The sequence below is a fragment of the Podarcis cretensis genome, assembly GCF_951804945.1.
Source record: "Podarcis cretensis genome assembly, chromosome: 11".
Lineage (NCBI taxonomy): Eukaryota > Metazoa > Chordata > Lepidosauria > Squamata > Lacertidae > Podarcis > Podarcis cretensis.
In genome coordinates this window covers 33,742,426-34,214,751 of record NC_137180.1, presented here as the reverse complement: position 1 = coordinate 34,214,751, position 472,326 = coordinate 33,742,426, and the positions used below count along the sequence as shown (strand labels likewise).

The window sequence follows — 472,326 nt, the reverse complement described above, 5'->3', positions numbered from 1 at the left end:
TTAAAACAATACTTGTCTCTTCCTCTGACAAACTCTTCCTCCCCTCAAGACGGGAGCATTCCTCTTCACTGGAGATTCAGACTTTCAATTAATAACAGACAAAGCCTGCTAACAATAGACAGGCATCCTCTATTCCTGCAGGTGTTTGAATGTTCTGCTGCACACATTTTTGAGGTCAGGAGGATGTGACTTCTTGTTGAAATCTGCAAACACAAAGGGATAAAGACAGAGCACTACTTCAGGTAAGAATAATAGTTCCCTTGGCTGAAGGCCATGCTACATTTTTGCTAACACAATGCATCTGTTTTCTGTAAGTGAAGTATTACATAATTATTTTAGGCAGGAAGAATTAACAAAACCTACTAAGGCTGTATGTAATTCAATGCCAATTTGACTCTTCCTGTATTTTTTGTTGAACATCAGGAGGTGGAAGGGATTCAGAAATTAAACAATAACTGCCTAAATTCTGCTTTACAGTGTGAATGAATTCTTAATGCCCACCTGAAGGAGCACTTACTGATTTATTGTCTATTTTACTGGAGACTGTCTCAGCCCTGGAGATGCTAGTTACAACTATCTTAAATACATTAATGTGAAGATTGCATCTCAGCTCTAGACCCAGAAGCATGCATCCATGGACTTTATATGGACTTCATGCTGCTCTGGGAACTAGATGCAGCTGCAGTGTATGTTAAGCGATAGCTGTCAAGTGTACAGTATGAATTAACTTGTATGTACGTTGGAAGCTGCCATAGGGAGTCAGACCATTGGCCCAACCCAAGTGGTTTGATGGATGAGACAAAACCACTACGCTAGTTTCCTGGCAGGTGGGTGGCTGTTGCTTACTGACAGGGGGGCGGAGGGGGTGGCAGAGAAGCTGGCATAATGCAAACACACAATAAGGGAGCAAATAAGGTGTATGTGTGGCATAGGCCCAAGAGTGTTGGATAAATGCATGGAATTCAATGAAAAATTAACAAGAATCAAAGGTGGAGATAAAAGGGAAGGTCTTGTCCTTTCAACAATTGAAAGAACATATTTGTATGGATGCGTTTGTAGCACTCTGCACAGGGGCCTGTGAGGTTTTAGAAATCAAATGTCATTGTGGAAATAACCCATTTTAGACAGTGTAATTCATTCCTGTAGGCAAACTATCAGTAGGCTTTGATGGCAGTTGAGTCTGGAAAATCCTAGTACACAAAGAGGAGGGAACAGTTTTTTACAGGAGCTCCACATGCACATTGAAAGCTAATTCAAATTATTTTGCTGTCTAGGGCAAAAAGAACTCTTCCCTACCCCTTTCTGGAAATGGTGGTGGATGATTATGTTTCTTTCCAGAGTGTTACACTGGCAGAGATGGATGGTGTACCTCCTTGAAGATTTTTTTGACCCACTGGAATTCTGAGTCATCTCTACTGCCTATTGGGTCAATCTGACATTGTGTGCACTAGAACATACACAAAGCTTTGTAATTGAGAGCTGTTATTGAGAGCTTTGTAATTGCAACTCACATCTACTTGGAAATAAATAGGCTCGATTACCAGTTTGGATTATCTATTAAGTGGTCCCCCACTCTAGATAGCAGCTCTGACTTAGACAAGCAGGGGCCATCAGAAGAACTTGCAGCAAAGGCTGTGGAAGAGATAGATTCAAGTACAGTGGTACCTCAGGTTACAGACGCTTCAGGTTACAGACTCTGCTAAGCCAGAAATAGTGCCTCGGGTTAAGAACTTTGCTTCAGGATGAGAACAGAAATTGTGCTCCAGCGGCGCGGTGGCAGCGGGAGGCCCCATTAGCTAAAGTGGTGCTTCAGGTTAAGAACAGTTTCAGGTTAAGAACAGACCTCTAGAACGAATTAAATTCTTAATCTGAGGTACCACTGTACTAGGCTTGAGAGACCTTTGCATAGGACTTTTCCAAGATTGCTTCTCAAAGTGGAGTCCACTGCCAGAAAACCAGCATAAGCCATGAGCTAGCAGAGAACTAGAATCATAGAATCATAGAATCATAGAGTTGGAAGAGACCACAAGGGCCATCGAGTCCAACCCCCTGCCAAGCAGGAAACACCATCAGAGCACTCCTGACATATGGTTGTCAAGCCTCTGCTTAAAGACCTCCAAAGAAGGAGACTCCACCACACTCCTTGGCAGCAAATTCCACTGTCGAACAGCTCTTACTGTCAGGAAGTTCTTCCTAATGTTTAGGTGGAATCTTCTTTCTTGTAGTTTGGAACCATTGCTCCGTGTCCACTTCTCTGGAGCAGCAGAAAACAACCTTTCTCCCTCCTCTATGTGACATCCTTTTATATATTTGAACATGGCTATCATATCACCCCTTAACCTCCTCTTCTCCAGGCTAAACATGCCCAGCTCCCTTAGCTGTTCTTCATAAGGCATCGTTTCCAGGCCTTTGACCATTTTGGTTGCCCTCCTCTAGACACGTTCCAGTTTGTCAGTGTCCTTCTTGAACTGTGGTGCCCAGAACTGGACACAGTACTCCAGGTGAGGTCTGACCAGAGCAGAATACAGTGGCACTATTACTTCCCTTGATCTAGATGCAATACTCCTATTGATGCAGCCCAGAATTGCATTGGCTTTTTTAGCTGCTGCGTCACACTGTTGGCTCATGTCAAGTTTGTGGTCAACCAAGACTCCTAGATCCTTTTCACATGTACTGCTCTCAAGCCAGGTGTCACCCATCTTGTATTTGTGCCTCTCATTTTTTTTGCCCAAGTGCAATACTTTACATTTCTCCCTATTAAAATTCATCTTGTTTGTTTTGGCCCAGTTCTCTAATCTGTTAAGGTCGTTTTGAAGTGTGATCCTGTCCTCTGGGGTGTTAGCCACCCCTCCCAGTTTGGTGTCATCTGCAAATTTGATCAGGATGCCCTTGAGTCCATCATCCAAGTCGTTGATAAAGATGTTGAATAAGACCGGGCCCAAGACAGAAACCTGTGGCACCCCACTAGTCACTCTTCTCCAGGATGAAGAGGAACCATTGATGAGCACCCTTTGGGTTCGGTCAGACAGCCAGTTACAAATCCACTGAGTGGTAGCATAGTCAAGTCCGCATTTTACCAGCTTCTTTACAAGAATATCATGGGGCACCTTGTCAAATGCCTTGCTGAAATCAAGATAGGCTACATCCACTGCATTCCCTTCATCTACCAGGCTTGTAATTCTGTCAAAAAACGAGATCAGGTTAGTCTGACATGACTTATTTTTCAGAAATCCATGCTGACTATTGGTGATCACAGTATTCCTTTCTAGGTGCTCACAGACTGTTTGCTTAATGATCTGCTCCAGAATCTCCCCTGGTATTGATGTCAGACTGACTGGGCGGTAATTATTTGGGTCCTCTCTTTTCCCCTTTTTGAAAATAGGGACAACATTTGCCCTCCTCCAGTCTGCTGGGACTTCGCCTGTTCTCCAGGAATTCTCAAAGATGACTGCCAGTGGTTCTGAGATCACATCTGCCAGTTCTTTTAATACTCTTGGATGCAGTTCATCTGGCCCTGGAGACTTGAATACATCTAAACTAGCCAAGTATTCTTGTACTATCTCCTTAGTTATTCTGGGCTGTGTTTCCTCTGCTGAATCATTTGCTCCAAATTCTTCAGGTCGGGCATTGTTTTCTTTATCGGAGAAGACTTAGGCAAAGAAGGCATTGAGGAGTTCAGCCCTTTCTGTGTCCCCTGTTTGCATTTCACCATCTTCTCCTCTGAGTGACCCCACTGTTTCTTTGTTCTTCCTTTTGCTACGAACATACCCATAAAAGCCTTTTTTGTTGCTTTTAACCTCTCTAGCAAGCCTGAGTTCATTCTGTGCTTTAGCTTTTCTGACTTTGTGTCTACACGTGCTGGCTATTTGTTTGAATTTCTCTTTGGTGGTTTCACCCCTTTTCCATTTTTTGTACACATCCTTTTTTAATCTTAACTCAGTTAAAAGTTCTTTAGATAGCCACCCTGGCTTCTTTAGGCACCTTCCATGTTTCCGTCTCATTGGTATTGCCTGAAGTTGTGCTTTTACTATCTCCCTCTTAACAAACTCCCAGCCATCATGAACTCCCTTTCCTTTTAGTATTACTGTCCATGGGATCTCATCCAGCACTTCCCTAAGTTTTATGAAGTCGGCTTTCTTAAAGTCAAGAAATTGAGTCCTAGTATGCTTGGCTGCTCCTTTCCACTGTATAGTAAACTTCAGAAGAGCATGATCACTCGCGCCTAATGATCCTTCCACTTCTACCCCACTAACCAGGTCATCAACATTGGTTAGGACCAGATCTAAAATGGCTGTTCCTCTTGTTGCTTCTCCCACTTTCTGGACAACGAAGTTGTCTGCAGGGCCAGTGAGGAATCTGTTTGACCTTATGCTCTTGGCTGAGTTTGACATCCAGCAAATATCTGGGTAATTGAAGTCCCCCATTACTACTATCTCCCTTCCTTTTGCATGCTTGGCCATCTGTTCCAGGAAGGCATCATCTATGATGGAGTGCTTGGCTCCAGCCCCAGAGACTACCCTTTTTAAGCTTAATACCAGTTGCTGGAAACCACAGAAGGGCAGTGTGCTCTTGTGCTCATGTCCTGCTTGTGGAGAACAAGATGCTGGACTAGCTGGACCATTGGCCTGGTTCAGCAGACTCTTACATTCTTATGTTAAACTGATCACTCCCAGGAAAAGAGGTGGGGTAAGCTGGCCTGAGCAACATGAGAAGACCTGATTTGGCATTGTACTACTTTGAGCTCTTCTGAGGCTTTGTAATTCTTCCTAGCAATCTAGGCTTCCGCTCAAAGTCAATACATTAAAGCAGCCACTGGGGTAAAGCTGTGAGATGTTGTCTTGTGGCATCAGTGCTGGGGTAGGAAGTGTTAATCCTGCTCCTGAACCATGCTTGGAGGGAAAAGGCAGGTGTAATATGAGATTTGATGGCGAGAAATGTTGGAGAAGCATATTATTTGCAAGCACCATTGTTTCAACTGACCCTTGTACCTAGCAGGTGCTTTTATGTGTCCAAAAAGATGTTTGAAGACTGTGTCCTGGGTTCCCCACATTCTGTGTAATTTGGCCGTGCTCATTTGACTTAGTAACAGAGTGGGCTGCGGGGGGCACCCTATTTTATTGTGTTTATGTTATTTTATAGGTTTTTTTTTAAAGTGTCTGGATATTTGTTTCTCCTTTTAGCTTCGGTGACTGAACTAGCTATTGCAGGCTAGATGTACAGGCTTTATTTTTTCAGCAAGGGACTTAAATGTAAATATTTTATTTTCAATGCTTTTTACAAGTCAGCAGCTAAACTTGATTATCTCCTATAGGGAAAATGCCTGTCAAATTTTGTGGGAGTGTCGTCAGTGTGAGAGATAAGGATAAAATATTTTTAAGTTACAAATCTAATTTTGTGAGTGTGGATCTGCTTTTTTTTAATAGGGCAGCATACAGACACAGAAACAGCTATGGGGAGGATGAGAATGTTTGACCTAGGAGGCTGGGGAAAAGAGCGTCATGCCGAGATGACAAGTTCATCATTTCTAAGGCATCATCAGAGAGATTTGCACTTCTTGAACTCCTGAGTTATCCAATTTATCTGCTATTGAAAGATAAAAGGCAGAGCCAACCCTGTGAAGGTTCAGCCTTGCATCTCATGAAACCTATGTCACATCTGATTCCCCAGGCATCACCTTTTGTCTGAACTTGTCTCATTTTCTGAAGCATTCTTCCACTTGACATGGAAGGAGTAATAACTTAAATGGCTTGGCCAAAGAATTTTAAAACAAGCAATCATACAAATCAGCCACTTTCCCCCTGAAATGTATGCTTTCCTTCCTTAGTCTGAAGCACTATTTGAAGTATTCTGAATCAATAGTATTATTGCATTGTGTCATTTAGCTATTGCACTCCTGGTCTGCAGAAATGAATCACTTTCATCTTCCTTTGCTGTGATTTTCCTTGCAAAGAAGGCTCAGAACAGCTTACGTGTTCAAGTGATCATTCATATTTCACTAGGCCATTTTGTAAGTCACGTTGATTGCAGTGACGAAACACAGGATGGGACTAAATAAAGAAAGAAAATGGGTAATGATAATCAGGGATGCCTATATTAATTAGGGGCAAGTTCCATGAGGGTCATTTCCGCAGCTGATAATGCTTGGCATGGGAGAGGAAGGCTCCTATTTCCTGGATAAATTCAACCACCAAATTAAAAGGAAAGCAAATGCAAATGGTGTGAGTTTAGCAAAGCCTACAGCCAAGTCACTGCTGTTGCATCTGCCAAGGCAAATTTGAAGGAGCTCAGGTTTCTCCGCAAAACAAGTCTTGCAATGAAATCCGAAGCCTTCGCTTAAAAGCTTTATTATATTAACAAGGAATTGTATTTGTTTGCTATTTTATACATTTATTTCCCTGTAAAAAGCAAATGTCATGTAACAAGCCTGTAGTTATGAGGAAAAGCATAAATATCTGCAATGTACTCATATAGTCTATGCTGAATGTGCACATCTGGTGTGTTAGGGCGAGTCAGCGGATCAGGGCCTGCTGAAATTGTGGGGTAGTGCTGTTGACTCTTCATGGGGTAAAACAGGGGTGGGGAATCGGTGGCCTTCCAGATGTTGTTAGTCTACAAATCCCATCACCCCTGACCATTGGCTATGCTGGCTGGGGCTGGTAGTAGCTGAGATCCAACAACACCAGAGGAGCACAGGGTCTCTCTGGGTTAAAGAGAGAAAAGGGAATACTTTTAAAATTTATCTGTTCTCAGTTTACCTTCACTGCATAAAAAAACAAAAACTATCCCACTGGGACACCATGTAGTGTCTACGAACAAAAGATTAGTGGACACATTGAAGGAGAAACTAAGTGCTTATCTCAGAGGTGATAGTCCCTCCTTTGCTGAACTTTACTCTCCTTCTTAAAGGTAAAGGTACCCCTGCCCGTACGGGCCAGTCTTGACAGACTCTGGGGTTGTGCGCCCATCTCACTTAAGAGGCCAGGGGCCAGCGCTGTCCGGAGACACTTCCGGGTCACGTGGCCAGCGTGACATCGCTGCTCTGGCGAGCCAGAGCCGCACACGGAAACGCCGTTTACCTTCCCGCTGGTAAGCGGTCCCTATTTATCTACTTGCACCCGGAGGTGCTTTCGAACTGCTAGGTTGGCAGGCGCTGGGACCGAGGTGCTGTTTGTCCTGAACAACGTACATTTTAAGTGTGAACATTTAAATTATGTGTTTTATATATATATATATATATATATATATATATATATATATATATATATAAAGTCTAAACATCAGCTGCATTCTTCTTAGTTTGCCAGGGTCCTTTTCCAAATTGGTATCTTTCTAATCACTGGCGTCCTTCTTCCATGACAATCTCAAGAGAGACTTGCTCCCTTGTCTCTCAAGTGCTTCCCACTTGAGGGTGATGCTATGCTCTACACATTTCAGTCCTTGTTACACTATGGGAAGGTTCCGCTCCCATCTTTTATGTTCTCAAGGCTATTTTCACTTATGATAAGCTATATCCATCAACACTTTATAGCTCTGCTGCGATGGGAAATCCACTTAAGAAGGCTCCATTGCTTTCTTTGTCTATGGACAGAAGTACTTTCCGATGTTATACTTCTTGTTCTGAAATATTCCCATGGACTTCAGTGAGGCTATTCCAGGAATTAGGTTAAGGCTGACAGCTTAGGCTGAGCAGAGCTATGATGGTGTGTAAGATGTATGTCTTCATCTGCTTTGTGACATATTTAATCTTTTGCATAACAGGTGAAAACTGGTTTTAAGGTTATCTATTGCTTGTAGACTTTTCTATAGCCACTGATTAATAATACCAAGAATCTCAATTTATAGTAGTGGAGCACTGCAGCTAGAGGAATCTATCTTGCTCTGTGCTGTAAACAATTCTTCTAGAGGATGAAATAGGTATCAAATAACTATTTAACAGAGACTTCAGAGAACCATAGTCAGGGCACCACTATGATTTGGTCCAGATATATTCTTGGTCTGCCTAAGAGGTATGGCGTGGTCTGCTTAGATATTTTTTAAATATGAAATGGTATATAAATGCATCTAAATAAATAATTATAAATAATAAAAGAAATGTAGAAATATATATAAAAATAAAAAATTGTCCAGTAGCACCTTAGAGACCAACTAAGTTTGTTCTTGCTATGAGCTTGGTATGGACACGAAAGCTCATACCAAGAACAAACTTAGTTGGTCTCTAAGGTGCTACTGGACAATTATATATATATATATATATATATATATATATGTGTGTGTGTGTGTGTGTGTGTGTGTGTGTGTGTGTGTATTTATATACATTTCTACTGCATCAGACCAACACAGCTACCTGCCTGACTAAAGTAACAAACCAGGCTGAGAATGAGGTTGAAACTTTCCTTGTTAGGCCGAATTGCTACTATTAAGATGAATGTATTGCCTAGAATGCTATTTTTATTTCAGACGTTGCAGATTTTGGACAAGATGGACTGTTTCAAGAAGTGGCAGAAAGACATATCAAAATTTGTCTGGCAGGGCAAAAAGCCCAGAATAAAATTTAAGATTTTAACTGATGCAAAAGATAGAGGGGGGTTTGCCCTGCCGGACTTAAGACTTTATTATGAATCGGCAGCTTTTTGCTGGTTGAAACACTGGCTACTTCTTGAGAACACAGACATTTTGGATCTGGAAGGGTATGATAATAGCTTTGGTTGGCATGCATACTTATGGTATGACAAGGCAAAGGTGTATAAAGTCTTCAAAAACCATATTGTAAGGAAAGCATTGTATAATGTTTGGATTCGATACAAAGATTTGTTGGAAAGTAAAACTCCCAGGTGGGTGTCACCAATGGAAGCTAGGGAAGTAAAAAAGCTTAATATGGACTCTAAATGGCCAAAATATTGTGAAATTTTAGAATATGATGGTGAAAGGGTTAAACTTCAGAGTTACGAGAAATTAAAGCCCAAAGTTCGAGATTGGTTGCACTATCATTAGATAAATGAGACATTTAAACAGGACAGGAAAATAGGATTCCAGAAAGAGAGGTCAAAACTAGAAACAGAATTGTTAGAACCCAATACTAAGAACTTATCAAGAATGTATAACTTGCTGTTGAAATGGAATACACAGGACGAGACGGTAAAATCAGCTATGATTAAATGGGCACAAGACATCGGTCATGATATTATGTTTGCTGACTGGGAACAGTTATGGACTACCGGTATTAAATTTACTGCATGTAATGCTTTAAAAGAAAACATTATGAAAATGATCTATCGGTGGTACATGACCCCAGTCAAGCTTGCAAAAATTTATCATTTGCCAAATAATAAATGTTGGAAATGTAATGAGACTGAAGGTACTTTTTACCACCTTTGGTGGACCTGCCCAAAGATTAAAGCTTTCTGGGAAATGATCTATAATGAAATTAAGAAAGTCCTTAAGTGGACTTTTCCTAAGAAACCAGAGGCTTTTCTCTTGGGCATGGTTGGCCAATTGGTGTTAAAGAAGGATAGGATTTTCTTTATGTATGCTACCACAGCAGCAAGAATTCTACTGGCGAAGTATTGGAAGATGCAAGAACTACCTACTCTGGAAGAATGGCAAACAAAGGTGATGGACTTTATGGGACTGGCTGAGATGACGGGCAGAATCCGTGACCAGGGGAAGGAGACAGTGGAAGAGGACTGGAAGAAATTTAAAATATACCTTAAAAACTGTTGCAAAATTGAGGAATGCTAAGATGTCAAGGGGTAAGAAACAGAGAATTACAGCTGTAACTAAAAAACTAAAGGAAATTTAATGAAAGGGAATCTCAGGATAAATTGACCAAAGGGTTGCTAAAGAATTACTAAACAAGGATGCAGGGATGGGGAGGTATGGGGAAGTCGAAGGAAAGAAGGGTATGAAAATATAATTTTGAAGTTATATTCGTTTAAATGTTCTGTATGTTTTTGTTTTGTGTTTTGATTTTCTGTTTTCTGTTTTGTTTTTATTATGTGTTTGAAAAATGAATAAAAATTATTTTAAAAAAAAAAGAGAATGAGTGAATGCTCTCTTTCCTCATGTGTTGGGATAAAATATTTCTGGGGTTCATCAAACTGTATGAAAGGCCAGGAATTAAGTAAATACCGGTAAATAAACATTTTCCCTAACATCTGAACTGGGAAACTATGCTTTAAATTTGGACTACAAACCAGGGTATGGAACTGGTTTGTAGCATCAAGACTGAACCACAGTTTCCATTTTGGATATGCACAGACAAATATGATGCAATAAACCCCATAATTCCTTTATTCCAACACATGATTAAAGAGAGGAGAGCATAGGTGGGCACAACACTTGTTCTCTGTCTAATAGGCTATGATTTATTAGACCAATATAGAGTTACGTCTGATAACTCGTAACTCCCCTATAATTCTTGATAATTGCATATTAAGTGGCATTACGGTGCAGTTAAGCGGGAGAGAGATCTATTTAGTGCATTTCAGAGCATTTCAGATTTGAATTGATCCTTGAAATTAGCCACCCCATAGATACATGCAACCTCATACCTACGAAGTCTGCTTCATTTCTGTAGTCTGAATGCTGCTAACTAAAGGGGCCTCATTCTGCTTTGACTGTAAACACTCCATCGGTTGACCACCCAAAGTTTAGATCTGCAATTATTTGCTGAATTTATGCTGCAGGCTACAAAGAACTATCTTGTCTCAACGTTGGAAATCAGTGGAAAAAGAACTGAGCTCTTTGTGACATGTGTTAGCTGTTATATAGATTATGGCTCTCATCCAACAAATGTTGTCATGCGTGAGCCCCATTCCAATCAATGGGACAAGTTTGTTGTGACTAATGTAAGCTCTGCTGGTTTCAATAGAACTTAAACTCTGGTAACTTCACTTGGGTTGGATTTTAGCAGCTGTCATTTTCTCCAGACCCCTTTCTTCTATCAAATGTGTGTTTATTTACTCAGATCATCGAGCCAACGAGTAAGAAGAGGGTTTGTGTAAACTGTGGTGGGGTTAAGGGATCATATATCTATAGATCATTTTTATTGCAATTTCCTGCTGCCTTCTAGGATGATGCTGCTCAAACCTGCAGAGCACTGGCGCAGCAAGAGCGTCTGTAAAAAGAAAAAGAGACTCACATTTAAGATGAAAAAGATGATCCACTAAGGAGCAATTTACTCTGTTATATGTTTATAATGAATCTCTTGTTAGAGGCTATTTACAGTAGCTTGTTGACAAGACACATATGCTTTACTGGGGGCAAAAATGATAGCAAGCAGCACAGCCGTATCTCTATAGCTTATTGCTGCAGACACTTCAGGGAATCAGTAGAGGGCATCCCCTGCCTTTGTTTCTAATTGATACTGTGAAGCTGGGAGGTTTACTAGCACGTTTTACAAAGCATGGAAGGAGATTGTGAGAGCTGGAGCTTTCAGCCAGTGCTTGGAGTCACCAAGGCTGTATCCACACTGCCCATTTAAAGCACATGACCTCTCCTAAAGAATCCTGAGAACTGTAGTTTGTTAAGGGTGCTGGGAATAAAAGCTCTGTGAGGGTAAACTGCAGTTCCTGAAATTCTTCAGGAGAAGTCGTGTGCTTTGAATGTATGGCATGTATCATAATACCATCATAATATATAATAACATAAAATGTATCATAATACCATAGAATCATAATGGTGACAACTCTGAAGTAACTTGGATTTACACCCCACAACACAGACACTTACGCGACTCCCCCCTGCCCACAAGTGACGCGGACTCACAGGAGTGTATTCATTGTGACAGGTATGCTCAACCACACTGTGACATGTAATCATACATCTGGAACGAAATAAAGTTTCACACAAATGTTGGCAAGCACTCTCACACGGAAGTGTTGTGATACAGAATCGGAGCTCATGACGTTGGGGTGATGTGCCCGCCTCAGCTTTCACCATGGAGCGGGAGGCATTCCAGGGTGCAGTCGGCAATGCTTTGAGGAGCACTGCGGCTCCCATTGAGTTCGGCAAGAGCTGGGGTGTGGCAGTGGCAGAAGTGGGCCATGGTGTGAGGGAGTCAGGAGGTGACAATTCCTGTTTTGCCTCAGGTGGCGAAATAGGATGGGCTGCCCCTGTACAGAATAGCACACGTGCATCATGACATAGATTCCTACAGCACACTGTGACATGGTTGCACACTGGCAGACAGGCACACAGTGTAATAAACTCACTTTTTCACACACACCCATGCCTCAGTATGAGCTCTCCAACACAGAAACATACATGTCAAAAAACACAGTGCACATGTACACACCATCACCCCTCTCTCTCCTTCCTCGCCCCCCCGCCCCCAGTCCAGCAATGTCCAGTCTGGCTTCTGAGTATGTTGCTTGGTCTACTGTGACACAGCCAGGGCTCATTGGGGATTTGAACCCTGGTCTCCCAGGCCCTAGTCCAAAACTGTAACCACTATACAAATCCGTGTGTTCACGTATACAAAGATGCACAGCTGCACTGGACAAATACACAAGCAATATTTTTCTGATGCTGGCTCATATCCTGTATCAACGACAAAAGAATACCATTGTCTTTTTTTATTTAATCCCAAGAATTTGGAATATATTAACTGGGGGCCTTGGAGGAAAACACTAAGGTGGTTCCTTGAATAACACAGTTCAATATATTTTCTTTTGGAGTTGCCTTTTATGTTAAAATAATGAATAAATGTTTTTGAAGTGGGAGGATGGCTATCTTTTCTTAAGAGGAGTGCAAGTTTGCTGCTGAGGTAAACCGAAGTGACATAAGAAAAGCAAGTGCCTGCCAACAACATGATGATATTGGCTGGTTGTCCTCTTCCCTCAGCTATTGCTGTGCTGAAAAGAGAACTCTTGTTTTGAAAGTCTCCTCCTATTCTTTATACTAAAATGGGTAGTAATTGGAAGCGATGGTCTGAATTAGTGATAGGGATTATTTAGACTGAGCACCAAGATAAATTTACAGACAAGCACATGAGAGCAATGATCTTCCAAATAGGAATGTGCAAACCTCTTCATTTGGCATGCTTGAAAATGGGATTGGCATGACACTAGTAATTCCGATGGACTACTTGCTCATGAGAAAAAGCGAGAGAGAAAATAATGGAGTCTGCCAAGAACCAGGCCCAGGCCCTATGCAACTGGAAAAAAGACAATACCAGATCACATGTGGGAAAACCTCAGGTCTGATTCACATACCCTGGGAGAACAGAGGACTGTGGATTGAAGGAAAGTTGTACAGGGCCAGTCTTATTATTAGGCAAAGTGAGGTGGCCATCTAAGTTGGTTGATGATTGAAGGTGAGGAACAGCATTTAGATTGTGGAGAACAGAGCTGTATGTGCCACACAGCCTGCCCTGTGGCCTCTGAGGTAGCCATCTGCCCTCAGGTGTGGGGTAGGATGCTGTCCCACCACCAGTGCTGAAGTAAGTTTCCGTCTCGTCAGCTTTGGTACATAGAACAGGAGGGCTGCCATCATGTCTTTTGCTTCAGGCAGCAAAATGTCTAGCTCAGAAGGTGGTTAGGATCTATTCATCATGTGTCTAACTTTTTTGTTTTTTGTTTTTAGTGTACAGACATTTTCACGGAGCTTTTTACTGAGCTATTTCACTCCTATAAAGGAAAAACATCTCCTCACTCTACACTCTGATAGTGCCCAGTAGCCCTGCAGCTACATATAGGACCGCTTGTCTATTTTGTCCAGGTGAGAACATCAGACCAGGTTCAGATTCAGCTTCTGCTGGATACCTTCAAAGCAGATTTCCTTGGGCTTTAGTTCATGGGAAAGGATGGGATATGGGCCTATGGTGCCTCTACAGTGAGTTCACCACTAAAATGTTGTAGATCTGTATCCACTCTACAGGATGAATGAAAAAAAAGGTTACTCTAAAAAGCGCCCAGATAATACCAACAATAAGAGCCCTGATGGATCAGACCAAATGACTATCTAGTCCAGCATCCTGTTCTCACAGTGGCCACGAGATGCTTGTGGGAAACTTGCAAGTAGAAAATGAGTGCAAGAGCATTCTCCTGAGTTGTGATTTCCAGCAACTGCTATTCAGATATATACTGCTTCTGTCACTAGAGGTAGTACGTAGACAATCATGGTTAGAAGCTGCTAATTTTCAATTTTTTAAAGAAGAAAAAGGGAAGGTCCAGCATCAATATCTGAAAGCAATGTTGTGCATTGACATGTCCTCATTGCAGTTACCAGAATGCACTCTGATTTAAAGTATAGTGGTATCTCGGGTTACATACACTTCAGGTTACAGATGCTTCAGGTTACAGACTCCACTAACCCAGAAATAGTGCTTCAGGTTAAGAACTTTGCTTCAGGATGAGAACAGAAATCGTGGCGCGGCGGCAGCAGGAGGCCCCATTAGCTAAAGTGGTGCTTCAGGTTAAGAACAGTTTCAGGTTAAGTACGGACCTCCGGAACGAATTAAGTACTTAACCTGAGGTACCACTGTATTATCGTGAGATGACAAAAAATGTGGTGACAGTCATGAGGGGGCGGCTTTAGGACCCTACTGGAAAGCAGCTTGTCACACACAAAAGGCACAAGCAAAAATAAGAATTTAATGGATTCTTTTAACATGCTGAGAGACTAAACACACAACTGAGAGAGGCACCCAGGTCTAACCACTGTCCATACAAAAAACCCACAGCTCTTCTTCTGATGTGGGAAGAGCACATCTGAATCTGCCTTAAGTGTTGTGTGAATCAGATGAGGTTCAACTTTAACTTTTGTTTCTTCTTCAAGAAGAGGGTTTGAGGAATGGATAATCATAGAGCATCAAAGGGGAATGCAGTGATCTGTAATTTATACAGGATCCAAACAGCTGACAAATTTTAGATCTAGTCTTACAGTTGGGAGGAACAGATCTATGGATGCCTCTCCTTCCTGCTGTATCAACTGTGTGCAGTTTTGTGTGTCAGAAACTAGAGCTGCTTTCAAGGCTATTCTTGGATTCAGGGCGTATTATGCTAGGCAGAGACTGGACTTAAAACATTTCACAAAGTTAAATATTGTTGAAATTTGTTGAAATCAGAAAAGTGGTGTCAGAGGGAAGAGAGGGGGAAGAAGCACACAAGTTTCGTTCCAAGTTCCTTTCCAGATAATTTTCTGCTCCAGATTCCATGGGAAAATTCTATTGGAATGGCTCTTTCTCTATTTTGAGGTTGGAGCAAAGCATTTCTTTTCTGTATGCTGTTTTTGTAGCTGCAGATTGTTAGAATCATAACGATGGCAAATGGGGAGGCAGCAAAGTATAACCACGAACGATCCATACCTTGTGTTCTCATTAGGCTTCTGCTGTGATGTACAAAAATGGTATAGCTTGTATGAAAAGAGGGCTAGGAATCAAGCCTCTATAGAAAGCTCTTTGTATGCATGTCTGCTCAGAAGTCCTGAGAGCAACAGTGCTTACCCTGCTTGTGATTACAAAAGAGCATGAACTGTGATATAGTGCCTATACAAATAGGCCCATTAGTGAAAACAACGTAAAAATGCATGGTATTAGGAGATATTGGCTGGTAAAAATGTGTATATTAAGGCAAAACTGCATACAAAAATATTAGCAGTAACATACTGCTTTAAAAAAATTGCAACCTGATTTAGAAATGTGTAGATCAGATCTTAAGATTGGAAAGATGAGAAATTGTGAGAAATGAAAATGGAGAGATTCACCCAACGGGACATGCTTCTGAGTAGAGAATTGGACTGCCCATGAAGATGACAGGGCACACTCTGCCTCTTGTTAGACTATTCTTATATGGAAAAAACCCATCTGATTGTTAATGGGCTCTGAGTTCTAATCTTTACAGGAAAAAGCAGCTGATCACACCTTGTAGAAATAGGTCCACTAAGGAGAACCAACTAGGACTTCTTTCTTCTTTAAAAAAAGTTTTTTATAGGCTTCACTCCTTACACCCTCAACAGTAGCTTTTTCAGTCAAAAGTGCCATTAGCAAGACATTTGTCCTCACACAAAATAGGTCAAAGGCATCTGGGATGACAGCTGTAGAAACCAGCACTGGCTTCTGGAGCATAGATGCAGCTGAAAACCTAAAGCAAAATGTTTGCTATAAAAATGTTTGTGACTTTTATAGTCTGCTCCTCAGATCATTTCGCACAATTTCCACTTCCCCGAAATTTGTGAGTTGGGTGCTGATGAAATAAACTTGAAGAATTACTGGGAACAGTACAGCTTTGAAATACAGTGTTCCCAGAGAAATTACCATAATATCTGAAGGTATGCAGACCAAACAGAAAGGATGCTCTCTGCTCACATTCTACTCGTAATTACACATATTTCCTCCATACATAAAAATGGCACAACCAGGTTTGGAGGCAGACAAATTTATCATATCGGAACAGCTGCAGGCCTCAAACATTTGAGTGACAAGCTTTTTGTATATTCATCGGAACACCCTAAAATGACACAGCGCCTATATCTAGATGTGGGGTTTTTGTTGTTGTTGGCAGCTGACTGGGCTGTCAAAAAACCTATAGCTGGAGAAAAGGAATGAGGCTTGCATCTTAATGTGGGTGAAGCTTAATCTGGCTATTTTATAGGACAGATCTATTAACTCTTATCAAACCATGATAGCTAGATGGAGCCTCCATGTTTACACCAGATGCTGTTGCCTCCAGGCTGTGCTTGTTGGCTTTCTGGAAGCAACTCCAGTTGAAAATGGGATGCTAGACTGGTTGGCACTTCATTTAACCCGGCTGGACTCTTCTTCTGTTCTTGGTTATATAAACTAGAAGGTGTTTGTAGGAGAGCAAAAACGAAAAGCAAAACCACAACCAGCCACTCTTGTTACTGTGACACCACTTACATTGTTTCATTGCTTACCAATGTGTATCAGTTGCTTTTTTACTAGAAATTCACAGTGCAACAGACAGTCCACAAAAAAACTGATAAAAGTCAATTTTGAAAAAAGAGAGAGGAAACAACGCAGACACAACACAAAAAACCAGCAGCCACGAGAGATCTCCTTTAAAATTCAAAGCTCTTTCTGCATTGCAATGCTTCAAAACGCAAGACTGTCAGCGTTTATGCCAAAATAAATGAGTACATTATCATTTCATTCTAGTGATTTTATTTCTTCATGGAGTTTCACACACACTAAGATACAGGCTTTTTTATTTGTCTCCTGGTATGCCCCACGGAGGACCTTAAGGTCCACAAATGACAACACTTTGGAGGTCCCAATCGCAAGGTGGTTAGATTGGTCTCAATTAGGGCCAGGGCCTTTTCAGTACTGGCCCCAACTTGGTGGAACGCTCTGTCACAAGAGACCAGGGCCCTGCAGGACTTGACATCTTTCCGCAGGGCCTGCAAGACAGAGTTGTTCCGCCTGGCCTTTGGTTTGGACTCAGTCTGACCCTTATTTTTCCCTCCCCTTATGGTTTTGATCTAGGGCCTACTTTTAAAATGAGGCTGCATTTTAAATTGTATTTTAACCTGTATTTTAAATTGGTTCCCCCCCCCATTATGTTTTTATGGTAATTTTACTGGTCTTAGCCACCCTGAGCCCAGCTCTGGCTGGGGACGGCAGGGTATAAATAAATATTATTATTATTATTAACATATTGTGTAAAACCAACCTAAACGGTAAACTACTGGGGCTGAAATCTTGTCTTGTCTAACTGAATTGTGTATGGTGGATTAATGTTGTAAGTGCTTGCTTCATGTTGAATGGATTTCAAAGAGAAAATATTTCACAATATGTTCATGACTTTCAGAATATTGTTGTATTCTATCAACTTTGTTGGGAAGTTTCCAGATAAACTGTACAATACTAAAACCCAGAAGTAAGTGCCACTGAGTTCAGTGACACTCCCATGTAAATACCAAATGTATAGAATTTCCACTTTCCAGGTCACTTTCCAATGAAAAGGAGATCATTGGGCTCTTCTAATATGTATCTGCCATGTAATATGTGGTTTGGTCCTGAGTGCAATAGAAATGAATGGAACAAGCTAGTCATTGTGATTAATAAAAATAAAACCTCATTATTTTTGATGGGATGGAGCAAATACGAACAGACTTCTTGAGGGACATGGGGCGGCCTTATCGGTCAGTGGCAGAGGATTCGCTTTACAGGCATAAGTTCCCAGATTCCCCAGTATCTCCTGTTATAAGAGATCCTGGGCAGCTGGAAAAGTCCTGTGCTTGAGACCATGGAGAGTCTCTGGCAGTTTGAATAGACAATACCTGGCTAGATCAGGGTGGCGAAACTCCTGCCCACAAGGCCGTTATCCTCTAGTCATATGTGACATCAGATGTGGGGCAGATAGAGATGTGGCAGGATCCTGTGGGCAATTTGGTTGCACAGTTGATCCCTGCAGAATGCAGCACTGTGTTCAGTGCTTTGCTGAGCGCAGTGCTGGCAACATCCCTTGCGCTGCAGTTCCCAAGGGCCTGACAACCAGTTGGCTGTTGGGTGCTTGGGAAGGGCTTTGACAGATGGGAGGGACAATCCACTTGTCAATCTGCCATCATAATGATGTCAGGTGTTTGTCAAGCAGGTTGTCTGCCTATTTGTCACAGTTGGCCATGGGGGGTGGGGGACAGATAGCCAAAAAGGTTTGCCACCCCTGGACTAGATGAACAAACAGCTTGACCTGATGCACATCAGCAACCTATTAGGGATGGTGAGGGGTTCCATTGCAATCAAGTTCTAAAGCAAACTTATCCTATCTGCACAGGCCAGACAATCCTCAAATCAAAAAATGAGCCTGGTATGAAATTCACAGTCTGGACGACTCCATTATGAAGCTTTTTCGGGTGCTCTTCAGAGCCTGTGTTGGATTTCACCATCCTCCATTACTTGATTTCAAACTGGCTCTGCAAACTGGATTCAGTGCTTCCGCCACCTCCAGCTGTGTTCAGCATTGGCAGTCTTTATAAGGCATTTGCTCTGAGGGTTAATTACACAAAGTAGTTTCCATGCTTTGTGATTTTAATGTAAAGGTATTTCTCAAGATCTTTTCAACAACTTGAAATCCATTTGCTGAAATCCCCCTTGCTGAGTACATCCATCATTACCTCTTTCCTTCCCTCAAGGATGAAATCTACATTTGATGAGGAAAAGGTAGTCTCAGAAGAATTCCAGGTATGTGCATCTGGGTAATTACACCCCTTTTAATCCAAGTAATGTCTGCTCTGCACCAGCTGTGAATGCCCTCCCCCTCCTGTGTGAGTGGCATGTTGTTGACAGAGGTAGTGACTGGTAACTGGACAGATGCTCACCTGTGCATTATAGAACAGTTCATTTGGCCTTGGCATGACAAATTACATGAACTCCTTGTCTGGGCATCTCACATTAATTGAGGTTTCAGTCAATCCTTTTATGACAAGCTTTTTCTTTTATTAGTTTCCCTCGGATATTAAACTTGATTCATTTCTGCAGTGCTCCTCATTTTAAACATTTGTGCCCAATCCCATTTTTTTAAAAAAATCAAAAAGTATTACTGTCATCATGTGCTCAGCCTCCTTAACAGCACGCACTGATTTGATAGTTACTTGATAAGGCTGATATGTTCTTACAACAATAGGGGTTCATAAACGGTGATGAAGGACATTCCAATATCCATTTGGTTCTCTGAACAACACCCTTTCTCCAAATATAACTTTGGCTCGCACCCCAGAAGCCAGGCAATTAAAAATGTTCCAAATCAATTAATCTAGCTGATTAATTTTTTAAAAGGCTGCTGCCCAAGTTATAGCTGCAATTGTTGGCCTAGTAAATACTGGGTCAGTAGAGGTGACAATTTATCAAGTGATAACTTACTATGGAGTGCATGGAATCACTTGGAAAGTTTGTATTTTGTCATGTCCTGTGAAGTGGTAAGGAGGTTTTTAACATTCTTCTCTTTCCCCAGATTTCTTATTGGATGCAGCTGGGTGCTTAAATGTTCCTTACCACTTGGCAAAATTTTAACCAACTGGCTTACCAAGTGGTTATATTCAGGCACTGTTGTAAGTTACCACTCACTAGAGGATTGTCTGTGTCCATCCATTGCTGTGGGAATCTCCTTTTCATATGCATATTTTTATAATTATCTGTCTAGACCATCCTCTGGATCCCAGCTCTAGAATCCCTGTTAACTTGCCTGTCACTTTGCTACTTGGCTCTAAATTAGCTGAGCTACCTGCATTTCTTCTGCCAAGCACCTGACTGTATCATGAGAGACATTTTATGCTTTCTAATCTTCACATAGGTGTGAAGCATATGTGCTGTAGGTATGTATGTATTGGCTGCTATTTACTTGGCTGCTGAGAGTGTTGGCTTGCTTCTTAGCTAGTCTAGGTCCTGCATCCAGCAAAAACATATGTGTTCAATTTAACTCTATAGGAGTCTTACTGACCTCGAGAAGGATTACTTACAGTTGGAAGCACTGGTTCTTACTAAGTATTGGAGTGGATTCTTACAGCAGCTTTCATCTTTGTTTGTTCTTGTTACACACGGACAGGCTTTGTGCTGTTCTTTATCACCTAAAGAGGCTCATTATATGTGGGAAATGTGGGAAGTCCCCTTCTGTGAATGGAAGTGGCATTCTGCTGGTGCAAGGGGTTCCCTGTTTTTACCCACAGAGACCCTCTTCAGCTCAGGAAAAATGGCACAAAGCCTGCTCAGATGTAACCAGGAAAAACAAAGATGAATACCTTGGCAGATGGTTTCCACCTTCTGGCTGAGCAATAGGGAGATTTGACGTGAAAAGGAAGTAGTCTGCCTGCATAGGCTAATGTTATCTTCTACAGGCCCCTGGTGACCAACTTCAAGGAAAGTATACCAAGTCATCTCAACTAGTGGAAATGAACAAAGCCAAGACAGATGGAGAAGCATACCATGGTGAGTAGATTAGCGTGTTGCCTCCTGATTTAGGTCAGATGTGGGTTGCTTCCTAACAACTCATATTGAGCATTCATCCTGATATGTTTGAATACAGCTTGCAGGGAAGTTAGAAGGTTATTGGCTACTTACTGGGCATCCATTCTGATTTGTTTGTACAGGTGTTGCCCCACATTTCCACTGTATGTCTCCATCACTTTCCTTTCTGGAAAAAGTCAGATTTTGCAGGGAGACGAGATTGTTACACAAAAGTGCCAAATCAATATTTATTGCGCAACCTGAATTTGAATAATTATTCTAGCAATAACCTGCCCCCTCCTGAGTTTGTTTGCCTCACACTTGGATTGCTCTGGATCAATTTTGAAAGAAGCCAGTGACTTGGTTTTACTACATAACCATTGTATCTATTCCAGTTGCTAGTCCCAGATATTTCTTCTCTCCTGGAGAAGGGAGTGGCTGTTTCTGGGGCTGCCTAGACATGACTTTGTTAGCGTTTGTCTGTTCACATGGGTGACTCACTCCAGGAATATTAATAGATGGGATAGAAGCCAAATCAAAGACAGTCCCATTAAAGTCTTTGAGTTTTCAGGGTGCTTACAAAATCAACATGCTGTGCAATGTTAATATTTGACCAGTGAAACTGCAGCTTCCCTTATCCTGACTCTGGCTCTGAGCCATATAAAACACAGGACAGATGTTATGCTTTAGTAGGGTCAGGGTTATCAAGAGGGTGTGATTAATAGCCCATTGCTTTACTTTTTGACACTTCATGTTTTGTTTATTGCCAAGGAAACGCAGAAATCATTGATAATTTTGTCTCTGTGTAAAATACAACTGAATAGACAGTACAGAGAAGAACCTTGATCCTGCACTCTTTCTTGCAGTACCCCAGATTATTGGGCTGAAACTTTTTGGATCTGAGTGCTACTGATACAGACATGTCAAAGGTCAGAGGTTAATGCCTCTTCACAAAAATAACAACTGTGAATGGAAACAAGGTGTTCTCTACTGTATAATGATTTCCTATCATACGATCAAGGCAAAAATGTTAGAGTTCAGAAAACCACTGACTTTTAGGAAGGCATCAAGTAATTTGTTAGTCTTTGATGTAGGAAGTTATTTATAACATTACAGTGCTTGCTGATTGTATGATATGGCTCCTAGCAGACATGGATTGTCAGAGTTAAAATAACAATGTATAGTGGGAAATCTGAAGCTTGGAAATGGATGATGTAATTAGTTATATTAAGGGATTTTTACTTGTTTGTTAAAAATACCTAAGTATTTTGGAAAGGTACTCTTTTTCTGTGAGGGCTATTTCCTCAATTATCATTTCCTTAATAGAAACCAATTATTTGCATAGAAAGGGTGTATGTGGTAATATTTGATGTGCCCTGCAAATGCAGTTTTTAAAAAATAGAAATTCCCCATTTTGGCAGATGCTAAACCATACATCTTGTTTGCAATATATTTTTGTTGAGTCCTCTAACAAAATGACTCTACTTACTTCTCCCCTCCCATTTTATATTCTTAACAACCCTGTGTCAGAAGTGGGAGACAGGAGCAGGTCGGCAATAAATTGCACGGCGTCAGTGAAGTTAACTCTCTATTCAAGGAAACACAGTCAACTCAGAAGATCGGGCCTACTGAGCACAGCAGCTCATCCCAGTAGATCTTGCCCTTATGAAGCAGTTGTGGGGACTGAAGGTCCCCACCTTCCCACCATTGTCTTAAGTCTCTTCATCCTCTTGGTCCTTCCCAAGCAATGTGAGACTGTGTTACCATATCTATCTCTGCTCCTCCCTCTTTATACCTCTTCTGGTTTGGGTAGACCAGGGGGAACTGGATGCAGTCAGGCTTCTTCACCAGCCTGACTCATCTCTGCCTCTTGGTCCCCCTCCTATCCAGCCTTTACTTCTGCCTCTGATTCTGGATTGTTCTCTTTCTGCACTAAACCCTGTTACCCCTTCAGCTTCTGACACCTCCTCTTCCCAGTCTTCTCCCTCTTCTCCCTTTGATGGCTCATTGTCATCCCACCACCAATCCCTGGGCTCTGAGCCTTCTTCCCTTGGGGGTTCCCCAGCACGTGTCTCCCATCACTCTTCGGCATCCAACCAGTCCATGATATAGATCTCTCTTGATCGGGAGTTCCACAGGGAGGACACTGCTGTTCCTTGTCTCCATCGGCCTTGCCTTGGACAACAGCAGCACCCAGAGAAGATGAAATGAGTGGGAATGGAACTGGGTTGTTCTTACATCAGTTTCAAAGAGTGCACATGCAGTTTTAACTGTAGCAGTTTAATCAGAGATGGGAAACCTGTGGCTTTCCAAATGTTGTCCAGCCAACAACGTCCATTGTCTACATTGATGAGAGTTGTAGTCCAACAACATTCATAATTGGTGCATGGATAGCTCAGTTGGTTAGAGCATTGTGCTGATAATGCCAAGGTTGAAGGTTTGATCCTTGTATGTGACAGCTGCATATTCCTGCATTGCAAGGGTTAGACTTGATTATCCTCAGGGTCCCTTCCAATTCTACAATTCTATGATTATAACCCATGAATTACGCATTGCAAATTCTCTGATAATTTCTATTGATTTTATTGTTCTTAGTAATCATTTCAAACCAAAGCAAAACGTCATATGTTACTTATTGACATGAATTATGTTCTTTGCTCCCGGATCAGCAGTTGTTCAGTCTATATATCTAAAATAAGAATCACAGCATCAAGGCTGCCGTCCAACTCATGAAAGATTCTTCCTCCATAATTAAGCACTGTCCTCCCCATGCTCTTTCTGTGGCTCAAGTAAGATAAAACGTCCAGCTCTTTATTGCAAGGGAAGTTGAGTAACAGGTTCACTGGGATGTCAGGAGGAGGTATTTTAAAAGGCTCATTGGCTCTAACCTTTGCCTAATCTAATCTGTTGATCTTCCTGCCTTTACAATTGTCATTCAAGAAAAATTAAACCCAGTAGGTGAGACTGGTGGAGTTAGACTGCTAGACTGGAAGAGCATCTAGACGATTAAAAAGTGAGAGAAAGTGAATGAATTGTTATTTTAAAAAAAGACTCATGAAATAATCTGATGAAAGAGACAAAGGAAATAAGATGGGGTTGAAAATAAATAACAATGAAAGTTGAAAAGCAAGAAAAAAATCGTTGAACAGAAGAGAAAAAATGTTAAGTGCATATAAAAAGTAATGCTTAAGAACAATAGTGTGTTGATGAAAAAAGATGGGTAAAAGGTTGAAAACCATGAAAGAAGCTCAAAATAGAGCCTGGCATCCCAAGATCTCATGCCAGGGTCGTGTTTTTTCTCCCCCCCCCCCGGAAAACAGATCCATACAACATATAAAGGTCCAAAAGTAATACTGAAGAAGGACTTACTTTTTAGCAAAACAAAAAAAAAAACTTTAGCTACTGTAAATGAAATCCCCCAAATTTCTTTTGTGGCAGAATGTTGAAATTAAACTAATTTTATTTGTTAATCTTCAAGCTGTGAGATGACTAGATGTATGAGATTGCATGTTGGTCAAGAAAGGAAAAAGCTAGCAGCCCTGAATATATGCATTTGCTTTTCATTTCTGCAGGGGTTATTTGTTTGTAGGGCTGGTAGAACTCTGTTAAATCGCCAAAGTGCGCTAATATAAAAATCTCCATTCACCGTGATCCTGCTGAATAAACCTATGTTTCCATGCACAATCAAGCACTGGATCAGGAACAGCAGACACACATCTGGTAAATCCAGCTTGCTCCTGTGTTGTCTAGTAGTGCTACATTGCTTTTAATGGAATACTTAACACATGCTCATCCACATTTTGGCACTACAACTAAGAACATTTCCAAAAAGTGTGACTAGACTGGAGTTGAGATGCCTGTCTTTGGGGTAGCTTTTTATTCGGGCTGCTAAGGGATCAAAGAATCACAAACCATGCCTATTATGGGATAGCAACCATTGCAATGTGAGACCATGCCTGTGTGAAGTGGCTTGCACAGATACTGTCTTCTTATCAAGTAATTGTGAGGCCTGTCACTAGAGGCAGGTCTATCAAGCGATAACCTTAAGTACCACTTCAACTGCTGCTACTGCTTTGGAAGGAAGTTTAGATACTAGCAGCAACAACCCAAGCTTTGGAGAGAACATAGAATTTGTGCAGTCCCTGCTCAAAAAGCTTAACAAGTCAGAGACAGAAATGGAGGAGGGCAATGGGAATAGAGGAAAGTCATGGCGGTGAATGATGGTGGGAACTGCAGGTAAAAGAAGCAGAGGGAGGATTGGGAAGCAGGTCTGAACAGGAGAGGAAGGAAGAATCTTGGAGAAGAAAGAGAGGAAAGGCAGCAGTTCTACAATGGAGCACAGATGTTGCTTGCAGAAGGTCCAAGAGCCATAGCTGAGTGGTAGAGCACCTGCCTTGCATGAAGAAGGTCTCAGGTCTGAGGTTCAATCCTTGGCATCTTCAGGTAGGGCTGGGAGAGAGCTGCTGCCAATTAGTGTAGTACTGAGCTAGATGGATCAGTGGTCTGATTCAACATCCTACTGTAAGTTCCAGATAGGGCTCTCAAAAGCCCTGGCCTGAAATTCCAATGCTGAATTGCACAGACCTGAGTTTCCCCACTCCTACTTTAGAGAAAACCTAAGTAAAAATTCTTTATTTAAAAAGGAAAGCAATACAGATTTCTCCTTTCTCACTTCAAAGCCTACTTTGTGTTGCTGAATTTTCAGTAGTGAAAATTAATTATGCTTGTTATTGTATGCACCAATTCATTTCCTCAACAGACAATAACATTTATCATAGCTTTCTTTTATCTGGAGTGTGTAATGGCAGCTCCCCCAGTGCTATCTGATTTGGTAAGGAGCCGTTCCTCTGATCCACATTCCATTGTCAAAACGATGGCTGATTAAGCCTCTTTCTTTTACCAGAATGGAAGGTTGTTTGCCATGTTTTTTATTCCCATGAATCTCTCATCTTGTATAGTTCTAGGTTTACCATTCTTTCTTTCCATCTGGTTTTTCTCTGCTTTAAACACTTGTCTGCTACATAATTTCCCAGGTAAATTACGTTATTATATCTACCGCAATCTTTCCCTGTTTTCTTGCTTAACTTTAAAATATCATGGTGTGAGTTACAGGAATTCAGACTGTGATGCTGAAATCAAACAGGATTGTGACATTTTCTCTGCTGTGCAGTTCTTGCTGGATGAGTATTCAGCTGATAAAATGTGTATTGGTTATCCACAAACTCAAGAGCTTACACTTTTCCCATCTAATAATAATAATAATAATAATAATAATAATAATAATATAATAATAATAATAATAATAATAATAATTTATTTATACCCCGCCAAAGCCGGGCTCAGGGCGGCTACCACCAGTAAAATTACAGTAAAAACATAATAGAAAAAGAAAAAAGCAATTTAAAATACAGGTTAATATGCAATTTAAATTCGGCCTCATTTTAAAAGTACCTATAAAATCCTATTACTTTGATTAAACATGAGGCCATCCAGTTCATCCTCTGGAACAGGGATGAGGAACCTGTGGCTCACCAGATGTTGCTACAATCCAGCTCCCATCACCTCTGCTTATTGGCTATGCTGGCTGGGCTGGTGGGAGTTGAAGTTCAGCAACAACTGGAGGGCCAAAGAGTTTTCTATCCCTGCTCTATAACTTCTTCTCTGTGTTTACAGTGACTAACTTCAGAATAATTTTGTGATGGGTTAGCTTTCCTTGTAATTCTTCCCCCAAATTTTCCCTGAGAATTCTTGGGGGGAGAATTAGTTACTTAGAGCTATTCCTGAGAGATATTAAAAGACCCAAATCCTGCCCCCTCTAGCATTCTTCATCATGGCCCCCCTTCTCAATCCAAATAACCTTTACAAGGTGATGGTTAAAAAAGGGCACAGTAGTAGTAGTAGTGGATAAGACTTGTTGGTGGCAGGAGATGCCTCTAGATTCAATGCGTTGGACTGAGAGATGTGGGGAACTACCCTGGTACCCAAGAAGGAAATGATGCTTGGAAGCATCCAGGCCATAGGGATGGGGCTTAGATCTCTACTGCCATCAGCAAGCCATCCAATTGTTAGTTCCCTCAGCCTTGGCTAGTGGCAAACATAATACGTTCTGGCCTGAACTTCAGAGATAGTTTTGTGTGGGATTTCAGAACTGGGGCTATTTAGTTTTCCACGCCCTACTCCCCTAAGTCTATTCACTTCAATCACTGGTGCTCCCCAGAGAGAGCATGACAGATTCTGCCTTCTTATTTAAGTTTTTGTAAGATCCTGGTTGACCAATAAGACTACAACCCTTGCACTGAATATTGCCCTAAAGGACACTGGCCCTAGTTCACTCTAACTTCATGCAGCCAGTTGCTCCAGATGGAACTGCACAATGCCACTCATGTTAAAAGTTTAATTGAGTGAGTTCAGTGGTGTTGGTGTTGGGTGCAGTAATCAGGATACTTCAGTTAACAAATTCCCTTTCTGGTGCAGGGTAGCTTTACTTAGAAGCTTTGCTTTTGTCTAATCCAGTGAACTCTTTGAACTCAGCTCCTGTTCTAAATTTACCCAGCCCTGCACTGAACCAACTGCTTGTTTGATGCATCAATGGATGGAGATTCACTTGTGCAGCTGCATGCATCCATTTCCTGCACTCTGTAATTTGTACAGCTGGGCAAATAGATAATAAAGGGTGATATTATGCAGCATTAGTCATACTCCGAGTAGACCCATTGAAATCAATGGAGTTTAGTCCATGGCCTTCCATAGCTCTGCTCTGAGTACAACTAACCCTGGCTATCACCCAAAGATTTTAGCATGAATGTAGCTATCCCCTTCCCTTCAACCCTTCTTCCTCTACTATCTCGCCTGGCAGCAGGACGCTCCCACTCTTGTCTGGCTGACAGGAACTGAGCAGATCCTCCTTCCAGCTGCTGATTACAGAGTCCCGCTCAAGGTCTCATTTATATGTGCATGTTTGTGGGAAGTGGAGATGACCTTCATCTGTTGAGTGTCCTTCTGCATTGCTGGATCACCTCCAGAGTCCCATCTCTGACTCTTCTGCAGGTGTAGCGTGGCTTCCCACAGGGTCGAGAACCTACAATTCATTTTATTAAAAGTCATTTTATAAGTAATTCATCTTTTTTGTTGTCAAAAATTTGTACCACTCAAAACAATTACTTTCCCTATAATGAGGGAGATATTTAAGAGCAACCTTCATCTTAATAATTATATTTATACATCTTTTCAGTATTTTGTTGTACATTAATAATATGCATTGGCTCTACTGAAAGGCTCCTTGTTTTTTTCCTTGGTTGAAATCCAATTTGCGCTAAGTCACTTGCTCACTGCCAAGGATAACAATCTGTAGGCTAGAGACAGGAAGCTAACGGGGTCTTACTCTTCAAATTGCCTTTCTTTTCTAACAAAGCTTTCTCTCATCCGTTTTGAATAAGATTGCCATTTCTCCCTCCTATTTCTGTTTCCCTATATTCCTGTCACAATGCCGGTTAGTTATACCCATTTTCAAATGTAATAATGGTTAAAGCTTTTCTTTTATATGCTTTTGGAACATCAGGGAGGGGTGGAGCAGTTAAGCAAAAAAATGGCATACTTTGGGTTAAAAGTATGAAACTTGGCATACTTATACATGGATCCATATTAAACTTTTTGAAATAAATTGATCTCCGTAGGCACTGTCCTTTGGGTGCCTAGAACAGTGGCAAATATGTACTTCTGCCTTGTACAGTATGAAACTTGGGAATGAGGACAATGTATACTCTCATCTTTTAAGTTTTATTCTACTCTACTTTTTAAAATACCTGCTCTATGGTTCAAGGAGTCTGCAGCGAGACTCCCAGCCTGTAGGTGTCACTGCTATCTCTACACCGCAGCCTCCATACTCGTAAGGACCACCCACTCCCAACCACACACCCTATTCTCCTCAGCAGCCCTTGCAAATCCCAATTATTCCCAGGAATGTGGGCATAGAATTACAGTCTAAGTGGCATTTAATGGCTGTTGGTGTACCCTGACTGCTGAAATACAGAGATAGCACTGAGGTCTTCCAGCCATTGATTAATTGCTGGGGGAAATCGTCTTTCTAGTGTTGAAATGTGAAACTTTACAGTGCTATGAAAGTTTGTTGGATGCAATTCCTCTTGACATTGAGACAGGTCCTGAAGCAGAATCATATAGAGTCAAGTACTTAGCATTCCTATTTGCACTCTCAAATCATTTTCAAAGCACTATCTTGTTGCAACTCTACAAGAAGCCCTATCCTAACCGAGAGCAAGAGCCTGGAGGTAAGGTGGATTCTTGAGGGTGGCTTAGTCAATGTCAGGCTGGAGATGCAGGACCATGGATAGCTCCAAGTTGGATTGGCAAGGTATGAGGCTTTTTAGCCCACTTTTGCCAGATTATCCCTTCACAGCCCCACCCCATGCCTGAAGAATGGAATGTCTTAACAGAGTAGTTTCTTGGCCTGGAGCCTAGCATTCTGTTGCCTCAGTCATCTCCTACCTTGTGCATTGCCTGTGCTGGCAAACAAACCCTGGAGAAGATAGGAAGCTAGTCCATAGCTAATTCCAAAGTTTAACTATGAACTTCATTTCTAGTATTATGAAATTATTGCCTACTTTCTCCACGTCTTGCACAATTGTATTGAAATTTCTGGCTCAGGAAGTGCCATTTCTGAGGGTTCCAGTTCAGGTATCTCCAGCTTAAAAGTATCTGAGTGAATAGGCTTTGATTTAGGCTTGGTGTTTGGGCCTAAATATGGATTCAGCACTTTTTTGGCTTATCCTGCTGATCTTCTGGATCATGATAGTCATGGAGTACTGTTCTCAGCCACTGGATGACCTGTTTCCATCTGTCTCCTCCCCCGCTTTGTCTTACTCTGTGGTAAGTTTTTGGAGACTAGGATGTGCTAGCAGGTGGGGGGTGAGTGAGAGAGAGTGAGTGTGTGAGGGCAGATTTGGGGACTCTCTTCTGCACCTGATTTAGACTGCAGAAGTCAAGCAGGGTTACTCATCTTTGGTTTACTCCAAGGTAGGCTTCACCCCTTGGGGACTTAGATGAGCTAGCAGATGGACCAAGGTGGAGTCTTTATGCTGCAGATACTTGAACTGAAGCCTTGCTCCTGAATGGGGTTTGGAACAGGTGTAATTTTAAGCTGTCTTAAATGAAGCTGGTGTACATTACACTGGCTTCCCATAGTTAGGACTGCACCTTACCACAGTATATTGTTCTTGGAATCCTTTGTAAACTTCTGGTCACCACACAACAAAAATGATAGCATAGAAAAATGCAAACAAAATCAAGGGGCTGCAGCAACACTGCAGGCACTCTGAGGAAACAGAGTTTAATTTACACCACCCTTTTCGCTGGTTTATATTCTGCCAGGTTCCCAGGTCACATGACCAAGCTGAACAGAGTTAGGATTCAGTGTCAGTCTCCCTGCCCACTCCTGCTATACCCTTGGAATCCCCCTTTTTGAGGACTTGCACTGGCTGATCCCGAGATCAACCACATCCTCACTCCCTCATTCTGGTGGATCTTGGTTGAGGTTGAGGATTTCACTCTGTTTAAGAAAATAAAGTGTAGAAAGGTATATGATATCATGCAACAATTGGAATACTGGGTACAGATTGCCACACCTCAAAATGATATTACATAATTATTGCTTTAATTTTTGTTGTTGACCACTTTAGACTCACTGAGGAAAGGCAGGGTGTAAACATTTTAAATAAATAGCTCACAGGACTGTGACACCAGGTTGTCTGCAACATGGCATTATTAAAGTTCAAGTTGCCTTTGCAGAATAAGTTGCTTTTTATTTTATTCATTTATTTCCTCACATGCACTGCATAGCTCAATACAAAGTATCTTGCGGTATCAGTCCGACGAGGCAGCTGGGCTCCCAACCAACATACCCAGCGGCTGGAGATTAAAATAACTACAGCAACCAGACGTCCCTCCATTTTTAGCTGTGTGATGTCGACAGGAAAAGGGTTCCTTGAAGCAGAGATTCCACATTAAAACAAACCAGGTTTTCTGCAGCCAAGGTTCAAAAACTAACTGAAAAAGTCTTTTTAAAGCCAAGGCCTCCCTTGCCCTCAGGAAGGATCTTCTTCTTCTTCTTCTTCTTCTTCTTCTTCTTCTTCTTCTTCTTCTTCTTCTTCTTCTTCTTCTTTTTTTTTTTGCAGAGGGCACTGACAGATAATGCAGAGCACACTCTCATAATCTGCATGGGATCCTTTAATTTGCTCCATCTGTGCTTCTCAGGGTTTCTAGATAATTCCTATACTCAAGGAAGATAGCTGTGGTGTTTCTTTTTTTAATTTACATTTTGAGAAGGATCGCATCACGTTTTCACTTGTATCAAATGGTAAGATTTGGAAGAAAAGAAATTATTTTCTATTGCCAACTCCTCCAGATTCTGAATGTCGAACTCAGGGGGGAGGGAACACTTTGAGGACCAAGGTCCATATTGCCTTATAGGTTTCCCTCTGAGGGCTGTGTACCAGTGGTGGGTGAGATGAGAAACAAACGTGAGTGGGGCATTGGATATGACTCTTACCTTCATACAACAGACTATATTAAGGTTACCAGATGCCCTGTTTCCCAGTGACGGTCCCTAGATTTACAAATCAGTCCCCATACAAAATCTGTTGAAGTTGAAAAGTGTTCCCGGATTCATTGAAATAGTCAGGGTCTCTTCCCCACCATCTCTCCATCTTCCATGCAGGTAATCAAGAGGCATTATCACAGTGAAGGACACATTCCAGCTAGCAGAAAGCATTCAGGGTGTTTGTGGCCTGAGGAGAGTATTCAGGATGAAACAGAGAAGCTTGGATCCTGAGTCTGAGGTTCCTAGCCCATGGTCAAAAAAACCTGTTTTGAAGCTCTGTCCAACTGTGCATTGAGGGCTCATTGAACTCTACAGTCCAGATCCTATTTTGTTCTCAAAATCAAATTTTAAAGGAAAGTAGGCTGGAGAGATCTATGGTTTATTTAAACTTGTGTCACAAAACTACACATCAAATGCCACTCCATACTTGGGTCCCCATATATTGTTGGATTACAACCCCCATAATCCGAGGGTGGGGTGGTCCAACAATATCAGAGAACCAAGGATGGGAAATGATGCTCTACCCCAGGCATAGACAAAGTCCGGCCCTCCAGATGTTTTGAGACTACATTTCTCATCATCCCTGACCACTGGTCCTGTTAGTTAGGGATGATGGGAGTTGTAGTTCCAAAATATCTGGCGGGCTGGAGTTTGCCTATGCCTGCTCTCCCCTTTCTCACAGGATTTCAAAATAATGTCTCACGGCTATGTCTGCCTGGTTTATCATGGTTTCAAAATTACGGTTACCTCGTCTTTTGCTCTAGAGAGTCTAAACAATAAAGACATGTCCATAGATGCAGAATTTAAATTTTGGGCTATAAATGAGTGTAGAGTCAAATTCACTTTTGCAGATCCAAATAACCACTTGCTAAGTGTCCCAAATGGGTCAGCTGTTGCCAATTGCTCTCAATGTCAGCAATGTTTTATTATACTTTAAAATTTTGTAGTGAGGCAAATGGAGCATATGGGAAACTGGGGTATAAATGTTTTAACAAACCATCTTCCTGTTAGCTCAGTAAGTGCCGCAGATCAAGCGCTCTGGAGAAACTGGTTTACAGTTCTGGACCTTGCAAACCATGAAAATGACAAGAGTGGGCTGTCACTGTAAAACAGGGTAAACTTCTTGGGTTCAAAGGAGGTCACACTTTTATATGGTGACCTCTCTACAGTTCTGAAAATAAAGTTAATTGTACGACTTTTAGGGGGAAGTCACAGCCAATGTCTTGTATCTAGACTAAGTTGGTGACACTAAGTCTAAAACCAATGGGAATTAAGTAATGACTAAACTGATTTCAGTGGAACTTAAGTGCCACTAACTTGCATATAAACTATACATTTAAAGTACATGACTATTGGGAAATATAGTTTGTTAAGGGTGCTGGGAATTGTAGTTATGTGAGGGGTAAACTACAGTTACAATAATTCTTTGGGAGAAGTCATGCACTTTAAATGTAGAGAGGGATATACAGGCATCTGGAAGCAACCCCCATTGATCTAGGGTTGCCCTATTTCAAAAAGTGAAAATCTGGACATAAAAATTGAGCTTTTTTTTTTTTTTAGTTTTGGAAATTCTGAATGTATGGCAACCCTACATTGATCTTAGTGGAACTTCTCAATAAATGCTTATAGGAATGCCCGGTTTGTTTGGATCTTACCCAGTAGCTTGGATCCTAAGTTGATCATCCATGTAAATGAGGGAGTGATTGCTGTAACTCATCACTTCTCATAATATCCCAAAGAGTCTCCCAAACACAGCAGTAAGTTTTCAGTGGAGGACGGGACTGCAAAGGTAAGGAGGAGATAGGAAAGCACAATTCCAGCCCATTAAATCTGTTCCAACTCATGGAAGGGAAGCTGGGATCCAAGTCATTGGCAAGAAGATTCTATCAATAAATAGAAAAGTTTCACACAAAGTCCACCCACCCACCCACCCATCAACCCATCCATCCCAATGAGGTAGGGTAAAAACCTGCCTCAGGCAGCAGAAGCACAAGAGGCGGTGTCCACTGGCAGAACACCACCCCTCTTTCTGGTGCATGACATTGCTGTTCATCTTCCCAGCCTTGGGGTGGAGAAGACGAATGACATCACCTTGTGGAACACTCCTGCTCTCACCGGGTTCTGCGAGAATTGGATGTTTCTGTGTGCAGCATTGCTGCTTGTCTTTCCCACCTCGGGGCAGAGAAGTCAAGTGGTAGTGCCTTGTGGAATGCTCTGGCTCTTGCCAAGTTCCGTAAGAGGGGGGCATTCTGGTGGCAGCGGAAGTGATGGGGGAGGGGCTTGGCAGCAAGGGAGGCAGGGAGTAGCACCTTCCCATTTTGCCTCAGGTGGTGATACGGGATGGGCCACCCCATATCCATAAATCCATTCCTAGATAAATAGATAGATGTTAATGTTTTATATGGTTTTTTTAAATTGTATAATGTATTTATGTTTAAGTTTTTATATGCAAGTTGCTTCAATACCTTTTAGATAACAAGTGACCAATAATTCTAAATAATAATAATAATAATAATAGATAATATATATTTTACTTATTAGATGATACATTTCAATGATGTGACAATGAAATAGTGCTATAACATGCCCCACTTGAAAACGCACTAGTACTTTAGGTAGTATACAGTTCCTTGGAAATGCCACTGCTTTTGGAATTCACAGATTTCAGTTTGCCAGTCAAGGCGTGGGAATAATAGAGTTTCCCTGACATTTTAAATTAGCAACAGATGACCCAGATCTGACTCCTTACAATGTCCTTCCAGAGTCCAATTCTGTATGATGACGAGCGCTGACCTTTGCATGAACAATCTCCATTTTCTCACTCCTCATGTCTGTTCCTCCAGGCAAAAAAAACAATATCTCAATGTACGACCGTCATCTTGTTTTCTGTTCTGAGAATTTCTTCCCTGCACATGCTATTAATTTGTGGATTTAATATACAATATTCTTATTGCATGGTGGTCTTTGAGCCATGCAACTCCTGAATCCATGACTTTTTTTTTAACCAACTCACTTCTTTGCAGACATTTATTTGAAGGTAATTTTACTTGCAACTGGTGGCATAGGTAACACTTCTGTTCACATTCAGAATTGTGTTGTACCTAGTGCTGCCTCAAAACATGGAACCAATGGAAGCCTATGGAAGATTAAATTATTTTAAGTGTCTAGGTGGAGAAAAATCAACAGGTCAGTCACGTTTATGTTCATGAACTTATTATCAGTGCTTATTGTTTAGGTTTAGGAAATAACTTCTCAGAGAACTTGATCAGAATCATAAAGGTAATGTGGAAGAGACAACAAAAACTGAAAGGAAAGATATGAAGATGAAGAATAAAAATGAGCACTACAAAAGGGGCCATAAATGGATTAAAATAGAAAAAAATTAATTAGGGTCCATAATCATAATGAGGGCATTATGTTCACTCTTTTTAAAAAGTGATTTTAGTAAACGCTTCTAAAAAAGTAACAGGTGCCTTTCTGTCACAGCTGCCTCCCTCTAGCCCTTGGGCATGAAGACATCTTCTTCTCTAAAAATGGAACAACTAAGTTGGTACAAAACTTAGTCCTTTCAGTTCAAAATATAATGTGAAACTGGCCTGATCCAATTTCAGGCACTGCTACACATTTTGTATGCCTATTGAGTGATATCCAGTGTTAGTCTTACTCAGAGTAGGTTCAATGAAATTGATTTTAATGGGTCTACTCTGAGTAAGACTTAGATGTCACCATTTGCTTTTAAAAACATCACACACACACGGATATGGCCAAGTAGAAACAGAAAATTAAAAATAATAATGGTAAAGAAATGAGAGGAAATTTAAATGCAACGATGTTTTGTTGTAAACTCTCTTCTGCAGCGGTTAACAGTGTGAAGTGAAAATATATAGAGATTCATTTGGCAGTTTGCCAAGAAACAACTAGGTTGTTATGATTTCAAAAGAGGTACTTTCCCCCATTATGACAGGTAACAGCAGAATCTGGCTTTATGTGGGACAGGAAAACAGTCAGATTGGTTTCCTCTAGTGAACGTTCTATTTGAAATGTTTGGTTCTCATTGATAGCTCCTTTCTGAACACTATGAGAATTGGGCCTTTTAGTGTCATGGCACATATCCTTTGGAATTCCCTCCCCTTCAATATTGTTTCTGTTGTATATTTGACAGCTACCGAAGACCTTCCTCTTCCAAGAAGACTTTTAAGTACTAGATCTACATCTGCATTGGAATTGTTTTTAGGTATTGTAACTCTTTAATCATTTGTGTGCCTTGGGATCCTTTGGGAGGAAAGGCGACATATAAATTTCATAAATAATCAAATATGTTAATTACTATTCTTTTGATTTTTATACTGCCCCTCCTCTAAGGAGCTGAGAATAGTATACATAGTCCTGCCAATTTATTCTCACATCAATCCTGGGAGGTAGGTTAGACTGAGAGATAGTTACTGCCCACAAACTTCATAGTTGAGTGGTGATTTGACCCCAGGTTTCCTATTTTCCTTCTTCATAGCACTGGACCAAACCCCTCCTTTCCCCCTATTCTTTGTAATTAAAAGCTGTTGTTTCAGGCACAATCTGTATCATATTTTGCTAACCTATATGATGTTTGTCTCTTCACGGACTTGATTGTTCTAAAGAAATAAGACATATTTCTACATAGCTGAGGCCATTATTTGAAAAGCAGACCAAAAATGAATATAAAAAGGAACATAAATAAAAACTCTATTTTATGTATGTATCATATAAACAGTAAAAATATTTACATTACTTAATTTTATGTGAATCTGTTCCCAGATGAGAGTGGAAAACTAGATTCCCATCTTAGTTGTAAACCATCTTCACGATTTTGAATGAATGTATCCCCCCGGGTGTGATAAATAAAATCCAGTAGACTGAAGCCAAGATAAACTTCTCAAAATTGAAACCTTTCACATTGTTGGAAGCATCATTTCAAGGATTTTCCAAAAAGTGTTAGGGAGTAACACTGGAGATGTCTGATTAACCCTTTTGTTACAACTGTGAATTGTCTTATCTGTGGCATTTTGCTGCCTGAGGTTAAGGGCAAGAAGGTGCCCACATCTGCAGATAATGGAAACTAGTTGGACAAAACAAGTGACTCTAACTTCAACATAGGCAATGGGACAGTTTCTTCTACAGCACCTTACAGCAGTGAATTCAGAGCTGATGGCCAATATGGAATGGGAGGGAGTTGCAAAGGGAAGGTAAAGGTAAAGGGACGACTCTGGGGTTGTGGCGCTCATGCCACACTAAAGGACTGATTCATTTATCGTACGTGGTGGACCTCCTGATAAGATGGTGTCTGCAGGATGCCCTCTCTGGCAAAGTGCAGTGATTAGCTGGGTATGTAAGGGTTCAGTTGAAAAACCACTTTTGTCTATAAAAAGGAAAAGATGTGTCCGTTTCTAGGATTTCTAATTCATATTATAGCAAAGTACATGGAGGAAAAGGTTGGTGAGGATTATTTCTTTTAGTGTGGCCATTGAAATTGTAACCTGAACTGTGGCCAAAGACATCCCAGATAGCTTCAAAGGAAGGTGCATTAAACTCAGCCCTTAATCTGGGACATCTTACAAAAACCCTCTTAGTGCTGGGGTGGTCTCTAATTTTTTTTGGCAGTATTGGCTTCATAAGACAAATTCCTATAAAGAAAAAACGTTCTCAAAACTGATAAATGGAAGCCAATGAAAACAACAGAAAAAGCTTAAAGTACTGTATCTAGTCTAAGAACTTTGTTCTCTTTTGGAGCTTGTCATACCTTAAGTTTCTTTTTCACTGGATCAAAAAGAGTGGGACTGCAAGTGAGCATAGCATGTCCTCTTCTCTGTGTAGCACCAGAGCCAGGCCACCTGGCCTCACAATGCTGACTTTGGTGTTCTCACAATCTCTTAACTCAGTATGTGGCCTAGTTTTCTCTCAGTTAATTCAAAGTTGTGGCTGAATGTTCAAAGCAACTTTATTAAGCACATAGAGGGCTAAAAATATTGCTTCAGTTGCAAGAATGTATTTGAGTGGGGCATGATTCTTATTTTTTCTGTTTATCATTTTCTTCTCATAAATTCTCTGACGTGATTTAATGGAAAAAATCACAATAAAAACAATATATATATAGTGTGTGTGTGTGTGTGTGTGTGTGTGTGTGTGTGTGTGTGTCTGTCTATCTATCATCTATCTATCTCTATCTATCTATCTATCTATCTATCTATCTATCTATCTATCATCTATCTATCTATCTATCTATCTATCTATCTATCATCTATCTATCATCTATCTATCTATCTATCTATCTATCTATCTATCTATCTATCTATCTATCATCTATCTATCTATCTATCTATCTATCTATCTATCATCTATCTATCTATCATCTATCTATCTATCATCTATCTATCATCTATCTATCTATCTATCTATCTATCTATCTATCTATCTATCTATCTATCATCTATTATCATCTAATTGGAAATAATTCCATCTATAAAAACAATTCCATATATATATATATATATATATATATATATACTGTATACACACACACACACACACACACACACATACGCACAGTTATAGACAATTCCAAATCTAGTGTAGATACAAACTGGGGTATGGATCCCCAAGTAAAAGGCTTGTTGAAAAAGGAAGTTCTTCAGTAGGCTCCAAAATGACTAAATAGAGTTGAAGTCTGTCTGATATGTAAAGGGAGGACATTCCAAAGGGCATGTGCTACCACACTAAAGATATTGTATGGAATGGACCTCCTGATAAGGTGGTGTCAGAGCTGCCCAAGGTCCCAGCTCACAGAGGACCAACGCCAGGTCGTCGTTATATACAAAAGTCTTTATTGAAGTTCAGTTTCCATTCCAAAGCCGTAGCGTGCAGCTCTACGTCTTAAACCCTAGACCGCCGAAGTTCCGTCTGAATCTCCTCCCCCCTGACACCAGTTTAAGATTCTAGCCCTGCTCCACCTCTTCCTCTGCTCTCTTCTCCTCTGGGTCCTCCTGTCCGCTGGGGCATTCCCCTTTCTGGACTCTTCTGACGCCGAGTCCCCTGACTCCTCCCCCTGCCTCCGGCGGGCTTTAGGACCCGGTTCCCAATCCTTGTTCTCTGCTACCCCGCGCGCCTGTACTTTTGAACTTGGCTCTCGCGCTAACCCAGTGACCTTCCTCCTGACCGTTACACTGCTTCTGTCACTGCTTCCCTCTTCCGGGATGCTAGCTGTACCTGACCTCCCCTCCGTTGCCTGACTCTCCGATGGAGGCGTGGTCAGCCCTGACTCCTCTTCTCTCCCTGCTGGGGGAGACGCTACCCCCGATACCTGGGACTCTTCCCCCCCACTACGCTCTGGTGGGGAAGCTGGTCCTGATCTCCAACTGCTGCTCTGGGAGTCCCCGCTGGCCCCTTGCTTCTGGAGTGTCCCCCTTGGGACCCCCCTTGCCCTGGCCACCGGCGCCCCCTTCTGTGAATCTTCCGATTCGCTGGAGAGGCTCATGGAATCTCTCGGGCCACTGTCATCTTCTCCTACGCTGCCCTCAGATTCTTCCCCTTCGTTCTCCATCTCCCCTCTTCCCTGTGCTTCTGCTCCTGAGCCCCTGACAGGTGGTATTTGAGGAGGTCCTCTCCTGCAGAGTGCAGTGATGGAGTGAGTATGCAAAGGGTGAGATGATACTTTAGGTATCCTGGTCCCAAGCTGTATAGGGTTCCGTATGCTAAAATAAATATTTAACTCTCTAGTAATTATTTGAGTAGTGTCATGACATGGTGGTGGTGGTCTGTCCCAGTTCAGCTGTTGCATTTTGCACTAGCTGCAGCTTCAGGGTCAACCTCAGGGTCAACCTCACACAGAGATTCTTCAGCTCCTCCTCCTCCTGCTGGTATCTTTTCCACTTCATTGGAAGAATGAAGACTTATATGTAAAAACGTATATAACAACAAGGATGATAAAGCCCCATTAAGTTCCTAATCTTCAAAATACTTCTACCAGTGATGATTTACTGAAACTAACGGCACTCATCTCTAATAGCATGGATTAAAGATGGAAGATGGAAGTGTCACATTCCTCTCCCTCATCACAACTGGGCTGCTGTACCTTTAATAAATTTATGTCTGGCAGACATTTCACAGATGAAACTTGATGAAACTACATGATCACTGTGCCTTTTTTCTCGAAGAGCTGCTCCTGTTTAGTTTCTGTCTGCCAGGCAAAAAACCTTATCAGGGAAAAGTTGACAACTGTGACTGCCAGGTCAATATTAGTGGTGGTTTTTAATGAAAAGTTGTGGAGTTGAACTGCCACCCGAACAAAGAGTGATGAAGTATTTTATGGTGCAAACACCACGTCTTTCCAGATTATCAGTAGCACAGATTATGGCAGGTAACCGCAAAATAATCCCACAGTGACTGTGAATCAAATTACAGTAAGGCAAGGGGAAAAAGCTGATTCATATTTTCATTTGGATGGACTTTAGTGAAAGAATTTACTTCTGGTGGGACTGTTTCAGTGGTAAAACACCACTTCCTGTAAATGTCTATACTTCCATCTGGGTTGTGTTAGGATGGAAAAAGGGTTTTCCTCTGTATCCTGCTAGCAACTCTTTCAACAGTAGACCTTAAAATATAATAAGTATTCTTTCTCCACATGTTCCAGTAAAATATTATTATGGCTATTCTTTAGTCTAGTTAAGGCTGTTACCAACTTTCCCCATTAAAACAGGGGGGAAAGGTTTATGTACTGTTATGAATAGAGAGCTATTCTAAGGGCTCAGCGAGACTTTCAGTGGCAGACAAGGGGCCTACTGCTTTTCCCCTGTGAACTCCTCACAACAAGCTGCTTTTCCCTATGATGCAACAAACATGAGTGACAGGAAAGAGGTAGGCTGGGGTTCAGCACCACTTGCAGCTTCACAGTGGCAAATGTTCCCTTCCTCCAAACCCTTCTTGCCTCTTATCTCTGTGGCCGCTGCTGAATGTCTAGCTTGCTCTTGAGTATGAGGGGAATGGTCTTGAGTATGACTTTTTTTTGGTATTGGATCAGATTGTTTTAGGTGTGATCTTTGCTGTCTCCTGTGTTGTTTCTTCAGCTTGGAAACTGCCTTGTGTATAGTAATATAGAAAGGTGGTATACAAATTAAAAGTGAAGCAAAATGAAAAATAAGTGGCAATACATTTTCAAAAAAACCTCCTGTATTCTACCCACAATTAAGTATACCTAATTGGACTGTGTCCAAACTGCAGAGGGCTTCAGATATTCAGATAGTATGGTAACAGAAAGTTTCTTTGGCCCTTTTGTAGAATATCGGCAGAGTAGATAGGTCCAAGATTTTTTGCTTCTGGTTCTTAATTGTCTCCTTAGCTTTGAGAACTGGCACTTGGGATTTGGGAAACCCTAAGTCAGAATCAGGTTTAGGAGGACTCTCTGAAGCTCTGCTCCACACAGTCTACCCTCTCGCCATCCGTGTTTACACAGTTTTTATTGGCAATGCTTTAACAGCACATATTTTCTTTGAACTTTACATCAGATAACAGGGTAGGTTATACTCAGAGCAAACTGAACCATTAGAGCCTGTAATAAATAATTATGAAACCGCTGGGTCTGAGAGATTTATCACAAAAGGAGGTAATATTTGTCAAGAAACTTTAAATTATGACCTGGCATGTTAGCATGGGTATAGAAATAAAGTCTGAAGTTTAAGAAAAAATCATTACAAACACAGGATACGTTGAAGCAGATTGAAACTGGCTAAAATATTATTTTATTATTTATATCAATTTATTCTGGGGTTCTTGTCTTTATTTAGCTATCTTGCCAGACTAAGGTAAAGGTAAAGGTAAAGGTACCCCTGCCCGTACGGGCCAGTCTTGACAGACTCTGGGGTTGTGCGCCCATCTCACTTAAGAGGCCAGGGGCCAGCGCTGTCCGGAGACACTTCCGGGTCACGTGGCCAGCGTGACATCGCTGCTCTGGCGAGCCAGAGCCGCACACGGAAACGCCGTTTACCTTCCCGCTGGTAAGCGGTCCCTATTTATCTACTTGCACCTGGAGGTGCTTTCGAACTGCTAAGTTGGCAGGCGCTGGGACCGAGCAGCGGGAGCGCACCCCGCCGCAGGGATTCGAACCGCCGACCTTTCGATCGGCAAGTCCCAGGCGCTGAGGCTTTAACCCACAGCGCCACCTGCGTCCCCATCTTGCCAGACTAGCTTGCAATAAAAGCTTGTGAAAGCCTGCAAATGTAGATAATTAACAAAGAAACACCGAAAAGCAGGCAGGCAGATAAAAACAATTCAATGCAGCACAACTTAGAAATCTGAAACAGACAACAGTACCAACTACCTCAGAGTCCCCTGTTAAACATGAAGGTCTTCAACAGGTAATGGGGGAATGCATGAGCTGACTCTTCTTGCATTTCATTTTCTAGCTTTTCTTGAGTCAATGCATTAGCTTGCTTGTGTTGATGGTCATAGCCTCTCTGTGACATTTATTCCATCTTGTGACTGTTTCTGATAATTTATATTAAATTGGGTTGTACAGTCCTGCTGGACTAGAATAAAGATCTACCTCAGCCTGCACCAACCTTACGTGCTCCAGATGTTTTGGACGGCAATTCCCATTGTCCCAGGGGTCTATTTTGTTCACCGTTCAAGGAATTGGTGTTGAGTCTTCTTCTGGATGGAGCTGCACTCTCCTCTATCATTTGAGGCTCAAGTGGCTTCAGGGAGCAAGGATTGCTTACTTCCAGCTCCTCCTTCCCATGATGCTCTTCCTGGGAAGCAGGGGAGATAGCACCTAGGTGACCCTTGTTGCCATAGTCAGTGGTAGAGGCCAGAGTAACTAGCAGATTGAGGTTAAATCCTGACAAGACAGAAGTACTGTTTTGGGGAGATAGGGGTCGGGTTGGTATGGAGGACTCCCTGGTCCTGAATGGGGTAACTGTGCCCCTGAAGGACTAGGTGTGCAGCCTGGGAGTCATTTTGGACTCACAGCTGTCCATGGAGGCGCAGGTCAATTCTGTGTCTAGAGCAGCTGTCTACCAGCTCGATCTGGTACGCAGGCCGAGACCCTATCTGCCCGCAGACTGTCTCACCAGAGTGCTGCATGCTCTAGTTCAGGGATGTCCAACACGTTGATCACGATCTACTGTTTGATCTCTGCGAGGATTTGGTAGATCGCGGTAGATCGCTGGCCCCCTTCCGGCCCTGCCCCCTCCCCCCTTCCAGCCTCTATTGTTGCAGAAGGGAAGCCAGAGTTTAGAAATGGAGGCTGGCCAGCGATCGTAAGGTTAGTGGCTGCTTCTGTTCCCTCCTCCCTCAGAAGAGCTGTCAACAACTTTGACCTGAACCCCTAAAAAACAGGGGTAGATCACTGCCCGATTTTAATTTTGAAAGTAGATCACAGTCTCTCGAGAGTTGGCCACCCCTGCTCTAGCTATCTCCCGCTTGGACTACTGCAATGTGTTCTACATGGGGCTACCTTTGAAGGTGACCCGGAAACTACAACTAATCCTGAATGCAGCAGCTAGACTGGTGACTGGGAGTGGCTGCCGAGACCATATTACACCGGTTCTACATTGGCTCCCAGTACGTTTCTGAGCACAATTCAAAGTGTTGGTGCTGACCTTTAAATCCCTAAACGGCCTCAGCCCAGTATACCTGAAGGAGCGTCTCCACCCCCTTCGTTCTACCCGGATACTGAGGTCCAGTTCTGAGGGCCTTCTGGTGGTTAACTCACTGTGAAAAGTGAAGATGCAGGGAACCAGATGGAGGGTCTTCTCGGTAGTGGCGCATGCCCTGTGGAACGCCCTCCCACCAGATGTCAAGGAAGTAAATAACTATCTGACTTTTAGAAGACGTCTGAAGGCAGCTCTGTTTAGGGAAGTTTTTAATGTCTGATGTTTTATTGTGCTTTTAATCTGTTGGGAGCTGCCCAGAGTGGCTGGGGAAACCCAGCCAGATGGGTGAGGTATAAATATTATTATGATTATTATTCCTATGCCATGTATGTTATTTTTCAATATGTCCATGTGTCTTGCAGAAAGCAGTTGCACTACCCCTTTTCCTTTTCTCTCCTTCAAAATGTCTCCTGTAAAGAAGACTGCATGATGTGATGTCATGGCATTGCATTGCATCATGAGTTATCATGCTTCTGCAACAAGTGTCAGCCAACCAGAAACCAACAAATGATGGTGTAACCTAAAATGTTTTTTATTTATTTGACGTTCATAGGGGATAGAGAAATAAGCAATACTCAAATGTTGATTTCAGCAGCAGCTACATCACCTTTGTTAACACTGAGTTTCAGCCCAGTTAGGAAAGTTTCCACATATGTTCTCCTGCCCTCCCACTGCTACTGTATAACAGACATCTTCTGGGAAAGCCAGTACAAATCTCTTCTGCATTGACTCATGGTTTTGTAGATCCATGTGTTACCTTCTAAATACCTTGTGTTTTTATTAAACTGCTTCTTAAAACACAGTGCTTTCAGACTCCTGTCCAAGTTAATTTCATCTGTACTTCATATAATTGTTAATGTAGCTAATAATGCCCTGCCAGATACGAGATTGAGATTTGCCAGATATTGAAGGCATATGGCTGAAATCTGTCTTCCATTGTGCCTATAACAACCAGTTAAATGGTGATTTTTTACATCTGCCTATAGTTTAAGCAGTTAAACACTTGAGGACTTTTAATTAAGAACAAAGACCAGTTAAATTCAACTTGCTTAATTTCAAGTCCACCTGATAATAATGACTTTGAAAGTTCATCTGGGCAGTATCAAACCCTTGAGTTTATTGGATGGGTGACTATTATAGGCAGAATCAAAGGAAGTTGTAGTAGATTACTAAGAGTCCATTTTCGGAAATATATACTGAACAGTCAGCTAAATTGATAGTAAATAATGTACTGACTGAGAATTGCAAAATAACTAAAGGAATGAGACAAGGCTGCCCGTTGTCACTCTTTTTATTTTTGTTTCAATCAGTTCTGGTGATTGGCAAGTCAGATTGTTTCAATGTATGGCAAAAAGATATTTCTAAACATATCTGGCAAGGGAAAAACCCAAGAATAAAATGTAAAATATTGATAGATGCAAAAGAGAGAGGAGGTTTCTCCCTGCCAGATATGAGATTATATTATGAAGCATCTTGTCTTTCTTGGTTGAAGGAATGGATGACATTGGAGAATCTACATATCTTAGATTTAGATAATATTTTTGGTTGGCACACCTATTTGTGGTATGAAAAGGTGAAAGCACACAAAGGATTTACAAATCACATAATTAGGAAAAAGTTGTGTAGAGTATGGGATAAATACTGTTTCCAAACTCTTGCCATGGTAAATATAGCTGCTAACAGCAGATAACTAATTAAATATTTGTTTTTGTAGCCAATATTTTAGCTGTCCTAAGCATTCATAGTCTCTAAGGATGGAATTGGGGAAATAATTTCAGGGAAGCAGAGTCTGACTAACCATTAAGAGAAACACCACAGTGTTTTACAGTGTTTCTTTGAAATGTGTTTCACAGTGAAACACACGACTTCAGGAGGTGGTGTGTATTCAGTGTACTTTCCCTGGAGACATTTAAGAGGAGAATGGGTGGGCATTTGACAAGGATGCTGCAGTTTTAAGATGCCAACATGGAGGTGGGGGCTGGACGAAATGGCCTTAAAGTTCCTTATATCTACATGATATAATGACATGAACTCCTTGGAGGCAAAAGATAGTCCTACTGCCTTCACACACAGTTTGGTTCCTGAGGAGGAGCCAAAGTCTCTTTTAACTGAATACTTGCAAGGTCAAGGCAGTCCCCAAAGCAGTGAAAGTGGGCTTAGGTATAAAGGACTATAAAGGATGTGCTGTTAGAAGAGCAAAGTAATTTAAATTAGAGGGCTGATATAAACATACCCACCTTTATTCATGAAATAGAGCAGGGGTAGGCAACCTAAGGCCCGGGGGCCAGGTGCGGCCCAATTGCCTTCTCAATCCGGCCCACGGACGGTCCAGGAATTAGCATGTTTTTACATGAGTAGAATGTGTCCTTTTATTTAAAATGCATCTCTGGGTTATCTCATTTGTGGGGCATAGGAATTCGTTCATCCCCCCCCCCAAAAAAAAATATAGTCCGGCCCACCACATGGTCTGAGGGAAGGTGGACTGGCCCACAGCTGAAAAATGTTGCTAACCCCTGAAATAGAGGATAGGAAAAGTGGTGAATTCATTTGTAAACTGGTTTCATTAAAAGGCCCTTAAATGGAGGGGGAGCAGGGAAGTGACAGCTTGACCTGAGCTCCATAGGTTACCAGCAGTCCGCATGGTAAGAGGTCTCTGAGTTAACAAGGAGCAGCTGTTGCTGTGACTTGCACAGAGCTTCCCCTCCTTTGGTGAAAGCAAACAAAATTATCTTCTATGTTCATGTGAAACTTTTAGAGTTCACAAACTATGCCAGAACTTTGATACAGCAGTCCATTTGACTAGGTTACAGTGAGCTGACTGACATTGGAAAATTAAAGGACTGTGGAAATGTTTGGCAAAAGAAGGCATACAGAAATTGGCATGGACAGCAAAGAAGATATAGACTTTATTTTTCAAAACCAGTCTCTGTCAGCTGCTCTAGTTTCTTGTTGATTACATCAGTGCTGAAACTTAAGGTAAGCAGAGGGACTTATAACTAACCATCACAATCTGCAAGAAGAACACAAATTCAAGCACTGATACAGATCCCATCAAATTTCCCATCCCTTCTACCACATAACTGATATGTACACTCCTGTGAATATTTACTGTGTGGAGTGCTTTCAAATTTGGAATCGTTTAAAATATTTTGTCTGAATTCTCATTATTTCTCTACTTTGAGTAGCGATGCCTTAATATGTAAGCTCTTCATTTTGAGCATCTACTAGCATGCATACTTAATGGAATTAATTGACCTGTCCAGGTTGAGAAAAATAAACATCTCAATGAACCACCCTGTTCTAGTTACCACGGCCCCAAGTTAGAGACAAATGAGAACTTGATGAAGGATATGTGACAGGAGCCCATTCTGCACTCTTCCTCTTGACTGCAACTGGCCTATATCATGGTAGAGGCAATTGGAGATTGACAGTATCATCAATAAATCAACAGACCTAAAGTTATGAATGTCAACTAAAACACGACTCTAACTTTTGATATGTGAATAGATGCATATTTCAGCCTTACACATGGTTCAGTCTCACTAGAGTTTATGTTGCGTGAGATCAAAAAGAAACATGCACCCTTTTGAGAGGAAAGAATAGGGACAAGTTTATTGTTTTAATTTTTTTTCAGGCAAAAAATCCTCCTTTGTACTGCTTTTTGTAATAAGCTAAGTGCTTGCTATCATGAAAAGTGCACGACAGATGTCTTTCATTTATCAAAACAGAAGGGGTGCTGAAAAGAGTGATATTTCTGGTTTCCCTGAAGCAGCAAAGTCTTGTAAATAAACAGTAGTGGATATTCTGCACTCTGCCCAAGAGACCTGAGGATGGGAACCTGCTATTGATCCTGCAGACATGGGGCTCAAGCTTTGGTCTCTCAGGATATCTCTAATTCTGGCTCCTTTGTATACACCACTATGAGAAAGGGCTCATTTTCTTTCCCACTTGTTATGGGCAGGCAACAAAGTTTCGTTACTTTTAGATGACGTCAACAAGTAGCTTCAGAAAGGGACCAGAAGGACCTGGATATTAAATTTAATAATAATAATAATAATAATAATAATAATAATAATAATGTAATTTAAGATCCAGATCCTTCTGATTCAAATCTCCATGTAATAATAATAATAATAATAATAATAATAATAATATGTTTCTGAGCACAATTCAAAGTGTTGGTTGCCCTTTATAAAGCCCTAAATGGCCTCAGCCCAGTATACCTGAAGGACCGTCTCCACCCCCATCGTTCTACCCAGACACTGAGTTCCAGCACCGAGGGCCTTCTGATGATTCTCTCACTGCTAATAGCCAAGTTACAGGGAACCAGGCAGAGGACCTTCTTGGTAGTAGCGTCCGCCCTGTGGGATGCCCTCCCATCAGATGTCAAAGAGATAAACAACTATCTGACATCTGAAGGCAGCCCTGTTTAGGGGAGTTTTTAATGACTGATGTTTTAATGCATGGGTAGACAAACTAAGGCCTGGGGGCTGGATGTGGCCCCCATTTGCCTTCTAAACCCGGCCCGCGGACGGTCCGGGAATCAGCGTGTTTTTACATGAGTAGAATGTGTGCTTTTATTTAAAATGCATCTCTGGGTTATTTGTGGGGCATAGGAATTCGTTCATATTTGAGACTTCCGGGTTGGTGCGTCCGGCAATGGCGGAGTTCCTCCGATCGGGAGGAATTTGCTCCGTGGAAATCAGGGTCTGACCGCCACGGCGAAGGCGGAGACCCACTAAAATCACAGGCGGGAGAAGCTTGTGAACGTGGGATTCAGCTGGCACCCTTTGCGCCTCCCCTGCTCGCGGGGAAACCCAGTTTTGGGGATCCGGAGCGACGTGGGGTGAGTGGCGTGGTGCTTCGAATTGATTGCTTTTTTCACGGAGTGAAGCCGCATTCACGGAGTGAAGCTGTTGCCGGAGAGTGCTGACTTTTTCCTGTGGACAATTTGACTTCAAACAACTACCCGTGAGTAGAACGGAAAATTGGATTTACAAACATCTTAATTTGGTACTGAAACGGGAAGGTCTCAAACAGGAAGTCCGCCTTCCCCTTTTGTAAATAGATTGAAGCAAAGAAGCTGTAAGCTAAGGTCTTGGAAAGCCTTATGTAAAGGATTAAACTTCCATCGATTGAAATCATTAAACCCCCCTTGGAAGCAGGAGAAGAGGGGGGAAATTTTGGATTGTGTAGCCTGCAGGAGAGTGATAAAAATTAAATTACCACTGCTCTGAACCTGGAAACGGGCTGCCAATAGATTGACGTTTTGGGAGAGTTCATTGACAGTGAAGAGAACGTATGTTGACAGTTAGTTAAATAAGAGAAATATATTGTTTCCATTGTCCTCTTCTGCGTTTAAAAAGGAGGAAAAGTAACTGAAAATTGAAACTAACTTTACTTTTTGAACTGTGCTTGAAAGGATTGATACAAGTGGAGACTGTTTCCCTCTAGAGGGAGCTTTTGAAACTGTTACAAGAGTGGAGCTGGGGAATCTCCACCTGCATGATAAGAACTGTGAGAATCAGGGATTGACCTTGGACCATTTAAGAATGTCGACAGGAGAAGCTTTAGTGACTGCATTATGTAAGATAAGCTACTCATTGGAACAACTTCACAAGAAGATGGATGTTTTGACTACTAAAATTGATAACTTGGGACAAAAAGTGATTAATTTGGGACAAAAAGTGAGCACCAATACAGAAATTATTCAGGATTTGGTACAGGAATTTACTTTAGCAGGACAAATTGTGGAAAAGGAGAAGGAGAAAGTTGTTGTTGTTGAACCTAAAGTAATACAAGTGGGAGCCTCAGCCTTACAGAGGCAAATTGAGAACTATAAGTTGAGGCCTTTTATGATTGAAACTAGAAAAAGTCAGATTTTGAGGATCGGAGCCCGGCCTGGACTGGAAAAGGAAAGTTGGAAAGATCCCTCCAAGCAGGGATTAACTGACTTTTGGGACATGGACTTGGGTCAGGAGGAGATTGGAGTTCTGGGGGCCTTTGGATTTGGAGGAATCTTGAAACATGCCCTGAAATACTTTATGGATCTTAGCTTTAACTATGGAAATTTGGCTGAACTGTCGAGAAGGAATAAAAGCATCGTTAGGTCGGAGTTTCCTCGAGATCAGCTCTTTAGCATCAAAGAATATGAAGAAGACCTGCAGAAGGGACGTGGAAAAGAGTTAAGAGCCTTGGACATAAGATCTCCAGGTTGATGGACTGTATGGAGTTGACGGAAGTGACTGGCAGAGTCCGAGACCGGGGAGAGGAGATGGTGGAAGAAGATTGGAAAATTTAAAGTTTATATATAGAAATATTGTAAAATTAATGAGTGATAGAAAAATGTTGGAATGAAATTTTATGGCCTTAGTGGAAATGTTTTAAGGAGTTAAGCTTAAATAAGTTTTAATGGAAAATAAGATTAAAAATATGTTAAGACATTTATATGACAGAAAATAGAGAAAGAGGGAAAGGAATTGCTGAGACAACTAATAGAAGTAGAATACAAAAAGGGAGGTGAGAGGAGGTCGATGAAACAAGGGAATGAAAGATAGAATATGGAAAAGGTATGATGTATGCTTTTAAATTGTTTTTGTATTGTTTTGTTTTGTTTTGTTGTGTTTAGTTTAATGTGTTAAGGTTGTGTTTTGTATAGTTTATATATTGTATTGTATTGTTTTTTCTCTTTTTTGTTCTTTTTTCTCTTTTGTCTTCTTTCTTCTTTTTCTTTTTTGTAAGTTTTAAAAGTAATAAATATTATTTTTTTTAAAAAGGAATTGGTTCATATTTCCCCCCTTAAATATAGTCCGCCCCCCCCCACAAGGTCTGAGGGACAGTGGACCGGTCCCTGCTGAAAAAGTTTGCTGACCCCTGTTTTAATGTATTTTTAATCTTTGTTAGAAGCCGCCCAGAGTAGCGATGATGATGATGAATTGGATTGTTCAGTCACACTCCAGTCCATTTTAAAATCACATGAAATGTTCTCAAGAAGCTGCTCAAATGATATGGCAATCATGATGAGTATTTAACGTCTCCCAACTTATCTACTGTTCCCTTTGTAAAACAGATAAAGATTGAAGGATCAGACAGTTTTTGCATTTAAAAAATCTTGCACTACAAAGACGCAAATCTTCAACTATTTTCTGGAAACTTTCCTCTGCACATTTCAAAATGAGAGTAGAAGAATGTAACATTGCAAGTAGGCTTTAATAATCTGGGCCAGGATTTCCAAATGCATAACCCAAGTGCAGGGGATGCAGAACCAGTGATCTGTTGTTGCTGGACTACATCCCCCATCATCCTCGAACATTTGCCATGTTGGCTGCGCTGATGGGAGTTGAAGTCCAGCAATATTTGGAGGTCCACAGGTTCCCCATCCCTGCCTTTGCATTTTGATACTTGGACAAGAGCTTTCCTGATTTGTGTCTCTAACTGCAGCTTTTCTGATGGTTAGCCCAGAGATGCAATGGGATTGTGGGCCTGAAAAACTCTATTGCATGCATGGAAATATAAAGTTCAGATCTTCAAAACCTGCCCATATTCAGAAGTTATTGCCCTTGAATGGACCTTCATAACTACATTTGGATATATATATATATATATATATATATATAAAATATCTTACTTCATTTCTTTCCCTTGCTGCATGCTATCTGAAAGCAGAGATCTGGATCTGTCAACAAGTTGTATATACAATACAGGAGAACAAATAACATTTTAACTGCAGGGTGCTTAAAAAACCCCAGACTCTGTGTTGGTGTCCCTTAGGACTACGAATAATATATAATGGTTTTTTTCAGATCATAGGACATTAAAGCAGAATCTTTCAGGTTCCCATATCTTATGGACCATAACCACCTCCCCTCTTGTTAAAAAAACCTTTTGTTTATGTTTGTTACCTTCAGCTGTTTTCAGTTGCTACTTTCTCTACTACTTTCTCTACTAACCCTAACCCTAACCCTGCTACTTCATTGGAGTAGACAACATTGTTACAAACATAGGAATCTGTCCTATACTATGCCAGACCACATGGGGCCATCAAACCAAGCATTTTCAGTACATTGAGTGGCAGTGGCCCTTCAAGGTTTCAGACTGGGAACCCCCCCCCAACCCTATTGGGAGATGCTGGGAATTGAAGCTGAGAATCAGAAGATCTAGCACTCAGCTCTGATTCTTCCCCATGTTGACCAGTGCTGTTGATACTCACAGTTTGCTAGTCTTTGAAACAGGATGTGAGAAAATATTTGTAGAAAGTTGACCATGTAGATTCTATCATGGTACCTTTGAAAATATTACTTCTTGATGAATTTGCCTTGGAGCCCAAGCTTGTCTTGTTAATTTTTTGCTGGCCCTGTTATTAACTTGTTTTACACAGTTAGTTTTAAAAGAATGCATTAATGCACACATTTTTCTATGCATTTCCCCACAATACATATTTTTCAGTGCACCATCTTGATAAAATACACATTTTATATGCATTTTTACTTCAATATATGTTTTCTTGCACATGCTTTTTATGTACCAGAACTGTACTGCAAAACCTGGAGAAAGGCACAATCCATTTGGCAGCTGTGTCCCAATCCACAAGCAAGTTCTGGACTGTTGAGTTAAGTCAGTATGCTGTGAAAAGCATTCTGCTGTGGTGAATTCTTCATTGCTATAGGAGAGATTTTAGGCTATAGGTGCCCATAGAACCAAATGCTGATACGGGGCGAAGTTTCATGACACAGGAAATAGGACAAGGAAAGGTGGTGTGTGTGTGTGTGTGTGTGTATAGCTGCACAGTATTAGCTCCCTGAGATAATTTACACAAATCCACTCACTATAATCCTACCAATTAAACTGCATTATCCAAACTGGATGAAGTAGCATCTGCAGCTGGAGCCACCATCTGGATTTATGGGCAAAATTCCAATTTATTGTCCTTGCACTGCAACAAATTGTCTATGAGAGATTAATCAATTCTAGTGATTTGCTGGTGCATGCAGAACCAGAACACTTTCAAAACAGAAAAAAGAGACTTTTAAATACAGTGGTACCTCGGGTTACAAACACTTCGGGTTACAGACTTCGCTAACCCAGAAATAGTACCTCAGGTTAAGAACTTTGCCCGAGGATGAGAACAAAAATTACGTGGCGGTGGCGCGGGAGGCCCCATTAGCTAAAGTGGTACCTCAGGTTAAGAACAGTTTCAGGTTAAGAACAGACCTCCGGAACGAATTAAGTTCGTAACCAGAGGTACCACTGTATCCACATTATTCATGTTTTAATAGAATAGAGTTTCTAGATCCTAAGTACATGGCAGATGCAGGATTTGTACTTCCCAGCTTCTAGTCCATTCCTGCAGGTAGTGCACTACACCACGCTAGCTCTTATGTTTCATAACAAATATTGTCCTGGGTCCTAGAATCCCAAGTCTAGAGTCTGGCCCAGTGTTATTATCAGAGGCATACCTAGACAGCTCTGCGCTCTTGGCAAGGAGCTGTATTCGTGCCCCATCCATAACTTGTGCCCTAGGCAAATGTCTCCAAAGCTGGGAGAGACAAGAAATTCATAAAGATTGCTTTTCATTGCCTTTTGTGCGCCACTAGTTATTTCCTTTGCAGTCATTGGGGTCAGGTCTGCTGTGCTCCACCTCTCCTCCTCCTCCATTGGTCCTTCCGTCTGCCTGTTGTCCTGCCTGCCTCCCTACTCTTGCAGCCTTCCTTCCTTCCTTCCTTCCTTCCTTCCTTCCTTCCTTCCTTCCTTCCTTCCTTTCCCCTCCTCTTGCAACTCTTGTCTGCTCTCTCTGTCTTTCCCCCCTCTGAGCACAACTGGGCACTCCGTTGCTGGCCAACTGAGGAGGGGGCCCTGTAGGGTTACTGTGGCGGCCCATACCAGTGACTGGATTCCTCTGGATTCCAGAGGAACCTGAACACACTCGGCCATCAGGAGCAGCTGCTCAGGGAGCACAGGAACCTGCTATGCAAATGCTCAGAGTGGGAGTGGGAGTGGGAGTGGAACTCACTTCACAGCTTCCAATTAATCTACAATCACCCTACACAAGCATGGCAATAGAAAATCCTGATGAATTTATTTATTAAGCTGTAGGAATGTCTTTTTTTTTAAAATGCTTTTTATTAGTTTTCTTACTTAACACACACACACACACACACACACACACTAAGTTAACCAAAATAATAAGATAATAACTTTTCTTTCAATTCCTCATATATAATATCCCAAAAATTCTTACTTTTTTAGCAACCCCACCACATATGAAACAGTGTCCCTTCTGCCTGTGTACACCTCCAGCAAGTATTAGATCTCATTTTATACATTTTGGATAATTTGTTGAGAGCTATATACCACCTGTAGAACATCTTCAAAAGGTTTTCCTTTAGTGTATAACAGGCCGTAAATTTCCATTGTTTCTTCCATAATCTTTCCCATGCCTATAGTTGGATATTTTTACCATAATCTTTCACCCACTTAATCATTACTTCTGTCACCTCTATGTCTATTTTTTAATTATATTTTGCTCTTTCAGTTGCATAAGATGTAATTTACATAAGAAGCTGACATTTTGGATGTTCAGTTGATGTAGAAAGGGGAGCTTGCAGCAGCAATCCCTCTCCTTGTGACATATGTGTGTTCCTTTTCAACCTCAGCCCTACACATACACATACCTGCTTGGAACAGTTATGGAATGATCCGAAATGGTCTTACATACAGGGGTTCAAGTGCAGACCTTAACTCTTTATCTTAATCAGTGTTGGAAGTGGTGTGGCAATAGAGGAACATATTATTTACATATTTGCTGGTCATGCCTGTAGGTAATCCAACAAAGGGCAAGGATCCTGAACTATATCAAATTCACTATTGGAAGACAACCCATTTACAGTATTCTGTAAAATTAAGTTTAAAAGGATGTCAGCTGTCTGAATTTGCATACGACTCACACTTGTAAACTCTTCTTAGTGTCACTCACATAATGCTCTCAGCAAACTAAGGCCCTGGTAAAAGAAATGTATTCTCTAAGCAGCTTTACCATATTTACATAAACATGGGAATTAGCTGAGCTTTCGTGTGAGTTCCGGCTACCATATCTACCCAGAACGGTTGCCTGTGAGTCCAGTCCCCATAAATATAAAGTTTGGCTTAAAATGGTGAGGCTAAAGAATAAAAATAAGTTAAAATAAAATGAAACAAACAAGTATTTCTATTGTGATGGTTAATTTGGATGTTGACTTGCATATATAAACTTCTTATTTACATTTCCTTTTCATGAGATTATTACAAGAGGTGGAGGTGGTCTAGTATCTGATTGCTATTTATTTTGTTTGTAGACTTCCTTTGATTTTTTTTTAAGGACCAGACAGAGAAAAGATCTATGAAAGACTGTTAGTCATTGATATAACCTTTATTTTGGGTGGTAGAGTCAGACCGTACCAGTAAAGCAGACTGTACCATGTTGCAGCGCCATCTTTAATATCTCCCCACATTAAATCTCATAAAACAAGAACAGCACATAGGCCAGTTTGTTCTTTGCTGTGCTAAATATCTACTATTGGAGACTTTTTGTTTTTTTTAAAAAAGCAGGAATAAAATTTAACTACATCCTATCACCTCATGTGTAAACCAGATAGTCAATTATACATATCAACTGATGAAGGCAGATAGCAATAACAACAACAACAGAGATGGCTCAGTTATCTTGCCTGCTTGTGAACTACAGAACTTAGGTTGAAACTATTGTTAACAGCCGAGTACTGAATGAAAGCAAAGAGGGGTAAAAAGTAGCTAAAGTTTAAACCACCACATCTAAATATTAGGAGGACACCCCCCCCATTACAGAAACAATTTGAAATAGCTCTGTATTTAAATGCCTGGAAGTGGTTTTCTTCTAAAATCAGCAGAGCATCAAACAATGAATTCATTTAGCAGGCTCTACCCAAAACTGTATTCCCTTGTGGAGTAAAGGATGTATGTATTACAGTTGAGCAGTTTGCTTCTAGCTGGTAGGTAAGAAATGAAGTCTGTTTCTCACATTTGGCCTGGTAACCCCTGCCAAAAAGAAACCGCAACTGCTACATGCTGAAATTTATAATGTAGCTTTCCTAGACTGAATTCTAGGATTTAAACCTCAGGATATCTGTAGTAGCAGCTTCTGAAAACCCAAACAATTTAGGCTCCTCCCCTAATCTTTAGTCACCACCCACTATGCCCTCTAGAAATAATAATAATATAATAATATTTTTATATTTTAAAATTGCATTGATTGCATTGCTGAATAAATGCATCAGGTTGCGGGGAATCTACAGCCAGTGGGAATAATTAGGTCTTCTAAACTTCTCAGTTGGACCCATGAGGCAGTTTTAGCCAAGGTACACACACTTGCGAGACAGGTAAAGACACAGATCCCTGCCAAACCCTCTGCCTTTGTCCCCATGGCTTGATTTCAGACTGCCTGGGCAAAGGAAAAGGCATACCCTCCAGCATTTCTCTGATGAAAACAGGGATGTCCTACTCCATAACAACAACAACAACAACATTATTTATACCTGCCCATCTGACTGGGTTGCCCCAGCCACTCTGGGCATCTTCCAACATATATAAAAACATAATAAAACATCAATCATTAAAAAAACTTCCCTATATAGGACTGTCTTCAGGTGTCTTCTAAAGGTTGTACAGTGGTACCTCAAGTTACATACGCTTCAGGTTACATACGCTTCAGGTTACAGACTCCGCCAAGCCAGAAATAGTACCTCGGGTTAAGAACTTTGCTTCAGGATGAGAACGGAAATCGTGCTCTGGCGGCACAGCGGCAGGAGGACCCATTAGCTAAAGTGATGATTCAGGTTAAGAACAGTTTCAGGTTAAGAACGGACCTCTGGAACGAATTAAGTACTTAACTCGAGGTACCACTGTATAGTTATTTATCTCCTTGGTTCGGTTGTCACATAGCTCTATACCCTCCAACATTTATCCGATGAAAATAGGGACATCCTAAGGAAAAGTGGAAGGGACGCGGGTGGCGCTGTAGGTAAAATCTCAGCACCTAGGACTTGCCGATCGCATGGTCGGTGGTTCGAATCCCCGCAGTGGGGTGCGCTCCCGTCGTTCGGTCCCAGCGCCTGCCAACCTAGCATTTCGAAAGCACCCCCGGGTGCAAGTAGATAAATAGGGACCGCTTACCAGTGGGAAGGTAAACGGCGTTTCCGTGTGCTGCGCTGGCTCGCCAGATGCAGCTTGTCACGCTGGCCATGTGACCCGGAAGTGTCTGCGGACAGCGCTGGCTCCCGGCCTTTAGAGTGAGATGAGCGCACAACCCTAGAGTCTGTCAAGACTGGCCCGTACGGGCAGGGGTACCTTTACCTTTAAGGAAAAGTGGGACATTCCAGGATCAAATCAGAAACTGGGACAGCTTCTTTAAATCTGGGACTGTCCCTGGAAAATAGGGACAATAGGAGGGTCTGAAAATGGGTTGCATGACATCATTATATATGATGTCATGCATATCATATGTCAGCTGATTGACCTGCCCCTCTGTCAAAGTCAGCCCACTGACAGCTTTGGGAGGTAAGATTCTGGGAGACATACAAACCAGCTCCTATTTTCCTACTCTGCCATGCTGGTTCTAAATGTGAAAAGGTACTCTGATATTAGGGTTGCAAGGTCCTTGTCTGGAAATAATGCTTCTGTCTTTAACAGTGCAATTCTATGCATGGTCAGCCAGAGGTAATTCCTTGAGTTCAGTGGGACTTGCAGTCCAGTTCTAACCATGTCTAGTCACAGAAGCAAGGCCTGATGAATTCACTAGCTTTACTTGTGGGTAGGTGGGATTAGAACTGCAGCCTTACTCCCAGATACAACTGCAGCCTAAATGTTTGAAAGCGCCAAGAAAGGTGCAGCGGCTGCTTCTTTCCCCCATATTTCTCTCTTCCTCCTTGGCCTGCTGAGGCCTGCAGGGATTAAATTTTGCCCAGCAACAAGCAAAGGGAAGCATGGACCATCTGCTTACGTTGACATCTGCTTGCATCTGTTGACTTGGGGCATTTAAAAGAAGAGGCACTGCCTCTAGGCAGGGTTCCATCGGGCACCATCTGGAACAAAGAACCCATGACTCTTACAACACATTATTAACTTTCAACTAAACTTTCCTGAAGGAGCCTTCTCCTGGATTACGAAGATAAACAAAGCCTAATCAAAGATTCCATAGCTGCTGTTATAGCCAAGCACAAATCTGATGAGACAAGCAAAATATGAACTACCTCATGTTAGGAGTAGGCTAAGGAACTGGATGACAGCTGAAACACTTCTGGCGTTTTGGGTGGGAGTCTAGAATTCTCACCATATGGAATGGACCACAATCCTATGTAGTAAAATGGAGTAACTAGATAGAAACATAAACTAATGTAAGACCCAAAGCTGCATCAAATCCAATCAGACCTTCTTAAAATAAAAATCCCTATGCAAAACCACATATTTTCCTTCACATAATCTTTATTTGCTTTTGGGTCTTTAGATACTACAGTTTTCCACGTACCAGTCAATTAATGACTTTGAGATTATTTCAGGCTATCTTTTCTCCATATTTGATTTCCATAATATTGAAGATTGTCCCCATGATATCACCCTAACTTAAGGTATGTTTGAGTAGTGGGTAGTGATATTAGTGCCTCTTTCATTCTGCAGTAACTTTAGTCTTGTTCTCATGAAATATATTGGATGAATGCACCTAGAAGGAAGAATGGGATTGTGGCAGCAGGGCCAGCCTCCGAGCAACACAAGCTCTCCATTTACACATGGAGCCTTCTCTCTTGGCACAATTATAACAAGGTTTTCAATAGCTAGATGAAGGCCCTATGCATGCACAGTTGTGCATATACAGAACCCATGCAGACATTCAACAGAATAGGCATATATCAGCCAGTGGCGGCGCTTCATGCTCTGGCACCAGCGGGCGGAGAGCAGGCTGAAACGCATCCCAGGGGTGTGGCAGGGGCGTGGCACGTGTCCTGGGGGTGTGGCACGATGCCTGTGGGGGCGTGATGCCCAGTGCGGGTGGGGGAGCAGCCGCGATGGCACCCCACCGGGATCACACTACTGGGGGTGATGCGCTCCCCCCACACTCCTCTTCCTCTGCTAGTGATATCAGCCCTTTAATTGAATTCACTCATGATGCATATACTCTGAAAATAGGGTTCTTTACCCTTTATACATGAGCATGTTGTCTTTCCCCACAGGGCACATGAATGACTGGGCCCTAAGCAAACAACTTTGCAATATTTTCCGGGATGTAAAACTGCCAAAATTTGGGTCTAATTAAGTAGCTCATTTTGATACACGAAACTGAGAAATTACTTGGAAAACTGCAGTCAGGGAGTGTGGAAATCCCAGGAGAATTCTGACTGGGAGGGGAGAGCCACAGGAAAAATGAGAATATTCTTTTGTATTTGAACAGGGCCTCTTTGCATTTCCAAGTGCTAATCTTCAGTTTTACTCTGTCTAGTCTAGAAAGGAAACAGGGCTACTGTCTGTGCAGAAGATATATTTGCACCTTTGCTCACTTTTTCTGATTTACATATTTCTTAGGAAAGAAGCATAAAACATCCTCCCACCATGCAAAGAATCCCCCAGCGATTAAAGATAAATGCAGGCGCTCTGAAAGATCTGCTGTGGAATAAGTATGATTGATACACCAAGGAACCCACAGATCAGATCTGATAGAACCCATAATGTGCAGCTCTGAAAGGATAATAACCATAAACTCCCCCACCCAGTTATATAAATATGCACATTGACAGAGAGACATGCAAAAGCTTTTGAGCTACACCACTTGTTCTACTGACTAGGATAATGTACGGAAAGGAGACAGCTGGGTAAGCAGCTGCTTTAGCATACTGTTTGCAATAGACTCAGTATGCCAGGAATTAATAGACAGTGGTTTAGCTGACAAAACTCTTGCTCAGGATTGAAATATTGACATCCTCATATATGTGCAAGTATGCTGAACATCAGCATACCTTTTTGATGTGATTGCTCAGTGGGAAACATTAATTGGAACTTTGGGTATGTGAAGGATCCTGTACTACAAAGTCCAGATTTAACTCATGTGGCTCCTAGAGAATGACCGGGTGGGAATTTCAGCCAGTATAGGAAGCAGCACCTGTAAAGGGAAGTCACATATTGCATGGAGTTTTCTACAACAGTCCTCCATGCAGACTTTGCCACTGTTTCCCCCAGTTGTATGATGGGGAATCATTGTGGGATGAGAACCTTTGCTGTATTTTGCTGGTTTTGTTACTGTGTCGAAGGATGAGTCAAATCATGATCCTGCTCATCTCCCACGGGCTCCTCTGTTGTGTGTTCACAATGGCTACAACTATAAAATGCTAAGCAGTATAACCTAGGCTGGGTCTATATTGACCCGTTTAACGTTATTAGAAGAAGAAGAAGAGTTTGGATTTGATATCCCACTTTATCACTACCCAAAGGAGTCTCAAAGCGGCTAACATTCTCCTTTCCCTTCCTCCCCCACAACAAACACTCTGTGAGGTGAGTGGGGCTGAGAGACTTCAAAGAAGTGTGACTAGCCCAAGGTCACCCAGCAGTTGCATGTGGAGGAGCGGAGACGCGAACCTGGTTCCCCAGATTACGAGTCTACCGCTCTTAACCACTACACCGCACTGGCTAATATTAGAATGATATTAGATATATCGTTCTAAAACATTGCAGGGCATACTTGTAATTCAAGGTGTTTCTTACCTTTGTTATTCTCCCCATCAAAACACTGTCTCCCTACTGCTGGCTGCTCTGCAGTGCCTTCTGCTTTCCTTAATGTTAAAAACCATGAGTGCAGATCCGCCCTGAATGGAAATTGATGTTTGGTTCTGAAAGGCCACACACGGGCAACACACAAAAAGGCTACAGCCATCCCTGAAGCTGTGAAGGTACCATATTTTCGCTCTACAAGACGCACTTTTCCCCCTCCAAAAATTAAGGGGAAATGTGTGTGCGTCTTATGGAGCGTATGCAGGCTCCATGGCTTCAGCAATAGCAACACGAAGCCTCCGAAGCGCAGTGGGAGTGCTCCCGCCGTGCTCCAGGGGCTTCGCATTGGTTTTGCTGAAGCCAGGAGAGCAAGAGGGATTGGTGCGCACCGATCCCTCTTGCTCTCCTGGCTTGGCTTTGCTGGAGAGGCGCTGTGCAGTTTTCCCTCTCTGCGCAGTGCCCCTTCAGCGAAGCGGGAGGAGAAATGGAAGGGGCTCCATTTCTCCTGCTGCTTCGCTGAAGGGGCGCTGCGCAGAGAGGGAGAGAATTTTTTTTCTTGTCCCCCCCCCCTAAAACAAGGTGCGTCCTATGGTCGGGTGCGTCCTATAGAGCGAAAAATACAGTAAATACTATACTACTGATGATACTTCCCTTTGACTTGAGGAGGAATGGCTGTGGGAGACCTCCCACCAAAGGGAGGAATTCCTGCCAGGAATTGAATCTGGGAATTCCCCCCCCCAATGTAAATCAATTCCTGGTGGGAAACACCCCTCTCCCCCAAGGTAAGCGAAGGGAAACCAGATTTGTGTTAAAGGTACTTTTGGGTAAGGGTTTCAGGGGAGCATTTCATGTCCCACAAGCCTTCAAATCCATTTAGCACTAACAACAACACCAGTTTTTCTAACCCTACATTGATCTTATTTACTTTTATCCATCTCCCATAAATTCAAAGCCTTTCAAATGAAAAGAGAACCAGTTAAGAATTGCCAGCTTTAATTCAGTTACACCTAACTTGCCAGCTAGAGCTACTACAATAACTTAAGTTCGGGGACCTGCTTTATCCAAATTTCCCCCAAGTAGCAATTTTTCAGGATCAAACTGAATTGACTTTGAGAATTTTAAAAAATGTTGCCTGTATTCTGTCTGTAAAACTGTGATCCATCTTCCTAATTAAAGCAAGCTGAATGGTTTCCCTAAATAATGAGACAAATTCTCCAGCGCTGCCTAAATACAGTAAATTGGTGTGCAAATGAATTAGCCACCCGCCTCTGAACTTAATGTGAATCCACCTATTTTTAAAAATAGAGTGTTTTGACATTAACTTCTACACTCTCCTTGAAATGCCAGATGAATTCAAATGAAGCTAGGTCCTAACTACTCAGCAGTTTACCTATTTGCAAAACTAAATAAGGCCTGTAGATATGTGTTTGTTGACTCCCACCCTTCAGCTATTGACATTGAAACTTCTATACTTCACAGCAGATTTATTTTTGTCAAAACACCCCCTACCTTCAAAGGGTGGTTGTCCTGGCCAGGATTGATGACTCGGTCAATTTTGCTTCTCTAATTTTCACATTTTTTTTCCAATCTTAAATTAATTTCTCCACAATTCTTCAACCATCTGTGACGTGTTTTTGTTTTTGATTTGAAATCCTCATGGGAATTCATCGGAATCAAATTTCTTCTAATAAACACAGGGCTGTATTCAGCTATCGTGAACCAGTAATGGGACTTTCTCTCCCGCTCCTTCCCTCGCTCTCAACAAATTCAGTCCAGAAGGCTGAGGGAACCCACAGAACAGCAAGGAGGGAGAGGAGGGAGAATATTATGTTGCCCAAGGAGAAATCCTTGCACTGACAAAAAGATTTAGCACTACGTTGGACTCCACCCATATTTTTTCTATGCAGTTTTTTGCAATGTTCCCTAACATAATGCATTTTTGCATGTTATTTTCACTGATTTATGCATTTTTACACACATCTTCCCTGAATATATATACATTTTTATACATATTATTTGGTTAGAGAACTTGATTAGTGTACAGTATTGGTTTGAGACGTGTTACTGTTAGCTAGCATGGTCAAAGGTCAAGGGTTATGATAGCTGTAGTCCAAAACAGCTGTAGGGCACCAGGTTGGGGAAGACTAGTCTAGGTCAAATGCAACCACTATGAGATTTTTAATTCTTTCACTCTTGGGCATGACCCCATTTAATATTAAAGCTCTATAATATGAAAGAAATTCCGAAGTCAAAATGTAATCCCATCAGTAGCTAAACATATTAGGAAATCAAATTAGAGGACACAGCATCCCCAGTAAGGCTAATTAAATGAAATAGTTTGTTCAAATAAACACTCAGTTTAATTTGTGACAGAATGTATATCATTTTACCTCCTGTTTACATGAAATGGTACACTATTGATTGGTGTTTTCCTAATGTAGTGTTCAATGAGTTGCTGCCTCACTGCTCTGAAGATCTGTTCTGCAGAACAAAATAGAACCATGCTGTTCTGCTTTCTCTCAAATGTGAAATTTAATCCGCTCGTTGATAAATTATGACATGGCAAAAGAAGGAGAAAAAAAAAAAGATTCCAGAACAGAGGATTATAAAAGTATAATCTATGGGACCATGTAAAAATATCATGCTGCATCAAACATTCAATATAAAATTAAATACAGTAATAGCAGTGCCATAATTTTCTAAACATCTACATTTGTTTAGAACATTATAACAAGAATACTAAACAAAGACTGGAGCGCAATGTGGTAGACAATTACTTTTATAACAACATAATCACCCATAATCCCTCCTTATTCACTATAAACTATAGTTACAGGTAGGTAGCCGTGTTGGTCTGCCATAGTCAAAACAAAATAAAAGAAAAAAAATTCCTTCCAGTAGCACCTTAAAGACCAACTAAGTTAGTTCTAGGTATGAGCTTTCGTGTGCATGCACACTTCTTCAGATACACTGAAACAGAAGTCACCAGACCCTTCTATATAGTGAGAAGGTGGGGAGGGGTATTACTCAGAAGGGTGGTGGGAATGGGTGATTGGCAGAAAGCACAGCCAGCATTGACTGGATTAAGATGCCGTACCTATCCAAGTCTCAGTGAGAGGTGTTTCTTAGTCCCAGGGCATTTTTAAAGCCGGAACTCGCTGGAACTCAGTTCCAGCACCTTTCAGGTGGGCATCATTGCCATTTTAAGAGAACAAAGGTGATTTCATGGTGAGTTGCAGCACCCTTTTTTCTAGAAAAACAGCACTATTATCTAAGAAGCTTTAACTCATGAGGTGGCCAATCTGTGGCTCTCAGATGTTGTTGGACTCCAACTTCCATCAATCCTAGCCAGCATGGCTTGTGGTCAAGGGTGATAGGATTTGCAGTCCGACCTCTAGAAGGCCAGACACTCCCCACCCTTGCTCTATCTAGAGGTTCCAGAGGCTAAATCTGTGAATGAAGCCTTAAGTGTGCAAAATGTGTACTCTGCTACTGAGCTGCAGCTTTTGGTCTCCAATATACAGAGTGAAAGTTGTCAGAATGGTGTACTTCCTTGCTTAGATTTCGAGCAATGAGCTAATGCTGAATAAACACTGAATGAGTCAGAGAGAGAGAGAGAGAGAGAGAGAGAGAGAGAAAATCGCTTAGAGCATAGTGTGATGTCGGTGGCAATGTGCTTCATAGTGTGCCCCTTATTGAAATTTCACTCTTAAAGGCAGTGTGAAGTTTCTCATGCTCTAAATCTTATTTGTCCATTCAGGACCCAAGAATGCACTGTCTGTTTCCATAAAGCACTAGAGGGCAGGCTAGCCTATACTTGTTCTTTACTAGGGAGTAAAATAAACTATGCATTGGTTAGGTCATTAGCTGTGCAATGGGAAAGGGGGAAACGGCATAGTAAGTGATAAGAATGAGGCCAACAATTGCAAAACACTTTATAATATTTTCCTTTGGGGCTACTAACATTTAAGCCAAAATGTAGCTAGCTACTAGACTAATTGAGCACTGACAAGAATCAATCCTTTTGTCTGTGTGTGTTGGGCAGAATCTGTTCAATATGAACAGCTGATGATTTAGGAATGGGCTGCATCTGGCTACACTTGCACGGTACATTTCCCTCCACATAAGAGCGCAAGAGCCTGCTGAAGTAGGCATCCTATTCTCAGTGGCTAAGCAGGTACCTGTGAGAAGCAAGAACCCCCAAATACCAGATGCACAAGAAAAATAACGGGATGAGCACCCCCTGGTTTTGAGTTTCTAGTGGTAATCAGCTGCCACCATTGTGGACAGAATGCTAAACTAATGGATCCAGGTTTGACTCAGCAAGGCAATTCTTGCATTCTTATTTCAGGTGATCTAGACATATGGTTATTGATTACCATTTGTGCATTGGGAGGGGGGTTGCTGCTTAGTGGGTAGAACACGCCTGTGACACATCCTAGGTTCAGTCCCAGGCAACACCAGGAAGGGCTACGAAGGACTCCTGTCTAAAACCCAGAGAGCTCCTGCCCGCCCGTGAGGACAGTACTGAGCTATATGGATCAACAGTCTGCTTCCAGTAAGGTAGCTTCCTATGTTCATATTTCTTAAAAACTTCTAGGTGCTGTAGAAAACTAGATGTTTAAGTCCACAGGCTCAAAGCATAATTGCATTGGGCAGGAAAGAGAGGGGAGGTAAACAAATAAATTATGTTCATGCACAGAATGGCAAATATACATCTTCCATCAGTTAAGTGTATGAAGCAGCCTCGTTAATTGATTATGCAGAAAGCAAACTGGACTAGCAGGTCATTTTATCTTAATTGAATGACTTGGTCCTATTTCCCCCTGTTAACGTCTAGTTCCTTTTGTGTGATGTATATATATATATGAATGAAGAGGTTCTGCATTTTCCAGGCTGAAATAGGAAGGAATCATGGCACAGAGCCATTTAATGGAGCTTAAAAAGTGGCCTGAATAAACTAGCTGTGTAATTGGAGCTTACGTATCAGTCGTGATTTCAGCTTATAAGAGCCATTTTCTAGTTCCCATTCCTCTCCTGCTTGCTTGAGTCCCCCCCCCCCTTCCTGGTGTCAACAAATCAAACATGTAACACTCTTCCCCCTGTCTCGAGTAATCTTCAGAATACTGTGCTTGCAGATGAATTCATTTTATGTGCATGAGAAGGAAACCACAGCCATAAAAGTGGAGGGGTGAAGAGAGAGATTTCTTAAGCTGTTCTGTCTAGCCCTCATTCAGTGTGGGAGATTTTCCTGTGCTTGGAACATGGTGAAAATTCCTTCCATCACCTCTCAGCCAGGAAAGGAGGCTGCTCCTCTGTTTGTCAGAGGAATGGGAAATACTGGTGGTCCATGGGAAAAAGAGGTTTGGGAGCCACAGGTCTAATCCCTACACCAGGTGTGGGGAACCTTTGACCCTTCAGATGATGCAAGCCAGGGGTGATGGGCATTGTAGTTCAGCAACATTTGAAGGACCAATAATTCCCCACACTTGCCCTATACTACACTGGATCTATATTCCCTGTTATATAGACCAGAGCCATATTTTCTCATTTCTCTGCCTGGAATCCATTTGGGCTCCCAAGGTTATGTCTCTTCCCCTGGCACTGGAACCATGGTAAAGTTGGCTGTAGAGTTTCAAGTTCTTGAAATGCTCACTGAAGTGTATGTAACCTGAAGCGTATGTAACCTGAGGTACCACTGTAGAGCAATCAATTAATATAATAAACAAATAAATATTATTTTAGTAACTGACAATAATGTGCTCACATGATCTTTGATTCCCATTTTATCCCATATAAAGTTATATTTATACACTCTTAATTCTTGGTAATCATGCGAAGATACCCTATTATGCATAATGTTTGAAGGCGGCAATGGAAAGTTGCTAGTCATGTCTGTGATACCATTCCGAGAGATAATTTGGTCTCATCGGCCTGGCTAACGCTAAGGCTTTATCAGGTGCGTTGGTGGAATGACTACAATGTTTATGATGTCTCAAGGCAAACATCAGCAAGCATTGAATTAAACATTAGACTTGGTGTTAGTCTGCAGACATGGGAGGAAAGTTACACTGTACTAGGTTCATATTGCTCATAACCTTTTTCATACGAGCCCTGTGTGTTCAACTACATTTAAGACAGGTCAGTGCCAGTTAAAGCAAAAAATTGTTAGAACGCTAAAATATGGTATTGATATCCAGTCCCACTCATTCAGATTTTAAGCACATGTTGAATTTTCATGGCATGATATACTAAACAAATTATGACCAAAGCTGAAGTACTGCAGAAAATGGGTTTGAAGTCCGGTATTTTAACAAAAGGATGCTAAAGAAGTTACAGAGCATTAGAATTTACAACAAGCAAAAGGACTATCAAAATGGCCACATTGTAGTCAAATGATAGATAGATAGATAGATGATAGATAGATAGATAGATAGATAGATAGATATAGATGATAGATAGATAGATGATATAGATAGATAGATAGATAGATAGATAGATAGATAGATAGATAGATAAATAGATAGATAGATAGACAGACAGACAGACCCTTGTGGAACCTTCCAACTGTACAATTCTATGTTTCTATGAAAAATCTGAAATGTTACCATGTCAGAGAAAATGCATGAAATATAGGCTTAAATGACAAAACACATCCACACACCTGGGCCTCTGCTGACTCACAGAAGCCAAGAATTAATCTCTTACTAGCTATAATCCTCAATGTTCATTCATTCCCTTCTAGTGAGACATGGATTAGACCCTTCATGTCAACAGCACAGCAGACAGCTCCTAAGCCTCTTAAATTAAAAATATATTTGTCGAATAATATCTCGACTGGATAATTTATTTTTACTAAAATGAGATGTAATCCATGAACTTTCTTCAGGGCAAAGCCAGATAGCCTTGTTTTGGATTCTAGGTTTTGAATGTTGGAATGTATCCTGATCTCTAGATCCTGTGCAAGCATTTTGTTTTGGACTTCCCTTTAAAAATGAAATGAAAAACCGGTGCAAAGGACATTTCATAGGGCTTACTTAATGGAAGTTTCCTTAGCTGTCTTTCACAAAAGGTAGTAAAATTGTTCCAGTAAAAATTGCTGTGTCTTACAGCACAACTCTATACATTTCAAATCAGACAAAAGCTCAACTGAGTTCAGTAGGATTTATTTTCAGGCACATGTGTATAGGAGAGGTGGGGAAACAGCTCTGGGGCTGAACTTGGTCCTTGGAATCCTCTCCAGGCCACACACCTCATGGACCTTGCTTCACAACCTGTTTTTCCCTGACTGGAATGTGTCCTGGAACTCTGATAGTGCCCCTGGATCAGTGTTTCCCAAAGTTTTTAGACTACAACTCCCTTCATTGCTAGCTAGCAAGACCAAGGGCCAGGAATGATGGAAATTGTAGTCTAAAAACAGCTAGAGACTCAAGTGTGGGAAACATTGATCTGGATGGAGGATAGAGGGTGATCTGTGTGAAGAAACCCATCTACTGTACAAAGGAAACACCCACACTTGCTGTTCTGCCCATTTTTGCCTCGGGCTCTGACCACCACCGACAAGTTACCCTCAGAAGGTTGCCCAGATTGTGGCCCTCAGTCTGGAAAAGGTTCCTCACCCCTAGTGTACAGGAGAGTCACCTAGGACTCCATTCACATTCTATAGCAGGCTTCCTCAACCTCGGTCCTCCTGATGTTTTGGGCCTACAACTCCCATGATTCCTAGCTAGAAGGACCAGTGGTCAGGGATGATGGGAATGGTAGTCTCAAAACATCTGGAGGGCCGAGCTTGAGGAAGCCTGTTCTAAAGCCAAGGACCGGGCAGAGAATCTACCCATTTGCAATTCCTTTACAACAGAGAAACAAAAGGGTGTTTGTTTGTTTTATTCCCTTTCCCCACTCTCTTGGGTCTTATCTGGACTAACATGTGGATAAATACAATGTGAAGCTATGGCTATGTGGGAATCCTTCATGAAGGTTAGAGATGGGTCAATCTGTGGTTTCTCTGAGTTTCTCATTTCTCCAGCCACTCCTCCCCATTTCCCAATCAGTTTGCATTTTTAAAAAATAAAAATAAAAAAGTTCTCATGAAAATACAACAATGTAAATTTATCCTAATATACACATTTTTGCAAAACAGTTTTTCATAATACAATTTTTAGATGTTATATTCACGCATATGCGTGCCTTCATGCTCACGTTACTCTCACATCTGCCTTTTTGCACACATTACTTGACTGTAGGATTTAGAGAAGTGTGAACATCTGAGGATGGCTGCATTTTGGTTCATGTATTGTTTTGGAAAGTGTGAATTACATAGCTTCACCTTAAAGGTGAACTGAATCAAATTTCTCCCCTACCCTGAAGGTTAAAGCAGTGAACTGTCAGAATGCATTTACTAATTCATATCCTGAAAAAAACATTCAATTTTCAAGTAGGAAATATACATGAATTGACATTTTACATAAAACTTAGCCAAAGTAAAATGATATTGCTATACTATCTTGCTGCAGGCTCTCCTGCAGGGAAAAGAGCTTATGTCTGTATGTCGTTTGATGATTTCAGTAACATGAGGAGTTGTATTTCATTTACTAAATAGCCTATCTTCCCCCCCTCCCCTTCTTCGAGAACTGAAATCCGGCAGAACTTGAAAGGATATTAGAGTACAGAAAATACCATATGAAGGCATGACTTAAAATTTCCTCAGCCGTGGTATGATTTAATTGTAGCCCCCATTATCCTTGACCTTTGACCCTGCTGGCTGGGGCTGATGGGAGCTCGTACCCAAGAACATCTAGGTTCCTCATCCCTGACATAAAAGCTTGGATTGCCTCTTGAGAAAACTGTTGAGTGGTAGACCTCACAAGCGACGTGCATGCAACAGCTGGGTGAAATTTTTGGTTCCTCTTCTAAAGTAATCAAAGGATGAAGAAACTCTATTATAGCTCTTTATTTTCATACTCATAGCTTTTTTAGAAAAACAGATGAAGACCTGAGATTTATTATATGCTCCTGTTATTTGTCATTTCAGGCAGATACAAATCCTCTTAATTCTAGCAAACTATATAGCAATGCACAGCTGTATGTATATCACTGACTTCACCTAATGCTAAAGAACAGCTCCTAAAGGGAGCTTAGAATGAATTTGAAGCAGCGCTGCCTACTTTTACCTACTGTTTCGAAAGTTCCTTTATTTTAAGCGCCATCTCTGAGCTTATAGGCTGAATAGAATCCTCTGTTTATGACCCTCTGAATGTTTTTCTGTATAAATCCGCTAAGTGACTAAAAGCCTGTGGTGGATGCCTCATGCTTCACCTTCTTGCATTTTCCCTCTTTCCATTCTGAAGGCTCTTAGACAAGACATGTGGTATATAAGGTTCAAGATCTGCAAAATGAAAAGGGAGGCCTGTTTAGATTATTTATTCCTTGCTTCCTTACCACCAGCTGCCTCCCCACTCCTGCTTTCCCCTCCAGAGCAAATTCATTGCAGAGGAAGCCGACTGAATCTCCTACCTTCTTGGAAATAGGATTGTTGTGGAGTTAATTGTAGCTTTCATCAGAATAAAGCTGCCAGATGTGAGGTGCAAGCAGGGCTCACCACTGCCTCAGAGAATATGGCAAATCAGAGAAAGAGAGAGAGAGTGTGTGTTGTTTTGCTCAGTTATAAATTAAAACACCTGTACTTCCCAGCTCAAGCACTCTCTGTACTTGCTTTCATTTATGTAAGCTGGCACAGAGGAATAACTGGTGCAACTAAATACCTTTCTTTCATCAATTTTTAGCACAGTATTATGCAAGTGTCAGAGTTTTGAGGATGCTGCAATGGCTGTGGTCTCCCATGAGCTGAGTCTGTGCTGGCCAGCCAAGACATTTTGCTGCCTGAGGCAGAGCTGAAAATCCCTCCCACCCTAAAGTCAAAGTAAGTGCATACCACCTAAGGCTAGCCAAGTTATTTTGGCACCTGGGTTAGAAAATCCCAGAAATACCTTTCCCTTGCAGTCAAAGCTAATAAGAATTTTAAAAAAAAGCTACTTGTGTTCATTATGGTTACTTTCCGCCATTTCATGACACTCAATATCACCTTCCTGAAGTGGTTACCTCACTCTGCTTAATAGCAGGGCCACTCCAGAGCCAGACAGAAGGCAGAGGTTGAGAAAGTGGAGATACAGTGGTAGAGGCTGAAGACTGCTCTTGGTGCTGGCTTCTTCTGGCTTGATGGGGAAGCTAATAACAGGAATGATTCTTGCCCATTTTCCTTTGTGACACCTCTTTCCCTTTATTTCAACTGCTTACTACTACTAGTGCCTCTTCAACATGGATGGAAAGGAGACAGAAAAAGAGAGAAAGAAAATTGTGTGTGTGCGTGTTCGCGTGCGTATATATATATTTGCATATTTTTAAAAAATATTATATTGGGAGCTGCCCAGAGTGGCTGGGGAAACGCAGCCAGATAGGCAGTGTATAAATTTATTATTATTATTATTATTATTATTATTATTATTATTATTAATTATTTAAAGGTGGCTATTGCAATTCTAAGCAACCTTTTGTGGATAGAATTCCTACCGAAAAAAGTGGGATTTCTGAGCAGACATACCAACAGTTGCACTCTAAGGCTGCAATTCACCTAGGAGTAATCCCTACTGTACACTGGTTTATGTGCCTCTGAATAAATGTGTGCAGGAAAATGCATATTGAGGGTATGGTAAAAAGTAAATTCCCAATCTTGAAAGATTGGAAACTATGGCTGTAAAGAAGTAAAAAAACAAAACATTTTATTTAAAAAATGTGACAGGAACAGTGTTGTTACCCTGTTGTGGATAAAGGCAGATTGCAAGTTCTGTTGCACAAGTGGAAGTTGTTCTGCTTGTGCAATGACTTTGTTTAATACAACTGACACTTTAACATAAAAAGGGCATTGACAGGATGGAAAGGCAACAAAGATGGAATGAAGTTCATGGTTGTTAATGGGTCTCTATACATTACATTTCTGAACAGAATGCTTTACTGTCCTGAAACAACTTCCAGATGGATGCTGTCTTTCTGTGCCATTTCACTATCACTGAAAAAGCTGTGTAGGAACTTGCTCATAAATTGCTTTAGATCTTGGGTAATCCAGGTGTGATGGGACGCAGGTGGCGCTGTGGGTTAAAGCCTCAGCGCCTAGGGTTTGCCGATCGAAAGGTCGGCGGTTCGAATCCCTGCGGCAGGGTGCGCTCCCGCTGCTCGGTCCCAGCGCCTGCCAACCTAGCAGTTCGAAAGCACCTCCGGGTGCAAGTAGATAAATAGGGACCGCTTACCAGCGGGAAGGTAAACGGCGTTTCCGTGTGCGGCTCTGGCTCTGGCTCTGGCTCTGGCCAGAGCCGCTTCGTCACGCTGGCCACGTGACCCGGAAGTGTCTCCGGACAGCGCTGGCCCCTGGCCTTTTAAGTGAGATGGGCGCATAACCCCAGAGTCTGTCAAGACTGGCCCGTACGGGCAGGGGTACCTTTACCTTTACCTTAATCCAGGTGTGAAAGCCACCGAAGGAATTGTGACCTGATGCTGATGTGCTATTGGAAACTGTGGAAGCTGACCAAACCTAGAAGACATTTCAAGCCTAGGGAGCAAGTTGATGGAGCGACCTTCCTAAAACCTGGCCTTTGATAAATAAAGCATAGTAGCTCAGGGCCAAATAACACTGTTGCTACATTGTGAACACGTGTAACACTCTCACAATTTTTGTGTGTGGTCCTAATGAAAAGAAGATGTGAGAGACTGTGAACTGGAGTTGATGAGCATGCCCCCCCCGGCTGATTTTCTGCTAAAAATCAGTCTTCCCCAAGCTGCTTTTGCGCCCATGGTGGTGAAAAGGCCAAAGATGAAAATGTATGCAAATGTGAAACCTGACAACTTTTTCCTTAAAAGGAAGGGAGACTAACATTCTGCTGCTGTGTAATATCTTGGTTTCTTCCTTCAGGTGAGTCATTAACAATGGAATCCTATACATGCCTACTCAGAATTAAGTGCCATTCAGTTCAATGGGACTTGCGTCTAGGTAAGGGAGCATATAGGATTGCAGTCTAAATAAATAAGTGGGTGGAAACACCTGCTCTCCCAGAATGGGGTACAACTGTAAGAGGTGTAAATCTTATAGATGAGCTGATAAATGTTTAGTTGGGAGCAAGAATGGGGAAAAGAAAAGGTGTTGGCTGGCTTGCTGTGCTTTTTCTGTGCCTGGTACTGTTTTGTAAAACTACAAATGATGCTGTTATAATGCTTCTCAGCTTAGCTATCTTGCACTGGGGCAGCAGGGAATTCACACATTCAGCAAGATCTGGGCAAGCCTTGAGTGTGAAAAATCTGATACATTCAAGCACTGTGAGCAATGCTATCACTGGCAACATAAATAATGCAGCATTCATTGCTGTGTTGCTTGTCATTTGGTGTGTTTGCCATGTGTATATTATAGGCCATGTTAAAAAAAAATGTACATCTGAGGGTGCAGAGAAATATAATCTTAATTGGTCTGTTGGTAAAAACTGATTTAAACATGGCCAGAATTCTGTGCTATATAAACAGAGTTGGGTTTTTAAAAGTTCTCACAGTTAAATGGCCAAGTTAAACAAGATCCTACTGTATGTTGGCTTCTCAGCAGAAACATGAAGAAATAAATGAAGCGAAAAAGGGAAAATGCCTTAGTTTTCTGCTTATTGGGATTGTGCTCTACAATAATAATCTGCACATACAGACATTCTTTTTCATCATTTGTTGTCAACATGGGTGTGAATAAAACCATAAAAGAATAACATTTCCAATCCCTGGTGCCTGCATAACATCAGCCAGCAATGGTGGTGTGCCAGTTTTCCTTTCCAACTCATGTATGGCTACGGTGATCTGTGCACTGGGGCTTTTTTAAATATACAGATAGAGTGATTTGTGCATAAGAGTATAATAAGAGCCATATCAGAGCCATCAAGTTCAGCATCCTGCTCTCATGGTAGCCAACCAGATGCCTCTGGGAAGCCTGTGCTTTCCAGCAACTATTATTCATATGAATGCTGCCTCCAACAGTGTATGGGGAACATAGCCATTGTGGCTAGTAGCCACTCGTACATCTTGTACAAGTGAATTCCACAGTTTAGCTAGGCCAGGGTGTACCTCCTTTTTGCCTGTTTTGGGATCAACCTTCAGCTTCATTGGCTGGCCCAGGCTTCTAGTATTATGAGTAAAGGTAAAGGGACCCCTGACCATTAGGTCCAGTTGCGGACGACTCTGGGGTTGCAGCGCTCATCTCGCTTTATCGGCCGAGGGAGCCGGCGTACAGCTTTCGGGTCATGGGGCCAGCATGACTAAGCTGTTTCTGGCGAACCAGAGCAGTGCACGGAAACGCCGTTTACCTTCCCGCCGGAGTGGTACCTATTTATCTACTTGCACTTTGATGTGCTTTCAAACTGCTAGGTTGGCAGGAGCAGGGACCGAGCAACGGGAGCTCACCCCGTCGCGGGGATTCGAACCGCCGACCTTCTGATCGTCAAGTCCTAGGCTCTGTGGTTTAACCCACAACACCACCCATGTCCCTAGTATTATGAGAGAGGGATGCAATTGCGCAGGATGCTAACACAGAACACTTGGATGCTAGGTGGCCACACATGACTTGAGGATTATGTGCTAACTCCTAGTTCTCAAGTCTACAGTGTAACAGACCTTGGGCTATATGACTCCCAGCCAAAGCATGAGAAGGTGGGCTGTGTGGAATGGCAGGAATGTCCTCTTGGTGGTATAGTAGCACTCACCATGATGCAAATGGCGGTTGGGCAAGGTGACAATGAAGTTGCAGGGGCTCCAAACTGGTGGCAGTGGCCCACAACTGTGTGAGTATCTGCTAGATTGCTGCTGGAGCTCCAGCAGCTTTGCCTCATCCCTATCTTGACAAGGGGCAAGACCACCCCCAGCAGGAGGATGCTCCCTCTCCTTTCACTGCTGATGGCTCAAATAACTGCAGTCTATTGAGAACATTGCTTCATGGGCATCTCTAAAACTATGGCTGACCAAAGCCACTGGTTTAGCATACTTGTGCAGCTGGGCTTGCCCAAACTGGGCAATCCATACAACAGGGTTTCAGTTTGGTGCTGGAAAACAAGAGACAAACAATTTCCTTCCCAATTATGTGGAAATAATGTTGTATCTTGTTGAAGATGTTTTCCCACATCTTGGTTGTGTAAGATGTCAGGCTGAAGTGAACAGCTGTTTCTCCAGTGCTTTGGGCTGGTACTTTGCCCTTTTCTTATTATTGCATGCTTATCTTCCTTGAACTAAATTTTGGTTTGGGACATGGTTAATAACTAGGTTTCATGCCAGAAATTGTGTGCAATTGAAGAATCATATGAAACATGAACCAGTCCAAAACTACATTTTTTGCCAAATTCCTGCATAAAGCCTGACAACATATTAACAATTAGTGTTTGAAGTCCACTGACTACAATTCTCTCTCTATTTTTTAATGTGTCCATCTGTATCCACCTGCTGGGTTTCTTCTGTCATCATTTCAATTATTGTTGAAATGTAATCTTGCAGAGCTGGGTTGGCTATCTCAGGGCTTTCCAGATGTCGTTGGACTCAGCTCTCATCAGCCCCAGCCAGCATGGCCAGTGGTCAGAGATGATGGTGGAAGTTACAGCCTACATCATCTAGGTAAAGGTAAAGGGACCCCCGACAGTTAAGTCCAGTCTTCAACGACTCTGGGGTTGCAACGCTCATCTCGCTTTACTGGCTGAGGGAGCCAGTGTTTGTCCGCAGACAGCTTCCAGGTCATGTGGCCAACATGACTAAGCCGCTTCTGGCGAACCAGAGCAACACACGGAAACACTGTTTACCTTCCCGCTGGAGTGGTACCTATTTATCTACTTGCACTTTGACGTGCTAGAGGGCCACAAATTCATCCCTCTTGTGCTAGATCACCCAATATAAGGCTTTAACCATCCTCTTAAGCAGTGGTGTCCAAACTTTTCCAAAGAGGGCCAGATTTGATGAAGTGAGGACCGGCCAAAGTTGTTGAGCTTACTTGTTGGGTTTAACTTACATTTACACTTAGGTGTTGAGACAGAAGGGAACAATGACTGTGGTCAAACTTCAAAGAAACAAGCTCTCCATTATTATTGGCATCTCCTTTCCTGGGCTGCTTCAACTCCTGAGACTCTACAGCAGCCTTTGTCAACCTGTTGCCCTAGATGATGGAGACTACAGATAGCATGAGAATTGAGGCATGAGTTGATGAAGTGAACGTGCCAGCACCAATGCGAAGGGTGAAACAGATCTTCTGGACTGCAGCCAAGGGATCCCCGCCCCCTCCTGCTTGTATGCAAGTAGGAGTTGGGATTGAGGCTGCCCCAATGGGAAGGGAGGCATCACGCTACCTGAGACATCCCTGTCCCCTCCTGCATGCACGCAAGTAGGATTGGGATTGGGGTTGCTCTGATGGGGAGGCTCCGTGCTGCCTAACTGAGAGAACCCTGCTATGACTGTTTTAGCAAACTCTTCAGCATACCTTTTGGGTGGTTTACCCTTTGTGGCCCTTTCAGATCTGAGTACTATACACAAGTCTTCCATGCGAGGGGAGGCCTGGGTAGGCCAGAGGCCTGCGCGTCGTCTTATATACCTGCTGGGATTGACAAGGCATCTGACCCTCACCTGAATCTCATAGCTCTCTATAGCTGCCTCTGATTAGTTTTCATTTAACTCTTGGGGAAAATAATTAGCATCACACGTCATGTGCATGGAAGTTGCTGAACCAATTAACCAACTAGAAGGATTACTGTTAATAGCACCAGTTTTCCTATAACTTGATATTGCTGGATAGTTTTGATGAACTGCAAAAGCATTTTTAGTTTGCTTTCTGTTGCCACCCTGGAACTTTTCTCTATTAGTGCCACTTTGTTTTGTATGATTTCTTGCAAATGAAGGAAAAGAAATTTTCTGCTTGTATATGTTGATAATATAATTTTGGTTACTGAGGACAAACAAGATTGTACAAAAACAAGATTGGGTGCAGGCCTGGCCAGGACATAGGTGCCCTGACTGTGACAAAGATGACCTGTGTGCTTGCTTGCTTGATTAACAGCTGCTGGGAACTTCAAGGTCCCTGCTCTCCCTTCTCATGGTCTTTGTACTGGACCTGGAGACTCCAACAGAGAGCATTTCATGTCAAGAAGGAGGGCAAGCGGGCACCCTATCAAATGACAGGGCAGGAGCTACACAGAGCAGGGCCTTTTCACTGGTGGTGCCCATTGTATGCCTTGCTCTTCCCAGACCTGCTCTCTTTTGGCCTGTATTTTGGAGCTTTATAATTTAGGAAGACTTTGGAAGAACTGGTTGACAAGTCTTATCAGTCGCTGACGTATGAGCGAATTTTATTTGCTGCTGTTCTGGGCTTCTGGTGCACCAGGGTTTACACCATCGTAATAGAGTTGGCCAGGATGCCAGAAGGGATACAATTTATGAGCTTTCTCCATTATCTGCACAGTAGGGGGTGTTCTGTCAACAGTTCAACGGCTGAGATGAAGCATTCCCTGCTCGTTACCTGCTTTCAGCAATAGGGGTCACTGTACCCAATTGGTTAGCTGTCAGATTCTAGAGCTCCTCATTGGTGGCTCTTAGGTAATTCACAAAACACAGAGTCCATTCAGAAAACACAGTGTTCATTCATAAAGCAGTAACATAAATCTCCATTGCTACATATTGGGTTTGCAATTTTGGGAGAGGGGAGACTGCCTGCTAGGGAGCGGGCAGGCTGGTGAGGCCCCCTAGATTTAGAGGCCCTAGGCTTCAGCCTACTTAGCCTATACATAAATCTGGCACTGGCTCAAGGCGGCGGACGCCCCTCTGCCACTGTTATCGCTGCAGCATCAATGTCCCGAACGTGTACTGTAGTATTTATTTATTTATTTCTTTGTTTAGCCACGCCCCCTGGCTGACCAGATTGGTCGGCCCAAGGAGTGATGCAGCTGAGGACTCCCTAATGGTGCGGTGGCTAGTCACGTCCCCCGCACAGAGGGGAGAGCTCATGACAAGCCCGCAAAAAGGAAATGGCTTTGGTGGGCAGGCACCGCAGGAGATTGCTTTTTCAAAATTGCCGGGGGGGGCATTTGAAACCAGCCCAGGGGTTGCAAGTGGCCCCCGGGCTGGACTTTGGACACACCTGCTTAAGCATACCCCACCCCACCCCGCTTTTGTTTTGGTAAGCTAAGTGATCTCCTTTTGAAGATTTCAACAGTAGAGATTTCTTGCTTAAACCTCATAACCATACACACCACAGGGCTTCCATGGAAACCAAAAGCCTGAGGACTACCAGAGGGAAATAAATATCTGTATATATTTATTATTCAGTTGGTTTGCTGTTGTACCTTAAAAACAATTAGAAAAGATGTAGAAAGAACAGGAGTAAGAATGAGGGGAGAGATGCGACTGCTGTCAAAAAAAGCATCTATGCATCTATTTCTTATAATATCTAATGCAGGGATAGGAGAACCTGTGGTCCTCCAAATGTTTCTGGACTACAACTCCCATCATCCTTGGCCATTGGCCATGCTGGTTGGGGGTGATGGGAATTGCTTTTCCTTAAACAGCTTCTCTGCAGAAGCATAAGTACTAAAAGGCATAAAGAAGTAAATAAGCAAGCCAGGTGCAGGGATGCTCTGCTCAGCTCAATGACTATGACGTGTAATTCTGCCCTCAGAGCATGCTGGGAGTTGCAAACATTCCTGCATACTGTTTGCTAGATGTTCATGTAATCAGCCAAAAACAGGACAAAGGAAGAAAATTGGATAGGCACACTGAGCATCTCCGAAGCATGTGAAGTGTGTTGCTATCAGTGGGAAAGATTTGTGCATATGCTAAAATGTGTCAGTTAAATGGCCATATTGTGTCCTCTTTCAATGAATATTCTGGAGAGAACCTTCAGTACAATTAATTACACTTGCCCTTTCTCTCTTTCATTCTTGAAGATTTGAGTTGACTTTAATTAGTCTCCCTCTGTTTGCTTGTGAGCACTTAAAAAAAAAAATAATTAAGGGGTTTTTTATAGTCAAGTTTTCCCAAGTTCTCACAGCTCTACTTACTAACAAAACAGATCAAGTTGCATATCTACCAGGCGAGACAGAGAGTTATTTAGCTGTAGCAGGAAGGGAAGGTAAAGGGACAGAGTTGATATTTGTTTCACTTCTGACACTTTCCCATTGCTTTTGCAATGTAAATAGCCTGTCCTGTTTGCATTACCATTTTAATTATGCCTCTTCAATTTCTTCTCCTCTCCAGCTTAGTTTTTTCCTGATGCTGCTCAAAAGACAAAAGTTATCCAGTCCATCGTCTAAGTTCATTGTTTTGATTCATTTCAGCAGCGATATTCCTCAGTAATCATTACATTCTGTTTTATTTCCTTTCTTATGAAAAGGGAAAATTAATGTCACACCCCATAGTTTCAGTACTTTGTTCTCTTTTTAGAAGTCCATGAGGAAGTCCTCCTGTACAAATTTTCCTGAAATGTATTTGAGCTGTGTCAGGGTGTTATGTGATTTTGGACAGATCCCATTCATAGGAGTGTCCCAGCAGATCATACTCCATTGCATTAGTGCAGTGAAAATTGTTGACTGATGAACCATCGAAGAGTATTGTGGTATTTTAAAGGCTAACAAATGTTATGACAGCATAGGCTTTCATAGACTAGTGTCCTCTGTGCATATTTTGAATACATTTCAACTCTGATTGAATTGTTACTATCTGCACCTCTTGCATTTCATTGCTCTGACTCCAAAATTTACAACCCTTTACAATAATCTGTATATACCTGCAGTTGAGAGTTATAATTCATGTATCTGATGATGGGAATTGAAACTTGTGAAAGCTTATGCCATAGGAAAATTTGTTAGACTTTTGAGATGCTAGAATACTTTTGTTGAGCAGGCATTTCCCCAAAAAGTTTTTTTATGAACCGCCCTAGTAGGGCAGTAATTGTTCCTTGATAATTTGTCACCCCCCTCCATGATGGCACCCAGGGCGACCCACCCCCCTTCCCCCTTCCTACGCCCCTGACTGCACAGGTTTCATAGGATGATGTCATCTATATGTATTCATTGATAGAATATCAGCAGCTCTTTCATAAGTAGGCTACAGTTTTAATAACCTCACTATGGAACATTTAGAAATAACATTTACTCTTCTACTTTCCTCTCCTTCAGAATAAATGGTATATCCTCCCCAAGGAGGGGATGTATCCAGAATTGCATCCAGAATTGCAGTGAGCTTTGACAAAGAGATGTAATGTGGGAATACTTGCCACAGCTCCAGTATGAAAAGAAGTAATGAAAAAATACTTCACTTAGCAAAAGCCAGTGGTATTGAAACCCCAGATTTTTTACGCTTTACTGTGTGACAATCCCACTCCCATTTTAAAAGCACAGTGTAGTCCTAAACTTTATGCAAAAGCTAGATTGCTGTATTTAAAGAATGAACTAGTCTTTTATAACCAGGTGTTTTAAACTTTAAGCCATCCCCCTTTTCTAAAGAGTGAGAGAACATTGTTATGATAACAGCAAATTTATCTTTCATCTGTCAGCAATTAGTTTACAAAGCTAATTCTCTGACTGTGAGCCAGGTTGTGAGGGAAAGCCTTTGTTGCAGTGTGTTTTCAGATTGCTGTTAATCCACTCCCACCGATTGATCATTGCCCATATGGACTGTTACCAAAGTGGGATTATCTACAAGGCTGATAGAGGAAGCCAGAGAGATATCTGGTTTATTTCTGGCTTTCTTCAAAGGAAGTACAGAATGAATTAATAGGGTCAGAATACCCCCCCATATATATTTCTGGGTGTCTCATTGTCTGCCTACCGCTTGAAAAAGAACCATTCATTTTCTAAGTAATTAGCACATACGGACACCAGTCATTTCTGTTTAAACTTTGGTAAAGAAGCCCATACAAGAGGTGACATCATTTTCCTCCATATGTTTCTCAAATGGTCCTCATTAGATTGGGTAGAGAATAGATGGGCTAGAAAGGGATGAATGGAGTCCCAAATAATGTAGAGTGAGAAGCCTGATTTTGAAAACAAAAGTGACACATTTCCACCTTTCTGGATCAACAAAAACCTTTATTGATTATTATTTTTTTAATGTCAAAGTTCTCATAGTTGGGGATAGTGTATCTCAACTTGTACAGTTGTAGTGTCTTATTCATCCTTTAGCGTTAAAGATGTTGCATATATTTCAGCCACCATTTTAGTTGACCACGCTGGTGATATCAGCCATAAAAGGAGTGATGTAACTTTGGCAGTAGGAATAGACATGAAGATGTATACATAGAATCATAGACATGTAGAGTTGGAAGGGACCATGAGGGTCATCTAGTGAAAACCCCTGCAATGCAGTAATCTTTTGCCCACCGTGGGTCTTGAACTCACAACTCTGAGATTAACAGACTCATGCTCTACCTACTGAGCTATGCCAGCAATCCATGTGAGTTGGAATGGTTTAGGACCAAACACTGAGGCACTGGCAATCATGCTACTGAATGAAACAGATAAAAGTTGTTTAAGTCTCCATTGATTCTATGGAAATTACTGCTGAATGGTTCTGTGAAAACTCATGCCACTTTTGTTTGAACTGTGTGAAGAATCATAGGTAATACCATTCAACAGAAATGCTGATGCCCTTGGCATCAAGAATGCTGAGAATGGATGACATTAAAGCTACTATTTCAAATGCAGTGGTATTTTGGTAAACTATTACAGCTTCAGAAACCAGAAGAAATGTGGAGGGAAGGGGGCAGATTATAAACGCACAAAAATCAAGGGATAGATAAACAAACAGTTCACTATACAAATGTCAAAGCTCACTAGCTGCTAATCTAGAAAACATCTGTTTATAGCCATGGGTATTCTGATTTCCATAAAGCTGTTTTTACATCTCTGACTTCAATCACCCTTGCCTCACTAAATTAACAGAATAAATAAATAAATGCAGATTCATCAGTGCCGCTCTTATGCTAGTAGGAGGGTCCTATTTAGTGATCTAGGATAGGCCTCTTAATATAGGAAAGTATTGTCTAACTCCATAGTTGGCTCTATTGTCACAGAGGAATTGGCAGTACAGTGGTACCTCTGGATGTGAACGGAATTTGTTCCGGAGCCCCGTTCGCATCCTGAAGTCTGCATCCTGCATCCGCGGGTTGTGATTCGCCGCTTCTGTGCATGATGTCGTTTTGAGCGTCTGTGCATGCGTGAGCGGCAAAACCCGGATGTAACGCAATCCAGGTTGCGGAGCGCAACCTGAAAATATTCATCCCGAAGCATATTTAACCCGAAGCAGTGGCGTAGCGTGGGTTGTCAGCACCCAGGGCAAGGCAAGTAATTTGCGCCCCCTAACCCGTGGATTTGCGCCCCCTAACCCTAACCCCCAGATGTTGCGCCCGGTGCGGCCGGCCCCCCTGCACCCCCACGCTACGCCACTGACCCGAAGTATGACTGTAATGAATTCTTCCTTTGTATTTATAGCAATCTAACTTACATGACCAGAGAGGAATCCCAAAACAAAAATATTCTCATGCTTCTTCATATAATTATAGAATTGTAAATTTGGAAGGGACACCAAGGGTCATCTAGTCCAACCCCGACTCTGATACCAGAAGAGGGTGAGGCAGCGGTAGAGGGGGGAATGACTTGAAACAATGGGAGACAGAGCAGTAAGGAGCAGCTCACAACCTTCCTTACATTCTCTTTCTAATGTAAGGAATGGAAAGCCACAGTCACTTAATTTAGGATGATAACAGGCATATGGAGGAATGCACATGGCTCGGCTAGTGCTCAATCATTTACCCATAAAGTACCATTTTTAAAAAAATGTTTGACATTCATGTGCACATCTGTGAATATTCATAACTTTGCATAAACATAAACACACAATGTCAATGCTGGGATAGAAGCATGTCAACAGTCACAGAAGGTAAGAAAGGAAGTGGGATCGGTGATGAATAGAAAGCAACAGATAGTTTCACAAAACGGCGTGTGTGTGTGTGTCTATACATGTGTGCATGTATATACATGCATGTGTGCACACACGCACAGATATACAGATATATTTCAAATACATGGGAAGTGGTGATTTAATGACATAAATCCTCAGGTGAGCTTAGAAGAGAGTACTCGTATTACCACTTACTCTTTGCACAATCAAGCAAAAGAATAGTTTCTCTAAAATGAGAATGCATTTCTTAGAAAAGTAAAACCATTTTGTGAAGTGCGGGTAAGAAATGTTACAAATAAAATCAAATCTGGATAAACTCAGGAATTTTGAGTAGGGGAATTTAAAAATAAAATAAGCACCGCAGAAACACTTCTAGGGATGCATTGGAAGGTTGAATAGAGTGTGCTGTTTCATATACTGCAACGCCTGAAAATCATAGAATGGTAGACTTGAATCTCTCCTAATTTCATGACAAACTTTTTTTTTTAAAAAAGCAAACCCATTGTTTGAATCTATTACAATGGGTCGACTGAGAATTAGCATGAATGCTAGTAGAAATATGAGCCAAATGGGCTTCATGGTTTGAACTAAAATGGATAAAATGAAATATATATTGGTAAGCATTTCATGTTTATAGAAGCTGCATGTATTATACATGTCCTGCATACTACATCTGTTTCAAGAAAGCCTTTAATCAAAAGCATGTGATCAAGGAGAAATGATCAGCGAATCGAATTCCCATCCCTGCCTCTGGAGTTCGCAAGTGCATCCCTTGTTCCACCACATTAATATTTATTATGCTTATGGGGAAGCTAAGACACTGGGATCTGTTTGCAATTACCAAATTAAAATGCAATTAACCAGTCACAGAGAACAAACAGTGTTTCCTTTAAAATATTTTAAAGAGGTAGAACTGAGGATGAGTATAAAATTTCCTGGCCTAGGATGTTTTTACTTATGGAGGTTTCCTATGAAATATTGTGAAGGCTGACTTTTTTCCCTTTTCCCTTTAAAAAGATCCCTAAGCCAGAAACCCATTTAAACCAAACAATGCTCTTTTTTAAAAAAATAAAAAATTGCTGGTGCAACAAAAAGATTTGTTTAGAACATTATATACCTGGTGGAAACTTCTCTGTAGTTATGTCTGCAGACCTTCTTCTCTGTCAAACAACAGTTACAAGTGTGTATAAATCAGATGCATTCTCCCTTCTCTGAATGGGCTGCTTTTGACAGCATCCACTTGACAGCTTCCTCCTGGAGGAATAAACACTGAAGGCTTTGTAAGCATCTATTTACAAGTAGGACCAGCAACGTGGAGTGCTCCTGTTCAGGATATGAGCCAGCCAGCCCAGCCATCTTTCAGGATATTTTATTCCACACACCACTGCTGCATTACGGCACTGAGCATAGCCTCCAACATTTCTCCAATGAAAATAGGGACGTCCAATTCAATAACAAACAACAACAACAATATTATACCCCACCCATCTGACTGGGTGGCTTCCACCATATATAAAAATATAATGAAAAATTAAACATGAAAAAATATCCCTATACAAGGCTGCCTTCAAGTGTCTTTTAAAGGTTTGCTGCCATATGTCTGCAATTTCCCGGACATAGCTGTCAAATTTGGGGGGGGGGGGCAGATTTTGCAAAAAAGCTGAACAACTCTTGTGTCTGGATTTTCACTTTTTGAAACATGGCAACCCTAAACTTATCTCCTTGGCTTGGGGGTCGCATAACTCCATACCCTCCAACATTTCTCCAAGGAAAATAGGGACATTCTAAGGAAAAGCAGGACATTCTGGGATCAAATCAGAAACTGGAACGGCTTCTCTAAATCAGGGACGTCCCTGGAAAATAGGGACACTTGAAGGGTCTGAGTGTTTAGTACAGTATAGTGGTACCTCAGGTTAAGAACTTAATTTGTTCCGGAGGTCCGTACTTAACCTGAAACTGTTCTTAACCTGAAGCACCACTTTAGCTAATGGTGCCTCCTGCGCTGCCGCACTGCCGGAGCATGATTTCTGTTCTTATCCTGAAGCAAAGTTCTTAACCTAAAGCACTATTTCTGGGTTAGCGGAGTCTGTAACCTGAAGCTTATGTAACCCGAGGTACCACTGTACTAATATATTTTCCCCTTCCACTCATAGTTCTTTGGGTCCAAACATTTATAAACTGAACTTTTATGAATTTATTTTTTTGTGGCAGAATGAAAGTTCTCCCCAATTGAGTGCCCTTGGTTCCACCAAAGGAGTTACAGTATCTTTGTTATTTGCCTGACACAAAAGAGATGGAATTCTGCACAGGTCTGAATGATTTCCTTATATTCCCAGCTTTGGAATGGAAATTTCCTGCTATGGGGAAAGACTTGGAATAGTTCTGCTTGCATGTCCAGTCCCGAAACAACATCTCTGGTGATCTTTCGTCAATTTATCTTTCTGATGGAATTCACAGCTTTTGGAGTCAATTTAGTCACAGTGGTTGGTATGGTTAGCAGCCAGTTTTACTCCGGAACAGAAGGTTAAGGCTACAAGCCTAAACACTAGGGAGCAAGCCCCATTGAGCACACAGTGGGGCTTACTTCTGTTGCAGTGTAGGTTCTTTGTCTTATTCCAAGCAAGACATGCATAGCTATAAGATTTAAACGGGTTCCTTTACTTAAGATGATCATCCATTACATGATGCAAACAGAAGCAAGCAAGCGAGGGAAGGGGAAACTGAAACTAAGCTCACAACCCAGGAAAGCCACCCAGCCCCCTCTCCCAGATACATTAACCCCTTACCGACATTTTATTATATGCAGTAAGTGTTAATTCAAGGCTGCTGCCTATTCCAGCAACTTCTGAGTAAACATGTATAGATTGTGCTGTAACTCTGCTTTCAGTTTTGAAGCAAACTCAGCGCCTAGGACTTGCCAATTGAAAGGTCGGCGGTTCGAATCCCTGCGGCGGGGTGCGCTCCCGCTGCTCGGTCCCAGCGCCTGCCAACCTAGCAGTTCGAAAGCACCTCCGGGTGCAAGTAGATAAATAGGGACCGCTTACCAGCGGGAAGGTAAACGGCGTTTCCGTGTGCGGCTCTGGCTCGCCAGAGCAGCGATGTCACGCTGGCCACGTGACCCGGAAGTGTCTCCGGACAGCGCTGGCCCCTGGCCTCTTAAGTGAGATGGGCGCACAACCCCAGAGTCTGTCAAGACTGGCCCGTACGGGCAGGGGTACCTTTACCTTTATGTATGATTTGCAGGGGACGCGGGTGGCGCTGTGGGTTAAAGCCTCAGCGCCTAGGGCTTGCCGATCGAAAGGTCGGCGGTTCGAATCCCTGCGGCGGGGTGTGCTCCCGCTGCTCGGTCCCAGCGCCTGCCAACCTAGCAGTTCGAAAGCACCTCCGGGTGCAAGTAGATAAATAGGGACCGCTTACCAGCGGGAAGGTAAACGGCGTTTCCGTGTGCGGCTCTGGCTCTGGCTCTGGCTCTGGCCAGAGCAGCGATGTCACGCTGGCCACGTGACCCGGAAGTGTCTCCGGACAGCGCTGGCCCCTGGCCTCTTAAGTGAGATGGGCACACAACCCCAGAGTCTGTCAAGACTGGCCCGTACGGGCAGGGGTACCTTTACCTTTACCTTTATGTATGATTTAGCACCATGCATTCCTTTACTCACAGTTTTTTTTATATTAACCACGACAATTTAATTGATGTCAGTGGGCTCTAAAATTGCTTAATATTTATATATTGCCATGTTGGACATAGTAGGGATGGGAACTCTTCAGAAGTTGTTGAACTCCAACTGCTATCATCTCCAACCAAGCATGGACACTGGTCAGAGATGACACTAGTCATAGTCATGCCAGCTGCCATGATCTACACAGTGGAATGGTTGTGGACTCTTCTTCCTTGGAGGTCTTCAAGCAGAGGTTGGAGGGTCATCTGTCATGGATGCTTTCATTGAGGGTTGCCATATCTTGAAGAGCAAAAAAGAGGACAGCCCGAGCCACTGCCAGCCCGAGCCAGGGAAAAAGGCACATGGGTGCAGGCATGTATGGCCACTGCTGCGCCCGTGTGCCTCTTTTCCCAGCTTGGGCTGGCAGTGGCTGCAGTGTACAGAGCAGCCTACGCCTAAGCTGCCTGCGCCTGCACTTAATGCACTGAGAATGCAAGGAGAATTCAGGCAGAGGCGAGGCTACCATTGATTGTTGAGATCAGGTGTATTATTAGCCCAAATTGTGATTCTGCAATAATTTAGTAGAACGAAATACTCTCTGCTGGCAATGTCGTGGAAACACCTTGTTTGTTTAACACACTGTGCTTTAAATCTTGATTTCCCACTGTCTACTCCCTTTTTTTGGTCATATTATGTCTGAGACAACAGGAGGGGAAGCCTAGTTCAGCGCCTGTTGGACATGGTCCAATTACTGTACTTGGGGATCTGATTAATGGTTTCCTGGAGGAAAAGCAAAACTCCAGCCCACCAAAAGCTAAGTATTATAGAAGTAGCACTTTAGGATTACACACGGTCTGTTCTTGAGTGTTGCTGAGAATTTTGTTTTCTCTGTCTCTTGGTGTGAAGAAAGCACAAGGGAGAAGTTTGAAAGCGATAGTCTTAATGCTGCAATTTACTTTGTCCAGGAGCTTTAAAAGACTGCATTGAATATTAGATGCTGCAAGCACTCTTTGGTGAGGCATTGGAAATATTATGAACTATAATACTTTCATACTGCAACGTTAGCCAACATAGTACCCTCCAAATGCTGTTGGACTCCAACTCCCATCATCCCTAATCATTGGCCATGCTAGCTCAGGTGATAGAAGTTGTTGTCCAACAGCATAAGGTGGACCACAGGTTCCCCATGACTGTCTTAAGTCATTTACTTCATCCAGGAAGCTGCCTTACACTGTATCAGACCATTAGTCTACTTAACTTGCTAGGTATTGTCTAAACCAGTAATGAGGATACCTTGGCCCCCCAGTAGCTATGGTACTCTGCATCCCATCAGCCTTAGCTAGCATGGCTAATGGTCAAGGATGATGGAAGTTGGAGTCCAACAACATCTGGATGGAGACAGGTTCTGCATCCCATTACACTGACCTGCACCAGCTTTCCAGAGGTCCTTTCCTGTCCTTCCTTGAGATACTAGGTTTGAGCATGGGACCTTCTGCATGTGCTTTGTCACTCAGCTAGGTCACCCAGACCTATATAACTTGCCCTGTTCAACTGAATATCAAGTTATATTGGCCTCATATACATTAAAAGATATCACATAAAGGATAACATTTAACATTCTTTTGATAAACATGCACTCATGTTGCTATGGGGAATTGATATAGAAATGCAGTGATTGAATACATTTGTGCTTGCCAAACCTGATTGCTCCATAATTAATAACAATGTGCTAAATCTCAGCTTGAGACTATGGTATATTTTCTTCCAGACACAATTGAGCTATCAATGTTTTAACTACCAATGAACACTCAAGTCTTCTCCCCCACCCTGGTCTTCCTATTATGTCGCACTAATCTTGTGTCTTCCACTGAATTCTCTTCTGCTTTGCTGTTACTAGCAAGCTTAAGGATTAGTGAGGCTTAATGGTTAGTGATGCCTGCTGGTGCAGCGGGGAACTGACCCAGGTAACGTGGCCCTTGGCAGGCATATCCCCCATCACTGGCTAGGTGGCCATTCAGCAAGGTGGCTGGGGGCGCAGTGGCAAGGCCCAGAGACACCAGGTAGCAGGCAGGGCAGTATGGGGATCCCTGCGTGGGGGCCCCTGACTCAGCCCCCTTAAAGTCATGCACACAGGACTACACCCCCCGACCTCCCCATGCTATGCCCCTGATGCAGGCGCCAGGCTGATTTATGTGGGAAGAGGCAGTCCTTGAGGTATTGGGGTCCTGAGCTGCATAAGGTTTTATAGGTCAAAACCAGCACTTGCGGTGGGTGGGGAAGGCTGTCATATTAGAAAACTGGTTAGGGAACAAAAGAAGTAAAACACAGAAAATCATGGCCAGTGCAGAGAATTGTGGATGAGCTCTAATTCTTTTTGGCATTTTGCCCCCCCCTCTCTCTCTCTCTGTGTGTGTGTGTGTAAAATGCCCTAAAACTGAAACATTTTATTTAATGAAAAGGTATGTTCTTTCTTGTGCACTCACTGCCTTATATTGGACCACAGGTTCCCCATGACTGTCTTAAGTCAGTGTGGTGTAGTGGTTAAGAGCGGTAGTCTCGTAATCTGGGGAACCGGGATCGCGTCTCCGCTCCTCCACATGCAGCTGCTGGGTGACCTTGGGCCAGTCACACTTCTTTGAAGTCTCTCAGCCTCACTCACCTCACAGAGTGTTTGTTGTGGGGGAGGAAGGGAAAGGAGAATGTTAGCCGCTTTGAGACTCCTTAGGGTAGTGATAAAGCGGGATATCAAATCCAAACTCTTCTTCTTCTTCTTCTTCCTTGACATTCTGGGTCTCTTTGACCTAAGGTTGAAACAGCACACAGCTAGATAATGGAGTTGGCTTAAAACAGTAGGGGGGAAACAGCCAAGAAAGAGAAGAGAATATTAGTATTGCTTTAATAGCTTCTCTATTCATACATTCAAACTGCAGAAACATAGGTGAACATTAATGTTACTCTTGGGCCATGAATGAACATTTTTTTTCAGGTGATTTTCATTCTCAGCGTACTGGAATGTAATCAGCTTTTTAGCAAGGCATTTCCTTAGCCATTTATTTCTGCTAGACCTGGGAACGAAGCATTGCTTAAATGGGTTATTGGCTGGCATCCTTAGGTAATGGAAAAGGACTGTGCGTGCATTTTCTGTGGAGAGGATGGCCACAACAATTACTTCCTCTGTGGCGAGGCATCTTCAGTATAAGCCAACTGCATTCTGCCTCTCTTGCTTGCTGATTGAATTATCAGCCTCCCAGATGAGATAGCCTTCAGCGTGTCCAGAGAGAAAGCATTACATTGTTTTATAAACCAGTAAAATCAGCACTTTCCAAACAGAGAGTGATAAATTGTCAGACCTGTAAGTGATTTGACCTTGATCTCTTAGCCAAAAGTTATGGGAACGGCACCAACGCGGCATCTTCAAGCACCCATGTTACAAAGTGCCATTCCTAAAACAATTAACTGCCTACTGCAATGACATGTTTCCCATTTCTCCCCTCCTGTTCCATTATGTGTCCTCCCAGTGAAAGAAAACATGGCTGTTCCTCCTCCTCCTCCTCCTGTCAAGGCAAATGACTACAAGAAACATATTTCACTTCAGATGAAACAAAGGCCTCTCCCTCCTGGCCAAAGTGTAAGATGTCATTGAAATAAACTTTCATAGAATTGCTAAACTGTTCTGCTATAAATGAGTGGTTCTTGATGCAGCTAGCGATCAACAAACTCACTTCCTAATTAAGTGCAGGAGCATAATGAGGAACAGGGCTTCCTTTGTTTAGCTAGCTTGTGTGAACTACGGCCACAATTCCCCAGACTCTCCTAACTCCTTCATTCAAAACTTGTAATTGGAACATAAGGAACCAGGTACTACAACAGCAAATGGTTTGACAGTGGCTCCATTCACTGCCAGCCAGATGTGAGACACTTTCAAAGGGGCTGAATGACTCATATATTGCCTGGTGTTGTATGACACCATAATCTCTGGTTTTCAGACCTACCATCAATAGGCACTGTCATCTTTAATGCAATCTAATGAGACATTAAGATTTACAGAAAGGACAGACAATTCAAACTGAATCACCAGGAGAACAGGCCAGTGAGCAAGCAGGTTGGCAATTCATTGCTTCAGTTTGCACAAACAATATGCTTTGAGCAAGGGATGGAGGTTTTCTTCTCCTGAACAAGAGATGGTAGGAAAGGAGAGCTATGCCTTTGGTCTTTGACTGGGTCTCACTACTGAGTTGTGGCCTGATCTAAGAGGGGTTATAGCAACAGTGCAGCCACCATACAAAAATAGGGTACAAAATTAAGAAATGGATTTTCAAAACGCATGTTTGGTTTAAAAGTGGGACCCAGATACTGATGGGGAAGAAATTCAGTCCAGTTCATAAGGTGAACCTAACTAATTCACACTTCCCAGAACAATATGTGTACTGAAACACAGTCATCCTTTGAAATTTGCAATTCTCTGAATTTTGTAACACAGTTCTCTAGCAAAGTAATGCACACTGGGGTAAAGTGCCTATAAAAATACACATATTAGTGAAAATAACATGCACAAGTGCATTATATAAGGCAAAATTGCTTTGCAAAAATGTATGTATTAGACAAAATTGCATACAAAGATATGTATAGGTGGAGAAATTCACACTAAAATGCAGCTGAATTTTCATGGAGATTTGTTAATTTTTTAAAATATGCAAACTAATGTGCAGAGCTCGTCTTAAGAGTGGAAAAATGAGAAGCTAAGAAAAACTTAAATTGAAAGATTTGAGCATCCTTAGTGCCAGGTCTGAAAACATGGTAGGCTATTGAGCTAAAATATACCTTAAAAATATGATACAGTTCAAGCAATACATTTTCAGCCACAGTTGTAAGCAGAGTTTTTGAGTACAAAGCAAAGCTTGGCAAGGCCCAGAGACATCTCTCAGATTGTGCTGGGCATTACCTGGTGTTCTTCAAAGTCTCCAGCACACCAAAGCAGTGGTGACATTGCTGCCCTTTTGGAGCACTTGAGGCCACTTGAGGCAGGGTGTGACACACACCTGCTCTGCTCTTTCTAGAATGAACCCAGAACTGTATGGAAATCAGCAAATTCTGGGTTTCTTATGGAAATGCTTCCACCCTTACCCTACATGCTGATTGGAGATAGGAAGCGAAGGAGGTAAACTTATATGTTCTAACTGGTGTTCAGATGCTTCTAGTCTCTGAAAACTCATAGTCCTATTCCCCACTTGCAAACAAAACTTTTCCGCTCTCATTGCAATGGCAGAAGCTCACCTTTGTCTGTAGAGAAGTCATTCTGTGTGCCAGATCAGCTGAGTCTGAATCATCTAGTGCCCCTATAAGGTAGGTGCTGACAGGCAGTAGCAGAGTGAAAAATGTGGTTATTGCCATGTTAACAAGTCTCTCCATAAATCTATCCTAAAAAGGGAGCTCTTAGATGAGGTGTGGAAATTAGCAAGTGTGGAAAAGGAGAGCTGTAAAAACGGAACTGTAAAATAAAACACATACACAACAATATTAAACACACACTCTTTTTGTTAACATCAAAATCCATAAAAGCATTAGATTTGCTGATTCATCTAAGGAAACTTCTGAAATTCCCTCCCCTTGCATATGACATCTTCACTAGTAGGGTTCTGTTGTTGTCCTAAGACCTATCTTTTCACCCAGGCCATTGGGACATTGAGATGAATTGTTTGAAGAGACCGACATGAATTAGAAGTGTCCCATTTGCTGCAGTGAAATAGTTGTGGTAACTGATGTTGTAACTGTTCGGTTGCATCAATTGTTTTGATTTTCATTTTATAATTATTTTCTTTGTTTAAATATGAATACGGCATGCCACCCTGTGATTCTGATGGAAACTGATGAAGGCGACCTAGAAATACAGCAAATGAATGAATGAAATGAATACATGCTAGAAATATAACCAGAGTGGAAAACGTTGTGGATGTGCTGTGAGTGGCATAGGAGAGGGACAAACCTATACTGATTCCTAATTATCCCTTGCCCACTACCATAGTAGGAAACTTGACCACAATAAGATGGGGTGTAATCCCCACCCCCCTTGGCTCCAGTGGGAGGGAACAGGATAAAACCTGAATCACTCCTCTGTGGAGTTACTGCTTGCAGGCCATGGACAGCTCAGCCTTGGGGGTATTCCTGACTTTGGGGTTGCTTGATTTTCTTACTGTCTTCCCAACTAAGCTGCTTTTTTCAGAATGTCTTCGTTAAACAGGACATTTGGGAGTTGTCTGTAATGCACCTTGTCTGAAGTCTTATGAGACAGCCTCCAGGCCAAATCTCTAATCTCATGAGACTCCTATGCTTCAGTATCATTATGTGAGGGGAACCAACCTCCTTCCTATAGGCATTGTGGTTCAATTGTAAAGAGGTGGGTGCTGTGTTCGTGTTTCCATGCAAACAAGGCAAATACTGCCTTTTGTGGTAATGCGAGCACTAGAATCACAGGGTTGTGCCATTTAGAAACATTTCGTGTTTTTTTCAGATTGATGGCCTGAAGAATTCTGGTGACATGATCCTCTCCCTGAACAGACATTAATCATATCAAATAATGTTTTTGTTTTGTTCTATTTTTCATGCGGTCTTCAGTTTCACCTCAATAAACCACTTTGGAAGATGATAGAGAAATGCACATTTGATGTTATACAAGTTAAAGAATGTTCAGATAATGCCCGTGGGCCTTTCAGAAAGAAAAAGAAAAATGTCACATAATGCAAGGGATGTGATTCATTTGAGTGCAGCCAAGAGGAATAAAATCTGATTATTATTATTTTAAAAAACCTCTGTTAAATATTAGCATAATCTGATTAATTCCACAAATCAAATAAATTGAAAGCAGAGCCGCATTCAGAAATGTATGTTTTATATATGCCTTCTAAACCACAATAAAAAGATTGCAGTTAGCTCAGCCAGGTAAAGAATATGGCAAGAATAAAGTCATCTTCTATCATTCTATAGGATTATACTGACTGATCTTTTCTGGCATAATTTTTATCTCTGCTGACATGGCTTTGTTAGGTTAAACAGAAATAATCTTGAAATGTCTGCTGTTGGTAGGAATGAAATTCAGATTTAAAATATTTATTACAAGTCATCATCTGATTTGGGAAACTAATGTGTAGCTGCTGTATTTCAAAATGAAATTTAGCTCTGCTTACATTCGAATAAGGTTGCTACTTTTGAGACAAATCAAGAACCAGAGTGGATTGATAGGTAGAATTTTAAATCTGCCCCTGAGAGAAATATGAGATGTGATTTTCTGCACTGGCATTATGAAAGTTAAACATCCTGATCCAGCAAAAGACACCCTCACAGACAAGCAGCCTTACCCAAGCGTTCCTGCTGCTGCTGCTGTATATCTGAGTGTGTCTGAAGATGTGGACCCATTGTGTAGCAGCTGTGGAAAAGGCAAATTCCATGCTAGGGGTCATTAGAAAAGGAACGAAAAAGAAAACTGCTGGTTTTATAATGCCATTAGATAACTCTATGGTGCAACCACAATTGTAACACTGTCTACAGTTCTGGTTGCCTGGCCTCAAAGAGGAGGTTGCAGAGGTGGAAAAGATTTGGAAAATGGCAACCAGAATGAAAGGGGGTCAGCAGTTCCCTTTCAAAGAAAAGTTGGAGCATTTGGGGCAGTGGCGTAGTGTGGGTTGCACAGCCCCGGGCTGTGTGGAGGGGAGGGAGGGAAATGGATGGAGTATGCATGTGCATTAAACTGCCTAATGGTGTCTGTATCACTCAGAAGACTGCAGCTGCAGAGATAAGCAAAGAAGAATTGTTCTGTTGTCTGGAGAGGTCACTTCCTGGTTTGCATGGAGAAGCCGTTTTCAACGGAGCCCAGCAAGGGAAGCATGCAGCTGTACTGAGGCAACACCAACGCCTCCTAACAATTTTGCGCCTGGCGCAACCACCCCGTGACACCCTCCGCCTATGCTACACCACTGATTTGGGGCTTTTTTGTTTAGCGAAAAGGTAAGCAAGAGGTGACACAATAGAAGCCTATACAACTACAATCATTACTCATGTTGCATTTGCTTCAGGTTGCACGTTTTCAGGTTGCGTCCTGCGGCGACCCGGAAGTACCGGAAAGGGTTACTTCTGGGTTTCACCACTCGTGCATGCACAGACGTGCAAAATGATGTCACGCGCATGAGCAGAAGTGGCAAATCGCGACCCACGCATGCGCAGACGCAGGTTGCGTTCCTTTCAGGTTGCGAACAGGGCTCCGGAATGGATCCCGTTTGCAACCAGAGGTACCAGTGTATGGTATGGAGAAAGCGGAAAGAGAAAAGTTTTTCTTCCTCTCTTATAACACTAGAACTCATGGACATACAGTGAAGCTGAATGCTGGAAGATTCAGGACAGATCAAGGTTAAGTGCTTATTCACAGAGTGAATACCGTATTTTTCACTCTATAAGACACACTTTCCCCCTCCTAAAACGTAAGGGGAAATGTGTGTGCGTTATGGAGCAAATGCAGGCAGGAGGCTCTGCTCAGCGCTCCCTTTAAAGAGCCGTGTGGAGCATGTGTGGAGCTCTTGGGGGCTTTTCCCCGAGGAGGAAGAAGGGCAGCCTGTCAGTCCCTTCTCCCTCCTCGGGGAAAAGCCCCAAAGAGCCGCAAACAGGCGCCATGCAGCTCTGTTAAGGGAGTGATGAGCAGAGCCTGTATGCATCCCAGGCTCTGCTCAGCACTCCCTTTCACGAGCCGTGTGGACCGTGTGTGTGTGGCGCTTGCAGGCTTTTCCCTGAGGAGGGCGAAGGGCAGCCCCCAAGAGCCGCACACACTCCGCGCACTCTTTGAAGGGAGCGCGGCTCTTGGGGGAGCCTTCCTCCCGCTGCCCAGCGATCCCGCTTGCTGTCTTGGCTTCTGGCTTAGCCTCTTGAGGGCACAGGGAGCCTTCATCCTGCTGCCCTGAAGAGGCTTCCTGCGGCCATCCCAGAAGCCAGAACAGCAAGAGGCTATCCCAGAAGCCAGATCCCTCTTGCTGTTCTGGCTTCTGGGATTCAGAATATTTTTTTTCTCGTTTTCCTCCTCCAAAAACTAGGCACGACTTATGGTCTGGTGCATCTTATAGAGAGAAAAATATGGTGGTTAAAACCTAGGAACTTGTTCCCACAGGACTCAGTGATGGCCACCTACTTGGATGGCTTTAAAGGAGGATTAGACCAATTCATGGAAGATAAGGCTCTCAATGGCTACTAGTTGGCTATGCTCTGCCTCCAAGATCAGAGGGCAGTATGGCTCTGAATACCAGCTGCTGGAAACTGCAGGAGGGAAGAGCACTGTTATGATCAGGTGCTGCTTGCATGCTCACCACAGGCATCAGGTTGGCCACTGTGAGAACAGTATGCTGAACTAGATGGGCCTTTGGCCAGCAGAGGTCTTCTTATGTTCTTCCATGTTTTCAGTCCCTGCATATCGCTCTCACTCTCTATTACAGTGTCACTCAAATAAATTTTAGTTGATTAATGGTGTGAATTTTAATTGTCCAGTCAATGAAATCTGCAAACATTTGCATATGAATAAACAACAAAGATTTTCATATGAAGAAACAGTAATATTTGCATATGAATAAGCAACAAAAAGTTGTTTTTAGAAGCAGAAAGCATTCTTTCTTTGTTTCTGGGTGACACACGCTACGTGCTTCCTCTAGGCACACATGGAATTATTCCATCTGAGAGAAGATATATACACATGCATACACACTTCCCTCACATGGGAGAGAAAGATGTTTATAGTGTCAGCATTTACTTAGGGATGAGTTTCACATATGCAGCACTTTCAGCACAAAGCTAACCTTGCCTACTCAGGAGAAAGTCCTATTGAATTCAGTGGATATTACTTTCAGGTAAGCGGGGTTAAAACTTCAGCCTTTTCTGTTTAAGACACACACCAGAATGGCTGGATAGGCCACTGCTTCCCACCATGTGCACATGAGGATGCAAGCATGTGTTTGTTACCACACATAATGTGTGAAATTCCCATTAATGCAGGCAGAAGGATATTAAATATTGTGCTTTATCCAATCACTTGTCGAGGCACAGCTGGTTTCAGTCACATTTATGAGCAAATGTCTAAATCATGTTTTACATCTATTAGACTAAATAGGAAAGAAATTTTTGGAATCGAATCCATGATGCGAAATATAAATGATATCTGTAGGAATGTAAATTATATGCAGCAGTGCAGGGGTGGTAAGAATAAGTAACAACAGCTGTGAAAGAATTAGAGGAAGAGAAGTGAACTCGCTTGGGAGCACTGTAGTTGGGACTTGAGGTGCCAGCACATTAACAGTGTAAGACTACTTATAGGGTGGAAGCTCTGAACGGCTTTATTGACTGACATATTCTCACCCTTAGTGCTGCACCCTCACTGCTGCGGGCAAGGGTGTAGTTGTGGTGTCAGGGTACAATGAGAGGCAGAGAGGAGGCCTACAGACCCTCCAAGTGTCCCTATTTTCCAGGGACGTCCCTGATTTAGAGAAGCCATCCTGGTTTCTGATTTGATCTTGGAATGTCCTGCTTTTCCTTAGGACATCCCTATTTTCATTGGGGAAATGTTGGAGAGTATGGATTTATCCAACCCCTGAGCCGTCTGAAGGCAATCCTGTATAGGGAAGGTTTTTTTTAATGTTTAATGTTCTATCATGTTTTTATATATGTTGGAATCTTCCCAGAGTGTCTGGGGCAACCCAGTAAGATGTGTGGGGCATAAATAGTAAAATTATCATTATGGAATAGGACATCCCTATTTCCATCGGAGAAATGTTGGAGGGTATGGGCCTAGATGTAGGGGTGGGGCAGCAGGGCATGTTGTCTACAGTAGCAAATCATCCCAGGCTCCCATTGCATTTATTAATGAAACATCTGCCATGGCCAGTTGGCTGCTGTTTTATTTTGCATTGCATTTTTTTAAAAAATACTGTACTAGTAGGTAAAAAAAAGGTAAAAGGCCCCTGGTAGTTAACTCCAGTCAAAGGCGACTATGGGGTGCGGTGCTCGTCTCACTTCAGGCCGAGGGATCCAACGTTTGTCCACAGACAGCTTTCCGGGTCATGTGGCCAGCATGACTAAACTGCTTCTGGTGCAATGGAACACCGTGACGGAAGCCAGAGCGCACGGAAACGCCATTTGCTTACTAGGAGCTTGGGATTTCAAATGAAAGGCATGATATATGAAGTGAATGTGTGGTTCTGTCCTTGTAGGTTAAAAATACGGCTCCTGCCATGAAGACTCAGCAGTTTGTTATCGAAACTGATGCAATGACTTGAAGAAGTCTGAGATAAACAGCTGTACTTGGATATACATTGTATATAATGGCAGCCAGGGGTAGGGACTGGGAGCCTAAATGAACACACTTCTTTCCAGAATTAGAGGCTGAATTTAATCATAGGCTAAAGTGAAGTGGTACAGAAGAAAAAGGCTGAATTAATTTTATGATAAGTAACTCTTGACTACATAAGATTTCTGCAGACATAACATGTAAAAATTTATTTCAGATATTGCAGTTTTCTTTTATTTCCAGCTATAACCCTATTGCTTTTTTTTAAGGTGTGGTCATATTAATGGCTTTTCATTTCTATTAGTTGGAATGGAGACTTCAGATGCTGTACCAATATGTTGATACTTACTCATACCAATGATTTCTAGTACTAAGCCAATGTGTTGGTACTTAAATCACAGGAAGGAAAACAACAAAATTCCATCCATCACTAGTAGGTCCCAGGTCAGGTTACAGCAATATAAAATACAGCATTAAAATCAGCATTAAAAATCCTATTCATAATATTACTTGATTAAATTAAGTTTAAAATGCAAGATTGTACAACCCTTCCTTCAATTAAAAAAACGATTTCTATTATTTTTATTGTGCATTACACGAATAAATAATTTGAAGGTGATCTCCCCCCTTTTTTTAATTATCTGAATCGTGCTGAATTCTGCAGATCTCATGCATTGCTTCACTCTGTCAGTAACCACTATTACCAAGGTCATTCCATCTTTGCAAAATAATCTTTTGATCTGCATTGAGACTAAACAGGTATTTTCTCTGTTTACTTTTGGAAGCACTGAACATTAAAAAGCTAACCCTGGGGAATAAAATATTAAAGAAGCTTGCTTTGTGCGCTGAAGTCTAGCCTTTGGAAGACATTGGCAACAAATCTTGTAGAAATATTGCTCTATTACCTTAGGTCCCTGGTGGCAAAATGCAATCTTGAACACTGATCAGAATTTAACAGTATTTATGAAAGAGAGTAAGGCAAGAGCTACAGCACCCTGAATGCATCTGGAATCATTTTGCTTCTGTCTGAGAACCCCAACAAGAACAGTTGAGATCTGAATTTGCACTGCCTGGTTATTTCATGTCTTGTAAAAAGCTTTATTACTGGGTCCGAACAAGCCAAGTTTAGATTATTTTTTCATGACTCACAATTTCCATGACAAATGAAAATTTACTACTGAGTTGAAAAGTTAATCCTGATATACACATATCCAGCACTGAAAGTCAGGGCAGGGGGAACCTCTCTAGCCACCGGTTTAAGTAAGTCAATGGAAATGGAGTGGGTAGGGTGGGGGGAGACCTCGTAATACCTCTGAAATAGGCCAAATGCAGTTCAAATTAAATGAAAGTAAACAAGATGCTTGCTCAACCTGCTGAGAGCCGAAATATCCATGAAGTTATTCATGAAGCATGTCACACATCAAAAGCTGGGGCTGCCATGTGCCATTATTTACAGAGGACGAGCCTCTTTCTGAAGTACTCCTAGTTTAAATGGCTGCCTGGTCCAAGCCTGGTTTAAAGATAGAGAACTATAAGATGGGAGAGCAGGAGACACCTTGAAGTTGCCCATCAACAGCATTTTGACGGCACTCGGAGCAGACACACAGGTCATCTTACCCACTATGGTGGGGTATATTGCCTTTCTACAGTGGTACCTCGGGTTAAGTACTTAATTTGTTCTGGAGGTCCGTTCTTAACCTGAAACTGTTCTTAACCTGAAGCACCACTTTAGCTAATGGGGCCTCCCGCTGTGCCGCCAGAGCACTATTTCTGTTCTCATCCTGAAGCAAAGTTCTTAACCTGAAGCACTATTTCTGGGTTAGTGGAGTCTGTAACCTGAAGCGTATGTAACCTGAAGTGTATGTAACCTGAAGCGTATGTAACCCGAGGTACCACTGTATTTCAATTTTAGTTCTAAATTTGCCTCTTGAGCACACAATGAGCACATGCAAATTCTATGCAAACCTGTGCCATCTTTTGCCCATTACAGTCATACCTCGGGTTGAATGTGCTCCGAGATGAGCGCGTTCGAGTTGCGCTCCGCGGCAACCCGGAAGTAAGGGAGTGCATTACTTCTGGGTTTTGCCGCTTGCGCATGCGCAGAAGCACCAAAATGTGACCCGCAGACACACGGACACAGGTTACGTTTGCTTTGAGATGCGAACGGGGCTCCGGAATGGATCCCGTTTGCATCTAGAGGTACCACTGTATTCTGCTGATACATTTGCTCTTTTTGGCAATGCATAAGTGCCCATCCTACATCAAGGGGTGGAGACAGAGGGAGCAAGATCCCCAGAGTGGCTTAACAATCAATCCTTCAACTGTTGCTATTTTCCAGGGACCATCCCAGATTTACAGAAGCCATCCCGGTTTCTGATTGGATCCCGGAATGTCTCACTTTCCCTTAGGATGTCCCTATTTTTTATCAAAGAAATGTTGGAGGGTATGGTAGGATGTCCCTATTTTCATTGGTTATGGAGTTCTGTGACCCCCAAGCCAAGGAGATAAGTAACTATACAACCTTTAGAAGACATCTGAAGGCAGCCCTGTAAAGGGAAGTTTTTTCAGGTTCAATGTTTCATTATGTTTTTATATACATTAGAAGCCGCCCAGAGTGGCTGGGGCAACCCAGTCAGATGGGTGAGGAATAATAATAATAATAATAATAATAATAATAATAATAGAATAAGATATTCATATTTTCATTGGATAAATGTTGGACGGTATGTATTTCCAGGAAAACCTTGGGACTGAACTCTGGGAGAGGCATGGGAGTGTCCTCATAACTCTCAGCACCCTTAATAAACTACAGCTCCCACAAATCATTGGGGGAAGCCATGACTGTTTAAAGTGGTGCTGTGGTGCTTTAAATGCATGGTGTGAATGTGGTCACAGTTAGATGCATTCATTTTGCAGGTAAACCATATGCTATGGAAAAATATAAATCAATGTGTCACAGGATCATGGCATTTTGCATGAGCAGAAGATACTTGGGGATGGGCCGTATCTCAGTGCAAAATGTCCCAGGTATGCTCCCTGGCTTGTTGTCTTTGTCAATGGAGTTTTCTTGGCAGGGATACTGGAGTGGCTTGCCGGTTCCTGCTCCAGGTGGATCACGTTTAGTCAAAACTCTCCACTATGACCTGTCCATCTTGGGTGGCCCTACATGGCATAGCTCATAGCTTCTCTGAGTTATTTAAGCCCCTTCACCACAGCAAGGCAGTGATCCATGAAGGAGACAAGGCAGTGATACATGAAGGAGATTTTACTTTCTTGGGTTCCATGATCACTGCAGATGGTGACAGCAGTCACGAAATTAAAAGATGCCTGTTTCTTGGGAGAAAATTGATGCCAAACCTAGACAGCATCTTAAAAAGCAGAAACATCACCTTGCCAACAAAGGTCCGTATAGTTATAGCTATGGTTTTCCCAGTAGTGATGCATGGAAGTGAGAGCTGGACCATAAAGAAGGCTGATCGCCGAAGAATTGATGCTTTTGAATTATGGTGCTGGAGGAGAGTCCCATGGACTGCAAGAAGATCAAACCCATCCATTCCGAAGGAAATCAGCCCTGAGTGCTCACTGGAAGGATACATCCTGAAGCTGAGGCTCCAATATTTTGGCCACCTCATGAGAAGAGAAGTTTCCCTGGGAAAGACCCTGATACTGGGAAAGACTGAGGGCACAAGGAGAGGGGACGACAGAGGACGAGATGGTTGGACAGTGTTCTTGAAGCTACCAGCATGAGTTTGACCAAACTGCGGGGGAACACAAGGAGTGCCTGGCATGCTCTGGTCCATGGGGTCATGAAGAGTTGGACATGACTAAATAACTAAACAACAATAACATGCTCCCTGGCATCTCCAGGTATGGCTGGGAATATCCTCTGTCAGAAACTTTGGAGAGCTGCTGCCAGGCCGTGTGGACAATATGGAGCTAGACAGCCTGACATTGCCAAAGGCAGCTTCCTATGTGACTAATTATCATTTTTTCCCCTTTGAAAAAAACATTGATCACTCTGCCCAGCTGACCTTTTTATCCCATATATCACAGTCCTGTGTGTATTGATGTATAGAAGGCCAAGGATCAGCAAAGACTTGAAAGTGGGTAAGCAGAGGGCTTATTTATTCTTCCCTCTTTTCTCTGGAGATGGATTTCAAAAGTGGGAAATAAAACCACGGCATTCACATCTAGCCCAGTGAACAGACAGATGTTCCTCCTGCAGTAAAAATAAGCAGCAACCGCCTGGTGAATGTTAGTCTGCAATGAGATACATTTATAGATCAGATGTGCTTCGATGCACAAGAATAAAGAATAGGGGCTTAAACGCTTGTATTTTGTGAAACAGTTGTGACTGTGAACAAGCATGAATCTAGTGCAGCCTTCAGAATTAAACTCTGGATATCTTCCAGCAAGCATAATTTCTTTGGCGTTTCTCATGATTAGCCACCTCACACTTTCTCTTCCCTTAGCAGTGTTGCCTGCAAAATAAAAATAAAAATTCTGTAGTTGTATATAGACTGGCAAACAGGCACAGAAAATGCACAAAGCCTTGATAATATATGCTGATGAATCAGTCTAATTCATTCTCCAAATATACAGTATAGGGAAGATTTAATTTGCAATAGAAAAAGGTCAACAAACCCGGAGAACATCCACTGAACTCTTAAAGGCTTTTAGTATAAACTGAGTCTGTCCAGCAATTTTGAATCCACTTGAGGACTCTTATTCCCCCCACCAACCAGATGCACTCAATGGGCCCCTCAAAAACAGTTCTTCCAAATCTGATATACAAATCCAACTATTTCAAAGATGTCCAGCAACACTATCAAAATCTTCTTGTCCCTCAGCTTCAAATTGTGTAACATGAAAGTGTAGCTTTCTCAAACAAAATCCATATTTATATGAATCTTGGATACCTCTACAAGGAAATAAGGACATTTTTGAGTGTTTCATTTTCTTCTATGTATGTCTGGCACCTGACAGACATATGTCAGTTCAAATAAGCAACCGACCCTACCAAGTCTACAATTATGTTTTCCTGCTCACTTTGAATGTGTGAGGTAAAAAAAGCACCATTATTTGATGGAGTATATTTGTAAGCAGTTAAGCTAACACACACACACACACACACACACACACACACACACACACACCCTGCAGCAGTATCAACTTTTTATAGAAAAAAAAATGCCACTGGGGTAAGTAGAATATCCAGTCCTGAGAAAAAGACAGTATAAGTTTTTGTTTTTATATCAGCTTCTGGTATGGGAAGCTGCACGAATGGCAGTAAGATCACACTCTGTTTTGTCTTGTTGCTGCAGACAGCTCTTGTGTGGTAGAATTGCCACCTGGACAGTGGGAATTACTGTTGGGAAATGTATATTTATTTGCATTCTGCCTCAAGTTTCCTCCTTGTCAGGAACAGTGCATAATATGTTTGTAAAACTGGGAATTGCTACAGACTCAGCCTGGAACACAAAAGACTTCACATGAAGCAAAGACTTACTCTCCAGCAGCCCTGATCTCCTCAAGAAAGGCTCTGATTTTCACAGCACTGCTCCAGGCTCTGAGAATTTTAAAGAAGCAACTGAGTGGCAGAACCTTGGGACTAAATGCCTTCATTTAAAGAGCCTGTTTTTTTTAAAAAAAGCAATAGGTTTTGTGGCAGCACACCTACCCCATAAATTGGGCTAAAACTGAACAGACACATGAAAAGCTGTCTGCCAAAAGTTGTATGTCAACCTCTGAGGTTTTTTTTACCTCACGGAATTGCAAACGACGAAGAAGAGCTGGGCGTCTGGGCCTGCCATGGCCTGTTTTAAATACCCTGGGAGTGAAACTGAGGGAAGCCTGATTTTTCCCTCAAGCCCAACCCCGGAGAGCCCAGCCCAGCCATGCCAGCCTGCCATTGGCCAATTGTGTGACAGGCTGACACAGAACAGGATTTTCCGTGAGCTGAAGCTTGCCCTCTGGCAGGGATCAGACCCTGACACCCAGCCCTGCATCGTTGGTGGGAGGGGAGGCACTGGCCATCCCGCAAAGCTGCTGCACCCCTAAAGGGGGGTAAGCGGACACCTATAACTTGCAGTCAGATAACCAGCTGCTCTGCCGGTATGCTGAACTATGGCTCAATGAGACTTCATACTTCTGGATAAGAGTTTCTTTGCACCTCCCTGATCCTTCCAATGACAGTGCTAAACTAAGTCAAAGCTTGGCTTATCATGTCATCTGAACTAGGAATTGTGCTTAGTGAGGAGAGGCTTAATCACAAGTCTGGGTTTGGGTAAGATACTAAGCCAAGCCTTAGCTTAGCTCCATGCAGCTGGTCAGTAAAAAGTGTTCAGAAATAACATCCTAAAGGGGGACGGTGACACCAGGCAGCCCAATGAAGACTGAGCATGCTCAGTTGCTTCAGAATGCTGACTGGAAAATGGTGGGCAGAACACTGGAGAGGAGAGCAATGGAATGGAGTATTTTGCAAATGGAGTTTGAACGTTATATAGGTGAACTCCACACTGCAATATCTTGTTGTAGGTTTCACTTGTGTGGTATAACACCCACCAGTAAGGATGTTGGATAAATTATCCAAAGTCACATTTATGCAAAAATTCAGGGTATTTTGGAACAAACCCCACTTCCAATCTTATAACCTCTACATAAAAAGGTCTCTGTGGTGCAATGGGTCAGTGCGTCCGGCTCTTAACCAGAAGGTTGGTGGTTCAAGCCCATCCAGGGACAGCTGTGGGCAGGATTTCTGCATTGCAGGGGGTTGGACTAGATGACTCTCGGTGTCTCTTCCAACTCTACAATTCTATGATTCTGTGAAATTTGCAAGTGGTTCTTTAAATATATTTTTAAAAAAGGTAGGCAGCCCACCTGAAATGTGTGGAGAGTTGGGAAGTAGTTGACCAAATTACACTACAAAGAAGAAATTTTGCTGGAAGGGTGAAAAAAACCTAGACTCTCCTTGCTTTGGGGTACATATCTGTCTATTCCCAGGTCTAACATTCTTCACCGCAAATGGCATTTTGCTCAACAGAATCTTAGGAAAGGATGGAAATATCATAAAGGTTTAGTTCCTCTGCTGGTTTCTTGCCTTTTGTACAATACTGGCTTTGCAGATGGAAAATAGCATCAGAAATTTATTTTGACTTGAAACTGCTTCTGCTTTTTAATAACTTGAATTGTTGTAGTAGTTTTTTTATTTAAAAAATCAGCATAATTATTTTCTTTGATCATTCTAATTGCAACTGTCTACTTCTGAAATTTTGTTTTTCCACAATCATCGGTAATGAATGAAGGACACTGGCAAGTAGCTGCTGGGAGCAGAGGAGGAGTTGGAATGTTTGGCCCTTCTCAGAATTGTAGCATAGCTTGAATTTTAAATAATTGCAGACCCATATATAGCAGAGGGAATCCAAAATTGCTGAATCCCAGGAGCTGTGCTACCTGGCACAACATGTACCCCCAATAATATAATTAACTATAATGGTTAATTAACTGCTGCAGATAATGTTTTCTATTACCCTACAACTTTCCCTTTGTTTTTCATGCTCCATGTTCCCTACTCGTCTTGGGATTCTTGTATCCTCTACACAATAGTCCAGTCCAGACATTTATTAGTCCAGCAAGAGTCTTTAATTGTATAGAAAACATCTCATAGGACTTGACTTGCATGTTCCATATGAATACTTGATTCATAAAGACTCCCCACATTTTTTTGAGGGAAATGTATTTTGCAAACTAGACATCTATGTGATTGGTCACCCGTGGTTCACCTTGACAGTTGTAAATATTGACTGATGTTTGACCCATTGAAGGAGCCACAACTAGTACAGGTTCCTCTAACATATGGCGTGTGGGCCTGACAAGTGTACGCAGGGGCGCCAGCTCCTGGACGCTGAGCTCTTTGGGGCCTCCCAATATTTTGGAGGTGGGGGTTGCCCCCCATGTTCAAAAAACATGGAGGGAAGCATGGAGCTGAGAACAGCTCAGCTTCAGTGGCTGGCTCCTCCTCCTGCTGGGGAGGGGAAGGAGGATTGAAGCAGCCTCCCACCAGTGGTGGCGCCAGCAATGTTTAGTTGGTGATAAATCACAATGCTGAAAACTAAACATCGCTCAGCCCTAACTGAACTACCTTGCATGTTTTTATTAAATTATAGTTAATAACATATGAGAACGTTCTCCATTGCCTAATTAAATGCAAAAGTAGTTTCTCAACCTCTCCCTTTGGGTATAACTTATATTAATCGCCTTTACAAATTAGCTTGTGTATTTGATTAGTTTTTAGTCAATAGCATTTAATAGGAAATATTGGTTCAAAGCAAATGTATTATTATTATTTTTGCAACAACCTATTAGGGTTGAGAGTCCCATAGACTGCAAGAAGATCAAACCTCTCCATTCTGAAGGAAATCAGCCCTGAGTGCTCACTGGAAGGACAGATTGTGAAGCTGAGGCTCCAGTACTTTGGCCACCTCATGAGAAGAGAAGACTCCCTGGAGAAGACCCTGATGTTGGGAAAGATGGAGGGCACAAGGAGAAGGGGGCGACAGAGGACGAGATGGTTGGATAGTGTTTTGGAGGTTACCAGCATGAGTCTGACCAAGCTGCGGGGGGCAGTGGAGGACAGGAGTGCCTGGCGTTCTCTGGTCCATGGGGTCACGAAGAGTCGGACACGACTAAACGACTAAACAACATTAGGGTTGCCCTTGCTTGTAATGTAATCCTTTTGAGTAACCTTTCTGAAGGCAAATGCAATTAAATCCTGCATTTTTAATTTTACAAAGCTGTGGGCTAGTTTGTGTTTAGCATAAGGTAGGTCCCTGTGTTCCTGTGCTCCTATGTTCCACATGGCTTTAGAGGAGAATAAAGGGTTAACAATTAAAGTTTCTTGTGCCTATGGAAGCAGTCGCTTTGGAAATCTCCTCTGCTGAACATTCCCCAGCTCTGCCTGCACTGCAGCCTGATAACAATTCCATGCTGTTGGAGGGCTCCTGGGTGAAATTGTACCTGATTCATAAATTGTCCACGCATTGCGGGTGACACAAATGTATATTCCAAACCAGGTACATTTGAGATTGAATATCATCATTTATTAACGTGTGTGCAGTATTGTGAAATACAGCAAACTGGCTCATTTCTGCTACTGGCATTGCATGCCTTGTGGATTGGTTCTGACGACACACTGAAGGCTAAGAAGCAGAGAAACTGCACACTGAGGTCTATTTTCACAATGAGTGTATCATGGGAGCAATAATTTTTATCTTTTTGTGGGAAAGGAGCCCCTTTTCCCCACATCACAGTTCTCATTCTGGTAGACCAATTTTAGGAACGTTTTTTCCCATTTACGTATGTTGCCTGCTGCAGTAGTATCCAAAGAACCAACCCTAAGGCACATTTATTTAATATATTACATTTTTATCCAGCCTTCCTTGCACCATGTTACACAAGGCGCTCACTTTATTTACTATTTATTTATTTTTAAAATTCTATTTCATTTAAAAAATCAGAGAAGTTTACAATAGTTATACATAAAATATAAACCATGTGAAACTTTTAAAACCAGCTGTTACGGAAATATGTATTCTTAATTGCCTGCATAAGCCAGATGAAACAGAAAAGTTGACATCGTGCAGAAGCTGCTGAATCTCTACTGGCTGAGTATGTCACAAGACTGGGCCAATGACACTAAAAGCTTGGTTTCTTGTTGCTGTCAAATGAGTCTTGCCATCTTGGGATATGACCAATAATACTCCTGCAGAGGGATCACCTATCACCAACAGCAGCTGGTTGGACACAACATAAAACATCAGATGTAGCTTAGGGACCTATTTCTGGGTGCTCTGCCATGTAAGTCTTGACAGGTGATTACCAGAATTTTGTTGGTATCTGACACTGGAACTTCCACCTAAGCAATGTTTGTCAGGACTCCTCGTTATTACCTCTTAAGTGCCTGGCAAAAGTCATCCTGGTCTCACAAGCTTGTGATTTTATTTATTTTATTCGCATATAGATAGAGAGAAAAATAGACAGGCATCCCGCCCCCACTTGTGTGCAATCAAATCAACCTTGACCTCATATACGCGCAGTGCCGGGAAATCATTAAATATTTCAATGCTAACCAGAAATGGTGGGAGAGAGCGGGAAGGTCCTCATAGCTCATGAGGAGATCCTCTACGGAGTCTGAAGTCCATAAAAAAAGACTTCAAGGGCTCCAAAATGGCGCATAGGAGCTCTCAATGCTGCCATGCTACCCCACTCAACAGCTATTGGGCAGGAAGCTATAATTTTCACAGGTTCACCACTTACTGCAGGCTCCCCACTTACATACATTTCACTTATGCACATGGGAGCCCAGAAAGTAACCCCCTCATAAGTGGGGAGTCGTCTGTGTCTGTCTGTCTGTCTGTCATCTCTCTCTCTCTCTCTCTCTCTCTCTCTCTCTCTCTCTCTCTCTCTATCTATCTATCTATCATCTATCATCTATCTATCTATCTATCTATCTATCTATCTATCTATCTATCTATCATCTATCTGCTGGCAACAGATACCCAGACTGGCAGCAGCTCTCCGAGGTTTTCGGCAGGGTTATCTCCTGGCCCTTCTGCATGCAGAGCACATGCTCTACTGCTAAGCTTTGGCCCTTCCACAACTAATCCCTCTCCCTAATCTGGAAACCATTATATTATGGCGCTACTAAATTGTCGTGGTGAACAGCATAAAATCAATACTAAAACTACATCCATAAAACAAGGACAAATTAATGGAACAGAGCAATATATCAGCATAGCTTTCCTGAGGAAAGGCCTGGTTTTAATGTCATTTAGATTGGTTTTGTTCTCTCCTGCCTACTCCCACCCACAAAATAAGTACTGATTCTCTTGATTTCTAACCAAGACAAAATGGGAGCAGGAGTCTGAGTTTTTAGGCCTGGCAACTTCCCCCTCCATCTATAAAAATCAAAAGCTGAATGTGTGTTATTTCTGAGAAAAGATGAAGGCATTGCTCATCTCTGTTGTGAAGGAAAATATTGAAATTTCTGCAAGGCTGAAGGAAACTTTGGTAAAGGCTGAAGTTAAAAAAAGAAACCCCCTACAGACAATAAACTATTTTTCCAATTAGCTCTTTGCCTCATACTTGTCCTAATTCTGAGCTGGGAATGAGCACCAGAGGAATACTCCTTGTGTAAAGGTCAAGAGGACCCAATGTTGCAAATTAGATTCTCAAACTCAGAGGAGGAAAATGCCGAGAGGTGACTCAGGCATTTTGCTACAGCCATAACCTCCACAATGACCCAGACATGCTAGAGGTGCTGCTGGCAGCATTGGTACTCCCCCCCCCTCTCTCTCTCCCTTTAAAAAACAGCTAGCAACTCTGTCCTTCACATTCTCTCTCTCAGTAATGAGTAGCTCTGAGCTGGACTGCATCAACTATCACGGGATAATGAAATGACACCCAGATTCCGAAGTTCCTTTTCTGCAATGCTGATAGACACGTGGCCAAACTAGAGGTGAAGTGGGAGACCTATGAGTAGCAGGTGATGAAGTGACAGAGGCACCATCCTGGCATTGGTGGCGCTGCTACTTCCTCCGATAGAATGGGGTGAGGTCAGAACACAGAGCATTCTCACTTGGAAGATGGAGAGATGTCTGTCTATCTGCGTGCGTGTAAAAGGAAAATGGATATTTGTTTCTGTACCCAATTTTTCCTCTGACCCAGCATGTGACCCTCAGAAGTTGCCCAGAAGAAAATGCAACCTTCGGGCTGACTATGATTCCCCACTCCTTAAATACTGTAATGGCATAAGAGTACTGAATAATCAAAACATCACTATGAATAGATAGCTATAGATTTAATTTTTATTTAATTTAGCCATAAATATAAACAATTTGTTCTGTTCTATCTTGTGTTTTTGACTAGTTTAAAATGACTGTCAGAGCCTATTATTATTATTATTATTATTATTATTATTACAAAGTTCACAAAACCATTGAAAGGTTTGAAAACTAGGATCTAGCTGTTGTTTGGTTTATCTCTGCAGCATCCAGCATTTCTATCTTGCTTCTGAAGGGATCTGCCTGCCTGCCTGCGGGTGCCCTAGCCTCCTTCTGCTTCTTTCTCTGGTGTATCCCCAGGGTGCTCTTCACTAGAAAGAGAATCCACAACAAAGTAGTTCAGAAGCTGACGGGTGGGTTGCCTCTGCCCCAGTGACCCCGTTTCTGATTTCCATCTCCTCTCCTCTCCTCTCTTCCCTGTTGTTCTTGTTGCTTCAGCTGCTGCTGACTTTCATCTCGCAGAATCCACCGTCTTCAACCAGGGCCTGAATACCATTTCCCTCCGGGGCTGATGTCAGCATTCCTGCAGTCGGCATGCAGAGTCTTGCTAAGTAGTACTTAAAGTGTGTGTTTAGATACTGTATCTTCCTTTGGCTGTTTTTGGTCCTAAGGACAGGCCTCTTTTTTTTTGTCAAAAGAAGGATTCACTTTAATGTCATCCCTGCAAGTGCATTGATTGATGTTTCCTTAAACACATATATACCATTTGTAGTTGCTGCCGCCTAAGTGGCAGCAGCCGTGCTAGCCTGATTTTTTTGCGAGTATGATTTTCAATGCACGTTTTTCTGCATTCATTTTCTTTCACCTTAGCTTCAAAATCCCCCCTTTTGAAGATTTATTCAGCTGGTGAAATGAGCGGTGTGCTTTCCGCTGACTCCAGAACTATTAGTTCACACTGCTGAATTTCTCCATATGATTTACATGGGTGCAAAGACACGTGGAAAAAGGGTAGTGTGAACTGATTGGTACACAGTGAGCTACCGTGCATGTCTGTGGTCAGGCAGCATTTTCCACTAGCAGCCACAGTCTCCAAGACAGATGTAGGGTGTATATTGGCAACCAATTTTCAACAGGCAGTTGTGTACCTGCAGACATAGCCACATGTAGAAATTTAATGGTGCCAGCTAGGAATGGCTCGATGTGTTGCATCTCCCCTTCTCCTCAGATTTACCTTGAAATTTAGCTGGGGGCAGGCAGGGGCGGAGAGAAATAGACTCATTTCTTGAATCAGTCCCAGGAAGCTCCCCTCCCTTGTCTTTCCCACCTGAAGTAATCCATATTCACAAACAAAAGCATTCTAGAAACAACTAAAGCCTTCTTAGGAAGCTTCTCCTACACTTTGACAGTCTTTCGTTTAGCAGTCGTAATTATCTGATAACTGGATAGGAAATGACACCTGAAGCAACAGTTCATTGCAACCTGTGGTTTATTGTCACAATCCTCAGATGCCTACAGTGTGTTTTTATAGGAAAAGTCAATGCTATAAAATGCTGTTTTAGAATTTGCTGAGCAGAGGTGAATTATATTTGAGTGTATGTGTGCTTGTGTGTTGCATTCTGTACAATAAGTAATTTCTGGTTGCAAATTTGATTGGGTAGCATTCTTAAATCACAATTTATTTTCTAGATAAGCACTGTTTACATTAATCAGAGCACACTACCTAGAAGGCTGTAACTCTGGTTTGTGATGTGAGGGTGCTTTTTGCCCTAGGGAATAAGAGTTCTCAAATAGCAATGCAACGTGAGCTGGCCTAATAGAGAGTTCCTGTGCTATAGAAATCAACAGCTATTATTCAATCAAGTTAATAAACCTCATTCGCTGATTGGAGAGCTGTCATCTGGAGATACTGATATTGAATGAATGGAATAATTTATACTTCCTTCAGGAAGACAGAAAAAGGAAATAACATCCTTTCAAAACTGAATCACAAATTTCACTTCCCCCTGAGAAAACCCAGTGCAATCATTATAATTTTTTCATTTCATTGTCTAAAGAGTTTCCCACCAATCTAGGGGAGAGGCATGGATAGTCCAGATCATCATATCAAGGCCTTCTGGGGCAAGAGTTAATCCAAGAGAGTACTGGCAGAGGCATACTGTCAGGGAGGTGTGTAGGAGAAAGTACAGTATGGCTTACAAAATAAGACCATACAATATACGACTGTGTTCCATTTGCTCCAAGAAGAACACCATGTGGCAGCATCCTTCTAATCCTCTGCAGTGCTTTTCTTCTGGTCGTACTCAATAAATGGTACACAGTGCCAGAACCCTTTCCCCCTCTCAAATCTTGCAGTAATGTAAATGGAGGTTGGGGAGAGCAACTGTGACTTAAAGGGGGATTGTGAAAAGCAGGAGGCTGAGGCAGAGACAGCAAGGAAATTGAGGTCCTTGTTTGTGGCTGTAATTGCTCTCAGTCAAGAGTTGCACTGTTCCCCTTTGGCTCTCCTGCAATGCATGCTCTTGCCCTGGGTGTGCTGCTGCCATGTCACCAGCTCGCTGCGCCATGAGGTGTGGGGCGAGAGTGAGCACTTCTTCCCTTTCATCTGTGCTTCTCTTTCCATGTCTGTGGGGCAGGGGTGGGGAAAGGGAGGGAGGGAGAGAAGGAGAGAAGGGGCAGGAGGCAGCAGCTTCTGCTGCTAGGGCCACCATCCTCCACTGTGGGGATGGGGCCAGCCGTAGAGGCGAGTGCAGATGTTGCATCTGGTGGCAGGAAGGAGAAGGAGAAGAGAGTGTGAAGAGCAGATGGAGCAATGTATGGGGCAGAGGCGCATCTTGAAATCAGCACTTGCATATTTCATGCAAATACATTTCTTTTTCTTTTTTCTGATGGTGCCTTTCCTCTCTTTTGGTGCTGTGTAGCTGGCTGTCCTCACTGCAACAAGGAGTGCAGGAAACGTAAAGGCAGGATGAATCCACAACGTCCTTCTCCATCTCTCCATTGTCTCAATTTTAATGAGAGCCGTACAAAACAAATGTGATTGTTCATGGAAGCTTAGGAGCCATGCTTGTAAAGATGCCCAATAGCTCCTGCAAATACTGTCAGGATGGCTCAAAGTTCATTCATAAGGATAACACAGCCTCACAAAAGAACCGTTCACTCAGCTGCTCCTTGAGTTGACCTTGCAGGCAGGCATCTTTCTCTTGTGTGTGTGTGTGTGTGGCTTGCGGCTTCTGCTAGAACACTTTAAAGTCTGACTCTTTACCTTGACATCCAATTCCCACTGGAAACAAGATCTGGGTTTCTCTTACTGATCTAAGCTGGAGAGATCGTTGCAGTGGCAGGGCAATGTGCTGAGAGAAGGTCAACCCTGCAAGGAGAGAAAGGAATAGATCCACTGACTGAGAAAGCAAATAAAAGACTTTTTATGCACCGTTTGCTGTATAGTTGTGTGTGTGTTTAAAACTATATGTAGTAGGGATTATGGCAGGCAATCACATGAGCACTTTAGTCAAAGCATTTCTTTCCCTGGCCACCAAAGTATATCTTTCATTATTAAAGGAGAGGAATGTTCAGTGCACTTAGAAGGACATTGGGGTAGTTCAGTGCATGTCAGCACTTGCAGCTTAGTATAATGAAATACTTTCTTATAGGCTGCGGTGTAATCTCTAAAAGGATATTTTGATTGTTCCTTTCATAATGTTATGGAAAGCATTTCAGTTTGGGTAATTAAAATGATAGATGGAAAGTGCCATTTTTTATTTTCTTTTTGCACGAACGAGGTCAGTGCTGTCTGTCCTTTCACCGGTTTACTATGTTACTTTCTCCCCTATTGTCTATTACAAAATAAATCCTGTCTCAGCTGCATCTTTTTTCCATCAGCAAAATGCAACATTGGCTATTGTGAAACTCAATCAACTCAGTGGCTGCTATCTAAGCCCTGTGTGCACCTGTGAACATCTTGTATCTCTTGCATTCCAGCATGTGGAGCACCTTGTGTCTAAGGAACCGTGCTGGGATCAATATTTATGATACTATTTTGCTACCATTTATCTTACAGTCTGGGGCTGTAGTCATATGACCCTAAGGGGGTTCCATTTATTATAATGGGCTGGAGCACCATTTTATTTCTAGTTCTCTCAGTTTATGTCCCATGTTATTCCTGCAATAAACATTGTTTGGTTAGCCGGCTTCTAAAGTGAGTATGCGTTTTATTTATATATAAAAATATGCTCCTAGATAAAAGGATCATTATGGTGAACATAATATGGTAATGTCAAAGCCTTAAAATACTACGGTTGCAGTAAGTAAGCAAGGCTTGCAAAAGCAATTTCATACAGATCAGAGCAAGTATAAAATTTTAGTACTGGGGGGTCTATGAGCCTATAGAGCAGGAATCTCTAGATGTTGTTGGACTGCAACTCCCATCACTTCTGACCATTGACAAGGCTGGCTGATGAGAGCTGGAATCCAGCAACATTGGGAGGGTACCACATTGATTATTTTCATAATTGATCATTGATTGTTTCCACAATTCATAATTCACAATTTGTTTATTTCATATACATGAAATAATAGCTTACTTTGATTATTCCTTTCATTCTAGTTTTTGTGGAAGAATGGGAAAACCTATTTTTTTCCAGTATGTTAACATCGAGCTATCTTATGAGAAGTACGGGTGCTTGGTTCTTAATTCCCAAATTCTCAATTGTGAGTGTTGATAATTAAAACAGACTAAATAGAATCTCTCTACTGAAGAGATAGCCTTGACCATGGCTATTTTAAGAAGGGGGGGTCACACTTCTATAGTACAGATAATAATCCCTTTTCATGGATGTGATAGCTTTTGTGTTATCATGAAAGAAATGCTTGAATGTTACATTTGTTCACATTTAGACATGGGATCAGAATCCAATGTCATTTGTCACACTCTGTGCTGTGGCCTGAATGGCACACTAAGATGGCAGTGAAAAGTGATTTCTTGGCTTTAAAAAAAGCCATTGTCAACATGACAGAGCAATTGCAAGGCAAGGCAAAACTTCTAGTGTACTGTATTAGGAATATTGGTGATAATTGGTCGTGCCAACATGAAAATATTGTGCTGGACTGAATATTTTAAATTCTTTCCTGAGAAGATTTGAAGATGTGACATGTTCCCTTAAGAAATTAAAAACGATACCTGTTATAATCTTGGATAAATAAGTTTTGTTCTTCAGCATTAATGCATTAAGGCATTTGTGAGGAAGTCCATAAAGAATGGGCAAGTTGAACCCCTCTCATAACTTCATAACTTGGGGGAAATGACTGAGAAGCCACTCTACGTGGTCCCAAACAGATGGAGAACAGAAACGGGTGGAAAGAGGGTATCTGCCAATGACCTTCCTAAGTGAGAGGGTTCATGCAGGAGAAGGCAGTCCTTCAGATAATGCCAGAAGAGACCTTCAGTACTGTGTATGAAGTCCCATTAGTAGGCTTCTCTTCAAAAAATATTGTGGGCAGAACCCAATGATCTTGTTGTACAATTAACAACGAAGGTCTGGCCTCCCTTGCAATATAAGGCATGCTCCACATGAAGGCCGTTACCAATTATAAGGGCAATTCAGCTGAGGGTCCTAAAGGAGATTCAAAACCTTCATGTGAAAAAAACAACAGCTCAGAAATGCTGTGCCTGCTGCCGTTGTTTTAGAGCAGAAATAACAAACAGCAAGGGGTTTGCAAGATCAAAGACTTCAGAAGGGTAATTAGAAAAAAATTGAAAATTGCTTCTTATTAAAAGAAATTCACCAAAAAGGAGCAAAAATTAAAATTGTTTCCATTTCATCAGGAAAAGATTACTCTTATCATATTGTCGACCAAAAAGGGGACTTGATTGCATTTGTCTGTGGCATAATGGAGTTACTCTGATAACAGGCGGCAAGAGGGAAGAACACAGACTAGACAGAAAGTGTCTGCCTGCTTTTTCATTAGAAAGTCACTCGTGGGAGCATTCTGTTCACTACAGGCAAAGAATTATGGGATTAGGTTGATTTGCTGCACTTTTCCTTTAGTCTCCATGTGGTATCCATATGGAATAGCAAAAATAGATGCGCTTCAGAGCACACGGACACCAGCTAGTTCCCATTAGGGGTGTATTTTGTTTTCACCGACGTGGTTCATGGGCCTGAGAAATGACAAAGGATCTGAGGGAGCCTAAATACAGCCCCTGTTTTGAATAAGGATGCACAACCTTATCTTTTGGGGGTCTTTACACAGAAAATTTGGTTCTCACTTAATTTCCCCCTCTCTTACATGTCATGCTTTTTCTTTCATACTTAACTCGCATTCATATTGTAATAAGAAGCATCTGTCAGCAGATCAGGTCTTTCATGACATGCTCGTCTTTGTTATCACAAGAGTAGACTAATATTCATTTTTGGTGGTGCTAATTATGGGGAGAGCATCCCAACACTGGCCAGTATGCTAGGAAGAATGGGCAATTTTGTAAGGTTGCTGTAGCATCTGTTCAAATGGAGTTCCCCGAGGCTAATGAACAGTGCTTGAAACCACAACCACCCCTCAATGAAACAAAATTCAAGTCATTATTATTAAAAATTTACTACATATTTTCAAAAGCTGTTCATCTTAAAATATCAAAGTTTTGCACAATGGTTCCTGAGATCAAGGAGCAGATTTTCACAGTGTTTGGGTACAATTGGACGCCATTTTGCATCAAGACAGTATAAGGTATCTTTCAACTTTGCACTGATTTTAACCACCGATTTCAAAACTGTACTGATTTTTTTTGTTTCTTTAATTTTTTGAGCAGCCTTGAGAACAAGGCTGTTCGTTTGACTTTTTTACACATTTAAATCAAGTTTTGAATTTGCATACTCCATAAGCAAAAGGGCTTCATGATTCCCACATTTCAAATTTTGATAGTGCAACTCAGATGCAATAGTGTCAAAACCAGAAGTTTTATAATATGGAAAATATGATTGGCTTAATTTTTATGAATTTCACATGTCACTTCTAATTAAAATTTTGAATTTTGTTATTATTATCATCATCACCATGCTGTTGCTGTTGTTATTTCATTATATAGATGTATATTTACCTGCCTTTCACCATGAGGACCCAGAGCAGCTTTCAACCATCTAAAAATACAATATTAACACTGTTAAAATAAATCACCATCAAAAGAACAGATTGGGTCTAAAATAAATTTCTCATGCATCAGAGGCCAGAACAAAGGTGAATTTTCAGCAAATGACAAAAACTACATAATGAAGACCCCACAGGAATACCTATGGGAAGGAAATCCCATAGCTTAGAGGCTGCCCCAGAGAAAACCCTCTGCTGGGGCTGGTGGCACAACCGAGTGGGTCCCTCTGCTGAGAGCATCTGTAGATAAAGAAGTTGTAGTTCAGCTTTCTGGGACCTATATTATTTAAAGCATTAAATACTAATTTGAGCACATTTAACTGAATCCATAAACAAGCTGGCAACCCCTGCAGCTGCTTTAAAACAAGAGTTATGGAAGTTCTAAATGGAAACCCAGTCAGTAATCTGGCTGCTGCAAATGCAGATCCAAATGGTTCCTTAATCAACAGCTGAGTGAAAGATGTTTTGAATGAAGAAAGGATTCAACTATTTCGTTTGACAGTACGCTTTCAAAGTTTCTCCATTTTCTCAAAGAAATGTGATCTCTGGTAGTAATTGACTCAGAGAACAACTGACAATGTCGATTAATATCTGTCTGATATATCCAAATGGTTCTTACTTCTCAGTGAGTATAAAGTGGGGTAGCATTTTGGTTCTCATTGATCGGAGGTCAATGGCAGTGTGTGTCAAAGTGACAATTTCCAGTGTTATGTAGCCGATGGACATTGGCACTGCTCAGATGAGCGGCAGCACTTTCTGAATATAATCATTGTAGTGTTGCAGATAGTTTCCTTTTGTGGAAGTATAAACAATGCAACTGGTACAGAGCTACTGAATCTACAATCTTGGACATTCTCTTGAAAATTCTGTATCTTTATCAAGAGTTTATTTTTAGTTTATATTCATGGACTCCTTGTATATGGTTAAGGGAGAAATGACTGTTGTGCATAGATAACTCTCTCTCTCTCTCTCTTTTAAAAAAGGTCCTATGAATAGCGCTTGAGCATATCAAAGTGCTTCATTATTTGTCCTTCCTTGATGATGGCAGGGACAGAATTCCAGCTTTCTTTGCAGCTGTGTGTATGTAGAACAAGCCAATAGACATGTCTGCCCCTTCCTGCAAAGTTCAAACATGAATTCCCATAATATCATGTCACTGAGTTCTTCCGCCAAAAGCAATGGCTAATTCTATTCCACCTGCTAGTTTAAAAATGTCATTATTTGTATTTCACACTACAGCTGATATTTTAATCCTCAATTTGAGCAGATGTGCTGTATTCATATAGAAAAGGCAGTGAACTCATTTAATTAACACCAGATTTGCACAATGCTGCGTGTACTTCACCGTGGAGTCAGCTAGAATGCAATTATGAAGATGGGATTCTGATGTAGATACACCCACCCCCACAATGTAAAGCACATGCACAGCTCAATCTGAGGCAACCTTCCTTGGGAATAAAGTTCTCTGAGTTCAGTGGGAGTTAATTCCAGGTAGATGTGCATGCAATTTCAGCCTTAGTGCTATGTCCAGTGCTATTTTTCTAGAAAAAGAGGTGCAGGAACTCACCATAAACGAGTTCTGGCTTAAAAAAATCCCTGGCTATATCCAATGACACTCTGAGCCCATGTCAACAGTGCTTTTCAATCTGGCTTTCAGCTGATTCTGTGTATGATCCATCTTCTTCTTTTGTTGTTTCATTTTGATGTTTCATGCTCTGAAACAACAAATGAATATGTGATGAGCATATGCTTCATTGCCCTACTGTACCACCCTCAGATTATTTGACATATTCACAGACACCTCTGCTCTCTAAAAAGCTGATCAGAAGAAATGTGTGTTGTTATTCCTTCTCTCATTCAACATGGATCAATTCCCCCAGCCTTTAAACAGCTCTAATTTTTACCCTTGTGTATGGATGGGGGAGAAATCAAAATGAGTTTGATTTTAAAGGCAAATCTGCCTAATCTGCACTTTCCAAAACAACCTGAGGACCAAAACACAGAATTTCTGACACCTCCAAATTTTGAAATGCTCTTCTCTAGCCAAGTAATGTGTACAAAATTGCCAAGAGTAAAGTGTGCATGAAAATGCATATAAAGGTAAAAATAACATACAAAAATGTACTATATTAGGGGACACTGAACTTCAGTGTTTCGCTTCCAGGGGGACACTCAAGGGTATGCAGTACTGGCACTTTTGTTTTGTTAAAAAGTGCCACACTTACTGCAACAATTTCATGGTGAGTACCGGCACCCATTTTTCTAGAAAAAAGCACTGCTGAAAAAAGGAGGAACTGAAAGAAACCAAAATTGACAGATACACCCATCTGTCACCCATTTGTGACATGGTTATATAATATGGTCTATAGGGCTTCTTAATGAGCTCATTCATTTCAGGTAAATCCAGTGGCTAGCCTAGCTGCACCATAGATAGGTAGATAGATATAATCTAGCTGTTCGCTTTCTGGATAGCTTCCATGTTAGTGACCCTCTTTGCATTTGTCTGCACAGAGGAGAAATGATTCCCACCCCCTGTCTTGGCATGAAGCCACTTTGGATGACTGCCCGTTACTAAGTAAAGAGACTAAAGTGGATATTTCAAACTTACATTTAAATACTATTTTAGTTGCATGTGGATGAGATCACTTCCTAAGTTAATAACTAACAGGAATGACGGTTTAGACTGCTTGCTGAAAAAAGAAAACAAAGGGAGATTAAAGACACTTCAGGATCTGGATGGTTGCACTGAACTTCACAGAATTTCACATTTTAATCTGGTGCAGTGAAAAAGTCAGGCAGCATGACGGCATGATATATTATTGTGCTTGAATATGGAATCCCTTTAAGACGGATTAGGAAATGAAGGTACAAAATGAATGACATTTTGTCCTTATCATATAGCTCCAGGCTCCGCAATGTGTTCTATGGGTGATGCTGCCCCAGGAGACAGGAACTAAATAATAATAATAATAATAATAATAATAATAATAATAAATTTTATTTATACCCTGCCCTCCCCAGCCAAGACCGGGCTCAGAGTGGCTAACAACCAATAATAAAAACAAGTCGATTAAAATACAATTAAATACAATTAAAATACAGTCATACCTCTGGTTACAGAAGCTTCAGGTTGCACGTTTTCGGGATATGGATGCGCTGAAACCTGGAAGTACCGGGTTACTTCCGGGTTTTGGCACTCGCGCATGTGCAGAAATACTAAATCACCCTTTGCACATGTGCGGAAGTGCCGAATCACAACCCACACGTGCGCAGACGCAGCGCTGTGGGTTGTGGATGCTGTGGGTTGCGAACGTGCCTCCCGCATGGATCACATTTGCAACCCGAGTGTCCACTGTAATGTTCTATATCTGACCAAGGCTCACCTTGAAGATCAGCAGAACAAAATAATTATTATCGAGGCCATAGTCATTACAACATAACGACCATTCATTTGGGGCCACTTACCGTATTTCAAACTGGGCTTTGGTCAGATGACTTGAGCTAAACAAAAACCACTCCTCTGATGTTGCAGCCTTATTCAGAAGCTGTGAAAAGAAGGGCAGGGCTTATTCAGCTATGTCTGGAGGATGTCAAGGCCAGGAGTACAGACTTGTGGGTGCTCCCCAAGTGTCAGGGACTCGATGGATGAGGAAGAGTGGTGGGCACCGCCTGCCTAAGAGCCCCCCAGGGATGACACAGAAGATGACTTAGACCCCAAATTGTGGTGGTGGGACACTGGGGAACAGTCTGGGGAAGGGACAAGATGGGAGGTGCTTGAAGCAAGAGGCTTGTACGATCAAGGGGGGTCCAGAAGGAGGAGGCCTTTCTAGGACAGGGCTGGAGGATGAGTGTCTTAGTGTCAGTGAAGACCCAGACAGAGACGAATCAGAGTTTGTCTCAATGAAAGCAGCTTCCTAAGTGCCTGTGTTCCAATTTATTTTTAGGAACAAGCCCTATGTCAGCTACATTAAACAACAAAAGTGAGGCATTTTTTCTTTCACATAAAAAATTGCAACTACTTCTCCCAGAACAATTACAAATGGAGCTAATCCAGTTCAGGCTGCATCACAAGATACTCATAATTCACTCTACAGAGATTGTTTTGCCAACCAGTTAAATCTTGTGAGAAAATATTCTATGTTCTTCTTTTCAAGTCCCCAGAGAAAGATTTGCCTAGAATTTAGTCGGGGTAGCGTTAATGTCTCAATATTGCACATGCATGCCATTTGTGGTTTTTCAAGAAAACAACTGGTTCCAAAAACTCAATAAACTGGCCTTGAATGCTGATGAATTTGTGGTTGTTCTTGCCATTTATAGGGTTAGTCGATGCTCAAATATGCAAGCCCAACACATTTTTCTGCCTGAGACAAAAGACAAGATGGCACCCCCTATTCCACCTATATAACCCAACTAGACTGAAAGTCAGAACACAAAAACAACGTGCTGTATCACAGACCAGTGTCCCATCTAGTACAGCATCCTGTGCTCAACCAGATGTTGATGGCAAGCCCACAAGCAGTACGGTACAACAGCACTATCCCTACCTGTGGTTTTCCGCAGCTGGCTTTCAGAAGCCTACTGCCTTTGACAGTGGAGGTAGAACATCGCTGTCCAAATTAGCAGCCACTGACAGAGCCTTATCTGAATCCATGAATTTATCTAATCCTCTTTTAAAATTAGTGACCACCACTAACTCTTAACCAATAACACAGGATGGCCATATGCTGTGTGAAGAAATACTTTTTGGGTCTGTCTTGAATTTTTCCATGTTCAGCTTTGCTGGATGTCCACAAGTTCTAGTATTATGAGTGAGGGATAAAAGCTTTTCTCTATTCACTTTCTTTTTTTTTATAATGTTTATTAAATTTTTTTAAAACAATAAAAAGCATACATAATAACATAGTATTTTCCAATATCCACATTTCATTCTCATCCTAGGACTTCCTCACACCTCTTGTTCCTGCATTCTAAACTCATAAATTTTGCTGGCAAATTATTAAGATGATTCCATTCTATTCACTTTCTCAATGGCATACTTTTTGAAATATACTCAGAGTGCCCCTTCAGCCGTTCCATTATTGTTTTGTAAGGAACAGTAGCGACGTCTTTAGGCGCAAAGAGAGCCCAGGCAATTTTGAACGTCTCCTCTCCGCAGACGCTGAAGAATATCACCCTCTTCTTGGCATCGTTGGTGACCGCTTTGGCTTCTAGGAGGAAGGTGAAACAGGAGGCGTACGCTTCCCAGTCTCTGGATGCTGGGTTGAATGGTGAGAAGCTGCTGTCAGTTGCCATTCTGAGTTCCTTGGGTCCCGGAGCTGAAGCCTGGATACACGGTGCGAGGCAGCGGTGCGGCAGGTGGCGGTGCTGCGGTGCTGTGTGTGGCGGTCAGCTCAGTGGGATCCCATAATCGTCACCAGTGAAATATACTCGGAGTCAAGTGTGGATTTCCTGTTCTTTATTCAGCTCATAGTAACGAGGAATGGAAGTTTCCCCAAAACGTCTGCTTTATATACATTATTTACACAATGGGCCCCACGTGACTGGCTAATTCTGGGATTCTCCTGTAGGCCAGTCAGGTTGTGGATTCACTTCCACCTGGAGCTGGATTGGGTGGCTCCTGCGGACCAATCAGACTGCTGCATTCTGGATCCTATTGTTCTAGGACCAATCAGACTGCTGCATTCTGAATCCTATTGTTCTAGGACCAATCAGACTGCTGCATTCTGAATCCTATTGTTCTAGGACCAATCAGACTGCTGCATTTTGGATCCTATTCAACTCAGTACATAACACTTTTAGATATTTTTATGGTGTCACCTCTTATTTGCCTTTTCTATAAACTTCTCTAACGTAGTACAGGCACAGGTTGGAGTCAGTAAGCCATGGTACACCTCTTGTTATGGGACAGCACCAGCTTCAGCTCAATCCTGAAGAAATGATGCTGACCCATGAGAAGAGCTTTTGATCAGACAGTTTGGTTTCTAATTAGCTGTCTTAGAAAGGCTCATTTTAGAAATTAAGCATTGCACATTTTAAAGGTGAGCTCGAATTAATGCCTGATTTTTCACCAGCATTTCCCCAGTGAGAATGAAAGGAATTTTACTCACTGCAGATTCCTGTTGCATTGGTGGCTAAGTTTTGCTTGGAGAACATGAGTACCAAACACCCTCACCCCAAGATATCTGTTATTTTTTTCTTTTGCAATTAATTAATTGTTTTATTTAAAAATGGTTTTATGGAAGAACTCTGTTAGGGAATTTAAAGGATGGGAAGAAGGCATGGCAGAAAGAGTGTGAGTAAGGCTGTAGGTATAGTACAGTGGGAAAGTGGATCAAAAGAAAGTGAAAGCAGAGGAATGTTGAATGAAATGTCATAGGTGCATAAGAAGTTGGTTTATGCCAAGTTAGACCACCAGTCCATCTAGCTTAGTACTGTCTACTCTCCAGGGTTTGGGGCAGGAATATGTCCAAGCTCTACCTGAAAATGCTGGGAATTGAACTTGGGAGATACTGTACCATCAGGTGGAAGACCCTCCCCTCAGGTGTCAAAGAGATAAACATCTACCTGACATTTAGAAGACATCTGAAGGCAGCCCTGTTCAGGGAAGTTTTTAATGTATGACATTTTAATGTATTTTTAATCTTTGTTGGAAGCCGCCCAGAGTGGGTATACAAATTAATAATAATAATAATAATAATAATAATAATAATAATAATAATATACCACTGAGCCACAGTCTTTCTCCTTAAAGGAGACATTTTTCTGGAATATTATCAGTGCTTTAGGAGCTGTCTGTGTAGTACTCTTGGGTCATCAGAAGGTGGTTGCTAGTCCTAGTGTAAATGCACAGACCAGTGTCTGCAACAAGGCATATTGTTATAGTTAAAACCAAATGGCCTTTGGGTTGATAACTACCATATGTTGCAAGTTTGCCTTTCTGACCAAGAACATCTTCCAAGACCAATAGTTACTTTGTGGTGCAACAGCTTGTGGAAAAGGGAAGATTATTGTTTTTTGGTTTTGTTATGGAGGCCAATAGATTTTGCCCTGAGCTCCAAAGGGATTTTTTAACAATGTGCAGTTTTACTTTCCCCTTATTCAAGTCACATGCTGGAATCATAGAATCAGTGCTTCCCCCCAGGGGGTACTCAAGGATACGCGGTACTGGCACCTCTCTCTTTCGTTGTAAAAAAGTGGCACTTACTGTAACAACTTCATGAGGAGCACTGGCACCTATTTTTCTAAAAGAAGAAAAAACCCCACACTGCATAGAATCATAGAATTGTCAAATTGGAAGGGACTGTTTGTGATGTTCCTCAGTTTCATAATTTGGGTGGTGCTGAAAACAGCCCTGTCCCATAACTTGGAAACTACAAGCTTTCTATGGTCTCAGTCAAAGACATTTTGGATATTTCCACCAGTCCAAAGGGAGAATTGACAGGAGAATTGACAGATATAATCTGGGGCCTCCATCCTATAGATCCAAGCTAATGGACTTGCATCAATAGCTCCCAAGAAGGTGCCCATTCACATAACTGTCTCTGTGCAATTATTTCTGGCCCGGGAGTCTGCCAGTACTCTACATGTTCCCAAGATGTGGACCACATGGCGCATGTATGAACTAGGGCAAACTCCACTGAAAGCAATGGGGCATGCTTGTTGCAACAACTTTCTTCCAGTGCTTTTAGGGGGACGAAGTCAACTAACTTTAGCAGGAATGAGGCCATAATATGTTTATGGGTAATAAGCCTGGGTGTATATCATTCTGAGGAATAATGGACAATAGTTTTAGAATGGCTTGCTCCTAAATAGAAAGTACCCCAGGGAAGCTGGCACTGACAGCAAGCATTCATAGGAATAATTTGCCATGCCAACAGATTCGTTGAGCACTTGATTTTAACATGCAAAATGTGACTAAGTAGGAAAGGCTGCCTTGGACTCTTCTTTATTCCCAGCTGCTTGTCACTTTTCATTTCTTGTTCCTTCAAAACTGAGGAGGCCCCTCAGAACCACAACACAAGATAGCCCAGCCAATTCCTGTAAAAGTTTCAAGAAAACCAGTATAAATTGCTTATTGTGTTACTGGGTTTATACAATATGTGTTTATTTAAAACTTGTAACAGCTTCCAGCTTTCGACATGCAAATTCCAGGGAGATAATAAGAAACTGATCTTCACATCTAAATGTCACCTTTTACTGTGCACATCGTTGTATATAAACACAGGGTGGGAAAGAATATTACGCTCTGCCATTAAGGGGAGAGCATGGCTGTAATGCTTAAAATTGGATGCTTTCCTGCAAAATTCATTTCCTCCCCCTGCATGAGCCTTTGACCCTGCTGAGTGAAGTAATGTGTTCCTTAGGCTAGGATCTAGTTCGCGGAAGGAGGAGGTACCACTTTTTAAGGTCAATTGCTAATTAAAAATTGCAACCTGATTTTCTACTCCTTAGAAATATTCTACCACAGGCTTAGAAATATTCTACCACAGTAAGAGCACTTAGAAATTCTTGTCTGATTCTGAGAAGCTTCAGAAACATTGAACGACTTATCCACGGAATTCATTCATCTATTCATATTTTAAAGTTACTAGTAAACACTTGTCATATGCATGATTCTGGAGGTGTCTTCACAGAAACAGAAGTTCTCAGGATTATTATTAATTTATTAATTTATTATTTATACCCCACCCATCTGGCTGGAGAAAGTGTAACTCCCGCTTCTTCTGAGCTGCATTAAAGTGCATTTTGTGCTACAATTAACTCTTTTCTTGATGGGGAAACGGGGATGGCACACTCGCCATTCAAGCACTGATCCTAGCTCTGTGACAGCTGCTTTTCTGTGATGTACTCCCCACATGACTCCTTCCAAGGGAGGCCCAAGACATTCTGTTGCCTAAGGCACAGGACAATATGGCACTCCAACCCATTCCACATACAGAATCTGATCATACTGGTAGCTGGGACAGCCATGCCCTCACACTGCACACCTCAGGCATTAGGCTAACTGAGAGGGATGGGAGGGACTGCAGCCATCTCCAGCATTTGCCACCTGAGGTGGCCACCTCACTCTGTTTAATGGTAGGCTTGGGTTCTCACCTGTTCTGTGGAATAACACACCTTTCAAGCTAGGACAGGTGTCCACTACATGCACTTTCCAGAAAGGTATTTTTGTTCTGACAAGTTCACCCTGATGCATAAAGGATTCTTTGCAATGTCCATTCTGTATGGGTTTTGTTTTGTTTTAAATGTATATGGTGGGTGTGGGTGTGACATTTTTTAAACTGTTTTTGCCATTTTTAATGGTACATTGCCATGAAACAATTGTACAGAAGGCAATTGACAACAATACTACTATTACTAACAGTATGTTTTGCACAGGCTGGTGGAAGGTGTTTTTATCACAAACACTGGCTTAAAAAAATGATCACTACTTCATTATTTATTTGCAAAAGCTGTTCCATTTGCCTTTTGACTTTATATATTGGTATAGAGTAGACTGAGTTCCTCAAGCACCATTTTCATCTTCCCCTCCTGCAGCCCTCTGCACACCTTCAAAATCTGGAGGGCTGGGGGACCCACTGGAGAAGGGTGTGTGTGTGTGTGTCTGTATTGGGCTGCAGGGGGGAGAAGAGGCTGTCACAACTGCATCGCTTGAGCAGAAGTCTTCATGCACCGTGTTTGAGACTATCTCTTATAAATCCATAAATCAGTTGTTGATTTCCTATCACTGTGGGCAATGCACTGGAAGATTTAAGTAGGGGGAAAAACTTCTTAAGGCTTATTTAAGAGGCACGGAACCTCGGGGTAAAAAAATAATCAATAAAGGCATAAATAAACCTTGGAAGTCAAGCTGCAGAAGGGACTTTTCATTCACAGCACGTCAGGAACTGTTCAGGTATCCGCTAGCACCACCACACACAGTGCTTTGCGGCTTTGCTTCCTTGCAATGTCGTATCAATGGCAGCTCTCCAATCTCCCCTGAGCCTGTTATTATCCCCGCTGTATTCCTCCATAACACAGTGTGAGGTTCTTTCCCTTGCAACATGATTTCCCATGCCATTCATAGACCTTGGGTAGGTTCCAAGGGTTTCCTAATCAATCTGCCATTGAAAGCTGTCAGATCTCATTTTCATTCCTAGCAGCTCAGATGACTATGCATTTAATATCTGCCGCATGGTAAACTTTCTCTCCCTTGTTCTTGTTTAGTGCTTCCTTTGTCTTGCGGCATTTCTCCTCCACTTCTTTTCTGGCCCCTTCCCATATAATCCCTTCTAGAACTGTGTTAGAATAACTGAGAATATTTTCAAATAAACAAAAAGACCCACCACGCCATTAGTACGATATTTATTTAGTGCCAACAGGGTTTTAAAATGTGAAATGTTTTGTCTCTTTGAGGTTTAGTGCAATGGTTTCTGAAAGCCTTTATTAGGAGTATCTGCCCAAGGAACCAATTTATTCAGCGATGAATAGTATTGTGCCATTCTAGACCGGGAAATTCATTTCCACAATTAATTTAAAACATGTTTACTCTTTACACTAAATTCTTAAGAAAGCACACCTTGGCACATTAAAAAAAACCCAACAACCTGAAGTACAAATAGTACAAGTAAACAATTAAATCTGGATGGGTCTTCTCATTCACAACATGGTAGCAGCTTTGCTAGTATTCTTTAGAACAGGGGCAATGAAATTTTGCAGGCTAAGAACCACGCTAACTTGTTTGAAAGCAGCTGGGAGCCACATTCCAGCAGTGGGTGGGAGCAGACCTGCACTCTTAACTCACATACAATTGCATGCACAAAGAGAAAAACGATTTCCTACAGAAACAGAGCATGTATTAGTAATTACACTCAAGTGCCATCTTTCATTTTCCTAACACATTTTAAAAGTTTAAAAATAGCTGTCTGATACCTTTTATCTGTCCTGATTGTGCAAAAGGAAAAAATAATCCCAGCAGATGAATGCCAACAAGTCTAATGCGCATCTGAACTGCTTGCCCTGCCTTACAGCTATTTAAAGCCTCAAACTACAAAATGCAATTGCACTCCCCCCCCCCCAATTGCATGCATGCAATTGCAAAAAGCATGGAGACAAATTTTTGCACTTTCCTCTCTGTTTTGACCTTCTTGCAGCAGGTCTTGAAGAAGAAGGAGCTGCAACTTGACACTTTGCACATCAAAACCTTTTCCTCTCTCTACTGAACAGCTGGTGGCCAGGAGGGGACCCAGAGGGCTGGGTGAAATTCATCTGTGGTCTGCATCCAGCCTGCAGGCCAGGGATTTCCCTGCCGGAAGGTTAAATTGTCAACATCCACTGCTAGTCCTGGGATCCATTCCACAATCTTTTTTCCAGTAACATGTGTACCACTAGTTCAAACTGTGTAGAAAATAAATTCCTTCAGAAGGGAAACCAAAGCAGTTAACAATGTAAAATTAAGAGGAGACTGACAGTGATAAATCCATATAACAATTTAACCAGAGAGGCAGTAACAATAAACATCAGCTAGCTAAAAAAAACAAAAACACAGTCCAGGAGAAACGCAGCAATAACACAATACCTCTGGACAGCAGAGAATTCACTTCAACATGTCAGGAACTTGCTGGACTAAGAAAAAGGAGGCCTCCCTGGACAGAGAGCCCCAAGCCCTGTACACAACTACTGAGAAGGCTTTCTCCTGTATTCTCACCAAATATGTCTCCGATTCTGATAGGGCACAGTGGAGGTTCCATCCTGGAGATCTTCATCCATGATCAGGTTTATATTACTGAAGGTTGCCCTTCAGGTAAACAAGTTCTTAGCCATTTAGGACTTTGAACTGGGCTTGGAAACTAAATTGGCAGCCCATATTTTAGTAGGTATTGTTTTTGTTTTAAATTTGGTTGGTTGCATTTTTGTGTGTGTGGTTTACACCTCCCCCACACAACATACCTGGTATCTGTATTGTTAATGGGTGGGTTATACATATTTTTAAACAAATTAAACTGAGATGTAACGAGAGCACATGTGACTATGGTTCTACACCATGGGAGAGCTTATGAACAGGATCTCGTCTTCAGATCCTGTGTACAACATGTGGACAGCAGAGGACGTAGGGCAACATGGACACGATAGCAGAGGGGGCAGTGAGCTTGGCTCCCTTCCCCCTTCTCACAGTGTTGTTTGAAGGAATAACACTCAAACAGGGCTAATGCGTCATTACAAACCAAGCCAAAGTCAAGATGCTTTAAATGCCATGTTCAGTTGTAAGCCTAGGCATTTGGTAAAACCTATATGATACTGAACCACAGTTCAGCATGAATCCAAATTCCCAGTTGTGGTATGATACACCCTTGCTTCTTGACCTGCATTTTGAAATGTTCAACCACTTAACAAAAAGGCAACAGTTGTAGAGACATCTCCTTTTATGTACTTGATTGTAGGATGTGTTTCCCAGCCTTAAAGCCTAATAATCATTGTTGTAGGATCATCTCCAGTTCCCCAAAGAGACTCAAATAAAGAGTGGTTCACTAAATCAGAGGGACTGATTAAATGTATTGACTGGGACTATCCAGCGTGAGCTTGGTACAATATGTCCTGGCTCTAGTCCTTTTGTGTTTCTTTCCTGGTTGACTGATACTGGCAAAAACAAATGCTTTTCAGAATTATGTTTGTTTATCCCCTTTCTTCATATGCACAAAAAACTATCTGCAAGCTGTCAACATGTTCTCCAAAATGTTATAGTATAACCCAGTACATACACACACAACTCATTCTAAAACGAGTCTGCTTTTTGATGGAACAGACTTTTAGTTATAATGTCAGTTAGCAGGAGAGCTGAATAACAGCATGGTCAGCACTTAGTGCAGAATCATGTACATAATGCAGAATTGCCTATCATGGCAAATATTGTGTTTTATTTGATGCAGGGCCAACCAATATTTAGATTTGGGTGGGCAGAGGATGAATCCAAGCAGCAGGGTTACACAGATTCACGGTCTTTATCCTTGCCTTGCATAGTTGCATCAAAAACTACTCTTCCACTCAGGAAGCATGCAGGTTTCAACTGGGTGATAGACAAATCTCCCAATTTCAGTTTTTCTCCATTTCACATTTTTTTCCAATCTTAAGATCAGTACACCACATTTCCACATCAGCTTGTGATTTGTTTGTTTTTTAAGTCCTCAGGAAAATTTGTCAGCATTTTAGTGAAAATTTCTCCCAATACCCACCTTTTTCTATGGAATTGTGACTGATATATACATTTCTCCCCCAAAATGATTTCCCTTAATAAAAATGCATTTTTGTTTGTGATTTCCTAATATCTGCTTTTTAATAAGCACTTTCTCTTCATGTAAAAAAAAAATTAACATTTTTTTGTTGGTTAGCCTCATTGCAAAATTCTGAAGGAATTTTGAAGGATGTCTGTGCTGTGGTCTGTGTATTGTTTCAGGATGTGCAGATTAGGTAAGTCCACATTATAATTCATGCCAAACTGAATTTATCCCCAGTTCATCAAATAAAACATAATTCAGTGTATAGCTTAGAGAAACATACCGTACATTAATGAAAGACACATTAAAAGCCCAGAATCTTAAGACGACCTAGGCAGAAGACAGAAACCATTGTTCACTATATCCATAGAGGACCAGGAATGTGTTTTAAGCCACCTGACAAAAGATTTAATATAAGTAGGGGCATATCTTTAGGAGGGGGCAATATTGAGCAGCAACATGGCATGTGCTACATCAGTGCATCATGTGACGTGGTGCACACCATGTCAGTGCATTGCACAACGTGGTGTATGGCATGAGACGCTGGCCCCTCAATAGCAGGGGCAAGCAGCTACTCCTGAAGATATGTATTACCAAAAACAAAGAAAGACATGCCTTTCACATATGATTGTTTTTATCCTGCAGAATAAAGGTGGAAGGAATTTGGAGAAGGGTCATAGCTCAGTGGCAGGTCATCTGCTTTGCATGCAGAAGGTTCTAGGTTCAATCTGTGGCATCTCCAGGGAGGACTGAGGGAGACTTTTTTCTGAAATTCTGGAGAGCAGCTGCCAGTATACAATACTGAACGGGATGGGCCAATGGTCTGACTCAGTAAAAGGCAGCTTTCTCTGTTCCTAATTTGGAACTATACAGTTGTTTTGTTCCAGTTTATGTTTTGAAATGGCCCACCAGTTCATCATTTCCATGTGTTTTCAGTCTTACTAGAGGGCAGCTCTAGAGGCCTTTGCTAAGGTTATCAGCACAAACTAGATCGTTTGAATCACCTTTGTTTGAAATTCCTTTTGCTGACAACTAAATGTGTGTGATGAAATGTAAGGTGGCAGTATTTGGGTATGCAGATTGTGATATTGGCTGGGGCTTGGAGAATAAAATTGGAAAGCAAAACATGCACCTATTGATTAGATGAATGTCCACTCACCCATTGCCACAAAATATCTTTGCCTAGCAATACTTTCTTGCCTGCTTTTCTGATTGATTCTCGGTGTTGGTGGTATTCGACTAAGTTTCACTCCATGTAGACCCACTAAAATTAATGAACATGACTAACTTAGGCCCATTAATTTCAATAGGTCTGAGTAAAACTTAGTTGAACACCATCCCATATGATTTCCATTAAGATAACAGTCTCTCTAGCGCTACTGAGAGGAAGGAGTTGTGTAACTAGAAATGCCTTAATTTGTTTGATTTAGAACAGTGCTGGGGAAGCTTTGGCTCTCCAGATGTTATTGGACAACGCCCATCATCCCTGACCATTGGCCGTGCTGGCTGGGGCTGATGGAAGCCAGATTCCAGCAACATCTGGAAGGCCACAAGTTCCCCATCCCTTACTTAGCAAATACCAAAAAACATTTCTATGACCTGGAACCCTATTTCCGGAACATGGACCCTGGGAGGAGCTGCCAGCTCCAAAGGAAAGGTGAATCATCAGCTAAGCCAGCTGCCATTGTGATGATGGATGCCAAGTGTCCCAAAGAAACTAATTTTAAGTACAGGTGGTTATTTGTTACAGTCAGAGATGGTTGCTTCCCTTTTTTAGGGCTATCAGTTCTAATCACATTGCTACAGCATGACAGCTAGTTAATTTTATGAAGAGAGGGCAAGTGGGTTTTTCTTCAGGGAGTCTAGCAGAGCTGAATCCTCTCCAATGGATCATGTAGATGCCCCCTGACAGAAAAAAATAAATCAAATAATCAGTTATGGTAGTGTGTGTGAAAGCGAGGGGGGAATGCTGTTCCCAGGGAGCTTTCTGAATCTGCTATTGGTAAACTGCTGTTGACAGTTCTTTCCAACTCATAGACTCTGGCTTTCTTTTTCGCACATTGTTTCATTTTATTTTATATGCCATTTCCCCCTGCCCCTGGCTATTTGGAAATGGGCAAGCGCCAGAAGGGGTGTGGGAAAAACAACTGCTGTATCATATGAAGTCAAGGCGAAAGCCACAGTGCATTCTACCAAAAGTCCTGCTTTCTACTCTAACACAGTTTAGCCCTGCTGAAGATCCTACAATATTGCCTTACAGAAACTTCTTGGAAAGATCAGGCCAGAGCTCTCCAAGGTAATCAAAGAGAAAACACAATTTTGGCATGCGCTTAAGACGCAGAATGAAGAACTTAAGGAAAGCATAGGGAATGCTCCCAGTTTTTAAAAAAACAAAATTTACACAATGTGCACAAACGTCTACACAATATTAAGAGAATTCTGTAAAGTTATAAAGGAACATCTCTGGGGTATCCCAAGCCTTAAAGCAGAAGAAAACTTCAGCAGTGAGAGAAGGGTCAATGCTTATTAAAGATAAAACTATAGACATGACAAATGTCAACGGTGCTTGTCTTTACAAGCCAAAGCCCTGTCATTATGATGGGTGGATTGTGTGTCAAGGGAGAGCTTGTGTATAGGAGGGACCTATTGGTGCAAAATTGTATGCATTTTGTATTTTCTCCCTGTGTTCATGTAAGTAGTCTTGCTGTATGGTGACAAATCAATTAATAGCAATGGGAATGACAGACCACTGTGAAAGATCTAGGGTGGGGAAACTTTCCCTACTGACATAGCCCCTGTTTGTATAAAAGAATTACAATAGGCTGCTAACACTGGCTAAACCTACCTTTAAAAGTTCAGTAAATGGTCTAGCTTTTGACCAAACTGTGGGAGGCAGTGGAAGACAGGAGTGCCTGGCGTGCTCTGGTCCATGGGGTCATGAAGAGTCGGACATGTCTAAATGACTAAACAACAACAACAACAACAAATGGTCTAGCTGCTTGTGGGCTTCAATCTAAGCCCTACTGACAAGAACTCCTCCCTCCAGCCCAGCTTGGGGGTAGGGGAAGAAAGATGCTTTGGATGTACTTCCCCAAAGCCCCAAATGCCAGATCCTACAGAACTTTGTTACCTATCCTTAGAACACAGCCATGCAGTTTTAGCACATGGGTGATGTTGATGAGAAATTCTTTTTTAAACCCATGAAACCAAATGTCTAAGCATTTTTCCTGAAAAAGATATTAGTTTGAGAAAAGGAGGGTGGAGGAAGGCAAAAATCACCCAGGGGTACTTGTGGTACTCATTGGCATGCTGGGGTACTGGCGCTTACCTGACCTCCCAACACCTGAGTCACTGCTACTTACTGGGAGATGAAGGGACAAAGCTTTGGGGAGGCCAGTGTGGGGCAAATGCATAGTGGAGTCCATCTGGCACTCCTGCCATGTGTTTGCACTGCCCTGACTTTCCTGCCACTTCTCCCCTTTCCCTCTGAGCTGTGACTCAGCTGTTGGGAGGTTAGGTAACTGCCACACAATGCTGTCCACTACTGGAGGCTTGCAAATGAAATCAAAAAGAAAAAAACTAATGTAGCTAGGTTCAAATTATCTCTTGAGAAGTGTCCTGAGTATCCTTGGAGAAGTGAGGTTCTGAGAGAAAGCATCTTGGGTCATCACCTGTCTGGATGTTCCAAGAGACTGAGAGTGAATCTTCACATTTCTATGGGAATCCAAGAGCAGGAAGAGCAGGACCCTTTTTGGAGATGGGGAGTTTTGTCCATAGTGAGATATGTGCCATCTCTCATTGCAGTGGTCTCTGTGGCCAATCAGAAACATATTTTAGAGCATGGGTAGGCAAAATAAGGCCCAGGGGCCGGATCCAGCCCAATCGCCTTCTAAATCCGGCCCGCGGACGGTCCGGGAATCATGTGTTTTTACATGAGTAGAATGTGTCCTTTTATTTAAAATACATCTTTGGGTTATTTGTGGGGCATAGGAATTTGTTCATTTCCCCAAAAAAATATAGTCCGCCCCCCACAAGGTCTGAGGGACCTTTCAGCCTCCTGCTGAAAAAGTTTGCTGACCCCTGTTTTAGAGGGTAGATCTGCCTTCATAATGACTCTTCATTAACATTATAAAATTCTGACTCATTTTTTTTTTGGGGGGGGGGAGATTAAGCTAGGAGTTCATCACAACCACATCCTCTGCTTCCTTCTTATTGTTCAGAATTGAATAACTTTGAATTTTGCTTTTTCTCAATATGCTTTAGGGCTACTTTTCTTTCTAGCTGTGACAAAACTGGGTGATTTTTAGAAGTAACAAGGGATTCTCCAATAGTCCAATGGGCTGGTATAGCATTAGGTTTTTAAAAGCATAACATTTTTAATCAGTCAGCATTTAATAGTTCACATCCCCAAAAAGCATTCCATTTCAAATAGTGTGTTTGTGTGTATAAATTTACATTTTACAAAAAAAATTAGCCAAAGTAAAATGATATTGCTGCAGGCTTTCCTACTGGGAAAAGGGCTTATATCTATATATCGTTTGTTGATTTCAGTAACCTGAGTTGTATTTCATGTACTAAATATAAACCAACTTTTCCTGATATACAATATAAAAATTATATAAAAATCTCATTTTCACAGGTACTGAACTCTAGCAGAACTTGGAAGGAAAATGGAGTCACTGGCTTAAGTTTGTAGAGCCAAGAGTAGAGAAAATACCATACACATAATGATTGAATTTGTTCCCAGGGGGGCATTTATTGCAGAGTATCATTGACAAACACAGATGGTTTATGAAGGCACTGAGAGTGTTCATAAAGAAATATAGGTCTTTAAGTTACTAGTCTTCCCCTAAAAAATAACCAAGCAAAGAGAAGATAGTTTCAAATAAACACGTGCTTCTAACACTGTATTCATGTACAGTGCAACCTTATACCTGTCTACTCAGAAGTAAGTCCTATTGAGTTCAGTATGTATAGGTTTGCATCCTCAAACACCTGCTTGTTTTTGACATATATGAAATAAAACAGCATCGAGAAAAAGAATCCCACAGCCTGGGAGGACGAGGGAACTGTTTTGCTGGGAGGCACTTACCAATAGTGAATTTAGAGGGCTCTCGCAGAACAACATAACTACATCACTTTAATAGATTGTTGGGTTTTCCCTTCAGTGGGCATCTGCATGAAACATGTTGGGTGATTCAGCTGCACTAAATTTCCTGAAGCAACAACCACCACTCAACCCATCCATAAAACTGATTACTTGATAGTTGTCAAAATAAAAAATATATAAAATAATTGTCCAACTAAGTTTGTTCTGGAAATAATAAAATAATAATAATAATAATAATAATAATAATAATAATAATAATAATAATAATAATAATTTATTATTTATACCCCGCCCATCTGGCTGAGCTTCCCCAGCCACTCTGGGCGGCTCCCAATCAAGTGTTAAAAACAGTACCGTGTTAAATATTAAAAACTTTCCTGAACAAGGCTGCCTTCAGATGTCTTTTAAAGATAGGATAGCAGCTTATTTCCTTCACATCTGAAGGGAGGGTGTTCCACAGGGTGGGCGCCACTGTCTGGTTCCCTGTAACCTCACTTCTCGCAATGAGGGAACCGCCAGAAGGCCCTCGGCGCTGGATCTCAGTGTGCATGCACACTTCTTCAGATATAAAGAATGCACACAAAAGCTTATACCCAGAACAAACTTAGTTGGTCTCTAAGGTGCTACTGGACTTTAAAAAAAAAATATATTTATTTTGACTGTGTCAAACCAACATGGCTACCTACCTGAATCTTGATAGCTTGTCAGTTACTGACTTACCACAGAATGTGTTCAGATTTTCATTCTTGGGCTAGGGATTTGTAACTTTTTTCTTTCTTATTATGGCAACAAAAACTTAGGGGAAAAAACAATTCCATACCCTCTATCAGAATACTACCACTCACCACTACTACATGCATGTCTTCTGTAATATTTGAAGGAGTGATTGCACAATATGTTCCAGGCAGGGTGGAGGGAAGCTCTGAATTTGAAATAACTTGGAAGAAAGGAAGACGCTGACTGAGGCAGAGGCGTTTGACACAAACTTTTTAAAGTGGCATCACAGTGCTTTAAATGTGTGGCGTGAATGTGTCCTTCATCTTCAAACTGAACTTATGAACTTGGAATGGAGGAGTCCTTTAAACAGAGGACTGCCCTCTAGCCCTTCAACTACAGGGCTGTGCTCTGTTGGACACATGGCCATTATAAGCCAGTAAAAGGGTCAGGCCCTATCTGCCTTCCCTCCTTGAAATTATTTCAGCACTTATCTCACTGCTAGACTGTCACCCTTAACTGATCCCTCATCCTGGGATTCCCTGAGTTGGAAGAGTTCGCCCATTGCAGAATACTTATTTACTGTGTTTTTTTAAAGAAACATTGTATTTGTGCTCATTTTAGGTGTTTTGGATCCATTTCCAGACAAAATGAAATCTGCTGTCATAAAACATTCTAGAATTTTCCTCTCAAAAGCTTCTAAAAGATTTAACAATAAAGGAGGCAGCCAAAGAGACAGACCACTTGGAAGAGGGTCTTGTGTAACATAGGCTTAAGTTTCAGTCAACCGAAACCCTTTGCTTTATACTGCAAATGACTTTTATTTTGTATAAATGTACAGGAGAATAAAGAAGAGAAGGTTTTAAAGCAGACACTGGAACAATATCTGACTTAAAGAAAGTGCACTTAAAAATGCCCTAATAATGAATGATCTAATATCATACCACACACACTGTGAGAAAGACAAAAACTTCCAGCAAAGTCCATTATATTGTTTCCGTATATGTTTCCAATTTCTAGACATTGTAGGAAATGACGATCAGTTGATAAAAATATAGCTGTACACCAACCGAATGTAAATATGATTTACTTCCTAATGCATACTAAAGAGACTCAGCAGTTTTGCTAGAAAGCCTGTTGGCCATATGAAGCTGAACAAATGCAAGATGTTGACAACCATCTGATTCATGCAAAGGTTCACCCTGGATGGAAAATTATGATGCAGACATTGTCAAAGAGTGATACCTTTATTAGATGAACTGGTAGGGCCTTTTTGCTTCAACACTCTACCCCAAGTATTGCTTGCTTCTGCTGTAGATCTATCCTTCCTTCTCTCTAATCAAGATGCAGCATCCAACATGCCCTGAGAGAAAGACTAAGGAAACTCCGTAGGGAGAAATAAGAAACGAGGAAAAAGGTCCAGAGGCAGAAAGGAGGTCATTTGTCAGCACAGCTTGCCTGTTACCTTTTGACCACTAATGAGAACATCACAGAAACTCCCAGCGCAACACAGTGGTTTCCCAGCTGCTGTAGACAACTGCTCTGTGTTTTGTTCCTCGCACATTACATTAACTGGCAAACCTTCTTTGCCTTATCTCTCTCCAAAAGCCATACATTGCAATTTCCTGCGTTGCTGCTCACAAAAGTTAATGTGGGGTTTTGCAGGACAAAGGGATCCTCCGCAGCAAAGGCTGTGGGTTAGGGAGGGAGATTGTTGGAAAGAGATCCCGATTAGGAGGACATGGTGAGGCTTTGAACCTTTGCCAGGGCAGACAGGGCTGGCAAAAGGGAAGGCAATTAGAATTGTTGTTCTGGCAAGATGGTTTTGTTATTAAGCGGCTGCTTACTGCCTTTGGAAAGCCTCATCTGTTCAGGGGAGAGGATTAATGTATCCAAGGAAGGTCGCACCATGTAAGGAACATGGCTGTGGACATCAAGGCCTTTGTGGTAAGGGCTTGACAAAGAAGGAAGGAAGCCAAGCTCAGGTGGGCCCCTCTTCTGACAGAAGGACCAATATGGACATGTATTTATCCCCAATAGGGTATTAATGGGAAGGTGTCCGGGACCTCCATCTTGAAGGACATGGAAAATAGCAAGACACTCACAAGTCTTGAGTGTCTCAAATGTGAGGAAGCTATCTAAAGCAGCCTTTCTCAACACTGAGTTCCCAGAAGTTGTGTGACTATGACTCCCATCATCCTTGAATACTACTCCTACTAGCTTTGGATGATGGGGCTTGCAGTCCAACAACATCTGAGGACCCAAGGTTAAGAAAGGTTAATCTAGAGTAATGAGGCAACCAGCAAAGTTTTAGGAGGAACACACACTCATCTAGTCCTCTACGCAAGGACATGCTTCCTGCCCCCACAGCCTTCCCTTAGCCTTTCTTGTTACAGACTAGCTTTCATTGCTTATCACTGACCTTGCACTGTGGTCAATTATTGTGGTGTCTTGGTGTTCCCTGAGCCAATCAGAGAAGGCCCAATATATTTTGCTGCCTGAGGTGAAGGGCAAGATGGCACCCTTTCATTGTGCATAACAGAAGCCAACTGGGCTGGCAAGCAGGGATGAGGTGAAAATGTGATTCTGTTTGCATTTAAAAGTGATCCTTTCTGGCTGACCTTGAACCAGTCACTTTCTCATAGTCTACCCTACTGCACAGCATGGCTGTGAACAAAAAATGGAAAGGGGAAACTATGCAAATGTTCTTTGCAAGACAAGTAAGATGTTAGTGCAGTAGTAGTGTGGTGGTAGTAAATATAAAGGAGAGGTCTACTGCCACTATCCCCTGCTTATTGGCTTCCCACAGGCATCTGGATGACCACTATGGAAACCAGATGCTAGATTAGATGGAACTTTTAATCAGGGGTCTTCGGGGCGGGGGAGGGGGGACTGCAACTCAATAGCAGAGTATTTTGCATGCAAAAGGTCCCAACTTCAATCCTTGGTGCCTCCAAGTAACAAAAGATTGCCTAGCAGGTGAAAGGGAGCCAGAGTAGACTGGGCTACATGGATCAGTAGTTTGACCTGGTATAAGTCCACTTCTTGTACTCTTATGCACAAGTCTCAGAAGGAGGCATGCCATCTTTGCCCTTTGTGCCATCAAGCAACACTTTCCTGTTATTGTTTAGTCGTGTCCGACTCTTCATGACCCCATGGACCAGAGCACTCCTGGCACTCCTGTCTTCTACTGCCTCCCGCAGTTTGGTCAAACTCATGCTGGTAGCTTCAAGAACACTGTCCAACCATCTCGTCCTCTGTCATCCCCTTCTCCTTGTGCCCTCAATCTTTCCCAACATCAGGGTCTTTTCCAGGGAGTCTTCTCTTCTCATGAGGTGGCCAAAGTATTAGAGCCTCAGCTTCAGGATCTGTCCTTCCAGTGAGCACTCAGGGCTGATTTCCTTAGGAATGGATGGGTTTGATCTTCTTGCAGTCCGTGGGACTCTCAAGAGTCTCCTCCAGCACCATAATTCAAAAGCATCAATTCTTCGGTGATCAGCCTTCTTTATGGTCCAGCTCTCACTTCCATACATCACTACTGGGAAAACCATGGCTTTAACTATACAGACCTTTGTTGGCAAGGTGATGTCTCTGCTTTTTGAGATGCTGTCTAGGTTTGTCATTGCTTTTCTCCCAAGAACACTTTCCTACCTTTAGTAAAATATTTCCACACTGGGGAACAGCTTCCTCTGCTGAACTTTTGAATTTTAAAAGCTCATGAGACTCAAGAGGGTGGAAGATTGAGTACCCTAGTACTTTAGAGCCCTGCTACTTTAAGCATTTTAGGAGATCTGAGTGATTTATCTCATTGCAAAGATGAGATATGGAAGGTGAACTTCAGACAATAGAGGGCAGTGCACAGAACAGGAAGCAAGGAACTTCCATTACTGCCCCTCAGTCCACTTTATGGTCAGTCCTTATAGACCTGACATGGTCACAAACATTGCACATTGCAGGCATCCCATGTGCATGTTAATCTGACCACTGTACCTATAAATGAAATTGTTTCCACAACTATGATACTTTTTTGAACTAAATATGTGATTGGACCTACTCTGGACCATCACTCAATCCATAATTCTCCAGCTCACAAGTTTAGGGCTATAATCCTAAATATGCTTACTTTAGTGTAAGCCCCATTAACCACCATAGGACTTACTTCTTAATAAATGCGCATAGGATTGCCTTCTTAGAGGAGCATCTTATTCCTGGCCCTTTCTGCTCCATTTGGTGTCTCATGTTTTTTGAAATGGCTTTCTGGCTGGCTTCCCCTGCATTTTCATCAATGAAGGTCATGTTTCCATGACCTCATCTCTTTCTACCTTGAGCTTATATATATATATATATATATATATATATATATGAAGCACTCCACACCTGCACCCAGCAGGAGCAAGGCCCTTGATTCTCTATTCTCCAAGCCCCTAATGGCTGTTGTAGCAGCCAACTGTGATGTTACAAACACAGAATTACAAGAAATCACCTGGTGAGGGAATAAGCAGCTGGAGCAGATGAAATCTTCACTACAGAGTATCTCGTGGAGCCAGAAAAAACTGGAAAAAGAAACAGGGAATAGTTGTAATCAATGCATTTGACAAGCTGCTCACTAGGATAACTTCCTGAAATGCAGCCAAACATTTTAATGTTTGTGTTATATCATGGGGAAAGCAATTATACAGTCATTGAGTCAGACTATTAAGCTTCCAGGTAAAACAGCTGCTCTGTCTTTCCTTAAATGGTTCTTTCTTCAGCTGTACTCCATTAATGTGGAGGAATATGGAGCAGATGCCTTCATACAATTGTTCTTTCCTTGATTCTGTGGGGTTCCTTGAAGAGTATTGTTACGGTGGTGGTTGGGTGAAGGAAGCCTGAGAGCTGCTCTAGGCATGTATTCCATCACTCGTTTGACATTGACTTGGAACCAAGTTTGCATGAGGAGATGATAAATGCAGATACTTTGCATAAGGGATGTTTTTGCTTCCTCTGTTGGAAGCAGTCTTCCTGAAGACTGGCAGATATATCTTGCATGTAGACAACCCACTTCCCTGAGACATGGCCCGTAAACATCCCAGGGGAAGGTGGGTGGTGGGTGGAGAAAGAACTGCATGTGGGCTGAAATCAAATGTGAATAATAGTTTGTCTGGAACCATGTTTGGTCAGTACCCAGTGTACTGAATGTATATATACAGAACATTTTATGTGTCGACTAAGTAGCCTGAGTTAAAGCTGTATAACTGTATACTGTACAGAAGAGTTACAGCTCCCCTCTTCAGGTTATCAAACCTTGTTCAACTTATTGAAGATCATCTCCAAAGATCTACATTTTGAGATAGCGGTGCTTTTGTATCACAACTGGGTCATTGGCAACAGGTTCTTCTAACACTGGATTTCCCCCAAAAAGGGAAAATCTGAATGAAATGGGAGGTACTACCCATGTAACTTTGATGTCAATGGCATTGTGTGGATGTAATGACAAATGTGCATGCATGAGGAGGACTGATGCCACAATAAACACCTCCCTGGAAACACACATCAACTGATGCATTAGTAGTCATAGTAATATTTAACAACTACTAGTATTATTTATTCACCACTTTTGCCAAGGTAGCTTCTAGGCAGTTTGCAAAGAATAAAACCTTATTACAAAGAACAGGAACACACATAATTAAAATACACAAGAGTTTCCACCCTCAAAACATTAAAATAAATACCCACAATTAAAATGTATAATAAAACAAGCACATTAAAACAGTACAAAAAATAAAGCAGAAGGTTCAAATAAAGAGACTAGAGGAATTAAACAGGTGTGTCTTTAAAGGCCAGTGCATAGGCTTGAACAAAATCTTAGAGAGTTACTCCGGAACTACAAAGAGGTTGTAGGAGGTAAGGATAACAAGTGGTTTGGAGCCAAAGGCTAAAGGTAGAGTGCAGAGTAGCAACTAGGGTCAAGAGTCAGTGGTTGAGAGGACTACATTTCACTTTTTTTTGTCAGCCAGACCTGTGGCTCTGTAGCTTGACTAAGGAAGCAGTTCAGGTGTGTGTGTTTTTTCAAAAGAAGGCAATGATAGCTCTTTCATATTTGTACCAAAAACAATTTTTTTTTGTATCCTTTAAAGTATATCCATATATGAGTGATTGCATATATATATATATATATTTGGGGGGTTAAAGTTATTCTGTGTTATGGACTGATAAAGCCTGCAAAAAGAAACATTCCCCAGAAAGCACAGTTTCTTCATTGTGAGGAAATATTAAAAATACGTAGCATTTGCAAATGTAGACATTTTTGTTTGTTTGTTTCTTGATACAGCATACGCAAGCTACTGTGGGAAGTGACAATGTACCAGTCAGTTAGTGTGATCATTAAAAGTAGACAAATCACATGCTAATGTCATTTTCATTTGGGCTGGAACAACACAGTGCCATTATGGCCATGGGTTTCTAACAGCTGGTAGCATTACAAATTGAATTTGTTAGCGCAGTTGGTGGTGACTGTCTATTTTTATATCATAAGTTTTCTTGGGGGGGATGCCTAAAAGGTGTTAACATGTTGTTCTGATCCATCAGCACCTCATGAAGGTGAGGTGTTGATGGATCATAAGCCAGCTGTACGTCTTGTAATGGGAGTCATATGGATGGAAACTTTAAGGCAGCGGCTGCTGCTATGGAAAGTAGATAGTGATTTGATGAGCATGGAACATTTGGGGTAACAAATAGGATCATTAAAGGAAACATTTATGGTTGCTAATTGCAGGCAATTTTGCAAAAACCATCCAACTGAGAATAAATGCAGAGGACTTCAAAGCATGCAACTGAGGTACTCAATCCAATTCTAATAGGTACCAGATTGTCTAATTCATTTCTACACCTTTTTATTTTACACTGAAACTAATTGTTACATTAAAAGGACAGGCTTGTACCATACAAAGTAAACTATTAATTTCCTTTTTACATCATGATTGCATTGGTTTCAGCATAAACTGAAATACATGTGTGCAGTAAGATCTTCGCTATCTGTTTAATTGTTTGTTTGCAAAAGGTATTAGAGAAAAATCTATTGCTGATGTGTTAAAAATGGCAACAATTGGTCAGTGTGTGTCAGAAGATAGACCCCAATTTGCCTCATTATTTGGCTCCTGCACAGAATCGATGCATACCCCTCCCACATTGTCTTAATGAGGTTGACAAGGGTTTCCTTCCTTCCTCTTCAGCTGACCTCAAAATTAAACTCTGAGAAGGGCATGCTGAACATTTGATGGGCTTAGGGGCATTTTTCTAGCTGACTCCACTACCATTAGGCAGAGGTGGCTGCCTCATGCAGTGGATGCTGAGGAGGAAGGAAGCCATTGGAGGACAAAGAGATGTCTACCACATCCTTGCTCTACACACCTTAAGCTAGCCTGATGCTCTCAGGTGTGGTAGAAGATTATGTCCCACTGCCACCGCCGAAGTAAGATTCAACTGTCAGTCAGGTCTGTTGATGTAATGTGAACAATGAGTTAAACTACACAGTGCTTGGGCTAATTCTTGAGTTAGCACATCTCCCAGGCCTGGATATTCAGAGATTAGAGATCAGGTGCAGTGGATTACCAGTGTATGACTTTCTGAGTCATTCACTCTTCCGTTGGTTCAAGAAATATTCCTGCATGTAGAGACGGGCATAATAGTCTCTAGGGCAGGCTTCCTTAACCTCGGGCCTCCAGATGTTTTGAGACTACAATTCCCATCATCCCTGACCACTGGTCCTGCTAGTTAGGGATCATGGGAGTTGTAGGCCTAAAACGTCTGGAGGGCTGAGGTTGAGGAAGCCTGCTCTAGGGAATTGCTTTCATTGGGTCTTGCCTTGTTCTGTTGCACATCCTGACGCTGTTCTGTTTGCTGATGGGTCTGACTCTGAATCTGTTAGAGTCAGGGGAAGAGGCTGTGGGTTTTACACATCAGCATAAGCTAGCATGGTGATAGTGTTAGTGGATCTGCACATACAGTGCTTTTAAAAGGGGGTATTCACCATGAAGTTGTTACAGTAAGTTTTACTGCTACACTTTTAACATTTGGGGCAGAAAGGTGCCGGTACTGCATACCCTTGTGTACCCCCTGAAAAAGCACTGTGCATTTATGTATCTTTACTTCAAAGACCAGAATAACTGTACATAGCAGATAGCAGTTTTTAGCTTTGTCTTATGTCTGGAGACAATAAACACTTTGTTACTTTGAACTGTGTCGGAGAGGAGTTTTTCCCTTAACCAGGGACTCTGGAAGAAACTGTTTCTGCTGGGAGTAGGAAATCTCTGAAGACTCTGTGGGGCTCTGCAAAATGTGCTGCTACATCACACTGGTTGAGCTGTGGTGAACGACCAGCTGATTCCACAGGTCACCAACAAGGTCAGCTTTGAAACAGGAGGCTGGGCACCATTTTGTCCTTCACCTGAGGCAGCAAAACATCTTGGGTTAGCTCTGGGCAGGCAGGCCTGTCAGGATGCACAAGTATTGAACTATAGGATTGCTCTGCAGATAAAGATAAACCACCAAAGATAAACTAGTAGTAACCACATCCACTTCCCATAAATCACCACATGAAAACATATCCAGTACTGAAACAATTATATAATTTTCTCTGTTGCATTTAGGATATGATTCATAGTACCTTCTGTGAAAATAATCACTATTAAAAGCAATGAGGCTTTAACATAAAATGCTTTAATTTGGGTGGCTATTTCCACAAAACAGTCCATGGTCACTTTATAAAGCAGGAGCTAGCTGTCCTTGATTTATGACTATGACATTATGGTTTTTATTTTCCCTATGGCAATTTCCTTATAGTAATAGAAGTGACTTTAATGTGTTTATGTCAGTTTCCAGACTGATAACTCAGATGAACAAAGAACTTTAAAATAGCAGATACATGCCGGTAATGCAGCATTGCAAAATGCAGACTGGGCTCTATCTTGGAAATGATAAGGTGGCTTGCTGTTACTCGAAACCATGTTAAGTCAATTGGCCCTTCCTGCCTGCTTGGTGTGATGGAGGTAGGAAGACAATATCCAGCTGCCTCAAGTGCTTGAAACAAGTTGCCTTTTAACTCAGAAGTCTCCAGCATGCAGTCATAACATTATCTTAGCCAAAGTGATGCATTAAAAAAAATCTCACAAATTTACATCAATGAGTTGGGCTCCGTGTTGGAGATGAAGTCTTTGCAGTAACTGTTAGGTATACCCTGGAGAGTACCTGGCTTATCACAATATTGAGTAACTGAAAGCTGTAGCAATCGCAAAGGAAACCTTTCTAGTTCAGTCACAAGCAACATATAGGCCATCAAATGTGTTTGACAAATGTTTATTCATTACCAATGCAAAGCCCTACCAGGAACATCCCCCCAAAGTAATCTGGGGGCAAAATTTGTTTCTCTTTCTTGTTATTCTTTCCCAACATACCACTGACTATTGCACTTTCTAGCACAGGGATGAGGAACTTGTGGCTCATCAGGAGTTGCTGGACTCCAAGTCCCATCATCCATGGCTATTGACCATGCTGCCTCGGTCTGAGGGGTGCTGGAGTTCAGAACCATCTGGAGGATCGCTGGTCCCCATTCCTATTCTAGCAAAATAGAAACTCTGCACAGTTTATGCATAGTGGGTTTTATGTGCACAAATCCCAGTGCAGAAGTTATTATCAGTGTGTGGAAAGCAGGGCATGGAGATTGATGAGGAGCAGGCACAATTCTAATTCCACCTTCCATGCATATATTTATATGCACCTTGACCACCTGGCACAGGGCTGAAAATTCTTCAGATTATGCAACTGGCAAAAGAAAAGATGCACTATAGTTTCCAGTAGGGTTGGGTTTTTTAAAGCACTTTCTTAACAATTTTATCACAGTTAGGCCAAAGTACTTTCAATGGAAATAAGGGCAGAAATGAAAGATTGATTTTCTGTACCCACAGGTTCATACATAAATATTATGTATCTTTCTACATAGCCTGATATGTATGTGCAGCAGTATTAGATAAGGTGTAGGAGCATTATTTATAGTCAACCTTTTACTGTCCTGCTACATTTTACCATGTAAAGTGGAAAGCCAACACTTACCAAACCTGCATTACTATGGGTAGCCAGCAGCTACCCACGCAACCATGTATTACAATATACCCACTATGACATATGGTAATCAATGCAGCCACTCTTCCATAATTATCATTGCATGAGAGGAACTGTGAGTGCCCTCTTCTGTAATAATGCCATTCTCTGCAGCTTTTGATAAGTTAGTTGATCGATGTATTATCTACTTTTGACGGAACCTTACATGGTTTAGAACTCCAGAAGATCAGGGTTCCAAGTTGTGCAGGGAGCCTACACGCGGGGTTTCCACTGCAGAAATTCAGCACCCAATATATGCAGGGACAGGAACACAAGACAGGGCTCAGGGATTGCACCCCTACTCTGCCCTAGCAATCATGTGAGAAGGGGGAAGTGCCTGAAAAGGGCTTATGTCTATAAGCTAAAGTTGCTAAGGATAGTGGCTCTTAGAACTCTACTGATTTGAAATGAGCACATTTTCTATTTAAAATCTCACACCAAATCTATTTAAAATCACCTTGGGGCAAATTTGAATTGATTCTTGTCATTTCAAGACTACTTGAGGTTAGAAGTGCCATCTCTGTGGAGCTGTGGGGGCAAAGGCTCCCCCGAAAAAAATCACTGAGGGTGCCAGGCCCCTTCAATGTTCCACAGTCCACACCTTGTCACACCCTCCAGAAAGGTCCAACGGGGACTTCTGTGGCTGCAACGGGCTCTGTCGGCCCTGTCACAAATGTTGGGCGGAACCCAGAGCACCTGCTTGAGGTATTGTTAGGTACTATGTTCATGTTCTCTCCAAAGATCTCTTCTCTAACCAATAGCCTGCTCCTCCACTTCTGTTCAGTTCCAAATACTTATTACTACTTTTAAACACCTTTTTCTGTTTCCAGATTTAGCAGGCAGTCCTGAGCTCAGTCAGTTCCACTTAGGGCTTCCGAAAGAACTGAGCATGCATAACAGGATATTGCCCTTCATTATTTATCTTTTCTTATGATTGCTATTTCCAGGGTTCTTAGGCCTGTAGTGACAGGAGCTGTCTGGCATGTGATTTCTGATAAGAGAGAGGTGTTCACACATGTGAATGCAAGAAGGGAGATAAGTGACAGTGTGTCAGATGAATGAAGAAATAAATCACCTATTGAGAAGCACTGGAGCAGCAAAGGGGAGTGGGGGTGGAGAGTGGAGATTTCCCAAGACGCTATTGTCTGAGCTGAGACACAGTGAGAGAGAAACAAACTTCGTCTCTGGAAAATGTTGGTTCCTAATTGAATCTACAAGTTGCAATAGAGAAGATTTCTCAAGTCTCAGGGAGGGTTTAACTGAAAAATGCACACAATGCCCTTCTTATAACACTGTGAATAAAGAAACAGCTGCTCAATTCATTGTTAGAGTTTCCATGGCAAGAGAGGCAAGAGATAGGGCAAAGTTTGGAGACTCTGCAGGCAAGATGCCAAGAGGAAGGTTTACATTTGACTTCTTCCCCTCTGTCAGAAGCATGAATAGCATTTGCTTGTTGCTGCCTCTACCTTGAACGTTGTCCCATGAATGATGAGATTGCAAGGAGTGCTCATTTTTCTTCTTCTAACCCCTTTGCTAGAAACTGGTACCAGTAATTTGCTCAGTAGCCATTACAGTTTTATGGGTGCTTTTAGCTTATTTGGATATAGTTGTTGGATATAGTCAATAAAGGAAAACACCATTAGTTGCCCCTCCCCCCAGTGGCTTCCCGCACTCCTGGAACAGCACACAGAGGGAGGAGAGGGAGGATAGTTCTGTCTGGCAAACGAAAATACTTGTCCTGAGGCAATGCTCACCTTAGCACAATGCCCCTTCCGATCTTCAGGAGGAGGGGGGGTTGTGGGATCACGACCCCGCCCACACTCGCTCTCGCGAGGCTGGCGTCAGCCTCGCGGGAGACAGGGATTCACCCAATTAGCATACCCTGTGGCGCCAGCCAATCGGCTGGCGGCAGGGGCTGGCCTTCGTAGGGCCACTTAAGGTCAGGGCGGCCCCTGGCTCGCCCCCTTTCTTCCCTGGAGACGACACGGTTTCCCACCCACCCGCCCTTTAGGTTTTGCCACTGACCTTGCTATGGGCTTCGGCTGGTCGCCGCAAGGGGCCTGGTAGGAGTTTTTCCATTTGGCCAATTGGCTGGTTTTGTGAGCCACTTGGTTTTTTCGCCTACCTCGTAGCAAATCGTCACAACTCCCTCGGTTTTGGCGGTAGGCATTGGCCGGGGTATTATCATGCAGATGAGGTTGGGGGGGAGGAACGCCATCACCTCCCCCAATGCTTGAAGGGTAGTTCGTTAAAGGACTCCGAGGGGCGACGCCTCGTCCGAAACCTACGGAGGCTAGGGCCTAAAGCGCGCCCCCGAGCGGTAACCCCTCGGGGAGCGCCTAGGGATATGCATCTCGGGTGGCTCCCCCTGTTGGTGTTTAACCCTTCCCGTTCAGACCGGATAGTCGGTTAGGGCCAATGCCTAAAGCCAATACCCTTCTTTCCTGTAATCAATAAAGTTGTGGCCATTTTCGCCCATTAACCTAAAACTCTGTGTCCGTTGTCTTCATTTATTCCACCTGTGGGGGGGAGGGAATAGCCACACAATGCTGAATTCCTCATCCCTGTGTCCATTATCTTAAGCAGACATTCAGTAACTTACTTTACGGAATAGGAAGAAGTTTTTGCAATCCAAACATTGGTTTGTGCTGTGGGTTTGGCCATTCAGCCCAAGCTGTTGTAGGAGCAAAAGCTAGTGCTGGAGGCAATTGTTAAGCTTTTAAATCTTAAAATGCATGATTTCTTCTGCACAGGAAGGACTGCTGTTTGAAGACAAGCCAGCGTGGGGGACCTGGCAGATGTTATTTCAATCCCTTGCAAATGCACACTCTTTTGAACAATGCTTCCACTCCATCTCATAGTTATTTATTTTGATCCTGAAATGCATTTCATTTTCCCTCACATTATGCTGAATAGTGCTGAATGAAAACTAATGCACACAGACCAAACATTCCTTTAAATCTGAATATTGGTGAACTTGAGCTATGGATGATGAAATAGATGACAGCAAAGTAAAATATGAAATGTTGTTTTAGGTTCTGTACTGTTATGTGTATGGGGTGGGGGTCTGAGTTTGTGGATGCAGAGGCATCCATAATTCCTGGAATTAGCAAAAGTTAGGATTGATCAAACTTTGATTAAAACTGTGCCAAACACTGCTGGATTAAATTTAGGATAACAAACCAGTCCAGCTCGATAGAGCTGGCTGGAGATACGTCATTAAGAAACAAAGGCTAAAATGGCTAGTCAATAACCCATTAACAAGGCAGAAGACTCTGCAAGCAAGGAGGGGGAAGTTGCCAGGGTTTCAGTGGGCAGTGATGTAAGCGGAAGTCGTGTTTGGAAAGGCACAAACGTGCCCACACCCTGGGTCTATTTGTCTGCAGTTTGACAGATTTCTTATTGAGGGGCGCTTCTCTCATGACTGCTATTTTCAGACCAGTTTTCCACAAAACTCTAGGGGGAGATTTTGTGAATCTTTTTTACCCATCCCAAAACTGTGAAGGCTGCCCTTGCAGGAAAGTCACTATAGCTATCCTTCTGAAGTTTGGCAGGAGTCATGTCCACAGAAGTTCCTTTTTAAATAAAACATCAGTTTTTAAACGTGCCCAGCACAAAACTCTGTGAACATATTTGCCTGTAATTTGGCAGGCTTGAGATGCCAGTATTGTGTGTGAGGGATTTGTGCAAATGCTGGAACTTGGCTAAATAAAGTGGATTAAAGTTCCCTCTTGCCCTAGTGCAACAAATTCACTTTAACCCCCCCCCCCCAAACTTTTTGCAGTTCTAAAAGGCATGTGGAAATGCACTGAAAAGTGTACGATTAACAAATGATTAACGGGAAGCCATGTAAACACCCTGCAAGGAATCAGGATGAATGCAGGATTCACAGTACATTTTTTTAAAAAAGAAGAGCGCATGCTCAATAAAGATGTGACATAATCTAGCCACTGTGTAAACTTTGAACAAGTAAATCAAGATGAATACTAAATAAACAGGTTGTTGGAAGAAGTCCTATATTCACAGTAGATGGGCTATTGTGCCCTGAAATTTCATTCAATTCTGTCAAAAAAAGGGGGGGGGGAGTTATGCCATTGCTTGATTTCCCAAGAGTGAATGGGAAGAATGATGACTCTCCATCCCCCTCCCACCAAAAAAAGTAGGCTTGACCTCAGACCTTGAGCTGAATCAGGCAATCTCCAAAGTACTTTGAACTAAGGCAGGCTGCTTTCCAAAATGCCGAACTAGGACTGAATTCTATGGTTGGTGTACACCCCTATTATTTACCACGCTATTGTGGACTGCACTACCCAATAATAATCTTTATATGAAGTAATGCAGAGTTGTCATTCATTTGGCAGGTGAAGGATCCAGAAGCAAAATGGTCACAAATAATCAAATATCAATTTTAAAAAAATCCCTGTCTCCTATTCATTGTCTGAGAAAGAAAAACAAGCTGTTATGCTAACTATACGATATACTATGCTGTGGGATCTGATTCTGGTGATAACTATTTGACAGATATAAAAGTGAAATATTTTTCTCTATTACACTGCACGTACTATGACTTGTCAAGGCAAAATCTTCTGTCTCTCCATCTCTCCAACTAAGCACTCCAAAGAGCTTGGTTAAGCCAGCAGTATAAGTTGGTTTCCTTTCCTGTTTTCCAATTCTGACTTAACCTACGATACTTGGCATCCACCTCCTAGTTGAACATAGTTCATTACCTAGAACTTGAGACCACCACTGTGGTCACAGCAAACCACTGGCACATGGGAAAGATTGTGGCTGGTTTTTATGACCATCCAAAGCACTTTCCAATTGGAATCCCACTTGTCCTTTGAAAATACACTGAAAAAAGGCACTCTTGTTTCCCCCTGGCACATAGGCATAGGATATGAGAGCAGGGTTTTGGTTAATTTCCACAGGTGCATATATTATTTTCTCTTCCATAGAAATAATAGCTGTCACCTATTGCATGACCTAAACACCCATTACTTCCTGCTTTGTAACTGCATCTCTTAATACAGTATATATGCACTGGGAGAAAAACAGATAGACATCTCTGCCTCCAGTCACATAGGATATCTCCACATAAATAATTGACAAAAGAGCAGGATAGTTCTGTCAGCTTAAGATGCAGGTGGAGCGGCAAAAGCATCAAAATGGAGAAATGAAACATCTGGCTTTGATACTCTATGACAGCTTTTTGTGCTACACATCTGTATATTTTCTCTCATTTTGGCAGACGGACCACTTTAATACTGCTCTTGGGCTGTAGGGTTTCTTTAAAATGATGAAACTTTTATATATGTAAAAAAAGGAGCCTTAACAATGAGCCAAGGCAGTTCCAGATATTCAGCCTTTGTCTGATTCTTTGGAACGTTCCTTCTCCCATGCTAAGCATCAGTGGGTTTTGCGGAGAACTGTAGCTCCCTGGACCACGTGTGAGATGAGCAGACCCACCTTTTCAATAGACTGGACTTGAGAGAAAGAGAAACCAGACAAGCCGTTGGCTCTCTGCCTTGTGTGGTTGTAAGTAAACGTAGTGTTTCCTGTTCTTGCTACAGTTCCAGGAGCTGTAATAGACATAGCTCTGGCTGGCAGAGACTAGTTGAGCAATGCAACCTAATAAAACACTGGCCCAAACCCATTTTTAAAAATCATAAAGCTACAGTGAAATATAATGCAATAAATCTCAAGCCACTATACAGATGTTATCATGCAAGTCTACTTTATTACGTGAAAACTACAGTAAAGCTGTCATGACTTAACATAGAACATTGGATTCAAGATCTAGCAACTGTAATAAGACGGTGCTAAAACATGCTAAAGTGCAGTTTTATCCTAGTAGCTGCCTATATTTATTATAAGTAAGAACAGTTTAACAACAATGGAAGAACAAGAAGGATCTACTTGACTTTACTATGATTGTTACTTAGTATGATATTTAGTGTGTTGAGTAAAATCATCAGTTTTCCTTGCTGAGTTGGTAGTTTGCCATGGTATCTCAGGTCTATGACGATTAACCAAGTTTTGCTTTTTATGAACTATAATACTTACCTACTGCGAGGTTAGCCAACATAGTGCCCTCCAGATTTTGTTGGACTACAACTCCCTTCATTGTTGCTCATTAGTCATGCTGGCTGGGGCTGATGGGAGTTGTAGTCCACAATAACTGGAAGGTACCATGTTGGCTAGGGACGCGGGTGGCGCTGTGGGTTAAACCACAGAGCCTAGGACTTGCCAATCAGAAGGTTGGCGGTTCGAATCCCCGCGATGGGGTGAGCTCCCGTTGTTCGGTCCCTGCTCCTGCCAATCTATCAGTTTGAAAGCATGTCAAAGTGCAAGTAGATAAATAGGTACTGCTCTTGCGGGAAGGTAAATGACGTTTCCGTGCGCTGCTCTGGTTCGCCAGAAGCGGCTTAGTCATGCTGGCCACATGACCCAGAAGCTGTACGCCGGCTCCCTCGGCCAATAAAGCGAGATGAGCGTGCAACCCCAGAGTCGGTCATAACTGGACCTCATGGTCAGGGGTCCCCTTTATCCTTTACCTCACCATGTTAGCTAGCCTTAGTCTATAGTTTATTTCCCATAGGGAGAGTAAATCCATTTCTGGACAGTACCCATTTTATACTGTATGTATAGGGCAGGGCTGTCCAACAAGTTCATTGTGATGTACTGGTCGATCGCGGGAGGGCCTTGGTTAATCCTTATCGATCGCAGGATCATCTTGCCCCCCCCAAGCTCTACAACTTGGGCTTCCCTAAAAAAAACTCAACAACTCTGGGTAGATCACTGCTAGTTTTTTTTATACTGGTCGTAGATCACAGTCTATTGGACGTCGGACAGCCCCGCTGCAGGGACTCACATGATGAAATGCTTTTTCAAGCACAACCCACACACTACTTACAATTGCCATATTTCAAAAAGTGAAAATCTGGACACAAAAGTTGTTAAGGTTCATTTTTTGAAGGGGGGGGGGCAAGTTGTTGAGCTTCTTTTAGTTTTGCCCAAAGTTGTTGAACTTTCTTGGCAAAATCACAAAACAACGACAACGACAAATTTAGAGCTATTTTAAATGGAAAACAGCAAAAATGACACTGCTGACATGAGTTGCCATACACCAGATTTTCCCAGACATTTCACCGATTTCTACCCAGACACTGCTTCCAACAAGAGTATTCCGTGTATGTATGGAAAATTCTGAACGTATGGGAACCCTAACACTACAACTAGATTAGATTCCTTGGAATCTAGATTTCTATGTGCAGGGTTGTTGTTTTTTAAAACACACACACACACACAGAGAGAGAGAGAGAGAGAGAGAGAGAGAGAGAGAGAGAGAGAATAGCATTCCTTTATGTGGCTTTCTATTTGCAGTCTGAAGTGGTCTATATAAAAAATTATAATCTCTGTAAGAACTCAGGGAAGGGGAGATTAACTGTTTAACCAGTCTGAGAACTGCAGTGCTCTGGATGAAACAGGGGTCTCTTATCACCCTTGATAAACTGCAGAGCTTCAGAGTATATCTGTTTCAAAACCTGTTTGAATTTGGAGCCAACTTGCATTTTAGATAGCACTGCCACCAAGTAGACCCATTTCAGGCAGTCAAAAACCTTGAGGATGTCTAAGGCCATGACTACCAGGGAGAAGGTTGCCCATTCACTATGTTTGATTTTGTTTAAAAGTTTTCTGATTAGTTCAATGATGTTTTGATGGGCGACAAAACCATCTTGGTCTGGGGCTATTAGTTTATATAAAAAAAAACCTTAATCCTTTTGACTAGCGCTAACATACATATTTTATAATCCTGATTCATTGGAAAGATTGGCCAAAAAGATTCTACCTTCTGTTGGCCATTAAATGGTTTTGTGAGAGCTACAATCTTGAGCCTGTTTGGAGGTTCTAGCAGGGGAGCACAGCTATCCTATTATACCCTTGACCGAAGAATGGTACACATCTTCTATCTGGGGTGGTTGTCCTCTTCCACCCAGTGCGCAGTTTCAGGAGGGACGCACATGGAGTTGTGAGGGAGCAAGGGGACACCCGCCTAGCCAGCCAGATCAGACGAATCAACCCTGGCGATCAATGGGGTGACAGATGTCACAGCCAGATCGCCCTCATATCCATGAAAGCTACAATCTTGAAGTGGTACAATGTTTGAGGGAGGGGTGTTCCTTTCATGAGGTTACTAAGTAGGCAGACTATATATGGGAATAAAGTTTTTTTGAATTGTTCATAAAGCTTGAAAGTGAAGCCATCAGCTCTTGGAGGTATATGTGGTTTCAATTTTTTTAAAAGAACATTGCCAATTTCTTTCTAGTGAGATAAGGCTATCTAGAAAGGGCTTCTCATCATGAGCTAATGATGGTATATTTAAGTTTTCTAAGAAATTGTGAATATCTTTTTTTATCTGGGGATTGTGGAGTATATAATTTAGAACAAAAGGAGGCAGATTCTCAGCAGATGTCTTTAAGTGACAATGTTTTAGTGCTATTCTTTTTTTGAATACTGTGTACCCCTGACTTAGATATTTTCTTTTCACATCTGTCTGATGAAAGTCTAGAGTTTTACCTCCATATTCATAAAAGCATTGCTTCATGTATAAGAGGCTGACTAGTGTGTTATTAATTTCAAAAGAGTATATTTCTGCCAAGTGGCACATGGGAAGGACCTCTTTGCTATAGCTATACTTTTGGATTGGGGTTGGCTGAATAGCGCAGAGACCTGATTGGCCAGAGAACATAAAATTTACCAAAATGCCTCCCCAGGGCATTGTTTTTTTACTGCCGGAACTCACTGGAACTCAGTTCTGGCACCTCTCAACTGGGCACCATTATAAGAGAACAAGGGAGGTGTTCATGGTGAGTTCCGGCATTTATTTTTTCTAGAAAAATAGCACTGCCTAGAAGTATCAAATGTATGTGTGACAGGAAACTGTATAAGGCTTTAAGATTGGGTTTTGTATACAAAATTACTTGACATTTTGCTTGGGAAGGCTGTGCCTCAGTAGCCCTCCTGTACCAGCCTTCACTGAGTAGAAATGCTTCTTTACAGGATCATTAGCACATTAGTATATTCACTACTGATGAACAGAAGCTGACTTGGTTTCCTTCACCCCATTCAAAATCATGTCTATATAGATAATTATATAGCAGAATACATTGGGTAATGTTTGAATTAGAGTTTTCAGTGAACCAATTAAAAGTTTCCACAATAGTCCATCTGTTGTCAATCAGTGCAACAGAAATCATATTTTTGTCTTTTGGTCCCTGAGCAAGTCCCTCTACTCTCAACAGGGGAAGGCAGACTAAATCAAATTGATAATCTTTGATCTGGCAGCTGAATTATTCCTCGGGAATAATGCATATTGGTTCAAGCTGTTTCTACTGCAAGCCAAAATCATGGAAGCCATTTTACAACTGTGGGCCTGAAGATTATCAGGGGGATGAAATATCACTAATTGCTCTCAGGAATGAGAGCTAACAAGAGAGGCAAGGAAGATGAAGTTCAGGAAGGGAAAGGAAGACAGATGTGCTCTTAAATTTGATTTTCTATTTTCCCCCCTAAATTGTGTTTCAACACCAATATTATTCAAAATATTTTGTCTGCATGCAGGGGAAAGAGACATTGGGTAAATGGTATTTCTTTTTCTACATGATGTTTTTCCTCTTCATTATTTTACTTTTTGATTGTAAAGTTGCTGCAGAAAGTTTAATACTGGTGACACTGGTGCTGAGTTATTGACAGATATGACACATACAAATGAAATTATAATTTTCCATAGAAAGCATCTCTCTCTCTCCCCCTCCCTCCCCCTCTCTCCCTCTCATCATTTTAAAGGCTACAATCTTATACACACTTACCTGGGAGTAAAACTGATTTGAAATTCAGGGGACTAACTTCCAAGTAGACATTTATGGGATTTCACTGTAAATAAACTACTCGATCTACAGTGATTTTTTACACGTACCCAGTAGGACTTACTTCTGCGTATATAAGATTGCATTGTAAGATTTTGTTTTCCTGTTCGTTGCTAAACAGATCTAAGGCCTATTGCTTAGTTGGAGCTCAGAATTGGGGTATGCTGTCTCCCAAACACTCTTCAACCAAGCTGCTGTTGGAGGGTAGTGAATGTGGGGCAATACTGGGGCAATCCCATGTGTAATCTGTGGCAGCAACATGGATAAAGAGCTTGCTAGAGGTTAGGTAGAAACATGCTAACAGTAGCAGTATATCTAGTGAGGTGGAGCTACTTTGCTAACTTTTTGGCAGTTGGTATTATTATTATTTATTAAATTTGTATGTCACTCTTCATCTGAAGATCACAAGCCGGTTCACGACATAAAAATACAAAATGAGAACACAAATACATAATAAAATAAGAACAAACCAATAGCGCCCCTCCCACAAACACATTTAAAAGGCCATAGAACGTTAATTCAGCTAAAGGCCTGGCAGATAAACATCTTCACCTGGTGCCTAAAGATATATAAAGAAGCCACCAGGTGAGCCTCCCTGAGGAGAGCATTTCACAGATGGGGAGCCACTGTTGAAAATGCACATTCTCTTGGTTCACTCTTGCTTAGTGGAAGGGAGAGGGAGCAAGGGGGCAGGGAGGTCAGTGTGGTGGAAAAGGAGAGCATCGGATTTGCTCCACTGGTATGTTTGTTCCACATGGCCTGCCAACTACCTCACTACCCTCCCCCCCCCCTCATTTCTCTCCCTCTTGGTAAGCAACAGCTAGGTCATACCTTCCAGCACTGTCCCATTCCACAATTGTAATTTTACTATTTATATTCTACACATCTTACTGGGTTGCCCCAGCCACTCTGGACAGCTTCCAATACAGTGGTACCTCAGGTTACATACGCTTCAGGTTACAGACTCCACTAACCCAGAAATAGTGCTTCAGGTTAAGAACTTTGCTTCAGGATGAGAACAGAAATCGTGCTCCGGCGCCGCCGCGGCAGCAGCAGGAGGCCCCATTACCTAAAGTGGTGCTTCAGGTTAAGAACAGTTTCAGGTTAAGTATGGACCTCCGGAATGAATTAAGTACTTAACCCAAGGTACCACTGTATATATATAAACGTAAGAAAACATTAAACTGTGTTTTTTGGGGTTGTTTTTTTAAAAAAAACACACTTCCCCATACAGGATTGCCTTCAGACAGCTTGGGGGTCAGATAACTCCACAACCTCCAACATTTCTCCAATGAAAATGGGGACATCCTAAGGAAAAGTGGGACATTCTGGGATCAAATCAGAAACTGGGACGGCTTCTCTAAACCAGGGATGTCCCTGGGAAAGAGGGACACTTGGAGGGTCTGCTAGCTAGGAAGCTTTCATAGCAACTCTGTCCTACCTGGTCAGCTGCTTCTACATGTTGAGGAGTAGGGACATCACTCTATCAGCATTGGGGTATATATTTAAAGCCCTTGAATTTGGCTGGGCACTTTTATTGTTGCTTAGCTTAAGGGTTGGTGTAGCTCTGGAACATGCACATTATCTTAGGATCATCAAAAGCAGATCACAGGAGAATCTGCATTTGTTTTGTCTATTAATTTGCCATTAATTTGATTTGAATTAATTTTATAATGAAATGATTTTAGAATGTTGTATTATTTTATTGTTGTTAGCCGCCCTGAGCCCGGCTTCGGCTGGGGAGGGCAGGATATAAATAAAAATTATTATTATTATTATTAGGACAAAAAATGGTACTTGAATTTTTTTTTATTGTTGCTGGTCTTAAATTGCTTTGGGATGTTTGTTGGGAAGCGATTCATAAATGAAATAAATAAGAAAAGTAAATATTTCCAGTACAGTGGTACCTCCGGTTGTGGACGGGATCCGTCCCGGAGTTCTGGTCGGATCCTGAGGTTTTCGCAACCGGAGGTGCCTGTTCTGTGCATGTGTGTGGTGCAGTAGAGTGCTTCTGTGCATGCGCACATGGCAAAACCCAGAAAAATACTTCCAGGTTTGCCATGTTTGTATCCCGAAAGATACGTTACCAAAGGTGCGCGTAAGTAGAGGTACCACTGTACAAGAAAGCTATATGAGGGAAACGACATAACTTAAGTTCCCTTTTGTTTGCCTGATGTATGCCATATATTAAAAGCAAGCATTTCTATGTGCTTCAAATAACAAATCTGAAATGCTTACTGTGGGTAGAACAAAGATGGTAACCACAATTTATTGTGACAAAACCTATACTTCATGATTGTATAGTGGTACCTCGGTTTATGAACTTAATCCGTTCTGGAAGTCCGTTCTTAAACCAAATCTGTTCTTAAACCAAGGCGTGCTGTCCCTAATACGGCCTCCCACCACCGGTGCCCTTCCACCATTCGGCTTCCGTTCGTAGACTGAGGTAAAGTTTGCTAACTGGAACACTACTTCCGGTTTTGCACAGTTCCTAAATCAAATAGTTCGTAAACAGGACAGTTCGTAAACTGAGGTACCACTGTATTTCCTTTAAGGGTGAAATGTTGGGAGTTGACTTTCAACACTGGGGGGAAAGTTGTGGGCAGCATAATATTCTCATCCTCACCCCAAACTAGCTGTCAACCATTTTAAGCAGATTTTGCTGGAGAGACTGACTTGACTGTACTGCTGGTCCCAGCAACTTAAACTGGTTCAACTGACATGGCTTTTGCCAAGGAGCCTTGGAAACTACAGAGGCTAAAACGAGTTGGTGGAAAATATCTAGAATCCTTCTATTTCTGATTTCAGGCTGTGAGTTCCATTGACTTGCAGAGCTAGGATATTCTTAGACATAGAGTTGACCATAGAAATATGGTAAGGTTATCTGCTGCACTGACTGACACGGCTGTATTCTGCAAGCAGTGATGAAGCTGCATCAAGCCTATACAGACAGCTACTTGTATAACAGGCCAGCATAGCAGGGCTCTGCATTGCTTGTGAAGGGGATTTCATTAGACGTGCCAGTCTGTGCTAGGAACAGTAATGTTCAAGGAGGAAACATGGAAACTTCCTAAAGAGACAAGCAGTATTATGTATGGTCAGCAGAGGGAGCAGAGACACTACCCCCTGGTACTCTTGGTAGGGATCTGTGTTGGTTTTCAGCAGAATTGCTTTTCGAAGTATCCTCAGGTTCCCCAGTTCAGTTAAAAGGATGTTTAATTTAAACATATTGTAGATTTCCCATATGCTATCTACAGATGAAACCTATTTTTCAAAAGAGATCAATAGGACTCTTCATCATGCCAAGTTTCTCTCTCCAGCCCCTTGAACTGCCTCTGCATCTTCTACTTGCCTTTGCAGGCATGTCCAAAGTCCATTTCGGGGGCCTAATCCGGCCCCCTGGTCAGTTTAATTCAGCCTCTGTGGCAGTTTATTTCCTGGGGTAAAATCCTAAAAAAAAGCTCAAGAACTCCAACCCTAAAAGAAGCTCAAAAAGGTCAACAGCTTTGGTTGGCCCCACGACCCTTCACTTCATCAAATCTGGCCCTCTTTGAAAAAAGTTTGGACGCCACTAAAGCCTGCATGAGGACAGAGGACTCAATTTTAGCTGTACCATGAAAGCCTGCTGAGGGAGCAGAGGAGGATAGACCTCTCAGGACACATCTGGACAGAAAATGGACAGAAGCTCACTTAGTTCCCCATTTATTTAACAGACATGCTGGCCCAAACTGTGTCATAGACAATGTTTCAAACGAAACCGGAGGGGGGGGGGACGATGACAAGGGGACGGGACTTGTGTATCTCTAACTAGAATTAAAGGTGATCACGTTATGCTATTTGTGGGAACTGTACGTCACCTTGAGATGATTTCTTGAGAGGCGACTAATCCTGGAATAACAACAACACCACAGAGGTGCAGCAATAAAACTGCTGGCACATTTGCAAAGCTAAGCAGGGTCCAGTATGGCTTCAAATTGGATGGGGGATCCAGGTTGAGACTGCTGCATTGCAGGAGACAGGACTAGATTACTCTTGGGTCCCATCCAACTCTATGATTCTATGAACTGCTTAGCTAAAAGGTGAAATGGACATTTCAAATAGATAGGATAAAAACAGTTGAAAAATTAGGAGGAATGGTCAGGAAACAGAAATGATCCAAACAGACATCTTGGAGATCCTTGGTAATGTGATTCCACCCATCCGGCATTTGCTACATCATAATAATAATAATAATAATAATAATAATAATAATAATAAATTATTTATATCCCGCCCTCCCCAGCCGAAGCTGGGCTCAGGGCGGCTAACAACAATAAAACAGTACAAAAGTACAACACAACACAACACTCTAAAATCATTCATTATAAAATTAATTAACGTATACCTCATAAGGTCATTATGAGGATAAAACAGGGAGGAAGAGAACATCAATGCCCTCCACCTTGAGCCCCTTGGAGGAAAGGTGGGCTATACATACAATAAATAAATGATAAATATTGACAATTGGTGAGCAGAGGCCTTTTAAATCAGAGGCTATTCTTCTCACAGCAAACAGCCATGATAGCTTGAGATAACCAAAGGGCACTTCTGATGAGAAATGTACAAAGGACACCTGATAGCATCTCCTCCATTAGCAGCTATTAAGATAGAGTCTTTTGCTCCCTCAGGTATAAATAGATTCTTAGCATCCTAATCCTCTGGCATCCATTTGCACATGCAGGGATAACAGATAAGGAGAGCGAAGGCTTAATGCTGAAAAAATTATTGACTCAAGTAGCTCCTTCCTCACACAACTGCTTTAAAAATACTCTCTCACACCCCCACCCCACCCCCATTAGGGACTTTGTTGTGGCCAGAAGCTCAGCTAGCATAACTTGGCAGATCACATTCTGTTTCAATTGAACTCTACCAACCCATGCCTGTTGTTTCTAATCTTGGCTTTTATTTGTTTACTTGCTCATTTTAAAATGGGGGGGGGGACCCCCGATTAAAAGAACATTCAATTAGGGTTGCCATACATCCAGTCGGCAGCAGTGTCTGTCCGGGTGCAAATATCTTGGAAAATCCGGACGTATGGCAGCCCATGTAGGGAGTGCTGTTTTTGCCAACTTTCCATAAAAATAGCTCAAAAATGGCATGGGGTAGGAGCGATTTTGCCAAAAAAGCTCAACAACTTTGGCCCCCCAAAACAAAAGCTCAACAACTGTTTGAAATATGGCAACCCTAATTCAATTCTTATAAATGAAAATGGACAAATTGTGGCCCCTTATTTTATTTTTTAAAAATAAACTCTTTTGGCTACCACCGGTGGCAGGCAGGCTTGGGTACTATGACACCCTGTGCAAGGCCAAAAATTGGCATTGTTCCCTGACCCTTGCGTGGCCTTCCCAAAGGCAAGTAAGGAAGCACCCAGCTTTGGGAAGGAGGAACTGCAAAGGCGGTTCTGTTATCAAGAACCTGTTGATATATGCAGAATTGTGTCAACTACAGCTGGGGGAAGATGAATTTATAACACACACACACACACACACACACACAAAGACACACAAAGCTCCAAATATCTTTGTCTGAAAATCCTTTTCTGGGTCCAAACTTGGGCTGTGTTGAACATTAGCTTTGGAGAGAAAGGAGACTTTAAGTGGGGGTTGAAAGATTTGCCCAAAGCCATCTAAAATCTTTTCTCGTTTGTAGCAGTTTGAAGGATTTTCAGTCTCAGCTGTCCACTGATTGCAGCACTATTTATTAAAGTTAGATCTCTTGACAACTTTGTCGGGGTGGGTGAGTCAGATCTTGATCATTTGGCCATAGGTCTTTCACAGTTTAAATTATGAATATATTCGGATAAATGAAAATTGATCAAATTAGCATTGAAAGTTGTATGCGCCAAACCTTTGATATCCCTCTAGCCCCTGTAAGAGCATTTCTTCACAGCCACATATTGCCCCACTGGCATGACCTCTGATGATTTCATTTCCACATGTCTTTCTGCGCAAATTGAGTCTACAACCCTTTGGAGATACAGTCATACCTTGGAAGTCGAACGGAATCCATTCTAGAAGTCCGTTCGACTTCCAAAATGTTGATTGGCTGCAGGAAGCTCCTGCAGCCAATTGGAAGCTGTGGAAACTCCATCAGATGTTCGGCTTCCAAAAATACTTCACAAACCGGAACGGTCACTTCCGGGTTTGCGGAGTTTGGGAGCCAAAACGTTCGAGAACTAAGCTTTTCGAAAACCAAGGCACGACTATATTTAAGAGGTTCCAGGCCTACTTTATATACATATTGATATATATTTACTGGATTCAGAGACAAAGAACGTCCCCTGCATTGACTATACATTTATAGTCAATATACATTTCCTCTCCAACTAGTATACATGTTATAACCTCCAAGTATGGTTTCACATCTTTTGTTTAGCTATTTCTCCTGACATAGTGCCACAAGCTACAAACTTTTCAGCAACACTTTTGTTGAAAATGTTCTTATTCTTAAGTTGCATTAGTGGACAATTTGAGCTTTTGAGTTTCATCAGCAGTTTTGGACAAGCTCGTTATGTTTTTTTAAGGCTGCTTTGGCGGTGTTTTATGGAAATTTTCTGTAGATGGTAATATACAATTACTAAACCAACAACTTGTCAAAATGGAAACTTACATAAAATCAACGGCCAAATTAGACACATGCTACATGCAACAGCACACTGAGTAGGGATGCAACACGCGTGTAAAGAATCAGGACACAGCTAAGTCACAGACAAAATTCATTTTTGAGAGTTCGCCTGAACATACTGCATGATTTAAAAATCCTGCAAAGGCAACATTAATGGTGACAAGGCTGGGAGAAAGGCCTAGGCATTAAAAAGCATGTTTCTGCGAGTCTGAGAAGATTTGGAGTAGCAAATCTCTAGCAGGGGACCACATTGCACATTACAGAAGCTATGTGCTTTATTTTAAAAAATCACAAATCCTCAAACTAATCGGCTCACTCAGGCTTCTAACATTTGATATTATCATGCGTTTAACTGTACCAAATGCTTCTTCATATGTAAATTGCACATAAAGAAAGATAATTTGGATTTGCAAAATAGCCCTGTTTACTTTTAAATCACCACCTTGTATGTACATTACATGCTAAGTTTATTTCAGTTATCAGCAGGAGGAAGATGTTCTGCTTGTTGAGGCTACATGCTAACCCTGGGCCTCTGGACAGGGAGAAGACTGGCATAAATGAATGAATGAATGAATGAATGAATGAATGTTCTGCACAAGCAAATAATTCTCCATTTCTCAGGGTAAATTATAAACCTGAAAATTCTTTATTTTTAGAAAATATACACCCCAAACTTTCACAGTAAAAGCAAAACAAAATAAAACAATGCTCTGGGCAAAATTTGCAACACTAGTGTAGTAAAATAGAGATTCCATCTGCTGTTAAGAAATGTTCTTTAGTCTAGGAGGTAAATAAAGAAATTGATGGATTGCAGTTAATGGTTGTGTTTTTTTTTTTTTTTTTTGCCCCAAACCATTCTAAAATGCTATCCTATGACTTTGTAAAGTTGACAAAACTTTCACCTGGTGATGCCTCTTGTGGTCTTGTTTGGTTTATAATTAACTGCCTAACACACTTATATCCAAAGAGGATTAAAAAAAATGAAAAAGTTTTTTTTTAAAAGGATGGCAGAGATTATTAGCAAAGATACCATCCTTATCGTGGCAAATAAAAATACCAATTTGCAGAGCAATCCTACCAGTGCCTGTTCTATTCCCCACCATTCACTGAATACAAACAATTTTCAGAAAGCCTTATTTGTGAAGCTGAATAAATGCCTACATTCTCATCACATTCTGGAAACTGGCCGCTTCCAGAAGATTCTTTTTCTTTTGTAAACTGTTATACATTACCCCTCTTCTCAATGTACTTTTAAGCCATGGAAAGTTTTGCTAGCTTCACTTTCCAAATTGAAGCAGTGTGTTGTCACACAAATGGCAAAAGCATAATTAACGCCATATGAAAAAGGCACAATTCAACATTTCAGAGTCTGAGGATGCAGTCCTATACCGATGGCCCACCAGTTGTTGAGGGCTATTGGACTCAACAGAAGCCTGGAGGCTGAAAGGCCATCGCTAGCTGTGTCCCTGGAGCTCATGAAATGTTGTATTACCTGTTGTGTGTATACTGATGCCCGGTGTGTGCTGGAGGTGTGCAGGGGTGGAGGAAGGGAGGTGCGGTGGGTGCGGGCCACCCCAGGTGTCACCACTGAGGGGGGTGACGAAATGCTGAGTGGCACTCACCACAGGGCCTGCAGCACACCTGAGCCATGTGTCTCTCCTGGGAGAGATGCAGTGGCTTGGGAGCACGCAGGCTCCATGCTGTCCAAACGGTCCGCCCACTGCTTCCCCTCCCCAGCTGTAGGGTGGCTGAGTGGGAGGAGGCAGGCAGATTCCGGAGGCCCCGCAACGTGCCACCCCATGTGCCCAAGCGGCTTCCTCCACCGCTGGAGGTGTGTATCGTTGTAAATTACTTACTTCACTCAGAATGACCTTGTAGAGGACTCACAAAATACCTCTCCATGTATGAATGCAATGTGGGCACCTTGATTCTTGAGTGCCGGTGCACTTTCCAAGGATGTTGTGGGTGTGTCTGTTTTTTTACAGTATCTTTGTATTTTCTACTGGTGTGTTTCCTCCACACTGAGCACACATTGAGCATGACAACAGTTGTACTGCAGCAGCAGCATATCCTTGTGAGCATAATGATTGCCCTGCAATCTGATAATCTCTTACCTTGGAGAACTCAGTGGAAGTTACTTCTGAGTCTGCACATGTAGAATTGCACTGTGATAGTATTTTCCAAGTATGATAGTACAGTCATACCTTGGGTTGAAGTAGCTTCAGGTTAAGCATTTTGGGGTTGCGATCCACAGCAACCCAGAAGTAACAGAGCGCATTACTTCTGGGTTTCACCGCTCATGCATGCGCAGACGCTCAAAATTATGTCACGTGCATGTGCAGAAGTGGTGAAATGCGACCCGCGCATGCGCAGACGCGCAGTTGCGTGTTACGTTCTACTCAGGATGCGAACGGTGCTCCGGAACGGATCCTGTTCGCATCCAAGGTACCACTGTATTGGGAATGTAGTCATACTATAAGTAGCACTATTATTATTATTAAATGTGCTTATATACAGAGTTTTATCGCAAGTAACCGCAAAATGGTTGACAATTTTTAAAAAATCATACCATTACAAATCAAAAAGATAATGGCTGCTTACCCTCTTCTGTGCTGAGCGGTGGTTGCAGCCTGCTGTGGCACCTCCATCACTCCTGGACTCTCACCACGTGGCCCCGGCCAGTTGAATTTCCTCTCCAGTCACCGCGGAGCACCGTGGGCACTGCCAGACCCCTGTTTGAATTAAGCCTATCCGTGGCAACCTGGGAGGCAGGGCCTGGGGAGCAGTCCTGGACTTGGCAGGCTCCACTCAGGTCTGCTCCCCGGGCATATATTTGGGCCGATGGGGCTCTTGACAAATCAAAAAGAAAAATTAAGATAATAAAATATCAACAATATCAAGATTCAGGCAAATTTGCAGAATTGAATTTTTTACTGGATTATTATTATTATTATTATTAACAACTCATAATCAGTTATTTTGGAGCTACGTACTTAGAATGTAGTGGATTTGTTCAATATGTGCACAGCACAGTGTTGGATTCTATAGTTGTTTCAGCCAAAGGTTTTACGGATGAAATGTGCACAGGAAACTACAAATAATCACTATGCAATCTGGTCTCAGCTTCAATTAACCAAGCCCAAGGATAGCGTACTGAAGTCATTTTCAGAATTATAGTCTCCAGGGGACAGTAAATTCCACACTTTTGAGTTGCTTTGCTAGTAAAGATGCCTTTATTCTGTGGTAAAATATCCACTGGGCACCTCCCATGGAGCTAAGGATCAACTTCAGTGCAAAGCATCGTGACTACTTGTCAGGGGAGTCAGTGATGAACTGCCTCTTCAAAGGAAACTTTCTTTCCTTCTGTTCACATCAGAAGCGAGTTCTCTGCCCACAGGACCCTTGAAAGGGAGATTTTCTGTTTTCAAAGGGGGGCACTGCTCCTTGTGCAATAAAAAGCTTCAGGCAAGTTTATTTGAGCTTTCCACTTATCTTCAGAAAGGTTCTTTGGGACGGGGGTGGGGAGCGTAGCATGGTTTGGTGAAAAATGCCACCCCTACCCCCGAGACAACATAAATCCGTCACACCATGTCACAATTTATTTTTTGCTTATAAAATAGACTAAAAATGACAACATATAAATTGTGAATAACCTTCCTGCTCCACTTGGCAGCCCCAATCTGATGTCATGAAATGTACATAAATGCTCTAATGGCTAAATTCTATGCAAAATTCAATCTGTGCAGTAGCTGTGAAGAAAAAGGAAATCTGGGAAGGCTGCAGCATCACAGAGCTGAGTGAGGGATAGGAATTGCTGAGATCTCTTGGTGTGAAGAGGGCTGAAATTTCGGGAAGCAGATAAAAAAGAGAACCAGAGGGTGTGGCTTCATTGCTAATGCTATATGAATTGTAATACACAGGTGGTAGTGTGTTTTTTAACTAGGCTTGCTAATACAAGATGATAAACATCCCCCAAGCTCATCAACACTTCTGCCAGAGAAATTTGCATGTCCAGGACTCCTGTGATTACCTAACTAGTGCAACCATAGCTCATATGCTTTTTTACCAGAAGTTAGGACGGTTGTCAATCAACACAGGTATTTTGGAACCTACAACCTGAATTGCATGTACCCAGGAACCCACCACCCTTTTTCTTATAGATGTTTTTTCCTCAGCATAAAAAAGAAGAAGTCTTGCTGAGGATGTCTCTGCATGGCTTCCGCAAAAACCTCACCTGTTGAGAAGCTCATATATCTTGAAAGATACTGTATACAGTGGTACCTCGGGTTACATACGCTTCAGGTTACAAACTCTGCTAACCCAGAAATAGTACCTTGAGTTAAGAACTTTGCTTCAGGATGAGAACAGAAATCGGGCTCCGGCAGCACGGCGGCAGCAGGAGGCCCCATTAGCTAAAGTGGTGCTTCAGGTTAAGAACAGTTTCAGGTTAAGAACAGACCTCCAGAATGAATTATGTTCTTAACCCGAGGTACCACTGTATTTGCATTTTCATAAGCTTTTTAAATAAAACTCTTCATCAGAGTATTTTTATGTTTTTCTTTTAGCAAACATTCAGTAAGAGCAAAAGTTGTCTTATTGATTGGCAACTTGCTAAAAGCCTTTTTGCTTGTTTTATTTACACTGCAGTTTAGCAAACAGATCTTCATTACATATCTGTAGGTGCCAGGCAAAAACATTCCTCTTCTCCTAGGTCTTTGGCTAATTAGTATTGAACAATCTGCGGCCTTTAAAACTGTGTGTGCACATGGGGGTGGGGGGTGTTTGTTTGCTACTGTGATATAAATATTTGTGCTTTTATATTGTAAATTGCCCAGTGATCCTCAGATGATGGGCAGTATAGAAATTTAAGAAATAATAAAAATGGCTCAAGGAATGAAAAGGAGTTGATCGCAGTTATTTTGGGAGCATGTCACAAGGAGGAGTGAGGGGAAATGATAAATAGGTGGAGTCTTGAGGTACGCCCTAAGAAAAAGTGAGACAGCAAAGGAAACATGTAATCTCCTGCTTGTTCCAGCATAAGGATTACTTAGCCGTGAATTGTGATTCATAGGCAATGCCATTTGAGTCATGTTTTCTCTGGGGGGCTCAGCTTTACATATCTCAAGGCTTAAATTCAGTCTAGTTAATAAAAGACAAGGCAGGAGAATATGATGCAGACTTTACTTCATCTACCATCTTTCAAATTTTGTCATTGTTTTGCACAGTCATGGAATGTCCCTCAGGCAGCTGTTCAGCCAAATGAAGCCTCCCAAAAAATGTATTATCCATCTGTGTGTTTTCTTCAGAGTCAATGGGTATTAATCTATTCAGTTTTCTCTTGTTTTGCTTAATTTACTCTAGAGCTTCTGTTGTGAGTCTCAAGCGTCTTTTTGCTTTCTGAAGCCAATATTCTTTTCAAATACAGGAAACATCGCTGTGTGGAGAAACAGCACGCAAATTTAAGTTTTGAAAAAGTAAATGCCATTCAGCCATGATCTAATAACCATCTATTGATAGACCATGGGGTTGCATCCAATAGTGTCATTCAACTGACGGCAAAGTTTCCATCACTGGAGAGAAGCCTTTTTGGGCAATTCTCCCTGCAGCCTCTGTAGTGATTGCAATATTGTGATGAAATTTCCTTACTAGAGACATTGGGAAAGCCACCATGTTAACTAATGTCTCCATATGTTGAAACCAAGCCTATTACAGCCTCTGGCCTCTTTATCTGCTCCAAGTGGTTGGGGGACTCTACGGTGCAGGCACAGGGAGGGGAGATGCAGGGGGAGGGACAAAATCCCGCAAGTCGCTTCCCAGACTTACCATCAATTGAATAATACCATACGATAAAATCCAATGAGGATTGTATTCATACAGGCCCGGTTCCTGCACATGGAGGGATCCTGATAGGAACCAAACTCAATTTGTTTCCTCCATGTGTCCATACAGACGCACGTGCAAGAACTATATCAGGCCATTCTAGGGAAAGACAGGTCTGCATGCACATCCCATATCCTTCACGCAGCTATCGGAAGGTGCCATCAGTGCCCCCCCTAACTTGCCCCCTCCCAATCCATACAGCTTCTGAGAAAGAGAGGGAGAAGGGAGCTCCGTTTCCTCATTCTGGTCACTGCTTGTGTGGAGGATAGAAAGAAGTTTCCAGAAAACGGCAGTGGGTTGCCTGAAGGGGAGTGGGCCTTTACAAGAGAACAAGAATACTTACACCTGATACTGGCACTGTCTCGATCTACCCTGCCCCTTCCGTTTGGTATGGGCAGTGCAGCCAAACTTCCTATTCCTCCTAATGCTCTGGCTTGCCAAGTGTTTATGCTCACATGCTGAGGAGGAAGGGGGAAAACTGCGCTCTGTTACTCCCTATCAAGATACTTCTTTGTGAAAGTGATGTACAGGGAAGGTATACCCTCTGTAAATTTGTCTAATCCTTCTAAAATCCATTAGAAAAGCAGTTATTATTTTATTATTGCCATACATATGTTAAGGTTGATTAAAATACAGCGGTACCTCGGGTTATATACACTTCAGGTTACAGACTCCACTAACCCAGAAATAGTGCTTCAGGTTAAGAACTTTGCTTCAGGATGAGAACAGAAATCGTGCTCCGGTGGCACGGCGGCAGCAGGAGGCCCCATTAGCTAAAGTGGTGCTTCAGGTTAAGAACAGTTTCAAGTTAAGAACGGACCTCCGGAACGAATTAAGTACTTAACCCGAGGTACCACTGTATTACACAAATGTAAACAGTTTCTTTGCATTTTCTCACTCCCGTCCAACACACAATATGGCCTACATAGATTTTAGCTGATCCCAGTAAATATTGAAAGCTGTTGCTCCTGGTCAGTTTTTGTCTTTTAAAAAAGCAGGAGATCCTCCCAAACAGAGTTTGGAGATGAGGGAACACTAGCAACCCTCCCCCCCCAAACAAAAACCATGAAAAAAATCTGGCGCTTCCTACAGCTGCCATAGTTTGGCTGATGACAACACTGTTCAAAAGACAGTTTTGTGGTATATTGTGAACATTGTCTCCTTTTCCTAACATGCAGACCACAGGAACAAATTTGAATAGGCTTTTACGCTAGCCACAAAACTAATGGACATAATTATATGAGATCTGCAAATCCTATTTATTATGAAGCATACAGAAGACAGAACATTTGTGGGACGTAACAAATGGTTTTGAGTGGGAACAAGCTGATCCGCTTCCTATGTGGAATGTTTTTTAAGCTCAGCAAACAGTTTCTTTCCAGAGCACAATTAGCTGCAGGTGATGGTGTGAAGAGAAAGTAAGAATTGCCTCCTCTGAGGTTTAGTGCGGACTGACAAAGCAGGAAATCTATAGCCCCATTCCAGACAATTCTCTAAAATGTGAGTGTGTGTGTGTGTGTGTGTGTGTGTGTGTGAATAAAAGTGAGACATTGTAATTCAAGCAGGCATGCACACTCATACACACACAGTCACGTGATCATTTTCCAAATTGCTTTGTTGAGGCTTGTAGAATTCTCACTAAGCAGTTATTCTTTCCTAGGTTTTCTATCTACTGGCAAATGTCAGGCCTCCTGCTGTCATCAATAAGAAATCAAATGGATGAGGTGAAGTAAGTTGATGCCCTCTGGTGTGGATCTGGTGTGCTTTCTGACTGGATTGTTAAAATAAGGAAGAGAGGCAAGCGGGGGGGGGGGGAGACACCCATGCGACAGGGGAAGCCTCAGTGCTGATTGTCTACAGAGTCTGCAGTTCCCTTGTTTGAATGGGAGGGTGCCTGGCTCATTTCCCCCCAGAAATGGTTCTCAGATATACAGAAGACCAGACAAAATTTCATGATGTTACTGTGCCACAGGACCTATCAGCACAAATTTGCATGCTGAAGGATTCATATTCATGGCATTGGCATTGACAAAGAGCTCTTTGAATATATAACCATGGATCCTGACTTTTAGGGAAGAGCCATAGCTCAATGGAAGAGCATCTGTTTTGCATGCAGAAGATCCCAGATTCAGTCCCTGGCATCTCCAGGTTGGGCTGGTGCAGCCCCTGCTTGAAGCTCTAGAGATCAACTGCCAGTCAGTTGTAGACAATACTCAGCTAGATAGACTATTACAGGGGTAGCCAACTCCCAAGAGACTGCAATCTACTCACAGAGTTAAAAACTGGCCGTGATCTACCCCCTTTTGTTGTTGAGTTTTTTCAGGGAGGAGGTAAAATGCTGAGCTTTTTTTAGGGGTGCCACAGTTGTTCAGCTTCTTTGGGGGGAGCCAATGGTCTACCAGTGATCTACCTGTTGGACATGCCTGGACTAAAGTTTTCATGTACTTTGTTCATGGGAGGAGTATAATACCCTGAGTTACCTGGGGAGAGATGGTTAAACCATTCTGAGTATTGTAGCTTTGCAAGGAGAATAGGGATCTTTTTACAACTCTTAGGAGTCTTAACAAACTAAGGGGGTGGGGGAAGCCGTGTTTGCTTAAAATTATAATGCTTGAAATTTATATAGTATACATGGACCTAGTATACATGGACCTAGGACTCAGAATATGACAACCTATTGTTATTAAAGTCCAGAAAGTTTCATTATTTCAAAGGAAGTTATTTCCAATTATCCCATTGGTAGTATCTGATATAGTCTGGACACTTACCTTTGGACTACTGCCATCGCTAATACTCACTGAGACAGAAAACAGATATTTGAGGAAACCTTCCTGCTGGCATGGAGACAGATAAAACACCATAAATGGGACACAAACATGCTTAGTCCATAGTGACCCAGATCAGGGGAAAACTACATCCAGTCAGATCCAAAAATATGGGAGAGCAAAACAAAGTTGTAAAAGCAGATATGTACCAGGAATTAATGAATCAATATGATCTCCAAGGCCAAATAAAAGAGCAAAGTAAATTACCCAATAGGATATATTATGGAGCACTGTAATGAGATCTGCCTACATTTTTGAAAAAAAATGTCTGGAAGTTATATGTGTGTCACTGGAAGTATATGTGATTTAAAATATGAACTGGACACGTGTGATTTTATCAAACACAACTGTTTAGATCCCACTATTCCTGCAGTTTAAAAAAAGCAAACATGTAAATGTTGGTAGATAATTATAAAAAATGTTATTTTTACTGTGCTTTCATCTATACATATATTTTGGTTAGGGCTGAAACTTGATTAAAGGATCTTTCTGCATGTTTTGATCATTGGCATTGTGCAGGGTCTCAAGGGGTTTATCAGGCTGTTGGCTCGTTGTCAATTTGGGTGTGTGGGCTTAGTTGCCTAATTTGATTGATAAAGGTCAAATTGTCTGGGTTCAAGTGGGGTAACTATGGTTGCCACCTTGCTGTTCTCCACTGTGCAAAGCTCATCCTGGAAAACAGCTGGATTTGCTGTTGCTACCTGGCTTTCTTTCTCAGATGAGAAAGAAGACCCTGGACAATGTAGCAGTGAACTGTAAGGGAGACACAGAGATCTAAATACATACCCTTCTTTGTGGTGCGGCACCCCTTTTGCTTGTATTTATTTTTGATTCAGATTTGTCATGGCCAGTGGCTAGTACAATAAAGTTATTTGGATTTGGTTGATTAAAGGAATTTTATTTGATTAATTATTTTAGATGATTATAGCTTAAATTTGCATATGGGTGGGGTATAAATAAAATAACAACAACAACAACAACAACAACAACAACAGGTTAAAAACAATACTATTGAAGGGAGATAAGTGCTTCCTTTGTTTTCAGATGACCCCGGTGGGGAATTACCACCATAATTTCTAGTGCCCTATGAGTAACCACCCTAAGACAACCTTGCCTGAATCTTCATTTTGTAAACAAGTTTGCTACTCGCTTGGTACAAAGGGCAGAAACAGTTTTCATGATGGGGATATATATCCAAAGAGAACTACCACAGTTTGTCAGGGACTGGGCAGAGAAGGAATGGTGGAGACCGCCTCCCCAGCCTGACCCTTCCAGAGAAGAAGACAGTTCAGAATTACAACAGAGGTTTGAGGGAGGTCACAGCTCAGAGGAAGATGAAGGGAAAAGTCGGGAAATAATGGGAGAGGAGGCAGAGCCAGAACAGCTGGTTGACATGTTATCACTAGAAAGCATTCCAGACCCACCATCTCCCAGAACCCAGTGAGCCTTAAAAGTAGGAGAGCAAAGAGCTCAAAGATAGATGGCCCTAAGTGGCAACCGTAAGGGGTGTGTGTGTGTGCTGTTGACGAATGAGGAAGTGGAAGAAAAGGGGGTGGAGATTTACTCGGGACAACGCCCTTATTCTAAGAGGCTGCATTCTCAAGCCTCTCTCTGTAAATATTGAATAAAAAGCAGATCGTAAGGACTTTTCCTTGTTTTATCCATTCCTGGCAACTTGCCATGGGAGTTGGTTCCTCTGCCACCTGACGCAGTTATAGGAGTTCCTGCTCTCTGGTGTACATACATACTTTGAGCTCATACAGTACTTTCCCCACACAATTGCATGGAGGAAATTCTACCATATCATGAACCAATTCTAACGTATTTGAATTTGAATCAAAGTCATTGTCATTTACTCAAGAAGAGCCTCCATTGACTTCTCTGAATTTTGCAAAAATAAAAAATGGATTGGATTGAAAATAAGAATTTGTGCATAAGCTATTCTTATTCTTATTCATGCTTCACCCGCAATTATCTAGCTGTCTGCAATACTATAGATCCAGACAATGAAAAGACTGGATGGCTCTTACAAAAAGTTTGTGGTTATTTTTGTGCTTCAAGAAAGCAGAACTAGTTGAACCCACTGCCAGAGGTTTACAGAATCTCTGCCAGACACAGGAAAGAAGATGCCTTTAGAGAATTTTCTAATGGAAGTCTGAAAACACAGGGGCTTCTTCTACCCGGCCTGTCACACACATCTTAGATGAAAAACGAGCATAATGTGAGATTCTCCCTCTTAATTTATGCAAAGGCTTTATTCAGCCAGCTGGATTTGTTTGTTATGCATTGGGATGCTCACTGAGAGGATAAACAGAGCCAAAAATAAAGAGAACCAAGCCAAATGTGCAAGTGATCTGGATTCACAAGTGTCACATTTAGAAAGATTTCATCATCAGGCAATCCCAAGACAGAGCAGACTACGGTTTGACAAGATGGAAATGAATTGCCCTTTATATCTACATTTTTCACCCATGCTAACAAAGCAAATGTGAACAAATGAAATATTAAACTAATCATAAATAATATCTAGCATGTTTATCATATGGTTTAAGTATCCTGTCAAACATATTCTCAGAAATCCTTAAAACTTCTCTGTCAGGTAGGCCAGTATCATTATCAGACCCATAAAACAAATGGGAGACCAGTGAAAGTGAATTGTTTTCTTTTCCTCCTGGCAAACTTGTAGGACCCCAATCTGGATCAGAACCACAGAAGGGGCAAAGGGCAAAAATCCCCACACACCAGGATCCTGATCTGGTTTGGGCCCTCTGTGATGGCAATTTCTCAGAAAATATAAAGTACTCAAAAACAAAACATATGAGTAGTTTGTCTCTGAGATCCAGAAAATAGTAGCTTGTGAATTCCGAAATCCTACAGCTCAACTCTATTAGGCATTTTTTACAACTTAAACGTTCATATGTAAATTAAACAATCCATCAGTATTATGGATTTCTTTCAGTGAAATAAATAACTATCTTGTTGCTCTGGAGTCTCTAGAAGCCCCAATAATTGCTAATCTAGTCCTACTCACCAACCACCTTTTGTTATTTTTGATGCTGTTTGGTTCCTTTATTCTGCTGATCACAGCTTTTGTGCACTACGATTGGAAAAGCACACTGGATTATCAAACCTGGTTTCTTTCACAGCCTTTTATACTGCACTAATGAAAATTGATTAGAGGTTGTCTATCAGTTTTTCCAACTCATGGTCCTAATGGAGAACTGCTTTTTGCTTTGTTACTCTTAACTTTGGTGAGAAATAGCTCTCTATTGTCTGAAATTTGTTTTCTGTCTTTTAGCCACTTGGGGATGATTTCTTTTTTTAACAAAACTTCACCTTGTGTCAACTTACATTATTTAGTAAACTGTTGAAAGGCCTTTGTAAAAGGTGTAAAGCATATGCAGATGAATTTATGTCAGCAGCTTCTCCTTTAAGACATTGTTCCTCTGACATGTTGAAGAACTATGGAGAACAAAGACGATTCCCTCCCCCTCTCCTTTCCAGAGGTACAGAGAGTTCAATGCAACTGTTAATCTTTGGTGGTATATCATTCTATGCCTGTGGTCTTAATTTACTCAGTAGCAAAGGAAGTCATGCTTTCAGTTTGTGCTTTGCCCTTTTAAAAATTGATAGAGCCTTGTTTCTTTTATGTTATAAATGTGGTTTTTATCACTTTTCCAATCTAGTATATAGAAGACATGTGTGCACATCGAGCAATGAATAAATGTAATTTCAAAAGGTATCCTAGCAACATCACATCCGTCTCCCTGATTGACAGCCCTGTGTAGTAATAACGAAGCATATGTTAGAGCTCAGGTTATATTTGTTTCCTTTATTTAAATATATTTCTTCCCCATGCTACATTTGCACAACAAGTGATTAGGCAGTAGCATGATAATATTTGATATTTGTACATTTGTTTGTGTATGTGTGGGACACATGTGGAGGTATAAATTGGCCAGTTATAAAATATTGAGTAAGAATATAGTACAATAAAACTGTAGCAATTGGGTCTAGCTTGCATACTGATGGCTGCAGGTTCAGTCCCCAGGATTTCTAGGCAAGGCTGGGTAAAGACTCCTATCTCAAACCCTTGAGAGCCACTGCAGACAGTATTGAGCTAGATGGATGAATGGGTCTCACTTGTTACAAGGGATGTTATCAGTGCCATGGGCGCCTTTTTTGCTGATTGGCAGAGTAAATTTCAAATTAGAATGAACAAATCAATATCATAATCCGAACTCCTTTATTGAATGAGGAATACAAACACATTTAAAATACATATCCTTGATGTCTGGTGGGGCCTTTATTTTTTTAAAACCCAGAGACCTAATATGCAATTTATAACAACATGCAATTTTGGGGTAATGTCAGAATATCTCGCTTAACTCACACCTTGTATAACATTTTGAAATTCTCAGGGTGCCTCTTCTTCTGAAGTCAGACTCTGGGTGCCTCCAGACTTTATACTGCAGCAGAGATTCAAATGCATACTGGGAGTTTAGGTTTGCGTGGTTACAAATACTGCTTTTAATGTTTTTATACTGCTGTAGACAGCCCTGATATTTTATGAGAGGGTGAGATATGCTCTGTCACTTTGATACAACAAATCCATTTTTAAAAAATGAACTTTTTGCGTTTTGGAAAGTGACAGGGAAGTGCATCGAAAATGTTGGGTGAACAAACAACTAATGGGAAGATGATTGAACACCCCACAAGCAAATCAGGATGAATGCTGGCTGGCTGCTCTTTGTCATATAAGCGCCCTGTAAACAAATCAAAATTAATGCTTAATCAAGACCAGCCATAATCTAACTACCATGTGAGCTTTGTGCAAGCAAATGAGGATGAATGCTGAATAAACAGGTTGTCCAGAACAGTTCTCTGATACACCAGCTGCACTCTGTCTCTCTCCAGGAAGAGAGTCCTCCTGTTTCTCTCTCTTCCTGTTTAATTACCGGTATACCCCTGCTCAGGCAGCATACGTTCCGATTTGTCTCTCAGGGCCATTTTATTTTTGCTTCATTTTTGATGAGGCCCCAGAGAATTTTCTAATGAGACAGATTTATAGACAATAAGACAAGACACAAACAATCTTTTATATTGTTAAGTCAGTGCCAAAATGACAGGCACTTCACAACAAGAGTGGGGGAGATTGCTGGGTTTTGGTGGGCTTTTTAAACCCTAATCTTCTCTGCCTCCTTAATTTTGAACTTGTCTCTTTTCCCCTCTGTAGTGGCCCAAGACATTTTGCCGTCTGAAAACAAGATAGCCCCAACACTCCTCCTCCATGCCATGTTTAGACGCTGACTGGACTGGCAGCTACGTACATACTGTTGATGGGGCAATGTTTTCATCTGCACCTGAGGGCAACTGGATTGCTTAGACCAGCTTTTGCCAAGCTGGTGCTTTCCAGATGTTTTGGACTACAACTACACAGCTGTGCTGGACAGGGCTGGTGGGAGTTGTGGTCCAAAACATCTAGAGAGGACCAGGTTGGTAAATGCTGGCCAAGGAGATCCAGGGCAGGCTGCATGGTACATCTGTCCTCAGCATCATCTGCCTGAAGCAGCTGCTTCACTCTGCCTAATGATAGGGCTGGCCCTGCACTCATTCTTATGCCTGCATATCTCATCCATCCATCCATATCTCTCTCTCTCTCTCTCTCTCTCTCTCTCTCTCTCTCTCTCTCTCTCTCTCTCTCATGCTCTTCTCACTTTTAGTCCTATTGTAAAAGCTTTCACATATCGAAATTCTTCATTTTTGCAGGTGCATGAAATTACTAGTGCCATTCAGAAAATTATGGTTAGAATTAGAAAGTCAATGGTGAGCATAAGGATGACAAAAGCCAGTGGGAAGTACATTTGTTGACAGTTCAGAAGTGTGGGGGAAAGAGCTTTACTTTCAGGAATGAGGGACTAATTATTTCTCTTTCAGATTTTAAAGTGCTGGCAAGTTGGAACGTGTCCTGTATTGAAACCCCTGAAAGGCATTGCCATAGCCAAGATGTAAGCTTGGACCATTGTATCTTAGCTGCAAGCTTAAGTGTTCAAATTTCATTCCAGGAATTTAGCTAGAATGTGTCTGAAAGGCTTGGCAAATATTTGTAGAAGAAAATATGCTGGACTACAAGCTGATGAAATCATTTCTGCTCACATCTGCAAAAAATAATTTTCATCAGCAAATAGATTTATGGAAGGAAAAGCATTGTGAATATTCATTATTGCAGATAAATTTCCGAAGAGTAGCAGCATTAGATCACTTTGCACAAAATACAAAGGAATCCTGTCAGAAATATATTTTCCTTTCAAAATATATGCAAATGGGAACTGAAGAAGGGCTGGGATCTTGGTTGCAGGTATGTTGAAGAGTAAATATGTGTATTGCTAATACCTTATGCAATAGAGCTGTCACAAATTTATTGTTCCTAATTACAGAATGTATCATACAAAACAGACCTTGCTTTGCAGAAGCTAAAAGAAACTTCAGATACAACACTGAAAATATCAAACCACTTACAAGGATGAGTGAGATGTAAGTCCAGTCAAAGGGGTTGTGGCGCTCATCTCGCTTTCAGGCCAAGGGAGCCGGCGTTTGTCCACAGACAGCTTTCCAGGTCATGTGGCCAGCATGACTAAACAGTTTCTGGCACAACGGAACACCGTGATGGAAACCAGAGCACACAGAAATGCCTTTTACCTTCTCACCACAGTGGTACCTATTTATCTACTTGCACTGGTGTGCTTTTGAACTGCTAGGTTGGCAGGAGTTGGGACAGAGCAACAAGAGCTCACCCCGTCACAGGGATTCAAACCACCAACCTTCTAACTGGCAAGCCCAAGAGGCTCAGTGGTTTAGACCACAGTGCCACCCACATTAGTATACAGGATGAAAGGCCAGTCTGTAGAGCTGGGTCTCCTCCCTGCTGTTTGTCCCTTCACTGCTTGCTCCACAAACAAACTGTCCTTCTTTGCTTCTAAGTGGAGGAACACTAGTGGGGAAAGGAGAGGGTGTATGTACCATTCAGGTACTGCAACCCTTTATTGCAGGGATTCCAGCTATAGGAGGCAGGAGGAGCTTGGGTCACCTCAATATTTGTGGGGAGGGAGCAGAGTCCCCCCCCCCAATATTCAGGAGACCACCATCTCCCACCACTGGGAAGAGTGCTGGAGTGCCAGGCAGGGCGGGATACGTCATGTGATGCTGGGCACCCTCAATGTGGAGGGCAAGTCCAGGGCCGTCTTTACCCAGAGGTGCAAGGGGTGCGGGACACCCAGGCCCTTATTCTGGGGGCCACCAGGCACCCGCCGCTGAATCTGCCTAAGCATATTGAGCTGCTATGTGGCAGCGGGGTCAGCGGCACCTTTGACACGACTGATCTCGCGCCGCCTGCCTGCCGGGAGGAGGGGGAATGACAGGAAAGAGGGAGAGACAGACAGAAAGAGAATGTGCCTATCTAGTGACGGGAGCGCGCACAGGCTCCGGAACCTTCCCAAGAAGAACTCGTATATATGTGTTCGCAAGGGCCCTCCCAGCTCCTCTAGAAATAAGGTTGCTCCCATAATGAAAGGCTGCCCAAGATGGCTCTCCCACACATGCGCACAGTGCCTGCCTGTCCCATCTTTCAGACACTTCCCTACGCCCATAAGCGCATGCATGGAGTCTTTACACCGACTCCCAATGTGTTCTTTGTCTTTCTTAGAAAAGCTGGTTTTAAACAAAAAACACACAAAAAACCCTTCCCTTTGGAGCTGCACAGGCATGAGTGCTATTTATCAAATTATAATAGTGACAGATGCATAATAAAAGTTAATTTTGGGCTCAACTAAATTTGGGGGCGCTGGGCAGATCCTTGCACCCCAGCGGTGCATATGCTAAAGGTGGCCCTGGGCAAAACATCTCAAGGTTTTCAGAAGACTTGCAATGAACAATTGCCTTATAAACCACCTGAGTTTTGCAAACAGATGCTTCTCCATCCCTAGTGAATTGCTCTCCTACTAAACCACACATGAAAAGGAGTTTTCTTTGTTATTCTAAATATCTTTTGATATGGCTTATCACACTTAAAATGAGTGAACTAGGTCACCCATATATACATCATATATTTGAAGAGACAATGATGACATATGGGTTTCTTCTTACATTTCCCCACCCCCTCATTTATTTGCTTCCAATTTAGTATTCATCACTTGCGTCAGATATTTTCATATTTCATATTCTAATAGAATTAATTTAAAATCTGCCATGTTAACATGAAATTCAAAGAGAATTTCTATTTTAGCCTGAAATTTGCTGGATTAACACGAAATACAAAGATAACTGAGAGAGAAATGGGAGGAAGAGTTTGTTAGCTTTATAGTTAACATTTCTAATTTTTGCCCTTATACCCCTTCCCCTTCCCTCTGAAGGGCACTCTTTGGATAACTGCCATGCATAATCCTTTATGTGCATAGTTTTTTAATGGGGTCCCCCCCAACAAAAAACCCCACACACCAAACCTTGAAATCACCTGGAGGTCTGTTTTATCTGAAGCTTTGGATGTGACAGGTTGACATAGTAAAACAAGCGCCTTTTGTGTCTTCTGGCTAATCCTCTGCATGTGATGAAAGCTTATGATGACAAATAGACTCTTTCAGCATATCTAAATGATTATTTTAAAGCACGACAAATATAAAAGAGAGAAAGTACAACTACCTACAAGAGACAACATTTAAAATGCATGATTGTGAAAGTGTTCCTAGATTTAATATGAGAAATATTTTTGTAAAAAAACCCACATCTTTAAAAAATAAATAAATCACACTCTACCATAGGTTAGTGATAAAACGGATGCCTCAAAAAGATACCAGTCTCTAGGACGAGCAAAATAAATTGGAATAGTCTTGCTATAAAAGGAAGTTGGACATAAAATATTGTCATTTCCTAACTGTATGTAGTTTCACTGGTAGAAGTGACTGATGAAAGGAGTTGGGCTAATGGGGTGCTCCTGCCAGCAGAAGGGGGAGTAGTATTTTTTGATGCTATTCTCTTCCTCCTGCAGATCATTTGCCCCTCAAAAATCTGCTCCAGAGGGTTGGGTGACCCTTTGCAGCAGCGTGCCACCCCATCGCCATACTCTAGTAATAGCCTAGATGGAACACCATTTTCCTCAACTAATGGAAGGAGTCCCACCATTCCTGGACGGCTCTTTGGTATCCAGGCCATTGTTATTCATTTTATCTAGCCCATTCCCCCCCCCCCCCACCATGAAAGTGTGGACAAAGTAGAACCCGACGAAGGCCAAATCCACATGCATTTAAAGCATTGTGATACCACTGTCAACAGCCATCGCTCCCCAAAGAATTATGGGGACCGTAGCTTGTTAAGGCTCCTCACAGTGCTACAACTCCCATTCCATGGCCTGCTTGGTGGGGATGATGGAGGTGTAGTCTAACATATCTGAAGGGCACCAAGTCAGCAAAAGCTGTTTTAATGCATGGAAAATAATAATGTAAGGTTTTGTCCACCGTTTTCTGAAAATCTGGGGAGAGATAACCACTGTCCATATCAGCCTCTCATTGCTTTTGTTTTGTAAAGTTAGGGGCTGACTGTGTCTCACCTGTGGATAACGCATAACATAAAGATACAGAGGAGCCTAGGGAAATAATGTGTTGTAGTAAACCTGTCATTAAAAGTGCAGTAAATCACAGGAGTAGTCATGTTTAAGTAGCACATATGGGAAGGGAAAGCATCCATTTGGGTATTCATTTATTGCACTTCCTTGAGTACGTTCTCACATGTGCCACATTTGTGAAAGGCAATTTTTAAAGACATAAATTTTGCAAGAGTAACTTCACCTCTTTAGAGCTATTGGCAGTAAACTTTCCTCCCTCAGGCAGAGCTGCTGAGAGATGTTTTAAGAGGATTTTGCTTCATCCCAGCAGAAATTAAACTCAACGAGACCATCAGACCTCTGCAATACAGTGGTACCTCGGGTTACAGATGCTTCAGGTTATAGACGCTTCAGGTTACAGACTCCGCTAACCCAGAAATAGTAGCTCGGGTTAAGAACTTTGCTTCAGGATGAGAACAGAAATTCCGTGGCAGGAGTGGGAGGCCCTATTAGCTAAAGTGGTACCTCAGGTTAAGAACAGTTTCAGGTTAAGAACGGACCTCCAGAATGAATTAAGTTCTTAAGCTGAGGTACCACTGTAATGACAGCAAGATACCAGATATCATAGACAACCATTGTGAAATCAGTAAGTAGGACTGCTGTATTCATGGTCATACATTTTATGCGTATGCAAAATGATTGTCAGAGTAAAATGTAAATCCAATGTAATTACTAAAAGAGAACTTCAAAATGGCCTCGAATTGCCCCCCCCCCCCCCCCGCAAATCATATAGATTCTAAAAGGCAGCATACGGCGTTTCTGTGCACTGCTCTGGTTTGCCAGAAGTGGCTTAGTCATGCTGGCCACATGACCTGGAAGCTGTGCGCCGGCTCCCTCGGCCAATAAAGCGAGATGAGCGCCGCAACCCCAGAGTCGGTCACGACTGGACCTAATGGTCAGGGGTCCCTTTACCTTTACCTTTTATACCTTTTTAACTCATAAGGGGAATGAAGCATTTAATGCAAGCCAGACTAGTAGAAGGAAAAATAAATGGGTGGTTTATAGATAATGGATGGTTTATACATCCTATAGATAACAATATTTGAGAATTCTTGAATAATGCTCTAGCAGTTAAAAGGAACTGAGTGGGAATGTGAGAGCCATGCCCCCTTAAGCATGTGCCCTGGGTGTAACCCCCCTCCAGGTGGATTGGGGGCCACGATTTTCGATGGCACTTTGTGCAGCATATCTCCTAGTTCCATCCCAATTAAGCAAATAATTGTCCATATTTGTGAAATAAGCATTACCTACTACAGCCCACAGCTTGCTTAGTCATGCAGTGCCACTGAGTTTCAAAATACTACTTTGAGGCACCTGGACAGCTTTTTGTTTTCTCTTCTTCCATATAAAGGCTGGTAGCCTTGGATGGCTTATTTGGGCTAAGGCTGGTGGCCCAGCAAAGAACTGATGAGCTCTCCCTGCACATAATGTATGACTCAATAATGTGCACAAAATGCACTGTACTTGGGGTCAGGTCAGTGGCGTAGCGTGGGTTGTCAGCACCCAGGGCAAGGCAAGTAATTTGCGCCCCCTAACCCGTGGATATGCGCCCCCTAACCCTAACCCCCAGATGTTGCGCCCGGTGCAGCCGGCCCCCCCTGCACCCCCCACGCTACGCCACTGGGTCAGGTTCAGTGTTAGATGTGTCATGGCTGCTGGAGTGGGGTACAGATGCAAATCGCAGCCTTGGGTGGGCGAGGAGGGGAGGGTTAAACCCTTAACTGCCTGCCCTACTCATGCCCTGGATCGGATCTATTATCCCACACAGAGTGGCAATCGTTTGAAATTAAATTCCAATATGAATTTGACATAACATGACCTTTGGCCTTTGTTTTCCTTGCACTCTTAGGATATAGCATCTGGATACTGGTCTTCAGAACATACAGTATTTCATTATGAGAAGAAAAGCTGAGGTGTATTCATGACAGTGAAATCTCACAGAGGCACTCTGTGTGAATACGGTGGTCCTATTGCACACTGTTGAGGAATGCGCTTCGCTTTCTTTCATAAATGTGTTTTCCAAGTGCAAAAGGAGTGGATATGTGGCATGTGGGAATAATGTCTTGTCTTCAGTTCAGATTCCACAAGCACATATTGAATCATTTTATCAAGTTGCAGGATTTCTTTTCCTAAACCAGGGAGGTCATCACCTCCCATCTGAGCGAGAGTAACACACAAAAACAAGAAGTACTTCATTCTCAGTGGCCCATAAGGGTTCCTACAGGAAGCAGGTGCTCGAGTGTGGCAGACTTGGATCCAAACAAACAGGGAAGGGAATATGAGGTTAGACAGAAGGGTGAAAAACCAAACAATTGAACATTCATTTCTCATGCTCAGGATGCTAATTTCCCCGCTCCCTTCCCCACCTCCAGCTGTCATTGTGATGGACACCCAGCATTTGTTAACTTTACAGTAATCATGCTTTTTCTCCTCTGTGTGAAGCCCCACATGGCTATATCTCTCAACACACTTGGCAACAGAAGAACCTGTGCTTTGCGAAATATGTAACGCGTGGGGAATAGGGTGAACAATTACACACAGACTGTCTTCCAGGCCAGGTGGGTTATTAACCAAACAATTTCACCTGAGACTTTGAAATGTTTCCTATGCACTTACCAGAGAGCAGGTTCCATGAAATCAGGGGCCTTTCTTCCAAGTAAAAAAAAATGCATAAAGCCAAGCTGTTAGCACTGCATGATATTCAAACGTCAGAAATATTAATGCTAATGCTAGAAAGATCCACAATGTGGATTTCAGGCTTTCACTAAATAAAGTTCTCTGTCACTGCTGACTTTTTTTCAGATTTGGCAACAACTTTTCTAGAATAATATTCAGTTGGGCTGACAATATGAGAGAATGGTGGAAAGGGAAGAATGAAGGAAAGAGAAAACACTACTAACCCTTATGTTTACTTACCACTTTTTATTTTATGCTTTATCCATCCTTGATTAGGAAAAAAAAGTTATGGATCTGATCAGGAAAATCTCATTGTCATTGGCTGACTTCATCTCCATATTATATGAAGTTTGAAGTCAAGCTAAGCAAATTGTGTGAATTTAAAAACAAATAGATGCATTGTTCTGTTCTCTAGTTTTAAGCAGTGCTTTTGGGGGGGGGGTACAAGGGGATACGCATACCCCTAAACATTTTGTGAATCTTTGTACTTTTGTCCATTTACTGTATTTATTTTCCCCGATTTGAACTATAAAATGGTGATTTTCTTGAGTCAAACTGAAAGTACCCCTACTCATTTTTAAAGAAAAAAAGCACTGGTTTTGTGTGATAAAGTTCATGAAGTATTACTGGGTAAGGTTCATTTTAATAATGACTGGTTTCTGGCAATTCTATTTTCTTGTCCATCCTCTAAAACAACATATAATAAAGAGATGAAGTCAGCCAATGACAATGAGATTTTCCTGATTAGATCTGTAACACCCCCCCACCCCTAATTGGTGATAGAAATTGATGATGATGAACAGAGGGGAGATTGCAGATTGGGTGATGTGCTATCAGAAGTCTAGAAATAAAGATTAGAAATGGCCTGTTCTTGAGAGCCGATTGTTTGGTGGCAATTCAATCAGATGGAAAACACTGTACAGTAGTTTTTCTAGATTGGCTTGCCCTAGAATGACAGTGTAGTAGTATAGGAAGCACAAACAATCTCTAAGTATGTTGGTAGCAGGAGCAAGTCCAGTTGATACCAGTTGGATTCATTTTCAAGTTAATGTTTGGGATCACAGCTTTATCCTATAACTTCATTGATCCCACTGCCTTTAATAGATCAAAACATTGGTAACTATGTTAAAAATAGAATTGAGAGGAAGAGTGTTGTGATTTAATTTCAAGATTCATTGTTTAATTTGCGTTCTTGAAAATCAATCAATAAATGCACAGGGTGGGGGTGGGGGGGTGGGACTGCAATCCAATTTGTCTTTCATCATCTCAGAGCATGAGGGTAGTCAGATTACCCCACTCCAAGATCTTTCTGATTTCATTTGCACACAAACCATGCAAGCAAGATGTTAAAACTACCTACTCTATGTTCTGACATTCAACAGCCAAAGCAGCTTGTTAGCTTTGGCAACTAGAGAAAATGCAAATTATTGTCCAACCTTTTATGTTTGTTACCAGCTATGTAAGGGAAACAACTGTCTGCATCTTACAGTTATAAAAGAAAACCCCCAAATTTTAATACATTAGCAATGAAGCAGAATTCTAGCTGCTTAATTTTTGATCTAGAAAAACTTTTTAACAATGCAATTCTATGCATGGAGGAAGTTCCATTGAGATGTGGGTCTTTACTCCCAGGTAAGTGGGTATAGGGTTGCAGTCATAACAGTTTAAAAGCCATGACTTGCAAGAGGATTTCGTCCTTCTCACCAGTTTCAGCTAATTGATAACAAGACCTTGGTTGAAAGTTTGCCACTGACGTCAGAAGTCAGAGAGTTCCACGTTTTACAGTTAATGCTTATTCCAGTAAAACAGAGAGCTACCACCTGGCAGTACATTCACTGCCTTCATTAATTAGAGGGGATGGGGTGGGCAGAAACATGTGGTCAGCATAGATGGCAGGGAAATCAGAAATCCTAGTGAACTTGGCTGGTGGATGCAATAAAGCTAGCTGCATTCTTTCATTCCTGTGGTACATATTTAAAGGTGGTAGTGGAAGTATATGTTGAGAAGCATAGCTTGCCAGTGGCTTAGAATTATTATTTCTTTGTGGTTCCTCTGGGTGTGTATAAACACATCCATTATTTTGCTAGACTTTCCCTTACTCACAAAACTCGGGTGTTATTTAGGAGGTTTTTTGGATTATGAAAAGAGGCAGCTGTCAATGTTCTAAAATATGGATATTTATTCATTCAAGGGTAGAATTCAACATCATGCTATGCCGAATGTTACATATGAGCAAGCATAGCAGCTTGCCAGACAGATTTCCCCTCCCTCCATGTGCTGATCTGAGGGTTCCCCTGACCTCCCTGGGGCAATTTTGGAGGGCACAGGCAGCACATGAGGTAGGAGAGGGGAAGCCCTGTTGTGCCTAATACAGGGCTTCCACTGGCAAGGTTCATTAAATGAATCCCACCCCAAGGTATTTGTTTGTTTATTATTTACATGTAAAATATGGGGGAAAGTCTTCTAAAACAGTGAGGGAGAAGACAGAAAGAACTAGAGAAAAACGAACCAATCACAAGCTGCTACTGAACCAAAAGGGTTGTGCCTCCCCCCCCCCCACCATTGCAAAATACTCAGCTGAAATCTAATAAAAGCTTATTTATGGATATGCATTATAGCCCACTAAGTTTTACTCAAAGGAGACCCACTGAAATTAATGGACGTAAGTTTGCCATGTCCATTAATTTCAATGGGTCTAGTCTGCAAAGAACTTGCACTGGATTATTTTCCCTTGCTTTTGTTTGTTTAAAGCAACTCTCTCAAAATTAGCACTTTTACTGACAAGTTCCTAAAGAGCTGTCGGCACCAAGATATTATTGGCAGGGAGTGGGGTGTTGAGGGGAAAAGAATAAAGCTTTTCATTTAGTATCAGCTTGAGGCTTGGCTCTCTCTCTCTCTTTCTATATATAAAGCGCGCAGTATCCATTTCTCTACAATCCAACAAACTGAAGAGGCCATGTCACTAGGTCACATCCCCATCCTAGGCTTAATGCTCATTTAAAGCATTTGGCTCCCCCGCAAAGAATCCTGGGAAATGTAGTTTTTTTAGGGGTGCTGGCAATTGTAGCTCTGAGGGATAAATTTCAGTTCCCAGGGTTCTTTGTGGGAAGCTATGTGCTTTAAATGTACCGTGTAGATGTGACACTATATGTGATTTCAAGGTTAATCAGAATAAAACTCTCTTTCCAATATGGCACTCACAGTTTTAAACCCACAATCATAAACAGGCACTCAAAAGAAGCAGAACCTACCCTTTCCTCATTCTCTGTAAATGTGACCAGGGAAGAAGCAAGTTCTTAAAGGATGAGAAAACCAATTGGTGAACACGGTCATGTGTTCAGAGGTTGCTCTAAGTCCATTATCTGGATATAAAGAGACAAGAGCTCCTGAAGAGCCAGAAGCATTTTTTGTCCCATTTTCAACATTTTGAGTCTCTACGTCAAACCTAGGATTATGCAAAACATTAGTGCCCTTGAGGTGAAACTGGATGTACATCAAGAGTATGTGAGGCCATTTTTCCTCACGACTCTGTTCCAAAGAACTTCCTTCCCTGAGGACCTCTCTCTTCTGCCAAGTATTCACATAACTGCACACTCGCTATCTGACTGCACATTTGCCACACTACAGAAGTTCAGTTGGAGTCTGTACTCTTTAACCAGACATGTCGTTCCTAAGTGCTAGAGTCATTCATGTTAATTGCTAGAATTGGAAAGTTCAAGATTGCCTGGAAGACTTCATCTTACTGGAGTATTTAAAGCTAGTTATACACTGCAGAATTCTTTACAATGAAGAAATACAAAATCCGTTCCCCCACCCACACAATACCATCACTGTTTTCTCCATATTTAAAGAATATGCTGTTCACCCAGCTATGGCTTGAGGCTTTTAGGTCTCTTCCAAATTCATTCTCGTATAGGGCAATGCAGCCTTGGGCTGAAAAAGAACGTGTTAATGCAAACAAATTATTTTCTGACTAGAGTTTGCGCTAGGCGTACGTGCTAAAGCTCGTTATTAAAAGATCACAATACGATTTAAGGAACTTAAAAACACAATGTAGGCACCAACTCTTAGGGGCCAACCCCATTTTTCCTTGAAAGGGTCAGGGGCCCCTATTGTTCAAAGGGCAGGAGGGCAAATGCGGAGCTGGGTGTGGCACTTTGGTGGCCAGTGGCTCCTCCTGCTACCACCACTGGCCAGGAGCGGTTCCTCCATCTTTCCCTTGCGTGGCAGGGGGATGGGGGTCTCCATCCACTAGGGTGATATTGCTGTGTTCTGCTCCACCCCTGGCTCCTTGTAACAATATGCATCACTTCACACTTGTTTATCAGTTACATCTGCCATTTTACCACCCATTCATTCAGTTTGGAGAGGTCATTTCAGAACTCTTGCAATTTTTAATGACCATGAAGAGTACTATTTTTCTAGAAAAACAGGTGCAGGAACTCACCTTGAGCGCCTCCCTTGTTCTCTTAAAATGCCAATGGTGCCCACCTAAGAGGTGCCGGAATTGAGTTTTGGCTGAAAAAAAGCCCTGACCCTGAAAAATTTAGTATCATCAGCAAACTTGGCTACCTTACTGCTAACCCCTAACTTTAGATTGTTTATGAATAAGTTAAAAATCACAGGTCCTGATTCCAATCCTTGGAGAACACCACTTTCTACTTTTCTCCATGCAGACTACTGTCTATTTTTTCCTACCCTCTGCTTCCTGCTACTTAAGGGGTTGTGGAAAACTGAAACTTTTCATAAACATTGTAAACACATTCTGCTTTGAGCTACTTAATTTTTTTTTAATCCCCAATTGTAACTGTGTTTCAATTCTGGGAACAAACATTTATAAACAATGGATATTATAAACTGAATACTTCAATACAGGATACAATGTAATATATTTTGTATTTCCTGATCACATTTGGAAACATTTGAACAGGCATGAACTTTCTGAAATAAATTTCTCTTAACATTACTGCTTTAAAAAAGGAACATCTTTTCAGAATAAATTTTGTATCAATGTGCATGATGCGTTTTCTCAAGGATAACAAATTTTATTTGTTTTCTCAGGTTTGTATTCAGAAGCTTGATTATAGTTATGGAACTGCCATTGTTAAAAACATGGTCAGAAAACAGGTTTTTAGAAACTCTGTGGAGAGGTATATGAACAGATCAGAAAAGCATACATTTTGACCACTCATAAAAAGGAAACAATGCATAAACACAGCATTCTGAAGTAGTCATGGTTGGCCCCTTCTGATCAGGTTTTCAGAAACTTCACACACAACAAATTGTGATGTGCATATTGGGAGTTCTATGCATTCTTGTTCTGCAAACGCTACATGCAGGATTATGCCATGCTACACTGCTTTCAAAGAATATGAATCCATTGGCTGCTGACATCGCCTCTCAGTTTCATGAATAAATTTACATCTTAATTGTGTGAAAAATACTGCCTGCTAAATATCCTCCAAAATACACACCCTTTTCCACACAAGAGTTTAGCAACAACTGCTCAACAATGACCTTTCTTTAATTTTGCGCTTGTTCATCCTGTTATTTATACAATTACTGTAATTTTGAAAAATATAACATAACGTATTGTAAAGAGAATTGTCAGAAGGTTGTAAGAAACTGAACACATCACTGAGTACAAAAATACACTTGAAGGTCCAAGGATATTAGCATTACTTGTTAAATAAGCACAAAATCCAGAGGGTTTTTGGTTGTTGTTGTTTACAGTAGCCCTAATATAAAGATAGCTAAGCAGAAATAGGATGGCCACATTATAAAAGCTCAGTTCATAAATAAGCCAGTATTATCAATTGTTCCTTTCTGAATTTTTGTATGAGCTGTAGTGAATATTCCAGCAGATACAACTACTGAATGAATATAAAAGCCAGGTTTCAGGAAAAGTTCTGGATTTCATAATAGGAGAAACAAATATATTTCTCATACATTCAAGACAAGTTCCAGAATTTAACAGCCTGCAGAGATCATAAGCACACAGCACGTTATTATATAAATGTTTATTTTTAAAAAATCAGAATAAACCAAAAATATTTGATTGTTAAGTGTTGACTTTAATACAGAGCAGCGTTTGCCTGGAGTAATTGCGAACAGGATTAAATCTTTGTAAAATGTATTTCTTTTATTTTACAGGTATTTTAACAACTAATTTAAAAATATTTTCAACCTGTAGTTATATGTGTGCCTGTGTGTGTGTATAAAACAATTAATCACAAATTTAATGTGCTTCTAATCTGAAACATTGTTTTGAACTTTTGCATATATCCCTGCTTTACCTCAATCTCTACTGCTTATTACACCACCACTCTTATTGATAATGGTACAATATTGATCTGATTTTACTTTGTCTCTGCCTATGCTTTTAAGATTTTATTGTTTCAAGGTGATATCCAGCTTTGGCGTCCTGCTTGCACAAAAGGCAGTCGCTCATGCAAACAGCACTTCTCCTTCGTCTCCTTCCTCCTGCATTTTCATGTTGTGGGAATCCTCCAGAAAAGCCTGGAGAAGGCACAGGGGCCATTGGGGAAGGAGAAGGAGAAGCCCAATCATGTTTGCTAATGTGACACTGGAATTCTATCTTTGTGATTTTATATTTTTAAAATCAAAAGTTGTTGCAAAAAATATAAACTTTTTAAAAGGTTTTGTATTTTAATAGCAATTCAATTCTCAAAGAGAGGTTTCTACTTTGTCCATCTTAAAATGTCTCATCTGAAATTCAGAATACAGTTCACATAAAAGAATTCGGCAGAAGTATGACAGTGTTAATTAATAACTGCATTTTTATAATTTAATACACCACTGCTCCCCTAACTGAAATATGGAAACAAATTGTCAAAGGTGTATCTTGTCCAGCATTAACAAAGAAAGTAAAGTGTAGAACATATTTTTCATCTCTTCTGTTTTCCCCGAGTCTTTTATTCCATATGCGCTTGACAAATATATTCCTGACATTTCCCCATTTTTACTGTATAAATAGAATACTGAAGGCCATCGCAATACAGCACACAGCTACATAAGGGCTCTTCCGCTCGCCTGGAAAAAGAAACAAAATTGAATTACTGGCTAGTTCACATCACACAAGCGAGTATGACTGCTTGAAAGAAATGCAGTAACGTGAAGCAGGGAGATCTGCAAGGGAAAAGACACCGGAAATTAGAATTCCAAGCATGTTTTTGGGATCTACAGGAAGGTGAAGAGATGGAGATGAAGGAGACATGCTATTTGTATGAGCAACAGTCTATTGTGCAAGCAGGACACCACAACTGGATAGGATAGACAGAGCATAGACAGAGAGAAGGTACAACCACCCCTGCCCCAATGCAATATCTACAAATATGCAAAATGTGTCAATATCAGCCTAATTTTCTGCCCAGACCACTTCCAGTGAAGGCTATAGGAACAGTACTTGTAAGGTAAATCTGCAGCATTTCGGGGGTAAAGTGCATCAAAGACACCAGAGAAACACAAATACAGCCTCTCTTTTACAATTTTAAGTTTGTAATCCCCCCTCCTTGTAACCGCTCAGCCCTCCCCTAAATCTTCTTAACATGCTTCCCCTTGCACAAGAGTTTGAAACTGCTAATATGTACTACAAGCCTTAAACAGACACGGGCAGCCTCCAGTCTGTAAGTCAGTCTTGTATCATCAGGGGGTACAATTTGGCCCACAAGGTCATAGTTGCTAAACCATGCCATTTGTAGACATCACTGGTGATGCCACTGGGTTTAATGCTGCATTGGCTCTGTTCCCTGTTGGTGAGCACAGATTGAAGCTGTTTGCAAAAGTGCTTTGTGAAACAGCTGTGTGCTTTTCCTTTACCGGTAACTGAGCGGGTGGATAGTGGACGTTGATGTGGGAGGGGAGAAGGAGCCTCTTCTCCCCTATCTCCTGCCAGCTTAAATGGGCTACTTCAAAAACCACTTTGGCAAAGGGCATTATGACAGCGCCCATACTTCCTTTCAGTCTCTGTGGGTTGCTAGGTGCTTGGAAACCCTGCACAATGGATTTTAGGTGGGTGGGGCCTGCTTGTCAATCGCTCAATGTCATTAATGATATCAGGTAGTTTGACAGGTGGGCAGCCCCACCCACCTGTCAAATTTGGCCTGCAAGGATGATCCTAATAATGATCTGGTCCATGGAGCCAAAAGAAATTCCCCACCCTTGCCCTAAAGCAGAAACATGTCAAAAATGTTTCTCTTGTAGTGAACAATTGTTGCCATATATCTATGGTGGGTAACATTTGGACAAACACCATAACATTTAACTGAATAAATGCTGTAATACCCAGAATATGTTAAGCATGAAATATAATTCTTCTTCTTTGGTGATAACTCGTAGCTGAGTAAAATTGTCTTCCATGAACATGGTCTTAGCAGTGAGTCCATAAGTGACTGTGGAGGCCAATTCTGGATCCACATGTCCTTCCACAGTGGGGACATAGGTTTCTGGGTGGGAGTTGATCATGGTGAGGGTTTGCCAAACGTGCCTTCCTCTTAGCTCGTTTCTCCTTTTCACCTTGAATTCGTGCATCTTAAAAGTCCATGACACCTTTGGTAAAGGCTGTTCTCCAATTGTTTTCCAGTTATTAGTGTTTATGTTACCTTTTATTAGATTTGCCTTGAGAGTGCATTTAAACCTCTTTTGTTGTGCTCTGGTAATTTGCTTTCCATTCTTGAGTTGGGAATAGAGTAATTGCTTTGGAAGATGATAATCAGGCATCCAAACATGACCAGTCCAACAAAGTTGATGTTGAAGATTCATTGCTTCGACACTGGTGATCTTTGCTTCTTCCAGTACACTGATATTAGTTCGCCTGTCTTCCCAAGAGATATGTAATTTTGTTCAGAGACACTGTTGATGGAATCTTTCGAGGAGTTTCGGAGATGGCATTGCTAATGCTTCTGTATTGGTGGTGTGCTCAAAGGAATATGCATACAAGTATCCGCTCACACAAGCTGGCTGCTTAGTGAGAAATCTTTCCACAGCAAAGAAACAGTTCACTGAGTCTTTGCACAAGTGAGGGCCACCACAATTACATTACGAGACACTGTCATCATCTGGCACACATTTAATTAAACTGCAAATAGCTGTGCAAATTAACGTCTGCAATTTCACATCTGCTTAGAATTAATGTTGAGGAAGTCCACCTCCTACAGTTTTCTTACATGTTGTACTTTTCTGTTCTTAATTTTCTTGAGAGAGGCATCCATCATCAATTAGGATTCAACGCCTGTTAGCACTACTTTACAAATAGGCAACAGCTTGTCTGCTCAAAGGTGCAGACATTAAAAAGGCTGTTTAAACACAAGGGGCAGAATTGCATTCTACACTGATGTAGCTTTGTGTTTATCCTTTTACAGAAAGAGAACAAGTGCTAAAACAGTCAGAAGGCAGGAGGGGGAGAATCACATAATGTCTGCTAGAATTTTTGGCTCTCCAGACAAGAAATTATGATTCTAATAAGGTCATGCCAAACCTGCCACATCTTTTGTGTCAAAACTAGGCACAACAGGTTTTTGAACAAGTGATTAATTTTTTGTTTTGATAACTATTAGCCTCATGTGCTGCTTTGAAGATTGGGGAAGTGGCATTCTAGAGTGCTTAACGCTTTCCTCCTGTGCCCCTTTCTAAATCACAGCTTCTCTTGTGTTTGCATTTATGTGCTGAGGACAGAACAAAATCTATAGGCACTCATGGCACATGAAGTGTGGTGCTGCCACTGCACCACCCTTCGAGTTGTAGTGGTGTGGCAGGGTAGAGTGGAAGGGAGAAATATCAGGGTGGCAGTGGTAGCAGATGCAGGTTGACACACTTGCGTTTGCTGCCACAACTAACCCAGCGCTCCCCTCCTCCATCCTGGCAAGCAGAAGTGCCACTCTAGCCAGGACAGCAGTGCCCTACCTCATGCACCACGACTATTCTTGAATCTCTCACATCACTCCTCACATTTTCCTGTCATATAGCCTTCCCACAGGCAGCTCAAAGTAGCATACATGCAGTCCTTGCAGACTGATCCCACAACAACCCCGTGAGACAGGCAGAGAGTCTAGAGCAATTTAGTGCTTGAACTTTTGCTAGCAATACTGTAATTCAGTATACAGAACATTTTTGCTCTTAAGTCTACACATTTTGATTCCTAATACTAGTAACTCTTACATTAAGCAGTCTGTTTATCAAACTTAAAATTGCAGAAAAGTACATGCTGTGTATTTGAAAATAATGCCACTAAGATTTTTTTAAGGCAAATAAAGGCATGCTTAGATGACACACTAACATCCACTAATACAGTATATTTTTGGGAAACAGAACATGCACACTTACCAATCCTGGCACACTTCCAGAATATGCCCAATAATCTGAAAATGCATTTTGAGAAATTAGAAAAATGCAGCATTTCATATTTTAAGCTTATAATTGGATGCCTTTTTAATAGAGATAGAGTAGTTATGGCTAGAATTCGAAGACTGTGTGTGTGTGTGTGTGTGTGTGTACACACACACACACACACACACACACACACAGTCATACCTCAGGTTACAGATGCTTCAGGTTGCGCGTTTTCGGGTTACGGACGCGCCGAAACCTGGAAGTACCGGAGCGGGTTACTTCCGGGTTTCGGCACTTTGCACATGTGCAGAAGCTCCAAATCGCAACCCGCACATGCACAGACATGGCACTGCGGGTTGCAAACGCGCCTCCTGCACAGATCACGTTCACAACCCGTGTGTGTATACACACAAACACACACACACACACACACACACACACACACACATACACACCCACCCACCCACCCACCCACCCACCCCATGCTTAATGGCTCAGGCATGCCCAGTAGGATTTCCGGCTGCTTTTGTTGCAAAAATTTGCACTTAAGATAGTTTTGTTTCAGATGGCTTTTCTTTTTTGAAGTTAGGGATTTTAAGGATATGTTGCTTTTATGATTTAACTGTTCTTTCATTAATTTTAACTGATTGACACTGGGTTTTAAAAAAAATCTTAAACCACCTTGTGTGTGCATTGATAAGAAAGGTATCATATAACACCTAATGCCCCAAGAAGCAAAAGCTCATGAAGATTTGTTGTAATGAATTATAGTTTAGCTAGGCTTTCAAAAGTTAAAATGCTTATGACACAGATCTCACGTCAATGATTACAGCTGAGAAGAAAATCCATTAATGGTGATATCCAGTGAAATCAATGGGCAAGTAACTTGTCCATTAATTTCAATGGGTCTACTCTATCACTTGTGTCAGATATCATGCTGAGATTATAAACATGCAATTTATATTCCCCCTCCCCCAAAATTTCTAGAGTTACATACCCAGTTTGATTATTATCCAGTAACCTGGGAGCCAATGATCTTATGTATGCACAGGTACATATAAGCAGAAGGATTACTGTCAGGAGGCTCTGAAAATTGAAGATTGCAGACTGAAAGAAAAAAGTAAAACAGAAGAGGAGTTATGGTTCACTTTTGAAAATCATCTTCCTGCCCCATTTGTTTCTGCATCCCTCTCTGCCAGTGAGTAGAAAAAAGTGAGTTTTGGGGGCCCATTACGTTACGTACGTCTTTACATTGTGAACAATTCCAGTACGCGCACACACCCTAAATCTCCTAGCAAAGAAATCGGTACAAGAATATGATTTCTTTTCAATACAGTACATAATCTACTGGAACTCTGTATTTATAAGCACTATACAGACCACAAACTAAACAGGCATTTCAACTCTCAAAACAAAAACAACTGATGAAAAAGTTATCTGCAACTCTGGAGTTCCTGCTTGTACCACACAACCACCAAAATGCTCATAATTATGGAAGACTGGGTGTGTGCAAATGGAAGACTTGTGCATTTCAAGGACATACTGAGGGCACCGGAAGTCTCACAGACACATTGTTCTCCTTTAGGGGATACCCTGTCAGTGAGTATCAGGCCATACAGCGTTAGGACACAAGGTCAGGTTTTGCCCTCAAAAAAATGCTATCACAAGTCCAGCATTTTACTTTTCCCCATAGGTGTTAACTGCAGCCATTCCTTTTTAAGGTAAAATTAAAGGAGTAAGCTTGGGAACACTACTGATGTGGTGGTCAAGCTTTTTCCTGCTGATCCAAGCCATTGATAATTAAGTCTTCTCCTATCTCTGAGGATGGGCTGCAGCTCAGCTGTTTGTTTGTTAGCATTTAGAAACAATTTAATATTTTTTAAATCCTTGAGTAGCCAGCTGTAGAGCCCATACTTGGCATGCATTGATCCTGGGTTGAATCACTGGCCTCCAAAAGGAGGGTGGGAAAGACCTCTACCTAAAAGCATGCAGAGCCATTGCCTATCCATGTAGACAATGCTGAGTTGGATAGACCAGTGGCCTGATTTGTATAAGGCAGTTTCCCCATGTTCCTATCTGCATCTCATCACCTATCCTATCTAATCATGGATTCTATTTCTTGGCAATGTTCAAATATGATGGACTGACTCTAAACTCAGAAACTCAGACAGCTATAGTTGATGTAAAAAGACGAGAGTGATGTGTGTAGTGTAAAGTGAAAAGGGCAGAGAAAAAGTAGAGTTTATACCAGAACATCTGTGGTCTCACTATTTGAAAGAACTATGGTCAGGACCCAGAATCAAATACCAAGGACTGTGCATCAGATGGAAACTTTGAGCTAGTTTTTCCTCAAACAATATTCACTCGTATCACACAACTAACCTCTTTTGAAACCAAGCAAAGATTCAAAAGCAACTAGAGATATAAGGTGATGTTTCACTATTCATCCCATCAAAATATCAAAAGCTGTTTGGCGCTCGGCACATATATGCACCTTTCTACTGAATAAAACCCCATTAGTGAAATCCTATGTAAACAGCATGGCTTGTACATGTGCCTTTATCTATAGTTACATGTAAATAATGTAAAACACTACACTGCAGTCCTGTGCACATCCACTTCCATATAAACTTGGGATAAGATTGTGCTGCTGCACACATGCAAGGGGGCACTAATTCCAATTGTTTAGCCACTGCATTTTAACGGGTACTGTCCAGTGCTTTTTACGTGGACACCTACGGCATCTTGATGCGAGGACAGTTTAAAGTCACACAAAGGCCTCTGCAATTTAATGCAAATTATTATTACTAATTTATTAACCAGTCATTATTAGCACAAAAAACCTCCTAAAGAATCTGAGTGCTGCTTTGGGGAAAGTAAAATGAAGATATGAGACCCTGAGTATAGTATTTAGAATAGCAGGTGAGAAGGCAGCATTTTAAATATAACAAGAAGAACCTCTTGTAAGTTAAAAAGGGGGAAGCAGGTTTCACAAACGATAATTTCATCACCACATTCTGGGATAGGGAAGATGCTGCAACGACAACCACCTTTTTTTTTTTTTTAAAGGAAAGGCCACTATTGTAGTGAGAGAGAGAGTGAGCGGGGGAGGAGCGGAAAGGCAGAGACCACCCCCGGCGCCCATCTCTCAGCCCAACGGCCCCACTCACAAATACAGGCGGACTACCAGAGACAAAGGCGACCTAACCGAAGCCCCCCCCCCCATCCAAATAAACCCCCGACCGCCGCGCTTACCATAGTTACGCAGCGCCGCGAGCCACATCACACATCCGGTAGCCAAGGGGCGGGGCACGGAAGAAGCGGCGCCTTAGACGCTCCACTGATTGGTTCGGAGGAGGCACAGGCTCCGGATAGGCGCGGGCGAAGACGGGGCCGCCGTTCCCATTGGAGGAAGTGTGTGGGACGGGCAGCGCTCGAGGGGGGTGGAGGGGCCGAAACTGGGGAAAGGCGCTGGCTTCCCGTTGGCTAAAGGGAAAGGAGGAGGCGGGGCACTTTCAACCGACACACAGAAAAAGGGGGGAGGTACTATTGGTTATAGAAGCCGGAAGTGGCAGTTTTCAAGGCGGTGTGAGGTAGGCAAAGTGACGGGCAAGGAGCAGAGCCGGGTGGGGGGCGAATGTGTGGGGTTGGAAGCGAGGAAGTTCCTTCCAAGGGGCGCGTTGAAGGAGCGGGCGGGAGAGAATAAGCACGTCTTTTGCCAGCAGTGCAATTCTGTGCCCGCTTACACAGGAGTAAACCCCGCTCTCCCTATAGAACTCACTTCTTGGGCGGCATAGTGGTCAGGACTGGACCCTAAAGAGTCCTATCCGCCCCGCGCCTCTTCCTTGCTCTCTTTCTGCATCAGGGAGGAGATACTCCATTCTGGGCACTTATACTGTATTTCCTATACGAGAATTAGGCGTTTTGTTTTGGGTGCTCCTCGCACGTTGCTTACAGGGGCTGATGGGAGTTGTAGTCCAAAAGCATCTGGAGGGTTCTCAAGGCTGCGCTAGAGAGTCTTGAACTCTCCACACTCCGCTTAGATGATCTTTGTGAAAAGTAGTTCGTCGAAATCGGAAATAAGTCAACCTATATGCTTTGGTGGGTTTTTTTTTTTTTTTACGAGAAGCCCCCAGAACTAGTAGGTGCTGCAAAGTTGCTCCGAACACAGTTTGAGTCTTAAGAATTGGCCTTGGGTACCAGGACTGAAGCGGGTTCACGGGCCTTTCACGCAAAAAAAGGTCTGCTGTTTGCTTACTTTCATTTCAGCAGCCTAACATTACAACGTTGTTTTTGCAATTGGGAACCAGAAAGCCACCCAATGACCTGTCAGTACATCCTGACCTGACTTTTGCTTGCCCCAATGTAGTTCAAGACAACTTAGTTGGTCCATGGTCTAAATGATAATAAAAAGCTGAAAACTACTTATTTAAAAAGAAGATGGTTTTTGTTTTTGTTTTTAAAAACACCTTTGGCTGTACTAAATCCAGACACTTGCATAGATGCTATCTGTGCTATCTGATGCTTCTGAGCTGCTGTATTTGTATAAGAAATGAAATTGGACCAAATGGCAACTCCCCTTGTATGCAGGGGTTCTATCTGAGGCACCACGTGTGCCAGCAGAACACACACAAGCCTGCCCAGCCCACTTCCACCCCAACCCCCCTGCAGTGCTGAAAACGGGGTGGACGGTGGGTGTTATCACGTGTTACTTTAATGCTTGCAAATGGGAAGTTGACTTGGTCTAGAATAGCTTATCACCCAGGAATGCCTGGAGTTGATCAAACACAATGTGCTTAACTATCTTTTAAAAAAATGTATTTCGAGGGGGTTCCAGGTAGTGGTTCCCCAAATCTGCTGGCTTGGAGGACACAGTTTTCAGCAAGGAAGGCTTGCCATAACACTCTTTTGTATCACTCTTGCTCAAGGTATTATTAGCATTATTGAAAGATGGGATAAAATGTTTAAATGTTTTAATAAATACTATTAATTAACTACCTTGTTCACAATAGGGGCCTGTGTTTTCTAGCTAGCTTTAATAAGCCATAAAAAGCAAGGATCAATTGTGGTTGAATGGACTTTTCCAAGCACCCTGTCAACATCCTCAGTTAATTATAACTGGAACTGATCCAAGCAATTGAGATAAGTGGGTGACATGAACATCTCAGACATAACTCTTGACCCAACAATAACAAGTTTGAATGGATGTGAGCAACTTTATCTGCAAACATACAACAATTATGTTACAGCAGGCTGTCAGGTATGAGGAGAAATGACTGTGATAGCCATTTCCAGACTGAACAATAGCTCTACTGCACAACATTCCATAGTTGCAGTGATGGCAGAGAAGGAGGATCTCTTTATCATTACACCACAGTCTTTCTATTAAACTCTATATTATGTTTGTCCAGAGTTCTCCTGTCAGAACTGGGTTGTTTGCTCAAGAGTGTCAGAACCTTGGAACTGAGAACTAGGATCTAAAGACAACAAGGAGGCAGCAAAAGATAACTAGCTAAAAGCATAGACTAATCGGGATCAGAGGACAAACCAGAGAGTAGGAATTGGGACCATGGAGGGAGCCCAGAAATGTAAGAGACACTGGAGCTTATGTAAACTTCATTACTTAACCAAGAATTAGCTAGAAAAGTCCTTATATAACACCTTTCTGCCTAAAATCCAATGGCAAATCTGAGTGGGTGGAACCATGCAAGTTTGGAAGTGTCTTCCCTGAGAGGATGCAGTTGTGTAGCTCACCACATCGGACATGGGCCAGCAATTTCGGATATGTCCAGACTTTTGTGTTCTGATTTGTTCCTGCAACTTGATTAACCTTAATTCCTCAGAGTAATTGTGTCAGTAGCCTATTTCAGTTCCTTATTCTGAGCGTCAACAAGGCCAGAGCTAGAAGGTTTGGTAGAACTGGTTGAAAAATACAGTGGTGCCCCGCAAGACGAATGCCTCGCTAAACGAAAAACCCGCAAGACGAAAGGGTTTTCCATTTTTTTAGCGGCTTCGCAAGACGAATTTCCCTATGGGCTTGCTTCGCAAGACGAAAGCCCATAGGGAAATCTCCGGGGACAGCGGGGAAGCGCAGCGCGCCTTCTCCTCTGTTCCCGGACCTGTCCTGAAGGCTTGCGGTGGGAGGTCCGGGAACAGAGGAGAAGGCGCGCAGCGCCTCTCCTCTGTTCCCGGGGCTTGCGGTGGGAGGAGGGTTTTTCCTCCCCACCGCCAACATTCAGAAGGCTGTTCTGAAGGCTGGCGGTGGGAAGAAAAGCCCTTCTCCCCCGCCAGCCTTCAGAAGAGTTCCCCGCAGGGCTCTCCAAGCTGCGGATAGCAGCCTGCTGCCCCTATCCGCAGCTTGGAGAGCCCTGCGGGGAAGTCCTGCAGGGCTCCCCAAGCTGCGAATGTCTGCCCCGCGCGAGGGGCGCTCTGCTTAAGAGCCCTTGGAGAGCCCTTCTCCGCTGTCCCGGGGCGATTTTAAAGAGGTCCAGGACCTCTTCTGAAGGCCGGCGGGGGGCGAAAGTCTTTGCTCCCCCCTGCCTGCCTTCCCGGGAGAGCGGAACTGATGTGATTGATCCATTAGTTAAGTATTTCTATTGTTTTACTTGATTGGGTGGGGCCAGCTGCCCCCTTGCCCACCCCCGCCCGCTTCACTCATGAATGACACAAGTACTTTAAATAGTTTCTGTCATCTCAGCTGTTTTCCTTTATGGATACAAAGTGGAATTATGTAAATTGAAGATTTGATATGTACTTGCAGCAATCCAGGTTGGTAGTATGAAGCAAGGGATTGGATCGCCCAGTTCCCTAAACTTCCCCTCTCCCTGCTGTACACGTTGATTTAGTTCAGATAGTCCTTTAATATGAGATATAATTGATTTGGGACCTTCAGGAACAGTGTTTATATATTAAGTTGGTAATGGTTATGTTCTCTGGTGAGAGGAATACGTGAACATCCAAAATAGCAGGGTAATCTTGACTATTTGAAATGCTTTTATTCCTCTCCCAGCACCAGCAGACTATGCCCCTGATGTGATGGAGAGCAGAGGCACAATGGCAAGTCCTGGCCCCTAACTTGCTCTCACTAAATTATTTATTCTCCTTTTTGGTAACATTAATGCTCAAGGTATGTAGTGATTTAGACTATACTTGAAATTTGTTCATTACATTTTATTTTGTTTTTAATGTTAATTATGCTTCCTTTATATGGCAAGTTGAGTTGTCAGTAGAAGCTCCATGTTGAGTGTTTAGCTGAATCTTATTTGAAATGATCCAGAAGCCTCATGTGGTTATGAGGACGAAGGCCAAATTCAGTCCCATCCACAGGTGGCAGGAAACTGATTATGCCTGCATTTGAGTCTTCGATAATGTTGGATTTGGTTGCTGTCAGTAGATCCAAAATGAAATGCACTGGAGGACTGACGTTTACTGTGTCCATGTTTGGGGGAAATGATATACAATAATAATGTTTACAAAAAATATTACTTTAGGTCCACCATCCACTCTCATAAATGAAGAATGTGTTTCCTTTATTGGAGAATAAAATAAATGACCTGAGAATGTGAAATGTAGACTTCCTCTGAGACATTTTGGCAAAAGAAAGCAGAAAACATAGGAAATACATCACTACTTAGAGTTGTCTATGTTTCTTTACTGTTTTGTTGTAATATACAGGCTTAGTTAATATGTTCCCATTTGAAACCAATGGGGCAAACTAGTCCCGTTTTCAGTGGTAACTAAATGCAGCTAACTTAATCAGTCCATTGTGTGCAAACTTCAGTAAAATATCTAAATGTTGTAATACCATTTTGATAACTCTACTACTGATGTTGAGTTGAGTAATATTCTAATGGGCTCATTGCACTCCCCCCCCCAAAGTTCATTTCATTTGTTTGCTTTGTGGATCAAGCTGTGTGTCTGATGCAGCTCACATTAGAACATGGTTTTAAAAATCATGGCATGATCCAGCCAGAGTTAGTGAAATTCCAGTTCCATTGATTTCAGCTTGAAAAATGTAATCATCTTATGAAAACTTATTTTGAAGTCAACAGAACTATAAAGTGCTTATGGTTTTTTTAAAAAATACAGTAGCAACCCATAATAGGTTATGTGTAAGTCAGGTTTGCTCAGAGTTGGTTGTGCCTATTAATTGTGCCAAAGTTAGTCATGCCTATTAATTTCAATAGGGTTACTCTAAGTAGAACTAACGCTGGATGCAATCCAATGTTATATTGTTCTAACAAGAAGAAATCATAGCTGATTAGTTATGAGATAAACAAGTTGCTGCTTAATTATATATTTTCTGAGTTTTTAGCTTGATGGGAGGAACATAGCAATGGCTATTCTTCCATAAAGTCAAGAGTACCATGACTTGTTCTGGTTTACATTAGCTAAGTTCCAGAAAGCTAGCTTAAGCATTGCTTTGTTTTGTTGCAGCCATCAGTGACCATTTCTCTTCATATAAATTTAACCTGTAAAAGCAAATTAAAACTTTAAAGACTTGACTTGCAAGTTTGAGATGCTCATGTTTCCTTGCCACCTAGGACATACGCAAATCTTCTGCCTGGCTTCTCTTCTACTGAGCATGTTTAGTTCTGGCCCATAACTCAGCAACAGCATGTCGTTCAGCTGAATCTCCTGCCTTTTAGAAAGGAGATGCAGTCAGCATTGGGATCAAAGAACTAATGATTCCCTAGGTTTGCTAGTACTTCCTCCAGTCCCAGCTAGCATTAGTCCGAGTGGAACATTGCTTTCCTTGCTCTTCATTGCTGTGTGGAGGTAGGACTGTGAACATTCTATTGGGTAGAGTTCTGCTCTTCTAAGATGGAAGGAGGCACACTGTTTGACTGATGGTGGTCAGGGAGTACCTGTAGAGAATAGTTTTTGGGGTAGATGGTGTGTGTGTGCATGTGCGCACGCCACAATAGCAACTGTAACAGAGATTCTTGCTATGAATTCCCTCAGGAGTGATGGGAAAACAGTCTTTTTTCAAACATCCTGACTGCAGGAATGAGTAAATGGTTGTGGGGCTCCTGTGTGATAGAAGGTTTGCAAGAATTTTGCCTGCTGCTTCAAAAATAATTACAGTGGTACCTTGGGTTACCAACACCTCAGGTTACAGACATTTCAGGTTACAGACTCTGCTAACCTCGGGTTAAGAACTTTACCTCAGGATGAGAACAGAAATCATGCGCTGGCAGTGTGGTGGCAGTGGGAGGCCCCATTAGCTAAAGTGGTACCTCAGGTTAAGAACGGTTTCAGGTTAAGAACAGACCTCTGGAACGAATTAAGTTCTTGACCAGAGGTACCACGCAGAATAATGATGACACAGCACATTTTGGCATGGAAACACTCTGCTGTCATACAGAATAGACCAGAAAAGTTGGCAGATTTTTTTTGGCATTGGGTTGAAATATTGGTTTACAAGGAGGGACCAAACTGTAGAGGGGAGTCAAGATGTGTTTATTTGCCCTGATCCACAAGAGGTCCCAGCCAGGCCCAAGCTCTAAGGCTAGCAGAAGGAAGCCTCGTTTGATAAGCCAATGAGAGGGGCACAGCTTTGCTCCTTTTCCTCCCAGGGCAAAATGAGCTGTGGAGAAAGCTAGTTAGAAGTGCACTGTACATTGGTTGCAAGTAAGTAGACAGGCAGATGGGGGTTGGTTGAGGCAGACTGGGGCTAACGGGCAGCCCTTACGGACAAGCCTCCACCACTGCTCATGTGTTTCTTGAAACAAGATCAGCTAAGGCTATGTGCCATGTGGACAGGATCAAGCTGTAAATGTAATTGTTCAAGAATTGTAATATTTTTTCTTTTAGATCTGCATGTTCCCAAAGTATAATAGCGGAGGTTTGAGACACCTGCTGCTGCAACCTTTCTCCCTCAATCACTCTCTCAAAAGACAGTTGTGTAAGCCAGAAAGAAAAAGCTGGAGTCGAAGTATAAATGACACTCTGTGGAACAGTGAAGGAAACCTAAAAATTGGCTTCTGTATTGTGCCTGAGTGCTGTCCAAAGCAGTGTACAAAATCATTTGTCTACTAATTTTTTAAAAAGTGTCTTGTTTATTCATCAGGAATGTGGGCTGTCATTGTTTGTGGAGTAGACTCCAACTAATTACATGCCAGCCAACAGCTGATTCTTACCCAGAAGGAAGCATTGCCTAATAAAGATCATAGATGGCAACACTAAAAGACACAAAGTACTAAAGAGGAGCAGCTCAATCGTCAACTGTCTGATGCTTTCAATACAGCCAGTGATGTACAAATTGGGGTGGAACTCTGTGCTTCCCACCTGCAAGCCAATCTTTCTTCTTTAGCAGTTATATGGTGAGGTGTTGATATGTAATATGATTCTTCAAACCCTTAGGAAAAAAATGTTGGCTTTCCTGTTGCTATAATCAATCCGTTTCCCTAAAGCGTTTCTTTGTATTAATGAAGGGACATAGAGACTGAGTGCTTTAATTTTCCAGAGATGGCAAGTATCTTCAGACTACAGAAGCAGCTTTATTGAATCTTTAAAGGCATTCCAGGATACTCCTCCCGATCTGGCTATTACTGGCTGAGAGATGCTTATCATAGGATTAAAAATGGGTCTTATTTACAATAGCATCTAAATGAGGTAGTGCTAGAAAATATTTGGGTTTTAACAGTCTGCTTTAATTAAACAGTGATATTGTTGTAAAAGTAAAATCCCAACAGTTATTATTCAACTGGCTGTCATATCAGAAATTTGCAAAAGATGCTTTTAAGAACTTGTGAAGTTTTTAATGTGTGTTTTTCTTTCAGTAACAAATAGAAGCAAACTGTTTTTAATTGTTTATTTAAACATTTTCAGAAGAATTCACAAGGATTACAATAGGCTACTGGGTGTTTTAGGAACAAATGCTGAAATATGGTTGTAATGTGGATGATGTGCACTGAAGGGGACCTGTGTTATAAGTTTGTATTCCCCCTCCGTCCTGCCCCCATACTGTCTGGGCCCTGCAGGCTCTAAGGCCATCTGCATCATTGGCATCCCAGTGCAAACTGTGACTTCCACAGTGAATCAGATCCTTGATGTCTCTGTGGAATGAGAGAGGGGACCTGATCTACAGATGCCTCTAGGTTTGGCATGCACTGAAGATGATATCATTGCATTCTGTAGCCTAGATTAGTTTCTGACAGGCCTGAAATGAGCTGGTGTGGTGAATTCTTACAGGGTGGGTTGTGTCAAATTATCTTGGGTGTTTCTTTGCTTAACCATAATCTTCTATCAAAAGCTCCCCCCCCCCCATTTGCCCCTTTATCTACACTGCTTCTTTAGTTGATAAAAAACTTTTAAATAAATGAAATAAACAATGAACTTATGTGTAATTACTAGAAGCCTTTTAAGCTTTGCATTGGTTACTCTGGGTATTCATGCTCAATCAAGAGTAGAAGACTGATTTTTCACTTAGAATTCAAACATGCTTTTCCAATTGATGAGTTCCAGTTGTGATTTTTGTTATGGTTATAGTCTTTAGGTCCCCTCAGCATTATTTTAAGTGAATTGCTCCTCACTTTTTTCTTTTTCTTTTTATTACAATGCAGCTGTTTTCTAAGTTAACATTTGGAGCTGAACTTCTCCATTGCTCAAGAGCAGAAGGCTTTGTTGACTTAGATCCAGGGATGCATGTGAACAGCAGTGACCACTGCCTATGGGTTTGTGCTTAGCTTTGGGAGAGGTAAGAATCCTGACACAAAGGTCCCTCTTCCTCCACTTGTTGGGTCAAGTGAACTATATTTAGTACTCCCACCCCACTTGAATATTTATTCTAAAGTATAGTACAGTCTCTTTCAGGTTATGGAGGCCATGCAGGTTTTGTGTATTAGATTTTAAATTCCTACAGGACAAATAAAGGAAGCTTAAATTATTTGGTCCCATAGAGAAATTGAAACATTATCTGTATTAATTCACAGGGCTGTGGTTAGCATAGCTTGCCAATTTCATATTTTGTTCCTCTTCATTGAACTGGGAATAGATTTAAGTTATATATTGTTTCTCTCTCCTCCCCCCCCCCCCATCCTCCATCTCTCAATTTTCCTAAACAGCCTTTTGGAGAACAATGGAGAAGAAAGTTGTTCGCATCTGCCCTGTTTCTGATCCAGGCACAACTTATTTTCTTCAGATAGCGTGGCAAAAAGATTTGGGCGCCGGTTTTGATGTAGTACTCAGTGATGGCCTATCAGCTTGGACTGGGAAAGGTGATGTATGATCAGATGCTATTTATTTATGTCATTATTTATTTCAAGGATTTCTGTGTCACTTTTCTGCAACAAGTGCATAGAATGGTACATGTGAAATGAGACTTTCCCCAGATTCTTCATAGTCAGGCCTCAAATGCATAAGCAAAACTTCAGAACTTATAGTGTTGAACTATAAGGCTAAGCCACAAACAGTGACTTTCCTGAAAACCTCAGCAGCCAGCCTATAAGGTATATAAGGTATCAAGTGGGCCTTAAGGTATCCTGGACCAAAGTTGTTAAGGGCCTTGTAAATTAATGCCAGAATCTTGAACTTGACCTGGTGCCATATAGATGGTCAATGCAAGAGTTTAAGTACTACAGTTTTGTGCTGATGGTAGTCTGACCACGGTGCTGATGGTACAGTCTGGCCACAGCATTTTGCTGTTGAGACAAGTTCAAGGGTAGCCCTACATAGAGTGCATTGCTTGCCAATCCATGATACACTACAGTCACGCTACCCCTGTTGAAGAACACCCATGGTTGGTGTACCAGCAGTAGGTGTCATGAACTGGTGAGATGACGGGGAGGAGGAAGCGGATCCCAGTGAGGGGCGTAGCCAAGATTGGGACACATCAGGGCAAGCAAGGAATAGGGAAGGAAATACTCACAGGATAGTGGAGGATGGTGAGGGGGATGGGCGTCAGTGCACCAGAACCAGAGCAGCAGGACCCATCACCAGAGGCAGAGAAGCCACTGTCTCCATGAACTTGGCAGGCTCTGAGGCATAGGGAGCAGCAGAAGTGCCACTCTAGGAAGCTAAGGCAGGCAAGCGCCCATGACCCATCTTCCTAGCTCACTAGGTGAGGCTCACTAGTTCTGGGAGGAGGTGTGTGATTTCGCAGCTGGAGGAGGCTTGGAACAGGTGAGGATCACATGCCTCATCGTCCAGATACTGCAATCAACATGCAAAGTACAAAAGGGAAGCAGAGCTGAGAGGCAGCGTCTATTCAGCTGCCCATATTGGTAGACCTTGACTTGGATGCTGTTGGACTGCATCTTGGGTTTGACTCTGGACTGTATCCTGACCGTTGGACTTCAGATTTGGTTACTTGGATTGACCCTGGACTGCATTTCTGGACCTTGGACCTTGCTTGTGTGGCTTGACCCCTGGTCTTTCAGCTTTGGACTTTATATACTGACTTGCCACTAGGTAGGCCAGGGGATCAGGACAGTAGGTGGTTGGAGGCACTTCTAGCCACTGCAGCTACCCGAGCCTCCAACAACACAGATGGATCCATGAGCAGCCACATATTGCAAACCTTTCAGAAAGCATGCAACCCTGTCCAGAACAGGCAACCAACCAATTTCCTGGACATGGGAACCACCCACCCGCAGTGCCTGCATCTGCCAAGGATTCAAACTTAGTTTATTGGCCCTCATTTAGTCTACTGTTATATCCAGGAAGTGGACTAGATATTGCATAGCCTTTCCTGACTCAGGTGCTATGAAGATGTGGAGCTGTGTGTCATCAGCATACTGCTGACCCTTTGCAGCCCCCACAGCTCCTAATGATCACTTCTGCCATTGTTCCATTCAGGTTGCAGTCCAATGGGACTAGTGTGTGTAGGGAAACTGAGGAAGAGCCATGGTGTTCTTTTTAGGTTTTCATCACTGAATTACCCAGAGTTGGCAGGGCAATCTCCTTTTAAACTGAGCAGTGGCTTGACTCATGGGGTGACACAGAAGAGAAATCTCAAATGTCTTATTGGTTCATGCCTGGATATAAATGATTGTTCTGCATATATAGCTTTAGAGATTAAGTAGTTTACGAAATGTCGAGTATTTGAAGTGACCTTGTAGAGCTTGTTGGCAGGAAGAGTATTACACATATGTGTATGTAAAGTAAGTCTGTTTGCGGGTCCTTTCTTTATGCCTGTTTTGTGCTCCCAAGTGTGGGAAGCAATTGTTCTGGTGATCATCATACTTGGGTGGGTGCAAGTTGCTAAATCCTAATGCTTGTCACCCTCCCAATGATTAATGGACATCAATAATCTACACATTATCTGATTTTCATTGTGAGCCATTTTCCCATGGTTCCTTTTCATGCTTGATTGTACTCTATAGTATTACTCTGCAAAACTGTTGTGGGAATTACACATGCCATTGAAAATTTCCTTTTAAAAAAATAATCTTTATTAATTTAAATTACACACTTTTACAAAGAATTTACAGTCTCATACTACAAAAAGAAAATTAAAGAAAAAACAATTAAGAAAGAAGAAAATACAGAAAAAGAAAGAAAAAAAGCAAATTTACGTACATAAAACAAACGAATTTAATCTTCCTAATTAATACTTGGCCATTGAAAATTTCCATAACAACTATGGATGCTTATTAAAACATAAATTTTTACCAGGTGTCAGATGGCCCTGGACAAACAGTGTTCAAAACTCCCATTGTTCTAGGCGCATTTTGTGACAGGGAATTTCATTAGCATGAGCAATTTTTGAGCTCTGGGCACAGTACTGCACCTAAGATTTCAGATTAAAACTGCAGAGTGGAAGGAAAGGAGGACTTTTTTCTGCCTCCCCACTTCCAGTTATTCCCTGAAGACTGGAGAAGAGACCCTCTTAAGAATATTAGGGGGTTGGCATGGGAAGAACTAGACCATACGAAAAATGAACATAATATTTTAGCTGCAGTTCGTTCATTTTCAGTTTTGTATTCTTGTTATTTAAAAGCACTTCTAGACATTCTGTTGTTGTACCCATAACCTAGGTTTAAGGTGCTATTTAGCTCCTTGCTTTCGTATCTCAGTTTCTAACACTGTGGACAATGCATCCTTTGAGGGGCCTCTTCATTTGTCAATTGGCCCTGTTGGGTTTACCTGGCCGCTGTATTACAAACAGCACTTGGCAGCTCAGTCTAACAACCATTACAATTTCCCACAATGCCCCAGAGTGATGCTATATAGCAGGGATGTCCAACAAGTTGATCGCGATCTACTGGTAGACCCCCCGGGAGGTTCGTTGGGTCCCTTTCCTTAGCGCTGGTAAAGCTCCCTCCTCCATTGTTGCACAATCTGCAGAACGGAATATGGAATACAGTGGTACCTCGGGTTACATACGTTTCAGGTTACATACGCTTCAGGTTACAGACTCCGCTAACCCAGAAATAATACCTCAGGTTAAGAACTTTGCTTCAGGATGAGAACAGAAATCGTGCTCCGGCGGCGCGGCAGCAGCAGGAGGCCCCATTAGCTAAAGTGGTGCTTCAGGTTAAGAACAGTTTCAGGTTAAGAACAGACCTCCGGAACGAATTAAGTACTTAACCCAAGGTACCACTGTACAGAGTTTAGTGAGGCTGTTTGTTTCCCCAGCGATCTGTTGGTGAGTGGCTGTCCCCCTTTCTCCCTAAAAATGGCCAACAGCTAAACTTTGAACTCCCCCAAAATGTGGCTCTCCTCTTCCATTAAAAAAGCTCAACAACTTTGACCTGAACCCCCCAAAAACGGGGGTAGATCACTGCCAGTTTTTAATTATGTGAGTAGATTGCAGTCTCTTGGGAGTTGGCCACCCCTGCTATATAGGAGCATTATACGAGATGAATTTGACAGCTAGATGTCTGAGCTGGGGAATTAATATGGCAGTTGATCCGACTGTCAGGTCAGATGTTTTAAAGGGGAGCTTGGACCAGATACTGGCGCTCAACTCTGCTGTGGGGCTGAGGCCTCAGCAGTTGCCCAAGGGTTTCAGGTACTGATACTGGCCCTGACTCCTAGTCATTAAGAAGAGGGGTGATACATATTAATGGAATGTGCAGGGTGTCACCATGGAGAAATGGCTCACTACAAGGATCAATAAATGTGCAGGATGGCTCTTAAATAGATCAGTGTTGAAATCTGGGTGGCGGTACATGCTGGTGTTGGAAGACCTGTTGAACTAAACCTAACTTTATTTGTGAATTGGGTTGAGTGTAAGAGTTAAGAAAGAAAAGGAACACAAAAAATAATTGAATAATAACATTAAAATACATTGCAGTGGAATATAAAAGGGAGATATCAAATTATCTGATCCCAGGCATATGTATACTAAGCCCATAGTGTTTACTTCTAAGTAGAAATGTTGATCTTATAGTATCAAGACCAAGCCAAAGTGTGTACTTGTTTACTCTTCAAATCATCCACATGTTTTGGTTTGATTCTTTCCTTAACATAGGATTGTGAAATGGGCTTTGAAATCATAGTGTAACTTCAGATGGGGCGAGCAAAAACTAAATTGAGTTGTAAAGGTTAAAAAAGAAGAAGATAAGGAGCATTAAAGAGGAGAGCTGATTCAAATACTACTGAGCTCTCTAGAAAGGTCCTCTAATCCTGTGAGGTTTGGTTTGAATCCTGGATTTCAGGCTATAATCCTTGCAGAGTTATGTGCACCTAAACCTTTTATTTTAGTGGGTTTATGTGTGCCTTACCTGGATATCATCAGGCAGTTCATATTTCTTTAGCTTTAGAAACTTTTGAATCATTGTGGTGATTTTTAATTACTTGCTTCAGCAGTCAGCAGCAATAAATTGACCTATAAAGTGTTTGATAAATTACAAAATGTGATAGGGGATGGAATATAAAACCAACCATGTCTTGCCTTATTCTGTACTTTGAAGAAATCCCGTAAGAAACTGCATTGTGACAAAAATGTGTATGGAATCTTCCAACAGTGCCTGAGGAAGATATTTCCAAGGAAGCTGCTGACATGGAAATGGAGCGAGAGAAATACATTGGAGAGCTTAAAAAAGTGTTGTTATTTGAAGGAGGACTGGCAGACAAATACAATTTTGATATTTCTAAAGGAGGAGTGGATGGAGAGTGCCTCAATTTTTCTTATGAAAAGAATCTGAAAGATGTTTCTGTAAGTATTGCTTTATTAAAAATTGTTACATTATGGTTTTCCCAAGAGAGTTTCAGTATAGTAGACCATTAATCTTCAGTAATATGGTGGACACTGCACAGCAATTCCTTAAACTTTATTTTTCAATAATTCTGTAATGGGTAAGATCTGTGAGGTTGTTTTTAATCAGTATAAGGATTTCTTTGACTTCTTGATTCCAAAATTTAAGTAAAGCAAGAAATCATTTTGTTAAACATACATTAAGTTTGAGTTGTTGTCTGAATCCCAAGGAGTAAAAGGCTATATAGTTACTCTGATGAAGGCAATAACAATGAAAGCTATGGGAACGGCTTAAATTATAATGTAGCTTTGTATTTACCCTCCTCTTGGGAACATAATTTGAATGAATTTAATTTAATTTATTGCTTTACCACTTTAGACTATCTGGCGTGATTTGAAAAATGACAGAAGTTTCTTGTAAGTTACTAGCATTGATAAATAAAAATATTTATCACATGAGGTAAACAGAGGCTTGCCAGATCTCTAATTTTTTTTCAGACCTGGTGGTAAACCTTTTATATGGATTTTAGTCACTAACATTTCTTCAATAACTCACACTCAAAGCTACACATGATGTTAATGTTATGTAGTTTTGTCCTTTAATGCTTCATCTATTTATTTTACTTAAAAACAACTTCTCAGGCCATAGACACTAATGTGATACCTGTGGATATGTATGAGAGAGAGAAAGATCAGAAATCTTTCCTCTGCCATTTTACCATATTCTATTTGTCCTTCCCAGCAGTGCCCTATGCTTTCCACTTTTATGTTCGAAAACTTATACGTGTTTATTTCAGGGGAAATAGGCACTTTTTTGAGGAAATAACTACCTATCTGCACCATAGAATTGTAGAGTTTGAAGGGACCTTGAGGGCCATCTAGTCTAATCCCCTGCAATACAGAAATTTTAACTAAAGCATCCATGACAGATGGCCTCAGTCCACCACCTCTCATGGGAGTCTGTTCCACTGTTAAACAGCTCTTACTGTCAGAAAGTTCTTTCTGATGTTTAGTCAGAATTTCCTTTTGTGTAACTTGAGGTCACGTCCTTTGGAGCAGGAGAAAACAAGCTTGCTCCATTCTTCTTGTAATAGCCCTTTCGATATTTGAAGATAGCTATCCTTTCTCCTCTGTCTCTTTACCAGGAAAAACTTATCAAATTCCCTTCACTGTTCCTCATAAAGCTTGGTTTCCAGACCTATGATCATCTTGGTCGCCCTCTTCTGCACACATTCCAGTTTGTCCACATCCTTCCTCAAGTGTGGTGCCCAGAACTGGACACAGTACTCCAGGTGTGGTCTGACCAAGGAAGAATAAAGTATACTGTCCCCTTAATCAGGACAATTTACTTCTGTTGATGCAGCCTGGAATAGCATTAGCTTTTTTTCTGCTGCATCACGCTCTGGACTCATGTTAAGCTTGGGGTCTTCTAAGACTCCCTAGATCCTTTCCACATGTAGTACTGGCAATCCAGGTGTCTCCTATCTTGTATCTGTGTAGCTGGTTCTTCAAACCTAAGTGTAGAACCTGATATTTGTCCCTACTGAGATTCCTTTCTGTAGTTCTATTTCCATAGTTCTAGTCTCACTGAACCATGTAGGTTCCAAAAGGTGGCTTACCAGGCAAGCAGACTAGACCTGGGAAGCTGTGCTCATCAAGGCTATTGCATGAAAACTGCAATAAGATCAGGCTGCACTCTTTAGTGTACATCATTGGAAGTAAGTCCTTTGACTTTATTTATTTCAACAAAATTTATCTATCACTTGATTGTAATAAAGCCTCAAACCCATGTACAATAACATATGACGTTTTCAGTAAAGGACAGTCACAGAGGTATTTTTTTAAACGTTCACAAATAATTGGAAACAACAATAAGCTGAAAGCAAGATTAAAACGCATGTAACTTCTATATGTCTGAAAAGGCTTTCCTAAACAAAAATGTTTTGAGCAACCACGAAGAGAGTACAGCGATGGCGCTTGCCTGATGTCATTAGGCAAGGACTTCCAAAGTGTAGGTGCTGCTAGACTAAAATATTGATTTTTTTACAAGAATGCATATTATATGGCACCTGATACAATACCAGTTTCAAAAATTGAAGCAGTCAAGTGAGCATATATGGGATAAGACGATCCCACAAGTAAACTGGTCCCATACTGTTAAGGGCTTTATATATGAATAGCAACACCTTGAACCTGGCTTGGTTGAAAATTGTTAACCAGTTGCAGAGCAGAGATGTGATATACTAACAGGGTCTCCCTCCTGTCTTCAGCTGTGCCAGAATTACTGTGGTTAAGCTCCCCTGGTCCAGGGACAGCACTGGTCCCAGCTGAAATAAAAATAGGCCATGCTTCCACATAAATGTGTTCAAGAATGAGAAGCCAGGGTAACAATTTTTTAAAAAAACTAATTTGTATTTTATTTTTTACTCATTACGTTTGTATTCTGACATTTGTGTGTGTTATCTTCATGACAACCCAGTGGCTTGCCTAAGGCCACCCAGTCAACTTCATGGTTCGATGGGGATTTAGATAAGGAAATCTAGGTATGAGTGAGGCAGACAGTCGTATAGTGGTGATGACATTAACCAGTGGCATTATCCGCGCTTTTGAAGTGTCACATTTTTCGTAACAGGATGGATAATAGTGATGGGTTGTTAAAAGTTAACCTGCTAAGCATGTGGATAATTTGCATAACTATACTAATCAGGAAGAGGGACGCAGGTGGCGCTGTGGGTTAAAGCCTCAGCGCCTAGGGCTTGCCGATCGAAAGGTCGGCGGTTCGAATCCCTGCGGCGGGGTGCGCTCCCGCTGCTCGGTCCCAGCGCCTGCCAACCTAGCAGTTCGAAAGCACCTCCGGGTGCAAGTAGATAAATAGGGACCGCTTACCAGCGGGAAGGTAAACGGCGTTTCCGTGTGCGGCTCTGGCTTGCCAGAGCAGCGATGTCACGCTGGCCACGTGACCCGGAAGTGTCTCCGGACAGCGCTGGCCCCTGGCCTCTTAAGTGAGATGGGCGCACAACCCCAGAGTCTGTCAAGACTGGCCCGTACGGGCAGGGGTACCTTTACCTTTACCTTTTTACTAATCAGGAAGGGGGTCTGGGGAGCATAACATAGTATGGGCCTCCTTTAGTTGAAAATTTCAAGGTAACCCAGTTAATTTTATCTACTATATTAGATGTAATAAGTTAAAATAAAGGAAAGGAAAATAAGGGCTGTTGACTGGGGAACATGTACAGTTGGCAAAATCTGTATGTCTTTGGAAATACTTGCTGGAGGAAATAGTGGTAGTTTAGCTTGAGTCATTCTGCAATAAACTAGACAAAGCATTGGAAAATCTGCGCCTTGAAGCAGTCTTGCATTGGCATTGAAATGCATTTCATGACCTAATTAGGTGTTTTGCATCCTAGAAATTTATAATTCTGTGACAGCTAGCCCACACATGGGGCAGACATGAAAAGTCTTCCAGGCAACGATGTTTTAGTGAAGTACAATTCATTCAAGTCAATTCACAATTCAAGCTAGTCCTCCTAAAATTTGATCTTCAATGCCTTGTGAGTGTTGATTTCAACACTGGGCCCACTGAGATGTGCAACTGGAGTCACATTCAAATCTACATCTCCAACCGCTGCACCAATAGAACTTTTTTTTTTTTTGGCAGTTTAATTTTTTGCATTATGAGACTCAAATAGATTAGGAATTGGGGGTTCCTATTTTGTGGTTTTATATTTTGATTTTGTTCTGTGAACCACCCTGAGACTTCTGGGTATAGGGCGGTATATCAATTCAATAAATAATAATAATTATTTGACTTTAATGAATAGAGCAAAAGAAAACTTCCTTTGCCTTTCTGATTATTATAGCCTAGATATATGTGGGATGCTGTGAAATTGTATTTGATGTTTGTCAGAAGATGATATTAATGTGCAATGTAGAGAATTAATAAAGGTTGCAGTTGCTACCAATAATTATTCTTCCCATGGAAGAAAAGGATTTACTATACTGTAGACAGAATGTTACAACTTCATAATAGTTTGATAAACAAAAGTAATGTTCAGATCAATTATTGTGTGGTTTAAACTATGTTATGAAGAAATAGAACAAGTATATAACACTGCCTCTGTTTCTGTGAAATGCTTTGTTCTAAGTCCACTGAACTTTCAGCCAAAGGACACGAGGCTTTCGTATATCAGAAAATACTAGAGATCTGTATTAGTTGCATCTGAAGCCACTAAATTATATAATACCAATTATTAATGACTTTGCCTCTTAAGACAGCTGTCTTTTGTCTTAAGAGTTTTTAACATGCTGCTCTTTGGAAACGCTCTTAGACTGGTAAGGGCAAACTAGACTGTTGAGAATTGCATTAAAATAACAATAGGCTTGGTACACAGTAGGGCTTGTGTGTCAAAGCAGCTGCAGAGCAAAATGGGCCACACACACTGAGAACTCAGTAAGGGGCCATTGAGGCTCGGCCAGCTAAACTGCTGCCACCTAAACAAACACCATAACAAGAGTCAGTGATTTACTGTTTGATCTAAGTAGGTGACCACTTGGAAGTAAATCTTTCCAAGTACTTCAGCTAGGAACTCTCTGCATATAACAAATAAATGGGACTCCTGCAAAACTTTCTCATTGGAGGTGGCAATTAAATTGATTAAAGACCTCTTGATAAGCAGCGTTTGAGGGCTAGCAAACCTTTCTGTATAATAAGGTGGCAAGTATTGTATTTTCTTTCTGCCTCCACCCCCGCCTAAGAACATTGCTAAAATATTAGTCAATGAAGTTCTGTCAGCATGTGGAAAACGACATGATTTACTAGGCTGAAGAAAGAAACCCACATAATTTGTTTCAGCTTGTCCATCTTTTTTGTAGTGTGTTCTTAAAATACAGGTCACAGGACAGAAGGATAATTTAAATTTTCAAATGGATTAAAGCATCACCTTATATTCATGCGTATATTTTCACATATCCCTCTGCACCACCACCAAGTAGAATTTCTGTGCATTTCAGAGTTTCCCATATGGTAATGTCAAGGACCCAAAGGCTCTGAGTTGTGCTTTCCTGTTTTGGGATGCATGCTGGGCATTATAGCTCTTGATATTTCAAGTCAGTGTTTACATTTTCTTGTTCAGCTGAGTTAAAATAACTTCTTGTCATGAGGAAAATCTTTAAATCATGGGCTGGTGACAAGACTTGGTTTCCACAGAGGGAGGAAGAGAGAAAGAGAAGAAAGAGATGATTATGGAACATCAAGTGCATCGTGACTGCTCTGCCACATCATTCATATTGTTGTTGTTTTTTAAATATAAACCTACAGTACATAAAATGTTTTGCCTACAATTTGCCTTTGCCAGTGTTCTGCATCTTCAGAGAAGGAACTCATGCCCTATTAGATACTATGGAAACAGCTGCAGGCTCAAACTGTGAATTTCTAGCATTTCACATTCATAAAGGCAAATGTTTAAATTTATTGGTTGCAGAAAAAATTTAATCCTCATTGCTTCTATTTCTGATAGTCAGGCTTGAGTGCCAATGCATATGTAACAAAAATGGGACCACCCATGTGCAAGCTCTGGGGAACCCAGCATGTTTGGGGGAGCCCAGATGTGCATGTGTATGGGGAAGAGGAAGTGAATTTCTAAAGCGAGTTGTGCAGTGAGCATGCTCAGTGGCCACCAAATGCTGACTGTGGGGTCTAGGAGATCAGAAATCAGGTAGAAAGACAACTGGAATGGAGTATGCTTGGCAAGGGCATGGCTGGGTAACCGGAACAGTTAACAGAAGCAGGGAAACTGGAACAATTAACAAGACAGTTTGTCACATATATATTTATGGCTGGATTCAAAAAGAACTTAGTTTTTTTGCTTACAAACATGGGAGTCTAGGGAAGACCTGTGAGGACAGAGAATGATAAAAGGTTGGGGGTGGGCAGTTTTGAATCAGTGCCATGCTTGTTTATTTGCTTGCTTGCTGCTGCTGCTGCTGCTGTTTAAGAAGGCACCTACTAAAGAGAGAATAGTATGCAGGGTCTTTTTGTATCATACAAGTCATTCCAGGACTATTTGGATTCTGGCCACACTATAGATGGTTTTGCTCTTTGCCCCTCTGCCAAATCTCTGATTTAAATTCACCACAGTTCTGGTTAGCAATGTCAGTTCCTGAACCTTAGCATTTTCGTCTCTGCAGCTAACAGCAGCTTCTAAGGTGGAGGTGCAAGGTAAAATTCTCCTCCTCGCCATGTTGTAGCCAAATCCCTTCTCCAGTGGCTGCTTCTTGAAATACTTGTATACTGCAAGCTTCAAGTCCAAAAATTATGGCAGCACTTCAAGCCTTATCTTTACAGCCATTGATGGACCCATCCTTTGTAAATTTGTACAGTTATTAGCTAGTACTGTATTGCAAAAACATCTAAACTGGTGGCCATCATAATATTTTGTAGTGAAGTTTCATAAATGAAATATCTGTCATGTGAAGAAGTAAATTAACATTGTGGTTCATCTTGTTTACCTACCTAAATTATTAAAAACTTTTCAAGAGCAATTACTGTATTTCTAATCTAAGAAAACTGTTTTACACCATTGATGTTTTGTTTCGTAGCCATTTGTTGGATTCCCAGAGAAGCTATACCTTGTGCATAAGAAGACTCAGAGGAATCTCCTGATAGCTGGTACTCTGACTCCCATTACTAGAATGAGATTTAAATTTAAACAAATGGCCCTGATTCTATGTACATAGGCCATGGCCCAGCATATAATGTCCTGGGAATATTGTCAAATATCAACAACCTCTACATCTGGCAAATGACAATTACAACCCTCATTAAAAACCTGGTGTTTACCATGAATAATTAATACAAGGTATCAAGGTGGTGTTCAAGACAAATCCAATTTGTTCTCAGATCCAGGGACTAATTTTCTAGCTCTTCAGATGCATGAGTAGAGTCCAATTTGCTTTCAAAACTTTTTTCTGGTTTACAGGGTTTTTCCTCCCTTCTGTACCCAAGTATGCATATGAGCCAGCTATCCCACATGGCTTAGCTAGTGGGTGATGAAGGGTGCAATAGCCTCAACAGTGTTTGCTATAGGGTTATGTTGTTGCTGTTATATATCACTGAAATAAGTTAAATGTAAAACCTCTCCTAAAGCCTTACATATATCAGTTTTCAGGAATTCCTCATTAACAATCCAATAATTCAATTCATGGGCACAATTATATAATGAATATTAGGGAGTGGGTGGTGCTGTGGTCTAAACCACTGAGCCTCTTGGGATTGCCTATCGGAAGGTTGGCAATTTGAATCCATGTGACGGGGTGAGCTTCCATTGCTATGTCCCAGCTTCTGCCAACCTAGCAGTTCAAAAGCATACGAGTGCAAATAGATAAATAGGTACCACTGCAGCGGGAAGGTAAATGGCATTTCCATGTGCTCTGGTTTCCGTCGCGCCAAAAGCAGTTTAGTCATGCTGGCCACATGACCCAGAAAGCTGGACAAACGCCAGTTCCCTCGTCCTGAAGCGAGATGACTGCTGCACCCCATAGTCGCCTTTGACTGGACTTGACCATCCAGGGGTCTTTTACCTTTACTTAGATAATGAATAGTAGTGTGTCAACTACAGGCTTCTTTGGATGAAGCTAATTATTGGATAGGGCTAATTATCAGATCTCATTTCACTTTGACTTTTTATCTGTTTTGGGGGCAGAAACTGATTTGGTTGAACTGGGCAACAACCTTTCCAGTTGTGTCCCTGCCCATCCCCTGCACCATCCCAGTAGAATCATAGAATCATAGAATCATAGAGTTGGAAGAGACCACAAGGGCCATCGAGTCCAACCCCCTGCCAAGCAGGAAACACCATCAGAGCACTCCTGACATATGGTTGTCAAGCCTCTGCTTAAAGACCTCCAAAGAAGGAGACTCCACCACACACCTTGGCAGCAAATTCCACTGTCGAACAGCTCTTACTGTCAGGAAGTTCTTCCTAATGTTTAGGTGGAATCTTTTTTCTTGTAGTTTGGAACCATTGCTCCGTGTCCGCTTCTCTGGAGCAGCAGAAAACAACCTTTCTCCCTCCTCTATGTGACATCCTTTTATATATTTGAACATGGCTATCATATCACCCCTTAACCTCCTCTTCTCCAGGCTAAACATGCCCAGCTCCCTTAGCCGTTCTTCATAAGGCATCGTTTCCAGGCCTTTGACCATTTTGGTTGCTCTCCTCTGGACACGTTCCAGTTTGTCAGTGTCCTTCTTGAACTGTGGTGCCCAGAACTGAACACAGTACTCCAGGTGAGGTCTGACCAGAGCAGAATACAGTGGCACTATTACTTCCCTTGATCTAGATGCTATACTCCTATTGATGCAGCCCAGAATTGCATTGGCTTTTTTAGCTGCCGCGTCACACTGTTGGCTCATGTCAAGTTTGTGGTCAACCAAGACTCCTAGATCCTTTTCACATGTACTGCTCTCAAGCCAGGTGTCACCCATCTTGTATTTGTGCCTCTCATTTTTTTTGCCCAAGTGCAATACTTTACATTTCTCCCTATTAAAATTCATCTTGTTTGTTTTGGCCCAGTTCTCTAATCTGTCAAGGTCGTTTTGAAGTGTGATCCTGTCCTCTGGGGTGTTAGCCACCCCTCCCAGTTTGGTGTCATCTGCAAATTTGATCAGGATGCCCTTGAGTCCATCATCCAAGTCGTTGATAAAGATGTTGAATAAGACTGGGCCCAAGACAGAACCCTGTGGCACCCCACTAGTCACTCTTCTCCAGGATGAAGAGGAACCATTGATGAGCACCCTTTGGGTTCGGTCAGTCAGCCAGTTACAAATCCACTGAGTGGTAGCATAGTCAAGTCCGCATTTTACCAGCTTCTTTACAAGAATATCATGGGGCACCTTGTCAAATGCCTTGCTGAAATCAAGGTAGGCTACATCCACTGCGTTCCCTTCATCTACCAGGCTTGTAATTCTGGTAGTAAGTAAGCATCATTGACACTGCTGTGGGAAGGTCATTGATCACAGACTTTTCTGGATCACCTGACAAGGTTGGGAGCAGGGAGCACTGTTTTGTAATGTTTCCACTTACCTGTTGAGCAAGTTCCAGAACTTAATACAGTACAAAGAGACTATCGCTCCATCTCAAAGCTATGCATTTTTTCTTTCACTGTTTAATATCTACTGGACAATTTACTGGACAGGGATTTGGAGTTCAGTGTTAGAAATATGTGGCTCTTAGTGAGATGGTGGTTCAGTGAAACTGGTATCTGGCGTCAGTAATGGGTTAGATGAACACCTGTGGACGTCTCTAGATATGACTGAGATGTTAGTGATTTGTGGCCAGTTGAACTTCTGGTTGTGGTTATTATTTATTGAAGGATCTGGTTTATAGCTTGGGAATTTTTGGTGTTTGGTGTTTCTGGACCTGGCTTTTATGTTTAGGTGGCATATGTGACCAAGAGTATTTTTTCAATTCAGCTTCCCCAGTCTTCTAGCTCTAATCTCTTAGCTATGGTGTTTGGTCCACTTGTTGCAGGTTTTGTCGATGGGGTTGAAGTTCATTCTTTTTCAACAAAAGCTTTTATGTTAAGTTTGCAACTCTTCTTTGCATCTGGCCTTCTGACTTATCAGACAGATGGGAAAAAGCACTCCTAGCCAGATAATTTCCTAAAGATTTAACAGCTGTTGATATGAAACTTAAACTAGCAAACATTATTCATACTCCTCATAAAAAAACGTTTTTGTATGATGATATGAAAATAATGAATATTTTGAACTCGGAGCATAAAATTTATATGGAGAGAGAGAGAAATACAGTTTTGAGGAGTATGTAAGCAATTAGCTAAGTTCTTGAGAAAGCGCTTGCTAGGATCCCTCCAATATGGAGAGGGGGGCAAACTTCATGCTATTCTGTTGGTGCTTGCTGAGTGCTGTTGCTACACCAGCACATGGCAGCAGAGAATGTTCATTGGCTCTTTATGTGAAGCAGATGGTGCCAGAGAATTATGTGGTGTTCATGTAAATGTGGGTATCAGAGGGGTAAGTCCATATCAAAACTTGTCAGCTTTTTTTCATGGTTGGTAGATAGCGTGGCATTGCCATTTGTGTGTGTCTGCCTGCTCTTTGTGGTATCTCTTTGGGCTATGGCCCTTTGTTGGCATCTGGTGATAATATGTTTTCCCTTAGTATTATGCTTTGGGATTTTATTTTTGCACTGCTACAACATGGCTTCCCTCTGTGTCTGCTCCCACTTTACCCATATTTGGCACAGTTGCAATGTCCCACGTTGCTTTGCTGGTGGAACTTAAAGGTGTGCTTGCGGTCACAATCCCAGTTACCTTACATGGTTGTGGTGTTCACTTTCTGTGCTTAAGAACCAGAAACTAAACCAAAGGGAAACATCCAAGGTGGAGATCTTTCTATTTGTTAAGTAATCTTTTTTAAATGCTTGATCATAACCAGGCAAGGAAATTCATAGTCATCTGTGACCAGAAGAAGACCTTTAGGGCTAATGCTGCCTTTAGAGTAGTGATGATAGCCATGATGGGTTAAACCCAGGGATATTGAAAGCTTGTGGATTTTAATTGCCATGTAATTTAAATCAGATGTGCCAGACAGTATTTGTATAACATTTTAAGCACAAAGGTTTGTGCCTGGCATGCTTCCAGTGCTGCATGTGTTCCTCAAATGTTGTTTAGTCATTGCAGTATATTTATGCTATCTAGAAACACATGTATTTAGTTTCCTGAACAATGAGCTTTAATCAAGGCCACCTCCTAGAGATAGACAACAAGGACAAAAAGTATGTAGCAAGTACATTGCCAGGATAGAAATTAAGTGTACGTTTGCTTGAATCTCCTCTAATCCGCCCCCCCCCCCCGCACAATAGTTTTCTAAGTTGGCGAGGGGTGGGGGGTGGGCTGCTAAAGATGTTTTGGGCAGAGGACTTACTCATATCAGATTTTATAGTTTGGACAGTGGCCAAAACATTAAAGCACTTAAGGAAAAATAAAACGGAAGTAATTGTCATCCGTGAATGCTTGTATCGGCTTAATGCTGGTCCTTGTTGTTCAGCTCTGCGTTTCTCACAACCTGCTGGTATAAAATTTCATTGTAGTTTTCCAGTGGTAATGGCTGTGATCCAGAAAAATGCCTGGCTAGAGTCTCCTCCACCCTGCAAAGGGAACCTCCCACGTTGAAAACTACTTTAAAATAAAGAGGAGTTTTGAAACCAATTCAAAATAGTGGGGGCAAGGAAAGTCTGGTCATGCATGATGTCCACAAGCCCTTGATTACCAAAGGTCCTTTCTGCATGATACTCACTTTTTTACAAAATAGGCTGATAGTTGTATTATTGTTCTGGTATTACTTAGAAGCATACACTTAAGGGATAGTCCTCTGTGGAAATAATGTCATATGGACTCCACCTTTTAGGAACAGTAGCTTGGTTTAGTATTGATGGAGTCTGACCAGAAATTGTGGGGTCTTTTTAAATATTACCCCCCCCCCCTTTACACAAAAGTACTTTGACCCAAAATTTGCTCACAGGTCTAAAGTGTTGGGCCCAGCCATGCGGATAATTTTTTTCTTACATTTTTTCAGGGTCCCAGCCATTAGTAGTGTAAGAAGCAGGGAAGTTCTGTCCTTTGATTCAGTCCTAACCTTTCTGTCCATAGGCATGTTCCTAATGTACACCACAAAATAACACACTCTCCTCTAAGGTAAAACAAACTGTCAGTCAACTGGTTGTGTGCCAAAAGCAGAGAGTGAGGGCAAACTGGATGACTCACATAATTATTGCCTGTGTGAGTTTGGAGCCAGCGGCCACACCTCAGGAATGGCTTTGACTGGCCTCCTATACCAGGGGTAGCTGATGGAACTCAAACATTCAGTGAGTTAGGGACTTCCCCTGCATGTGAAGACAGGCTCAAGTGGATTGAGTGGACAAGGCCAATAGTGGGTCCAACAGTCAAGAAGGCAGTTTCTGCATGAGCTGTAGAAGGAAGTGAGGGGCAACCTGGGATGGTAGCCCATCTAGGAAAAGGAAAACTGCTTCGAAACCTCCGCTGCCTTGCAATATATCTTTGTGAGGAGCACAGTCCCTAAGGTAGTTGGATGGCACATTATTTGCTTCCTTCTGGTAACTCCTGCAGCCAAGCTGGTGCCAAATGTATTGCTTTCCTTTCCTTTGAACCACATCAGCAAGGCTGAGGGAGACGGAGTCTTGTTGCCTGGGCAGCCTAAGGACTTCCATATACGCTGCTCAGGCTTGAACCCTGGAGAGGTCACTTTGGTTCTGCTACTGCAGCAAAAACTACATGAGAGGCAGCAGGCCCTGGGATTCTCCAGTGGTTTGACTTCACCTTCAGAGGTGCACTCCATTGTCTCTTGAGACAGACAAATGCCAACAGTGTTTCAAGGTTTGAAGCAGTTATGTGAAGAGGTCCATGTGTATTAAAACTACATGTTATAAGGGAGTGCAAAAGGAAACTCAATATTGTTCATTCATTTCCCATGTGGTAAAACATGTTTCGGTAGAAGTATTAATTTTAGTGGAAAGGAGGGATGGAAATCTTAATAAATAATGAAGACCACTTTTAGTAGCCTTTGTCAACCTCACACTTTTCAGCTGCTTTGGACTAGAACTCTCATCAGCTCCAGCTTGCACTGGCTGGGGCTGATGGGGCTCCTTCTGATCGTGCATCATTGTCCCACCACCAATATCCTGACTCTGAGCCTTCTTCCCCTGAGCATTTCCTTGGGGGGTTCCCCAGCTGCTGCCTCCCACCACTCTTCTGCAGCCAGCCAGTCCACGACAGCATGCAAATTCATAATTCAGGAGTACTAAGGAGCAGGGAACGAAAGCATATTTCAGGTTCATTATTGAATGTTGCATCTCTCCCTATCTGGTGGAAAAAATAGGCATCCTAGAGAAAACGGAACTAAAACCTGCCTGAAGGCAATAGTGCTGTGTGTAATTGGCCCAGTTTGCTCATCACTTTAAACCACTGTTTAAACTATGGCTTCATGGGACGTGTGAACCAGGACATTATCATGAATGAACTAGCCATTAACATGTTAGATGAAGAAATGTGATTGGATTAAAGGTTATTGTGGATGTGATACTGAATATGCTACTTGGAAGTATAGAGGGCAGAAATCTGAACTTGTTATAACAGCGTCCTGCAAAGCAATATATCGGGTGCCAAATAATTTACCGTATTTTTTGCTCTATAAGACTCACTTTTTCCCTCCTAAAAAGTAAGGGGAAATGTGTGTGCGTCTTATGGAGCGAATGCAGGCTGCGCAGCTATTCCAGAAGCAAGAAGAGCAGGAGGGATCGCTGCTTTCGCTGCGCAGCGATCCCTCTTGTTGTTCTGGCTTCTGAGATTCATAATATTTTTTTCTTGTTTTCGTCCTCCAAAAAACTAGGTGCGTCTTATGGTCTGGTGCGTCTTATAGAGAGAAAAATACGGTATATACCAAATAGTCATGTTTTCTAGCAGTTCTTACTGCGTTGTGAACTCAGTGACTTTTTCATTTCTGGAAACTTGTTTTAGACACCTACGACCAGAAAGCAAAATCATGCTTTCATGAGCCCAGTGGAAGTGCTTGGCACAGTAAAAACTCCATGCTCAAGTATCATGAGAGCAGTCACAGTTACACAGAACTTCTTGCAGTTTATCAGAACTTTTATTACTTTCTCTGCTTGAGAAAATATTACAGACCATGGATCAAAGTCTAGGGATAGCAGTGGGGATCTTTCCAAAGGTTTCTAATCTCTCGTTATGCCTTCTTACAAACCTTGGCACTTTGGAAGAGGAACTTGAGTCTGATTTGGATGATGAAACAAAAAAGTTTATTCATATATGTTGACTTTAGGATTTCACAATGTTATGGCCTTGATAACAAGATGTCCTGTCCTTGAATGTCCTATGAGGGCAAGCTGATAAAGCATGACTAATTCATTGAAATGGAAGTGAAGGGGAAGAAACAGAGCCTCAGATTTGTGCTTGAAAAATAGCAATTTGTTCTTATTTGAAGATCTCTGTTGAAACATTTGTAAATTACATTCAGGATACAATCATGGTATGTATACATTTTGTAAATAAAGAGATAAACAAATAAACAAGAGTGCTGAGTCTGTGAACAAGGTTAAATATACTAAAACATGTTTTTCTTGCAATTCAGGAGTAGGAAACTTGTGTCTTTTCTAATGTTGTTAAACTCCTAATGGTCAGGGATGATGGAGCATGTAAGCCCAGCAACATCCAGAGGGAAACAGGTAACTCACCTCTGCTTTGGTTAACATATGCATAGGCAAAACTGAAATTGGCTTATTTTCATTTTTCTGAGGGTGAAAAGGTAAAGGTACCCCTGACTGTAAGGTCCAGTCGTGGACAACTCTGGGGTTGCAGCGCTCATCTCGCTCTATAGGCTGAGGGACCCAGACAGCTTCCGGGTCATGTGGCCAGCATGACTAAGCGGCTTCTGGTGAACCAGAGCAGTGCACGGAAACGGTGTTTACCTTCCCGCTGGAGAAGTACCTATTTATCTACTTGCACTTTGACATGCTTTCGAACTGCTAGGTGGGCAGGAGCTGGGACCGAGCAACGGGAGCTCACCCCGTCATCGGGATTCGAACCGCTGACCTTTCGATCAGCAAGCCCTAGGCGCAGTGGTTTAGACCACAGCGCAACTTGCGTTCTGAGGGTTACATCTGAATAAATACATAGGCAACTTGCATTGCACACATTTAACTTGCATGATTTCAGCTTTATGTGCTTCGTAGCCAACCAGCTGAAATTGCACAAACTAAATGCACACAAGGCAGAAAGCTTAAAAGGTCTCCCCACACTGGGTTTTCCTAGTTTACCAGCTTCAGAAAGGTAGGGGTATTCATGCGGAAGCAGTTCCAGGTTGTTTGCAGGGATTGCATATAAATCTGAAATCACATACAATGTAACCTCACGTATGTTGCAAGGTGATGGGGGCGGGACGCAGATTCAAATGCATGTTGATGTTTTGTATTCTAATACCTTGCAATGCTTCTTACCATGGAAAGTCATTTGGGGCCGATCTTGGCATGGGGGGGGGGGCTGCGGCGAATGTCACCCCCTCTTCAGACTGAAGGGGGGTGACATTCAGCGCTCCCCGACTCCCAAGCCTACAGCTTTGCTGCTCGCTGGGCTTGGGGGAGTTGTGGGCGGTGTGGGGCATGCTGAATGTCACCCCCTTCAGGATGACAACCGGGACGGCCTGTGCCCCCTTTCCTAAACTCCTGGCCGCAGCTGATCAAGGCAGCTAGTGTTTGTGATATTCCTGAGCGAAAACAGAAGGATGTGTGGGCCTGGCCATAGGAAGGAGCCAGGGCTATAGTGTTGCCTCCTGCTCCAGGGCTAACTTGGCTGCTGCTTGAGAAGGGTAGAGGCAAGCAAGTGAGCAATAAATAAAAGCCGCCAATGCAAAGAGAAACTACACATGTAATATAGTGTGCCTTAACATTGCATTGTCTAAAAGTTTGAAATTGAAACTTTTAATTTCATCCCTGTTTTTTCCAAACTCCTTGCTTCCATTTCCTGCTCCTTGAACCAGATTTCCTCTTTTCTCCCCCCACTCCCGCACTTTGCCAACAACCATTTACAAATTAACTGAAAGAAATAGCTGTTGATTCTACCTTGGGTTTACATTTTTTAAAATGTTTCCCCTCCATTTACTGTTTTACAGCCTGCATCCTGCATATTGCTACTCTTTTTCTTTTCTTTTTAAGTTGGGAAAATGATAGCGGAAACATGTTGGTCAATATATCCCTGCATTAAGCTAGAACAGCTGCAGTTCAGCTTTTTCGTCCTGAAAGCTTGTGGGATTGGCTGAAGTTCATTTTGGATCTCACTAATTCTTCACGCATTTAGCCCTTTGTGTTCCCTTTGGCTCGATTGTGCAGGGGGGAAAACTCTTTCTAAAAATGTTCTTAAGCTGTAATATTTAAAGTAAACAGACTGTGCATTGCTGTGGTAACGAGACAGCACCCATGAATTGTATCAGCTTTGTAAACTGAAAAAAATATTTAAGTCGTTCATCTTGGACGGTAATCTCCACCCAGGTTTGTATTTGTCCAAAATACAGTTTTCCCCTTCATTACTTACTTGTTGACTCACTGTGTGATCTTGTGATGTCACCTGCTACTTCCTTGTTGCAAAAACCTTGGAGGGGATGGGCAATGGTGCAAATACCCTAATGGATAAATCTTTGTATGGGAGTCGAGTCAAAAGTTTCTGTAGCCAATCAGCATTGTCATGACATTGTCAGAGAGAGTGCTTGATTGAAAGGGCAAGAGAAGAGTGGAGAATGGGCTACCCAATTTAAAGCCGAACGCTGCATTTCTGTTGTGATTCAAGCTGTGAATCAAGCCTATCTTGCAGAGCTGATGGTCGCACAAGGAGGCATTCCTTTGTGGATATCTTGTGTCACTTGACATGGTGAAGCATTGCATTAGATCAGGGGTTGTCAACCTGGTCCCTACCGCCCGCTAGTGGGCGTTTCAGGATTCTAGGTGGGCAGTAGGGGGTTCTACAGCACAAGCTGAATCCTCGTTCCATCGAGCACTGGTGGGTGGTAAGGAAATTTTACCATCAAGAAAGATGCATTAGTGGGCGGTAGGTATAAAAAGGTTAACTACCCCTGCATTAGATGGAGCATTATTTTAATTTCTTGCCCAATGCTGCTGCAGAAGGGACAAAAAGAATGAAAACAATAAATAATTACCAATAAATAACCACCACCACCCAATACAAAAATCAAGCACTAAAAGAATCAAAGAAATTAAAACAGGCAATCATTTAAGAACTTACATAGTACAATGGTACCTCAGGTTACATACGCTTCAGGTTACATACGCTTCAGGTTACAGACTCTGCTAAACCAGAAATAGTACCTCGGGTTAAGAACTTTGCTTCAGGATGAGAACAGATATCATGTGGCAGCAGCGGGAGGCCCCATTAGCTAAAGTGGTGCTTCAGGTTAAGAACAGTTTCAGATTAAGAACAGACCTCCAGAACAAATTAACTTCTTAACCCGAGGTACCACTGTAATTATTACCTATGTTTCTGTCTATTCTATGGGGTCAGATTTAGAAAAAGCAAGGTATGGATATCGCCTTACCGTAGAAAGAGAGTTGAATATTGCTACTGAAGAGAAGCCAGTAGCAGTGCTGGAGTATGGATTGTTTTAGTTCATCATAGAGTGACCTATCCAGGTTAGTCACAGACTGGAGAGGAGCAGTGGAAAAGCTTGCATCATTGACCTACTCATTTCAGATCACTTTTTACTTTTTCACTAGTGCTGATTAGACTTTGGCTTTTATAGAGCAAGAAAACAATCTTGCAAAGCTCTTTCAAACTTAAATTGGCCCAATAAAATTCACTTTAATGACGTGCATTCTAGTGCTTGGTGAAGCTCATATACCTGAATGAATATTCCCCAAGGAATTCTACCATTTTCAATTTAAATGCCTATTGTTATAATTAGGTAGCTTAAAATATCGACTGACCTAGGTCACAAAATTTTGTCCACTTACCTGGGAGTAAGCCCCATTGAAATCAAAGGGGTTTACTTCTGAATAAGATTGCACTTCAAATGCTCCCTCCCCCCCCCCGACATGAGGGAAAGCAGTGGAATATCATGCTGTAAGAGTGCAAGGCACAGATGTACTGCCAATGCTGTGATTGTGGATGTGGTTGTGAATGCATGTCTTCCAGACACTGCAATAATCACAGTTGCTGCCACTTGGATTTATGATGATCGGGTTTCCTCACATTCCATTTGTTTAAAGGAATACCCAGGAATGGTTTGAGACTGTTTGCATGTGAAAAAATGTTTTGCTCTTCCCTAATATACATACCATTATCAACTTTCTGAGATGGAAGCAATTTAAGTTTCCTTCATTCATTTGTCCTGTTGGGAAGACCATGTTTCACGTGTGTCTTAAAACACATTTCAGCATGCCGGATGTTACGTTCTCTGCGAGTAGCTGCTGAAAACATGATGCAAAATGTGGAATAATTGAACTGTATTAAGACAGCAGACTCCTTGATACCAAGGACTTTGCTACGTAGGGCAGCTGCATAGCTTTCAATTTGTTTAAGCCTTAATGAACTTTGGTTCTACTGTTTTTTTGCCTTGCAAGCAGCCAGATCCAAGTCAAATTATCTAATTTAACAGTACAAATATTTGACAGTAGAAATATTTTAGGATTTTAAATTTATTTTAATGGCTGTCATTGTAGTACATCTAAGACAGGGTAAGGGAATCCATGGCCCAAATGCGGCCCTCCAGTCCTTTCTGTTTGGCCCTCGGGACCATCTCCAGGTCATACCATCTCTCAGAGGCCACCCTCTTGAATGCTTTCGATTGGCTAGAATGTGTTCTGTAACTGTGATAATGCCTCTTGCCTTCGTGAAAGGAGGATGGAGAGAGGTGTATGTATTTGGGCATGTGGAAATCTCTGCTATTTGCATGGCTGGAGTGTAAAATGTCACACAAAGGTAGGAGTCACAACCTTTGCTCTGCCCACTTTTGTGATTGGCTCCACCCCCCTCTGGCTCCCAGAAGGTCGCTCACAATTTAAGATTTCTTTCCCCATATGAGTACCTTGTGTGGACTGTAAAATCGGGAGCTGCTTGTTGCTCCCTAGGCTATATATAAATAAAACAAATCTGCCTGACATTTTAAATTCATTATTAAATATCAACCATTTAAACACATCTAAATCAATGTTATTTATCAGTTTTTTAAAAATATATAATAAATCAGAGTCAGATATGATAAAACTTTCCAGTGTGGTCAGTTACAGTATTAATAAATAATATTAACTAGCAGCTAGTTCCTAAAAAGAGCCAAGCAGGAAATAGCAAACAGATTTTGGCTGATGCTGTCTCCTGCTCCACTCTCTCATATTCTGGTGCAGTTCTTAAAGGCTCCAACAGCAATAGAGACAAGGGGAAGGGGAAATTGGTGTTCAGGCTTCAACCTTGTGCTTTGGATGTTCCTGATTTTTCATGACCATTGTTGACACTAAAAGCATTTTTAGGAAGGGAGCGTTTACATGAGGTGTTCGCTCAAACAAATGGGTGTTTGTTCAGAAGTAAATGCCTCTGAGTTCAGTGGAGCTTCCTTGCAAATAACCGTGCAACAGGATTTTCTGCGGCCTCATTTCAGAAAAGGCGTATTTCCCAAACAGATATTCCATTTGCTAAAGAAGTATAGAAAACTTTGCCATAGTAGAGGAAATGTGAACCCTGCTGCACAGAGGATGTGCTCTTGATTCTGTCAAGCTGTTTGTAACTCAGAGTGCAGTTGCAGAAATGAGCATTCAGTCTTCTTGTGCTATATATGTAATAACCAGGGTACGCTAATCCAAAATACGGCTTGAGTTAATTAACTTAAAATGATTATTTTCTAAACTTTTGCTGTATGCAGCTGAAAGAAAAAGGAAAGTAATGTTTCCTGTAAAAACTTGATCTGAGTAAAACACTAAAAGTTTGGACACCGTTTTTCTCAAATGTGTACTTTGTATACAACATACATTTTCGGTTAAGCCCCCAATAAATAAATCAATGAAATGACTCTCCCTCGGGTACCACCTTTGTTAACCTTGGCACAGCTGTTGTAATTCAACTTGCACACACAAATATAATGAAGTCCTTGACATCACAGATTTTCTGTAACTGCTGCTTAATGGCCAGGCATTGTAAACATATATACCCTCCTCTGAAATTGTACTGATTCAAAATGCTTTTAAACTTTTTTCAGCTGAAGTTCATACTTCTCATCTGTGTGGTGGCTGATATTGTACTAAGGTTGAATTAGATCTTTGTTTTTAATGACCATTAATGGCTAGGTGCTGGGCTGCAGGGTCATTATTTACATAGTTACCACAAAATACCATCGTGTACTTCACTGAAATTGAACAGCAACGTCTCTGGAAACAGTGATAACGCTGGCTTACTAGCACATTATATCCTGCCAGACTGTGACTGCATATTCTGATCTTGAAAGCTAAATGGGATCAGAGTCTTGGAGGCGAGACATCCAACGAAACTCCTTTTTAAATGCATGAATGGCTGTTGATCATTCCTCATGACACTCTTTATTCAAACCCTGTGTTTCAGGAAAGGGAAATACATGATGCCATTCATAGACTTGTCACTGAAAACAGCATTGTGTGCCATGATATCCCCCGTTGTCTCCCTGTAACTTTTAGTGAGAGAAACGTGATGTGGCATTATGCATTTCCCCACTCCTGCTCTACAGTGCAGTGATGGCACATCAGTCAGGTATAAGGAACCCGCGACCATCCAGATGTGATGTTTATATGTGATGTTAGCACAGCCTTCCTCAACCCGATGTTTTGGACTTTAGCTTCCTTCATTCCTGACCATTGGCAATGCTAGCTGGAACTGATTAGACAATGTCCAGAGGGCCAAAAGTTCCCCACTTCTGAACCAAGAGAGCCAGCAGAGCAGGTTGTCCTGCTGCAGGTTGCCTGGGCCACTCATTCACTTCCTCTTATTCCACTGTAGTTTGCAGCGCCACCCATCTGTGTTCAAGCAAACTGTTGCATGATGACACTTGTACATTTTCATTATATAGTAAGAAATGCTTACATGTTAATTTGCTAAGTTATCACCCTTCTTGTTTAACATAAGACAGTCTTCTCCAAGCTGGCATCCTTCAGATCTTTTGGACTAAAATTCCCATTAGCACCGGTAGCTAGCACACTTGTGCTGTATAGAGGCTGATGAGCAAATAGAGAGAGGTTGAGAGAAGTAATGAATGTAAGATACAACTGGTGCATTAAGAAAACCTAAGAATTGGCTATTATATTAAGCATGTATGTTACATGTGGGTTCAGAGACTGTTTCTTCCCTTCAGAACAAAGAATCTGAAAACTTGTGTTTTACAGTGGCAAAGTGGACTTGTAATCGACTATAGAGAAGGGTACACAGTCTTATTGCATTCAAGTTTATCTTTAGTCGAGGATATTTGTTTAAGTAAGGAAAACTATTGCTGACCTCTTGCACAGTTAGCACTATCCAATTGGTTTTGATCGAAATGTTGTTTTCATAGTTGCCAGAATTTCCTCTTGTTTCACTGTGAAGTATCTCCCAGTTTTCCTCAAGAGAATTTTATGACACAATCCTAATATTGTATATTGAATTAGTTTTGCCTTGTAGGCTAGAAGAAAATATTGCATGTTAACCAATCTACGGCAATGTTTTCCTGATGTGTTCCAAAAACTGCCTTCCAGTTTCCTATGTTCTTTCATTTTACTCCTTCTCCTATGAAATAACCTTCTCACACAAAACTGACTGATAGAAAATATTTGCCTTTAGATTTGATGACAGGCTATAGAAACTGTAAAACTATAACAGTAGACACTTCCTCTCACTGTACACTCACCATGATATTTCCTACCAGTATGAGGGCAATGTCCATCTGCAATTCTTGGTGCCAGCTAGCTTTTAGGGTTGCAGAAATATTTTTCTGCAAGGATAAGGAGTCTCTATCAATAAAGCAGAATCTTTCCTAATCTTCCCACCATATAGATTATTGAAATGTTTACACATGAACTTCACAATATATTAATACAGAAAGTGATGATTCAAAAGCCTTAAAATAATACTGAATGTGCCATTAAGGTAAGACAGGGAATATGCAGGAGAAATGATTCTGAGGAGATATGGAGGGCGTTTGTAGAATTTGTACTGTTAAAATGGACAGGGGTCAAACCATCGCAAGAGGTGTTGAAATTTTGGGAGGTTGGATAGTTACAATGGAATGGTCTCGGTGGTGGGGTGCACATTTTTATTCTTATTTATTTATATTATTACTTTGTCAAAATATTTGTTAAAAATAAAAAAAATGTATAAAATAGATTAAAAAGTAAATAATAATGTTATTAATAATACTAATAATACTGAACGCTAATACTTTAAGGCTAAAGTCTTTAGAGAGGTTTGTACTTGCTAATAGATGATTTATACATAATTTACTAGACAATTCTAGCTGGATGCAGTTTGAAACTTAAGTAGGATTTTGTAAAATATTAGTATTATGAGCATTAATAATTCAATTTATATCCTGCCTTTCTTCCTGGAGGAGCCCAGTAAAAAGCACCAAGAAAACAGGCTATAGTTATTTGAAATGAACATAATGTTATTACTCATACTGGAAAATTGTTTGTAGTACTCAATTTAGAAACATGTATATTTTGCCTCAGTCTAGGCATTATCTCATGCTTATTCATATTCACGGGGGTATACATTGACTTTCCATGCTAGGAACCAAAACACAAAAATGTAAAAGCCTCCACAATGGTTGAGATTTTCACTTTCTGATTACTGTGTATTCAAAAGGAGTTGGGTTTAAATTACTGCACACCACTGCCGTATTAATTTCAGTGGTATGTTTAAGAGGTACTTTATATAGTTTCCATTACTTCTCAAATGAAAAGGTCAACACCTGAAAGGGAAGTAGTTCCCAAGACATGTTCTCTGCATACCTGACATTTATTATGCTAGACGTTTCAGTTGTGTTTTATTAAGGCTTTTTAAAAAATCAGTCTGGCTTTGCCTTTTTATAAATATGGCCAATTGAGATGTAGTTTTAACATGTTCCTATTTATGTAGCTGCTACTACATCATATGTTGGTGTGCTGTTGCTTTTCTTAAAAGTGCTGGAAGTCTTAATTATTACTTTTGCCAACTTTGTGTGCTTTGACAGCATATTGCAAGCATGATAGCAAGCACAAATCTATATTTATATAACTCTGCAGCTCACATTCTGGTTGTGACGGTTGATGGTCTGATGTTGTTAATTGACTGCTTATTATTTGGCAACCTTGAGAGGCCTGTGTGAAAACTGGGTTGTTTACACCTGTTATAAGGCTAGGGTTGTCTGCCTGAGGCTGCCTTAGGCAAAAGATAAAATGGTGTGTTTCCATTCTGATATATGGAAGCTAGCTGGCCTGGCAGTCTATTCATTCTTCAACACAAGAGTCTTCCACTTCACCTAAGGGGCTAATTTAGGGGTGTGAGATAGGCTTGCACACACTCCCATGCGAGTATAATAAACATTAACAGCTTGTCTCTTGCATCTTGCTGAGGCAATTAGCAGCAAACCAAAGTCACCATTTCTGAGCATGTGGTTAGGTGTGTTTCCCTTGCCCTCCCAGGGCTGGTAACTCACCAGCTTGCCTTGCCTTCATCTGTCTGCTTAATTCCTACTTAAATCTGGACCCATCTTTGTGTCTGCTCATACAAGCTGGATGCTTCTTCTGAAATTCTACTCGAGTATTCTTCAATTCAGGGGTGTAGCTAGCTGCTCTGGCACCCGGAGCAGCGGGGGCGGGGTGGTCCGTGCATGGAGGTGCTTCAGTGATCCTTGATCCACCCAGGGCGGACGCGCCACAGTGAGCTGCCCACGGAGTCCACTTGGTGGACGCAAGCCCCACATTGCCGTTTCGGGCAGCATGGGGCCCTGAGCCACTGCATCACTCCGCGTTATGCCCCCCGCGGTATGCCATTTTGTCACCCCCTCTGGGATGACACCCGGGGTGGACCACCCCCCACCCACCCCTTCCTACACCCTGGCTTCAATTCTGTCCATGGGTTGTGCATGCCAGCCAGCCAGCCCTGCTTCCTCCATCACTGACCTTCCTGTTGATTGAAGGAGTATTATAAGGGGATTTGGCTGAATGCAGTTACAGTGCACCTTGCAAACAGGAACCCAGATTACACATGGTTCTCTCTCTCTCTCTCTCTCTCTCTCTCTCTCTCTCTCACACACACACACACACACACACACACACACCACTACAGACCTTCCTGCCCAATAAGGGAAGCTCAGGGTTGGAGAAGGAGATGTCAAATGCAGATGCCCCTATATCCTCACACAGTACTCATGCTTGGGGCCCCTGCACCCTTTGCTAAATATCACCCAGCCATTGAGCAAGCCGGATAAAACTTTATTAGACCTTCTAAGCCATTTACCTGTGTGTAGTCTGAGCCTCTTGGTTGCTATAAAAATAAAAATAAAAACAAATTATTTTTTCCCCGCCTATCTGGCTGGGTTTCCCCAGCCACTCTGGGTGGCTCTCAACAGTATATTAAAAACACGATAAAACATCAAACATTAAAAACTTTCCTAAACAGGGCTGCCTTCAGATGTCTTCCAAAAGTCACATAGTTGTTTATTTCCTTGACATCTGATGGGAGGGCGTACCACAGGGCGGGTGCCACTACTGAGAAGGCCTTCTGCTAATATTGGGAATGTTGTGTGCACTGTTTTTGTTGTACCTGTTTGGTTTTGATTTTATGTTTTATTATATATTTACACTGCTTTCATTGTAAGCGGCCTAGAGAACTTTGTGTGAGTGGGATGATGAACAAATGCTGGGGTTGTGTGGGGAGAGATATTATGGCCCATCCTTTCCATGCGCATTCATTGTAATTTCTGAACAAATGCTCTAGGAAGCCTACATGAATCCATTCTGTGCATATGCAGCCTCTGTTCTGATGGCCATTCATGGAGTAGGCAGGTCCAGCTGCTGATAGACATACTTCCACCACCACCTGCCCCATATTCAGAACACATATCCCCTCCTTAAATGTGAACCAACTAGCTTTCCTATGAAAGAGAAAATGAGGAAACCGCGCAAACATCAATGGTCTGTCTTAAAACAAACCCCATAAAACAGCTCAGCTTTTGCTGATGCGACACCTAGAATACTGTAACCGAAGTTTTTAGACTTTTTTACTTTCTGTCCAGAATTTTCAGACCAAAAGCTAGTTTAGCTTTTACATTTTTTTGTAAGTGTGTTGCGTAATAACACGGGTTCTTTGCCGCACCCAGCAATGACATGGTTGCTGTTGAACATTATCCCTGGAGATGGTGATGGCACAGCTTAAAAAAACACGTATCAGGACCACTGACTGATTAACTTAGGAAATCAAATGGCATAATGTTTTCCAGATGGATGTTTTGTGAAAACAAGTTTTTCATTGTGTCAATTTCAAACAGGAATACTTGGAAAGTGATTTTAAAAACACGATATAATGCTTTTATTGTATAAGTTTCTCGCCTCATAACTTGTTGCATTGATGTGGCATTTTGTTATTTGAAATGTATCAGTCGCATTCAATGTTTTACATAGAAAAGTGGGGTATAAATATATTGTGATTAAAAAGAAAGGCCTTGTTGAGGCAGGATTATGTACCCAAACATTTCTGATATATTTTCCTAATTTTTTATAAAGAATGTTATGAAATGGTTTTCTATGCACTATACAGCAGCAGCAGCTCATTTTTTTGGGGGGTGTGTGTGGAATAGAGCATTGTGGCGTTTGTACGGAGCCCCCAGTCGTCTCACGGACTACTGACCCGTACACCACTAATCTGCCACCAACCAGGTCCTCCCCAGTAAATCACTTAGTCTCTGTCAGGTTCTTAAGTTAACAAAGAAGAGTGTAGTTTATTGCAAACACAAATAAACTTTAACTGCATTCAAAAAGTTGTTACTCTTTACCTTTTTAGTCTTATTTTATTCTGTCTCTAACTCTTCTATCTCCCCTCACACAAGAACCAACTGCACTGTCTCTCTATTTCCAACTGTCTGCTAACTGCTTTCCCAACTGCCTTTTCCCAACCAACCAACTAACTAAAACCAACCTCGGGCTAAGCCCTTTTATAAACAGGTAGGCTCCGCCTCTGGCTTTTCTATTGGTCTACCTATTAACTCTTTCTCTCCCCCTGTACAGACATTTTCAAACGAACAGGCAAACACCACAAGCATGAATCCCCTTTTCTTCTTCCAGTGGTGTAGGATGGGAGGAGCAAGACCGTGGCGAGATCAGGGAAGCTCCGGGGTGGCAATGGTCATGTCCTGGAAGTGTGAATCCACCTGCGGGACACTGCTGCTGCTTCTAACCCAAACGGCTCCCAGAGTTGCCCTGCCCTGGCACATTCAGCCCTGCCATTGGCTGTTGCTGGTCTACACCCCCCTCACAAATAAGTGAACTTCAACAAATTCCGCTCCCATTCCCCTTTTTCCTTCAAATTCTGACATCCCCAGTGAAGAGTAGCTGAGGTTTTCTGCATAAATAAACGCAACGGTTGGCTCATTATGAAGAAAACTATATATAATACACTGCTGAATAGGAAATGATCTATTTGGGGTGGTTGGAGCTGGTTTCTTGTCTCTGTGTACAGTAATTTATGTAGAAGGCAGAATATTGCAGGTGAGGTCTTCCTCTTCCTGGTATCTTAATTATGGCAGAAACTGAACTCCATGGAATTTTATGCTCTCTGTGAAGCTATTAAGGGTACAGAAGACTTCTTGGGGACTGGTGGGAAGGTAGTCTTATTGGGAATGGGGACTTCCTTAGATGAGGGTTTGATAATGTGATGGATCAGAACAATGTGCCCCAAATCAAGACCTTGTTATATCAAGCACTCATTATTCTCATTGGAGAGGTTACATTAAGTAATATGTTTGAATGTTGAATGTGTAAGTGAATGTCTAGAGAGAATGGATAAAACAGACACCATTAGATGTACTGCTGGATAAGTGCTTAATGGTTATTTTATTTGTATTTGTTTAAAAACCAATAAAAATGTTGTTTTTATATAAAAAAAACCCCAATGTACCCTCCACCCTCTTTTTCCTGTTTTGCTCCATTCTTTTCCTCCCTATGTCATCCAGCGGATAGAGCCTGGAAACAATTTGGTATAGAGATCTAGTATTTTATATTTTATAATACAATTGCTCACTCTGAACAAACCAACATCAAAGCAAAAGAAAGAAAAACCTACAAAACCCAACACCCTGTGGTGTAAGACTGATTTGTAATTTGCTGAATTTTCTCAACCAAATATCTTTGCAATTGTAGTAATGGGAAAAGTTAGCATTTGGAAAAGGTAAATGTTATCAGAAGAAGCTTGATACCAGTTTTGCCTGAAGAGCATCAGTGCTCGATGAAGTCGCTGATTGCCTAGGCAAAAGATACAGAGTTTTAGAAATCCAGGTAGAGAGGCAATTCCAAACAAGCTATATTGGTGCATGCCCAGTTAGACTATAATCCTATAGCTGCTTACATATGAGTAAGCCTAATTGAATTCAATAACGTTTTCTTATTAGACATGAATATAGGATTCTGCTCTTACTTGCTTTGCTCTGTGTCTCTGTTATGTAATGGGTATTATTTTTTTAAAAAAGTGGCGGACTTCAGATTGAGACACCATTTCCCCAGCGGATCCACTTAGAAATGTCAGTGGAATATATATACTGGACCACCAAAATCCTGGTGTTGGGTTCTTGTTAAATGTCTTGTTAGTAGACTGAAAAGAGAAGTGGGAAACAAAGTAATTACATTTGCACATGGTACAAAATCAGATAGCTGAAAACAGCTGGAGGCAGTAGGAAGATATGAATTGATCTGTAGAGATTTCAGCAATGTGCGGAAATTAGTGAAATTTGTCTTGGGGAAAAATATTAACTGGGGAAGGAAAGGGAGGAGTTGGGACATCAGAAAAAAAGAAATTTGTGAACCACCTACATGTTGTACAGTGGTACCTCGGGTTAAGAACTTATCGTATATACTCGAGAATAAGCCGACCCGAATATAAGCCGAGGCACCTAATTTTACCACAAAAAACTGGGAAAACTTATTGACTCAAGTATAAGCCTAGGATGGGAAATGCATCAGCTACTGGTAAATTTCAAAAATAAAAATAGATACCAATAAAATTACATTAATTGAAGCATCAGTAGGTTAAATGTTTTTGAATATTTATTTCAAAGAAAAACAGTAAACTAGCTCTGTAAGTGGAAAAGAAGGTCAACAAAAACAATATGGTATGAACAATAACGTTAAAAGTACAAAAACCTTCATCTCTCTCCCTTCTCACTGTACTCAAACTACTCCCTCTTCCATTCCTCAACTGCCTCATGAGAGCTCTCAAATATTCCACAGTACTTTATTCACACCTCTTACCATTGTTTAAAACTGCCAGTTTCCCCCGTCCCCACCAGCCTTTCAGTGTTTCTCCCTTCTCACTGTCATGCCATGCTCACTACTCTTGTGCAACCTGACTTCACTTTTGCTTATTATTGGTACGGTTAAATTATTGGTACAGTTAAAGGGTAAAGGTAAAGGGACCCCTGACCGTTAGGTCCAGTCGCGGATGCTGTGGCAAATACCCATGACAGAAAAAGGCAGTGCTTTTTTCTGGGGGTGCGCAGGGGTATGCATGCCCCTAAACATTTTGTGAATCTAAGTTTGGCCTCATTGTCATCTTCGCTAGTGGATTACCTTAACTCTTGATAAAATGTAAAAAATTCAATGCCTACTGTCCCAAGCTTTTTGGATTGATAAATTGATTTATTAATAAATTCTGAGTTTCCCAATGACTTTATCAGTTAGCAAGATCTGAATGCACATGCAATTTCTTGGGGCTTGTATTAGACCACTATGCTGGCAAAGACAGATTTGAGAGGTATAGCTTTATCCTATGCAGATGCTATAAAGTCCTATATTTTATGGCACTTCTATTTCAGAAGGCAGCACACAATCTGTGTTTTATTGGAGTTCCATTTACAGTTGAAATGAAACTAATCCCTCCACTAATGTCTATTTTCAAATATCAGATATCAGATCAAGTCCTAGGAAGGAAAAGCTTTCACCAGGATACAAGCTCTATCTTCTTGCTGTTGTCATTTGTAACGGGAAAGGATTTGTAGAGTGACCATTGAAGATGCCTAATTGAAAATGGGTATCCTGACCTTATCTAGCTAAGTAACTCATTGTTTCTTTTTGTCCTAGTTTAGACTCGGATCACTGATGTTACAGAAAGTCTCAGGTCCGGCTTTAGTCATTAGTGAGCTGATTAGCTATTGCCTAGACTGTATAAAAGGACTACATTCGAAAAATGAGAATCTGCAAAAAGAGAATGAAAGACTTCAAAGTGATCTGGATGATGTGCAAGAGCAGTAAGTTGAAAATAAACTGCATGGGATAGTCTTGGTTTGATTTTTATTCTAATATCAATTAAATAGCCGCAGTAATCTATGCTTGTAAAGTAAGGATGGATAATGGCTATTTTGATGATAAAGGGTCTTAAAATAACCATCTTAAAATATATTAAGGGCTGTCAACTGGAAGATGGAGCAAGCTTGTTTTCTCCTGTTCCAGAGGGTAGGACCCAAACCAATGCCTTCAAGTTGCAAGAAAGGAGATTCCGACTAAACATCAGGAAGAATTTTTGTCACAGTAAGAGCTGTTTGACAGTGGAACAGACTCCCTTGTGAGGTTGTACTGTAGCCTCTCCTTTCCTGGAGGTTTTTAAGCAGTGGTTGGATGGCCATATGTAATGGATGTGTTAGTTGAGATTCCTGCATTCCAGAGGGGTTGGATTAGATGACTCTTGAGGTCTCTTCCAACTTCAGTTTATTGGCCCATTTTTCATCTTATCACTGCCTCCAACCACTGGCTTAATAGCTCAACTGCCTCTCCTGATTCAGATGGTACAGATAGAGCTGGTGTCATCTGCATATGGATGATACTTCACTCTGAATCTCCTGATGATGAAGGAAACTATAGAACAACAACAACAACAACAACAACACATTATTTATACCCCGCCCATCTGGCTGGGTTTCCCCAGCCACTCTGGGTGGCTCCCAATTGAATATTAAAAACAATACAGCGTCAGGCATTAAAAACTTCCTTAAACAGGGCCACCTTCAGTTGTCTTTTAAAAGTAAAATAGTTGTATATTGCCTTGACATCTGCTAGGAGGGCGTTCCACAGGGCAGGCGCCACTACCGAGAAGGCCCTCTACCTGGTTCAGTGGCCCCCACCTCCCTGAGACACTCCAGAAAGCTACTGTGGTTAACAGTTTTGAGAGATCGAGGAGAGTGTGCAGTGTTGCACTGCCCCCATCTCTTTCCCAATTAGTCATCAACAAGGGTGACCAAGCCAGTTTCAGTGCCATGAGGAAGCCTGAAGCCAGACGGGAATGTAATCTAGAACAAAAAGGGGAGCAATACAAATAAAATGAGGACATAAGGCAACAAAGGATGAAAGTAACACTTGCAAACTTAAATTTTGTAAAATGTAAAATGTCCCTCCTTATACTAGATGCAACAAGTTTTTGGTCACCTTCTAAGATGGTGGAGCTTGTTCTTCTGTGGAAAAAAAAGCTGCCTGGTTTTTGTGACTTTCATAATCCTTGCATGCCACTACTCCATGGTAAACCAGGAATCTGCTGGTGTTAATTTAAATCTGTTGCTTTTAGCAATAATAAAAGCATACTTCCATCTGCTAAGCTTTGGTTTATCCTCCAGATAGCTATAATTCGGAAATTTGTATGGATTTTGTTTCTTACTGAAAGCAGTTGTAGATGTATTTTCTGCAAATGATAAGGTCCTATGGCTGATGTATAAGCAAGATTGAACTTTTTGAACCTTGCTGCTACAGAATAGGAAAAAACTCCAATCATCACTTTGACTTTATTATCTGAAACATTTTTAAAAAATTTGCTTCCCCAATGAAATGTGTAAGGATGCTCCTTTTACTGTTAATCTTCACATTTTACCGTTTCTGTTCAATTTCCCCACCCCTGCTAAAGAGTTTGAGGTTTGATTTATAGTTGATTAGTACATATCATCTTTCTCTTAAAAGTTATTGAGCTGATCTACATGCTAATAATACACAGCCATTTGCATTTGCATTTAAATTAGATGAATTATTTATCAGCTGTTGAACACATCAAGGCAGACTGTGTTAATAGTTCATAAGATTATTTTCCCATTATGGAATGTAATCTGTAAAGCGGTACAATCTATATTTGCTAATATTTTAAACTGGGCTAGTGACCTAAAGAGCCAAATACATTCTGAAACATAAACTTAATATGTTGGGTCTTTACGGTTTAATGTGCACAAAACCCCTGAATTTTAAAATTTAATTTTATAGACACTGGATGAAATCAGTGGACCTACTCAAAGTAACACTGAATATCACCCAATAGCCGCAATCCAGTATCACAACATATTCCATTTTAGGAGCTGGTTTCTCCACTTGGGTAAACTTGGAAGGCTGCTGCCATGCCTCATGCTTTTGATGTAAGCATCTAAGACAATTTAGAGACCTCTCTTACTCTTTATCATAAACATGAAATGTACATTTGTATTTTTATTAATATTTTCAAGTTTTTCAGTTATACAAAATAAAGTGAAAAGGATAAGAGAGAGAAAAAACATAATACAATATATGGTTTTATATATGAAGCTTATCTATGCTAATACATATGTGATTATTAACAACCTGTTATACTCTGTATCAGAAGGTTAGCGGTTTAAATCCCCGCAACGGGGTGAGCTCCCGTTGCTCAGTCCCAGCTCCTGCCAACCTAGCAGTTCGAAAGCACATCAAGGTGCAAGTAGATAAATAGGTACCGCTCCGGTAGGAAGGTAAACGGCGTTTCCGTGCACTGCTCTGGTTCGCCAGAAGCGGCTTAGTCATGCTGGCCACATGACCCGGAAGCTGTACACCGGCTCCCTCGGCCAATAAAGTGCGATGAGTGCCGCAACCCCAGAGTCAGTCACGACTGGACCTAATGGTCAGGGGTCCCTTTACCTTTATACTCTGTATAAACTCATTCCAAATAGCAGTATGTTTATCCAAACAAAGTCTGCATCTATAAGCAATCCGTTCATATGTTGTAAGTGCTGTAATGTCTTCAATCCATTGGTTAAAGGGAACCATAGTTTTTTCCCCTTCCAATTCATCAGTACCAGTCTTTTGGCCATATTTAGGGCACATAGAATCCACTTTCATTGTCCAGTTGTCAACTTCCATATGATAGGTATATAATTCAAAATAATATTTTCTTCTGATTTTTTTTAGTTTTTCTGTACAGTCAGATTTACCAGTATGTTCCTATACTACCTAGACAGTGGGACAGTGTCTTAACTTCTGTAAGCAGTGGTATCAATGGATCTAAGACTTATACAACAGAAAATCATGTTTAGAATATATTTGACTCCACTATGTTTGTATAGAAAGGGACTGTCTAACCCTACTTCTTGTTGGAGATTTAATAAGGATAATGCCTCTTTGAAACATATGTTCTTGCATATTCTCACTAAGTTTTGGGGGAAAGTGTTGAAGTATATAAAGCTGACTGTATGGAAATGTACATTTGTTTTTAAGGTTACAAAAATGTGTTGAAGCTAAAGAAGAACTAGAGATGGAACTTTATAAAAGATTTATCTTGGTTCTCAATGAAAAGAAAGCTAAGATAAGAAACTTACAGAAAAGTTTGAAAGAAGCTGAAGAAGCTGTCTTGGAAACAACACAAGCAAGGTACTCTTTATTACTTTCTTTGTGCTACTAAGCATCATGCTTAAAATAAATGTGGTTCTGTTTGGTTGACTCATCTAAGCTTTAGCAGAATGATCTTACAGCAAAAATCACTTTGTTGAGCTCTGAAGTGCAGGCACCTTTAGCAGTTCTGCAATTCAGCCTCATTAATGCCATCTAGAAGCAAAGTAGTAAATCTGAATCTTCATTTGAAACTGTCAAACATTTTGTATATCACAGGCATGCCTGCCCGTCTTTTCTTAATCCTGGCTTTAAAAGAAGGATAAAAGTGTTAGCTAATGAGATACCTGATATGCAGACTGGGCTTTCCTTGAAAATATTTGTGATGATGGAATGGCTAAGACTTAGCTAGAACAGAGATTGATCAGGGTTAGCAAAAGTTTATTCCATGTAAATGCAGTAAAGTATCAGAGCTCGTTAATAATAATCTGAACTTGACGAAAGGTGCTATTGGTGGCTATTTTCCTCACTAAGAGTGGGGCTTTGTTTCCACTGAGGAAGCTAACTGGGACTGTAGAAGAATGTATTTGTAGGATTTGAAGCTGTATCACCGTCTCTAATGGTAGATGACCTTGAAAACATCAAGCTTGTATAATTTTAGGTATAAAATAAAATACTCTACTACTCTGGCTTGTTTCACACAATGCAACAGAAACAGGCACACATTGCAAATTTTGCATGTACCTTGCTTTTACTATTATGCATAGTATTTTCCTGGAAATGTGTTCAGGACCTTACTGTGACTTCATAAGGGAGGGGAGAAGAAATCATGTTGTAACTAGGGGTGGACAAATCAGTATATTTCTTCTCTGTGTACTTTTCCATCTGTTCATTCATAACACATTCATTTCATCTCATTTTGATATTTATCTGTATTGTTTTTAAAGCACAAAGATCCTAAATATGTTTGTAGGTATTTCCTCACGCAATCCAAATTTCTAAATCTATTTTTTCTCACAGTACACATCAATGTATTTTGATGTATTTTATCCTAAAATAATGCATTTGATGGTAATTTTTTGAACGGAGAAATTCACTGAAACGTTTAGAGGAGAGCAAAATCCGAAAGCTTAGTTTCCAATCTGTGATTTAATCCGGAAGGTGAAGATCAAATAGGTTCATATTGAAATTACCAGAATCAGTCGAGAAGGTGTGGATCAGGTCAACCAGTCTTAGAATTTATTTTACCTTTCCTTCCTGTCCTTGTTTTTCTGCTTGTTTGAGCAACATCACACATTTCGTACTAAACTTTTTAATGAGAATCTGCTATAACTATTGTATGTGAAGTGGCCTTTAGACAGATGATAGTAACACTGACCTTTAATGGCTGGGTCAGGACCCACAGCTGGGTGGTGCCCTGACCTAAAGTGGGTCACACCAGCAGCAGCACCATCTTTTAAGGATTTGTTTTTTTAACAGAGAAACACAGAGAGAAAGTGGGGAGAGTTAGGAAAAGGAGAAAAGGAAAAGAGAATGAGAAAGACAGCAGAGAATGACTAAAAACCTATATACGGGGAGGAAATGGGTTTCGTTGGAGGTTAGGACTAAGGTCAGTCCCAATTATGAAAATGTTGGAAACTGCCAACTTAAAGGACTTTTGTGAAATCTTCACCACACTTCATTTATTATACATTTGGAAAGGAACATATTTTAAAAAACATGTAACCACCATAAATGTTATCTAAACTTAGGAATCACAATAATGATTTTTTTTCAAAGAAAAATGGTTAGGGAACCTGAGTTTGGTCAGATTTGTCTAAAACTTTCATTATCCAAAACAATCCAGATATCTTTATTGCACCGGACATTGGCCATGACAAATCTGAATCAAAGCAAAAGGGGTGTCACACCACAAATAATGGTCTCTATTTAGATCTCTTATCCAATTAAAGCAATTCAAACAAATCTGCACTGCATATGCAGATGATGATGTCATATCTATTGGTTTAAAATGTATTTTAAAGGCATGAGAAGGAAATGCCTTTGCGCTTTTACAGGGACACCATGTCTACATCCAAAAGTAAAGTTGAAACAGAAGATTATGACGGAAGCACTGATGATGAAAGTGAAAATTCAACGCAGCCCTCCACATCAGCAGCAGGTGAGGTAGACCAAATTGTTTAATACCAGAGATATCACAGGCATCCCTTTTATTTTACAGGAATATTTTATGATGAAGGCCAAGCTGTCAGGCAGACTACTTTGCTGCTGCCACCACCTGCTCCTCTCCAGCATCCTTTTTCCTCCCTTGCTGCCTTCAGTATGTTGGGGCTTTCCTGGGCTGCCTCCAGTCACTTCAGACAGTGGCAAAAGAGGAGGAGGGAGCAGTGGCAGAGGGGGCAGGATGCAACACTTTCTGTTTTGCTTCAGGCAGCAAAATGTATTGAGCCAGTCCTGTCTCCAGTCCTCATTTGACTAAGATTTGTACATGCTACGGGGATTACCCTCAGGTTGAGGTCTGATCCGCATATGCTATTTTATCGAAGTGCTCCTATGATGTGAATGCTACAATACTTGTCATGACGCTTCTGATGATTGACTTCTGAAATTCTTCTTAAGTTAAAAAACAAAAACGTCTCCCTTCCTGTTAGTGGACACTGAATCCACACCAATCTGGAAGGTACTGAAAAAATACAATTTTATATAAAGGGGGGGGGAGGCGGCATTGATTAATTTCTAAGAGATGAAAATGATCAGAAATGGATTTAATGTTGTGCCAGAGTATTGTAATAATTGCCATTAAAAAGGAAGCATCTGTCTTTATACTGAGTTCCAGTAAGTCTCATTCCAAAAGGCCTGGGAGCTCTCTTTCATCTTCATGATGAAAAGCTCTCCCCAGGACACTTTCCCCTGCATCTGCATAGCATGACAGACACACTTTCAATATGGTGTTATAGATTTGTAAAACTTAGTGCAAGGGCTTTGTAAGACTAGGCAGGCTGGAAGCAATATGAATAATATTTTTATCCCTCCTTTATTAAGTTAAAATATAACCAGGTTCTAAAGTAGCAGAACGTTTGGGATATTGCTGTTCTTAAAATAAATTAAGAGTATTCTGAACGTTGCTGTTCTTAAAATAAATTAAGTTCAGGTTTCCATATTGCTCTATCTTTGCTCTGCACATTTGTTTCTCGTGGCAAATGTGGAATAGCCTGTTCATTATCTGCAGCTTCACATGATGGACAGAAATGTAGGAGACCAAAGCTGTTAATTCCAAAACCTTTCTGCAGATGTATATTGCAATATAATAGACATTTGAAAGACAGCTCACTCTTGTGGAACCATATCAATTCCCTCCTCCTCCTCTCAAAAAATTGAACCTGTCAACATAGGCTGCTATTAGTAGCAGCCTTTGGGGCTTATTGTATAAATTGGGTTTAGGGGGTGGATTGGCATAGTAGAATAGCACACACAATGAGCTCTGTATTCAGCTTTGTAACAGTGGGAAATATTGAAACAAAAGTATGCAGTACTTGAAGTGAAGGGTTTCTTTATTTCTACATTAGAAATAATTTCATCAATTAAAATAGCATTTGGGGTGCTGTTATTTCACATTAGGGTTCCATCCATTTGATTTAAATAGCAATAGGTAGAGGATGTTTAGTGATTGTAATTTACAAAAAAAGGGGGGGAGTCTAATTCTGTATTCCAAATGGTTTGAACCCCTTAACTACCGGTCATCAATATATTTTGCAGAAGCCAAATGTGTTGAAACCAATGGGAATTTCTCCAATAAAATGGAAATGATCCAGCAGAAGTTCTGTTTTTAGTTTAAAGCAGGGGTGGAGAAACGTTTTAAGCCCAGGGGCCACATTCCCTTCTGAGCAATGTTCTGAGGGCCACATGCTGAAGAGGCCAGAGACTTCCCTACTTGTAAGAAATCCATAGTCAAGGAAATTTGGGAGGAGGTGGCAGTGGCTGATATTATAGACACTATTTCCCTAAGAGTGTGCCTGTGTGCAGCATATATCAACTGATGAAGTAGACTGTGGTCCATGAAAGCTTATCCCTTAACAAATTTGTTAGTCTTTACCATAAGACTCTTTTTTCACTACCACAAACTAATAAAGGTACCTTTCTTGAAATTTAAACCATTCTAGTTTATTATGTTATGGTTGCTTCTTTGTTACTGTTACAACTATTGAACAATTACACATTAAACAAAAATAAAGATAGAATTTGGAAGAATATGTCTTACTTGAGCAGTCCTTCAGAGAGTATATGATTTCTTTTGCCCAAGAATGAAGTGAAGAAAGGAAACTTTTATAACGGTAAATCCTAAAGAACTTCATTATTTGTAGCAGAGAAAAAGATCTTTATTACCACCTTCCTAAATGTTCGTATACTGACACTACAATATCTCTCGCGATAAACCAAATGCTTATGGTGAATAAAATTAGCAAGAACATAGTCGCCTTTTCAAGAAAAGAAATAAAGACTTCCTAGCACTTTATATAGGAAATTGCTCTTGCATTAATTTTTAAACCTATAAATAATGTTGAGGCAATGTCAGTCCTCTGACGTTTGGTCTTAAGTAGATTTGAAACAGACACAATGTGTTCATAGCATGAATGGGAAGGATCTTTGTAAATCATTTTACTTTCTCCTGTGTTCAAAACAAATTAGAGTGTAATGTTTACAGGTCTCTTAGCTGTTTATAGCTCTTACCTGACTGCTTTCTTTGGCAAAGCATAGCCACTCTGGGAAGCAGTTTTATTTTGTTTACTTACGTTGCTACTCAGACTGGGCTGTTACAGCTGTCTTTCAGCAAAATGCTCCTCGGATCTCTGAGAGTAGTTTATCCTCCTTTTTGTCATTCTTTCTCATAACATTTAAGTGTTGCTGTTTGGTACAAATTACTACTAAAAGCACTCTATTCATTACTTGGCTAATATCCGGTGCTTATTCACAGGTAGCTTTGACTGCATTTTCAGGAGTTGGAAAGACTTGGTTGGTTGATTTCTTCATTTTAAAATCTAAATTTACTATGTGTAAGCCATTGTACTTAACAAAGCAAGCTTCTCATTGCACTAGCACACTGCTTATTTGTTGGACGACGTCATCTGGAACAATCTATTGTGCAGAAGAATAAAAGCACCACTGCTGGGTTGAAATGAAGTTAGCTGTTAGAGTATTCTGATTTTAGCTGATAATTTTGTGCCCTTAAATCAAGGGTAGCTAACATAGTGCCCACCAGAGCTTGTTGCTTCACAGCTCCCATCAGCCTCATGGCCAGTTAGTAGGAATTATGGGAGTTGTAGTCTAGCAACACCTGGAGGGTACTGTCAGGGAACTGACATCAGAGCGAAAAGCGGAGTCAGGGCTCCAGAGCGATGCCGGAGAGGGAACCAGTCTGGGGGAAGGAATTCAGTGTGACACCAATAGAGAGGAGCTGGAGGAATCGGTGTCAGGGCTCCAAGACCCTTCAACCGAAACCAGCGGAGAGAGCGCTGGCACGCCCTTGCCATCCCCTTACTTGCGCAGACGCGTTCCGCGCAGGGAACATAGGCGGAGACTTGGGGTCAAGCAGCTTTTATGCTGGAAGAGATTCAAGAAACGCCCACTGGCAGATTCTGCAAGTGACTAACAGGTCACGGAGGGCGAGCTCTAACCCTGAACATGTTTGAGCAAACCACCTAATCGAAGTGGAGGCAGTTTACGCACGAGTAACCACACAATACCATTACAGCAATCTGCCAGTCACTTGCTGTTACTCGTGAGTAAGCAGTGGAAACATGAGCCAGACAGGAGGCGCCGGGGCAGCGGAGGCAGCTGCGGGGGCGCAAGACCTGGTGAAGAGGAACCAGGAGCTGGAACGGCATGTAGCACTGCTGATGGCGCGGCTGGACGAGAGGCGCACCCAGGACGCGCAGGTGAGACCCACCCCAGTGGCAAAGAAGGTGCCCGGACTGGTACACAAGTTTGGGGGAAAACCCCAAGAATATAATGGATTCCGGACAGAAATAGAGTACGCACTGCAGCTGCAGCATGATGATTTTGCTGACGAGGCGGCGCAAGTGGCTTACATCGTGGGGCATCTTGAGGGCAGCGCGAGGGAATGGGTTAGACCCCTAATGGCCACGCATAACCCCGCCATGAAGGACGTCCGGAAGTTTTTTCAGGCGATGGACGCTATGTATTCCAGCCAATTGGGGGAGAGTGTGACCCAACGGGAGCTGATGAGATGTAAGCAGGGGGACCTTTCCGTTAGAGACTATTGGTCCCGCTTTGCGATGCTAATACACAGGCTCGAATGGGATATGGACAGCCCGCCCATACGAATGCTGTTTGAGGAGGGGCTGTCCCCAGCCGTTAAAGATGAGCTCTCCCGTGTGCCCCGCCCGGAGACTATGGATCAGCTGACAAAATCTGCGCTGGCGATAGGCTCTCGCCAGGAAGCGCGCGCTTTGGAAAGGCGGGAAGGGAGAGGGGAGCGTTGCCCTGACTACCGCATTCCTGAGATGCCAAGGCAGCCTTCCAATGACGTGGTGCCAATGGAAATTGATGGGGCGCGCGCACGCGAGGTGCCGAGCGCCCAACAAATAGTCAAAAGGGAAGCAAAGGCTGGGAGAAACTCCAAGAAATGTTTCCTCTGCCAACGGCCAGGACACTTTGCCAGGGTCTGCCCACAAAGAAAGGCTTGGCAAGGGATGGTGGGGGCCGCTGGAAATGAGGGGGAGGGGGCAGAAGACAAGGTGCAGGAAAACGCCAGCGCTTGACTGCCCACAGGGGGGCGCAGCAGCCAAGCGAGCAACTAATTGAAGTGCCCCAACCGGACCCACCCAAGGTTTCTATAGCGATAGAGGTGACGCTAGAACTCCCAAATGGGCACCCAGTCAAGGTGAAGGCAATGTTGGACTCAGGGAGCTCCTGTAATTTTTTTAGTAAGGAGTTTGCGCTGGAGCACCAGATCCACTTGCTGCCACTGGATTTCCCACTCCAAGTCACCACGATAGATGGCAGAGAGTTGCTAGGGGGAGAGGTGACACATCAAACCCCGCCTATGAGAATGAGTGTGTCCAGGCACACAGAAACCATAGCCTTTCATGTGGCCACACTGGCGGGACCCCCAATAATACTGGGGATGAGCTGGCTAGTGCTACATGATCCAGTGGTGGCGTGGCACCAACGCACGGTCACCTTCGGGTCAGCCCACTGTTTGGAACACTGTCTAGGAGGGGAGAAGCCCAGGGTGAGGTTGGCCAGAGCAGCAGCAACCACGCTGGAGCAGAAAGGGAAGGTGCCGCCACAGTACGCAGACTTACAAGAGGTCTTCAGCGAGAGGGAAGCGGACAGGCTGCCGCCACATAGGCCCTTCGACTGCCAAATCAACCTTCTCCCTGGAGCACAGCTGCCGGTGGGTAAGCTGTATGCCATGTCCGACAGAGAGATGCAGGAGTTGCGAGACTTTATAGACAAGAACTTGAAAAGGGGGTTTATAAGAGAATCTAAGGCAGTGGGGGGCAGCCCTGTGTTTTTTGTGGATAAAAAAAAACCGGATCAGCTGAGGCTCATCGTGGACTTTAGAAGGTTAAACCTGGTATCAGAACCCGTGACCTTCCCAATGCCCAGAATTGATGATATTCTGACCAGGGTAAGGAAGGGTAAGATTTTTACCAAGCTGGACCTTAGGGGGGCCTACAATCTGATTCGAATGAGAGAGGGGGACGAATGGAAAACCACCATGTTCACCCCCCTGGGGGCCTTTGAATATTTAGTTATGCCATTTGGATTACAGTCAGGCTCTGCCTGTTTTCAAAGCTTCATGCACCATGTGCTGGGTCCCCTGCTGTACAAGAACTGCGTAGCATTTCTGGACGACGTCCTGATCTATTCGGACAATGAAAAACAGCATGTCCAGGACGTCAGGGAAGTGCTGAAAAGGCTACGAGAGCACCAACTGTGGGTCAAGCTGGAAAAGTGCCAGTTTCACGCCAAGGAAGTGGAATTTCTGGGATACAGGTTGTCAGACAGAGGTCTAGCCATGGACCCCGGCAAGGTGCAGGCAGTGCTGGAATGGAAGGCTCCCAAAACCCGGAAGGATGTGCAGAGGTTCCTAGGGTTCAGCAACTTCTACCGGAAGTTCATCAAGAACTTCGCCCACTTAACCGCACCCATCACGGATTGTCTCAGTAGCAAAAAGAAGTTCGTCTGGACGGAAGGGGCCCAACGTGCCTTCGAGGGGCTAAAGCAGGCGTTCGCCTCGGAGGAACAGCTCCTGCACGTGGATCTGCAGAAACCGATGAGGCTAGAGACCGACGCGTCGGACAGAGCGATAGGAGCGGTGTTGCTCCAGCCGGGACCGGCCCAAGACACATGGAGGCCGTGCGCCTTCTACTCAAGGAAGCTGAACGAATCGGAACAGAACTACACGGTGTACGATCGTGAACTGTTAGCTATTTATGCCGCGTTTCGCCAGTGGAGACATCTCCTGATAGGGGCTCAGCACAAGATCCAGGTTTGCACTGACCACAAGAACTTGGAATACTGGAGGACAGCGCGAGTGCTCAACCAGCGACAGATTCGGTGGGCACAGGAGTTCTCCAAGTTCTTCTTTGAGATCAAGTACGTGCCAGGGCAAGAGAACGTGAGAGCAGACGCGCTTTCACGGAAACCAGAGTACACGGAAGGAGGAAGACCACCGGACGCTCGACATGTGTTCCCTGAGGAACGATGGGTTTGTGGGGGGGCGTTGGTTGGGAAACGAGAACTAACCGAGTTGATTCGCCAGGATGAATTTGCCCAAACCAGAATCAGGGAACTAAGGGAAAATGGGAGAGACCGGGGGGACTTCGAGGTAAGGGAAGGGTTACTGTATTACAAGGGAGCAATGTATGTGCCCGGGGGGGCCTTACGGGAAAGGGTGCTCCGACAACTTCACGACAACCCTACAGCGGGACACTTTGGGCAACACAAGACCATGTTACTGGTCACTAGGGAGTTTTGGTGGCCGAAGGTGAGGGAAGATGTACGAGAGTATGTACGAGGGTGTGACCGCTGCCAAAGAGCCAAGGGGGAGCGGGCAGCCCCGGCAGGGTTACTAGAACCCTTGCCCACGCCGGGGAGACCCTGGGAGGTGGTATCAATAGATTTCATGACAGATTTGCCCAAATCCAGAGGTAAGACAGCAGTCATGGTAGTAGTAGATCTGCTAACCAAGATGTGCCATTTTATATCATGCTCTCATGCGGTGACAGCCGAGGAAACCGCACAACTGTTTGTTACTCACATCTTCAGGTTGCATGGAGCTCCTTCAAGGGTTATCTCTGATCGAGGGAAACAATTTACCTCGAGGTTCTGGAGGAAGCTTATGAGCTTATTGCAGGTGGAGGTGGGATTCTCGACGGCGAGGCACCCGGAAACTAACGGGCAGGCAGAGAGGGCGAACAGCATATTGCAGCAATATCTCCGCTGTTACGTCAACGAGAGGCAGAACGACTGGGTAGATAAGCTAGCACTGGCCGAGTTTGCGTATAACAATGCGGAGCATGTGTCCACGGGGATGAGCCCATTCTTGGCTAATTATGGGTGTCACCCCAGGGCCTTTCCCGGGAGGGGGGAGGAAGAGTGGAGCGTGCCCGCCGCAGAGCAGTTCGTGGAAGAAATGGAAGCACTGCACCAGCAGCTTAAGATGAATCTGGAAAGGGCCAAGGAAGAGTACAAGAGGCAAGCAGATAAACGTCGCCGGGAAGGGGAGACCATTAGGGTGGGGGACCGGGTGTGGTTATCCACTCAAGGATTGCCCTTCAAGGGTGGGTGTAAGAAACTCCGGCCGAAGCGGCTGGGGCCTTTCGAGGTGATACACCAAGTCAACCCGGTGGCATTCAGGCTCAAGTTGCCAGACAACATGAAAATCCACCCGGTATTTCATAGGTCACTGCTCTCGCCATACCGAGGGGAGCGGAGAGTCCGGGAGGTAGGAGGAGAAGGGCTCAGACACCCACCACTGGAAGAGAAGGAACACCACCAGCAGATAATGGAGATCCTGGATTCGCGGTGGCGGGGGCGGCAGGTGGAATATCTAGTAGCGTGGGAGGGGGAGCCCGAGTCAGAAAACACGTGGGTTCCAGAAGGGGAAATAGATGGTGGGTATCTAGTGGAAGAGTTCCACAACAGGTATCCGAGGAAGCCCAAACCTCTGGGGAGATTCTGGGAGGAGCAATTTGCCACCACCGATGATGAGGAGGAGGATTTTGTGGGTTTTCCAGAGTCGCCAGAGGAAGGAGGGGAGTCGTCAGGAGAGGAGGAATCAGATTGGGAAGCCCCTCCCGTCAGAAACCGGGGCGGGTGGGAAGCGGGGTTTGAGTCCTCGGACGATGACGACAGCTCCTTTCGAGGGTTCCCTGCATCGTCGGCTGAAGGTGGGGACAAGGTCACGTCACCGGGTCAGGCCGGGGGTGGAGGGGGTCCTGGGGGGGAGGTGGATGTCAGGGAACTGACATCAGAGCGAAAAGCGGAGTCAGGGCTCCAGAGCGATGCCGGAGAGGGAACCAGTCTGGGGGAAGGAATTCAGTGTGACACCAATAGAGAGGAGCTGGAGGAATCGGTGTCAGGGCTCCAAGACCCTTCAACCGAAACCAGCGGAGAGAGCGCTGGCACGCCCTTGCCATCCCCTTACTTGCGCAGACGCGTTCCGCGCAGGGAACATAGGCGGAGACTTGGGGTCAAGCAGCTTTTATGCTGGAAGAGATTCAAGAAACGCCCACTGGCAGATTCTGCAAGTGACTAACAGGTCACGGAGGGCGAGCTCTAACCCTGAACATGTTTGAGCAAACCACCTAATCGAAGTGGAGGCAGTTTACGCACGAGTAACCACACAATACCATTACAGGTACCATGTTGGCTGTCCCTGTTTTAAGAATAAGTAGTGGCATTCTAGGAATGAAAAGAGAATTACCAGTATTGCATGGCTCTAGAGTCCAAATTAGACACTACACTAAACATTCAGCCTCCATTGCAAATAATAGTTGTGCATCTAGTTACCTCCTTCACAATATCTAACAGAACCTGCCTCCTGCTGTTATGATAGACTGCATTTCCCTCCATCACCAGCAGCACCCAATGATGATAGGCAGGAACAGGGAAGAAAACTGCAACAGGAAGCCTTTCTCAAGGTCATCGTCCAATGGCACTAGACAAGAGTCAAGTTGGCAAAAAATAACCCCTCCCTTCTCCTTTATGTTGGAAGGGCTGTGGCAAGCTTGGTTCATTTATTCAGCTTTGGTGGGAATGCCTCCATGTTAAAAACTTTTGGAATAGAGTATTCTCCATCATATCTGCAATTGCAGGCCAACCCCTTTCTCTAAATCCTGCCTTAGCTCTACTGTCTTTGGACATAGATGTAGATTCCACCTTGCTTCATAGAGAAGTAGTAGGCATCTTACTGACTGCAGAACGATTAGTGATAGCTCAGTGATGAAAGAACCAGATTGAAATACCCCTGAATATATGGGAGAATAATACCTGGGATACAGCAATGTCTGAGTATCTCGCCAGACAATTAAAGACATAACAAATAATATACCTTCCAAGACACATAGGCCCCTTTAACTATGTTAACGGCCAAAATCAAGACCTTGTTATACCAACCGCTCAATATTCTCATTGGAGAGGATGCGTTAAATAATATGCTTGAATGTTGAATGTGTAAGCGTATGTCTAGAAACAAAGGATGAAACACCATTAGATGTACAGCTGGATGTGTGTTTAATGGTTATTGTATTTGTTTAAAAATCAATGAATTTTTTTTAAAGTACCACTAGATATTGTTGAGGAGCTGGAACAATATTGGGGCACCTTTGGCCAATTTATTATGGAATAAGTGTTGATGGTATAGATGTGAAAAGTATATTCCACAAGTCTGTGCATGTGTGTGTATATCTAAACACAGAGAAAGGCAAAAACCAGTAAACAGAAATCTGGAACATGGGAAGCTCCTTTATACCATGTCAGTTGGTTGGTCCAGCTAGCTTGGTACTGACTGGCAGCAGCTCTTCAGGCAAGAGACATTCCCAGTCCTGCCTTGAGATGCTGGGGACTGAACTTGAGACCTTCTACATGCAAAGCAGATGCTCTACCTTTCAGAAATGGCAATATGCCTTTAATGTGATCTTTCAAATAAGTTTTCATATTCAGTTCTGAGAGAAGATGCAAAGTCTAATTGCTTTGGTGTTAAGTTGGTGGTTTCTTTTATCTAAGAGTATTGGAACATGGTTCCTTTTAGAGTGGTGTTTGTTAAATTGTCTTTTGGTATCCTTGGGTAGCAAGATCAACATAGCTCTGTTATTATGAGTAAAAGCAAGTTTGGAGAAAATAACAGGTGTCCTGGTAGTAAAAAGTCAATGAAAGAGTAAATCACTGGGACACACTTATTTTCTTTCTAGGTGAGATTGAAATAAGAGCCCTGAAATGAGCCTAAATAGGCAGCAGTGTAAGCTAGCAGCAAAGCAGTGATCAGCTTCTTGAATGAGAATCCTGAGTTGCATCAGGGCATGACCTCCTAACGGCTGACATTTGACCCTCTAGTCAGACAGCTCAGTTGGGCTTTCTCTCAGGCCTGAAAAAGATTTATCATTTCAAATATGATGACTGGGAAAGCATAGAATGACCTGTGCTTTGAAAACCAGTGGGACTTTCCTTGAGGGGCACAGGCAAGAGATTAAAGAGTGCGTAGAAATTAATGTTTAGATACACATTCTTAATCTTATCAGAAACTGGTAAAATTAAAACTAAGTTAAGTTATGTTGTTTTAAAGTTTCAAAATTTTGTTAATAGCTAAAATTCCTATTCCTATATTAATCCAAAAATAACATTTTCAGAAAGTACATTTCTACAGGCCTTTACAGTCATACAAATAAAAAAGAAACGCAAGTGAATAAGTAGATGCAAATGATAAAGGGGAAGAGAGAGTTGTATATTTTTTAGAACCCACCTTATTTCTGTGACTGTACATTGTACATTGCTTTAAACTGCGTTTGGCATTGTGTTTAAATTGATGTAATTGAAATTGGACGGGAGGAGCGTGTCACTGTTGGTTCTGCTTCATCTTGGTGGCTTTTGATACCATCAACCATAGTACCCTTCTGAGCTGCCTTGCTGGGATAGGACTTGGAGACAGTGTTTTACAGTGGCTTTGTTCCTTCCTGGAGGGGCAAACCCTGAAGGTGGTGCCGGGGGACTCTTGTTTGACACCTTGGTCATTGGTCTACGAGTCCCTCAGGGTTCTGCCATGCTATTTAACATTTACCTGAAACCACTGGGAAAGATTGTCCATATTTTCGGGGTTCCGTGGCACCAGCTCTATTTCTCCTTTCCACCGAAATCAAAGGAAGCCATTTTGATTCTACACTGGTATCAGTAATGGACTGGATGAGGGTATTCTCTCATAGGAACCTGCCCAGGCTTTGAGATCTTTGGAGGTGGCCATATCCTGGTCCCTCCACCCTCATATGGATGTGGAAGAGGGCCTTCTCATTGGCTACTCTGAAATTTTGGAACTCCCCAGAGAAGCTAGACTGGTTCCCTCCTTGTTGTTCTTCCGCTGACAGACTTTCTTGTCCCAACAGGCTTTTGGGAACTGATTGCTTTTAATGAAAGGGCTGTTTCTGTGCTATTTTTATTGCAGTTATTGGTATAGTTTTACTAGATTTCATATATGTATATAGTTTTAATTCTATCAACTTTTAATTGTTTTTAATGATTGCATTTTCTATGTTTTTAGCGTTTTTACTCTTATCTGTAAGCTGTCTTGAGTTCTGTCAGGGAAAAAGTTGGGTTATAAATAATAATAATTATAATAAAAAATCTAGCCACTGGACAGATTGCAACATAAAGTTGGCAAAGCTGCATTGGAAACATGAACTTTATAAGTTAGAAATTTATGGTGGGTGGGAATGTTTAATTTTGGGCATTATATCAATGAACATCTTATCATTCAACAACTTTTGGTTTGTCAAAACATGGCATCAAGAAAATGTTTCTACTGTCATTGTAGTCACTGCTAGTTATGCTAAATATTTTAAAGAAAATAACGGGGGGGGGGAGAGAGAGAGAGAATATCAACTTGAGGGCTAGAAGTTTCGGATAACAAAATTATAATTCCTCAGCTTTCAGCAGCTTTGTAATGGATCTTTTACCTCCAGTGTATGTCACAGAGGTTTTAAAGCACTATTATAAAGCTTTCATTGTACTGTGAAACAGCCTCATTTTTTTGTAGCCAAAAAGTTTTTTAAAGTTCCCATCATGGTTTTTTTTCCTGATGAAGGGAGAGGGGTTCATTTTATATCTTAAATGTTTCATTTTGACAATATGACAGCTTATGTCACTGTTGTTAATATTATTCGTTTTAAAAGCATGTTTCCCCCATAAAGCACTGAACTAGGGCTGAGGAACCTGTCTAGCATGCCTAGTGGTCAGAGATGATGGGTTGTAATCTAGCAACATCAGGACATCCATAGGTCCTTCACACTTGCTTTAATGAATAAAAAATCACTATAACTAAGCACCAACTTGCTGGATCCAAGAGTTATCTTCTCCAATGGAAGGGAGGCGAGTAAGTCTCCTTTTGGAGGAAGCTACCTTTATAGATAGATAGATAGATAGATAGATAGATAGATAGAGTAGATCCTGTCCTAATAATACTTTTATATCACTGTATACATGGAGGTGAAATTTGTTGGGCCTTTCCCTGTGAAGTTGGTTGGGGAAAATCTCCCTCCCAGTTTTGGGGGTTTTCTGGTCATGCATCCAGCCTTAAATCTGCATAGCAGATGAAAGGATATACAGGTGGGCACTTAGGCACCAGCAGGAAAGAGGAAATGGATCTGTCTGAAATCTGCATAAGCTAATTATATGTATAGATGCTAATCTACCACAATTTAACTAGAAATACATCTTACCAAAATGGGGAAGACTTTAACCTGTCTACGGTCCTCCATCTTCTGACCAAGTGCTATTTATAGGCAATTTCTCTCCCTTCTTATATTCCTCCCCTTTTATTTATTTCAACCATTTGTATATCACTTAATCACAACCATCTCTAAGCTACAGATAGAAGATGTAATACTGCAAAAATGAGTTGAAGCTATAAAATCAGAATTCAGTTTAAAAGCCTGGTGGATTTTTTTTAAAGTGCATTCAGTGTCAGAAGTTCAACAGGGAGCCTATCTAACCTCAACTGCAAGGGAGTTCCACAAAATTCAGCCCACAATAAGAAACACACAGCTCCTTGTGGATCTGTGCTATGAAAGTAGCTAACAGTGACTTTCACAAAGATCTCAGTGATTGAGCAGGGATATAAGGGATTAGGTGATCTCTGAGGTATGCTGAACCCAAGTTGTTAAGGGAGAATTAATACAAGAACATTGAACCTGACTCAGTAGCTTATGGGCAGCAGGTGCAAACATTTGAACATTGGAGTTAGGTGCTGGCAATAGTCTATCCCCATCAACAGTCCTGCTGCAGCATTTTCCAGCAGCTTGTGCTTCTGGACCAGGTCCAAGGGTAGCCCCACATAGAGCTACTTGCAGTAATCAAGACTTGAAGTAACAATTGCATAAATCACTGCAACTGGACTAACCATGTCCAAGAATGGTCATAGCTGGTGAAAGGCCCTGCAGGCAACTGAGGCTATCTGAGCCTGCAGCAACAAAGATGGATCCAGTAGCACCCCTAAACTCCATGCCTGTTCTTTCAAGGGACTGCCGCCCCATCCAAAACAGGCAACTGGCCTATCTCCTAGATATGGGAACCACTCCTCACACATGGTGCCTCTGTCTTTCCAGGGCTCAGACTCATCATATTGGCCCTCATCCACTCTAGTACTGCTTCCAGAAAACAGCCTAGACTCTAGATCATTCACAGTCTCTCCTGAGTCACATGTTATGGAGAAGCAGAGCTGCATTGCATCAGCATACTGATGACCCTTTGCTCCAAAACTTGGACTGGACAGCCTGTCAAATAGAGGACTTTCCCCTGCAAAGTAAGACAGATGGCCACTCTGCTGGGTGCATGCAACTTAGCATGTGATTATTCAGCAAGTAGAATGTCACCATTTACCTTCCAGGCCCAAGAGTACACCCAGACTAGGATTCTGCAGCACTTTCTATGATCTCTCTCTGTGTGCGTTTGTGTTCGTTCTCCTTTCTGGCTCTGTGTTTGTGCTCATGTCCATGCAAAAGGTTGTATCTGACTCATCTGCCTTGAACTCATCAGGTGGTCTTAGGCAAACCACTGTCTTTTAGCCTCTCCACCTGCGCTATAGGGATAGGAATAATAATGACTACCTTGTCAAAGTTGCTGAAATACTGTATGTGAAGCGTTTTGAAAAGCCCAAAACACTATTGCAAATGCTTGTTGTTGGTACATTTAAGCTTTGGCGCAGTTCTGTAAATGGTCTTTCACTGGCTTTCTTCATGGCCACTGGCCATTCTTCATTATCCACCATTGTTGGCCTCCTCCCTCCCTACCCAACCACTTTCCTCCAATCAGAATTTAGTGCTACTGAAGTGGTTCAGAAGATATACTCTAAATTGCAGTGGCATGAGCATCTTACTGGTTGCTGCAACATAAACCATCCAGTTGTTGTACTAGAGCCAGTTATCTCAGGTAATCATGACACAAATAAACACTCCATGGTAAATGATCGTATTATCCAAGTGGATTCTGGGATCTCTCTCCATACATGAAAACTCTCCCTCCTCTTTACTGTAGACCTGACAATATATATAAAAGCAAAGTCATTGCAGATTTTCTAATGGTGGTTTTCCAAAAGGAAAACATTTAGTGGAACCGTGCATTCACTTTTGAGAGGCAGTGAATTCTCAACTTGAAGCATTTGTTCTAGTTTTAACCGCATATAACCTTGACTTCATCCCCCCCCCTTGAAGTCCCATTGTTCATTTGAGGAGGTATTAAATAAAGTTTATTATTAGCTATAAAAAGTAATGCATCTTTTCGGTTAGGAAATCTTTCTTAATAGCAAGCACTTCTCTGAATTAATTAAGATCTTTGGGAAGATACTGTGAGTGGAATTGTAGCTTGGCTGCCTAACAAGTTCTATGTAACATTATAGTAGAGTCTATCTAAGTAAAGCAAACCTTTTTGGAATAGGAAATATAGGCTTTGATCCAAAGAACCATGGATAGCATTCTGCACATACACACACAACAGGAGTCCCCCCACCCTACCCTGTTTCCACTCACCCACTTCTGTAAATCTAGAATCATGTGCGAAACACGAAGGACCTATAATTGTGGTGGGCATTCAAGAAAATGAGAGAAGCCCTACTCCTAGCCCAAACAAGAAAGGGCTAATTGTATCTAAGCCACTGTTGATGGGTTTAGGAATATAGCCATATCTATATAATCATAGATTTGTAAAGTATTTGATAGTCAAGCTTCTAGATGTTTTGATAAAGTCGTATTCTTAATGCCCTGCACCAGCAAAAATGGATATTAGAGTATTTTTTTGTAATCTCTTTGGGTGTCCAAACCAGCTATTCATTTTGTGTGTAATGTATAGGAATCCCAACACATTCAACCTAAATTTTATAAAAAAAACACAGCAGCAGCAACAAAATCTGAGGCAATACCCTTGTATTTATTTATTTTTACTTGTGATTAGAATGGCCTGTATAGGAATGCAACTACACAATCTGCCTTTAAAAGTTTTGTGTTATTAGTACTGTGTAAATACTGGGCCCATCCAGTGGTCCAATTCATGAAACAGTAATGGAGAAAAAAGCAAACCTGCTCTAAGATTTTCACCTAGGGAGGAATAAAAATGACATTATGCACTATGCAGCTGCTTTGCAAAACAAGACCGCCAAATCTGGAGAATGGATTTCCTGTCTTCTTCTTCTCTTGCAAACTTTGATCTCTTCAAGTTTCAGCCTGTGCATTCTGAAATAAATTGCTGTAAGAAACAGTAGATCCAACCAAGAAGTTTAAGCAAGTGAATAGAGCTATCATTAACTGATTAATGCATTGTTTTATGATTTCAAAAATCTAAAATCTTTCCCAATTCTCCAACTACCAAATACAAATGTTATGGCTAGAATCGTTGTAAAACCAGATTCACTTGGATTCCATTATCTGCATTTGGGAGATATAGCAGGATGTGGATATTAATAGGTAGGAAACACCTAAATGCTATTATTAGTCATGAAGAGTACTTCCTAGCACCTACTATGTTTGGGGTGTATGGAGTGTATTTATGTTTTGCCTGAAAAATTATGTGCTGAGCAGTGCAACTTGCAAAACAGTCATATAACATTCCCATAAATGATAATCTATTTTGTCATTTTCTACCTCTTCTCTCTTTGGTAGCTAAACCCAGAAGAGACTCATTACTTGGTAGCCCAGATATTATTGATGTTGCACCAAGTAGAAAGAGAAGACAGCGGGCCCGAAATGTTCCAAGGGCAGAACCAAAAGTGGCGTTATACGAGTCCCAAACGGCAGCAAAGAAAAGGTAAGAATGGTTTAGTATTTATATCAATTGCCAAAGGTACCGTTTGTAGCATATTGAATTTAGATTTAGACTGTGCTACAAATCCATGCATGTTTGCACCAAAGTAAATTCCAGCATTTTCAATGGGGCTAACACGCAGCTTTAAGGATAACATAGACTTTTAAGGATAATTTAGACCTGTGGTTCCCAATGTGGGGCGCATGCCCCACAGGGGGGAAGTTTGATTTTTAAGGGGGGCAATTTGAGAATTAGTTTTTAACAGTAATGGCCTTTTAGGCTTCCTCCACATTAATAGTTCACTTTTTGAATAATAAGAATTATATGTAACGGGGGGAGGGGGTGTCAGGATTTTAGAGATACTTAGGTGAGGCAGGCCAAAAAAAGATTGGAAACCACTGATTTAGACTGAAATCCAATTACTAGGTCAAGCCATAAAAAATTATATTAATTTTTTGCATTAAAGTAGTAATATCTACGTAAAAATAGATATCTGCGTAAAAATAGATGGGTAATATCCAAGGCAACACGATGACCAAATACAATGTTACAGTATCAATATACACTCTTTATATAATATGAAATATATGAAATCACATAAACAGAAAACTTATGAATCTCTGAAGATCCCAAAATATATACTCTTATTGGATTCTCTTGAAAACATAAAGCCAAATAAACATAAGTCTTATAAGTCTCTGAAAGTCTTTATGCAAGTCTCTGAAAGAAGCAATATAACGGATTCTTATCTGGTGAAAACAGCCTTGGATATTACTGACTACTGTTTGCAACACAAGGGTTAAATTGTAAAACTAGATTTGGCCAGCACCCTGGTCTCAAAGTGGCCAACAAGCAAGACGCCCACAAGCAAGACTCTTCCTTCCTGTGGTTTCCAGCAACTGGTATTCATAGGTGGAGGTAGAACCTAACCAGCATGACTAGTAGCCAGATAATGGATCTCAGGTGTTTTGAGGTAATTTAATATTTTTCATGGGGATTTTTTTTATCATGCTCCCTTCCCCCCAAATTATATTTGTAGTTCCTGCATGTTGTGGTATTCTTTCCCTTGTGGCTTTCTTTCCCATGTAATTTACTTTCCTGTCATGCTACTATAGTGTACTGTACTGTACATAGGCCTGGCTCTAGTAATTGTCCTTTTTAATGGCACAAAGAAAGCAATGAGGAAACCGTAGTGTCCTCCAAAATAACAGGGAAAATAAACAAAAAGTTGTAATATTACTTATTTAATAGCACATATTCGGTTCAAAGTTCTTAATAACCTGCAGTTCAAACAAAGCAATACACACTGCATGAAGAGATTTCAGTATGCTTATAATAGAAGCAGTTAAGGATGGTAAGTTGGTTGGCTCAAATCCCGTTTGCAGTCAGACTACTTAAAGCCCATTGAAGTCACTGGGATTCAAGCAGCCTAATGGTGCATAAGATTATTGCCTTAGGGTGCTGTCTTGGAAGATGGTTATGTTAATATCCCTGCTGTCTTATGAAAGCATTTCTAAATGATCTCTGGGGAGCAGAAGCAGTGTGTATATCAGAGATTCTTGAGAGCGCTGACTCTAGTATTGAAAACCGATCCTTCAGAATCTGTAGCAAATCAGTTCTGAAAATGTTATTCTACTATAATTTGCAGCATTCTGCAAATAATAAATTGTCTGTGCAGAAGCAGGAACAAATCAGCAAGAGACAATTTCCTAAGATTAGTTGGGATTTACTTTTACTATTTGTATTAGAGGTGCCACTTCCCAATGAAGATTGCTATGGATTGTTGCAAAAAGCTTTATTTGAGCAAGTGGCTCCCTTCCATGTACATCTGTTTTGTTTTACTCTTTACTCCACATTTAAGTTAGTGTCATTGGTGACTGTGTTATGACAGAATTTATAATAGTATAGCAGTAGCTTGGAATTTCATTGCATCATCATGCACATATGGCTCAGAAATAGTTCAAACATATCAAGTGATATCAAATTATTTCTTTCAGTATAAAAGGAAAGCCATAATACTGGAGGCAGAATACCTAGCAATAGGCTAAAATAGTCTTGAAGGTGCGTGAAAGCAGTGAAGATTTTTGTGATCATAGCCCTAGCTATACCTCTTTATTAATAAAAATAGGAGCCTTGGAATTGAGTGAGATTGGATTTTGAATGCTGACTCAAAAGAATTTGACTCATTTTCAGTGCTAGTAAATACACATGATTAATTTATCCTATCTACAGGAAAGAGCTTTCAGCCTGTTTAAAGGGTCATGACTCATACCGCATCTGGATCTGAGAGGCAGTGTGGTCCAATGAATCGTTTGCTAGACTTGGACCTGGGAAATCTCGGTTCAAATCCCCTAGCTCAGGTCCAGACTTGTTGGGTGGCCCTGGGTAAGCTGCTTTCTGCGTCAATTCGCCCATCTGTAAAACTGAACATTAAAGGTTGACATTGCTCTGTAGTTGGGAGGATGAATAAATTGGTTAAAGAAGTCTTAAAATGAAAACTGTTTTAGAATATTATACAAGAATAATGCCCAAGTAGGCATTAATCTTATCACATGAAAACAACCTAACTCTGCATGTGAGAATTTGGAAGATTCCCCCACCAACAGGGAAAGAAAGCTCAATCAAATATGCAGTGAAGAAGTAACTGCTGACTGATCCATTCTTTATGTTCTTGCCTTTTTGCCCTTGCCATTTCCCCTTGATTTTTAGGGGAAACTGGCCTCTAAGAAGTGAAAATAAATAGGGGCAGAGGGGAGAATCAGCTAGCAGGTCTTCTTTCCCTTTCTTGCCTATTTGACCAGTCTTCTTGGCTTGTGTCAAGGGGAGCCTATAGAATTCTCAGCAGGCACAGCCAGTGCGGTGGTCTCACCTAGTTAGTGTTATATTTAGTGAGATGCAAACAGCACAGTATCTGCTTTGCATGTGGAAGATCCCAGTTTCAGTCCCCAGCATCTCCAAGTAGGGCTGGGAGAGATCCCTGTCTGAGCTCAGATGGTAGAGCATGAGACTCTAAATTTCAGATCATGGGTTCAAGCCCGATGTGGAGCAAAAGATTCCTTCATTGCCAGGGGTTGAACTAGATGACCCTCATGGCCCCTTCCAACTCTAATGAAACCTTGGGAGTCACTGCCAGTAAGTCTTTACAATACTCAGCTAGATCGTATCTAGAACCTTTCTTTCTCACCCCCATCACATCACCTTCTGCTAATTACGCTTGGAACAGAAGGAGCTGATTCAGAAACCCTCCGTGGTTAGAGGAAACCTGATGGATAAAAATTAGGGTTTTCCCTCCTTGTGGATGTGACATTGACCTTCTCTACCAAGAAGTTCTCAAGGGAAATTTAAGTGCAGTGCTGTGTGTACCTCCTCCTTTCAGCAGTCTATATTATCTCCTTGGGAAATGTCTCACTAAAGTTGCCTAGGATTTTCTTCAAAACCTTGTGTGGATGTAAACAGCTTTTCTTTTGATAACCCCCTGCCTCCTTAAAAGCATGGCAAGTCTGCAGTACATCATGAATTCCCTTGGGATTCTTTCTCTTCTTTTGCCTAATTTATTGCCTGTGGCTCACATTTTTAAACACTGAATTCAACCTTTGTTTAAAATGTGGTTTGCTACCATCAATGATTCAAGTAGCAACAGCTTGGGCTTATCTTGAATTTCAGCTTTCTCAGAGGGCCATGCAGATGTTGGTATTACTGTCTCACATGAAGCAATATTTTACTGGAAAGGTTTAACTCTGTGAAATTGGATGCCACTTAAAAAGGCATCAACCTTTTTCGTGGCCCAGCGAGGGTATGAAGTTTACACTACGGTCACTCTTTTTTCCCCTTTAAAAAACCCCCTATTTTCTTTCAAACCTGTATGTTAGCATGTCATTCCACTTTAGAAAGATTTAGTTATTTTAATTTAAAGGGTATTTTAGAACCTGCATAGTGTGCTTCTGTCGCAACTTAACACAGGTAACCATTGTTGGAGGAAACCTTTGCCTAAATGCCTAAAACAGTACTGCAAACAAGGGTTTGTTGTATTTATTTATTTACTTTATTAAGAGATTTTATGCTGTCCTTCACCAAAGAAAAGTCACAAGGAGTTTTACCAAAATAAAGCAAGACACCATATTCATAAATAATGCAACTGGCAAATAATAACCCATCAGCTTCTAAAAACCTGGTAGTGGGAGGTAGAGTTGGGTTTTTACTAGGCATCTAAAGAAATATAAGTTGTGGGTGAGGCACACTTCAGTGGGGATGTCATTCTGCTTTAGGCCTCAAGTGTCATACAAATTTCTTGCAGGTGAATGAAATAGGTTTACCGAAATCAACTCAAATATTTATCCAGCCACACCTGTGTCATGTATGGTAACTGGGTAAAACTCAGTCCCACAAAATGAAAAAATGCAAGCTAAGCTAGTAAATGTTACATCTGGGATGGTAATTTGTACATTATAGACATTTCCCTGATTTATGCATGGTGCTATTGATTGGAAAATACAGCTTTGAATTTGCAAGCATTTGCACTGCAGAATTATCCAGTTTGAGGACTGATTTTCACTCTTTTGTTCCCAAATTTGCACTGTAAAGATTCCACCATAAAATATGGAGGAAGGGAAGTTTTTCAGTTTCTTTTCAGCAGTTTCCTAGTCCAAAGAGCAGCTAACCTAATCCTTGATACGCAATATAGTACCCATTTATTTTGTACGTAAGTAAAAGAAGTCTTGAATGATGACTTACTATGGACAGTGAAAGGATCAGTTCACAAATGCAGTTTCTTAGAGGGAATAGACATAATCTCTCCTTGGTCATTTGTTTACAATTACAAGAGTGAAATGTTAGTGACAATCTATTTGGTATCTGGATATAGGCAAAGTAGTTCACAGAAATCTACATACAGCCCATTTCACGCTAACCTTCTGATGTACAATTACAGGTAGATGTACAATTACAGAGAGAAAAGTTGATGCTGTTTGTGTGTAGGCAGAACTGTCCATTTGTCCTGCAAACACTGGCTATCTCTACCCTACCATTATCAATTTCTGCAGCCTGTAATAATGGAAGGAAGTAATAGATGGAACAAGTAAGAATATTCATTGTTCTCCTTGATCCCATGACACAAGTAATCCTAAGTAAAGCCCCCTAGCAGAATTGCATTCAGTATATACCCATTTTTTTTGCTTTTGAAGCATTCAGGGCTCCTTTTTTAATGGAATGCTTACATGAATAAGAATGATGAAATGTGGGGGAAATTGAATACTTTTTTCTCAGCTGACTGCCTCTCTAAATCAGTTCTAATTTATATGAGGAAAATATGTCCTTTATTGTATTTCTGAATCTGTTTTGGTGGGTCTGGCTTGCTTCCTTTGTCCTTACAAGTAGAATGTAAGTATTGCAGTAACTGTTTTCATTATGGTGAATTCCTCTGGTGTACATCATAGCACATTAGTTCATCCCTGCAGGGGCATTTCTGCCTAGCAAACCAAAGCACTCATTTTCTAATGATGCATTGGTCATGGGGTCACAGACAGAGCTACCAAGCACAGCGCACTGAAGGATGCACAGGAGCTGCTTCTGTATATATTCTCCACAGAATTAGGTCTAGTCAACGCTGGGCAAGAAACTGTCTGGAGCAGGGAGAGTACTCAAGTATAGGGGGAAATGAAAGTTCAGTGCCAACATGGCAGCGTAGAAGAACATCCCACTGGTTTTTCTTCCTGATACTGAAAGGAGGAATGGCATTCCCGACTGATGACGTCTGCCCAGTTCTGTAGATAATGACCTTAATGAATGCCTATGTGTCAAAGCTTTGTCTTCTACTTTGGAGACACTTCTGTGCCCACATATTCTAAATGCTGAATATTTGAAAAGGTTGTACCCTTGTGTGGCAGCGGCCCAAAGGGCCACAGTAAATGTGATGATGTGTACCCCTGTAAATCCTTGAGTGTGCTTCTAATAGAGAAGTTATGGTAGCCCATGTGTTGTATTATCCCTACAGGTGTGCATTATCTTCACCCAGGGATGCAAATGGTCTTTGTAGTTAGCTCTGCAGGTCACATTTCTTTGCCATCACTGGAAATGCACAACTTTTATGTGTTGGGGAGGAGGGCTTCAAGGGAGATTGTGCAATGGATGTGCAGGTGTCGGGTCCCCACTTTGCAACTGGATTGCATGGATCCAGGCCCCTGCTGATTAAAAAGGAGAAGGAAGAAGCAAGGCGGCAGATATCCAATTCCAGGTTCCCCAGCCTGCTGGATATTCCCTCTGCCAAAGGAGAAGAGAAAAGTGGACCCGTCAGTGTGGAAAAGACTTTCGATGCCAAAGGTGGAGGTAAGAATAAAGCATAAGGTACAAATCCCTAAAGCATTCTGATGACACCCAAGAAAGATTGTGTAATCCACAGGCCCGTCTTAAGCATATCCAGCGCCATGGGGCAAAGATCCATGCGGCGCCCCCCTTTCCCCAGAGTTCTCAACCTTTTTTTAGGGGTGGAACCCCAAAGTTGTTGACTTTTTTTAGGAAAGGTTCCCCAGATTTGTCGACCTTTTGCTCAATGTGGAAAATTAATCAACCCACAAAAAAGTCACTAAAAGTCAATGTATATCAAACATTTTCTCAATTGGAGCCACAGTTAATTTGCTTTCATCTTATTAACTCATACTGTATGCTTCAAATACCAGTTAAGAGATTTTGTGTACTATTGGCCAGATAACGTTGTTAACAGCAATAGAATTCACAACAACAAAAATGCTTGCCCCTAGCACATTTCACAGCTTCAACTGCTACAGACTGTCACTGAAAACAATGCATACTCCCAGCCTGTGAAAAGTAGTGGAGCTTAGCTATCAGACATTTTGAAAATGTGATAGGGCCACAATAAATGTGATAATGTGTACCTCTGTAAATCCTTGAGTATGCTTCTAATAGAGAAGTTATGGTAGCCTGTCAATTTATGAAACTGATGATTTTGCAAGTTGCCGTCCCCCCCCCCCCCCAATTGGGGCAGAAATACAGCTAATATGTGAATCATAAATAACGTTGGACTCCTAACTCCTCATGTTTCCGAGTTTTACTGGCCTAAACTCAGGAGATAGGCTATTTTCTGGCTTACAACAGTCCTAGCAGGATAACACAATGATATACTTTGGTAGGTTAATGCTTCAGAGGCAGGTTGACCCAGAGCCTACATTGCCATGTTCCTCTGTTCAACCCTCCTGATGAAGATAGACATCACGGGAAAATATCAGACTAAGGCTGCAGTCTTACGTAAGCTTCCTAGGGAGTAAGTTCCACTGAGCATGGTGGGTCTTACTTCTGAGTAAACGTGTAGGATTGATATCTGCAGTCCTGTGTGCACTTATGTAGGGGTATGTCTCATTGAACGCATTGGAACTAACTTCGAAATTAAATAGATATACAGCAGTGGAGATTGGTCCATTATGGCAATTGCAGTACTGCCCCACCTGTCGTCTTCTGCATCTAGCCAGCCCCACCTGCCTGCCTGCTTACTTAGAGCCAGTCTAGGGGGTGGTACTTCCTCCTCCTGATTCTTGTGAAGCTCAGCAGCGACAAAACTGGAATTAGTTGGCTCTGACTGTCATTGGCTCTGACTCCCATCTATGGTTGGCTTCCCTGACCTCTGCCCTACCAGTCCCAAGGGGAACCAGCCACCACTGACATACAAAGAAATATACGTAAAGAATTGCACTTTAAATCTTTCATATAGTAGTAACGTATTGTAAATGGGGAGGGGGTGATCTTCCATTTATGGTTTTAATTCCTCCCTATAGTGTGAGCCCACAGAGCTAGACCTGTACTGTCGTTTCTCTCTGTCTGGCTGCACCTAACTTGTGAGTGTTCTCTTGTCACCGTGTAATTTGGGATTTTCTGTTTAATGTGCAGCATAGCATGCTTTCAATTACAGAAACCAGCTAGAGGACGTGAGTTTTGGGTAAACCTTTCATGTCGTTTTTATTAAATATGATGTGATGGCTCTCGGATACTCATTATGTTTCACGTCAATAGCATCAGATAATTTTCATACCGCAAACCTTTGATCACACTGTGGAAGTACTAAATGCATCGGACAGAATTTATTTTTCTGGTAAATTGCATTGCCACCAGCAATACAACAGCTAACTATTTTCAATTATGTAAAATGGAACTCTGGTTTAGAAAATGATTTATTGTAAAGGTTTTATTGAGAAACTAGTACAAAGAAAAATAATAAATTAGTTTGATACTCAACAAAGCTTCAAATTCCAAATTTTTTGGCAGAGGTGTTAAAATATGCCAGAACTAAACACAAAGAGATCGACAGCATCGTTGTATTCTTCTCCCCCATCCCAAGTGACCATGGCCGGACCCCGCCCCCCCCCCATCCATATCTTGTGAACAGCCTCTCAGGGGAATTTGCATAGCAGATAGTGGATGACCAGGTGGAATCCCAGTCCCAGTTCAGACAGCCGCTCCAGGAGAATACTATGCTCCTTGATATCAAGTGACTGAAAGATCAAGAACCAGGGTCACACTTCCCCATCTCTTTCACAACAAAGGGTGGCCAAAGTAGTTTCTGTGGCAACGCCTGGTTAAGGAGCCTATTGTAGTAAGAAAAAAATCTGTTGACTGCCAGAACACTCAAAGAACATCAAGCAAACTGATCTCTTTAGTGAAATTCATTAAAGCAAGGAAAATGAAAAAAGTAGATCTTTAAGTAGTAGTAGTAGTAATAATAATAATAATAATAATAATAATAATAATATATTTATATCCCACCTATCTGGCTGGATTTCCCCAGCCACTCCAGGCAGGTTCCAACAAAACATTAAAAATACAATAAAACAAATGTATTTTTCCTCATCCGGGAGGAGTGTAGGTTAAACTTCTTCAACCTCTGTGTTGTATTCTCTGACAAACATGTTTGGGACTACAACACACATCAGTGTGGCCATTTTGGTTGCTCACAATTTTCTAAGTCACGGATACCATTCGGCAAGGCACATGTAACACATTGGCCGTATGTTATTAGAAAGCCACTTGAATGTAACAGAGATATTCTATTCATATGTTTAAAAATATAGTTCAGAGTTTCTGTTTGTATAAACTGGCACAGTTTCTAATATCAAACTGTATTAAAAGGCTGCTAAACTATTCATAAGTACATGATTCTGTCAATCTAATGTATATAAAGTAATCTCATAGGCGTAAGTATCTCATGGCTCTTTAATGTAAAGCATTAGGGCCATAAAACAATATACGGCAACAGAGACTGAATGGTGCAGAAATATTCAGACTAGAGTTCTCTGAAATACTGAATTTGGATCCTATCATGAAAAAAAAGAATGCTTCCTTCAGGCCCATGTGTTTTATTCTCTGGCAAACAGATCAGGCCCATATGAATTTGAGTAGATTTCTCTCTGGAGAAAGTCTGTCATTGTTACTGCTCCTCACACAGGTAGGCTCACAAGGGTTACAATAAGGCTGTTCACCTGCTTAATTGACTAGAGGTAATGTGCTGTGAAATTACAGAGCTGTGAATGAGTTAACATGAAAGAAACTGAGCTACAACATCTGAGCCAGTTCCAGAGGTCCAAAATGAATGCTGTGTTAGCTTTGAAATATTTGCCATCCCAGTGGAAATGTATTCCTTTTGAAGGAGTGTCACCCTTCTTGAAGAGTAGAACCCAGCATTTTTTGTTTGAAAGCTGTTAAACAAAAAGGCCTGGAAATAAAATATTTGATTCACGTAGAAACGGGTGTAATAATTTGTGGCGGTGGTGGTAATAAATTATATACCCATTAGCTAGTCACTCACTTAGAGAATTTGGGGGGAAATAATTAATCTCACATTAAAGGTGAAGTTACCTAATTTGCACTTTCTGAAATAAAATGCAAGCCAAAACACAGCCATCCAAAATTCACACTTCACTGAATGAAGCAATGCAGTCTGCTAGGTTGGAACCAGCCTTTCCATGAGCAAAGGAGGCCTTCCGCAAGTGGGAAGGCACCTTTAGATAGATATAATTCAATTTTAAGAGGCTAGGATTCACCATGTTTTAAGAAATTCAAATTTTAATTTAACCCAGGTAATTTAAAAAAAGAAAAAAACTTACTGTTTTAAATTTTATTAACCCCTTTCCCCATTTTTCTTATGCTTTCTATGCTGGGTATGGGTGTTAGACTACTTTTCACAGGGTAAATGAGGCAAATGCATTACTGATGTAGTTCTTGATCATATTTAGATCTGCCTCTTTAACTGTTTTACTAAATGAAAGGTGGAGATATATCACCGTATAAGTAGAGTTGCACTTACAGTGATCATCAGATTGTCCCAAATACAATCTGGCAAGGTCTGGAGAGACAGGAAACCTATGGCAATCCCCTTGATCTGCTAGTGCAATTTCTAATTGAAAGAAAGAAAAATGTTTATTCATTACAACTGATGCCAATCAAACAGTGAAATACATAGGAGACGTTGAAATATCAGCTGTATGACTCAGGTGGCTTCTAAAGCTCTTGAAGCTCCCTACTAGAGTATTGGCAAAAAAATAATGCAACATCAAATCATGTTATTAAAATACCTGTGTTATCAATATTTTGAATCTGTCTCAGTTAGTGAAGGCAGTTCACAGTAAATACTCTTATTTCTTCTATTAATCCATCTGTGATGCTAATCTCCCTTTCTTTCTTTTTTTCCTTAAATGTCCCTTGGCAAATCAAGAAAGTGGGTAGCTGTGGGTTCTGCCATGGCTGCAGATCATGTCAAGTTATAGATGTGAGAATTTAGAGATCCCTGGTATCTAAATGTAGCAAGGTTTCCAGAACGTCTAAGCACAAAACCAGACAAAAATGTCACAGGAGTGTCCACATTTAATTTTTGGCAAGCTGTTATGACACTGCATTTTTTCTAGTTGCTGCTGAATTTGGCATTCTGCTAAGCAGATGACCTGTATTATTGAATACTTCCATTGCCTCATGTTTTCTGCTTCCAACTTGAGTGAATGAATTAAAATGGGAGGATAAGGTCTGTATTGTTACTTATGCAGAAAGCTGGGTTAACTCTTTTCTGGCTACCCATGTTTTTATGGAAAGCATCTGAAACTATAGTCACATGAAACATAACAAACTAAGAAGTGGTCCTATACCTTTTAGGCTATAACTGTGGGCTACCCTTTTATGAATAAGCATGGAACCTAAGCAGGGTAGCAAAAGTCACCAATATTTGAAATGGAACTCCAGCTAACAAAAAGAAGTTTTAAAAACAGGTGACACTGTGCCATTTTAAACAAGCAATGTTTTGTTCTTTCCCAAACAGCAGTTTTCTTTCCATTACTTCAGCAAAAACATTTAGGCATGTTTAATCTTAGGAAACCTTTCACAGTGCCTCAAGTACCTGTTTCACTGCTTTGAATAAAGTACTAGGGTTTAAATTTTGCAGAAATAAATCTCACAGACTCACGGTGAAAAGACTGAAGCATACAAATTATTCTTGTTGTCTAGTCTTTTAAAACATGGGGTGAGGAACCTAGAGCCCCCCAGATGTTGTTGAACTCCAGCCCCAGCCAGCAGTCAGGGACAATGAGAGCTGTTGCCCAACATCTGGGGTATGTATGTCCCATTTTAAAAGGATACTATCTTAGCTGAGTGTCTTAGGTGTGCTTGTTTTTTTCAAAAATAATAATTTTTGTTGTGAAAAGATTGGTTCTTGCTAGAAGTTGCCAGATCAAAATTTCTGTGGTACAGGGATACTTATGGAATTATGATGCTCTGTAGCAAAGCACAGCCATTTGATACATAGGTCTAAAATGTTTCCATACACTAAGATTAACTTCAGAGGCTGTTTTCTCAGTATCTCTTATATCTCATTCTCTCAGGTTGAGGGCAGAAGGCCTTTTCACTTGCAAGGGCCTTGAAAGATCCTACTCTGAGAGACTTTACTGCACTAGGTGGATATGGATACTTCAGGCTTTATTTTCTTAGGGTTTTTCTTGGGCTTTTCAATATAATTTAAACTGTTTTTACCCTCAGTGGGCTTGGGAATTTTTTCTATATCTGTTTTTTTTTATGTCATATGATTTGGAAGCAACAGCACTGAAGAGTAGGGTATGCTTTTTTTAAAATGAGTAAAGTTGTGTCAATAAGTCAGATGTTGTGTTTTATCTGTCCTGAATCTTCCAACATTCAGCTTCATGTCCACGAGTTCTAGTGTTATGAGAGAGCCAGAAAATTTTTCCTGTATCCACTTTCTCCATGCCATGCATACTTTTATAATTTTATTTCATGTCACCTCTTAAATGTATTATTACATAAAATTTACACGTATTTTAGGGCACACTTGTATCCACTTGTACCTTCAGAAAGTAACATTGGAAATCCATAAGTTTCAAAGTTAGCTCTTTGAAGCAAACAAACAATACCAAAAGGAAAACTTTGGGAAATCAAAAGTGCAGTTGATTCCACAAATCAACAAGAGTCGCTGAGTTGATTCAATACCATATAGTTAAAAGGCTAAGGTCTGACTTACTGTATGCCCAGGTTTTAGAACTGACCCTTGACAGCTCTTTTGTTGTTGTTTTTGTTTCAATTTTTCCCCATTTGTTGGTTTGGTGATCATGGAAGCAAATATGATACAGTGCTGAATACCATCTCCTGAAGCAGTCTCAGGAATGTGTGGGACACACTATTTATGTTACATTCTGAGCCACAGATCTGAGATAGGAGCACTGTTTTCCTAGGTTGGGCTAGAATATTTTGGCTGCTACCATACTTTTAATTGTCAAATTGTGGCGGAAGTCATTGAAGTGGCCATCTCTAATCCTTACCCTAATTACTGACCCACCTAGGAATGTGGCTTTGATAAGATTCTCCCAAGTGCTGCAATGACCTATAAAATCAGCAGAGTGAAAGCCAGGCAATAAATGAAACAAAGAATGGACTTTATTTCTTTTTTTGTACAGCCAAGGCATTGTTGTTTGGACAACTGAATAAAAGAAGATCATGACATGGAAGCAATCAATAGTTCTCTGATAACAGACCATTTCCTTTCTACCGGATTTAGCATTGTCCTTACTTTTGTGCTCCTATTCAAACATTCACAATGACAGTCCAATAAAGAGTTTGGTCTATAGGAAACACTCCTTTTTCAGGTGAACAGTTTGTATCTATGTGTGAGGCAAAAGTTAGCCATTCAGTTTCCCCCTGTAGCTTGACAAATGTTACAAAGTTATCTCTTGTACAAGGCATTATTTAATGTTGTACAAATCTTATTTTTATTTTAGTTAAAGTTTTGAACAGGAAGGGCGTTTTGAATGCACGTTTTCCAAAATCATTAGTTCTTTAAACTTAACATATGATTTTAATTTCTTAGATTTCTTTCTGAACGCCAACATTTGTTATTAGATTCACTTTCTATAAACTTGCATAGTTTTTGTGTTGTACTCAGTGAACAGTTTCTTCCTTTTTTCAGTTCTGCACTGCAAAAATGAAATTAAAAGGGTAAAGGTAAAGGGACCCCTGACCATTAGGTCCAGTCGTGACCGACTCTGTGGTTGCGGCGCTCATCTCACTTTATTGGCCGAAGGAGCCGGCATTTGTCCACAGACAGCTTCCGGGTCATGTGGCCAGCATGACTAAGCCACTTCTGGCGAACCAGAGCAGCGCACAGAAACGCCGTTTACCTTCCCGCAGGAGATAATTTACCTAATTATCTACTTGCACTTTGACGTGCTTTCGAACTGCTAGGTGGGCAGGAGCTGGGACCGAGCAACAGGAGCTCACCATTAAATGAAATTAGCATTGTGCAGTTGAACTCATGACTTGAGTTTTACATTGAAAATGAAAAAGGTGGCCGCACAACGCATATTTATTGATGAGTGGCTATGTATGTTTTAACAGCAGTAGCAATAATACAGTAGTAATAAATTAATGTTTTTAAAAAATACAATTTCAAATGTTAAATATTTTTTTTTAAAGTTTCACTTGGTTTTGACTTTTTTGGTAGACTTTAATTTTAAGTTGTTTCATTTTTATCATGAAACTGAAACCAAGCCAACTCTCCTGATAAAATGGCCTCATAAAGTTGCAATCCTGTACCTACTTACCTGAGAGTAAGCCCCATTGAACTCAGTGGGACTTGCCTCTGAGTAGGCATACATAGGATTATACTGCTAATGTCTGTATTGTCAGGTTGCATGCATCCTATAGCTCAAGTGCATGCATTACTTTGCTGAAAATTGAAGAGCAGCATGGCAGTAGCAGTTTGCTGCCATGCTGTGAATTAAATTGCTGTCGGGTTTTATATTTCTTGAGTGTTAAAATGGATAGCTCATTATTGCCTGTTGAATGAGAGAGATGAAAAGTAAAGGGAAGAAAGTAGTTTTTCCAGAATAATTTAATCCCATATGCAGCCCTCGCCAATAACAGAAAATTAATCAAGCAGTGTAAGCCCTAACTGTAATAATATCCCCCGTGCCCTACTTTTGACAGTCTGCATTGGTAGCCGGAATGACAACTAGGACATTTGAAAGCAAAATATTAAGCCATGTATTGCCATTGCTGAATTTATGAACATTTGGCAATTCCTTGGGGCTTTGTGCAGTTGAATTCTGGTAGAGGGCGGAGGTGCATTCGTATTCCTTCAGCCTTCTTTCCAACGATTCTGGAACATTGGGATTGATTCCCCAGATTTATAAACATTACTTGCCATAGAAGCAATTTTGTTGTCAAAATTAATAGGAGCCAAAACTGGAGCGGCTATGACTTATACAGAACACCTGGCACATGGGAGTGATGCTGAGATCCAGCTCTTAATTCCTAGTTAATAAAGTGCTGCATGTTTCAGGGAGAGGTTTTGTGGGAGAGGATATTCATTCATTCCAGTGCTCAGTTCTAAATGACTTATCTTAGCTTTCAACTGTGAAGACCGTGGTCTAGTTTGTCTGAATTAGTTTCCTGTCTTAGCCACTGCAATTATCAAATGTAAGCCTCTACGTGCTGGCTAGGGCTTCAGTGTGTGCTCTCCATACCCCCCCCCCCACCGCCACATCTATAACTGTGTATATCATTTCTAGGACCTTCGTGAAGGACTGCCCAGATTTCTGTAAACTGCGAACCAGAATTAACAGAGGGTGGGGGAGTATGGGAGAAAGTGTGGAGACTGAGACAAGTCTACCAAAATGTAAAGCCAGATAAGTTACAGAAGGTAGGAAACAGAAGTGGCCCCTACACTCTACTCAGATAAATTGTCCAGTTAGAGAAAATCTGGGTGAAGGTGCAACAAAATGTCACTTAAAAGGAAAGCTGCAACTGGCTTAGAGTACCAGCCCCCTGTACTTAGGAACATAGGAATCTGCCTTATATTGGTTCGGACCATTGGCCTGACTCACCTAGCTCCATCTAGTTCAGTATTGCCTATATTGTCTGGTAGTGGCTCTCCAGAATTTTAGCCTCCCAGTCCTACCTTGAGATGCCAGGGATTGAACCTGGGACCTTCTGTAAACAAGGCATATGCTCTGCCCCTGAGCCATGGCTCTCTCCCTTCATCATCATCATCATCATCATCATCATTTTCATTTTTAATTTGTATACCGCCTTTCTATCTTACAATACTCAAGGCTGTTTACAAGCTGAAGAAACAAAGAATGTACATCTTATAATCTAGTGCAATACAAAAATGTGATAATATAACTTTAAAATAGGCAACCGCCATCAAAAAAGTAACATTCAACAATCATTAGAATAGTATAAAATAATAATATCAACATATAAAAGTTAAACAGAAATCCGCTCAGCTGTTACAATAATATCTAAACTATAATCAATAAAACAATGGCAAGCCACAGTACATAATACAATACACATTGAGAAGCAGAGGGTGGGGCAAGGCAGGTGGAAGGAGGCCTTGCCTGATGGAGTCTCTCCCCTCACAGTTCTTCCTCCAGGCACAGCTTCCTTATGAGGAGACCCAGGGCCGGAGGGTGGGGCAAGGCAGGTGGAAGGAGGCCTTGCCTGATGGAGTCTCTCCCCTCATAGTTCTTCCTCCAGGAACAGCTCCCTTATGAGGACTCCTAGGGCCGGAGGGTGGGGCAAGGCAGGTGGTAGGAGGGAGAGCAAGAAGGTAACTTCTTTATTAAACATGTCATTTTTTTTATTGACAGCAGTGTTAAGGAGGGAAGCAGGGGAAGCTTGCCCCCCACAAACCCCCAAAACACAGGCAAGTGAAGGGTGCTAAAGAACAGATTCCAATAGTGTAGATATAAATCCATGCTACTGCAAACAAAAATGTGCATTAGTGATAGAGGCTAAGATTTTCTTGACACGTAGAGGGATGGTAAAAGTAACACACTGAGGTTCATTCTGTTTTGAATGTTTATTCTTTAGAAAAAAAGTAGACTCTGCAAATCCAGCACACTTAGCATGGTACAGATCAAATAACAGACTAAGGAGAAAATACTGTTAATGTTAATGCTCTGACAAGAGGTATATTTGTCCTTCAGAATTTTTATTTGCTGTGGTATTATCAGCAGGCTTTTGTACATTTTCCTTGGGGGATCTTATTATTTCCTTAAGTCATAGCAAGGTCATCCATTACACAAACACACACACATATTGTCTCTCTCATATCAATTATGATACAACGGTCAGCCTGGGGAAATACAGCTTGCTAGTCTAATGAAATGGAAGAGCCCAGTATCTCTTTAAAATGTTTATACCAAGATACAAATGAATGGGTCAGAGTAGGAGAATAGTCTGATACGTTTTGACTAAACCCTTCGAGTGTGGCTAATATGATAGCTTGGGAAAGATACAAGATAAAAATGAAAGAAGCTAGCAAAAGTGATCCATCCTGTGCTTCTGTATTTTTCTATATTTAGCTCAGAAAGAAGGATTTCAAGGGATATAGAGAGCAAGGCAAATAACCAGTTTAAAAATTGCTACTGAAAATGTCATAGAGCCTTTACTGCAGATTTTCAAAATACATTAATTTACATGGCATTAGGAAATGTGTGGTTTGTACATTTATTCCATGCACTAAGTGTAAAAACAATTGTAGATATGCTGCTTTAACTTGTAAAAGCCAATCATGCTATCATTTACACTGACCACTAAAGCAGATTGACTTGATGCAATAATTTTGGAATAATCGTTCTTGAAAACAAATGGTGTGGTTAAGAGAAGGCCATGATGGAAAAGCAAGTTCACTGAGTAGCTCAGGACAATCATTGGCTCATTTTATGGCCTTGTGTATGTTGTTCCCTATATCTGGAATAACCTCCTGCAGCTGAAACCACCTTTCTCTACCCTTACACCTTTCTCTACTCTACTCAAACATCACTACTTTTGAAAAACCCTTCCCTGGACCACTGTAGCATCAGATGGTTTGCATTTTCTCTTGCCAGTTCATCGTTGCCTGCTTTGATTCAGAATGGTGTCAGTGATTTGAAGTATGGAGCAAAGAGGAGGAACCTGTGCCTCTCCAACTCCCATCAGCCCCAGCCAGCATGGCCAGTGGTCAGGGATGCCATCATCCACTTCATGTCCTTTTTGTCAGCCCCACCACTTCCACGGCAGAGCTGTCACAATTACCTACTACTAGAAGTCATGTTAGCTTAAGTTTCTTTCAACGTATGTGTTCAGGCTTGAAAAGGAAGCTTGTCAATGAATGTGCAAAATATAAAACTTGTAAATCTATGAAAAGTAGAATTAAAATAATAAAACATTTAATATTTATCTGCTATGAACTGTAAAATATTCTGCATGAGTTTATATCACTGGATTTTCTTATCTAGTTTTTTTTTTACCCTCTCTGCAGAAATGCTAGCTGCTAAATATGTATTTCAAGCGTAAGCAATATGTTTGTGTTTCAACAGGATAAATCTTTAAAAGGACAGACCTTAGAATTTATAGCATTACTTTGCATTAAATCGCCACTCTATGAGATTAATATGCTACTTTAATTACAAAAAATGAAAAGTTCTTAAAATTCCACGGTAAGGACAGTTTCTTTAGTTTTTATGACCATCTTCATTGTGGCAGAAATGACATAGGATTTAGTAAGTGCTTTTAGGAATCTCCATGTGGAAAATACTGCAGTTGCCATGACAGAATCAAACAATACAGTGCATTTTAATGACATCCTCTGCATAGAATGTAGTATCTCAGTAAAGCGTAAAACCATAAATGTCACATTTTCCCTTCACAAACAATTGGGAATCAATAAATCTTTACTGAAAATGAAACACAGCACCCTTAGTGGTGAAAGAAAAGTGCGGCATAATAACGATACAGCAGCATAAAACTATTATATGGCTAACATATTTCTGGCAGTGGGTATTTCCCACTGGGCTTTTAAAGTAATATCTCCCTCTGTGCCCCCTCCTCCATTTTGTTTACAATGTTGTAGAACTGATGGCAATGCATTAAGCATGTTTTAATCCCCTCCCCCCTTTCTAACATAGACAGAAGGCACCAGATAAATGTTAAGGCCTATGTTTTGAATACATTGCCCATTTTGGGTAAGAGGTCATTCATAAAGCATTCCTGTTTGATAGGTATTTTTTTTTTTGTAGAAAACTGAGCTTATTTTGTGATGAGCTTGTACAGGAGTTGAGAACCTCAGGCCCAGGTCTGGATTCCTGGGCTACAGAGCAGTGTGTGTGTGTGTAGATTGATATAAAATTAAAGTAATACGGTCAGTGTTGTTACACTTAACTTCATACTAGTGCTGTTACACCTGTTGTACACATATTTTTGATGTGTCAAGAACAAATAATTGCACCTTAGCATTTATAGTTATGTATTGATATATGCTTTTGTGAATATAAACTAGATATTATCCAGGGCCCTGAAAACCAAGGCTGGCTATTTAAAAATTGTGTAAGAAGTCTACCCATACTATGTTGGTTTTTTTTTTGTTTTTTTTTGTAGCTATGCTTCCAGGGCAGGTTAAAAAATATTGCCATTAAAATAAGTACAATCTGTTTCAAAATTGGAAATTAAATTCTCAAAAGCAGGTATCAGAATAGCAAAACAAGCAGAGACCAGTGCACAGCAATGCCGGAGGAGGGAAGGTATATCCTCAACTAAAGGCCTGGTTAAAGAGATGCATCTTGAACAATCATCAAAAAGACACACCTCAGAAGAGTGAATTCCACAATCTGGGGGGCCATCACAAGAAAGCCCCTCTCACATACCACCAGCCCGTAAACTACAGATAGCTGGCAGCGCTACCAATCTTTTAATGACGGTTCCACACATTATACAACAGCAGACCTGTTATACAGTTGGAGCCATAGCCTATCCAACTGCTGGGAAATGGTTTGCAAACATTTTGTTTTAAGGGGAAATGTAAAGCATCTCATGTACACACTAGAAATGTGAGAATCATCCAATAAGCGCAGCTGCAGTCGGCTATCAGATTCAGACAGGCTATTGCATACTGGGGGCAGCTGCCTGCTTGAGTCTTCCACTCTCCATCCCCCGTTTTATTAGATGCCATATATGCTCCCAACCTGCTGCATTGCATTGATAAGCTTGGCTCATATCACTGGTGAGTTCAGAATCCCATGAAACCCCATTTGTTTAGCACCCAATTTGCAGAACCAGAATTACTGTGGATCCCCAACATCCTCTGGGCAATCTAAACGTTGAGATGAATTTATCTCAGTTAAAAGGAAGTAGATGGTGTGCTGGATTCACAGCATTCATTCCCAGTTTTAGGATTCTCTTCTCTTTTTTTAAACCAAATGGAAACATTTTGGCTAACCTAGGCAGCCTTGCTCATTTCACATCTAATTGAAAAGAAAACATCTGAAGGGCTGCTAGCTAAGAAAAGAAAAACGACAACACAGGAGATTCTGATCACATAATTTTCTATGTTATATCTTGCTTAGCTCTCAAATAGGAATCAGTGACTTCTGACTCCTACAGAATCACTATACCATTTTGGTATTTCATTAGAAAACCTAAGTAGCCAGACTCACTATGAAGGGGGTATTGGCAGAGCTAGGAGGCTTCCTCAAGCATCTGATTTTGGATGTCATGAAAGTAGCAATTTAATTTGTTTTTCTATTTTTACTGCCAGGAGGAGGCAGTTGTGAGATATTATGTCTTGGGTACTGTTCTCCTTAACTGGGGAGTGTAGGGAGAAAATGCCATTTACTTTCCACCTCCAGCATCAAAAAGTCTTAGGCCAGCCATGGGAAAGAGATCACCCAATTTACTCCTCCCTACCAGTTCTACTTGCGGCGGGGTGCGCTCCCGCTGCTCGGTCCCAGCGCCTGCCAACCTAGCAGTTCGAAAGCACCTCCAGGTGCAAGTAGATAAATAGGGACCGCTTACCAGCGGGAAGGTAAACGGCGTTTCCGTGTGCGGCTCTGGCTCGCCAGAGCAGCGATGTCACGCTGGCCACGTGACCCGGAAGTGTCTTCGGACAGCGCTGGCCCCTGGCCTCTTAAGTGAGATGGGCGCACAACCCCAGAGTCTGTCAAGACTGGCCCGTACGGGCAGGGGTACCTTTACCTTTACCAGTTCTACTTGCCTTCCCCACCTTCCCATCTTGTCCCCTCCAGACTTCTCCACCTCCAGTATCCCTTCTATGTAAGCCATGGGTGGGGCACCTATGGCCATCAAGATGTTGTTGGGCTGCAAACTCCCATCAGCCTCAACCAGAGGGACCCTCCAGAGGGCCGGGGGACCCTCTGGAACAGCATGGAAGGTGTCACAGGAAGAATCTGAGGGATGTGCCTTGTCTCCTCTTACGATGCCTCAACTGGATCTGACACTGTTCTGCAAGGAGGATGGCAGCATTGGATCTCACCCTGTGTTTTGAAGCCAGAAAGACATGCCATCAGCCAGTGAGCTAAACATGTGCTTACACCATGTCGATTCATCAGAGCATTGGCAGGAAAAAAATGTAATGGGAAGAAACACTGTTCTGTAATGAACAGCATCTCCTAATAACTTTTCAGCACATCTAGCTGTAAACAGCATTGCTGCTTCAGGATGTATGGCAGCGTGCCGAAAATGAAACTGCTTTTTTTTAATGTGTAACAGGAAAATTTAGAAATCTATCCAAGTTTGCTAAGGTCATCTGCATGAGATGCCTACCACACACTAACCATGATCCTTGACTGGATGCTGTGCCAGCACAGAAATCACTCAAATCATCTATGGTACACAAAGTCCAGGGTGATTCTTGGACATCTCTCTTTTGTGCTGGTTTAGTGGGTGGAACAGAAAAAGACCAGGAGTGACTTGGGATGCTTTTGCCTCCAGCACAAGAGACTGGGAGTTGCTATGGACTTGTTACATTTCCTCCTTAGCAGCTGGTGACCTCACAAATGTTCCTACCTTGTTCTTTCATGCCTTATGTATAAGATAAAAAGGTTTATAAGTGCAGCTATTTACTGAAGTCTGCTGATGTCATTTTTTGAACAGATTGTTTCAATGCACAAACAATGACCCAAGTGTTGTATAATGGTGAATTAATGTTCAGTTTTTGGCTCTTGTCTCCCTGTAAAGCCTGTTAATTTCAAATAATTTGTGTGTGTTTTTACTTGTACTAAAGGGTAGAAAGTGCTGAAGTGGGGGGAGAATCATTATTAGATTTTGGCCCCTTCCCATTTATACCGACTGAATGGTAGCAATTTTGAAAGTATTTCAATATGTTCTTTGATATTCAAATTGATCTTTACATCATATGTTATTAGAGACACTGCTGCCACTTCTATACTTAAAGGTTTATTAGCACGTTGGAACTCATTTTCCAAAATGTATTATTATTGGCTGTGAAAAACCTCTTTGTATTAGGTTCTAGCACATGCCATATTTGACTGAGGAGCAAATCTTTCTTGAAAGAATGCTGATGGGGGAGAAATTAGGCAATTAAAATGAATAGAGCTGTAAAACAATCCAGTCTCACATACGCGTTCCCTTGCTTTTTGTTTCTGTAGCTTAAAAGGGGGATAAAATAGAACCAATTACGCTGCTAGAATTTGTATGAGAGAGAGAGTGCTCCAAATTTCACTACTCTGAAAATAAAATAAAACCAGTCTATAAGAATGATTTCTGCCCTGTTAGCCCACAAAGTTAAGTAACTTGCAAATTATAGGCTGTTGTAAATCACTGCCCAATATGACTTTGGGTAGGAAGTGATTTGGAAGTGTCAAGCAGGGTCCAAATGGATGATTCTCATGGTGAGAGAGGGGCATCCCTCTCTCCCCAGAATGTCTGGAAGAGCAGAAATGACCCCTCGACCTCACATACCACATCCGACCACTCCAGGTCCAAAAAACCTAGGAGCTACTAATGACAGAGCCACACTGCCAGAGGCAAAGAACAGTTAGACAAGTAAGGTGTACAGGACAGTGAAAAACAGGAGGACAATGTGGACTTCCCTTAGGAGGCCCTTGACTAACTTCCAGAACACAGCACCCACCCCTGCACTGGATATGACCAGCTTCTGACAGACGAGGTGGGTACTGCCTGGAGGAACCACAGGATGTCCACCATTTCCCTAAAAGTGGGGTCCCTCCCACTATTCCTGCACTAGTCAATAAACACCCTCCATGTGGAGCCATACAAACATATTTGTGGAACTCTTCCTGGAGACCAGGAGCATAGCTAGACATTGTCTGACCCCTCAAGCTGCTTCAGCCAGAGCCACTCAGCCACCAGGCTATCAAATGGAATAGTTCTGGGCCTGGGTGAACAAACAGTACCTGAAGAAGAAGATCCTTCCGATGAGCCAGACACAGAAGGGATGCCCTGGAGAGATGGAGGAGCTCCAGGAACCAAAACCTGCATGGGCACTAGGGTGTCCTCAGAACTACTTCCTCCCTCAGCAGTCAGACTCTGTGCAAGACCTTGGGCAACAGGAACCGGGGTGGGAATGCATAGCCCTGAAGGTCAATTCTCCATCAACACAACTATATGCCCATCTAGCTTAGTACTGCCTACACTGACTGGCGGCAGCTCTATGGGTTTTCAGGTAGGAGCAAGGCAGAGCTACGGCATCTCAACCTGCTCAGCAAGACAGCATTCCTACCTAAGCTCTACAAGATGATTGTGTCCATGCAAGACACCATATGGGAATCCCTTCCAGATGATGGCAGTGCTTGGAGACAGACAGATCATGTATCCACAGTAGTGACCAGAGGAGGAATGATCACTGGGAGAAGCGCAGAGAGAATAACCTGTAGCAGCAAACCTGGATGCCCTCATCTGCCCCACCTGCAATAAAGCATGTCTCTCCTGTATCAGGCTTTGCAGCCACAGTTGTAACTTTCCAACCATTTGACTTTATCTCCAAAGGTAAAGTCTTCCAGTGTCTCCCGAGACTGTTGGATGCAAACAGCAACAACTATCCTGGGAGACTGGATTTGTATGTTAAGATTAGTTTTGGAATCAAAAGTATATATATATATATATTTCTAGCCATTCATACTCACCTTCAAAGGAGCTTGGGTCTTCCCAGGCCAATCCTATACATTTTAATCAATGGTCTTAAGCATACTTGTCCCTGAATTCTTTTTCTTTTCTTTAACATAGTTATGGATTGCCTTTGTGCTCACAAGGGTTATATACAATCATTAAAACAACTATACAAATCAAAATACAAAGCCATACAGCAGAATTTAAAGCCCATTGAAAGCCAAGTAAAACTAAACCGCTTTTATGGCCTGCCTAAGGCTAGGCTAGGATGTTGGCCAACCTATCTGCCTTGGGGAGGAAATTCCACAATTGGGGCACTCCTTACAGGAAAGGCCTTGTCCTAAATACCTACCAACCTAGTCTGCCTTGAAGGTGAGACATAGATTGAAAATTTCGAATAGGTTTATATTTACAGGCTGTATATAATAACTACCGTATTTTTCTCTCTATAACACTCACATTTTTTCTCCTAAAAAGTAAGGGGAAATGTCTGTGCGTGTTATTGAGCGAATGTGTGGTCCCTGGAGCCGACTGGCCCGAGTACAGAGGCAAAAATCAGATCACGGAGGAGGGAAGGCTAAAGAGAGGAGGTTGCTGCTTTCCTGCATTCTGCCTCAGGGTCTTACTGCCCACTGTTTTCGCTAGGAGCGCAGCCGACAGCCACCACCTCCTCCTCTCCATGCTCCGCTGCTGCTGCTGCATCCAGCATCGCAGGCAGCTGGAAAATGCAGGTGGGAGAGAGAGAGAGAGCTGGCTTGGGTGGGTGGGGGAAAACTTTTGCCTTCCTTTCCTCCCTCCTGTTAAACCCCTCTCCTGCATTGTTAGCCAGCTGCTTCTCCGCACACCCCTCTCGTGCTCCTTGTCCCTTCTGTGTTTTTCCTTCCCTCCCGACTTAAAATGTGGTTACAAAGCACGGATCCACATGGATCCTCAGGATCGTTGCATTGGGTCACCCCAAATTCACCATCAGATCACATTACATGTCTATGGCTACAGCCTGCACCAAAAAAATCACACACCCACTGTTGCCTTGGGCTGCAGTGGTGCAAAAACGTGGTTACAAAGCATGGATCCACATGGATCCTCAGGATTTTTGCATTGGGCTACCCCAAACTCACCGTCGAATCACATGTCTGTGACTACAGCATGAAGCACAAAAAAGATACATCCACTGTTTCATTCAGAATTTTTTTTTCTTGTTTTCCTCCTCTAAAAACTATGTGCGTGTTATGGTCAGGTGCGTGTTATCGAGCGAAAAATACGGTACCATTCTGGATGAGATAAATGCTTTCCTTTGGACACAATTGTATGTTGTTTGTTTGTTTTGGAGGAATGATCAATTGATTGCCAAACAACTGGAATTCAGACTGCGAGTGATTTTCATAATTAGAGAATGAATACATAATCGGTGGCTTCTTTTTCATCACCATAAAATAAATGCGAGAGCTTCTTGAGGTAACAGGCAATAAACATGCCCCACCCTCCTTCAAAAGAGACAATGACAAATTCTCATTCAGCAAATTTCAGCTGCTTAAAGATTCAGCATGTCTGTCCCAGCAGTCAACTACTTGCTGTTTCCTAGGGCATCCTTCAGAATCATAGTAATTAGTTGATCAGCGGCATGTGCCTGCAGGGTCACCATCAGCTAGCTTTTGACACTTTAGTGTTTCATTCCTCCCTCTCATTTTAGATGAGCCGTGGTGTCATTAGCATAAATTTACTATCTAAGAGTAAAGCTTTTTATTCTTCCAGAGAGATATGACATAAAAGCTCTCTCCATTTTTTCAGATTGTATTATAATATGCAAATCTCTGCTGCATGCTTATGCTGCCACTGTGGTGTCCTCACCCAAAATGTACAGCGAACAAAGAAAGCACCTCCCCAAAATAGAAACGCACAAATTTATTTGGTAACAGACAAAATCACTAATGTATTAAATTGCAGCCACTATTTCCGAGTACAAAATACATTCTTTTTCTTTTTTTATATAAAAAAGATAAGCATCAGAAAATGGTAAATAGGAATGCACTGAAACCGTACACAGGTGCAGGATCTGATTTGTGTGATAGATAAATAAATAACAATCCACACAGTGTGTATGACCATGAGGTATAGCCAGTGAAAACTCAGTGACTGCATTCAGATATGAAAGCAAAACATTGTTTGCTATTATGAACATAAGCAACCCTGGGCTATTGTACTCCCTCCTCTCCTCCTTCCATATGTAAGGGATAGAGATCAAGTACTTTCCAGGATTGCTGTAAACAGTGGTTTGCCATTGCATCTGAATACACGCAATAGGAAACTATATATAGGCTTATATTAGTTTATGCATGAACATGCATATTTAACTATATGATACAAGATGTTCCTGTGTACTAATACTTTTTGAAACCTGTTCATTAGCTTCATGTATTAATCATTGTGTGGAGTCTGTTAATATATCACAAGGATCAAACTCTCCATACAGTTTGAATGTCTGCATTCTTGCTGATTTTCTCACTATAGTCGTTACACCCACACCCACCTACCCACGCTTATTGAAAGTTTTCAGTGAAAAAATAACATGAAATAAAATGAATAATGTGAATAATGTGCTTTCCCCGGAGCAGGCAGGCAAATGCCATTGAACGTTGTCTTATATGTTCACAATCCTTTCTTTAGTTATTTATAATTAGAGGTTTTTTGTCTGTAGAGTATTTTGTCTGATTTCTATTTTATGGGGTGCTTTTTGCTCTGTGGTTTGGACTTCTGAGCTGTCCTCCCACTTTGAGTTTTACAGACCAGAAATGTCTGAATGTCTTTATCCTTTCTTAATTCCCCGAGGGAAATTAAACTGCTTCTATGTGCGGCATAGCAACAGAAGTCTACACAGACAGCTAAATAATACGCAGTTTGGTGCTTGGTATAATTGTGCATTGAGTTCAATCAGTATTTATTTGTTTATGAATTAACTCCTTGCCATGATGCTTTCATACAATGAAGTGAAAGGAAAATGCCGGGCGGGGAGGGGTGTGTGGCTGCGGGACAGAGCGCAGGCTATGCATGCAAAACGTTCTAGGTCCTGAGCTAGATCAGGATCTTGCAACTTTCTTTCCCATAGCTAGTTTGCTGTTGTCCTTGGGAGGGTGTGATGAACCTCAGCCATCTTCTCAGTCTTGCAGCTGCAGAGTTGGGTGCGAATTGTCTCTGCCTCCTCCACCATTTCAAAGTTGGGAAGAAGGCTAACGTCCCTTTGGCTGCTGGAGCAAATTCCATGGTGTTGGGGCAAACTGAAAAGCCCTTGCTATCCTTTCTAGTTTCAGACATAGGGAGGGGAGCGGGTAATTGTTCATGAGCTTCCAGTGATGACAAGTGCAAGGATTCTGGCAGTTGCAACCAAGGTGAGCCAGAATGTTTGATACCGGACATTCATAACTGGAATGGTTATTTGTCTAAAAAGCATCTCATGTACACACTAGCTGGAGGGAGAATCGGATTTGAACTGTAGTGGCCATTTCCTTGACTTAACAGCACCCCCAAGTTTCTGTAAGTTGGAAAATATGAAGTACCCATATTAGATTAAGGTAATTGGTATTCTTTAACAGATTTGTAGAATCCAAATATTTGCCTATGCGTTGACCACTTTATGCTATATGTGGTTGACCACCATATGTTAACTATTCATTTGTAATTGTTGGTTAAATTCTACATTTATTTTTCTTCTGTCTCAGCAAAGGCACTAGGATCTTTATATGACTTTCACAAACATAGTGAAGGTTCATAATATTCATAATGATATTTCATATCATCAGATTAGTTAAAACATTTTCATCTCCTTCAGCTGCAAAATCATTTGCAAAAGTGCCTCAATCCATGAGGCGCACAGTTTAATCAGCATATTTGATTTCCAGAGAGTGTTAGCATAAAGGTTTTGGATTTGCATTTACACATATTTTTTTTTAAAAAAAATCTTTTAAGAAAACCTATTGTCTGCTTATTTGGCTTATTCCTTTGGAAATGTTGAATTGCAGAGTGGAACTTGGTTTAAATTGTTCCAGACATTGAAAATAGTGTTCTAACGTGAAAGCATCTTAAAAGGAAGAAGTTTTGTTCCAGCAAAAATACAGCAGTAAATTATCCTCCTCAGACCATTTTGGTTTCCCTGGGATTTTGTTCCCACCATTGTGAGATGAGTAAGCAATTGACATTAAATTGTATGGCCTGTAATTCGTGTTGTCCCAAAGCCATAGCACAAGCAAGCCTGCCTTTCAGCCAAGGCAAAACAACCGATTAGGCAAGACATTCTGAATCCCTGGACTGGGTCTTCCTGCTGGGTCTTCACAAGCTTTGGCATATCTCCATATTGGAAAAGCTAGAATTTCTGACTCAGCTGTTTGTGCATCATCAGGAACAACGTTAGCAAATAGCAAAGACAGGAAGATTGAGGACTTAATGTGGCCAAAGAAACACAAACACCAGGAAATGTAAAATCTGGGAATTTCCAGGTAACTGTACACAAGCAGTTCATAACAAACCAACTGTTGCTGCTGTACTAGTCTCAGGGAATAGGGAGCGCACAAAGTGTTGAGAGTTGGGGTAGTTGGTGTTTTTTTTGCTGGTCCACCACCCGTTGGTAGTGAAAATGTTTGCCTCAGAATAGCTTTTCTCTTTACCTAGCAAAGACCTAAGTATTCTTCTAACTTGCCTGATGAAGAGTTCTGCCTTCCTTAGAAAGTTGCGTATTCCTACAAAGTAAATAGCTTTTTACCTATTTTATCTCTCTAAATGCAGTGAGAAATATTTCATTCCTGGCAGTCTTTCAGTTCCTCAATAACCTGAAGATTTGGTTTGTGCTTAGTCTGCCTAGAGATGGATTGTCAGAGCACCCTAATCTCAGAATAGCAATCACAGTTTGGAGGGTGAGATTTTTGTTCTGTGATGGCTCAAATAATGAAAGGAAGCACAGAAAATACAATCACGTTGCACCAGGAGATGAGAGGATTCTGCACCTGGACCCCATGGGTTATCATAATGTTTTTACAGGAAAGTTTACATGGCTCAGCAGCACAAAGAATTTTGTTTTCAAGAAAAAGCTCATAGAGGTTTTTCGTTTCCCATAGTACTTTACTAGGCAAGGCTTGATCTGCCAATTTGAAGTTGGCCCCTGTCACAAGAATGAGGCTGAAAACGTAGCTTTATCCCTGAGTTGTTGCATTTTGAATGCCTTGCTGAGATCTATAAAAGCTTAGATTTGTGTTTTAAATGCTAGGTGAAATGTCATTCTTGAAGAATGTTGGAAGGGAAAAAAAAGATACCTATACATTTTCTTCCCCATTAACAGAACCATCTTTGCTGGATAAAGAGTAAACAACTCGCAAAGCCTCAGGGTTTCAGCTATGCAGAGATTTGTTAACTTGAATCAGTCAAGCAAGACAGGTACCTAAGAGGGGGTCTGATGCGCCTATGTTCGTTGATTTAATCAGAGTTAGTTTGGTTCATTATTCTCATATCGATTTAATTCTTGCTCTTGCTCTTGTATTGATCCCAACTGTGTACATAAGGGACATTTAGACAACTGTTATTGTCTTTTATTCAGTAAAGAATCAGTCAAGAAAACATGACAGCAAACTATTAAATTAAGCATATTCTCCAAGGAGTGCTGCCTAGAGGCAGCATCTGAAAACAGACAAAGGCCTTTGACTTTCCGCCCTGCAAATATTTTGTATAGATGATACTGGCATTGACCCCGGAGGTTACACATGAACAAATCTAAAGCCATACTTACATTAAATTAACACTGCATGGTAGCTCCCTCTGCCTGGCAAGCCATTTGTCTACAGCAACCTGCCATGTAGTATTGTGCAGTAATGCTAGGTTTCCCCAGGTGGCCAGTTGGCAAAGACTAAAGACTAAGGTTCACGTTTGCATGGAACAATCTGTGCATGTGCAGTTGTATGCAGACTGGTTCAATGTGCATCTCCAAGGAACGTGCATAGTTACACTGAATATTATAAATGTGAAAAAACAGCAAACACAACATCAGTTACAACATTAAAAATGAACAGTATACATCAGGGATGTCCAACCGGTCGACTGCGATCAACAGGTCGATTCCCGGGTGATAGTGGTTGATCGCGGTCTACGCGGGCTCACTTTCCTTTGTGGGAGAAAAAGAGCAAAGGCCTACCTGGATCATACCAAAGGTCCATCTAGTCCAGCCTCCTGTTCTCACAGTGGCCAACAAAATGCCTAATGGAAGCCCACCATCAGGCATTTGTGCTCTCCAACAACTGATAATTAGAGGCAAACTGCCTCTGGTCCAGGAGGTAATACATAGCCAGTACGACTAGGAGCCATTTTTCTCTGAATGTGACTGAAAAGGGCTGCCTCTCAGACCCCTGTTTCCCCAAACTTTTGGTTACACTCATTTGCCCACCATGGATCAGATGTCTGAAAAGGGCTCGTATTTGTTCTGTAAATACATTTAAATAGCTACATGATCTTCTGGTAGATTTTGTTGGCAGTTGTCATACGACTCAAGATAAGCTGTTGTAGAACAGGTGGTCTTGCCTTTGCACAAATGCAGGTTTGGCACTGTGCTTTTATAGCCCATCTTCCTGTTCTGCCTCTCTGTGATATCAAAATTTGCAGTATAGCTGCTTCTAGAACATTTGTCACATGCATCTCCAATCAGAAGATCTGCATGGCTAGAAACCCTAAGTAGGCTTGTCTGTCGTAGATTTAAGGAATACAGCTGTCTCCTATCTAGAAGAGACAACATTTAGCCATTGCTGTCTGCTGGCAACTGCTTCTCAATTCATTTCCTTCAACCTCTTGTCTACCAAACACATTACTCTTTTTGTTGCTGTTTTGGCTACCACGAATGATTTAGAGGAGAGGGGAGGAAGAATTGCGGCCAATTTCACCAGCCAATACTATTGATGGTAGTTTTATGAAAGTTCCCCTGTGCTTGGCATAATGGACTGATTGATTATGCTTTGTACACATCTCTTCTTTGCTCCAATGGATAGATGTGAAAAATAGTTTTGAATGCATATTTTAACACTTTTTAATGTTAAAGTTTTGTTTACTTCTCTGTTTACTGCTGCTGATTCTCCAATCCTCATAACAACCTGATTTGCACATAAAACTAAGTCAAGACATGACTTGGCATGAACATGTGGATTCCTGGAGAGAAAAGTGAGGCCACCTGGTCCCTCCCACAGTCCTCCTGCTACTGCAAACTAAGCCATGGTTTGGATTAGCATACTCTTTGAACCTGGGCTCATGGTTTGTCTCACTTCAGAAAAATCATGAGCTGTAAACAAGATGTGTAATTTGTTTACAGCTTGTGGTTTGTCTGGAGGAGACAAATCACAAGCTGAAGTTTGAACAATGTGCTATGCCAAACCATGGCTTAGCTCACAGTAGCACAACAGCAGCAGGATGGAAGACTGCAGGAAAAGCAGAGCAGCCACAATTTCCTCTCCAAGAGCCCATGGTTTGGTTTAGTTTTACATGCAAACTGAGTCAATATGTACATCTTGCAGGATGTAAATGAATACCTCCATGAGTGATGAATATCCAAAATGAATGTGTTTCCCAATATCCTCCCCCCCCCCACACCGATCCTTACAGAATAATAATTTCTGTAAAGTTTTCCTGCAGAAATAGTACTGCAGCAACAAAAGAGATTATGCATGAAGTATCCCAGGTTTTGTGGCAGATGGGGGAAAATAATATAGACCACCTAAATTCAGTGCCTTAAGAGCAAGCCTTTAGACTAATTCTGACATGCTAGTCATCCAGGAAGTAAATAATTATTACAATTAGGATCAACATGTTGGCATTCCAGATTCCTTCCAGCAAAATTGTAAACATAGTAATAACCTGTCTTGAGAACTGGGTGCCTTGAATTTATTAGTAATTTTAACCTACATAAATCTATATTCTATATGCCACCACAAAACTTCATAGGAACATGCTAAAAGTTCTTAAATGCCTCTCACTGAATCAAGACACAGGCCCTGAATCCCTGAATACTGAGTTCAGCAGTGAGAGTTACATGGACTTTAGATCAGACTCATTCCGTATGCTTTAGAGGACATAGCTGGATTAGTGAAATCCGTGGATATAATTAGTCCCTATTATTAATATGCTAGTTCTTGTGAACCACCTCCTGGTGATGGTTTGATTGGGTTTTTCAGACCAATGCTTTTTATGAGCTAATATTTGATTCAGTTGCTGAAAGTAGACTGTCGTGATCCCTACAGAACTATTGTAACGCACACCACTCAGTAGTGCTATTTACTCAAAACTTGTCTCATGGTTGTGAATTTAATGACGTGATTGTGTGAAAGACTGTGTGAGAAGCCCAGCCACAGGATCATAATAGTCTGGGAGAGCCAGCACTCTCACAGATCAAGGAATCTATTACCTTTAAGGAATGCCGACATAGAAGCTTCCATGCTCTCAGTTTGGTGCTTAAGAGCATAACTTAGAAGTGCAGGAATCAGTATCAATAATAAAAATTTCCATGATGTATGGAATGTTGCAGACTCCCGCCTGCCTCTGACCCCACCAATATCCTTGTGTGCAGATGAAAAACCAGTTCAGGGCTATTGCAGGTGCATTACAGCACATCCCATTCTGATTCCATATGCCATACATGGCATTAACTGTACATGGGCCCTCAAGTTTTTATGGCAAGAATTGCTCTATAAGTCTGCAAAAAGGAACCTAGTTTTTTATGTTATCTCCTTGGTTTGTTTCCTTCATTTATAAAACTCCAATATGAAGTACAGTGGTACCTTGGTTCTCAAACTTAATCCGTTCTGGGAGTCTGTTCGACTCCCGAAAGCATTTGAAAACCAAGGCTCAGCTTCCGATTGGCTGCAAGAGCTTCCTGTACTCATTCAGAAGCTGTGTCTGATGTTCAGCTTCCAAAAAACGTTCACAAACTCGAATACTTACTTCAGGGTTTGCGGCATTCAGGAGCCGATTTGTTCGGGAGCCAAGCCATTTGACAACCAAGGTACCACTGCAAATTGTCACCCCTTTCACACACCACTTGCAGGAATAGGCAAAGCATTGTGAAGGAGCCTGCAGGTTGTGCCTTTGGTCTGATAACAGGAGCTATACAAAGCACCAGAGTGCTCTCAACCTTTTATCAGGGTGGGTTTCTCACTTGGAGTTCTCTGTGGTTCTGTAATTGCCAACTTGACGCAACCTGCCTCCAGCCTTACCCTTCTCTGTGGGATCTGGCATCAGACCGGAACATGACTCTTACATAGACCCTTTTGTGTAATTGGAAATTCTGTGTGATGGTGTGCTGCCTTCTGTTGAATGCAAGCGGGGCCAGTGGAAATCTGATGTTGCAAAAAGTAAAACCCCTTTGTAGCTTGTAATTATATTATATTTGCATACTTCAATTATAAATATATATAGTTCAATTATAAATATATATATGTAGTGATAGTGTGGTCTCCAGAGTAAGAACATCGCTATTGTTCAGTATTAAATGCCCCAAAATCAGCAAGATTATAGAAGCCAGTGCAATTTTGTCTGTCTAAGCTTAATCATCTCCCGTAAAGATCCCAAAAATAGTTTAGCTATTTCCCCAAAATTAGCTTTTGAGCAATCACACGTGCCAGGTACTTATTTGTGCAGATGTGTGCAGTGGCACACAAATAGAGAGATAAGTTCTGTAACATGAGAAGCAAATAGCACTACTCAGATGACAACAAAAGTGCCACACTGAAATGTTGTGCTAATTACCTTTCTTGTAATTAGAGTTCTAAAACTCTGTAGGGAGTAAAATTTGTTAATTTCTGCCATTTCTGTCTTGATTTTTTAAAAAACGCTAAATGATTTCAGTCTGTGAACTATGCCATGTTTTCAAATCTCATATTTTTCAGCATATATATTGAATTCCAGCTTTGCAATGTAAATAGTGACACACACACCTAGTTAATGAAAGACAGCAGATGAAAGCTTTCCCTGTGATGCTGAACCATAAACATACAATTGCTGTTTATCCTTTGGAAGGGGAAAGCGAAAGCCTCAAGTGAGAAACTGATGCCTGACAAATGTCTACCAGCCATTCTTCCTGTTCCCCTGTCCAGAGCTGGGGAGCAGGGGGAGAAAGATTAGGGAGTTGAAACTTGCACTGGCTTTCAGAGAAGAATAACCCAAGAGAGATGGGACATTAGTGCTTCCCAGGTTCATCTGGGCAATACTGTGTTATTTTACATGGGTTGCATCTGGTCTACATATGCCCTGTGTGTTATTTATTTATCAATCTTTCCATTGATATCCTGACTTTCTGTGAGAAACAGACTTAAAGACAGCTTATAGTGATTCAGCAATAAAAGTCAAAATAAAACAATAAATTAAAGTCTCTCCATTGTCAAATGAAAGAAAGAAAAAGAAAGAAAGAAAGAAAGAAAGAAAGAATTTCAATTAACACCTCACTTCTCTTTATACCAGTCACATTAATTTGCTTTGTACTGCAGTCCTGAACATGTATTTGCTTCAAAATCAGTAGGGTTGGTAAATACCATTAAGGAGAAATGCATGCTTTAGTCTTGCAAAGAGCTCCCATCAATTTTGGGGGTCGATCAGTCCAACATCCTGCCAAGAATGCAGCTATGAATTCTTCATAAACTTGCAAAGTGTAAATTATTTCACTTGGAAGCAGGTTTCCTGTCTGCAAACAAAGGAAGAACTGACAGCAGAATGCTCTCTGAATTGCAACTAGACTGGTACTTCATCCCTTGGTGTATATTAACATCCAGAGAAGACTCACCTCTGCTCTGTCTGTCCTTTCTATCCAGCTATGGAATTAATTATCTCTTGGTAGAGTGATGGCACCCAGCTCTAGAATCATTGTTTGATCCTGAAATATTTAAATTCTTTCATCCAGAGAGCTGAATCTTTGTCGGTTTCACAGACCTCATCAATGAACTGGTACAGACAGGTGGCAAAAACATCGGAAGGACAAAACACACAGGCATGAAAAGGATCCTCACTTCTATCACACTTCAAAGATGAAATAAATTTAATTGTCCAGTACAGTAGCACCTTAGAGACCAACTAAGCTTGTTCTGGGTATAAGCTTTCGTGTGCATGCACACTTCTTCAGATACTTCAAAGATGAATATTAACTCAGTTTCCCCTGCCTCTTGGCTTTATGTGGCTAAGAATCCTGCCGAACAGGTATTTATTCTGCCAACTACGGTCTGCATGCTTTTTTGATGCTACCAACAACTGAGACTGCCAGTAGCTACCTACTGTGTAGTACTCTTTTAGCCTTTTGATTTCATCTCTAGCTAAAAAATAGATGAAAGCTGTTCGATCATTGTGATTGCAGCACAAATCCATTTCATGACCTGGCTAAAATAATTCTATATAGAATTGTGGGATAGTAGGGGAAAACACTCATTTGGGGAGAGAAAAGAGAGAGAGAAGCTACCTGAGCTTGCACCGATATGAATGAGAATACACAGGTGATGAACCAGAGGCTCCTGGAATGCTAGCAAGTTGGGAGCATAATCAATTCACCTTTTTAAAAAAATAAATGTTACATTTTTAGAAGCCAAATTAAATCTTACTTTGTTGAAGCAAACAGGTAAGACTGATTATGTCCACTTAAATTAAATTACCACACTATCTGAATCACTGCAAGTTCTTAATGGTGCTATCTGTTGAGAGCCATTTGTGAAACCAACAAACTCCTCTCATTCAAATTTCATTCAGATGCATGGGATTTGAACATTACATTTTAGCATTTCCTATGTAGAAGGAGTTTGGGGCTATATCCAGGATTCAATATTTTTACTTGGCCTTTGAGGGCCAGGAGAAGGTGAGGCACCTGAGACATCATTGTCTCAGGTGCCTCAGCTTTAGAGTGAACGAGTCTCAACCGTTTCAGCACAACCACCAGAGAGAAGCCATTTAGTATACAAACGGAGGTCTTGGACTTTCTAGTGTGGTCTTTATGAACTAACCGCCGCCGCTACTTTGATGGAGGAGTTTAATGTAAAGGTGAAGTTTTTTGAAGACAATATCTGCCCTCCCTCAAACTTTTGTTCCCCCAATTCAGCAAGATGAACATTCTAGATTGAGAGGTGACAGATCAATAGTGGCTGCTGGGTGTATTCAAGAAGGCTTTCCATAGTGATGTATCTAAATAAGAAATCATGAGCGGAATGACCAACATTATTGAGTTTGCTTAAGATTATTAGCTGCTGTAGGGTTGCTGGAAGGGAGAAAGTATTGAGCACCAGCATATCATTGTAAATATAATTTAAAAAGACAAAGTAGAAAATATTGCAATATTGGTGGATAGTTTATGTTGTATTGGGTTTGTAAAAACTCTTGTCTAAAATGCTAGGCAAACCCAAACGTTTGTGCTGTGAATATACTTTTTTGTGGTTTTGACTAAGTAATCAGATCCCTTTTCCCCCTCCCTACTGAGACAGTGGCTGTAAAACGATTTCTCAGTCTAGATGTGTGGTCTAGTTCCTTTATGCAGGAATGAGCTTAAGTGTAAATGAACCACAGGAATGCATGTCTCTTGTTAACTCACCTCAGGCTTGTGAATATATTTTTTAATGGTATATGGATTTAATTCTCAAAACTTGAATTGTTGACAAGCAGGCAGAAATGTGTTTTAACTACATATAATAATTATATATCACTTTATTAATTCTCCTAATGTAATAATATTAAACTGAATATACTTGTTGCCACCGCTTATTTTTACAATATTAAATTTAGTTTAAGAAAAGAAGTAGATCTTTATTAAGATGGGTTCATTCTGGCCAGTATGTATTTGTGAGTTAAATTATTTTATATATCAGTAGCTATCATTCTTTAAATGATCCAGCCAAGCTATATCCAAGCAGATCACAGTTAATTCTTTAAAAACAAAAACACTAACCTCAATTTTAAATGTAATTTAACAATTGAAAGCAGCAATGGTGAGCATCGTGAAGCCTTCAGTCTAGAATATGCACATATGATTTGTTGAATTAGTGCCTTTAGATCTTTTTTTCAGATGCATTATGCCGATTGTATTTCTGATAAATGCAGGTGCAGTTTTTACTTCTGCCAAACACTTATGCTGGGTAATGAGTGCTGAATTCCTTCCGGACTGTTCAGTTGCCCAGTTTCTTTGAAAATGTCTTTCTAAAATGCACGATTAATTAAACTCTTCCCTCCCGCTGTATTCCCACACTTCCCTCCTCCCCAGACCATCACATGCATTTAAAAAGCCCCTCTCTCCTAGTCATGTGACAAAGTTAGAAGTGGGGGGTGGCAGAGGCAGATTTAGAGCAGCACAACCAGTTCTGTCGCACTGGGCGCTGAGCCTAGAGGGTGCTGCAGGGTACTGCAACTATGACATAGTGAATTGAGCAAAATGGAAGATGAGAAGCAGGGATTGCCAAATTTTTGCCTTGCACAGGGTGCAGCTGAAATTTGAAAGACTGAAGTCCACCCCTGGGATAGCAGGCAACCAACTGTGCCTAGTTAAATCTTTGTGGGTCTTGATTTCTGTGTTGAGCTTTGCATTATTAAGCGATGTAATTTTTATTTTTATTTTATAAGAAAATCAAAATAATTGTGCTCTTTTTGTTTTCTTTTGTTTCATTCCATGTCTGGTCACAAAGCACTGCTCACAGAGAGATGTGCAGGAAGCCACAAAGTTTTTGTCGTTAAGGCACTCCTACAAGACTGTTTCTAGGGGTCTGTTGGGTCTTGAGAACTTCGTGATTGTGCAGGGCCTGAGCTTAGTCCACAAAAGCCAAGTTTAAGGAAACATCTCAACCATACTGAGTGGGAGACCAGCCAGCCTGTGCTGTTATATACCCAGGGAAATTCCTCACACCCTCCCATTTCATCTGGGTTATAGTGTTACTATCTCGTGCCCTACCAATAGCTCCTCATCCCCTTAGTGTCCAGGATTTCATCCAGCTTTTGCTTGGCTTAAAAATGATAATGATTTTGAAGAAGCAAAACATCTCAATAACAAAAATTAAACTGGTTGGATAATTTCAACTTGGCCATAGCCAACATGATGCTCTCCAGATGTTGTGGATTACAGCAGTCATCTTCTCTGACCATTGGCTGGCTGGGGCTGATGAGAGTTGGGGTCCAACAACTGCTAGATGCTACCAGGTTGTCTTAAGCAGCTAAGTAATGTCATGATACGGATGCCGGTGCCGCTGTGGGTTAAACCACAGAGTCTAGGACTTGCCAATCAGAAGTTCGGCAGTTTGAATCCCTGCAACGGGGTGAGCTCCTGTTGCTCGGTCCCTGCTCCTGCCAACCTAGCAGTTCAAAAGCACGTCAAAGTGCAAGTAGATAAATAGGTACCGCTCCAGCGGGAAGGTAAACGGTGTTTCCATGCGCTGTTCTGGTTCATCAGAAGAGGCTTAGTCATGCTGGCCACATGACCCAGAAGCTGTACGCAGGCTCTCTCGGCCAATAAAGCGAGATGAGCACCGCAACCCTAGAGTTGGCCACGACTGGACCTAATGGTCAGGGGTCCCTTTACCTTTACTAATGTCATGATGTAATGAAGGGATGTCTATCTTCCTGACTACATTACCATCCAGTACAATGGTGATGAGTATTTTACCCCACCCCTTCCATAGAAGAAACCACTACCATGAATATGTTGCTCTGCACAGTGATAGGAGGTGAAGGAACCCCCATAGGATCTGAAAACATGACGGAGTTAGAAATTCTCACCCTGGGAGACACAAAGTTTAGTGGTATACGTGTCAGTTCCCCATCATTTTCATACAGGGGAGTGATTAACTAATGATAAATTTATATAGAGCAGAGAGCATAACCAAATCCAAGTAGTTTTCCAGTGTAGTTGTTAGAATTTCTAGGAAAACATTTCCTAATACGTGAACCATGCTACAATATACCCCACACTGGGAATTTAAGAACAAAGCCCCAGTAAATATGTCAGCACAGCCTAGGACATGATGGATGTGCCAGCACTGGCAAAAAACCAAGCATCCTACACATATGTAGATCTTATATAAAGTCTTGGCAAATTGTGCCTCCAATCTGAATTTTTCTTTTTTCAAAAGGAAAAGGGCAAAGTGTTTATTCCCTGTCTTATTAACAATAGCACATATCACTTCGGACATAGATGTTAACATGTAACTGAGATTTAGGTAAACATTCCAAGAGCTTTGAAATATTTAATTTGTTGTCAGAATTCTGAAATTTGTGTGGCTGTAGGAGCATTTATGTTGCATTATCTGTTGTATCACCTCATCATTAGGATAGGCTCTCAATCACACTAAATAGTTAGTGGTTGCTTTGCTTTGTCTGTTCAGATGTCTCACATCTGCTTTTTCAGTTTTGTGTGGCTCGTTCTCAGCTGAGAAAACAAATACCGTATTTTTCGCCCTATAGGACGCACTTTTTCCTATTTTGCGTCCTATAGGGCGAAAAATACGGTACTTATCAGTGCTCTTACCTGCGCTTCAATTTGTGGTTCAGCTCTCTGTATTATTCACACAACTCATAAACAGAGTTTGACATTTGAGGGTGCTAAAGTGTGGTGAAGTTAGAATTCTTTTTTCATTACATTATTATCCTTCTTTTTCTCCAAGGAGATGAACACAGTGTGTGTACTTCTTTCCCTTTGTTTTATTCTCACAACAACTTTAGGTTTGTCTGAGAACTAGCCCAATGTCACCCAGTGAAGTTTATAGGTGAGCATGGATTTCAACCTGGGACTCCCCAAGCAGACATATTCCCAGGTTCTGGCAGACTCCCAAAGCAGACTTTCTTCATCTGTGGTGGGAATGTTCAAAACATCACTGGAAAAACCACAGTGGGGCTATAATATCCCTGATTTGGGGATGTATTTTAAAGTTTTGGTTCCCTGGCAATCCTGCTAAATGTCATAGAGTTCACAAAGCTCCTTTAACTACCATATTTTTCTCTCTATAAGACGCACCGGACCACAAGACGCACCTAGTTTTTGGAGGAGGAAAAGAAAAAAAAATTCTGAATCCCAGAAGCCAGAACAGCAAGAGGGATTGCTGCGCAGCGAAAGCAGCAATCCCTCTTGCTGTTCTGGCCTCTCAGATAGCTGTGCAGCCTGCATTCGCTCCATAAGACGCACACACATTTCCCCTTACTTTTTAGGAGGGAAAAAGTGAGTCTTATAGAGCAAAAAATACGGTAATGTGGTGGTGGCGGTAGCACAAACTGTATGAGCCAGAGAGCAGAGATTCCATTGCTTACTGTGTGTTTAAGAAAATGCTTTGTGTATTGTAACAGTGTGTGGGGAAAAGAGCAATGCCTCTTCATGCCCTTCTGTCCATGCCCCTGGTATTCTGTGCATCTGTGCTTCAGAATCAAGATATAAGATGGAAGCCCCTGTGCACTTAGTATGAGGATACGAGGGTCTCACATTTATACCCTGCCTACTGTCATGGAACCCACAGGGATATACATGTGTTTCCCTGGTGGTCTCCCACCTGAACTGGCTAGGCTCATGCCTGCTTAGCTTTGGCAAAATGGTGACCTCCTGTCAAGGGCATCAACTATGGAGGGCTCTGGGTGCTCAAGCACCCACAAAAAATTGTTGTGGGTGCTCACCACAGGGCCCCCGACACAACTTCCAGTGCCTCACAAAGCACCAGAAGTCAAGTCTGAAGTCTTGTGAGGTTCCAAGGCCAGGTCACGGGCATGACAGCATGCTGTCATGCGCACCAGGCACCCATAAACTGGGGCCCAAGTCGGCTCCCCTGCCTATTGTTCCTTCAGCTAAACACATTGGTGCTGCTGGGGTTGTGGCTAGATGGATGCGCTGATGTTGGGAGTGTGGCTAGCTGGCATGGTCTCATTTTACCCTCAGATACTGGGGAGAAGTAGGAGGAGGTTGTCCAAAGAAGGCCCTATGATTGCCCACATCTCTTGGTTTGCGTGGAATACCTGGCTTATGTGAAAAGTTCCTTGTGTGGTACATAGCAGAAGTTTGGATCATGCAATTCCTGTGCCAGCTGCTTGACTGTATCAACCTGCTAACGACTCTATGAATCAGGATTTATTAGTAAACTGCAGATTTTTTTTTTAACCGCTGTAATTAAAAGACAAGCAATGAAGGTAAAGAAATTGGGAATCTCTAAACACATGCTTCTCAAGGATTTCAAATATGCACAACAGGCCCAAATACACTCTCTAGATTTGAAAGCTCAAATCTTTTTGCTATTGTAAGTTTTTTTGTTTTTTTTGATATTTCAACTATTGGCAAGGCAGAAGGTAGAGCTTAAGACCTTGAAATTTAGGAATTTGCTCCTAATGTCAAAATATTAGAAAATAGCTATAAATCCCATGCGAGAAAAATGAGGGGGCAACTCCAGCCAATTTTCAGCTATGCCATGCAGTGGTAACTGAACTAAATACAGCTTAGCTGTCTTTTCCATTTACTTGCTTGCTTCTGCTTAATTCTTTACGTTGGCATCACAGGTTGGATTGGCATCTTGAGGAAAATGAGAGGGGGGATTCAAATGGAAAAGTGACAACTAAACTATTGCAACCTGAATAATTTTTATTGCTGGCTTTGCCGCAGATGAGCAAGTAGCAAATATGAGCACAATTCCTTCCTAAACATGAATACAGTCGCCAAAGACACTAAACTTTCCTTTAGATATCTTCACCTAACATTGTTTAAAAATAACCAACATAAATTTGTTTCACTAAGGTTATCTGCTTTAAATCTCTAGAGCTGATTCTCCTCCAAAATCGTCAGTCAAGCAGCCGTCATCGAAAGAGATGCCTTCAGAGTCAGAAAAAAACACTGGTGATCCTGAAGACCTCTTTGATGATATCTGACCAATCTGGAAGAAGACTACGACCTCACTACAAGTTGTTTATCTCCAATTAATTATTTGTCTCAAAAGGAATATTTTTATCTAGAAGAGGGGGGCTATTTGTTCTTTCGGAGAACATTTTTAACAATGGTTTTATCTTTTTCTAATAAAGTTTTTGTGTGTGATCCCCCTAGTGGTCATCATTTGTCACTCAAGATTTTGAAGCTGGGTTTGTCTACAGTTGATTTGTGTGAGGGAAGCTGATCTTCCCTTGGGGCTTAGGGAGAAAAATTAACCAGACCACCAAAGTGGCAGCAATAAAAACAGTGAGGGGAGATTAAGACTGCAATCCCCACAGAAAGGTGTCTTTTAAAGTCTAAAACCTTTTCATAGATAGCCATAAGATATTTCCCAAATTCAAGGCTGACAAATATTTTCTAATTTGCACCATTCTGCTATGGAATCCAATGTCCTCTCTGTCTCTCCTTGGTCGCCACTTTTTTAAAAAGTCCCGGGGTGAAGGCTGATCATCATTAGCTCCAGTTATGCAGTGGTCTAAGCTGCTACATCTTGCTCAAGCCTATACCATTGTTTCATATTTTTATTGATGCAAACCACTTTGGGACCTACTGGCAAAAGGCGGTAAACAAAAGTCTCAATTAAATAATAAACAGAAGGGAGCATAGAACGAAACCAAATAACTTCAGCCTCCCACTATACCTCTCACATGTATCACTTCTTATTGCGGAAGTTATTTCAGAGGGCAAGTTTTTATATGACAACGCCTTCAAGGGCAAACAAAGTCACTTGTGAAAGAGAGCAAGAGAAGGTAGTGCAGATGAAGAGGTAGATGTTTTTGCAGGCACTGCCAAAAAACACAGAAGAAACGGGACATTATTTTTTTACTACAAAACATGCTTCTGGAAAAAAGTGTCTGTTTCAGCCTTAATCGATGCTAGTTGCTACTGGAGCAGATGGTGCAGTTCAACTCTGGGAAGAAGAAAGAGAAATGCCAAAATTAACAAGATTATAGTTGCTATATGGAACTCCCATTTTAGCAGTCACACATTTATGATTCTCAATTCTTTTAGGCCCACTGGGGTTTTTGATCTAAGTTTGTTTTGGATGGGCATCTACTAACCTTTGCTCAGAGTAGACCTATTGAAATCGTTGGCCATGGCTAATTTAGAGAACATTAATTTCACAGAGTCTACCAAAAATAAAAGTTAGTTGAATACAACGCTTTGGTTTTTTTTCAGTTGGACGTTTGCTGCCACATTTTATAGCACTGCAAATTCAACAATAGTTCAGCTTGCTTAACGCATAGAGGACTAAACAAATAAGAAGAAGAAACAAAAAAAATTGAAAATAGGACACTGAATCCATTATGGAAATAAGAAATATGGATGAAAAACACTACTCTTTCTATAAACAGTGTGCAAAGCTGAAAAGGGATAAGAAGGATTAGAGAGTATGCTATGAAAAAATAGGTAGATTGTTACCAGGTGCTCCCTCCTGTAGATGCTTTCCAATGTATAACCATATTTAATTAGGAAATAATGGGAAAACACACTTTTACTTTCTACTCATACACTTTTGACTTGTGTTCGCTGCAACTTCATATTTTTGCCCATCCTGGAATCTCAAATGGGTTGGATCTTGAGGAAATTAGTCATAGATTATAGTTGTGACTAACTTCCTCTGCATCCAACTCAACTTTTTCCTTGGGATTGTAGCCATATCTTCTTTTTAAAAATGCTTTATGTGTAAACATCTGCTCAGCTATATACAGTTTTCATGACTTTTTATCAATGCCTCTACCGTTAAATGCGAAATGTACAGAGATTATATGCATCATCTTCAAACCATTAAAAACTATTTTTTATAGCCAGTGGTGGAGAGTTTGACTTTGGGCTAGAAAATTATGGGTTTGTTGTAGTGCCAAAGCAAAATGCACTTCCATGGATTTGTAATCCCATTCACAGGATGTGAAAATGAAGTGGGGAGAGGTATTTTTCAAGATTACTTTTATGGGCGAAGCGCTCCTTGAGAGAAAGGTAAGGAAACAAATGTGACAAATTCCAAATCTGTCTCTTGATGCAAAATATTCATGTGGTTTTTATTCTTACGTTGTCACCCTCAGCTTATTCTTCCTTTCTTCTTGGCATACAGAACAGGACACAATAAATTTAACAGCATATATAAAAGGCCAAATGCAAATTAAAACCACTCAGATGTACCAAATCGGGTGTATACGGGCTAAAATTATGCATGCAGGCTTATTATAGATAAGTAAAATCAAATGTTGTGCATTCAGTCTTACACCCAACCTTAACATTATTTTCAAAGAAATCCAGTTGATGCAATAAGCTAAAATATAAAGCAGAACCACTCAGGAAATGATTAGAAACTATTTACCTTTGAGTGGATCCTGTTTATTTTATACACTTAAGAGGTGTAAGAGTCCTCTGTGTGGTCAACCCAATAGTTGTCTTTTTGTTCATTCTCTCTCTCTCTCTCTCTTTCTCTCTCACACACTTTAGTGCATGTCCCTCTTTGATATATTGTCTCACTGATTTCAGCAGTTTCCAAGGTACTTGGGGTCTTGTTGCTTTTTTTCAACCAGTGGAGGACATTCCATAAGGCTACTTATCCCAGTATAAAGCACTTCTGCAAAGTGCCCCAGTACACAAAATGATGTCAAGTCATTTTTATGCTATTTAATTAAAGAGCAGCTGAAAGTCCCATAGTTTCTGCATATGGTTCTGATTACTCCAGCTGAGCATGAATCCTGTATTGGATCAAAGCTTTTTTGCCCTTGTATTTCCCTCTAGCCTTGTGTTTCCATTCTGCCCACCCCCCACCCCGCTAAGCTTATACAATGTTCTCTTTCATTTAACAAGACGATTAAAGTGTAGTTTTAAATATTAGTTTTATTTTAACAGTAACCTGGAGGTACTACTCAACAGGGCAAAGGTAACTCTAAAAAAATTATGTCTGGGTTCGTGAAAGCAGTCATTTTGGAAGACCGATGCAGGAGGATGGAAAATGATCTGCAAATGATTGCAGTCAGTTTTCTTGAGATTTGCTCGGCGCTGGAAAGGAACTGCATGAAAACAAACCCTGCTCACTCTAATTCTGCTCACGAGAAGTCTCTTGAAAAGGAAGAAGACAACTAGCTTTGGCTGGAACAGTGAGGAAGCTCAGCTGTTTGGGGATATTGTTATTGCCTCGCTGGAACAAGGGGGAAAGTCTATGACGTGTGTTTGAGAGAGTGAGATGGAACAGATCGGTGTTATTAAGTCATCTTGTACATCCAGTTGCTGATGCTTTCAGGAGAACTGCAGTACATAGATGCTTAAAGGTAAAGGTAAAGGGACCCCTGACCATTAGGTCCAGTCGTGACCGACTCTGGGGTTGCGGCGCTCATCTGGCGAACCAGAGCAGCACACGGAAACGCCGTTTACCTTCCCGCCAGAGCGGTACCTATTTATCTACTTGCACTTTGACGCGCTTTTGAACTGCTAGGTTGGCAGGAGCAGGGACCGAGCAATGGGAGCTCACCCCGTTGCAGGGATTCGAACCGCCGACCTTCTGATTGGCAAGTCCTACGCTCTGTGGTTTAACCCACAGTGCCACCCGTGTCCCTTACACAGATGCTTACATGTGGTTATATTCCCAGATATCTGCACCAATCCAGAGAGCTTTAGCTACCCAGCAGCTTGAGTGAGATAGTGTATACTAATCATACTAATACCAGTATACAAGTGTGTACTAATCATGCAGTATCAAATGCTCATTTTTCAAACCCCGAATTTTATAATTTAGCTTTTTTAAAGAAGGTTATTGGGGATATGATTTAGCTAAAATTGTTGGTGGAGGGGGTTACATTTCATGAAGGGGTCTCAACTCCTTTTCTCCATCATTTGAGCACTGCTCTGAAGAGAGACCTGGCTTGGACTGCTCTGAGCACTGTGCATGTCTGACTGCCCTTCAGTCTGGCTGTTGTGGTATGCACTTCTCTCCGTGATGATCCTTGCTTATTTCCTATTGCTAGACCTGGAAAAGAAATCATTCTGCTAGGCAACTGCAGCCACAATGCTGATGTGCCCCAAAGACTTACTTTGAGACAAAGCTCAGCCCTCAATCCTGTTTTCATGCTCGGGAGCTCAACTCTCAAATATGTGAATTAAAATGGGATTTTAATGATGCAAGGGATCCTTTTGAGCACATGCAGAATGGCTTCCCTTCATCGCCACGCAGCCCCAAGTAACTGTTTCACTTCTAAGATTGGGAAAGAGGTCTTCTGGCCCAAACAGCCTGGCTTCCAGGAACTGTGGCCTCTAGATTTTGAGAAATAAAGCACTGGGTATTTGGTGATGACGGCTGTGGGTTGCCTAGCAACATCAACAGAGTGATTCCCCTTTCCCTCTGACCTTGCAAAATGAACACTCAGGGCTGGCAGACAGCAGAACACATGTGAGATGGATATCCAGGGCCTGGATATGTTGAAAAAGGTGAAGGTGTGTTTCAAGTAAATCTTGTTCCTAAACTTTGTAGCTTTCTATGGAAGAGTTCTGATAGGTTGGGCCACAAATCATGAAGTCTAGAGATCCCAAGAATGCATATGCAAGAGATTTTAGGCTTTCTAGTTTTTCCTCAACTGGTGTGGGTCTCTCGGAGGAGTTTGTTTACAAAACTCAGATCCGTAATGGAAATTGCTTTCAAAGGTATCCTTAAGTTTGTACAGAGACCTGGAAGTCACCATCCTTCCGGCAATGTAATGTGGTTCGAGACAAGGAGTGCAGCTGCTGTGTTTAAGCTGAGCAACATTTATGATAAGTTAATCAGGGGTGATTTATGGAAATAATTGCAGAGAAAGAAAAATCACCTCTTCTTTCCTTACACTTGTTGGGCACTGGAAATCCCTGGCAAATTGGCAGTCTTCCCAATAATGAATCAGGTTAAGTGTGTTCCTTCTTCCCATTTGACTTTGGGAAGGCATCAGTCAAGGTGAGAGTGATTCTGATTTATGAGGGCAACTCAGCAATGAGATGCAATGTAAGCTGTTTTCTTTTACACTTGATCTTGACACATGGTTCGCCTGCAGAGCTACGGGTAGCGGCGTGTCGCTGTTGCATTTCCACCCTCTTCATTGAGCTATAGGCAGATATGAAACAACAACCTTTCTGCTGCCAGAACCTTTCCTGTTGCAATATAATGAAACAAAAACACAGAGTGATGGGATAGGCTGACAAAGGGCTGAACAGAAGTAAATGTTGCCCTGACAGCTTCACCGCAGAATAGCATCTCCATTAGAGTTAGAAAGACACACACTCCCTTCAAACAGTCATGGCTTCCTCCAAAGATTTCTGGGAACTGCAGTTTGTTAACAGTGCTGAGAGTTGTTAAGAGACCCCTAACCAAGAATTGCATTGTCAGGAACAACTCTGATGCAGAAGTCCCCTGCTGAACAGACAAAAATCTCAGGGCATTGCCCCATGTGTTTTAAGCAAAAATCTGGAATGCAAAAATAGTCCTCAACATGAATATACTGATTCTGCTTTACCCTCTTCTCTTGAAATATTACCATTGCATTGTCAGGGACAAAAGCTAAGAACTTCAGGTGTATAAGTGGCTACCTGTTTTCATTCTGGATTGGAAGGGGAAGCCAAAATGTTCAAGGACTTGAGCTGCCTATTAGGAAAGACTAACTAAAAGAGGTGACTACATGGGGACATGATCAAGGTTAAAAAATGATGCATCGTTGGAGAAAATTGGGGGGGGGGGTCTACCCTTTCCTATGATGCTAAGAATCAGGGGTTACCTAAACTGATTGGCAATAGATACAGAACAGATAAGAGAAAGTACTTCTTCCCATAATGCATAATTAAGGCTGCAATCTCATTGGATGAGTAGACTTCTGAATTATGCAGCAAATGCTAGACTTCATGACCAGGAATTAATGAGTGTTGGCTATGAGCTTAGAGGGCTTCCAATGGGAAATAGACCAGTTCAACAAAGATATGCATCAAGGGTTATTAGGTCATTAATCCAACAGAACCTCTATCAGAAGCAGCAACCACTGAATACTATTTGCTAGGAGGGCAACAGCATGGAAGGGCTGGTTACTGCCTTTGTCCATTGCTTGTGGACCTTTTCAATACATCTGGTTGCCTGTTGTAATACAAGAAAAAGGACTGGAGATCATGTAGGACTACAGCTCCCATCATCCCTGACTGTTGGCCCTGCTGGCTTGGGCTGCTGGGAGTTGGAGTCCAGTGACATCTGGCCACATGTTCCCACCCCTGGACTAGATGTATCCTTAACTGAAGTTGTACTCTGCTTCCAACCTCTTATTTCCTATATGGGCTTCATTAGCAAGAACTGTGGTTTAGCTTGTTACTGCCAGCAATCCTAAATTTGGAGAGATTAAAGCACACCTAGGAGTGCTTCATATGAAGGCAGTAGTGGACTGGCAAAGGGGAATGTGCCTGAAGCAACAGCAGCTCTGTCTTCCCCTCTTCCAAGAATGCATACAGAGTGGGAGAAGGCAAGAATGAATGAATCAAGCACATGGGAGGGTGGAATTAAAATATCACTATATACCAAATGTTGAATCTAAGAGGTCATCTGTGGAGAGTGAAGGAGACGGAGCCACACCCCATGTTTCAGACCAATATAATTAGTCTTCAGCGAATCTCTACCGCTCGCCAACAAACTGGTTCTGCACACTGAGATGGCACATTCAGAAACTGTATGTTCCCAGGACATCTGCATCAATAACAGTTTTGGACATGTAGTTCAGTTCAACTGCCTCCATTGTGAGATGATGCAAGTATTTCCACCTCTGCTTCCTGGACAGGCTGCATCAAGTGTCCTACTTCGCCCCTGAAAGAGTTGATGTAGGTTTCCTAGGGCCAAATAGGTGTAGCAGGAAATTTGTGAGTCAGTAGATGATAAAATCTCCTCAAAAATAAATAAATGAGGTTATAGTACATCTGGAAATAGTGTTCTAAATCCATAGTTTGAAAGCCCTTTAAGAAAAAAGTAGTTAGAACTATGAAAATAAACTTTGGATTGTGCATTTTAGAGTGTGTGTTACTAAAGTGAACATTCCTGTCCCAGGCATGTGACTCAGGAAGCAAAGTCTCTTACACCAAGGGAAATGCAGCTGGCGCACCTATATGCTCTGGGTCAAACTATGTTTCATGAGCATTTCCCTAAAACCATATTTTGCAGAGCTGATGACTAGTGTCATCACCCCACTGGAGAATTATTACTTTTTAATCACATTAATTTTAGTTGATTAATCTAAATTTGCTCATGGGTAAAAGCAATTACCATGAAGCAGGAAGCACACTTCCTTTGTTTTTTTAGATAATGGGCACATATATCATCATGGCCTTTATCTTAGAAGAGGCATGCTAGTGAAAAGGGGAATGCCACTTTCAAAATGGTTTAACTACCTGCAGTTTTTTAAAGGAGTTCTGTACGAAATCTTACGCTCAATTCCTTCTAGGCACCTTTTTAGTCAATTAATAGAACTGATTGATCAGTTAAACATTCCAGCCCCGCCAATGGCTCTTTGCTTTAAAGTTGCTAAAATCCTGACAACTGAACCAAATTCCAGCTCTTTCTTTTACCAAGTATTTCCCCATTGCTTATGCAAAATATAAGGCTTAATGTGAATGCTGTTCATCTATGATACGTAGAGCTGACCAGTTGCTACTTTCCATTCCAGAGGAAGTTGTACCCCATGGGCTCATAAAATGATACTCGTGCACAGAAATACTTTGTGATCTTGTAGTGTGGAAGTTGTGCATAAGGTACATGTTCCCAAATTACTACCTATTACAGTGATACAATAGTAGTCACAAAAGCAAGAGATTACCCCCAGGGCTTGCCCATTCACTTCTCTTCTCATCTGTTGCTTTGTTGGTTGGGGAGATTATTGCTTTTGTTCTTTCTCCTTATTAGCCCTGGCAATTTAGGGGGATATGTGGCTGTAGTGTCTAATTTGCTGTTTGCCTCTCACACTGGCTCATTAAAATCTGAATGCATTGTGAAGGGAACAGAAATATCACTTGGGTTTATCTGGTGTGAAACTGGCTTAGTCATGCCCAGATGGTAGTGTCTGCTGACTACAAACAGAAAGACCTCAGCTGGAGACACTGAGGATATTATAAGGATTCTCTGAGATCTTGTGATACCAAATCTATTTCCCAGGGCCTCGGAAACAGGTATCCAAATTAGGTTTACTTCATATTGCAATTTTCACTTTACACAGCAAGCATCTTTTCAGCGTGTCCAAAGCACATACTTCAGTGACCGCTCAACAGAAGAGGCACATACTGTATGTAAATAGGCAGTGGAAATGCATTGGAAACTGTGACTAGCCACAAATAACTGGCACATACTCCATTTTTACAGTTACAGACACAAACGTCTGCCCGTATTGTTGCATTCATCATGAATAAGAACTATTGAGGGAATTCTAATCTGGGTTAATGAAGTGCTTTGGAATCTGGAGGTAACATTTAGTCCATCTTAACTAATGTTAGTTAATTTGGTCTGTTGAATTTATAAATCATTTCCCACAAGGGAATGTTCTGAAACAGAATAGCATCTCTGCCAAATCTTGTGGGCAAACATTGTGCTTCTCCAGATCAAGAGGAGCAGATGACTACAAAAGTTGCAAGGTTTCTAGCTGAGGAAATCAGAATAAGGTCCACTGTTTGACTGCTGATTCAGGACCCTAAACTGTGTTTTATATAATTGACTTTTTATTTTGTTCTGTGCATATCACAATGTTCTTTTGTTGCTATGGCTGATGGCTGACACAAATAAAGTTCCATTCATTCATTGTGCTGCTCAGTAAATAATAACATTTTGGCATGTATAGATGGGGCTTGTCAACAAGGTAGCCCATCTAGGAGAAGGAAAACTCTGATCCTTGCAAGATATCTTGGGGAGAAGAAAAGGCTAGGGAGTAAACCCTACACAATCATGAACTGGCAGGACAATGGGGAGGAGGAGGGAGATCCTGGCAAGGGATGCAACCGTGACTGGGACACACCAGGACAAGCTGGCGATGAGGAAAGAGAGGTTGGTGTAGGAATTACTCGGAGGGTAATGGATAATGACTAGGGGATGGGGGTTAGTGCACAGGAAGCAGAGCAGCAAGACCCATCACCAGAGGGGTCCCTGTCTCCACAAGCATGGCAGGCTCTGAAGCATAGGGAGCAGCAGGTGGGACACCCCAGGAGGCTGAGGCAGGCAAGGGCCCACAGCCCAGCTCCCTAGTTGGTCAGGTGGGGCTCACTAGCCCTGGGAGGAGGTATGGAGTAGGCTCAGAACAGGTGAAGGCTACATGCCTCATCAAGAGCAGGTGCTGCAATCAGTATGCAAAGTATAGAAAGGCAGCAGTGCTGAGGGCCTGTGTCTGCTCAGCTGCCCATGTTGATGGCTCTCAGCTTGGATGCTCCAGAATCTCTGCAGGACTTTCAACATGTGAGTTGATTCTGGTTTGGGGACTTGACATACTGACTTGCCGCCAGGTAGGCCAGACGTTCAAGACCATTGCCAAGAGGGGGGTCTTGTTGTCTGGTCAGCCTAGGACCTCCATTCACACTGCCCAGGCTTGGGCCCTGGGGAGGTTACTTTCGTGCTGCTAACACAGAGGTTTGACTTTACCCCCCTAAAGGCGCACTCCATTGTCTCTCGAGACAGACAGATGCCAACAATCTATATGCTGAATATTCCATAGATTTATGCTCATAGTTATTTATATTAAAAAAAACAGACTAAATGCATAATTACGGTATAATATCACTACATCACTAAACAAATAGTTTAACAATTCATTTAAAATACGTATATCACATCGCACAATGGTGGAAATTTTAATTCAGCCAAACAATACCTGAGCTAGGCTGGTTCCTGAGACCTCACCCAGCCATGTAGGAAGTAGGAACAGCCAGGAAGAGTTTTTGCAGTGTGGCTGATGGCTCCTAAATTATGAGAACTATGGTGAAAACCTAGGAACTCTAGATCTCTGCTCTAGTATAAGGAAGTGACTCGCTCAAAATTCCCACTGATTGGACTTTGAGGCTGAGTTCTGTTGCTTGCATTGCTAGTTCACAATATTGTAGAAATTAATTTCAATGCTGGGAATTTGATTTGCATACTTGAGCTAATCCATGTTTACAAAGGGTAGCTTTTCAATTTCAGGCTTATTTGATAAAGAGAAGTATGTGTGTGTAGCCAACACTGAATAGGACTCCATGACTAAATGTGGGTTTTCATGCTTTTTCTGTGTATCTCTTCCTCTTAAAATCTGAAGGACCCTGGAGGAAGATTCTTTGCAGCATCTAAATAATCTGTAGCTTCTTTATTGGAGATCTGTTTAGTTTGTGGAAAACTGCACATTTTCAGTGGGAATTCTTTTTACAGCTGCCTTATTCTGTTTATCTGGATCTGTCACTAAAGTAAACTTGCATTTGGTTGTTTAGAATACTGTGGTGGTTTCCAAGGCCCCCTTTCTGCCCATGTTCATGAAAGGGCTTGGTTTATTATCATAACCTTTGCTTAAAGGTCCTAACCTTGCAGTTTGTACTCTGAGTGAATACTCACTGATTAAAGAAGAGGAAAATGGCAGCTCACATTCAGATAAGGGTCTTGGATGGAACTGGTTAGACTTACAACATCTAAGTTATAATGGGGATCATATGCCCTGGCTCCTTTTGTGCCCTCCAGTCCTCCTCCTCTGGGCTACAAACCAGATATTCTTCACCTAGTACACTTGTTTGTATTCAGCTCCCTTAGGGAGATATGTATACAATTCCTAGCTTCATATCCCTGGGGTAAAGCATGATTTGACTTGAGCACCTGTGCTTTTGGCATCATAACACCAATTCTCAGGAATTCTGTTCCCTCAGAAGTGATTCCCCAATATTTTCATGTTTTCAGTGTGTTTGTGTGGAAATAGAATATTCACACTCCTTTGACCAAATACTTACTTCTACTTAAGTACTTGAAAATTACAAGTTATTTTGTTTATGTTGGAAAAATTAAAATATTTCTCAAAGACTTTACAACTGAAACTAGATTTGAGATTAAGGGAAGAGGCTTGTATTGGCCTCACTCGTCTCCTTGAATAAGTAAATGTGGCGAGGAGACAAAGAACTTCATCAGGTACATCTGAGGTCTTAGGCATGTGGCATGTCCAGTATTATGCTTTCTTTCTTTGTTTGCTTATTTTAAACAGACTCCTATTTGGCGTTAAACTGCTTTTGAACATCTTCTCAGTTAACAAAACAGATTGGCTCAATCACTTTTGGGATATATATTTGTATTCAATAACTGGGTGGCGTGGTAGCATGAGACCACCATTCAATGTGTTCAGCTGTTCCCATGCGCAGATCTAACACATAAACAAACCACTTCAGCTGGATATCAGTAGGCAGGGAGTTTCAGAGTATAGGTATTTCCACACTAAAATATTGATTCTTTACAACTGTACAACGAGCATTATGCGGTACCTGATATAATGCCAGTTCCACAGACTGAAGTGGTTGAGTGCAGTACAGATGTAGCCTCTGTGAGAGGGCTGGGGATGAGACCAACAGGCACAATTCCACTCCTGAATCTATCCCAGGTCTGAAGACATAAGAAAACTACATTTTATTTCTTCACCAAGCATCACTGATGGGAAAGAGTAATCTAGAAATACAGCCAGATGGCATCTGTACTAGATGCAGAAGTATAAATAGATGACATCCTTTGCTCCAGGCATGAGAAAACCTGTTGAATAACCCATTCCCTTTTGCTTTGGCTGAGTGTTTGCAGCAATACTGAACAAAGATATATAGATGGAGCTGGCACTTAACCAAATATTTTCAAGCAGAGGGACTAAATCAAAGTATTGTGCCATTATAGTCGTGCTAATCTTTAAAGCTGCCATATGTCTTCATAAGCAGCGCATCCAAGGAAAGCTGCTTGATAAATGCTTTCATAGTATGAGAGAAACAGATACCCTAAATGTGGCCCAATACTTGTTATGAGACGTGTTCAGCTGCAGAAAGAACTCAACCCCCTACCAGTCTGTGAGGGGTGCTATCTATTTTGCTCAAGGGTGGGGACAGGAATCCCAAGACGATTTAATTGAATATGTGACTTAGCCTGTGAAGAATGAGCTGTGTATGCATTACAGAAAATAAAGTAGACTCATCTTGGTCCAAAGTCCTCAGCGGGTGAGGCAAGACAGTGAGATATTTCCATTGGTTTGGCTGGGACAAACAGCCATTAGCACCTCTGCTCCTCAATTGGTCTCCTATAATGACTATTTGATACAGCAGTGATGGGCAACCTATGGCTCTCTAGATATTGCTGGAATGCAACTATCCCTGACCATTGGCCATACTGGCTGGAGATGATGAGAACTGGAGTCCAACAACATGGTTGCCCATCCCTGCAATACATGGTCAGTCTTCAGCCATTACATAAGAACTTGAATGTACTTATTCTCACACTCCCACCATGTTCCTTTATTCAGTGGTGTAGCTAGCTGCTCGGGTGCCCAGGGTGGTGCAAATGCCCTGCACTCGGGGGGGCAGGGAAAGCCACCCACGGGGCGGGGAAAGCCAGGGCAGAGCACACTGCGTAAAACCTCCATGAAGTCCGCAATCCCTGCGTTGCTTTTCAGGCAGTGTGGAGCCTGCAGGTGCCTGAGCCACTGCGTCACTCCCCAGGTGAGATGCGTGGCTCAGGCGCACTGCAGGCCAGGCCCTGCGGTCACTCCCCTCAGTGATGACACCTGGGGCAGCCCACACCCACCATACCCCCTTCCTATGCCACTGCCTTTATTCCTTCTGTATCATGCCTATTGTGTTTGCCACTATTTATTTGTAAGCTGTCCTATGTTGACAGAAAAGCCATATATAAACCTAAGTAGGTAAGTAAATGGCCAAACAAATCCCCACATATTTTCCAGTGGATACACAGCTCTGGGTAAGTGGGCTTTTTCATTGACCCAGAGAACTAAGGTCCACATTACGTTGCTGTCGCTGAAGCTAAACAGATCTGACCCTAATAGGCAACTGCCTGCAAGCCGTATGTTGTTTCTTTTGAGCTCTTTGCGGGAAGAGAAGGACTAAAGCATAAAACAGAATAACATTCATCTCAATGCTACTCTCTTTTCACAAAGGAATATGTGTAGGGAACTTCCCCCTTTGCTGGAATGAATAGGGAAACGCTTATGAGCAGACGAAGCTGGTGTATGTGTAATGTATCTAAGCCCCAAACCCAGAGGAGATTATGATTTCTCAGTTTTCTAGCTGTTGAGTGAGCCATCTTACCTAATAGCTGTAATTCTCAACAAGATGCAATCGATTAAGGTTCTTGCAAATCAAAAGCACCATATTAATGTTATTACTGTACATTTAAGAGACCCACAGAACTATTATTTATGTATATTTTAATTATCACATAAGGCACACGTAAATATACATTATGTACTGGTTTGGTGGTTCATAACTCAGCTTAATAAACTGAGTTATGAATGAGCCTTTTAGCCACACACTCTGCTCCTTTCCACGAGGGAGCAAACCCACCAGGAAGTCTTCAGATTTCCTTGCCATCTATGGCAGTCTTCAGTTAACTATAGTTTCTTCTGAATCAGAAAACTATGTTTAAAAGTTTTGGAACAAGCCATCTTCGAGTCAAGGCTTCAGGTCCTGGTTTGTTCCACAAAGCATAGTTTCCTGGTTTGAGTGAAATATGAAACTATGGTTAACGGAATGCTTCCTGGTTTGCTAGTTCACTTGTTCATGCAAAGGAGCAAAGGGACTGCATGTGCAACTAAAATGTTTGTTCATGCCTTGGCTTATTGAACAGATGGTCAATGATGCATACTGAATGTGTGAACTGACTCTATTGGAAACCACATTTATTCATGTATACAGACATTTGATGCTGCAGTAATAATAATAATAAATTATAATTTATATCCTGCCGATCTGGCTGGGTTTCCCCAGCCACTCTTGTCAGCTCCCAACAGAATATTAAAAATGCGATAAAATATCAAACATTAAAAACTTCCCTAAACAGGGCTGCCTTCAGATGTCTACTAAAAGTCAGATACAGTGGTACCTCGGGTTACTGACGCTTCAGGTTACAGACTCCGCTAACCCAGAAATAGTACCTCGGGTTAAGAACTTTGCTTCAGTATGAGAACAGAAATCATGCGGGGGTGGCACAGCAGCAGCGGGAGGCCCCATTAGTTAAAGTGGTACCTCAGGTTAAGAAGAGTTTCAGGATAAGAATTGACCTTCGGAATGAATTCGGTACTTAACCCAAGGTATCACTGTAGTTGTTTATTTCCTTGACATCTGATGGGAGGGTGTTCCACAGGGTGGGCACCACTACCGAGAAGTCTTTAAGTGATGAGCATACACGTGTGAACCAGCCCTAAGAAAACTGTAGTTTAGTCAGGTTCAGATCTTTGTTTAAATCTGAACTGAAAATAACTTTAAAGTTGATTGTCATGCTGGCTCATTCATTGAAGATGATAAGCCACAAATAGAATGCAGGGAATGAATGAGCAATGTGCCTTGCATTAAAAAAAAGCCCTAAAAAGAAAACAGCCATCTCATCATTTGAACTCTGAGGAAACTGGGGGAACACGTCAACATGGAATAGGATCCTGTTCTCCATCAGTGCCCTGGGATACTGTAAGCAATGCAGTGTGAGAACTCAAACACAAATTATGAGTCAAGGGGGGGGGGTCTTTGTTTTTAGAGTAACAAAAAAAAAAAAAGTTTGCCCAGGGAAAAAGAAGAGATACTGATGACAAATTCAAGTAACATAATATGTACCTAAGGTAATGAGTAAACCTTGTAAACTGTGCCAAATCTTATGAACAGGCTTCTCTGGCAGTAGAGGTAACTATTTCAGGGATAGCTGAGCATGTTTCATGACAACCAGTCTTTTAACATAACGATACACTGGTACCTCGGTTTAAGAACAGTCCTGTTTACGAACGATTCAGTATACAAACTCCACAAAACCGGTAGTGTCCCGGTTTGTGAAATTTACCTCTGTCTAAGAACGGAAGCCGAACAGTGGAAGGGCACCGGCAGCGGAAGGCCTCATTAGGGAAAGCACACCTTGGTTTAAGAACGGTTTCAGTTTAAGAACGGACTTCCGAAACAGATTAACCTGGATGCCAGTTTTTGCTTAGGGCAGATCCACACCATACTTTTAAAGCACATCCAACATATATTCCCCAAAGTATATTGGGAACTAGGCTTCGTTAATGGTGCTGGGAGTTGTAGTTCTGTGTGAAGAAAACTACACTTCCCAAGATTCTTTAGGGGAAGCTGTGTGCTTTAAATATGCATTGGATGTGCTTAAAATGTATGGTACAGATCTGCCCATAGTCTTATGGATTGTCATATCTAGATTTTAAGCACGTTTACTTGGATGGAAGTAGAGGATGACATCCTTTAGTCACATTTACTTACTTCAGTTATTTAACAGAATGAATATACCAGTTGACTAAAAGGAAAGAAAGAAACCTCAAAGTGGTTTACCACAATATAAAATAAAAATTTATTGAAACCCCACCCAGTAAAAATAGGTATTAACATATTCAAAAGATGATTAAATTCAACAGTAGTTTTAAAAAAAGAAGAAATAAAACACATGCAGCTTCTACATATCTGGATAGGCTTGTCTTAAAAAAAGTTTTAAGCAGGTTCTGAATGAGTACAGCAAACTGCCTGCCTGGTGTCAATTTCCATTTATGAAGGTTGAAGTTCTTGCAAGTGCCACTACAAATGCTGCGCTATTGATTATGATCGAAATGAAACCATTGCTTCATGCTTTTGGAAATTATTTGCTTTGTTTTATGAAGTTAAGGTTTTTGCTAAACACTCAAAATAACGTCTCATGAGTCTGATTACCTGAGCTAACAGCAAGGCAAGAAACAATTGCCTCTAAAAGTTACTATAGCTGATCGGACTATAGCTTCTGGGCTATAGGTCTCCAGAAAATGCTAAACATTTCCAAAATAACAAAAGAAATATTTACCTATATTTATTTATAACATTGTTTTAGATCAGATACGTGTTCTGCATGGAGACCTCTCCTGTACCTAAATAGTGCTCCAGTTGAGATTTAACCTCATTCCAAACCCAACCTATCATTACATATAAAGCATACAAGACAAATATTACTACCCATGAACTCACTATGTTGGAGAGTCTCAGGCCTACTTCTTAAATCGCAAATGAGGTAGAAAAATATGTTTCTGAACATTATTATTATTATTATTATTATTATTATTATTATTATTAATTACCACTTAAGACAGCAAGTTATGTCTCCATAGCTCCATTACAACTGTGCTTAGTTCTCTAATACTTGTATATCTTCCTAAGGCATCATACACCCTTTTTCATTTACTTACTCAGGTTTGGACCAAAAAGATTCAGGCAAATCATTTGCTATGCTTGTTTCCAAGAGCATTCTTTATCCCTCCTCTCTGTTTTCAGTGAATGAATTATTAGGCAGCTAAGAATTCAAAAATTAAAATAATCAGAAATATATTGCATGTGTTTCATTTTATATTTTATCTATCTAACTTTCTAGCGGTAAATAAAAAAAAAAATGGAAAACACATTGGAGTGAGAAATATTTTGTTTCCTGAATAGGTGGTGAAAGGAAACATGGCCGGGACAGATGGATCTCCTGGGACAGGGAGTTCCACCACTTGGACACTATAATGGAGAAGTCACATGCTCTAAAGGGTCAGCTGTGGTCAAGACTTTCACTGCAGCCTTTTGAAACAGCTGAAGTTTCCAAACGCTTTTCTAAGGCAGCCACATATAAAGCCTATTTAGAGCCATCTAATCTTTATTAAACTTAAGGCACACGTCACCATGGCCAGGTCGACCTTTTCTTGGAATGGGAGCAGTTTGCATGCCACTCTAAGCTGTGTGTAAGTACTGTGACGTAAGCTGCCATCGAGAGATCTAGTAGGAATAATAGGTGACAGAAGATGCCCAAACAACACAGCTGTACAATGGTACCTCAGAAGTCGAATGGAATCCATTCCGGAAGTCCATTCAGCTTCCAAAACATTCGAAAACCAAGGCGTAGCTTCCAATTGGCTGCAGGAGCTTCCTGCACTCAATCGGAAGCTGCAGAAGCCGTTCGGGTTCCAAAGAACCTTTGCAAACCGGAACACTCACTTGCGGATTTGCAGCATTCGGGAGCCAAAACATTAGACTCACAAGGTGTTCGGAATCCAAGGTACGACTGTATTTTGAAAGGGAGTGTCACCTTCATGGAAACAGGATTAAGCACTTCTTTGCCTGGACTACCGATTCTCTCTCTGTGTTACAGAACCCTGTAGAAAACGCAGTATTAATGCTAACATATAGTCATACCTTAGTCATGCTGGCCACATGACCCGGAAGCTGTACGCCAGCTCCCTCGGCCAATGAAGCAAGATGAGCGACGCAACCCCAGAGTCGGTCACGACTGGACCCAATGGTCAGGGGTCCCTTTACCTTTACCTTATAGTCATACCTCGGGTTACAGCCGCTTCAGGTTGCGTTTTTTTGGGTTATGGACCTCTGAAACCTGGAAGTACTGGAACGGGTTACTTCCGGGTTTCATCATGGTTGCGCATGCGCAGAAGCGCTGAATCACACTTTGCGCATGTGCAGAAGTGCTGAATCGCAACCCGTGCATGCACAGACGCGGGTTGCGAATGTGCATCCCACACGGATCACGTTCACAAGCCGAGCGTCCCCTGTAATAATCTATAAAATGCTAAAATATGAAATCTAGCATAGGAACTTACTGGGTTTATATGCTGCCCAAGCAGAGTTTAACTCGCACGACAGGCTCTCCCAACCCTTGGGAGCAGACTAAGAGGGTGTTGGGAGATTTCTGGGCAGAGGAGTGGGAAGTTCTTCTGAAGAAGCAGAAATCCGCTGCATGAGCAGAACAGTGTTGGGTACAGCCCAAATGTGCTTGTAAACGCTGCTGTTTCATTTTTAGCATAGCACTTCTCAAGCAAGCTTTTCTACATAAAATCAGCAAAGTGTGAAATATTTCTAAATTAAACCTCTGTCTCATGTATTTTGTAAAAGGAGAACATGGTTTTCAACATATGTCTTAACTGCACGTTAATTGTATATATGTGGGCAGGGGATCCCCGCCTCCTCTTGCTTCAGGTCTCAATGGAGAGTCCTAGAAATTGAATCAATCAATCAAGTAACATTTGAGATCCTGGCTTCTGCTAATACAGGAATGACTATGGCTAGCATACTTAGGGTTGCTCTATTCATGCGGGGGGGGGGGGGGGGGCTGTCTCTGCTGAAAGTTTGCCTCTCCTGCAGCTGCTAAAAACAAAGGAACCCAGACAGAGAAATTGGTGACAACTCTCCGAAAGCTAAGGTTGAGGTTTTCCTCATGAATGGTGTTACTCTTGTTTTCTCACAGACATTGCCTGGTCTTGTAGGGACATCTGGGTGAATTACAGGTAAAATCCAGGCCTTAGAAATCAGTAAATCTACAGAGTAATTTGTGACTCTAACTTAACCAAACTCTGGCTTTACTTGTGTTTAATGTGGCAGTTGAAGGACGGAGTTTGAGTCGGTGAGCAATTTCCAGATACTCTAATCTAAGAAACATAGCTTTGCATAAGACCTTAATTAGTGGCCTCTCTGCCTTTCACCCAGTTACCCAAAACAGCAACACAGTGGTGATTATTACCTAGATAAAAGAGTTGCTGATAATCCTTATCAGCTTCAAATAATTGCATTATAATTATGGTAGGTAATGTAAGAGATAAAGCACCACCTAGTGGACAAAAATCTCATCCCCTGCAGCTCCCTTAATTTATGTAGGTATTATTTCCCCAGCCCGAAGTCATTAAAACCCAGTTTTCGAAGGTAATTTTCTGGAAATACCCAGATTTCATCTACTGTGTCTTCACTTAGTGGAATGCTAAGAGCAGTCAGCACTACAAAATCTGAGAAGGAAAAGTCTGATCCTAGACTTCCATTGCCTTGTGGGATATCTTTGGGAGAAGAAAAGGAACAAACCCCACGCAAATCTGGAGTGGAGGCCCTAAGATGGTTGGATGGTGCCTTTATATGCCTCCTTTCTGCAACTCCCACAGCCAAGCTGGTACCAAATGTGTTGCTCTGCTTTGGACCACCCCAGCAAGGCTGAGTGTGGGGTCTTGTCACCTGGGCAGCCTAGAACCTCCATACACTTGCCCAGCTTGCACCCCAGAGAGGTCACTTTGGTGCTGTTAACACAGCGGTTTGACTTCACCCCCAGAGGCACACTCCCTTGCATCTCAGGACAGGCGGATGCCAACAACTTACCACCCGCTTTGAAAACCATTGTTGAAAAATGGGCCGTGGATATGACAAAGGCATACATTTAAACAACAGTTCCTGGATTCCACTCCAGATTGCATGTGGGGGCTGCTATGACTAAATATTCCCGCTTTCCCAAACGTGTTTCTTCCACATAAAACTGAGCTACCCTGCACCTGAAGTGTAAGGTTATTCACTCACCAGCTCTTTCTGAGAACTGGACCTAAGATCAGAGAGTGGTCTGAAATCACTTGACACAATTTTACTGCTTAAGTGAAGTAGTTCAGGCCTTGGAGTCAACATGGAAGGCAGATCAGCTGAGGGACCATGTTTAAACTGCTCTAAGCTCCCCAATGGAAGCGAACGAAATAATAAGGGCATATTTTTACGTATACCTGTTTTGGACTGGGACCAAAAACAAATTTAAAGAAGCAAAACTGTGAACAAAAGATAAAGGAAGAGGTACAAGAGCAATAAATTAAATATGGTAGAGATGGATTTGGGAACCTTTGGGATTTGTAAGTTATTTCAGTGGGGCTTCTGCAGGAGAATGTCCCAGTTAATTAGGGCCCTTCAGTCATTTTCCATTGAGTTTCATACATTTGGACTGAGTTCCCATTTATTGTAACATTTAGCAGATACAGAGTGAGGCTCAGGAAAGGATTACTGACAGACACACTGCTTTTCTTGGTTTCAAGAGCCCTCCCTATCAGTGTGGACCCAGACTTAGTATTTGCACAATTGCGGTAACATCATATCATAAATTATGAAAGTCTGGTTGCATGAGGTAAAAGGGGAAAGAACAAACCCGCAATTGATTGTCCAGTATTACTTCTGCGTCAACTCTTGTGGTGCAGTCTCTGCATTATCAAAACAAAAATAATATGAGCCCGGGGTGAAATTTATCAAAGGAAGTCTGAGACAGTAAGGATTAACACAGTACTTCACTGTGAGTGGGACCTCTTGATAGTGATAAGTTTCTCTCCCTCATTTGATTGTGCTCTGTTCCCATTCAGACCGGTGTGCAGAAGGAAACTGGTAGCATGTGACCTTTTAAACCCTTCTCTAAAGACTCCCACTATAAACTACAGAAGGCCTATTCTTTAAATATACAGATCAAATTCTATACCGGCCAAACAGACTATCATTTATACCTGACACAGAGATAGGCAGAAGTGCCATAGCTTCTTATACCAACCAGCGTATTATTTCGTGTCTGCTACTTGATTTCCAGTCAGGCTGTTCAAAAAGGTAACAGCTGCACAATATTAGCATGTGTATTATCTGGTCCAATTGTGAAATCTTTCAAAGCAACAAACCAATTAATCAATTAAGCAAATGATTTTGAACTTATGGTCTTTTAGACAGTGGACCACTAACAGACTAAGACCCAATTGAGCACTAGCCCAAATTTTAGCCAATGAACCTCAGAATGATTTTTAACATTCTTTCTGTTTTTAAGAGACCCTGCTGCCAACATTTATGCTGGAGCAGAACAGCCTTAAGAGGACTTTTTTTTATTTCCCTCTGAAACTCCAAGGGACTATCCAGGAAAAAAAATACACTGCCCTCTGGATTATTGAGCTACAGGATCAAAACCCATCACTTTGTTTAGAGCCAATTCCTCTTAGGGCATGGTCTGAAGGTGCATTGTGTAGGTTTAGAGCGGTTCAGTAGCTGAATAGTGACCAACTTGTGTGGCCCGTGTACACTGCCTTGAGTTCCACGATGGAAGAAAGGTACATTATAAATGTAGTAAATAAATAAGCAAATAATAATAAGACTCTATGGAAAGTGAGTTCCTCTATCAAGCCATCCACAACTGTCAGTCATCCTAATCCAGTGGCATCCCATCTTATCCCGTAAGCACAAAATGGTGGTGTATGTGACATTCTCCTTTGTGGATCTCCCTATACAGCTCAACAACACATTTCTCTTTGTAGATCAGGACCCTAGTATCACTTCGTATCAGACGGTCATTGTCACTTCTCTGTATTCCACATCATAATTCACTAGAATCTGCTTGTTCATTTTCATTGCCCTTTTCTGAACCTTTTCCAACTCTACAATATCCTTTCTGAGAGGAAGTTACCTGAACTGTAGACAGTATTCCAGATGTGTTCCATGAGGTAGACAGAGGCAGCCACCTCAGGTGGTAGAATCCAAGGCGTGGCCTCCCCAAGTACACCACTGCAGCCATCAGAAAAGCAACTGCGATGGCTTCTGGGTTCTGGGGAGATCTTGTGAGAGCCCCAAGAGGCTGTGTGGAGGCTTCTGGAGGCCTCCATGTAATCCCACAAGATCTTACCAGAAGCTCACATGACCCCGGTAAGCAATGTTTTGGTGGGAGTGGTAGGGAGGCAGCAAAACTAGGCAGGCCACCATAGATTTGTATTTATGATCAGCAGTTTTATTTTAGATTCCTTTCCTAATGACCCCTAGCATGGAATCTGTCATTTTCACAGCCGCCCCACACTGGATCAACACCTCCACAGAGCTATCCACAATGATCCCAAGGTCTCATTCCTGGTCAGTCACTGCCTGTTCAGATCCCATGATCATGTATGTGGAATTAAGAGTTTATGCCCTGACGTGCATCATTTTACACTTGTTCACACTGGGTTGCATTTACCATTTCACCACCCATTAACTCAGTTTGGAGATATCCTTCTGGAGCTCTTTTTTGCAATCTCTTTTTGTTTTAATGACCCCGAACAATTTAGTATCATCAGCAAACTTGGCCAACTCACTGCTCATTCCCAAATCAAGATTGTTTTTGAACAAGTTAAAAAGCACAGGCCCCTTACTTTTCCGCATCTCTGGAGAAATGTCTGTTTATTCCTACTCTCTGCTTTCTACTACTTAAGAAATTCCACAAGAGGACCTCCCCTCTTGTTCCATGACTGTTAAGCTTATTCAGGAGTCTTGGGTGAGGTACTTTGTCAAAAAAGTTTCGAAAGTCGAGATACGCGGTATCAACTGGATCACCTCTGTCTATAGAGTCTAACAGGTTCTTGAGACAGGACTTGCCCTTGCTGGTTCTGCTTCAGCAAAGCTTTTTCTTCTGTATGCTTGGCTATTTTATCCTTAACAATACTTTTCATCAGTTTTTCTGAGATAGATATTAAGCTGAGTGTCCTGTACGGTACAAGACCTCTAGAATTCATAGACAACTTGGCTTGAGAACTTTTCTCTCTATCACACAAAGGTAAAGGCTAGTTGGGTTGACTCAATAGCATCCTGCATGTAGTTATTTTTTCTTCCAAGTTTCATGACTGTGTCAAATAAAGCTTGTCAGCTGATAAGTTTTATCTGATGATTAAATATGTCTTTTAACTGCTTCATTTAATAAATTTGTGTCAGCAAAATTTTGATAATTTTTTTTGAAAATTGGGGAAAATGTGGGTAAATATACAATTTGAGGGGAAAATGCTAACACTAATAGTTAGAAGGAAAGCTATATTTACTGTCCCCCCCCCTTTCCTATTAAGTAACACACTAGAACCAAAATATCATCTCAAAACTAGTGTGTACCCGTAGCTCTGTCTCAGTGATTAAAACTTAATATTTATAGAGGCACTTGTCAGGGCTATCCAATGCTGACACTATTATTCACAAAATCACCGGCTCCTTCAGCTGAACATATGAGCAGATAATACTATCAGTAGAATACAGATGAAAACACAACCAAACAAAATGAAATTACACAAAGACTACATCGTGTTCCATGTGATTGTGGTGTCCTCTGGCTACAGGCAACAAAGTTTGTATTGATACAATATTAAACCATCAATAAGAGAATTGAGATAACTAGTTGAAAGTAATATATAACTTTTCAGCAGTGTGCATGCCGGGCTAGGGTACTGCACATGAAATAAAAGCAAACAAACCAATCTTTAAATTATTACAGCATTTATATCCCATTTTCAGGGCAGCTTACACCATTAACAAAATTCATAAAACAGCAATATAGAACATGAAGAAAGAGAAAAGGTCAGCACTACAAATTTTGCTTACTGTTATGCAGCTCACACCCACACTATGCAGTCAAATCACATAGCATCCCCCCAATCTTGGGACCAGTAGTTTACTCCTTGCACTGCTACAATTCCCAGTGACCTTAACAAACTACTGTTTCCAGGATTATTTTGGGAAGCCATGTGCTTTGAATGTATGGCCTCAATAATCGGCACAAAATGTTGAGGGAGGGGCCCAATGTCAATCTGGGTGCAGCCACTGCAGGAGGTCGTGGGTGATATACACAGAATAGATGCATTAAAATCAACAGACTTAAATTATCTAAGTATCAATTGTAATGGATCTACTAACAGTGTGTCTAACAGTGGATATCGTCTGTTAAGTTTTAATCAGAGGTGTTAATTTGTTCTTATTAAGATGAACATTTATCAATGGAGAATTGTATTAATAAATCGCAAATAGTCGCTACATAGTATGTTTGGACAGCACTAGTTCACATTTACATAGAATTCCCACTCTTTAAGTATTATGAAAGAATGAGCCCCCTGGAACATATTGAACTTGTCATTATAAAATAGAATTAACATCAGAAAAAATAATTGTCTTTCTCCCCCAAAAAACCTTTCTATTCATATCAGTTTGTACAGAACTCCTTAAAGTGGTCTTTTGTGTTGAAGTGTTGCCAAACCTGGGTTCATAGGAGTCAACTTCTAGGGGGCGAGGGGGCTTCAGCCCCCCAATAAAATATTTGAGCCCTGCCCCAAAGTCAATGAGCACTGCCATTCAAATGGTACACATGCACTGTGTCATGTGATTGATGGGGCAGGGCATATCTGCACACACACCCCATATTTCATTCAAGTTGGCAGCCCTGGCTGAGCTGTAGTGTTGTATCCATATACTGTATATATATATGGATCTGCATGCTCTCTTGTTCTGAAGTCTGGAAGGAAATTTGTTCTACAGGCCATGGTGACCCAGTAGGGTCACCCAAGGCGGTAAGGTCAAGGGGGAAGAGCTAAACAAAGAATGATCCAAGAAGTCCTCAATAGCAGAACCAAGCAGAAGATAACAAGTGGTATGTTACAACAGCTACAACAGCTGTGAGGGTGGATGAAGGCTGCAACAGATAAGAATCTACCAGTCGTCGTCATACTCAGGCCATCGGAATACAGCCATACGGTGAAGACTGTTCGTTGGTCAGCGTGCACTGATTTCGACACATAAAAGAAATTCATGCACAGGCGTCTTCCAAGAAGACCAAAATTAAGGGCATCCCACTGATCAAGACCACATTATTTACGTTACAGGACTGCCACAAAATCAAAGGTGTTCCACCCGCCTATGCAATTGGAAGCACAAAAGCTGTGTGACTAAGATGCAGAAGTGGAAAGCCAAGAATAAAACAGGCACATGAGAATCGTAATAAGGGAGGCGTAAGCCTGTAAAAAAGGAGTCTGACCCTGGTCATATTCTGACATTTATACCTCTGTTGAGCTCCATTGTTAATGATATTTTGAATAGGCCTTTGGGACTAGCTATTAAGAGAACTGTAAAGATAATGAATATCTTTTCACGACGTCTCCCCCTCCCTCGTCCCCTATGACTGAGGTTAGAGGTGTCTTTCGTATTACACAGGCAAAGGGGAGGCAGGCAGAGGGCAGGATAGGGATCGCCTTGTAAAAACAAGACCTTGAGGGTGGCAAGGCGAAACTATCCCCATTCATCCCCGTTCTCCTCCCAGAATGGCCTGAAAGGGCTGCTGGGGGTGGGGGGGAGAGCTGGACATTGTTGTGTGGTGTGTGAAACGAGGGAGGAACAGGGCTGCAATTTCCCATCGTGAGAAGAGCAATTTCTTGGCAAATACTTTGCCCATATGTCATGGAAGTGTTTGATCTACAGTCAAGAAGGAAGGGGGAGTCGAAGGAGGGTGGCGGTGGGAGAGAGAGGCTTCATAAATGTGCACACAAAAACTATGTTGCAGAAAGGTTAAGGGGTTGGCTTAAGCCAACATATGCAAGGAAATTCAAAGTGAAGGCTGAGGGTTTCTCCTTTAATCGCTACATTGTGCTTAGGCGCAGCAGCTGATAGGGCCTCAGGAAAGGGTCCACAGAACAGGCCCTGTCTGGAAATGCTTGGGAGGAAAATAAAGCAAATAAGCACATATGAGGGGGGAGAGTGCTAACTTCTTGATTTCTAGGGCTTTCATTTTGTAGGCCTGACCAGCAGCTAAGAATCATGTTAAAGTTAAGTTAATAACTTTGTTATTAAACTTACCAGTTTAAAAAATCGATGATATGTTGTTCAAAGTAGAGGCCAGTCTTATTGGAGACATTTTCAGGGTGCCTAATAAAAATGACTAAGTCTTAGCATCTGCTGTACATTGGCTCTCAATTGTCAACAAATGTGTCTGTTGATTTCTGCCTTCTGTGAACATGCCAACATGTTACAGGAAAAATGGGTATCTCAGGAATTTGATCCTGAGATGCACATTTTATTATTTTCCTAGCAAGTGGAACGTTGTTTCGGTTGCCTAACTGCTTTGCTCTGAACTGAATAATTATTTAATTTGCATTTAAAAATTACTTTTAAATAAAGTTAGCATTCAATATTGTATGTGTTTATGTGGAAGTAATGTATCTGTGGGATAAATGCATATAGATCACTTGCACAGAACTTAACGCCATTTTTCAAAATACACATTGTGAATAACTGTTTTACGTGAGTATCTGTATAGTCATAGGTAGGAGTGAGTTCAAGTGTGTCAGATTTTGGTTGCCTCTTTTCTAACCAATCTGGTACCCTATGGATGTTGTTTGACTACTCCTTGATGCTGGCTGAGGCTGATAGTGGGAATCTAACAACATCTGGAGTAAACCACATAGGCTTCCCTGGGTCATAAATAAATAGTGAAGATTTCAAGGTGCAAACCTCTTACACCGACTTGACTAGCAAGATTAATATCAATGGTGGTTGGAGGGTTTTTTTTCATCATCCATACAGGGCCAACATCATCTGATGTCAATGAAAGTGCCAGGTGGCACTCACTGGGGAGAATATTCTACAGACAGGAGCCACAACTGAAAAGGCCCTTCCCTTTGTCAGCACCCTGAGCCTTCCTCAGAGGAAGATCTAAGTGTCAGAAGAGGTTTATATCAGGAGAGGCATTCCAGAATATATTGGGGTCCTGAGCTGCAAAAAACTTTACAGGTTGAAGCTCACAGATCCATTCTTTTTTGTATGACCTAATAAGTAGATGGGGCTAGCTATCACCTGTCTGTGAGCTCCCCTGCCCAGCTGCCCTCCTCCATACCAGGCATTTGCTGAACTGCAGTGATGTCATGGCATGTTAGTAGCCAACCTAATTGCTAAGATGAAGGAGCCATAACAAAAACAGACAGTGCAGCTGGTGTGAGGAAAGGGAAAAGATAAGGTTTGTGTTGAGAGACAAGGAACTATCTGTTGCTGCTGGGAAAAAGGAACAAGGAGGTCAAGAAGCTGAGGAGGTTGTGGGTCAGGGAACTGGGGTGACAGTGACGTCAAGGACATAATAGAAGGGATAGATTCCACATATTGGTGTGAAAGAACCAATTAGATCTTGGGCTGCTATCACTAATCATTACTTTACCTTTGGTTAATACACATAGCATGAAACCCAGTTTCTATTTACACAGGGCATTTCCAGACAACCACTATTTTGGGGTGGGATTCAATGACATCATGGAAAACTTCAGGCTGATTTGGCATTCTTATGAAACAAGCCCACTTCCCCAAAAGAACGGGCATTTTGCAATAAGAATAGTGATGTGAAAATGAAATGGAGAGTGTGGGGCAACACTTGCTTGACACAACATCATCTAATCTTGCAAACAAATCAAGATGAATGCTCATTGAACAGATTGTCTGGAAGCGACCAGGGTGAGGACTGTGCAGGGTCTTCACTGAATACATGGCATCAACCTCCACAAAAACCTATGCGTGTCCATGTAGTAGAAGTGTACATCGGTAGGGAAAGGGAAGCTTTGTGGGATGACATCTGCCTCGCATGCAGAAAGTCTCAGGTTCAGTTCTTGGCATCCCCTGGTAGGGCTGTGGATATCCCCTGACTGAAACCCTGGAGGCCCACATATTCCTGGGGTCTCTGTCATTCGTGCACTGGTTCTGTCACGCATTGCTGACCCACCCTCTGGCCATGTGAGCACCTGCATGTGTGACTACAGTAGTTATCAAGAGTTATGATATTGAAGTTCTCCTATCACCATCATCATCATCATCATCATCATCATTTTATTTGTATGCCGCCTTTCCATAGTTGAAACTATGCTGAAGGCGGCTTACAGCATGACAAGATTTACATAATTATGAACAACGTAACAGAAGTCATAAACAATAAATAAAACACATCAAAAAGTACACAATCTAATGGAAACAATTTCCATATAAATCATAAGATCTAAAACTAAAGATACAACAATAATATAATAATAGCAACAGCTCTCGCAACAACACCCCCACAGTAAACAATACTCCAGCCCAAGAATCTGTTCAGCAGCCTCAGCTTTTGTAGCTGGAGTCAGTCAGCACTCCACTCTCCCAAGCCAGATGGGAAAGGGCCAGCAAGGCAGGGTACAGGTCTTCCAGGGCTCACAGCCAAGATGATCTCATTTAAAATAACACAGATAAAAATAAAAAACAATTTAAAAGAGGAGTCCTCGGTGCTAAGCAGCAGCCACAACCCTTGTGAAGCCTGTCAAGCCCCGCCCCAAGCCAGGTGGAAAGAGGCAAGGGCGGGGCCCTTCAGGCCCTCAGCAGCCAGTCCTCCTACAGGTGCAAGCAACTATATCCTCAGTACTGAGGCCAAATTAACACCATTCTCATAGGTATCTGTATGGTTTCATTGCAATTTTAAAATAATAAAGAACTGCTATGACAATTAACATGTATAAAACATGCTTGATACAGACAACTACTTGTTTGCTAAATCACTCCCTCTTTTTATGTTCAAGCTGTGAGCATCATTGCTTATTATGTAGTCAAGATGGCAAAAACCACACACACACACACACACACACACACACACACGGGGTGTAGCAGCAGGCTTGGGTAAACCTCAAGCTTTTCAGAAGTAAAAACAACAACAACAAAAAAACCCCACCTCTTTAAAAATGATCAGGGAAATGCTGGAGCAGCAGCTCTGGAGCCCATCAGATGCCCTCTGGAATTTGTTCTGGATCTGTGAATGCCCTACCAAGTTCACATAATTTAAAGAATTGATATGCTGAATCAAATCAGGCCCAATGCTCATATGGAACTACTTTTCTGGGGTAACTCTGCCACTCTGACCGAAACAGTTTCTCTCATGTCGACCTTTATTCCAAGAAGCAGCAGCAGCAGCAGCAGAAGAAATTTCCCTCTCGTGCAATCTCCACGACTACTCTGACTGCATTTCCAATCTTGATTCTTCCTATTCTATTGGCTGACTTGCAGGCTCGAGAACTTTTTTGGGGGCACAAAGGATCAACAGTGGATATTGCCTCCCCCCCTCCACTCCTAAGATGTTACAGAAGACTCTGAAGCACCCCCTTCAGATTGCATGGAGAGGCTGACATGTTCAGAACATTGCAAGAGCCCCTCACAGGGGTGTCAACTTGAATAAAATATTGTGGGGGCCCATGTAAGCCCTGCCCCACATAATCAATCTCACACACCATTTGAATGGGAATGCCCATCAACTTTGTGGGAGCCCGGCCCCCTCAAATATTTTACTCTGGGGGTTGAAGCCCACACAAACGTTGGCGTTGGTTCCCATGCCTGTTCCTATGCTGCTTCTAGCACAGCAAATGATCGCTGGATTGTGCTTGTGCTGGCTTTGTGTCACTCCAGCCAGCTGCCTAGTCTTACTGTATGGTTGACCTGGTGTTATAGCTGAAGCAAGCGATATCACTGTCCTTATCCCTAGTTGCAGTGACTGCAGTCTTTGAGCACTTTTTGACTCCTCAGCAGAAACTTTTCCATTCTTTACAAGGAAGCCAGGGTGATTTGCAATGCCTTTCTGAAAGATCACAGGACTTTGTGAGAGCCAGGAGTTCATTTGCACTCATGTATTAGTCAGCCCCATTTTTTGTGTGTGTGACAAATGAAGAAGCAGAAGCTCTTAATTAGTTTCAGACAGACAGACAGATATGCCTTTTGTCGTATACCATGGCCACAGTTTTGAACCAATTCCTTCTGAGTAATGCATGTGAAGGCAGTAAATGTCCCTGAAAATAATTTAAAGGCACATGACACCGCCATACTTCAGAAGTTGGCCATGTAAGCCTTCTGAGTGGGAACTGACTGGACAATACTCTGAGTTCTTTGGATGAAAAGCAGAACACGGCAACCAAAAGCAATACAGTAAATCCTGTGGGATTTACTCCAAATATTGGAGGGTAGGGAGAACAGAGGACACCGCCCAAAGGAGTGAGTCTCACAGCAGTATTAAGAAACCAAATATCAGCTCAGTAAATAGTTTCAGACCCATACTTTTCTGGACTTTCCATATTAACTGCATAATGTAGAGACCCCACCCTTAAATCTGCACACACAATGTTTTGCAGGAAAGAGTTAATGCAAGTTATTTCCTCCACCGTATTGATGCTTGCTTCCAAGCAACTCTTGTGTTGTAAAAATATAATAAGGGAAGCAAAACTTCTGATTCATCATGCCACAGCTTCTGTGGCAACCACAAGAGCTGAATGAATGAAATTGTCTTGAGTTTTTCATTTTTAAAAAATAATTTTTCATTGAAAGAGACAACCGGGCATTACAGGATACCTGTTTAAAAACACAGTGGCTGTGACCTCATTCTGTGGCTGCTGACTGTTGTCTATGGCCACACAGTCACCACAACTTAGAGCAGCTTCTGAGCTGAAGGTGTAGGAAGGGCCAGTGTGTTATGGGCTTCACTGATGGTTAGAGGCAGGGCTTTTTTCCAGTGGGAACTCAGTTCTGGCACCTCTCTGGTGAGCGCCATTGCCATTCTATGAGAACGAAGGAGGCGTTCATTGTGAGTTCCAGCACCTCTTTTTTGCTAGAAAAATAACACTGTTTAGATGTACACAAAACACATTGTTCCTGTGATTACAGCATGCTTCAGAATGTCTTACCTAAATGCATGTTACTCTCTAGAGAAATAGTTTGGAAGACACCAAAATTAGGCAAGTGTGTGTTCAATAATGTCACGTTTACCTCAAATGTTTGGATTTTCAAGAGTTTGTATCTGCCTGGAAGGGGAATGTATCTTTAAATTCACTTGTGTGCAGCTTGGAGCCTGGTTGGCTTACTCTTGTTCACAAATATTAAATGTTACCTCAGAGCACTTCTTAAAGTGGTGTGTGCGGATCACCCAGAGCTGTCTCTCAGATTGTGACTGTTGTATATGTAATGTGATTGTAGGCCAGAGACAGCTGCGTATTCCGTACCATTTGCCAAACAATGCTGTAGTGGTCAGTGGCACAGGGCAGAGTGGCACATTGTTGCCAATCTTGCCCCTCCTCTTACCACCAGCAACCTCCATGCTGGGAAGCCAAGTGACCAACTCCACCTCACTCCAACCTATGATTGCTGCCTTCTGTATCACAGTACATCTACTTTTCAAAGGTAGGCTTGCTTAGAGTTTATTGAACTTTCAAGGCACATTCCATCTCTGTGGTTCAGTGCTAAATTTTAATTTTGCACTAGTTGTAAGGTGCAGATGTTTTCCAGAACATTCATGGAATATTAGGATTTAGAGGGTTAGTATACACCTCTTAATCGCATATGCTCTTTGAACTTTTGTAGTACAGGTATATGCTATTGAACAAAAACAGTTGGGTAGTTTGGTGCTGTCTTCAGGTATGTGGGGGAAAGGACCTTGAGCAAGTTGCTTTCAATGGCCCCCATTCCTGCCATCTTGGTGCCACCACTGCTGCCCAATTTCTTCCCTTTTGGGGGGACCCAATCCATCATTTGGGAAAGATCAAGGCAAGTGGAAGATGTGGCTTCATCCCTTGCTCTTGTCAATGCTCACTTCCTTCAAGAATGACGGATTGAGAGGCATAACATCCAGGTATGTATCTTAGTAGTTGATTCCTTGCAGAGCACTGGCAAATGCCCAACAATGCACGTTCCTGATGCCAGAATGGTAAGGTATAAAGGTAAAGGGACCCCTGGCCATTAGGTCCATTTGCAGACGATTCTGGCGTTAAGGCGTCCATCTTGCTTTATTGGCCAAGGGAGCCGGCGTACAGCTTCCGGGTCATGTGGCCAGCATGACAAAGCCGCTTCTAGCGAACCAGAGCAGTGCACGGAAACACTGTTTACCTTCCCGCCGGAGCGGTACCTATTTATCTTCTTGCACTTTGACATGCTTTCGAACTGCTAGGTTGGCAGGAGCAGGGACCGAGCAATGGGAGCTCACCCCGTTGCGGGGATTTGAACCGCCGACTTTCTGATCGGCAAGCCCTAGGCTCTGTGGTTTAATCCACAGCGCCAATAAGGTATACTATTTTCCAAATCCCCTACTCTGTTCCAAGAAGCCAACTTAAAGTGTGCGGCAACAAACAACAACACAGTAGTAGTGACAACAATGTAATACTGTAGCCTCTGTAACCATTGCAGATGCCAACTCTTTCCACATATCTGACTGTGCAGACACTCTTGCTTTCTCTGCATCCAGTGTACTCCCACGACTGCTTTAGGAAGTGGTATACACAAGACATTAGCCACAGCCCATTTGCAATTTGATGCATTTCTCCCCAAGACCAGCTTCAATCCAAATTGTGAAAAAGAATGATCTAGCTGTGTTTTAAGTCATCGTTATGTACATTCTGACAACACTATTACAGAACCTAATAACGTCATTGACAGTATCACATGCTTCTTCTCCTACTCATCTTCCATATGCCAGTATCTCCTTTTCTGCATTCTACATAGGACAAACGCCATGCAAAAGACACTGTGCAAAAGGATAAATGGGCACAAATCTGACATCAGGAATAGTAGTATTCAAAAGCGGGGTTGGGGGCATTTCTGCTTTCCAGGACACTCTGTAAATGACCTTCAAGAACAAAGAATCTAACCAAAACAAAGCCATTTTAACACATTATATGTGTTAATTAGCTGACCATTGCCAGGATATCTGTGCCTTCAAAAGCTGTTTTATGAATTACCATTCTTAAGTATGTCATTATCACTGCACTTTTCTGCATGTCATTTCCCTCTGACCTGACTTTTTACGATCCTCCCCCCAACCATGGTATATAATTTAATTCAGGCATGTCCAACAGGTAGCTTATGATCTGCTGGTAGATCACAGGGTGCTCCTGGTAGATCCTGGTATATCTCTGGCCCCTCAGTGATTACCCCCCCAAAAAAAAAGCTCAACAACTTTGGTACATCCAGTGACAATGGGTAGATCACTGCCAGTTTTTTTAAATACTGTGAGTAGATCACAGTCTATTGGGAGTTGGACTTCCCTGGTATATATATATATATATATATATATATATATATATATATATTTACCCGCGACTCAGGATAACACTTTGGGCATCTGATAAAGTAGACTGTACAGTACTCCATGACAGCTTTCCCCATAATAAATCGGTTAATCTATAAGGTGCCACAAGGCTCCAACTTTCTTGGTTTTGATGTGGAAGGCTTAACACGGCTGCTCCTCTGGAAATCATAAAGTGTAAAAATTGTCTTATCATGAAGTACAGGAATTAAGGAGAAAAAGGGATCGGGAGTACATTTAACGGCAAGCAGAAAATCTAGCAGCAGCGATAGAAAACAATATCAGTCTTAACTCTCTCTTTTTAGAATAATTAAGTGCAGGCCTACACATGGAAGCACTAACCAATCCTTTACTATGTGGCCTCAGTGGGAATCCCTATAATAGAGCCAGACAGTCATTCTAGGGCCAGTTCTTACGTTGCATGAGCAACGTATCTCCTGCTCCCCCATAGCTGCTTCCCACTCCACCCTGGTCCTATTAAAAGAGAGATTATGTGGGAGGGGATAATGACATGGTGACTTGCTACAGCAGTCTCGCCCCACCCCCTGGAAGGGGCCAGATTGACATGGGATAGAACAACTTTGCCAGCCCCTCCCACATGACTTCGCGGTTTTAATTTTACTGGGATGACATAGGTAGCAACTGCAGGGAAGTAACAATCATGCTACTCCCCCTAAGGTAAAAACCCAGACCTTAAGGCACAGCCAAGAAACCTGAAAGTGCAGAATCAAATGATGTAAAACAGAAGTCTTTGACCTTTGCTGTAAACAACGTTCCCCAGGCCAAGAAATAAAAAGTGTGAGCCTCTCCAAGTGCAATTAAGGGGAAACAAACAATCCAGCCACAAGGCCAAATGAATCAGTGGGGCAAGGTGGGGTGGGGGAAGCATGAATATCCATGGGAAAGGGGGTGGCACACTGAGAAAAGGAGCACCCACTGCCACGTTCAACAGAAGGCATCAGCCCTGTAGGGATGCTGACCACATCACACTGTAAAAGCCCCCCCCCCCCAGTGTTAAGGGCTGGAGATTGCTAAACCTCAGAGGGAAACACCCCTGGCTAGAAAAGCTGTTAATGTTGGACTGTCCACAGTTCTGGCAGAGAAAGGGATGAAGTTAACAATTACAAATGTATTTTTCTTTAAAACTCCCTTCAAGCGAGAAAGGGTTTAGGATGTTACTCTTTTACTGGCATGAGAAGATTATAAAGGAGGTCTGGGAGATGGTTTTTCATTGGCCAGTTGCTTGTCTTTTAGGATTATAAATGTGTGTCCTTCAGAAGAGAACATTTCTTGCCTATTCATATTTATTGTGTGTTAGTAGAAGCATTTTCACAATGCTAAGAGATTCCCACATTACAATAATACAGTACACTTAACTCTTTTAAGTGTATTGTATCTACTTATTACTGCTGCTACCACCACTATTACTATTGGTATTCACACATTTATCTTCTCCTTGTAAAGTTGTACCTGCATCTGTGGAGGCCTTGGTTCACACATGCCATGGTTCTTTGTTTGAATGTATCCCCTGGAACAGTTGAGGCACATTGTGTGGAGCTCTTTTGTATTGGGTGAACCAGTTTTCAGTCTTGTTTCACAAACAAATATTTCTAGGAAGCAAATGGATAAGCATCCCATCTGGTGAATGTGTGGATGTTGGGGGGAAATAAGCATCTTAAGTCAGGGTGGGGAACCTCTAGATGCTTTTGGACTCCAGGTCTTCTCAGCTCCACTCATCATGGCCAATGATGAGGAAGATGCCTTTTGTAGTTCAAAAACATCTGGAAGGGCACAGGTTTCCCACGCCTGGCAATCTTGAGATGGGGCTAGAAGGGGGGCAGTCTTGCTCCCTCTCCGCATGTACAATTTATAATAATTGAACAGCCCTATATTTTAAACAAAATGCTTGATTAACCTGGAGGTAGGCTGTATGAATTGTGTATTGATTTGTAGGGTCTCTGGACCGTAATAAAGATTGATTGAATAATTGAACAGACCTTAATTTTGTGTGTGTGTGACCAGTACAAGCTAAAGCATGGTTCAGCTACAGAATACCCTAAAACAGCCTTTGCAAACTTGATGCCCTCTATAGTTGTTTCAGACTACAACTCCCATGAGCTCTAGCCAACACAAAGATGCTCATCTCCCCTTTACACTTCATGTATCCCTTTGCTAGGAAAGCTAGTGTCAGTACAACACACATGCCTGCCACCACGATGATGGCTTTTAGAGAGGGCTTCCATATGTCCGGATTTTCCCAAACATTGCTGGGATTTCAAAGGTGGAAGTGGCATCTGGGGGGAATTTCTGGAGGGTGGTAGTTTGTCCTAGATCTTCGGCGAGTAAGCCAAAAAATCACGCTTATTTGGCATTGAAAGCTCAAAAACTTCAAAGTTTCCCTTAAAAAACCCAAAACAACTTTTGGGGTGTCCTGCTTTTTACTTTTTGAAATATGGCAACCCTACTTTTAGAACAAAGCCTGGGAAACCTCAGTTTAAAGCCCTGCCAGTCCAAACTCAGAGTGATCGGAGGCAAGTTACTGTCTTTATAAGATGTACAGATTGCATTAAGTCGCATCGCAGATGCATGAGGATTGTAAAGTGCTGTGGATATGTTTGTGATATGTCTGAAGAATGCACTTTGTCCTTATCACAGGCTTTCCTTCAGCTTGCAGATATATTTGGCAACCCAGGAAACAGCAGTTTAATTAGAATTCCTGGAAAGGATAATGTCCCCTTTCTGGAAAGCTTCTGCCAGTCAGTGCGGACCATCCTGAGCTAAATGGACCACCAGGACAGTGGTTGGTTGGGAGTCTAACAGGGGCTATGGCTTTTCAAGAAGAGCATCCCTATACACTTTGTAACCCATCCTCCCATGGGGGGGTTCACACGACACCCCCAAATCCCACAACCCATCACAGGGGGCGTTTCACTGGTTAGAGAGCCAGTGCGGTGCAGTAGTTAAGAGGGTTGGACTAGGGCCTGGGAGAGACCAAGGTTCAAATCCCCTCTTGGCTATGAAGCTCAGGGGGTGACCCTGGGCCTGCCCCGGGACTGTTGTGAGGTTTAATTGAGGCAGAGAACCATGCACATCCCCTTGAGCTCCTTGGAGAAAAGATGGGCTATAAATGCAATAAAACAAAAACTAATTAATCAGAACGCTGTATGGTACATATTAGAGAAACAGAGGGGGGGGGGTCTCCATCCTTGTCCCACTGAAACCAGTTGCTCTCCCAGCTTGGGCGACGGAAGGCGGGAAGGTCCCCTGCTCCAGCTGCCCGGCCGCCTCTCCGGCATCCCCGGCGAGGGGCTGAAGGAGGCCGCGCTCTGCCGAGCCTCTTGGGACTTGCTGAGTCCGGCAGGAGGCTGTGGGAGGGGGCGGAGGCGAGGCGGGCGCAGGGAAGCCGCCGCCGCCGCCGCCGCCGCTCCTCCTGCCCCCCTTTGGCTCGGGGCTCGTCTGCCTTGGCGAACCTCGCCTTGCGCTGGAGGGAAGAGCCCTCCTCTCGGAGAGGCAGGGCAGGGCCCCTCCTCTGGAGCGCTGACGGTACCATGATATAATAATGATGGGTGGCGGAGCCCGCATTTGAACTTGCAGGGAAAGCGGGCTGGGTGCATCTGGGTGCCTGCAGCTCCCCAAGCCGGACTTCCACAGCCGGGGATCAGGTGTTCACCACCGGGGGGGTCACGAGGAGAAAAACTCCCGAGCCCTGGACCAGCGACTAAGAAGCCCAAGACTTGCATGAGGGCACTTCTGGATTAACTAGCACGCTGTGATTTTTATTTTTATTTTTTGGTGCTCCTTTCCAATCGTTCTTTTTTTTCCTTGATTTTTTTTCAGTCTCTGCAATAAACTGCTTTAAAAGGTAACTATACCCTCCCCTCTAATTTTCTGCATTTGTCGGGTGGGGAAGGTTCCCACCATCTAGGATTCCGCTGCTGTGGCCACTCCAGTTTACCTGTGAAACAAAGAGTTTGGGGAAAGAGAAAAGGGGGCGAGGCGGAAGGAGTGGATTGTTACTTAAAGAAAAAGAAAATCTACGGATCTGGGGCGCAAAACAAAAGGGTTCCTTTTTGGTGGGAACCACAAGTTCTGGGGAGGGGGGGTGGGAAAGAGAGAGAGAACAAAGAAAAGTGAAAAGAATGGAGGAAGTGTGTGTGGCCGGAGTAATTGAATGGCAGGCAAGGTAGAGTTGGGAGTTTGGCGGCTCTCAAACGGTTAATGGCAGGGGGAGAGAGAGAGAAAGAGAAAGAGAGAGAGAGAAGTCTTTGTAGGGGCTTGAATGCACAAAGCGGCGCTGCAGGAAGGAGGTGGTAGAAAGCCGGGTGGGTTTCATTATTATTACGATGATTATTGCACTGATCAGGTTCGGCTGAATGGGCTTGAACAGCCCGCGAGGACGGTGGTGGCGAGGATGAGAGACCGCTTCCCAGCTACGCTGAGGTGGCTTGGGGGATTCCTGCGAAGCAGCCTTCCTCCTCCTCCTCAGGTTGGGGTGGGGGTCTCGGGAGATCTCCTGGGAAAAGGGGGTAACAGAGAACAGAAACCCTCCAGCCCCACTGGTAGGCGACCAGGAGGAGGAAAGGGGGTCTCCCCCTCGTCCCCTCCCCATGGCACCCCCAGCCGGCTTCAACTGGTCTTGGGGAACATTTCCACGTTTCTTTCCCACCGACCCTCTCCTGCTCACCCACCGACACCTTTTTTGTGTGTTTTAAAGTGTGCGGGGAGAGAAATAGGGACGTTGAACTGGCGGGGGAAGCCCCTCCAATGAAGCAGGAAAGCCTTGGGGAAGTGACCGGAATTCCCTTTGCATTGGCATTTGATTCAGAAAGAAACGTGTCTATCTCTAATCAGTTTCCTACCCTGATTTCCGAAAGGAGTTGCTGGAAAGGAGTTCAAGAGGCTAGAACGCTTTGTGGAAGCGGGAGGGAGGGGGAGATTAAGGGGGGGGGAAAGAGCCAACCCCCAAACTTTAATCTTGACCCACTGCTCCAGATTGCAAAACGCATCATCCCGAGGGGGAGGCAACTCCATCCAGAACTGAGTTCAGACTTGGCAGGTCAGAAAGAGCGAATGTGCAACATGGAAAAAGCTGAGGGTGGGTGTGGTGGTGGTGCGGGGGGGGGGAGGGGATGGAAAGAGTAAGAGTTTTGTTTTCGTGCACTGAAACGTTGTGTCGGAGGATGGAGCGTTGTTTTGTCTGCTTCGGGCCGGTTGCTTATGTTTCAGGCGTGCTGGAGGAGGAGGAGGAGGAGGCGGGCGGGGTGGAGAGGATCTTTCCCCGCTCGGGTTTGCTTTTGGTGCGCGCCTGTGTCTCTGCACAAGGGAGTTTGCGTCCGGGGGAGAAGCTCCCCCGATGTTTCTCCTGTGCAAAAGGAGCGATGTGCAACTTCCCAAGGCACCGCCAACCCCTCTGGCGGGCTCCAAAATGTCACCGGGGGTGGGGCGGCGGCGGGTCAGGATTTTCTCCGCGGCAGGAAAAGTCCATGTCATCGCCATCGGTTCGGCAAGGAACTGCTTCTTTCCCCAGCCCAGCTGCTTTCTTTTAGACAGACTCCCCACCCCTCCCAGTCCGGGTGGGGGGGGGGGAAGGGATTTTTTTGGCAGATTTTTTAAAAAGTTGGCTGGAGGGAGGGAGCCCATCCAAAGACGCCCCCGCGCATCCTCCTCCTTCCAGGGTCTCTTCTTCCCCATTTTACAGGAAGTCCCGCTTGAGCAAATGAATGGGCCGCTTTGCAAAGAGGGCTCCGCCGCTTGCAGCTTCCTGGTCCAGTCCCTTTCGGGTTCCGATGGACCACGCTTTAAAAATCCCAGGACGTAGAAAGGGCAGGTTTGAAAGCGCGGAGCGCTCACCTCATCCACCCCGAAGTCGGAAATCTAGGAATCGGACGCTTTTTTGACAGACCCTCGGCTCCCCCTGCTGGGGAAACTGCGAAGAAAGGCTGGAGGCGGGGAAGGGAAAGTTCATTCACACAAGCTGGCTGTATTCTTGCGCAAGCTGCTTCTCTCACTAGGGAGAACACGATACTTGCACGCATTGCGCTACCTTGGGGATTCTTAATGCCATAAGAGATCACCAATTAATGCCTTCTAGCCGTCTTCCCGATCATTTAGCAAGTTTTTTACGGTTCCTTTCCATGCGCAACTTTTCTTGAACTTGGAACGGAATGTTATTTCCGTAGGGTAGTTCCGTACGTACCACAAACGTTGTGGGGAATAAATTTTGCTATTGTAACGAAAAGATAACTTATCAGTTCATTCAAGCTCCGTTTGAACCGGCTTAATTAGAGCCAGGGATCTCAGATTTTATCTATTTATTTAATGCCGGAGCGAAAGTCTGGAGCACGTGAAAAGTAATAATACAGAGGCGTGGACTCTGGACTAGTTTGATGACTGCATCAAGCGTTTAGCAATGCCTTTGCATGTGTGAATGAATGAGCCTTTGCACATCACAAAGAGAATATTCACACATCCGGGCACGTCCTAGCATTTTGAAGATAACTCTTATTTTCAGCGGAGCCAGTTCACACACTGGATTTAAAAAGCCGCATGCACGTGGGAACTGACTCCTTGAGCATAGTCATGGTGTGTGTGTGTGTGTTTGGAGGGGGTGCTGTGGGTTGGGGGGGCGTTCTTTCCTGCTGCACACATCTGGAAGTAGGGATCGGGCTTTCAAGTAAGGAGGCAAGTCTTTCCGGCAGACTATTTATTTTCATGCAGCCAGGCTGCGGTATCTGTATCTCTCCAGATGTTTCGGGACTCCCAACTCCCACCAACATGACCAATGGGCAGGAATGATGACGGGCCACCCACCGGCTCCGAGTCCCTGCCACAGAGCATTGTCAGGGTACAAGACCCCGAGTTGCTTAGTCTTATGTCCGCGAGGAGCATACCGTTGGAAACAGGAACCCCAGCTGCCCCCCAACCTTTCCGTTCATCTTGCCTCTGACCAACTTTCCTATTCCACGCGGACTCCCTTGAGTCGAATCTTTGCTTCCTTCCCACTTAATGGTCCGAGTCCTTTTTCTTTCTTTCAAAAATGGAAACGAAACCAACACGTGATAAGAAGCCCCTGTTGGGATCTTCTGGACCCGAGGCTTTTAGGGAGTGATGCGTAATAAGACGCGCTCCAAGACAGGCAGCGAAACCCACGTTTCCTTGGCTAGAGAAAGAAAAGTCTTGTTCCGCTTTTCTTCGGGAGCGGGCGGGCGCGAAAGGGCGAAGAGATCCCACAGACTCCTCCTAGACTCTGCACAAATGCAGTTTCCGATGAAGATGGGTCCCGCCTCTGAGAACCGGGGCAGAAGGGACAGTGTCACATTTCGGATTTGATTCCCAATGGAGATGAAGCCAGGAATCTGGCAAAAGGGCTGAGCAGTCCCAGCCAGCTGTTGTTAAAAATAAAATAAATCCGGGATCCGTAATGCGCCCCTTTTCCACTCGCCATAGCAGAGCAGGACCTGGGGGTGGGGGGCGCGCCCTGGGCGTCGCCTCCTGCCTACTCGCGCCTTGCCGGGGAGCGGGAGCCTGGGGGGTCTGGTTCCCCCGGAGCCACGTGGACTGAGGAGGTTCAGCTGGGAGGCAGTCTTGCTCCTCCTTTGTCCTTGGCTGTCTCGTGTGAAGTTAGGAGCTGCTGCGGAGCAGTTTGCCCGGCGCCTTTTGTCTAACGACCACAAGACCCAGGAGAGAGACAGGGAGAGAGGGAGAGAAAGAGAGGGAGAGGGAGAGAAGGGCTGAAAGTCAGACAGGTGACCCGGGAGTTGGCGTTCGGAGACGCTCACGGAATATTAAGGTCGTCTGCAACAGCGGCTGCGGAAGGCGGGTTGCTTTATTAGCGACATGGCCAGGCTGAATGGGGGTGGCAGGGGAGGACACGGGCAAGTGGAAAGAGGCCACCGTGGGGCGAGGTGCCATTGCGAGCAATTGCCAGGATTAGCTGGTTTGTTTCCCCACCCCCAACCCAAGAGTGCTGTGGGAGACTTTCCTGGTTTGCTATGACATCAGCTTCAGAAGACAGCCAATGAAACTGCTTGCTTCACATGCATGAAGCAGACAAAGAATGTCTTAGGTGGGAGCAGGAGGAGAGGCCCTCTGAATCAGACCAAGCAAAAGGTCTGTCTCCTTCAGCATCCTGTTTCCCACAGGGGCCGCCCAAATGCTTTGGGGAAGCAGGCCATAAAAGCAACAGCCCTCTTCCCTTGTTTTAATCCCCCACCATCTGGAACTCGGAGGTATAGTGCCCCTGAATCTGGAGGCTCCATCTAGTCACTCTGAGATGGACATTTTTGTCGTTGATTTGTCTTAGTCCACTTTTAAAACTGGATTGTAGTGGGGATTGGGAATGGCCAGTGAAGTAGGTTGTTGCCTTCAGAATAGCAGGGCCATGTGAAAAATGTTTAAATATATCCCAGCACAATTTCAAGTATCATCACAGCACAGTTAACACTTTTTTTCTCTCTCTTTGGCGCTGAAAACCAACATCGCTAGTCTTTTGAGCCTGTTCTACAGCAAGTGGTTAGGATCAATGTATTGCACAGCACAGGGATATGGTAACACCCCACCCCAGTAATTCACTTGTTATTGCTGTGTACATTGAGCTACCTGGGGCACATGAGGAATGATGATACTATAGAATATATCAGGGCAGCACAACCAATATATTTTGTGTCATCTTCCTTAAGAGGCCAGCTTGCCTTTAAAAAACAATCACCATTAGGTCATCTAATGGTTATATATAGGGTAGATTTGAATCATAAATTGCCTTTTATGTACCACTGCTCTGACCTGACCAATTGTACCTTTACATATTATCCACATACTGCCAGCTCTCAAAGGCATGTTGTCACCCTAGGAAAACTACATCCTCTCAGCTGACATTCCCCAGTTGTCCACATGTAGACACACAGGCCCTGCAAGCAGTTGCACAGAGACTCATTGCAACACTCCCAACAACTCATCCTTGCTACTGGTATCCGTGGAATTGCTCTCCACAGCTGATGTTGCTTCCATCCCCCTTGCACCAAGCTCTGGAGCCTAATTTTTCTTGTGACTTTGTCAGGAGCCTTCAGGATTCCTTGATAGATTCTGCCTCCCCCTCTGTCAATGGGCTTCATGCCTCCCCCTTGGAATTTCAAGGGTACCCAAAGTATGTTGTAATGACCTAGACACCCAACAGCTGAATGATGTCAAATTTGATGAAACTCGTTACCTGTTTGGAAGGGAAGGGGCACAAGAACTCCCTTTTCCAACGGGGGGGGGGGAGCTGAAAGGGAGCCATATTCAGCCACACCACAATGTTCCAAAGCAATGCATCAGTTCTATCAAACCCGACAGCATGTTCCCCACAGAGCACAAAGTGCACAAATGTGTGACCCTGTCCTTCTAGAATTTGGATGGGAAATTATGGGCTCAGAATGACCTTCCACTGCCGTGGCAGGGGGTTTCTAAATGCACAGAGATTCTCCTTCTACTTTGCTCCCCCTCCCAGTTCTCCATGCAGACTCTGACTTTGTACATAAATATGATTTAGTCATTAGTACTTATTTATCATCATGCGTTAAGTCCTAGTCGGCAAACATCACAGGAGGCCAATAAACACCTTGAAATAGTCAAGAGTGCAAAGGCAAATAGGACCAGGGGTCAAGATGGAGGCACTGACCCAGGTAATCTTCTCAGTAATCCTTGCTGAGAGAGATGCCAGGCTGGGAACTCAAGGGGGACCTGCCATTCGTCTGGGTGGACTGAGCCTCAGTGATGGATAGGCAGCAATGATGTAACCACTTGGGTGGATATGCAGATGAGGAGTCCTGCAGTGATGGAATGATCAGACAGTGCTCTTTGTGTGGAGATGGGAGCAGTCCTCTTTCGCAGACTCCCTCCAGTTCCGATGTTGTCGCATCCCATGGCAGCCTACCAATGGCCATGTTCCCGCTGATGATCAGAATGAAAGAGCTCTCTATATGGAGGGACATTCCAGGTGCAGGATTAGCAGGAAAGGAGACAGATGTCTGCCGCTGCTGCTGCTGCAACGACATGAATGTTATGATGACTGCCTCAGTGTATGGCTATTTCTAGATGGAGACAGACGGTGATACGAATCGGAGAAGTTTGGCATAACGTAGAGTTCAGCACAGGCCTCCGTAAGCAAGCCAGTATTCATCATCATTCGGTCCTCCCTGTACTGAAACAGGATGAACATGTGGGATTGCTTTCACACACCTCTTTATCCTCGGACCTTTTGAGATATTCCATCATTCAGGGATATCCCACACAATGTGGAAAAGAGATGTTTGCTTCATGTGTTGCAGCAGAGAACACAATGCCATTTGAAGCTGACCTGAGTGCTTGCAAACAAACCTTGTGCAATAACAAAGTGCCTAGGAGCTGGGCATTTCTTGTCTCTTTAAATCATAGAATCATGGAATTGTAGAAATGCAAGGGACCATGAGGGTCATCTAGTCCAACCCCCTGCAATGGCTGGAATATTTCAAATAGGTTTCTCTTTTCAGAACTGATTGTGTGCACTGGGCATACAGTAGACATTTCTTTTCTGTATCATCTGAAACATCCTTCCTATTTCCTTGTCACATGAAATGGGAAGAGTGTCCCTGATACAATTTTTTTGGGGTGGGAAGAGTATCTTATCATTTCAAACTTTAATATTTAAATCTGATGTTCCTCTAGCACATTCATGTTTTTGCATGCCAGCCTTATTGCAGAAGGATTCTTAATATGGTAGCGGCTAACAGGTATCCCTACTAATGCATTTGAAAGATCCATACTTCATTATATCTTTGCAGATTTTAGGAATATTTAGCAACTTGGCGATAGAGGGGGGTGAATCCGAATAGTTTTATTGTGTAGTTTTGAAGATTCTTGTTAACAGCTTTTTTAAAAGACTTGACCCACTTGAAGAATGGAGAGCAGATATTCTAGGACAGACTTTGCCAGCCTGGGGCCCTCCAAATGTTCCCAGCATTCTGGCCTTTGGCTGTGCTGGTGAGGCTGATGGGAACTGAAGTCCAAAACATCTGGAGAGGTTGAAGAAGTCTGCTCCAGGCACTTTAGAGGCTACATCTGCACTATATATTTAAAGCAGGATCGTAGCACTTTAAACAGGCATGGCTGTCCCCAAAGAATCCCGGGAACTGTCATTTGTTGATGGGAGAGCTGAAATCCCCCCTAGCAAGCTAAATTCTCCAAATTTCGCTAGGAAAGAGGGAGCAATTTCTAAACAACTTTGGGAACTGTAGATCTGTGAGGAGTTTAGGGTTCTCCTAACTCTGCACCCTTAACAAACGACAGCTCCCAGGATTATATGGGGAAGCCACAACTGTTAAAATAGTATAATAGTGTTTTAAATGTCTGGTGTACAGATGGACAGATTCATTATAATATCTATACCCAGGAGCAGTGCTATTTTTATAGCAAAAAAGGTGTCTGAACTCACCATGAACACTTCCCTTGTTCTCTTAGAATGGTGATGATGCTCACCTGAGAGGTGCTAGAACCAGGGCTTTTCTCAGCTGGAACTCGCTGGAACTGTACTGGCCTATAAGTAAAAGAAACCCAAACTCCACCGTAGAGCAGTATTTTTTATTAGGCCAACCAACATGCCATAAAACTGTGTGCAAACATTTTGAGTTCTTCAGAACTCTTCATCAGACCAGATGCTGCCAGATGTTTCACCACCAGCCAACTCTCCCTCCCTCACACTTCCTTTGTTTACCATAGTATGATGAGTTATGGAGAACTCAAAAGCTTCCACACTCTTTTTGTGACATTCTAGTTGGCCTAAGGAAGGCATTGCCTTAATATGAATTTGGGGTTTTGTTTTTTTTACACGTTAGCTAAAAGGAGAGAGAGATTTGACCAAATGACTGTCCTTGGGCAAGGCATTCTACTCCTAAGACTACACCCTCCAACGTTTCTCCAATGAAAAAAGGGACTTCCTAAGGGAAAGCGGGACATTCCAGGATCAAATCAGAAACCAGGATGGCTTCTGTAAATCTGGGACTGTCACTAGAATATAGGGACACTTGGAGGGTCTGAGTAAGGAACCCCTTTCCTTCCACCCACCCATCTATCCAAAGCGGGCCAAAAGTCTGCTAGGCTGGCTTTTCTCACAGCAAAATAATAATAATGCTGTAGAATTATTATTATTATTTATTGAATATATATACTCCGCCCAATACCCAGAGGTCTCAGGGCAGTTCACAGAACAAAATCAAAATATAAAACCACAAAATATATAATCAAAATAAAAACCAGAAGCTAATAGAGTGGTACCTCGAGTTACAGATGCTTCAGGTTACAGATGCTTCAGGTTACAGACTTCGCTAACCCAGAAATAGTACCTTGGGTTAAAAACTTTGCTTCAGAATGAGAACAGAGATCACACTGCAGCAGCACGGCAGCAGTGGGAGGCCCCATTAGCTAAAGTGGTACCTCAGGTTAAGAACAGTTTCAGGTTAAGAACGGACCTCCAGAACAAATTATGTTCTTAACCTGAGGTACCACTGTACCCCCCCCAGAAGGTGCTTCAGCACATGGAGCCCCTTCTCTGCCTTGCTTACTTCCAAGATACCATGGGTCACGGCTCAGACAGGTCCTCTAAATCCATGCTTCCAACTCTCATACCTGGACTAGGGTGAGCTGAGCCCAGCGGGAAAAGTGTCAGCAGAGGTGGTGGCTGCTAAGAGAGGCCCAGTGAGCCCAGTGCCAGCCCCACCTGCCTGCCTGCCTGGCATTGGTCAGGGGCTGTGGGGGTGCCTGCCCAGGATGTGCTGCCCACCCTTCCCCTGAAGCACCTGGGCTGGTGACAGAGACTCTGCCCTGGCAAGGCTAGAGCCACACACAATATGGTGGAGTTGAGCACTGCTGCCGCTACAGGTAGCCACCACCTTGGCACATCCAGGGCTCCCGTCCCAGTACTCTCCCTAGGGCTACCAAAATCAGCCTTGCGGGCCACGTGTGGCCCATGGGCTGTGTGTTGGACCACTTCTGGTTTAGTTGGAGTCTCCGTTATTGTAATCCATTGGTTTGGGTCCTACCCCTTAGAGCAGGTACGAACTACCGGCAGCTAGGTCCATCTGTGACTGAATGTTTCCTTGCTTTAGTTGTGCAGAGTCTCTGGCTGCATTCAGACGACACTTTATTCTGTATTCTCAATTTCCTTATTGGATAATTTCTGTGTTTTATGTGCTCTTTCACATGTTGCAAAAGCAACTTCTGAAAATCGGGATTCAATGGAAGTTAAGCACTCATTCTGTTTTAATTGCTTCCAGAAAAAATCCATTTGCAACCTCGTTAACCTAGAAAATCCTGAGAGCTTTGTGTTGTAATTTTCCTATGGTTTTCCATGGATCCGTGCCATGTGATGAAATCTGGGGTAATATTCTTGACTACAGTTCTTTCCTGACATTTTCACGGGGAAACAGAAGCCCACATGTGTGTAATGGGTGGCAACATGTCCAGTGATGTTAACTGTTGTGTCACAACACACCCACTGAAATTCAGCATGACATGGCAGTACAGTATGTTGATGAAAAAGCCACAGTTCCTTAACACATTGGGTAATGCAGTGTAAAAGGAACATTAGAAACTGGTATAGAAGCACTAGCATTGTAAGCAGGAAAACTAATGCAATAATGCCCATGTCTGAATGCACTCTCTGTCTAATTAAGAACCCTGGAATATCAGTGTTTTGTGTGTTTTTGTGAGCGTGTGCAGGTGACAGGGACCTGCAAGAGGAGACAGGCCATTTAGTCCATAGAATCATAGAATTGTAGAGTTGGAAGGACCTTGAAGATCATCTAGTCCAACCCCCTGCAGTGCAGGAATATGCAGCTGTCCCATATGGGAATTGAACTTGCAACCTTGGCATTATCAGAACTACCTTCTAACCAACTGAGCTAACCAGGGTCCACCCACACTTCCCCCTCCCTCACATGACTGTATATATATGCAATGGGGAGAATGGATATCTAGGGCTTGACTTCCCGACACCCACACATCAAATCTGCACAAGATGTAACCCAATAATTTGAGCACAGCCTATCAGGCCTGCCAGTAACTCATTTCTGCAGCTCTTGTCAAGCAGCAAAAACAGAAGGTTGACAGTGGTTGGCTCCACACATGGCTGGTGGGCTCTTTTTTTTTGCTTGGTGAGATAGAAATTATGCAGGCTTCTGCTCTGTATGTAGATCTGTGTGACACTCCTTGGCTTCTTCCGTGTGACACAAACCTTTCAGAAGTTTTCAGAGTATGGGAACACTTTAAGTATGGTGTGAAGAGACAGAAGCAAGGACCAAAGCGTGCCTTGGGGGAGTCAGTTGTTTTGAGGTTCTGGCAGCCAGTCCATAGCAAGCGATAATGAGCTCATCAAGAGACTGTGATTAATTGAATTTGGCCGAAATTAACCAACTGTGAGCAACAGAGCAATTAATCAACTGGCAGTAATGTGGTGAAACTGGCAAAGTTAATTAAACCGAGAGGAGAATATTTAAGCAGCAGCGTTTATGGTGAAACTAATCAGTGTTCAGCAATTAACGGTCCAGCAGAAAGTTTCAAAAGATGGGAGATGAGTTGATAGTGAACAATACAAAGTGCAAGTACAGTATATGTTAGGGCTGCTGCAATAATTTCCATCATAGCTTGTTAGCTGGGCATAGTAAGGAAATGCTCGCTTGGAGTCTATGCCCATCGATAGGCCATGCCGCAACTTGGGCTTTTCAACTTCACTAAAAACAAGTAACATACCAGAGTACCATGGCTTCTCAAAGACCAAGACTACAATCCTATGCATAGTCACTAGTGAGCAAGTCTAGCTGCCAGTGTAGTGTAGCGGTTAGGTTGTTGGACTAGGACCTGGGAGACCAGGGTTTGAATCCCCAAACTGCTATGAAACTCACTGGTCAGTCGATCTCAGCCTTGCCTAACTCACAGGTTTGTTATGAGGATAACCTGGGGAGGAGGAGAATTATGTATGCTACTTTGAACTCCTTGGAGGAAAGATGGGATGTAAATTAAACAAACTGAATGAATAAAATGACACCAACCTTTGGAAACAGGAAATGGGAAGGCAAAACTACCCTGATATAAGCATCAAAGTAAACAGTGCTATAGCCTTCTGCTTGAATGAATGTAGTTATTTGAAGTAGATTCAGCAAATCTAGCAGTAGAGGTTGTTTCCTGTTGTACTTTTTCTACAATCTTGTTGCGGTACTTCAGTTCACATAAAATACTTGGGGTAGGATTTATCCATTAATTAAACCAGAAGGAACAACATCTGCATGTCTATTTTGGGGAGGATTAGATTAGAATCTCTGCAAATTTTGTGTCTGAAAAAAGGAATAAGACTCTTCTAAGTGAATAGAGATCCCCAGGGCTCTTTCACAGCAGCAACAGCAGATGAACAGGAAGAGACAAGCCTCTGATAGACTCTGCGGCCCAAGGAGCAAGGGTTTATTACATCTTTGATCACAACAAGAAGACTTTGAAAAATGGAGGAAGGAGCAGGGGACAGGCAAAACTTCCTTCCATCAAGGAATAAACAGTTCTGACAAGCAACATAAGGATGGGGAAAGTCACAGCTCTTAACAGACTCTATTCCTGTTCATTTTTCATTGCAAGTGCTCCAAGCTCAGACATGTTTCCATCCAAGAAGCATCTCCTTGAATCTCTTTTTTTCTCAGATTATTTGTGCACACACTGGCTTGATAAGAGATTGAAATTGCAGCATGCTCTCTCAGAGCTATGCAGATGGTTGCTCATCTACTCATTGGAGGCTGCCTCACACATTACTCTTCCAACTTGTAGACCCCCCAAAGTGTGCATTCATAATGAGCCGTAGCCACATGACATGAAAAGCCATAGTTTATGGCTTACCATGATCGAGCAACATGCTAGCGCATGCTGCTCAGCCACTCCTGCTTTAAGCTTTGTTCTTGGCTTACTGCTTTCATTTTGTGGGAAACCATGAGACCATTTCACATGCAACACTAAGGCAAGTCTTGTGGCTTGTTTCTTGCAGCTGTAGACAGGGCAGAGTGAAAGGAGGGTGATTGAAGAATGTGCATAAGCATGCTGCTCATTCACAGTTTGTTGCTGTGACATGCAAACCATGGCTTACAGTGACATTCAACGTGTGAATGTCAGCATGAGTGATCCTCAGCATGAGAGCCAAGAGAATCAAATGGATCATACCCGTCCTTTCCTCTTGTTCAGTGAAAGACATAATCAACTAAGGCAGCCTCAGTCCTTAACCCTGACCGGAAGGTGGCTTGAAATGGGTTTAAATCAGGTCTCGGGGCCAAACACAGTTCTGTCTGGCCCTAAGGACTCTCCACAAACTTCTCCACTTACTGGAGATGCTTGAATGCTTCTGTCCACTGGTGCATGTTCCCTGAAGATTGACCATAGAAGTGCTGCCTTGGGAACATCTGCTGCCTGAAGAAGCAGCCTCACCCTGCCTAATGGGTGGACAGGCCCTGTATCTGTCTATCAAAATTAGGTCACTTTAAAAAGGTTTCACATGCATTCTGTGTGTTCAGGGTCCATCCAACTCCACTGGCAGGACAATATGTTGAAGAGGGGTGAGAGAATGCAGCATGTTGTTGCCTCATTCTGGTTGGGTTGCTTCCAAATGACCTAGAAATAAGCTGGGTCAGCCGCAGCCTATTCACCTGAATAGGAGGGAAGTACCCCAGGAGTATTCTTTTTTTAATATGCCTTCTCACTGAATGTATTGTGCTGCTACTGAAATCGGCTGGCTAATATTACACAGGATTAATAAAAATTCACCCTCTGAGGTTAGATTCCCAAGTCATTCTGAACATTTGAAGTTTTCTTACTATCTGCTAATGAACTGGAGTGGTGGTTTGACTATTTTTTTTTTTTTTAAACCCACCCATATTAAAAATGTATAGCTATGCCCTGTGATTTTTATTCACATTATCTTAAAAATGATGCTGACTTTACCTAAGGCTTTGGCTTTCTTCAAGCTGGAACACGTAATAAATGTGTTAAGGGTGAGAGCGACCGTGTGAAAACAGGAAATTGTATCCTTTAAAAGCAAGATGAGAGAAAGACTCCTGAGTGAAAACTGGGGTTGAAATACAGACTGCCATTTAGGCATCTTCTCTTCCAGCTTCAACAAGAGCCCACCATTTTGTCCAAAGGGCTTACGGGCACCTGGTTAAAAAGTAGACTCAAATACAGTGGTACCTCGGGTTAAGTACTTAATTCGTTCCGGAGGTCCGTTCTTAACCTGAAACTGTTCTTAACCTGATGTACCACTTCAGCTAATGGGGCCTCCTGCTGCCACTGCGCTGCCGGAGCACGATTTCTGTTCTCATCCTGAAGCAAAGTTCTTAACCCAAGGTACTATTTCTGGGTTAGCAGAGTCTGTAACCTGAAGCGTATGTAACCTGAAGCATATGTAACCTGAGGTACCACTGTATGGTGCATTTGTTCTCCCAGTATATGGCTAGGAATATAATTAAAAAACCAGTTACTTTGGGTGCTACTGCAATGAAAGGCAATGCGTTATATCCAATTAGAGTAGTAACTGAGGATACAGGTTGATCAACTGCAACCATAGTTTTTGCAGAGATCGTGCCCCAGGCTTTTCACCTTGGTTTCCATATGAAGAAGATTATTTCTGCCAGCTGCTATAGAGGGTTGTTTCACAGTTCCACAGTTTCAACATTAACCCCTTGTACTGCATACCCTCCAAGTGTTCTGATCTCTGAAGGATTGTCCTGGAATTGCAAAAGACATCCTGGCTTCTGATTTGATCCCAGAATGTCCCTATTTTCCCTCCTGGTGCTGCTGCCACTGAGCTCAAGGAGGAGGAGGAGATGATGGAGCTTGTCCCAAGCAGTGGTTGCAGTGGCTACAAAGGAGCATCCGTGGCCTCTCCATGGCTGCCACTGCCGGCCTCCTCTCTTGGGCAGTTCGTAGCAGCTGCTGGAGGTGGGCAAAGAGGAGGAGAGGCTGCCACCATCAAGACCTAGCTTTGTGTGACTTGCCGGCTCTGAGGGGCAGGCAGAGGGCAAGGTTGCCCTGGGTGGGAAGAAAGGGGGAGCAGAGCAGAGCAGAGCAGAGCAGAGCAGAAGGAGTTCTGATGCTTTTTTAAAAATGCTTTGTTTATCTGTGCCCAGTCTTGCCCCTTTCTAAAATTTATTTATTAGTGTGTGTTTTTCTTTTTGTAAATCTATCAAATAATGGAGGTGGTGGGCCTGTGTGCTGTGTCCCATTGGTTTGGTGGTGCTAGCAATCACCCTTCTTCTGATAGGAAATGTTCTGCGGGGAGTGGGGACGAAAAATTGGGGTTGGGGAGTGAGAAATGTCCCATTTTCATCTGAGAAATGTTGGAGGGTATGGTACTGGTACTGATCCACCAAAGGGAGGATTTGTTGTTAGACACCCCTGTTTGGGGGAATGCCTGTGTATAAGCATGGGTCAAGGATCAAAATAGGGGTGGGGGCTGGTGTTGATGTAAATAACTCTGGCATGCAACACTGAATGCCATGCTGTCTCTTGCAGTCAATTTTATTTGTTGTCTTGGTGTTAGCTCTGGTGGCAAGGAATTCTTACAGCATTAGAACAAAAAAAGTCTTTGTCCTTTTCATCCCTGCCAGAGACAACCAATGATGTGAAGTGGGGACAGAGAAGAGGTAAAGGAAATTTGGAAAGAAACATGAACTTGGTACATCTTCAGCAGCAACTTAGTACTCTGAGTTATATGCATTTTTTGTTCTGAGATTAACATTTGGGCTCCATTTACTATGGACCAGAGATTTATGCCTCCCAAGCCCTAACTCCTGGTTTTCCAGTCTCTGTCCATACCCATTAAAAACTGCAGAACAGTATACATAGCTACTTCTCTCCAACATGAAACTTGCCCTTGTGGATTACCGTAGCAAAAGAAAAGAAAGAAAAAAAGGAATAGCCCATTCCCCCATATAGATCTAACACCCCAAAACTTAAAAGAGTGATCAAAGTGTCATGTTTTGGCAAAGCCATACAGAATTTAGGGAGACACACATCAAGACTTGTTCCCACAGGGAGGAATTGCATTTGGATTGACTCGCAGGAGAGTGAAGATAGCAGGAAGGGCAGCTAATTGGCTCAACTATCGAAATTCCAGTGTCAGAAAAATTATTAATTAGGAGAAATTTAGTTGTGTACCACCAGGTCCTTTGTTTTAGGAATCCCTTGGGTTTGCAGGCCTCCCTTAACTCAAACTAACTACCACTGCATTACTAATACTACGTGACAGTGATGAATGTAGGTGATTTGTTTCCTGCAGTTCTGATCATGTTATACTGGAAATCTAAGCTCAGCAGTGAATGTGAAGGAAATGTTTTCTGGAAACACCATCGTGCTCTTCCTCTGCTTCATTGTTGTTGCTAAACTCCAAGAGAAAGAGAGAGAAAGAAACTGATCGTCTTAACTAATTCCTTTCTCATTATATTCCTTATCATGTTTTCCCTGTCCTTTTCTCTGCCTCTCCTGATCTGGCCATCTAAATTGGGCTGAAGGGGAGGAACCTGTACATCTCCAGATTTGGTTGGACTTATAAAGTCTTGTCAGCCCCACGCAGCATGGCAAGTGGTCCAGGATGATGGGAGCATCTAGTGGGCTACAGCAGCATCTAGTAGGCTACAGCTTCTCCACCTCTGATGTACATAAACCAACAAAGCTGGTTTCAGAATGTGACTATGGTCTGGCTGTTGTTGTTGTTGTTGTTGTGTTTTTAGGTATCAGGCTTCTCTCATTTTCTCTGTAGTATAGAAATTTCAAAATAAAGTATGCTCTTTTTGTGGAGTAAGGGAAAAAAAGGAAGTGGTGAGATGGGAAAAAGAAAGTGTTTAGGCAAGGTCCAGAAGAAGGGCAAGTAGCAGGGAATCCTCAGTAGTGGACTAAGCACAAAACTATATTTAGGCACAGTTTATAAGGTGCTTTGTTGGTGGAGTATGAGTTTCCACTGCTAAGTACTATTTGAAGGGAGAACCTTCGCCTTTATTGGAGGGTGTCAGAAGGTATTGGACACACCATACATTGAAAGCACACGGCTTCCCCCAGAGAATTCTGGGAACTGTAGTTTGTTAAGAGCACTGAGAAGTGCAGCTCTGTGAAGCATAACCTACAGCTCCCAGGATTCTCTGGGGGAAGCCGTGTGCTATATAAGTGATTTAAATGTATAGCATGAAAGAAAGAACTAGTCTGGGTTTCACCACCCTTGACACATGGTGACTTAGAGCACCTGAAGCAAAAAATGGCAGAGGGCTGTCCCCCAATTAAAGGATATTAATTAATCACAACTAATCAATCTCAATAATATGACTTACCGTAACTGATTAATAAATGAAACTGTCAATTATTCCATATATATTGAAGCACCATTCAACTTTTTTGTTTAGGTTATACACACATTAGCCATAGCAGGCATAATGAGAGAAGAGAGATTCCTCGTATGTGGTTATGGGGAAACACCTATGTTAATGGCGCTTGTCACTTACAGTCTGTGTGACTAGGATGGAAAGGCACCACTGGATAGAACCACTTGTCTAAAGAGCTAGAATAAAGACAACGAAATAGCCTGTAATTTGATAAATATATATAATTACCAGATCAAGTATTTACTTAGAAGCATTTATAAGACCACAGCAGAGTACATTTAATTTATTTTGTGTTTTCATTTTTTGTAGGTCAAGATGTTAAAAAATCTCTTATGGGTGTGTTGGACCTTAGCCATAACAGGTGCACTTCACAAAGGTAAGGACATTGTGGACCAGGAATATTTGCTGAAGTTGGCTTCTGTGAGAATTGGAGACGTTGTCCTGATGTTTTTTGGCAGTGGGAATATGGCAATTATTCTGAAGCAATTAGTCTGACCTCCATAACTTTAATGTGTATTTGTGTGTGCAGTTCCTTTGCCCTGATGGCTCCTAGTTACACAGAAATGAAGGAAAATCTCTGTATATTTATTTATTTAGGATTGCCACTTCTTCCCCACTGCTTGACAATGAAAATAACTAAGAAGTAAAAGCTTGTGCCGTTATCAACCTACGATGTTGGGGGAAAGAAGCATCTCAGCACCATGCAAGAGCTAGCAAAGGTTCAAGAGTTCCTGTTGGAAACAGAGATGACAGTGCTCTTCTCAGATTATATTCCCAGGGGGAATCAGCCAGTGAGAGAGCACTCTGTTCCTCATGTAACTGCTAGTTAATATTCTGAATGGAAGCTGAATAAAGTCCCAAGTTAATCCCTAGTTTCTCAAGGTAGGACTGGGAGACAATCCTGCAGCAAACCTTGGAGGCCCAGTGCCAGTCAGTACCAAGCTAGAAGGACCAATGGGTCTGTTTCCTATGTTCCTATGTTGTTCTTCAGTGGTAGAGTACATGCTTTGCATGTAGATGTTCCTAAATTCCTCCAAGTAGGGCTAGGAAGGACTATTTTCTGAAACCTTGTGAAGTTGTTGTCAGTCACTGTAGACCAGCAGCAGACAACACGGTGCCCTCAGAATGTTGTTGGACTCTAACCTCCACCAGCTCCATCCAGAATGGCCACTGGTTCCTGTTAGCTAGGGATGATGGGAGTTGTAGTCCCAAAACATCTGGAGGGCTGTTTGCCTATGCCTGGCCTATAGAGGGGGTGCTAGCTTACTTTAGTTGTTTGTCAATTATTTAGCTACCCACTGCTGCTGTGCCTATAAGAACAGCTTGTTGTGCAGCCATTGTGAAATGAGACAATGGTTATCTTTATTATATGCCAACTTTTGCACGTCACACACATCAACCAGGCCTGTTATCTTCTGGTCCGTTGGCAAACTTAATACAGTGGTACCTCAGGTTAAATACTTAATTCTTTCCGGAGGTCCGTACTTAACCTGAAACTGTTCTTAACCTGAAGCACCACTTTAGCTAATGGGGCCTCCTGCTGCTGCCGTGCCGCTGGAGCACGATTTCTGTTCTCATCCTGAAGCAAAGTACTTAACCCGAGGTAATATTTCTGGGTTAGTGGAGTCTGTAACCTGAAGCGTATGTAACCTGAGGTACCACTGTACTGCATTAATAGTTGATTGTAGCTAAACCAGAACACCTAGATTTACAGTACAAAGCGTTTCCCACTGGGTTCCAACAGGACAATACCTGGTAAATAAGCATAGGATTCCAGCCTAATCTCAGACTGGATTATGGTGACTTCAGATGTTACAATATTGCTGTATGGAAAGAAGTACAACTTGTGATCTCACACATGCACATTGCTACATGATTATTCACATGTGACCATCTACACAGAGATTGCATGGTGATTCCCACACAGAAGTGTTTTCTATGTAAAGAACGCTGTACCTTACGTTGCTTCAGTTGGTTCAACTGGTTTGTGGATTAACTATTGGCAGACTTTTATGGGCTATATGTTCCACTGAGGTGGAGATTTCCATCATGATCTGCCCTGTCTGTTGCTAAGGTGGTACCTTTAATAGCAAGCTAAATGTATGTGTGACGTGAATGGAGGCATAATTTAAATATTTGCAACTGGGTGTAATCCCCTAACAGGAAAAAGAATGTATAAAATCAAAATTAATTGACCTGCCTTACACTTTCATATTTTTCCATATTAAAACCCAGTTTTTCTTAAAGCCTCCCTGCCACATTTCCCCTGAAATGTGCAAATACCATTTACCATTTCAATTACGACAACAAAAATACATTTATATTGAAAATAATAAGGCTCTTTGTAGGACGACTGCTGTTGTAATTTTATCAATGGTTTTCATCACTGGCCTGGTTTCCACACCATGATAAACAATTAAGCAATTGCATCTTTAATCAGGGTTTCTTGTGAATGGGTCATGTCCTGGGACATACCGCTCAAAAGTCCCCTCTTCACTTTGCTCACAGGTCATGCTGGGAGCAACAAACCGCAAGCCTTGGCTTGCCTTGTCATTCAAACCCAGACTAATGGTTTGTTTCTTTCCAAACAAAGCACTAGTGGTAGCCAGGGTTTGTTCTTGGCCTGCTGCTTGTGGTTCATTTGGGGGAAACTAAGCACAAGCCTGGGCTTGGATGCCAAGCATTGTGGTTTGTTGCTCCCAGTGCAGCACGTCCAGGAGTGGTGGAAGAGCAAACAGAGGGACTTTTGAGCAGCATGTACTAGAACACTGCTCATTTGCATTCAACCATAGTTAAGCATTTGTGATGGCTGCTTTAATTTCTTTTTGGGAGCAACTGGCAAGCGAGGCAGCGGTGCCACATTATCTGTTTGAGAGCCTCATTTCAGAGGCTCAAAATTGCTGAGTTTTGCCTCAAAACTTTCATATGGGGGAGGAAAGATTATCCAGATATAGCCTCTTCCTACACCTCTCCCTTTCCCTCTCATGGCATCATCACAGAATCACAGAATTGTGGAGTTGGAAGGGTCATAACCACAACATATCAATACTGTGCCTAGAAGCTGCCTCAACACTCCATGATTTCTCCATTTCATCTAAGGCAGCAGCTAACGTATGCCTCTTACACCTCACCTAATTTAAAGGGAATGCTGTTATTTTCCCCTTTTCTGTTGTCCCCTTTTCTGCTCCCCTTCAATTTCTACCCCACTCCACCTTCCACAGTCCCCCCTCCCCCGACCCTTTCCTTTGCTTTGATTCCCACCATCAGGTAAGGTTGATTTGAGCGAAGTAGTACACGTGGCAGCAAGTCGCTGAATGCAACCTTGGCTTCCCTTTGTTGCAGATTGCATATACTCATTCCCAACTTGTTCCTTTTGTAAATCTTCACCTGCTCGCTTTCCCCTGGCGCAGTGGTGCCATTTTGTGGTTTGCCTCAGGTGTCAGAATGTCTTGGGCCGGCCCTGGTCAAGAGATTTGTAGATGCCTCAGGGGTGGAATGGCTATTGCCTTTAGCTCTATGGTATTTGTTTCGAAAGGGCCAGTGAGTATTAACAAGAAGCATGTATTGATGTGTTTGTGGGTGTTTCATGCTACTACATTCAGATGCATGTGCCCTCTTAAATATTATTGCTGCAGATGGAATGTACATTTGCCTAATTTCACATGATTTACAGCCGGAGCCTGAACAGTAACTGATCCTTCACCATGCCTGGTTTACATCCTCCCTCTCTTTACTGTACAAACTCAGACCACAAGCCATCTGGCAGAACAGAAAGGTTTTTGTTAGAATTCAATTTATTACCTTCATTGTCAAAGCCTCATGCACGTTTCTGCTGGTAGACCTGGATATTTCTGCAGATCTGCTCTCGCAATCTATATACGTTGACCAGGTGATCCTAAGGGCTGATTTACATCTGATGAAAGTCCTGCACAGAAGGCACTTCCATGTTGGTAATAGCTGGTGACCCCATTATGTGTGCCTAAGGGGTGTGTGTGTGTTGGACAGGGGAAGAAGAGGTTCACACAGTAGTTAAGGGGCTGTTCTTTGCTATATATTCAAAACTGAATTGCAAAAATTGAGGGAAGCGTGCGTTTCAAAAACATTTGTTGTAGATACTATAGAATAGAATAGCCTCTTCTGTAGAAAACCTGTATGTAGTCTGAAACTATAAGTTGGTTGGACTTTCTGTTGCCCTTTCCAAATGTTGTCCTGGTCATCCATATGTAAATCATCACCGTTGATGATTGCATGCATATGTATTGTATGATGTGAACTGTCACCTGGAAGCCAAGATTGCTTTCAGCGACTTCCTGCTTCATTTACTACTTCGCTCAAGGAACCTGTATTTCTTCACCCAAAGTGCAACTGATTTATGGAATTTCGTTTCAAAATATGGGGCAATGAAGACTAGTTTAAATGACTTTAAACACTACTATGTAAACTCACCCAAGATATACCTCTCAATGGTTTATTAGACGTGATTAGGAATGCTTGGGGAATTTGTGAATTCTGATATAAAGTGGCCTGAATCTCATCTGCTGGGCTAATGTGCTCATTGAAACATAGATAGCCTTCAGAGCTTACACTTATCTGAATTTTGTGATAGTGCTTAGAGTGTATTTGGACCACAAAGCACTGATGAATAGTTCTCAAACATGATAATCTACATACAAGTATAGTGCCTTCCATGTACTCCCTTTTGGGAGTTATGGGGCTGTTCAAGAGACATGGGCGGATCTTTGGGTTGCAAGCTGGCATCGCAATATCCTGGAATAATTAATTTGTGGAAGGTTTTTCTCTAAGGTTTTTCTATTTTGGCTATAGAATAACAAGCACATATGGATCTGTGCCTTCATAGCTGATCATGGGACTGGGCGTTGCTCAGATTAAAGATTTATATTTATTATAGTTAACAATATGGTCACAAATTCTACACCTATTTATCCAGAGATAAAAACCAACATATAGTTAGCAGAGTAAAAACTTAAACACATTGCAGGATCTACCAAAATAGACCAGAGGCAATTGTATCTCATCCAGCAGAGCTTTACTGCTACTGAAGGCAAATAAGCAAAATGGTCACAAATCCAATACATACAGTGGTACTTCGGGTTACATACACTTCAGGTTACATACGCTTCAGGTTACAGACTCCACTAACCCAGAAATAGTGCTTCAGGTTAAGAACTTTGCTTCAGGATGAGAACAGAAATCGTGCTCCGGCGGCACGGCGGCAGCAGGAGGCCCCATTAGCTAAAGTGGTGCTTCAGGTTAAGAACAGTTTCAGGTTAAGAATGGACCTCTGGAACTAATTAAGTACTTAACCCGAGGTACCACTGTACAGGATTGGCACTGCCCACAAGAAATCCAGTTGCAGCAGACTTAACTTAAACGTACAATAACTTATAATAAGACTAAAACCTTAACACTGAGATACATGCTTCAGAGACAAAGTTCTGCAGAGATGAAGGGTGTTGGTATTATGGTCATAGCAAAAGTCTTTGTTGCCTCTCAAGTGCTGAGCATCTTAAAAAAAAATAAGACCATTTTTTGCAATGGAAAACAAGATGAGGTTTAACAGCACAGATTTTTAATTCAGAGGTCTGAGTCCTTTGAATAAGGGAAGGCTATGATTCTGATTGAGGTCAAAAAGGAGAAGAGATTTTATTCAGTGTAGAGGGAAAAAATGTGACTGTGAGCTCCAGGAGGTGGGATACAGAATTTATAGCTTCTCTGGGATCCCTGCCTATAACTACCTCCCTTTAAATTAATTAAACAGCTCAACAGTTCTTATAACTGCCTAGCAACTGAATGCATTAGCTCTCTGGGTGGAAGACTATTACCACATGTTCAAGAGGTGATTGTTTTGCAATATGTTTTGTGCACATTAACCAAAGAGTGGGATCCTCAGGCTCCCTCAGTGATGGGACGGAATTCATAGATAAAGACAGAGGGGGTTGGTGTAGAACCTTATATTTGCCAGGCTATACAACACAGACCCTCTAAGTGTCCCTTTTTTCCAGGGATGTCCCTGATTTCGAGAGGCCATCCTGGTTTCTGATTTGATCCCAGAATGTTTCACTTTTCCTTAGGATGTCCTTATTTTCATCTGGAGGGTATGGAGTTATCCAACCCCCAAGCTGTCTGAAGGCAATCCTGTATAGGGAAGCTTGTTTAACGTTTTATTATGTTTTTATATATGTTGGAAGCTGCAAAGAATGGCTGGGGCAACCCAGTAAGATGTGTGGGGGTATAAATAGTAAAATTATCATTATGGAATGTGATGTCCCTATTTTCATCAGAGAAATGTCGGAGGGTATGACAACAGTGCTAGTTTGGTAAGAGTGCTGTTCGGAGCCCCCTTTTCCTCTCACAGAGCTACAATTCACAAAGTGGTTTAATGATCAACCCTTTTCTTTTAATCAAGAAACTCTAAGCATTGCACTTCTATGAGATGAGTAGGGATCTCCTAACAACTCTCAGCACCTCAACAAACTACAGTTCCCATGATTTTTTTGGGGGGTGTGTGTGTGAAGCCATGACTGTTTAAAGTGCTTTAAATGTATGGCGCTGATGGGGCTCAAGGCTGCTCCATCTCTGGCTGACAGCCCTTCTGATTTCGGAGACTGCTGTAATTGGTTTACATTTAAAAATGTATACATTCAGAAACAACATTCAATAAAATTTTCCAGAAACTAAACAAAAACAAAACACAATGTTGTATGAGAAATAAAACTGAGTAAGAGTACTTAACCAAAAATAAAAAGTAACAGTCCAGGATAGCTTGTGTAAGCATATATGAGTTTAATAGCTCAGTTAGTAGAGCATAAGACTTAATCCTGGAGTTGTTGGTTTGGGCAAAAGATTCCTGAATTTCAGGAAATGGTTGACCCTTGTGGTCCCTTCCAACTCTATCATGTAAAGGTCTTTACTGTCTGCCTCATGAATTACCTTGGAGGGTACATTCCAGAAGGTAGGTGTTATCACCAAGAGGACTTGCTTCCTTATTGTCACTAACTGACATTCTGCTAGTGGTGGAACAACAAGCAGGGTCCTCTTGGAAGATCATAATGATTTGCTTGGTCCGTACCAGGAGAGGCAGTCTATAAAATACCCTAGTCCCTAATCTGCAAATGGAATGCCCTCCCACCTCAATGTCAATAGTATCTCTGATTATTTTATTTTGTATCAGTAGGCAGAACAAACATAATCCACACTACTATGTGTTGTGTCTAGCTGCCTGCTCTTGCCAGAAGGCTGAAGATATGGGCCCATATTTCAAAAAAGTGAATTTTTGCTATAAGGTACACTGTGTCTTATGATTTTCTGCTCTCCTCTAGGAGTTTCTGCTTTGCTCTCTTCCCTTTTTGTTGTTGCTGCATTTATTTATGATATAATACTTATGCAGCCTGAGCCTAGCCATGTTGGGGGGCTCAGGAGGAACATCTGGGGTGCAGGGCGGGGGAAGAGTGTGTTGCTGCTACCACCACCCTGCCCATCAGCTTCTGCCTTAGGGCGCCCCCTTGTTTCTTCTATTCACAACCCCACACCCGCCAATAGCCCCGATTTTTCTGATACATCACTGATTGACAGAAGCTGCCCTGGCTCCTTATGTCAATCATCTTATTTGAATAACCCTACATTTCACTATTCTGAGAGGTTTGTTTTATACACCTCTGTCAAGTCCTGCTGTCCTTACCTCTAATCTAAGTAGCCCATAACATTGTAACTTTTCCTCTTAGAGGAGCTGCTCCTCAGTATCTTCAAGTGGTCCAGACGCCAGTGAATTAGGTCTACTTGCAAAGAACTGTTCTCCTAAGACACTTTTACAGGGACAAGTTTTTGGAGGTTCCCAGCCTCTGTCTCCAGGGCAGTGATTTTCAGCAGCATAAAACCGTTGATTTACTACCTGACAGAACAATTCTCTTAGGTTTCCTTGCAGGCATGCTCTGAGCTGGGGTCTCAGCAGTTGTTGGCCAGCTTTCCAAGCTTACCTCCCAGCAGCTGTCTGGTGGGTTTTTCTTCCTGAGCCTCTAGCACATTTTTTTTTTAATGTTCTCCCACTTGGCTCAGTAGTGCTTCCAGCATGATGATAAATGCTGCAGAACTGTGAAGCTGTGGCCTGCTTGCACTTATCTAGCTTTCAGAAAGTAGCTGTTATGTCTCAGCCTCTGCTGAAACAGCAGCCCTCACTTCCTCATGCGTTGTGATTTAGATTCTTGACTCTGCAGACTTTGGTCGCCTCTCCTTGACTCTGCTCGCCCTGCTAGGGAAAGCTTCCCCCCCATAGAAATCTTTTTGATGTCGCCCTGATCTTGCTCAGATAGACATTCATTGCCTGGCAAGATGCAGACTTACATCTGAGTGAAAATATCTATACAGTGGTACCTCAGGTTACAGATGCTTCAGGTTACAGACGCTTCAGGTTACAGACTCCGCTAACCCAGAAAAAGTACCTCGGGTTAAGAACTTTGCTTCAGGATGAGAACAGAAATCGTGTGGCATCGGCGCGGCGGCAGCGGGAGGCCCCATTAGCTAAAGTGGTACCTCAGGTTAAGAACAGTTTCAGGTTAAGAACGGACCTCCGGAACAAATTAAGTTCTTAATGCGAGGTACAGTGGTGCCTCGCAAGACGAAAAGAATCCGTTCCGCGAGTCTCTTCGTCTAGCGGTTTTTTCGTCTTGCGAAGCAAGCCCATTGACGGCTTAGCGGATTAGCGCTATTAGTGGTTTAGCGGCTTTTAGTGGCTTTTAGCGGCTTATCGGCTTATCGGATACGCGGATAAGCGGCTTAGCGGCTTAGAAAAAGGGGGGGGGAACCCGCAGGAACTCGCAAGACATTTTCGTCTTGCGAAGCAAGCCCATAGGAAATTCGTTTTGCGAAGCACCTCCAAAACGGAAAACTCTTTCGTCTAGCGAGTTTTCCGTCTTGCGAGGCATTCGTCTTGCAGGGCACCACTGTACCACTGTACACCGGGCTGGCCAGAGGCAGCCCCCAATTTGAAGCATTGCCCAGTCTGTCGGGTTTAAAGATTTAAAAACATTCAAAAGAAAGAGCAGGCACTTTGGAGTTGCCCATCAGCTGTTAGCATCTGACCAGCAGAATGAGTAGGCATGCAGGTCACCTGGTTAGTCTTCCTCACTATGGTGAGATGTATTATATTTCTATTTTAATTATGGTAATTATATCTAAATTTGCATCTGTGCAGGACATATAAATATGTACACGAAACTATTATGCAAATCTGTGTCCTCATTTGGTGGCGATGCATAAATGACCACCCTAGTGTACACTGCATTATTACATATCTTTCGACACTGCTGTGTTTTGTGAGAGTGAGCACATGTCCTTGCAAAGCCTTTACCCATTTTTGGGCATGTGAACTATCACTTAGTATTTCCATTCCTTTCTTTCTTCCTCTGAAAGGTTAAGCAGGATTTCTGATGTGCTGGTGAAAACTAATTTGGCCAATTTCATGCTATTTGGTTAAGGTTTTCTTATTCATCTCTAGACTTACTTTAAATGTGTATAAGTGACCTTAACAAATATTTGCACAAAATATAAACATGCATCATTATTTCCGGCACCCCATTTCTCAGGAGAGGTGGCAGTGCCAAGCTGAACATATGGTTTAGGCAAATTTATTTTGCTTTGAAACATCCTATCTCTAGAAGTCTCTGCCAATTAAAATGGATACTTCAGCAGAAAGGGCAATAAATCATTCCTGAATTGGGAGCATGGACTGCTACAGGAGCAAAAACATCACAACTCCATTATCCCCCCTTCCCCAATTCTTCCCAGTTACAGGTTTGAGTTGATTAATCTGAAAGCTAGACCAGAAAGAACTCCCAGGGAAAGCTACCTTGGGCTGCCTATTATGGAATAGTTGAATATATATATATGGCTACATTGTCATTTTTTGTTCTGTATTGAACAGAAGGCTTGTTCATCATGCATTGTGGATGGCTCTACTATTGGGTACTATGAGCTTGTTGCTTCACATAACTGATTCTGTGTATCATGAAAGAGCAACTGATGGTTATTGAATTTGTTATAGTTGTGTTTTCATAGAGCCGTAGAATTGTAGCGTTGAGAGGGGGACCCCCAAGGCTCATCTGGTCTAACCCCCTGCAATGCAGGAATTACAAATAAAAAGTCCATGACCGATGGCCACCCAACCTCTGCTTAAAAACCTCCAATGAAGGAGACTCCAACACCTCCCTAGGGAGTTCGTTCCTCTGTCAAATAGGTCTTGCTGTCAGCAAGTTCTCCCTGACGTTTAGTGGGAATCTCCTTTCTTGTCACTTGAAGCCATACAAGCCATACCGTACAGAGCAGGAGAAAATAAGTTTGCTCCATTTACCATGTGACAGCCCTTCAGATATTTGAAGATGGGTGCATGCAGTGCTTTGTTCTGGGGTACTCAAGAGTATGCAGTACCGACCCCCCCCAAAAAAATATTAAAAGTGTGGCACGTACTGTAACAACTTCATGGTGAATACCAGTTCCCTTTTCCCCTAAAAATAAATAAAGCATTGGAAGTACACATGCACATTCAATGGCTAATGGCATCCATGTCACTCAGAAGGTTGCAGCCGCAGAGATAAGAAAAGAAGAGTTGTTCCGTTGTCTGGAGAGGTCATTTCCTGGTTCGCGTGGAGAAGCCGTTTTCAACAAAGCCCAGCAAGGGAAACACGCCACTGTATTGAGGCAGCACTGGGTGTAGAAGTTTTGTGCCTCTAACAAATTTGCACCCGGGGCAACAGCCCACGCTATGCCACTGATTCCAGCACCTTGTTCTCACAGAGGCCAACCAGTTGAATATGGAAAATGAATGCAACAATACTCTCCCCAATTGGGATTCCCAACAGCTTGTGATTCCCATCATGGCTCTTAGCCCTGTGTGCTTTGTTTTCTTTATTCTCGTTTGTGTATCTTAGTATGCAATATCTTCTCAACCTACTCTGTATTTCTCAGCGTACACATAAAATGAACATTTATAAAACATCCCTGGCTATTACTACATGCAAGTAAATGCTGTTTCCTAAACAGCTAAATAACTTACAGGTGTCGGAAGTGCTCATTTCTTGCTTTGCACCGTTGGTGGCCAGCACTAGTTCACAGATATTACGTTTCTCAATTGTTTTGAATTAATACATTAATTCATTTTGAATGGGCTTTTAAGGAAGGAAGGACGAAGTTCGCTTTTGTATCCAGGGCTGTCAAGTCGCATTGAATAACTTAATGAGGGATTAAGGGTTGGCATTCAGTGTTAGCAAATGTAAAGTTTCGTCTCCAGACATGCTGCAGGCAGGTTAGATGAACAGTAGCCAGCATTACCTTTAAGGATATTCTTTTGTTGTATGGAAACATTTTGCAGTAAAGTGTTTGCAGCTGGAGATGTATAAAACCATTGTAAAAGTCCTTTAATCAAGCAGGGACTATCCACGTGCTTTCACTTCCTCTTTGGGCCCTTCTCCCATAAAATGCCGTGGGATGTTTTATTTCAGTGGTATGTTAAGCCCCTAGATTGGAAAGGCAATAATTAAAAGGCAATGATTTGTTGCCTGGAGTGTTTTTTTCTGGAAATAATGGGAATGTGGCTGTTTCCTCTAGATAAATGTTAAAAATAAACCAACACTTGCTTAGAATTACTAGATTATGTATTCTTTTAAAATTTTACTTACTGAGTCTCAATAGTCAAAACAAAAAAATTCCTTCCAGTAGCACCTTAAAGACCAACTAAGTCAGTTCTTGGTATGAGCTTTCGTGTGCATGCACACTTCTTCAGTCTCAATAAACATTGAGCAAACCTTAGCAATGCAGTGTGCAAAGTTAGAACAATACAATAGTTCTAACCAGAGTGGTTGCTTATATACACTAGAAAACAGCACCATGTTTTTTTAGAATAAAAACCCACCTCGACCTGGCAAAAGGTCAGGATGAGAGCCTGGTACATAAACCAAATTTCCAGATCTTTTGGATCATAACTCCCACAAGCCACAGCCAACATGGCCAGTGATCAGAGATGATGGGAGCTGCAGTCTAACATTACTGGAGTGCACCACAAGTTTATTCTGTAACAAACTTAAATCTGTGCAGTATCAGCTGGGCCCAAGCAAAGGGATGGGTGGGTACATTTGGCTTTGACCAGGCCCAGAGCTCCAGGGGAGGCCAGGCCTGGGCTACATGCCCATTTCTGTGAGGGGGAAAAACAAGTTAACTAGTAGATGGTGCATTGAAGATGTTTATACAAACTTATTTGCATGTATTCATACATGATATCCAGATCTTGTGAGATTTTCTGGAAACAGTGTTAGGGTAGAACAAGTAATACAGTGGTACCTCTGTATACCAGGTTACAGACGCTTCAGCTTACAGACTCCGCTAACCCAGAAATAGTACCTCTGGTTAACAACTTTGCTTCAGGATGAGAACAGAAATTGTGCCGTGGCGGCGCAGTGGCCCCATAACAGATTCAGGTTATGAACGGACTTCCAGAACAAATTAAGTTCTTAACCCGAGGTACCACTGTATTCTGAAAAGTGAGCCACTGGCCTAGGCTGTCCAGAGAATGAAAGAACCCCCACTGACGCATAGAGAAAAATCATGATGAAAGGGTCTTTGGAGTTGTGTGTTTTAACTCCAACAGCATGCTCTTTCTCTCCCCACCATCACTGTGTATAATATCTGTAGCAAAATATTCCTCTTTCAGCTGGCTTGATGTCTGCATTCAATTACTGAGTAAATGTGGAGTCAGAGAGAGGGGATTTGTACAGTGGTACCTCGGGTTACATACACTTCAGATTACATATGCTTCAGGTTACAGACTCTGCTAACCCAGAAATAATACCTCAGGTTAAGAACTTTGCTTCAGGATGAGAACAGAAATCATATTCCGGCGGCGCAGCAGCAGCAGGAGGCCCCATTATCTAAAGTGGTGCTTCAGATTAAGAACTGTTTCAGGTTAAGAATGGACCTCCGGAACGAATTAAGTACTTAACCTGAGGTACCACTGTAGTTTGAAACACAAAGGAAAGTATGTCATCCTTTGTGTCATGGCCTCTCAAGAACTACAACTCCTAGTGATCCATAGTATAAGCATTTCCTGTGCACAGGTTGGAGAAACCAACAGGGCACAGCAGTGGAAGGGAGAAATTATTCACAGGAGGAGCCAATGCTGCTGAAAATATTTACTGGGCCCAGGATGTAGTTGAGCACATGAGGTAGACCTCTGATCTAAAAATTGCGCTGAGCCACGGACCGTTGATCCAAGGGACAAAGAATGGTGCTGAAATGACAATTATCAGGGCTCTTGGGTATGATTTATATACATACATCTGATATTGCCCTGTGTTGCTAGAAGGACAAGCTAGGGAGCCTGACACACATGAAGCTTTAATAAAGGGACCTGAAGAAACAATTCATGCAGGTGACAACCATTTCGCATGGCGGTTCTGTCCCCAGCCCCTGCGTGGTATCGGCAGAGTTCGCATAAGTGTGCTCCACTCTGTTCTTCCCTTTTCTGCCCCCATCATTTTCTGGACCCAAAAAGATCCATTTGTTGGTGATAGCACGCCTAAAACGCTTGCCACCTGTACAAATTAATCTCCCAATTTTTCAAAACAGACAAGGCCTTTTGCTGGAAGAGAGTGAGGAAGGGACCCTGATTTCAATCTGTATCAGTCCCGGCCCTTCCCCATGGGAAAGAGGGGCTGCATAATATTTAATGCTGTATTGTTTTTAACACTTGATTGGAAGCTGCCCAGAGTGGCTGGGGAAACTCAGCCAGATGGGCGTGGTATAAATCAATTATTATTATTATTATTATTATTATTATTATTATTATTATTAGCCTGTATCAAGCTCAATGAAATTAGGTTTGGCCATTGCTGTTAACTGTGCTCTCTTATGCTGCAAATATGAGGGAATTCTCACAGACCCTTTCACATGGCCTAAGAGTTGTGCGGGAGCTGATGAGCTGTGCAGGCTGGTTCTCACCGCCACCATCAATGTACCCACTGACCACTCTTCCTGCTGTATTTTGGATAGGATGGCTGTGGGAAGGGACTGTACACATGTGGTCAGGAACCCCCCTCATGAAGGAGCTTCTTGTACATGTAGGGAAATTCCCACAGTCACCCAGGTCCTGGTTGGCAGAACTTGGGCTATGTGCTGTGTACTCATTCTTTTAATGTGTCAAGGGGTTTGAGTGACTGCCTTGCTCCAAGGATTTAAATTAATGTCTTAAGACAAAAGGGATGATGAGAAGATAACAAGTGACAATGCTGTTTATTTTACATAGAAATGCTATCCTGAGGTGACTCTTTCCTGTAAAGGGGACCCCCCATAACTGAGATTCCATATTTTAAACGCAATGTTATTTTTCAGTGGCTGGGTTTTATGAGGCTTTATTTGTCATACAGGGCCTCACTCAGAAGAGGGATAGGCAACTTTCAGTCTTCCAGATGTTAATTTTATTAAATGTATATATCATGTCACATGCCTCAAAGGAGTCCTGAAACAATTTACAGGACAATAAAGTACAAAAATACAATTTAAAAGCCATTAAAACAATATGCTCCTCCACTTCTCTTCCTATGGCTGTGCCCAACCTGGGGCCATGGTTTGTTTCCTTCAGATGAACCATAAATGATAACCAAAGTTTTAAACTATGTTCCAATGTGACATGTCAGACAGCTGTTTGAATCAACTAATTGTGGCACACTTTCAGCTGTAGTAATAGAAGGGGGCTATTGTTGCTTGAATTTTAAGTCTCTGTTGATTTTGTGTAGATCAGCTTTTGCCGGCTCACTTATATGCTATTTTCTTTTCCAGAAAAAAGCCCACCGGTGAAGGGTTCGCTCTCTGGAAAAGTCATCCTCCCTTGCTTCTTTTCGACCTTGCCTACTTTGCCTAACTACCACAGTTCAAATGAACTTTTCCGGATTAAGTGGTCAAAGATCGAACAGGATAAAGGCGGAAAAGATCTAAGAGAAACCACTGTTTTGGTGGCCCAGAATGGGAAAGTCAAGCTAGAGCGAGGCTACAAAGACAGGGTGTCTGTTCCGAGCAACTGGGAAGACATTGGTGATGCATCATTGACTATGGAGAAATTGCAGGCAAGCGATGCTGGGGTTTACCGCTGCGATGTCATCTATGGAATTGAAGATACCCAAAATGTTGTTTCATTAGCTGTGGATGGTAAGAATACACTTTTGTATTTGTTCATCTGCTTTATCAGTTTCAAATTACAAAATGAATCATTATATATGAATGAACTAGCATGTTTAATATGTTTCGCAAAGCTTTTCTTGTTTGCCAGCAAGATACTCTTATATCTCAATTATCTTCTTAGCCTCCCTTTCTACTCCTGCTGTTTCTAGTTTCCTGGGAGAATCAGTCTAAGGAGACAATGGAGTGTGGTGGGTGTGGCCTTTCCTTCCATTGTCATAAGTAGTCTGCCAGTAAGTCCTATTACTACTGGCATTGGTTGTTCTCCATCTTTTGCCTCTGGGCTGGCAATGGTGGGAGACAGCTGTTGTTTCGTATTTGGCCAGAATTGACCACAAAGCCTCCAATTGCTGATCCTGCCTTGCTTTTGGCTGCTTCCAGACCATTTGCTTATTGAGTGTCCATCCTGATTGGTTTGCATAGTTACTTAATGGCCATTCATTCTGATTTGTTTCTGGGGAGGTTAGATGACGTTGCATCAAAGCAAGCGTTATCCCACATTTTCCAGTGTTTTTCCCCCTGTTGCTATTGATATTGGAAAAGTTCTGATCTTTGGGGAAAGCAGGTTTGTTGTAGAAGGTCTACCAATTGGTTATAATTGCACAAACTGAATATGCCAGTATGTGATTGAATCCTACTCAAAAATAGTGACAGTCTGGAAGTACTTTCTGCTTTCTTCCCAGATACTGAGTTTCCTTTTATTCACCTTTCTTTGAAAGAGAGATGATTCCCCACCCTAAATTCAAAGCAACCCCTGTATTCATTGAACGCAGACCCTGCTCTTACTATGCTCAATCTAATCCCTTTTATGTCTTATCTATTATGATACTTCTTAATATTCCCAGTTTGGGCTTCATCACTTGTTTTCATTTTTATCAAACGTAATGCTGTAATCTCTCTGTAGTGGTTAAGAGATCAGGAACTGGACATGGGATGGCACTCTTCTCCTTCTCTTATCCAGCTTGAACCACAGTTAAATATTGCTTCCTCACTGTACTTAAATCACTAGTCCTTTTTACCAGGAACTGATGCCCAAGGTGGAATCTACATATATGTTGAAAATGTTCTGAAAATGCTTTTTTAAAAAGCATTTTTAAAAATAAATGAATTTTCCATAAGGCTCACTATCTAGTGTCACATTGTATATTGTACTTAAAACACACTTAAAACGTTTTATTTGCATCTGTATAGCTGAGTCCCAAGTTTGAGGCTGTTGGTTAAGAGAGAAACTTAGTTATTATTAACTGTAGTTAACATCATTGCTTATGTAAACTTCAGTGTGACTAAAGCTGCCAGGCCATGGGTTGAGGGAATGCCAAGAGGTCAGGGAATGGGGGTCTCTTACTGCGCATCATACAGTGTAGCATTGAAAGGGACCCAAAGGATCATCTAGTCCAATTTCCTGCAATGCAAGAATCACAGGTAATTGTTAAGGCACCATTTTTGACATCTACCACCACAGTAGCTTCCTTATATTATGGTGCCAAATTCATACAGGAAAAATGAGTTTAAAGATGACTGCATGGTGCAAAATAAAATCAAAATTTGATCATTTTTATTGTCATAGGAATGTGACCAGATTTATAGTACTTAATCTGGCACACAGAAACCCCAAACACGAACATTTCTTCTGCCCTCATCACATGTATAATGTAATCTAGATGATACTGCTACAAAAGCAGACATTTAGAAGCACACAATGTGATCCACATCATACATAGCTGGGGGCAAGGAAGAACTGAGTAGAGTAAAGCAGATGACTCAAACCAAGCTAAATGCAACGCTGAAGGCTAAAAATAGTAAAGGATGTTTAGGGTCCTTTTTCTAGCAAAAATTCCCAGGTCTGTTCTTCCTGGCACTCTTATGTACCGTATTTTTTGCTCTATAAGACTCACTTTTTCCTTCCTAAAAAGTAAGGGGAAATGTGTGTGTGTGTCTTATGGAGCGAATGCAGGCTGCGCAGCTATCCCAGAAGCCAGATCAGCAAGAGGGATCGCTGCTTACGCTGTGCAGCGATCCCTCTTGCTGTTCTGGCTTCTGGGATTCTGGGATTCAGAATATTTTTTTTCTTGTTTTCCTTCTCCAAAAACTAGGTGCGACTTATGGTCTGGTGCATCTTATACAGCGAAAAATACGGTAGGTCTCTGACTACATAGCAAGGGAACAACAAATGAGCTCCTTGAGGAGGCAAGGAGCTCCATGTTCTGTTTCTGTGCCCTTGCATAGCTACTCTTAACTTCCAACCCTGCCCAGTGGTGCTGTCCCCGCCCATCTTGCAACATCTCTAGCCACTGTTCTTGATCCGTCCATCCTATAAACTTTACAGGGAAAATGAGGGGAAGGTTCCCATTTGCTTTTTGTGCAGGAATCGGGATTGTGTCACAAAAGATGGTCAAAGTTGAATACAAGCTGGCAACTTCCCCCTTTGTTTTTCTTAAGCCTGTGGTGTTTGCGTGCAGAAATGAGATAATATGTCTTCCTCATGATAATAATAATATGGGAAGCATTACTCACCACAAATGATCAACTAAGCTCCCTCGTTTCATCAGACTGGTTGATAAGTGATGGGACTTTTTATATGCAACAAAATATGCTTGTCTGTTTCCTTTGCATTCCAAGGCTACACAGCATATCATCATATTTCTAATCTTTATTATTTGGCCTGGAGAGCTAGAAGCATATAGTCTAACCTCAACAGAGCGATTGGAGTTAACCAGAATTAATCAAGGTTATTGGGGTGAAAATAAAATTGAATAGATGGCATTTATGGAAAACCATAATGGCAGTATTTAATGGGGAGAAGTATTTAGCTCAGTGACAGATGGCATGGTCTCAGGGGAGAGCATTGTAATTGAAAAGCTGTGGACTAAAGATTCCTATAATATCCACAAAATAAAAATTGATAACCACTGCTTCAAATCAGTCAGGTATAATGATCATAATTTTATTTGTATGCTGCCTTTCCACAGAAAGGAGCGTGCTAAAAGTAAGAAGCCACCCTGAGCCTACATAGCTTTAACTTAGTTAGCATTCATAAAGAAAATTCCATATTGCAGGGGGTTGGACTAGATGACCCTCGTGGCCCCTTCAACTCTACAGTTCTATGATTCTGTGTTATTTAGCAGCATACTGAACCTAGAGGCTCTGTATAGTTATCATTGCATATAGCCATTTGTAGGCCCATCCTCCATGGATTTGTCTAATTCCCTATTAAAACCACCTGAGATACTAGTTATCACCATACCTTGTGGCAGTGAATTCCATAAATTAACTGTATGTTGTGTCAGACATAACAACTGCTGATCAAGACTGAGCATTGTATCCACATGTCATCTTCCCCCATCACCCCTCTCCCTCTCCCTCTCCCTTCAATTGCTTGTTAGGACTAAGGATAGCTGATTCTGGGTTCATGGCAGTTAGTAAGTAGAGATGTTTCCTGATTTGCTTATAATAGGATACCGTGGTTTAACAAGCACTGGAAGTCTCTTAAGTCTGATGCACGAGCAAAGTGATTGGGGAGATACTAAAGGGAAAGTGTACAGCCATAGTTTATTGGACAGAAACCATTATGCCTAAACAGACCCCGCTGCTTTTGTTCTAGGAGTATACAACAATAAAGCAAATACTGCCTCTGTTCTTTGTTACCCTTTAGATATATTGAGGATCAAACTGTGTCTTTCTTCTCTGTCATCAGTTTAAAGGACAGCTTGGCTGACTGTTCCATTTTGTTTCCAGCTGTCTTTGTAAACCAGCATTACCCAGGCACAAGTTGCAGTGCTCAATATATCACTCATGTCAAGCAGAACACATAATCAAAAGAAACGTCCCTTGGAAAACTCAAGAATTTCAGAACAACTTCAAAGTATTTTTCTAGGTCTAGACTCCCAGGAGATGGCAGTGGCAGATGACATTTTTATACATAGCTTTTATTTTTATATATAGCTTTCATTTTCTCTTTTAAAACCTCATTAACTCAACATGTCAGTAATAGATCAGCCTTCTTTGTGTCTCTCTGACTAATATAGGGGAAGGGCTGTTTTCATGGATATTAGCCTGTTCATTTGAATTTGATCCGGTAGCAAGTTGGAATAATTAACGTTAAACAGAGAAAATTCTCTCTCTCTCTCTCTCTCTCTCTCTCTCTCTCTCTCTGTGTGTGTGTGTGTCTTTCTGTCTGTCTTGGGGAGGAGGAAGGGTAATCTCATTTCCCATTTATATCAGTGAGGCATGCATGAGAGAACTCCCTGTGGGTTTCTGACTCACTTTCTGACTCACTTTTTTGCTACAGTATTTTTCGGACAAAACTCACAAGGAATGCCTTTCATTCCCCTTTGAAAAAAAGTGGGAGAACAGTGCACAAGGTGTTCAGTTTCCCACCTCTAGATGTTGCATAGTGGGGGAAAACCAAGTTTACACTTAACAAAGAACTACAACAAAATCCTTGCTCTATTATGAACGGACCACCAGCATGATGCTACAGCAGCAGACCCATTGCACTTTACGACATTCCAGTCTGAGAGTCTCCAACTTTGGGTGAGGGTCTTGAGAATATCAATGGAAAGCAATAGCACCCATGAATAGCCAAAACAATGCTTTGGATGTTTTCATATTTTTGGACCATTCAGTATTGACTTTCCTTACTGTTATAGGACATAATTTGCCACTTCAGTGGTTTGTCAGTCCCTGTCACTTTAACAGCATCAGTGCCATCAACTTCCTCTGCTCATTTCTGTTGATCAGGCATAGGAGCAGGTCAAGCCAATGTTTTCATCTAGTCACAGAGCAGCCCTGTTTGCCACTGCCTCTCTGCTTCAAGGCGTTATCAGCTTTGTGAGTACAGTGGTACCTCAACTTACAAACGCACCAGGTTACAAATGCTTCAGGTTACAAACTCTGCTAACCTGGAAGAGTTGAGAACTTCGTCCTAGGATGAGAACGGAAATTGTGTGCCAGCGGCACAGCGGCAGCAAGAGGCCCCATTAGCAAAAGCACGCCTCTAGTTAAGAACAGTTTCAGGTTAAGAACGGACCTACGGAATGAATTAAGTTTGTAACCAGAGGTACCACTGTATTGCTCACCACAGTTTATTTTGGGTGTATTTAAATTGGTGGTGTGGAGCCTCAGCCATGGAAGGGAAAACTTTGGGACAGGGCAAGAACCTGTGACCCTCCAGATGTTGCTGGATTAAAACTCCCACTTCTGAGCAGATATGTCTAGGATTAGGTTACCAGACATCCCCATTTCCCGGGGACAGTCCCCGGATTTACAAATCAGTCCCCATACAAAATCAACTGAATTTGAAAAGTGTCCCCAGATTCATTGGAAAAAATCCGGTAACCTTAGTCTAGGATGGCACTCTAAGCTCACAATGTCCCCCCTCTGTAGGTAAGGGTAGCTTCAGGGGTTGAGGTAAGTCAAGGGAATCATCATGGGGCATGGGCTTATCAGAGACATTGCAAAGCAATAAACAGTACTTGTGGTAAAGGCCCATGATGCAAATTTACATAAATGGATAGAGTAGATTTGGGCAAATTAAGATGGGAGGTGAATAGAATTGCACTGGCACTTCACTAGGGCCAGGTGATATATCGATATATCGTGCAAAACCGTCTTGAAGTCCATATTGTGATATTGGTTTCCATAATTTTTGACCTGACAATACACTGCAAATCATGATGTGTGAGTACGTACTCTGCAAAAATCATGATGCGGGAAAAACCGTGAAGCCAGTCAGTGCCTCTACATAGCTCCATCCTTATTTCAGACATCATGATATATCAGTATATTGCGATGTTTAGCTGGTGATATATCACAATGTGGAAAACCAGATATAGCCCAGCCCAACACTGCACTCTGCAGCATGTTCACCTGCAACATAAGTGAAATAAAAACTAATAAAATAAAAGGAAGGAAGTGGTAGGAGATATGAAACCTGGCATAAAAGACTCTTTGTATCCTGCCCAAGAAGGAATACGCTTCTTCCAAATCAGGGTCCTGTTGCTGCTGCTTTTGGTAAACTAAAAATATTTATTGAGTTTCCATCATGGATGTTGCACCTCACATGTAAGCTTGATCCTTATTTGGACATATGTTCTGAAAGTTCCTGTAATCATCTAGAGAACATGCTTAGGCTGTTCCAGCAGAATGCTCCCAATTTTTAATTCCATCTTGCTCCGATATCAGAAAGCTTTAAGCTGTCTTTCTGTTTAGATTTTAAAAGATGCTATCTCAGCCCCTTGGAAGCATACCTGCCCTTGGGTAATGATCACTGGCAGAAAGAAGCTGGGAAAACATTGTCTCATTTGTATCTCTGCAGCAGTGGAGCATAACAGACTGAAATTGGGTTGCATCAAGCTGGGAATGTGCCACATCACAAATCCAAATTAGCTGGCAAATTACATTTTAATGAAGATCAAGATGCAAGCTGACCAGATCAATAGCTTCACCTATTTGTGGCCAAAGTCTATCTGGAGCCATTTTCCAGTTCATTAACCTGGACACCAGTTGCTGTGGTCTGTTGTTCACAAGGGAAGAGAAATAAGCAATAGCATGCCTGATTGTCACTTCTTAACTTGAAGCGATGGATCAATTTCTTCTTTTACAGCTGTCTAGACTGGGGTGGCCATCTGTTATGGAACCCACTGAGTCTTGAACCTTCAACCTTCAGGAACAGAGTCAAGGTTTTTCACTGCATGGCAGTTCTGTCAATTAGCGTTGTTATGAACGTTTCAATATCAAATAATAGCAGAATGTTATTCATAGTAATATTATCATTGTTATTGCTGTTACTTAGATAGTTTTGTGTTGTGTGGGGGGTGGGGTGGAGTGGGGTGGAGAAAGGGATTGTAAATTTGTTTAAATGGCATGTGGGAAATTCCAGGGTGGTAAACACCTAATGTAACTGGCTCTCTGCCATCTTCTCATAACATTAAGACCATGCCAAGCCATAAGCCAAGTACTGTTTGGCCAAATGTTAGCAACCCAACGGTATTCTGATGAATTATACATTTGGAATAACGCTTTGTGTTCTATGGAATCATTCCACATTTTCAGCGACGGAGAGAGGCTATCATAAAAATTCATGGAAACAGTAAGGGGTGTTTTACAGCAAAATGCCGTATCCCCATTAAGCACGCATAACTCCTGCTAATTTCAGGAAGATTTGGATTGCAATCTTGCACCTAGTTAATCATGTTGAAATGTTTATTTGAGTTAGAACACTTTAGGTAATGCATACAGTGGAGGGGCCACAAGGTTATTGAGAAGACATACACATAACAGAAGAAAGGACATTTTGCCACATTCTGAGGCTGCTTCAGGCTGTGGCATTTTAGAGTGGGCTTTGGTCACATACTATGAAATGCGGGTTGCACAGCTAGAGTAGATTTAGCAGTCTGATGCAGCAGACCTCCCCAACACTGGACTTTTTGCAGTAAAGAAGGTGATAGGAAAATGCAATGGAAGGTGTGAGATAATGGTTTTTATTTATTTATAGAAATATTTACATGCCACCCTCTTGGGGTCCCTTCCAACTCTACAGCTTTATGGTTCTATTAATATAAGACCATTTCCCTCAGCTTTGCTTTTTGTGTAGCCGGTTAAGTTGCTGAACTGGCATGACTCCTACCTCCTACAGATCAAAGTGGGCTTGAATTTTATGCATTCTTTCAAAAGTTACACTGGTGCATTAATGTTTTGTGCATTATTCTTGTGTTGGTCATAATAAAAATTAAAATAAATTCTGCAAACTGTCCAAACAGGCTTCAGTTAGAGGCAATTAAGAGTGTCTCTGAAAATTACAATGTACGTTTAGCGACATAGCCTGTTGTGGAAGATACATTATTTCTCTTTAAAGAAACCCTTGTTTCTAACTTCTGTTGTCTGACAAGTGTTCTCATTTGTATGGAATTATTCATTAAGGAAAATGTTGAGATAGCTGTTGCACAGCCATATAAGCACAGCACTGTCTACAAATGCAAGTATCTTTATTCATTTCAGATTCAAACATATGCCCATCTTTCAACTAGGAGAAGAATACATAACTTTTCCCTTTTCTTGCGAGGAATCCTATTCAGAATAAGGGAATTTCCCTTAAAAAAGGGGAAACGTTGACAGCTATGGAAGAATATGTCCTCTAGCTAAGACTTGTCTTCACTGAATCTCAGCTTGATGGGGACTCCAGGGGTGGCTATGAGACTCCTACACCTCTAAAGTCCCATACATAATCTAAGAGCCTGAAAGCTTTGAACCCAAGCACTGAGAGAATATATTCAGCCCTATTGTCTATTCCTTTTGGGCTGCAGAGTGGAGGATAGAAAATTGACAGTCTATTTTATTTCAGGAAATTTCAGTAGGGTAAAATTCCAATTCAGTTTTATTTCCACATTGGCTGTAGGCCATAACAGAAATTCAGAAATACAGTACTTAACTAAAGTACTTAATGGAACCCATATCTTACAGATTAGTACAGTGAGCAAAAGATAGGTCAACCAAATTTAGTTTTCAGTTCCACAATCATGGTAATGTAGAATAAAAACTGAAGTTTTAAAATCCTTCCTCCATGTTATTTCTAAGCTTACTGCTTAATGAGGCTAGTATAATTTCATCAGCAATATGATGATAATATTAATATTAATAATAATAATAGACGTTGATGACACGCAAGTGACCAGCATGGTTTTACTCTCTTTGCAGGTGTTGTGTTTCACTACCGAGCAGCTACTAGCAGGTACACCTTGAATTTCAAGCAGGCTCAGGAGGCTTGTGTGGAGAATGGTGCTGTTATAGCAAGCCCTGATCAGCTGAAAGCAGCCTATGAAGATGGCTTTGAGCAGTGTGATGCGGGCTGGTTGTCCGATCAGACCGTTAGGTGAGAGGACCAAGTTGTTTCTTGACTGCGCACCCTAAAACGTTTTTGTACATCTGCGGGGGCAAATGAAACGTGACCGTCACAAACTTCCACTTACTCTGTTGCAGGTATCCCATCAGGCAACCAAGAGTTGGATGCTATGGAGACATGATGGGGAAGGAAGGAGTCAGAACCTATGGATATCGTCTTCCTAATGAAACCTATGATGTCTATTGCTATGTGGGAGCCTTAAATGGTAAGCGGAATCTTTTTTTAACGCATGCTGGCTAAACTGTAAAGCAGGCTTCCCCGTCCTGATGCCCTCCAAAAGGTTTGGACTGTAACTTGGTGTTATGTACTGAGTTGAATAGGATCCAAAATGCAGCAGTCTGATTGGTCCACAGGAGCCACCCAATCCAGCTCCAGGTGGAAGTGAATCCGCAACCTAGTTGGCCTACAGGAGAATCCCGGAATTAGCCAATCACATGGGGCCCATTGTGTAAATAATGTATATAAATCAGACATTCTGGGGGAATTTCCATTCCTCCTCACCACTATGAGCTGAATAAAGAGCATGAAATCCACTCTTGATTCCGAGTATATTTCACTTACATCAGCCCAAGTCAGCATAGCCGATGGTCAGAGCCTTTGGGAGCTTTAGCCCAGAGCATCTGGAGGAATTAGGATGGGGAGGGCTTATTTAAAGCACATGCGGTTTTTTGGAAACCAAACATCAGGTAGTGAACCTTACATGGAGCTAAGCTTTCAATGGCAGCTCAGTATTCATTTTATCCTCAAAAAGAAAAAGATTCCAGTGCCTTGAACTGGGTCCAGTAGTCTGTGGGCAGCCAGTGCAGATGTTTAAGAAGAACTGACCATCTGCCCCCCCCCCAGCAATTTAGTTGCTGCAATCTGTGCTAGCTGGAGCTTTTGGACCAGGCCCAAGGGCAGCTCCACATAGAGCATATTGCAGCAATCCAATCTCAAGGTTCCCATTTCATGGATTGATTATGGCTGTAGCTGGCATACCAGATGAAGCTGGCAAATGACACTGCTGGTCACAGAGGTCATTTGGGCCTCTTATGAAAAAGGTGTTTCTTCAGAGGGAGGGCAACCCTAATCAGAACAGACAAGCAACCTGCTTTCTGGACACAGGAAGCACTTACGGAGCTTCCTTCTTGCCAGGATTCAAGATGCATTCACTGGTCCTCGTTCACTCCATAAGTACATTCATGGGCTGGTCCAGGCTTGCACAGTATCTCCAGATTCATATATTATGGAAAAATAGAGCTGCTTGTCTATCAAAATAGCAATGACACCATGCCCCCAAAGTAACGACTGCTCCTAACAGCTTCACATGTAGGTGTTAAAAAAACTCCAGGGACAAAAAGTGTCCTGTGGAACCTCATGGTGGAGGCATTTTAATTTTGGACTGATTTTGCAAGGTAGGGAAAACCTTGGTGAAGACAGCCATTGGCACTTGTTATTATGCCACTAGATTCTTAACATCACGTACCTGAGTCACCGCGATTGTTTACTAGCATCCGAATCAATAAGTGATTTCATTGCCGTTGTTGGACTAATCACTAAGTGAGAGCACATGCAGATAACTGAAGAATAACTGATTGAAGGACATTATTATACAGTGAAATGCCAGGGCCAAAGTGTTACACCAGATGGGATTATTAGCAGGGTGGAGAGCGTGTGGAAATATGTTGTGAATTTACCATACTAATTAGATTCATCAGGGTGAGATATATGTAAGCACACATGATTTTAGCTCCTTGCAACTCCTTTTATAGCCTGTTTCTATGCATGCTTACTTGGAGTTAAGTTCTAGTGAATTCAGTAGTGTTTATTCCCAACAAAGATGCATGGTATTGTGACTTTGGGCTTTCAAAAATCACATCCGCATTCATAGATGTAGGAGCTGAATTTTTGTTCAAGAAAAGATACATTTTGCATGAATTTTCCCAATACTAATCTACTCTGGCAGTCATTTATATGTGATTTCATATTTCATACTGGCCTTTTATTTATTTTGCAATGCCCTGAATAGTTTTGCTGAAGGGGCAGTGTAAAAATCATTCAAATGCACAAATATAATTGTTCGTAATGCGAGGTAAAACCTTATGAATTTGACTTAAAGGCAAATTGTTTTGCTTTGAATGCTGCGTGATTAGAAAGAGAAATATTTTCACATTCAGAATTCTGCACAGCTAATTGTGAAACTGGGTGCAAGTGATCCCTGTTTGCATGTTTCCGCTTTAATGTGATTATTACAAACTAATTAATTCCTTAATTAACAAATACGGGGTCAGAAAGGGCACCTGAGTGGTCTGTCAGAGGTGTTTTTGTTGATATGCCTGCTTAAAGAACATATTGACATAATAATGCCTAAGTAGAGCTTTTGAATAATAATAATAATAATAATAATAATAATAATAATAATAATAATAACAATAACAATAATAATTTTTAATTTGTACCCCACCCATCTGACTAAGTTTCCCCAGCCACTCTCGGCAACTTGTAAACAAATAGTTCAGGAATGTTTATTTAGTTTTACCACCTAGATAAACATGGTATTGATATCTGGCTGGAACCAATGGAAAATTTGACTTGTAAAAAAGCCCATTTTCCATGTCTCACTGATGATGCCAATCCAAAACACAGCTATGGAATGTAAAATCTCCTGCCTCAAATCCTATTAAACTATGCCCATATAATAAGTAATCAAGGGAGTGGTAGGAAACTTATTTTATGGAAGTGTAAAGGGAAATCTAACGTATATTTCCCCATGATCCACCTTTATGCCTTTTAGTCAAGTAAAGCAATATAAATCCAGATGTTTCTTGCATATTTTTACACACACACACACACACAGAGAGAGAGAGAGAGAGAGAGAGAGAGACGTACGTTAGTGAGTATTCACATCCCACCACTCAGCAAGGGAAACTTGTTGACTTCAGACTGCAGCTGCAAAATAGTCGATTGGTAAGAACAATAATTGCAGACCTCAGTTCTGGAGAAAACAAAGGCCGCAAAGCAAATGTGAGTTTGGCAGCTGTGCTGACTGTACTTACCTGGAAGCAAACCCCACTGAGATTTTACTTCCCAATAAACAGCTAGGACAAGGATCATAACTGGCAAACTTTAAGCTGTGTGCATTGTTGCTGTGCAGTTGGCTTCAGGGAGCCTACTCAGGAATATAAGAAACCATTCAAAGTTGACATCAAGTGCAATGTGTGTGCAGAGAAGCGTGCAGATGAGCCCCACAGGAGTCAGCAGAAGGGCATTTTTTCTTTTGCACCATTACTGCTCTGCCAGACATGCAGCATCATGACGAAACCATTCATATTAAAGACAGGATGAAAAAAAGGGTTAAAAAAAGTAACTGTTACAAACTAACAAAAATGAATTTGACACAGTTTTATGGAATCAAACAACAATTAAAAACAACCAGTGTATGCCTATTGATTCCCAAAGCAAATGAATTCAGGTCATTTGTAGGCTGATTTTCAACCTTGTCAGATTCCAAAGGCAGGGTACAATGAAAAGATTTGAACAGTTTGGCCTGTCATTTGGATTTGCATGTGATCAACAGAGAGATTGGCAGAGTCCCTATATGGATAAGCCTTTTCTATGTTTTTTTTTAAAAGTAAAGGACTCCTGACAGCTAAGTCTAGTCGCGAACGACTCTGGGGTTGCGGCGCTCATCTGGCTTTACTGGCTGAGGGAGCCAATGTTTGTCCGCAGACAGTTTTTCTGGGTCCTGTGGTGAGCATGACTAAGATGCTTCTGGCGAACCACAGCAGTGCACAGAAACACTGTTTACCTTCCCACCAGAGCGGTACCTATTTATCTATTCACACTGGTGTGCTTTCGAACTGCTAGGTTGGCAGGAGCTGGAACTGAGCAACGGGAGCTCACCCCATCACGGGGATTTGAACCGCCAACCTTCCGATCAGCAAGCCCAAGGCTCAGTGGTTTACACCACAGCGCCACCCACGTCCCTATTTTCTATGTTTTTAGTGGTTCTCAATTTTATGTGTAAACTGCCTTGAGTCCTGTGAGGGAAAAAGGCAGGGAACAACAACAACATCAACAACAACAACAACAACAGTGTTAGGTGCACTGAAGCACAATGCCTGGTACAGCTAGGGGAGTGATACTCTATCTGAAGGATCCTAAATACAGTAATCTCATGCTTAAACCAATTCACAGATGGTCTACATACCAATGACCCTGGTTGGATGTAATTCAAACTGCCACTGACCAATGGCAAAACCCCATTGCAGGTGTGCAACAATATTCTTTCCTGATTAAATTTCAGGTGCAACAAAACATATGAACTGAGTCTCAGAGGATAGAATACTAGAGGGTAATCTCTTTGGAGTTCAAGCATTTTGGCATGAGGCTGTGATGAATCTCTCTCTCTCTCTCTCTCTCTCTCTCTCTCTGTGTGTGTGTGTGTGTGTGTGTGTGAGTGTGTGTGTGTGTGTGTGTGAGAGAGAGAGAGAGAGAGAGAGAGAGAGAGAGAGAGAGAGAAAGCTTGGCTGCCAAGTCTATCTTGCTGCATTTAACAGCAATAAAAAGCAGCTTAGTCAGGTGCTTTTTAAACTGAGCAATGCAAATACACACAACAGGGGAAATCTGGAGATTCTTAGAGTGCTTTGACTCTGGGGCAGAGGCAACCAGCCTAAAACAGGGGGCCAAAACTAACAGAAATCACATTGCTGTCTGCAATCCAAAGATTGTCATGGTTTCCATGTCACCCCTGTTATTGCAGGGCACAGCTAGCTCTCTTGCTCCTGGCCCTGGTGTTTGCCTGGATCATTTTGCTGAGTTACTCTGTGTGGATTCCAGCTATCAAAACATTACAGACCACTTTTAACTCTTGACTCTCCCTCCCTCCACTTCTTTCTAAGTATTTCTTCATTGCTCTAATGCTCAGAGCTACGTCACTCGCAAGCCTGCCAGATGGATTTTGTCTGTGTATTTCTGGAACATGTGGGAGAGATACATTTAAGCTGTTTTTGTTTGGGAAACCTTGGCTCAGGCAGATACATAATTCAGCACCTCAAAGTGTATGATAGAACTAATCCCCACACTTAAAAGTTGACTGCAGCACTGCCATGGTGAGAATAAGAGCTGGTTTTGGAGATTATACTTTTAATACTTTTACTGAGTTCACTAACAGTCATAATCTTGTTGAGGGAAGTTGCTTAGAAGGTCCAGATAATCTTTCCCCTTGACGCTGTGGAATGGGAAGCTGTGGATAAACACCACCCTAGCTTGGCTACGCCTGTGGAAGTCAGGATTAAAAGTTTAGTGGTTCTGAGACTTGTGGCCTGGGATGCAGCATATAGAAACAAGACAGATTTTATAATCTCTGTGGGTTACACAATTGAAGATTGCAGGTGTGTGTGTGTGTGTGTGTGATCATAAGACACAGTGTATGAGATTGCAAGCTTGTTTCTGGACTACACCATTTCCCATGGTAAAGGAGAGATTTCCAGTCATATAGCATACCCATCAAGCTGTCCTGAAAACCCCCCAGAACATTCTGTTTTTCTCACAAGATGACCGTGGCCAAAATGGCCTCTGTGATCTCGTGTGATTTCAGGCCGCACTCTTGCCCTGGAAAAGTGCTTTGTGGGGAGGGGGCAGCTATCTTACACATTGCCCTAAAACATGCATTTTTTTGGTGCTGTGCCTGAAGAAAGCACTTTTTGGGAGGCTGAGATCTCATGTGGGTCACTTGACTCATGCGGGACCTCAGCGCCGGAAAATGGCATCCTGGTTTTGGGCTGCTTCATAGTGGAGGTTATGATATAGTACATGGTCAGAACATGAAAGAACAGCCTGCTCATAAAAAAGCCCATGCCTGTCAGACATCAAATATGCAGGGAATTTAACTCTGTGATCCTGGCATCTTGTCTGAAGTGGTAATATAGTCCAGTGAAGTGACTGTAAGGATTGGCATGCAGCTGCATGTAGCTGCTGAGCCTAAAGCAATTGGTGGTCTAGTGTGGGTGGGGCTCTCTTGGCCATACGTCACTGCTGGTTGCTGATAGGTGGACAGGCACGGCAGCGGAAAACCAATCCAGTGCTTCTGATGCTTGTGTCCACACCATTCTGAGCTCCCTGCTGCCTTGCCTCTCCCATTGTCTTTTGGTAACCAACAGCAATGTGCTGCGTTGGGAAGTCAGGAAAGAAATATAGCCCCACCCTGCTGGCCTCTACTGTTCCAAGCAGCACTTTAACCTATGGCCGTATTCAAATGTATCCTAGCAATTTCAGTAGGACTCACTCCCTGAACCCAAACATGTTTTCTCAGAAGTTGCAATTGATTTCAATGATCCCCACCCCCCTAAATAATTGCACTTAGGTTTGCAACTTTGGACTTCCCTTACAGTCTTTGGAGTATGCTCTCTGAAACAGTAGTGAAATCATTATTTCATAAAACATGAAGAATCTCCCAAACCAGACATCAATTCCACTGCTAGCCGAAATGAGACCAAAGGATTTTTATTACCTGTTAAATTGGCTTGGAAAGCACATTCATATGTATCCTCCAAAGTAACAGAACAAAACATATATATTCCACTGCAATTTGGCAGAATTAAATAGTGTTGTTTCAACATTTTTAGCCTCAAGCAATCATTGTTTAGTTCTCATTGAATGCTCATTTTGTTAACATGTTGCAATGGCTGTGTACACCACTTGAGATGCAGATTAGATTAATATTGACAAATGGATTTGTAGTTTCCTTGCAAAGCAGATGGTGTATTTTGAAGACCTTATTGCCTCTTTGTGGCAACACACTAACTGGAGTTGGCTTAGAAGCTGTTTTCTAAGCTAAAAGTTTGGAGACGTTATTGTGTAATTGCTTGGTTTGGATGCCAACATCTGGACACATTAACCTAATCAAACATTTGGTGTTCATATTAGCATGAATCTGTACAAAATACTTAATGGAATGGTCATGCAAATATAGTGTTGGTTTTCTTGGCGTTGGTTTTCATTTTTTGTTTTTTGTTTTAACTTGCAGCTGTGATGTGGTCCTCTTGAGTAAATAGTGTCCTGTTATCAGAGGCATTAAGTGTGTACCTTAATTAGTCAAGTGCCTTGGGACAAAAGCCCAGGATCTCTGGCTTCATGTGCATAAATATGGAGCCAGCACTTTCCCTGCTTCTATAGTAATCTTTGGCAATTGTTATTCTCTCCCGTTAGTAAAATGCCCATTATCATGATGGACAGAGCAGGGTATATGAAGACAGAAGGCTTCTTTGTACATTGCAAGGAGCCCAGGAGCATGCCCCCCACTTCTCTCTCTCAGAGATGTCTGATCTACCCACCGTCAAGGCTAGAGGTTGACTTGTTCTGTTGCTTATAAGGAAGCAGTGTACCTCAAGTGAAGTACATTCTGAATAGCAGAAATTTACCTTTACTGGAGAAATTATTTGGGCCCTGATAGGATGGCAGTGGGAGTTCAACATACTTTCTGCCTCTTGTGATCTCCAGTGATCCCAGTCCCTATGCCCCCTTTTTAGGTTCTGTTCATTGGTCATGCTATGATGGAATGTTATTGCGTGTGTTTATTGTTATGATAACATTCAGTTCTACCAATGATATGTACAGTACCATCAAGGTATATAGTACTTTGCAAAGTTTCTTAAGAAGAGAGAGGGAGGTTACTGCTTGCAAGAAACTTAAATCTAAATGTTGACAATGAGAGAGTCAAAACAAATGGGGTTTGGGAGGGAAGAACAAGAGTAAATGGCTGGCTGAAGTTACAGGTACTTAGGTTGGCTACGATTGATGTTATAGTTATAGTTGGGCTGAGTACTAAGAAGTTAAGCCAAATGTTACAGGAAAACGTGAGACTTGAGGAGGGATCTGGCGGAGGGAGAGAGAAAGAAAGAAAGGACAGGACCTGAATCTTCAGGGAATGAGATCCAAGGTAGAAGAGACAGCTGAGAAGAATGGACAAAGAGAACATTTTATTTAAGTGAATAGGATACTTTTTTAATGGGGAGAGACACATTGGGAGATATGGGCAGGAAAATCCTCATAACGCACTTTATCACAGCAGATTCATGCTTCCAATTCAATGTCAATGTCACATTTTTTATTTACCGTATATAGTATTATGCATGCACGCACGCACACACACTGCTCGTGGCAGTATACATCAAACCAACTAATTATATCTGTGTGACCAGTAAGGAAAAATATACATAATTAATTCATTATTACAATAATCCTGGAAGTAAATGGGTTTTTTCCCCATTTAAAAACCATTTTAGGAATGTGACACAGCCGCCCATGCAAAGAAGTAAAGGTGTCCTTTGTTTCTCTTCTTGTAGGCGATGTCTTCCATATCACTTCTCCTAACAAGCTAACCTTTGAAGAAGCTAAAGAGCGGTGTGAGGCAAACGGTGCAGTTCTCGCTTCTGTTGGTGATCTACATGCTGCTTGGAGAAATGGCTTTGACCAATGCGACTATGGCTGGTTGGCTGATGGCAGTGTGCGCTATCCTGTTTCTGTGGCAAGGATCCAGTGTGGTGGAGGTTTGCTTGGAGTGCGAACCTTGTATCGCTATGAGAATCAAACATACTTCCCTCCCTCAGAGAGCAGATTTGATGCCTACTGCTTTCTACGTAAGTTTATTTAATGGTTAAGAATGTATAACTATCACAGTTTTTTTTTTAAGGGAAAAAAAGGAGACATGATATAACCTGCCAATCTACTGGATTCACTTTCTTGTGGTTTATTGTTCCTTTATTTGTTCAATTTCTGTCTGACCCTTCCTCCAGGATTGCAGACACAGTAATGATAAAACATTAAAAACTCAGAAACTAAAAACATTATTAAAAAAACACACCAGTTAAAAACATTCTAAACTAGTGATCTCAAGGTTGCCCGAAACAGTGTGTTTCAGCCATCAAATGCCTGGGTAACACCGGAATGCTTTTAAATTTTTCCTGCAAGTCATGAATGAAGGAGATAGACACACCTCACTAGGGAAGGAATTATACAAAGGGAGAACCGCCCTGTTGTGGGCACCACCAACCATGCATCAAAGCAGCTCTTAATGGAGGCTTTACACACCAAGCAAAGGAGCTCAGCTGAAATAATTCCTGAAGTAACATTGTCTATAGATATTTCATTGTGGAAACGAAGGAAATGTTGATATAAACTTGAACCTCGGCTTTGTGATCTGCCACCTCTTGGAAAAACATTTGATCAGCCACCCAAAGGTTGATTGCAGTTTCCAAGGGTTAGATAGCAGATTAACAAGCTTGACTGAACCATTACTTTCTTTGGAGTTTTGAGGAAAAACCTGAGATTCTTCCTGATTGCTGTGAGCACAAACACTGTTTGATGGTTCCATTGAACCAGGGCTGGCTGTAACTTCTAAGTGCCTTGAATAGGGGTGTGGCTGTTTTCTCTTTTCTTATGCAACCCCTGCTCTGCTCAGTACAGTACTGGGTCATACCCAAGACAGTTGTCCCATTAGTGTTGGCAGTGCGGTGCAGGGGAACCCTTTGTGCTGTGGGCTAGATCTTTATCTCCCCCACCCCCGCAGGCTAGTTTTGAGAGGTGGGCAAGACCACCCACATGCCTGTCATGATGACCAGTTGATGAGCGGAAGGTTCAGTCCTGCTTTGATTGCTTATGTGGCTTTAATTGTCGTCATGACCCCCACCTGCTCCCAGTCCACTACCTTAAGAAGTAAACTAAGTCCAAGCTTTTGTTCCATGGACAGAAGCGTCCTCAAATTTTAAGCCTGTGATAATTACACCTGTTGAGAATCAGGTTCATCTAATGCTAGCCAATGTCAAGGGAAAGTGAAACATTTTGTGCACGTGAAACAGTACTTTAACAAGCTGTGCAGGCGTCTTGGATTGCCCCCGTTATTAAATTGTTACACTCCCTGCTCATACCCATATACAACTCCTTGGAAAAGTGACTAATTCTCTTTGAAAAGAATACCTCTGGAATTAAAAGCAAAGGACAGTTTATAATCGCAACCATTTATATCACATTAAAAAGTACGGGCCAGTCTTGACAGACTCTGGGGTTGTGCGCCCATCTCACTTAAGAGGCCAGGGGCCAGCGCTGTCCGGAGACACTTCCGGGTCACGTGGCCAGCGTGACATCGCTGCTCTGGCAAGCCAGAGCCACACACGGAAACGCCGTTTACCTTCCCGCTGGTAAGCGGTCCCTATTTATCTACTTGCACCCGGAGGTGCTTTCGAACTGCTAGGTTGGCAGGGATTCGAACCGCCGACCTTTCGATCGGCAAGTCCTAGGTGCTGAGGCTTTAACCCACAGCGCCACCTGTGTCCCTTATATCACAATAAAAGGTAAAGGTAAAGGTACCCCTGCCCGTACGGGCCAGTCTTGACAGACTCTGGGGTTGTGCGCCCATCTCACTTAAGAGGCCAGGGGCCAGCGCTGTCCGGAGACACTTCCGGGTCACGTGGCCAGCGTGACATCGCTACTCTGGCGAGCCAGAGCCGCACACGGAAACGCCGTTTACCTTCCCGCTGGGAAGCGGTCCCTATTTATCTACTTGCACCCGGAGGTGCTTTCGAACTGCTAGGTTGGCAGGCGCTGGGACTGAGCAGCGGGAGCGCACCCCGCCGCAGGGATTCGAACCGCCGACCTTTCGATCGGCAAGCCCTAGGCGCTGAGGCTTTAACCCACAGCGCCACCTGCGTCCCATTAGAGGCTGTTAATTGTGGGGATAGAGGTGAGGACAGAATACAGAATACAGAATACACTGCATTCACTTCTCAGAAAGACAAAATGCAGCTAAGACATCTAGCTAGCAGAGGCTAAGACATCTAGCTAGCAGCAGCGCCTGAAGTCTGTAGAACAGATGTTCTTACAGTAAAAAGGAACGACGTCACCCTTTTACTGTGCCCCTTTCCCCCTCGCTTTGGAGCAGGAGATGTTCTCATTTACTTAACCTTTCTGCTTTTATGCCACATGTTATGTATTTACTCTAATGTGGAGGGCTCAAATCCTACCCCTTTACTCAGGGAGTTGCCCCATTCTGGAGCCATTGATGTAAAGATTTGCATTGCAGTGTCACTCCCAGCAAAGCCAGGAAATCAGGAGGGGGGGGGGGGAGGGGGGGAGGCCTCTGAGAAGCCAACCAGACGCTGGTGTTTTCACATCCAGCAAAGCACAGGAACTTTGCCAGAAAAGGCATCTGTCTTAATAATTATAAAAACAAACAAACATTGCTGTCAGCAAAGCAGACAGCCTTTTCTTTGTGTCTCAGCAAGAAACTGTTTGTGAGTAAAACTTTTCTTTGGAGCAAAATGAATGTTTTAAAATTAACATGTCTTTTAAGTTAAGGAAAATGAAGCCCTGATTTTATTTTTATTTTTTTAAAAATCTGAACAACCAATTCCAGTAAGGATAAATTACACGGTATCTGCTACTAATGTAAACACAATCGTAATGTTTAGATGCTCTTAACTCACATTGATATGAGTGGGGATCAAATGCTTAACTGTGGGGTAAAGCCCCAGTGGTTTCTCCTACATGTCCAGCTATTTCTGGATGATGCTTCTAATAAGAACCCAAAATATAACTTAACGCTAATGGAATTATATTTAAGCTCTCACTTAATTTGATTTCACATTGCAGTGCCTGGAGTGTGTGTGTATATATATATATATATATATATATATATATATATATATATATGGCCTTAACCTTGGCAAGTAAAAGCAAGCAATTGAAATAGTGAGTCTGATCCCCATATGCATGTGTGCCAGATGTGCAAGGGCTCTGGGCTTTTCTTTATAACTTTCATTCTGACTTTCGTTTCTCTCACTGCTGGACTACCAGATTGCTTTCTGTACTTGCAGCAAGTCTGTGAAAAAGAAGTTTTAGATGTTGGGAGCTGAAAGCGGCTGTGCCAAGAAAGCCCCAAGTGGGTGTGCAAATGCTCTTTACTCTTTTGGATCATGCCATATGTGTTTAGTTTTAGTTTTAGTTTTTTTTTTTAAAAAAGGGAAGTTCACAGTGCTGACCATAACCACTTTGATCATGGATTTGTTGCTAGAGAAATCACGGGGCTTTCTAAAATGCTAATCATTTTCATGTTCTCTTTTGGGTATGGAGCCAATCCCACTGGCATTATCGAAATCTAATAAAAGACTTCTGAGGATCTGAGCCTAGAGTTCCCTTCCCTTTATAGACACTACTAACCCTATTGTTCCAATATGATCTCACCATTGCACACCTAAAATATAGTGGTCCTAGCTCTGGAACTTCTTTCCTCTTCACAGTTTCTCACCTGTTGCTCAAACCTGTATTCTGATCATTTAACAAATTTGTTTCCTGTTCACTTCCTGAATATCAGAAGACCTCACATTCTTTCATTGTCTCTCGAGACAGACAGATGCCAGCAACAATAAGCAGCCCATTTAACTTGCCATCTATCTAGTTTGTGCTATTAGTCACAGTAGCCAGGAAGAATGTCATAGAGGGTTTCCCTAACAGGGTATCATGGCAATGTCTAGGCCCCTGTTAGTCCAGACCATCTGGTAGTCAGTGACATACGGTAAATTAAGCCAGTCGAAAGAGTTTCTGATTGAGAAAAGAAACCACTCTGGTAGCAGCAGATATGTACAAGTGATTTGTTATTTCCACCTTTTGTACTTCCTGTATAACATCAGTCAGAACTTGTACGTCTTCTTGTGCATGGAGGTGTGAATGTCAAATGCATGTATAGCTCATACAGAAGATGAGTGAATTATTGCTTCCAGTATTACATATCAGAACATTAGAAGCTGCCTTGTACTGTTTGTATTGTCAAATCATTCATCTTTCTAGCTCTTACTATTTATACTGGCAGTAGCTCCTTAGAGTTCCATGCAGGTGCTTATCCCACCCCACCTGGAGATGCCAGAGACTGAACCAGAACCTTTGCATGCAAAGCAGCTGCTGTACCACTGAACTTCCAAGTAAACACCAATAATAATAATAATAATAATAATAATTTATTTATATCCCGTCCTCCCCAGCCAAAACCGGGCTCAGAGCGGCTAACAACAGTAAAAGTAACACAGTTTACATAGAATCACAATCAATTACAGTGGTACCTCGGGTTACATACGCTTCAGGTTACAGACTCCGCTAACCCAGAAATAGTACCTCAGGTTAAGAACTTTGCTTCAGGATGAGAACAGAAATTGTGCTCCAGTGGCGCGGCGGCAGCAGGAGGCCCCATTAGCTAAAATGGTGCTTCAGGTTAAGAACAGTTTCAGGTTAAGTACAGACCTCCGGAACGAATTAAGTACTTAACCCGAGGTACCACTGTGTATGTATATATATATATATATATATATATATATATATATATATATATATGCTTATTTATTAAATTAATATAGCACTCAGCTGTAAGGCTTTCTGAACCATTGTGTTCATGCACATTTCACGTTTCTCTGTATTTTATTGTATTTTTAATGTGTATGATATTGTTCTCTAATTAGTCTAGAGAACAAAATCATACGCACTAAAATACAATATAAAACTGAATGATGAGCACATCTTCTTTGCCCCCTAAAACTACATGATAGTTGCGTGCTAAGCAAAAAAGTTAGAAGGTAAAGAAAGAGAGAACATTTAAAACAAGGCAATAAAACACCACACACAAAATCAAAGCATACAATATGAGATGTTATGGGCAGAGTTGTCTGCTCCCTGAAGGCTAGGAGGAGGGTGTCCAAATTAAGCTTGTTGGACAAGGAGCTCCATAGCTGGGGCGGGGGTACAACCAAGAAGGCTTAATTCAGATTTTGGGGACAGTTGGATAATTTCAGTTTCTAAAGTTTCCTCTGTTGCCCTCATCAGTAGGGCACAATCTTAGTAATGTTTATGTTGAATCTGGACTGTTATTTAAAAGGCCTTTTGTGTATTAAAAAGTCTTTGCTGGAAGAGGAAGCATTGAAGAAAAATGTGAAGAGGGACTTATAACGAATTCTGATTCTTCTTAACTATAGTAAAGTAAAACACAACTTTAGCCAAAAACAATTTGTTCCTAATGGATCCTGGTTTTGTGGTCAGACATAAGAGTATTTTGGAAGATTTCCCTCCTCTTTCTTAAGACCTAACCCTAATGAAGTCAACCACAGTCTGTCCATTGCTTTGTAAGCTTTGGCCAAAGTGTACAAAACCAAAGCAGTTTGCTTTCTTCTTTTTTTTTCTTTTTTCCTTCTTTTTCTTAGGGGCTTTAATGCTGCTTTTCAGCCATGACTGCCAACACAATAGAAAATGCAGTGGACAGTCCATCTCATAATAAAACAGAAACAAATAATCCCTCTACAAACCTGATGGATTAAAAAGCATCCACAACCAGTTCTGGAGCATGCCTCACATATAAAAAGTCTCAGGTTCAACTTCCAGCATATCAAGATAAACTCCTTTCTGAAAACCAGGAGGGCTGATGTCATTCAATGCAAGGCAGTGCAGAGCTAGATTGAGCAATGGCCTGGTTGCAGCTTCCAATGTTTCAGAATCTTCATAGATCTCTTAAAAGTCACGATGAAACAGGCCTGGTATTTTTTCCTAGGGAAGGAATTTAAAGATTCAGTTAACCACAGGGAAAAACCTCTATTTTTGTAGTTAATCTAACCTCATATGGTGGTGGAACCCAAAGAAATATCAGTCCTGAACTTCTGAATTTGCAGACAAGGGGCTAGTGCAAGGCCTGCTTGTCCATGAGGCAAGGTGAGGCAGTTGCGTCAGGCGGCAGATCTGACCTTCTCTGCTACCACTCACTGCGTCCTCCTCCTCTGTACCCGCCTTCTACCTTAGCTGCTTCCTCCACTCCTGGCCACCCTCTTTGCTACCATGGATGCCACCTCTGTGGCTACTTGCCACTGCCACCACTACCTCTGTGCCCAGCCATGTTGGTGGATGGGTGCAGAGGAGGAGGAGTGGCTGATGTCAGAGGAGGAGACCAGGGACAGAAAAGATTGCTATGGCAGCGGGGCAGGGGGAGACATTTTCTTTTTTTGCCTGAAGTGGTAAAATATCCTGGGCTGGTCTTGGGTTACCACATGTAGAAGATCATCCCAAGTATCCTGGTCCTTTAAGTATGTAGGCCTAGTTATGGACATCATTAATGATTGTAGTTGCTCTACTTTTTTTTTTTTAAAAAAAAGAAAACACTTTTTAGGCACACATAGCCAAATAAGTAATTGAAATTCTTGGGACGTTTGTGTTACTGAGAAGCATGATTCAGCTGGAACTCTGTCAGGATTGCACCCTCCACCCCTCCAGACCAGCTGTGAGGAGGCGATCAGAAGCGTTCTCTTCTGATTTTGACTGACCAGTGTTACATCCAAATCCATGCAAACTACAGTAAGCCTTAGTTATGCTTCACTCAAACAAGCCAACATCAAACCTCAGTGTACATACCTGGCTTGTATCAACAAACCATGGTTATTGTTAAGCATACACTTTGGGGTCCAAACGCTGAATTGTGGTTAATTGAAAATGGAAGCAAACACTTTCCAATCTTCTTGTGGCTATCCCAGAGGATGAGGGAGGAGTGCAGAAGCCCAAGACTTACCTAGATTTGTTCTCATAACGATAAACCACAATTCGCCATTAAATGCACATAGCCATTGTGCTCATACATATAAAATGTAGTGTGGCGAGAGGATGGAAAAGATCCAGCCCGCAGTGCTTCTCTAATAGTCATCTGGGTAACCCTAGGCCAGGCCCTAAAGCCACCAAGAATGAAAAGCTGAGGGAAATATGAGAAAAGGAGGAATGCTGCTATTTCTTCCTCCCTCAGTTTTCAGTAAAGTACAATGATCAGTCACTGATTGGGATGAAGTGTCACCAATATGTCTATCTGAATCAGGAGATGTGGCTGAGATGCTAGAAATATGTTTGGAGGCAGCGATGGGCTGGATTTGGGCCAGAAAGAAGTTCTATATGTTCCAAGTTCTTGAGTCCAGGAGGTGGTAAGGCAGCCTGTTTTAGATGGTACAGGTTCATAGCTTGGGGTACCCATGGATCCAACATTGTTATTTGAAACCCAGGTGGCCTTGGTGACTGGGTGCCTGCTTCCAGCTCCTGATGATTAGCCAATTATGGGCCCTTTTGGACAGAAATGACTTGACCATGGTACTCCATGCTCTATAATCTGCCCTGAGACCTGGTAGTGAAGGGCGTGTAATTTAACAACTACAATAATTGTGGCTCTAGGTCATACAAGTGGCCCAACATGCTTGGGGGTTCCGAATCAATATGTGCTCCGCATCTTGAACCTTTTGGTTGGTATATTCTGAGGTATAATTTCACACTGTTCAGTGTCCCATCTTTACATGGGTTTGCAGAGGGAAGAAGAGGACGTCAATTCTCACTCTGGATTGCTGTACTTTTAAAAAGGGCACAGTGTTATGACAGAGAGCAATTACTGTGCAGTAGCTTGCTTTGGGAATTAGGCCATTTTCTCAGACCACTGATTTCCCATGCATATGGCTGCATACAAAGATAACAGGCATCATGGAGACCCTTTTAAAGCAGCAGCTCTTCTTATCTCCCAATTTTATCTGTTCCTTTTTGGTAAATGTTATTTAGCTTAATTCAGAATCACTGCACAGTAAGCAACCTGGAAGCAAGTGTGTTACTACACCATTCTGTGATCCAATATTTAACGATTCTCCAACTTTTTAAAAAAGTTATCCAATGAAGAACAAGTTTGTTTTAATATAAAAACAAAGGAAATATGCGGAATTTTTTTTTTAAGCATAGAAACCTCTTCCAATTGCTTAGCTTCATTCAGGTTGTGCATAATGTAAAAGAACACTATTTTCTTTTAAAAAAAGAACTCAGGATAGACTTTGATGTAAGCAGCTGTCGGTGAGATAATTTGCTTTCTTGCTGTATTAGATGTGGATATTTTATTAGGAAAAACTGCCTCATGTCTTGCATTAGAAGGAGCACAAAGAAGATATCCCATTGAACATATGATTCTTGGAGTTTAGTAATGCAAAACATCTGTACAGCGAGGGAGTCTGTTAAAGCTGGAGCAGAGCCTTTTAGAAAGGAAACACCCTTCTCTGGGCAGGTCATCTTCTTTTAAGCAAAAGGCAGATGAAATGCAGAGAATATCTTCTTTGAGATGGAACAGCTTTAACATCCATTCATTCATCCCTTCTCTCTCTCTCTCTTTTTAAAAAGTTAAGTTTAGAAATTTAAAGCTTGCATCTTCTGAACTGTGCTGTTAATTAAGCAACGTTCAATGATGGTGCAATAATCCTAGATTAAAATATTGCTGCCACTAGAGAGAAACCAGATTGTAGATGAACTGTGCTGAGTGAATATTTTCTGGAAATATTAGTTGAAATTTAAACAGTGAAATAAATGCCGAGGCTTTTATTTGTTGTGTCTAAGTGGAATCTGACATTTTTACTCTCTCTTTTTTAAAGCTTAAAAAGGGTATAATGCATAAAATATAGGTGCCTATACAAATAGGCATGCCTATAGCTTAGGAATTAAAATATAGGTATAATGCCTATACAAATTAGGAATGGTATCCCACCTTACTTTGAGAACTGCACTATATAATACAAATGACTAAAGCAGAAAGTGTTTGAATTCAGATGTGATAGTGGAGGCAGCTGGAATACAATAACTTCAGGTCAGCAAAAGTGAGAGCCATTTCACAGATCAGTGGACCATGGGGCAGCCACTTAAATTCCTTTGCATATTTATTTAGCACATGTATACCCTGCCCAACTTCTAAGGAACCCAGGGAAACATACATAGGTTTATCCAGTTTTGTTCTTATAGCTAGTGCTTTCTTTGTGACAGTACCCATTGGTATGGAGTACCTTCAGATCATTGTTGTTGATGCCTTGACCACCATTTTGTGCTGGTACACGCAGTACTTTTATCAACATAAGAGCAGCAGCGTCGCTTCATTTTATTTTACCAAAAGCATCATCAACACTGCTTTTAGCAGCTGTTGGGCTGGAAGAGTAAATATCGATCCAAGGCCATCTGGCAAGCTTTGTGGCTAAGCAGCATTGAACCCAGGTCTACAAACTCCAACAATGTAGCATATGATCAGCCATTCAAACCAATTCAGGCTTTTATTTTAACATGGAGGGGCAAATTCCCATTTGAATTAGCGTGAAAAAAATTTGAATCTGTGTGAGAGATTTACCATAAGCCGAAAACTACTACATACAAGACTTTTAAGTCATTGCTATGGACTAGTGGGAGTTCACAATTCATTTAAACTACATTGGATTGAATTGGTTTACTCTAGAAGTACATGGGACTAAATTAGCTTAATTACAGCTGCTTTCTGATCAAGATGCTCAGCAAGTACATTCTGGGAGCAACTGGCATATAGTAAAGATACAGCAGAGATAAAGGATGCTTGTTCAGAATTAATGTATTAAAAATGCTTCTTACATTTATGCTTGTTCAGAATTAATGTATTAAAAATGCTTCTTACATTTAAGATATTGTAGTAAGCATGACATTAATTTTAATTGTCTTTTTTTTATAGCTAAGCCGAATGATTCTGCAACTGTTGAACCGAATATACCTTTGGAAAGCGGATCTTCCAATTTATTAACTGAACAAATCGCTTCTAAAACTAATCTTGATCCTCATATCTCTTCGGTCACACAAGCAATGCCTAAGGCAAAACTGGAAGAGAAGGTACCTAAGCAGATTGTTAGTTTATCCACTGTTCTACCTCAGACTGTTACAGACTTTTCTGATTCATCAGAAGTGACAGAAACAGATACTGCACCGAGTGACCTAGTAGGGATCACACCCACACAAGTTGTCTCTGACCTCAGTGAGAAGAGCTCTGAAAGTCAGACTGAACAAATAGAGGTGGGACCAATAATAACTTCTGCAGACGTTCTACTGAGAAATAACTTGAGTGAACCTGTAGAAACAAAAACTTCTGTTACATTAACAAAGGAAGAAACACATCCCGGCATCCAGCCTACAAAAAAATCGATGGAAGCAAAAAGCGACGTAAAACTGACAACCGTTGTCATCCCCAAAGAACTGCTCCCTGATCATCATAAACCTACAAAAGACGATAACAATGGCAATATTTCACCCAATGACAGGCCAGTTGCCTCTAGCACTGTTTCAGAATCAGATGTAGTCAAAGTGTCAAAGACCTTCTCACCTGAGAATGCTACAGCTACACCAGGTGTAATAGTCAGTTCATCTGAAAGCAGAATACCACTAACTACCGGATATACAAAGAGCTATGAAACATCATTTAGCTCTGAGTTAGGCTCTATGGAGTTTCCAAAGACCACAACCACTGCAACAGAAGTGAATGATACAGTGGCAGGGGTTTTCCCCAAAGCTGAAAGAGAGGACATGCCAAGGCACCGTGATACAGTAACACCTACTCCAGAGATGCAACAAGAAAAAACTGCAGGAACAGACGATCAGAAATATGATTGGACTTCTGAAGGGAGTTCTGCTGAGCATCAGCCAGACTTAGGAATTCCCAGACAAATCACTACTATTTCCTCAACAGGCATATCAGGCACAGAATCAATTATATTTACAAAGATGGTAACTCCTTCTGCAACAGCAAAGGAAGAACCTGGCATTTCCCTCATTTCTGAAACCCCAGTAGATAAAATTGCTAAAGATGTGGTCACTGTTACTATTTATACAGGCGTCAGAGGTGCAAAAACAGAGGCTACAACAGCTATTCAGGAGGAACCTGATGCTAGAGATCAAGCTGTGGAAAAACTGGCTACTGTCCCAGACACTACTGCAGTGATTTCAACATTGCTTTTGACACCTGAAAGTGACTTAACTGCTGAAGGATCCGCATATGAAGGAAAATATGCAACTACTGAGGCTTTGAGCCCAGGTGTCAAAATAACAGTTTATGAAACAGCCACAAAACCTGAACTGTCTCCTGGAATGGATGCTGTCACGGAACGCAAACTAAAAATGACACGTGTTCCCACCAGAAAGGCAAGCACAGAAAGTGAAAAGGATGTACCCACAACCAGATTTTCAGGTCCCTTTCCTACTAAAGCTACTGCTCCTGTCACTGAAAAATTACCTCATGTGGAGACTCTTACAACTCATAGCCCAGAAGGTTCAGGAACGACAGAAGAGGCCGTAGGAACGGAGCCAGTTTTATTCTCGGCTATTGTGACAAGTAAACCGACGGTGGTAAGTGGCATAGCCACAGCTACCATTGCTCCAGTAGACAAGACCCTGACCACTTCGCCATCCAAGCCTTTAATTACCAAAACACAGCCACCCTTAATTTACAGTGAACCTGATGAGGATACGAGTAAAGACATGGTAATAATTGAGGAATCTGTTTCTCCCATTAAAACTACAACTGATGATGATTTTACAGGGAAGACGGCAGAGCCAGAGATTGATACAGAATATTTTACATCATCGAGTGTGACTGCGGTTGCACAGCCTACAGGACCACCCTCTGAGGTTTTAGAGTCTCAGGAAGAGCCTCCTTCTACTTCAGATGCTGACGTAGGAGTGGAAAGCAGGCCTGACATAAAAGTGTTTGTTGTTGCTATCTCTGGCAATGATACAGGTAAGACTTTGCTTCTCAGGGCCATATGCCCAACCTGATGGACCTTTGGCCATAGCAAGTAGTTTTAAAATGTGCTGGAAGATGTGTCTTTTATGTCTGGAGCATGAAACTATCTTACACTTCTGTATGTTAGAAATAGTTGATATTTTTGAAATGAGGTATTGGTAATAGCTATTGGCAATATAAATGTGCAAATCATCAGTTGTGGATGTAGCAATAATATATGAGAGCTTCCTATCTGATACTAGCAAATCATTGAATTGACTTCCATTATTTGTGGAACAAGGCATTTTAATTTCATAGCTTCCACTCCATGCATTACTACTCCTGAGTGTGGCATTGGAGCGTGTTAACATTCCATTAGTCTGTAGCTATTAACAATGGCATCTGCAGTGCTATCAGCTAAACAAGGCGTGGGTTCTTTTTTCTTTGCTTACGCCAAAGGGTGCTATCAAATTTGGGGAAAGAAAATGGTATTGTGTGAAATTGCCAGGTTGTAATCAGAACAAACATTTGTTTTCTTCTGTTCTGTTCTGTTTTAGCTGAGGGCACTGTCTATGCAGCTTTAATCTTGTGGGTATCCAGAACAGAGATATCAACTGTCACTAATAAGTTATATGATTTCTTCTGTGTTAAGAGGCCAATGTGTCAACTGAAAAGAGATCTGACAGGAGACGTTGTGGGATTTTTTAACATCATCAATGATAACTATGTTTTGAAGTCAGATAGAAACATTATTGGAGAAAATAGCAATGAAAGCTTATTGGATATCATGTCTTATATAATTTTTCATACAGTAAGCCTGCAATTTATGTGGGGGATACATTCTGGGGATCATGCCTAAAGCTAATAATTGGGTTCAATGGCCAAAGTCATGTTTCATTTTTCGAAGTTCAGTGGGATTACCAAAGTCATTTCCCCCAGAACCACACCCCTTTTCTGCCTCCATTTAAATTTCTTTTTTTTCTTTTTTTTTTGCCACGTGCATAAAGCTGAATGCACACACGTTAAATGCACCTAAGTTGCAGGCTTACTGTATGTAATTCTACGTTACTACTCTTTATATACTCTTTCCAACCAGTAGGGCACTTCTATAAGCTTTACAGAGTACTCTTTTCCAGTTGTTGTTTTATGAACTTCACACTCACTCTTGGCTGTACATAGTGTCATAATGAACATGTGTGGGTAGACCAAGTTCACTGAAAGAATGCTGAAAATTACATCAGAAAGTAATTTATTTGGAGCTCTTAGCCAAACAAAAGTAGACTCTTGACTCTTACCAGTTCCCCCATTTCCGTGAAATCCCTGAATCCCATTCTCAAAGCTAATTATTGATTCCTGGCCTCTACCCAAGTCATAACAAATTATTGCATCTGCAAGCCAGTTGTGCAGAGACTATAATTTCCAGTGTGGGCTGGTCTGTTAGGGCAAATGAGGGACTGCCCCACCAACCTCAGCCTCTCTCTAGCCAGCCCCCACATGCCCACTTCTGTCTCACAACCTATCAGCTTCCTCCTCCTTAGCCTCTGTGTTGAAGGGAGGGTGGGGCTAAAACTAGTTAGTTTTACCTGGTTGGATTACCTGGTAGGTAACTAACACTATAGTAAGAATTCAGTAGTAATCATTCCTGAGTAGCAAAAACATCATGCAATTTTCTCAAACATTTATTGTCAGCAAGATTGAGGCTTCAAGAAGATAGGCTATGACCCTGTGCCATAGAGATGAATTGGTTTAGTAACCAAGTTCCATCGGGCCCTCTCCTTCATATCCCTGACAGCTGCCAGTTTGTTACTTTGCCAAGGACTACATGTGGATGATTCATATTGTTGGGCTTTAGCATTTATTTTACCGAATCAACTTGCAATGATTACACCATTAATTACAGCCAGTTGGATCTTTCCTCCGAGTTGGCCTCATTGGGCAAATGGATGCCACTCAGGAAGGTACCGCATGATCTGGGTTCAGGCTTGAAGCTGCGGAGTGAGTACAAAGACCTAACACAATTCCTCTCATGTTTGTTCTCTAAGTGGTTCAACCTGCCCCAGTAACAATTCTAACTCAGATAAAACCAAAAGAAATGTTTTACCAGAACTTTGGGGTGTTTTCAGTAGGTAGTGTTTTTGAAGTCTCTCTTGATCTTAACTTCCTGATCTTGTCATTCCTTGTAAGGTAAAGGTAAAGGGACCCCTGACCATTAGGTCCAGTCGTGGCCGACTCTGGGGTTGCGGCGCTCATCTCGCTTTATTGGCTGAGGGAGCCGGCGTACAGCTTCCAGGTCATGTGGCCAGCGTGACTAAGCCGCTTCTGCCAAACCAGAGCAGTGCACGGAAATGTCGTTTACCTTCCCGCCGGAGTGGTACCTATTTATCTACTTGCACTTTGAGGTGCTTTTGAACTGCTAGGTTGGCAGGAGCAGGGACCGAGCAACGGGAGCTCACCCCATTGCGGGGATTCGAACCACCAACCTTCTGATCAGCAAGTCCTAGGCTCTGTGGTTTAACCCACAGTGCCACCTGCGTCCCGTCATTCCTTGTACCAAACAACTAAACATGGTCTATAGATGATGCTCTCACTCACATGAGAACGGTGCTTAAGAACACTGTGTTGTTGTATAATCTAGTTCTGTGAGTTGGCTAACGGTGGTTTAGGATGTGTGGCTGGCTAACACCTAAAGTAGGCTTCCTGCAAATGAGGCTTTTTGGGGAAACAAAACTACCATTCTCTACCCCAAGCCTTGAACCTCACTCAGAACAATGCTATGTCAAGGCATAGCATCATTCCAGGACATTCTGCTTGCCAGAAATACAGACATCAGCAAGGGATAAAAGAGTAAACGCCTTGAAAGTATTTGAAAAATTGTCCTGAAAAATTGTATGTCCCCAGATAATTGTAAAAAAGGACCCATTTCCATTTGTTGCTAAATTAGGGTAAGAATATTTTGCAACAACCCTAAGATATGTGTGTGTGTGCATTTATTTGTATATGTCATGAACCATAGAAACAACCTATAACTCCATATTCTATTTCTGATCCCTTGGGACCTATATGATTGTTTTCCTAAGTTGCATGCCTTTTCTATTGATATAGCATAACATGAAATTATTCTGGAAGTTTATTTATTCTTTCCTTACACCATATCAATTATTGTTTGGTACAAAATATCTGTTGTAGTTACAGAATTCCACTTGTGGGGCGAAGGGGCTGACTGAGATCTGGCTGAAAACCAAAATCGTTTTTTGTTTTGGCAGCTTCACAAAAATGTTGATAAGGGATATGCTGATAATATTGCTGAAGGGATTAAAATGGTTCTTTCCCCCCTCATATGTGTTAGAATATGGTGGTTTTCCTGAGAAAATGTATTGCACAAGCAAACCATGCACTGACGCAATTTGAGACAGGTGTACAAGTTAATGAGGAATATATAAAGCACACCATTAGTGTGGGTCATGAGGAGTTCTAGGGCAGGTGTGCAAATTAATGAGCAAAAATATGTGTGTATGGGGAGACAACCCTTCGGGAATTTACTTTCTTAAAAAGGGAACCATGGCTATGCATGCTGCTATGTTTTCTCAGGGGCTGTTATTTCTTTCAACAGGATCCCATAACTTAACTTTCATACTATTGTTCAATACATGATGGAAAACAGGGTGGACGGAATAGTCTCCAACAGTTTGATGCTACAGTCTTTTCGTATTGTGCAAGTGGAATCCGTCTTGCGTCAATACTTGGGGGTGCGGGGAGATACGCGTCATTTCTGTGCAGCTTAAAAGGAGCAGTAATGGAGAGTTATGATTCAAGAGCAAGGAGCGAATGAACTAGCAGAAGAAAAAAGGAACTTTTCTTGAGCATATAAAACTTTTTATGAGCTGACAAATACTGGGGGATTGAGGTGAGGCTGTTGTTTAACAGCAGCCGAGGGGATACTGAAAACATGACTTCTGTCTGTGTCGAGAATAATTTGCGCACCTGCGTCTTGTGGAGGCATTGGAAAGTGTTTACTTAGCATGCTTGGAAAGGCTTGCTGGGAGCCCAGGTTTCACACCAGCTATGTCTGGTTTTTTGACCCCTTCTGCTTTCGAACAGTCTGAAGCTGAGAGGGAGCCATCACTTTTTGAACGCAACCTTTTATGAAAAGGGACTGCAGCCTTTTTAATGCCATTTAGCATGCCATTTATTTTTTACTTCACTTATTTTCTGCCTCCAAGATGTAATAAGTGTATAAAACTTCAATGAAAGTAAGAGTCTTTCACAGAATGCACAGATTAAAACATAACCTTAAGCTTTGGAATAAACAAGTGTCCTTGTTAGGGCTAATACTGTTCTTTGAGATTGGACATTGTATTTACTTTTATTTTATTTATTTTTTAAAAAACCTTAACATCAAAGGTCACATGGTGAGAACCTAAGAGTTATATGAAAAATGTCTCAGATTTCAGTGGCACCAGATGTATGAAAAGCTACTTACCAGAAAAATAAAAATCACTGGTGGACATAAAATTGTATGTTTGGCAGCAGACTAGATATTGGTTTTGAGGGAGGCTTTCAGAACAAGATGAATACAGGAAGAGAACTCATTTCCACAATATAGCAAGATTTGGGGCATCAGATGTGGAGCATTTGGAACAGTGAGTGCTAGTTTAATGCATGTGGACTTGAAGGATGCTGTTGTTTATTGCTGATATTTGCACTGTGAAAAGGCTTATAGATGTTTTATTTTGAAAAGTTAAAAAAATGTTTGTGTGGGAATGTGGAAAGAGATGGAACCTCTTTTCAGTGTTTGAAACTTTAGCACAGGAATGGAGAAGTAGACTGCCTGCTTCAGAAATCCCCTGCACAGAATAAAATCCTGCCCTGCATCAGAAGGCACATGGAGGATTGTTTGTTTGAAAGGACTCATGTCAAATTTCTCTGCCTAAGCAAAACTAGCCTAACAGAGAAGCGGTTGGGATTTAATCCTTGCTCCAAGTGTATTAGCTTTGCAGGGACAACACACACACTTGATTTTGTCTGCCTGCTTTCCCTTTAAATGTGCAAGCTTTTCTGTGTAAAAGCTGTATTTCTCACAGTGTAATTAGGCTGTCATCTTGTCAGTGAGTGTTAATTTCTTAGTTAATCACCCAGACAGCTGTAGTAATTCTCATATTCTGAATGATCAAGTTCTTTTCTCTCTCTCTTTAATGAGGAGAATTGCATTATTATCTCACAGTGCAGTGATAGACTGCTGCTTTACCAAAGGAAATGACTCCTGGGAGTTCTTTACCATCGTCAGACTTGGATTTCACCTAAGTTTGAGTTAAATATCACCCCCAATTCATGGTGCCACTTGTCTCCTACAAAAGTGTGTGTGCGTGCGCATGTGTGTGGCCTTTTGGAGAAGTCTGGGGTGGGGATTGCATGAAATTCTACAGTTCTTGAGAGGGCAGAGGGTGTACCATTATAGTTAAGGTAGCAGAGAACTTGAATTTGGCCTTTTATGGGGGGTGGGAGAGACAACATTTGCTGCCACTTCGTTGCTTTAATAAGCATCCCAGTGGCATTCCAAATTAGTAACAGAGTGGACCAATGCAAACAATGCTATGTCATGACTTATACATTGTCTGAACAGCTTTTTTTGTTAAATTAAATTAAAAGGTCGAGTGCCCCTACTGGTGATCTTCTTGGTGCATGAGTTCACATATTGTAGAGGGATCTGTCTGAATGCAGTTGAATGTCTGCATGGCACTTATGAAAGGACAGCTGTGTTCGTTTAGATCTCTCTCCACACACTATTGGCTACCCTGCTTTTCAAGGCTTCCCAGTGGATGGACCTCTATGAACATATAGTTCCCGTTGTTTTGAATCATACAAATGATTGAGATGGTGGTCTGCTGCTGAGATCTTGCTCCTCCACTAGCTTTCACTCACCATAGCTGGGATATCTGAAAAAAGGCGTTAACTACCGAGGTGAATATGGCAATAGGCCACTGCTATTTTAAAAAGCAGATAAGAATCAGAATCTAAGTAAAGTGGAGTGATGAGAACATAAGTTTGTTCTGAAGTGGACATTAGAACTTGGCTCTCTCACATTCCTAAGTATTACCGGTATTTGTTTCACTTAATTTTTCACTGGTACATTTAAAACCACTTTGTGTTAAATCTGCCCAACTGGAAGACCTGTTGTTTGTTATACTTGCTCTACAAAGCATTATGGACGCCTTTCTAAGCAAAGTGAACACAGGGATAGTATAAGCTTATTTTTTATTTGAGAAACGATTGTACGTGTTTGAAAGAGAGAAAAGCATCTATTATGGATTATTCCTGCCCTTTGTACAAAATGTGAATTGTAGGCTTGAAAACTCCTTAATGTTAATTGCCAGCCTAAACTGTAGATTTAAAAAAATCTTAAACAATTGACTCAATAGTCCATTGCCGTCCATTGTAAGATGTTTCTGTGAAGCTTGTTAAAGAATGATTATCTTTCCTCAGATTCCTTCCTAGACAGCCGGAAACAAAAACATATACACATTGTCTCTGCTGTTTTTTGCATTGTTGCCAAGGAAACTTCATCACCCTATAAACAATACTTGAGGTTTCCTAATGGCTTTTTGTCCATTTATGAAACAAATGAATGGTCACTTTATTCATGGGTACCATGCCATTTTCATTATTCTCATAGGGAAATAGGAAAAAAAAAACCTTTGCAAAGTACGTATAGAGAAGGACCTATTCCGCATTTTACATGGATGCAACTCTTAACATGTGTTTTCTATTGAGGAATATGTTGCACTTCTTGAACATGTGGAAACTTTGTCATCTGTTCCTTCAGGCACTATTGAAATGTGGATGTCCTGCCATTCTTGCTGCAAATGTTAGCTAATTGTCACCTCTGGGGAAATATCTGGACATAGTGAGAACTTTAGTTCCAAAACAAATGGGCCAACACTCATAAAACCAAATTCAGAACAAATGTGGCATTTGGCACCATTAATGCAAATAGCCTTGTATGGGCAGAAGCTTTTGATGCTTCTCATTTTTTTCTCTCTTTTTGTATATGTTGCTTTTCAAACAAATTTCACAGTGGTATAGAAATTTCAAAATGGTGCTTTTTAAAGATTGAGGTACTATGGCCACCACCACCAGCACTAATTTATTATATTAATAGCATACTACTTTGAGCGCTTTCTAACTTATTTCAACACATCCAGTCTCATGAAAGCACTAAAATTGCAGGGAATGTCCAGTACTTATCAGGTGTGATTAGTGTAAGAGCCATTTTTGGCACATTAACACTGCAGTAGAAATAGTAAAATGAAAACACTCCTCTCAAAGAGACAGATCCATCATCTATGAATAACCCCACCAAGTTAAGCTGAATTTGTTGTTTAGTCATGTCCGACTCTTCGTGACCCCATGGACCAGAGCACGCCAGGCACTCCTGTCTTCCACTGCCTCCCACAGTTTAGTCAAACTCATGCTGGTAGCTTTGAGAACACTGTCCAACCATCTCGTCCTCTGTCATCCCCTTCTCCTTGTGCCCTCCATCTTTCCCAACATCAGGGTCTTTTCCAGTGAGTCTTCTCTTCTCATGAGGTGGCCAAAGTATTGGAGCCTCAGCTTCACGATCTGTCCTTCCAGTGAGCACTCAGGGCTGATTTCCTTAAGAATGGATTGGTTTGATCTTCTTGCAGTCCATGGGACTCTCAAGAGTCTCCTCCAGCACCATAATTCAAAAGCATCAATTCTTCAGCGATCAGCCTTCTTTATGGTCCAGCTCTCACTTCCATACATCACTAGTGGGAAAACCATATCTTTATAGGATCTCCTATACACACATATTTTAATCTTTTCCCCTTTCGCCAGGTCTGTCACTCCTGAAATCACCATCAGGTTGACAGAAAGGATAAATAGTCAGTCTGTGAGCACTTAGAAAATGATGCTGTGATTACTAAGACCCAGCATGGGTTTCTCAAAAACAAGTAATGCTGGATGAATTTCATTTCTTTTTTTGATAGAGTTACAAGCTTGGTGGATCAGGGGAATGCTGTGGATGGAGTGTATCTTGATTCCAGTAAGGATTTTGTCAAAGCCCCCCATTATATTCTTGCAGAGAAGCTGCGCCACACTGCACTCCTTTCCAGTTTCTGGAGGGGGTGATGCTGAGCTACAGCATTTGTTTTTCTTATGTGGCGTAAGGCTTCTGACATTGGCTTAGCATTGCAGGAAGAAACCACGGGGTGGCATATGAAGAGATCCTTGGTGAAATGGTTTGTCACCACTTAATTTGTCATTGTAACTTTATTATGTTGTTTCATTGGGAAGTGGCTGAGTGAATGTGGGAACATCATCTCCTTTTTCTAATCTAGCCTTGCCCTTTTTGGAAAATCAGCAGAACATCATAATAAACTTCCAAATCAAAGGTAACATCACTTATTTTGGGTTCAAGTTTCTGGAAACAAATTACTGCTCTATGTAGCTAATAAATATTTTACAGGAACGTTTTTGAAATAAGAGAAGTAAGATTGTTCTGTTGTAGTCAGTGACCCACTTTTACAGGACCTATATTTAGAGAAGTAAATATTAGGAACTAAGCTTGTGGGTCATTATCTCTCTCCTACTAAATGAAAAAATGTACTCTATGACCAATGATTTATGGGATGGGGTTAGGTAGGGGGAATGGGTCATATGGAGTCACAGATCTAGAATAAAAGTGTATTACTGTGACATAAGTAGTTACAACTGAATATTTAGTGAGGTCCATGATTCTTATCTGCTGTGAATCCAAATGTTGGTTTACTCATTCATTCAGCTTTACTGGCATAATTTAGACAATACAATTCATTCTTCTAATAATGTTTCTGGGCATCAGACAATATAGGAATTAAGAGCTACATCCCATATATGTGAATACAATGGGGAATCACAGTTACGTTATGACTTTTTTGGCATTGAGTGTTCCAAGTATCTTCTTAGTCGTTTAAAACCAAATTCAAATGTTACCTTTACAAGGCCATTACACAGCCAGCAGTCAGAATCACAGTTGATCAGATAAACTGTCCTCGGCAGATCCCTTGTTCTTTTCATGGCGTTTACTAGGTTATATAGCAGTGTTAATCCTCCAAGAATGTTATCCTTAGTCACACTATGCTATTTTTAGATACCAGTTGTTTTGGGGAAAATATGAGAATAATTGTTAGAGAACTATCAGCACAGACATTTTCTCAGTACCTATGTTAGATGAGATACCATGTTCTTTTGATAATTGCTTTTTTAAAAAGTAAGGCCCAATTTATGCATGCATATTGAAGGTAGTAAAGTGCTTGTGGATAATTTCATTACCTCAGTTTCACATGGAAAGCCACATGCAAACAGTCCAGAGTGAGAAAGAATGGTTTCATTACTCTCAATTTTAACTTGGTTCTCCCCCCCTCCATTTCAAATTAAAATGGTGGTAGTATGAAATAAATATATTTTTTCCACCATGCAGTTTTTTAACTTGACAGATTAATCAAGAAATGAGCTGATTTCAAGCCCAATCCTATACAATATTTGTCAGATGCAGGTTCTCTTGGGAGAATTACTCCTAAGCAAGGGTACATAGAATAGTCTTATTCTGCATAAATCTCACACAGTAAAGTTGACAGCAGTGTTTTCCTGAACAACACATGATGAATACATTTTTAAAGTATTATTAACATTTACCACATCCTTGACTCCAGTGAGATATTAACAACAGGTATTCGTTGAAGAAAGGATACATTTCTGACTACTTCCTTCCCCTGAGTTCAGCACATAGCCAGCTGTTCAGGATTCTCCATTAACGTTGCCACTAAAGCGCAACATGCTTTAGCTTTGAGAAGGCTTATTTGACCTTTCTACTTCAGTCTTCAGCAAATATATAAGTAACTGATTGTGCTCACTTGGGCATTCCTAAGTATCAGGATGCTGATGCTCCTGAATGCCATTTTGACTTCTGCCATGTAAGCATTTAGGGAGGAGTTCATTGTAGCACCAAGTTAAAGTCCCTTAGCGGCACTAGCAGAATGGCTTGCATGAGAGAAAGTGCAGGAAGCCAGGATATTTGTGGATAGTTGCACAACCAGCCACAAGAACTATGGTATTTAGACTTTGGTTTTTCTGTGACCCTCTTCCTTGAAAATGGACAGTGACAATAATTTGCACAACTGGCTGCACAAGAAGCTTCTGCTAGCGCAATTGTTGCATGGGTTTTCATTTTCTTCCACCATTATTCTCACCCTTGTGCTGGTGGTCAGAGAATGTTGAATCCTGCTTGGGAGATGATTAACCATTGGGGAGAAATGATGTAGGAGTCTTCACTAACCAATTTGTTCAAGCAGAGGGAGGAATCCATGGGCTGGAGTGATAAACCCGAGTAAAGGTTTGAGACCTGTTATTGAGTTCACTTATCCTTAAAGCTTCATTATCCCAGTAATCCTACCACTTCACTGAAGGATGCATTTTTGTATTTATCTCACCCTACCAGTCCTGTATGCAATGCTGAACTGTAAAGAGTCTTAAAGGATTTTTTTAGGGCAAGATTTAATGCCATATAAAAGATGCTGAGCTCACCAGAACCTCAATTTCCTCATTTTTTAGTGGTGTGTGCAGGCTGCCAGAGTGGAAAGATAGTTTTGGTATAATACCCACATAGAATGTGTGAGAGAGTGGGTGTGCATCTCTGTTCACAGTTCTCTTGCCAAAAAGGGCAAAATTCCTTGACTGAAGGCAGCAGAAGAAAGCATGTTTTGGCATATTGATATTAGTGAATAAATAATGATTCAGAATAGGATTGTGTATTTAATGCTAAGAAATACTATGAGATTTCTTCGTTAAGCCAGATCTTAAAACCATAAGCTAGGAACAGTTTATGCAAGAGGGTACTTCCAAGAAAGACACTGCTGTTGCCAATCCTGACACACAGCAAACCTATATAGTTTTTGGGCAAACTCTTCCAAGGTTACATTTTTAGACATGGGATTAAGTTATGGGATCATTCCCATGACTAAAAAAGGCAAGGTGGAAGTATTCATTTAGTAAGGGAGAATAAACATTAACAAATTCCTTGGTTTATCCTGTAACCTAATGATTGTTTAAAATATCAGGTTAAGTTAAGGAGAGCATGCTAGAAACAAGGTCTTTCTTTTGGCAAATCAGTATACCCCTGATTAAAGACACATTCATTAACTGCTTAGGTGGTTAAAGAATTAGGCACTGGCTAAAATAAAGTAATACAGTGTCATGCTTGATCATTGTCAATGCTTGGTTGAGCACAGTACTGTACAGTTAAGAACAAACAAACCGTCAGTTACTTTGTGCCCATACGTACGAAAAGGTCCTCTCTTATATTAGCAACATTTATGTGAATAGCCTCCCCCCCCCCCTTAATGGGTTTTGATGGTGGTTTTCAGAGTCTGGTCAGGCAGAACTTGCTGTAGAATTCAAGGAGGGACATACCTAATTGTGCAGTAGTGTTTCCTCTCTGGACCTAGCTAGATGGCAAGTTGGATCAAGCTTTGTTACGCTTTCCCATAGTCTTCTCAGCTTGGATTGGGCCTCTTCCCTTTTGACTCAAGTTATTCTGCATAAGGTTCAGCTTATTTTGTGCAGACTGTGGCAGGCTCGGAGGTCCTGAATTGAAATAGTCAGTATTGAAATTAGGCCTTACTTGATGCCCCTTTGGAATAAGAAGAGTTGCTCACATAGCCAGGGGGAAAATACAGCTATTCCAAACTAATATTGAATAGGAACTTGTAAGGTTCTTCCACTCTCAGAACTGAAGTCTTGTAGTACCTGACAAGTGCATGGCGAATCAATCTCTCTTGGTGATTTTCAATGGAAATGCTATTTTTGTCTTTGAAAATTTTACCACAGGTGCTAATAATTGCACAGTATACATGCATGCAGATTCAGAGACAGAACAATCTAAAATAAAAATAAAAATGCTGCCTTTATAGTTTTATAACTTTCTTTTATCTATGACACATCTTTCACTTAATCACCATAAGCTGCTACTTCAGGCCACTTTCTCCAGTGCAGTTATACTGACTGCAGTGGGACTTATTCAGAGTAAGCGGTTTGAGGATTTCAACTACAGTCTAAAAATAAAAGTCTTGGGCAGCTGAATATTAACTAAAGCTGCAGAAAGAAATAGCACTGCCATTGTCAACAATTAGGACGTGTGGCATTAATTTAAACTTTCTTAGAACTGCACTAAAATATATATTAAGTCTATTGCAACCATTCTGCACAATCCAAAACCATATTAACAGTCATATTGAAAATCTACAGCCAACAGATGAGTGAATAATAAAAAACAAGGCTATAATGAATTACAAAGAGAAATGGAAGACATAAGAAAAGCGGAAGAAATGCTAAATTCTATAACAGGAACCACCACCACCCCTCCCCCCCCATTTCCCTTGAGATCTAGGGTTACTTCTTTGAATGTTCTACCAGTAATATTATCTGAAAGCAGCTTATCAATAGTATATATAATTGTCTTTACCATAAATGGTCTCTTTAGTAAATAAGGAAGAGATTATTCTTAACCTCTGGTGGTATAAATAACCCCAGACTAAAGTAACCTGTCCCATGTTCAAAAGTGTTCACCTGTGCACTCAATGTCCATCATATTTGAACAAATATATCTATCTATCTGTCCATCTATCATCTATCTATCTATCTATCTATCTATCTATCTATCATCTATCTCCTGGAATTTCTAAGAAAAATCTTGACATGCGTAAGGTAGAAAAGAAGCAAGTCTATCAATGGTTCTATGTTCATCTTGCATCTCTTGTACTGTGCATTTTTCCAGTTGTTTCCAGCTGTTTCATTTCAGCACAAATTCTGGTGATATGCAGTATAAATTCACATTCACATCTACTTGTGTGTAAGTGGCCCGGATAAGTGTGAACTGCACATGTGCAAATAGAACTACCCAGATTTGTCAGTATAAGGAGGACAGGTGTGAAAAGCTTTGCATTTCTTGTTTTGGAAAAATAAAATTGAGAGTGCTGACATGGCATAAGATTATAATTTAGACAGAAGTGAAGATATTGCTGAGGTGCTAATTTAAAACATTGGAGGACAACAAAATATGATTAAAGAGCCAGTGTACCACTGAGCCAGAAGATGCATTAAACTGAAATGAATGAATGACTTTTCTGAGTTTGGAAGAAGCATTTGCAAAGCTGTGATGAAGCCAGAGTGGAGAATGTGAGGATGCTTCCTCTGGCAACATTCACTCTGCACAGATGTTTCTGGTCTCAGCCAACAATTCTGACAGTCTGAAATGGGGCCCTTCAGACAAGAACTGGAACTTGAGAAGATTCTGCTAATTAAAACATTCATCTGCTTTTCCATGCTCTTCTACTGGAATACAGGCAATGCTGTAAACCAAGTTCTGTAACTGAATCTAAAACTTCAATACCAAGACTGACCACCCAACTTGCTTGATTTTCAACTCCTTTCAGGCCAATTGTACAATAAATAAATTCTTCTTTAGCACTGCCTTCAAGAAACTGAGTTGACTAATAATTTATAGCTTTATACGAGTTTCATGTGTCCTTAAAAAGAAGAAGGGCTTACTGCTGCAGGGTGTGTACATTTCCCCCAAATCTCTCTTTTAATTGTTGAAGAGAGGACAAAAAGTGTACTTTGATTAAATCTGTTTGTGTGAAAGACTGAACCAACAGAAAAATGTTCAGCAATATATTCCTTAAACCTTTAAATCACAGCCAAAGATAACAGTGCTTTGACAAGGATACATCAGCTAGGAAACATTGTGAACAGGACTTCAAAAAACACTGACTTTCACTCTGACTTTGGCCAGCCTACTTACAAATAAGTCTGAGAGGGGAGAATAGAATAAAAAAGTTAATAATTTTTGCATAGCTTAGTTTGTTTAACTTAAGTGTATGTAGTGGTAGCTATGTTTCCCCCCCACAACTAACTTGCTGACATTGGGCAAATTCCAAATTCCATCTTGCCAGAGGGAGTAAAACTGTTAGCAACTTTCAGGGGTTTCAGTTCTTCCCCAGATGGAGGGATCAGAGATTCATCATTGATATTTGAAGGCTGCATTCATACAGCAATTATTCATTAAATTTGGAAGACTAAACGATGCTTTGGCATAATCATGCCCCTCCTGGCAAGTTGACAATATGACTGACAAGTCAGCAGTGGCAGGGTCAGCAAGGTCTATAGTCTAGTGATATAGCTTCTTATCATGTGCAATACCCTGAGTTCTACTAGGTAAAAGCTGGAAGGTTATAGAGAGCTATGGCAGGTCAAGAAAATAGTGTAGTCAATAGAAAGCTAAAGCCAGGGACCAAAATTGGCACAGTTGAGAACCAACAGTTCTCAAAAGATCTTCATCCAGTTGAAGCTGATGCTACCCATAAAGGTAAAGGTAAAGGTAAAGGTAAAGGTAAAGGTAAAGGGACGCCTGACCTTTAGGTCCAGTTGCGGATGACTCTGGCGTTGTGGTGCTCATCTTGCTTTACTGGCCGAGAAAGTCAGCGTACAGCTTCCGGGTCATATGGCCAACATGACTAAGCCGCTTTCTGCTGAACCAGAGCAGTGCATGGAAACACTGTTTACCTTCCCACCGGAGTGGTACCTATTTATCTACTTGCACTTTGAGGTGCTTTCAAACTGCTAGGTTGGCAGGAGCTGGGACCGACCAATGGGAGCTCACCCCATTGTGGGGATTCAAACCGCCGACCTTCTGATCAGCAAGACATAGGCTCTGTGGTTTAACCCAGAGCGCCACCCGCTTCCCTCTGATGCTACACATATATAATCTAAACCTTGATCGTTCCGCGATTGCTGACCATTCCTTATCAACGTTGTTGCCCAGCTTAGGAGGACAGGATTATCCTGAAACATAATTTAGTCTTCCATATCCCCTAAATGAGAGCTGAATGGATATACACCCTTTAGATGGCTTGCATGCATTTCTGATCTCTTCATCTGGGGAAGAACTGAGACTACTGAAAATTATTGACAACCGCCCCTCTCAAGCCAGGTGAGGGAGAGGGAGGGAGGGGTGTGTGTGGGGATAGATGGTGTCCTCCAACCCTCTATCAGATTGCTAGATTTCCAGTAGTCATACATTTTATAGGGAGAGAGGTTGATCAAAGCAGTGAGAGTCCAAATGGAAAGAATTGCAGTGAATCTGGACCCTAGGTGATGCAATGTGTGCTCTGACAGGAGCAAAAGAAAATGAAAAAAACGTAAAAGAAAAGGTACAGATTCAAGCTCTGTTCATAAGGCAAATACCTATGAGGACTGAAAAGCTGATGATCACAGCCAAATTACAAAAAACTGTAGCATGAAGAAGGTATTTAATGTAATATTATAGAACTCCATGCTATACAATACCATTCCACCCACCCAGGGGAACTGTTAGGTTGTGAACAACTGTTCAATGTTTTAGAAGAGAACCTGGTTTTAAAATTATCTAAATATGCTAAATCTGTAGCAGAATCATGTTGGAGCATTGCATCTCTATAAATTGCTTCTTTTGTGTGTATTATATGTTTTAAAGCTTAAGGAGATCAGTGCAGACTTGATGTAGGCTGTTGTTGGCTACATATGTTTATGTCTTCTCTGGGTGCCTAAAACAGATGCTTTTCATCAGGGTTATTACCTACTATAAATGAATTATACTAAACCAGTAATCTATGTGTCTCCCAGGTGAGAAAAGTAAGCCAATGGCCAGGAATTTTTTAGTCTCATTCCTGCCCCACAGTAGAGGGGCCAGTTTTTCAGTTTATAATTTTGAATTGATTGGTTAAATGTTTTGAACTACAGCAGCAGAGAGTTTAACAAACAAACAAAAAGTTTCAGAATTACTGAAGATGGTATTGTTTAGGTAAGGGGGGGGGGGAATTATTCCTGAGTTTTTCTCATCATGGTAGTTTGTTTTGCTGCCATTGCTTTCAATAGCCTCGGGGGATTGATTGGTTTACTGCAGTATATGACGACAACTCCACAGTCTTCTACTTTTCCAAGAAACTACTATCATGGGGTAAAGCAGTTCTGGGAACTTTAGCTGTATTTGGATATGCCTGAATAGATCTCAGGGCAGAGTGGAAATTATAGTCAGTATGAAGGGTTTGGGCTTCTTCCCTTGTATTACAGGCCTCTCAGTTACAATAAAAGCTCTCCAGACTTTCATTTTATTAAAAAATGCTGGAGAGACAAAACTAGAGAAAAGGTCTCTATCTTTCATCTCGGTAATTAAAAAATGGTGTGCCCTAAAATAATCCTGATGTTAAAATAGCTTGTAATACTTTTACTTCAGTTTCATTAGCCCATAAAGCAGGTTGTGTGCAAAGCAAGGGCAGTTAGCCGTGACCTTGGTGAGTTCATTAAAGGAACCTCCAGATATCAAGTCCTTTTTCCCACATCCATCTTGCTCTCAATGCAGTCATACCTACCCACTGGCTTCATATCCCGACCAAACATATCTAGATGCTATCATCGCTCACAGAGTCACCCTATACCTCTGCATAGTCTCCAAGATGTCCCAGATACTGTCAATCTCCTTTTCCTCCATAGCTTCTGATAGAGCGTTTCAAATCTTTCTATCACCTTGCTATATCCTTCTCCCAGTAAATGCTGTACTGCCACTAGAAGGCCATGCCCTTCAAACACTGCTGCTGAACTATTTGAAGACCTACTTGATTTGTTAATTTTTACTAAGCTGTCTATATTTAAACTCTAAATTTTCTTTTCTAACTTTCTAAGGAAGATTAGTTTATGATAGAACATACTGCAGTGGCATGTAGTTATCTGAGTGATATCATCGATACTTTATTCACCTAATGGTTGATAATTTCCTCTTTGTAGAGTATAGTATCTCTGTTTAAATAAGCACTTTGAAATATTTATTTCGTTTCATTTCATGGTATCACAAAACTTGGGGAGGGACGGCTCAGTACAACAAAAACAACAACATGGTAGTGAAATATTAGAAGTGTTTAAATAGCTGGATACTAATGGAAGCACATGGGAGCATTCGATCTATTTTTCCTTTCAGTGCATTTGGTTTTACTGTGACAGTTGATGCCCATGTCAAGCCAGTTGCTAAAAATATTATTAAAAGCTCTCTTTCTTTGCAGATCCAGTGCATGAAGTTTGGGATTTATTTGGTTATCATGAAATAGACGAGCCCCCTACTGATACTGATTCAACACAAGATGAACCCTGCACAGCAACGCCGGATGAGGAATCTGCAGAACTTTTAATTTTGGACCCTTTATTCTACCCAGAAATATACAATCTTGGAGAAGATGATGACGAAGAAGACTGCGAGAATACTACTGATGTCACAACTCCACCGGCTTTGCAGTTTATCAATGGAAAGCAACAGGTGACTACAGCACCTAAAGATAGAAATGCGGAAGAAGCAAGGAGTGACCAGATTGAAAGTTTACCACATTCCAAAAATGTAACCTTTTCACACATCAATGATACTAACATAGTGTCTGAAAATGAGATCTCTGCCACAATGCAGCCAAATGAATCTGCTGAAATTATAGGAGAAGCCACTACACAGAAGCTAATGGCAGAATCTATCATGGCGGAACTGGCATTTAGTGGCGATTCTGAAGTTTCTACTACAGATAAAATCCTTGAAATAACATCTCTACATGGCCAGCCTTTATCAGACACTACAGAGAAATTAACACAACCTGGAACAGATTTTCATCAAATCTTAAGCAAACATCCTGGCATTTTCTCTGTAATTAATACAAAATATTCAGGAGCTTCTACTACCATGCCTGAGTCAAACAGTTACAGCTTTTCACAATCAGTAAAAACACCTCCAAAAGAAGCTTCTGAAAGGTTTTCTACTACAACGTTTGCTCCAACGTTTGCTTCCATAATCATAGAAGACAGCACAGCACTTGAAAATGTTCTACAAGATGAATATAAATCAACAGTTAGACCAGATGCACTTCTTACTGCTGAAAGTTCAATAGAAACAACCAGAAGTCCTAGTTTGTTGAATATACCAGAAGGCTCTGGAGATGTTCAACAAGAGAATGCTAAACCTACGACCGCGGTAATAAAAATGACAGGAACGGAAAAAAATCCTGTTCAGGATATTTCCTCAGATCTTGGCAGACACAGCCCTACAAAAAACAGCCCTAGTGCTTCACAGCCTCTTGCATCTTTGTATAAAGACATGAATTCTACACTTGAACAAAGTTCTGTAGAAGCTCTTACTACCCAAACTATTCCTAAATTAATTTTGAACTCTACCAAAAATGCCGGAGAAGTGAGGGATGATAAGGACAAGATTAAGAGCACCATTTCCTCAACCAAGGAGTATTCAACTACTGTTAAAGCAGAAAAGTTGCTGTTCAGTAACGATAGCATCAGATCTGTGAGCCAAGAATCCATAACTCTCACTAAATCAGTATCAGTGACAGATGCCTCACCTCTCAAAACTAAAGAGGCCACAGAGAAGATAATTCCTGTAGATGAAGAATCTGGGGATGGATCCACAGATGTTTGGAGGAAACCTGGCATGGACATTCTTTTGGGGGGTCCCACCAGCAAAGTGGTAAGTACTGACTCCCCATTTATTGATCCAGGTACAGAAAAAATAGATGTTATCACTATAGCTACTACATTGAGTTCATTACTATTGAGATCTCAACTTGGAAGCACAGAGACACAAGTGAAGGAGCTAGACACTCTTAACACAGATTCATCACCTTTGGAATATGCAATTATTATTGATCCCACAATGCAAGGGTTAAGTACTAAATCAGACAGAAAGGCCACGGAAACTAAAACTGAAGTGCAAGTATCAAAGGATATAACTGATAACCAAGGACCAGTAAAACATGAATTGGATGCAGTCACACAATTGCCATTTAGTGAAAAGTCTATTCTGGAATCAAATGAAGAGATGATAACATCTTCTACAGCGATTGAAAAGAAAATCGACTTGTTTGAGACATCTGGTGTGGCATCATCTGTAGAGTCAACTGGAAGTGGAAGCACTACAATCCTTTCTGTCAGCACTCCTACACCATTGAAAGATAACATTATTCTGCAAGAAAGAGGTTCTGAGTTTTTAATAAACGAAACAATGGAATCTGCCAAACCAGAAAGCACTGGACACTTTTCTCCAACCATTTCTGCTGAGATAATTGACCTGGTGGATGTGGGCTCTGGAGAGGCATCAGGAGATAACAGAAGTAGTGTAGTACTTGTGACTCATGGTCCTACAGAAAGAATAATAAATACTAAATTTCCATTGATTGAACAAGGTTCTGGAGACATAGATTCTTTTACAGAACCTCCTATAAAAACAACAAATGAAAACAAAGGTAGCAGCGTGACATCTAGATATATGCTGTTTACTGATGCGCCTGCAAAGTTAGACACACATAGTCATCACACCACCACATTCACTTCAGTGAATGCAGGAATTACAAACACTGAAGGAGAAACACCAGCTGAATTGGAAACAATAGCTTTTACTACAAACCCTCCTCTAGAAGATGAAATGAATTCTGATGAAGAACATGCTGCTGAAACATCAGATGAAATGGTACAGACCTTTGGAGTGGTAACACAAGAATCTTTAATTAAAAGTAAAGAACCTTTAACTGAACAGACAGGAATTTCAACTGTTTCTACATTTATCTCATACATAGAAGATATAAAAATTGATGTCACACCTGGAACTGAATTTGTGAAAAAGAATCTCTCTTCACATGATAAGATCCTCATGATTGAGTCTGAAACATTTCCAGATGAACCTGTAAGCCCTTCACCAGCAGCTGAAGATAAAGAACAGTTGGCACAAAATGCTCACCCAACTGAGGACAGCCACAAGCCTTCCTCCATGTCTACAGGGTACAAGCCAGTAAAAAAGGCAACCAGTAATGCTCCATTTTTTTCGGAACAAGGTTCAGGAGATGCATTCTTTACTGTTCTATCTACCACCGTGCCTATAAGTTCTGCTATATTAAATGTCAATGCAAGCACATTAAGTCTTGACATTCTTCATCCTAGAAGTTCAGAAGCAAGTACTTCAGAGGAAAAAATAAAAGAATCTGATACATATCCCACTGAAACATATGAGGATTTCAGCAGTGTTAATAAATATCCATATACTATAGCAGTAGAGTTGCTTGCAGGAAGAGACAAAATAGCCCCTAGTGCATCTACCTTAGATACCAGGGTCATTGGCACAGAAGTACCTACTATAAAGCAACTCATTCTTGAAAATTCTCAAAACCTAGAAAATAGCTATCAGGAGAAGGAAAATACAACATTATCAACATTGGTAGCTACTGATGGAATTTCGGAGGAAGCTTCTCACGTTGTGATGTATGAAGACACAACTCCTGTTCCTGAATCTGTTCCTGGAAGGCCTACTCTTGGAATTGCTAAAGAACCTAAACCCACCTCAGAACCTGAAATGATGAGAACAGCAATTCACGAAGGATCTGGAGAAGGTTCTGGTTGGCGGGACACCATGGAAAAATATCCTGAATCATCTACCCAGTTGCCAAAAAGAGTAATACCCTCATCTCATACACCTGGCAAAAATAATTCAAAAGTTGTGGACCTTGCTGAAGCAGTGAATGGATCTGAAATAGAATTAGTATCATCATCCACCCACGGAGAAGAAAAACAAATGCTACCAACCTCGGATAGTGACTTTTCAGAGACATTTGCAGATGAAAGTTCCACAAACAGCATAAAAGACTTTGAGGAACTTATCCCACTGCCTGGTGACAAAAGGAATTATTCGGGGGGTATTTCCAGCTTCATTGATGTAGGCCATGGAATAATATCTGATGAAACAACAATTATAGATGCTGATAACTTGAAATCAAATATTGAAGACATAGGTGGACAAAGAACTGTGGGCTCTGAGAGACCCTCGATGTACAGCATTTATACTTCTGTAACAGAAATTCAGACTGCCACACCTACAATTACTTTAGCTGTTGATAAATCAGATGGCTTTGGAGATGATCAAGGGAGTTCTGTAACCAGTAAGTTCATATTCAGCAAGCCCATGATATCTGATCTGACACCAACATCAGATGATGTGGGCTCAGGAGATGCCACACCTTTCACAACAGAAACTGGTGTTACTCAAGAGCTGCCCAAAATAGCTGCATTGCTTCCAACTATGCCACTTCTTGTTAGATCTACCACGTCATCGCCAACCAGCTCCAAAACTGATGAAAAGGACAAAGAATTAGAGCTGGAAACTAAACATACAGATTCCAAAAATACAATAGAAGACAACTCTGAATTACAAACATTGTCAGACAACCAAGCAATAGCTGATGAAAGTGAAATTGCTTCTACCGCAGATTCTTCAGGAAAAGGAGAAGTAGATATGGATGAAAAGAAACTCGTGGCTCCTACGCCGCCATACCTACCCATTGAGCCATGGCAATCTTTGACAACACACAAATCTGAAGAAAGCACAGTTACTGTACAACTTGCTTCCCAAAGTGTAACAAAGTCTGAAGAAACAACCCAGGAGGTCTACAAAGGAATGAAGGAAACGGAAGCCACAGAATCCATAGAAACAGATCCAGAAAAAATACATTCTGCAACTCAAACTCCAAAGTTGCCCGTGACTGTTTATTTACTCAATGGAGCTTCTGAGTATCCTGAAGACATAATGCCAAGTACTTCATCATCAGTTGACAATGACAAGCATGACTTGTCACCAGTACAAACCTTTAGAGAAGCTAGTGCTGACATCACAGCAACTTACAAACCTGCCCTGAAAGAGTCTTCAGGAAGCACCGAGTTCCCATTAGCATCTTCTCCCAAACTGGTATCAGAAAGTAAGACCACCGAATCTGTGCCTAGTTCTGTAACAGAAATGAAGGAAAAGCCAGGAAGTTCAACAGAAGTGATTATTGTCGAAGGAACCATTGCTCCTGGAGAGTCTCTTTCAAAAGAAGCTAAGCCAACATTTATAGTTCCAGGAACTGATATTTTAGAATCTAGTTCAGAAGAAGAAACTTCTCATGAGAAGGAGCTAAATCAGTTAGATGAAAATAGTGCTGATGGAGACTTACCATGGATTCGCACCACACCATCTCCCATTCCACATGAAAGTAAAACAGGTGGAGTATTTGGGACTGATGGTGAAGCCGATGTTTGGCCAATTTCATCCCCTCCATCAGTAGACACAACTGTGGAAACCCAGACTGCATTGGATGGGCAGAAGAAGCCAACAACTGTTTCCTCTAATGCTGCAACAAAAAACCCAGGCTCTGAAAACACTCCCAAATATATTAAGCAGGCAAGAACCACAGGGGGCATAAACAGCATTGAACTTGTAACACCACCACTTTTGCTTCTGGATGTAACTAATGGATCAGATTTCCTGATTGGCACAGGTGGGGGTTCAGTCGAAGGCACAGCAGTTCAGATACCAGGTAAGAGTTAAATTTTCCACTACTGAAATGTTCTTCACTCACATGAAAATATTGGCCTGATGATACAATATAGTAAACTCTGAAGATACTACTGTTAGGTCTCACAATACATTTTTCATCAATCTTTGCGATCTCAACCTTTTTTGAGCACACAGACACATTTACAAATGTAATAGGCGAATTGGATCTTTTGTGGGTATGGCTGGCAGAAGTGCCTTTCCCTCATCAATTACTTTTGGCTGTATCTAGGCTTGGCAGATTCACATGTGCCCATTCATTGTCCAGCAACAGTGAAGGCTGATTGCATGAAGAAAAGACATATTGTGTGAGAGAGCCATGAAACTTTGGGTTACATGGGGTAATAATTTTGGAATATTTACAGAATAACAAGTCTTTTTATGTTAACAGATATTCTAAGGTTATTAGACTTTGATATGTCATAATAATGCAGATATATTTGTCTTCAGCCAGATATACCTATGTGCAAAAGGGGGCTACATAATGAGTCTTACTAATAGTAATTTTGACTGGATTCACAATTGTATCCCAATCCTGGAATGAAAGAAAATCACACCTGACTAAAGAGATGGATAGCAATTATCTCCCTGCCCCATTGAATCTGCATCAGTTCTCTTATTTTACTCTTTTGTACACGGGGTACGGTGGGATTCAGGCTGAAATCCTATACCCACTTACAGAGGCATAAGCCCCACCCAATGAGACTTCTGAATAGGCATGTATAGGATTTGCTGTTGGTGTGGGTTTCTGCATTTGGAACAACTGCTTTACATGTGATAAGCTCCCACTGTTGAGGGAACAGGACAAATGGATGATTTCCTAGTACTCTTGGTGGCACTTTTGGTATGGCTGTGATAAATTAAGCTATTGGTCTCAAGTTCTTTTCAAAGTTTGTGGTTGTTTTGTTTTTAAAATGTAAGGATGAGTCCTTGACATTAATGGAGATCTCCCATTGTCAACCATGACAGGAAGCATTACGAATAGTGCTAGACAGATAAATTTGAAGACATAGGATTTTTTAAATTTGTATTTGTGATTAAATCATTAAAGGGGCATGATCTGTTCCTTTATGACAGGACAGATTTACACCTTCTTAATGTGTTTATTATCAAATATAAATATGATTCCCTGTTGATTGATGCTGCTTTCATGTCATAAAGATGTTTTATGTGTGACAGTGACGCCATGGAGGTTCTGTATATTGGTAGCTTACATGTGTAAAAGATTATAGTCTTAAACATTCCCCAAAGTCTTCCCATGGCAAGGCTATAGATATGATTGAAAATGGCTGTAGTAGTTCCACTAAGCACTTATATGTAGCATAAGTAATCATACCTGATGCTATCTTGATATAATGCATATGAGGAACTGGTTCAAATATCAGATGCAGAACCAAAATTGCATACTATTCATTGCATGCTATTTTACATAATATAAGAGCCTTATATATTTGTAATCTTATGTGAAATAATGTTTAAATATGCATATTGGTTTGGCCTCTTATTCAGTTAGTCCTTCAATAACCATATAAAGAAACAAAATGAGAATATGGCTTGATGGAAAGCAAACAATATCCAGAATGACAAACAAGAAGTGTGGTATAAGAATGCATGTTCTGTGTACCCAATCATTCCACATAAACTAACCCCGTTCAGATAAATGCATATTTCACTCACTGTGCACATATGTTTTAACTGTTTTCGGCTATAATTAATTGTCATGTCATGCCAACTAAATCCTCAGTAGAATATTGCAGTTGCCAAAAATAATACAAAATGTCATTTGAAGAAAATGAAATATTGCTGAAAGTAAATTGTTTTCACCAGCAAGTAAGGATTGCATTGCCAACATGGATGATGGCTGATTTACTATTACTGCTGCATATGATGAATTGATTTTGGTTTCTGTCTAATCTGCAACTATAGCAAATCTGACAGAACCAACTGAAAAGTAGGAAATGTCTTTCTGCTGAAAGAGAGTCAGCACCCAACAAGCAATTTTAGCAAAATATAGCAATTTTCCATGAACTCACTTTACAGGCCAAGAGCCATGCAAGAGTAATCCATGCCAGCATGGGGGAACTTGTTATCCACGTGACACTTTCTACATCTGCACTTGTATGCCGGGTTTCAGTGGTGACCAGTGTGAAGTAGGTAAGAAGCAAAGTCTTTGTTGGTATTTGATTATCTGATTATTCAGTGTGCAAAACAGGGCATGGTATTGCAGTACCAGAAGACTCAGACTGATGTAAACAAGCAAGACGAACTCTTGCTTGCTTACCAACTTCGTCCATTTTTGGTCCAATCCGCAAATGCAATTTGTGTATGGGAGTAAATTGTCATGTGCCAATCTACTGTGCTGAGTGGACAAAAGCCAACAGGAAGATGGGAATTTGTATCCAGTACACCAGCAAAATGTGCCTTCTTCCATATGCTTTCTTATGTGGTAGTTTGTATACAAACTTGAACACCAGGCAGCAAATCTCTGTGAGATCTACTAGGATGATCAACTGCAATTTATACACGTGCAAAACCTGTAGAAATATTTATGAATGTGAATATCTGGTGTTTATAAACGGATGAGGAAGAATAACTGCCTCAAATGTTTGAATGCTGCTAATAACCTGTTGAAAGTTCTTCCAGTTTAGATATCAGATTAGTAGCACATTGGAGGTAAGGCCGCTACATGTCCTGAAGAAAAGTTAAAAAGAAACTGAGTGGTTATTGCAGGCAGAAGTATGAGCATATTCACTGAATGAATTAATGAATTTTATTTATTTATTTATTTATTTATTTGATTGGTTAGGCCAGTCACTTTGCATGAAGACAAAAACAGTTGTGGTAATGGCAAGACTCTTTGTGATGATGGACTCTGTAAACAGTTAGCCTACTGTTCTTGGATTAGCCAATTTCTCTGGGATTCCTATGTTTGTATCCAATGAAGTTGTCCCAATTGTACAAGGAATTCTGCTTGTGCAACGGAACTTCCCCTCCCTCTCCTCTTGCTGCATGTGCCCTCAATCTGTTTTGGAGGGTTGGAGCAACCCCAATAATATATTGGGGGACACAGGACAACCTTCACTGGACACAACCCCTACTGTTTGGAGTTACGTTTTTATGACCACCAGGATATGAAAGGGCAAGGACAGTAGGAACAGATGGCAGTGTCTACCGCAATAATGTGAAATGCAGCCATTGCAACCTAATAGGAGTTCAGTCTTCCATGGTCCCAAGTTAGAATAGGTTGGACACATCATAAAGGTATTCTGAGGGTTAAAGAGAGAGAGAGAGAGAGAGAATGAGCTGCAGTACTCTTTCCCTCAACAGTACATTTCCGAGCACAATTCAAAGTGTTGGTGCTGACCTTTAAAGCCCTAAACTGCCTCAGTCCAGTATACCTGAAGGAGCGTCTCCACCTCCATCGTTCAGCATGGACACCGAGATCCAGCTCCAAGGGCCCTCTGGCGGTTCCCTCCCTGTGAGAAGTGAGGCTACAGGGAACCAGGCAGAGGGCCTTCTCGGTAGTGGCACCCACCCTGTGGAATGCCCTCCCATCAGATATCAAGGAAATAAACAACTATCTGACGTTTAGAAGACATCTGAAGTCAGCCCTCTTTAGGGAAGTTTTTAATGACTGGTGTTTTATTGTGTTTTTAGTATTCTGTTGGGAGCTGCCCAGAGTGGCTGGGGAAAACCAGCCAGATGAGTGGGGTATAAATAAATTACTACTACTACTACCACTACCCACTACTATTACTACTACAAGTTCTGAGAGGTAGAAACCGAGGATGCAGGTTACAGACCCAGCGGTCATGCAGGATGGTTTAAAATGTTCAGGCGTGTGTATATTTTGTTAAGAATTATTCTGCAAATTCTGAGATGCAAATGCTGCTGAACTCTGTGTGCAAATGTTGAAGAAAATCGTTAGGTCCTTATGCATTGTGATATCTGAAATCAATTTATGTACATTATTTATTTGACATTATTAATACATATAAACTTTCTTTTATATTGCAAGTGAGGACAATACCTCATTCTAAATATCTGTTTCATTTTCTTGGGCAGACATTGATGAATGTCAATCCAGCCCTTGCAGAAATGGAGCCACCTGCATTGATGGCATCAATACATTTACTTGCCTTTGTCTTCCAAGCTACGTTGGGGCTCTTTGCGAAAAAGGTGAGTTCAGTTTGAAATTTATAGTTAACTCCACTGTGCTTACAATGGAATCAAATATGCAATTTGCTAACAAATCAGGTCTCTATTGGGAGGGTGGTGGCAATTAATGGATAATTATTTGTCTTTGCTTTTATTTTCTTTTGCTTGTGTTGCTTTGCTTTCTTTCTCCTTCCTGCTGAAAATAGTCATAACTGGGGGGCGGAGGCGGGAATTGCTGTAGTCTCTTTTACTGAGGTAGAAAATTAATCCTCTGGGCTTGATTTTAGTTTGTCATCTTATATTTCCAACATTTGACTTCAAGAGTGATGTTTAAAAAATGAAGTTTTAAGTTTGGGATATGGTTCTTTAATCTGTGTTCTTTAATCTGCCCCTGGACGATGCTATTCCAGATTCCAGAAAGGTAACTGCATTAGTCTGCTACAGCAAATACAAAAAAGAATTTATTGTTACATAACTTTGTGGACCAAAGCCTCTTTCATCAGATAAATCTTATCCTCAGTTGGCAAGTCTCTTCATCTCTGTGTGTGTTTACACAGGTGTAGAGGTTTTTTTTTGGGGGAAGGGGAGACTCCTGTGGGTGCCCAGATATTGTTGGACTACAACTCCCATAATCCCTGCAATCCTGCACCCACTTTGTTGCGTAATAAACATACTGAATTCTATGGGCCTTTAAATGCATGTATAGAATTGTGATGTGAATTGATTTTAGAAATGTTCTGCTTGAATTAAGACAGGAAACATGAGGTCCTTCAGATCATATCAGTGGAGAAACACTTCACTCCCATGAACCAACAAAATTCATGCCCTGCCAGTATGGCAAGTGGGCAGAGATGATGCAGTTGTTCTTCAGCACCATGTAGAGGACCTTAGGTTCACCAACCCAGGGATTGGAGGCCTGCGGCCTTCCAGGTGTTGCTAGACATCATCCATGACCATTTGCCATGCAGGCTGGGGCTGATGGTAGATGGAGCCCCAAACATCCAGAGGGTTACAGATTTTCCTGGTGAAGAGAGAGAAAAGTAAACAGTGGAATCCAAAAGCCATGAAATGCAAAAGGTATATGACATTTCTGCCATTTACAAGATAAGCACAGTGATGGTAATACATGTGAATGCTAACACACCCAACACTGCAGACCTGAGAGAGTCCTTAACAAACTCAATAAGCCTTTCTCAAGGTGACACCATGTTTTTCTTTCCTTTTGTGTCTGGGTCTTCTGGTCAAGCAGGCTAACGTAATGGCCCTACGGAGAAGTTAATTACGTAGTGTTGCTGTGGGCTTTCCAGCACTCTTTTAACATTACCTCCCTGCCCTTCATTTGTAAAGGTGGTATTACAGAATAAACACGAATCTTCCAGCATGGGTTCAGGCCTGTCCAAAGGTAATAGGGAAATTTCCAGGATGAAAAATGAGCTGAAAGTTTTAAAAGTTGTGGGTTTTACCCCTTTACGTTCACCCTCACATGTAGGAAAATACCATTCCCCCCCCCCATCTTGCTCTGACTGGATTCACTCACAGCTAGAGCAAGAGTGTCTTCCAGGCATAATTACATAAACATTGGCATGTTTCAGGCTTGCCTTTCATCGTAAGCCTACTGGGCGAAAGACTGTGAATTTGCAAGTGCTTTAAAAATATTCCATGAGCCTGAAGGGACTTTTTTTTGCTTTTGTTTTGTTAATGTTGAAGCCTCAGGCATAGGACTAGGTCCAGCACTCATTATATTTCAGTTTTGCAGTAGTCTGGCACAGGCTGGAAAAGTCTCCTGAAATCTCCTCTTTAATACAAGAATTTGACCCATGTTTTTACAGCAGAAGGATATTTCTGAAAATATCTTCCCGCAACAAATCCTTAACACTGAAATAGTCTGAAGTTCATGGTAGCTTTAAGTTGTGCTTTATGACCAACCAGGGAGAGTGTATTTGAAATGCTTAATGTGAACATTTCCTCGTTTGTCAGTCTGAAACAGACCTCAGCTCAGTCAACTCTGGAATTTAAATTTCCTCCACAGAAAGTCCTGCAGTGGTTTGGGATCGCAGGAAGGCATTCATTGGCAGCCCCTGCCCCCCTGCCCATTCTACCAGACAATGGGGGAAATGTGGACCGCTGTCTGGAAAGCAGTTTTGATTACATGTCAATGAACCTGATTTCATTAGATCTAAAGCAAAGCCAAAAAGTACAGAACCATGCATTCCTAAGCCACAAAATGGCATGAGTGAATGATTCTGTTGTTTCCTAGAACTAGTCATTGGTTTGTAAAAACAATCGTTTGCCAAATGGATTTCTGAGTGCTTGTGAACATTTGAACTAATATTAGAAAAGATGTAGGTGACCTTTTTGTTGTACAAAGAAGGTAAGGTAATTGTATGCAGGTCAGTTGGCATTCAGCCAGTGTTGATATTTTCTCTGTCAGTATCAGCTTAGCGGGGGAACATGAGGGCCAAGAAAGGGACATTAGCCAGTGAATCCTGGTTGTCACAGTGGAAGAGATGGAAGAACTGAAATATGGAAACATCAGGATTCACTGCTATTTGACTGCTTTCACGTCCTTCACTTCTTCTAATAGGCAGAGAAACCCAAGATTGTGGAAGCTGCCTTATATTGAGTCAGGCTGTTGGTCCATCTAGCTTAGTATTATCTATAATGACTGGTAGTAGCCCTCTGAGGTTTCAGGCAGGGGTCCCTCCCTTTCTATAAATGTTGACAATTGAACCATGCAAAGCAGATGTTCTATCACTGAGCTGCGGCCTTTCCCCATAGGTAGACCTCATCTGTGAAAAAGCTGTCTGAATACTGTTCCCCGTCAGTTTGCAACTAACACTGGATTCAGTGTGTTCATTGCCAGATCGAATGGTAAAACGGGGGGGGGGGGGGTGTGAGCTACCAGAGGGCCAGTGCCTCTCTCAGCCCTGTGGCAGCCCAGTTTCTTAAAAAAGATCCTATTAAATGAACAGGAGCTTACTTCTTAGCCTGATTACTGTATGGGGGGAGAGTTATCGTAGAGAGAGATGGTTGGGTGACAGCAGGGGAAAAATGTTTTTCCCTTCCTCCCCCCATGCTGCCACCTTCTAAAAATTACCCTATTTTTCTGTTTATAAGACACCCCATATTTTTGGGGACTCCAATTTAAGAAAATGGGGGGAGATGGCTCCCATATATAAGATGCCCCAAAATTTTGGACATTGTTGTTTAGGAAAAAAAATCTAGTCTTATACACGGAAAAATACGGTATGTCCCTTGCAATTGCTCTTAGATAAAGGTTCCATTCTCATTCCCCCCCCCCCCCGCCAACTACCACAGATAGGGATGGGATGAGAAAAAGGGCAAATGATGGTGAGGGGAGTTTAAAATGACAGTGCAAATGTGGGATATGTGTGGCTGAGGTTGTATATGTGTGGGTAGATGGAGGTGTGTCACTAGATTGGGTATGTTGTTTTTGGGTTTGGCTGCATCTAACACTGGCTTTTGACTTTTTTAATTGGGTGGCTATTTTGAAGAAATGCAACACAATCAGCATATTTATTTCAAGACCGTTGGAACAAAGTAGAAGGCGTGCTTTAAACTATGGTCTACCTTTGTCTTTGCCTTCATCTCTGTCTTCTTCTTCTTCTCTTGCACTCTGCTCCTATAGCTCAGGTTTTGCTTTTGGCGCCATTTCTTCCTGGCAGTATAACTCAGCCTTACTGTGTGATATAAAGTCTTCTTTACATATATAAAAACATTAAGTAAAATTGAACCTTCGTTGCACTGTTTACCAGATGCAGATGTGCATGTGAACCTGCTGCCAAAACTGCGCAGATGCAATTGTGAGTAGACAACCCTCCTTGGAGCAGTATAGCCAGAGATGGTTTCTCTTCCCCCTTCCTCCTCTTTTCTTTTCTTCCTCCTTTTCCTAAGGAAAATAAATGATTTCTTTGTTAGCAAAAGTGCTCCGTTTTATAAAGGACTCAGTTCCCTGTCCAAATGTTTGTGATTGCTCTTGTCCCTCCCCACAGGCTCAGTTCTGGAAGTCATTGTAGTTCAGGAAGGAAAGAAGCATTTCTATTTGGAAATAGCTTCTAGCTCAGTTCCCACAGCTGAGAAGGACTGGGGGAAGCAATGCCACTTATGAAAGCCATTTGACTAAATTAGATTTACAAGCTTTTGCTTTATATGTTTGCTAAACCCATTTCGTCTCATGCCCTGAAGTGAAGCCATCTTGGGGAGTTAGAGCTTGTCTGCACAGGACCCTGCTTGGCAGCAGGACTCTTCAGGCAGCTTAACTGGGCACAACATGTAGACAGGAAAGTGGGATTAGAGTGGCCATGTGCCTTCCTTTATAGCAGACAGTCCTCTGTTTGAAGGCATCCTTTATTTGAAGGGTTGTCTAACCCAAGTCCCATTTAAATACCTTTAGATGTGAGAACAAGGGGCCTTACAGTTTCCAAGCTGGAGACGTGCCCAAACTCAACCGCTCCCTTTTAAGCCTGATCTTCCTGCGATCGTAAAGAGGGAGATGGAGACTCCCAAAGGCTCTTTCTCCCTTCCCTGTCAAGCCCAATCTCACTGCAATGTTAATGGGAGGGAGACTTGCAAATGCTTCCAAAAGCCTTTGGGAGTCCCTCTGCCTACAGTCTTGCTTAAAGGGGACTCCCAAAGGCTTCTTCTTCCTTCTTCCCTTTTAAGCCCAGTCTCATTCCAATGGGAGCAGAAGGGATTTTGACATCAACTTTGGCCTGTGGTGCCAAAACAGTTCTCCACCTCTGCTCTGAATGAACCTACCTAAGGAGAGCCGGTTAAGACAGATCTGCCTCCTTGATGCATCTGAGGGGAACCTGGTAGAAGCTTTTGCCTGCTTCAAGAAAGGGGGTGGCAGTGGGGAATCTAGTAGCCAAATATTTCTGCACTTTTCTAAAAACCATAGTTGCTTATAATTAACCTAATAAGGGTGTCTGATTCCTAAATATATATTATGCACATAATTATATTACCTTTCTTCTAAAAGCAAGAAGTTATATCTGTGACGAGATCTGTGATAAGATCTTTATTGGCTAATTACTTTATGGCCCAATTAGCCTCAGTTATTGTGGTCCGGCACACTTCCCAGCAACAAGCTGCGCAGACCTGCTTCTCTCCTCTTTCGCCTTGCAGAGTAAAAACACAGCGGAACAAAAAACTGTTGCAGCCTGCTTCAGATCCAGATAAACACACCAAGCACTGTGTGTCCAAATTCATCAGTTCTTTATTGCAGCAAATATTTACAGCTCAGCATTTCTCAGATTCTCCCGGACTGCTAGCATTCATGGCGTCCGTCTCTCTCAGAGACCAAGAGAGAACAACAAGTAGAGCTCCTCCCTCCTTCCACACGTCAGAATGGGAGGCACAACTCAGAACAAAATTAACCCAGTAAGTTCTGAATCCCAACACCCCCTCTTGCCTCCATTCCTGAGGTGATTTGTGGATGTACCTTTGCAGACCTCTGTGAGATCAATCCCTTCCCCAATGCCTTGCGCCCTCTCCTGGCGTTCCTGTCAGGCATCTGTGGAACATCCTCACAACTCTCAGAGTCGCACTGTGCGAAACTTACCCACGCACCTGTGGCCTGATACCTCTCAGGTGGAATACCCTTCGTTGTGCGACTGGACCTCCTGGGCACAAACTCAGGCACTGCCTCTGACTCACTGCGGTCAGCAGGTGTGTCCTCTGCATCCTGGGATTCCCCCTCTGACTTAACACGTCTTCGAACCCTTGGCATTACCCTCACAGGAGAACTAGGCTCACTCTTGGGCTCTCTTTTTACAACTTGCGGAGATGCCCCATCCTGCTCCTGACTTTGGTCAGTGAGCTGATCGTCATCAGCAGACTCAGCCCCTGGCTCTCCTTCCTCCTCATCAGAACCTTCCTGCTCTGAATCAGAAAGACATTCTGAAAGAATATCGCGTCTGGCAGGGGTCTTTGACCTTTCCTCCTGCTTACAGAACTCAGCGTGTTTACTGATCAGCAGCTTACTCTGATCACCTGACGGGTACGCAAACCTCCATGCACGAGCCGCTGGCTCATACCCACAGAAGATCATTTTCTGGAACTTGGGTTCACCTGGCCCTCGCAAAGCTTCAGGCACCGGCACCGAGGCCGTTAATCCGAACGCACGGAGGAAGTGTACCTGCGGTTTCCTCCCGTGAAGCATGAAAAACGGTGTGTCTCCTACCACTGAATTGTAGGACCGATTCCAGGTGAAGCTCACATATTTAACTGCCTCCATCCAAAACCTCGGAGATAACCCAGAATCTGACAGCATCACCTGTGCAGCCTTAACCAGAGCCTCACTTATGAGCTCTGCCACCCCCCTCTGTTGAGGAGAAGTCACTGTGTGACTTATCCCTTTCTTGTGAAAGAACTTCTGCAAAGCAGACCCAGTAAACTGTGCGCCTCTGTCACTAGCAATTTCCTGCACTTTCGTGGAGAACCTTAGTTCCACCTCCTCAATCCAACGTCTAATCAGCTGTGCTGCATCTTCCTTGGATTTGAGACCATGTGTCCAGGTGTTCTGCGAAAAATCATCCTGCAGCGTCAGCAGAAACCTGGCCCCTCCCAAACTTGGTTCCTTCATGGGACCCAACAGATCTATGTGCACAAGATCAGAAGGTTTTGTGGTTACCCTCTCCACCCTGGGGTAACTGCACCCTCTTACCTTTGCCTATCTGCAAGCCTGACAATCTAGGACTCTTGCACATTCCTCAATTCTACAGCCTTTGCAAACCTCAGGTAGCACCTGTAGTTCTTCAAGACAAGCATGAGCTGTCTTCTTATGCCACGCACAAGAACATGAAACATGAGTGGGAACTGTAGCACGCAGGGCTTGTGCTTTCTCAACCTTCCCCTCACCCTCCAGAGACGTTTTAAGAATGAAGAGATCATTCTGCCCCTTTGCAACTCTGACCAGTTGCTTCCCTCCTTTGGAGATTGTACAAAAATCGTGTTCAAAGCAAACCTTAAACCCCTTTTTCCACAAATAAGGCACAGATAAAATACAGTGTTGCACTCCTGGCACAATGCAAACCTCCAGCTGCTCCTGCAAAACAGAAAAAAAGACATTTGCAAAGTTAGTCACATTTTTCTTTGTCCCATTTGCAAACTGAACAGTTTTCCCAGCCGGAATTGCCTTGCAATTCCACATCTCGACTGCAGGGGTCTCTGGAATCAGGTTGCAGTTAGCTGCTGAGTCGATTAGAAAGCGAAAGTCAGTGCCCCTCTCAGAGCTGTCCTCAAACAAAGCCATACTGGCAACAAACGTCCCGCTGCCCCCTCTCTTTGGGCTTCTGCAGCAGTTCTCTCTGGTTGTCATGGCAACCAACTCCCCCTTGCTCAGGACCTTGGCAGCTTCCGTAGAAGTAGCCTCCTCCGTTGCCTTGGAGACCGGACTGGTCTCTGCGTTCCCACGCGACTCTTTAGGCCTTATCTTCACTTTGTCCAGGTGGCCGACCTTGAAGCGTCTAGCTCCCCGCAGCCTTCCAGACTTTGGCTGACGACGACAACGATCACCAGTGGAAAAATACTGCCCAGGGCTCCTTCCAGCTGGCCTGGCCCCCCTTCTTCCGGAAGAGCACTCTGTGCCAGCCCTGCCCTCGCTGAAACTGCGTTTCACTTCAGCACTCACAGTGGAAAACTCTCGAAACTTGCCTTTGGAATTCTCAGCCCCCCCGACGTGCACCTCAGGGACTGGGGCTACAGCCATCTCCAGGCTCTCCATGACTTCTCCAGGGCCCTGGCCTCCTGCTGAAGTTTCACACAAACTTCTCAGCACCTCCCAGGCAGCCCTTGCTGACTTTACGCCCTCCAAACTGGGCAAAAGTGATGCGTGTACACATGCTTTCAGCATAGCAAGCTCTCTTTGCATTCTCTGCTGGCTATCTTCAGGCAACGCAGCCTCAAAGCCTGTAATGTCTGTCCCTTCAGGACCTGGATTCAGGGGAAGTGGCTCTTTCTGGCTTACATCCCAAAGCCCAGTAACCAGAAACCAACCCCTTACTCTTCTGGACCAGGTTGCCCAACTTCTTAAAGTGAGCTTTTCAAGCGGAACGTCCTCAAGAACCTGGCTGTCTGCCATTCTCTCCTCTTTCCCGGGGCCCCAGCTGTAACTCACGTAAAACCAGTCAGCCCTCCGGCACCCGATTCTTCAGCTGCTTTCTCAGCTCTCAGCTCTCAGCAACTCTTGCCTCTCAGCAGCAGGCAAAACACAGAACGCAGATCTCCGCTCCGCTTCGGTAGCGTCTTCCAGCTATTCAAGCCGACTTCAAAACTTCAAAGCTCACCGGCAGACTCTCAGCAACAGTTTTATTAGCGGTAATTAGGTCCCCCATAACCTGTGACGAGATCTGTGATAAGATCTTTATTGGCTAATTACTTTATGGCCCAATTAGCCTCAGTTATTGTGGTCCGGCACACTTCCCAGCAACAAGCTGCGCAGACCTGCTTCTCTCCTCTTTCGCCTTGCAGAGTAAAAACACAGCGGAACAAAAAACTGTTGCAGCCTGCTTCAGATCCAGATAAACACACCAAGCACTGTGTGTCCAAATTCATCAGTTCTTTATTGCAGCAAATATTTACAGCTCAGCATTTCTCAGATTCTCCCGGACTGCTAGCATTCATGGCGTCCGTCTCTCTCAGAGACCAAGAGAGAACAACAAGTAGAGCTCCTCCCTCCTTCCACACGTCAGAATGGGAGGCACAGCTCAGAACAAAATTAACCCAGTAAGTTCTGAATCCCAACAATATCTACCTTCCCTTGCTTGACTGATCTTTCAGACTGTAAGCTTCTTGATTGTACCACTTGTCTCCTTTTGTAAAACTGTGTAAGATGGTCTACACTGATGGTACATATAATAGGCCCTGGCAAGGTCTGCTGGAATAGGCAACTTAGGGGGCAGCAGATCAACATTAAGTCCCTAGCTCAGTGAAAGATCCAGAAGTGCAACTTGCTCAGCTGGGACTCACCTGGCTGAATCAAGGCCAATGTAAGCCCCCGAAAAGGGGCATTCTGGGGGGATAGCAGGAACGCAACCGGGGGGGGGGGACTTAGGCTGCATGTCATGCCTGCTCAGTTCAGCCATGTGACCCGGCAGCCTGCTGCATAACACTATTTTAAAGACTTGTTTTCCTTCTACCAGGCTTAGGCAGAACAGCAGCAGCAGCAGCCATGCTGTTGAACAGAGGTCTTAGGGACGCGGGTGGCGCTGTGGGTAAAACCTCAGCGCCTAGGACTTGCCGATCGCATGGTCGGTGGTTCGAATCCCCGCAGCGGGGTGCGCTCCCGTCATTCGGTCCCAGCGTCTGCCAACCTAGCAGTTCGAAAGCACCTCCGGGTGCAAGTAGATAAATAGGGACCGCTTACCAGCGGGAAGGTAAACGGCGTTCCGTGTGCTGCGCTGGCTTGCCAGATGCAGCTTGTCACGCTGGCCACGTGACCCGGAAGTGTCTGCGGACAGCGCTGGCTCCCGGCCTATAGAGTGAGATGAGCGCACAACCCTAGAGTCTGGCAAGGGGTACGGGCAGGGGTACCTTTACCTTTACCTTTAGCTGCAAATAGGACATTTTAAATGTGTTGTAAAGTGCAATATGCAAATGTGACACTAGATGGTGACAGTGAGCTATGCCAAATTCTATGTATTTTTCAAAATGTTTTTTGAAAAAGCGTTTTCATAGCGTTTTTAATATGTGTGTAGATTCCACCAGAATTTGGATCTCGTGTAACTTTGCTATGGCTTAATTTACACCAGCTTGCTTTATGGCAGTTTCTTCTGCATAGGATTTCTCCCTTAATAATGATTAAATTCTCAGGGAAGAAAATATGACAGTCCTAGAAAGAGGTTTAAATGACACACATGACAACATTTATACATAATTGTGGTGGTAGGTTGGTCACAAGAAATGTTGCATGTAAAGCACATTTCAGTTAATATCTTACCACATTTTCTTAATGTTAAGAACCTCAAAGAAGAGAAAAAGGCAAAACATGTTTATTTTCTTTTATTGAGGGAATAAAAGTATGTGTTTTTGTGACTAACATAACATGATCAAGCAACCTAAGTTTTACTGTCCTAAACTCATCTGAATTCCCCCCCCAACATAAAATTTATTGTCATTTCACCAAATAAAAAGCAAAACTATCTCTGCAGTGATGGATCATCAACCAATTCTCTATTTTCTTAGAGAGGTATTTAACCAAATTTTTTTTAAAAAAGAAAAAAGAGAGAAATTCTTAGTAATCTTGCATGTCATGCTTCTGGTTGTTTTACTCATGTGTAAAATGTCATTTTGAAAAATTGTTGCCAGATCTTGAAACTTTGGAAAATTATCTCTCAAATGATACAGAACATGTTAACTACTGTATTTTTCGCCCTATAGGACGCACTGTCCCATAAGGCGCACCTAGTTTTATTTGGTGGGGGGAAAAGGAAAAAACAATTATTTCCCCCCCAGGCGCGGGGCTGGGGCGGGGGAAGCCCGAGCTTCCTCCGACCCCAGCCCCCATAACAGGCAACTCTCCGCAAGCCGTGGGAGCCCAGCGCCGGGCTCCCGCGCCTTGCGGAGAGCTGCGCGAAGCTCAGCGCACCCAGCCTTCGGCATGCAGGCAACTCTCTGCAAGCCGTGAGAGCCCAGCGCCAGGCTCCCGCGCCTTGCGGAGAGTTTCCTGAAGCCTGGAGAGCGAGAGGGGTCGGTGCGCACCCCAGGCTTCAGCGAATGCCTGCATTCGCCCCATAGGACGCACACACATTTCCCCTTCATTTTTGGAGGGGGAAAGTGCGTCCTATGGGGCGAAAAATACAGTATACAGTCATACCCGGGTTAAAGTCGCTTCGGGTTGAGCGTTTTCAGGTTGCGCTCTGCGGCAACCCGGAACACGTTACTTCTGGGTTTTGCCGCTCGCGCATGCGCAGACGCTCAAAATGACGTCACGCGCATGTGCAGAAGCGGCAAATCGTGACCCGTGCATGCGCAGACGCGGTTTGCGTTCTGCTCTGGATGCGAACGGGGTTCCGGAACGGATCCCGTTTGCATCCAGAGGTACCACTTTATATAGAAATTTAAAAATGGGTCTGCAGGTTGACATGTTAATGGAATTATCCATTACCTACCACATTTTGTATTCCATGTTTCCCCAAAGGACATCAGAGATGCATCCATGAAGTAATACTGTTTTTATCCTAAGAACAGCCCTTTAAGGTAAAGTAGGCTAAAAAGTGACTTGCCAGTAAACTTCATGGCAATTTCAACCTCGGTCTCAGTCTAAGTCCAATGCTTTATCTACTATACCCCACTGACTTTGATAGTAATTGTGGTTCAGACTTTGCTTTTTTTGCATTTTCAGAGGCCTTTTAAAACAAGACAAGGGTTATAGTCAAATGTTTGTTGCAACAGTTAAAAACAACAATCCAACAGCTCTAAAACAATTTTTTAAAAGCAACTCTGCTCAGAATCTCTAGACAGTATAACTTAGATACGTCTGAAGAATAATATCCATGCTGAAGTTATCGTAAAGAGATGATGTGAATATATAAAACACCCGTCCTCCATAAATAAAAATGAACTGCTGCACTATAATGACTCCTGGGTTTAGTGAAACAGCTTTTAAAACACCATAAACATGCTAAGCTGCATTTCAATTCTTATATAATACATTTTAACTATGAATGCCCAGAATGTTGTAAAAGAAAGCATCTCTATGCACATGGGTCGCGTTGGATTATTATTATTTGTATCTAAATTATTCACTGATTCAGGAAATTTTGTGGATTATCTAGTCTAACAGGCTCTTTGGTACTTAAAAAAACCTAAGACCTCTTTTTGTATATGGACCTCACATTAGCACCATCCTATGGGTTGTATCTAATGTCAGTCCTGCTTAGAATAAACCCATTCAAATGGAAGGACATGGTTAACTTGGGTACATCAATTTCAGTGGGCAGAATTTAGTAGAGTGCAACCTTGTGGAAAGAAGGTGCAGTGGAGCTCTGCAGGGACTGTACCATTTTGGAATGCTGGTAGAAAGTTATATGTTGAAACATCCACAAATATCCAAATATCCCTTCTCCTAGAAACTGCTTGTGTTAGGAAGTAGGCTAGAATGGAACTCTTTTTCTCAGTGTAGATCCTCACTGGATTTGAACCATCCCTTCACCCTAAAGCATGATTTTTAAAAAAGCACATCTGTAAAGGGCTCAGGCACAACCCAAAGCAGCAGTGGAATTTTATGCCACTTGTCAGCTCCACTCTGGGATTCTGCGGTACTGGCAGTGTAATTGACACGAAGCCATTAAAATGTGCTACGCTGCCAAGCTTCATGTTTGCTTCTCTTTAGCAAAATTGAATTATAGGCTGATGCAAACGCTTTTCTACTGTGTGTTCTTATCGGGACCATCTGTCACGTGAAGATAGACAACGTGCATTTCAATATTTTATGTTTTAGTTTTACAGCTGCCTTCAGAAAATAATCCCTTAAATTTATTTAATATATTTAAAAAGGTCCCCTCCAGGGGCCTTTTTATTATTGTTTGGCTGGTCTTAATCTCTGTTGAGGTAGTACTCCAGCTTTGCATCTGTGAACTGCACAACAACATGCACAACAACAGTTATTTTTTTCCATGGCTATTTTCAGTCATCAGTTCTTAAAGACCGCATTGCCAAAATGAAAAACGCAAATAATGTTTTTTTTTATGAAGGCTGTGGGGAAAAACACAAGACCCTTCCATATTAGGGCCAGAAATCCACCTGGATCTAATTTTCCTTTCTCACTAGTTATAACTTGTGTGTCCTGTTGCAATGTTAAAACCTAGCACACAGGCCCAGCCCAACTAAAGTTATTCATGAAACCAGTGGAACAAATCAGTTGCAGCTGACTCGAATCCCATTGCTTTCAATGAGATTTAGAACCAAACTACGTGTGCAGCCATGTGTATTATATTCATGTTTCTTCCCTTTTCACATACAGAAAATTGAGAAGTGGGGGCATCTTTTCTTTTTTTACATGACAAAGGAGGTGAACAAAGCCATTGCCCCTCCCATAGTGTGACCTGTTGCTTAAAAATAGTAATAATTCTGCCCACCGAGCTCATTTCTGATTTTAGGCCTTGTGTGTAGGAAGTGCTTCAAACATTCGAACACAGCATGATAAGATGGGGGGGGGGGGGGAGGGGCCAAATCTGACACGAGTGTAGTTTCTCAATATTAATCTCCATCCTGTGTGTGGGAAGAGATGTTGGGGAATAGGGTGGAGTTGGGCAGGGGCAGACCATGCACTGAATTTCTCTGTAGAGAGGAGAAATTCTCCTACAGTTTCTCAGTGCGGGGCTTTTCCCCCTCAAGAGGCTACAGTGCGACTTCACACCCTCCACAATACCGTGGACATACCCAGGGCATTGTGTGTCTATGTGTGGTGTGGAAGAGAGGAAATGGTGACCATAACAAAGAAATAGCAGAGGGAAACATGAGAAAGTTCGGCAAAGTGGTTTTCTTTTCCGTTGTGGGAGGAGTGAGAAAAGAAAAACCTCCAAGAAAAAACCAAGACCCTCTGCTCTAGATGGGATTTTGCTCCCTTTACCCACTTGATGCAAACATTATTTACACACACACACACACACACACACACAGACACACACACACCACTTTACATGTGCATCAGGAAGACATGTGGAGATGTGAAAGAGTACAGCTTGCTGGCCTATGTCACTTTTCTTGACTCATAGTCATGACTAACTTTGTCAGGGTGTGGGCTGCAGTGTTTTTGAGTATTTGTTGACAATAGTCTTCATGCATCACTTTTATTATGGAAGTGAACTTCCTCGAGTCTCCATTTTCAAAGTGTTAGGAATCAGGAATGAATTTTCTTCACAGTTAAATCTGAAATCTGTGCCTCTGCCTTTATCTACTTCAAAATCTATTTGCACGGTGGAGATGAATTAAATCAATGGAAACTTTGCCATTGGCTTCACTGAGATGTACATTACTTGGGTAAATCTGACTATCCTCAGCTAATCTCTGCTCAGTGAATCATGTTGTCTGAATGATATTACAATGGGTTTTGATCATTAGCTGTGATTAGAGCTTGTTTAGTCATGGAGTGTGAGTGCAGGAAGTCCCTCCCAGCCCTGTATGTTTAAAACTGTATCACTCAACAATGGTTAATGGGGGGAATAAGTGACCTTTAACTACCAAGCGTAGGGTATAGTTTTGCTAAAGGAATTAAAGTGGATCAGACGCCCAAGTGTGTGCAGGGCTTGCACCTTCATTTATGCTGTTTTTTCCCCTATGAAATGTTAAAATTGTGACGAAATCTGATAAGATCTTAATTGCACTGGCTAGCTAATTGCTTTATGGCCCCAATTAGCCCCAGTGGTCCGGCACGCTTCCCAGCCAAGCTGCGCTCAGACCTTCTTCTTCTCCGGTTTCGCCTTGCAGAGTAAAAACACAGCGGATCAAAACCGTTGCAGTCTGCTTCAGATCCAAACACACCAAGCACTGTGTATGTCCAAATTCATCAGTTCTTTATTGCAGCAAATATTTACAGCTCAGCATTTCTCAGATTCTCCTGGACTGCTAGCATTCATGGCGTCCTGCTCTCTCAGAGTTGCTTCCCTCCTTTGGAGATTGTACAAACATCGTGTTCAAAGCAAACCTTAAACCCCTTTTTCAACAAATAAGGCACAGATAAAATACAGTGTTGCACTCCTGGCACAATGCAAACTTCCATCTGCTCCTGCAAAACAGAAAAAAAGACATTTGCAATGTTATTTACATTTTTCTTTTCCCCACTTGCAAACTGAACAGTTTTTCCAGCCGGAATTGCCTTGCAATTCCACATCTCGACTGCAGGGGTCTCTGAGATCAGGTTGCAGTTAGCTCCTGAGTCGATTAAAAAACGAAAATTAGTGTGTCTCTCAGAGTTGTTCTCAAACAAAACCATACTGGCAGCCAGCTGATAAGCTTCCTCTTCGCGTTTAGCACGTCCGCTCTGCTCAGCTCCACGTCTGGTTGCCATGGAAACCTGGCTGGTTCCCGTGGGAAGTGACCTTGGCAACATCCTGCCTTGCCTCTCTGCTCCGGTGGGGGCAGTTGCGACGCAGATGTTCAGTCGAATTACAGATGTAACAACGACGAACGGAAAAAGCCTGGACCGTGTATTCCGCTGGCTTGGCTCCGCCCTTACACCCAGAGCCCCCGGTGCCAGCTTTGCCCTCTCTGTGGCGGCGCTCTTCTTCATCTGATAAGCGTCCTGTGACGTAATTCAAAGTCAGCGTTTGGGGATCCATCGATTCCAGAGTTAGACACAGATTATCATAACTCTTGTCCAGAGAGCTGAGCAAAATGTACACTTTCAGCTCCTCTGAGAAGTTGACTTGTAACAGTCTCAGCTGGTTAAACACAGCCAGCATATCAGTTACATGCTTCCTGATGCTATCCCCAGGACGTAACTTCATCTCAAACAAGCGTCTGGTGGTGTGTATTTTTGCCCCAGCCGTGGTTCTGTGGTGCACCCTTTCCAACGCTTGGTAGGCCTCACATGCATTCTCCAGCCCCTCTACCAAAGGCAGCTGTGAGCCATCCACACTAAGCACAATAGCTCCCAGGGCTTTGTGGTTTTTTCTCTGTGAAGCACGAGCATCTGCAATTTCTGCAGCTGAAGCTCCTGCCGCTGGTGTGGGTAGTGGAGGTCCCTGAACAGCCTCCCACAGCCCCTTCGCTACCAGCCATGCCTTCAGCCTTCTGCTCCACTCTTGCCAATTTTTGCCGTCCAATTTTTCAAACGGGACTACAAATGACTCATGGCTGTCTGCCATTTTCTCCTCTTTCCCGGGGCCCCAGCTGTACTCACGTGTCACCAGTCAGCCCTCCGGCACCCGATTCTTCAGCTGCTCTCTCAGCTCTGAGCAACTCTTGCCTCTCTGCAGCAGGCAAAACACAGAACGCAGACCTCTGCCGCTTCAGTAGCGTCTTCCAGCTAATGCCAAGCTGACTTCAAACTTCAAAGCTCACCGGCAGACTCACAGCAACAGTTTTATTAGCGGTAATTAGGTCATCCATAACCTGTGACGAAATCTGATAAGATCTTAATTGCACTGGCTAGCTAATTGCTTTATGGCCCCAATTAGCCCCAGTGGTCCGGCACGCTTCCCAGCCAAGCTGCGCTCAGACCTTCTTCTTCTCCGGTTTCGCCTTGCAGAGTAAAAACACAGCGGATCAAAACCGTTGCAGTCTGCTTCAGATCCAAACACACCAAGCACTGTGTATGTCCAAATTCATCAGTTCTTTATTGCAGCAAATATTTACAGCTCAGCATTTCTCAGATTCTCCTGGACTGCTAGCATTCATGGCGTCCTGCTCTCTCAGAGACACAGAGAGAACAAACAAGTAGAGCTCCTCCCTCCTTTCAAACGTCAGAATGGGAGGCACAACTCAGAACAAAATTAACCCAGTAAGTTCTGAACCCCAACAAAAATGATATCACAGTCTTTTAAGCCGTTAAATGACACAGATGAGGTTGTTCCATTTTTCTTTGCAATTCCACGTGGAATGTGGTATCTGGCATCTGGTGTAGAATTTCCTTTCTGCTTTCTAGCGCTAATGGCTGAGTGTATGCATCTGGAAAACATACAAGCCATGGCCCAAATCCAAAAAGCTCTATATGCAAATAGCTTTCTTTGAAGATGTAACTGCAGCAGCTTCCTCTGCTGAAGAAGCAACCTGTACACTGTTCGATGAGAAAGTGTCCTGCTTCTAGTGTAGTGAGAGCCACTGCCTGTGATTAGATCTTCAGCCTTAGTTGCTGTCCTAGCTGGGTCCTGGGTCTCAAGGGAACTTCCAGATAAGGGAGCTATTGTGGGCACAGTCAGCAACCAATCCAAGGCCAGTCTGAGGTCTGTTGCCAGACAAGAAGTATTTCAAATGAGGGCTCAGGCAAGGTATGATTTCGGGCAAGCAGTGGCTTAGAATCAAGGCACATTTCTGGTAGAAAAGGATTGCCCAAGTCCTGCTGAATTCTATCAACTGTTGTCAAAGAGAAGTGGAGAAGGAAGACCTTACTCAGGAGAAGACCATTACTCCCAAGGAATTTTTCCTTGAAGTCTTGAACATCTCCATTTCCATCTGTTTAAGGCATCGGATACTTCTGCAGGCTCAGAGCCCATTAGATCTTGGCTGCTGATGTCTGGACTGGTAGCCTAACACATCCTTATCTCTAAATCTAGCTGGTTCCTGGGCTTTGCTCAGCACAGGGGGTTCCAGGTTGTTCCCAGATGAAGAATTCCCTGGGTGAAAGCATACAACTTCCTTGGGAGCTGTGGTCCTCAGGAAGCTCTTTTTATGTTTATGGGTCAGAGCTTTTGGGTGTAATAAGGTTACCTGTCAGTTCATTGTTATCTCTGCCAGTGGACCTTAACTTTCCAACCCTCAGTAAAATTCACTTCTCCAGACCACTTCCTTGTCTTGCACAATTTCTTCTTCAAAGTTGGACATCAAAGAGATGCTCTTAGTTTGCTCCTGTGATTCATTCTATGCTCACTAAGATCAGGGCCTTGGGTGTGGTTGTTGTTTAGTCGTTTAGTCATGTCCGACTCTTTGTGACCCCATGGACCAGAGCAAACCAGGCACTCCTGTCTTCCACTGCCTCCCGCAGTTTGGTCAAACTCATGCTGGTAGCTTCGAGAACACTGTCCAACCATCTTGTCCTCTGTCGTCCCCTTCTCCTTGTGCCCTCCATCTTTCCCAACATCAGGGTCTTTTCTTGGGTGTGGTAGCTGCATGTTATTTGGAATATGCTTTCAGTGAACATCAGCCTGATACCTACAGTATTGGCATTTGATCTCCTGCCTAAAATTCACCTGTTTGTCCAGGCTTTACCCTGAGGGGTGATCCAGCTGTTTCAGTGTATTAAGCTGATGTGTAATGTATTTTGTATTTGTGTCATGGTTGCAATTTTATTGCTGATTTTATGCTGTTCACAACCATGGTCTCCCCCCTCTCCTTAATGTTGATGTTATTTAATATTTTCCAAACAACAATCTGCAGAAGGCACACACTTATGACATAAATGTTATTCACAGACTTGGTTTATTTTTTTTGAGTGAAGCATTTGAGCATTTCTGTATGCAGAATGTCTGCTCCCCTTGTCACTGAATGTTTCATTTTGGGCATTTCAGCGTTGGCTCTGCCAATGGGCAGCCCCTGGGCATTGCCAACCCATGTTTACAATAAGAGTTTTGCAATTGTTTGTTGCAGATACCGAAACCTGTGATTACGGATGGCACAAGTTCCAAGGGCAGTGCTACAAATACTTTGCTCATCGGCGCACATGGGACGCGGCAGAGAGAGAGTGCCGCCTCCAGGGAGCCCATCTGACCAGCATCCTGTCTCATGAAGAACAGCTCTTTGTGAACCGTATGTGGCATTTTGATCCAACGCTGTGCTTGAGGATGCAGAGGCAGTGGAAATGGCTGTAAAATAAAATATCCACCAGGCCTCCAAATATTTTATTTTATGTTTTGCTTTCTGAAATGTGTGTTATCGTTTATCCTTTTTAAAAGAGGACCTTTTGTCCTTGACCGCTACTTTGTTCCTTTCAGCCCAGCTCTAAGGATCTGCCAAACTCATTAGCTAGAGTGGGAGAAATGGCTGATCTTTGGAGGGATTCATCTTTTACAATCCTAAAGAATTTAGTTCATGAGAAAAAGACATTAGAAGAAGAATTAAGTGAGGCATTTTATTCCGATGTTTTAATTTTATTTTAGGTTCACTGTTTAGACAGTCTCATCTCCGGGCACTTTAAAAATATTGTTGCCCGCAAGAACGCCTGCATCAGTCACTTTGCGTTCTACTACAAGTGGCTGACATTGGTTGCAGTCCCAGGTGCTATCTGAAAATCAAAATTGTCATTCCAGGCTAATGCACATGAGGTTCATTTCAAAATGATCATCATTAGCTGTGTTAATGTTTGGGTAAGATGTTCATTCCCTGAATATGTTCTTGGAAGAAAACACATGTTCGTTCTGGGTTTGTGTTGTCTTCTGAGAAGTCACCAGGTTGTTGATTTTCTGCCAAGTCATTTGGCACATCCTTCCTTTCAAATGTTTCTAAAAATTGCTTCAGGAGGATATGCATCCCTGGAAAGAAAAATCGGCACACCAGCACTGCACAGTAAAACATTAGAAATAACTAGGAAAATTAAGAAGGAAATATTATGGTGGTCATTTTCATTATTTGTAGCTTATTGCATTTTCTGTTTTTTATATTAAACAAGAAAATACAATCAGCATAATATATATAAATATAATGTTTTCAATTGGGCATTATTCAACTTCTATGTGCTCATACAAATGTGACACACTCTTTTTACCTCTTCCAGGGAATATTCTACATACAATTTGTGGTACATAACAAAATGGTTAAATTACTGTCATCTACTCACATCATTCTCCAACTCTAAAGAGCTGGACAGCCTGATACATGAGGGTGCAAAATACGCAATGGAGCACCCGCATGTGCACTGAAGTTGCTGGATCACAGTATGTGTGAAATCAGCACAGTCATTGGACATTTGTATTCAGGGACTGTATAAAATAACAGCAAATGCCAACAATAGTGATCAAGATGAGTGACCATGGGTGGTAATCTACTAATCAGTACTATCATCATGAGGATTTCCACTTACCCTCCCTCCCCCCCTCTTACACACCCTCCTCAAATCTTCTTGAGGGACTTGGGAGAACCCTTAGAACAGTTTTAGGGGGCATGCAGGAATAGGGGATGAGAGGAGATTTCCTTGCAGAAATCCTTGTAGTTGTTGGCATTTGTCTGTCTCAAGAGACAGTGTGCCTTCGGGGGTGAAATCAAATTACTGTGCTAGCAACAGCAAAGTGACTTCCTCGGGGTACAAGCCTGGACAATATGTATGAAGGTCCTGGACTGTCCAGACAACAAGACCCCCCTCTCATCCTCACTGATGTGGTCCAAAAGAAAACAGAGCAGTACATTTGGCACTCTTGCACTGATGGAACAATTGCCTTAGTACTATGTCGAATTCCACCCCCTGTTTTCATAGATAAATTATTAGTCTGATACCATAAGGGCATTGAGAAGATTTACTTCTTTAAGTGTAACAAACTAAACAAGCCTGTTCAAATACTGGTGAGTGTCAAGCATTTTATCATATACAGCCATCTGAAAAGCAAACCAACTATCCAACTCTTTAAGAGTAGTCAGCAGCAAAATATGAAATCATTGGGGGGCGGGTGGTAATGTGATTTTTTAAAAATAAATAACTTCAGTTATAAAAAGCTGGAGCACACTGCAGATATTCATTTATTTTCTTTGTGAAAAAATAATCATTTTGAAGCACACACAGGAAGGCTAATTCAAGTCTATGAAAATACTTTCATTTTGAGATAATTCCCTTTTATGGGAAAGTTGGTTAAAAAAAATCACTGGTTCTGTTTCCTTTTAGGAATAGGACATGATTACCAGTGGATTGGCCTAAACGATAAGATGTATGAGAGTGACTTCCGCTGGACTGATGGCAGCGTGCTGGTAAGAGACCTATAAAACAGTATCTGGAAAACGTTTCAGTTGTTTGTGACACTGCTTCTTAGAAAAGAAAATAGGTCAGACTGCGAGAACAATGGAGAAAACTATATCCTAGCAAACAACCAGCCTGATTTGCTATGGTATGGTGTTCTTATTATTGTAATGTAGGGCAGGCAATAATAACGCCAAGGTAGTTTTGGATTTGAGCCCCGGTGAGTGTGACACTTCACGTGTTTGTACATAACTTTCCTTACTCCAGGTCCAGTCTTTCTTTCAAATTCCAGCTCAAAACTTACCTCTTCCCTTAATCCTTTTGCCCTCAACCTCCAACTAAAATAAAGTGGCATATGCTTGAATTTATTCCATCTTAGCATTTGCCCATACTCTTTTCTACTGTTGCCCCACCCAACTGAATTAGATTGCATGCCTGGGACAAAGACATGTCTTTTGCTTGTATAATAAGTAAGAGAAATGGTGGTAGCGGTTTCCATAGCAGCTTAAAAACGTAGCTTATACACAACCATTGTATGGGCTTTATGCAAACGGCAGATAAACTGTGGCTCTCCAGATATTTCCAAACCAAGACTCTCATCAGCCCCAGCCAGCATGGCAAATGACCAGAGATTATGGCGGCAGTTGTACTCCAGCAACTTCTGGAGGGCGTCAGGTTAGCTGCACCTCCTCTAGGCATTTGCTTAAATTAGGAGGGATTCAGATTAGATCAGAGGTCGGCAACCTAAGGCCCATGAGCCACAAGTGGCCCATGGGGGTCGTTTTACCAGCCCCGGAGCCGAGCTGCCCGCTCAGCGAGTCCCTGCACGCTGTGCTAAACTGGTGCAGCGTGGCATGGAGACTTGTTTCTGCGGTGCCGGAAATTGCGCCTGCGCAGCCACAAACGCTGGAAATTGCGCATGCGGGGGGGGGGGGGGCTAGCATCTGGACCCCCTGAATACAAACCACTGAGGCTCCTATAGTCCCAGCTGCATTGCACAAAGGCTGCCAACCTGCAGCCACGAGAATAGGCACCCAACGTCCCACACTGAAGTCCTTGCCTTGCATTCATTCTGCTTTGGAGAATGAAGTCTTCCATGTTCTATTTTTTTCTAAGGGCTTAAATGATATCAACATGAATTTTTATCCTAACACAAATTGCTGTGGTGGTGTGGATTTTCTCTGATACCTTGGTGTGGGAGGGGAAGCTTAAATCTGCCCTCCACCCCATATTGTGCTCCTTGGAACAATTCCTGCTCTTTTTTTAAAAAGCTACAGCATGATTACTAATGGCGCCTTATTCCTGCCACATGTAGCTAGGCCCTAACTGGGATGGTGTGGAACATTCTCAGATTGATTAGTGTGAACTGAAGTCGGTTCACTTTCCGACCTAAGTGCAGATGCTTTGCAACAAAATACCGCATAAATTCAAAAGTTAAGCAAATAAAACTGCTGCTCACTCAGCTGCCCCTTTCTTTTTAAAACAGGGTTTTGTTTCATCCAAGTCAAAAATACCTTTTTTCCATATGAAATGTATATGATTTTTAGCCTGTGGATTGTGCACAGATACTGGGGCTACGCTTCCTATTTGCCTTCTGTTGTCAGGACTCCTGGCATCACTTCTGACTATCACACATGGCAGCTTCAGAAAGAAGTCACTGAAGAATCCGCCTTGATTGATTACCATGTAGAGTTTACCAGAGGGTTTGAGCGGCTTTGTGTGTGTGCATGTGTTTGAAGGACCTTTTCTTTAAGAGCTGCTATTTGCTGCAGGTGACAGTGTAGAAAATGAAAAAGGGGAGCAACTCTTTCCTTCTTTAAATGTGCTATATTGCTGACATACTTTATTGCTGGAACAAATGTGCTTTATTGTGCCTTGAGGAGTAGTTTCTCTTGGCGTGTGGCAGGAGAGAGCCTGTTTCTCCCCAGGGCACCCTCCCACCCCTTTTTTTCCTCATTCTTGGAAGCCTCACACATTCTGTCTGTATTGTGGGCTTGAATGGCCTTGTTCTCCACTTACCATGTTTATCCTCCCCCCACCCTTTCATGATTGAATGCATTCTAGCACTCCAAGAATTGTATTCGCAAGATCAGCCTGTCTTCAAGCTAGTCAGTATTAAACATGTGATAAACCTCAGGGTGGGAGAGCCAAGAATGGCATGGAACCAATCTTCTGACTCCAGGAAATGAAATCCTAATTCAGGCTTTTGAACAAACCCGAGTGTTAAATTTTTAGCTTCTTTTTTGAGATGAGGAAAAGAAGGCATTTGATGAGCAGGATAAGGACATCTGCCAACAGACCTCTTTCCGTCTGATCTCTATCCCATTTTTTTCTTCCTTTCTGTTAACCACTTCCCTCCACTTCTTTTCTATAGAAACAATCAATAACGTTTATGCTTTTTCCAGCTTATACAAACAGGATTAAAGCCAGACTTAGCAGTGATTAGAGTAGTTCTACTGAAATCAATAGAACTTAATTCAGTCATTGCTAACATTAATGGATATCTTCTAAGCATGACTAGTATTTTATGCATCCCAAAGTGTTAAACAGCATGCCTCTGAATATCAGTTGCATGGAAATAACAGCAGAAGATGCTATTGCACTCAGGTCTTGCCGGGGTTTCCCACAGATGTATTGCTGGTCACTGTGGGAAACATGATCCTGGACTCGACTGATCTTCATTTTGATCCAGCAGTGCTCTTATTCATTTCTTATGTAAACTTCCTGCCTTCCCAGCTCACTCAGCAAAAGAGAACTGGTCCCAACTTCCACTAGTTGCAATGAATATAATTTTAACCCGCCATCCTTCCAAACACTACAATTCTACGATTCTGTGCATCCTTTTTTATTTAAAGGGATGGGGAAATGTTGTGTGAGAGTTTGGAGAGGAGGAAGGCAGGGGACTAGGGTATATGAGAAGTAGCAAAGAAGTCTACCATGGCTGTATAAGCTTGCCCTCTTCATTGGTAGGGTGTCAAGAGCTGAGACTACAGTGGTACCTTGGGTTAAGAACTTAATTTGTTCTGGAGGTCCGTTCTTAAGCTGAAACTGTTCTTAACCTGAGGTACCACTTTAGCTAATGGGGCCTCCTGCTGCCACCGCCGCGCCGCCATGCGATTTCTGTTCTCATCCTGAAGCAAAGTTCTTAACCCGAGGTACTATTTCTGGGTTAGCGGAGTCTGTAACCTGAAGCGCCTGTAACCTGAAGTGTCTGTAACTCGAGGTACCACTGTACATCTTATCTGCACATTTTGATACAGCTTTTTCCAACTTTCCAACTAATTAATGAGTGTGCAGTGTGTTTTGAGCTGAATTCTGACACAGGTTATAGAATTGAAGGGAGTAACAAGTTCACTTGATAGTTCCTTGCGTTGTTTTATTAAGCAATGACTTATTGTGTATTTTTCTGAAAAACTCTGCTATTCTGTATACCAGAGTGGCTAACCTGCAACCCTCTAGATGTCGCTGGACTCTATTTCCCATCATCCCCAGCCAGCATAACCAGCAGTCAAGGCTGATGAGAGCTGGAGTCCAACACTGAGGGTCACAGGTTAGCTATCCCTGCTATAGATAGGAGAGTGGTAGTACTCCCAGGGGTGGGGGTGGACATTTTGTGCTCCTTCTGGGGTAGTTTGTCCACCTTTGGTCCCCACGCTGCACTCAGCTGTCACCTGTGGTTCCCAGAAGCTGTTAGCAATGTCACAGCAGCCACACCCTGGGAAACCAGTGCAGTGATGCCTAACAAACAAAAGAGGCTTCACTGTGGATTGTACCCATCTGGGATATCCAGTGTATGTCACTATGATGCTTTCTGAAAGAATAATCCCACACTGGCCTAAAGGCACAATCTTGCTGATACATCTAGTCAGTGCCTAGATGGGTGATAGCTTTGAAACTGCCTGTATGTTTTCTTGGGCTCCATGATGGAAGAAAAGCAGAAGATAACATATATTTTAAAATGTGGGATATGGAAGTGTAATTAGCAGGCAAGACAGACAGATAAATGAATGAATATATCCAACACAGAGTTCTGAAATAAATTATGAATTGCAACAATGAAATATTTTCAGCTGTCAGCTTTGTCTTCAGAAATTCTCTTCTGTCACTTCTGCTTTTGTTTTTCTCCTTTTCCTGGTTTTTTCTTCCTCTTCATAGGAACAGAACATTTTAATGGGAAACTACCATGGCAAATTATAGAATGTGCTTTGGGGTTGCTTCAGTGCATATCTTTTTCATGAAGTTATTGAGGAAGTCCTCAGCTTTCTCATTCTGTCCATGTAAGGCAATTTGTTTGGCAAGAACTGGCAATTACATTTTTAGAATTGTGTTTTATAGAATTGGAGGAAACAGATTATCTAGTCCAGCTGTTTTTGAAGTCCAAGGATTCTCTATCATAAAGCTTTGCTCCAACTGGTTAAACTGGGAAGGGCAAATGAGCGGAGGGAGAAAGCCCCAGGGTGGTAACAGTTGGGGGGGGGGGAGATGTACCTGAGCTCAAGAACAATCGCATAGCACTTCCAAACCATTCAATATTTAATTTCTAGCTGTAGTGATAGCTTTTGTCTCATGTGGAGAAGCATCTCCTATTTTCAAATCTTAGAAGAAAAATAAATTTTGGTTGAAATAATTTGTTTCTTGACCAAAAAAATCATTTTCCCCCATTTTTTGAACCGTAAAGAAAATAAAAATATAAACGAAATGACATTTTAAACAGGTATATTTGTATAGTTGGTGGCTATAGCTTATTGAAAACTACAGCTCGTAAATGTTTGATCATTGCTAGAGTCTAGGGAATTGCACACAGAATCACAGATTTATAGAACATAATCATAGAATGATAGAATTGTAGAGTTAGAAGGGACCTCGAGGAATCTCAGCTAAAGCATCAATGAAAGTTGGCCATCCAACCTATGCTTTAAAATCTCCAAGGGAGTCCATTCCATTATCGAAAAGCTCTTACTGTCAGAAATTTCTTCCTGATGTTTAGTCAGAATCTTGTAACTTGAATCCATTGGTTCAGGTCCTAGTCGCTGGATCAGAAGGAAACAAGTTTGCTCCATCTTCTATGTGACTGCCCTTTAGATAGCTGAAGATGGTTACCATATCTCCTCTCAGTCTCCTCTTACCCAGGCCAAACATGCACAGCTCCCTCAACTGTTCCTCATCAGGCTTGGTTTCCAGACCCTTGATCATCTTGGCCGCCCTTCTCTTCTACCCAATTTAATCTTCTACCCATTTTTAAATAAGGAGATACTTGGGGGAATCTGCAGTGTTCCAGAGACCAGAAGATGTTCATATACAAGTCTGTAAGACTTGCTACATATGTTCTCTGAGGGCATGGTTCCTATTTAAAAAAAGCTTCCACCTGAAATTCCCATTGGAACCAAGACTTGAGAGAAGACTTCTTTGAATCAGGAGAAACTAGTTGCATGCTGAAATACAGTAGAGTTTTCATTTTAATAACTTCATTGAATGGCAACTTTTCACTCTTTTGCCCAGTAGTACAGTCTTTGCCCAATGCCTTTGTACAAGTAAGGATCAACTGCTATATTGTTAACTGAATACTTCATCAATCAATGTGTTAGACGAGAAGTGTAATTAAGAATCAAGGGTCTACCTGTTCATTTTCAGAATTCTTGGGTTACTTTTTCCCATGGAAATTATCAGCTGTTGGCAATTTACCAGAATTAACAACTGTAAAAATACCAGACTTGTGCACTGCATTTTTTTTTCATACCCTGACTGGAATGCATATGAAGTTAACAAAAATAATTCCAGTAAGTGGAGTAAGCTTCTAATCCATGAGGACTCATTGACAAGCAAAGCTTTGCAGAAAAAAAATGCTTAGGTCATTGCAGAGCCAACCACGAGCTGTCACACTGGAATCATTCTTCATGGACCAAACAAAATTGCTTTCATGCATTTCACCAGTAATACCTCAAGTTTTTCAAAAGCTTAAAAAAAAAAGTTTGGGAAAACCACCCAAGAATAAAAAGGAGAGAGAGAGGGAGAGAAATGCAGTTCCTAGTATCTTGCACCCTGGAGGTGTCTGGAATTCAGGAGGGCTTCCTATATAAACATAGCTCTCTCTGTTGGGTTCATGCTTAGCATTAAAGGAGCTTTATTAAAATTGCTGCAAGAGTTTGCATATGAACTGAACTGAACTTCATGAACAAAAGCAAGTTAAGACTTCTTACCAATGTAAAGGCATAATTTGCTGCAGCTCTTGACCCAAGCACTTTTGAAAAGAATTTCAGGTCTCAGGTTTAATACCTGGTGTCCCCAGATATGTCCCACTCCTGGGATTCCCATAGGCATCTGGTTTGTCCACTAAGAGAACAGAATGCTAGACTGGGCGAGACTTTGGTTTGAGCCAGAAGGACTACTCTTACGTTCTCATGGAAAGCTCACAAGCAGATCCAACTTGGACTCTCTTGTAGCCTGATTCGCCTTGCTCCAGGTTTTGTAGCAATAATAGCTTTGTGCAAAGTCTAGACATAATATACTAGACATACCATGGTTTGTTCTAACCATAGTTCAGAAGCCCCACATTACAGTGTGACCTTCCAGCTATAAAATATGCAAACCGTTGCTTAGAGCTGCTTGTCTAGTGTTTCCCATCTGCTCAGTACTCAGCTTCAGAGCTGACTTGGCTTAGTGCTATGCGTGAGCCAGCCCATTAAAGCTAGGGTTGCCATATTTCCAAAAGTGAAAATCTGAACACAAAAGTTGATTATTATTATTATTAAAATAATTTTAATTTATATACATTTCAGTAGTTTAATCATAGTTCTAACATTTCAAACCTCGACTTCCTTCCTCCTCTTTCTGTGGTTCCTTAAATTTATTTTATCATTTACTGCATATTCTAACTTAACTTATTCTTTTATTCATCTATTTTGATTATATATTCTTTTGAAACTGCGGATTATTACAATAATCTTGCCAATGTCTTTATCTGTGGACATAAAAGTTGTTCAGGAGCTTTTTTTTAGTTTTGCCCAAAGTTGTTGATCTCTCCCCCCTTTTTTTTCTTTGCAATTTTTTTGGAGTTATTCTTAAGCAATGTTGCCAAAATCTGTGCTTCCGATGATGGCAGCCCTAATAAAAGCAAGTCATTATTTAACTATACAGTGGTACCTCAGGTTACATACACTTCAAGTTACAGACGCTTCAGGTTACAGACTCCGCTAACACAGAAATAGTACCTCAGGTTAAGAACTTTGCTTCAGGATGAGAACAGAAATCCCAAGGCGGCGGCAGCAGGAGGCCCCATTAGCTAAAGTTGTGCTTCAGGTTAAGAACAGTTTCAGGTTAAGAACAGACCTCTGGAACTAATTAAGTACTTAACCTGAGGTACCATTGTACAAGCCATGGTGCCATGTGAAATCTGAACTACAAAAGGATTTGACCATGGGTTCTTCACATTTCAGTCCTGTTGGATTTCCTGGGGTTTCCTTAGAAGCACATGGGAATTTTATGATTCAAGTCTTGACAAGCCTGGGTTGCTGCCCAAACTGGGGGGAAAGCCTTTATCATATAAACACAGGGGCATCTGTTGATAAACAATTCCTGTCTCTAAGGTTTGAGTTCCTAAAGTTCTGCTGCTTCCCCCTTTTAATTACTTGAAAAGAAAAAGAAGAAAAAGATATGCACATGCCATGAGTAAATAGCCCCCTTCAGACATCATTAGGAGGTGTTTAAAAACCTTGTAGGGAAATTGCATTTCAAATAATTCAATTAGATTGGCGAGTGCCAACTTTGATATCAGCAAAGCCTAACCATGTAAAGAGAAAAAAAGCAGGTATTGTTTTTGGCACATTTTCCACTGAACTTGGATGGTTACCATTTTGCTATTCGGGACCTTTGCAAGCAGGCGAAGCTGTAAAGGAGTCCACTGGAACCATTCATGTTATGGATTAACTACTTACAGCTACTCGGGGTTGTGCGCTGGGCCTCTTTCTCACAGGGGGGAGTTATTCATATCCTTTGGAAAACGCTGCTGATAATTAGTACTTTGTATGGCAGTGAGCTCACTCACATTACACAAGATTAGTGCTTTATTAAACGAGCAGACTGGTCTCTGCAGCCAGATTGTGTCTCACCCCTGGCTTGCTGGCAGCAAGGAAACAGGCGCATTGCCACTTTAAAACTGTCCAGAGACCTATGCTCATTTTGCTTCCCTTCCATGCAGACACATTTCACATGTTTATAATATGGGTTTTCAGGATGCCAATGGGAAGAGGCAATGTTGCAACAAAAGGAAACAGAAGTTCTTTATGCGAAAAGAACAAAGCATTTTCTTTCTTTCTTTCTTTCTTTCTTTCTTTCTTTCTTTCTTTCTTTCTTTCTTTCCTTAGTTTTACCCTACACAAATCTGCGCCTGTGCCCCTTTCAGAGAGAGTATAAAGGAAGGTGGGGAGGGGAGAGAGACCGTGAGCCTTCCATGGAAGAAAGTTGCCTGGGAGAGTTAAATAAAACAAACAACCCCCGCTTGAGAGTGCTGTAGGCAGACTGCAGACAAAAAGCCTGTTGTGCCAAAGACCCCCGGGACCCTCGAATAAAAGGATTTTAAAACTTAGCAAATATTTTCATTTTTGGTTGGTACGGCTTCAATTTAAGATACCCATTTGACCTACTCTGAGGAAGAGGAGGGGGAAGCCTGCCACTATAATTACTTGAAATATATTGTTTGGTGACAAAATTGTGTTTATTTTGCTCAAACTAGTAAAGAGGCCACTCACACAGGCATTTGTTTGGAATTTTTGCTTAGTGAAACAAGGTAGCCCATTACCTTCAAGCAGCATATATATGGGCATTTTGCTTTGTTTTTTTTTAATCTTTGGGCTGGAACAAATGAATCTTAGAAGGCAGAAGCAGATGTAGCCTGCAAGTGTCCCTCTTTTCCAGAAACGTCCCTGATTTAGAGAAGCTGTCCCGGTTTCTTATTTGAGTCCAGAATGTCCCACTTAGGATGTACCTATTTTCATTGGATAAATGTTCAAGGCCTTAGTTTTAACCTCCTCAGTTCTTCAAAGACTCAGACTAATATACCTCAGTGACTGCATCTCCCAATACCAGCTGCGTGCTTCAGATCCAACCTTGCCATGTGAGCCAATAATATGTGCTGTGAAAAACAGGCCTTTGTGGTGGTTGTCCTGAGACTGTGAAGTGTTCTTGCTTTCCTTGGCCTCTTCCTGTTTTTTTGGAAGGGCTGCAAGGTGCTGCTTTTATGATTGCCATTTGGTATAACCGGGTTTTTTAAATTGTTAATTATGTTTTTGCAAAGCTGGACATACACTAACTGAATTGTCTGCTGTTTTTCATGTTATAGTTGTGACAAGTTGGAAAAGCCATTTTAATCACAGAGACCCATAAAGTGTGTAGGATGGATAGGTAGGCAGGCTGTTTCTTCATTGTCTGACAGGGCTGGCCCAAGATATTTTGCTGCCTGGGGCAAAAAGCAAGGTGGCACCCCATCCCATTCAATGTACAGAAGCTGACTGGAGTGGCCGTCAAATCTTTCAACACTTGTGACAGGACGGCATCCTCCACCATATCCGCAACAGAGGGCAGCAGCTGGGCTTAGAGGGTGCAGAGCAGACTGTGTGGGACACACAGATCTGTCACTCAGCACCTTGTAGCCACTGCCTGCTCCCCTGTATTTTCCACCTAAAGTGGCTGCCTCCCTTTGTCTAATGGTAGGGTGGGTCCTGTTGCCTGTTGTGATACTATGGCACAAATGTCTGAAATGGGAATTTTTGAGTGTAGTCTTCAGTGATGAATGGTTTGTTGTTGTTTTTTGTAAACTGCTGATGTAACAAAACCAGTTGCTTGAATCTGCATTTTATTAAGACTTGCTCTAAAAACCCAGTTCCTCTCTTTGTTCTTCCTTCTCGTTTCCTCTCCCAGCTAGAGACACCATACCATTAAGCACACGAAGCTCACAGAAGGCAATGGGAAGATTGTGATTGATTTCCTTGGTATTTGTGCTGAGCACTAAAGGAATCACATCTTTCCGGTGTATTAAAGCTCTTAACCTCCTTTAATCAAGGACGTTTATTATCCTGGTTCAGCAACGAGTAAACAGCTCCATCTAGTGGGGATTTTCCGTGACGCTGAATAAGCATTTACACTGAGCTGATCTCTTCAAGTTTTGGTGGAAAATAGCTTTAAATCCCCAAATGATTGCTCCCCAATAGAAAAATAAAAATTCAGAGCATTTTATTCTATTCTTTTACATAAGGCACTTTTTATACTAGGAAATCATTGTGAGACATGTGGAAAACATATCTCGAAAGATATATGTGCTGAGAGATCCACAGGCTTAAAATTTGGCATGCAGTCAGAAATTTAATAGTATCCCACATCCTAATAAGTCATGTTAGGTCCTTTCATGTGGAGAATTCTCAGGTGTCTGATGTGTAAAATTCAGTGTACCTGAGGTACACATGTAATATTTACACTAGTCCAATCAGCAGACTCCAGTAGGAGGGAGCTAATAGGATTTTATGTGGGTGGCACATCCAAAGTAGAGACTTGCATAACTTTTTCTCTGTCCTGCATTAAAGTATGCAGATCTGCTTTCTGAATGTTCCCATCAACTCTCTTATTCTTTTACTCATGCAACTAAATTAGGTCTATCCTCGCCGGATTCATTGCAGCCTCCTGGGGAATTCCAATGATACATTTGTCTTTTCCCACCTCTGTATGTGAATATTGGCAGCACACATAAGTTAATCAGTGGTAGCTGTTGGGATGGGAGAATATCTTCCTTCTGTTCTGTGCAACATCTCTGCCTTGATTCAGAAGGGGAAGGTGGAGTTTGTACACTTTTTCAAGTCTGGCAAAACCTTCTGGTTACACTGTACAAACACATGACTCCTAAACACACTGTTTTTGTGTGTGCTTATGATTTTTGAATGTACATAATAACATGTGAAGGAGACAAACACATCTGTCAAACTGGTAGACTTCAGCATTGATCTTAAACACCAGGCCTGGGGAACTAGTGGCTCTCCAGCTCTTGTTGGACTTCATATCCCATCAGCCCAACCAGGGATGGGAGGGTTAGGGTTCCCTACCCCTGTGGCGCAAACTTAGTGGGAAGCAGGCCCCACTGAAGACACTGCGAGCTATTTCTGGGTTGACGAGTCTCTTGACTCTCTTATCATTGTACCTATATAGTACATGCTGATAAAAATGTTTGTAGCTTGCTCACTTTAGGTGTGCATTTAAAAACTGTGTTTGTTTTTGCTACATCTAAAAAGTGCCATGGGCAATGTGCAGTTTTACACTAATTAAAAGTTGCCTTCAGTGGAACCAAAGCCATCATGAATCAGCTCAGTCTGAACTTACTAAACTAAGGCCACCCTTGATAGGTCAACTTGCAGACAACACAGCTGTTCATGTGAGCAATGGAAGGACTTTACTTGAAGTTAAATAAACTTCAGAAGAAATGTAGGAAGCACACTTTCTAGATAAAAATCTGAAAGTTCTTATCTGTCTCAGTGGAAGAGTTTTTTCCCTAATAGATAGGAGGGATTATGGGAAAGACAACACTGGTTAATGAAGGTTTCCGGTGTTCAATTTTAAAGGACTCACTGATAAATGCTAGGCTTATTTTGCTTTGCTTTGAAGGTGTCCTTGGCTTCTTGGGTTTTAACATTCTTCTTGGCTTGTAACATTCCCCCTGCCCACATAGACAAAAATTTCCAGGGGATAGTGGAAGGAAGAGGGGGGAAAAAAACCTCAGTTCTCTTAAGGAAGCATTTAAAGAAGCTGAAAATTAAATGACTGACTGACTTAATTTTGGGACTTGTTTATTAGAAAGAGCCACATACTTGATATTGGATGCTCATTGGTTTCTCACACAACGGTCAAGTAATTATGCTTTCTGCATTGGCAGTTGATTTAGTCGCGGTTCATTACACTCTGTCCCATTGACTGCTCTGGAATGTGAAATCCCAACTATTGATCCCAGGCACTTGGTGGGGATTTCAGAGATAAAAGGGATAGCTGTTATCATTCAGTATCTATTGCATTGCTTAGATACTGTTCAGGACAGATTCACCTTGACAACATTCAAACAACTGAAGAGCCATGAGAATTACTTATTGGTTACCCAAGTAACTAAGCTGCTATAAAGCCAGAATAGGTTAGGATATTTGCAAAAGATGTCAAGAAAGAAAAGCTAGAGTTGTATATTTTGGATGTGCGTCGTGAGTGAATGACAAAAGTTAGCAAGTAGCTAACAAAATCAATTGTTGTTTTATCTTGTTTTGTCTAAATGCAGTTTCAAGAAAGGATTTCTGTATCTCTTGTGGCATGGAGCAGTATAGTTTAACTGAAACTTAAATGTTAGATACCATAGAAATGGGTAGCAGTAGGAACACAGTCCTATAACTAATAAGGAATGACCACACCATATACTTTCTCTCTGAAAGAATGATAAATTATTGGAAAGTGGTGCTTAGTTGGCGATGCAGAAGGCAGCTTAAATTTCCTGTAATGAATCTATGAGAAAGCCAGCATGGGATTATAGTTTGGATGTCAGATTAGGACTGGGGAGTCGTAGATTTAAGTCTATCCTCAACCATAAAATTAATTTAGTGACCCTGGCCCAGTTAATGTTCCTCAGCCTAACCTACTTTACAGGGTTGTTTAAAAAATATGGGTAGCATGCACCATCTTAAATGAGGAATTCTCCCAAACTGGGGTTGCCTCTTCTATGCTGGTGCCTTCTACAACACATCTGCATCATCTAAAAAACAAAGACAGTGTGCTTTTGACTTCAGAACTCTGGTTCAATTAACTTGCAAATTAATTCAATGTATTGATGAACTATTTAATTAATTAAAGCTTGTAAACAAATCAACTTAGAGAGAAGCCCCTGCTGGTGAAGCAACCACAATCCATTGCTTTGTTCTTTTCTTGTGGGGAGGCCCAGAGGTTGAGCAAAGTGTGTCCTTCCCTCCAACCGATGACAATGTGCTGCCATAGGATTGTGCCATTTCTGCATGTATTGGGAAATGGGCTTTGAATATGGTGCTTCCATTACCACTCCCCATTTTACCCAGCTTCCCTTCCCTTTAGCAGGATTCCCCAACAACAGCATCTGCCATCTAAGGCAGCTGCTTCAGTTAGCCTAATGGTAGGGCCAGCCGTGCACCTAATTGCTTTTCAGGAAATGGGGTACAGGAGATCTTGGGTTCAAACAGATGTCAAAGCTGTAAGTACCAAAAATCTGTTGAGAACATCTAACATCTAGCTCAGCATCCTGGGCTATGCTGGTTTTGCTTCGGCATATGCTTCCCTGTTTTATCTTTACCAGTGCTTTCCACCAGTTTTCCAGAGACTAATATTAAGAGAAGTGATCTGTAATTTCCAGGATCTTCTTCCCCTCTATCCTTTTTTTTTTTTTAAATAAAAATTTAAAAAATGGTGTTACATTGGCTACTTTCCAGTCCTCAAGTATGGAAGCTGATCTTAGGGACAAATTGTATATACTTGTTAGAAGATTGGCAATGTCACATTTCAATTCTCATCTGTTGACACTTGTATGTGAGGATCACTCCCGTAAAGATCTCTGTGCATTTTGTTTCATATTCTTGATGCCCTGTATATATCCCCAAGCAGCACCGCTCTGCACACACAGAACATATCCCCACATGCCATTGTATCTGTGGAAGCTTGCTGTTGTACCTGGATCACCCTTGGGTTGATTTAAGTACAAAAGCGAGACTTTTAGCTGATGGCTTCATTCATCTATTAAAGCATAAGACTTTATTTCTTCATTTATACAAAGATGTAACTTAGCTGGAAAGTAACTGGGGAAGGGGTATTGTTTTTGTATCCGCCTGTTCATTTGGCTGGCTAAGCTTCAAAAATATAAGACATTGTTCTGTGCCAAAACTGGAAATGAAACATTCTGTTTCTCTTCCATGTGTTATTTGAAAAATACAGAAATAGAATAAAATAGAAAGTACAAAGACATGGAGCACAAACCACAGCAATGTTGCCTGCATGAGCCCTGTTGAAATTAGTTGATGGAAATCAGTTGAAAGCTTCTGCACAAGACACTTCCATGAATACACCAGGAGAAGCTCCCATGAAACGATGTCTGTTTTCACCTAAATCTATTAAAACATATATCTGGATCACGTTCCCATTAGTAGCCTTGCACATGCATCAGTTAACTGATACTGTGGTTGCTGAAATCCCAACCCCTAAAGTCTTGCAGCAGATTGTAGTAGTGGAGCTTAGTGAAAGACTGAGGTCCTTTCTTCTCATCAGAAAGTTAATTTCTCTACTATTACTTTCCATCCTACTAGGGAGGGGTAGTACCTCGGGGGGGGCATATTGTGCTGCTTCTGGGGTAGTTTGCCTACCTTTGGTCCCCACCCTGCACTCAGCTCTCACCTGTGGCTCCTAAAAGCTGTCAGCAAGTGACAGTGGCCACACCACAGGAAATGGTTTTGACTGGCCGGCTAAACCAGGTGAGGGTGGCCAATGGGTCTCAAACACTCAGTGAGTTAGAGACTTTCCCTGCATGCCAAGACAGGCTCCAGCAGATTGGGTGGGCGAGACCAATAGTGGGTCTAACAGTCATGAAGACACTTTCTGCACATGCTGTAGAGGGCAGTGAGAGGCAGACGGGGCTCATCAACCTGGGAAGGTAACCCATCTTGGAGGACATCGGAGCCAAGTCTTAAGGGCTGAAGTCCCTTCACCCCACCCATAAAATATTTAAGGGGGCTTGGGCCTCCCAAAGTTTATGGGCATTGTCATTCAAACGGTGCATGTGTGCTGTGTGATGGGATCAATTATGCAGGGCAGGGCTTACATGGGCCACCCCAATATTTTATTCAAGTTGGTACCCCTGGAGAAGGAAAACACTGAAGCTAAACCTCCACTGCCTTGCGGGAGATCTTTGGGAGAAGAAAAGGTTTGTGAGTAAACCCTACACAGATGCAGAGCTGGATGGTGCCTTGTACGCCTCCTTCCAAAAATTCCTGCAGCCTAGCTGACGCCAAACATATTGCTCTGCTTTCTTTGGACCACATCAACAAGGCCAAAAGAGAGGTCTTGTTGTCTGGGCAGCCCAGAACCTCCATACACACTGCAGGGCACCCAGGGGAGGTTACTTCAGTGCTGCTAATGCAGTGCTTGGACTTCACCCCCAAAGGTGCGCTCAATTATCTCTGGAGACAGGCAAATGCCATCAACAACAAGAACATGATGCCACACAGGTAGTGGCAAAATGTAAAGCTTGCCTTGATCATATGAGCTGTATATGGGGTCTGCAGCCTGTGGTCTTCCAGATATTGTTGAGCTACAATTCTCTCCAACCCTGGTCACTGGCCATGCTAGCTGGGACTGATGGGAGTTGGGAGTCCAACAACAACTGGAGGGCCACAATTGCCTCACCAGAGCCATCTGAGCACCATCTGCACTGGGATCTTCCAATAATTGGTCTGCATCAGTTAAACCTGACTTCCACCCATATTTGTAAAAGGAGGAATCAAACCCCCAATGCACTTGTCTTGTGCCATGTTTTAATGCGGGCCGAGGGAACCGTTTCTGAAGGCTTATCTCCCCATCAGTGATGCTTGCCTAAATAAGGAAATGGAAAAGTTCAATATGTGTAGCATGGAGAGTTAAGAAAGCATTTCAGGAGTCTGGAACCTCCTCTGTTAAGTGGTTCTGGCATTAGTAAAAAGCAGCATGCGGGTCAGAAAGCCAAAGTAAATGTGCGCAGTGATGATATCAGCTGTGAGGCAACAGCACGTTACGGCTGGGGATGTGGTGCAATCTTGCAAAATCCATTCCATGGGACTGAAGGGCTTTGCCAGCAGCATATGCAAGCCAGGGCTCACGGCTGTTATTGCAGGCCCTTGATGTAAAGGCTCTTGAATCTTTGTTGGCTGGAATATAACGTCTTGAAATCCCAGGGCTGCCATTTCTGCCAGGAGTTGACCACCAGCATCCCCTACTAGCATATGGAAAGTAAAATGAATGTTCAGCTATTGGTGGAAAAGGTGTTACTTAGAGGTTTGGCTACGAAGTGACTGAAGTCACTTAGTAGTTTTGGATGAGGTTTGCAAAATAAGCCCTGACTCTTGCAGTTATATTCAGAGTTTTGCACCTGGTTAGAAAGCAAGTCAGTTCATTGCTTGGGATAGAATTGTAGAGTTGGAGAGGACCCTGAGGGAGTCTGTTCTGCTGTCAAGCAGCTCTTGCTGTCAGAAAGTTCTTCCTGATGTTTAGTTGGAATCTCCTAGAAGACCAATGTGTATTATGCCATGATACCAGGCAAGAATGATCAATGCATAGTTTGATCCTATGCATATTTACATAGGAAAAAAAGACGCTGTAGTTCAGTGGGTCTTACTCACAGATAAGTAAGCATAAGACTGTAGCCCTAGCCTTATGGCAATTAAAATGTTTTATAGGCTGGCACAGACAATACTTTTAATGCAGCCCAATTTAGAAGTCTACAGTTCACTTGCCTGTATACATAAAACACTATTATTGACATACTGGAGGAAATACGACACTAAAATACTATACAGTATTCAAAATACTATGTCCCGCTTTTCCACAGCCAGGATAATTAAGCACCACTTCTGTGTGATACATTAACTTTATTAGTAAAATGTTCTCAGAAAGACATTATGTTTGGATTACCAGATAAAGAATTAAAGGAAAACAATTTGTACTTTTTATAAGCATGTAAGTGGACCAGCTCCAAGAAGTAAGCACTGAGATTAAATAAAAGCACTTGTGAACTGTGCCATTATGACCATTTAAGGGACAGAGTGACTGGTACATGCCAGGTATTTATGAGGATTCTTGCTCTTCTAGAAACTTATTTTTATCCACCATTAATTTCTACTTGAAATGAAAGTTTTGTAGCACCACAGAGAAAAGCTAAAAAGATTTCAAGTATTCTCCCTCTCTTTTCCTGGTCACTCATATATCTGTATCTGTACGCAAGACAAAGAATATTACAATGTAGTACTTATTTTGCCGTAGTCCTATTTATTCAGATAAAGAGTTTTGAAACATTGTTGTTGTTGTTTAGTCATTTAGTCATGTCTGACTCTTCGTGACCCCATGGACCAGAGCACGACAGGCACTCCTGTCTTCCACTGCCTCCCGCAGTTTGGTCAAACTCATGCTGGTAGCTTCAAGAACACTGTCCAACCATCTCGTCCTCTGTCGTCCCCTTCTCCTTGTGCCCTCAAACTTTCCCAATATGTTTTGAATATGTTTTGAAACATATTCTAATGCTATGCATTACAGAAATGAAAAAGGGATATCTTGGCAAGGCAAGCATTTTCTCTCTCTGGGCTATTTGAGAAACAAGACACAAGGCTGTAGTAGTGCATACTGGATAGTACAGAATGTCCACATGGCAATCCCTGATGGGTGCTTCCTTGTTAGACTCTTGCCTAAAATTTCAGCTTTCTCAGTTATTAATACAAGTATTTCACTATTTTCAGGGAGGGATTGAAGATGTGATGGCAACATACCTTAAAAAATTAGAAAATAGGTCAAACAAACAATCCTCCAATATACTTGAAAACTTTCGGATTCCTAAACTAAGGACCTACCCAAATGTGATGCTAAATGCATATTTGCCTTGAGGAGTGGCTGGCCTAAATGTGATGTTAAATGCATCTTTGCAATCGGGCGGGGATGGCAGTGGCATGCACTTGGCCTTCTGGCTCTGCTGTTTGTTGCTGAGAGAGGGAGGTTGGCACTGTGTGAACACAGCAGAAGGAGTGCCAAATCAACCTGCCTTATAGCACTGACTTTTCCCTAGCATTGCTTTTCACCCTCTCAATCAGCCACAGCATCATCAGTGCCAGGAGGCCAGCTGGGTGCTCCTGCTCCTGTGCCCTTGCTTTGGTGCTATGGTCTAAACCTCAGAGCCTCTTGGGCTTACTGATCAGAAGGTTGGTGGCTCAAACCCCTGCGACGGGGTGAGCTCCCATTGCTCTGTCCCAGCTCCTGCCAACCTAGCAGTTCGAAAGCACACCAGTGCAAGTAAATAAATAGGAACCACTGTGACAGGAAGGCAAACAGTGTTTCCGTGTGCTCTGTTTTCCGTCACGGTGTCCCGTTGTGCCAGAAGCAGTTTAGTCATGCTGACCACATGACCCAGAAAGCTGTCTGTGGACAAACACTGTCTCCGTCGGACTGAAAGTGAGATGAGTGCCGCAACCCCATAGTTGCCTTTGACTAGACTTAACCTTCCAGGGGTCCTTTACCTTTACGTTACTGTATTTAATGTACATATTTCAAAATAAATCAAATAAGAGCTATGGTACTCAGGGAAGGATAATTAGTGGAATAGCAATGGGTGGAGAACCCTTCCCCATTTACTGTGATCCTGATGAAAATCCTCCCTCTGAAGCTGCTGTTTGCATTGGGAGAGAACACTTTATTGACTTATGGGGAAAATTTCTTCCCAGTGCAGATAGCAGCTTCAGAGGACAGGTTTTCCTTGGGGCTACGGGGAAGAAGGAAATATTTACATTTCATTGGTCCTTAATTTAGCAAGCCCTGCTTGAATTCAGTTTCTCTTAAACCATGCTTCTGGTATTTTTCTTTATCTTCTTCAGCAATACGAAAACTGGAGACCAAACCAACCAGACAGTTTCTTTTCTTCTGGAGAAGACTGTGTTGTTATAATTTGGCATGAGAATGGCCAGTGGAACGATGTACCATGCAATTATCATCTCACCTACACTTGCAAGAAAGGAACAGGTAAAGATTTTCAGATCAGGGTCACAAATTTCCACATGAAATGTACAAGAAGTACAGGCTTGTGAACTTACATGTGCAAGTCATAATGTCTGAAGACTAGCATATTTCACTGCAGGCCGAGCTATGTTAGTGCTGCAGAAATCAGTGCTGGCTGTGTTATTGAAACTGGCTGCATGCCATTACTAAAAATGTGCTGAAACAAATGAATGCACTCTAAGTAGAATTCTTCATCCCAACTTTAGCTTTCTTGTAATTTTGTGTTTCAGCTGTGTAAGAGAAAAATGCAATGACATATGACTGCCATCCTAACTCCACTTATTTTAAATCAGCACTGAATTCAATAGGCTTTATTTCTGAGTAGATGTGGTTAGGATTGTGTTGTTTCACTTGTGAGATCCTTCAATGAGCAGAGTTCCATCTCATGGGGGTTTGGTCCCAAGGGTCCCTCATATGAGCAAAAATGCCTATATGCAAAGTACCCCCTTGGAACTGCCCTGCATGAGCAACCCTAGTTTTCTGGAGCTGGCGCGCCTTGTCCCCCAAATCAGACAAAGAGCTTAAAAGATCTTTCATGCTGGGTAACCCAGGCAGACCAGGCATGAAAAGAGCATTTAACCTCTGTGCTTTGATTGTGGGGCAAGGCCGTCTCAGCATGCTGGTTCTCGGATGCTCTCACGACATCTCAAGTGGCCGTCCATGTTCCCATGAGATTTCGCACGAGCCCTCCTAGTCTTCCTCCAACGTTATAAGCTTCTAGTGACTATTTAGGAAAGGTTGAAAATTGTTGTAATCAAATTAAGTTATACTTCCAATTGACTAATTTAGTTTTTAAAAATGAAGGCTATGGGTCCCCACCCCTTTAATCAAATTCTCTAAAAATCACTAGGAACCCAGTCTGAATAGTGGGCTTTTTGGAGAGAGAAGGGAGCTTTGTCTGAGGTTATAGTGTGGAAGAAAACTGACAATAATTCTGAATTTGTACTTTTAGTTGCCTGTGGCCAGCCCCCAGTTGTAGAAAACGCAAAGACTTTTGGGAAGATGAAGCCTCGTTATGAAATAAACTCCTTGATTAGATACCACTGCAAAGATGGTTTTATCCAGCGCCATGTTCCAATCATCCGGTGCCAAGGGAATGGACGATGGGATTTGCCTAAAATAACCTGCATGAATCGTGAGTTGCCTATGCAAAGGGATTTGAGATTGCCAAGGTTTAGGCTAGACCCTCACCAGTCTTTGCATGGAGGAGGAGATTGCCCCAAGACACCTCTCCACTCTACCCTGTAGATCGTGTTATTTAATGCAGGTATTCCATACAGGTGTATGACCATTCTGATGCTCATTTTATTCCATCATCTTATTTTTATGATGTGGGATAATTGTGCAAATTGGACATCTGCACAATTGGATTTCCAGACCGAGAGCCTGAATTGCATGTGACTCTAGAATGGTTCACAGGTTACCCTGAATACAGTACAAGCCGTCTTTGCACTTGTACAAACATTTGTGTGAAAGAGTGTACAATTGTTCATATGAACAGCTCTGCTGTTATGTAGGCAGGTACACAGACTGTACACTTGCTGAACAACACACATACATTACTGTATGAGTGTGTAGCTCAACTATTTGTGCTCCCAGTTTCACAGACTGCACCCTCATTGAATGTAACGTTTGAACACCCATGTTACCTCCATGCCTTCTCCTCCACCACACAAAGACTCTATGCTGGTCAGGAAATGTCTGAACCTGAGTTGTGTGTCTAACACAGTGCATCTCTTCATCATGCTTCTAGTTTTGCTGGCATGCTTACAACATTTTCCTTCTTTTCTTTCTCTTTTGTTTCCAGCATCCTCATTCCAAAGGACTTACTCTAAGAAATATTATTATAAACATTCTTCACCAGGAAAGGGAAACTCATTAAATTCATCAAAACATTTTCATCGTTGGATCAGGACATGGCAGGATTCAAGGCGCTGAACGCACTCTGGCAAAAGCGGGATGTTCTCCATGCCAGCCAAAGTCCTAACTTAACTGTGCCTTTTTAAAAATCAATTATAGGAGTATTACCAAGCATTTTTATTTTTTTGAAAACTTAAGGACCTCAGAACTCTCAGCACACATCTGTGATTGCTACAAATGCAAAATCGAAAAGGGAGACATTGCCAGCCATCTATAGCATGTTAATGTTCATATGTCATTGATGAGGGAACATTAGAGTCCCTGTCCCAGCGTCCTATAATAATTAAAACTCTTCCATTTTAGCACCAATGATAATGTAAATAAGATGATTTAATGGTGTTTTAATGTGTGTTACGTTAAAAGAACAGCAACCCTGTATATACAATGAAATGTCACACTAAGTTCAAGTTTATTTATGGCTATTTGGCCTCAGAGGTCTTTAATCATTTTTTGTTTGTTTGTTTGTCTTGAGGTACTTCATCAGGCTGAAAATAATTGTAAATTGCAGTCTGCTCTCTCTTTTCTTTTTGTAACCATGGGAGAAAACGGCTGTTGCAATGGCTGAAGATGAGCAAAGTAGCAGAGGAACGCTGCTCTTTCCCAGCAGAGGTCCATAGAGAACTGTGTGGTGAAACCTTACACATAAGGAGCACAGCAAGCAGGAACAACCCTGAACAATGGACTGCAATGTGGAACTTGACTTCCGTCCTTTTCAGCATTGGCACTGATTGAAAAGGGACTTGCCTGGAGGACTTTTTTTAAAAAGAATGACAAGGAGGGCCTGTAGGAATAACAATAATAATAATAACAATAACAATAATAAGTGCTAATACAATAAATCTCAACCAGGGCCACTTTTTTTTTTTAAACGATGACTTTTACAACACTAACTGTGGGTCTACATTACAGCTCTCTGCATTTTAAGATGGAGATACGATAGACCTACAACTTTTGTTGTACAAAAAACCCGAACAAACGAAAAAGTAAATAATTTTGTATATATAAATATATATAACCATTTTTAATCCTTTTATAAAGTAATGAATGTTTGTGTATGAATGCTGCAGCTGTGAAGCGTACCTAAATAAATGAAGTAAGCCATACTGATATAATTTATTGGATGTTCTTTTTATCTTGAAATAGCTTGGTAGCTTGTTTTCAGCCTCCAAGCTCATCCTGATGCATTTGGGAGAACTAGAGTTGGCTTCAAATGTTTTTGACTTGACTTGAGAGAATATATCTATATCTATATATAATAAATGGGATCATGAGTGAGAGCTGTGTGACTTGTAAGCAATCAATACCTTGATTTGTGAATAATCTCTGTGTTCCTAGAACTATTGTAGAATTTTCTGCCTAACAGGCCTAGTATAAGGAGGGGATATGTCTCCTTAGCTCTTCTCTATTCATCTTCCATGGCCAGGTGGGGTACACTAATTGCAGAAAGTGGTACTTTCAAGGCCTAGGCTGGGTCGGTACTTTCAAGAGCTAGAAGTATCTTATCTCCAGATCCATGCCATGCATGTGCTGGGGAGCAAGGGTGTGTCTTCCCTCTCCACACTTCTGGTATGCCTTCCTCACCTCCAAAGTTACCACTGCCCACACAAGAGTGTGACATTCTAATCTGGCCTTGTGCATCAAGTCTAACGCAGGACAATTTCTGGATTTTATCTGGGATATCGACCACACAAAAATGGGTCTGTTCTGCATGGATGCCTGGTGATATCAGATACGCAGTATAGGCATTCCAGGAGTGTGCAGAGGTATGTAATGTACGCTCTCTGTGTCAGGCACAAATGGTGGATCTTTGAACAAGTATGGTCCTATCTGGCCCAAAAGAATCCCCTCCCCCAGTTGCAATATTCTGTTTTTAGCTTTGTTGAGGAGAGAAGAAAAGATCTGAAATGTTCTGTTCTTTGAATTCCAAAAACGTATTAAAGAAGAAAGATATTCTAGTTGTATCAGTACATGTGAAGTTTGTAAGTAGAAAGTAACATGAATCAATCAGTAAGGGCTAGCTGATAGACTGACCTCTTCATAATCCAATTCTGTTGTGTATATTTAGTATGTGATGTAGCTATAGTTGTGAACAGAGCTCATGTGTACTCTCACAAGTCAGGAAACTGGCCCTGGATTGGTGCAGTAATGTGTCTTCCCACATAACTGTTGTGCGGCTAGAATTTCATATAGATGCAGCCTCAAGTGGTGTGGATTATTTACTTGTAAAGGGCTTCCTCTCAAGTCCGAGGTTATGGTCCAAAGGCACATTTTGCTGACACTAAGCAACTCTTGACCCCTTCAATAGGCATGGGAAGACTTCCTGGGACCTTTGGTGCCATGATGGAAGAGAGGCAGGATAAAATGTAAGAAAACAAATAGTAACTCTGATTTTGGCATGTTCCCCTAGGTAGTTTACAGTTTCCCACTGCCTGAAACCTCTTTCAGCTGAATTAATGCACCCTGAGAACTTGTGGTGACCATAGACTGATTAAATAATGTGTGAATCTATGGTAGATTAACACAGTTTCTTTCCTCTGTACAAAAATCTGCAAACAAAACATGGAGGAATCTAAAAGAAACTGGGCCATTTATTAAATGAGCTTCAAGACAATGATGCACAATATCTGGCTGGCCAAAAAACCAGAGTTGGAGAGGAATGGTGAGACCCCATTTCAGGTGTCCTGTTGTATGATGATCAGAAGCAAAGCTGAACCATGCTGTGGGAAATAGGTGTGGCAGGTAAGCTTGCTCACCAAAGGTATACACTGAGCATAAACAATATATAGCTTCATTTTGTTGCACATTCAGTAGCTTCACTCTTACAAAGGCCCAGGGGTTCCCAGACTGGGACCAGTTTTGTGAAATATAAAATCACCTTGAGAAGAATCATGGTCTCTCATAAAAAGCTACCACTGTTTTGAACTGTATATTTCTTTCCTTTTCTATACCCATAATACTTTTTTCACTATTTGTATTCTATTTTGTATGGTGTGTAATGTGAATGTTTTGGGGTTTTTTGTGAAAGAAATTTAGAAACCTTGTTAATTTTTTTATATATATCAGCTTCTGGCTCACCAAAGAAATCTTGTTTTGCTCTACTGTGATATGTTCTGTTTATTGCATGTCTTCAAATTTAAGTCTATGTAATGTCAAGTTCTACTGATGAGTCAAGTCAAATAACCAAGAACAACAAATACTGAGTGATGCAAACACTTTCATAACATTTTTCTACATTTCTAATAATAACTTTTTAGCTGATTAACCAGGGTCAATTTTTTTGATTGACTTTTAATGGGAAATTGATTTGACCATAGTCAATTAGATGCAGGTAATTTATGAAATCTGTTTTATAATATACCATATATATATATATAAATATAAAAAATAAATCTTGTGTAAACTGAGATTATTCTCAATAAACAGTATATATATGTCCTTTTGTACAAAAATACACTAGTGTAGGTTTTATCACTGCTTTTCACCATTTGTACTGAAACACACATTTTGATCAGACATTTTGATCTTGTTGGCACCAGCGCAAGGATTACTGCTGTTATTCCTGAGACTCGCTGTCAAATCAAGGTAAGTGGGGGAGAGGGAACTGAAGAATTGCTGAACCTCAGCTCAGCCAAATAATAATACAAAGACTCTTCAAAGGATTTGAAAGTGGGGATATACTTTGCAAAGTACAGGTGCTCTATCATTACAAAATAAAAAATAAAATCATTTGGCATTGTGCTAAGTAAGTGCATGTATTTCTGAGTCATGCCTGCCCTCCTTCTTAGTTGATTTCTTTGTGAAGGTTGGTTTTTGAAACAGTTTGCCAGTCTTAGTGAACATATGCACTGTCTGCCCCTCACACCACCATGGTGGCTAACCTTTGGCCCCCCAGATTGGAGCTAGACTTCAACTCCAGTCTTCCCTGACTATTGGCCATGCTGGCTGGTGCTGATGGGTGTTGGCATACAATGGCATCTAGAGGGCCACAGGTTAACCGCCTCTGCTTTACACAATAAGCCCATGTTCCCATTCTCAAAGTCAATGGTCTGAGGCTTGGGTAG

At 41.9% G+C, this 472,326-nt stretch overlaps 3 protein-coding genes across 12 annotated transcripts; 2 read left to right on the top strand and 1 right to left on the bottom strand.

Annotated features, from left to right (window-relative positions):
• The first annotated feature begins 67,132 nt into the window (after positions 1–67,132).
• On the top strand, positions 67,133–304,198 carry XRCC4 (X-ray repair cross complementing 4). Of its 8 annotated transcripts, XM_079995771.1 has the most exons (10): positions 196,491–196,597; positions 203,077–203,329; positions 204,572–204,705; positions 205,073–205,225; positions 209,921–210,111; positions 239,025–239,191; positions 242,418–242,570; positions 244,586–244,689; positions 260,912–261,059; positions 302,225–304,198. In XM_079995771.1, exons 4-10 carry the CDS (start codon positions 205,087–205,089, stop codon positions 302,331–302,333), a joined length of 1,011 nt encoding a protein of 336 aa, XP_079851897.1. In that variant the 5' UTR covers positions 196,491–196,597; positions 203,077–203,329; positions 204,572–204,705; positions 205,073–205,086; the 3' UTR covers positions 302,334–304,198. The 8 variants fall into 8 exon arrangements, with proteins under 8 accessions (XP_079851903.1, XP_079851898.1, XP_079851899.1 ...); XM_079995777.1 differs by lacking the exons at positions 196,491–196,597; positions 203,077–203,329 and adding an exon at positions 67,133–67,139 and having other exon boundaries at positions 204,685–204,705; positions 260,915–261,059; XM_079995772.1 differs by lacking the exons at positions 196,491–196,597; positions 203,077–203,329 and adding an exon at positions 67,133–67,139 and having other exon boundaries at positions 204,685–204,705.
• TMEM167A (transmembrane protein 167A) lies at positions 188,149–196,374 on the bottom strand. Its single transcript, XM_079995929.1, has 4 exons — positions 196,260–196,374; positions 194,002–194,111; positions 192,999–193,033; positions 188,149–189,710 (listed from the first exon to the last, which is right to left on the bottom strand). Exons 1-4 carry the CDS (start codon positions 196,260–196,262, stop codon positions 189,640–189,642), a joined length of 219 nt encoding a protein of 72 aa, XP_079852055.1. The 5' UTR covers positions 196,263–196,374; the 3' UTR covers positions 188,149–189,639.
• Positions 304,199–338,633: 34,435 nt separating the features above from the next.
• VCAN (versican) lies at positions 338,634–472,003 on the top strand. Of its 3 annotated transcripts, none has more exons than XM_079995252.1 (16): positions 338,634–339,092; positions 355,945–356,011; positions 370,474–370,839; positions 379,564–379,738; positions 379,846–379,973; positions 388,093–388,386; positions 398,295–400,346; positions 417,476–422,797; positions 424,855–424,968; positions 426,880–426,993; positions 430,749–430,796; positions 445,240–445,398; positions 447,461–447,543; positions 466,165–466,309; positions 467,298–467,480; positions 468,153–472,003. In XM_079995252.1, exons 2-16 carry the CDS (start codon positions 355,951–355,953, stop codon positions 468,281–468,283), a joined length of 9,375 nt encoding a protein of 3,124 aa, XP_079851378.1. In that variant the 5' UTR covers positions 338,634–339,092; positions 355,945–355,950; the 3' UTR covers positions 468,284–472,003. The 3 variants fall into 3 exon arrangements, with proteins under 3 accessions (XP_079851378.1, XP_079851380.1, XP_079851379.1); XM_079995253.1 differs by lacking the exon at positions 338,634–339,092 and adding an exon at positions 340,266–340,286; XM_079995254.1 differs by lacking the exon at positions 430,749–430,796 and having other exon boundaries at positions 338,635–339,092.
• Positions 472,004–472,326: the final 323 nt, after the last annotated feature.

Excerpts from the sequence above, each read along its gene's own strand:
- TMEM167A (XM_079995929.1), bottom strand. Across the intron at positions 193,034-194,001 it reads CTGGATAATAATCAAACTGG|ATTATTGGGCATATTCTGGA; the intron begins GTATGTAACTCT and ends ATGCATTTTCAG. Across the intron at positions 189,711-192,998 it reads CTGGAAGTGTGCCAGGATTG|GCGAGCGGAAGAGCCCTTAT; the intron begins GTAAGTGTGCAT and ends TTCTTTTTCCAG.
- VCAN (XM_079995252.1), top strand. The coding sequence starts at position 355,951 with ATGTTAAAAAATCTCTTATGGGTGTGTTGGACCTTAGCCATAACAGGT. Across the intron at positions 426,994-430,748 it reads TGGGGCTCTTTGCGAAAAAG|ATGCAGATGTGCATGTGAAC; the intron begins GTGAGTTCAGTT and ends ACTGTTTACCAG. Across the intron at positions 447,544-466,164 it reads GGACTGATGGCAGCGTGCTG|CAATACGAAAACTGGAGACC; the intron begins GTAAGAGACCTA and ends TATCTTCTTCAG.
- XRCC4 (XM_079995772.1), top strand. The coding sequence starts at position 205,087 with ATGGAGAAGAAAGTTGTTCGCATCTGCCCTGTTTCTGATCCAGGCACA. Across the intron at positions 239,192-242,417 it reads CTGGATGATGTGCAAGAGCA|GTTACAAAAATGTGTTGAAG; the intron begins GTAAGTTGAAAA and ends TTTGTTTTTAAG. Across the intron at positions 244,690-260,911 it reads GCCCTCCACATCAGCAGCAG|TAGCTAAACCCAGAAGAGAC; the intron begins GTGAGGTAGACC and ends TTCTCTCTTTGG.